The 504,602-nt window shown below is 55.2% G+C and overlaps 8 protein-coding genes, 2 non-coding genes and 1 pseudogene across 21 annotated transcripts; 3 read left to right on the top strand and 8 right to left on the bottom strand.

Annotated features, from left to right (window-relative positions):
- Nucleotides 1–81,609: 81,609 nt before the first annotated feature.
- Nucleotides 81,610–84,907, bottom strand: LOC101555893 (phosphate carrier protein, mitochondrial-like). Its single transcript, XM_004607325.2, has 2 exons — nt 84,899–84,907; nt 81,610–82,545 (listed from the first exon to the last, which is right to left on the bottom strand). The coding sequence occupies exons 1-2, from the start codon at nt 84,905–84,907 to the stop codon at nt 81,610–81,612; spliced, it is 945 nt and encodes a 314-aa protein (XP_004607382.1).
- An 8,849-nt stretch (nt 84,908–93,756) lies between these two features.
- On the bottom strand, nt 93,757–94,232 carry LOC101555636 (60S ribosomal protein L23a-like; annotated as a pseudogene).
- Nucleotides 94,233–100,239: 6,007 nt separating this feature from the next.
- Nucleotides 100,240–106,569, top strand: DMRTB1 (DMRT like family B with proline rich C-terminal 1). The gene is made up of 6 exons (XM_055138318.1): nt 100,240–100,275; nt 101,584–102,223; nt 102,473–102,670; nt 103,423–103,619; nt 105,789–105,993; nt 106,493–106,569. The coding sequence occupies exons 1-6, from the start codon at nt 100,240–100,242 to the stop codon at nt 106,567–106,569; spliced, it is 1,353 nt and encodes a 450-aa protein (XP_054994293.1).
- A 21,406-nt stretch (nt 106,570–127,975) lies between these two features.
- On the bottom strand, nt 127,976–306,002 carry GLIS1 (GLIS family zinc finger 1). Its single transcript, XM_055139597.1, has 11 exons — nt 305,919–306,002; nt 304,784–305,066; nt 191,165–191,342; nt 188,967–189,783; nt 147,203–147,364; nt 143,892–144,002; nt 141,101–141,233; nt 135,027–135,180; nt 130,829–131,007; nt 130,470–130,634; nt 127,976–128,324 (listed from the first exon to the last, which is right to left on the bottom strand). Exons 2-11 carry the CDS (start codon nt 305,040–305,042, stop codon nt 128,167–128,169), a joined length of 2,316 nt encoding a protein of 771 aa, XP_054995572.1. The 5' UTR covers nt 305,043–305,066; nt 305,919–306,002; the 3' UTR covers nt 127,976–128,166.
- A 21,787-nt stretch (nt 306,003–327,789) lies between these two features.
- On the bottom strand, nt 327,790–377,627 carry NDC1 (NDC1 transmembrane nucleoporin). Its single transcript, XM_055138316.1, has 19 exons — nt 377,618–377,627; nt 375,855–376,336; nt 374,147–374,267; nt 369,650–369,751; nt 367,065–367,239; nt 365,504–365,633; nt 362,061–362,169; nt 359,651–359,702; nt 358,691–358,826; nt 357,629–357,721; nt 355,955–356,036; nt 353,261–353,419; nt 349,994–350,239; nt 349,778–349,893; nt 347,132–347,182; nt 344,985–345,048; nt 342,290–342,390; nt 332,797–332,957; nt 327,790–328,573 (listed from the first exon to the last, which is right to left on the bottom strand). Exons 1-19 carry the CDS (start codon nt 377,625–377,627, stop codon nt 328,510–328,512), a joined length of 2,454 nt encoding a protein of 817 aa, XP_054994291.1. The 3' UTR covers nt 327,790–328,509.
- A 4,253-nt stretch (nt 377,628–381,880) lies between these two features.
- Nucleotides 381,881–403,490, bottom strand: YIPF1 (Yip1 domain family member 1). 3 transcript variants are annotated; one of them, XM_055138791.1, is made up of 10 exons: nt 403,330–403,490; nt 402,363–402,440; nt 400,373–400,548; nt 397,459–397,539; nt 397,155–397,242; nt 390,375–390,491; nt 387,793–387,959; nt 387,149–387,331; nt 383,903–384,013; nt 381,881–382,049 (listed from the first exon to the last, which is right to left on the bottom strand). In XM_055138791.1, exons 2-9 carry the CDS (start codon nt 402,391–402,393, stop codon nt 383,924–383,926), a joined length of 933 nt encoding a protein of 310 aa, XP_054994766.1. In that variant the 5' UTR covers nt 402,394–402,440; nt 403,330–403,490; the 3' UTR covers nt 381,881–382,049; nt 383,903–383,923. The 3 variants fall into 3 exon arrangements, with proteins under 3 accessions (XP_054994766.1, XP_054994767.1, XP_054994765.1); XM_055138790.1 differs by having other exon boundaries at nt 381,883–382,049; nt 383,896–384,013; nt 403,330–403,486; XM_055138792.1 differs by lacking the exons at nt 400,373–400,548; nt 402,363–402,440; nt 403,330–403,490 and adding an exon at nt 399,162–399,366 and having other exon boundaries at nt 381,882–382,049; nt 383,896–384,013.
- An 8,115-nt stretch (nt 403,491–411,605) lies between these two features.
- Nucleotides 411,606–411,711, top strand: LOC129405249 (U6 spliceosomal RNA). The gene has a single exon (XR_008630431.1). It is a non-coding gene; the product is annotated as a U6 spliceosomal RNA (small nuclear RNA).
- An 11,154-nt stretch (nt 411,712–422,865) lies between these two features.
- IFT25 (intraflagellar transport 25) lies at nt 422,866–448,055 on the bottom strand. 6 transcript variants are annotated; one of them, XM_055140890.1, is made up of 7 exons: nt 447,863–448,055; nt 446,695–446,973; nt 438,563–438,675; nt 430,807–430,913; nt 428,685–428,753; nt 426,360–426,403; nt 422,866–423,064 (listed from the first exon to the last, which is right to left on the bottom strand). In XM_055140890.1, exons 3-7 carry the CDS (start codon nt 438,658–438,660, stop codon nt 422,951–422,953), a joined length of 432 nt encoding a protein of 143 aa, XP_054996865.1. In that variant the 5' UTR covers nt 438,661–438,675; nt 446,695–446,973; nt 447,863–448,055; the 3' UTR covers nt 422,866–422,950. The 6 variants fall into 6 exon arrangements, with proteins under 6 accessions (XP_054996865.1, XP_054996867.1, XP_054996866.1 ...); XM_055140892.1 differs by having other exon boundaries at nt 446,874–446,973; XM_055140891.1 differs by lacking the exon at nt 447,863–448,055 and adding an exon at nt 447,201–447,521.
- On the bottom strand, nt 439,126–439,232 carry LOC129405229 (U6 spliceosomal RNA). The gene has a single exon (XR_008630412.1). It is a non-coding gene; the product is annotated as a U6 spliceosomal RNA (small nuclear RNA).
- A 182-nt stretch (nt 448,056–448,237) lies between the features above and the next one.
- On the top strand, nt 448,238–480,420 carry LRRC42 (leucine rich repeat containing 42). 5 transcript variants are annotated; one of them, XM_055140171.1, is made up of 9 exons: nt 453,334–453,351; nt 453,507–454,439; nt 454,573–455,059; nt 461,753–461,884; nt 463,618–463,736; nt 465,150–465,238; nt 465,404–465,517; nt 478,235–478,319; nt 479,939–480,420. In XM_055140171.1, exons 3-9 carry the CDS (start codon nt 454,587–454,589, stop codon nt 480,211–480,213), a joined length of 1,287 nt encoding a protein of 428 aa, XP_054996146.1. In that variant the 5' UTR covers nt 453,334–453,351; nt 453,507–454,439; nt 454,573–454,586; the 3' UTR covers nt 480,214–480,420. The 5 variants fall into 5 exon arrangements, with proteins under 5 accessions (XP_054996144.1, XP_054996147.1, XP_054996148.1 ...); XM_055140169.1 differs by lacking the exons at nt 453,334–453,351; nt 453,507–454,439 and adding an exon at nt 448,238–448,391; XM_055140172.1 differs by lacking the exons at nt 453,334–453,351; nt 453,507–454,439 and adding an exon at nt 448,239–448,391 and having other exon boundaries at nt 454,576–455,059.
- Nucleotides 480,421–489,195: 8,775 nt separating this feature from the next.
- Nucleotides 489,196–495,409, bottom strand: LDLRAD1 (low density lipoprotein receptor class A domain containing 1). The gene is made up of 6 exons (XM_004607320.2): nt 495,389–495,409; nt 495,027–495,069; nt 493,245–493,373; nt 491,785–491,922; nt 490,379–490,507; nt 489,196–489,546 (listed from the first exon to the last, which is right to left on the bottom strand). Exons 1-6 carry the CDS (start codon nt 495,407–495,409, stop codon nt 489,398–489,400), a joined length of 609 nt encoding a protein of 202 aa, XP_004607377.2. The 3' UTR covers nt 489,196–489,397.
- Nucleotides 495,410–504,602: the final 9,193 nt, after the last annotated feature.

Genomic DNA, 504,602 nt, shown 5'->3' with positions numbered 1-504,602 from the left:
GTGCGTGTGGGGAGGGGGCGGGGGCGGTGCTGGGTAGCAGGATGTGTGGCACCCGGAGAGACGGGAGTGCACCCACCCCTGATGGATTCAGGCCGGGATACTGTACCACGGTGCTGCTGCTCCATGTGCCTCTGTGCCTAGGACACGCTCTGGTGCCCCACCCCGGGATGGGCAGTCGGTGGCCTGGCACCCACAGTACTCCTCATACCCCCTCTCTAGGCGGCAGTCAGAGGACAGTCAGGGTACCCTGGGAAGGGGGTGGCGTGGGGGCTCTGTGGCTCATCACAGAAGGGATGTGCATCCTAGCTGACACCGCCCCCATCCCCACACCTCTGTCCTCACGCATGAGTGACGGGGCTCTTCTGAAAGGTGCCTCTCTGCAGGAGCAGCCCGTGGTGGAACCTGCTCAACCCACTGAAGGGTACTTCAGGTGCCCAGGCCGGATGAGGATGCCTGCCCCTTCCCTCCCCTGCCTGTCTTGGCAGGAGGGTGGGAGAAGGTGGGAGCAGGGCTTCTGGAGCTGGGAACCCCAGCTGAGCGTCACTACCTCCTCAGCCCCCAGTGAGTATGGTCACCCGCCCCCCCTCCAGGGAAGTCAGCCAGAGGTTCCTGCTGTCACCTCCTGTCGGGGGTTCATTCAGTCTTCCAGCTCTGCCCTGCCAGACCTGTCCTGGTGCCCAGGTGAATCAGACTGGGCACCGGCCCAGGGATGGTCCTTCACTAGCCAGAGCCACAGCCAGCCAGTAAAAAGCGAGCTTGCTTTGCACAGAAACCTGGGCGGCTCCGGTGTGCTGCGTTCCTGCGGGAACAGAGCAGACTTGCTGGCCTGCAGTTGACATCTCACTGGGCGGCCCAGGCATGAAAGCAACAAAACAAACCCAAAATGATCTCGTTTCAGATCCTTTTAGCTGTGGTGGGAAATTCAAGACAGTGTGGATGGATTCAAGGGGGTGGTGGATGATGTGAGTGACAGAGATTAGAGTGGCAATCAAGAGAGGCCTCTCAGGGGGCTGGAGCCATAGCACAGCAGGTAGGGCGTTTGCCTTGCACGCGGCCGACCCGGGTTTGATTCCCAGCATCCCATGTGCTCCCCTGAGCACCGCCAGGAGTTAATTCCTGACTACAGTGCCAGGAATAATCCCTGTACATCACTGGGTGTGACCCCAAAAGCAAAAAAGAAAGAAAAAAGAAAGACCTCTCAGAGGAGGTGACAATTCACTGAAGGTAAGAGGTCCATATTAGAGTGTCTGAGCCTGCACCAAGTGCTTTGTTCAGAGTCACCAAGGTGACTGTGTGGAGGTGCCTTCAAGGGCAGTTAGGTCAAAAGGGGGGACCAGCACCCCTAGAGCAGAGGCCCAGGAGAGGGCTCGGCTCCTTTGCCAAGGAAGAGGACAGCTGTTTATGAACCAGATTCTGAATCTGGGCTGACTGAGTCTTCCGACACCTTGATCTTGCCCTTCCCAGCCTCCGGAGCTCTGGGCGCTAATTTCCCTGGCCTGAGACCCGCCTGTGTGTGCTTTGTTAGGGAGCCCAAGGGGCTAGGAGCACAGCCCCGCAGAGAGCCATGGGAAGGCAGAGCCGAGGCCTGGAGGCAGGCTGGGGCCGGAGCAACAGGGCAGCAGCTAAGGTGCTCGCCCTGCACATGGCTGACCTGGGTTTTATCCCTGACACCCCATCCATATAGGCCCCTGCGCTCCACCAGGAGTGATCCCAGGTGCACGGTCAGGAGTTAGCCGGGAGCATGCCGGGTGCGGCCCCAAACAAACCCCAAACAGGAGCGGGCAAGGCAGAGGGCACAGCTGAGGCTGTCTGGGGCGCAGCGAGCGAGAGTTTGGATTTTGATATCCCTGGTGAAGATGTTTTGCCCACAGTGACCGCAGGAGGCCTGGGACCGTGGAACCCAGCCTGAAGCAGCTCCTCTTTACCCCGAGGTCTCAGGAAAGACCCATCCATAAGCTTCCGCTTCTCATCTGGAAGTTGAGGGCAAGGGGAGTTTCCAGGGGCCCTTCTCATGTTGAGGCAGTTGTGGGAACCGTAGCAGGGCGGCAGCTAAGGAGCAGAGATGCGTGCGGGAGACCCAGGCTACTCTGCCCGCCAGTGGCCGAGCCCCGCGATCCCTCGCTGGTGGACTCACTGGACCTCTGCAGCTCTGTCTCTTCATCTGTCCAGGGGGAATGCTGACCGGGACGCCCAGGCTGGGAGGGTTAGTGACTTTAGAGGAGACCATGTCCAGAGCACATCCACACGATAACCCTTTGTTATGTTGCTGTTATTCAAAACTACACTGGTCAAGGGCCCCACGGCTCCTGGGTTAAGGTTGAGCCCTGGCCCACCCTGGCCACCTCCAAAGGGGGGCTCTGCTCCCACTGTCTCTGGGCCTGCTGGCCATGTGGGCAGCTTCTGGGCTTTCCCCTTGGCCCCCATCAGGTCCAGCCTCTTGCCTCTCCAGCCAGCCTGCCCGGGGGCCTTCTGCCCACCAGAGACCTCCTGCCCTCCCCGGCCCTCCTGCCCCCCTGTGGGGCCCGTCTCGCCAGGCTTTGTTTGGGGTCTACCACAGGCACCCTTGTTCCTTGGGAGGATTAGGAGGATCATTTCAGAGGACGAATGCTTGGCACAGAAAAGCATTTAGAGAAATGATGTTTAAATTGCCTTGAACACAGGAAATGTTCAAAGGCAAACCGTATCTGTCAGAAGAGCTAAGACTCGAGGCAGCGGTGACACACCCTCTCAGGGCCCTAAACGCTTTAACTCAGTCTCAGCACCCCCGGGGGACGAGTCCTCTAGCCATCTCGTTCCACAGAAGAGCCAACTAAGGAATGGGAAGATCAATTAGCTGGTTTGTAGCAGAACCAGGTTCAAGGCCAGGTGGGGTTCAGGGCACCGGCCCTCACCCATTCTGGTGAGGGGCCACCTGGAGAAGTCCAGCCCTTGGCATCCCCCACACCTCTAGATTTCTGTCCGTGCTGTTTCTCTCTCCACCCTCATCTCTGTCTGTCTGTCTCTGTCTGTCTGTGTCTGTCTGTCTCTGTCTCTCCCTCTCTGTCTCTCCCTCTCTGTCTCTCTCTCTCTCTCCTTCTTATAAAGGGGAATTCTTATTAAGTGAACTATATAAAGATCTGAACTTGGACAAGTTCCCTGAAGCCTCTGGGCAGTCATTTCCTCCTTGATAAAAGGACACTGGCTCTGTCACCTGGCAATATTGATTAATGGGCCAGAGATGTAGCTCACTGGCCCAGGGCATACTCTGCTCGGAGTTAGCCCCAGCACTAGGGGAGGAAGGAAGAACAGAATCATCCAACACTTAAACTGAGTTGTATTGTTTCTCGTGGTGTTCAGGGGTCAGGGATTTGGGAGCCTTTGAAGAGTGTCCTCATGTTGGTCAGACAACATCTTCAGAAGGTTCTGCTGGGCCTAGCGGAGCTTAGAGACCCACCCACACACAGGCAAGTGGGCTGCTGGTAGCACCTACAGTTTGCACCCCATGGACTTCACCAGAGGCCTGCTTATATGTCCTCACAGCACAGAAGTGAGAGAGAGAGAGTGCGCACACGTGTTTGTGTGAGAGAGTATGTAGTATGTATGTGTGAGAGTGTGTGCATGTGTGTGTGTGTGTGTGTGTGTGTGTGTGTGTGTGAGAGAGAGAGAGAGAGAGAGAGAGAGAGAGAGAGAGAGAGAGAGAGAGAGAGAGAGAGAGGTGGCTTTCTTTCAGGACCTAACTGAGGTGCCTCGCCCTCATCTCTGAAGAGCCCATTGGCTCCCCAGGTGCTGTGCCCTGTGGGAGGGCCCGAGGCACCTCCCTGGGCCTCTCAGAGACTGGAAGCCACACAGAAGCCTCAGAAGTAGTGAGGAAGCTAATAAGAGGAAAGTGCTCGGATGAGTTGAGCCCTAGGAGAGAGCTTGCGACTGCAGTTTCTGGTACACAGCAAGTCAGCGCTCCCGAGGGACCTGTGGACGTTCTCCAGAGCAGCATTATTGCTCTTAGCGCAGAGCCTGCGCCTGGCAGAGGAAATGGCTGGAGCTGAGAGGGTGAAGCCCCAGGTCCTGGGCACAGGCCAAGGGCCGTGGGACAGCCCCTCGCTCCTCTTCCTGATTCCGATCTCAGGAGCGTTGTGGTTGCCTCGCCCTTCACTGCCCTGCCTCAAGACGCTGGCAGCTCCCCTTCCCCTCTGGTCTCGGGGCACTGTCTGCCGAGTAGGGGTGGGGCCTGCTCAGTATTTCCTGGGGCCAGTTGTTCTCCCACCTGATGACTCCATTCCATAGCCTCCCAACCCCCCTGACAACCCCCGCCTCCCGCCCCCACACACCATTATCCTAGCGTTTTCCTTTCAGTCCTTTCGCAAAATAAATTGAGCATCAGCCCCAGCAATGATCACCATGAAATCACAGGTTGGATACGCTCATTCAATTTTTTCAATACCCATTAAAATAAATTAAAATAAATGTTCAATACCCATTAAAATAAATTCTAATGAACAATGCCCCTCTCCGTCCAGATGTGCATCACGTCCCTCGGGGCAGCTCACCGAGTGCTCCCCCTTCCTGTGGAGAGACGGATGGAGGGCAACGGCCCGAGAGCTTTGCTGGCCCACTCCTCAAGGTGACTTGAAGGTCATGTGGGCCGGCCTGATGGAGTCACAGTCTCCCAGGGGGGCTCAGCAACTTCCTGTGAGCTTTTGTTTGGGTGCAGCTTTCATTCATTTCACTTTTTTCCTTATCGGAATTTGACTGGCACCGGGTTTAAAGTTCCGCAGGGCTGGTTAACAAAGCCAGCCTGCAGTCATTCACGCCCACCTCCTTTCCTGCTGCCCGGAGAACACTTTCTGCTCCTTCAGCTGTTCTGGCATTTACCTCCCCAGCAGTAAGTAACACACTATTTTTGGTTCTTGGGTTTTCAGATGCATCCATTCTCTTAGGATTTCCCACCAAGACGATGAGGCTCGAGCTTTCTCACGTTCCCTGGCACCCCCATAGAACCCACCCGCACACGTGCTGGAACCGGCCCTTGTTCACCCTTCCCAGAGCCTGTCATCTTGTGATTTTAAAAGTGTTTTGTTTTAAATCATTTTTAAGTGTGGTCAAAGCACACTTACCCATGCAACCATCACGGACACACAAGCTCATTCCGTGTGCTCCCACTGCCGTCACGCCCAGGTGCTCACCTCAGCAACATCTCCTACCTGCCACAAACTGCTTTCTCTTTGATTTATTTTTTATATATTTTAATTTTAGGGCCACATTGGCCACGCTCAAGGCTAGCATACTCCTGGCTCTGCACTCAGGGGTCACGCCTAGAGGGATTGGGGAACCACATGGTGTGCTGGGGTTTGAACCCTGGCCAGCCAGGTGAAACCAGTCCCACCACTACTCATACCTGCCGAAAATGCGATGCTAGACAATGTGTTTTGTATTGCTTGTTCTGGATACAATATAATGTCGCGTGGCTACGAGAGTGGCCCTGTGCACTAGGAATTCTAAAATTTTAAGAAAGGCGAGTGCCTTACCTGCTGTACTGTCTCTCAGGTCTCTCCTTCCTTCCTTTCTTTCTTTCTTTCTTTCTTTCTTTCTTTCTTTCTTTCTTTCTTTCTTTCTTTCTTTCTTTCTTTCTTTCTTTTTTAAAAAAACTACTTCTCAGATCCTTTTTTTTTTAAAGTATTTATTATTATACTCCAAAGAGCTGCTTGTTTGATTTCTGACCCCCCCCCCACACACACATTTGGGGGCCACATCCAGCTGTGTTCAGGGTTTACCCTGACTGTGCTCAGGGGTCACTGGTGGGCTCAGGGGACCACATGGGGTGCTACGATCAAACCCGTGGAGGCCCTGAGGAAGACAGGGCAAACACTCTACCACTGAACTATCTCTCTGGCCCCTCCCATATATATTTTTTTCTGTTCTTTTTTTCATGGAAGAATTTTTTTATTTTTTCAAGAATTGTAATAATATTTTGTTGATGTTATTTTGGTTAAAGTTTGCATCATCTGCTTCCTTTAAGTTACATTTTTTTCCCAATCAATGAAAAGACTAAACGCAAATTAGAAGACTATCTTCTAGCACAAATAATGCACAAAGCATTACTAGCCAACATACACAGAGCAAGAACAAATAATGAAGAAGATAAATAATGCAATTAAAAAGTAAACACTGGAGGGATAATCCAGTAAAAGCGTTTGAAATTTGCCTTGTACTCAACTGGCCCTAGGTCCATTCCTGCCACCATGTTTGATCCTCTGAGCACTGCCAGGAGAGATTCCTGACTATAGAGTCAAGAATAAGCTCTGAGCACAGTCGAATGGCCCCAAACAAAAACAACAACACAATTTATAAGTAATAAAAATTACAAATGAACATCTTTCACTTGAGGAAATTAAAAATATTTTTTTTTATTGATTCACCATGAGGTACAGTAACAAAACTTCCATCTTTGAGCTTCAATCATACAGTCATCAAACACCCATCCCTTCACCTGTGCACATGTTCCACCACCAAAGTCCCCAGTATCCCCCACCCCCACCATCCCATACCTCCCCCTGCCTGTGTGGCAGACAATTTGCACAATACGCTCTTTCTCTACTTTAGTTACCTTCGATATTTCGAAACCAGTCCCACCACCACTCATACCTGCCGAAAAGGCAATGCTAGACAATGTGTTTTGTATTGCTTGTTATGGATACAATATAATGTCGCGTGGCTACGAGAGTGGCTATGTGCACTAGGAATTCTAAAATTTTAATAATTTGGGTCTGAGGAGATCCCGGCAGAAAGTTGCTCGGGTCTGAGATTTATTTTGTGTGTCTCTGGATCTTGGCCACGTGGGAGCTTAAGTAGACGGTGGTGGGATATGGCGTCATCTCAGAGTCCTGTCAGGGTGGGGGAAGGAAAGGGCCGACTCCTCCCCTGTCCAGTGAGGCCTGGCATTTGCCACCACCACCACTCGTACCTGGAGCTTGTCGCTGACTTCTAGAAAATGGCGGCTGCCAGGGTTCCTAGAGGGCAGGTGGAGGGACGGCACCTGCCCCCGCCTGGAGCAGCCCAGCAGAAACGGCCTATTGCAAAGTCCAGGACCATCTTTCCAGCAAGTTGCTCAGGTCCCAGATTCCTTTTTGGAAATCTGAATGGAGACGAGACCTGAGGGAAAGATTCTCGACATTCTACTGACCAGGAGGCGCCCATTAGACCACACTGAGAGCCTCAGCAATCTGACGGCGGCTGGTACGGGGTTACAAGCAACCACAATGCGGAGGACTCCTCTAACACCCTGAAAACTGCTGCACCAACTCTGGAACATTGGCATTTCATCTCTGAACACAAATCCCCGAGAAACGGTTGAGAACAATGGACATGAAGCCAGGAGCTATGCTCAATGTGTTGACTATTTATGGGGCTATTTGTCATGGCAAAAACCCAGGATGCAGGCTCCTCTGACCAGGAGAGCAGAGTTATAAACAGGCCCTCTCCACTCCAGGAAACCCTTTACAGAATGGGAACAAATTTCATCAACCCCAGCCCAGGATGGAAAAAAAATCTTAAACCATAAAGCTCAGCGAGAAAGACTTGCTGCAGAAGAGTAAATGCCACACGAACCAGCATTTCTCAGGCTCAAAGCCCAGCAAAATTAATTTTCTTGCTTAAGTTTTTCCACATCTGTGAGGAAGTGACTCACATAAAATTTGAAGAAGGGAGAGCCTCAGTGTGGATAAGGAAGGCTTCGGTGTTAGTCTTGTCCTCACTTGTCAGCCGGGTCCAAAGGTGGCATTATTACCTTCCACATCCCAGTGGCCAAACATTGGTATTCCCGGGATGGTCCTGGTTTACAACATGTTATCCCCACATTATCACGCGTGGCCGCCCTTTCCCAGAGATCCTGATTTGCATAAAAAGTTACGCAACCAATCTATTAATTTCTTGCGAAAAGATAGCACCCTCATCTTTTGTACATATCAGTTCTTACGTGATATATGTTGTTTCTAATGTTGGGGTCATAGCTTGACCACTGGCACTGACAACTTTTAGAACCAGTCTGGTATCTTCCCTGGGGCCTCAGGTGGCATGTTAGCAACTCAGCTCCGCACCTTACCTAGTTCCACCCCCACCTTCTCTGCCTTCCAGAGGTCCCTGAAACCTTGGCTCAGTCAGTGTGTTCTCACCACGGAGACTGGCACACATCAAAAGGAATAAGAACAGCCAGTGCTGGTGATGTGGGGAGAAAGGGACTCTTTCATTGTTGGCGGGAATGCCGGCTGGTTCAGCCTTTTGGGAAAACAATATGGGTATTCCTTCAAAAACTAGAAATTAAGCTCCCATGTGACCAAGCAATACCACTTCTGGGAATACATCCTGACAGTGCAAAAAAGCACAGTAGAAATGACATCTGTACCTTTATGTTCATTGCAGCACTGTTCACAATAGCCAGAATCTGGAAACAACTCGAGTGCCCTAGAACAGACGACTGGTTAAAGAAACTTTAGTACATCTGTATCACTGTATCACTGCCATCCCATTGTGTTGCGTGAACGTTCGTGCGGTCGGAGGCGCTGAGATAAGGCACTCGGAAGAAATGTCTTGATTGGAGGACTAAGGCTCGCTCTGGCTCTTAGCTTATAGTTAAGCATTAGGCGCTTTGGCCAGGCCCATCTCGATGCCAGGGTAGCACACAACTCACCACTTGCCCTGGGTCCATCTCGTCCCTCGTCGGGACCCTGCTTTTGGGGGTGCTAGGAAGTAAGGGCAGCTGAGGCTTAGGTCGACAGAACAGATGCCCAGGAGGAAAATATCATGTAGAGTCAAATGACTCCCAGGTTACAAAAAGCATAGCATTTGCTAAGTCTTCCTGTGCCCATACAAAAAGGACATTGCTCTGAATAAACTATGCAAAGGACTCAAGGGGAAGAGAAAAACAGTATTTACAAGTCAACAGAACACTAAGAAAGAAGCTACAAATAAACAAAGAGGAATGGGAGCACTGTAACAGGAGTAACCCAATAAACCTAAACTACCTGAGGCTATGTTATCCTACACCATTGCTCATCAGTTTGCTTGAGCGGGCACCAGTAACGTCTCCATTGTGAGACTTGTTACTGTTTTTGGCATATCAAATACGCCATGGGTAGCTTGCCAGGCTCGTGCAGGTGAGATACTTTTGTGATATATGTTGTTTTTGCAGGTGAGATACTTTCGGTAGCTTGCCGGGCTCTCCAAGAGGGGCAAAGGAATTGAACCCGGGTCAGCCTCGTGCAAGACAAATGCCCTACCCACTGTGCAATTGTTTCAGCCCTTCACAAGTGGAATACTATGCAGCTGTTAGGAAAGATGAAGTTATGAAATTTGCTTACAAGTGGATGGTCGTGGAGAGTATCATGCTAAGTGAAATGAGTCAGAAAGAGAGGGACAGACATAGAAGGACTACACTCACTTGTGGAATATAAAAATAACATAATATGAGACTGACACCCAAGGACAATAGACACAAGGGCCAGGAATATTGCTCCACAGTTGGAAGTCTGCTTCATGGGCTGGGGGAGAAGGCAGCTGGAATAGAGAAGGGATCACTAAGTCAATGATGTTAGAGGAATCATTTGGCATGGGAGACATGTGCTGTAGAAAGTAGATAAAGGACCAAATGTGATAACCTCTCAGTATCTGTATTGCAAACCATAATGCCCAAAAGTAGAGAGAGAAAGTATGGGGGAAATTGTCTGCCATAGAGGCAGGGAGAAGGCTGGGAAGGCGGGGGCAGGGGGGATACTGGGGACATCGGTGGTGGAAAATGTGCACTGGTGGAGGGATGGGTGTGTGGTCATGGTATGACTGAAACTCAAACATGAAAGTTTTATAACTGTTTCTCATGGTGATTCAAAAAAAAAAATCAACGTGTTCTCTGGAGCTCACTGGCGTGTCCTCTCGAGCAGGCTGGGCAGTGTCACCCAGTGGAAAGAGCCCACCTGGCATCCCAGGGCAGGCAGCCTGGCTCGGGATGTCAGAGTGGGGAAGGAGGCTCCGGGCAGAGAGATGTAGGTGTGGGAACACGCAGCTCCTGGGGTGGTGGGGGCTGGCGGCAGCGTCGTGCTGCTCCCCCCACGCACAGGGCACGGGTAACGAAACAGGAAGCCAGGCGGCAGGGCACAGCTGGGCGGGGGGCAATTCCAGGATCTCAGGCGGTGTCCGGGGCTGGGGGAAGTGTGCGGTTTCTGGTCTCTGCACAACTGACTCTGTCCAGGGCCTGCCCGCGTGCTCCCTTCCCCACGCCACCGCCCACCCCTGTCATCGCAGAAACAAGGAGGGAAGGGGAAGGGGCGGGAGGTGCCAAACACATTAGAAATAGACGTGAAGTGTCCCTGTCAGCGAGCAGCCGTGGGAAGACTGGTGGTCTCTGCTCCCCACCCACAGCCTTCCCCCCACTCACCCTTCATTTCCCTCCACCCCTTGGGCTTGGCTCTGGGGCCGTACCCGGCAGTGCTGAGGGTTTCCTCCTGACTCTGGCTGGGCTGGGGGATCATACGGGGTGACAGGAGTTGAGCCCAGGTAACCACGTGCCAGGCGAATGCCCCACCCACTGTACTATCACCCCAGCCCCCTCCACCCACCCCTTTGAAATAGGCAGAACAACCCTTCCTGGTGGCAGTGCCACTAGGGCTGAAGGAGCTGCTGTGCCTGGCCCCTTATGTCCCTGTCATCCCTATGGGTCCCCAAGGAGCCCTGTGCCAACTGACGCCAAGTTCAAGGAGCGGGGCGCCTGCAGCTATGCCTGAGGGGTGGCGCGAGGGGCTTGAGGGATCCTGGGATCCCCAGAGCAGTGCTCAGGAGGAAACAGAAGCCAGCAGTCGGGCCCAGAGCCCCGATCCCTGCCAGGACCCCCCACCCGGGAGTCCAATAGGCACATCATTTATCTTCTCTCCCGGCAGGCGCTCCAGAGGAGGGGGCCTGGTTTCCCAGGCCCTGCTAGCAGGGGGCCCCCGCCTGTCTCCAAGGAGACCTCCTCCCTGCCTCAGGCCCCACAGCCCCCCGAGTCGAATCAGGACGAGAGCCCGCGGGGTGCTGGGGCCTGCTTCTGCCTGGCTCCCCATGTGTGAGTGTTCGGGAGCTAGACAGATTGAAAATGAGCTCTGTGTGTGTGTGTGTGTGTGTGTGTGTGTGTGTGTGCATGCACATGGGAGTGTACTTATATGTACTGTGTGTGTGCGCAACTGTGCATGTGCGTACTATATGCGTGCGTGTGCGTGTGCGTGTGTGTGTGTGTGTGTGTGTGTATGCGTGTGAGTGCACATGTGACTAACACCTACTGCGTAGAAATCCCTGGTCGCCTTCGTGTAACTGAGTACTGGGAAGCCGAGTTCACACTGTAGAGGACAGTGTTGTGTGGAGGGGGGTAGCAGGCTGGGGCGGGGGCAGACCCTCTCTCCGAGTGTGGTGTGAGCGGGCCCGAGGCTGTGGGGGATCCCGGGGTTTCCGAGGAAGCTCTGCCAATGGACAGGTGCAGAGCCAGCGCGGAGGGGAGGGTCCGGCGAGCCCAGGAGCTGCAAAGGGCACATTGGTTGGGACCCGACAAACGTGGGGTTTGTCGCTCAAGGGGACCTGGGGTGCCCAGCGGGGAGAGGGGACAGGAAAGGCAGAGCTGGGCTGTGGCTCTGGGCAGGGGACACTGAAGATGAGACCAGGAGGCAGGAGCCTCCTTCCCACACCTGCTGGGCAGCCTTGGATGGGGGAGCTCTTGGTCACCTCCCTGGGCCACTGTGTGGCTCCAGTCCCTCTGTCCTGTCTGCAGGAAGGGCCGTCCCCAGAGGGCCCCAGGAGAAGGCCGGGACTGCAGCTCGGCATCCTTATTCCACCTGGTCCTCGGGGGGCTACAGCTTCCCCACTCTGCGCCTTAGTTTCCTGATGTGCGCGCTGGGAGAACGGATTCCTGCCGACGGTGTTGTAGAGTAAACACGATTCCATCAGAGAGGCAGCTGGGGTGGTAATTAAAGCCACGGAGCCATTAGGAGCTCTTTGATTATTTATTGACTGTGCTATCACAACAGCCAGATGAGGTCCACGGTCCACATTCACACCTTCATTTCCCTTCTTTATTCTGGCGCCCACCAGGGTCAACCCAGTAATAACTCAGCATGGTCGTGCAGGCTGGGAAGTTTGATGCACAGACTGGCGGTGCCCACTGCTCAGACCTGGCAATGTTGGAGCCCACAGGCTCACCCTAGTGGTGCCCGGGTAACCATGTGCCACTGGGCTCACCCCAGTGGTGCCTGGGTAACCATGTGCTACCAGGCTTACCCCAGTGGTGCCTGGGTAAGCATGTGCCCGGGTAAGCATGTGCCCTGGTAAGCAGGTGCCCGGGTAAGCAGGTGCCCGGGTAAGCAGGTGCCGGGGTAAGCTTGTACTCTCAGGCTCACATCCTGGCCTCCTGCACGCAGAGCACGTACTCCAGCCCCTTGAGTGACCTCTCCGGCTCATATTTTTATTATTATTCCTGGAACTTCAAAGTTTACACAAAGCCAGAATTTTCGCCTGCCCCTCTGTCAGGAAGACAGTATCAATATTATCATCTTTGTTATATTTTTTTCTTCCCTCCCTCCCTCCCTTCCTCCTCCCTCCTTACCTTGATACTTCCTCCGCCTTCTCTCACTCATCCCCTTCTCCCTCCCTCTTCCCTCCTCCCTCCCTCCCTCCCTCCCTTCCTTCCTCAATCCAGCACCAGTCCAGTGAGTTGGAGCCAGGGGCTCTGGGAGCCCTGAGGCAAGAGAATGTGGTTCAGTCCAACTCAGGTAGAAAACTCATCAGCTTCCATGGCTGCAGGAGGGCAAAGGGGCCGTGTAAGTGCGCCGCAGGAGCGATCTGAGTTACAAAATTAGATAAAAAGTCAGTCGCCTTCTTGGTAAAAGAACGTTCTCTTGTGCAGAGAGCTCCGCGTCTTTGAAGTGACACCGTCTGCAGCTGACGATGACCTTCAGCAAAGTGGCCCAGAAACACACTCTGTGCTCACCGGACGCACCCACAGTCCTTAATAGACCGTGTCTGTTCTCGGAGCCGCCGACTCGAGCTGGAACTCCTTCCCGGTGCGTCCAAGGGCCAGGGCCCTGGGCCTAAGGGCCGTGGCCCTGACCAGCCTGTCCCTGCAGTGCCCCCCCCCCCCCGGGGGACCGTGCCTCACACCAGTGGGCTATTGCCTGGCCGGGCCGAGCTTCCAGCAAGTCCACAGCTTCTGAATTTCCAAGTCAAGTTGAAACTAGATATTTCTGACGGTGCACTTTTCTGATTTTTATATTTGAAATTTGGCAACCCGTTCTGTGGAAACACACGCACAGAAGAACCTGCTGGGATGAGGCCTGAGGCATCTGGGCACTGAGGCCTCAGAGAGGGGGGAGGCTGCCAGCCAGCAGGGCTGGGACTCAGACCCCAGACTCGAGTCCTCACCCGTCTACTGGGCCCAGAACAACAGACAACAGTGGGTGGGCCTGGGCCGTTCTACTCCTGAGGGGGCCACTCTGTCAGAGAGGCAGGGGCCTGCGAGGGGCACAGGACAGCCCCCTCCCCCAGAGGCCAGCTGCAGAGGCCCTGCCCACAGTCCTGATCGGAGGTTGGAGATCCCAGATTTCAGCTTCCTCCCAGGAGCCGGGCACCGGGGAGGACAAGGGCAGGGCTGGTTTGAGGCCAAGGTCCCGAGACCCTGCCAGAAGTGTTTCAGTCTGATCCTCTGAGGGCACGGAATGCTGGGCCAGCCCTTTTCCTCTCAGAGCCTCAGTTTCCCCATCTGTGCTGCAGGCGGACAGGAGGTAGGCAAGGCTGCCCCAGTCTTCTGCTCTACGAGGAAGGGGTGCATCCAAGGAGGCTGGAGAGGCAGAGCGTCCACACCCTGTGCTTCCTGGGGCGGCCCTGTGGGGTCCCCACCCCCTACTAGAAGGGTCTTCTGAACCCAGATGGTACTCGGATGTTTCCACTTTGAACTTCTACTATGCCACACCACCCCCACCATCTGCCTGTCATGCCACCCCCTCCTCAACTGGGGCCTGCCTCTCGCCCCTCTCCGGGAGCCCATCCCCTCGCCTTTGCCTCTCTGGGCTCTTCCTCCTTCTATTCGCTCTGTTTCTTTCCCTTCAAGCTCCAGTCACTGCTTAGGCAACCGAGACACAGGAAGTAGGCAAAAGGGACAAAGACAGCCCCCAGCAGACACACCAAATTTCATCCTAGTGGCAGTGAAGGGCTCCTGGAGGAGGTGTGGTCCCCGGGTCTCCTGAAGGAAGAAGGTTCCTGGGTGGTGTGTAGCAGTTGCAACAGGGGAAATTCCCAGAGGAGCGTCCGACTCACTCATCGGACATTGGACTGGGGGGCCCGCAGGTGGCCCTCGAGGCAGGAGCAGGGCCTGACTGCACCCCGACTGTGTGCAGTCTCTGGGAGGGCAGGTGGCGCTGAGGCCACTCCCGGGCTTCCCAGGAGCCCCTGCCCTCCCGGGTGGCCAAGTGGTCGGCAGCACGCGAGCGGGAGGAAGATGCACGGCACAGCTGGCTAGGCGTGGACCTCTGGCCCCGGCAGCCCCGCCTCGTTCGTGCGCGCCTCTGGCCACTTTCTGCATCCGTCCTGTGCGCCCCGAGAACTGGGCCGTCAGGGTTTCTCTGGGCTGATCTGCGTTCCGGGGCCTCGGAGGATGGGGGGGGGGGGGGCTCGGCTCAGCTGCTATTTGCAGAGGAGCCCTGGGGCCTGGGAGTCTGACCTAGAATCGTCTCCTGTCCTCGCTCTCAGAACAGACTCGCTGTCCCGCTGGTGCAGGGCGCAGGGTTACCCGCGGTCAGTGGGCAGCCTGGGCCGGTCATCTCCACCCGGCCTCCGTCCGTAGCTCTGTCCATCTGGCTCAGGACTCTGTTCCCGGCTCAGCACCAGGAGGGAAGGAGGCGGGCAGGCCGTGGGCAGGGAGGACCCCAGGCGTCCCAATCGGACGGGACACTGGACTCCTGCTCAGAAACATGCGTCATGCGCACAGGGAGGAGGCAGAGCCGTCCCCCGCCCCCGCCGCACACAGGCACGCCCCCTCATTTGCTCACAGTTTTACGGCAGTTTAAAGGCAAGACATTTTTGGGGGGAGGAGAGACATAACACCACATCTGTGGGCAAAGCCCAGGGGGCAAAAAACAGCCTAAAACGTGCTCGCCTCTTAGGAACTAGGGGCTGACTCCCATCAGGGTCGTCCCAAGAGACCCCCTGGCCCAGCCCCGGAGTCCACTCCCGAACCCGGGTCACAGGCCGGTTCTTCTGTCTTCTCCATCTTCTCCAGTTACCGATTTGGCAAAATTGGCATCAGATTTTGTGCGAGGTGGGGGGGTGCAGGGAGCCGAGGGTGGGGTGGGGGTGGGGCAGGGCACGGAGCAGGCTGGGGCAGGGGGGTGTCCTGCTCTCAGCGCAGGCTCATGGTGTGCTCTGCGGAAAACACAAGCAATTAAGAGCAGGGTGGGGGGTGGAGGGGGTCAGCAAGCCCTCCCCGGAGGGGCCTCTGGGGGGATGCTCAGCTGAAGGGAGGGAGATTCCTTCCTGTACACAGGAAGTGTCCAGACACTGGAACGGCCAGAGCAAGGCCCTGCCCACCTCACCTGGACCTGCTGCCTTCCCACCTGGCCCCAGTGTCTTTCGGAGGGCGCGGGTGCCCTGTCTGCGTCCTTAGGACAGCCGTGGAGGTGGGGGAGACGGCCCAGTGGGCTGGGGCCTGAGCCAGATGCCAGAGTCCCTGGCACCACGTGGTCCCCGAGCATGGCTGGGTGTGGGCCTCTCCTGCCACAAAAAGAAAAATAAGTAGGCATGGAGATCCTTTCCAGGTAGGGTCTGATTTTCCTCTCAGACAGGTCAGGGAATACAGGGGCATCCCAGGTGGGACAGGGATATCTCGCAGCAACTGCATTTATTTATTTATTTATTTATTTTATTATTATTTTTTAATATTTGGTTTTGGGGCCACACTCAGCAATGCTCAGGGGTTACTCCTAACTCTGCACTCAGGAGTCATTCCTGATGGTGCTTGGGGGATGATATGGAAGGCCGGGGAATGAATCCGGGTCAGCTGCATGCAAGGCAAGTAAGTGCCTTACTTGCTATACTATGTCTCTGGCCCCAGTAATTGCATTTATTAAAAAATATAGTTAGAAAAAAATACCAATCACATCGAACCTGGTTAGGTGAAGAAAAGATTTTGTTTACTTCAATTCAAAATAGAGGAACACTCACACACACACACACACACACGCACGCACACACACACACGCTGCAAACAATCAATTGTGGCAAACCAGGGAAGGATACGGGATGTTCATTTTTCTGTTTCCCAACCAATTGGAGAATTTCAGTGCACAAAAATTTGGTGATGGGGGAAGTATGTGGTAAAACTGAGTTCTTCCTTGAATCTCCTTGTCTTGCCTTGTTTTTATTTTATTTATTTTATTTATTTATTTTTGCTTTTTGGGTCACACTCAGTGATGCTCAGGGGTTACTCCTGGCTCTGCACTCAGGAATTACTCCTGGCAGTGCTTGGGGGACCATATGGGATGCCGGGGATTGAACCCAGGTTGGCCGAGTGCAAGGCAAACGCCCTACCCACTGTGCTATTGCCCGGCCCCATTGCCTTGTTTTTATTTTTAAACCACACTTGGCAGTGCTCAGGGATTACTCCTGGCCCTGTGCCCAGGGTCCACCCCTGGCTGTGCTGGAGGAACCAGATACAGTGGCAGAGACGGAACCAGGCTCAGTGAGCAAACGGAGCTTGGCTGCACACAGGGCACATCTCTCCTGCGGTGTTATCTCTCTGGCCCAAACCCCTGTTTATTTTTCTTCTTTGGGTCCTGGGGATAAAACCCGGGAGCTCACGCACTCGAAGCCCGAGCTGTAGCACTGAGTTATGTCCTTCACCCTGAGCCCCCTCGAGCCCACCGCCTCGTGTCTCAGCAGATGTAAGTGTAAGCTTCAGGACTTGACTGCCTAGGGGTGACTCCCGGCCTTGAACAGTTTAGGAACCTGCCTCAGTTTCTCCACCTAAGAAGTGAGGTAAGAATGGCAGTGCCTACTGCCATGGCAGGTTGCTGTGAGGCTGTGAGGACTGTATTTTGGTGTACCACACCAGGAGGTGGATTTGCTGGAATTGCTGTGGCCAGTTCAGTCCCAAGAGGCCTTGGCAAGGTCATTAACATATGTCATGGCGATGACCTTGCACCTGAAGAGATTCATGTCATTCCTCTTCTTTAGTCTATATACTGACATGCACGCTCTCTCTCTCTCTCCTTATCTCTCTCTCTCCTTATCTCTCTCTCTTCCTTTCTCTCTCTCTCCTCTCTCTCTCTCTCTCTCTCTCTCTCTCTCTCTCTCTCTCACACACACACACACACATGCACATGCAGTCAAACTACACAGAATGCATTGGATTTTTACAAATCAATTAGATTTATGACAGCTTGTAGTGGGCTGTTAATTTTTTATTCCAATTTTTAAATTTTAATGACTGTTTTATTTTCGATGTTCATTTTAAAGATGAAAGTCTTTTTGAAGCAAGTCCTGCTGGTTTTTCATTTGCAGGGAGGATGAAAAGTTTTCCCTTCAAAATAAAGTTGAAGCAGGGAGTCCATTTCTGAGCTACCTGTAAATCTAAAATTGTGCTAAAAGGAAGTTTATGAAACCTGGCCGGATCCCTAGTTTCTAAAGCTGTACGGGAAAGGTCAGCCTTAACTTCCGGCCCGGAGATTTTCAGGACCCGCTGGCTTTGGCCAGCCAGGCTGCTTCCCTACCCACCCTGGTGAAGTGTCAGAGAGCAGGAGGGAGGCGAGGGGGTGGGGGTGGGGGGGGCAGCACGAGCCCTCTGGAGCAGGAGCAGCCTTGCAGAAGACATTCTGCCAGGAGGAAGGCCACGTGGCCAGCCCTCTCTGCCACCCAAGCTGCGACACGGCTTCCCGCTGGTGGAACCCCTGGACCCCCGTGGGTTGGGCACCCTGATGGGAGCAGCGAGGAGGAGCCAGAGGGTATCTGCAGGGCAGAGGGGGACCATACGGTCCTGGCAGTTGGTGTGGCGGGGGCAGCTGACGCCATTCAGCAGGCCCAGGAAGAGGCCACAAGCCAGGCCCAGACGGTCCTGCTCTTTGCCTGCTGGGCAGTGCGGGCTGGTCACTCGCTGCAAACATTTCCCTCCCCAGGACGAGGGTTTGGCTGGTGTGAGAGCAGAGCAGAGAGGACGCTGCAGCCGGACACACAGCAGGCTCGCCGGCCAAGCCAGAAGGCTTCGCCCCGGGCCAGAAGGCGCCTAGTCCTTGCCTCCCTGCCTGGGTCCAGCCGCTCTTCACGGTCACTCAGGGCCTCCGCGCAGGCCAAGCTTCCTGGTTGCTCTGCCCAAGCCTCCTTGCAAGTCCCGTCGCCCTGCTCCATGCCATTTTTTTTTTCAATCGAATCACCGTGAAATACAGTTACAAAGCTTTCATGTTTGAGTTTCTGTCACACAATCATCAAACACCCATCCCTTCACCGGTGCACATTCTCCACCACCAAAGTCCCCAGTATCCCCCCTGCATCCCTACCCTGGCCGTTAAGGAGCGTAAACAGGGCTGGAGCGATAGCACAGCGGGTAGGGCGTTTGCCTTGCACGCGGCCGACCCGGGTTCGATTCCCGGCATCCCATATGGTCCCCTGAGCACCGCCAGGGGTGATTCCTGAGTGCAGAGCCAGGAGCAACCCCTGTGCATCGCCGGGTGTGGCCCAAAAAGCAAAAAAAAAAAAAAAAAAAAAAAAAGGAGCGTAAACAGTAGCTGGGGGCAGCTCGTGGGCGTGATCTCAGGGTCCCATCGGGCGGAGGTATGAGAGGGACCAGCTCATCGTCTATCCCGTGAGGCGTCTGCCGTCTCCACGCCTGTCTGAAAGCATCAACCCTACTGAGAAAAAATACAAAACCCTGCTCTTCACGGACAGACCCAGACTCGGGTGCGGAGAGGAGTGAGGGGGCTGGCCGTGGGTCACAGGCTCTCTCTGGACCAGGACCTTGAAGGGAAGCCCTTTCCTGGCCCTTGGACCTCCCGCCAGGCAGGAGAACCCTGGACAAGGCTTGTGGCAGCCGCTCATTTTCCAGCCTAATTAAGTACCTGCAAATCCATTTGCTACCTAATGATACGGGGGGTGCCTCAGGGAATTTGGGGTGGGGAAAAATCATTCAAGTGGAAAAAACAAATAAATCAGCACATCCCTGTAGGAGTTAGAGTTGGGGGTTCCGGGGGAGAACGTAGACGCAGAGGGGGCTTGGGTGCTCTCATAGCTATCCTGTCTCTCAGCCCTCCCCAACCTCTCATGGACACACGGTGATTCTTCCTCTTATGCTGAGATTTCAAACAAGCCTTCAAAATCCTCTTCCTGCTCTGGGTTTCCTGGGCAGAACCTCACCCAGACTCTTAGGCTGTGTGACTTTGGACCCGTGGTTACAGTCTCTGGGCTCCAATCGTTCTCACCTGCACAAAGAAATAATGATTCCTTTCCTGTTGTCCTTATCCTGTCAGTCCAGGGGAAGAGAGAACTCCTTGATCCAATCATTTTTATCTCAGTTCCTGCCTCCGACAGCCCCAATCCCAGTGGATTCCCTGACCGTCCCCCCACCCCTGCACATGCCATGTGATACAGAGAAGGTACATCATGCATTTGGTTTTTGTCTGTTTGAGTTTGGAGCCCATGAGGTGCTAGGGATCGAACCTGGGGCTCCAGCGTGTGAAGTACCCACCCCAGCATCCCTGAAGCCATCCTCCCAGCCCCACCAGCTCCATTTCATTGCTTCACAAACCCCCTCCACGATTCAGTAAATTACTTAAATCAGAAACACTTACAGATCGGCCGACACTGAGCCGGGTGCCCTCCCGTGACAGGAAGTTACGAGGGGGCCCTGGGCCTCTCCACCTTTGCCTTCAGATCAGTGCCCTGTGACGGTACTGCCACCCGAGGATCTGCCTACAGCCGGGCCCTTCTGCTGGAGGACGATGGGCACTGCGGAGACAGGCCCAGCTGCCCTGGCCCAGTACCTGGGTGACCAACTGCTTGTCTCCCAAGAGGGAGGAGCCTCCTGGGATGCTCAGGTGTGAAACCAGGACAGTGCCAGGAAAGGCATCGGGCTCAGCACCCCGTCAGGGTGGGGAGCCGCCCCGCTGAGCTCTGAACCGCTGAGTGGTAAGCGCGTTCCTGTTTGTCAGCAGTTGCTCACTCTGGGAGGTGACTGGGCAGCCAGGCCTCACTGGTGGTGTGCGGTCTCTTTTCCAAGCGGAGGGATCAGACTCATGGACTGAAAACGACTTTAAGGTCTCCAAGTTCCTGCACACTGAGGCTCCCCCAAGTTCTCTTTCCCTGGTGCTCCACGCCGCTGAAACAAGCTGAAGGAGGCAGCACTCTGCACAGGCACAGTGGACACCGCGTCATCCTGTTCTTTGGTACTTGCGGCAGTTTGGAGATTTTGTTTACTGACGGGGGAGATCATTCTGGGCTATCCATCCGGGGTACTTAACCAACCATGTGCCACAACCCGGTCGCGGCCCAACATTTCAGCTAGTTGGTATTATTATTATTATTATATTTATTATTATTTTTTAAAATAATGTAGGAGTACTGCTATTTGTCCAGCCATTGATTAAGCTGATTGAATTGGGCATGAACTCCACATTACTTTTTTATTTTATTGTATCACCGTTTATAGAGTTACGAAGCTTTCATATTTGAGATTCAGCCATACAGTGATGGAACACCCATCCCTCCACCAGTGCACATTTTCCACCACCAATGTCCCAAGTCTCGAACCCTGCCCGCCGCCCCCCCCCCCCCTGCCCACACACACACATCCCAGTCCTCACCCTGCCTCTAAGGCAGACAATTTCCCTGTCTAGTGGGGGTATGGTGCTGTCTCTCATTTTGGGCATTATGTTTTGCTCGAATTTTCCCACCACCATTCAAGCCTACCTGCCAGAGGCAGATGCTAGAAATTATATTGTCCATTGCTCGTTTTGAGTATCATGAGAGCTATTGCAGCCGTGATTGTAAATGTAAATTTCTAGATTGTAAATGGTTGGGTTCCAGAGACATCTCTGCTTGGCACTAATCCATTTTGGGATTCAATTGGGAGTCTCTGGGCCAGGGCTATTGGTGCACTAAGATGGCATCTGGAGGCAAACTGTGGGCGTGACAGCCAGTCTGCTGGGCAGGTGGGGACCCGGGAAGGGTCAGCCCGGGTCCTCTGCCGCCACGCTGCCTGGATGTTTAGTCCTAGAACCTGCATACCGAGGGCCTTGCTTGTGGAAGCTTTGGTCACTGGGGTTCCATCTGGAGTCTGCACCTGCTCCATCTGGGGTGCCCCCGTGATATTGGCTTGGTATGGGGCCCAGAGAGATCTCCAGTGCTGCGGTGTCTCCCGGGACTTGCCTTGTGTCTCTGGGCCAGGGCTGTTGGTGCACTAAGATCCACATTACAAAATTTTCAGCACATTCTCCACTGAGACGGTGGAGTCAGGCTTGGAGTATGGCAGCAATTTTGGATTGTGGAAGCAAGTGGTTGCTGGGAGCTCTGCTTGGGCGGGCACGGGCCAACCCGCCCCCTCCAGTTTACTCCAGTCTCTTCAGCCATGCATGGGTCTGAGCTTAACTGAGGCTTTTGATCTCTCTCAAGATTTTTTAGGGGTCTCTGAAGCGAGGCCGGTAGTAGAGCTTACAGGGTGGCGCTGGAGTTGGTTCGTGGGGGGTGACTGCCAGTGCTTCCATGTGTATTGGGAATTGGGGGAGGTAGCCCACCCCAACTCTGAGAAAGCCTGGAGATTTCCATCACAAAACCCGCATACTGGAATTTTCAGCAGATTATATCTTGGGTAGGTCCGTCCTGAGGTATGGCGCTGATTTTGGTTTGTGGAAGCAAGTGGCTGCTGGGGGCTCTGCTTGGGCGGGCCCCAGGCCAGCCCACCCCCCTCTGGTTTACCCCAGTCTTTTCAGCCATGCGTGGGTCTGAGATTAACGGTGGCTTTTAATCTCTTTCGAGATTTATCTCTGGGTCTCTGAAATAAGGCCAATAAATGAGCTTGTATAGCTGAGCCGAAGGTGGTTTATGGGTGTGGTTCCCATATACCTAACTTTTGGCCATTTAATTTCTTGATAAACTTGGTCCCAAGTTGTTGGGGGTCTGGCCAAAGGCACAGCGGCAATTTTGGGGTATCAGAAAGCCTGAAGGCACCATCAGGCTGCTGATGCACTTGCCCCACTGGTACAGGTTGACCTATTGGCAGCACCATACCCCCACTAGTCAATATTATTATTAAAATATATTGATCCCATTTCATTTTGGAGGTAAGAAAACTGAGGCGGGGAGGTGAGGCTCAGTTAATGGACCCAAGGTCACAATCAGGAAGTGTCAGAACTGGGGTGAGAATCCTGATATTCTGGCCCCAGACTCTGTCCCTGTCCCGAGGGATCTTGTTAGACTGCCTCTGGGCACCTCTGCTGTCCCATGAATCCATTGTCCCCAGTCCTGGTCATTTGTTTCCCCAGCCTGCTCTTGAAGGCCAGTATTAGCCACTGTGCACGAGGTGGCACTGGGGCCTTCTCATTTGTCTTTCTGGACAAGCAGAGGTGGATGTGCAGAATTGATTCCCAGAGCTGCGTGCCTGGGCCACAGGGTAAGGCAGTTTCACTGTTGATAGATATCTCCAGATTGTCCTCCCAAGAATTGTTGCAATTTATACCCCCCCAATACGCACGAGAGAGCGTGGTACCCCATCTCACCACACGGGTGTTATCAGCGTTGTAGATCTGCGCTGTCTAATAGGGAACGCGGGAAGTGATGCAGTTCTTATCAGCCTCCCCTAACTGTGAACTTGAGAGGAAACAGCTTCTCACCCGATTAGAAGCTATTTGTATACGGGCCTGCTGTGACCCATCTCGCCACATGCCAAACACTCTTCCTATGCTTTCAGGTTCTTGCCTTTTTAAAAAATTGACTTGATCTCATAGTCAGTTTGACTTGATGTCATATCTAGGTAATGATTTGTTCACTTCCTTTTCATTTCATTATTACAAGTTTTTCTCTGACGTGTTCAGTGTTAGCGTGGCCACAGTTTTGTTTTCTTCCAGGTTTTCTGGGTTTGGATAATTTTGAGAAAGTCTGTTCTCTTCCCAAAGTAAGAATCACAAATGAATAATGTGTTTGCTTCAGTACTTTCATAGTGTTGATTATTTGCTTGTAAATCTTTGATCCGTCCGGATTTGATATGGGTGGAAGCAGATATGGGATTCCAATCTATATTTTTCCAGTTACCTCAGCATCAATTATTAAACAATCCACTTTGACCCACTCACTGGAAGTGACCCCTTTGTCAAATAAAAATCTCATATGCATTTGGTTTTTACTTTTTAATTTTTTCTATCTTTTCCCTCAACTTTCTTTATGTATGTGGTGGAACATATGTAATAAGTTACACAGATTTTTGTGTTCATCTAAGTAAGTTTGGGCAGTTGTAGTTGTGTAATTATGTAACTGCCACATCACAAAATGTCTCCTTCATCCCTGGCACTCCATATGGTCTCCGGGCACTACCGGATGTGGTCAAAACCCAAAAAAACAAACTCAAAATTTTTTAAAATTTATATTCATAAAAGATGTTGGCATTTTCCTCTTTTGGTATATCTATGGGATTTGGTATCAAGATAGTGCTATTCTAATAAAACAAGTTGGGAGGTGCTCATAGCTTTCCACTGATGATAAAATCCAATATCCATGACTGATTTTTAAGAAAAGGTTTTTCTAACACAGTATGAAATTTGGTGTGATCTCTTCTTACGTGTTTGATAAAATTCACCAGTGAGGGCCCAGAGTGATACAGCAGGTAGGGTGTTTGTCTTGAACATGACTGACCTGGCTTCAATCCCCGCATTGCACATGGTCCTTGAGAATCATCAGGATTAATTCCTGAGCTCAAAACCAGGAGTAACCACTGAGCCATGGGTGGGTGCTGTCCCCCACCCCAACCCAGTCCCCCATACACACAACAGCAATAAAAGAATTCACCAATGAAGTCCACCTGGGCCTGGAGTCTCTCTGTGGGAAGGATTTTCATACAAATTCCACTTCTTTGATGGATATGTATATACTTAAGCTTTTTAATTTCATCTTTTGTCAGTTTTGCTAGAGTTGCATTTTAAGGCGTCCTTGTCAATTTCATGTACGTCATCCATTTTCATAAAATTGTCTATAATCTCCACCAGATATTCTTGCCTGTTTTTCTTTCTTTTCTTTTTTCTGACTGATTTATTTTTCTTTTCCCAATCTTCATTTGGACACTGTGATTTACAATCCTGGTAACAATAGCTTTTTAGACAGACAGTGCTCCCACACCACCCCCACCCCAGGGTCACCATCCCTTCACCAATGTACCCGGAATTCCTCTTCATTCCCTCTACCACACCACCTTGGCAAACTCTGTTTGGCAAGATGAACCTCGGGGCTGTCACCACTGGGCTCTTTTTACTTTCTTTCCCTTATTTATTTATATTCCATATCTAAGCAAGAACTGGGAGAGCCTGGCAAACTCCCCATGGCGTATTCATATGCCAAAACCGGTGACAATGATGGGTCTCGTTCCCCTGACCCTGAAAGAGCCTCCAGTGCAGCACCGTTGGGAAGGATGAGTAAAGAGAGGCTTCTAAAATCTCAGGGCTAGGATGAATGTAGATGTTACTGAGACTGCTTGAGAAAACTGACAATCAACAGATGATGAGCAAGAACATTGGGTATTTGTCCCCCGACCTCTGACTGACTTCACTTAGCAAGATACCTTGCAGTCCAATCCGTGTAGCAGGAAATTGCAGATTTCATTTCTTTCTTGTAGCTGAATAGTATTCCATTGTGTGTGTGTGCTGCCGCCGTTTCTTTATGCATTCCCTCGCTCTCTGCTCTTGTGTTGTTTCCAGATCTTGGCTATTGTGAAGTGTTTATTCTTGTGTGTTTTTTTCATATGAAAATAGTCTTGGTCCACTTTCCAAACACACACAAAAAAGGCTTCAATTTCTATTCTTCTATTTCCTGAGCACTGATGCCTTCCTTGTAATTAAATGTAGTCATGTGAGAGGTTCTAGACAATGGAGAGTGAGAAGTGATGTCACTTCCAGATCTGGCTCATAGAACTGCCCCTGTTTGGTCATTCCTGTCTTCTGCTAGTTGCAATCAAGCAGTCACCTTGGAAACCACAAGTTGGAAATGGCAGAGGCAAAGATTAAAAAGTCTGATTCACACACACATAGACATACACAGACACACACACACAGACACATACACACACACACACACACACACACACGCCCACCAATCAGAAACATCTGTTTTGGGCTTCATGTTAGCTAGAAATAACCATTCATCATGTTCTAGTAATTTTAAACTTGGGAGTTGTTTATCAAAGCAATTAGCCCAGAGTAGTTAATATGGACTTCTTTGAACCCTAGTCTTTTCTTATCAGAATCATTCTAAATGTATGTGCTAATCTAACGTCTACTTATCAAAGAATAGGGCATCTCTTTAAAGATTTAACTGTAGCACTGTCATTCCGTTGTTCATCGATTTGCTTGAGCGGGCACCAGTGACGTCTCCGTTGTGAGATTTGTTGTTACTGTTTTTGGCATATCCAATACTCCACGGGTAGCTTGCCAGGCTCTGCTGTACGGGCAGGATACTCTCGGTCACTTGCCAGGCTCTCTGAGAGGGATGGAGGAATCGAACCTGGGTCAGCCACATGCAAGGCAAGTACCCTACCTGCTATGCTATCATTCCAGTCCACTTCACCTTCTTAGCGCAGAAGGCAGCGTGTCAGTCTCATAATCTTTAAAGATTACCACCATTAATTTTTGGTTCAGCTATCTAGTAGCTCTAAAACATTTTTCAAGTGTATCTTGTATGTTTCTTACTAAATGTGTTGCTACATAGTCTATCTTCTTCGTTATTTCCATAGGTGATATCTTTAATTATCTTTTAAATTTCATTTTTCATTTACAGGAAAGCTACTGATCTTTATATTTCAATTTTGAACCAATTTATCATAGTAAATTTTCTTTAAAACTTATAAAAATTTAGACTCAGTGTTTACAAAGTTTTTTACAACAGGGCTTCAGGCCTACGCTATTCCCACCTCCAGTCCCACCCCAACCTGACCCTGAAAGATACATTTTTAAGTTTAATTATTGTATCTTATACCTTGTGTGCGGGCAAGGTACTCTCAGTAGCTTGCCGGGCTCTCCGAGAGGGGTGGAGGAATCGAACCCGGGTCAGTTGTGTGCAAGGCAAACGCCCTACCTGCTGTACTATCGCTCCAGCCCAAGAGTATCCCACCTTTATGGAAGAGCCTGGCAAGCTACCCATGGCATATTGGATATGCCAAAAACAGTAACAAGTCTCACAATGGAGATGCTACTGGTGCCTGCTCAAGCAAATCAATGAACAACGGGATGACAGTAATACAGTAATCTTATACCTTATCACTATTACTTGTAATCGTTATTTTAATTTCTTGGGGTTCTCAAGTATATAATCACACTTTCATCTCTATCTTTCTAATACGTATGCTTTTCTTTCTTATGAAATTTTAGTGGATAATATCTCCAGAGTAAAATTAAATAAGAGAGTTAAGAGGGTCTTCTTTGTCTGGTTCATTAATTTATTGGGGATAATCCAAGTTGTTCATCATTATCCAGACTGATAACGGCCTCGGCCCTGATACAAATGATCCCATTAAGAAAATATCCATCAATTTCCATTTTATCAAGAAGTTAAAAAAATTAAGAATGTTAACCTTGATGTGGAATTTTAGCAAATGTCTTTTCAGCATCTGTACAGAGAATAACATAATTGTAGTCCTTTGATCTATTGAAGATGACACTTTATAATGTTACATTATTGGGGTGTCAGAGTGATAATACAGCGGATAGGGCGCTTGTCTTGCATGCAGCCGACCCGGGTTCTATCTCCAGCATCCCACATGGTTTCCCAAGCACCACCAAGAATAATTCCTGAATGTAGAGCCAGGAGTAACCCCTGAGCATTGATGGGTGTCAATAACCCCACCCCAATAACCCCACCCCAATAATTAAAAAAAGAAAATAAATACTATATTATTGATTTTGATCAGTATTAATAGTTTTCTAGAAGTGAGCCATGCAAAGATTAGTTACATATCTGTGCTATTTTCTTAGTGTGTTTCTAGATTCTAAACTATTCCTGGAGTAGGGTTTTCCAGAGAAACAGAACCAATATTATGTGTGATACACACACACACACACGCACACACACACAGACACATGCACACACTTGCTTGAGCTGATTCCTTAGAACAAATCTCTCTCAGAGAGAAAGTGAGAGAAGGGAGCGAGGGAGGGGAGGAGAGATAAAGTGGGCTTTATGCATTAATGGAAGCTGAGAAGTAGGTGCCAGACCCAGAAACTGACAGCACACAGTCACACATGGCTGACCAGTTGGCCGCAAGGACAACTGTGGGCGAAACCATGTGGCCCCCGGGTGCGGTAGACCTTCTAGGTTGTGTAAGTACACTCGGGTGTTTGCACAAAGAGCCCGTGTGCATTTCTCAGAATGCAGCCCCATCCTTAACCACCGCCTAAGGACTTCCGGTCGGAGCTGAGGGCCTGAGGATGGGGAGTGGCTGGTGCAGGTCCCACTTCTGGTCAGGGCTGAGGGCCTGAGGATGGGGAGTGGCTGGTGCAGGTCCCACTTCTGGTCAGGGCTGAGGGCCTGAGGATGGGGAGAGGCTGGTGCAGGTCCCACTTCTGGAACATTCACTGGCCCAAGTGCAAAGGCAGGAGATCAGTGTCCCAGCACAGAGACAGGCTGCAGAGGGGAAGAATTCTCCCTCCCTCGCTGTCACTGTTCAAGGCAGGCCCTCCTGCTTTATCCAGTCTCTGCTCAAATGACTCTCTCAGACACACACACACACACACACACACACACACACACACACACAGAGCGTCTGCCTGACCCAACACCTGGGTGCCCCATGGCCCAGCCTTTGACACAGAAACTTTGTCATCACTGTTCCTAAAACTACCCTTTGACTTGGAAAAGTCACACCCCAATATTTACGTGAGACTGATTTCTTGCTTTCTGTTTTGCGCTTTATTCTGTGTCGGTATCAAGGTTAAACTGTCTTCAGGAGGACCGTTGGAAGTGCTTCTTCCTCTTCGAGCTGGAACAGATTCCATCTAGCCCTGGGATTAGCTCTGACTTTTCAGGAAATTCAGCTGTAAAACCTGTCGAGTGTGGTGGTTTGGGAGAACAGCTCTTTAATAATGCCCTTTGTTTATTCTGAGCTATTTGATCTTTTTGGATTTTCTTCCATGAAATGAAAAATCAGATCCTATCACACATTCACTTGGACTCTAATACCTACAGAGACTGTCCTGAAGGGTAATGGAGTAGAGGAAGGCAAGCATCTCGGTAGAAATAGGCCCGCTAATAAACCTTAGAGGCATCGTGGAGGAGTTTCACTTTGCCAACCCCAGTGTGATCACGGATCTAAGTCAACGTCCGTCAATGACTATTCATCGCATCACTGGGGACCCCAGACAGTCCACATCTCCGGAGGGAAACTGACAAGCTTCCTGGAAGCATTTCCTCCAGGAATTCAGCACAAACAGGATCAAGTCTCTAGACCTCGCCACCAGCTCCCGGAGGCCTGGAAAACGGGGTCACGTGAAATAAGGTTACAGGGAGACAAAGAAGAAAACATCAGCTGGCGGGGGCTAAAATGGGCAGAACCGGTAGCTGAGGTGGCTACTGAGATGCAGCGATCCCAGCTGTGTGGACCTTCTCTGGGTCTTCATTCAAGTGAATGTTAAAATCACGAGACAGCAGGGATTTGACGTTGGACAATAGCAGGGGTTTCTGGTGAATATCTTGGGTGTCACGGTAATATTGCTGGATTTGTTGGCTGCCTGAACAAAGTACCCCAGACTGATGGTCAACACCAAAAGATGGCATTAAAAAAAATATTCTTAAGTTGGGTGCTGGAGAGATAGCACAATGGGTAGGGCGTTCGCCTTGCACGCAGCCGATCCAGGTTCGATTCTTCCGCCCCTCTCAGAGAGCCCGGCAAGCTACCGAGAGTATCTTGCCCGCACGGCAGAGCCTGGCAAACTACCCGTGGTGTATTCGATATGCCAAAAACAGTAACAACAAGTCTCACAATGGAGATGTTACTGGTGCCCACTCGAGCAAATCGATGAGCAACAGGATGACGGTGACAGTGATACAGTGAGTTGGGTAGTCCAGATCAGGAGGTGGCAGGTGTAGCCCCTGGTGCCCCTTTCCTAGAACAGTTTCCCACCCCGCCTGCCCCACCTTCCCTAGGCCTTTCTGTCTTCCCTCTGCAAGGCTGTTTGCTAACCTCTTCTTTTCAGGATCCGTCACATCTGATTAGAACCCACCCTAATGGCCTCGTTTTGGGGGGATGGAGGAGGCACACTGTTGTACCTGGGTTTTTGGGTCACCGAGTGAATGGACACAGAGTCAGAGAGACAGTAAAGCAAGTGCAAAGGAGTTTTATTCCAGTTAACTGGGGTCAACTTTCTCACCCACAAAGTGGTCTCTTGAAAGCGACCCTAACCTCCAGGTGCGAGCAGTCTATACAGGTTCCAAGGCTGAGCAAGCACTGTGATAGCAGTGATCAAGTAACAGTTGCCAGTGATTAGTCAACATTTGATAACAGTTAGTTTCTGGTTGTTCCCAAAACTGACCATAGTAATAGTTTGTGGTTGTTCAAAAAAAATGCTCATTGTGACCCCTCATGACCAGTCAGATGATCTATCAGTTCCTTCTTTAGGCAAGTTCAGTTTCTGAGAAACACTTAGGCCTAGACAAAATTTAATGTTAGATGTGGCCTGTCATGGCTGCAGTCTGGCTCTAGGTCTGGCTTTCGGGGACCTAACAACCCCTCGGGAGATATTCCTGGCTCTGTGCTCAGGAGTCATTCCTGGAGGGACTTGGGGGACACGATGTGGTACCACAGATCAAACTGGGCTCAGCCACATGCAAGGCAACTGCCTAACCCACTGTACTATCTCTCTGATTTCATTTGAACTTAATTCCCTCTTTAAGTTTCTATCTCCAAAAGCAGCAAATCCAGGTAGAATATCTTGGAATAACTCAAGTCATTTATTATAATATTGATGAGAACAACCGTGCCAATGTTTGTCAAAGGACAGGATGTTACTCCAGGACCTGCTTTCTTTCCATCTAAAGCTGCAGTTTGCACAATCCTAGGATGGTGGTGAGTGCGAGGTAAGACTGACTCCACAGTCACATGAGGGGGACTGGGGCTGGGGGCTTGTATATATGGGTTGGGGTGGGGACAATTCATCACATAACAATTGTGATCGCGTTTTTATTTATTTATTTATTGAATCACCATGTGGAAAGTTACAAAGCTCTCAGGCTTAAGTCTCAGTTATACAATGATTGAACACCCATCCCTTCACCAGTGCACATGTTCTACCACCAAGAATCACAGTATACCTCCCATTCCACCCCCACCCCCACCCCCACTTGTGTAGCTGATAATTTTCACTTTACTTTCTCTTTATTTTGATTACATATAATATTTCAACAAAAAACTCACTATTATTGTTTGGAGTTTGCCCCCCAAAATCAGACTTGCTGAAAAGGAAGCATTTGATAATTTGTTTTCCATTGCTGAGAATGGTTTTGGATTTCTGTATTTTAGTATTTTAGTAACTAAGTCCAGGGAAATTTCTGCCAGAAATTGCATCATTGCAAGCTCGTACCTCTCTTTAGTGGGCCTTTAAGATGGCGGTCACCACGATGCCCCCCCCACCACCACCTTGGAAAGGAAAAGCCGAGAGAAAAGCCTTTCCCCTCCTGGGGTGGCATGGGGCCGTGGCTTAGTTCACAGTCTAGAGACATTTCTGCAAGAAGCTGCTGGTGCCAAAAGTAGATAGGTGGCCTCTGGGATCATGGTCATCCAGCAATGGAGAGGCCACATACGTGTGGCCACTCGGGTCACATCTCAGCAGAGAGCTGTGATCGTGCTTTTAACAAGAAACTTTATACTGTGATTTTGTCATAAGTGAGGTGTTATCTAGATATTTTTGGGGGGGGTGTTGGTTTGTTTGAGGTCACAACTGGTGATACCCAGGGCTTACTCCTGGCTCTGCAGTCAGGAATCACTCCTGGTGGTACTCAGGGATGCTTGGGATCAAACCTGGGTCAGCTGCAGGCAAGGCAAGCACCCTACCCGTGCTGCTATTGCTCCAGCACCGAGTTACTGGGATTTACTTTTGTGAAGGGCGTGAAGTTTGATTCTAATTTCATTTTTTTTTTAAATGTGGCTATCCAGATTTCCCAACACTCTTTGTTGAAGAGGTTTTCTTTGCTTCTCTTCATATGTTTAGCTTCTTTGTCATAGATTTATTGGTCATAAATCTGGGTGCTTAACCCAGGACTCTTAATTCTGTTCTATTAGTATGCAGGTGAAGCGATAGCACAGCGGGTAGGGCGTTCACCCTGCACACGGCTGACCCGGGCTTGATTCCTCCACCCCTCTTGGAGAGCCCAGCAAGCTACCGAGAGTATCTCGCCCACATGGCAGAGCCTGGCAAGCTACCCGTGGCATATTTGATATACCAAAAACAGTATATCACAAGTCTCACATGGAGATGTTACTGGTGCCCACTCGATCAAATCGATGAGCAACAGGATGACAATGACAGTGACAGTATGCAGGTCTGTTTTTATTCCAGTAGCATGCAGTTTTGACTAATCATGGCCTTGTAGTATAGTTCAAGATGGGTGTGGTGTTGGAATTATGGGCATGAGAAATATTACTAGTATTGTAAACCTCAGACTTAGTCAATAACGTTTTAAAACCTGACTGGGACAGGTGCAACTGAGGAAAAGACGCCCCCCACCAAGCTCTGCTGTTCTCAGCCCCCGCCTTGCTCTAATCTTTTGCACTTCCTCATCCACCTGTCCCTTCACTGCTTGGGGAAACTGAGACTGTCAGCATCCCAGTGTTGGGGGACCTCCTGACCACCTCCTGCCTCCTCCTCTCAGAGAAGAAACTTAATGCTCCCTGGCCCCGTCGTGACTGTAAGAGTCTTGACTTGTCTGAGCCTCATGTTCCCGTCTGCTGGGAGGGAGTCGCGGGCAGCCTGCCCGGTGGGAGTCGTTCTTGAACTCGAGCTGGTGCTTATCAACAGTTTGTGCTCAGAGCCTGGGCCAGGACCCTGGCTTGGGAGACTGACCTGCCAATCCAGCCCGCAGGCTCCCAGCAGCTCCCAGCAGCTGCCCTTAGCCCCTTATCGCCCTAATCTCCCGCCTTTCCTTCCCCGGAGGAGAGGGGCACCCCAAGGGGTCAGGGCTGACAGGTCTCAGTGAACTAGGGGACCTCCCTGCCGTGCCCCAGAGTGGGAGCACCCCTAAAAGTCCTCCCCTGAAGGCTGAGTCACAGCAGTACCGCACACCTCGGTCCTTCTCCCCGAGAGGTAGGCAGGACTCTTAGGGATGCCCCAAACTGCTAGGGAGACTCCTCCCCACCCCTTGGTACCACTGCAGTCTCGGGAGCTCACACCCTCCCCAACCCTGCAGTGATGGACAGCACTGAGCAAGGTGTGGCCCCTGGGAGCCTCTCTGGAGCCCCCATCTCACCCCCCCTTAGACGGCTTTGAACCAGGGACCCCTCTTGCCTCTGCTGCACCAAGTCCTACACAGTACGGGACTGAGAGGAGAAGGCAGGAGGGGGCGTCAAGGGGTCCCCCGGCACAGTGGGCTGCAGCAGGAGGCGCATCAGGGGGCCCCGGTACTGAGGACTGCTGGACAGGGGCTCAGTTTCCCCACACAGTGAAGGGGCAGGGAGATTCGGAGAGGCTCAAGTTTAGAGCAGGGTGGGGCAGAGTGGCAGAGTTGGGGTGGGGGCATCTCCTAGCCTGCCCCAGCCCCTCGGAGGCTCAGCCAGGCGGGGCAGGCTGGGGCGCTCAGCAGGGCTGGGAGCTAAGCTGCTTACAGAGTCCCAGGAATGTGCCGTGCTCCGTGCCCCTCCCCCAGCCCCCTCTAAGTAGCCTGGGGACAGCACCCCCAGCTCCTCTCTCTGGGGAGAACAGGATGGCCTCATCCCCTGCCAGCCCGGGGGCGGGTCTGAGTGATCCGGTGAGGAGACCATGCCTGCCCCAGCTGCCCTCGCCCCAGGTCTGGATTCCCGGGCTCACAGGCCCAGAGACTCCCCGGGCTGGCTGGGCACCCTGACAGAAGCCTGGCCCCTTGGGTCTCCTCCTTTGCAGGGCTGCTGGGCGCCGTGTGGTCGGGATCTTCCTCCCGGTCCTCACCCACTGCTGCCGACGCCGCACAAGGCCGTTGGTCCCTCCGGTGCAGGCCAGGTGTGCCCAGGAGACACCCAGGTGCAGGGCTGGATGGAAACTTCCGCGCGGGGGAGACCCAGGATGGTTCCGGGGTGGAACACTTGACGCTCAGCACCGCTAACATGCCGAGTGGGACCCCAGCGATGCTGCAGTGTGTCCCCAGGGCTACAACCAAATGTGGGACCTGCGGCAGACACAACCAGGTGTGTGTGAGCACTGCCCACCCTGGGCGGGAACCCCAGTCATTGCAACAACAAAGGAAACAGGGAGAAAGAAAATAAATTGGGTGTGAACGTGAGCAACTGTCTCTCCAGTTCACTCTGCCCATCCACAGGGCCACCAACAAAATGGGATCTATTTCCTGCCATCTTCGTCAACACAAGGTTTGAATAGGGCGTTTGCCTTGCACGCGGCTGACCCAGGTTTGATTCCTTCATCCCTCTCGGAGAGCCCGGCAAGCTACTGAGAGTATCCCGCCTGCACAGTAGAGCCTGGCAAGCTACCCGTGGCGTATTCGATATGCCAAAACCAGTAACAACAAGTCTCACAGTGGAGACGTTACTGGTTCCACTCGAGTAAATCGATGAACAATGGGACAACAGCGCTACTTTTAAATCTGGAGCTGCTCTCAGCGGGGCTGGCCCCCTGCGTGTACACGCACCCTGGCTTCTCGCACTCACTCTCTGGGGCCTCAACTGCAGGGGTTTGGGGTTTGGTGTGTGTGTGTGTGTGTGTGTGTGTGTGGGATCTCCCAGGCAACCGTCAGGGAGTTGGGGACTGTCCCTAGCATTACTGAGCCCAGTTGTCTGGGGTTCTGTGCAGGGCCCCCAACACCCAGCATGCTTCAGGGCTCTAGGGCTGCACCCAGCGAAGCTTAGGAGGCCACGTGGGTGCACATCAAATCAGGGTTGGACATGTGCCAGGTGCACCCCGACCACTGCTCTTCCTGGCCCCTCAACAGGATATTTGGGGCAGAAGCTTGACTTGCCCCTCTCCTCTAGACGAGCATAACCCCGACACCCCGAAGTCTGGGCTGGGCACGACCTCAAGGAAAGGGGGAGCAAGAGTCACTTGGGCTGCAGGGAGGAACCTAGTGGCATGGCCCCCACCGGGGCACCGAGGGCAACAGCAGTGGTGACAGTCTGTGCCAGTGGGACTCCCGTCACGGCATCCCCTCCCCCAAACGCAGAACGGGGCAGTCCCCGTGTCACACACAGCCCAGAGCAGGGTGTCCTGCCTGGCCTGACTGTTCTCCGGTCAAGGACGTGGGAAATAAAGAAAAAGCCACAGAGACGACAAGGAGACTCGACCACGGTGGGGGCTGGGCTGGGATCCTGGGACAGAAAAGGGATGGTGGGATAAACCAAGAAAGTCTAAATCAAGTGTGGTGGCGAGTGAGTGACCGTGGTGGGTCAGCCACTGTGTTCGGGGACGGCTTCCCGTCCTGGCCTATCCGCCCATTAATTCTGGCTAAAGCTACTTAAGGCGGTGACAATTCACTTTGCTGCATCTTACTGAGGTTTTCCCATATATATTTCCCAAGATATATGGAGGTGTGTGTGTGGGGGGGGGTGAGGGGATAATACATAAGATCATTCAACTGCTTGATGGGTCTTTTCCTCTTATTAATCTGCCCTATGTCTAGTTGATTACTTGCCAGTCTTGAAGAAGAGTGGTAGGAAATGTACACTGGTGAAGGGTCATTGTTGGAACATTGTATGACTGAAACCCAAAGGTAAGCAACGTTGTAACTGCATATCTCATGGTGATACTATAATAAGTAAGTAAATAAATTAATATATTCTTAAAAGGGGCTGGAGTGATAGCACAGCGGTAGGGCATTTGCCTTGCACGCGGCTGACCTGGGTTCAAATCTTCAGCCCCTCCCAGAGAACCCGGCAAGCTATTGAGAGTATCCCGCCCACACGGCAGAGCCTGGCAAGCTACCTGTGACATATTTGATAGGCCCAAAACAGTAACAATAAGTCTCACAATAAGAGACGTTACTGGTGCCCGCTCGAACAGTAACAAGTCTCAAAAAAAAATGGAGACATTACTGGTACCCACTCGAGCAAATCAATAAGCAACAGGTTGACAGTGACAGTGACAGTGATTCTTAAAAGGCCAGGGAGAATGTCCCTGTGACCCCACAGACTTTTGTGGGGGTTCTGCCATTGAGCCTTCTATGGCACCCAGTGCGACCCACTTCCTGGCCCTCCCCCCATCCCCAGGGCTTGCTCCATGTACTCCTGAAGTGTCAGGGATAGTGCCTGGCCGTGGCTGCCATCAGTGAGGCATCATGGACTCAGGCTCAAGCTGGGAAATGAAGGGCCTGGAGGTGGGTGTGGGGGCAGATCCCAAGATACTCAGGGAAGGGGTTAAAGAGAAACTGAGGTGGAGGCTGGCTGCACAGGGCCAGACCCTCTGGACCCCAGGTTGAGTCTCAGCTGCCGCCTTGGCTCGGATGCTGGACCTTTACCTCCCCCCTGGGCTCTGTCTCAGTGTGTTTGTCCGTGAAATGGGCCTCGTGACGGGAGCCCGTTCTCCAGATCTGAGGACTGAGCTGTCTGGGACTCCCGGCGATGGCCTTCCCCACACGAACAGGAAGTCACGTCTCCGCAAAGCCACCAGCAGGCAGAGCAGCTGAGGCAGCGGGGCCTGGTGGTCTCCGTCCCGTCACTTCCCACCGGCCTTCCTCTGCTCTGAAGCTCGGGGCCTCTCCCCTCCCCGAAGCCCCCCTCAGTGTGCCCGGTGGAGGCCGCCTTGCCTCCCTCCTGCTTGTTAAACTGCTTCTCAGTTTAGGCACCAGAGATTCATGAAGCTGTTTACAACAGGGTTTCAGGAGTACTTGTTCCCGCCCTCACCCACCCAGCCCTGCAGCCCACCAGCAGCCCCACGTCCCTCTCACCCCCGCCTGACTCCTGACTCCATCTCAAGTCTGATGACTGTGTTTGGGCCCCGGCTTCGGTGGCTGAGCCCAGGGCCCCCGGCAGGCCCCGCTGCCTGCCTCAGCCCTCCTCTGCCGGCTTCCTCACCCCTTCGCTCCTTCCCTGGCAGTTTTTGTTCTTGTAATCTCTGATCCGTGTTTTGCCTGATTTTTAAAGCGGGTCTGCAAGGGCCCAGATGTCCAGGCAGATGCCACCCTCTCCCTGAAACCCGGTGATTGGCAGCCCCGTCCTGCAGGAATCCGCTTATAGCCTCCACAGCTGGCTGGCCCCGGGCTGGTCACGCTTCCTGGAAGACAGACAGACTTCTCCAGGCAGGCAGTGGCTTCAGGTTACTGGGTCTCCGCAGCCTCACTTTGTTCTCTCTAAAATGGAGCCGATGGCCCAGCCCGCTGCCAGACCCCAGCCTGGGGTCTCGGAGAAGCTGATCCAAGCCTCTAGCCTGTGGGCAGCTCTGGGTGCCTGGGCCCTAAAGAGCCTGCCGCCCCTTGCACAGTTTCGGGCCTGGCAAACAGGTGTCAGACTTGCACACCGGGGCTGGGAGGGTACTGTGAAAAGTACCCTCCCGGGGGGCAGAGGCGGCTCTAGCAGGGGGCCGGAGGGGGCCTGAAGGCAGCAATACACATGTGCTGGGGCTGGGAACTGAGGAGAGGCCACCGCTGCTGGCCCCTGGCCCCCCGTCCCCCAGCCCCCCCAGCTCCCCCAGCCCCCCCAGCCCCCAACCCCGAGTCCCCCCAGCCCAGTACTTCCAGTACTTCCAGCTCCCTGGCCCTCTGCACCATCAGCCCCCAAGCTCCTCTCCCCCACCGTTCCCCACACCCCTAGCTTCCCTGGCCCCCTCACTCCCCCACCCTCGTCTCCGCTTCTCCCTCCTGCTCCCACAGCACCACCCTCTGCCCCACGGCCTGGCCCTAGGTCCAGCTCTCTCCGCTCCCACTAGAGCAGACCAGGGCTGGTCGCCAGGGTCTGGAGTTGTGGCCAGTCCTGCAGCTGTCTGGAGTGGGGGCCGGGTCAGGGGGCGTTGTGTGTCCAGGGCCAGCTTTGACAACCCAAGCCGGTCGCCCACTCCTCCCCATCCCACTGTGCCTGGTGAGCATGCGTGGTGGGTGCTGCTGGCGTCTTGGGGCAAGTGACCTGGGGCCTCTGTGTCTGCATCTGTGAAGTGGGATGCTAGCCGCCAGCTCACGGCAGGTTGGGGGGTGGGCTCTGTGAGGGGGCCATGCAAGGCTGGACCCCCTCGAAAGCTGTTATACTCATCTGTGCCCAGACGGGGCCGGGCCAGGACCTGAGCCCCCAGGGACAGCCGGGAAACTGTGCCCGTGGGGCCCCACCCCAGATCACAGCGCCCCCTGCAGGCCTCTGAGAGCAGCGCAGGGGCTACTGAGTCTGTCCAGTCCCCACCCAGCCTCACCTGTTCCCGGGAAAGCTTGGGGGAGTGAGGGAGGGAATTCTCCAGGGGCAGGACAGAGGCGACCACTGAGGGGATAACAGTCTTGTGATGACAGGCTCCAGCCTCCGGAAGCAGAGACTCCGTGGCTCAGAGGCAGGGAGCAGCTAGCACCCCGTGGGGGTCACGGGGGTAGGAACCCAACCGTTCCTACCTTGGAACGGTTCCTACCTTGGGCCTGGACACCAGGAAGGCATGAGTGCCCACACATCGGGCCCATGGCCCATTCCTGCATGGCTGGGCTCCCGCCGGGAGACCACAGGACTCTGGCATGAGAGACCCAGCGGGCAGCCCGAAGCCTCCGGCCTCGGTGAGGGGCCACCATGGCGGGCGCCCCCGCTGTTTCTCCCTGGACTCAGGCGTTTGGGCAGACAGAACTGCATCCCTGTTGGGGGTCTTCCACCCACCAGTGGGGGTCCCTCCTGGCACCTGTTCCTCCCGCCAGCTTCTTCCAGAAGGGTTCCTGCCCCGTTCCCCTGTGACTGGCTTCCTCTAGGGACCAGCCCGCACTGGCCTGGGGAAGGGGCACGTGGGAGGGGCTGGTACTGTGGGCCCTCGGGCCCCCGCAGGCCTGTGATCTGGACCTGGGACCCCGGGGGTCACCCAGGGTCTGGGGCAGGAGACTGAAGGGAATCACAGCTCGTGCAGGACCCCGAACCCGCACCCCACGGGCAACCCCGCCCGCTGCTCAGCCCGCAGTTCCCGGCTCGCCTCGCCTCACCAAAGTGGCTTCAATAATTTATTCGGACGCTATCACAGCCCCACTCCTGGCGCGGTGGGAAGCCCGTGAGTGAAGGAAGCTGCAGCCGGAATGTCAAGTAGGGCAGGTGGGCGGAGCAGAGCCCCTGGGGCACGGGAGGGGCCCCCAGGCTGCCGCCAGGGTGGGGCCGGGACCCCTTCTCTTCTCAGGCCCCCGTGGAGGACAGCAGTCCCACCTATCCGCTTGCTTCCTTCTGAGATAAAGAAGCCCCGCAGAATAAAGAAACGCCCTCCCTTTCCGCCGGTCTCTGCTGACCTGGCGCAGGGCTGTCCCCCTGCACCGTCCTCCCCCCACCCCCCGCCCCATGCAGCTCAGAGAACCCGCTGGGCTGGCCTTCCGACAGACGCGTATACGGCACAGCACGCCAGCGAGCGAGACAAGGTCTGCTCTCACGGGGCTTTGAAGATCTGAGGGGCTCGGAAAAGGAAATTGCAGAAATCACATTCCCTGTTGAGAGAGGAGAGCAGGGTCGGGCTGGAGAGAGAGGGCGGCAGGTAGGGCACCTGCCCGGCTCGGCCGACCCAGATTCCAGCCCTGGCGTCCCATGCAGCCCCCTGAGCCCCGTCGGGAGTGACCCCTGAGCTCAGAGCCAGGAGTAAGCCCTGAGCACCGTTGGCTGGGTATGGCCTGGAAAGAAAAAAAAATGTTTTTTTTCTTCTAAAGGGGTCAGAGAGATAGTACAGGAGTGACCCCTGAATGCAGAGCCAGAAGTCAGCGCTGAGAATAGCTGGGTGTGGTCCAAAAACAAGACAAAAAGGAGAAAAGAGAGTAGGGATCATCAGACTGGTGTTGGGGGGAATGTGTGCAGGGAGGCTCTCTCACCGCCTGGGAGGGGAGGGAAGATGCCGGGGTAGGAGTTTCAGACAGAAGGAACAACTGATGCTGACGGTGAAGAAAGGCAGGGGGAGCGAGGCCCCGTGAATGTGTAGGGCCACGGAAACTGGCTGCGGAGACTGGCGCCTGCTCTAAGTGCCATGCAAGGCCAGCGCAGGATCTCAGACAGGAGAGCGAGATCCTGCCCCTCTTAGCAAGTCTGATGAAAGAACGAATGAGGAAGGAGGGGGCAGGAACAGTGGAATGGATGAATGAATGAGGCAGGAGAAGATATGAAGTTGTGATGAGTGGACGGGTGAATGAATGAGGGCGGTGACGGCGTGATGAACAGGCCTAGTCTTACGGCTGTAGCATCATTGTCCCTATGCCAGGATGAATCCCACTGGGGCCAAACTGACAGCGCTCCTCGATGGTTTCTGCAGGATCCACTCCGAGAGGGCGCCCAGAGTGAGCGGGGCGGGGATGGGGCAGGATGCATCTGCCAGAAGCTGCCCTGGGTGAGGAGGGGACCCTGACGCAGGCCGGCGAGGCCTCTCCGTGGCGCCATGCAGAGCGGGCCTGCTCTCTGCCCGGGCCCGCACACGGCGGCTTGAAGGCCAGCGCGGCGTCAGCCTCTCCCGTTCGGTTCCCTTCCTCAGCCCCGGGCAGCGGAGGCCTGGAGCGGGTGGTGGGGACTTGGAGCTGGAGCCTGGCAGGAGGGGCCGGTGCGGCAGGGTGAGTGTCCCTGTGCCCCCGCGGCTGTGCCAGGGGCTGGGGCATGTTCCACTGGATGATCAAGGTCAGCCTCAGCCGGTCCTCCGTGACTGTTTCCTTGTCTGGGAAGTGGAAACAGTGATCCCACCGCCTCCCGGAAGTGGAGAAATGATATTAACAAGTTATTATGATAGCAGTTGTTATTATTAGAATCACTGACTCTCTTTGTTTTGCATTTGGGCCGTGCCTGGCAGTGCTCAGGGTTCTTACTCCCGGTTCTGTGCTCAAGGATCAGTCACTCGTGGTGGTGCTGGGGGGCCATATGCAGTGTCATGGGCCAAACGGAGGTCAGCCACGTGCAAGGCAAATAAATGCCTTACCCCCCCCACCCCTCCCTGGGGTACCTCTCCAGCCCTAGGCTTTGCTTTAGGCCCCCTGAGTGATCACCCTGGGGCCAGAGAGAGAGAGCTCAGAGGGCTGGAGTGAGGCTGTACATCAGGCTGCCTGCGGCAGACGCCTGAGCACCGCCTCGAGCAAGCCCTGAGTCCAGAGCAGCCCTGAGCCCTGCTGAGTGCAGCCCCCAAACCCAAAGCAATCAGATAAGTAAGGCTGTGAAAATGATCACACAAAGGGCACACACGAGGCCTGGGGCAGCAGGTGCTTAACGCAGAGTGAGGGGGTGAGTGGAAGAGCTTCCCCAACACACACACAAGTGACGCCATCATCCTCAGGTGTGCCCACTGTGCGCCAGGCCTCGGGCTGGCACAGCGGAGCCTGCAGGCATCCCTCCCCCAGGCGGGAGATGGTCTGGGGCTCTGAGACAGGCTCAGCGGGCGCTGAGGCTGTTGGGGTCATGGCCGGATGGTGCCACCCCCTAGCCCGGAGCACTCCGCTCTCCTCAGACAACTGACCCCATTGTCGGAGGGTGGCCAGGCCCCTCGACACTCTGGGGACGGCGGAAGGGGAGCAGTGTCTCTTTGAGCTGTGTCTGGCTCACTGACAGGTCGGCACACGCTCTGATCAAATATTTAGGTCCCCAGGAGCCCGGCTTGCAATATTAATGGGGCGGCCAGAGGCCTGAGCTCCAACACGCAGGGGCTGGGCCTTCAATAATGAACAAGGGCCTTGCCGGGGAACGTGAGCTGTCCTGGCGGGGAGATAGGGCACAGACACCACGGGCAAACAGCCCAGACGGGACATAAGCACATGCACACACAAACACACAAGCATCCACTTACCTACTCTCATAACCCCCAAAACACACGCACACACTCCTTCACACTATCATTCACACCCACACTTACACACCCCACATACACAAACACACACATGCACATACTCACCCACACTCACATACAGATACACACACAACCCCACAAACTCACACACACTCAGATATAGACACACTCACACACTGACATATCCCAGCACACACATGTGTGCATACACTCCTCCACACTATCACTCACAACCTCACGCACTCCACACTCAAACACACACATACACATACTCCCCACACTTTCACACACAGACACTTACTCATACATACCTCAAAACACACAATGTGCATACCCCCCTCTCACACACACATGTACATATGCATACACATATTCCCCAAGACTCCCACATACACAACCACCTACATCTATACATGGATATCCGTGCACATGTCAAACACATGCGTGCATACTAACTCAAGTACATACATGTATACACATGAGTACACACAACATTCTCTCATTCTCAGTTGGTTACAAGCATCCAGAGATGTCACAAAAACTTGCCTAACTTTATTCCTGGGTTTTCCTTTATTGGAATCTGAATGAAATCTGAATTTAAAATGAAAAGATGAATGTTTAGGAATATCCACATAAAGTAATACAAAATCAGAATCCAAAATACTGAGCTATAAAGGGAAATGAGCGTTTGCTGTGGGTGGAATATTCTGTATCCATCAAAATGCATGTTTACACATAGTTCGATGACATGGATACAGGACCACATCCCACATTCAAGTGCCGATGTTAACCCACGAAGTGGGAAGGGCGGGTGAAATCGCTGTTTGAAGGGGAGTGTGCATGGTTGCCTGGGTTTGATCCCAGCTCCATGTGGTCCCTGAGCACACTGGGATCCACCCCTTCCCCCAACCCTGAGTCAGAAGGAGCCTCTGCGCTCTGTGGGGTATGGCCCCAAACCCAAAACCAAACAAACAGAATGTTCTATTGAACACCAACACAATGTGCAGGGAACTGTTTACACTTAGACGTGTTTTCATTCCTCTGGGTCTGTTTCCTCATCTGGAGAGCACGTGTGGTGGCTGGGGATGGGGCTTCCATGGTAGAGCACATACTTTGCATATGTGAGCCCTGGGTTCTAGTCCCCTGCACCAAGTGTGCCCCCAGCACCCCACCCACACCCCAAAATAGGTGTGATACTACATGGTCCGTTGTGGAAAAGAATGTTTTCCCTCTTGTTCCCTCCTCCTCTCTTTCCCATTTGCAAATAGCTTGGGGAAAGTGTTGAGGTGGACAAGCTCTTCCTGTCGCTTGCGAGAAATGGTAGCAGACGCCGGTCCTGCTGTGTACCAGAGACAAGGCCGAGTCCCGTGCCTTTCTCCTATTGTCCGGACTCAGAACCTGTGCGGCTCCTTCCGTGAGAACTCCGTCAGCAGCTTTGAGTTTTCTCCAAGTGTGCATTCAGCTGCTCCGTGTCAGCTTTGAGGTTCCGGGTGAAGAAGCCCAAGGCTCAGCTGTGGTTCCGGGAAGGGAGCCTTGAACCACACACCTGGTAAATGGATTCCCTAGCTGGGAGAAGGGGGAGCGGGTGAAGGGGTCGGCTATGCTGAGAGGGGACAGTCAGGGACCCCTGTGCTGGGACGGGCACCAGGAACAGAGCAGGGACAGGTGAAGGGGGAGTAAGGGGCAGCCAACGGGAGGGGAGCAGAGAAGGACAGGGCAGGGCAAGCCGGACCTGAGGGTCATGGGGAAGGACTTTCGTTTTTCCAGTAAATGGGAGCCACGGGCCTGGCTCTGAGTGTGGGGGCAGGGGTGGGGGGCCTGATCTGATTTGGGCGGTGTCCAGCCGGCTGCTGCGCTGGGGAGAGTCTCAGGGGACAGCAGCAGAAGCCAGGGACCTGATGGACAGGATATGCCAGTCCAGGCTGGGGCTCTGCGGGGGCGTGCGGGGGCCCGCTCTCAGGAAGGGACCCCAAGTGTGACGGCATGTGGGTGGGAAAGACGTCGTCCAGGACGATCCCCAGCTTTCTGCTAGAACAGGCGTCCCTGCGAATGGAGCGGGAGCAAGAAGTGAACTGAATTTTATACAACAGAAGCAGCGCTGCTCAGGGGGAGAACAAACGCTGCCTGTATGTCTGAAGCCCTGGGTTTGATCCCTGATCCAAGGAGATCAAACCCTCTGGGAGGGAGGTGGGAAAAAGCAGGTCAAGACCAAGAACATGAAGCTGACCCTGGGCAAAGGCTGCTGGGAGTAGGGGCGGGCAAGGGCTGCTGGGAGGAGAGGCTGCAAGGGCTGCTGGGAGGAGAGGCTGCAAGGGCTGCTAGGAGGAGGGGCGGGCAAGGGCTGCTGGGAGGAGGGGCAGCAAGGGCTGCTGGGAGGAGGGGCGGCAAGAGCTGCTGGGAGGAGGGGCGGCAAGGGCTGCTGGGAGGAGAGGCAGCAAAGGCTGCTGGGAGGAGGGGGGCGGGCAAAGGCTGCTGGGAGGAGAGGCTGCAAGGGCTGCTGGGAGGAGGGCAGGCAAGGGCTGCTGGGAGGAGGGGCGGGCAAGGGCTGCTGGGAGGAGAGGCGGCAAGGGCTGCTGGGAGGAGAGGCGCTGGTGCCCTGTGTGGAGCTGTGGGAGGACCCTGCCCTGGAATAATGCAGGCATCGAAGCCTTTGATGCGGGCCTGCTGCTGGCAGCCAGGGGTGGACGGGGTGGGAGCAGGACAGTTTTGTGCTGGGCCTGTCCAGGGCCTCCAGGAATGCGTCCCGCTGGGTCAGCGCCCTCCGCTGCAGCAGGAGAAGTTCTCCGATGGGTCAAGAAGCCTGAGCCGCCCTGGCTCTCCTGCCCGGGGTAGCTGGCACAGCACCCTCAGCCCTTCAGGGTGGCGCCAGGGAGCAAGAGGGGAGACCCTTCCAAGGCCAGCGTGGAAGGAAGTGGCCTCCTTGGCCGTTTGCCCTCTCCTGCCGCACCCCACTTCCTGAAGACCGAGCACCCCCTTGGCTAGAGGCCAGCGAAGCCCCAACTGAAAGTTCGGGGGAGCCCAGCTGCAGGATGAGACCGGCTCCATCTTTTGCTCTGCCCTAAATTCCTGCTCTCTGGCCAAATTTCGTCCACTGCCCACCTGCCCCTCCATTCCCTCCCCGCTTATTCACCCAGGTGTCCCCCACTCGCTCCCCTTGACGCCTGGGCCCTCTCCCGGTCCTTGCTGAGTCTCAGCCCCCCCATCCACCATCGTAGAGTGCGGGTGTTAACTGGCATTCACAGTGGCGCAAGGGTGGGGGGCATCCCATGACCCGCCGTGAAACACCTGATCCTCAAGGGGAGCAGCCAACACTTGGCGTGTCACCTTCCTCCCCTCCGTCCCCTCCAGAACCAAGTTTCCTGACTCTGCGCCCGCCATCCTCCTGCAGGAAGGATGGGGTGGGGGGCTGGGGGGCAGCTCCTCCTCGCACGTGGCCACTGTCTGGGCGCAGGAGGGCAGGGGCGCAGTGCCTCTCCCGGCGGGAGGAGTGTGTGGAACAGGGATCCTGGCCAGGGATGGGCTGCAGCTGGAGGAGGCAGTTGGAAGGTCAGTGCCACCATCACTGTCATTGCCATCCAGCTGTCCGGTCTCCCAGCTTCACAGCAAGGGGACAGGCCACTGCATTCAGCTTCCAGGGGAGGAAGCACCTCCGCTGTGTTTGTCACCCGGGGCCACTCCACACCTGGCCCCCTGCTGGAATGCAGACGCACTTGACAAAAGTCTCATGCTCAGGTCTGTCCCCAGTGCAGCTCCACATCGAGTCCCCCTGCTGGGAATGAAGATGCACTTGACAAATGTCACTCACAGGGGCCCGCCGACCCTCTGGCTGGACAGCCATCTGCCAGAGGGTCACGAAAAGCAATTTCCTGAGTGTCGGGTGATCATTGGAGATAGAAGGAAGCATGTGGGCATGTGCCCCCCCCCCGCGCGCACACACACACACACACACACACACACACACACACACACTGCCGTTGGGTGGCTGAGGCAGACAGAGGCTCTAAGGAGTGAGGTTTCGGGCAGCTCTGCAGTCTCGCTTTCCCGCAGGGCTCCTCTCCCAGATCAGGTACAGCCGGAGACACTCTCAGAGGCCAGGGATGGGCCAGCAGAGGGACTGAGGACCCTGTCACAGGTTTGGTCCTTAGCCCCGAGGCAAAAGGGGTGACTACTTGGGTCGGTGCAGAGGACAGGAGTGCTGGGCTAGGGGCTCGGGATGAAGTGAGGCAGAATGAAGTGGCCGGAAGAACGGTCCTGCTCAGAGGGTGGACAGGTTGGACACTTTCCAGTGGGGGATGAGTGACGTGGTCCTGAGAGTAGCAGGAAAAGTCACCACTGAGACAGACATCCGGGCAACCACCCTCAGTCCATCCCACAGCCCTTGGGCCTTCTCTGTGCCAGAAATCAAAGCTTTTCAGAAGCTGTTCTCTAGCCACTGACCTTACCTGTCCATAAACGCATCTATTTACTCTTCCACTCGTCCATCTCTCTGTCCATCCATCCACCCATCCCCTCATTCACTCATCTGTCCTCCTGTGGATGTGCACACGTGTGTGTCTGATACATAATGTGCAGACCACGTGCCGGGTGCTCCTTATCAGCTTCCTCCGGTTCAGCCCATGGGCAGGGCCCTGGACTCCTGGTCTACGAGGAGGCTCCCCTGGGAAACAAGCCCCGTCTTCAGAGAGACTTTGTGCATACTGTAGCCTGAAGTGGCTCTTTGAGCCTGAGGATTTAGAGTTTCCCGGGGCGGAGAGGGGCAGACACAGAGCATTAAAGATGACAGTGAGGAATGTAAATTATCAGGCTGGACGGCTAAGGCTTATGCACTTTGTCCATGATTCTTGCTTCATCCCAGTGTGATCAGAAATGAAATACGCACGAGCTGTGCCTGATAACGCATGTGGGCCGGTGTCTTCCGGCTTATTTATCCTCCCTAATCCACTTGATAATTTATGGACATGCCAAGCAGTCAGCAACGCCTCCTGGATTTCCTTAGCTGAGGATCACTCCTCCTTCCTGCTTGCCACAGGGCAGAAAATGGGAGACGCTGCCAGTTCCCAGGTCTGTGTGAAGCAAACACACAGCCCGGACGCAAGGCCTCCCCGTCCGGCCCTCTGTGTGTCAGAGCGAGGCTGGGTGCAGCCCTGCGCGCGGCCCTTGGCGCCTCTGAGTCTCCGTCCTCTCCCTCCCTGTCTTGGAGCCGGGGCAGCCCTGCCCTCTGCCCCTCTCCTGTGGGGCTGCTGCCCCTCAGCGAGGAGCCGGGCTCTGGGCACCGCAGGCTCGTGGGGAAGTTGCCCGTTTGATGAGGATGTGTGTCATGGGTGCAAGCCGTGAGCTGCTCAGCCTGCATGGCTGCCGTCCCCGAGAGGCGTCCCTGAGGCTCCAGCTCTGACCCCTCAGTGATGCTTCCCTGCACAACGTGAGTGATGGTGCAGCATCGTGTGTGAGCCCAAGGCTTGGTCCCAGAGAATCCGTCTCCTCTGAGTTCCTGGAGCACCGGGTACATGCCATTGTTCACTGCTGGGTGCCACAGGCGGAGTTTTGAAGATTAGCACATGGTGTGCATATGTGTGTACGTGTGTACGTCCGTGTGTGTGTACGTCCGTGTGTGTGTACGTCTGTGTGTGTGTATGCGTGCGTGCATTTGTGTGTGTGTTTGATACCAGGGACCCAACCCAGGGCCTCACATGTGCAAGACAGTGGTTTGAGCACTGAGCTACATCCCCAACCTCCCGCTGGCATCTTATTTATCTATGGGTAGCGGGCTTCTAGCCCAGAGCTTGGTACAGAGCAGGCATCGTGAGCACTGGACAGCCCCACAAAGACCTGAGTGGAGACACAAATGAATGAGTGCGCGAGCGAGTGATTCATTCCCGCCCAGGGGCCAGTGAAGACCAGCAGCTTGCTGCAGAAGGCCGGGATGCGGACTGAGAGTGATAAGACGTACAGGAGGTGTGGACAGTGGGAGAAGGGACAAAGACAGAGATGGGGGGTGGGGGGAGGCAGGGCCTGGGGCTGCGGGGGGGGGGGGCGCGGGGGTGCGGGTGAGGCCCAGGCCAGGGTTCCAGCTCCCACGCGAGCGGCTGGCGGGTGGGGGCTGTGCCAATCCGAGGGCCCGAGGGACAGGCCCCGGGAATCAGTGATGAGGGTTTTGTTTGATGAAAGGGTCGCCATTGCTGCCTTTCCGGATGATCTGTGGAATACATTCCCTGGCAAAAGTGTCTGTCCAGAGCCCTAAAAAGTACAAAGAAAAAATGCAAACTCACGCCAGGTCCCAGGAGTTGAGTGACCGCTGGTGAGGTGTCGGCGCCTTATCCAAACGGCACCTCGGTAACGCACACTGGCACAGAGAGTAGATGACGATACAGCTGCCAAGCCAGACACCGTTCTACGTGCCGCACACTAACCTGATTTCCCCTGCAGCTGCTGTGAAAAGTTTTCTTCCGAATCATCATTTCAGAAGTGAAGAAATTTCAGCTCAGAGATGTGAGGGTACTTGCCAACATGCTCAGCCTCAGGGCTCCTTCCCTCCTCCTTCCCTCCCTCCCTCCCTCCCTCATACCCTTCCACCCTCCCTCCCTCCCTCTCTCCCTCCCTCCCTCGCTTCCTTCCCTCCTTCTTCCCTCCCTCCTTCCCTTCCTTCCTTCCCTCCCTCTCTTCCTTCCTCCCTTCCTCTCTCCCTCCCTTCCCTCCCCCCTCCCTCCCTTCCTAGCTGCACAGTGGCCTCCTAACTGCTCTCTTGGTGGTGCTCTCAGGAGGCAGCTTGGCTGGGGTGGTGCATGCCCCAGAATGACTTTCAGCTCCGACAGCCACAGAGGACCCTGGAGGGAGCAGACTAGGAGGTTATCTTTGCACTTGGCGACTAGGAAGGGGAAATATTGTTTGGGGGGACTGCTCTTCTGGAGTGCAGATCTAAAGTAATTCTTTCTTTCTTTCTTTTTTTTTTTTTGCTTTTTGGGTCACACCCAGCAATGTTCAGGGGTTACTCCTGGCTTTGCACTCAGGAATTACTCCTGGCGGTGCTCGGGGGACCATATGGGATGCCGGGGATTGAACCCGGGTCAGCCACGTGCAAGGCAAATGCCCTACCCGCTGTGCTATCACACCGGCCCCTCTTTCTTTCTTTCTTTCTTTCTTTCTTTCTTTCTTTCTTTCTTTCTTTCTTTCTTTCTTTCTTTCTTTCTTTCTTTCTTTCTTTCTTTCTTTCTTCCTTCCTTCCTTCCTTCCTTTCTTTCTTTCTTTCTTTCTTTCTTTCTTTCTTTCTTTCTTTCTTTCTTTCTTCCTTTCTCTCGTTATTTCTTTATCTTTCTTTTTATCTTTCTGTCTTTCCTTCCTTCTTTTCTTTCTCTCTGGGCCCAACCTGGTCCTGGGTGACCTTGGGAAAGTTGCTTGCCCAGTCTGGGCCTCATCCATTAACTGGGGTCGTTAGGCGGCCTCACGGGCCGAGGAGAGGGGAAGTCGGTATGCAGAGGGCTGGCACGTGGCCAGGCCTGGCCCCCAGGAGGCACCTAGAGAGGTCCTCAAGCTGCTGTGGTTCTTCAAGGCCCCGCCCGGGAGGGTCTGGGGGACTCCACAGCGGGGAGCGGGGGCACCTGTGCCACCCACGCGCCAGTGCCACGAAGGGCTGTGTGGGAGGATCCCGGGGCCACCTGTGGGCAGTTGGCGAGGCCCCGAGTAAACACGGAGTCGGCAGGGGCGAGGGAGGGGGCGGCCCGCGGCCCCCGGACGCGCCAGCTCTGACGAGGTTGCACAGAGGGAACTAAGGCCCCAGACCCCTGCCATTTGGGCCAGGACACGCGTCCCGGGTGCCGCTGACTGTCCACCGAGCCCTGCTGGCCTCTGGCAGCGCGTGAGGCCTAATTGGGCCGGGGAACAGCTGAGGCGAAGGCCCCGCGGCGCACCCGCGCTGGAGCGGCACTTTGTGGGTGATGAATGCGCTTGTTGGGGCTTGAATGAGTCGGAATCAGCAGATGCAGCCCGCGCCTGCTCTCCCTGAAAAGACGTGATTTTTTTATATTGCAATTAAACAGCCCTTAGGGCTGATTTTGTGTCTCTGCTGCTGACGTTGAAAAATACGGAACAAAAGGCCGCTGCTCAGCGCCCCTCGAAACCAGCGTGGGGCGGGGGGAGGTGGCCGAGGCCTGGGGGGAGCCAGGTGAGGAGTGGCCACAGCCCTCGGACAGACAGCAAAGCCCTGCACCCGGCCCCCCTGAACTCCAGGGACCCGCTGTGTGTGTCTAGGGCCCGCTCGGGGCTGGACGGTTTGATGAGGGCCGGGTGGACGCAGGTCAGGCCTTAGGGGCTACTCAGCACTCCAGCCCTTCTTCCTGTTGGGGTGTCTCAGAGTGGGGGGCAGGGCTGCCCCCTGCCCCTGGGGGCTGCTCGAGGCAGGAGAGATGGTCTCGGCGGCTCTCCTGGAGGCGGGTGCAGCCTGGGTCAGAGCTGGGCGGGGGGCCTGGACTCCTGAAGGCAGGAAGGTCGGGGGGGAGGAGGTGTGTGACAGTGACTTTGTGCCTCAGAGCCAGCGACAGGATCACAGTCGTAGCCGTGTTACCTGAGCGACGCAGTGGTGGTGGGTTACTAAGGGAGAGCGTGATGTGAGTTCCCAGCACGAGCCTCGGGGGGCACCTGCAGGTGCAGGAGGGGTCGGAGAGACACTGGGTCTTGCCCACAAGGAAGATTTCCACCCTGTGGGGGCCCATGTCAGCTTTGGACCAGAGCATCCTTCGTGGCCCTCAGTTCAAATCCTGCTTGCTGCTGAGTTTGGGCAGGGCTAGGGCGGGGTGGGAGCTGGAGGGAGGCGGCACTGGGAGCCTTCGGGGGCAGAGATGGGTCCCTGGAGACGGGCGAGGTGTGGGAATCACGTAGGGGAAATTGTCGTTGATGATATTGTAAACCACAGTGCCTCAACCAAGAATTTTTTTTTTTTTTGCTTTTTGGGTCACACCCAGCGATGCACAGGGGTTACTCCTGGCTCTGCACTAAGGAATCACCCCTGGCAGTGCTCAGGGGACCATATGGGATGCTGGGAGTCGAACCTGGGTCGGCCGCGTGCAAGGCAAATGCCCCACCCGCTGTGCTATTCCTCCAGCCCCTCAGCCAAGAATTCTTTTAAAAGCCCCGTTTCCTTCCTTTCCTTGGCACAAATGCTCCCCCTGCCCCCTGCCCCCTGCCGGGTGTCCTCACCACCCCAGAGGTATTCCAAGGAGTCCTGGGGCGCAGTGTGGGCGTTACGGCAGGACCCTCGCTGCTTCCAGGGCTGGGGGCTCAGGGCAGGAGAGCCAGGCCGGGCAGAGCGCGCTGGGCCCAGGGTGGCGGGGAGACCCCGCATGGTGCTGTCCTAGCCGCTTTCTTACATCGGTGTCTCCCGGGGGCCCGCAGCTGCCCTCACTTCCTGGCCTGCTTATGGAGAGGGGGGTGGGAGCCAGGGAGGGGGCTCTATCAGCAGAAGTAAAGCCACGGTGGTTAAGGGCCGGAGAGGGTGCAGGGGGGAAGCTAACTAGTCTGGCTGGCGTCTGTGGCAGCTACAGCCTGGGGTTCAAATCCCAGCACTACCCGTGAGCACCAGCAGGGGCGCTCCTGAGCACAGAGCTGGTATCACTCAGGTGTGGGCCCCAAACCCCCACCTCAAAGCAGTGATGACCAGAAAGGAGTTTGGAGTGGCACCGTGCAGGGCAGAAACCCAGGGTACCGCCTGCACAGCCTCTGAGCTGTCCTTGCCCGGTCCACCCCTCATGGGGTTGGGGAAGATTAAGCCCTCACCTTGGGCCTTCCAAGTGGTAGGAGTCATATTGTGCTCCCGTGGGGGTATTTGTCACTCTTGGGGTGTCCCCCCCAGGGAGAGGAAGCAGAGGAGCAAAGCTCAGTGGGAGCAGGACTAGCTCTAACCAGGCACGGCCAGGACGGGGCTCAGCAAGAGAGCACTTGCATGTCAGAAGCCCTGGGCTCAAAGCCCGGCACTGCACACGCATGCACACATACACACTCTCACACGCACACACTCACTCTCACACACATAAACACACACATAAACACACACTCACATACTTGCACACACTCACATGCACTGTTACTCAGACATGCACTCTCACACATGCACATTCACACGGTCACACATACTCTCACACACACTCTCTCACACACACTCACACTCAGGGACATTCATACATGCTCTCACACACACACTCTTACATGCACTCACACAGTCTCTCACACATACTCTCTCATGTACATACTCTCATACAAACACTCTCTCACACACACACATACACACACACACACACACACACACACACACACACACACACACAAGACGGAACAAACCTACAGCAAACCCATATAACAGACAGACCTCAGCTGGCTCTGGGCTATAGCCAGCTCTGGGCTGCAGGTTCAAGCCTTTGAGCTCGTCAGTCTCGGGAGCCCCCCAGGTGCCTGAGACGCAGACAGCAAAGGCACCCCAAGTGGAGCTCTCACTGCTGTTATTTGGGGCGCAGGGCCTCATTCAAGGGGAGAAGTTGCATTGCAGGAAACTCGTGAATAATGCAGCTCTTTCATTCCTGTAACTGACTTCCAGACACCTGCTCCATTCAGAGGGGAAAAAAACAACCCTCAGTTCAATGGGAAAACGCTTCTCCTGCAGTCCTTAATCACCACCACATTGAAGTTTTGTGGGTTTTGTTTTTGGTTTTTGTTTTCCGGTGGGGAGGTGGAGGGGCGTCTTCTGTTGGAGACGCGCAGGAGAGGGAGAGGCAAAGCCGAGAGAGAAGGTAGAGCCCCCAGGGCAGGAAGGACGCGCCTCCTGCTTCAGTCCAGACGGGCATGGCCCGGTAGGGCAAGGTCAATGGCACGAGCCACACCTGTGGCAACCAACTCAACAGGGACTCTAAAGGCCCATTGAGGTTCCTGGATGAGGCTCAGTGGTTAGAGCCCGAGTAAGGCAGTGTGTGGCTCTGAGTCTGATTGCTGGCTTACAGGGCATCACCCACTGAAGCATTCGGCTCTGAAAGTGTGGCCTTAGCCAAGTGTGTCAGCCCACCCCCAACCAACACTGGCACTAACCCAACCCAACCAACACTAACCCTCTGACCCCAACCAACAATAACCCTAACCCCACACCAACACTATACCAATCCCACGACCAACCCAAACCCTGATGCTAACCCTACAACCAACCCTAACACTAACCCTAACCCCAAAACCAACACTAACCCACTAACCCAAACCCTAACCCAAAACTAACACTAACCCTCACACATACTCTCATGTACATACTCTCTCACACAGACACACTAACCTCACTAACCCTAACCCTAACCCTACCCTAACCCTAACCCTAAACCCTAGCCCTAACCCTAACCCCTAACCCTAACCCCAAAACCAACACTAACCCTAACCCTAACCCAAAACGAACACTAGCCCTAACCCTAACCTGTAACACAACCAACGCTAACCCTAACTTCAACACAAACCTCAACCTTAACCCAAGCATAACTCTAACTTCAAACCAACCCTCACCCAAACCAACAATAACTTTAACCAAAATATACTCTTAACCCTAACCCAATCCTAAACCTAACCCCAACCCCAAACTTAACACTAACCAACACAAAACTAACCCTAATTCTAACCCCAACCTTAACCTAGCATAACCCAACGCTAGCCCTAACCTAAGTGTGTGATCCCCAGTGCACCACAACAAAGGGAAGAGGAGGAGGGCAAGACCCATGAAAATGTTTATGTTGAATGTGGAGTGACGTACGGGAAGCCTGGGTTTAACCCCCTGGTTTAACCTCATAGTTCCCCATGCACCACAGAAATGAGCCCCAAACAAGCACACAGCAAATGATGGACGAGAAGACAGATCATCCTGACTGCCTGAAAGCGATCTTTCTCACAAGGAGAAATAGCCTGGATGTTTAGTTTACCTGGGATGGAGCAGAGGAAACCAGCTCTGCCTCCCACCAGAGTAGAGAGCACCGAGACACCGGCTGTGAGCACGGTACAGCCCCGAGGCAGTGCTCCGGGGGAATGCAGCTCTGAGGCAGTGCTCCAGGGCAGATACAGTTCTGAGGCAGTGCTCCGGGGGGATGCAGCTCTGAGGCAGTGCTCCAGGGGGGATGCAGCTCTGAGGCAGTGCTCCAGGGCAGATACAGTTCTGAGGCAGTGCTCCGGGGGGATGCAGCTCTGAGGCAGTGCTCCAGGGGGGATGCAGCTCTGAGGCAGTGCTCCAGGGGGATGCAGCTCTGAGGCACTGCTCCAGGGGGATGCAGCTCTGAGGTGGTGCTCCAGGGAGGATGCAGCTCTGAGGTGGTGCTCCAGGGGGAAATGCAGCTCTGAGGTGGTGCTCCAGGGAGGATGCAGCTCTGAGGTGGTGCTCTAGGGGGGGATGCAGCTCTGAGGCAGTGCTCCAGGGAGGATGCAGCCCTGAGGTGGTGCTCCAGATGGGCAGGAGCGGCCTTTGGGAGGGGGAGCACCTGAGGAGGGAGCTTTGGTCCAGTCCCACCCTCCTGCCTCCACGTTTCCAGGCTGCCATGCAGGGATCAAGACCCAGTGGAGTGTGTGAGGAGATGTGGAGCTGAAGAACAGAGCAGGCACACACCCGGAGCACACATGAGACGGGGCCTGTGTCCCCACCTACCACAGAGGCGAATTTCTTTTTTTTTCTCACTTAAAATATTTTACCTATTGATTTATTTTTGGCTTTGGGGCCATGCCCAAGAATGTTCAAGGGCTACTCTGGCTGGGCTCCAGGGGTTATTCCCGGCTATGCTCCGGGGACCATGTGATGTTCAGGATCTAACATGAGCCTTTAACGAACAAAGTACGTGCTCCAGTCCTTGAGCTCCTCCCTCTCTCCCTTTCTCCTCTCTCCCTCCTCCCTCTCCCTCTCCTTTCTTTCTCTTTCTTTCTTTCTTTCTTTCTTTCTTTCTTTCTTTCTTTCTTTCTTTCTTTCTTTCTTTCTTTCTTTCTTTCTTTCTCTCTCTTTCTTTCTTTCCTTCCTTCTTTCTTTTCATGAATATTCATTTTGCCCAACACTATTTGTTGAGGAAATATTTTCTGTCTCCATTTTAGGCACGCAGATTCTTTGTCATAAATTAACTGTTCATTTATCTGAGGGTTCATCTCTGAGCTCTCAGTTCCATTCTGAGTGTTGATCTTTATAGATTTCTGATTACTATGACTTTATAATAGGATTTACTATATATTGGTATATTAAATTATACTGTAGTATGATTCACTATGTTATAACTATAGCTTTAGAGTATAATTTAAAGTCAGGAAATGCAATTCCTCCCATCTTCCTTTTTCCTCAGAATGGTATTGGCAGTTTGGAGAGTTTTATTATTCCATACAAATTTTACTAGAGTTTATTCTAAGTTCTTGAAGAATGTCATTAGAATCTTGTTTGCCTTTGACCACACCCATGGGTGCTCAAAGGTTCAGTGTGCTCAGGGGTCACTCCTGGTGGTACTCAGGGGACCAGATGTTGTACCAAGGATTGAACCAAGGGTCACTTGCAAGGCAATCCATCACCTTACCCCTTTGCCATCTCTCTGGCCCATGTTATTGGAATTTTGAGTACACAGGGGCACATGGTTAATCTACTTTCAAGAAGGATGAATGGATGCTCTTTTGCACAAATGTTGCTGGATTGTACAACAGATAAAAGTACTTTGGTTCTTGCCTCACACAGTATAAAGAAAATAAGATCTAAGGCCTGAGATATAGTACCGCAGGCAGAGCCTTGCACATTGCTCACCAGGTTCAACCTAAGTCATCCTGTATGCCAGCAGTGATCCCTGAGTGCAGAGCCAGGAGACAGTCCTGAGCACCTCTGGGTGTGGATCCAAAACCAAGACAGAAAAAGAAAATAATAATCTGGAAAAGGATCACAGACTAAGTATAAGAGTTTAAACTTGAGCTGGAGTGATAGCACAGAGGGTAGGGCGTTTGCCTTGCACGTGGCCAACCTGGTTCAATTCCCAGCATCCCCTGTGGTCCCCCGAGAACCACCAGGAGTAATTTCTGAGTGCACGAGGCAGGAGGAACCCCTGGGCATCGCTGGGTGTGATCCAAAAAGAAAAAACTGTATTACTGTAGCACTGTCATTCAGTTGCTCATCGATTTGCTCGAGCGGGCACCAGTAACGTCTCCATGGTGAGACTTGTTGTTACTGTTTTTGGCATATCGAATATGCCACAGATAGCTTGCCAGGCTCTGCCATGTGGGCGAGATACTCTCGGTAGCTTGCTAGGCTCTCTGAGAGGGGCGGAGGAATCGAATCCCCGTCGGTCGTGTGCAAGGCAAACGCCCTACCCGCTGTGCTATCTCTCCAGCCTAGCTTTTCTATACCGTAAAAAAAAAAAAAAAATGACCTTCTGGAAGAAAGCACATAAACCAAATTTCTCAAAGATTTCTTAAATACACCAAGCCAGTGATGGTGGTTTGTGCGGGGGATGTAGCTCAGCCCTAGGGCAATCCCCTGTAAGTATGAGGCCTTGGATTTGATCCCTGGCACCGCAAAAGAAATACAAATGAAAAAGATAAAAATGAAAAACTGTCAACCGTTGCAACTGTTTGTTCTTCCAAAGATATGTGAGGAAAATGAAAAAGCAAGGCACAGACTGGGAGACGTTATTTGCCAGAGTACAGCTAACTTAGTAACGTTCGAGGCAGGACTTTGTGAACTTACTAAATGTCACCGAGTGATCCATTTCACAAGGGTGAGCTTTCGGCGCAGGGATGCTGTGATCTCAAACAGCCCAGCTCCTGCGGGCGCTCGTCTCTAGAAGACATAAAAGCCCCTTGCAACGCAAAAAAAAAAAAAAAAATTGATAAAGCTAAATTTATTTTTAACGGAGCGGAAGATTTGAACAGACACTTCGCCAAAGAAGAACGAGGAAAGGGAAAGGAACCGTGCAAAGATGCCCGAGCGGCAGGTCACCAGGGCCTTGCCGAGCAACGCCAAGGAGGCAGCCACCACGCACCCCACGGGGCGTCTCCCCGCCACCAGGGCTCTGGCTCCAGGCTCTTTGACAGAGACTGTTCCCCCCTCCCCCACCTACCACAGCTTCCATCCTGGCTCCCCAACACCCACATGCTCAGAAGTCCAGTGACCCTTGTTGGGACAGGCCAGTGCCTGGGGCCAGGGGTGGGTGAGGCCGGGCTACAGCAGGGGCTTGGGTGAGAGACCGAGGGAGTGGGTCTGGGGCGGCTGGCTGGTTCCCAACTCAAATCTGGGGTGTCATCTTGGGACTGGGGGGCCAGAGGGGGTGGGGAGGAATGAGCAGGCAGCAGGCAGATCCCAGGCCTGGGCAGGCGGGCAGGGCTGAGTGTCTGGGGCTGAGGGCAGGGAGGGGAGTGGGAGGGGGACACTGGGTCAGCAGGGCCAGAGCACGGGAGAGCCTCTGTGAACAGACCCGCTTTCTGGGCGGGAGGGACGGGGGGACAGGCAGCGCGGCCAGCACGGGGCCCCTGTGGGACCGGCTCTGGGGAAGAAACTGCAGCTCTGTCCTGACGGGCAAAGGGGACGCTGGCCCCTGAGAGGGGCCCACGCCAAGGTGCCAGGGGACCAGGCAGCCAGCCCTTGCCTGGTGAGGGGGAGCGGAGCCAGACCCCGGCTGCCACGGCCCAGCCATCCGAGCAGCCCGCCAGCCCGGTCAGGGGAGGGTCGGGACCCCCACACTCAGGCTGTCCTCCCCGAGCCCACCCTTCCGTCTGCAGGTCCTCCCCTGAGGCAGAGCCCCGGCTCTGGGGCGGTGACGGGCCGGGGCTCAGGGTACAAGGGAGACCCGCGCACTGGCCAGGACACAGGGTGTCAGGGATCCAACTCGGGGCCTCGCGCTCTCTGCGCCTGCACCCGCTCCTCGGGCTGCTCCAATCAACCTCACGTGGCTGACTCACCCCACACCCGCCCGCAGGGCAGACCCACACTCCAGGCCTCACCGCCCCTCCTTGAATGTTTCTGGGAGGTTCCTGGGGCCCGGGTGTCTGCAGTGGGTGACCTGGCATGTTGGGAGTGGGCCCCAGCATAACCACAAGGATGGTGAGGACTGCAGGGGGAGAAGGAGGGGGGGAGAGGAGGAGGGGGAGGAGTCAGAGAAGGGAGAGGAGGAGGAGGGGGAGGAGGAGGGGGGGAGAGGAGGAGGGGGAGGAGGAGGAAGGGGAGGAGGAGGAGGGGGAGGAGGAGGAAGGGGAGGAGGGGGAGGGGGAGGAAGGGGAGGGGAGGAGGGGGAAGAGGAGGGGGACGAGGGGGAGGGGGAAGAGGAGGGGGAGGAGAGGGGGAGGAGGAGGGGGGGAGAGGAGGAGGGGGAGGAGTCAGAGAAGGGAGAGGAGGAGGAGGGGGAGGAGGGGGAGGGGGAGGAAGGGGAGGAGGAGGAGGGGGAAGAGGAGGGGGACGAGGGGGAGGAGGAGGAGGGGGAGGAGAGGGGGAGGAGGAGGGGGGGAGAGGAGGAGGGGGAGGAGTCAGAGAAGGGAGAGGAGGAGGAGGGGGAGGAGGGGGAGGGGGAGGAAGGGGAGGAGGAGGAGGGGGAAGAGGAGGGGGACGAGGGGGAGGAGGAGGAGGGGGAGGAGAGGGGGAGGAGGAGGGGGGGAGAGGAGGAGGGGGAGGAGTCAGAGAAGGGAGAGGAGGAGGAGGGGGAGGAGGAGGAAGAGGGAGAGGAGGAGGGGGAGGAGGAGGAAGGGGAGGAGGAGGAGGGGGAAGAGGAGGGGGACGAGGGGGAGGAGGAGGAGGGGGAGGAGAGGGGGAGGAGAAGGGGGACGATGAGGGGGAAGAGGAGGGGGAAGAGGAGGGGAGGAGTGAGAAGGGAGAGGAGGGGGAGGAGGAGGGGAGGAGGAGGAGAAGGAGGAGGGGGACGAGGGGGAGGAGGAGGAGGGGGAGGAGGAGGGGGAAGAGGAGAAGGGGGAGGAGGAGGGGGGGAGGGAATAAATTATCCATCATCTGCCTGTGGGCAGGCTTGAGTGGTGGCGGGAAACTTCGAAATAACGCTGGTGGGAAGGTGTGATGGTGGCGGGACTGGTGCTGAAACATTGACTGTAATCAACTCTTGTGAACGACTTTATGGAAATGTTTAAAGAGTCCTGTTGGGCAAAGGCAGCTGGAGCGTGAGTTCTCCTCCCCACCCACCTCCTGCCCAGCCTGCCCGCCCACCACTGGGGTCTGCAGTGGACGTGGGTGTGAGGGGCTCATCACAGCGCTGGCTCCGCTCACAGCCACAGAGCCTGCAGAGTCCTGAGCACCCTCGAGGGAGCCTCCTCCAGCCGCACCCTCTGCCTCACCCCTGCAGCCCGGGCAGCCTTGGAAGGGACCTCAGGGGGCCGTGGTCTGACCAGTGTGGGTGTCCCGGGAGATGGGCCCCGAGAGAGAGGGTTAGGTGGACCCCCAGAAGCCTCAGGTGGAGTCTTCAGTCTGCATCCCGCTGCCCTCCTGGACGAGGGCTTGTCCTTCCTTCGCCACCGCTGGGGGGAGGCTCTGGGGGCTGAGGTGCCGCTCAAGGGCCTGCATCCACAGGGCTGGCCCTGGTCCGGTGTCAGGGTCACGGCTGGCTGGAAACACCCGACCCCTGGGACTGGGGGAGCAGCAGGTGACATGGGACACTGAGCGTGTGTGTGTGTGTGTGTGTGTGTGTGTGTGTGTGTGTGTGGAAAGACCTTCCCAGGTGCCGCCTGTCGCCTGGGTCGAAGAGGTTGTCGGTCCTGGGGCGCCCCCTGCTGGCCACTTCCCTGACCGGCGTCCAGCTGAGCCTGGCCTCGCTGTGGCTCAGACCCTGCTCCCGCAGGGCCCCCGGGGAGGACCCCAAGGTCCCAGAAGCCCCGGGACTTATTTTCTTGTCTGTCTGTTTGTTTGGGGGCCCCACCCGGCACTGCCCAGCGCGTTCTCTCTGCGGGAACCCTGTGGGTGCCAGGGCGAGCGCCCGGCCCCTTGTCCCCGCTCTGGCCCTTGGAGCTTCGCAGGGCCAGGAGACCCCTGGCAGCAACTGAGCACGGCCCGCTCCGGAGCTCCTCAAACCCTCTGCAGCACGCGCCTCCTCGCCGCCTGGCCTCTGCCCGCTCCGCTCCCAGCTGCACCCCCTCCCACCCGTCCTGAGGGGCACACAGGAGGCCCCTGGGCTCCCATGACTGTGGCTGCGGCTTCTGCCTCCCCCCCGCCCCCCCAGTGTGTGGCCTCCAGGGAAAGCTCCAGCCCCTGACGGGGCCTTCCCGGAGTGCCCAGTGTAGCTGAAGGACCCGGAGTGCCCCGCACGGGGCCTTCCCAGAGTGCCCAGTGTGGCTGAAGGACGCGGCCGAGCTCAGGGAATGAGGGCGGCAGCCGCGCCCTTGGCATTCTCTGGGCCCACCTATCACATCCGTGTGCCTGCCTGCGGGCGCGGGGCCTGGCAAGGCTCCCAGAGGGCCCCCCTCCGATGGACACTGAGGGACCCCCCCACGTGTCGAGGCACAGGCGACCTGCCACAGCCCCCCACCCCCTTCACCTCTCCCTCCAGTCCTCCTCTCCTTCCTCCCTCCACCCCTCCTCCTCTCTTTCCCGTCCCCTCCTTCCCTCCGCCCTCCCTCCCTCCATTCTTCCTTCCTCCTTCCCTTTCCCTCTCCCTCCGTCCACCCAATGTCTCCCCCTCCCCTCCCCAGTGATGGGCCGTCAGCGCTGAGGTCCCATCTGCATACGTCTGCCTGTTGAGCAGTCTGACTTGTCACAGTGCAATCACAGAGCGTAGAACCCACTTCCCCTCCCTCCCAGAGCTTCCTGGGGTGCTAAGCGCACCCCCTGCACCCCCGCGCCCTGTCCCCATGCCTGATGACACTGCTTCTTCCTGTCCCTGCTCTTAGCCCCTTCCAGAGTGTTGCCAAGACAGAAGCAGGAGTGAGTATGCCCCTGTGCTCGGCCTCATTTCCTCCGCTGTGTTCGGGGTCCGGGTGCTGTCGGGGCTCTCACGGCTGCAGCCTGGGGGAAACCGAGTACTCTGTCCCCTCCCAGCCAAGGCACCGTCCCGACCCTTGGTTTCTGAATGGGAAAAAAAAATCCTACAGAGCACTTAAAAGCAAGCTCCCGGAAGCGTGTGGCCGCAAAGTGGCCGCGCGACATCTTATAGCCTACTTCTCCCTCTGGGAGAACCTGGCAAACTACTGGGAGTTTCCTGCCCACATGGGAGAGCCTGGCAAGGTCCCCATGGTGTATTCATATGCCAAAACCAGAAACAAGCTGGGGCTCATTCCCCTGACCCTGTAAGAGCCTCCAGTGCGGCATTGTTGGAAGGACGCGTAGAGAGAGGCTTCTAAAACCTCAGGGCTTGGACGAATGGAGACGTTACTGAGACCGCTCGAGAAATTCGACGATCAACGGGATGATGAGGACGATGATGACAGAGCACTGGAGAAAAGGCACAGAGGTTACGGCGTGTGAGGACTTGGGGGCACCGGGGGGCAGCTGCAGGTCTGAGGGAGCCCCCTGGTCCCCAGGCATGGTGCCAGCCCCCAGGGGGGATGATGGGGCAGGAGCCAGAGAAGGAGCAAGAGCCGTGGTCATCGGGGCCCCGTGAGAGCCTCTGCGCAACACCTTGGTTCCTGGGGCCCGGGTAAGAGGAGACTCGGGCACCCCCCAGGCGCCCCTTACCCTCCTCCCTCCACCCTTTCTGCCGCCCCCAACTCCCCTCCCATCAGGCCACTGTATTAGTTCTGCTGCCAAGTTCCTTGCTTTCATTTTGTGGGCTTGTCCGTTCTTCAGCTTTATTCCCTCCACTGCACACAGGAGTCAATCATTCAGCTCGCGGCTCTTTCCTCTGGCTCAGGTCCCCCCGAGCTGCTCCCGCTTTGTGGCCAATGGCAAGACCTTCCCTGTTTTCAAACCCAGGTGGGGGTTCACGTGTTTCTGTGCCACGCGGCCTGGTGGGCCCTGCCACTGCCAGCCAAGCCCTCCCCGTTGCCCCCCCCCAACCCGCCCCCTGCCCGCCCTGGCCAGCCTTGCAAGACAAGAGGGGAAATCAGTCTTTTCTTTTCTTTTTTAAAAACCTTTATTAAATCCAGAAAGGATTTGCGAGAGTTAAACAAATCAAATAATTATTACAAAATGCTGGGAAAACAACAGAACTGATCCGTGACAAGCAGGGGCGGACATCTGTGTGTGTCGCTGGAGCCAAGGGGGCCCCTGGCGGCTCCCTAACACACCAGGAGCATTCTTCCCGGGCATCATGTCCGAGGAAAGGTGGGTCCTGGGGCAGGTACCTGAGGAAGGGGCAGAGCGCAGGTTGTGGGGGCGGAGACGGGGGACAGAGGAGAGAGCAGCAGAGGGGCCCGGCGAGGGAGGCGGCCACGGAAGGAACTCCAGGGTAGACGGCTGGATCCGTCTCTACGTCTGAGAAAACGATGAGGCTCTTGGAAACTGGGGCAGAGGGACAAGGTCTATTTGGGGTGACACTTTGTCCCCTTCTCCCAAAGTCCTAAGACTTGAGACTGTGACCCTGCTTGGAAACACGGTTGTTGTGGTTCGTCTTCTTTTCCTTCCTGGTTTTAGGGCCATACCCAGCCAAGCTCAGGGCTGACTCCTGACTCAAAGCTCACCCCTGGAGGGCTGGGGCGACCATACAGGGTGCTGGGGATCGAACCCAGGTGGGCCAAGTACAAAGCTAACCAACACCTTACTGGGCCCCGCTGTGGTGCGTAATGAATGCTTCAGGTAACAGGGGTCTTACGGGCAGAGTGGGCACAGACCCACGAGCGAGACCACTGAACACTGCAAGGGGTAGGAAGGTGCCAGGAGCCCGCAGACAGACAGCGCCCCCCCCCACCCCCTCCTCAACTTGCTGTCGAAGTTCTTTCCTCTAGAACTCTCAGGAAACCCCTGTGGGATGATCTGGGCTGTTTTCTGCCTCTGAGCCTGTGGAATTTGCTCACAGCAGCGCTAGGAAACCAGGACAGGTCCCTCCCAAATCAGGGTGCCAGCCGCCTCCTGTGTGGGTCTTCCGGGCGCAGGACTGCAGACGCCACGGGCTCCTGCCCGCTTCCTCCCCGTGCCCCAGCCTGACGGGCCCCAGCGAGCCAGGTACCTGCTTCCCCAGGCCTCCCCTGAACCCAGGTCCCCACCCCTAACCCAGAGCGTCCCCACAGAGCCAGGCTGGAGCTGGTATAGCAGGGTGGGGTGACCATGGTGACCGCCGAGGAGTCCACGTGAAAAGTGCTCATGATTCAGTTCTGCCTGACCTGGGAACTCTTCCTTCTACATGCTTGTTCTCAAGGAGAGTGATTTTCTCGAGGCTGTCGGAGGAGAAAGGGTTAGCCTTTGTGTGGCTGCTTTGTTATTATTTTTGGAGCTGGGGAGGGGGCACACCTGGTCCTGTGCTCGGGGTGGCCCTCGGCAGTGCTTGGGGACCTCCCGCAGGGCCACGGATGGAACTGGGATCAAGAGCCTGCAGGGACACCCCTAGCTCCTGGATGACCTCTCTGGCCCCTGGTGGCTGCTTCTAATTGATTTCCTCTTGTTTTGAATATACAAAGACGTGAAGACCTGGAGAGGCAAGGGAGCTGCCCCAGGTCACACCGCTATCTGAGGGTGAAGCTGGACTCGAATCCCAAACCCCCCAAGCTCTGGGAACCAGCCACACCCTCAGCCCGGGTCTCGCCATCCTCGGACAGTCCGGGCGGTCGCGGCTTCTTCTACTAAACACTCAGAAGCACAGTGGACCGCAGAGTTTTCACATTTTTAAAAGCACTCCAGCATCTTATTTATGAGGGGGAAACTCCAGCTCATGCCACCGTTAATAAAGCTGTGATTTAACAAAGAGCTTTTATATTACAAAAATAAATTTCTGTAATCACTGCCAGACCTGACACTTTGCAATTAAAAGTAAAACTGTGCCCCCAAGATAAATGCGATTCACAATGAACTGAGTTTCTCCCTCTCCCCTGCCTGCCGCCCAACTGGGCTCCACAATATTGCTCCTCAATTTCAGACCATTAGCCGTCTCTTTACTACCGCTCTGCTCGCCAAATAATTGGACCCGCTCAGGTTTTCAGCCCCAGCAGAGAATGCCCCGTCTTTCCAGTCTGCCACAACCAGTCCTCAAGGAGTCCGGGAGAGAGCGTCAGCCTCGCGCTCCCTGGCCTACATGGTCACTCCAAGAATCTCTCTTCTCCCCACAATTGCATCTTTTTTTTTTTTTTTTTTGCTTTTTGGGTCACACCTGGTGATGCACAGGGGTTTCTCCTGGCTCTGCACTCAGGAATTACTCCTGGCGGTGCTCAGGGGATGCTCATATGGGATGCTGGGAATCGAACCTGGGTCAGCCATGTGCAAGGCAAATGCCCTACCCGCTGTGCTATTGCTCCAGCCCCCACAATTGCATCTTGATCTCGTCTCTGTCTGAGCTGAACGTCCGGACGATGAGAACCCTTTGTCATCATCTGCTTGGGCTGCCGTCACCAAGCTCTGCCCCAGGACACCGGTATAGATTGCCTGGTGTTGCTGCAGGCTGCAGGGCGAGATGGGGTGCCCGTGGGCTCAGTTTTGGGTGTGGGCTCTCTTCCTGGCTTGCCTTCTCCAAGTACCCTCACAGGTGGAGGAAGAGGAGAAACGAGCTCTCTGGTGTCCCTTCTTATAAGGGTACTCAACCCATAATGGTGTGGGGGGCTGGTGCGTGCCCTCACGACTCAGCTAAACTCAGGTTTTTTTCTTCTCCTTCCCTTCCTGAGAGGCCCCGGCTCCAAATGGCATCTCTTTGGGAGGTTAGGGCTTTGACCCAGGAATCAGAAAAGGGCACTGCTATCCAGATCACACGCAGGGGCTAGGGGCTGGTGTGATATAGCACAGCAGGTAGGGCCTTTGCCTTGCACGCGGCTGACCCAGGTTCGATTCCCAGCATCTCATATGGTCCCCAGAGTACGGCCAGAGGTAATTCCTGAGTGCAGAGCCAGGAGTAACCCCTGTGCATTGCTGGGTGTGACCCCCCTCCAAAAAAAAAGCAAAAAAAAAAAAAACCCACACAGGGGCTAAGGGGTCAGTCTGTAGAACTCTTGTGCAAGTTTGTACTTGTGGTCACGTTCCTGGATATAGCTTTTCCTCTCGATTGTCTCCTCCCCTCCCCCGCCACTGCCCTTTTAAGCAACTTCCCTTTGGTAAGCCGGAACAATGGAAAAGGCAGGAACGATGCTGGAATCCCATTAATTGACGGTAAGTGGAAGATCTGGCTCCGCTCACAGCTTGGGCACTGCTTTTAGTTGTGAACTGCTCCCACCAGCAGGAGACCCCGGGGACCCCTGATCATTTCCCCTGAATTATTGCCATATTAATTCCTCACTTCTCAAATGTTTCTATAGCGTATGGGTGAAGTAGTTCTTCAGGAAAGGAGAAAATTAGACAAATGCTTTGGATCCTAAGTGCAGATCATACACATCCCACAGATTCTCTTTGGGTTTTTTTTTCCTTCTATACATATTGACACAGCTAATCTTTGCTTCTGCCACATGTACATAAATATTACCCAGGATGACTGGCATATGGTACTGTTATGTGTCTCTGACGAAAATCTCCAACTGAATCCAATATTTCCCATGTGGCACCTGATTCACTGTGGGCGTGGGCTATTTATAGAGCAGTAATAATGGTATTTGGAAACACTCTAATGTCTAAAGCCCCTATTTCCCCGCAAATCTCGTCTAAAACACTGTATTTTGCAGACATCAGCGTTCCTGCCAGCCCATGGCAGGCAGTGCTGCAACGCTGAGCATTGCTGGAACACACAAAGGGGCTGTTTCGAGCCTCACTGCCTCCCCACCCTCGAGAAGGGAAGTCACCTTCTCAGGAGCGGGAGGAAGAAGCGACCGCCCGACGTGGCCTCCTGGCGCAGGCCATTTTCCTGGTCACTCGAATTGTCGAATGAGGACCAGCTGATCTGGCCTGGGACGGAAGCTGCCCTGCCTTTCGTCACTGCAGCGCCGGAGTCAATGTCAGAGCTGCAGGCCACAAGGCCCGAGCTCTCCGGCTGAACTGCATCGCCACTCAACCTCGCTCGGTTCTGAAGGAACAAGTCTGGCGTCCAAGAGGGAACGTCTTCTTCCTACCCCGGTGCAGAGCCCCGGCTGGTCCCCGTGGCGGCTGTAACAAGGCGCCTTTCACAGCCTGGTTGCTACAAAACCCGCCCTCTGCTGTCTGCTCCGTGCAGAGACTCGGCCTCCCATGCCATGCCGGGCCTCCATGCCAGGCCCCCACGCCGGACCTCCACTCTGGGCCTCCGAGCAGACCCTCCTCCGCCTCCCCAGACCCTGCAGAGTGGCGGCCCCGCCTCCCCAGGTTTCCAGGGTGATGCTAAGGCGCAGACAGCTTCGGGCAGCTGCGCCTGGTGTGTGCGTGCACACCCGGAGCCCCGCACCAGCCTGCCCGGAGAGGCCGTTGCAGGGCCATGGAGGCTGCGAAGGTGCCCCAGGTGCTCACTTTGTCCTGACAGCCCTGGGTGAGGTTGGGGAGCGGGGGTTGGCTGTGAGCCTCAAGTAGAGAAACAGCCAGGAACCTGCGCTCCTGGTCCCCCTGCCCCCGCCAGGGCTGAGCAGCGGAGGGACCAGAGGAGGGTGGGGATGGGTCCCGCCTGAGGGGTCGTGAACCCCCCACCCCAACTCTGCTGCCTCCTTCTTCCCCTGCCCGGGCCCCCAGTGTCCAGCTGTACCCGCCTCGCTCGTGCCTGACGCAGCCTGGCTAGGTCCCTCGGAGGGGGTGGAGAGGAGCCGGGCGGGAAGTGACACGCTCTTGTGGCAGGGGATGGACTGTGGAGACGTGAGGGCAGCGATGTGCGGCGGCCAGCCTGGGGTAGGACACCGCCCGCAGCCCGGAACCCCAGAGTCTGGTTTAGGACGCAGCCGGGGCTGGCGGGGTGGGGGGCAAGGGGGGGCGGGAGCAGCAGCACGGATGGTATGGACAGCACTCTGCCCCAGAACTTCCGGGAAGGATGGCTCCAGGGACACACTGGACCCTCGGCGGCCACTACCGTTCTGGCCACTCGGGCGTGGCTGAGCGGCCGCAGAGGCACGTGGGCGGGAGGCAGACGAACAGGCCTGTGGGGGCCTAGAACCTCAGCAGGATCTGCTCCAAGCCACGCGCGGCCCGGGAAGAGAATTCCCTCCTGCTGTGTGGCGGTGCAGGGGGGGCTCATTAAAATGACTTCAAAACCCAAAAATACCCTTTCCCTGGCTGGAGCAATAGCACAGCAGGTAGGGCATTTGCCTTGCATGCAGTTGACCAGGGTTCGATCCAGGGCATCCCATATATTCCCCCGAGCACCGCCAGGAGTAACTCCTGAGTGCAGAGCCAGGAGTAAGCCCTATGCATCGCCGGGTGTGGCTCAAAAAGGAAAAAAATCCAACAAAAAATCCCTTTCCTGGCCACTAAGTGGAGGTCATCACAGATACTAAAGGAGGTAAGAAACAGGAAACTAAGGGACGGAAATATCAGAGTCATGACAACGATTAAAATGAGGCTTTCTTTGTTCCAGGTTCACAAAAAAATGGTCACACTTCCCAGCCAGCCTGCAAATCCAGGAACTGGCTTCTGCTTCCCAATCTGAAGGGCAGCCCAGGTCCACCCATCTGAAGGCCTGTCCTTCCCCCCAGACAAGAGACCCCCCCGGGCTCCGATGCCTCCATGCCCCAGGTGGACGTCAGAGGTCCCCGGCTGGGAGCACCAGGGTCGGGAGGGTAGAAGGTCAGGTCACAGCGGGGTCGGTTCTCGCACAGAGCAGGGGGCACTTCTGATCAGGGTCACGTGCTCTTGGGGGGGACCTCGGGTGGGGGGAGGAGGGGCCCTGCACAGGCTAAGGGGCTGCAAGCGGGGGGCGGGGGAGGCAGTGATCAGAGCAGACGGTGAGTGTGGAGTGGACACAGGGAGCAGCAGGCTGAGCGAGCAGCGGAGAGGCTGACGTGCAGCCCCCAGAGCCTCCTGCCCAACCTCTGTCCCGGCACCCCACAGCCCCAGGGGGGACTCACAGCTCTGCCCCTTCCTGGCTGCCCCCTGGACTGTTTTCCTGGGCCTGTGGCTGTCGGTGGCCGTCGATGGAGTCCTTCCTCCAGGCCTACAAACATGTGTGAGTACAGCCGGGAGCCCAGCGCTGCCCTCAGGCAGCAGGAAGGATTCCTCGGGGGACACAGGTGGGAGTTAGGGGGTCTTCCCTTCCCCACACCCAAATCTCCTTCTCTCAGCGAGTCCCCGGGCCCCCTCTCCAGCTGCAGACGCAGAGGCAGGCCTGGAGAGGTGGCGGCAGACAAACCGGCCCCCTCCTGGGTTAATCCTGGAGAAGTGACGCCCAGATGCCCGGCCACCTTGGGATCTGCAGCGCTGGTGACCATCAGAGGGGGGAGGGGAGGCTGGGCTGGCTGGGCCACGTGGGGGGCAGCCACGTGGTCCATGTGGTTCCTTGATGTCACCCACTGCCCTGGGCTGCTCGGGTCTCTGGAGGGAGCTGGAGGGGGACTGTGGTCTGCAAACACAGTTCCCAGCGGGTCCACGCTGCACGGGGCTGCCCGACTCTACGCCCCGAGAGAGCAAGAGGGGCGCACGAAGCCCCCCAGAGCCCCTCAGACCAGAGAGGCCGAATACAGCCCGGAAACCCACTCCAGAGTCCGGACAGGCGTCACAGGGTCCCCCAGAGGGCCTGGCTGTCTGATGGGAGGGGACAGCCACAGCAGGGGGCGACCGCCCGGGGGCTGCAGGACGTGGGGTGAGGGCAGAGAAGGGGAGCAAGCGTTTACCCACGACCTAGACACCGGCTTTGGGTCTCTACTCCCCAGTGACTGTGCTTCTGCTTCCTTGCTGGGAGCAGGACATTTTCCCTTTCCCTGCAAGGGCGAGGGCGTGTTTATCAGCCCGCCGCAAATTACATGGTAAACACCAGCCCCTGGTTGAGGCAGCGCCTGCGTCTCTTTGTTAGAGTAATAAGATTACAACGATCTGGGCAAGCTTTCAAGTGTTTATTTTCCAAACCTCCGTTCAGAGGGAGGTTGTGACACGGTCCCAGGCCTGGTGGAGTCTGGGGCTTGGAGGAGCGTGTGCGCCCTGCCCGGAGGGCTTCCGACTCCGCCGCGTAGGAACCCTCCACTCTGGCGCCTTCTGGTCAGACCCCAGGCTGTTCTGTGACTCAGACCTGGGTGTCATGGAGACTTTAACAGGCTCTCAAGGGACTGGCCTGCACGTGTTATTCATTTAGAGCAATTATTGGGGGGTTCTAGGACCCCTTGGCTGTGCTCTGGGTTTACTCCTAGTGGTGCTCAGGGGACCATACCCAAAGATCAAATGGGGGTCAGTGGCAGGCAAGGCAAGTGCCTGACCACTCTGCTCTCCTGCCCCACGCTCTGGACTCTCTCACCCGCTGTGTCCTCCCTGGACTCTCTCACCCACTGTGCCCTCCCTGGACTCTCTCACCCGCTGTGCTCTCCATGAGTCTCTCACCCACTGTGCCCTCCCTGAGTCTCTTTTTTTTGTTTTTTGTTTTTGTTTTTGTTTTTTTTTGCTTTTTGGGTCACACCCAGCGATGCTCAGGGGTCACTCCTGGCTCTGCACTCAGGAATTACCCCTGGCCATGCTCAGGGGACCATATGGGATGCTGGGAATCGAACCCGGGTTGGCCGTGTGCAAGGCAGTTGCCCTACCCGCTGTGCTATCACTCCAGCCCCCTGAGTCTCTTTTTTAAAATTTTTTGTTTTTTATTTTAATGAATCACTGTGAAAGTTACAGACTTACAAACTTTCATGATTGCATTTCAGTCATACCTTGTTCGAGTACCCACCCCTCCACCAGTGCCCATTCTCCACCACCAACGTTCCCAGTACCCCGCCCCCCCCTTCTTACCCCCTGCCTCCATGGCAGGCACATTCCCTCTTTCTCGCTCCTTTGGGTGTTATGGTTTGCAATACAAGTACTAAGTGGCTACATGCTTGGTCCATAGTCTACTTTCAGCACGCATCTCCTATCCCGAGTAAGCCCTCCAACCACCATTTACTTAGTGGTCCCTTCTCTGCCCCAGCTGTCTTTTCCCCCAGCACATGAGATCGGCTTCCAAGCTGTGGAGCCATCTTTCCGACCCTTATCTCTACTGTCCTTAGGTGTTAGTCTCCTCTTATGTTACTTTATATTCCACAAATGAGTGCAGTGATTCTATGTCTGTCTCTCTCTTTCTGACTCATTTCACTTAGCACGATACTCTCCATGTTGATCCACTTATATGCAAATTTCATTATTTTACCCACTGTGATCTCCCTGACCGATCCTCTGGAGTCTGTCAGCCGACTGTTCTGTAGTGTGTAGCATTACAACCAAACACATTTCAACCAAACAGACTCAGAAGGAAGTTTTGTAGCCCAAACCCTAGTGCCCTCTTTCCTTGTGTTATGATGTTATGGATGTGGCAGCTCCCTGGCAAAACCAGAAGAGCCATTGCCACCCTTCACGACAGGAAGGAGGGCTCTGGGGAACGGGAGCAGCTGGGAGGGTGGGGAGTGTCTGTCTTTTAGAAGTTCCCATCAGTCCTTGCTCAGCCTCCACTCTGGGACCTTTCCTACCCAGAGACCCACATAATCTCCCCGGGTGCCTCCACCCGCCACCTCCTACTCCTCCCCTCTAACCCACAGGCTGGGGCTCTGGTCTCTCTGGGTCACACTGGAATCTTCATCTGCTTGGTCCAGCCCCCACTGCCAGCAGTCCCAGCCCTGGCTCTGGCTGGCCAGTTCCCTTGACCTTCCACACGCTTGTCTCTTGGTCTCATCCATCCAGGCCCAAGCCGAGGGTGGTCTCTGGGGACTCAGCCCTAACTCAGCACATATTCCCACTGTCCCTGACTCCCACCGGTGTCCTGGGCATATGCACTTGGCTTTAGACCTGCCTGCCTCCTATCTGATCCTCCACAAGGCTCTCCTGAACTCAGGATGTACCAACACTGGGATGGATAGATGGATGGATGAGTGGGTGGGTGGGTGGGTGGCTAGATGGATGGATGGATGGATGGGTGGGTGAGTGGGTAGCTAGATGGATGGATGGATGGATGGATGAGTGGGTGGCTAGATGGATGGATGGATGGGTGGGTGGGTGGGTGGCTAGATGGATGGATGGATGGGTGGGTGGGTGGGTGGGTGGGTGGATGGATGGATGGGTGGGTGGGTGGGTGGATGGATAGATAGGTGGATAGGTGGGTGGATGGATGGGTGAGTGGGTAGATGGATGGATGGGTGGGTGGGTGGATGGGTGGATGGATGGATGGATGGATAGGTGGGTGAGTGAATGGATAGATGGATGGATAGATGGGTGGGTGGGTGACATACCCCTTATCTAAAGGGTTTTCCAGTTTACAGAAGCTTCCTACTTGTCAGTCTACAAGATCCTCATGGCAAGTGAGAAAGGTGGTTGCTATGGCCTGAATTTCAGAGGTTGGGTGATGGCAGTAACAGCTCTAATGGCTGAGGGCTCCTGCAGGCTGGCACCTCAGGCCTGTGTGCTGTGGGTCCCAGGGCAGGGCAGCAGTCAGCTTCCATAGTTAGGGAAACCTAACTGTGAAGCTTGTCCACAGCGGGGAAGCACAGTCCTCAGGGCTGGACTGGTTTCCTCTCTGTGTCGGGTGGAGGGCGATGCCCCCCCCCCCCGCCACACACACGCGCGCACACACACACACACACACACACCCCACAATGCTGAGTGGGCGAGTGAGAGAGCTGAAGCTGATGAGCGAAGGGCACATGAGGACTCGGTGTCCAGCCTCACCAGCTGTGTGCAAGTCTAGCAAGAAAGGAGGGGTCTCATAGGGCCAGTTCAGAGAGTTCAAACAAGCGAAAAGTATAGGGTGGGAGTGGGAAGAAGGGGTGAGGGCAGGGATGGCAGGAGCCTCCCCCCGCCCCACGCTCTTTCCTGAGTAGCTGGGGAAGGGATCTTCTAGGCTGGTACTTCTCTGTGGGAAGTGCCTCAGCTCAAGTTTTGAGGGCATACTCCTTCCTTAGCCTTCCTTTCGGAGCCAGTAGGAAAAAACTGAAAATGGTAAGGAAACTACGAAAGAACATATTATGATTCTGTCCCCATAACAACATACGGCCTTGTGAAAATAGAGCTGGGTCCCCCTGCCTGCCCAAAGGAAAGAATGATGTCCATAATTAGATGTCTTCCTTCCACTTGCTAAGACATACATTCATTAGGAAGAAAGCATTTTCCGAAATATAAACTTTAGTCTGCAAGTAAGTGCAAATTCTCACAGAATAGAAGGCAGAACATGAGTCTAACAGTTTAACCTTCGCCGGGAAACCATCTGTGATTTTTTTTAGAGTGAGCTTTTTTTTCACCAACTTGGGGTGGCCCACTGTTGTGAAATGCTAAATTAAGCACCACTAAATATTATTGTGGCTTCGAAAAGTAGTTGCAGGCTTCAGTAAGCACACTTTTATCACAAGAACACGCAATCACAAGCCAAACTAGTTCACTTTTATGTGCCAAAAATCTGCTCAACCCCCATGCATTGTTAGGAAGAGCCGTAGAAAAGAAACTGAAATTCGCTAATTCACTTGATGGCAGCCAACGTCTCCTATCTTCCTTGGCAAGAGGGGCATTTTTCTATGCTGTATTTTGCACACAGAAATCTGCATAGAGCAATTTGCATACCAAAAACACATTTGTAAAAGAAAGTGTTTGCAGAGAGCCAGGAGGAGATAGGGTCGTGGCTTTTGGCTTCCACACACACAGCACCCCAGCTACTTGCTTTTCATTTCCCTACATGCTGCATTTCCACCATGGACAGGGTCACATTATGATGCGTTAAAAATGAAAGCAAAGACATTGTGTATATATTCAAGAACTTCCACCATCCCGATGACAACACTGGAGAATTTTTCTAAGCTAACAGCCTTCAGCCTGTTACTAAGAGCTGGTAATAATAAGTGCTGTCACATATTGCGCTTCTGTTTTATCAAATGCGTTTTACGTAAATCATTGCTAATTCTCACTGTCTGAGCTAAAGGCAAGTGCTGTGGGTTCCCCCAAGTTACAGATGAAGAAACAGAGGCTCAAAAAGGTAAGGAAGTTTGCCAAAATGATTCAAGGTGGCAGGTGACAACAGGTTTGAAAACCCAGCCTTTGCAGCCAATATTCCTCACCTACTGACACACACACACACAGACACACAAACACACACTGATCTCTTTCCCCACTTTTGCTGCATATCATCTTTTTGTATTTTTTGCTTTTTGGGTCATACCCAGCGATGCACAGGGTATACTCCTGGCTCTGCACTCAGGAATCACCCCTGGCGGTGCTCAGGGGACCCTATGGGATGCTGGGAATCGAACCCGGGTTGACCAAGTGCAAGGCAAACACCCTACCCGCTGTGCTATCGCTCCAGCCCTGCATATCATCTTTTTTGTTCCTAAGGCCAGTGTCTACCAGCCTGTCGGGGTGAGGGGTGGGAGCTGCCTCTCTGCTCTCCCAGCTCTTTCATCCTGGCCAGAGTCTGGAAGCAGAATAACGAGTCTCCTATGCCGTGAAGGTGCCCAAGAAACTAGCTCAGTGACCGAGCTGGGGTGAACAGGCAGTGGCCTGTGACTTCGGGGGTGTTGGGATGCAGGGGAGAGACGGCTTGGGGGCTGCACAAAGAAAGTCCGCGGTAGTTGAGATGCAGCAGAACCCTCCCGCTTGGTGCCCATGTGCTATCGCCAATTCGGTGCCAGCCCAGCTGTATTCTTGGAAACACAGAATGGTTTTGTGTGTGCTTAATTATAATGCTACTTACAGAGAATTTATCAACAGCAAATCAGATGCTTGATGAGTTTCTTAAGGGAAAAAAATTTGTCGTGGCTCCTTGAAATGTGTTCGTCTGATGACTCCCTTGGATTTTCCCAGTGCACAGCATTTGCAGGAAGTCGGCCATGGCTGAAAAGTCAACGGGAGGGAAGTGCAGAATGAAAAGACTGAGGGTGCCTGGGAATAAAGGATCATCAACATTACACTCTTTAGATTTGGGGGGATTTTTCTTCACTGAGTTTGTCTTTTTCAGTGCTTGAGAACAAAATTGATATGGAATCTGGTCCTGTTATTCACAGACCACCACTGTCCAGAGATTCCTGGCTTCTTTATGCAATCGTCAAAGTTAGAAGGTAGCTTTTCTGGACACTTTCAGCAATAAAGCCCTTTTCTATGACCCGTGGTAGCTTTGCCTCCTAGCAGGCTCCAGGCTAAGGCAAGTAGTGTGATTGCAAACTGACTTGAGTCTTGGCTCATGAAGGTAAACGAGTTTTTACCTTACTCACACTGAACCTCATTCTAATCATGTGCAAAACCGGGGAAAGAATAGAACTAGGACTGACCCTACGTATCCACGCCCCAGCCATTTCTCATTTCTAATTTGCTAACAACAATAAAATATCATGATTTTGTCCAAGTCCTCACATACCTACCAAGAAGATGTGATGCACTGATCTAATTCTTTCATTTAACTTGTCAGTGATTCGCTTATAGGGTCTACAGTAAAGCATGTGACCCAGTTCTAGGGAAGCCAAAGAGAAAAACGTTCTAGAAGTTTCTGAGAAAGCTTTTCCTTTCTGGTAAGACATGACTAGGAAGTGCATGTGCCTTTGTTTTTCTGTCCCGATTTGGCTGCTGTCATTGAGATGTGCTGTTTCGTGCATCAGTTCTCTCTCAAATACAAGAGGAAGCATCATGGCATGGCTGTAGATAAACGAAACATGGCAGAGCATAAGGACCAAAGACTCTCTGGCCATTGGGGACAACCCCCACCTTTGCTACTGCACTGATCATGGGCCACCTATCTCCAGGTTTATTGTTACTTCATTGTCTTTGTAGTTTAAACAGTTATGTTTTGGGGTTTGTATTATTTATGGACCACAAAAAATTACAACAAACAAATACAAAAAACAAACCCTAGCTTATACAGATTCCAACCAGTATAAAATAGTTATTTTATAACAGCTTGTTATAAAATAATACACTGCATGTAAATTACTTACTGTAACACCTGGCATAGTTGTGGTGTTACTGTGACTTTTACTGTGAATATTAATATTTATCAGACAGAAGTTATGACCCAAAGAGCAACAGTTTTAAAACACAATGCAGGCCAGTAAACGGTATTGATTTTAGCACCATAACAACAAAAATGCTTTATATTCTTGGTAGGGATGAGGGAAGTCGCTGACATGTAAGACAATGATTGCAGCGACGTGCCTCCTATCTGTGAGTAAGATGTATCTACAGCCAGAATGAGAATGCTTCTGGAGATGAAAGGGCTGTGGTACTCTGCCAGGTTTCCATCCATCCTCTTCCAAACGGACAATCGCCCTGTCAGCAGCTCCAATTCATGTCTGAAGACTAACAATTACGTGCATGTGAATTACCAGACTAGCAAAGGGGCAGAGTTCTTTCAACCCACAGAAACTGTTTTCAGAATACCAAATTTTACTAGCTTTCCCTCCTAAAACAAGCTTTATTTCTTCATGACAGTAAAGGTATACATATATATCATCATTTAAGAATAATTTCCCTTACAGATAGCTTACCAGAACAGTAGAAACTGACAGAACTCCATAAAATTGATGCATGAAATCACCAAATTTTGAAACAATTTACTAGACCACAAAGTATAGTAAGATAACACGAATATATCTAGCTTAAAAAGGCATTATCATATAAGACATAATAAATAACTTTGAATTGTATTTTCCCCTTCCTCTATTTTAACAAAGAGCAAATGATAACATTACATATTGAGGATTAAACTTACACATATAATCACATCCAAAGTCATGTATTTCTAGGCTTAGTGTCTATTTATCCCAATGCCCTGAACCTTCTCTCGCTATGCTACTATACTATGCTCTATACTTATTTTCATAATTGAAGGACCATGAGGTTTTATTAATCCTTGAATTACTAAGCACATTATAAAAGAGCCGTAATGAGACAGACAAAACTTCAACCAGAACTGGAAACAAAAGATTTCTGGCTACTTTAGAAATCACAAAATAAAACCACCAATTCCCAAATATTTTGGTGAACTGGGATTTTCTTATACACTGTACACACACTGACTTTTCTCAGTATTCACCTGCTCCTTTTTTCTTTAAGGGTGAAAATTGTTAGCGCTTAACTCCTCACCCTGTGAAGTAGGTTCTCCAGAATAAATGGCATCTGATTCTCCAGAGGTGAAGGTATCATCTAGTCCTTAGAGAAATTTCCAGCCGTTATAACAGGGTTGGACACTTTCACAGTAGTTCAATTTTGCAGCTATAGCCTTTTGGCTTTTGTTTGGGGGCTACACCCAGAAGTTCTCAGGGGTTATTTTTTTTTTAATTTTTTTTTGCTTTTTGGGTCACACACGGCAATGCACAGGGGTCACTCCTGGCTCTGCACTCAGGAATTACTCCTGGCGGTGCTCAGGGGACCATATGGGATGCTGGGAATTGGACCCGGGTCGGCCGAGTGCAAGGCAAATGCCCTACCCGCTGTGCTATCTCTCCAGCCCCCACTCAGGGGTTATTTGTGGCCCTGCGCTCAAGGATTACTCTGGCGGAGTTTGGGGAACCATATGGGGTGCTGGGGATCAAACCTGGGTTGGCCATGTGCAAGGCAAATGCCCTGCCCGCTGTATTATCTCTTTGGCCCTGCAGCTGTAGTCTTAACTTGACTGAGAAGGATGGAAATTAGAGCTGTGCTTTAAGAAAGAAAGAAATATTTAAAGTAAATTTTATAATGCCATGATACATTTTTATTAGGGCCACACCCACTTGTTCTCAGGGATCTCTCCTGGCTCTGCTCAGGCACCACGTGATACTGGAAATTAAGCCCAGGTTGGCCTTGTGCAAGGCAAGTGCTCTACCCACTGTACTATCTCTTGGGCCCCCACAAGTGGCCATTTAAAAGTGTACAATTAAATATCCTCTACTATATTCACAATATTTTGGTATGTACCAACTACTATCTCCTACTTTTAAAATGTCATCTGGGGGCAGAGAGATAGTACAGTGGATAAGGCACTTGCCTTGCATGCTGCCAACCTGGATTTGGTCCCCCAACATCCCATATGGTTCCCTGAGCACTGTCAGGAGTGATCCCTGAGTGCAGAACCAGGAGTAAACACTTAACACTGCTGGGTACCCAAAAACAAAACAAAAGTTATAACCCCCAGAAAATGCCCAATTTCCATTAAATCATTATTTTTCAACAGAGGGTCATATGGTTCCCATAGGATATTCCAAGAGGGCCACATGAAAATCCTGTAAATTTTGGGGGGTCAATGACATGAGCTAGTGACCCACGTGGTAGAATAGGGGGATCATAGGATGGAAATAAGATTGGAAGGGGGCCACCGTGGGAAAAGGGTGAGAAACACACTGCCCATTCCCTCGAAGTCAGCACTTACCTGCCTTGGGCCTCTGGGACTGACAGGCTCTGCTGCCTTATAGGAGTCATGTGTGAGTAACTCCCCCTCAGGATAACGTTGGCCGGGTTCAAGCTGCGGCGGGCATCAGCTCCTCTCACAGTTGAACGTTATCCCACTCTATGATGTGTCTGTATACTGCACTATCTGTCCATCTGTTGATGGGCATTGATTTCTACCTTTGGATTTTTAAGAATATCTTCACATCCCCCTGGTCATCATCATAGTCCTGGCTACTAAGTTCTTACCTGAGTTACTTAAAGCAATACTCTATTTCTCGATTTCTTCTTCTCCATTTTTTTTTTTTTGGTCGGGGGAGAGAATGATGGGTCATACCAACAGACAGTGCTCAGTGCTTACTCCTGACTATGTGCTCAGGGATCACTGCTGAGATGCTCACGAGACTATCTGTGGCATCAGGGTCCAAATCTGGGTTGGCCACATGCACTTAATTCTCTTATTATCTCTCTGGCCACTTCTTTGTTAAAAAGGGCCAAACCTAGAAGGGCTGTGGGGCCAAGGGTCACTCAGCAGTGTGTGTCTGATGGTTCAGAGATGTGAGGGGCTATGTCACATGGAGCCCAGAGCCCGTGTGGTACCCAGGTAGAACTCATGTTTTGCACATGCTAGGCAGGGGCTCTACCAACCTCCTTGGCCCTCCCTGATTTTCTTTCCACACAGAATGCGAACATCATTCCTGACTTCCAGCCCTCAGAGGCATTTCTTCAGTGACTCTAAGAACATCCTCAGAAGTCCAAATCTTTACTCTCTTTAAAGCCTGGGGTGCTCTCTGCCTGCTTCCCTTTCCTACTTTTGCGCTAATGGGAAATGTATGATATAAGTAATCTCACTTGCTTAGGAGAACACAAACTTTAGAATAAATGCAGTTACTTGGGTATCTTAAGTACCTTGGTATTTTAACACTAGGTAGTTGCATTAGTTTTTACTGGAAAGGACTGATGATCACTAAAAGTGTCCCTTAATTCAAAGTAATGTTTGTGGTACTGTAGTTTCAACAAGAGGCTTTGTCCTATATATATATTTTTTTAATGATTCAGAAAAATATTTTGATTTACACTTCATACCACTCTCGGCAACTGAATGGCCCCAGTCACCTCCTATTTCCTCAAGGCGAGTTGCACACCTGCATCTATTTTGTGCCACTCCAGCCTCTACTTAACCCTCTATCCCACAGTACCCTGCACTGGGCATGACTGTCATTTAGCTTTGTTCATAGACTGTAAGGTCCACAGAGGCAGCTGTGTCATTATCACAAAAACCCTCCTGCCTGGCGGCCAGAGAGAGGATAGTGGGTAAGGCATTTGTCTTGCACAAGGCTGACCCCGGGTTCCATCCCTGGCATCCCACATATTCCCCCGACACCACGCAGAGCCAGAGTCACCTCTGAGCATCACAAACAAACAAACAAACAACCTTCTGCCTAACTCAGTGCCTTGATACAGATGAATGGTGTGAACGGCAAATTGCCCCTAAGATTTTGGATACTCCTAGACACTGAAACTCTCAAAATATGCTACCTAAAACAGACACTTGTACACACTGTCATTATAATTGTATTGTTAGTATCTTCCCTATTCATCTACCCAAATAGCTGCATTCAGGGAAAACAAAACCCACTTGTTTTTGTTATAGGCTCTGCTCTCAGGGATCACTCCTGGCGGGGCTCAGGGGGCCATATGGGGTACTAGGAACAGAACTCGGGCCAGGCAAGAACCCCACACACTGTACTATAGCTCCAGCTCCAAAAGCTTCTGCTAAATATTGAAATTGAATTTCCTGTCAGTCTTAGGCTCTTGTTTTCTTTAAAAAAAAAAAAGAAAGATCTATGAGGTCACACAAAACAAGTATTTTGAATGCATATCAAAATGTGATCTTCTGGCTACTGATTATTTTTGCCTTTGAAAGGCTCAAAAGAAATACTTTCTAAAGGCATACTTGTACAGCAAGGAACAATACTCATAACATTAGTACCTGACTCTTTCTGATCTTTATCAGTGTGGTATTAAAATGTAAATGTGGCTTTTGTTTTTCAAGATTTCACCTACTCTCTTTATTCACTTCTCAAAGGACAGATCAATGAATGAGATTACCCTATCATGAAATTAATTTCATAGACTTGAAAAACCTATTTTAATCACCACCTGGGGGAAAAGATAAATAGCCTACGGCAGATTTTTTTTTAACTGTAGGAACTGAAGATTACAGGAATCATCAGAAAATATGACAGAACAAAGCCTCTTGTTAAAACTGCAGTATCACAAAAACATTGTTTTAAAATGTCAGAACAGTTTCCATGATCATCAGTCCTTTCAAGTTAGAACTGATACACTTACCTAGTGTGGAAAATGATTTAAATATTAAATTAAGTGTACTTATTTTGAAGTTTGATTTCTAAGCAAGTGAGATTACTTATACATTTCTACAGTACAAAAGAAGGAAAATTATATACTTACACAAATTTTAAAAATACTTTTGAGGCACTATAAAAATGTATTTATTGTTCATTGGTTATGGTCATTGGTTCGGTCAAGGCGTTGAGTTAGAATAATGAAGATGTGGACTCTGATTCTAAGTCACTTCCTTACTATATGACTGAGCAAGTGATATGACCTCTGAGTCAAAAAAAAAAAAAATGGACCATGTCAGGCCAGAGAGATTGTACAAAGGTCTGGAGCACAAGCTTTGAATGCTGGAGGCCCAGATTCAATCCCTGAGCACAGAGCTAGGAGTAACTCCTGAGCACCATTTGCTGTGGCCCCCAATCCAAAACATCCCTCTCTCCTTAACCCTGAAGACAAGGACGTTAAGATGGTAATAGCAGAAATATGTCCAAGATCATGTAATAATGAAAACTTACGAGATCATCCTTCATGATGCTACTTACAGACAAGGGAAGACAAGAGAGTTGGGGAGATGGCTCCAGAGGCTGGAGCACAGGCGTGGCTATGCAGGGGAAGTACTGCATTCTGGCCCAGGAACCAGATACACCAAGCACAAGGACCTAGTAGTAGTACTGCCAGGTGGACCCCACAAAATATACCAAACAGAATTTCAAACTGTTCCAAAGGAACATGAACTGAAAAAAAAAAAAAAATCTCTGATTCTGAACCAGTTATCCCCAGCCCCACCTCCAAAAAAGAAAGAAAAAAGTGTGGGATCCTAAGGACTGAATATGGAAACTGCTGATTCAAACTAGGTAAATCTATACTCTTGACCGTGTCCTGACTGTCACAATCAAGCCAGGCATTCTTAGACTTCTACTGATTTACCCAGCGTATACATTCAATTCAATTACAGTTTTTCAATTCCCAAGAGAACACTTGTGAAATATCACAGTCTTTTGTTATCTCAAAACTCCGTATTTTGTATTCTCTAAACTATATTACAGATAAGTAACACTTTAATAGTTAACTAAGGATTCCCTACAAACATTTTGTAAGACAAGTAGGCAAAAGTATGTTTTGCAAAAGAAAACCTGGCATTGTGGGATTTATCATTCTCCTTCCTGGAAAACTTCTCCACAAATCTAAAACTGAAGCTCCAAAGCAAAGTTAAAGTATCTTAACAATGTTCCTTTCTCGATTTTCTCTCCAATAATAAACAAAATCAAAACACTAAATATAAATTTCATTCCACCTCATACACATATTTTTCCTCTTTATTCTCCTGTTAAGATAGCTTAAACATAGCAAATCTAACTACATTTTAACAGGTTAACCACAAACATTATTACACAGGCAAAACACTGGCTTTTTTTTTTTTTTTTTTTTTTTTTTGCATTTTGGGTCATACCCAGAGATGCTCAGGGGTTACTCCTGGCTTTGCACTCAGGAATTACTCCTGGCAGTGCTTGGGGGACCATATGGGATGCCGGGGATCGAACCCAGGTCGGCTGCGTGCAAGGCAAACGCCCTACCCGCTGTGCTATCACTCCAACACTGGCATTTTCTAAGTTAGTGATCTTTCAGACGGTTTCAAGGCAAGCATGTAACGTTTTGGTAAATTATATCAAACATATTGAAGTATACTTCTTATTCATATTCCACAAGCATATTTAATTTACAGAATTAGTTATTAATTTCCACAGACATGAAGGCTACAAAAAACTGAAAATATGCTATACTTCAATAAATTCTATGAACTTCAACTATTGTACAGATCACCAAATCATCGACCAAATTAAACAAATGTTACATTAAAAGTGACATTTTCCTTCCAATGTCACCAATACGGCTCTTTTATATTCAACAACAACAACAAAAAAGATGGCATGAATTTCTAGGGGGTGTGGGTTTTATAACATCAGGGTGGTATGTTCTTTGGATGTGCAGCTGTTGAAAGCTGGGTCATAAAAAAAAAGAGAGAAATCTTCAGAGAACAGAGGCTTTTTCTTTCCGTCTTTAATCTCTGAGCCTCTCTCCCCCTTTGGGTGGGCACCCTGATCCAACTGTGCCTTTCCTGGAGAGAGTCCTGTTCTCACCAGCCACCTCGCGAGCAGAGCGGGACACAGGCGAAAATAAGAAAATGCAGATCTTCTCGTGCCACGTCTCTTCGGAAACAGCCAAGGTCATCAGAAGGTCAGGCAGCTGGGTCGCAGTGTCGCTGCCCACCACCTCCTTCCCTGTGGGGCCAGGGCGCAGGGCGCGGGGCGCGGGGCAGGTGCCCCTCCAGGGAACCAAACGGGTGCAGCCCGGCCTCCAATGGCTCATAGGCTAATGATTCCCTTAACAGTGCCTGGACAACCCCCACCCGACGGTGGCCCCCGAGAGGCACACCCAAGCACCCAGCGCTGTCTCCTGCCAGCCCAACAGAAAAGCGGTTGACAGCAGGCACCCACGCACACCTCCTGCAAGGCCGGAGGCTCCCGCGCCGCCCCCTCCCCCCCAACGGCCCTCCGGGACCCCGGGTCACTGCCGCCGGCGCCCGGGCTCGGGCTCGGGCTCCCGGAGCGCGGGGGGCCGCGGCATCTTGAGGGCCACCTTGACGAAGTCGTAGATGAGCCACTGCAGCCCCGTGAGGGTGCCGATCATGAGGATGCGCGCGAAGAGGCCCTTCCACAGGCCGCCCGGGCCCAGGCGCCGCAGCACGCCCAGCGCCGTGCTGCCCTTCTCCTTGTTGAGCACCGACACCACCGAGTCGGCGGGGTGCGACACCACGCCGCAGAAGACGCCGGCGATGTAGCCGGCCACGAAGGTGACGGCCAGCTGCTCGCCCTTGGTGCACTCGCTCTGCGGCTTGGGCACCACGTACTGGTAGAGCGCCTCGACGGTGCGCTCGAAGCAGGCGAACTTCATCATGGTGTAGGGGATCTGGCGCAGCCAGAGCGGCGGCACGCCCTTGTAGAAGGCCCGCGGGCCCTCCTCCTCCAGCATGCGCGGCAGCGCGCCCCGCAGCGTGTGCGCGTAGCCCGGCTGCGTCTGGATGCGCACCTTCAGCGCCTCCATGGGCGCCAGCGCCAGGTCGGCGAAGAACTCGGCGCTGGCCGACGCCGCCAGGTACAGGCTGGTCCGCCACTCGAAGGCCCTCTCGGGGCCCAGCAGCTCGGCGTAGCGGATCTTGAAGACCTCGTAGAGGCCGAACTTGAAGAAGCCCTGCAAGGAGTAGCCCACGAAGGTGGGCGCCCAGCCGCGGGCCAGGCCGCGCACCCCGTCCTCGTGCAGCGTGACGCCGAAGCCGCTGAGGATGCTCCGGTACTTGGCCGGGTCCACCTGCATGCGGCACTTGACCACGTCCAGCGGCAGGATCAAGGTGTGCGTCAGCCCGCAGCTCAGCATGCCGCCCAGGCCGCACAGCAGCAGGAACTTGGGGGAGCCGTACTCGGAGCTGTACTCCTCCTCCTCCTCCTGCCGCGGCGGCGGCTGCTGCTGCTGCTGCTGCTGCCGGGCCCTGAATCTGCCGGCCATCATGACCCCGGACCTGCCCCCGTCGCTCATGGCCGCACTCGGGCTGGGTCACTCCCTCCCCGCGGCCACAGCGCTTGGCTCCCTCACGGAACGCGAGGAGGGGACACTGCAAAGTGAGGGTCGAGCGCTAGGCCGCCCACCCAACGGTCTGCACGTGGCAGAGGCGAGATGCGAGGTGGCCCCGCCCCAGCTCCAGCCGCGCCTGCGCAGCCCCTGCCGTTGGCCCAACCCGCCAGCCGGAAACGCTCCTGCGGCTGCCCCGCTGCCCCGCCCCCCAGCACCTGTGGGCGAATGAGCTTCTGGCTGGGGCAGGAGCCCCGCCTTCATCCCCGCCTCGACCAATGGGCTCCGTGGGTCTCCGGGTCTTACCTGGGGAAAGGCGGGGAAAGGCTTTGGGCCCGCCCAGCGCGGCTTCCTAGTCGCGGAAAAAGAATTTGAAAAAATAAATCAACAAGTACAAGCACGAGTAAACGCAGGAGTAGGCGAACACATAGATGAGGAGGACGGTGACGGGGTGGAGAGTGGCCATGCACCGCTGCCTTCGGGAGAGGCCTGCGAGCGTCCTAACGCTAGGAGGACTGGGGAGAATGGGTGTCTCCATGGCCACCAAGGGTTCTACCAGGAACCTGGCATCCGAGGCCCAGCCCCATGGCAGTTAACCTTACTTACATGGCGTTCTCCTGCGGCAGGGCTGGCACCTCCCCACAGCACGTGCATCCCACTCCTGTTTTCTCCCGGTAGTTGCAGGGCTTAGGAAGCATGGAAGTATTAAGTTGGGTGGCAGAGACGTAGTACAGCAGCTCGGGTGCTTGTCTTACACACAGCTGTCCTCACGTAGATCCATGGCACCCCCTACGGTCCCCCTGAGCCCCTCCAGGAGTGATCCCTGAGTGCAGAGCCAGAAGTAATCCCTGAGCATCACTGGGTGCGACCCACCCTACTCCCCCCAAAAGGAAAAATTGAGAAGGGGGGTGTACTGATTATTGATACACATTAAAGTATTTTGCCCACTAACTAATGAATCCCGGTGTAGTTTAGAAAATCAGAAAAATGAGTCAGTACTACTGTCTTCCTTCAGGAGCCTGTATTCTGGTCAGGTTGGTTTGGAAAATGAGAACTAAAGTGATTCCAGAGGTAGAGACAGAGCTTACACGAATCCGTTCACCTGCCTGAGCCTGACCCTGTGCAGGGCTAGGCAGTTAGCAAAGAGCCAGGCTTAGTTCTTCTTAAACAGTAAAATTGGCATCCTGTGATGAGTATTGTAAGAGGAGTTTGAATGACGTTCTCAGTAAACAATTAGCAGACAACTAAATCTTCCTGATGGGAGTAATAAGACTTCTCAGCAGAGAAAAAAAGTGTAATGAGGATTGGACAGGAGGAACAGGAGTCTACTTGTAAAGAAGAGTGGAAAGATAATTCCGTGTTAAGAGAAACATGAGCATGGCTTAAAGGAGTATTTCAACATTGTGGGAACAAGCTAGGGGTTAGGAAGAAGGGAGAAAATTGGGCCAGATTATTAAAAAGTCTTTAAACCTATCAGGATTTTGAATTTTAACGGATAGGATGATTTAAATGAATCACCAGGAGTGCTCTAATTTAAAACTCAGATCATACCCCAGACTATCTGAATGAGAATCTCTGAGGATAGTATGTGCAAGTTAAAAAGATCCCAGAAGTGGATTGTTTAAAATTTTTTTTTAATTGAATCACAGTAACAGTTACAAAGCTTTCATGTTTGAGCTTCAGCCACACAACACCCATCACTTCACCACTGCACGTTTTCCAACACCAATGTCCCCAGTACTCCCATCCCACCTCTCCCCCTGCCTCTATGGCAGACAATTTCCCCCATACTCTCTTTCTACTTTTGGGCATTTGCTTGAATTTTCCCAACACCATTCAAACCTGCCTACCAGGGGCAGGCAGACGCTAGGTAATTTATTTTCTATTGCTCACTCTGAATATCATGAGAGGTCGTGTGCTTTTGGAATTCTAAAATTGTAAATGGTTGAGGTCCAGAGACATCTCTGTAGGGCAGTAATCCATTTTGAAATTCATTTGGGAGTCACTGCTGCTTCTCTGGACCAGGGCCATTGGTGCACAGAGTTGGTGCCCAGAGGCAAATTAGGGCATGACAGCAGTTCCCTAAGCGGGCAGGGAAATGGGGACTGCCTGACTTCTCTGCCACCGCTGTGAGGCCTGGAGTCCAAGTCCTGGAACCCGCACACCTGGGCCTTGCTTCTGGGAGCTCTTGGTCTCCAGGGTTTCATCTGGAGCGGCGGAGAGGGCTCACCTGCTCCATCTGCGGTGCCCGGTGAAATTGGCTGGGTACGGGGTCTGGAGAGATCTCTGGTGCTCTGCTGTCTTCTGGGACTCGCTGCTGCTTCTCTCAGTGGGTTGTTATTAAACTTCATGTTTGGAAATCACAGTAGGTAGATTATAGGATTTCCAGAAATTTTTAAGTGTCTTTGATCAATAGTTTAGTATTTATATCCCTGAACTGGGAATGGACTCTGAAAATCCATCTCATCGAAAACTTCAGAGGAGTGCACATTACACTATGTTATGCCATATTTAGAATTTTGGGTACAAAATTCTAACCATGCACTGTAGATGATGACTAGAGGGCTAGCAGAGGCAGACATGTTTTCTCAAGCAACAAATTTTACTGAACACCTGTCCTCATTATAGTCAAATACCAGTGTCGAATGAATGCAACTAGGCCATTGAGCTGTAATGTTTTGCAGCTAAACCTGTTGATTCATCAAGTTAAGGAATCAAAACCTAAGAACTGAAGTAAAGGCAACATGGAAAATCGGAGTTTGTATCCTTCATTTACCCCCCCCCGTTTTCATAAGCTAATACAACAAAATCAGAGTGTTCAGATAAAACAATAACAAACACAATGGCTACCTACTGTTTGCCAGGTGATTTATTTACTTGGGTTTTGGGGCCACCTCCAGATATGAACACAGGTGATTCTTGGCTGTGGTCAGGACTGACTCCTAGAAGTGTCTGGAGAACCATGTGTGGTGCTGAAGGGATGCAAGGCAAGCACACCTTACCCTTGTACCATCTCTCTGTCCCTGCTAAGTGATTAAATATAAATCTACTGCAGAAACTGTACTAAATATTCTTCTTATTTGATAGATAATGGCTTGACAGCCAGTGTTGCTCTCTATCCAAAGTCAAAGGCCTCTTTGGTAACATAACCCATTTTTTGGGTATCTGGCTGATCTTGAGATTTGATCTTGACATTCTGTTAGTTCCCTTCCATATCAAGACATTTTAGTTTGGATGAAGATATTTTTAGTCTCAAATACTTATGTCCATTGGTGATTTCTCCTTGATGATCTCACAAAGGTGTCTATACGACATATCTATACAAGAAGTTCTTGGGGCTGGAGCAATAGAATAGCAGGTAGGACGTTTGCCTTGCACGCGGCCAACCCAGGTGCGATTCCCAGCATCCCATATGGTCCCCTGAGCACCGCCAAGAGTAACCCCTGTGCATCACCAGGTGTGACCCAAAAATCAAAAAAAAAAAAAAAGAAGAAGTCCTCAGCCCTGAATCCCCATCTTTGTCATGCTCTTCTGCTTTACACTGTCTCGAGAATTAGGTGCAAAATATGCCTACCAGAAAGAAAGAAAACTTTACTTCAATAACTCACCTTTCATGTGTTTTCCTGGTAATTACAGTGTTTCTGCATTTGCTTGAATTTTTCTCCATTTAATAAATACAATGAACTTTCTATAGGTAACTTTATACCCCAATGGTGACTCTGTATGTCCATGGTCAGAGTTTAGAAAAGGCAAGTTTCAATACATTAATAGTGGCTGAAGTACACTAATAAACTTAATTTCTTAGGATCTTAATGGGAACTGGTATTTAAGATTTATTAAGCATTGCTGTGTCAGATACTATAATACAGCCATAAATTGTCACTCACTTTTCTAGCTATATGACCTGAGATAAGAAGTTTAACCTCCTTCTGAACTTTATTTATTAATTAAAAAAATTTTTTAGGAATATTTCTAAGAACCTTCTAGAGCTGTTATAAGAAGGAACCGAGAGTGCAACCCTCCTGGCCAGCTAATATGCATTGCAGGAATGCCAGTTTGGTTCCTCACCACACTCTTCTGGCCTGCCTGAATTCTCCCAGAACACGGGCCATGTGGCATCACAGTCTCTCCTCTGCCTGCACCCGAGGGCATGATTTGCTCAGTTAACTCAATTCCAACTGAGAAATCAAAACTGGCAGAAATGTGAACTTGCTTGACAACGTCCCCGGATGTGTTGGGGCAGAAAACAAGACAGACACTTGCTTTCCTGTGGCATAGCACCTTGGGCCATCTAGACTAACGGGACAGACTATCAGACAGGCACCTTCCTTTCCAAATTGACCCCTCCTGCCAGAGGCTTTCTCCAGCTGAGTTCTAGCTTGGGTGACCAACTCATCCTGGTTTCCCTGAACTTTCCTGGTTACAGCACTGAAGACATAGTGTCTCTAGAACCTTCGGCTCCAGGCTGATTGGGAGCGATGGTCATAATGCCTTCAGAGATGCGTACTCAGGGCCTCTAGACATTTCCAGTGTGTCAGTCTAAGAGTCACTGACTTTAGGGTATCCAGGCCCATTCTGCTTCTACCTATAAGCCTTGTAAAGGTTATCTCACTTTCTCAAACCTCAGTTTTATAAGGTTTGTCCTCTCCTTTCCTGGATTATTAAGTTAAAAGACAGCATATTGCTAGCAGTGTTGAATGCCCTCCAAATATGTTTGTGAGTTTGTTCCCCTATCCATGGCTCTGAAAGGCCCCGAAATAAAAGGTTTTGGGCAGCAGGGCACTGTTACCACTTTCCCTACCCACTTGCCTGCATGGCCCACACCACTCACCCCATCCTCATACCAAAGCAATAAAGCTTTAGTCAAAGATGGCCAGACTCTGAGCCTGCACTGAGTTTGACCTTATCTAAATGTGTCCCACATGCCCGCAGTAATGTTCCAGTGTCTCTGGATCATTTTAAATCTTGTCTATTTAATTCATATTCCTTCTTACTCTGGGAGATTTATGGTGTACTGGAAGGGAGGGGGAGTCAAATGTTTACTCTTAGAATTATTTAATCTCAATCAACTCATTATGCTGATAAATTGTGTACTCCCGCCCACTCCCCATTTTTCTTGACCAGATTAGAAACAATGACAGGATTTCAACAGAGATTTGTTTGTAATACTTGGTCAGATTTGGAATGACGAAATTCCTGAAACTGTCTCTTAAAATAAATATTTCTGATTTATCTGGCAAGTTAAATGGAGGAAAGCAACAATCCCGAACTCATTAAACTAAGTGTACCTAAGCATGTATAAAAAATTGGAAGAGGTAATAATCCCCAAAGGCTTAGATGAAAACAGTTCAGGACAAATCTTTATGCCTCTTTGTTGTTCAAAGAGGCAAAGCAGCATTAGTGTTCATAGGGATAGTAACGGTTTGCCTGAGCTGGGTTCTGGGGAGAGAAGAGTATAGACTGAATAATGTTGTTTAATTTTTTACTAGGGCTGGAGAGATAGCACAGTGGTAGGGCGTTCGCCTTTCATGTGGCCGACCCATGTTCGACTCCTCCGCCCCTCTCGGAGAACCTGGCAAGCTACTGAGAGTATCGTGCCCGCACGGCAGAGCCTGGCAAGCTACCCATGGCATATTGGATATGCAAAAAACAGTAACAATAAGTCTCACAATGAGAGACGTTACTGGTGCCCACTCGAACAAATTGATGAGCAACAGGATGACAGTGACAGTGAATTTTTGACTAAATTTCCAAAGTTCTTAATATTAAATGTCCTAAGAACTTCATTTATCAAGTAACATGTAAATAATATTTTATTTCTTATTTGTTAGGAGGATTCCCAAGTCACAGCTCAAAGGATCCAAGGGCCACTTGGAGCACTATGCAGCCTGGCTGTGTGGGTCAGAGGGTCGATGTGTGGGCCTGGCAATGAGGTGTGTTCGGGTGCCTGGGGCACTCAGGACCACGCCTGGTGACCGCACGTCATTAACAGGCCTCCTGGTGGGGTTGTGATGGGCCCTTCCTCACAGCAGTGCAGTGACTTCACTGCAGAATGCACCTTTCTTTCTTTTCTAGCTAACGTGGTATTTTACTGGAAATGTACACTAGATAAACACGAAACTATTTCTCTTATTAAATAAGCTTCAAAAAATCAACTCTCTTCCCATCCCTGTGGTTGTGGCTGTGAAGGCGTCTGTGATGACGCAGGCTTACACACAGCTGTGGGACTTGCACTCATGCCTCTGCGGGGAAGAACTCGTTTTAGTCTCACTGCTGTGGCATGCTTTTGCTGCCGTGCAGGCACACTTTGGTCGTGCTGGCAACAGCCCCGGCCATGGAGCCCTGCAGATCACTCACTCGGTTGGTGGTGCTGGGAGTCCCAAACAGCACAGAACGACAGTGCCCAGCACGTGGGGGCTGCTGCCAGGGATTGAACTTCCAGCCTTGAGCTTGCAAGGCATGCACTTGGTGACTGAAAATATTCTTATAAAAATGACGTCAATCTATCTGAAGATCCAAAATGCAAATGGAAAGTTGTATTAGACTCTTCCAGCTGATGTGTTCTAGTGGTCAGACGAACATCTCTAATTCCAAAGCATAAGAGTCTTTTGCTTCCTCCAGAAAGCCCCTGAAGGATCAGGAATTGATTGACATTTTGAGGCGATCTAACCTGTGTGGTTGATGACAGTGTGACAGCTTGAACTTTAGCAGCTGGTCTTCGGAAGTGGAGGAAAGCATGAGAAAACTCTTGTCCAAGGTGATCCAATAGAAATACAATGAGGCAAAGAAGCAATTAAATTGTGTTTTGTCTTTTGGGCCACTCCGGCGGTGCTCAGGGGATATTCCTGGCTCTGCACTCAGGAATCACTCCTGATGGGGTTCAGGGGACTATATGGGATGCCAGACATAGAACCCGGATTGGCCACGTGCAAGGCAAGCACCCTACTTGCTGTACTATTGCTCCAGCCCCACAATTAAATTTTTTTCTGTTAGACATAGTAAGAAAATAAAATAGGAGATCATCCCCGGGCGTGGAGAGCATTCTGGAGCCCTGAGCACTGCAAGGACCTAGATGCTGCTCAGCATAGCCCGAGCACCTCAGCACGGCTGGGTCAGAGCAGCCCCCACACTTACCTGCAGACCTGCCCTGGGGGCTGACAGCTCAGTAGGGTTGGGGGGGTAGCTTATCAAATAAGGTAGAACAATAATAATCAAATAAGCTGGGGAGATATCTCAAGGGGATGGAGCACATGTTTTGCACGGGGGAGTGCCAGGTTTGATCCCTGGCACCACAAGGTCCTCCAAGTACCGAAGGGCAAGACAGCTGGGAGCAGCCACAGGGCACTGCTGTTGTGGAGCCCAACCCTACCCCTGCCAAAAGAGCAGAACGAAAATATCATTTAGATCACTTGTATCACTTGTCATCCCGTTGATCTTCAATTAGTTCGAGCGGGCACCAGTAACATCTCCACTCATCCCTGTCTCGTGCTAGTGTAGCCCAATGGTATCTTCTCACTTCAGGAACACGAAGAGCCTCAAACTGTTTATTTGTTTAGAGTTTTGACAAAGAAGTCTGACCATCTCATTAGGTGGGTGGCCACACGGTCTTTTGACATCCCGTGGAAACAACTTGGTAAACAGCTCTAGTCCAGTGGTTATCTCTGAACCGCATTATGTGTCCGGCCCATCTGATTTTCGACGCGTTGGCAAGTGAGACAGTGTCCCTGATTCTCGACCACCGACAGAGGTCGGAACTCCGGATTCCTTCTCTCACTTGAGTGAAGCGTGATACTCTAAGCATAGCTCTTTCGATTACTCTTTGGGATACCTGAATAGCGTTCTCATCCTGTTTTCACAGGACCCAGGTCTCTGAGGCATATTTTAGTGCAAGAAGAATGGTGGAGTTGAAAAGATGTGCCCGGAGCTGGAGGTTCTTCATCCTCTTAACCACTTCTTTGATGCTCTTGAAGGTGTTCCATGCTGCTCTCTTCCTCCTGCGCAGTTCAGGTGACAGGTTGTTTGTCAGGTTGAGTTCTCGACCTAGGTACATATAACTGCTGCATTCAGAGATGTTCATTCCATTGAGGGCAAATGGAACGTCAGGAACTAGTTTGTTTCTCATTGTCTTTGTGAGATTTAGCTGCAGTCCGACTTTTCCACACTCACGGTTGAAGTTGGCCAGCATTTGTGCTGCTTGGCTGATACTTGGTATTATGAGAACGATGTCATCAGTGAAGCAGAGGAGGTGTAGTTGCCGACCGTCTATCTTCACTCCCATTCCTTCCCATTTCAGTCGTCACATGACGTTCTCAAAGGTGGCACTGAAGAGTTTTGGTGAAAGGGTGTCACCCTGTTGAACCCCTCTCTTTACGTCGATGATCACTTCCTTGTAGAATGGTGAGATCCTGGTGGTGAATCCATAATACAGCTCATGGAGGATCCTGATGTATTGAGTTTAAACACTCTGTTTGGCTAGGGCTTTGATGACCACTTCAGTCTCAACAGAATCAAAGGCCTTCTTTAAATCAATGAATATTAGACAGAGCGGCATCTCGAGTTCTCGAGAAACCTCAATGAGCGTGGTCACTATGTGGATATGGTCGATTGTGCTCAATCCTTTTCGGAACCCAGCTTGCTCACATAGTTGTCCTTCATCTAGTGTTCTGCCAATCCTATTCAGGATGACTCATGTGAATAACTTGTAGACGATGGACAACAGGCAGATTGAGCGATAGTTGCCCTTGTCGTGGATGTCTCCCTTCTTGTACAACAGAACTGTCCTGCTGGTTTTCCATTGGGACAGAACCTTGCATTCAGATAGGTAGCATGTGAAGTCAGTGTATTGACAAGTACTGGCGGCAGATTCTTCAGGTATTCGGGTCTGACCTTGTCTGGACCAGGTGCTGTATGCTTTTATACCAATGAAATGGTGTGTGGGATTTCAGAAGGGAGAACCCTGGGAACGACATATCCATCCTGCAGAATTTGGTATGTGGGCAGGTGGACGTGGCTATCAAAGAGACCCAAGTAGACATCGTGGATAACCTTTTCCATTGCCCTTCTGGAAGATGTGATAGATCTATCAGGACATTGGAGGGCAGTCATCTTGGTCTTGTAGTTGGCGAAGGACAGGCGGGTGTTGCGAATACTTTTCCCAGCTTCTGCGCATCAGCCATTTAGATCAAAATAGCACTTTAATTGGTCACCTACATAATTAATGAGGTATTTCACAATCCTCTCCCTGCCGTGTCTTTGCTCTCTGTCGAGCACCTTTGATGTTCAGCACCCCTTCACCTGGACAGATGAGGAACAGCTGTCACATGCGCCAGCATGGCTTCTACTTGAGTGTTCCACTTGAGCTTGGAGAGTGACCCAGAAAGTTTCTCCAGCTGAGTCAAGTCTTCTGGTTGGAGGTGATCTGGGGTAGCACTTCATTGCACTATTGTCCCATTGTTCATCGATTTTCTCCTGCGGGCACCAGTAATATCTCCATTGTGAGACTTGTTGTTACTGTTTTTGGCATATCAAATATGCCATGGGTAGCCTGCCAGGCTCTGCCATTTGGGCGAAATACTCTCAGTAGCTTTCCAAGCTCTCTGAGAGGGATGGAGGAATCAAACCCTGGTCGGCCTCATGCAAGGCAAATGCTCCTCTACCTGCTGTACTATCACTCCAGGCCTGGGGCAAGTTAGAAACATTTCATTGTTTTTCTTTCCCATTTCCCTTGCCCCTTCGTTCTCCTTCATATTCTGCCATGCATGCTAGTCATGTGTGACATGCCAGACTTGGGGCTGGGCATTCTATACTCATTATCTCACTAATCCCACAAGAAACAGAGATCTTATTTTATATAGTAAATTATAAAAATATAGGATGGCCAAAAATAGTGTTTGCTTGAGACTAGCCTCTCAGTCCTGCATATTTCTGCCACTTCCTGTATACCCTGGGTAAGAGTACTTCAATTTTATCATTGATCAAATAGACACAATTGGTGCCTTCCCTACAGATGTTGTTCCAGGGTTTAAGTAAGATCATGTTTGAAAACTGAAAGCACTCATTAAATATTTACATGACTAAAATGGATATATGTATTTGGCAGCACATTTTACAAATAGCTCCTGAGGCACGAGGAAGTTAAGGCACAGGGGCTGGAGAGATGGTACATCAGGTAAGGTGCTTGTCTTGCACACAACTGACCCAGGGTTAATCTCGGGAATCCCATATGGGTCCCCCGAGCACCGCCAGGAGTGAATCCTGAGTGCAGAGCCAGAAGTAACCCCTGAGCATAGCGAGGTGTGGCACCAAACCCTTGCGACCCCCCCCAAAAAAAAGAAGAAAGAAAGAAAAAGGAACACAGCCAGATAGCCAGGGTAGCACAGCTAAGCAGTCGTGATCAAATTCTCTCTTAGTTTTCCCAGTATCCCCCTTTTGTATTTGAAGTGCACAATGGGTTGGAGCACCGTTGGTTGTAGTGGCTGGACACACTTGGTTGCCACACACCGGAAACAGCCTGTTTCTGTGATGCCACAGGGATCACAAACGGCAGTGCCACCAGGTCTATCACCCTTGGTATGTGGACCAGTGCCAGGGATGGAATGAAAGAGACCAGGCCCACAGGCAGGCACTCTTCCCTGTCCCCAGACCCCTGGAGCAGTTTTTCTTGACATCTGATTAAAGTCACAACACGGACTGCATATATACTGACTCTGACAAAAAATGGAAAATTCTCTTGAAAAACAAATACGAATTCTTGGTATCTGCTTGCTACTATCATGAAGCATAATGGGGTGGAGGGTGTATTCTGCTCTTTGTTTTGATCAATAGAAATATATTGTTCTAAGACACTAGACAAGGAACATACATAGGAAAGGAAAGATTAAATTCAATTTTCCTTGCTCCTTTGTTCTACTTGACTCTGATTTTACCCGTGTGTATATTGGCATTTAACTCATGCCTGTTTAACCATTTTTGCATTTTATGAAAGGACAGTAGTACTTACGGCGATTTTCCCCCTGTAAACAATGTATTATAGGGACAGGGACTTTTTTTTATGGTGGAAAAATACTGTATTTAGGATTAGTCAGCTGGACTGTTTAGATGATCCCATTTTTGTTGGCAACATCCAAGGCGTCATAATCAGGAGCCCGCCGAACATATGCCTTTTTCTCTCCATCAGGCCTAATCAGGGTGTTGACCTTGGCTACATCAATGTCATAGAGCTTCTTCACAGCCTGTTTAATCTGGTGCTTGCTGGCCTTGGCATCCACAATGAACACAAGTGTGTTGTTATCTTCTATCTTCTTCATGGCCGACTCAGTAGTGAGAGGAAACTTGGTGATGGCATAACGGTCAAGCTTGTTTCTCCTAGGGGTGCTCTTCCGAGGGTATTTGGGTTGCCTTCTCAGCCACAGGGTCTTGGGTCTTCAAAAGGTGGGTGATGTGTGGATCTTTTTCTTTTTCTGGCTGTGGACGCCTTTCAGCACTGCTTTCTTGGCCTTCAAAGCTTTGGCTTTGGCTTCAACTTTGGGAGGGGCAGGGGCTTCCTTCTTGGCCTTCGGCGCCATCTTCGTAAAAAGAGGACAGGGACTGTTTTTTAAGGGAAAAAATTACTTGAAATTTGATAGCATGATCAAAAGTACTTGGTAAGTTATAAGTACTAGGAAAGTTTCGATTTTCTCCCCATTAAATTAGTAAGTGAAAATACAACAAAAATCAGTGCTTTGCGTGCCGACACCCCCGTTCTGTATACATGTCCACTCCAGCTGGCTGGCGCGGCCCTTCTCTGCTACACAGGGTCTCTGCTCCAGCCCAGCACAGCTGTCCGGTACATTCTACATTCTGTCTGATGATATCGCAATCTTCTCTCTCTCTCTCTCTCTCTCTCTCTCTCTCTCTCTCTCTCTCTCTCTCTCTCTCTCTCTCCTCTCTCTCTCTCTCTCTCTCTCTCTCTCTCCTTCTCTCTCTCTCTCTCTTCCCTCTTTCTTATTTTTGGACTACACCCAGCTGTGTTCAGGACTTACTTCTGGCTCTGTATTCAGGGATCACTCCTAGCGGGTTCGAGGGACTATGGGTTAACCAACCAGGTTGGCCACATGCAAAGCAAATGCTCTACCCACTGTACTATTGCTCTGGCCCCGCATTCTTTTCTCTTGGCCTTCTGCCCTCCATCCCTGCTTCTGTGTGGCTAGAATCTAATTGATTCATGAGAAGGTTCAGGAAACTTCACATGAATCAATTAGCAGGGCCCCTGGGTGATCAGGGGGGACAGCCAGGCACAGGGCTATTGCAGGACTAGGATTTGCTTCCAGGGCATGTCCAGAACCACCCCCGCTGCCGCACCCCCCCAGAAAAGCCCCCTGAGCTTTTCTTAAAAAGAAATCTTAATCCTGAAATGAAATTTTTAATCTGGCTGCTAGACTCAGCAAGAATCAATATAATGGCTTACATTTCTCCTTCTTAAAGAAAGCAAGGGCAGGGACTGGCAGTCTGGATGTGTGGAACTGAGTTTGACTTGGCTCTGCCAAGTGTTTCTCTCAGTCCTGTGGAGCTGAGGGCCATAACTTCCCCTGACGATGCCCGTGTGCCTGGCCGCTGCCTGCCCTCTGCATCTCATCTCATCCCTCACATTCCCTGTACCACCGCGATGCTCCCACCTGCTGTCTGCTCCCTCACACCCTCCCGTTACCCGCCCAGCTACCTTCCTCTCATCCTGTAGACCTCAGCTAAAAGATGCATCCCCTATGGAAATCTTATTCAATTTTCTCCTTCAGGTTAGAACCCCACATGGGTTGCATTGCACCCTGGGGCTCCCTGAAGCTCCTGCTTTGCTGATGGCCAGCTAAAACGTTTTGCTAAAAGGCAAAGCTCCTCTTTTCTGCCCCCCTCCCCCACATGCTTAGCACAGTATCGATAAATATCAGCTGCATGTGAAGGGAAGCAGGAACTGATCAAGGAGACTAGGGTGTTATCTCCAGATCCCCCATCATTCAGAAGTTGTAATTAAAAAAAATTTCTGGTTTCCTCCAAAACTTTCTTGGATGGGAGAGCACTTTTGTTTGCTTTGGAGAAATGTTGAGGTAGCAGGCGTGCAGTGGAGACTCAGGGAAGAGTTCGTGTTTTGGAACCATGGCTCTCTGCAGCTCAGCAACCTGGGAATGGTGACTCGTAAGGATACTCAGGAAGGTTCTGTGAACTACTTCCCATACAGGACACACACAAACACTGAGGTAGAAGAGCTAGAATCATTGCTAGCACCAAGCCGGTAGGGGTGAAGGAGTGAGTTCACGGAACCAAAGCAGATCCCCCAATTTTGCCCACCAGGTGTGTGGACTTGCTCACTTTGGGGGTCTCTATTTCACTAAGTAGATGTGGAGCAAGTTTTAGTAACTTTGGTATAGGGAACAGGAAGAGGCAAGATTTATTTGCATATTTAACAAATATTTTTCTGAGGGTCCATTTTGTGTAAAAGAGAAAGGAACATAATATGACCACAGCTCCGACAGAACCCTCAAAACATCAAGATGGGAGGGAGAAGCTGGGAGGATGCATCATGGAGCTGGTTTTTGAGAGAACAGAACTGCTAAGGCAGGATTTTAAAGCATCTGCTATCAGATATATACGTGCTCCCCTCCTCCTCCTCCAAAATCTTCAATAAAGTTCTCATTGCTCACCAGAGAGTGCCTTGAAGACTGGGAAGCAAGCAGATATCTGGGTTATAGCTGATGGGGGAAAGAGGCTATAGGCTAAAAGCACCCTCTTCACTCTTGCGTGCTACCAGTAATGACACATTACAGTGCATGCAATATGTAATGATTATGAATGGCACTCCCGTGCACTGCGTAATGCAAGGTTTTTAAAACATGAAAATGAACTAAACAGTACGAACAGCAATCCTGTTAACTGAAAAGAAAAGATATAATTTAAGGTAAGAAACTTGGGATCTAGAGAGAAGGGGGAGGGGTGTGCATAACTGAATCGGAAAGTTAGATAAGACCAACCAGCCCTTTTGTGGTTAGTCAAACTGATGATTCCCCAGAAATAAAAACATTTTTAATAAACTTTGGCTTATGAACTTTTGCTTGATGCAGACCTTCTTTCTAAGGTTTAGGTGTGGGAAAAGGAAGGGGATTGGTTCATTGAGTGTATTTGCTGCTCCCATTTTGACTATCCTTTAAAATAGAAATTTAAAGAAGTGTGTGTGTGTGTGCATGTGTGCATTTATATAAATTAGCAGCCTGAGAAGTAATCAATCATCAAACTAAATAAAACAAAGCTACCAATTTGCCTGAATTTCCAGGAGTGAAATAAATAAAACTCTCTCAGAATTTACCTACATAAATTGAGACTAGGGCAGGAAGAGAGAAACAGGTTTATTACCCACCCCCCTCTGGTTTGTTTACTGTATAAACCCTGCAGTTTCTGCATCTTACAATGTGATTGCCGATTAAAAAGACATATAATTATATATTAATGTTCTCAAAGCATGATGCAAATTCACATTACCTTAGGTGTATTTTGTCCTCAAAGTGATGAAGTAAATATGAAAGCATTTTGTGCTTAACAAGGCAAAATGTTAATTTATATAGCTTTGAATAGAATTTTCCTTTAAACATTATTAGGAAAATTTTAAAAAATAAGAAAATGGGTGGCCAAGCAGAAAATATATGAGAGTACTTTTTTCTTTCAGGCCTTATCACCTGAGAGCTCTTGCTGTTAAAATTTAAATTTGACGACCTTATGCTCTGCAGTATCATAAAATGGACAATTTAAGCCCCAGACCTTTTGACAGAAGAACTGAAACTTTGATTTTAAGTAACTTTACTGCCATTTTCAAATGATAAGTTTTGTGAAAAAAATTAGACATTCTAAACCGGGTGCAGTCAGAAGAGGAACTCGCCTGCCCTTTTATCTATGAGACTATATATATCTTGTTATTTTGATATAATTGTAAGGATTCTACTTAATTTCTTTGTTCATTCATTTTATTGTTAAATGTATTATTTATGATACCATCAATTTATAATACCTTATGATTTTTATTTTCTAATTTTTGGGGGTTTGTGTTTGGGCCACACCTGGTGGTGCTCGGGGATAACTCCTGGCTCTGCACTCAGGGATCACTCCTGGTGGGCTCTGGAGACCATCTGGGATGTGGGGATCAAATCCCAACCAGCCATATGCAAGACAACCACACTGTCTGCTACACCATCGCTCCAGCTCTTACAATACCATATGTTTTTCGGAGTACAGCTTTACCTCAACAAATGCTGGTGTGTGCTTTTTTGTGTGTGCTTTTTTGTTTATACTTGGGCCACACACCCAGTGGTGCTCAAAAGATACTCCTGGTGGTTGCTCAGGGGACCAAACGGGATATCTGGGATCGAATCCCAGTCATTTGTGTGCAAGGCTAGTGCCCTAACCACTGCACTATCTCTCCAGCCCCTACAAATGTTTGTATGACACCTCACCCACCACTAGAGATCTAGTTAATCACCCACCATTATCCAACTGATGCCCCTATACTTTATCCCACCTTTCGTGGCCTGAGATAATTTTTTTTTTTAAATTTTATTGAATCACCATGTGGAGGGTTACATAGTTCTCAGGATTATGTCGGTTATACAGTTCTCAAACACCCTTCACTTCACCAGTGCCCATCTTCCATCACCAACCCCCCCAGTATACCTGCCGCCCCCTCCCACCTCCCCAGTCCCAACCCTTGCACATGATATGTTTCACTTCGTTTACGCCTTATTTCGATTACATTCCATGTTTCAACACACAACTCACTACCGTTGTTGGGGTTTCCCCCAAAAAAGAAAAGCAGTCCTATTGCCAAGGAGGCATTTGATAGTTCTCCATTGCTAAGAATATAGAGATATTAAGTCCCGCTGTTTGTTACATAGTTTTTCTTTTTCCCCCTTGCCCCGCGCCACCGAGTTCACGCCTGTTTTAGTAATCGCCACGCTGCCTGACAAGGGAAAAAAAAAACGAAAAGGATGGTTATTTCCCGTCATCAGCAGGCGTGGGGCTCTGGCTTAGTTGATAGACTTGTAGAGTATCTGCAAGCAGTCTCTGGAACCGAAGGTCTTGCGCTGGTATCGGCTCCGGCTCGAGATTCCACCAGCGTCCCGCTGTTCCTTGTACATAATTTTTCCCCTTATATCCCATTCCCACGCCACCAGGTCTGTTTGCTTAATGGACATCACACTGTAGTTGATGACACACCGCGTTTCTTCCCGAGAAAGAAGAAAATTTCTTCTCAGCCGGCGTGGGGATATAGCTTAGTTCAGTCTAGTGAGATGGCTACCACTTTGATTGCCTTCAATATTTCAGCAACAGACTTACTATTAGGATCTCCCACAAAAGTCCGCCCCATTAGAAAGGAACCATTACATATTGCTCATACTAAGATGACATTAAGTCGCGCGGCCGCGGCCGCGCGGTTTTGGGTTTCTGTATAAAGTCCAGGGAAAGTACAACCAGAAATAACATCACTACAAACTTTTACCCTTTTATGGTGCTCATAAGATGGAGAAACCTAGAGAGAGGCTCGGCGTCTCCGTTTTGCGCTCAGGAAAACCGCGGCCCCTGCGCTGTGCTCAGGAGGGAGGAGTTGAGAGAGAGACAGGTTAAAAGAATTGGGGGATGCCCGGGTCCCACCGCTTCAGCACGCCGTGGGGTCTCTGGTCCCATGCCGGAATTAGTTCAGTGGGCTGCTTGGAGTCCGAGGGCGCTCCCTCGGGCCCCTCCATCATGCTCCTTCCACAGCCGGGTCCAAAAGGAAGCACACGTGGGGGAGGTGGGTTTAAGTATCTAACTGCGGTGGGCGGGGGTCGCCGCCCCCGCCCCCTGGGGACTCCCGCAAGCTCGCTCACGTCCTGTTTTGGCTGGATCGGCGTCTCCGTTTTGCGCTCAGGAAAACCGCGGCCCCTGCGCTGTGCTCAGGAGGGAGGAGTTGAGAGAGAGACAGGTTAAAAGAATTGGGGGATGCCCGGGTCCCACAGCTTCAGCACGCCGTGGGGTCTCTGGTCCCATGCCGGAATTAGTTCAGTGGGCTGCTTGGAGTCCGAGGGCGCTCCCTCGGGCCCCTCCGTCATGCTCCTTCCACAGCCGGGTCCAAAAGCCTGAGATAATTTTTAAAGTCTAAATCTGAGAAGGAGGAAAGCAAAGCAAAACCCAGCGCTCGTTAAATGAATGTAGTTATCAGTGAAGTTCCTGAAGACCTACCCAATACAGAGAGCAGAGATGGGGCTGGAGAGTGAGTACAGGGATTTAGCCACTTGTTTCGCACATGGCTGCCCCAGGTACCATCCCTGGCATTGCATATAATCCTCCAAGTCCCACCGGGCAGTGATCCCTGAGCACAGAGTCAGGAGTAAGCCCTGATCACTGCTGGGTGTGGCATCCCAAACGAAAAAAAAATTCCAAAAACAGAATATACTTTTGCATGCATAATAGGAGTATTGTGCTTTTAAGCAGAAAAGGGCTTTACAACCTCTTTTCAGCATTCTAGTCTCCTGTTAGCCTCAGACTGAAAAACATTTCCTAGTCTCAGGCAACTGGTAAGACATGTACAGCTGCAATCGGAGGTCCAAGAAAAGGAGGGTGAACACCAAGACTAGCTTCTGCCATTGCTACCAGAGAAAGAAAATGAAGAACACAAAAACAAAAATGGCAGTTTTAAATATTCCCCTATTATCGAGGTATTAACTATAACTACGCCCTGAAATGGTATTGATTCTCTTATTGTAATTTTTATTTGTTTGGGGGCCACACACATTGGTGCTCAGGGCTTATTCCCAGCAAGAGGGAATCATATGGGTTCCATATTCCAAGGATCTAACCTAGGTTGGCTGTGTGCAAGGCACTTGCTCAACCCCCTGTACTTTTGCCCTTGCTCCTCTTATTATAACCCTTTAATCGTAGGCGCCAATGGATCGTTTTTATTAATTTTTTTGTTAGACATAACAAAGGATTTCAGAGTGTTCCAAATTTTCTATTAAAGAAGAAAATGAATTTGCACTGTAGACTCAAAAAACTGAAATCTGTTCCAGGCTTTTAGGTCTTCCAAGATTTGTGTGCTTTACCTGAATAACAAAATTCGTGGCAACATGAAGCAATTGTTCCAGCTCATGCCCAACTATCCAAAGTCGACTTGACTTTAAAGCACTCTAGGCTGCTTTGTTCTGGAAGTCATAAACGACAGCAATAGTTCATCTTCCAGAGATGCATTCCTCTACCAGCAAGGCTTAAGAAATGAAAAACCACGGTAGGGGCCTACCCTCCAGCAACGATCACACTGCACTGAGTTCTCCAGAATATTCTGGAAGCATCATTGTGATTGGCTGGTATCAACAGGATAAGAAATAAAAGTCAGCTGGAACTTCTGGAAGGACATCCACGGTTTGTTTCTCCGACCGCTTTTCCACGGGGCGGGGTTGCCGCGACCACAGGTTCACTTCCGGTGGGGCTCGTCTCTCCGCGTTCGAAATCTGTGGACCGTTGACGTTGTAGCCCCCTTTTAAAATTTGAACGTACGAAATCCCTGCCTGCGGGTGGCGGGAATTGCAAGTTTGTAAAATAAAGCAGATCTTCTCTCGAAGTTTCAAAATCCAGCCGTCTGGGAGGTGGCGGGAGCAGGAAGTTTGGAAAAATTCGATGCTTTAGAGCTCAGAGGAGCCCCATGACATCCATGCACTCGCATTCCACCAGGAACCTCCCTGACGCGAGTTTCTGCATCTCATTGACAGGGGTCCGGAACGCCCGAAGTTTGCAGCTCCGAGAGGGAAAATGCAAGGGGCCCGCTCCAGTTCCGGGGACACAGCGAGAGTCAGTTTGTTACAAGTGTATCCAGTGTCCCCGGCACCAGGGACTTGTGGGGCGCTGCTCCTCTCAGCTCCACTCGCGCTGCAGCTTCCGGACGTGGCGGTTGTGCCTTTGAAGACCGACCCCGCCAAGCTGGCCGACAAGATGCTGCGCACCCCCAAGTGCTCGCGGTGCCGCAACCACGGCTTCCTGGTGCCAGTCAAGGGCCACTCGGGCAAGTGTCGCTGGAAGCAGTGCACCTGCGAGAAGTGCTACCTGATCACCGAGCGCCAGAAGATCATGGCCGCGCAGAAGATGCTCAAGAAGCAGGCGGGGGAGGAGGAGCAGGAGGCGGCCGGCCCGTGCCCGCCGGGGCCCGAGCTGGCCACCGCGGCCGCGGCCCCGGGTCCGAGCTTCCGCCCGCCGCTGCCGCCTGCGCCCGCCGTGCTGCCCGCCGCAGAGCCGGACGCCGAGGCCCGCGTGGCCCCCTGCGTGGCCCCCGGCTTCCCGGAGCGGCCTCCGCGCGGGCCCAGCCCGGGCCCCAGCGCCTTCCAGCCCGTGCTGGGCGGCCTGGGCCACGCGGGCCCGAGCGAGCGAGGCGCGGCCACCCCCGCCCCCGCCGCCGCCGCCGCGCCCAGCCCGGCCGGGCTCTTCTTCGGCGCCGAGGCCGCGGGCCGCGGAGGCTCGGGCCGGCCCGCCTTCCGGGGGCCGCTGCCGCCCATGCCAGGCCCGCCCTTCGCCGACTTCGGTAAGACCCCGGGCTCCCGGCGCCCCGGGAGGGGGCGGGCACAGGGGGAAATAGGCTTTCCAGGGGAACCCATGCTCGGGATAGGGGCGGGATTTTTTTTTCTATTTTTGCCCTTTTCGGGGGGCAAAAGTTAAAGGAGGGGTAATTGGTCTCCGCGGCTCGCAATGTTTAGGCCGCGGCCCAGGCCTGGCGGTAGTGGAGATCAAGATGGCTTCCGGGCGGCGTGGCATGGCGGCCCTTCGCGCCTAGTCTGGCCCCACCGCGCCTGCGCGCCGGGCTTTCCCGGGCGCGGGAGCCACGCCGTGCCCCGACTGCGCCTGCGCACGCTCCTTTCCCGCCTGCTCCCCGACGCTCCGCCCCTCAGCCTGCCCGCCAGGCCCACGGCGCCTGCGCAGATCCTCGGCAGCCATTTTCTGTCTTCCGTCGGAGAGCTGTGCGTCCGTTGGGGTGTGGTGGCCTCTCTTCTCTTTTTCTGTCATTCTGCTATGCACATGAGTTATGTCAGGCAGCTCGCGTGGAAATACAATTTCAAGGCGCCCGTGTAGATTTGAGGCCTGGGAAAGATTGGGCTCCCAAAAAGCTGGGCCGTGAGGGAGTTGAAGGAGTTGGGGAACGCGCGGGCCCGTGTCTCCGGCCGTGGGGGCCCGGCCGCGCCTCGTCTTGGCCGGCTGGTTGGCCAGAGTCCCCGGAAGTAGCGCCTGGGCCACAACGAATGATGGTTCTCCGAGCGGGCGTGCCCGTGTCCTCCTCCCCGCCGTGGACAGGGGGATGGAGCGTCGGGCTGACTGCGCAGGCTCCGGGATGCTCTGGAAGCCTCCCGGGCTTCCAGAATGTTCCGGGCACTGAGGGACGCTAAGGCCGCCCCGCAGCTCTGGGAAGGGGGCTGTTCTTCGTTCTGGCCCAGGGACCAGGGGCCGAGGACTCATACTTTGCCGCCAGGAACCGTGTCCGTGGGGAGCACTTCAGAGACACGCTGAGGCAGCAGCAGCGCAGGAGCTGCGGAGCGAGGACTGGGGGAAAGGGAGGAGGGAGAAGGCGCAGGAAGGGTGACGGGGGCTCTGGTGGAGGACCCCCCCCGAAGGCGGGAAAAACAGGGAGGGTTAAGCGGGTCCGTGGGGGTGGGGTGGTCACGTGACACTCTCCTCCCCTTCCCTACCTCCCTCGCCGCCCCTCCCCACCCGTGTTTCTGACACCTCCAGGACTTCCGTTGAACATCAGCTCCGGCGGCGCCGTGGGGCCCGACTACCTGGAGAGAGAGCCCGGCAAGCTGTACCCCAGCATGCGCCCCTTCCGCCCGTTCCCGCTGGGCTACCCGGACGCCGCCCCGGGCACGGGCATCCCCTTGCAGCGGGACTTCCGGCACGTGTCCTGCACCCACTACCGTGGGGGAGACCTGGTGAGTCCCGCCCGCCCGCCGCGTGCCCCGTGCTAGGCCCCGGGTGCTGGTAGGAGGAAGGCGGTGTGGACCTTAGGCCTGTGAGATGTGCCTCACCTGCCCGTTCCCCGCCACCCTTGCGGGGGCGCACATGTGCCCATCAGAGCTCAGGCCTGCACCGCCTCGGGAGCAGAGCACGAGGGCAGGAGCCATGGTACAGCGTGCGGTCACTCCCGGCCCAATTCCCGGAACCCACGTCGTACTCAGAGCCCCGCAGGCTGTGCAGAGGGAGGCGTTATCCCTGGGCACTGCCAGCTGTGGCCCCAAACCCAAACAGAAAGGGAAAATGGACAACCTCAGGAGCCGCCGGTTGTCTCTGGAACCCTAACCCCCCCAGAGAGGGACCAGCAGCCCCCCTCACTCAGAAGGGTTTGCTCACCAGCTAGAGGGGACTTGTACTCTCCTGGGGTGGTAACTGTATTCCAGCGCCAGACCAGGTGTGGGTGCTGCCTCCCCACTCCGGCTTTCTTGGCAGTGCCCATGGGTGCCGCCCTCGCAGGGGCCAGTGAGGCGCTCCCTAGCCTTCCCCAAGGTGGGGCCTGAGGATCAGAGAATCAGCCGACCCCGTGTAGGGCCGGTCTGAGTCGGGCTCCCTGGCTCTGTGCTCTCAGCTCCAGCTCCTGAAGACCACAGTGATAAAAAGACCTCTCCCTTTTAAAAAAATTTTAAGAATTGAATCACCGTGGGATAGTTACAGAGCTTTCATGCTTGAGTTTCAGTCATACAGTGATCGGACACCCATCCCCCCACCAGTGCACAGTTTCCACCACCAGTGTCCCCAGTATCCCCACCCCCATCGCAGCCCTCCCCCGCCTCTGTATGGCGGTGTACCGCTCCGTTTGGGCGGCGAGCATTCCTGATTGCTTCCCCCAGGCAGGGGTACAGGGCGTGGGTGAAGTTTGCCCAACTGAAATCGGTGGCACTGGCCACTGCACAGCAGCCTGGGGCAGCAAGCGTCTACACAAAGAGAGGGGCTGGGCCAAGTGCAGCACACACTGCCGTCTGCCAGGGCAGTGAATGCTCTGACTGACAGGCTGCCAGACGGCCTTGGCGAGAAGTGGGGTCTCAGTGGGCTCCCAGGGCCTCAGCTGCCACCATGGGCGTCAGGCCCGATCTGGGAGCCAGAGGGAGCGTCGGCCTGTGGAGCGGCTGTTGGAGGAAGCACCAGAAACCCCCTGCCCTGCCCTGCTCATGTCTCTTCAGCAGGTCGGGCAGTGTCTGCAGGGTGGGACTTGATTCCACCCTTCTTGCTGCTGCCGTCCATGAGGAACACAGGCCTCAGGATGGACACAGCCTGGTCTAGTCTTCTAGTGCTTCCTAGCCCCATGGGCTGGGAGGTCACCTGAAGGCCCCTCCTCACCGCCTGTTGGTGCGCTTGAGGGAAATGCAGGGGACGTGCTGGCTCGGGGCTGGCCTGTGGGGCTTCCTTGTGGGCAGGCACTGCACTGGCAGGCCCAGGCAGTCTTAGGAGTGGTTGAGGGACTACCTGCAGGTGACACTGCTTCTGTGCGACTGTCCACGGTTTCTCCACCTCCTGGTGAAGAACACTTGCAAGTGCCCGGTTGGGCGCAGACTTCCTGTAGGAGATAGCTGTGGGTGCCGCTCGCCCGTGTCGAGTAAGACACGGACCATGGGCCTGTCACCTGAACCGCAGGACAGCGTTTGAGGACACGTGGCCTGCTTGGTGCCCCTTCTCATTCCCAGGCCCAGCATCATCCTCTGGGGAAGGGTCGGTGGCCAGCACCTCCTGCCTCAGCTGACCAACTTCCCTCCTACATCTGGTCATGTCACAACAGGCTCCCCCTGGGTCCTAACCTTCAAGTCTTAAGTGGCTTCGTGTGTTGGAAAAGCCCCTCACAAAGAGCAGCGTGGTCTGGGATAGACCCAGGTCCCCATCTGGGCCCATGCTCCATCTCCCATGCTGCCTTTCTCGACACCCAGAGGACATTGTTGGCACCTCTGTCTGGCACCCTGGGGTTGGGGGTGCGTGGGCACTCAGGCACAAGGAAGGGCCAGTCCTGTGCTCACCTCCCTTGCCCTCCATCTCTGGCTGGGTGTCAAGGAGACCAGGCGGGTTAGTACCGCACACCCACCCACTCCCCATCGCCTTCCCTGCTGTGTGCCATGCAGGTGTCTGAGCCTGTCAGGGACTTCCCACCCAGCTTCTATGCACCGCCAGCGCCACCTCCGCCGCTGCCACAGCAGCCCCAGTTCCTCCCACCAGGCTTCCTCTCTGCGCTGCACTTGCTGCCACCACCGCCGCCGCCGCCGCCACCCCCCACCTTCTCGCTGACCATCCTATCTGACACCGAAAGGGAGGACAGGGAGCCCACGGGTATGTGAGCAGCGGGAGACTGGGGGGTCTTCTTGGAGGAAGGGGTGTGGAGAGAACAGAAGTCCAAATGGGCTGGCCCTGGGATCATCCCCAATTTCGATGCTCAGGTCTTCCCCACTGGCCTCTCCGGCAGTCAGGGCCTAGAGAAGCAGCACCTGTTACCTGAAGCAGCAGCTGGAGCTGCCTGGGGTGAGGGGGGCACTGGGGCTCTGGGTAGTTTGGGCACTGCCCCCTCTAGGCCTCAGGCCTCTGGAAAATGGGCCCCGCACACAGCAACTGTGTGCCACAGTTACGGTCTCCCAAACATGGTAGGTTAAAGGCAGATTAAGGGGAAATGACAAGGAATCTCTTCTAGAAAAACTTGTACCTGCAGATATGGTGCGATTTTTCCCTCTTATTTTTTGTTTCCAGGGCCTTAAGTGTGGTATGGCTGGGCCCCGTCCCCTGTGCCACCTTCCTTCCTTCCTGGAGCTTAGACCTTCTGCTTTGTCCTTTGCAGATGCCCGGGAGATGGAGGCAGGGGCAGAGGCGCCCGAGGATCCCAGCCAGCCGGCAACCCAGGAGAAGTCTGACTAGACCGTGGACCGGGCCCACTGCCACTGTGGGACCCCCGGCCGGGTGGGAGGGGGAGGGGTGGGGAGGGAGCTATGATTTTGTTGACCGTATTGAATGAGGTGAAGGAGGACAAAGAGGGTGATAGGGTAGCAGTTATTTCCTGTCTCAGGCTAGGAGGAGGGAGGGTGCTGGAGGCTCTGAGTCCTGAGCTGTGAGGCTGGAGAGGAGAGAGCGGAGTCGGTTGCTGGTGGAAGCCCCAGTTTAGGAATGAATTGAAGCATCTCTGGGTCGTGCCGCTCTCAGCAGCCACCCCGCACAGGCGGTCTTTGATTTCTTCAGGACAGGGACACCATCTATTCCGTCTCCTGCTTCCGCCGCCTTCACCAGGCCGACTTGCAGCTTCTGACAGACATCCAGAGGTCGGTGTGAGCCTCCAGGATTTGGGCGTTGACAGCTGGTTCTGCAGCGTCCTGCCTCCCTGCTGCCCCATCCCCCCACCCCTAAGGGCCTTTGTAGGGACTGCTCGAGCACCAGGGCCATATCCCCTCCCTCCTTAGAGTTTAAGCCACCTTCGGCATCATTTCTGGTTTTAAAACTTCTATTCATGTTTGAATATTTGATGTGTTTTTTCTTTTTTAAATAGTGATTGCCGACTAAAAAGTCGGCTGTTCTTGAGCACTCAGGCTACTCTCAGAATAGAATCCTGCTTTCCAGGCACCTGCGACCTCAGCAGTTTCTTTTCTGAACAGTTGATTTGAAATAAAATGAGAATGAAAGTTCGTGTGGAAGGGTTATTTGCTCACGAAATGCTTGTGGAGGCAGCAAGGGTGGGTTGGGGCTGTCTGTCCTCTACTTGTCTGGACAAATCACCTCCGCTCTGCCTCCCTCCCACTCTCCCTTGAAGGGCAAGACTGGCAATTGACCTTCCATTCCTATTAATGCTGTCATGAATATCAGTCTCTCAAGTAGTAGAGGCCTTCTCTGGGGGTCATACCCAGCAGTGCTCGGGGTTTATTCCTGGCTCTGGACTCAAGAATTACTCCTGGTGGTGTCAGGGAGTATATGGAACACCAGGAATCAAACCCCAGTCAGCTGTGTGTGAGGCAGGCGCCCTACCCAGGGTGCTGTTACTCTGGCCCGAGCAGCGGGGAACTTTCATGGAAAGTATCCTTCCTTCCTGGCTCCTATTGCAGGCCAGCAGATTTGGGGTCCTCTGCGTCTATTTGGGGGCTCCAGAGTTCTTGGTTTTGCTCTCCCAACCCCAGTGTCTTCTGAGTTCAACCTGGAGATCACGGCCTGGCCCTGAACAATGGCGGTCTAGTGGGAGAAACACAGGTGGACGAGCCCCAGAGGAGAGGGGCTCGTCCACCTGTGGGTAGAGGTGGCATTTTGGAGAAGTCTGGGCCTTCACTAAACTTGTGCAGGTGTGAGGATGAGGTGAAGGTCGATACTCCCAGAGTGGGCTAGGGAGGGTGTGACAGCCTGATAGATGCGTCTGAGGCAGACTGACAGCACAGGCTAGCCTGTGGGCAGTGGCAGAGGGTGGCATCTAACTGCTCCACATCTTCAGTGGCAGCGGCGGGCCCAGGCCCGGGCATGGCTCCCTGTGGCAGTATGAGCTTTTGGTCCCCGCTTTCCAGAACAGACTCGGCTCAGCAGGATAAAGCCAAGCCCTCAGTCTGCAGCCTGGACCTGACGAGTGTGGGTGCCCAAGGGCCGAGAGTACCTTTACCCCCACTATCTTGCTCACTCCTGGCCTGCAGCGTGGCCAGGTGGCACTACATTGGGACCCTGTTCCCACACTCTTCAGTGATGCCTTTTCAGTGATCCTGCATTGACGAAGCTGTTCCCATTCGTACTCTGAGCACCCGGGTCCTACTCCCGTTCAGGACCAATGCTAGGAATCCCTGGTGGGCTTGAAGCCCCTGAAGAGCACGTTCCAGCCCTGTTGGGCGGGGAGGGGGCACATCCACAGGTGACCTGGGCTGGCTCAGTCCCCCAGGCCTGAGGGCAGATGCCTGTCCACCCGGAGGCTGCATTGCTGTGAGCTTCGCGGCAAGGCACCCACATGCCGGCCACCTAGCTTTTGCCTTCTTCCCCGCGCCCAGGGTAACCCCAGCCAGCCTCTGCAGGTTCTCAGGGTTGTCCAGGAGGGCCGGGATTCCTCAAGCTTTCCTCTAGTCCAGTCCTGCAGCCGCTGCTATGCAGAGCCGGCCAGTCTCGGTGATAACCGGCAGGTACGCAGGCTGGCGTGTGTGACAAGTTGAGGAATAGGGCTCTAACGGTGCTTCCAGCAGCAAAAACAGCTGCTTCTGTTGCCGCTCCGCTCACCTTCACGTCTCCCCACTGTGAGGAGAATAAGGGTCCCGGGCTCATTCCCAACTGCCAGTGCCGGAGAGGCAGCTTGGGCATTCCCTGCCGCCGCATGCACTAGCAGGGAGCCGCCAGGAGAGGGCGTGCCGGCCACGGAGATGCAGGGCCTGTTGCTTAGCCATCGCCACCCAATCAGGAGTCATTGAAAAACCCTGCAGGCGGAATGGGTTTGTGCAGTGCTGGCTTGGAGCTGGGATCTGCCCCAGAAATCAAAACGCCGAGCTCCTAGGCTGTACTGTGTGATCAAGCCTTGTCTGCAAACCCCAGCCCCAGCCCTCGTGCCCCAGGGATTCCCCATCCCTCCGCTTTCTCTCCTTCCTGTGCTTTTGCTTGTTCTGAGCCGTCTGCCTTGACCACTTTTAGCTCCGTCTCATCTCGAGGTGAGAGGCAGGCAAACCATGGCAAGGATTAGGGGGCACGCCCTGGGCCTCCACTGCCCTCCCTTGCTGTCTTCTGTCCCGACGTGGCTCCCCCTCAGCAGATCCCCGCTCCCACCCGTCATCAGTCTTAAGCTTCCCAGAGGCAGTGAGTGGCCGGGTCTCATGAACCTCTCTGTCCCCAGCTCTCGGTTGTTTGTGTCCTGTGTTTGCATAGGTGAGCATCTTGCTCCTCCCGCTACCTCCTACTCCACTACCAGGCCCCCCATGCCTCCCCTCATATGATTCTCACGACGAGGTGCCTCACTTAGGAAGCGGAGTGAGGCATCGAGAAGGAGAGTAGAGCCCGAAGGAAGCCTTGGAAGGCAACGCACATGGGGGTTTTGGTATCTGTGGTGCCGTGAGCTGCCACACTGAAGTTTCAGCACGGACCGTGTGGATGTGCCTTGGTTTCTGGGGATATTCTAGGCCAGCACCAGGGCCAGCAGCCTAAGGAATCTGCCTTCTGCTTCTGCCTACTCATGCCCACCATCGCAAAGCCTTGGGGAGGAGGCTGATGAGGACAGCTGGGCCAATCTGTGTGCCAGTGCCCGAGAGTTCCATGCCCCAGGCTTCCCCACAAGCCTCCGTGCAGATGCGTGTTCCTGTGGCCAGGTGGCGCGTGCACGTGTGGTGCCCGGAACTGGCCCCCTGGGCCCTGCAGGCAAGATGCTCTCCCACTCAGGAGCCACCAGGGTTTCTGGAGAGGAGGATGGTGGGGCTGTCAGGGGGCTTCTTGGTTTCCATCAGGGTGATGGGCCTGTCCCACTGCCGGGGGAATCCTTCCAGCTCCTTCCTGGAGCTGCAGTAGGTGGTCTGGACTGTGGCCCTCTAACTCCTTGGACCCAAGAATGAGCCATGGCCTCTTCTCCTTGACCTCAGGGGCTTTGACCCAGGTTTCCTCTGTGCCCCTTCCAGTGAGGGGCTCTGGGCACACCTCTCGGAGCCTCCCTTTGGGCCCTGAGGACACAGACCTGATGCTAAATGTAGACACGGCAGACACCTGCGGGGTCCTTCCTCGGACCAAGCCGGGAGGCCCAGGACCACCAGGGCCCGCATGGCGGTGGTTTCCAGAGCTCCCTGCATGCCAGGTACTCGCCATGACTCTGTCCTCGACACGACAGTGACCCCCCAGGCCACCCTCATCGTACAGATCAGGGGGGTGAGTAAGGGTCCTGTGCATGGGGCTGCCGTCTCTGAGTGGCAGAGTGGGGGACAGAGTAGAGTCCCTGCTGGGAGCGGCTAAGCCCTGACCTTGTGTGCGCTCCTGCTTCTTAGCGCGGGGAGGGACCCCACCCAGCCGAGTCTCGAGGCCTGTGAACAGCATCCCCTCTCCCGGTCCTGCACAGGGATGGGCTTTTTCCCCTTCGTGTTTCCAAACCCTTTATTTTCCGTTTGAGAATGAACAAAGAAGCGTGAAGCCAGCTTGTTTGCAAAATGACTATTAGTAATATTGGAGGCTGGAGAGCTAGTGCAGCGGGCCAGCTACTCTGCATGCATTTGGCCCCGGTTTGATGCCCAGCACCACCGGTGGTCCCCTGAGCTCCACCAGCAGTGACCCCTGGGCACAGAGCTGGAAGTAAGTACGGAGCACCACTGGGTGTGTCTCCCACCTCCCAAAAAAGTTGCATTAAAATGTAAATATAAACTCTTCCATGGGTTCAATGGGAAGTTAATCAACAAAAATTGCTTTTCATTCAAATGTAACCTAGAAAACATTTTGATTTTTTAAAATAGGCTAAAAAACTTTTTTTTTGAGCTCATTTAGTCATCTTGCTTCAGACTTTTTGTGGGGGGTTTAAAAATAATTTTGAGCGGGGATGGAGTGGTAGTACAGTGGGTAGGGCACTTTCCTGGCACGTGGCCGACCTGGGTTTGATCCCTGGCACCCCATATGGTCCACTGAGCAGTATCAGGAGTGACCCCTGAACACGGAGCCAGGAGTAATCCGAGTGCACTGTCGGGTGTGGCCCCGAACAAACAAATAAATTAAAAAATGATTGTGCGTGTAAGTAGAGCGTGGTCATAGTAAGACACTGACGCATTGCAGTAACTGATCCCCCACATCTAGGACCCATTTTTGTCCCTCCCCTCCCAGGTAGCCCCCCTTTCTTGTCTCCATCCAGAGAGAATGTGCTCTTATTTGTTTGTTGGGTGAACTCAGCTCTCCTTGGCGGGTAACTGCAGGCTCCCACGCAGCTGTGGGGCGCCCTGTGAGAGCCCAGCTGTCACCCGGACAGGATTCAGTCTGTCCTGCTCACTGCCCTTTAGTGTTGGAGTTCTCCATACGAGGGGAAGTCTAGAGTGAAGCTCACTTCCTTCCCCTCGGTGCTCACCTGTTTCAGGACTGGGCGTTCAAAGGCTGGCCCAAGCCTTCCCCTGCATCTTTGCCCAGGGCCCCCGGAGCCTAGCCATGTGGGTCCCTTTCTGAGCGTTCCAGTCTGCCCCCTCATCTTTCAAAAACAACCCACACAAACGGTAGCATATGATTCACACTGTTCTGCACACTTGGCTCTTCATTAACACCAGATCGGGGCTTTTGAGCCTCTTCTGAACCGGAAGCCCCTTTGTCAGTCTGGGAAAGCCTCTGACCCCTCTCGGAGTGAGGCGTTCAGTGGATAAAATGAGACCCGGAGGGCTCCAGCGGAAACCAATTATGTGGAATATGCTTGTTGCAATAGAGAAATACACTTGCGGTTTGGTAATAAGACCTGGACCCCTTGACTCACACGTGGAATAATGAGATCTAGCGGGCAGGCGAATCACTAGCTGGGGCTGCAGAGCACTCATGTCATTGGTCGTCTGCCGTCTCCACCACGAGTGTAAAGCGACAGGAGGAAATCCACGATTTCGATCATGGACCAAGTCGCGGCTAATTCTTCTGGGGTTTGTGGCCTGCGCTCATAATTGCAGGAAACACTGAATTATAGTTAGAGGTTAGTGAAAAAGCGAGATGTAATTTTTCCCCAGCCAAGTTCACGGAGCCCTTGGCTCTCTGAGGGACCCGAGGCAGGAAGTGCTGAGGCTCTTCCCCACGTCCACGCGCAGCCTGCCCCGTGTGTGGAATGCGTCCGGCTCCTGCCATGTCCCTGTGGGCTGTTTCCAACCAGTTTCTACCACAGATAACCTGTTTCGTTTTGTTTTGTTTTGGGGAGGCCACACTCGGCGGTGCTCAGGACTTATTCCTGGCTCTGTGCTCAGGGATCACTCCCGGCAGGCTTGGGGGACCATAAAAAGTGCCGGGGATCTAACCAGGGTCAGCCACATGTGAGGCAAATGCCCTAACCACTGTACTATCTCTCCAGCCCCTAATTTTTAAGTTTTGTTTGTGGGAAGCACATACATTTTTGGGGGTGTATGCGAGGGGCTATGTGGTGCTCACACGTGAGGCCTAGGCACTCCCCAGCCCCTATTTAATTTTTGTCACAGTTTCCCCCAGTCAGAACTGCCCAGCCCAGCCAACTGCTCCACGCTGACTCTCAGCTGAGGATCCAGCCACCCCGTTTGCAGTGGCGTCCTGGCGCACAGGTCCCAGCCCCCGCGCCCCCACCGGTGATGTCCTGTGCCCCCGGGATTCCAGGCTGGCGCTGGGGAGTGAGCGGGCGGGCGGGCTGGCGGCTTCCCCGGGCGAGCGGCGCATCCCGGGCGCAGATGTGGCTGGTGCGCCTTTGAGCCGTGCTCATTGGGAGCAGATGGCGAGCGAGCCCGTGTTCTAGCATGTCAGCTCTGGCCCGCGAGCGGGCACAGGCGCGGGCCTGTCAGCAATTAGCTGCTGGGTGGTGCCTCTCTTCATCTTCTTCTCTCTCTAATTGGAATCAGAGCAACTTTTCTTTCTTCTTCCGAGGAGCCGAGGCCGCCATGGAACCCTCCGTGCGGACTTGGCTGTTTTTCCAAATTCATGGGCAATTAATTTCCAGCCCCAGTGCAGTCACCCGGCAAACACCAAGGGCCTGGCCCCTGTGGGCAGCCGTGTGCAGGGACTCTGCCCCTCTGCCCTTCTCTCGGGCACCTGGGGGGAAACGCCACCTTGTAGGGAAATGCCCACCTGGAAACCCCGGTCACTTCCAACTGGCCTTTGATGGTGTTTGTGAGCATCTGGGGAGGGTCTATAATGACCACAGTGCCCTGACATCAGTCGTGGGTGACGTCAGCCACCGCCTTCCACAGCGGCCCTGGCCCGTGCCCTGTCCCCTGAGCCGAGAGCACCCACGGGGCAGGCGAGACAGGCTCCCGCCACCATCAGCCCTTCGCTGGCTCCCTGGCCCAGGGAGCCGGGGCCTGTCCCCAGGGTGCGCCTGTCCTTGCTTGTGACTGTGGCCTGGCCCGCCCCGAGTGGGTGCCGCAGGAAGTCTGACCCTGCTCCCCTCGAGGCCAGCTGTGCCCTTCCTGGAACATCTCTGTCCCTTCCGTGGGAGCATGGCAGGGAGCAGTGACGTCTGAGTTGATGCTGGGGTCATCACGCGTGACTTGGTGGCAGATCCGTGGCTCGTTGCCTGTCCTCTGCCCTCAGCCTCCTGACCTGCCCCCGGGGATGTCTCCCCTCCTCCCTGCCTCCCGGCCACTATCCTCCCGCCCTGTCCAGCCCCCTAGAGTGTGTCTGGGACTGTCCTTCCTTCTGGGACTGTCCTGTAGGCCCCCGTGGGCGGCCCCCGTGGGAGTGCGGCCTCCAGCCCTCTGTCCATGAGACTCCGCCTGCAGGTCCAAGGGGCCGTGGCAGGCGGGGATGCGGGGGACAGAGGCCAGCTCGGAAGGTGACTGTGCCGGCCAAGTCGTGCAGGGGTTGTGGCCACAGAAGGACAGAACTGAGCCCCCCCTCCCACCAAAGAAACCAGGAGGGCTGACAAGGAGGCTCGCATGGAGGGCATGTGCCTGTGTGTTGGTGCCCTGAGCCGGCACCAACGCCGCGGGGCTCCCCTGACCACTGCTGGTTGCGGGCTGTGGCCCCCGAGCCTCCCTGGGCACGTGCCACACTGCAGGGCTGTCACGGGACCCCCAGACAGCACCACTGTGAGGGGCCCTGATAAATGAGGAAGAAAGGGCCCAGAGCAGGGAGGGACAGGCAGGAACGGGCCTGCCTTGCCGTCTCCCCCCCACCCCGGCCACCCCCTGCTAGACACCCTGGCCAAGCCTCTGGGGCCAGTGCAGGCTCAGCGTCTGCCAGGCAGGGCAGTGATGGGCAGAGCAGACTCCGAAGGGCCACAGCTCTCCCCCAACTGTAGGTCAGCCCCCACCCCTGTAGGCCAGTCCCACCCCCCTGCAGGTCAGCCCCCACCCCTGCAGTCCCGCCCTTGGGGGGCATGGAAGTGTCGCCCCTGGCCCAGGGGTGCCCTGCTGCAGGAAGAGTCCCCTTGCCCTTGGCAGAGCCCAGCTTCCTTTGGGCAGGCAAGGCCCCTGCCCTCCCCCTGGCAGTGGCACGAGGGCCCCAGCTGGCCACGGCAGCCCCCACCCCGCTTCCCAGCCCCGGAGCAGCCGGGGGAGCCTGTGCCCGTGGATCCGTGCTCTCCGCCAGGGAAGCAGTGGGGCGGCCGCCTTGGCCAGCCCCCTGGGCCAGCCCCCGAGGCCCTCGCCGCCTTTCCTCACTGGTCAGTGGGATGGCCGGGGCCCGAGGCGCCCCACCCGCCTCCCGGCCCGGCCGTGCCGTGCTCCCCTACAACACGCAGGGTGCTGTGCTCTGTGCTCGGTTCTCTGGTACTGTGGAACAAACAGTTCCGAGTTGGGGGTGAGGAGCACATGTCTCACACATGTGTGAGGCTGTGAGTGCTGTTCTCAGCACCACACACACACACACACACACACACACACACACACACACCCCACCCACGAGCTGCAGACACGGGGACAGTGTGGCGAGTCTCTGCTCTGGATCCCAGTCTCCTCGGAGACTGGGCGCCTCTTCTGGCCCACTCGGGACCAGCAGGTGCCGGGGGACGGGGCCCCTGCTTCCTTGCTGACGGGGGCTTGGGATCCCCTCTCTGGGGGGTGTCTCTGCCTCCACGCGGTGGGTGGAGCGGAGGGAGGGATGAGCCTCCCCCCACCCCCGTTAGGGTCCCGGAGAGCAGATACTGAAGGCAGGGCCACCAGGGGGCACCTCCCCAGCCGTGCCGACTCCTGCACGTCACACGGGTCCTGCAGGGAGCCAGCAGACCCCAGGTCCCAGGATTCCAGAGGCCTGGGAAGGGAAGCGATACAAAGGCCGCGGGCTGGTCAGTGCTGTCTCCTGGACCGAGGGGCCGAGGGCTGGAGCAGCCTGGAGTACGGGGAAGGCAGAGAGGGGCACGCTGTGGCACTGCACCCTGGGCCCCGTGGGAAGGGAGCTCCCCAGCCCCATCTCTGCGCCGAGCCCAGCCGGGTCAGAGGCAGTGCACACAGGTCGGGGAGAATGTGGGGTCGGGCGGGCAGGCAGCCCTTCTGCTCGTCCAGGTGCTCTCCTCCTGGCTGTGCAGGTGTGGCTGGGAGGCTGATGCTGCTGGGGACCCCACTCTCCTGTGAACCTCCCTGCTACCACCCACCAGCCCTGCTGGGCGCTATACGTGCACCAGCAAGCATGGTCCTGCCCCAGGCCCTTTGCACCTGCACTTCCCCCTTCCCATCTTTGGAAGATGAGAGCGACCTCTCAGACTGCAGCCCTGCCCACCCAGGTCAGTGGACCCTCCCCTGCCAGAAATAGTCCCCATGAGCTCCAACTCTTCCTGGGGAGTTTGTGGAGGGGCTCTGCGGGGGGGAGGGGGGGAGGGGCTGGGTAGTGCGTAGGGTGCTGGAGGCGCTCGAAGTCTGAAAGCAGAGGGCGCCCTCATCCATGGAGCGGCCTCGCCTGGGTGGTCCCTGGGGGCCTCTCCGGAGAGGGTGGGTTCGCCCACCATAACTCAGGAGAGAGGGGCCGGCCTCCTCTCCGAGGTCACGTCCATGCCCTCCCTCAGGCTTGTCTGGGAAAGGGCTGGGCCCGGAAGGTGTGTTCTTGAGGCCTTGCAGAGTGGCCATTCCAAGCCGCTGCCCAGCCGCACAGCCTGGCCGGCTCTTTCCTGGGGAGGGGGTGGGGGGTATCGGGGCTGCAGAGCTCAGTAGGCCTCCCCCTTCAAATGGAGAAAGCAAGACTTGGGGGGAGGTGGGTAGGGGAGCACCCCTGCTTCCCAGCACATCACGCCAGGTGCATGCCAGGCACTTGGGACACAGATCTTGCTGCTTCCCTGCAAACTCTGTTTCCCCAGAATTTGCTGTGTAACCTTGGGCCTCTCCCTTTCCCTCTCTGATCCTGCTTCCTCTCTTAGAACACTGAGGCGTTGGCTACTGCGGTTGGGAGAGGGGTCTTTCCCCGGAGAGCGGAGCCACAGCTGTGAGAGGGACACGGGGGGGGGGGAGGGGTCGGGGGAGCCCCCTGGGGGTGCTGCCTTTGCCTCCTGTGCTCTGTGAAGAGGCGGGCAGAGCGGCCCGGGCAGCTGGGCAGCAGCCCCCGAGACTCTCACGGCGGGAACATGTGTCTGCCGCCCCCCGCCCTGCGTGTCTTGTAAAACTCACAATTTGTTCAAAAGAATAAACAGCATGAAAGGGGCAGGGGGCGGGGCGGCGGGCTGGCTCCCACTGAGGGCGGGCTGGAGGTGCGTGCGGAGGCGTCTGGGCCCGGCTCTGGGCCTGGGCCCGGCCCGAGCGTGGGACACGGGAGCCCTCCCTGGGCCTGACACCCTGGGAGGCCCGGGAGGTCCCAGGCCCCTACTCCCCGCAGTGCCCCACGGAACAGGGGCGCGGGAAGGCCGGGCCGGGCCCTCGGAGGGGACAGTCACACACACGCTGGGTGACAGGGAGGGGTGAGTGCAGTGTCGGGGCCGGACTCCGGGGGGCTCTGCAGGCCTCTGAGCACCTGAAGAGAAGAAAAGGCTCCCAGGGAAGGGACTCGGCTTTCCGGCGTCAGCTGGGGAGAGGATGGTCAGAGATGGCAGAGAGTGGCCAGGAAGGGCTCAGGGCGGGAGGTGGGGGAGGGTCCCCTCCTCTCAAAAGCTAAAAGAAACGCCCCAGGGATGAGGGCCCCTGGCCCCAGGGCAGGTCACAGGGATCCTGGGCTGCAGGTGGGGCTGCCCAGTCAGGGGTGCTTGGGCGGGAGGGGGGCATCAAGGAGGAGGCGTCTGTTCTGTGGAGAGGAAGAGAAGGGTGTTTGGGGGTGGGGGACGGTACCTGCTCAGGCCTGCTGCCAGGCGCCTGGGTCTGTGGGGGTGGGCCAGGGGCAGGGAGGGCTCTGCAGTGGGTGAGGAGAGAGACGGGTCAGTGTAAACTGTCTGTTCTCCGGGCTCCCAAGTGGTGCTTCGTGCGTGGGGAGCCGCTTTTCCTTCCCGCTGGGCCTGGGGTTCAAAGCAAACCCCCAGGTGCTTGGTCCTGTGGTCCCGGGGCTCACCCCGGCCATCCTGAGGGTGTCCGCAGCCTCCAGGGCGCCCAGGGATGCTGAGAGGACCTCACAGTGACCAGGGTCGGCTCCTGCACCACCTCCCGGCCCCTCAGCTGGTCTTCAAAGGGCGGAGAGGGCAGGGGTGAGTGGCCGAGATCTTCTTTAAGAAGGACAAAGAGGGCCAGGGGTGGCCAAGGGGCAGCGCGCGTGCCCAGCTCGAGCAGTGCCCGGAGACCACATGGGCAGTGCCGGCCACCAGGGCCGCTCTCGGCGTGCACAGGGAGAGTGTGCAGAGCCAGTGAGCATCAGAGCAGTGCCCCCTGCCCCCCGGACTGATGGGTGGAGCCCCCACAGATATAAAGCAAAGGAGGGGGCGGGGGTCTGGGCGCCCTCACCGCAGAGCACACTCAGGGGCGGAGAGCAGAGGGGGCTGCGGCTGGGATCAGGATTAGAGGGAAGGGGGTGCTGTGAGCACCAAGACAGCCTGTGCTAGGACCCGGCAGGGGTGGGCGGGGAGGGTATCCTCGGAACGTGGGTGCTGCACTGTAGGGTCTATCTTACAGAATTCAATTAAAAGAAAAAAAAAAAAACTTTAAAAAAAGGAACAGCCACTGGGGGGCGCCAGGACCCTGGCCAAGCAGTGCCGGGTGCGACGCTCTCGGCCTGGGGAGCTTTTGTCCTGGCTCTCAGGCTGGCGCGCTCTGGGCTGTTCCCCTGGGCGGGTGTTCTCTCCCCCGCCACCCCCAGCCTCCCGTACGTCCAGGATCCTGCATCTGACCCCACCCACCCACCCACCCACCGCCTGTAGGTCTGGTCCTGAGGTCGCCCCTTGGCTGAGGGCATTTCTATAGTGGATTAACCCTCCCCGCCCTTCAGAGGAGGGGGAAACTGAGTCTCCCAAGCCGCCCACCCTCAAGTGCCCCACGGGGTCTGTGCTCTGCGCCTTGGGGACTCCATGTCCTCCCTGTCGCTGTGCTGCCCAGGAGGCAGACCCTCGGGACCAGGTTAGGGGCTACAGAGAAAGTCCTGGCTCTGCTGAGACTGCCCGGGATGGGGGGCGCACACGGAACCCAGGGTCTGGCCTGAGGGAACCAGCGCCCCCGAGAGGCCCCAGTCAGCTGCTCCCGCACCCAGGGCTCGGAACCGGGGCTCTGCGAAAGCCTGTCCAGGCCACCAGGCTGGCCTCCTTCCAGCTCAGCCGACCCTGTCCATGCCGTTCCCCGCCATCAACAAGCCCAGCTGAGCTGCCCGCTGTGCCCCGAGGAGCTGGGACCCCCCATAGCCGGCCCCAGGAGGACACGGGCCTGGAGACCCCCCACCCCACCATCCCAGGCCACACAATGGTACAGGGAGGCCTTGCGCAGGGAACAGCATGGACACAAGAGCCACACGACTGGGGTGGAGGGTGTGAGTGCAGGAAGCCCGCCAGGCCTGGGCTGGTAAACTGAGGCAGCAGAGGCGGGCGTATCCCCGTGGTTCTCTCCCTTCACAGTCTCCACTGGTGCTCTTGGCTAGGTGACTGCAGGACCCCCCCGCCCCCACAGGGACTGGTATGGAGGCGCCTCCCAGGAGCACAGGCCGAGGGGGCCGTGCACGGGGGTCTCTGCCCGTAGGGGGTGGCAGGCCTAGGGGTGCACTGGGGGGGGCAGGAAGTCAGGGCCCTGACCCCCGTCAGAGCCAGTGGGAGCTTCTGGGTGGTTTTCTGTGCCATGGGGCTCAGAGGTCACTGGCCGACAAATGTCCACAATAAGGTGGAAAATTATGTAAAGTGTCTCTGTCCTGCGGCCTGGGAATTCACAATCACTGAGGAGAATTTCCCAGTCCCCGTTTCCCCTACTTGGAAAGTGACACTTCGGGCGTCACGTACAGACGAATGACGACGGTCGTTTCTGCAGGGGCGGGACGCCCAGCAGGTCCCCACCTCAGAGGCCTTGGACCTCCGAGCAGACCCGCCTTTTGATATTTTTAACTTTGTTTTTGGCCACAGCTGGCAGTGCTCGGGGCTTACTCCCGGCTCTGCACTTAGGGGTCACTCCTGGCGGTGCTCAGAGGACCATATGGGACGCGGGATCAAACCCGGGTCAGCCACAAGCAAGGCCAGCGCCCTCCTTGCTGTCCTGGCGCTCTGGCCCCCAGACTCGCCACTTGAGCTCAGTGGGTTGTTTCACTTTTCCCGGGACCCTGGCTTGCTCTCAGGGTCCCCCCATCCCACCCTAACTGGGCCCACTTAGGGCCTGGGGCCCGTGCCCCTGGCTCGTGAGCCATCGGGGTCTTCCACTACCAATAAGGGTCATCGGGCCCCTTGTTCTTGTCCGTTTTCTCTGAGTCATATAAACATCATTGTTTCCCCAAAGTCGAACCAATCTGAGAACAAACTAAACGGTCTCCAAAGTTGTGTCCCGAGCCCCAGTCCCCAGAAGGCAGCTTCACCCACACCCTTCCTGCCGTGTCTGTGGGGGCAACGGCCATTGGGGGCTCTTCCTGGCTGGGTCCCCCTCGCGTGGGCTCCCGGGAGGGCCGGGCTGGCCCATGCTTCCCCGATTTCCGCGGTGCCCGGCAATTACAGCTCGTAAACCCCCATTAACTAGGTCTTCGGGATGTGGGCTGTGAGGATGAAGTAAATATTTACGCGTCCAAGTACAGCTCTGGGCTCACTGCCTCTTAGCCTACTCTCACCATCTCCTAGAGCCAACAATGGCCTTGTTCACTCCCGGGCTAGCGTTTCTCGTTTCCTTGCTCGTTTTCAGAGCCTTTCCCGTGGCACAGGCACGGTCTCTGCGTCTCCCTGTCCACGCGGCCTGCCCTGAGCCCCAGATGCACACACCCGGGTCCCTGGGTGTCGAGGCGCTCCCTGCAGGGACCTTCTGGAAGAGCGTGCCCAGAAAACGTCCTACTCGGCAGACCTACTCGGTGTGCCCATGGGACGTGCATATACAAGCTCGCCGGGCACAGGATCCTTGGTTGCAAATGGGTCTAGTTGGAATTTTTAAGACTGGGTCCACGATTTGCCATCTTGGGGGACTATGCTGAGAAAGCCGGTGGCATGTCCTCCCTTCTGAAGTGAGGTGTTGCTGCTTCCTCCTCCTCTTGTGGGGGTCCCCTTCCTCCCCTCGATGCTGCACCCCACTGCCTGGCATGCCAGGCCGGCCCTGGCGCTGCCCCCAGCCCTTCCACGCGGCAGACGTGCACTCCTCTGCTGTTTCCGCCAGCCCCCCACTTTGTTCGTTTGTGTTTAAAATCAATTTTATTTTTAAAAATAAAGTGTTTCTGCAGTTTAACGTGTGGGCACGCTCTGAGCTTCAGATGAATGTCGGAACCTGCTTCTGAGCCCACGGACAGACTTTGTTTCCCGGCTTGGGAGGGCTCAGGCTGCTCGGGGCTCGAGGTCACCGGGGATGCTGCACCCGCTCCCAGCCACCGGGCAGGGCAGAGCGGCTCTGCCTGGCTGGACCAGGTGGGAGCTACAGCACTTTGGGGGCTGGCCACGCCCGCTGCTTTCCACTTGCTTGTCCCCCCTGTGGGGACCTTCTCATATCTGCTGCCTGGGTTTGGAGTGTGTCTGGGCCCCCGAGACACCCTCCCTGGCATGTGCCTGCATCTGTCCCTCCCGCAACTGGCTTCCGGTTCCCTCTCCCCGGCTCCCTGCTCGCAGTCCCCTTCCTTCCGGATGGGGGGGTGGCAGGAGAAGAGGGGAGCCCGCGCTCGCCACGTCTCCTGTCTCCCTGGGACTCCACGGGCTGGGCGCTGTGTGTGTCCAGGGCCTGCTCTGGCCAAGAGCCGCTTCTCCCCTGGATTCTCCTGACTGCTCCCCAGGCTGTGACAGAAGAAAATTGGCTTCCTTTTTAAAATACTATTTCCAGCTCTGTGCTCACAGGCCACTGCTGGCGGGTTTCGGAGGACCACGCGTGGTACCGGGGATTGAACCCAGACCAGCCACATGCAAGGTCAATGTTCCGCCCGCTGTACTATTTCTCAGCCCAGCCACTGGCCTTCAGAGAAGGGGGTGACTAGTCCAAGGATGTCCCGTGAGTGGCCCGGGCCCTTCTGGTTGCATATGCCGAGGGGTCCTCAGTCCTGGTTCTTTCCTCACACCCCACTTTTGTGTAAGCAAGAGGCTACACAAGAGGCAAGAGGCTCAGCGGCTGGGGCCAGCGTGCCAAGAGGAGCCAAGACAAAGCTTCAGCTGGGGCCAGGACCCATCGGGGCCTCGAGTGTGGGTCCGGGCAAGCCTGTCCTCGGGTCTCTGTGGACAGACACTCTTGGCCAGACTGTAGTGGCACCAGAGGCTGCTTCTGCCTGTGCCTGGCACGCACCCCCGCCTGGTCAGGCCTTTCTGCAGAGGATGGTGAGTTTCAACAACTCACATCTGACCTGCTCAGCTCTGGTCTCAGGTGAGGCCGCTGACCACGGGGTGCCTGCCAGGGTCCCCCACGGGAGCTCTCATGGCAGCAAGAAGGCGCCTCACTGGACAGTGAGAGTGTCCCGAGGGTCCCCAGACGACCCAGCGCCAAGCCCAGCGCCCACTCTCCCCTTCCCGAGCAATAAAGGCTCGCCCACACCCACCCTGTGTGTGGCGCACAGTTCAATGTCCTGCTGAAGCATGGCTGTGTGTGCAACCATTGCCATAAGCAGTGGGGGACACCCGCCCCCCAAAGAAAGCTGCCCCCAACAGCAGCCACTCCCCACGCCCCTCCAGACCCCGATCCCGAACAACCACAAACCCAGCTCCTGTCCTCGTGGTGTTTTCTCCGCTGTGTGGTCTTTGACGAGCGCTTTCCCCCTTGCCAGAGTGCTCTCCGGGCCCCCCGTTCCGCAGCAGGACCGCTACTCCATTCCTCTTTGTGGCTGAAAAGTTCCAGTTGTCGGCACGTGCCGCACTTTGTTCACTGATTTGTTATCTTTTGTTTATCTGGTTGGTCTGGGGCCACACCTAGCAGTGCTCAGGGGCTACTCCTGGCTCTGCACTCGGGAGTCACTCCTGGTGGCGTGCAGGAAACTCTATGGGGTGCCGGAGATTGAACCCAGGTCCGCCTCGAGCAAGGCAAGCACCCTCCCCGCTGTACCATTGCTCCGGCTGATCCCCTTTGTTCACTGATGAGCACTGGCTTGTTAGCCTAGCCTGCAGCTGACCCAGTCAGCGCTCTGGTTACATAGTGCCCCGAGCAGCACGGGCTGTGGCCCTGGAGACCCCTGGGATTTCTGGGGTGGTCTGAGGACCCCCCTGCACCACACCACATCCTCGGGCCCTCGCATCGGGCCAACAGCCGGATATGAAGACCCCGGCTCCACTTTGAGGCTCCCACCACTAAAAGAGCAACTGAGTTGTGAGAATTCTCTAACTCCTTATCAGACACTTGGTCTGCAGGTCCTTTGTCCATCTGTCTTTCTGCCATCTGTCCTTTCACTTTCTCGATGGCGTCTCTTAAACAGGAAAAGAGACTTTTCGCTTTAGCAATTCCAGCTGCCCTTGTTGTGGCTGTTGCTTGTTCCTCTGTGTTGGGGTAAGAGGGGGCTGTCAAACCGAGGTTGGGAGCTTGCACTCCCCTCTCCTTTATCTCTGTTTCATCCTTTTAACTTTCCTGTAGTGTTGAGGGTTTGGGTTTAGTTTGAGCTGATTTTCGTAATGACTAGAGCCTCGGCAGGAGGTGCTCCCCTGGGCCGGCACAGTTTCTTGAAAGCCCCTCCTCTTCCACTACGCCTTGGCCAAACAGCAGCTGCCCGTGAATGCAAAAGGGGTCTCTGCCCTGGGTCCCCTGCAGCCCCTCCGTGTCTCAGGCCCCACACTGCACCGTCTCAGTGACTACACAACTGAAGCGAGTTCCAAAATGGTGTGGGGGAATATTTCAGCTTTTTTATAGCGTCAAGATTGTTTTTGCTGTGCTAGGTTTCTTGAGTTTCCAGCCGAGTTTTATGATCAGATGCTCATTTTTTTTTTTTGCTGGAAAACAACAGGAATTTTGACACATATTATGTGGAATTTCTGGAAAAAATTAGCATGAGTATTATTATAACAGTATGAGGTGTGAAAAGTGGACATGGCTATCTTTACGTTTATTTGAGTCTTCTTTATTTCTTTCAAAAATGTTTGTAGCTTCAGAGTGTATGTCTTATACTTTTGTTAAATGTATTCCTAAGCATTCTATTCCTCTTAATCCTATTAGAAATGGAATTATTTCTTGGTTTTATGTTTGGGTCACTCATTACAAACAACAAAAATAGAGTCAAATTCTGTATGTGAATCTCATGTCCTTGCAGCCTTGCCAAACTCATCTTTGAGAGCTCAATAATTCATCTTTGCTGATTCCTTAGGATTATCTCTATATCAGATCACATCATCAACAGAGATAGTTTTACTTCTTCCCAAGCTGGATGCCATTAAAAAATTTCCTTTGCCCTACTATCCTGTCCAGAACCCCTGATTCTATACATACTGGTTAGGACGTGCAGTTTATAGTTGTTTTTTTTCTAACTCATCTATTTTTCTTTCTTTGTAAAAAATAGTTTTATTGAAACTTATTTAGAAAAATGTAAGGGGAAAGAAAAAGTACATGTGCGAGAGGGAAGCCGGGATTCTCGAGAGTGAAAAGAGACAAGCAAGGAAATGTAGAGACAAGCACGCGAGGTGTGTGTTCAAGGGACAAAGGCTTGAGGGGCCGGCGCGGCCCGTCGCCCCCAGCCTGGCCTCCTGCCTCTGCCGCGGCTCAGAATACTGCTGACTCGTCGTTTCTCCCTGCCGCTCCGCTGCTGCTTCATCTGCTTCCAGGCGGTGCTGCTAGAAGCATGTATGTTTCTGAGTGTTACACGTCTCCGTGGAGACAACTCTGTCACTATTAACTGTCCCTCTTTATCTTCTAGGACATTTATTTTTTGTTGTTTGAAAATTTCTTTTGGACAGACTTGGAAAAAAAGAATTTTCATTAGACCAACTTCCTCTCCAGGCTGGGCTCACTCGGCGAAGGAAGACCGGGGCCACGGGACCAGGCTTGGCGTCCAGTCTCTCCTCCTTCCTGTCCCCAGCGATGGACCCAGGCCTCCTTCGGCAGTGAGACAGGGGTGAGGGGAGGACAACAGCTGCTAAGATTCTCTTTAGCCTTTTCGGGTTCTAGCGTTCGGGAAGGAGATCGGCGGCAAATATCACTGGTTAGATCCTTGCTGTTCTTTAGCTCTCCCTGGTCTCATCTCGTTTACACGACTATCGGCAAGGCAGAGACGTCTGCCAGTATTTCGCTTGGATGGGGAAACTAAAGCCAAAACAGCTGGAGAAAATGTAGCGAAGGAATGAGGAGCATCACCGTCAGCCTCCTCTCCCGGGATAGGCTGGGGGCGAGAGGTGGCGGGAGGCTTGCAAAGGTGCGAGGGGGGCTGGGCCCCGGCCCTGGCCGCGTGGGGCAGGCGAGGAGGGTGGGCGTCCGGCGAGTGTGTCGGGGTGGCGGGCCAGGCCCCTCTCCAGGCCCTTTTCTCTGTCCCCCGGGGTCACACTGAGCTGACTGAGGGTATGACACAGGTCCCACGGAAGCCAGGGGCGTGCGGTGAAGATGTGTTTAGAGGGGAGATGGGGAGACCCTGATCTGCATTGTCAGACACACACCTGCTCCCTGACTCTGGGACCCCCCACCCCACAGCAGGAGCCAAATGAAACCTGTTCCCAGATCTCCACCTAGCCCCAGGGTTCTGCTCCCTCCCTTGCCCCTCCCCTGCCTCCCCAACTCCTACCCTCACCTCTGCTTTCCTCCCCTCCCTGCCCCTGCCTCTCTCCTCTCTCCCCTGCTCTCTGGGCCCCCGCCCCCTGTGTGGGGTGGGCTGGCAGGGGCCATGGGCAGGCACCCTGTGGGGCTGGGGTGCCCTGCCTGGGAGCTCAGGAGGGTGGGGGGCCCTTTCCCAATAAGGAGGCGGGAAGTCACAGGGCAGTCACAGGCCCGATGGTCCCCTCCAATGGGGAGGACGCTCGGGAGGCAGGGCCCACAGTGCCCAGGACAGGGGCAGGCAGGCCTCAACCCACCACCAGCCCTGGTTCTCCTGCCTCAGTCCCCGGCTCCATCCCCCGGCCACTTGGTGAGACTCCCAGCCCTGTGCCCACCACACAGCCTGTGTGTCTCCAGGGGCGTGTCCTCATTCTGCAGCTGGATTCTGCTTCTCCGGGCAGGTGAGGTGTGACAAGCCGGCTGGATTCTTGCCGCCTCATTCAGGAAATCTGGGCTCAGATTAACCAACCATGCCCGGCAAGCTACCAAGAGTATCACTCCCGCATGGCAGAGCCTGGCAAGCTACCCATGACGTATTCGATATGCCAAAAACAGTAACAACAAGTCTCACCATGGAGACGTTACTGGTGCCCGCTCGAGCAAATCGATGAGCAACGGGATGACAGTGATACAGTGAGAATCCATGGGGGCGGTCAAGGGGGCACAGGGTAAGGTGTCGGATCCTCACTCAGCCACCTGTTTGCTGAGGAACCCCACTGGGGACTGAGACCACATCTGCTCTGGGGACCCCAGGGCTGGGAGAGGGAGTTCCCCTAGGCTCTGAGGGTGCCCACGTTGGTGGGGCTGAGTCCCACTGCAGCCTGAGGGCAGTGCCAGGCGACAATGGGATTAGGCCAGGGCTAGGGCGGGATAAAGTCAGGAATAGCTTATAGGGATAGGTGTAGCTTTGGCCGTGGCTAAGGCTGCGCCCGAAAGGGTGTGGGTAAATGATAAATTTAGGGCAATTGGTAGGGTTAGACTAAGACTAAGGTAAAGGTTAGAATTAGGTTAGGGTCAAGGTTTAGAATTAAGAAAGAAATTTAGAGTGTGGGTGAAAGTTAAAGTCGGGGTGATTGGCAGAATTAGACCAGGCTAGGGTAGGATCAGGGTTGGGATTGGGATTGGATCAGGGTTGGGTTTGAGGTTAGGGTTCCGTGTCAGGTTTGGCTGTGATAGAAGTTAAGAATGAGAGAGAGATGGAAATGTCAAATACAGTGTGGGTAGTAGGGTCAGGCCAGAGCTAGGGGAAGGATTTGGATCAGGATTAGGGTTAGGGTTGAGTTAGGGTTTAGGTTTGTCCATAGCGGAAACTGAGAAAGTTAAGGTGAGGGTGAGTGTTAAACTCAGCATAATAATTAGGTCTAGTACAAAGCAAGCATAAGGTTTAGGTTCGGGGTTAGGGTTACAATTAGGATTGGGACTGAACTATACAAATTACCCTAAATTTAATTAAAAAAAAAACCACTATGTTTTGGGGGGGAATGGGGGGCCACACCCAGCAATGCTCAGGTGCTACTCCTGGTGGGCTTGGGGTCCATATGGGTGCTGGGGATTGGCCATGGGTCGGCCACCTGCTAGGCAAGCGACTGACCTGCTGTACTCTCCCCAGCCCCTAACGTCCACTCTATTCTCACATGGTCAAACCGAGACCCTAACCTAACCCTAAGCCTACAGCCGCCCCCTTCCCTTCCCCCACAGTCCAGCCCCCTGTGGCACCCTCGGGCTGACCTAGGTGGGTGGCACCAGAATGGCGGTGGCCAAGGCCTGAAGCCCACAGACCTCAGGCCTGCTCTCAGCTCGGACCCGGAGTGCCCGTGTGGGCTCAGTTCTGCCACCTGCTCTTCGGCGTCTCTCCTCCCCATAAAGAAGGGGGTCCATGTCCCCCTCACTTTGGTGGCCTGATGCAGCCACCAAAGTTTGCTTCATGCTGTCCTGTCCGGAGAGGCCAGGGCCAGCGAAGGGAGTGACACACGGGGGTGCAGGCACCTGGTGATTCCCTTTCCAGGTGGGGTCACGATTGTCCTCGGGCTTTTGCCTCGTCCAGGGGCCCTTCAGGGTGACCTGGGAGGAGGGGGTACACGGACACTGTCCCCTCAGCCTGAATTCAGAGAGCAGTGCTGCCCTGGGCTGTCAGGCGGGGCGGCTCTGAGTGAAGGGGGTTCTCTCTCCCTCACGCCCCTGCAGGGTCCCTTGGGTGCCCTGGAAGGCCCGAGCTGGTGAGCGAAAGCCTCACTGAGCCTGATGCCACCGATTCAGGCTCCAGTTCCCCCCTGCTGGGTGGGCCCCCCCGGCTCGGTGCGTGGTTCGCAGGCACACGTCTGGCCTCCCGCTGCCATCCGTGGAGACCGCTGCATGCCAACAGCCCCCCCACCTCCACTGGGGGTCGCAGGGCCCCCGAGTCCTGCACCCCAGCTCCTTGGTGACCGTCTCCCCTTCCTCCTGGTGAGTCCCGAAGCAGAAGCAGTCTTGTTTCCAGTTTTTAATGTTTTTCTTGTAAAACCAAAAATATAAAACTGGCAGGGGAGCGGCAAACAGGTTCTGTACATTTTATATACACGAGGTCTGTGATTTCAAAACCGCCGGGGAGCGTGAAGGAAGGCACAGCTGAGTGCGGCCCCGGGGCCCGGATCCTGGAGACCCCCAGCCCTGGTCCCCCATGTGGTGTGTGCGTGGGAGCGGCGGCGGGCGGGACAGAGGCTGGGGGCAGCCCGGGCCCTCAGGTGTCCGTGTAGATGGAGGGGATGTGGCCCAGGCAGTGTTCGAAGGCCCCGCTGGGGAAGAAGCCACAGTCTTCGGGGCCGCTGGGCACGACGTCTTCCGAGGACTGTGGGGGCAGTGCTGGGGGGCAGGGGGCCTCGGCCAGGGCCTCGTAACCTGTGGGGGACAGGTTGGGGCTGAGGACTCGGGAGCACCGCGTTTCCCGGGCCGGCTCTGCGCCTCTGCTCCATGGGGGAGAGGAGCACAGAGGAGCACGGAGGGGCATCGGGCACTGTGGGGACAGGCAGGGCTGGCTGGGGACAGTGGGGGGGGACAGTGGGGGGGACAGTGGGGGCTCAGCGGCTGCCCTCAGGGGCTGTCCTCTCTTGGTAGGAGGAGCCCCCCACCCCGGACCTAAGAGCCCTACAGGAGGGGACTGGCCCTGAGACTGAGGGGTCCCTGCAGTCCTGACTCCCCGGCCTCTCCTGGACCTGGGTTCCGGGAGGGGCCTCTGACTGGCTGGGGGCTGCCAGCTCGCCCCTGCCCCAAAGGCTGTCCCTGGAGGCTGGACGGGTTTGGGGGAAAGGTGGGTGGGCTGCATCGGGGTGGGGATGAGCTGCCCCTGTTGGTCTGGTCTGCTCTCTGAGGCCACACCCCAAGAGCAGGAGGAGGACAGGCCCCGGGGCCCCAACTCCAGAGCGGGGGTGGGAGCTGCCTGTCACCCCGCAGAACAGTCCCTTGCAGACCCTCTGCCTGGGAAGCAGCCCTCTCCTGACACCCTGTGAGACACGGACCCTCCCAGGGGGCAGGGGAGCAGCACACAGGCCCATGAGAAGCCCCCAACCTGCTCATGCCCAGCTGTACACCCCCACTCCACAGACAGGTCACGAGATGGGTCAGAACACGTGGGCACAGGGGCTGGGACAGGTCACATGTGGAGAACACATATGTACAGGGATGGGGCAAGGGACAGGTTAAAGGACGGGAACACATGTGCACAAGGACAAGGGCCCGGGACAGGTCACATGCGGGGAACACGTGTGAAAGGGACAGGGGCCCAGGACAGGTCACATGGGGGGAGCATGTCTGTACAGAGACAGGGGTCTGGGACAGGTCACATGTGGGGAACACGTGTGTACAGGGATGGGGCCCAGGATAGGCCACATGTGGAGAACATGTGTGTACAGGGCTGGGGGCCCAGGACGGGTCACAGGATAGTCAGGTGTGCACAGGCTGGGGGTGGGGTAGATGCATGCAGTGGAGCAGAGGGTGCAGGCAGGGTTCCAGACCCTGAGACCCTCAGGCCTAACGCGCCGCAACCCTCGGGATCACACCCCAGACATGTGGGGAAAGAGGCTGAAGGGGACTGGGGGGCACTAAAGCCACGCACGGCTGTCCCTCTGTCCTTCGCCCTCCGCCCCAGAGCTGCTAGGGCCACGGCCAGGTGACAAGTCCTCCTTGTCGGACTCTCCTGACCAGCTCGCCCACAGCTGTGCCTGATGCAGATTTGGGGGGAGTGTGGCTCTGGGGATCCAGGGAGGGTCTGGCCCAGCCCATGTGCTGTGGCCCTCTGAGGTGTCCCCACTGCTTGCTGGAACTCAGCTGCAGGCCACCTGCTCTGGGCCTGAAACCGGCTGGGCTGCACTGCGGCCTGGCACACGTGGGCTCTCCTAGAGCGGGCAGGGGACAGTGCAGGGCCCGGAGCCTGCTGGGGTGGGCTTGGCCTCCCTGGACCAGCCCTGGTAGGCGTGGCCTCCGTGAGCACAGCCTGGGTGGGCGTGGCCTCTGTGGGCAGAGCCTGGGCGGGCGTGGCCTCCGTGAGCACGGCCTGGGTGGGCGTGGCTTCCGTGAGCACAACCCCCGGGAGCCTGGGTGGGCATGGCCTCTGTGGGCACAGCCTGGGTGGGCGTGGCCTCCGTGGGCACAGCCTGGGTGGGCGTGGCCTCCGTGAGCACAGCCTGGGTGGGCGTGACCTCTGTGGGCACAGCCTGGGTGGGCGTGGCTTCCGTGAGCACAACCCCCGGGAGCCTGGGTGGGCGTGGCCTCCGTGGGCACAGCCTGGGTGGGCGTGGCCTCCGTGGGCACAGCCTGGGTGGGCGTGGCCTCCGTGGGCACAGCCTGGGTGGGCGTGACCTCTGTGGGCACAGCCTGGGTGGGCGTGGCTTCCGTGAGCACAACCCCCGGGAGCCTGGGTGGGCGTGGCCTCCGTGGGCACAGCCCGGGTGGGGTAGCCTCCGCGGGCTCTTCCTTGGCTCAGCCGAGGCTGCGCAGGGCTGGCAGCCCCCGTGGAGGTGCAGGGACGCGAGCGGCAGGCGGGCTTACCTGTGGCCGGCAGAGGGGCCCCAAGGCCGGCGTAGCCGTTGGGCCGCAGCGGGTGGAAAGGGTGGGCCTCCACGGGCAGCGCCTCCCCGCCCGCTGCCTCGGCCGGCCGGTAGCACTCACCGTAGGGGAAGCAGCTGGGCACCGAGTGGAAGCTGCCCTGGTACCCTGCAGAGGGCACAGAGCCGCGGTCACCAGGGTCCCTCTCCCTGGCGTCCCTGACCTCTGCTCGGTAGAACTGTGGCTCGCGCAGACCCACTCCGCACCGGAAGTGCCCCATGCTGTGCCACCTCCGAGGGACCCCCTGTGCCTCCCCACGCTGGGGCCCCAGGGCGGCAGTGAAGGGGTCAGCCAGCGCTTACCTTGGGGGCTGGGCAGAGGCGGGGCTGGAGGGCTCTGGAAAGGCGGGTAGGGAGGCTTGCTGGGGTGCGTGGGGAAGGGCTGGGCCCCTGGAGAATGCCGCTGGGAGGACGGAGGCAGCAGTGGTGCCCCGAGTCCCTTCAGGGGGCTGACCATGGGGGGCAGGAGGCCGGGGCCCAACCTGGAGAGACGGGACATGCCGTTAGCAGGAAGGGTGGGGGCAGGAAGCTGCTTGTCCGGCCTGTGCCGACTGGCCACGGAGCCGTCAGAGGGGGCGCTTTCATTTTTGATCACGTTCAAACTAGGGTGAAGGAGCCGGAGGGACGGTCCAGGGGTCAAGGCGTTGCCCACGGCCACCCTGGGTTCAACCCCTGGCACCGCACATGGTCCCGGAGCACTGCCAGGAGGGGAGGGAGCCCTCAGCTCTCCTGGGAGTGGCCCAGACCTCTCCACCCCGGGGAGTGGGCACTGGGGCTGGAGCCCAGGACTTCGTGCATGGGAGGCACCAGCCGCCCCACTGGGCCCCAGCGCCCGGCCCTGAAGATCAGGCAGACTCCGGCGCCTCTGGGCAGAACGGCAAGCAGAGCGCACGCGCCCGGTGCTGGTCGCCACGACACTGCCGTGGAAAACGAAAGGCCAGAGCCAGCGCCGAAGCGGGCGGTTGCGGCTGACGGCGAGGGGCCCCGGGACAGGGTGTGGTGGGGCCCCGCCGGTTCTCACGGGCTCTGTCTGCGCTGCATGTCGCTGAAGCGGAGCTCCCCTCAGCTCCAGGCCTGGCCACTGCGCCAGACTGCCGCACCCCGCTGGCCCCGCGGACCCGCTGCAGCTCCTGGGCAGCCCCGCTGGACCTGCTGGGTTCCCCCTTCGGCTTCTCCTCACCTGCATCCCCTGTACCCACTGCATCCTCCCTGCAACTCCCCCTCCCCCCAAAGCTGCAAGCTGTGTTACTCCTATATTCTCCTGCGTCTCCTGGACCCGCTGCAGCCCGTGCCGCATCCCCCTGCACCTGCTATATCCCCCACATATGCTCCCCCTGTCCCCCCCGCCACACCCTCGCTGGACCCGCCAGTCTCCTTCATGGGACAATGACAGTCCAGGCCACATGCTGTCACCAGTCACAGAGGCTGCTCCTCGTGCCAGACCCTTGAGGAGTATCCCTGTGTTCTCCTTGCCGAGCAGAAAACCAAGGCCCAGAGAGGCTGCCCCAGTCCCCCCCGGCCACCCAGCACAGCCCTCACTGGTCACAGCAAGGGGGGATGAGAGGAAGCCATGCAGACAACGGCCCTGGCCTCAGGCGTGCTTCGGGCTCATGGACAGCCTGGGCCCAGGAGCTTGTCCTTCCCTTGGGGGGCTGCAGCCCGCAACCACCCCTGCCCCGGCCATTTCCCCTTCGCTTGCTGCCTCATGCAGTGTTCCTGCGGGGCCCGCGGGTGCAGGCCAGGCCCGGGCTCTCTGAAGCTCCGGCGGCACACCTAGAGCGGACGCATGTCCTGTGCGGCGGGACGGCCGTAGCCGGAGGCCCCGTTCCCTGTGCTGTCCCCTCCCCGGCCTCTGGGCTCCGCTCCCGGGAACCAGTGTGGCAGGGCTGCCACCGGGCAAGCGCCAGAGAGAAGGGGCCCACGCGGGTGACTGGCGCCCACGCCCCAGCACCCCGCAGACTCAGTGGCGCTGCCCAGGGCCACTGCAGGGCCACGCCTGTCCCTTGCCCGGTGGAGTCAGGTGCTGGAGGCACAGACCTGGGGAGAGGCCAGCCGGGCCCACACGCCCTGCCTGCTTCCTGCAGCCCTGCCAGCCACCGCCATGGCCTGCCCGCCTCACTGTTGCTCACGGCTGGGCACAGGTGGCAGCAGCAGGAGGGCCCAGCTGGGCCCAGCACCCACACCCCGTGGGTGCCAGCTCGGCCTTTGCATCGATGAGTGGGATTCCCACCACGGCTCCCGGACTCACAGTCCGCCCTCCCCCTCTTTCCCCCTCTTCCCCCCGCCACCCTCTCCCCTTCTCCCCCACCCCTTCCTCCTCCTCCCCCTCTCTACCTCCCTACCTCCTTCCTCCTCCCTCCTCCTCCCCTTTCTTCCCCTTCTCCTCCCCTCTTTCTCCCCCCTCCCCCTCCCTCCTCATCCTCCCCCTTTCCTCGGCCTGATTCACTGCACTCAGTGGTCAGTGTGCCCTGGTGCTCTGCAGGCCGTGCAGTGCTGCACACGGGCTGCAATTGCCACTCAGAGTTCAGGGAGGGCAGGGGCGTGGCTGGGAGGGCGGCTGCCCTGACCCCATCCCTGCTGCTTGGCACCACCCAGACTTCCTGTGCAGGGGGATCCCCCATCAGCTGGGTGCCCCCCTGGCTGTGCAGCGACAGGCCTGGTCAGCAAATGGCTGACAAGCAGCGGCCAAGGCTGTGGGACGTGCTGTTCTGGAGGCCCGAGGGGGCAGGAGGTGCTGCTGGGGGGGGGGGGGGGCGGTGAACACGCCTTTTTGGGTTTCTTGGTTTGCTGGCCTGTCTCGGGCCGGCCATCCACCCCCTCTGCCACCTTCCCAGCCCCCAAGAGGGAGCAGAACACGGCCAGCGCCGCCCCACAGTGCCCGGCCGGCCGCGCTAAGAGGAAGAAAGGCCCGCGGGTGCGCCTCCTCTGAGTCATGCGGAGGATTCCTAAGTCAAATGTTTTCGCTTCAATTGGAACCTATAAAAATTAATAGAAAACCACTGGCCTGGCAGGCCGAGGGCCTCAGACTTCGCACGAGGCCGGGGGAAAGCCCCCGACGGGGCGTCCTCCCCGCGCCAGGGTAAATACATTTGCTCAGGATGTCGCGACCTCTCCGCGTATGCTCGAGTGAATCAGATAGTTCTGCAGGGCTGTTTCCCCGTCCCGGCGAGCTGGGGGCGGGGGGCGGGGAGCGGCCTGCCCTGTTGATCTTGGCAGGAAGGGGCGGCTCTCCCCGGGGCTGGAGAAAGGGGTCATTCAAGCCGCCCTGGCCTGCTGTCAGGCGGGAGGCCTTTCTCCCGGGGTGTCCTGTGCCCGGCGGGCGGGCGGGGGTCCTGTCTGGCCCTGTCGTCACCGGCTGTGAGCAGCAGGAACCCTGGCCGGGCACTGGGCAGGCCACCGTGGTGACAGATGGGCAGCGCGGGGTGCAGGGGCCCGAGCCCGCAGGGCCCGGCGGTGCACTGTCCCTGGGCTTGGGGTGTTTCGGGGGCTGGCTGGCGGGACCTGCCCAGGTGACGGACGGGAGCGGGCGTGCGTGTGCTCCTGCCAGCTCCCTGCCAGCGGGGCCTAGAATCCACTGTGCCAAAGAGGAAACAGGCCGAGGCGCTTGTGTTCTTGGGTCCCCGCTGACTCTGCACTCTGCGTCTTTCCCGTTCCTCAAAACGCTCCCCGGTGCCCACCCCCTCCCATCTCTCTGCCCACCCACACGGTTTTGTTGTCCATTGGTTTGGGGGCCACACCCAGCGATGCTCAGGTCTCCCTCCTGGCGGTGCTTGGAGACCATATGGGATGCCGGGGATTGAACCCGGGTGGGCCGTGTGCAAGGCAAATGTCCTACCCGCTGTGCTATCGCTCCGGGCCTGCCCACAATCTCTCTACCTTCCCCCAGCCCTGACCCCGCGGCCCTGGTTCAGGTGATCGTCGGCACCCCAGGTTCCCGCAGGCTAATCTCGTCTTTACCCCAGACCACAGCATGTCTCGGGCCCGACGGCAAGGCAGCTCCTGCCTCCCTGCACGCGGCTGAGCCCCGTTCTACCCCTGGGATCACCAGGAGTGATCTCGGAGCACAGTCAGGGTAGCCCCTGAGCACTGCAGGTATGGCCAAAAACATACAAAATGAAACAAAGGAAACAGGTCCAGTCCCACTGAGCTTCCCGGCCGAACCCCTCGACTCTCCTGCACTTGTCACTCACATGGGGACCCTGGACTCCCAGAGCACACCCGAGCTCTCCCTCCACACCCTTCTCTGCTCAACTAACTCCTCCCTCACCCTGGAGCTTGGCTTCACATCACCTCCCCCAGGAAGTCTTCCCTGATTAACTTCACCATGCTACTGGTTTCCCTCCTGGCTCCCACAGCCTCTCTGCTCACTTCCTTAGAGTGTGACCACCTGGGAACCCCTGATGGTTCTCTCGGGGGTGGACCAATCCGCGCAGGCTCACACAGGGCCTGTCCTCAGCCACCTTCCCCCGGCCGCCCCCAGAGACGGGCCCGCTCTCCGTACCCATCCCTGGCACTCTCCGTCGCGGGCAGAGGTGACAGGTGGTGCTGGGAAGCGGTGGTGTCCAGGAGGTGGTGCCTGGCCGGGCCCTCGTGCGTGGGCGGCAGGATGCCGGCGGTGAGCCCGTTCTGGGGGGCCACAGAAGCAGGGAAGAGACCTGTGGGGAAGCACACGGGCGTCACGGCCTCAGCTGCCCCCGGGCAGGGGCACGGGCCCCGGAAGGCGAGCGAGAAAAGAGGAGACGCCAGCAGGGGGCACTCAGGGGCCATCCACTGGGCGTGGCCCAGGTGCTCTGGACACACCTGCCTGAGGGGCCGAGGCCGACGCATGGCACAGGGCTGGCGCGCGGGACGGGTGTGGGGCAGGCGTGTGTCCGTATGAGAAGCCGAGAGTAGCCCAGGCTTAACCATCCTTTCTAAGCGGCAGAACCGCCACCAGGCATCCTCCCCCGCCCTCCAGGAGAGCCACAGAGCCTGAGTGTCCGTGCAGAGACTTCAGGGAGCATGTGTCCAGGACAGTGGCCTGTGGGGCCTCGGAGAGGGCCGTCATGGACAGGCAGGCACAAGGACCCCAACTCCTGTCCCCGAGTCCAACCCTCGAGCCGACACCCGCAGGGCACAGCACCTTTCACTCCCGGTGTCCTACCCTGGTGAGGACCCGTGGGATGAACCTGTTCACGCCCAAAGCCCGTGCTCCCCAAATGCCTCCTCTCAGGAGCACCCGTTAGAGGGCAGTGGTGCCCCTACTCTGAAACTCCCCGAAATGGACACAGCGAGGGGCGCAAATTTATACGTTCCCTATTTTTTGGTTTTGCTGGGAGCCACTGACTTCACCCAGGGCCCCAGAAATACTCAGCATGGGAGCAATGGTACAGCAGGTAGGGCATTTGCCTTGCACATGGCTAACCCGGGTTCAATCCCCGGCATCCCATATGGTCCCCCTGAGCACCGCCAGGAGTAATTCCTGAGTGCAGAGCCAGGAGCAGACCCTGAGCACTGCTGGGTGTGACCCAAAAAGCAATACATCACTTGTATCACTTGTCATCCTTTTGTTCATTGATTTGCTAGAGCGGGTGCCAGCAAATTCTCCATTCATCCCCGTCACATGCTATTATAGTCCAGTGGCATCTGCTTGCTCCAGGAACACGAAGAGCCTCAAACTCAGGGTCTTGACAAAGAAGTCTGACCATCTCATAGGTGGGCAGCCATGTGGTCTTTTGACATCCTGTGGAATCCAGTCGGTAACAGCACTAGTCCAGCGGTTGTCTCTGAATCGTATTACATGTCTGGCCCATCTGATTTTCGACGCCTTGGCAAATGAGACAGCATCCCTGATTCTTGATCATCGACGGAGGTTGGGACTCGAGATTCCTTCTCTCACTTGAGTGAGACATGATACTCCTAGCATAGCTCTTTCGATTCCTCTTTGGGATACCTGAATAGTGTTCTCATCCTGTTTGTGTAGGGCTCAGGTCTCTGAGGCGTATGTTAGTGCAGGAAAAATGGTGGAGTCGAAAAGATGTGCCCGGAGCTGGAGGTTGTTCTTCCTCTTAAACACTTCTTCGATGCTCTTGAAGGTGTTCCATGCCACTCTCTTCCTCCTGCGCAGTTCAGATGCCAGGTCATTTGTCAGGTTGAGTTCTCAACCTAGGAACACATAGCTGCTGCATTCGGAGATGTTCGCTCTGTTGAGGGCAAATGGAACATCAGGAACTAGTCCGTTACCCATTGTCCTCGTGAGATTCAGCTGCAGTCCGACCTTTCCACACTCGTGGTCGAAGTTGGCCAGCATTTGTGCCGCTTGGCTGATGTTTGGTGTTATGAGAATGATGTCATCAGTGAAGCAGAGGTGGTGTAGTTGCCGACTGTCTATCTTACTCCCACTCCTTCCCATTCCAATTGTCACATGACGTTCTCGAGGGTGGCACTGAAGAGTTTTGGTGAAATGGTGTTGCCCTGCCAAACCCCTCTCTTTATGTCGATGACCACTTCCTTGTAGAATGGTGAGATCCTGGTGGTGAATCCGTAATACAGCTCATGGAGGATCCTGATATACTGAGTCTGAACATCCTGTTTGGCTAGGGCTTCGATGACTGCTTCAGTCTCAACAGAATCAAAGGCCTTCTTTAAATCAATGAATGCTAGACAGAGCCGCATCTTGAACTCTCGCAAAACCTCAGTGAACTTGATCACTATGTGGATATGGTCGATTGTGCTCAATCCTTTTCAGAACCCAGCTTGCTCACATGGTTGAGCAAGTGTTCTGCCAATCCTATTCAGGATAACTTGAGCGAACAACTTGTAGATGACGGACAACAGGCAGATTGGGCAATAGTTGCCCTTGTCGTGGATGTCTCCCTTCTTGTACAACAGGATGGTCCTGCTGGTTTTCCACTGGGAAAGAAGCTTGCATTCAGACAGGTGGTGTGTGAAGAGCCGAGATAGTGTAAGTGTATTGATGTGTACTGGTGGCAGATTCTTCAGGTGTTCGGGTCTGAACTTGTCTGGACTGGGTGCTGTATGCTTCTTTACTGATGAAATGGCGTGACGGATTTCGGAAGGGAGAACACTGGGAATGACATATCCATCCTGTGGAATTTAGTATGTGGGCAGGTGGATGTGGCTATCAAAGAGATCTGAGTAGAAGTTGTGGATAACCTTTTCCATTGCCCTTCCGGAAGATGTAATAGATCCATCAGGATGTTGGAGGGCAGTCATCTTGGTCTTATAATTGGCGAAGGACAGGTGGGTGTTGCGAATACTTTTCCCAGCTTCTGCCGCATCAGCCAACACTGCTGCTCTTCTCTCTTTGAGGTCTTCCTTTATCACTTCTCTGCACAGCTTTGTGAGCTCGGACGTTAGCTTGTGATTGCCTGAGGCTCGCACTAGACCATGTTGGCGAATGAGCTCAAGAGTTTCCAAAGACAGGCGACCTTTTTGTGGCTTTCTCTCTCTCTGTATTCCTTGCACAATCATGGAGGTGCTGAACCAGTCGGTTGTATTCCTTGTCGATGTTGTCAACGACGGCATCTTCCCATATCGCTGCAGTAGTGCCAAAGAGCTCCCAGTTGGTGGTCATTCTGGAAGTTCTCTTCTTAAACTTTGCAGCCCTTTCTCCCCGTGAAGTAGAATTTCGCATGAAGGAGATGGTCTGATCCTGTGGTGGGTGTCCCAGCTGGCCCATGCCAGGCTGGTCACTCCGAGCCAGGCCTGCCCTGCGTGGGGGCTCCCGGGGAGCAGGGTGCTGGCGGGACCCCACACGCAATACCTCTGAGAGCAAAAGGAGCCCCACCGGAGGGGTCACGACGGAGAGCGGCGGGGACTGTGGCCCAGGGGAGACAGGGCTCCCTCCAAGGCTCTCCCTTCGCACCTGCTAACAGAAGCCCCTGGCGAGCCCGGCTCTCAGCACCCGGCCCGGGGGGAGTCTGCGGGCCCGGGCGAGCGGCAGCAGCTGTTGCCAATTTCGCACCCTCTCCGAGTCTTGTGCTCTCCGTCTTATCTCGCCGAGCCACCTCAAGGCTGTCAGCAGGGGCGTGCACAGGGTCCCCGTTCAAAACGGAGAGATGACGTCTGGGGACTGGCCAGCCTGTCTCCCGCCCGGCACCAGGAGACAGGCTCCGAGCAGGAAGGCCAGCCCGGGAGCGGCCGGCCTGGAGACCCCAGGGCTCTGGCCGTGCTCAGGGTGCTCTGCTCCCAGGCCCTCTGTCCTTGGCCACTCCTGCTCGGAGAGTTGAGCTGACGGCATTTCCGCGGGTGGGGCCTGGCGCTGCTCACCGCTCTCGGCTTCCCACCACCCGCAAACGTCCTCACCTGCCATCTTGAACCAACTTGGGGGCCCGACAGCTGGAGCAGGCCCAGAATCGCGATGAATCCTGATAAATCCTGCTCCCTCTCCTTCGGCCACGCTGACCTCGTGCTTCTCACGTCCTCGCTGCCCTGCCTCGGCCCCTGGGGTGAAGGTCCGCATCCAGACACCCTCACCGGGGTCTCCGGCATCTTCTTGCCTTAAATCTGTCCTTGGAATCCCCAGCCCTGGCCCAGGTCCCTGTTTGGACGTTCCCTTCCCCCCCTTCAGGATGAATCCAGAGAAGGTGACCATGTGGGGACACCAGGTGACCCTGGGAACGGGTGTTGTGTGTGTGGAGGGGGGATCACTTCGTCCTGAGGAGAGAGACAGGTAGGGGTCCCACAGGCTGCCCAGCGCCACCCCCAAATCTACCACTCAGGGCTGGAAATCGGTGCCATCAGCCACGGGCCAAGACCCATTAACCTCTTCCCTCACATCTGTCCCAGCTGTGGCGTGAGGACCTGCAGGCGGCTGAGGCTGGGAACAGGGGCCCTGGGGGCGTCTGCCTGCTCCTTTCCCCTCCCTTCCCCAGACCGGCTCTGTCGGCGGCTGGGTGGGGCATTAGAGCGTGAGGCGGCAGACTGGCTAGGGGCCCCATGTGGCCTGTGTTCAGATCCCGCCTCTGCTGGTTACGGGGGGCTGGGGTGGGTCATCCAGCAAGGTACTTGGTCTCTCAAGGCTCTGCCTCCTGCTCGGACAGGGAAGAGTGTGAATGCATGAGGTCTGAGTGCCAAGGTGGATGCATGTGTGCCAGCGTGAATGCATGGGTCTGAGTGCCAAGGTGAATGCATGTGTGCCAGCGTGAGTGCATGGGTCTGAGTGCCAAGGTGGATGCATGTGCTCCCGAGTGCCAGCGTGAGTGCACGGGGCCTGAGTGCAGACACCCGTGTCCTTCCGCAGAGCCCCTGGCGCGTGCTCAGGAAGGGCGGCAGCTATGTTGCGGGTCAGACAAGTGACTGGCTCTGGCCCTTCCCGTGAGCTCTCATGATGACTAAAGTAGCGGGGCACACGGAGACCGGAGAAGCAGCCATGGCCGTGCTGCTCCTCATGGCAGGTCTGCGGGTGCCTGGGAGGGGGTGGGAACTAAGGCTGAAGCCGCCCACGTGTCACCAAGCTGGCTGGAGGGGGGGTGGTACCCCACGGCCTTCACCCGCCATGAAGATGCTGCTGCTTCCAGGGGCTTCCTGGGGTGCCACCCCCTACTCCACCCACCCACAGCAGGCTGGGGACTGAGTCTGCTATGCTGACACCGGGACAGGTCCCTAGACATAGATCTTGGGGACAAGCCCCGGGCTGCTTCACATGACCAAGAAACCTCCTTAGGCCTGGATGAGCGGGCTCTGAGGATGGCACCAGGGACCCAGGGCACCAAGCCATCCTGAGAATTAGTCACCACCTTCTCTCCGGCCCTCCCTGGCCAGCCTGACTCAGAGTCGGGGGCTTCATCGGGGCACACTGGCCAGGGAGGTGCCACCTCCTCCCTGCTGGCCACTGTTCGGGGCCCCTCTGCACTTTTGGTCCCTCTGGCCTGGGGAGGTGCGGCCATGGCAGCGGGAGGCAGGAGGCTCCTGCCGGACCATCTTCCTGGGGTGTCTAGGCCTGGCGCTGCCCCCTCTGGAGGGCGCCCACCCCCTCTCCTCCAGCCCATCTAGTGAGGGCCCTGGCACGCTTTTGACCCGCTGCTCCCTCAACACTGAGCTGGGGGAAGGCCAGCTGCTGGGAAATGAAAGGGTTCCAAGTGCTGGTGGCATTCAAGACCGGATAGACGGTGGGCGGGGTCTGGGAAGTGTTGGCCACGGCGCTGCTGTGGGTGTTGGGGGGACGCAGGGGGTACACGGCCCATCTGCTGCCTGGGTCCGGCCTGGTTTCTCAGCCAGGGGGCTGCCCACTGGCCCACGCCCTGCCCTGGGCTCAGGGAGTCTGACTGGAAGGGCCTGGAGGGGCCCAGAGGTTTAGGGGGTGTCCAGATCTGGCCTCAGAGGAGAGCTGGGAAGGGTCAGGCTGGGTGCCCCAGCCCCTCTCAGAGGTGCGTCCATTTTCTCTGAAGCAAAGAGCCAGGTGGGGAAAACCTGGCCTGCAGGGGTGGGGCGTGGAGGAGCCGAGGGGGTGTCCAGACTGTCAGGGCCCGGCTGAGAGGAACCGCCCTTCACCCCCGAGGGGCGTGAGAAGGGGCAGCTGCCCTGCCATCCTGCCCACGGCCCCCAGAGCCTGCTGATGGGGCCCCTGCGTACCTGGGAGCAGCTCCTGGCCCAGGGCGCGGGCCCCCTTCCCGTCGGCGGCCGGCAGCGGGGCGGCCCCGCGCAGCTGCTGTAGACCCAGGCACTCAGTCAGCGTGGCGGCGTCCGACTCTGCGCCCACGTGCAGCTGGAAGCAAGCACAGGGAGGGGCTCAGTGCGGGCCAGCTGCCTCGGGCCCTGCTCCGCCCTGCTCCCGAGACCCCGTCCATGCTGGGACCCCCTGTGACCCTGACTGTGCAGTGACCCCGTCTAGTGACCCCAACTGTGCAGTAACTCCATCTGTGCAGTGACCCCGTCTGTGCAGTGACCCCGTCTAGTCACCCCGCCTGTGTCATGACCCCCAGTTGTGCAGTGACCCCAAGTGTGTGGTGACCTCATTTGTGCAGTGACCCCTGTCTGTGTGGTGACCCCCATTTGTGTTGTGAGCCCTGTTGTGCAGTAACCCCCCATCTGTGTAGTGACCCTCCATGTATGTCGTGACCTCCATGTGTGTGGTGACCCCTATATGTGTAGTGATCCCCTATATGTGTAGTGACATCCCATTTGTGTGGTGACCCCCGTCTGCACGGTGACCCCTGTGTGTGGTGACCCCATTTGTGCAGTGACCCCTGTCTGTGCGGTGACCGCCACCTGTGTAGTGACCCAATCTGTGCAGTGACCCCCCATCCATGCAGTGACCACTGTCTGTACAGTGCCCCCCTCCGTCTGTGCAGTGAACAGGGCCCACTTCGAGCACTGGGTGAGTGTGCAGTGTGGACAGTAGACAGTGAGTGAGCTGAGGCCATGGCACAACACAAGATCAGGGCCAGAGCAATGACACAGAGGACTTGGTCTCCATCCCTGCGTATCCCCGGAGCCCCAGGAGCGATCCCTGAGTGCAGAGCCAGGAGTCAGCCCTGAGCCCACTAGGAGTGGCCCCCCAACAAGACAAACAGAATAAACAGGCAAGCAGGGTTTTTGCTCGGATTCACAGACTCCAGCTCATGGTGGGCTGTGGAGGCCGCGGAGAGGGGCGTGAGCTGACACCCCTACCCCCAGCAGGACCCGGCCCTCCCAGGGGCCAGGGAGGGGGCATGTGGGGAGGGCCTGCATGTGGAGGGGAAGAACCCCTTTGTTCGGGGAACCCCCCAGCTGGGCCAAGCGCCCCTCCCCGGGACACACGGGCCAGAGGGGGCAGGCGCTGAGGAGGGTGTGTGGCGCTGGGGGTGGGGGGCGGCACTGGGGGTTCCGTCTCTGGGCCGGAAGGGCCAGCGGCCCGACTCGGGGAGGCCCGGGGTCCTGTGGGCTCGGCAACCTGACCCAGCAGCTGTTTTCCATGTCAATTACGTTCCTGGCACGTGAAGGCCGGGCCTGTTCCCGAGACCGCGACGTGACGGATTAGAGCAGCCGGAGAGGGGAATCAGGGAGGAAAAGCGTCTCTAATTCTCAGAGACGCGGCTGCCAAGGCCTGTCGCAGCACGAGGGCTGCTCGCTGGCGCACGCGCCACCTCCGACGGCTATCGGGGAGCTCGCAGGTCTGGGGTCCTGGGTCCCTGGGGCGCTGCGCGTGCCAAGCACGGGGCCTGGGAAAACCAGGGCCGGGCGGGCGCCATGGCACCACCTGCCCTGCCTGCAGCCGCCCTGGCATGGAGCTCAGCTCAGGCCCCACCGCCTGAGTGTGGGAGAGAGTCAGCCCGGACCCCAGCTGCGTCCCTCCCACAGACGGCGCAGCCTCAGTCTCCGCACCTCTAAAATGGGGCACAGGCCGTCCCCACCTCTTTGTTGCAGGATGGAGCGAGGGGCAGGATGGAGCGAGGGGAGTGGGCTGCGCCTGCTGAGGGGGTGCTATGCTCTTCCCATGGTGGGGCTCGCGGGCACCGGGGGTCTTGGCCTGACTTCCTGCCGCCCAGTTCCCGGGGGCTCCCACTTGCTGCAGGTCTTCCCGTGCGGGGGGCCTCCCATCTGTCTCTGCCGTCTTCCCGCCGACCCGCTCCAGGGCAGGGCTGGACACACGTGCGTGCTCCTTTCCTCTGCCCCCGTGTCGTGCTGGTACCCTAGGCTGGCCGCTGGGCCTCCTCTTCCTAGTGCCAGACCCTTCCCCAGACCCCCCGCCAGCCCTGGCTGTCTCTGGGACCCACCTGCAGCCCCCTCGTCCTCCAGCAGGGGTGCCCTCTGGCCTGTTCCCCCCCCCCCATCTGACACTGGGGAGCTCCACCACGCCCTCTGCCCAGCCCAGCAGACCCCAGAAGCCCCCACCCTCTCTCCTGCTCTCCCCGCCCTCAAACCCTGGTCATCGTCCAGAGCAGCCTGTCCACCCTGCCTCAGAGCCCCCAGAGAGCTGCACTGTCCACCGGTCACTGGCCCCACTCTGGGGCAGGGCTGGGGCTTATCGTGCTCCGCTTAGGCCGGGCAGGTGTCCACTGTCCCCACAGTGGCCAGCACTGTCCACTCGGGTTCCCTTGGTCAGCGCCACTGGACAAATTCACTCCTTCCTTACCTGCTTGTCCGGAGCTCTGGCCCAGCTCCTGTCCCATATTCTGGGCTTGGGACCCCTCCCCACAGCCTTCAGGCTGCCCCGCAGCGCCCCCTCTGGCCGCAGAGAGCAGTGCACGGGGCTGAGCCGAGGCCAGGGCCCGGGAGGCCTGGTGTCTGTCCCCTGCAGGCTGGGCACCCTTGGCTCCATAAGCACGGGGAGGGAGCCCTGGCCCGGCTGGGGACCAAGCCACAGGGTGGACGCAGAGCAACCTGGCGGGGCCTGGAAGTGACCCCAGGCCGGGGGTGTTCGGGGTGGGGCCGGGCGCCTCACCTTCTTCCGCACCTGCTGCTCCTTGGCCGAGTGGGCCTTGACGTGCTTGCGCAGGGAGCTGGGGTCCGTGTAGCGCTTGGAGCAGCCGGGGATCTGGCAGGCGTAGGGCTTCTGCGAGGAGAGCAGGCGGTGACGGGGGGCGCGGCCGGGGGGGACCCCCGAGCCCTCCCCAGCCCCGCCAGGAGGGTCCCGCTCAGCAGCCCTGGGGGGCGCGGGGGGCTCTGTCTCCCTTGTCCCCCGCAGCGCCCCCTGCTCTGCCCAGCTGAGGGGGGTGTGTGCGGACAGGGAGAGGGGGCAGCAAACAAGGACCCCAGACACAGGCGCCAGCCCGGCCCGGCCCGTGCAAGGCGGTGTGACCCACCCTGCTTAGGGGCTCAGTCTCCCCTCACTCGGGGCCATCCCAACAGAGATGGTGGTGCTGGCCCCTCAGGCACACCGGGCCTGTGACGCAGGGTGGCCCGTCCTCGCCCGTCCGTCCCTGCCGGGTGCCGCTCCACCCACCAGCAGAGCCTGCTGGAACCTTCACCCCGCACCCCTCCCCTCCCGCCCCCACGTCCTGCCGCCTGCGCCTGCAAACTCGGACCCAGGGCCCTCTGGCCTCGGGGAGCTCCTGAGGGTGAGCAGGGAGCCGACGCCAGCGTCCCCGTCACGCACGCCCAGGTGGGCTGCCCTGACTGACCTCAGTGGGGCGGAAGGAGAGGACCGTACCTTGGTTCTGCCACGGAGAGTTGCCCGGTTAGGGGACCAGAGAGCAGAGAGAGAGAGAGACAGCGCGGTGAGAAGCTGCGGTGCGCAGGAAGGCGTGGGAGAGGCAGAAGGCCGCCCGAGACATGCCCCGCCCCAGTCTCCCACACCTCACACAACACCCACACTCACACACACACACAAACCTATACACACACACACTCTCACACTCATACACTCATACACACACAAACCTAAACACACACATGCACACTCACACTCATACACACACACGCCTATACACACTCACACATGCACACTCTCACACTCATACACACACAAACCTATACACATGCACACTCTCACACTCATACACACATGCCTACATGCACTCAAACACACATGCTCATACACTCACAAGCACAAACTCACAAATCCACACACTCACACATTCACACACTCACACACACTCACAAGCACTCACAAATCTACACACTCACACTCACACACGCACTCTCACACTCATACACACACGCCTACATACACTCAAATACACATGCTCATACACTCACAAGCACAAACTCACAAACCTACACACTCACATTCACACACTCACAGACACTCACAAGCACACTCACAAACCTATACACTCACACTCTTACACTTATACACACAAACACACTCACACAACTATACACACTCACACACTCGTACACTCACATGCTCATACACACAAGCACACACTCACACACATACACAAACACACATACACTCACATACATTCACACAACCCTGTCTCTCTCACATACACATATCCTCTCAGACACACACTCTCAGACACTAACAATACTTTTACACACACTCACATAATACTCTCTCACACACATACTCTTACATACACACTCACATATATTCTCTTTCACGCACGCTTTCACACAATATATACTCTCATACATACATAAACACATTCACACATACACAATGTATACACACACTCAGACACGCACACTCACAGTCATATACAATCTCTCTCTCTCTCTCTCACACACACACACACACACACACACACACACGTCTTTCTCCTGCCCTGCCTCACCCCACTCCCTGTCCCAGGCACACTGATTCGAACCCTGTGCCTTTGCGCCTTTGCCCCTGAGCAAACACACAGCCCGGGAGGCAGGCCTCGGCCCACTTCTGTTTGTTCCTCGGGGCCTGATGGGTGCGGACATTTCTCCAGCCTGGCTCCCTGGGACCCCTGAGGTGCCGAGGTTGCCCCCCCCCGCAGCTCAGCCCCCAGGCTCCAGGCGGGCAGGGGCACTCACTGCCCTGCTGGCGGCTTCCACGTAGCCCAGAGCCATCCAGTGAGGCGGGCAAAGGAGGCCAACGACACTCTACCAGCAGATGGGGAAACTGAGGCTGGAGCAGGGCAGTGAGACAGAGCCGCCCCTCTGCGGAAGCCGTTGGCCAGTCGACAGGAAGGAGGGTTGGGCCTGCTGTGGGGACTGTGGGACCGGGACACCCTACTGCTGCCTCTGGGCGGTGCCTGAGGACACGGGCCCAGGAGCCCGAAGGCCTGGAGCCCGGCAGGTTCTCTCTGGCCCGCCCATCGGACTCTCCTGCCTGGGAAGAAGCTGCTGTCGGGGTGACAGGGTGGGGCCTGGCCAGGCGCCCGGTGCCCAGGGCTGCCTGCGGGGTTTCCGTGGGCTGGGAGTCAGTGGGCTGGGCTTGGTGCTGCCCACGCCCCTACCCCACGCCCCTGCCTGGCCTTGGGGGAGAGGGAGACCGAGACAACCCCGGGCTCCTTCAGGGCCCAGAGGGCCGAGGCCTGACGCTCTGGGGCCTGTCCTGAAACGCACAGGGAGCGGCTAACCCAGGGGGGCCGACCCCAGAGGCCTGGGGGACACGCCAGGGGACACAACTGGGGCCACTGCTCCGTGCTGGCAAGGAAGGGGCGTCACTGGAGCCCCTCCTCACTGCCCCGGGGTGAGGCAGGGAGGGGCGTCGGGGGGACCCCTCATGGCCCCCCAGGGGCCCTATAAGGCCTGGCCCTGCCTGACCCTCACCGGCTCACCCAGGGTGGGGAATGGGGAAGCGAGAGAGCAGCACCCCCCAAACGAGGCTTCCTCAATGGCCCCTGCCCCCGTCTCTGCGGAGGTTGCCCCCCCCCGCAGCTCAGCCCTGCCAGGTCCTCCCGGAAAGGCCCAGAGACTCGAGCTCCGCCCTCTGCGAGTGGCCGCTGGGCCGCTCAGGTCACCCAGCCCACTCCTGGCAGCACCCGAACACTGGCGGGAAGAAGAGAGAGAGGTGGGAGGGGGCTCAGGAGAGGGCCTGGGGGAGGGGCCCTCGGGATGCCTCGAACGGAAGGCCGGGGAGAGGAGGACGCACAGGCAGCCTCCTCGGGACCCCCCAGTGCTCAGGACAGAGCTGGTGGCCAGGCAGGGCGAGAGCGGCCTGCTCTGGGGTGACCCGGGGAGCACGGGGGCCGTGACTGGGGGGCGGTGAGGTTCCTCTCCGAGGGAGGTGAGAGCTTATCACCTCCTCCCGCGTGCAGCACAGCTGACACCGGGACACGGGGGTCACCTCCATCTCGGGGGCTGGAGGCCGCAGGACGTGCTGCCGGCGCCTACCGTGTCGAGGTGGGTGCGCTGGTGCTTGGCGCGGTCGCTGGAGTTGCTGAAGGCCTTGTGGCAGCCCGGGTGCTGGCACAGGTACGGCTTCTCGCCCGTGTGGCTCCGCAGGTGGATCTTCAGGTTCTCCAGCCGCGAGAAGGCCTTGCTGCAGCCTTCGAACTGTGGGAGAGGCGAGTGAGGGGCGCCTGCCGCCCCCAGGCCCCACCCTGCACCCGGCCTGCCCCCAGGCAGTGCCCAGGGCCCCGTTTCTCTCTGGAAAACCCGGTGGGCCCAGAAGAACATGCACCCAGTGAGAAGTGGGCAGGCAGGGCCGTGCAGTCTCCGGCCAGAAGCTTCTGTCTTGGCTGGTGTCGGAAGGGCGAGGCCGTGTGGCCAAGTGTGGGCACAGCCCCAGCCCCCACAGCTGGGGGCCGGGACTGACCTGGCCTGGTGAGGCCTGGGACCATGACCGGTTCCCCTGCCCACAATTTCAAGACAAGGCGGCCGCCCTCAGGGCTAGTCTGAAGGCCCCAGGGATGGACACCAACACGCACAGGCTCTGCGCAGCTGGGCCACACAGCAGTGCGGGGGGGTGAGTAGCGCCCACGCTGGTGCCCACGTTGGTGCCCATATTGGTGTCCACATCAGTTTCCACATCAGTGTCCATCATCAGTGTACAGGTCAATCTTTACACAGTGCCCACACCAGTGTCCACATCAGTGTCCACATCGTGTCCATATTACTGTTCACATTAATGTTTACATAAGTACCCAACTGGCAGCCCCCGTCGAGCTGACATTAATGGCAATCATCGGTGCCCACATCGGTGCTCATGTCCGTGCCTACATTGGCACCATTTGATGCTGACATTAATGCCCACACTGGTGCCCACATCACTGCCCAAGTCCACGTGCATGTTGGTACCCACACTGGTGCCTGTATCGCCTGTGTGCATACTTGGCATCCCCGATTCCTCTGGGCTGACCAACTGACCAGTGCCCACCACGCACCTGGCTCCATACTGGAAAGTGGGCACTGTTTGGTTGGGACTGGCCGGGCAGAGCCCCCCACAGCCCCTCCTCCAGGTTCTGCTCCACCCATAGGCCCTGCCCCTGAGCTGGCATTCCCCTCCTTCCCGAGGTCACCCAGGAGGCCAGACAGGGCACCGCCCTTCCAGCCCTGCATCCAAGCCCTGCACCCACCCCTGCCATGTGGACTCCCAGCCACACCTCGCAACCGCGTGTCACTCCCGTCACCCAGAAGGAAGCTGCACAACCCCAATCCCAGCTCTGCAAGTCCAGTGCGAGAAGAACAGTAGGCAGAGGCAGCGGCCTCAATCCTGCACTGGGCTCGTCCCTCTGCTGGCCCAGTGCCCACGGGGAACAGGGCGGAAGGACCAGCGCTCTGGCACACGCTTCGATCAGGTGCTCCCGCTCCACCAGGTGTGTTCCCGTTATACCAGCTGTGTTCCTGTTACACCCAGGTGTGCTCCTGTTATACCAGGTGTGCTCCTGTGAAACCCAGGTGTGCTCCCACTCCACCAGGTATGCTCCCGTTACGCCAGGTGTGCTCCTGCTCCACCAGGTATGCTCCCGTTACACCAGGTGTGCTCCTGTTACAGCAGGTATGCTCCCACTACACCCAGGTGTGCTCCCGTTACGCCAGGTGTGCTCCTGCTCCACCAGGTGTGCTCCCGTTATACCAGGTATGTTCCTGTTACACCAGGTGTGCTCCCGTTATAGCAGGTGTACTCCCACTACACCCAGGTGTGTTCCCATTACACCAGGTGTGTTCCCATTACACCAGGTGTGCTCCCGTTACACCCAAGTATGCTCCCATTACACCAGGTGTGCTCCTGTTACACCCAGGTGTGCTCCTGCTCCACCAGGTGTGCTCCCGTTATGCCCAGGTGTGCTGCTGCCCAGCTGTGCTCCCACTCCCCTGGGTGTGCTCCTGCGGGTCTACCCACCCGGGGGAGTGCAGGCTCAGTGTCCCCGCTCAGAAAGGCTGTGGGCGACAGAAAAGCGCCACAGACTCCGGAGACGTGAGGCTGGAGGCGGGCAGTGGGGGGACCTGCTCGGACACAGGGGCTGGCTGTGCTCTGCCCCCTCGGCTGTGCTGCTTCACCCCCAGCCACTGGGCGTCCGGCAGAAGGAAACCTGCCTGGGGAGTCAGCTGGCCACACCCTGCCCCGCTGTCGGCCCCACCGCGTCCCCGCACTGGCCTGGTGCTGAGCTGCGCGCAGAGGTGAGGTCGGCCCTCAGCAGCCGACCCCTCTGTCCCCGGCCTGCACAGGACACACGCGGGGTACTGAACAGACACACCCAGGCCGGGACTTCCTGCCTGGGGGTCTCGGTGCCTCAGGAGCCCCGTGGGTGAGCCCAGGACTCAGAGGGTGCCCCCTCTCCCCGTGGGTCTGTGCCCCTCCCAGCCCACACCCTCTCCCGGCCCTCCTGGGCAGGACACTCCCCCTCCAACTCACGACAACTGAATCCCAGTGTTTTCTCAAAGCCCATGGTCCAGCTTGGCCTGATACGCCCAATGTCTCGTCTGCAGACCCCCGCCCCCAGGACACTGCAGACCCCCTGCACACTGAAGACCCCCCCACACTGAAGACACCCCCACACTCCGAAGACCCCCAGGCACACTGCAGGCTCCCCCAGTGCAATGCAGACCCTCCTGGTACACCGCAGACCCCCGATACACAGCAGACGCCCTGATACACAGCAGACACCCTTGTGCACTGCAACCCCCCAGGACACTGCAGACCCCCAGTGTACTGCAGACACCCAGTGTACTGAGAACTCCTGGACACTGCAGACCCTCGATGCACTGCAGACCAGTGCACTGCAGACCCCCTGGTACACAGCAGATACCCCGATGCACAGCAGACCCCTGGTGCAGTGCAGACCCCCAGGTACACAGCAGATACCCTGATGCACAGCAGACCCCCAGTGCAGTGCAGCTCAGGCATGAGCGATCTCTCACACTGCTCTCGGCCCACCAGCTCCAGACTCCTGGGCCGGCCCGAGCAGGTGGGTCAGAGGTAGCCCCGGCTCGCACACTGCGCTGCCTTCCCTCGGGCCTGCATGGGGCTGGGGCTCCTGCAGAGGCTGGGGTCCCACTGACGGGTGGTGAGAAACGGGGGTCCCCACACGGAGCACGTCTGCCCGGGGACACACCCTCCCCTGCCAGCTGCCATATCTGCCTGGAAACCCCCAAAGTCCCCAGGGCCGTGCTGCAGACTGTGCCTCCGGGGGGTGGGGTGTACAGGCCTCCACAAGCTGCTCCCGGGACTGGGCTGGGCCGAGGGGGTGTTGCAGGAACCCCCAGGTCAGGGCTATGTCCAGAGGTCTGGGGGAAACATGGGGCCTATTTGCAGCTGCCTGTCCGGTGCTCCCGGTCCCTTGTTCTCAACAGCCACCGGCGGGGGTCGGCCCAGCCCCTGCCCAGCCATCCCCTCCCCAGGACATCCCGGCCCAGCACCCGGAGGGCACTGACGCTGCAGTCCTGCTAAAGCCCCCGTGCGAGGTGCCCTGAGGGGCTGCACCACCACCACAGTGTCCAGGCGTCCGAGTGGCCAGGACCCAGGCAGGCAAGCAGGGCACCCAGCAGAGTCCCCTGCATCCCCAGACTCCTCACCAGAAGCCCGGGTTCGGGCCACACCCGCGTACAGGCTCTTCTGTGTGCCCAGAGCAGCCCAGGCTCGGCTCCCGGGGAGCAACCCTGAGCACAGAGAGGGGTCACACAGCCCCAGCCCCGGCCAGGGGGTAAGGGGCCAGCCCCCGCTCCACTCTGCCTCTGAGGGATGGCAGCGTGGGGGCTGGGGTCCTCAGAGGCACCCTGGTGCTTCCTGGACGCCACGGTGCCAGATTCAGGCTGACGAGCATTTCCGGGTGATCCTGGGCCCCCTGGCAGGTGACCGTCACAGCCTGCCCCACGGTGGAGGTGCCTGTCCAGCCCCGTGTGCTGGTGGGGAGACGGAGCCGCGGGAAGGTGACGGGCCTGGCTGCGGCAGAGCTGGGATGTGGTCTGCGGTCTGGCCGAGGTGCAAGTCGGCCTGTGAGAGCCTCTCACCTCTCACCGCCCTGGCCGCCCCCGCCCCCGTGCCGCGGAGCCCGCCAGGGTCCCAGCAGGCCACCGCCTCCCGCACCCCAATCCCGGGCCCGGGAGAAGCCGCCCCCCCACCCCAGCCCCGCGGAGAGCGGAGATCCACCCACAGAAAGGAGATGCAGTGGAGAAGAAAGCTGGGCCCGTGCAGTGCGGCCTTGACAGGCTCCGTCCCACATGTGGGGCGCGTTACGGAGGAAGATTAAAATAACGGGGGAAAATACCCCAGGAACCGTGAAGCCCGAGACCAGCTGGTGTTTTATAGTAACAGGCAGGGGGAAATCAGAACCTAATTGGAAAAAGTCCCCTGCATCCCATTACTGCTCTGAGCAGCACCCAAGCCGGGGCGGGGGGCACAGGGCTGCGGGAGCGGCCCTGCCTTCCCCGCGGGGCCCTGCCCCAGGACGCTGCAGGTGCTGGCCCTGCCCGGGAACCCACAGGCACCCGGCCCGAGAGCCTGCAGCGCTGGGCCGAGCCCCCTCGGCAACTGCCCTCTCTGAGCCAAAGCGATGGTTCCGGGTGCCCCCGACACCCGCATTGTGGCCCCCGGTGCTCCCTCTGGCCCCGGGGAAGGAGCCAGGCCCGAGTGCCATGGAGTCCCGTGGGCAGGACGGTGCGGTTCGCCGTGGACAGCCACAGACTCAGGCAGTCCCCCGGCCCCACCTCTGTCCTCACTTCCCTCCTCTGCCATGAGCAACAGCCCTTCCACGGCGTCGGGGGAGGGGGTCCCGGCTGGCACTGGCGAGCAGGGCGGCGGGGAGTGCCGAGCTCCTTCCCCGCGGCCAGCAGGGCCCGGCTCTCGGGCTCGGACACGAGCATGAGGAGGAGGTTTGGGGGAACGGGGCGGGGCAGGGGAGAAACGCCCCCAGCTTCGGCCTTTGCTTTGACCTGCTTCTAAACAGACAGGGTTCTGGTTTGAGGGCAGGATACACTGGGTGTCAGGAGCCTGGCCGGCCGCGCGGGCACCGGCCTCCCCTCCTGGCACGAACTCTTAGCTTACTCCCCAGCAACGATTCAGGCGGGACGACCGCACACTGCTCCAGGTCCTTCCCCGAGACGCCGACACTTGGCCAGTGTGAGAGGCCGGCCGGCCGGAAGCGGACATCCACCCTCAGCCCGGCAGCCTGCTGGCCGCAGTCCCACCAGTCCCGGGGTGTCCACGCGGGATGAGGCTCCCTGGAGCCCCGAGCACTGGCGGTCTTGGTGGGGGAGAGGGGGCAGGATGGGGAGGGGTGGGTGGAGGGACTCCTGGGGGGGAGGGGGCCCTGAACGGTCACACCCAGCTTGGATGGACATGCGGACCGTATAGCGCCGGCGGTGGCCATGACAGTCACCATCACAACCGCAGGGCCCCTGACCCGCACCCCAAGTCTGATCTTCTTTCCTGAATCAGTCTGCACACCCCTGCTGCACCGGACACATGCCCGCCCTGGGGGGCTCAGAGAGGGGCTCTGTCTCCACCACCCCGAGAGCGAGGCTGGTGGGTGGGGGAGGGCACCGCAGGCGGGGGCGGGGACACTGCCCGGGAGGGGCACCCGCCCCTGGGGGCTCCCATGGAGGGCCGCAGACCCCGCCTCCCTCCTCACCACGGCCGCAGAGAAGACTCCAGGCTGGCCTTCTCGGCAGGAGGGACCCCCACAGCGGGCGGAGCCCGCACACCACGGGGCGCTGCACCGTGGCCGCAGCCTTGGGGAGGGCAGAGGCTGGGCTGGGCCAGCAGAAAGCAACGGGCTTCCTCAATGGCCGGTACACGCCAAGACACCGACACAGAGCTGGACACACGTGTGTGCATGCTTACACACAGACCAGGACTCATGTCAAGAGACACACAGGCCTGCACACATATGCTCACACACACAGGACGCCCAGGCCCCAGACCCCGCCCACGGCACAGCGCACAACACCCACAACTGAACACCAGCTGCACAGAGCCACACGCAGGGTGAGACTGGCCTGCACCCCCCGGACAAGGCGTCCTCACGGAGCTGGGAGAAAGACAGGGCTTACACCCACTCCCCGTGGCTGGGCATGCCCATACACCTTCTCCCCGTGGCTGGGCATGCCTCACACCCTCTCCCCATGGCTGGGCATGCCTCACACCCTCTCCCCATGGCTGGGCATGCCTCACACCCTCTCCCCGTGGCTGGGCGTGCCTCACACCCTCTCCCCATGGCTGGGCATGCCTCACACCCTCTCCCTATGGCTGGGCGTGCCTCACACCCTCTCCCCGTGGTTGGGCGTGCCTCACACTCTCTCCCCGTGGTTGGGCGTGCCCATATACCCTCTCCCCGTGGCCGGGCGTGCCCACACACCCTCTCCCCGTGGCTGGGCGTACCTCACACCCTCTCCCCGTGGTTGGGCGTGCCCATATACCCTCTCCCCGTGGCTGGGCGTTCCCCACACCCTCTCCCCGTGGCTGGGCGCGCCTCACACCCTCTCCCCGTGGCTGGACATGCCCATATACCCTCTCCCCATGGCTGCACGTACCCGCACACCCTCTCCCTGTGGCTGGGCGTGCCCACACAACTCCCCTACACTGGGAGTGCTCCACTGTCCCTCTCTCCGTGGCTTGGTGTGTCTACCCAGCCTCTCCTCTACGGCCTCTTGTGCCCACACATCCTCTTCCCATGTTGCTGGGGTGGGAGGGGCTGGCCACTGTATCTCCTGATTTCCTGTGAGGTCTGGCCTGGCGTGCTCTGGGCACACGTGGTCAGCAAGAACTCCAGGACAGACAATCAGGCCCACTCCCCTTCTGCACGCTCTCACCACGTCCTCGGGGTCCTGCCTCGAGCCCTTCGCCCCTGCGTCTCCCCTGCCCTCCAGGTTCCCGTATTTGTCTGTGGAAACTCCCCGTCCCTCTAGGTTGGCCGCAGTCTCTGCCGCGCCCGCCGGGGCCCAGCCTTGCTCAGGGCCCACCGACCTCCTGCCGCCCGGGGCCGAGCCAGGCCTGCGTCTCCCCCGACCCCATGTCCATGTTGACACGCAGAGTCCTGGGGTCACGCCTATAGCCGCTGCCCTGGCAGGAGCCTCGGGAGACGTGGGGCTCCGTGGGGGGGGACACAGCCGGGAGGGAGCAGGACCCCCAACACGAAAGCTCCTCTCTGGCCCCCGCTCCTCCCTGCACCCGCGCCCTCGCGCCCTCTCCAGGCATCCCCGAGCATGCGCCCACATGTTGGGCATCTGCCCACGAGCCTGAGGCTTGGACCCGTGTCCGCCTCCTCCCAACACCCGCAAACCTCCAAGCTCTCGCCATACAGTGGGGTGTTGCTTCTGGCACCTGCGGTATAGACGAGCCTGTGGCTTCGGGCCCACCTTCTCAAGCCCCCACTCCGCACCAGTGCCGGGGGCAGCGGGTACCATCGAGGCTCTGGGGGCCGGGGGCCTTCTTAGCATCTGAAGAAGCTCCGGGGCTGGGACGGCCCCAGATTCTGTCCACAGCTCCCACTTCCGGGACCCAGCAGGCCTGAGTCGGGGTGGGCCTGCCCAGAGGCTGGGGGACGGCCAGGCAGGCTGACCTGTCCCCACACTGACCGAGGCACCCATGGGCAGGTCTGGGGTTGGCCTCTGAGGTCTGAGGGCCCCCTCCAGTGGGGTCAGGCTGCCGCTCCCCACAGCCTCCTCCCACTGCTGGGGTGGTGGGGGGGAGGCTTAATGACATGGAGGGAAGGAGAGGAGCTGCAGGTCAGAGAAGCAACCACACACACACACAGACACACGCACACAGAGACAGACACATGTCAACATGCACAGACACACAGACACAGACACACAGACATGCATAGAGACATAGAAGCACACAGACACACACAGAAACATAAAAACACACAGACACATAGAAACATACAAACACACAGACACAGACACACAGATATGCATAGAGACATAGAAACACACAGATACACACATAAACGTACAAACACACAGACACAGACACAGACACACAGACACACAGAAACGTACAAACACACAGAGACACATAATACACATAGACACACAAACTCAAATACATACACAGATACATGCATGGGCACACAGATCAACATACAGTGACACACGCATAGACACACACAGATGAGCACACAAAGACACACATGGACACAGGCACACACACACACAAACACACGCACAGCCCCCCAACCCTGCCCCCAGACTTGACCCTGGAGCTGGGAGACGCGGGAACAGGCCACCTTCTGGGGGCTCGGTCTGCTCACCAGCTCCTACCACTGCCGCACAGCACCCTGTGAGAGGCAGCGCCTCAGAGGGGTAAACTGAGGCACTGACAGTGGAGGGGTTGTCTGTCGTCCCGCAGCTGGGAGACTGAGGACGTGCCGGAAGGACAGGCAGGCCTGGCCACATGCCCCCCCCCCTGGGCCCCTGCACGCCATGCTCTTGGCTCTAAAGGGGCGCCTTGCTCGTGGGGCCGTGGGGGACGCCAGGGCCAGTGTGTCTGGGCCAGTCCCTGTCCCCAGTGGCCCAGTCTCAGGGCAGACCACAGGAGTGTGGGGAAGCCTTTCCCCCCGAAGCCCCCCCATTGCCGAGTGCCACCTGGGTCGGTACACACAGCCCTTCCCGCTGCAGCGGGAGGACAAAGCCCCCACCCACCAGCCTCTAGACGGGAGCGTGGGGACAGGGACAGGCACCCGGGGGGAGCTGGAGGCCTCGCCGGGACCCTGCCCCGAAGGGGAGCAGACACGCGGGGAGCGGACTCCTCACGTGTGGGCAGGCTCGGGCCCTGCCCTTCATCCTGGCCAAGCCCTGGAGGCGCTGACACATTCCCAGGGGCCCCCAGTTCCCGCCCCCCCCCCCGCCACACACACCCCGCGCTGGGCCTCAGCCTCCTGGGGTGGACGCAGTGGACCTGGGCCACCCTCCAGATGGACAAGCCTGCCGGGACGCTGCACCCGTGCTCGGACACGCCCACGGACAGCCGGGCAGAGGCGGGCAGAGGCCGAGGTCTGCCCGTCCACAGACCAGCGCTGCAGACAGGAAGCAGCTTCGGGGCAAAGTCGACACCGAGATCAGGGATGGCTCGGGAAGGGCCACTGCCACGGGGGCGCCCCCGGGCACCTTTCCTGCCCCCACCTTCAGCCCCTCTGTGGCCCCCGGGTGTAAAATGCTGCGTCCGTCTCCATCACAGACAGTGAACAGCCAAGGTCCTGGGCCCCAGGGGGCAGCGGTGACTGAGGCCGCCCTGAGTCTGGGGCCACGCCTGGGCCCCGCCAGAAGCAGAGGGGCCAGAGACCTCGAAGCCAGCTGCTCCCGGAAAGGCAAGACTGAGGCCAGAGAGAGGAGGTTCCACCTCTCCAGGAAAGAACGTTAGTGGCCGCTGCCCGCTGGCTTCTGGCTCCCAGAGACCCCCAGGCCCCCGCTCTCAGCCCCACACAGGTGCAAGAGGCACCGTGGGGGTGCAGAGGAGCACCATACCCCCCTCCGGGGCGCTCCGGGCTCAGAGGGGGAGCAGGGCCCTCGCGGGCCGGGTCGGCGGGCCACACGCGAGGGCTCCTTCTGTCTTCTGGGCAGGAGAGAATCGAGTCGTGGCCGCCCCACCAAAGAGCCCCCAGGGAAACGGGACGACGGCAGCCATGTGAGGTGGCAGGAAGGCGGCTGCGCGAGGCCCTGGCCGGGCTGGGCGTGCGGGAGCGGAGCCTGGAACTCATTAGCATTATGTCAAGAATCACGTAAAATTAAAGCATCGAGTGCTGGCTTCTACGTTTAGGAGGGACAAGAGGGGACAGATGCCATTGTGCTGAGCCCTCCCGCGCCCACGCGGGCACCGGCACATTCCAGGACGCACACGTGTGGCCTTGCACGGGGCCCCTGGAGGGCCCCAGGCTGAGCCAATGGCCCTGTCCCAAGAGAGGTGAGGGGGGTCCCGGGGCCCAGGGCGGCCTTCCATGGCACCTGCCCCATGCGGGGGGGGGCCCTGGACATGCCCATCTGGCCACTGTCCCCACGGCCTCCCTGACCCCACCCACGCTGGCTCGCCATCCATCACTCAGCTGCAGCTGGCGGGCCCAGAGGTCAGGCTTGCCTGTTACCATGTCACCATCCACCACGGGAAGCCCCTCCTGCCCCGGCCCCTGCCTGCCACCTCACTCAGCCCCAGCACCCGGCAGTGGCTCCTGAGTCCCCCAGGCCGTGTGGCCAGCACGGCTCCTCTGTGCAGGAGTGCCCAGCTGCCCAGCTCCCTCGGGGGGCATGGAGGCAGCCTGCATGGAGGGCAGAGGGCAGGGCTTCCAGAACGTTCCTGAGCCTGCCCTGCCCCTCCAGCTGGATGATGGTCTCTGTTTCTGTTTTCCTGGCTTCGGGCTGTACCTGGGGGCCATTCAGGGCGACTCCAGTCGGGGGCTGCTCCCTGTGGTGCCGGGGACCACGTGCCCAAGGGGGACGCGTGGCCCCAGCCCTTCAGGCCACCTCCCTGTCCCCACCAGCTTGGGCTCCTTCGGCCAGACTCTGTGCTCCTGTTCAGGGCACAGTGCCCTGTGCACGCCCAGACCCAGACCCTGCCACGACCAGAAACTGCTCTGAGCAATTAACACCTCTGTGGGGCAGCGACGGGATGGGGGGGTCACAGGTCGGAGACTGGGGGGTCATAGGTTGGACACTGGGGGTCACAGGTTGGAGACTAGAGGAGGTCACAGATCGGAGACTGGGGGGGTCACAAGTTGGAGACTGGGGGTCACCGGTCAGAGACGGGGGTCACGGGTCAGAGACTGGGGGTCACAGGTCAGACACGGGGGTCACAGGTCAGAGACTGGGGGTCATAGGTCAGAGACTGGGGGTGTCTCAGCATCTATTGGGACCCACCTAGGATGGGGAGAGTTGGCATCAACTCCCAGGGACACTGCCCATTGCCTCACCAGCCCCTGAGACAGGGAAACTGAGGCTTAGAAGGCTAGGGAAAGGATGAGACGGCGGCTCCTGGCTCTACGACGGCGCCTGGGAAGATTCCGAGCCTGGCTCTCCCCTGTACCACAGGTCGAGGGCAACGAATTCAGTCCTGCCCTCCTCCTCCCTCCCTCCCACTCCCCCTCCCTTTCTTCCGGCCCCCTCCCTTCTCTCTCTCCTTCCCTCCCTCCCTCCTTCCTTCACTCAGTAAGTGCTTGTAGCCAGAGGACACAATTTACTGGTCACAGAAAAACAACAACAGCAAAACTAAACCAAGTTACTGAACCGTCACTAGCGCTGGGCTCTGCTGAGCCAAGGCGAAGAGATGGGGGGGTCACAGGTCAGAGACTGGGGGGTCATTACCGCACACGGCGACACAGGGAAGGGCCTGGAAAACACGCGCTGGTACAGAGCGCTGCCCTGTGTGCGTGCAGAGAGGGGCCGTCTCCTGCCTCGGCGGCCCCACTCCCTGCATCCCGCTTCTCCGGCGGCGCCTCTGGCTGCTTGTCTGCGCGCGGTGCCGTGCGGAGGGTGGGGGGTCCAGGCCCCTCCAGGGCGCTGCACGGGGCTTTGGCGGGCCCTGGGTCTCAGGGCCTGGACACCCCATCCCAGTGGGGCAGGGTGCTCCGAGCCGGACCATGTCAGACACACCCGTGGGACGGGGACAGTGATGAACCCTCGGAGCCGGCATCTGTCTGAATACACTGGGACCACGTGGTGACACTCTGAGGGCACAGAGTGAAGGACGTCAAAGACCAGGGACCAGGCCCGAGAGATAGGACAGAGCGCGTCCCGTGCAACCTGCCTGGGCTGAGCCCTGGCACCGCGTACTGTTCCCCAAGCTCCACCAGGAATGACGCCTGAGCACAGAACAGGAGTAAGCTCTGAGCACAGCTGGGCCACGGGGGGAGGCCCCAAAATGGAAGGAAGGAAAGAAGGAGAGGGGAGGGAGGGAAGGTCAGACCATGGGGCGACTGTCGTGGACAGAGACCATGGACACACCCCACTCAGATGTTCCCATCTTTGGAGGAAGCACTCAGAACATTCTGGGAACCAAGCCCAGGGCAGGATTCAGACTGGGCCTGACCAATCCTCTCCCCTGTCTCCCCCTCACTGTGGAGCCAGCACGGGGCGGCCAGGGGTTTGCAGAGCACAGAGATATTCCTGGGTCACAGGCCCCTTCCTAGCAGGCGGGAGTGGCAGGAGCCCAAGCGGGTCCTCTGGAGACACAAGGCGGCAGCAGTGAGCACCCCGCCCGGCACACAGAGGCGAGGTGGGACCCGTGTTTTCTGAGATAAGCAAACAAAACCTTGGCCTATGTTCACTTCTGCGTGTCCAGGCCACGTGGCTCCTATGTTCACCTCTGCGCGTCCAGCCCACGTGGCTCCTAGGTTCACTTCTGCATGTCCAGGCCACGTGGCTCCTATGTTCACTTCTGCGCGTCCAGGCCACGTGGCTCCTATGTTCACCTCTGTGCATCCAGGCACGTGGCTCCTATGTTCACTTCTGCGCATCCAGGCCACGTGGCTCCTGCGTCTCCGCCCCGTGGCCTGCCTCCGTAGTGTCTCGGCCTGGGCCACTCTGCTGAAGGGGGGCTGAGCCGCTGCTCTCCCCCCACCCGGCTCCTCTCGCTCTCCCTCCCTGGCTGGTGTAGTGGGGCTTGAACACAGGCTTGACCGACACTCAGCACTGCCTCCTTTCCACGCTACCACTGCCCTCTCCAGGCCTCAGTTTCCCCATCTATAAGATAAAGGCGAGGGGACTGCAGAGCCGCTCCCTCACCCCAGCTCTCCTCCAGTGAGGCTCAAGACGGAAGGGCCCCGGGCCCGCCTGCTCACACCAGCGTGGAACTTCTGCTTTGCCACCAACGGCCCCCGTCTGCACGTGACCTCCGTCCGTGCGGGCCCAGTCCTTTCCTGGTTGCCAGTGGTGTGAGGGACGGACTCCTGCCCCAGGCCCCTTGTGTGTGCTGGACCGTGCTATCGCGCTAGCGTTGGTCCCGCTCCAGCCCCTCCACGTCGGCCACTACGCTGGCCGGGCAGAAGCTGCCCCCTGGGCCTGCTGGAGTTGGACAGTGCTGACCTGCTCTGGCAAGGCGAGAGGCCGCCCCGAGAGCAGGCACAGGGCGGAGGCAGACCCCACACGCCGCGGGCCTCGTGCCCGTACCTTTGGTAAGATCTTTGTTTCTGAAGCTCTTCTGCTGCGATGTGACTCACCTAAGCCTACCCGCCCCCGTCCAGGGGTCTCTGGCCTACTCACTTGGAGCTCTGCACAACTATTGCCGCAACCAGGTTAGAATGTCTTCATGACCTCCAAAGGAGCCCTGCACTCCTGTCCCTCCATCTCGCTGAGCCCCGGGCGCTCACCAAGTGCTAATATATATATATATATATATATATATATATATATTTCTAGAGTTTTTTCTTCTCTTCCTGACACTTGGCATAAGAAGAACCTTCCATTCCATGGTGGGAGCCTCTGGTTTCTGGCCTAGCACTGGTGGGTTCCCCCAGCCGAACACGCCTCGGCCCCTCCTTTCCACGGAGAAGTGACAGCTCCTGGGACAGACAGGACCCTCGACTCAGCCGTTCAACCAGCCCCCGCTTCCTGGTTGCCAGGAGCTGCTGCTGTGCGCACTCCCGCATGTGACTGCACGTGCCGGGCCTCTCGCCTGTCGGGGGAAGACAGGGAGCAGCTGAACGAGGAGGTCGTGGGTCACTCAGCGTTTAGCTGTTGGGGGGGTTCTCAGGACCGAGGCTAAGGCAGCGCCGCCCGCCCTCCCCCGTGGGGGAGGGTCCCACTTCTCACATCCCCGCAGACACGGTCATTTCCCACAGTCATGGCCAGGGGCATCCTGGGGCTGTAGAACTGTTGGGCCTGGTGGCTCTGAGGGGCCTTCGGGGGGAGGCCAGTGATGGGAAACACCCTCCCATCCATCCAGCTTCAGAGAAGGGCTGTGCAGGCCTGCGCTCAGCAGCCAAGTCGGGCTGTGCCCTTCTCACGACCGAGTGGTGAGGGTGGTGCGCACACTCTTAGAAGGGGCAAGGCCATGGCAGCGCGGGATTGTAGGAGCCATGTCACGTTTGAGCGGAAGCAGCAACAGCGAGAGTGACTGCAGCTGTCTCGAGTCTTTAGAGCTCTCATCCCACCTGTACCACGAGGCTGCTGTGAGTGTATGTGGCTAACATTGCACCCATAATACAGATGAGCAAACAGAGTCACGCGCAGGAATCCTGTCCAGGCAGAGTGGAAGTTCTGGGCCATAAGGGGACGCCCCTGGGGGTGGTGCCCCTTGGGGCTGCTGTGGACCCTCTCCAGGGAACCTGGCTCTGCTAAGGGTCTCCGGGGGCAGCCATGCCCACCTTCTGAGGCTTTCTGCCCCCCTCTGCCAGCCCCCGGGGTCCTGGGTTGCGTTTATTCAGGAAGGATTCCGTTCCTCGGAGCTCAGCAGGGCTGGAGGGGGATTCTTTTCCTGGAAGATCCTGGACTTGGATGCGGGTCCCCCGGGCCCCTCCCCAGAGTCTGTCTTGGGTACAGAGGAAGCTCAGCAGTGAGCGCGCTGGCCCCACCCGGACCCCATCTGCTCCCAAGACTACGGAACCGCGGGGAAGCCAAGAGCCTGCCATGGAGCCCCAGAGACGCGCTGGGCAGGAGAACCCGCGGGCCGGTGGTGACACCAAGTGCCCGCTGGGGCCGGGAGAGCCTGGCGCCTCCTGCGCGGGGCAGACGCAGCTGCACAGTGCTCCCGGCTCCTTCTGCGTCCACAGCAACGGCGCAGCGGGGTGACCCGAGCAGGGCAAGCGCCCCCCCAGACCAGCACAGCGCGGACAGGCCGGGGAGAGCGTCTGCACGGCGGGCTGGGAACCGGCTGCTCCCGCGGTTTGGCTCTGAGACTTCCGTCCTGGGATTGGTCACTTCCGCCTAAGAAACGCAAAGCTCCTGCCCTCCGGGGTGCCGGGAAGGGGCTTCTTCCCAGGCAGCCCCCGGCGCTCAGCTCCCCAAGGCCCAGACAAGCACCACGTGGGTGGGCAGCAGTGGCCTTCGCACACTGGTGTCCACCCTCAGCCTCCCGCCAGGAGAGCCCAGGCGATTCCTACTCCTAGCCGGGGCTCTCACCCGTCAGGTGGGGAACAATCTCGATCCTGGGTGCTGGGAGGGGGGCGTCAGCAGCGGGGGTGGGGGGGTAGCTGGAGCCTGGCACTAGGGCGGGGCCCCAGGCCCCTGTGAGCACTTCCCAGAGTACTCGAGCTCCGCTGTCCATGCCAACAGGTACACCTGCCCCTCCCCACCCACACCCTCCCGAGAGCAGCCACGCCCGCCCCTCCCCTCCCACGCCCAGCCCCCACACCCTGCCGCCTGCTTTCCGGGTGGACGCCCTGCTTCCTGGCCTCTGCTCCCACTGTCCCTGGATACCACACCTCCACCCCCAATACCCGTCACCCCTCTAGGCCCCGCTAAGGAACTGTCCCAGACACCCTCCAACCCGCCGGCGCACTGCAGGAGGGGAGTCACGGGCTGCTGAGTCCACACACAGCCTGGGAAAGACTTTTCTGCCCTCAGTGGGGCTCTGCGCCACACTCACACACACACACACACACACACACACACAACACTTTATGCAACAATATATACACGACTAGCACTCAATGCAATACACACACAATTAAAAGCTTATTGGCAGGGCTGGAGAGATCAAGTATAAAGGTTAAGGCACTTCTCCTGCACACGGCTGGCTGACCCCAGGACCATCCCTGGCACCTCATGTGATTTCCCCGAGCACAGAGCCTGGAGCAAGCCCTGAGGATTCCTGGGTGTGGCCACGAAACAAAACAAAATATACACACACAAAATAAAATTTAAAAAAAATACCCGTATGGCACAAAATATACTTTAACATTCTCAAAGTCCCCTCTGCCATATATGCAGATATATATAAGCACATATCCCGCACCTCTCCAAGCTCACTCGCATCTCAACACACACACACACACACATATACACACACGCATGCACACACATGCACACACATAAACAGTCAGCTCGACCACATGTATCTGCCTAGTCTGGAGCAGCCTGCACCCACCGGAGTGGGGAGGTGAGGGCTATGGGGACCGGGATGCATGTAGGAAGCACGGGTGAGCATCTACACATACACACATGTGGATCTCACAGCAGACACACTGACGTGCAAACACCCCCGTGGACAGCTCCCGTGCAGACACAGACGCCGTCACCCCAGCCCCGGCCTTCTCCTGCCCCCCTCAGGTCCAGGCACCCCCCACGCCTGCAGACCCTGCCCCCTGCATGCAGGTGCCGCCCTCCCGGACCCCTGCATGGACCAGGCTGGTTCCCGGGAGTCCCTGTGCCCCCTCCACGGCCACCGCGCACAGGCCCAGGTGGCGCCCGTCCTGCTCGGGCCTGGCTGTGTTCCCGCCGCTCCAGGGCCTTGCTCTTCCCTGCACATTGATGATTAAAATACTTTTAAGCCAACCACAAAGATCGTTGTCTTTCTTTCGTTTTTTTTAAATCAAAACCAACAGATGCGTTGGGGGACCCTCTGATTTTCCTCCAGGGCGATTTACACGACCACAACCAGCTCTCAGAGAAGAAAAGCAAACATTCCCGTGGCCCCAGAGAGACACCCTCGTCTGCCCCACCCCAGCCTGTCGGCACGTTCCCAGGCTGCCCCCAGCCCCCTGAGCCTGACTGGAGGTGGAGGGGCTGCAGAGGAGCTGGCCGGACCCCAACCCCCGCCCCCTGTGAGACCTTCACTACAGGAGCCTCTCCAGATTCATTTTTGCCCTCAACCGGGAAGAGGCAGTGTGTGTAGGGGGGGTGGGAGGGAGGGTTGGGGGAGGGCCTGTTTTCGAGCTGGAGAGCAGTGTTCACCCACCTCAGCAGCCCCTTCCCCGGCAGGGTGGCCGGGCCGGGTCCTAGGCCTCCCACACACTCTGGAGCACAGGGTTGGGAGTCAAGAACAATTAACTGTGCGTGGGGAGCCCCCACCCAGAGCCCAGCCCATGCGGAGTGGAGGCCACAGACCCTAACTTGGCCTGACAACCCCACCCCTGCAGTACATGCACACACACACACACACGTAGCTTGCATGCACAATACCTATGCATAGTGTACACACACGCACACATGTGGTCTGCACACATAACACACATGCACAGTGCACACAAAACATAACTGCACATACACATGCGTAGTACACACATGCATAAATACACACATGTGAAGGCCTGCAATACACGTATGCAACATGCGCACTTGTGTGCACACATATGCACCCGCATGCATACAGTGGAACATGTGTGTGCACACACATATGTGCTCATGCATACACCCAGCTGGCCACCTAGGCCCCGACAACGGCAGCTGGCCCTCCCTGGGAGCCCCCGCGCACACGGGCTGTGCTTCAGGAGGATGGGACCCCAGGGAGGCACCACCAGGCTGGGGGCACTGGGAGGTGCCCAGTACAGCCCTCCCCAGGACAGGAGACACACAACCCCCCCCCCCCCCCAGGGAACAGGCCCCACTCTGGGCCCCGGCCCACCATCTGGCTGGGTCTGTACCCCACCGCCCTCCAGCAGAAAGGAGGCGGGACACTACAGCCGGGCACTGTGCAGTGAGCACCACCACACCATGGGGGGTGGCGGCAGGGAGGCCCCCAAAGAGCCCAGAAATCCCATCAGAGGCCACGTGAACACTACAGGCAGAAACCGGGCACTTGTGGGAAGCGGCCCTGAGCTGAGACAGAGAAGAAGCCGGTGCAGAGCTCTGGGAGCTGCTCGTGCCAAGGCCCCGAGGCAGACCCAAGGACAGGCGACAGACACATTAGCTTATGAAGCTAGAGAACCAGAGTTCAGAGAGGGGAGGCAACCTGCCCATGGCCACACAGCAAACACAAAGGCCAGGACCTGACTCAGCCTGGCAGCCTGTTAGTTTGAACACATTTCCTCTGCTACCGTCCCCGGCCCCAACTGACCAGTCCTATGTCCCTCTGGTAGGAGGATGGGTAGGGGTGGGGCTCTGACTCAGCACCCCCTCACTGAGACCCCGGAAACTAGGAGCCAGTCCCCCACCCGCACTTCCCACCACTGCACAGGGCAGAGGCTGCAGGAGTCCCAGAGGTGCCAGGGAACGCAGGCTGCACATGTCAGAGTCTGTGCAGGTGCATGTGCACACAGGCGAGTGCAGGTGTGTGTGCAGGTGTGTGTGCAGGTGTAAGGATAGTGAAGACCACTTTTATCCACTGCCCGGCCCAGGCGGCCAGCCCGGAGCCCAGCATGGGGGACGGCGGCCTGTCCCTCGAATCCACCCAGACTCAAGCCCAGCGGGGCCCAGGAGCCAGGGCAGGAACTAGGGACAAAGAAGGCCCCTTCACGTGTGCCCCGCTGGCCGGACACTCCGGATGCTTCGTGCCTGGTACCGAGTCTCCGGAGTGGCTCCGGGGTGGCCGTGTCACCACCAACCCCTTCTACACAGGGAGAAATAAGACACACGCCAGGGCCGTGCAGAGCAGCGCCGGGCCAGCCCCACCCAGGTTTGCCGGAGGGCCTGGGGGGGGGGCTGGGGCACCAGAGGAGGGAAGGGTCCTGGGGGACGGAGTAAGTTCACAGCAGGTGTCTAGAAGCCGGGCTCGCTTCTGGACACATGACCCCCAGAGCCACCATGCGTGCCTGGAGCAAACACGAGCAGACCCCGGGGCGGGCCTGCAGCCAGCAGCCCCCAGTAACTATCTTGTCACTTCAATTACCTCTCTGAGCCCCTCCCTCCCTCCCTTCCTGCCAACACAGACGGACGAGGTAAATGTATATCTTTCCTTCAATGAAGCACGTTATGGTACCTAAGTGGGTGTTTTTCAAGTCCTTTCCAGTTGCTTGCAAATTTCTGATTTCTAAATAGCCCCTTATCCGTTCCATATGTCCTTCTGAAGCCATTGTTAACACAAGGGCAGAACATGCATAAATAAGCCGGCCCTGTGCCTGCGCTCACGGCGACTCCAGTTACTGCCAATCAAACGTCCCCGAGAGCCCCCGGTCACAGCAGGACGGAGCTGCCGGCGGTGGGGGACGGGCCTGCTGGGGGTGGGTGGGCAGTGCCCGGCCCTGGAGCGGGCACTGCTCCTCAGGCTGGGGGTGCCCTGCCTGAGACAGAGCACACCCTGCACGACCGCGGGCAGGTCATCACCCTGCGCTGTGCTGGGTGTGTCCAGCGGTCACTCACTCCCGGGGGCCCTCGGTGGCTCCTGCCTCCTCTGGGTGCTCCCTCGGCTCGCAGGCCCCTGCTGGGTGGACATTCTCGTCTCCTGTCTGCTGCTCCGCTCCCCAGGCCTGGCTGACCCGGCCCCTGGCCACTACTGGGGGGACACGACTCCCCCTACACGCTCCACCTCTCTGCTAGTGACCCCACCCCCCACACACACACACTTGGGCGACTCAGGGTGAGCCGTGGGCCCTGCGGCTCCTGAGAGGGAGGATGGGCGGGGGGGCAGCGCCTGGCTCCCCCTCTACGCAGGACCCCGCCCTGTGCCAGGCCCCATGTGGACCCCTCTGCCCCTCTCTGCCAGGCCCTCGGGATGGGTCCCGTGGGCGGGCAACAAGGACCCAGGGCCTGCCAGTGCTGTGCAGCTTCCGCGGCCCGGACACACAGCTCAGGCTGGTGGGCAGACCCGGCCCCGAGCGCGGAAGGCCTAGGGCGGGAGCTTCTGGAACAGAGGCGAGCGGGGGGCAACAGGCGGGGGCCCGCGTGGGCAGGCGCCTGCGGCCTCACTGCCTCTGGGCCGGGGTCTGCTGACTCGGCTTCTCGGGCGGGGGGCAGGGGGCAGGGGGCAGGGCCGGGCCCGGCCTCGCTGGGGGACTGGCTCCGGGGCTGCTGGCGGGCCACAGGCCCAGGCTCACCCTGTCCTGCGCGCAACCCACAGGCTGCCCAGGCTTTGGGAGTCTGAGGTCAGGGGGCTCGGGTTCGAAGGTCCCCCCTGTTTTTCCCTCCCTCAGTCCCGGTGATTGTCCTCCTGGACAGGTGGCCACTGTCCGCTGGCCACCCCCACCCTCCAATCTCTCCTGGTGCTAATTGTCAGAGGGTCACTCCAGCCACCGCCTGGCCCTGTCCTTGGCTCAGCACACCCAGTCACACAACCCTGCTCACCACTCATACACTCACACCCACACAATACATATGCTAACACACACTCAGAACCACACACACACACTCACACTCAGACTCACACACCACCACTCACACTCAGAACCACACACCACACACGCTCACACACTCACACTCAGAACCACACACTACACACGCTCACACTCAGAACCACACACTACACACTCACACTCAAAACCACACACCACACACTCACACTCAGAACCATACACCACACGCTCACACTCAGAACCACACACCACACACACACTCATACTTGGAACCACACACTCACACTCAGAACAACACACCACACACACACTCACACACACACACTCATACTTGGAACCACACACTCACACTCAGAACCACACACCACACACACTCACACACTCACACTTAGAGGCACACCTGGAGACTCATCAACTCAACCACGTCACACACAGACTCATCTGAGCAGGCACACACACGTAGAGGCACACACAAGCAGGTGGACACACACATGTACACACGCACCGTCTATGCTCACCCTCCTTGCCTCACAGCAGCCTTCTCCCTCCCCGGTTAAAGGGCCTGGCTCCTGCATGTCCCCCTTGCCTCCTCCAGGCAGCCTCCCGGACTTCCCAGACTGGACAGGCCCTCCTGTCCCCTCCGTGACACTCCTACCCTGAACGCACCGTCGTGGACAGACTGCCCAGTGGATCTCCAGACAAACCACAGGAAGCAGGAGGAGCCCGCAGCCGAGATTCCAGACCCAGGGGCTCTGCCCCGGGCCAGGTGTGGCCAGATCCAGCTCAGAGGGACCGGAGGGAGCCAGGGGTCACCCGGCTGCTGGTGCCGGGGGGGGCGGAAAGTCTCCAACCTGGCAGCAACAGTCCCCCCCCACGGTGGGCAGAGGCCCTGCTCCGATGCCCCTGCAGGGGGCACTGTGCGAAGGCCCGGCCGCCCCAAGGCCCCTCAGAAGCAGCCAGGCTGGTGAGTCTGGGCTCACACACAGGAGGGACAGTCCCTGGGCCCCCGAGGGGACCGAGGGGCTGCTGGCTGCCGCCCTCCCCCCACCCGCCGTCTGCCCCCAGCCCTGGCCGGGTGGGCTTCTGCCCCTTGCAGGGCTTGGTCACCCCCACCGAGGCTGGAGGACTCTCGGGCAGTGTTGTTCCACCTTCATAACCGCCCCCCCCCCAGCTTCTTCCCACCCTCCACTCTGCTCCCCTGCTCCTGGCTGGTGATTCTTCGCCCTTGTGGCCCCGTGGGAATACCCCAGAGGCCAGGGGGGCCAAGTGAGAAACACCGACACCCAGCTTAGCTTCTGTCTACATTTTGAATGAGGGGGAGGGGGTGGGTTTGGGACCACACCTGGCCGTGTTCAGGACGTGCTCCTGGCTCTGCACTTAGGGGTCATATGGGGTGCGGGGGGTCCAACCCACCTCAGCCGCATGCAACGCCCCCCCCCCCCCCCGTGCCTCTCCAAGCCGCCGGCTTCGCTTCCGAAACCACAGGCCTGACCTCGCAGGGGGCTGTGGGACTGAATACGGGGTTGTGGCTCATCGCAAACATTTGCTTTCATATTGATTTCTTCTTCGGTGGTGGTGGGTGGGTCATGCTCAGCGTTGCTCGGGGGCTCACTCCTGGTGGGCTAGGAGACCACAGATGGTGCTGGGGATCAAAGCAGGGTCTGCCAGGCAAGTACCTCATCCCTGCAGTAGCTCTCTGGCCCCATAACTTGAATTTCTTTATGATTTATTATAAACGTTGATTTACATCCCTATTTTATCTACTATGTATCCAGGGTCCTGTAGGGGTTTCCTGGGCAGAAGGGGGATGTGAGTGGGAAAGGGACTTGACAGCCCCATCTGGGTCCCCTGGGTCCCCCAGGGAGCTCCTCGCTCTTCCCAAGGGTCATTCCTCCCAGCCAAGGTTTAGATTACACATCGGTCCAGAGAGGCCAACCCACTTGCCCAGGGCCACACAGCAGGTAGCCAAGCGTGCCAGGACTGAAACCAGGTCCCTCTTTCTAATAATCTCCTGGGCCGCTTTCCGCAGTGGCTGGCCCCAGCGGCGCGGGCCTGGCAGGTAAGCTGCGCGGCAGAGCTACTCAGAAAATCCTGCATTAATGACCCCCGCTTTACAAGCCTCCAGCTGGGGTTTCATCACAGCCCCAGACCTGGAAAGTTTGCATAATCCTGGAAGGTGCTGGGTTTCAGCTGAAGGCCGAGGGGGCCCCGCTAATTGGATGCGCGGCCCGTGCTGTAAATCAGACGGAGCCCGGGCACCTCGGCGAGCTCGGTCCCCAAACAAGCACGGCGTGTCTTTACGGGACTGCCGGCCAACCAGGGCCCAAGGCCCTCCCTGCAGGCCGGGTCCATAAATCTGCTCTCGCGCCAGAGAGGAGCCCGTGTGTCCTCCAAGTCCAAGGCAAACAGTCGACTGGCGCTGCTCCTGGCCCAGCCCCAGGGGCCGGTGGGGGCCCCCCTGCACTCAGGGAGCCTTGGAATATGGTGGGCGTAGGGCCCCGGGGCCCCGGCAGTTGTCACTGAAAGGGCAGGGGCCGAGGCCATGGCAGGCCCGGAGGAAAACTGCGGCGAGTCACACTCCATGAACCTCCAATGGACAGAGCGTTCCTAACCACCAAGTCAGAGGTGGGGAAACGCAGGACCCCCGAGGCCACCCCGGATCCACACAGACGGCCGACGTGGAGGTCCGGTTTGCAGTAGCACCGTTGTGCTCCAAAGGCCCTTTCCATGTCCATGGACCTGGTTGTGGACAGGTGACAGAGATGGCAGCTGTCAACCCAAGCCATGCCCCCAGGAGAGAGCAGTGCCACGTGGTTACGAGGGCACCGTGACCAGTGCTCACGCTGGGGTGGCACCAGCTTCCCAGAGACGAGCCCACAGAGTTGGCGGAAGGGACCAGCAACGGAGTCCTTGCACCCCTGACCCAGGAGCCCCTTTAAACATGTGGGACGCCCGCAGCCCACCCACCAAGACCCTCGCAGGACACAGTCGAGGAATCAGAGGCTGGGAAAGTCTCTGCAGGCGCGCGCTACCCGGGGGACAGAATTCACAGCCGTGAAGGAGACACAGAAAGGGCCCTGGGCAGCAGAGCTGTGTGGACCCGGGCCCCGGCGTGGAGAGTGACTCACAGGGGACAGGCTCATGCCCCCACATCCTCAGGACCCCGCCAGCCTCCAAGGCATCACCAGCTGGTTGCCTGTAGCACCAGGCAGGCGGGTGAGACTCCGTAAGAACCACCTCCTACCCTGAGCTTGGGGACCTGTGGGTTCAGGGCAACCCGATTCTTTATCCCCCCAGCTTCTAGCAAAAGCAAAGACTATTTCTCTAGGGTCAGCCCAGCCAAGTGGGGTGTCCAGAGCCAAAACCAGGCGCCCACCCACAGCACAGGGCACCCACCACACAAGGAAACCAGCGGCTGAAGGGCTGAAGAAGGACCCCCAAAGTGGACCCTCCATCCACCCACTGGCCAAGGCTTTTTGATTTAAAGGCTATCAGACCTAGAACTGAAACCAATATTGGTGAAATGTTCAAAGAAATACCAGATGCGGCACCAAACTTGAGCAAGTAGCAAGAGACTCAGGAACCACCCGCGAGCTTTGAGATGGATCAGGTAGAAATCCACATCAAAGAGAAGCCCCAGAAATTAAGGACAATTGCTTAAAAGATGCTTAAAAAGTGACAGTGAGTCCAACAGTTCATTAGACATGGCAGAAACGAAAGAACTGAAGCAATTTCACAGAATTCGAAAGAGAAGGAAGGGCCAGGAGCGGCTCAGGGACAGAGCCCAGAGGGCTGGGTCTGCTTTCAGGGGCTGGGTTCCCCAGACCACAAAACAAAGAAGAACCAAAATGGAACAGCAGCTAGGAAAAGAGAGACATGGCAGAAGGAACCACAAGGCAAAGGAGGTAGGGAAGGAGAGGGAAGAGGAGAGGAAGAAGAGAAGAAAGGAAGGAGAGAGAGAGAGAAGAGAGAAAGCATAACATACCACTAGGGAAAGCCTCTTAGAAAAGGAAAGAGAATAGAACAGAGAAAAGCATGAAGATATAGTGGCTGAGATTTTTTTCAGAGCTACAAAGAGAGTAAGAGAAGAGAGAGAGAGAAAAAAAGAGAGAGAGCTACACCTTTTCATAATGAAGATTCCAATCACCAAAAAGTCAGAATATCTTTTTTTAAAAGACAGAGATGCAATACTTTCTTTAAAATACAATTAGCCAACAAACACTTCCATGAGGGAAAAGCAGTCAGGGACAGTGACGTAGATTTTCAAGATGCTGACAGAAAGTAATAGTCAACCTTAAGGGATGGGGTTGCTTCGAAACTGTTTTTGAAATGAGGACATAGAACACAGGTATTGAAAAGACCCAGTGAGGGTGCCTGACTCGAGAACCTTCCATAAGGAGGTTCTGTAAGAAAGACAATGACTTCTGAAGAAAGGTCTGAAATAAAACGCACAAGAATGAATGACGTGCAAATAAATCTGCAGATATGTGCCAATCAAATGTTGTCTTACAAAGCAATAGGGACTTCTGGCCTCGCATGCTGGGGGAGAAGGCAGCTGAGATAGAGAAGGGACCACCAAGTAAAGGGTGCTAGGAGGGCCCACTCGGGATGGGAGATTCGGGCTGAAAGTAGACTATAGACCGAACATCCTGGCCACTTAATACCTCTGTTGCAAACCACAACACCCAAAAGGAGAGAGAGCAAAAGGGAATGCCCTGCCACAGAGGCAGGGTGGGGTAGAGGGAATGGGGTGGGGGTGGTGGGAGGGATGCTGGGACCATTGGTGGTGGAAAATGGACACTGGTGGAGGGATGGGCACTTGATCATTGTATGACTGAAATGCAAGCACAAAAGTTTGTAAGTCTGTAACAGTACCTCACGGTGATTCACTAATAAAAAATTTTAAAAAATAAAGCAACAGGGACTTCTAATGTGTGGAATTAAACCAAGAACATTAGAGTACTGTGCAACAGGAGGATTTAGGTGTGCATGGTGTGGTGTGGAGACGGTGTTCTAGGTTACTTACATTCCCGGGGAGTAGAGGGCATTCATTTTAGGGGTCTTTGGCTTAAGAATATATCAGAAAGATGCAAAGGCAATCACTGAAAATAAAAGGATTGGAATTGAAAACTTCCAAATTAGAAGGTGGGTAATGAAAAAAAATTCTCATTGGGCTGAAGGCATAGTAGAGTAGGGAAGTTCTGGTTCTACCATGGCACCGTTCATGGCCCCTCAAGCCCTGCCTGAGCACAGATGGGTATAGCCCAAACCACACACACACACACACACACAAAAAAAAAAAAAAAGCAGAAAAAGAAAAAACAATTTTCAAAAAGGCAAATAAGACAGAATAAACAACAAAAAAGGAAACACAATAAAGAAAGCAAAATGGGGCTGGAGTGACAGTCCAGGAGGTACGGCTCTTGCCTTCCATGGGGCCAAGGTCAGTCCCTGGTGTCCCCAGCATCCCATAGCCCCGAGCACTGCCACGAGTAATTCCTGAGTGCAGAGCCAGGAGGAACCCTTGAGTATCACTGGGTGTTACCTAAAACATAAGAAGGAGAAGGAGAGGGAAGACAAGGGGGAGGAAGAGAAAGAGAAAAGGCAGTAAAAAGCAAACTGTAATAAGGTATCAGAACTATGCCTCAATATATTAGTAATCACACTGAAATTAACTCTAACATTAGACAGTATCCAGTGTGAAATAAAGAAACAAAGCAAAACAAAATTTTAAAAATCACATCTACCAGTTTTTGCTAGCTAGAATAAACATACCTAAAGCATAAAGACACGGAAAATTCTATGTTAATTAATGAATAAGGAAACATATGCCATGCCAGTGTTATCCCATACAAAATTGGTATGACCATATTAATAGAGATAAACTTTAAATTTGAACAAAAAGCAATTGCTATTATCTAATGGTAGCATTAAAGAATTTCTAGAACCCTAATGATATTGCAAATATTACGTAAATGTACAGCCTGCCATTCCAATAGATTTCAATGCTTTTCTCTCAATTATTAATAGGTCAAACAATGAATAAACTACTTAAGTACAGTAATTTTGAAAGCACAAAACTTTTGATCTATTGAACAAAAATAGAGTATGCACATTCTTCTCAAGCACGTATCGGTCATTTATAAAAATCTGTCTTGTTCTACGTTATAATGGCTAATATCATACAATAATGTTCTCCAACCACAGTGAAATTGAATTAGAACTCAATAACAAAAAGGGAAAAATATTTTTCCTATGTTTGGAGAATCAAAGACTCACTGGATCAATCAAAGCATCACAATGGATATTTAAAATACTTACTTTGAACAATCATGCCAACACTACATATAAAAATTCCAAGATGCAGTAAAAGTAGCATTAAAAGAGAGATTTATTTTGAACATATTTATTATAGCAGAAGAAGAGAAAGCCTGAAAATTAATGTCAAGGCAACCCATTTGAGAAAAATACATCAAAATAAACTTAAAAATATAAAAGAAAGAAGAAAATAAATATAAAAGCAGAAACCAATGCATTAGAATGCAAAGATATAATAGAAAGGAACAACAAAGCTAGGAATTATTTCTGGGAAAGCCTAAAAGACAAATATCTGGGGAAATGAAGAAGACAAAAGGGGAAAAGTCACCAAAGAGTATATTATTAGGAAGTTAAAAGAGAGGCAGAACTACAGATCTAGCGAAGATATGAACAAATGAAAGAGGACATGATGTGTATTGTATGCAATGAATTTAAAAACATACATAAAATGGACAAATTCCACGGGTGGGGGGAGGAAGAACTGACTTCAGAGGAAGTAGAGAGCTTTAATAATTCTATGCCAATTAAAATAAGTGGCACAGCAGTTTAAAATCTTGCCACAAAGGTAATGGTAGACTCAGAGTTGAATAAGGAAGTTTCGAGAACACAGCGTTTCAGTCTTCAAGGACCAGACAAGAGAGGGATATTCTGACTTGTGCTGTGAGGTCAATCACGTCCCAGTACCAGAATCAAACAAGGAGAGCAGGTGAAAGGACAACCACAGGCACAAACGACTCAGGAACACAGACCGGAAAAGTCCTAAACTTAATGACACGCACACAGGAAAGATAATACACCAGGACCAAGTGGAATGGATCCTGAGAGTGTGAGAATGAATTTCATAGCAGAAAGACCTAGAAATCTAACTGCCATGATTTTATATATATATATGTATATATATATCAAAGTGCTCAAACCTTATACAAATATACTGTATATATCCTCAACTGATTAAAAAAGACCATTTAATAAAATTATAATATTCGTGTATTTTCTGGCAAGCTACCCGTGGCATATTCGATATGCCAAAAACATAACAAGTCTCACAATGGAGTCTTTTCTGGTGCCGGCTTGAGGTAATCGATGAACAAGGGGATGACAGAGCTACAGCACTACTGTATATATGTCACACCCATAAGCCACCTCCTGCCGGTGCCAGGTAATCTCCTCTTCAGCCACCCTCCAGAACTCTCAGCTGCTTCTCCCAGAAGGGAGCATAAAATGAGGCCCCCATATGCCATCAGACTCGGAGACAGCCTGTTTCCACTTGGGGCGCCCCAGAGGGGGCAGGTGAGAGCCCTCCCTGCCCCAGCCGACCTCCACTACCCAACTGCTGCCACGCTCCAGGCTGCTTTCCACATGCTAGGGCTGAGCCTCACACACAAGTGAACATATTGCTGGACCACGCAGCCGCAAAGACACATCATTACAGAGGGAAATATATGTATGTGCCTCTCAGAGAGCCCAGCAAGCTACCAAGAGTATCCCGCCCGCATGGCAGAGCCTGGCAAGCTCCCCGTGGAGTATTTGATATGCCAAAAACAGTAACAATAACCTGTCTCATTCCCCTGACCCTGAAAGACCCTCCAATCATTGGGAAAGATGAGTAAGGAGAGGCTGCTAAAATCTCAGGGCTGGGACAGATGGAAATGTTACTGGCGCCCTCTTGAGTAAATCAATGAACAATGGGATAACAGTGATACTGCGATACTGTATGTATCCTCAATTGATTAGAAAAGATCATTTACTAAAATTACAATATTTATGTATTTTTTAAAGTTCATAGTAGATAGCTAGTTAGATAAAAGAATGCCATGAAAAGGTAAGGATAGTCCTTTTAACCATACCCTTTATTAGCTAACACAATAAGACATGGAAATTAAAAAACAAAACAAAACATTGTTCCCATTTTTGGAGGTGACATGCTTATCCATGAAGAAAACCCAAGAGAAAGGACCCAGACAAACCCACCTCCCAGAGCTAATTAATGACGACAGGCATAATTAGTTTGACTGCACCCCACTGCATGTCACAGGTACAGCATCTGTTAGCAAACAGGGCTCATGTGGTGGCCGGCACCAAACAAGTCCACTTGGACCCTTCATACAACATGTGTCCACTTCAAGTTGGGGGCCCATTTTGGAAGTGAAGGTCCCTTCAATTCTACGGAGGCTGAAAGAAGTGAAGAAGCTTCAGAAGAAAAGCTGGAAGCTGGCAGAAGTCCAAGGAGAGATGCATTCTCCATACACCAGCAGATTCTCCACACACAGGGGCAAAGTCACGGAGCAAGTGAGCTGCAGCCGGTCCCTGATGGCGGTGCTACACTAGCAGAGTGTCAGTGCAGGTGAAGCAGTATGAATTGGAAGTAATTCCACCTAGGACATCCTAGGACATTCACTCTCTTGTTTGCAAATGCAGTGTATGAGTTTAGGCTGAAGCCAGTACTCACTGACTGTTCTGAAAATTCTAGTTCAAGAGTCAGGCTGAGGGGCTGGAGCGATAGCACAGCGGGTAGGGCGTTTGCCTCGCATGCGGCCGACCCGGGTTCAATTCCCAGCATCCCATATGGTGCCCTGAGCACCGCCAGGGGGAATTCCTGAGTGCAGAGCCAGGAGTGACCCCTGTGCATCACTGGGTGTGACCCAAAAAGAAAAAAAAGTCATCAGGCTGAATCCACTCTGCCCATTATGTCAATGGAACAACAGAGCCCACTGCTGAAACCCATTGCTTAGGAAAAAAGCAATTTTTTCAAAATGTTACTGTTCCCCCCAAAGACTGGAAACCTAAGAGCGATGATAGAAATGTGTAAGAAGACGGAGTTGATTCATGCCACTAACACGACACTCAGGCTAAAGCCCCGTGACCAAGGGGTGTTTTCAACTTCCCAAACTTATGATTTGAGAATGACATGTTGGAAAACTAAAGTTGCCATAAGTGGGGTAAGTGGGGATCCCTCTGACGGTCGGGGGTAGAGTAAATGGAAAACCTCTCGCAAAGGCGTCACTGTTTCAGGTGCCATAAGAATAACACTTGGGGGAGGTTAAAATACCAACATTAACAGAAATTTGGAACAAGTTAATTCTAGTCCTCACGGATGACTTTGAGGGGTTCAAGACTTCAGTGCATTGTAGATGTGGTGAGAACAGGGAAAGAAACACAGCAAGAAGGCTGAAATACCACCACACTAGGTCGGACTTGAAGAGACGGAGAGCTGCTTCTTATGGATGAGCAAAGACCGTGGTCTGCTCCGAGGGAAAACACTGTGAGCACCACTGAAATGTCGACCAAGGATTTCGAAAATGACCTAAATATGGCTGATAAGGCAGTGGCCAGGTCTGACTTCAACTATGAATGAAACTTACAGTGGAGAGCATTAAAATGCTAGTGAACAGCTTCCCATGCCACCGAGAAATTATGGACAAAGGAAGGAAGAATCCACTGACACGGAAAAAGAATCACTCGCTTTATTTGAGGACCCCCCAAACTTGACCAGTCACCACCCTAATAGATCAGCAGGCATCAACGCTGAGGTAAGACCCTCTACCAATAGAAAGCTTCTGATTACTGAAGTCTCAGGTAATAACAGAAGCACTTTCGAGCATTCAAGTTTTTTTTTTCCTTCTCAAGGACTTACTTAGATGAGAGCCTTGGGTGAGCTGGCTTTGTACGAAACAAAAGGCAAAGGTGATCAGTGTCAGACAGCACCAAAGCAGGGTAAAGAGATGACATCCAGATCCATGTCCAGTTAACACTCTCCATACATATTCCCTGCCTTTGAGACACTCTAAACTTCTATCAGCTAGCCTGTCCACTGAAGAGAAAAGAATGTAAAATAGTTATTGCCAACATTATTTGAAAAATTTTGTGTAAGGTGTGTAAGGCAGTGATTCAATAGGGCGTAATATGTGCCCTTGACTTTTAGTGACACGACTGTTGGGGTCTTCACCATAAAATAGTTCACTAAAGTATTTTTAAACTTGAAGTGTACACATGCTTTTTAGACAAAATGACATTTCAATTTGGCATTAACTGAGCCTCCGTGTGCAGTGGAAGATCAAGAACCAACCTGTGCTTGCTTTATTGCAATGGGCACCTTAACTGCAGTGGTTCCTCAATATCTCTGAGATGCAGAGAAGATTCCCACTGTCTCACTGTCACTGTCTCACTGTCATCCTGTTGCTCATCGATTTGCTCGAGTGGGCACCAGTAACGTCTTCATTGTGAGACTTGTTGTTACTGTTTTTGGCATATTGAATACACCACGGACAGCTTGCCAGGTTCTGCCATTTGGGCGGGATACTCTCAGTAGCTTGCCGGGCTCTCTGTGAGGGGCGGAGGAATCAAACCTGGGTTGGCGGCATGCAAGGCAAACGTCCTACCTGCTGCGCTATCTCTCCAGCCCTCAGAAAGGGTTAATATGTACAAGTCAGTTACTTTTCTATATCCTGGGAGTGAACAAATAAAATCAGTAACACATGACCACTCACTTACATTAGCATCTCCTCAATGAAATACGTAGGCGTAACTATGACAAAATATGTACAAGACCTACACACAGAATACGATAAAACTGTGATCAAATAAATCAAAGAACTAAGAAAAGGGTAAGAGATCTATGTTCATGGAACAGCCAAAACACTGTTGAAGGAGAAGAATCAAATCACAGCATTGATGCCATCCAACTTCAAGGCTTAATCGAGGGCCAGGGAGACCGTTTAAAGGCCGAGGGCGGATGGCTGGCACGCACTGGGTCTAATCCCTGGTACCTGCAGCGCCAGTGGGGATAGCTCTGGTGGCCCCCAGCACCACGGCAGCTCTGCAGCGAGCACAGAAACAGGAGGCCCTCTGAGCACTGGGAGCCCTGCCCCTCCCCCCATAGGCCTATTATCCAGCCACACTGTGCAAGGCAGTGTGGTGCTGGCCAAACAACAGGAAAACAAGCAAATGCCACAGAAACAAAGAACCCAGAAACAGACGAATGCAATACAGTCAAGGAATCTTTGACAAAGGAGAAGAGGCAATTAAAAAAAGAAAAACAACACTTTTCCAAAACTGGTGTTGGAACAACGTTCACATGCCAAAAAAGAAAAAATCTAGACCCAGACTGTGTACCCCTCACAAAAATGAGCTCTAGGGGCCGGAGCGATAGCACAGCGGGTAGGGCGTTTGCCTTGCACGCGGCTGACCCGGGTTTGATCCCCGGCATCCCATATGGTCCCCCAAGCACCACCAGGAGTAATTCCTGAGTGCAAAGCCAGGAGTAACCCCTGAGCATCGCTGGGTGTGACCCAAAAAGAAAAAAAAAAAGAGCTCTAAGTGGCTCGATCGGACACCGGAGTGCAAAATGCAAAAGGACAGAATGCCTAGAATCTATCAGGAGGACATCTTGGTGACTCCAGGGCTGGTGACGGTTTTCACGTCATCGCTGGGCTGCAGCCCCGGCAGCGCTGGGCAGGGGGCACGCGGTGCCCGGGATCAAACGTGGGGGCTTCCGTATTCGAGCCACGGTCTCTGCCACGGCCGCCACATGCCCCCAGGCCTGGTGGCGACAGGGACGATTCCAAAGGGAGGGTTCCCTGAAAGAGCAGCTACATCATCCCAGTGAAACTCCTGCTCCACCAAGGACACTGTGCAGGGAATGAGAAGACGGACGACGGGCAGGAAGAACACGTTTGAAAAGTATCCACCTGACAAGGTGCGATCACCCACGCTATGCCGGGGGTGCTTCCCGCCCAGCACTTGGAAGTGGGCGGGCGGCTCCGACACCTTCACCACGGGAGATGTTCGGGTGGCAGACGAACGGACCTCTGGAAAGGTGCCCGACAGCATGCTGTCAGGCTGCTCCACAGGGAAGCAATGAAGCAAGGACCACCGGGAGCGCTTAGAAACGGCCCAAACCCAAGACACTGACCACGGAGGGGCTGGGGAGAAGCAGGAAGGCGCGGGCTCTGCTGAGAACCCCTTCGGGAAGGAGTTTGGGAGTTTGTTTCTTGATAAAACTTGGCCAACTGTTCAACCACCCTCCCCTCTGGTCCACCACAGGCTCCTTCATCCTTACTCTAAAGAACCGAACATTCACCGCTGCGCAGAGACCTACACATGGGGGGGTCCAAGGAAACCGTATTCGTAATTGCCTCCTGGACGCCCTTCAGTGGATGAAGTGGGGGAAACATCCAGAGAGTGGAAGACGATTTGGTTCTCAACAGACACGAGCACTTAAGCCGAGGGAGAACTTTAAATGCACGTGGCTGAGTGAAGGGGACCAACCTGAAAACCCATGCAGGCTGGGGTTCCAGTGGTGCGACAGCCCGGGAAAGGAAAAATAGACTTCGCGATTGCCAGGGTGCAGGAGTCCACAGGAGGGGGTGAAGCGTGGAGCACAGACAGCATTTAGGGCAGCGAAACGATGCTATGCATGACGGCGGATATGTCCCTGGGCCATTCGCCACCCCAGAGCTGGGCATCGGGGCGGAGCTCAAGGAAACGAGGGCCTCTGACGGGGTGAGCAAGATGAGCGTGCCTTAGCAACGGGCCATGTTCATTCAGGATGCTGACCGGGAAGGGGGAAGCCCATGGGAAGGGGGGAGGGGGGAGGGGGAGGGGGAAGTGGCCATGCGGGAACTCTCTGTACTTTCCACTCCATTTCGCTGTGAACCTAAACCTGCTCTCAAAAGGAGAAAGTCTATTTTTAAAAAACGGCAACGGCTTTTATCTCTGAGAAGGTACCTACCGAAATCCTACGGGAAACATTATACTCAACAGTTAAAATGTTAGAAGCATTTAAAATCCGGAGCAAGACAGGATGTCTACTCGCCTTACTTCTTTTCTGAGATAAAAGCCATTTTACTGCCAGGCACACATTCTGATGAAACTCTCCTCACCCCCCCTGCCCCCGCCCAGGGGTCCAGAGAGGACAGGAAGAATGTTCACGGCCACAGGCCGAACTGGCACAAATGCCCACCCAGAGACGTTGGGATCGCTGGCACCGCACAGTCCCACACGGTGAACGAACCGGGGCTGCACGCCACAGCGGGGATAAACGCCCCAGCACGTGGAACGAGGTGAAGATGACGGCCAGGGCCAGGACAGCATGAGACTGATCTTTCACAAAGTGTGAAGCCAAGCCCAAACGGAACAAGAGGCAGAGCTGTGACGAGCCTCGCTGAGGGGAACCAGAGGGTGTGTGGGAGAGGAGCGGCCGTGGGCCGGCAGCTCCCGGGGCTGCCCTGAGCACTGCATTCTTCCAGCCTCTGCGTGCGACCCGCCCCCCCCAGACCCAGCAGTGCTCGTGGGTCGTTCCCTGTAGGGGTCTCCCCGCCGCAGGTGTCACGGGGGGTGGGGGGACTCTTCCTAGTCCTGTCCGAGGGGTCCGGCGGCCCAGGGGCCGTCTGCACTCCGGGAGACCCTCAGCCATGTCTGTGACAGAGTCAGGGCTTGGGCACTCACGGTCCTCATGCTCAAAGGGACAGGCCATGGCAGGGGAACCTCAGGCCCACACCTGGACCTTGGGGCTAGGAACAAACCTCCCTGCCCCCAACCCCGGAAACGGGAACTGCTCCTGCCCCACCCAGCACAGCTTCCCACCCCGTTTCTCCTGGGGCTTGAACAGAAATTCCCCCCGAGTCTGCTTCTGGGTCACCCACCCACGCTGCCTCCTGAGCTCACCAGCCGGTGCTCCTGAGGACCTGGAAGCCTCAAGGATCGGAACTTCCCTGAAGCCACCGGCCCTGCCTGCCCCGGGGCTCACCGGGAGGCTCCAAGCCCCCCCCCCTCCGCCCCTCAGGACTGGGAGATGGGAAGGAGGACAGCTGGTGCCGAGGCAGCCCCGGAAGCACCCAGCCTGCCTGGCATCCGAGCCTCCCTCCGGCGGCACCCTTCACGGGGACCCCGCGACTCCCTGCCCCCCACCCCGCCCGCTGCAGGGCTCACGGGAAGGGGTGACGAGCAGAGGAGAAGGGAGGCATGCAGCCAGGGGCCACCCACCCGGCCCCAAGTGCTGGCTTCCGCAGGGGACCCCTCCATGCCACTCCCCCAGGGGCAGGGCGGGCGCCCGGCTGGCTCGCACGGCTTGTCAGGGCCTCAGCGGGCACCCTGGCTCGGCGGGAAGGGATCCTGGGCCAAGCGCCCTCCAGCAGCCTGGAGCGATCTGGAGAAAAGGGTCGTTAAAGCCTGGGAAAGTGCTCGCCGCCTCCTCCAACTGGCACCGCGTCTGCTCCACAGCGGGAGCGTGGCGGGGGTTTCCGCGGACGCCCTGGTGCCACCGCGTGCGTGTTGGGCACGGGGACACACCCGAGTGCCCCCGCGACCGTGTCTCCCATGCACGGGCTCCGTGGCCTGAGCACCAAGCCTGGAGGGTCCCGGCCTCGCCCTCCCCCTTCCCTACACGCCCTCCCCCCTCCGGCCCTTCCCCCACTCCCAGGGGCTGCATCGGGGGTTGGACCCGGGTCCCCCTCCGGAGCAGGACTCCTGGCTGGGAGCCTGGCGCTCAGCACAGGCAGGGCCGAGTCAGGAGCCAAGCGTCGCCGCCGCTGTTCTCAGGGGCTGCGGGCGCTGGCCGGGGCCAGGGCAGGACTCTAACCAGCCTCCCCACCCCCACCCCTCCGCCCGCCCCGCAGTCTTCCTGGCCGCTGCCCCCTGCGTGCTCGCCCGAGCCTGCCTTTCTGTGGCTCTCCCTGCAGCCTCCCCGCGGGGACAGTCTGAGTTCCCGTCTGCTCAGAGTCGCCCCGACACCTCACAGGCGCCCCCGGCCTCCCCGTCCTCCGCATCCCATCCCTCCCGCCACTCAGCTCTGGGCCCTGTGTCCTCACTCAGCGTCTCGGGTGCGTGGCACAGCCCCGCAGGCTCCGGACGGAGCCCCCTCTGCACGCCCTGGGAGTCAGCACCCAGCCCTGCCCTCTGTGCCCATCACTGCCAGCCTGGCAGCCACCCTGCTGCCGGGCGTCCTCACTGGGGGGATGGGCCCCACGGCAGGGAGCTGTCCCGAGGATGAGGTGGGGGAGGGGAACCCTGACAGGCAACCCTGAAGGGGCAGTGGCAGCGCCCAAGACGGGGCAGAGCCAAGTGCTGCCTGGGGCGTGGGGTGGGGCGCCCGGGCTGTCAAGTAGCTGCCCTGGGGTGACCGTGTCCCCCCTCGGATTCACTGCACCCATCGTGGCAGGCCTGGTGCTCCCAACAGCCCTGTCTGCCCCAGTGGAGCCCCCAGGCCCGCGGCCCCCATCCCCTCCACTCACCTAGCCTCATCCACACCACGTGCAGCCACTCACTGTGGCCTTCCCGGGCTCAGGGGTCCGACTACGCCCTGTCTCCAGGCCCCCGGACGCCTCCCCCCACCACACACACCTTCCAGGCAGGGCTTTCAGGCAGGGAAGTTCCCAGCACCCCCCAGGGAGCAGCCTTGGCCATCGTTAAGGCCATGCCAGTCCCGCGGTGTTGTCTGGGTAACGCACTCAGCTCTGGAGCACAGGGTCAGCTGTGGCCTTGCACACTGCCCCACGTCCGGGCCAGGTGCCAAAGGGTACGGGGTCCCCAGATGCTTGTTTCCCCCCGGGAAGCACTGTTGAACACAGGCCAACAGCGCCCACGAGAATGGGCAGCCTGGGGGAGGGGCGGCTGAGAAGGGCACTCTGGCTCGGGTGCTGACGGGTGAAGAGGAGTTCTCTGGGCAGGTCACGGCCTCCTGAACAGAGGCACCAGTCAAGCCATGGCCCAGAAGAAGGAAAAGGTCAGGAGGGCACCAAAGCCCTAGGAGTTTGGGAGGGAAGTGGACATCCAGGGACCTCCCTGGGGGGCCCACCTTCTTGGGCGTCCATGCCCTGCCTGGTTACAAGGATGGACAGAGAATGGACACCGCCCCTCTCAGGAGGGACCCCGCAAGGCCGTACTCGGTGCCCACTGGAAGCTGGTCTGTGCCCACCAGGGCTCTCCTGCAAGACCCGCCCCGCCAGCGGGTGCTGACTCCCCTCTCCGCCCCGGGTTACTGCAAGGAGCCACTGGTCTCCCCGCTCAGCTCAGGCGCCACCCAGCCCCGGCAGGTCCGCAGGGGCCGGAGGGCCCACCGGGGACGGCCGGGCACTGACTGGGAGACAAGCACCTCCACTGTCCCCCACGGCTCCTGGCGGCCAGGCTGGCTTTGGTTCCCACCAGACCCCAGGGCCCTGCGGGGCCAGCACACAGCAAGTGGCAGGGCGGGGCTGCCAAAGGAGTCAGATCTGCCTATGACGGGCGTCTGTGGATGGTTCTTGGCCTGGGAGGGGGCAGGGGGGGCAGCCGGCACAGACTCTGGACTCAAGCAGCCCTGGGCTCTCATCTGACCCCACGATGCTCTTGGGGCCTGAACTTGGGTATGACATGGCTGCCCTTTCCTGATCTGTGAAATGGGCACAAGAATCCCCATCAGAGAGAGCACAGTGGGTAGGTCATTTGCCTTGCATGTAGCCGACCCAGATTCCATCCCTGGCACCCCACACGGTCCCCTGAGCCTGCCAGAAATGATTCCTGAGTACAGAGACTGGAGTGAGCCCTGGGCATTGCTCAGAGTGGCCCACCTTCCTCCCTCCCCCCACCCAAGGAAAGAACTCCAGCAGCATCAGAAGGGTTGGACCCTGAGGCAGGGAAGCATTACGTAACTGTCCCTCCTGCTCAACACACCTGAGCTAGTGCTGCAGCCAGGAGGCCCCCGGCCCTCCCCTCCAGGCCCCCGGCCCTCCCCTCCAGGCCCCCCTTGTCCAGCAAAACGACGGTGCGAGACATCCCACAGCCCCGCCACGAAAAACACAGCCGTCAGCCTAGTTTCACAGACTCACAACTAAATCTCCAAAGAGATGCAAGCCAGGCCACCAAAACTCACCAGTCCCTGGCTGAAAACTCTGAGGCACCTTAGAAGGGGGCGGGCGAGTCCCCTCCCTGAGGCCCCACCCCCGCCCCCGCCACCTTGCCAGGGGCCCAACTCCACTGCCTCACAACCGTCACTTTGGCAAAGGCGCCAAACTGACAAGACTCCCAGCCAGTTCTCACGCTGCAAATTCTGAGGTCTTCCTGGAGGGGGAGCAGGCAGCGCCCCCACACCCCGTCCTTCCGGAAGCCCAACCAGCCCCACCCGCACCCACAGCCGCTGCATGTGAACTCCTGGGCCCACCCCCGAAGGCCCTGGGGGTTCTGCAGCGACACCCCCCACCTCCACAGGCCCCGCAGCCCAGCAGGACTCACCGAGTCCACCAGCAAAGTAACAGGATCCAATCAAGCTCCACAAACAGAGGCTCAAGTCACCGCAAACAGCTCAGAGAACCCTCCCACTAGGACTTAACGACCCCAGGGTGAGAGATAGCAATTTTCACAAATTTTTTTTCCCCTGAGTAATGTTTGATAATTCCATTAGCTGCTTAGTGGTAACAAGTAATACAATATAAAGGAAATGATTTGGTGCCCGCTAAGGGGGCAGGCGGGCTTCAGGGGTGAAGGTAATGAGGACAATCGGGGGGGGGGGGTCATGCTGGTGGAGGGGTTGAGGTTGGACCACGGAGTGCCCAAAAGGATTGTGCAATGAACAACTTTGTAAACCACACTTAAATAAACTTAAAAAAAATATAAAGGACTGTGAGCTACCCAGCAACGGTCTTCTATGGTGTCAAGAGCTCATGACAGGGCTGGAGCAACAGCACAGCGGGGAGGGCCTGTTGCCTTGCACGTGGCCGACCCGGGTTCGATTCCCAGCATCCCATATGGTCTCCCTGCTGAGACTGACCTTCCACCCGGGGCGACTCCCTTGCCACCCCTCCACGCCCAGGCCCGCCCGGGTTGCTCAGGGACTCAGGTCGGGCTGGCGGAGCTGCAGCCCTACCTGCCTCACCCGCACTTCTGGGGCCCAGGGCCTCCTGGCAGTTGCAGGAGGGGCAGCCGGGGCCTCCGGGCAGCTGCACTGAGGTGCGAGGGAGCCTGCCAGCTCCTCTACCTCACGCCAGGCGCCCCCCTCCGCCCCGCCGATGGGAGTGTGGCCGCAGGGCAGCCTGTCCATCTCCCGGGAGCGGAGGCTGCAGGAGCCCCAGCACCAAGGCTGCCACGGAGTCCGGGAAGCCTCAGTGTCCTCTCGCGTGAGTCCCCGGAAGGGCTCCCGCCCGGGACTCCTGGGACGGCTGAGCTGAGAGCCGGGGGAAGGAGGGCGACCGCGGCTCCCTCTGCCACTCCCGTGAGGCGGGCCACAGTGGTCCCCAGCGCAGCTGGTGCCAGGCCCTGGTCCAGGGGCCCCGGACGGGCACGCTGCACCCGCCCGGCTGCCTTCCGTGCGAGCTCCCGGCGCTGGAGAAGCTCTTCCCCCGCCCAGGGCCACTGCTGCCGAGGGTGCTACTGCTTCAGAACAGCCCGAGCTGGCGGGAGCCCTGCCCGCACACTCGCCTCTCCAAGGACAGTGCTCCAGTCGGCTGGATTCTGCACCGTCGGGCAGCCCGGAGCCCCGCCATGCGGAAGAGTGGAAGGAAGAGAGCAGGAAGCCCGCCTCTGTGAAGGCTCGGGGCGCCGTGGCGGTGTTTGGGCTGGACATCCTCTTGCTATCGTGATGCAAACGCAATCCCAGCTTTACTAAGGCTGAGCGGGACCGCGGTCCTACCGCAACACGATACTGCAAGGAGGTCAGGGGGCTGCTTCTGGCGGCAGGGATGGGCACAGAGAGGGCCAGGCGGGGGTGGGCTGTGCCGTGTACCCCACGCAAGCCCCAAGCCTGTGGACTGAGACTGGAGCACAGGGGACCCGTTCCTGGCGGCAACTCCAGGCCCCTCGAGGCCCGCCCGGGGCAGCGTTCACAGGCTAAATGCAAGTCAGCTGCAGGGGCCGGGGAGGCGTGGGATGGGCGAGGAATAGAAACAAGGCTGCGGGAAAGTTAATCAAAGGATTAGCTGCTATGTTAGCCACTGACTCCCCCACCACAGGGTCTCATCTATTTCCTGTCCTCCAGAGGCCCCGGGTCCAAAATCCCTTTGTCTATCACAGCACAGGGGAGCCGGCCTGTCCCGAGACGCGCATCATCTCCCAGGGCAGGGAGCCGTGCGGGAGCTGGGGTGGGCGCGCGGAGAGCGGGGAGCTGGGGTGGGCGCTCTGCTCCGTCCGCAGACCGGGCCCGGGGAAGCCTGGTCTGACACACGGGCCCCCGCGGCTGAACGGAGCTCAGTACGAACCAGTGCCGCCCGGCTGAGGCTCCGGCCCCGCGGGGCCTGGTGCTGCTCCCTCGCCCCCGCCAGGCTCCGCGGACCTGCTGCAGCCCAGGCTGAGGCCCGTCTCCAGCGACGCCGTCTCTGCAAGTCTGTGTCTTGCCCAGACGCGGGCTCTGGTGCCTCGACAGGGTGGTCAGGGGTCTGCGTGTGTGGGCGTCCTGGGGAGTGGGCACCAGGACCAGATGCCTAGAGGGGCCAGAGAGGCCTAACCAGGCCTTCTCGCGGTGACAGGCCGGGCCAGCAGCACCGTCCAGTCTGGGCCCGTCACCCCGAGCACCTTCTCAGGAAGCGTCCAGGCAGCACGGGTGCAGGGCAACAGCTCGAACCTCCCCTGCCCCAGGACGCCCTCGGGGCTGCCCCCCAGGGCCTTGGCTGCCCCCGGCCCTCCTCCCCACGTCTGGCTCCCCTAGCCCTGGCCGGGAGTGCCAGTGGGCAGCTCCAGGTCCGGGCTTCAGAACCACACACAGAGGGGCAGGAAGAGCCGGTGCAGCCCGGGGAGCCCCTGGCAGCCTGGCGCGGGGCAGGGCCCAGGGCCGCCGAGCCTGTCCGCGTCACCGGGCCGCTCTGCTCCCCACGTTTCCTGGGGCAGGGAAGGACAGAACCGACCCCTCAGGGCCCTCACCCCACGTCCCACCTGGTGACTGCGGGATGCTGGAGGTCTCACAGGGGGGCTGGCACAGGCAGAGTCAGGCCACTGGGGGTCCAGTGCATGAAGCCCCACCACACCCCACACACACCTCAGTAAGGCCACCAGCGGGTGGTGGGGGAAGCGGCTTAGCCACGGTGGGCTCGTGGCTGCGGGTGGGGGGCGACTGCGGGAGCCTGAGTCTCCCAAAGCCCAGGCCTGTGCTGGCCACTGGCCGTCCCCTCCCAGGTCGGGACACATGTGCCACCAGGCCCAGACGCGGAGACCAGGGATGGCAGCCTCCAGTCTCCCTCAGCCGCCCTGGGCCCATGGGCACCGTCAGCAGGCTCCAAGGGGCTCCCGCACGGCCACTCTCTCACCACCATCGTCCAGACCCTGCCCGCCCCCCGCCACCCCCTCACGCCGCCGCCTCCGTGGAGCCGAAGGGCACGTCCAGCCGGACGTCTGCACCCAGTCCACACGCAACGGGCCGGGGCCGGCGGCTGGGGGGCTCGGGGCTCCGGGCTGGCTGCAGCGGCTCCCGCGTCCCCACCGGCTGGCCAGGACACTGTGCAGACACCGAGGGGCACCCACGGCACCCTTCCCGGGAGCACCCCCCACCCCCATGGGACGGGGGCTGAAGCCAGAGACACACCGTGCTGCGACATTGGACCTGCCAACCAGAGCTTCCATCTCTGCCCCCCCAGCCCAAGGGGGAGCAGGGGCTCCACCTCTCCCCTCCGGGTGGGCAGATCAGGCCCTGCCAAGTGGACACGGGGGGTAGGACCCATGGCGGGGGCTGAGGAATCAGAGAGGCGGACCGTGCCCTGCTGTCTGAGAGAGCCCCCACTGCAGCGAGCGGGAGGGAGGAGAGAGAGGAAGGGAGAGCGAGAGAGGGCGAGGCGGAAGGAAGGAGGGAGACAGGGAGGGAGAGAAAGAAAGTGGGACAGGGTATGAGTGTGTGTGTGTGTGTGAGAGAGAGAGAGAGAGAGGGAGAGGGAGGGAGAGAGAGGGAGAGAGGGAGAGGGACAGAGAGAGGGGGAAAGGGGGAGGGAGAGAGGGAGGGATAGAAGGAGAGAGAGAGGGAGGGAGAGAGGGAGTGGAGGAGAGAGAGACTTGGGTGGTGTGTGGATGAGAGGGGGAGAGGGAGAGGGAGAGGGAGAGGGAGAGGGAGAGGGAGAGGGAGAGGGAGAGAGAAACGGAGCCGCGTGGTGTACATGTGAGAGGGAGCAAGCGAGAGCGTCAGAGGCCTGGATGGTGTGTGTGTGTAGGGGGATGGTACACGCACACGTGTGTTTGTGTGTTTGTCCCCCCGAGTGACCTCACCCCTGCGGGCACTGCCAGTGCTCTGTGACCTTGGCCTCCCCCGAGCCCCGCCCTCCCAGCACAGAGCCCGCCTGCCCAGCTGAGGCAGGCGTGGAGGAGAGCGAGCCCCCGCCCTGGGCCCCCCCCACCTCCGGGCTGGCCAGGCCCGCACTCACCATGCACTTGTTGGGCTTCTCGCCCGAGTGCACACGCATGTGGATGAGCAGCTTGTAGCGGGCGTTGAAGGGCTTGTGGCGGCGCACGCAGCCGGCCCAGAAGCAGGTGAAGTCCTCGCCCTTGCGCTGGTCGATGTGGCTCTTCTCGATGTGCCGCACCAGCTCGTCCTGCTGCTCGTAGGCCGCGCCGCAGTCCACCCAGCGGCAGGCCTGCCGCCCGGCCGCCCGGCCGCCCAGCCCCAGGCCGCCCAGGCCGGGCAGGGGGTAGGGGGGCGGCAGGCCCTGCTGGGGCGGCCCGAAGAGCTCCGAGAACTCGTCGGCCGGCTCCTGCTTCAGGAAGGTGGCCTTGCGGCAAGGGTCCAGTGGCCCGCTGTCCACTCGGCCGTCCAGGGAGGTGGGGCTGGGCCGCACCCGCTTGGCTGGGCCCCCCAGGTCTCCCGGCAGCGGGGGGCTCCGGAGTCCGTTCACGCAGGTGACCAGCGGGCTCTGGGAGGGGCGGGGGGCCGGGGGGCCGTCGGGCGCAGCCGCGGAGCTGGGGGGCACGCCCAGGAGGCAGCAGCGCTTCAGGCCGCCCTCGGGGAGGTGGGCTTCGGGCGGGGGGCCCAGGCCAGGGCCGGGCTCGCTGCCCAGCAGGTAGCAGGAGGCTGCGGCGCTGGCCAGGTCACTGTGCAGGCCGGGTGCTGGCGGGGCCCGGCGGTGGGCGGCCAGCGTGGCCCGAGCTTCCATCATGGAGCGGTAGGCGGGCAGGGACTCCTGCTTGATGTGCGGGGCGGCGGGGAGGCCGCCGTTCACGTAGGCGGCGGGGGGGTGGGGTGACCTGGAAGACAGGGGCAGGGGGCTCTGAGGAGCCCGACACGCCCTCCGGACCCTGCGGGGAGGAGCAAGCACACCCGTCTCGCGGGACCCAGCACCCACCCAGAGAGCCCCGGGATTCTTTGAAAGTGGGTGGCTCTGTGCAGCCTCAGAAAAGACCAGAGACCCAGGAGGAGGGTGGGCCGGGGGCAGAGCGCACGCCGACAGGCACGAGGCCCTGAGTGTGGCGCCCAGCCCGGCCCGCCCCCGCAAGCACTGCCAGGCGAGGCCCTGGGGGGCCCTGCGCATCCCCAGACCCCCACCCCGAGCCGCCGTGTCCACACACTGGCAGGTGGTGCAGGGGGCTGGTGCCCGCCAGAGATGCTCTTATGGGGGGGGGTGCCAAACCCTGGAGATCACTGGGCCGTCTCTAAAAAAGTAAAACCGAAAGCACAGCCGCTCGTCCTGTGCTTGCATTCCTGAGCCTGGCAGGAGTGGGCACAGAAAGGGCAGGGCACTGGGCAAACATCGGTCTGGAGAGCGTTGGCTGTCGGCGCTCTACCAGCTCTCTCTCACCTACCACCTACGTGCGCTCTCGCCCACCCTTCCTGCCCGTCGCCCATCCCTCCTGTCTGCTCTATCCATCACCAGCATCTATTATCCGTCTGATCTATGATCTTGTCCCTGTCTGCCCGGCAGGCGCCCGGGACTCCCCCCTACACCCCCCGCCGCTCCCCTCTCCTCGGGCTGGTGGCTGCCTCCTGGGGCCTGGTAGGAAGCTTCTCTAGCAGACTCAAGGGGTGACGTGTGCCTCAGAGGTTCCCCCCCGGAAAAACCCCCGACAGTCCGGGGCAAAGTCAGAGCCTGATGTGCTGAGTTTGGAGACGGGGCGTGAGGTGGGGAGTCCGTGAAGTGAGGCCGGGTGGGGTCCCGACCCTGCAAGCCTGGTCTCTAAGAGGAGACATGTCCCCCAGGGGCCACCCGCAGGGAGAGAGAAGGTGTGCGAGTCCAGGAGGAGGCCACCCGCCGTGCCAGTGCCCAGGGTGGGGCCCCCGCTGGGACCAGCTGCCTGAGCACGCACCGCCTGAAACCAGACTCGGGACCACTGTGCCACTGTAGCCGACCAAGTGGAAATGTGCCCGATCTGCTAGGGGCCCCCAGGGGTCCTGGGGACGGAGGTGAGGGGGTGGGATACCCGATGCACGCCCCTCCCATCAGCAGGGAGGGGTCTGGCATGGCCTGAGCTGGTGCTGGGCTGCCTGCCCCGCCCATCCCGCTGCAATCCCACCTCCCGACCCCCGAACACGGGCGTCCATCTGGGCACTCCTGAGTCCCGGCCAGTCCTGGCCATCTCCCCCACCCCACGGCGTGAGGCCCAGAGCTCCCACCGCCGGGCTGAGACGTACCTGCTCGGGAGGGGGAAGTGCAACAGCCTCTCGCAGGCCGGGGGGTGGGCCCGGGGCGGCGGGGTGCCCGCCGGGAGGAACAGGCCCTGGCAGCAGGTAGGGCTGGGGCCCTCGGCCAGGTCCAGGTCCAGCAGGCTCTTCTCTGGGCCGGGGGTGCAGTGGCCATGGCTCCCGTTCACTAGGCAGAGAGAGAGGAGAGCGTGAGGGGGCTGCAGGGACCCGGAGTCCTGGGCTGCTGGGACGGAGCCTCTGGGTGCCCCACCGACCGACCGACCCCCGTGGCACTGGGGGCGCCCACGGGAGCCCACCATCACCACGGGGCCCGAGACAGAGCCCCAGTGCCAGGAGATGCTGCACACCAGCGGGGAGGTGCCCCCCCCCCCCCGGCAGAGCTGCCAGTCATGGCACAGGAAGCCCCTCTCCGTGCCAGCGGTCTGTCAGGGATCCACATGTCACCTGCTGTCATCTGGAAGGGGCCTGGCCATAGGCTGGGCAGGCGGCAAGGTCCATGCCGCCCAGAAGGCAAGTGAGCAGCATTGACACTATGCCGGTGCATGTGTGCAAACACGTGTGCACACACATATGTGCACTGTGTTCATGTGTGTGCATGCAAATGTGTGCATATTGTGATGTGTGTCTGCATGAGTATTAATATATGCACATGCGTATTATGTGTGTACATACACAGTGCATCATGCAGTGTTTGCATGTGTGTGTGCAGGCATTGTGTACATATGTGCATGTGGATATGTGTGCACACCTGTGTGTATGCACATGAACATTTGTGTGCGTGAATGTGTGCATACGTGTGTTTGCGTGTTTATGCAGTTATGCGTGCATGTGAATGTGTATATACCTGTGTGCATGCACATGCATTTGTGTGTACGTGCATGTGTGTGCACATGTGCATGCATTGTGTATGTGTGTGCATGCGAATGTGTGTACACCTGTGTGCATGCACATGCACGTGTGTGTGTGTGTGTGTGTGTGTAAGGAAGAAGATCCCTCTCCAAAGCACTGGTTCCGGTTACTGGCCTGTCTCCTGCTGTGGGTTTCAGCCCCCAGAAATACGCAGAAATCCCACACCTGCCCCCACTCTCCACGCAGTGATAGCGGCTGTGCCACGCCCAGTCACTGGTGTTCCGTGAAGCTTCACTGAGGCACTAAAGGGAAACCAGGCCTGGAGGAACTATAGAAAGTGTAAGAGCATGGGGCTGGGGAGGAGCACAGGGCCCCAACAGGCGCGGGGCCCGGCCCCATGCTCAGCACCACCTGCCTGCCCCAGCCTTGCTGGGAACAGCCCTGGAGAACCCCACACACCTCCGCGTGTGGGGCCTGAGCAGCAGCCCCGCCCTCGGGCCTCCCCTCCCCCGGCGGGCGGGGTGACCCAGAGTGGCCGGCATGGCTCAGGGCGGGAACGGAGAGCACCCTGGAGTGCCAGGCGTGGCCACGGAAGCCACTTCCCCTTTCTGGCTCACTCCCAGGGCAAGGCGGGTCCATCTGGGACAGTCTCCCCGCTCCGGCCCGCCGCTGGGCAGACTTGGGCTCAAGCAAAGTGGACGTCTGCGTGTGCCTCAGTAGTCCCCAAACACAGCTGTGGCACGGCCCTGCCCAAGCTGCCCCCAGCCACGAGGGCCACCGAGCCAGGTCCCGGATGCCAGACGGGGCTCTGAGAGTGGGCACGCCAGCCCCTCACGGGGCCAGACCAGCACCCCGACAGCGTCAAGCGCCCCCGTCATCAACAGGACTGCCGGCGCAGAGCAAGGAGACCATGGCGGTGGGGGGAGACCAGAACACGGGCCGCGGCCCAGCCTGCAGGACACGCGCCCCGGCGATCCCACGGGCCCCTGGACCGGCTGCCCACGGGAGGGAGGAGGAGGGCGGGAGGAGGAGCAGGACCGGCCCCAGGGTACGGAGGAGAAAACAGAGGTGCAGGGATGTTCCAGGCTCGACCAAGATGACGCACCGAGACGTCTCCCTTGGGGCTCAGACCAGCCCCACCCGCCTGCGTCTGCATCTGTGCCAGGAAAGCCGCCTCTGAGCCCCGGCGCCGACCCCTCCCCGCCTCGCGCACCCCACAGCACCGCCCAGCCCACCTCAGGCAGCCCCCAGGCCCGTGCCCACCCATGACAGCTGGAGGACTTGCCCCAGCCCCTCGGGGGCCGCACCCGGCCTGCCTCAGGACAGTCTGGAGAGGGCCGGGCAGGGGGGTCCCCGGCCAGCACGCGGGGAAGCCGGGTGGGCACGTGCAGGGGACCCCCTCCCAGCAGAGCCAGCTCGGGTCCTGCGGGGACAGACGCCCGCTCCCCCTGGCCGCGCTGCCCCGGGGCCGGCCCCTCACAGGCTTACTTTTTAATAACTTGGTCGTTTTTTAATTAAAAAGCAATCCCTGGTAACATGTGCGCGGCCCGGGGTAATGAGAGCCGGCTGCCGCTCGCTTGCGTCCGCCTCTGCTCGCAGGCCTGGCTGCCCGCGTCGCCTCGGCACGCCATTTTATTGTCCCACGGAGGCACGGCCTGGGCCTGGGCCTCAGAAAACTGTGGCTAATTTTATGACCATTAATAGCTTTTGGAGCAGAGAGCACTTCATCATCGCTCGGCTGCGCGGGGCGTTCTCCCAGCGCCCGGCCCGGGCGGAGGCTCTTCTCAGCGCCCGCCACGGCCCGAGGGCCGGCAGGGGCCTGCTGGGTCCCTCGTTCCTCCTGGGCTGGGGGCCAGCGGGCCTGGGAATGTTCCGGGGAGCCCAGAGCCCTCAAGGTCTCGCTCCTCAAGCTGCCCTTCCAGAAGGTTCCAGCCCGACGAGGTGGGCACGCAGAGGTTTGGGAGACTCGGGGCCTTTGGCCAGGCTCACGGGCCACAGTTCGAACCCAGACGCCCGGCTCGGCACCATCTTCCCGTCCTGTTCCTTCTGAGCCAGCGGGGAGCAGTGGCCCCATTCCACCCCCAGGACCCCCCCCCATCCCAACTGGTCAGCACACTAATGCGGGTGCAAACGGGCTGAAAAGCCACGACTGCAAGGAAGGTCAAGTGGAAGAGGCGGGGGCAGTCCACCACCACCGGGCAGCAAGTCCCAAATGCCGGGCTCCTTGGTCCGGAGAGGTAGCACAGTGGGTAGGGCACTAGCCTTGTATGCGGCTGGCCTAGGTTCGATTCCCAGCATCCCATATGGTCCTCCAGACCCCGCCAGGAGTGACCCGTGAGCACAGAGCCAGGAGTCATCCCTGACTGAGCACTGTCGGGCGTGTCCGTCACCACCACCCCCCAAATCCCAAATGTCCGGTTCCACAGGAGACCGCCGGGGATATGCCTGGGGACAGACACGCAGGCAGAGGCGCAGAGGAGCAGCCGAGTGGCCCCCAAGCCACACAGAGGGCCGGGGGCTGAGCTGAGACACAGAGCTCAGCGGCAGAGATGGCCGACGCCCGGCCAGTCCTGCACACAGCGGGCTCCGTGGGGAGGGAGGCCCGGAGTCCCAGGGTGGCCCTGCTCGGGGATCCAGCCCCCAGCGCTCCTGGTCACCGACCCTCACGCCAGGAGGACAGTCCCTCCGCCGACCCCAGGGCAGGGGTGAGAGGTGGCCAGCAGCCCTGGGACCCAAACACTATGAATGAAACCCGAGATGCTGAGCCATGTCCCAGGGGAGCCGCCTCAGGGGAAAGTGGGGGGTGCCGTCCCCTCTGCTGCCACAGACCAGGACCCCCGGGCTCACAGGAGCTGCCCACTCGCCCGCCCCGCCAGGAAACAGGGCTGCGGGCTTTCTTGGGGATGGAGGGGCACGGCACCCGTGGGAACCATGAAGCCCCCGGGTTTCATGGTTGGGGGCTCCCCCGGGAAAGGCGCTTACGAAGGCCTGTGTTCCCACCCCCCTGGTGTTAGGGAGCCCGGAACATCACGCCTGGGACTTGCTGATCGTTTATTTTTTATTTACTTGCTTTTTGTTTGCTTTGAGGCCATAGCCTGCAGTGCTCGGGGCCGATTCCTGCCTCTGGCCAGGGATGACTCCTGCTGGGCTTAGGAGACCAAATGGGGGGCCGGGGGGGGGTCAAACCTGGGTTGGCCGAGTGCAAGGCGGGCAGTCTGCCCGCTCTGCTCTCACTCTGGCCCCGCCCATCACTTCTTCCACCCCTAGAGGAAACAGCTGAGGACCAGAGGAGGAAAGATCCGCCCCAGACACACAGCAGATGCACAGCAGCGCCTGGCCCTGCACTCCCTTTGTCTTCGAGCCTCAGAGGTCACCGAGCACACGGTGCCCACAGCGACCTCACGAGGTCAGGGGACAACTGAGCCACGTCCTGAACCCGGTGCCTCTGGCCTGCTGCAAGCGTGTTATGTGAAACGGGAAGCACTTGACAGGCGCTGGTGGCAACAATGATTTCTTAGCCTGTTGATGCCTCGGACTGTGGCAGAGCAGGGGTGGGGGTCGGGGTGGGGTTGGCCGGAGGACTGGGTGACCCCGGGGCTCCACACGCCCCCACAGCTGCGGGGTGACCGAAGGCAGGACCGGCTCTGGGGACCAGCCAGAGGGTCCTGCAAATACCATCCCGGCGTGGCTCTAAGGCGGCACCCGTAGAAGGTGACTCCCCACAGGGACTCCAGTTTCTGCCAGAATGTGCCAAGTCGGCCCGGGAGAGACAAGGATGCGATCAGCACCCAGGGCCCAGCGGCAGCCAGCGACAGGGCGGCCCCTGCTCACCCTCAAGCAGGTGGGCAGTGCCCACCAGGTGTCCGGCGAGGTGAGACCACACTGCGCCTTGCAGTCTCCAGCACATTTTCCAGCCCTCAGGAGCCGGCTAAGCAGGCTCAGAGGGGGCGAGCAAGCTGTCTGATCTCACACAGCAGAGGAGGGCTCATACTCTCCGGGACCAGCTCACCTACCACCTACTCCGCCAGCCTTCCCTGCGGAGAGCAGGTAGTGACAAGCTCACCTGGGCAGGAGACAGTCTCTGCCATGCCACTCAACACTGCAGGGAGCTGGGAAGCAGACGAGGGCGGCCAGTGGCACCCGGCCGACCCCGGCCCTGGCACGGCCGCTGGAGACGGGCTTTGCAGTGAGAAAGACATGACTCAGCCTCTGAGAAAGACACTCACTGTCCCTACATCCAGACAACGGGGAGAAGCAGCCAGGTGCAGCTAATGGCACGAGCACCCCTGCCCAGGACTGAACACGGCACCTGGCTTCAGGGCACGGATGACGGGGGTGCTCTCCACAGCAGGGGTGAGGGCGGGGTTGTTATGTGGGGGTTGTTATGTGGAACTCCCCTGGTACTTTGCTTCTGCAGACTCCTGGGGGCCCTCCAGCCCCCGGGGAAGTGCACGTCCTTCGAGACGGCTCCGGGGCTCGGCCCCGCCCCATGCCCCCGCTCTGCTCTCAGCCTCATCGGGAGCAGCTGTGGGTGGGAGCGCACCCTGTCTCACTGCCGTCATCTGCCCCCCACATGGAGCTTCCTCTCCCCGCTCACACGGCCCCCCGGAAGGACGGCCTCAGTGCAGCCTCCTGAGGTGTTTGTGAAACACTGACCGTGGGTCTGGGGCCCAGAGACTCAGCAAAGCGTCTCAAAAGCAGGTTCTCTGGGGGCCTGGGAACCTGGGATCACTGGGAGGGAGGAGGCAGGGGGACTATTCGAGTCCACTGCCGTGCCTGTATATGCGAACACAAGACTTGAGGAAAGAGCAAACCACACACACACACACACACACACACACACACACACACACACACACACACACACAAGGTCGAGGGTCAGGCCTTGGCTCCACTGTGAACTTTCTGGCCAATCCCAGTGATGGTCTCCATCACTCGTCTGAGCCTCCGTTTCTCCACCTGTAAAATGGGGACAAACGTCCAGCTCCAGCCGGTTGTCTATGAGCGAGACCATAGGTGAGAGGCAGGACGCCTGGCGCAGTCCAGCCCTCTGTCCAGGCCCTCTGTTTGTTTTCTCAGCCTCCCGAGATGACTGTCTCTGAGGCTGGGGCCCACCTTCCCAGGATGGAGACCACCTCTGTCCATGGAGGCCGTGAGTCTGCAGGCCGGGTCAGTACAGAGCAGGGCGTAAGCCTTCTCCCCTGTGCTTTGGGGTGTCGAGCTGGAGAGGCCAGAGACCCCAGAGACCCCAGAGAGCAGACACGAGGCTGGTCAGGCCCCCGAAAGCGAGCCAGTGTCCCGGGCCCAGTGCCCACACTCTGCCTCTGCCGTCTCCTCCTGCCCCCCAAACCCTCCGGCCTGGGCCCGTCAGGTCTCAGCAGCTGAAGAAGGTGCCGCCGTCCACGGCAGGGTCCTTCCCTCCAGACCCCCTGCCTGCCAGGCTGGCCCCTGAATCCCTGTCGCAGTGCCGAAGGGGACCCCCGTGGCCATGGGGGGTGGGTCGCTGTAACCTCAGTAAGGCCCAACCTCACCTGCTGCTCCAAGCCACACACAGGGCTTCAGCGTCCTGCCTCTCACCCATCGCACAAACTCACACATGCCCCCTTAAAGCCAAACTACACGCAGAGCAAGCCTCAGGCAGAGTCACCTCGGGGCGCTCCACAAGGGAGCCAGGGCATCCAATCACGGCTTTCTGAAAGGTTCAAGAGCCTTGGGATTGTTAACTCTCTCTATATATATTATATATTTTCTATATATAATAAATATATTCCCAATATACAATAATATATAAAATATATAATATATTTAAATTATAATAAATTATATAAATAAATATATAAAAATACACAATAACACATTTCTATATATATTTTCTTTGTGGTGCTCGAGGGACCATGTGGGTTGCCGGGTTTTGAACCCGGGTCAAGGCATGCACCCTTACCCTCTGTACTCTCTCTCCTGCCCCGTGACAGATGTTTTATCCTTTTGTTTGCTTTTGTTTTGTTTTGTGTGGGGGCGACACCCGGTGACGCTCAAGGCTCACTCCTGGTGGTGCTCAGGGGACCATATGGCACGCCGGGGATCGAACCCTGGTCTGCCATGTGCAAGGCAAATGCCCTACTCACTGTACTACTGCTCTGGCTCTAATTTTATCCCTCTGGGGGCTTGGGGGTCACACTCGGTGGAGCTTAGGGCCTACTGCATGCACTCACTGTGTGCCATCCCATGAGCTGCCTTTCCAGCCCCTATGTATATTTTGAACCTTACCAGATATTACAAATATTTATAAAGTCAGAATTTATTTAAAAGTGTCCTACTCTTTCCTCCACGGGGAGTCATTTCCCTTCTGCGTGAAGATGAACATTTTTTATTTGGTTTTAATTTTTTGATTGCGATATCCTAGCTTACAGCAGCCCCGGGTACAATCGCCAGTATGTCCGGAGCACAGCCAGGAGCCATCGTTGGGCACTGAGCTGGGTAAAGTCGCTGAGCACCAGTGGCCGTGAACCAAAAGCCAAAAGGCAAGGTGGAGGGAAGGTGACGGCGGTGGTGGGATTGGTGTTAGCATACTGAACGCCTGTAACAAACCATCAAGGGCAACTTTGCGAACCACAGCGCTTAAATAAAGTGGGGGACATTTCCCATTCAATTATATATCAGAACCTTCAAATACCTGCTGAAGTTCTCCAGCAGTGATGCGTTTCTTTATACCTCGCAATCACGGTTATTTTAAACTCTAGGTCTGGTAATTCCGTGAGTGCTGTCTAATGCCTGTTTCATCTCCTCACCCCTGGACCCACATCCCGCTATCTCTGGTGATTCTTTCCTGCACGTGCAAAAACTGCATATGAAATTAGGGAAGGCTCCAGATGTCATCTTCCTCCAGAGATTTTCTTTGGCTTCCTAGAGACGGTTGAAGGGGGCGTGATCGTGTCCATCCGCTCCAAGGTTCAGCTGTTTGAAAGCTGGGCTTCGGTCTTTCTGTGGCCCCCGCACCGGGAGCGTGGGGCTCTGGGGCTCCCCTCCCCTCCCCCTGGCAGGGAACTCCACTTTCTGTCTTCCCAGAACTGAGTCTGTTGAAAGCTCTGCCTCGTTTCTCAACATCTTAATCGCCACGCTGTTGATTTCTTAGCCACTTAGCCTGCATTGCTTAGACGTTAACAAACATCTTGGAAGGAAATTGGCCTGTAGACCGTCCTCACTCCTCAGCATTTCCTGTCGCCACAGACTCGTGACGGCTGAGATCTGCCTCCGTTGGTGGCCCGAGGTCCCAGCGCTTGTCGGCCGCAAGGAGTTCTGTGCGACTCTCGGTTCTTGGCCCTCCGTCACTTGCAAACTTGGCGGGAAGGAAGCAGCAGCGCCAAGAGCTGGATTTGCCTGTGTGCTTCCCTCGTCTCTTCGGGGCGTGGGGCACCTGAGCCCTACCTGCCCTGTGTTCTTCGGGGCAAAGGGCCAGCAAACAGTTCTCTGAAATTTCTGATCCAAGTGGAAGCAAAGACAAGCCAAGGGAACTGCATTAAATTAAGAAGCTTCTGCACCTCGAAAGAAACAGTGACCAGGATACAAAGACAGGATACGGCATGGAAAAGGCTACTCACCCAAAACCCTGCTGAGAAGGGGTTAATAGCAAAGATATACAAGGCACCGGCTGAACTTTATAAGAAACAAACACAAAAAAACCTCCAACCCCACCCAAAAACAGGGAGAAGAAATGAACAGAAGCTTTCTCGAAGAAGAAATTCGGATGGCCGAAAGGCACATGAAAAAATGCTCTTCATCACTAATCATCAGGGAGATGCAGATCAAAACAACAATGAGATATCCCCTCACACCACAGAGACTGGCACACATCCAAAAGAACAAGAGCAACCAGTGCTGGTGTGGATGCGGGGAGAAAGGGACTCTCCTTCACTGCTGGTGGAAATGCCGACTGGTCCAGCCCTTCTGGAAAACAATATGGACATTCCTCAAAAAAACTAGAAAGTGAGCTCCCATTTGACTCAGCAATCCCGCTTCTAGGAATATACTGTGGGGTCCAAAAACACACAGCAGAAATACCATCTGCATCCCTATGTTCATTGCAACACTATTCACCATAGCCAGAATATGGAAAAAACATGAGTGCTGAGAACAGATGACTGAATAAAGAAACTATGACACATCTACACAAAGGAATACTACGCAGCTGTTAGGAAAAATCAAGTCATGAAATTTGTCTATAAATGGATGGGCATGGAGACTATCATGCTAAGTGAAATGAGTCAGAAGGAGAGAGCTATAGAATGACTGCATTCATTTGTGGTATATAATATATATGTGTGTGCATATATATACATATATATATGTATATAGTAGAAGACTAATATCCATGGCCAGGGAAAACAGGGGCTAGGAAGACTGGTAAGTGGTTGGAGTCTACAGGTGTGTGTGGGGCTGAGGGTAGGTAAGATAGAGAAGGGACTGGTATGACAAAAGTAGTTGGAAATGATCATGCTGGACAGGAACTGAGCATTAAAACTAGGTAAATACATCGGGATATACATGATGATCTTTCAGTATCTGTATTGCAAAGCACAATGCCAAAACCGAGAGAGAGAGAGAGAGAGAGAAAGAGAGAGAGAGAGAGAGAGAGAGAGAGAGAGAGAGAGAGAAGCAAAGCGTCTGCACTGGTGCTGGGAAATGTACACTGGCTGAGGGATGGGTATTGGAACACTGTATGGCTGAAACCCAATCAGGAACAGCTTTGTAAGGGTCTATCTCACAGTGATTCAATTTTTTTTTTTTGCTTTTTGGGTCACACTTAGCAATGCTCATGCACTCAGGAATCACCCCTGGCGGTGCTCAGGGGACCATATGGGATGCTGGGATTTGAACCCGGGTCGGCCGTTTGCAAGGCAAATGCCCTACCCGCTGTGCTACCACTCCAGCCCCGAGTTATTCAATTTTTTTAAAAATCTAAAAAAAAAAAAGAAAATTTTGATCTAGAGATAAAAGTTCATCTAATACCAGATTTGCCATCTCCAGATGCAAAAGCCCCTTCCAACAGAGAGTTTTAACGACAACCTCGTATTCTATTGGTTCTGCTCCTGATTTCCTCTACCCTCACAGCTGGGATTAAGATGGGTTAGGCATGTTTCAAACTAGAAACAATAGACCTGGGAGAATGGGCCGCAGGCAGGAGGGCCTGCCTGGCCAGCGCACGGTTTCGAGTGCAAGTCCCTGGCGTCCTGCATGTGCCAGGCACGATCTTGGCAGCCTGTAGTGCCTGGTGCTGTAGGCGACGTGCAGCTGCACTGCACCCAGGTGTGCGCCGGCACCACAGAAAAGGGGCATAGCAAACTCAGGGAAGAACCAGAACAGAACCGACGAGCCGGCTCAGCACTGAGCACCCCCACCCCCGGCCCTGACACCCCAGGCTGAGCGAATGTGTTCTGGCTTACAGGAGTCTGAGCTCGGGGACCCCCAGCAGTCAGCTCCGGGGGGCGGCGGGGGGGACAGAGAGCAGCAGAGACATGGTCTCTGTCTCTGCCCAGTCAGGCCTGGGGCTCATCTGGCCCCTCCGTCCATCCCCCGCGGACCTCCCCCTCCCCCCTCTTCTCCCCCCCTCTAAGCTCTCAGCACACCCCCCGCCCCTTCCCCTCTCCCCTCTGCCCACGCCGCCCTCCTCTCTGACCAGCTTCTCTCCACACACACGAACCCTTCCCCCTCCCGCTCCCTGGCCCCACCCCACAGGGACTCTGTGCCAGGCCCTGCCCGTCCTTGTGTCCCACGCCACCGTCATGCCCTGCCCTGTGCTGCAACCTACCCCAGCAGCCCACACAGCCGCACAGCCCTACGGCCCACCCCAGCCCCCAAGCAGGCTCTGGCCCATCCTCTGTGCTCCTCGGTGCTGAGTCTGCTGCCCGAGCACCTGCCCTGGGCTGGGGCATCAGATGCCAGCGGGAAGTGAGGATGCAGGAGGGAGTGCTCGGGCCCCGTCACGGGCAAGACAGACCCAGACAAGCGAGGGGGCTGGACCACCCACTCCTAACCCGCAGAGGCCGAGCCCCCGCTCCCCGGGAAAATGGCAGTGGGAACACAGAAAGTGTTTCCAAAAGTGTGTGGTGTGGCCTTAGAAATGCTCCTGGGCCGTGAATTAAGCTGGGCCCCGTGCCACCCCGGGTGGGAAAGGGCGTTGTCCCCTCTGCCTTCTCCCCCCCAGCAGCAGCATGGTGACGCCATCTCTCAGAGCCTATTGGACAGAGAGGTATGAGCTTGCCGTGAGAGACACGTGGGGCCTCTCGGGATTGGGGTGGAACTGGCCCCTCTCCCCGCCCTGACGAGACCCGAGTTGCCGCCCATGAATGGCTCCGCCGGCTCCTGAACGGCCATGATCCCAGAGGCACACAAACCAATCTCAGAGCCCAGCAGCTTTCGGCAGAAATCCCTCCGGACTTAATTACTAAAGTACCAGAAATCCAAAATCGACAGCGGCCGCGCGACATCATATGCTCTTCATTATCAGCAATAGAAAACAAATTATCTAATGATGCCTTTTTGGCAGGTCTGACGGTTGGGGGAAAATTCCAAATAATGATGGTGGGTCTCTTGTCAAAGTATTGAATGTAATCAAAGTCGAGAGAGAGTCAAGTGGAAATCATCTGCCTCACAGGTGAGGGGGGGATGGGGGCATACTGGGGTTCTTGGTGGTGGCACATGGGATGGGTGTTTGATCACTGTATGACCGAGACTTAAACCTGAGGGCTTTGTAACTGTTCTTATGGTGATTCAACTAAAAAAAAAAAAAGTGCGTGGGCTTTTTGGCCGGGGGCGGGGGGTTTGTTTGGGGACCACACCAGCAGTGTTCTGGGCTGACTCCTGGCTCTGTGCTCAGGAATCACTCCTGGTGGGGCTCAGGGGACCCTACGGGATGCCGAGGGTCACGCCTATGTCGGCGGCAAGCGAGGCCAAGGCCCTCCACTGGCTCTCGGTTCCGCCCGTCCCACAGTGTTTGAGCACCTCTGGTGTTCTGGGTCCAAGTCAGGGCGGCCCCACCCCTCTCGGCCCCGGGGGGAGGGATAAGGACAGCTTGAGGGTGTCCCCGGAAAGCTGCTGGCCGCCGAGGGGTCCCTGGGCTCTCCCCTAAGACAGACTCTTGCTCTTGTGCTCCGGCCCCAAGGCCCCGTCATTCCATCCTGACCCACTTCCTCAGTCTGGGAAAGGCTCCTGGGGCGGAAGTAGAGCCCACCGTTCATTGAGGCTTCCTTCCTCCGGCCCCCTCCCCTCCTCCAGGAAGCTTTCCGGTGCTGCCACCCGCTCCCGCAGCACCGGCTGCTCACAGGTGTCCTCGCCCCTGCGGCGTCCTGGGGAGAAGGGTTCATGTCTGCCACAGGCCAGAGCTCACGCGTGAACACTGCATGGCCGCTTCGCAACAGTCCTGCGGGAGAAACCCCTCCACCCGTCCTACCAGCCAGGAGCTCACCCGGAATGGAACCCTGTGACCCGGCTGAGGCTCCAGGGCACCGTCCACCCGGGCCCGGGCGCCACTCACGGTGGTCACATTCAGGCTGAGCAGCACCCAGACATGCACTCCAAGGCCCGGGGGCCGGCAGGACCCCCAAGGAGCCTCATCCCCACACACAGAAAAGGGGGACTGAGCCCCGAGTGAGCTGGCCGCTGCCCAGGGCCACCCGCCAGTGCCCAGGTCAGGACCCGATGGACTTGCATCCGTAAGGCAGCCGGGGCAGGGGGGCGGTGTGTGCCGGGGCTCCCTCCGTGCAGGCGCTGATGACCGATGACCGAGTGCCCTGACCTGCGCTCCAGTGTCCCGCCACCCCACCCCGAGGTCACCCGATGCCACCCCCAGTCCCCGCTGTCTCTTCGGGGAAAGCCAGGCACGGAGCATGGGGCAAGCAGTGAGTGACCCGGGCTCGGGACGGGACTCCCAGCATCGGCCACTTTCCCCTGCCCTCACCCTGCCAGGTCTGGCCGGGCGAGCCGCGGCCACTCCCTGCCAAGCCCGGGGTCCCGGCCGGCCATGAATGCGCGCAGTGTTTGGAAGCACTCAACAAGATGGATGTTGTTTCGTTTCGGCTCCACGCACCGTAAACACTCGGAGAGACCCAGCTCCAGGTGTCTCGCTGGCTCGGCTCGACAGCTGGGCCGGCCTGCAAAGGCCCATTAACACGGATATAAACAAGGGGTCTGGCGGGGGTGGGGGCGTGGGGAGTCGGGTTGCTGGGGGGCCCCCCCGGCCGCTTTCAGGACACAGCACAAACGACACAGCAGAAACCCAGGAACCAGGCTGGAGGTGGTGGTCCCTGGAGGGGAAGGGTCAGGCACGGTCTGCGGGACCCACTCGAGCTCTGGGATGCCCACCCCCTTGGCGGGGCCTCAGTTTCCTCATCCGGAGCAGCCGGAAAGGGCTCCACGCTCGGGCTGCATCCGGGCCCTCTGACGTTCCTGATGGACGAGCTGACCACACCCGCCCTTCCCGGGCCCCTCTCCTGCCGTCGGCTGGCCAGGTCACTGAGGCTCCTGTGCGTCCCACCGTGTGGACGAAGACTGCTTCCTCAGCCCAGCTCTGATGCCCAGGCCAGGACCTGGTCATAAGGGGGCTACGCGCAGGCCGGAGAGAAGGGACAGACCTGGAGTTGCTCCCCAAGCAACATGGGGTGTGGCCCAAACAAGGCCACTCTCATTCAGACACCGCCTGTACCCCTGAAACGTCACACAGGCTCAGCCTGCACTCCAGAGATGGGGAGGTGGGGCTGAGGGCGAGGGCAGGCCAGGGCTGGGGGTGGCCAGGTCTTGGGGGCATCTGCTCTCCGGCCTGAGAGGATCTCAGGGTACTTCACCCAGCACTAAGGCACTCACACGGACCTTCAGAGCCTGGCCGCAGCCTTGGGCCGGGCCCCGAAGGGGAGAACATCCAACCCGACCCACAGTAACTCCCCGAGAGCCAGTTGGCCCCAGACCAACGCATCCAATGACCAATTCATCAAAAGCCAATCGGCCCTCCAGTCCCTCTGCCAAGTGGCTGCGTTCCCAAATCACCCAAACAGTTACCCCAGATTTGTTTATTTTCACCATTTATAAAGATGACAACAATTTGTGTTGCAGGACATGGCTTTCATTTGCGCTAATAAGCTTTCGTTTCATACGCAGGGCAACGTGAGGGGGTACTCGGAGTCGACGGAGCTCACGGAGCACGGACTCGTCTAGAACAGCAAATGGGGCCTCTGCAGACATGAGGGAGTTAGGGGGCGTGAGGGGAGGTGACCTCGCGGTGTCTTAGAAATGGTGGAGGTGGGCTGGGGGCGGTGGGGGGGATACTCGAGTAGCCCCAGGGGCAGAGCCAGGGGCAGTGAGGCACAAGTCCACGCCAGTGGCCTCCTGAGCTGGACGGCGCCAAGGACACGCATCCGTGGGGTTCCGGAACCCACGTGATGGGGTAGCGGGGACCAAGCCCAGGCTCCTTCTCACACGGCGAGTCTCCCCGCCCCGAGTAGGCATTTAAAAAGTACTTTATGGCTTTATCCATTTTGCCAGTTCCTTTCTTTTCAGGATTCTCTTTGCTAATGTTTTTTTTTTCAAGAAACTTATTAACTTTAATTTGTTTATTTCTAACAGTTAACACCAAATTCCAACATAGCTGTTAATACTACTTCTGGGTCTATTTATTACTTCACCTGTCTTTTAGGACTTCTCATGGTTTATAAATAACATTTTTCTTACTGTTTCTTGAAGGGTTCGTGTTTTTTGGTTAAAGCGTATCAAATTTTAGATATGCTCTTTCATAACGTTGACAAAGCAAACACAGTCCTAGATAAAAAAAAAAGATAATAATTCATCATGACTAAGTGAACTGTATTCTTAGAATGCAAGGTGCTAAATCAAGCACTGTAATTTACTGCTTTGCTGAAAAGACATAGGAGGAAACCAAGAGATAGAGTAAAAGCAATGCCCATTCATGATAAGTATTCTCAGCACTATAGGAATAGAAAATAATTTCATCAGCGTAATAAAGGACATCAATGATGTGGCTAATATCATGCTTTGCTGTGGCAACAGTAAATGGTCATCCCTTAGCCTGGGTACAAAAGAAGGATGTCCACACGCCTCCTCACATCTATTCAATTCTGTTCTCCATCTAGGCACTGCAAGGGAGCAAGGAAAGGAAAGACCATGAAAACCAAAGCAGCGTTCTCAGATGACATCACTGTTTGCACGGAAATCTAAGGATCTAAGGTTAACATAAAACTGAACTGTTATTCTACACAATAGAGGAAATAAGAAGAGTATAAACGTTGAAGAACTATACCACACTTAATAACTGAAAAATGCTTAGGCATGAAGTAAAAAGTTATGCAAGACTCTCCCAGTGGAAGCTATTAAACTCTGCTGAGAAAGAGTAAGGAAGGAGGAGGAAACGGGAGAGATGCTATGTTCATGGATGAAAGATTCAATCTGAAGACGTCAGTTATGTCCAAGCAGATTTTTATGCTTAATGTCATCCCAATACAAAATCTAAAGGGGTAACATGTGAGTTTTTTTTATAAACTGTGATTCTAAAATACATTTTTAAAAGTATTAAGGGCTTAGAATAGCCAAAATGATATTTTAAATGGGGAACAAAATTGGAGAACTCATACTATCTGATTTCAAGACTTTCTATAAAGCTCCAGTAATCAAGACAGTGTGGTGCTGGCTTCAGAATAGACATAAGACAAATAGAAAGTTCACAAATAAACCCACACTATAATGGTCAACTGACTTCTCACAGTGGTGCCAAGACCAACTAATGAGGGAAAGAAAGATTTTCAACATATGGCATGAGAACAATAGAATCACTTTATGGAAAAGATGACTCTTTTTTTGTTTTTGTTTTTGGGCCACACCCAGTGGTGGTCAGGGGTTACTCCTGGCTCTGCACTCAGGGATCATTCCTGGTGGTGCTTGGGGGACCATGTGGGGTGCCAGGAATAGAACCCAGGTCAGATGCATGCAAGGCAAATGCCCTCCCTGCTGTACTATGGCTCCAACCCTGGGAAAGATGATTCTTCACCCTTAACTCACACCAGGCACAAAATGAGCTCGTGCAGCATCATGAAATGCACCTCTCAAAGGTTTCCTGGCTAGAACATGAAATACAAGCAATGTGCCAGCGAACTCTGGCAAACTGCACCGGTTCAAAATGTACCATCTTGGTCCTCTGCAAAACACGACTTTAGGAAATAAAACAGTCAGTCAGGCAATGGGAAAGAGCACGCCCGTGTGAATCTAACGAGACCTACATCCAGAATGGATGGGGAACTCTTTTTTATTCACATTTGTGATCAAAATATTTAATCACATTTAATATTCAAACACCAATCCCACCACCATTACACCTTCCCACCACCATATTTTGGATGTTTCCGTCCCAATCCCTATGCCCACCCCAAAGCAGAACCGAAATAATATATTTTGTATTGTTTGTTATGAAAAACTGCTGAAAACGCTACAAAAAGTTTCCTTCGAGGAAAGAGAGTGAAGATTGTTGTATTTCACCGAGAGGCCACTAAGCTCTTCTATACGAGATCACTAACGTGCTGTTAAAGGTTGAATCTGGGACTGGAGCAATATCACAGTGGGTAGGACGTTTGCCTTGCACGCGGCCGACCCGGGTTTAGTTCCCAGCATCCCATATGGTCCCCTGAGCACCACCAGGGGTAATTCCTGAGTGCAGAGCCAGGCGTAACCCCTGAGCATTGCTGGGTGACCCAAAATGTGCAAAAAAAAAAAAAGTTGAATCTTGTGTGCATAAAAAAAAATAAGAATAAAAGAAAGAAATAAATTAGTGAAAGGAGGCAAAAGTTTGAGAATTGACAAATAATATATTTCCTCTAAATATATAAAAATTACTAGCATTTTTGGAAAACAGCAGGGGCATTCCTCAAAAAGCTAGAAAGAGCTCCCTTCCAACCCAGAAATACCACTGGGAAACTGGGAATGTACCCAGAGCACACAGCAGAAATGCTCTCTGATCTATGCTCATTGCAGCTCTGTTCATAATAGCCAGAATCTAGAGACAACCTGAGTGCCCGAGAATAGATGGCTGCTAAAAAAATTATGGTACACCTGTGCAATGGAATACCATGCAACTGACAGGAAAAATGAAGTTATGAAATTTGCTTGTAAGTAGACAGACATGTAGAGTATTATGCTGAGTGAAATGAGTGAGAATGAGAGGGACAGACAAAGAATGATTGGACTCATTCATGGGATATTAAAAAAAGAACATCATATGAGGTCAATACCCAAGTACTCATGCGCGAGGCTCTGCCTGAGCGTGTGGAAAGGGGCCTGGAGTGTGGCGGCAGTGGGGCAGTGGAGGTCAGCTGCCGGGGCTGGGTTCCCAGCATCACAAAGGGAAATATATATATGTATATGTATATATATGGGTATCTGAATACATATATATACATATATGTGCCTCTTGGAGAGCCCGGCAAGCTACCAAGAGTATCCCGCCCTCACAGCAGAGCCTGGCAAGCTCCCCGTGGTAGATTCGATATGCCAAAAACAGTAACAATAACAGGTCTCATTCCCCTGACCCTGAAAAGAGCCTCCAATCGTTGGGGAAAACTGGTGCCCGCTCAAGTAAATTGATGAACAAGGGGATGACAGTGATGACAGTGACAGTGATGATGTATCTATACATATATATATATATATATATATATATATATATCTGTAAAAAGATATACATATCTGTAAAAAGAAAATACTTCCCTCTAAGGGGCTGGAGTGATAGCACAGTGGGTAAGGCATTTGCCTTGCACGCAGCCGACCTGGGTTCGATTCCCAGCATCCCATATGGTCCCCTGAGCACTGCCAGGAGTAATTCCTGAGTGCAGAGCCAGGAGTAACCCCTGTGCATCGCTGGGTGTGACCCAAAAAGCAAAAAAAAAAATTAAAAAAAGAAAAGAAAAGAAAATACTTCCCTCCCTCTGAGATTGGTTGCCTCCACATCAAATGTGGTGGGTGGAATGTGTGGTATAAAGTGTCGCCCGTTCCAGGAATAGATTCACTCATGGGTAAGGCTCGGCCCGAGCATGTGGAGAGTGGCCGTAAGCATGGTGGCAGTTGAGTTCTGGAGATTTTCGGCTGCCGGGGCTGGGTCCGTCGGGACTGGGAGGGGTCTCACCCGCCTCCCTCCAGGGTGTCCCAAATGAAACAGCCTGGAGTGGGATCAGCGGCATAGTCCTGGAGACTGTCGTGTTATCCTCCCTCCCAGGAGAGGACATGAAACTGGACAGCGGCCGATGATCTGGCGCCAGCCAGAGGTGGCTTACGGGCATGACTGCTGAGTTGCCGGAGACAGGGGGATACGGGGGGAGGATCCCCGTTCCTGGTCCTGTTGAACCTTAGAGCACAGAGACCAAGTGCAAACAACCAACCCCACTGGAAAGGACTCAAGACGCGAACAGACAGGAGTTCTCCAAAGACGTGGCCTGAGCAGAGGGTGTTCAGAGCCGGGGCCTTTGCGAGGTCACTTAGGGCTAAGAAGGTGACGGCTGGAATTCGTGCCCTCAGGAATCAGGAGAGCTTGGCTCTCCCCGCTCCCCCTGGGCGAGAGCAGAGGGGCGGGGCCTCCAAACCAGGAAGTGGCACCAGGGACGCCCAGGCTCCCAGAGGGGGGAAGGAGCCGTGGCCAGTGATGGCATCAGCCTAAACTGACTGAGGCACTGCCGCCTTGTGCGGTCCGAGGGACACACGTGTTTCCGTCTCTCTGAGCCTCTCCGGCCACCTGCACAGCTCCTCCAGCCTTCGAGCCTGGGCCAGATAAACGCCACCTCCTCTCACTCCCTGTCTGGGGGTCATACGGCGACACCATCCTATCTCGCCATTTTCAGGGGACAGGACTCTCCCTACAGTGCGCAGGGCTGGAGACCACTCCCAGAGGACCTTGGTCAACCAGGCAGGGGCTCAGTGCTCCGGCCCAGCGGCACTGGGACGGACGCTCAACTCCACAGCCTGTGCTCCGGCCTGTGCGCCCTCCTGGCCCCTGACAGCCGCCTCTAGCGCACTCGTCCTGGTGTCCAGGCAGCCCGTGTCCTTGCTCTCATCTCGCCTTCCTGCTCCCGGAGACCTGGACTGTCTGGACACTGGCCAGCTCAGAGCCCACCGCCGGGCACGGGAAGCCCGCCAGGCCCAGACACCCTCTGGGAATCGCCCTGCAGCTCCCCTCAGCATCTGCCTCGCTGCCCTGTGTCCCCCGGCAGGGCCACTGCCCAGTTCCTTTCAAATCATGGCCCACCCCAGGGCGGGGCACTGTCCCTAAGTGAGTGAAAGTGATTCAGCTCCCCGGTGGTGACAAACGTGGAAGGGCTCGGTAAAATGTGGAGTACTATGCAAGCATTGTGTGCACAAGTACACCCACACACCCACACACACATACACACACACTCATACACACTCATACATACACACACCCACACTCACACACACTCATACATACACACCCACACCCACACACACACTCACACACTCATACATACACACACCCACACACACTCACACACCCACACACACTCATACATACCCACACCCACACCCACACACACTCATACATACACACACTCACACATACACACACCCACACCCACACACACGCTCACACACACTCATACATACACACACCCACACACACTCATACATACACACACCCACACACACTCATACATACCCACACCCACACCCACACACATTCATACATACACACACACAAACTCACACATACACCCACACACACACTCACACATATATAACCCCCCCACATTCACAGACACATACACACACCCACACATTTACACCCCCCACACGTACACACACACCTACAACACACATTCACACATACATATACACACACATATACATACATACACCCCCCCACACACATACACACATAGACACACCCATGCACACTCACACATATACATACCCACACCCACACATACACACACCACCCACACATACACACTCACACACAAATACACATGCTAACACATACACACACACTCACACATATACTCACACATACACTCACCCACACCCACATACACTCATATATACACATACTCACACACACCACCCACACATACACACACACAAATACACATGCTAACACATACACACACACTCACACATATACTCACACATACACTCACCCACACCCACATACACTCATATATACACACACTCACACACACACCCACACACACATACATTCACACATGTACACACACTCACACACATACTCACACAAACACACTCACACACACACTCACATATAGACATGTATAAACACACTCACACATACACACACCCACACATACACACTCACACATACATACACCCCCCCACACTCACATATACATACATACACCCCCACATACACATACACACACATAGACATGCCCACACACATACTCACAAATACACACACCCACACATACACACACAACTACACATATGCTCACACATACACACACCCACACTCACACATACACTCACCCACACCCACACACACTCATATATACACACACTCACACACACATATACATTCACACGTACACACACTTACACACATATACTCACACACATAATACACTCACACACATATACATACTCACAAATACACATATACTCACACATACACATACCCACACGCATATACACACACCCACACTCACACATACACTCACCCACACACACATACACACACATACATTCACACATATATACACACTCACACACACACTCACAGACATACACACTCACAGACATACACACTCACACATACACACATTCACACATACACATACGCACACCACACCCACACTCACACATACACATACTCACACCACACACACAAACACACATACACTCACACACACATTTTCTAGGCCCCAACTCATCTGCTAAACCAAATGCTGGGCGGCTTATACCTGCACCCTGACTCCTGGGTATGACGAATCCGTCGGCACAGCCGACTCTGGCAGCAGGGTGCCCTTCCGCGAGCTGGCGCACTCTCCCCACTTGGGGCAGACAGAGGCGGCGCTCTGTCCGGGGAGGGTGACGTGCGGAGCTGCCCGCACATGTGAGCAGCAGATGGGCGGCCGGGCCGGCGGGAGGTTCCATTCCAGTGACAATTCATTTTCAGTAATTATCTCCCTCTCAAAGTCACCTAGGACAGCCTCGTGGGCACCGTGGAGCTCTTCTCCAGGCGGACTGGCAGGCTATTTGACCGCGGAGCTGTGCAGAATGAAAAGCAGATGTGCCAAATTGAGCCTCCCTCTCGCTCCATCTCTGAGTTTTTTTCCCTGCCGGCCCACTGTAAATGTTTTTAAAATGGGACCCTAGCTCTAGACATGTCAAACAGCTGAATCCAAGGTAGAGGAGGCTGCCAGCAGGGAAGACGGATGAAATTTAAAATCCCTTTCGACAGATTAACTAGAGACACTTTGAAGCCATAAATCATGCGGACAGTCGAGAAGAAGCTCGTAATGGATTTGGGTTTTGTTCGTATTTATTATCTCAAGGAGATAGCACAACACGGGGCTAATGCGCCCGGCCAGGCCTCCCTAGCGGTTACCGAGCAGGAAAGAGGGACGCAGGCACCGCCCCCCAAGGAACCCTGGGCCGCCACGCCAGCCACGTGAAGGGGACGACTCTGGGCCCACTTCCTGGACGAGGACTCGGAGGTGCAGCGAGATGGCCCCTCCCCGACCACCGAGCTCCCGGCTCCACTGCCGTCCTTCCACGAACAGGACGGAGGGAGGGGAGGCCCCAGAGGACAGAGGACCCGAGAGAGACACACAGACACACAGACACGCAGACAGTAGGACACTCAGACAGGCAGACACGCAGACAGTAGGACACTCAGACAGGCAGACACGCAGACACACAGACACACAGACACTCAGACAGGCAGACATGCAGACACACAGACAGTAGGACACTTAGACAGGCAGACACGCAGGCACACAGACATGCAGACACACAGACATGCAGACACACAGACATGCAGACACACAACATGCAGACACGCAGACACAGACACACAGACATGCAGACACAGACACACAGACATGCAGACACACAGACACTCAGACACACAAACACGCAGACACACAGACACACGGACATGCAGACACGCAGACATATAGACACAGACACTCAGACACGCAGACACACAGACACACAGACACACAGACATGCAGACACGCAGACACACAGACACACAGACACGCAGACACACAGACACGCAGGCACACAGACATGCAGACACACAGACATGCAGACACACAGACACACAGACACACAGACGTGCAGAAAGTGAGGGCCTGGTGTCCGGAGCAGCCTTGGGTCCACCTTGCCACTCGGCCTCATGAGCTGCTGGCCACTCCCGAAGCTCGGCCCCTGCCAGGACCCCCACCGCACCGCGGTGTCTGCCCTCACGGGCTGCTTCTGCATGAGAGCATGCTGGGTCTGTCTTACTCATCCGCCAAGGCATCACTTTCAATAAACAGGACTCCTCGGCTGGAGATGGGGCAGGGCGCCTGCCTTGCACGCAGCCGGCTGGTTCGGGTCCCCCACGCCCCAAACGGTCCCCTGAGCTCCGCCAGGGGGCAATCCCCGAGCACAGAGCTGGGAGTGGGCCCTGCGCACAGCCAACCATGGTTCCAAACCCAAAATGAAAATAAAACAAAATAAGCAGGACCTTCCCCAGCCCTGGGGGCTCCAGACCGCCGACAAGCCGCCGTGAGCCGGGTCCCGAGGCCCCGGGACAGCAGCGTCGGCCCCACCCAGGGGCCGTCTCAAAGGTTTCCCGAAACTCAGCTCTAGAATAATCTACTGCTTCTAGCGCACCCACAATTCTCTGTGCACCCTTGGGCACCAGCACCAGGGAGAGCGTCGCCCGCACACACCGCCCACAGCCAGCGGGGCCCTGAGCACCGGGAGCCTCCGACACTGACGCAGGGACCCAGGAGGCGCCATGGGCACGTGGGCACAACAAGCGGCCGTGTGCCCGGATGCCCCCTCCAGCCTCCCTGACCGACTCAGCAGGGCACAGTCCCCCGTGTGCCCGCAGCGGCGCCATGGGCAGGGGGAGGGACAGGAAGGAGCCGCCCCGTGAGACGGGTCAACCCAGCCGAGGGTCCCACCCGGGACAGCGGATGAGACCTTGGTCCTGGGGGTCACACAGGTGGACCCCAAACTCCAGCACAGCAGTTACCCAGTGGGCTTTGGGAAAGCGTGCTGGGCCTTGCCCCAGCCGGTCAGGTGGGAGTCTCAGGCCGTGGGCTAGAAACTACTTTAGCGTGATCACCGGACGGGCACTCTGCAGCGCTTCAGGGATCAAACTCGGGGCCCCACCACCCGCGCTCTCTCCCCACCTCTGGGAAGCTGGCCTGGGCTCGTATTCAGGGGCCTTTGCACGCTGCAGCCAGCCCTGCCAGCCCTGCCACCCTGTGTTTACACCTTCTCGGCCAGGTACATTCAAGGACCCTTGCAATCTGGTCCCAGGTCATCTTTGCTTGCTTTGCTTTCCTAAGAATTCATGAATGTGAGCGTACGTGTGCATGTGCATGCACACCCCCCCCACACACACACACACTACCCAGAGTCACACACTCGGTGCCCGTGTACCCTGAATGCATACCAGCTCATGCTCCCCCATCCTTTTTTTTTATTTTTTTTCTTTTTGGGTCACACCTGGCGATGCTCAGGGGTCACTCCTGGCTCATGCACTCAGGAACTACTCCTGGCGGTGCTCAGGGGACCATATGGGATGCTGGGGATCGAACCCAGGTCGGCCTCGTGCAAGGCAAACGCCCTACCCACTGTGCTATCGCTCCAGTCCCATCCCATGCCCCACTATGGCCGGGAACTCCCCCTACTTCTCAGGACATCTCCTCCAACTCCCCCCTACCTCTCAGGGCTCCTCCTGACAGTTCTCCAGTCACCTCCACGCATCACAATCCCCATACATTCGCCCCCCTGGACCCCTTTCACCCCGCTGTGGGACTCAGGCTCCTGGAAGTCTTTCTCTAGCTCCCCCTCCCTGCAAACCTCCGAGCCCAGCGCCTCGCTCAGAAGGGCACCCGGGAATTATGAGACAGGAGACAGTCTTAAAGAACAGGCCTGAGCCCGGGGTAAGAGAGGAGGGCCGTCCCCGGGCCCCTGTCCCACCTTCTGTCCACCCTTAGCCACCGCAGCCCGTCAGTCCTCCCAGGGCCCCTGGCCCCTGGCTGGTGGCTCGGCTCATCCCTGTGAGAGGCCGGCCCCAGCCGCCCCTGACATCACACTCTCAGGCCCTCGCCTCTCTCCTCAGCCTGTGCCACGTCCTCTGTGGGTCCCGTTCGCCCCGTCTGCCCGTCTGCTCGAACAGCTCCCCGAGGGCCGGAGACCTTCACCCCACAGATGTTCGCTATGTGCAGTGGGTGCTGAGAGACCTGGGGCTTTTGTCCAGCATCCCTGCTCACATACAGGCCCAGGCACCCAGCCCGACCTCAGCCTTAGGTTTTCTTTTCTGACGTGTCAATGACTTAACATGTTCCCTTGTGATAAATTTGTTCTTTAAAAAAAAAAAAAACAAAAAAACAGATCATTTTTTGGAGGTTTTTAGGAAGAGAGAGGAGAGAGAGAAAGCAAGAGAGTAACACACTCAAGAGAGAACTCGAGCTTCTCCAAAGGCGAAGAGAGCCCCTACACACGTCCCCCCATGTCCGTTTCATTTTATTTTATTTTTATTTTCGTTTTTGGATTTTTTGGGTCACACCCAGTGATGCTTAGGGGTTACTCCTGGCTCTGCACTCAGGAATTACCCCTGGCCATGCTCAGGGGACCATACAGGATGCTGGGGATCGAATCCGGGTAGGTTCTACCCACTGTACTATCCTTCTGGCCACTCCTTGTGATAAATTTGGTGGGGGAAAATGTTTTCAAAAGATATCTTAAACTGGGGCTGGAGCAATAGCACAGTGGGTAGGGCGTTTGCCTGGCACACAGCTGACCCGGGTTCGATTCCCAGTATCCCATATGGTCCCCTGAGCACTGCCAGGAGTAACTCCTGAGTGCAGAGCCAGGAGTACCCCTGTGCATCGTCAGGTGTGACCCAAAAAAGCAAAAAATATATATATCTTAAACTCCATAATGCCATCCCACAGATGGCTTAGATTTTGATATGCTCATTTTTCTATGTATATAATTATGTCATTTCTATATGCCCATATATACATATATAAGCAATATACAAATATTTAGCATCTTACTACATAATGACACTTAGTATTTCTTATGCTATGTTACACTAAAAATCAAATCATAAGTGTTTCCCCATCATTAAGGACTCGTTAGTTCCCGCCCCACCCCCTTACCCCCGCTTTTGAATGTCTGTGTAGTATTCCAGAACGAGTTCACACCATCACATATTTATCTATTTCCTCTTGTCAGACAGCTGGGTTGTTTCCACATTATTATTAATTTATTTTTTGTTTTGCTATTGTAATTGGAGTGATAGCACAGTGGTTGGGCGTTCACCTTTCACACGGCCAACCCGTGTTCGATTCCTCCGCCCCTCTCGGGGAGCCCAGCAAGCTACCGAGAGTATTGTGCCCGCATGGCAGAGCCTGGCAAGCTTACCCATGGTGTATTGGATATGCCAAAAAACAATAAGTCTCACAATCAGAGACGTTACTGGCGCCCGCTCAAACACATCAATGAGCAACGGGATGACAGTGACTCAGTGACAGTGACTTGCTATTGTAAATGATGCTCTATGAGCATCCTGGGACATAAGCCACTGTCTGCTGCTCCAAATGGTCCCTCAAGATAAATGCTAAGAAACAGACTCCCGGGGTCCGCAGGAGGGGCTATTTGCAGGCTCACAGTGGTCCTGGAGAGAGACCGCCCCATCCACGGCCCTTCCAGTGACAGGCGAGACATCAAGCTCACGGCACAGAGCAGTGACCAGTGACCAGCCACTGATCTTCCGCTAGCACAGCTCCACTAAACCGATAACTCACTTTTGTCTGTGTCTTTACTGGGGGGGGGTCTCTGGCAGGACCTTCTGGCTCTCTGTTTCTCGTGCCACACGCTTGTGTTGCACTTTCCCGTTTCTCCTCAGGTCCTTTTGCAGGTGGGGGTGTGAAACTCTCAGGTTTGCCCTTGGCAACGAATGTCTCCATCTGCCCATCACCCTGTCCTGTTGCTGACCAGTTCTGACCTGGAAAATGTTCTCTTTTTCTCCTTCAACCTGTACTTGGGTGCTGTGCCTTACACGACTGTCACAGGAGCATTTCCAGCACCCAGCGTCCCAGCACGCGCTCAGCTCCAGAACGTCAGCGTCCCCCCTGCCCCCCACCCTGAAGTCCCAGGTCCCCGCCCGCCCGCCTTGGCAAACTCGGTTCTCTAGCCGATTCTCAGGGTCTGTTACCACTGGCCAATTTTATTCCCTTAGTCTGTTTCTTTATACCCCACATATGATACATTTTCAAGTAATTGTGCCTAATAGTCTTTAGTTGAGATCGTGTCCAGGGCCTTTACGTAAAGCTAGCCCCTTTCCAACCAGACGTAAGATAAATATCTCCCTATAATGCCTTCTAATTCTTTCTGCGGTTTCGTTTTTCACACTTAACTCCTTAATCCATCTGGAATGCATTTCGCAGGATAATATAGGTGAGGATTTAACTAAATTTCCCCCCAAAATGGTTAACCAATCATCCCCATCTGTGTGACCCGCCCCAAGCCCCTCGTGGCGGGCAGATTCAGCATCCCTTAGTGGCACCGTCGTACAACCTTCCCAGGAACCGCAGCTCTGAGCTTTCACTGTCCCATCACCCTTCATCCATCATTCGCTCGTCATCCATCCATCATTCATTCATCGCCCTCGGGAGTGGGGGCGCGCAGCTCTGGCCTGGGGAGGGGTCCAAGTGCTGGAACAGAGCAGCCAGAGCCCAGAGTAGAGGCCAGTGTGTGAAGCCCCCTCTACGGGGAAATGAGCACACAACACGGAGCCAGGGACGGGGCAGGGGCAGGAAGTGCGAGGGAAGGGCCTTCTCCACAGGCCACAGGGGACAGTGACAAATGTCACCAGGTAAAAAACCTGAAGTGGGGGGACGGAATGAGCTTCAGGATATCTGGGGTTGGGGGCGGAATGACACACAGGCAGAGGACACAGCCCGTGCCAAGGCCCCCGAAACAGAGTAAGCTCGAGGGCACAGGCAGAAGCTGAGACCAGAGGAACAGGGGGGTGGGGAGGGTGTGTGGGTTGGGCTGTGTGCACTGTGTGTGCATGTGTCTCCAGTGTGTGCATGTGTCTGTCTGTCTGTACTTCTGCATGTATCTGTGTGCATGCATTTGTGTATCTATCTCTATGTGTGCCTGTGCGTGTGCTGATATTCATGCATCCACGTGTGTGTGTATGTCTGAATGTGTCTGTGTACATATCTGTGTCTACAGGTATGTATATGTTCATGTGTCTGCATATCAGTACATGTCTGTACATGTCTGTGTGCATGAGTCTGTATATATATGTGTGTATGTGTGTGTGCAGGTATGTGTGTCTGTGTGTATGCGCCTGTGTATATATCCACGTATGTGTGCAAATATGCGTTGGTCTGTGTGCATGTGTCTGTGTATATATCCATGTGTGTCTATGTGCAGGTATGCATGTGTCTATGTGCAAGAGTCTGTGTATAGGTCCGTGTGTGTGTGTGTGTGTGTGTGTGTGTATATGCGCGTCTGTGTATCCATGTGTGTGTGCAGGTATGCGTGTGGCTGTGTGCAAGAGTCTGTGTATATATGTGTGTATAGGTATGTGTGTGTTTGTGTGCGTGCATCTGTGTATATCTCTCTGGGGGGGTATGCATGTGTCTGTGTGTACACGCACATATTCCCTGTGAAGGGCGTCAGTGCCTTTGAGCAGACCTTCTTTTATCACCGACTGCCATTTGGTAGCAAGTTTGGGTCCATTTTAGGCAGGACTGTGCCATTACTAATCTTGTGACATCGGGTGTGTCCACCCTGCTCTGCTGCTGCCCGGGGCTGGCATCTCTGTCGGGGAGGCCGTCAGGGCCCTGCAGGGAGTCCAGCCTCCTCTCCTAAGTGGCCCATGCACACACACAGCTGGGACCGTGACAGTGTCTCCAGCGTGGCCCAATGCCCTCTCTGTCTGGGTGGGGACGTCGGTCCCGCCTGGAGCCACTTCCTTTCAGACTCCAGCTGCCAGTGAGGGCGGGTCGGGGACGGTGACTCGGACAGCCTGCCTGGGTGGGGTCAGGCGCTGTGGTGAGTGCAGAGGCTCGGGCCCGCTGCCCGGTCAGCAACAGGGAGAGACAGAGTCAGGAACCGCCGAGGCCCTTACCCTGGAGCTCGAGAGCAGAGGTTCCCGAGCTCATCTGACAAGCAGAATCACTCAGTCCCCTGAGCACCTACCTTCTCCAAGGCAATAAACAGAAGCGCCCCCCAATGACAGCCAAAGCTGCTGTCACCTCCCCACTCAGACCCGAGGACAGTGCCCACCACTTCGGAATCACTGAAACAGCTTCTCAATCTTTTTCCTACCACGGCCTCCCTCTGACCTACCAGGTGACCCCCTACTCTCATGCCACGGCCCCTCCCACTTACGTCGTGCTCCTCACCCGGGGCCCTCTTGGAATACCCAGGGGCCCAGGGTCAGGGGCATGGGGTGGGGGGCGCATGCCCCCTGTTGAGAAATGAGACTCTGGGAGGCCAGGGAAGGGGACGTGACAGGAAGGGACCGGTCCCACCGAGACCACCAAGCCCTCAGGCTCGGACCGTGCTGGAGACACGTAAGTGAGGATGCCAAATGGCGGGTCTGGGGTCAGGTGAGGGCCGGCAACCCAGCTCTGCCTCGTCAGCAGAGAGAGGGTGTTTGGAGCGCAGAGATCCAGGCTGAGGCCACCAAGGGAGCGAGTATAAACAGAAGCAGGCCGGACAAGGGCAGGAGCTAGGAGGCGTGGCCAGAGGCGTGGCCGGACCAAAGCTGGGCTGGGAGGGTGGAGCGGCAAGGCGCACGTCCACCAGGCTGTGGAGAGGACCACTGGCCAGGGTCAGCAGGCCACACAGCAGCCCTGGGGATCCGTGGCGAGAGCCGGCCGGGTCAGGGTGCCCTGGTGGAGTTCCCGCAGGACGCACCCAGCGCTTCCTCAGTCACTCCAACAGGGGCTCAGGCCTGCTGTGGCCCTCGGCCATCCGTCCAGCCCAGAAGGACTGCAGTGACCGCCACAGCGGCCAGCTGCAGGCAGGATGGAGCCGCCACCCCCACCCGAAATTGATGTACGTGTCTCCCACACCCCACTCCAGAGTGGGGGGAAGGATAGAATTCCCGAGCACCCCGACAGAGACATGGGGGTCGGGAGTAGGCACCATCCTGGCAGGCTCTATGTCTCTCCAAAGGCCCCCCGGAGCCACCGCTCCTAACGCACTGAGGGACCCTCCCCCGCCCTGTCCTGAGCAGCACCTCCCGAGGAAACGTGTTCCAGAGTTCTGCCTGCAGGGACACTGGGAGGGGCTGGAGTGGACAGAGGGCTTGATTTTATTTGTTTTAAGATGTTTGAAACAATAGCAGGCTTGTCTGCTGACAGGAACGGTCCCCGGGGAGGCAGGGAAAGAGGCAGGGAAACGGAGCGGAGGGCTCCCAGCAGGATGGCCGGTCCCCTGTCTGAATTTGCAAACTGACCTCGTTTTGGACCTCGTGGCAAGTCTCAGTGACATTCAAAGGGCTGAAAGGAGCAGAACAAATTCTCTGAACACAAGGCCAAGGTAAAGATGATACATCCTAGCCAGAGCGATAGTCCCACGAGCGGTGAGGGCAGTTGCCTTAGCACACGGCCGACCCGGGTTTGATCCCTGGCATCCCATATAGTTCCCTGAGCACCCAGAGAGGTAACTCCTAAGCACAGAGCCAGGAGTAACCCCTGAGCATCGCCAGGTGTGACCCAAGAAGAAGAAGAAAAGATTATACATCACTGGGGATGAAGAAGGCAACCCCATAAGCATGGGTCCCAAACAAAGTGGACATGAGAAAATATTTTTAATCAATTGATCGAAAGAGTCCACAGATCAAAACCTATGGGATATTGCTGAAGATGACCAAGAAAATATGCTCAACCTTCACAATTTTAAATGTGCTCTTTAGAAAGAAGTATCGTGGCTTAATGAGTTAAATATCTGTTTCGAGATGCTGTTAAAAAGAACAGTGAGGGGGCTGGATGGATAGCACAGCGGGTAGGGCGTTTGCCTTGCACGAGGCCAACCCAGGTTTGATTCCCAGCATCCCATACGGTCCCCTGAGCACCGCCAGGAGTAATTCCTGAGTGCAGAGCCAGGAGTAACCCCTGAGCATCGCCAGGTGTGACCCAAAAAGCAAAAAAAAAAACAAAAAAAACAGTGAATGTAATTGTACATTAGTATAGTTTTATTATAACATAAATAACAACCAATATATTAAAATTAAGCAGGAAAAGAGACTTTATCAAGAACCAGAGATCGGTAACATGGTCAACAGCGTTCAATGCATTGATGTGCAGGAGAGAACCAGGAAATTCGCCCAAACCCGGCTCTTTAAAAAGATGAGGCAGGCTGGGGGCTGGAGCAATAGCACAGCGGGTAGGGCGTTTGCCTTGCACTCGGTTGACCCGGGTTCGATTCCCAGCATCCCATATGGTCCCCTGAGCACCGCCAGGGGTAATTCCTGAGTGCAGAGCCAGGAGTAACCCCTGTGCATCACCGGGTGTGACCCAAAAAGCAAAAAAAAAAAAAAAAATGAGGCAGGCTGACAAACATCTGAGAAGACAGATTGCAAGAACAAAGAAGAAACAAAATATCAGGAATGGAAAAAGCAGCACCTGATGCTACAAGCAATGAAAAGGTTTTAGAAATGGTCATAAATAGCGTATGCCAATAATTTTGAAACACAGTCCAAAATGGATACAAAATGTAATTTACCAAAATTGACTAGAGAGGAAACAGAAAATGTGACCAGTCCTATAAGCATTAAGGTAATTTAATAAAAACATTCCCACAAGAGAAAACCCCGGGCCCCGTAACTGTTCCCGTGGTGGCCAGCAGCCACAGACGCCGCGCTGACCTCCCAGACGTCCCCGCCACGGGAGTTCTACAATTCAGGGTGTGAGAACAGAAAACCCTGCGTCAGGACGGGCTGAATGAGAAACAAAACCCCTACGAGTTAAATTCACTGAGTAACACAGGCACAACAATTCTAAATAAAATGTTGCACTGAATCCAGAGGTCCATAAATGAGGAAACGGCGCATCACCAAGCTGGGTCCACCCGAGAAACTCAACGTTCATCACCAGACCAGTGATTATCGGGCTTGGGGCCACACCGATTGACACTCAGGGGTTGCTCCTGGCTCTGCACTCTGGAATTACTCCTGGCAGTGCTCGGGGGACCTTACAGGACCCAGATCGGCCGCAGGCAAGGCAAGTGCCCTACCCACGGTACTATCACTCCGGCCCCTAGAACAGTGTTTAATGTCAGTCAACACACTGCAGAGTTGAGAGGAAACAGCATGAGCGGCTCAATTAGGACAACAAAAGCCTATGATAAAATCTAACATCTACTCTCGACTGAGAAGGAAAACCGCTGTCCAGTCTAGAAAAGAAAGGAACGTCCCCACACCATCAGCAGACGTGGGGTGCTGAGCCCTCCCCTGGCTGACGGCTTCCTCTCCGCCTTCCGAGTCCACCGTATGTGCAGGTCTGAGCGGACACGAGAAGGAGCCACAGAGGAAGGGGGCCAGAGGTCTCGCCCGGCCCGGGCCCCTTCTCTCTGGCTCCAACCCACGAGGGCCCTGACTCTGACACCAGCCGGGGTTCAGCCCCCCTCCAGCCCAACACCGACCCCCCTGCTCAGTGGGCTGGAGATGGGGGTAGGGGGGTCCTGCTACCCAGGCCTCTCCCACACGCTGCCCAGCGCGAGCACTGGGGGGGGGGGCGCCTGCCTTCCTGCACCCAGGTGCAGCTGCTCTTACATATGAGCCCCGAGTGCTCCCTCGGTCCACGGGAGCGAGACCAGGTCAGCATCATGGTGACCACACCCCCCGCCCCTCTCCAACAGCAGATCCCCCAGGAAGGCGACAGGGCCCTCTTCTTCCTCCACCCACACCCAGCAGCTTCTCCCTCTCACCCTGCACCCGGCAGCAGCTCTGGCCCCTGTGCTGGGCGAAGTCTGGGGGCCCCATGGGTCTGCTGATGGACTGGCCGGCAGTCGGGGAGAATGACGGTGGACGGAGCTGCCGGGCCCGAGAGGAGGTTCCACGTGCTGAGAGCCCCCGATCTGATGCCCAGCAGCCCCTGGACTCGGGGGCCCCACTGGGAGTGATCCTGAGCACAGAGTTGGAACCGGCCCCTGAGCACCACCACCAGGTGTGCCCCCCCAAACAAAGTTAAATTAAGAACCGAATCATCTGAGAAGATGAGTGTTAGCTTCTGCGGAGGCTGGAGGCAGAGGTGGGGATGCTGGTGTTGGAGGCTGCACTGCGGACCCCGGGGGGGGGGGATGTTTGTGAGAACCAGCAGGGGGCAAGGGACAGAGAGGGCTCCGTAACGGGAGGGGACACTGGACCACAGCAGTAGCACAGCGGAGAGGGCGTTTGCCTTGCACGCGGCCGACCGGGTTCGATTCTTCCACCCCTCTCGGAGAGCCCAGCAAGCTACCGAGAGTATCCTACCCACATGGCAGAGCCTGGCAAGCTCCCCATGGCGTATTCGATATGCCAAAAGCAGTAGCAACAAGTCTCACCGTGGAGACGTTACTGGTGCCCGCTCGAGCAAATTGATGAAGAGGAGGACAGTGTTACAGTGCTACACTGAACATCCCCCCACCAAGTGCACGGATACAAGCTTACGCATGGCCGGGAGCCCACCCCAGGCCTCCAGCCCTCAGAATTCTGGACTGGCCAGATGCTGAGACCAGCAAACTCCAACTGTCCAGACTCAGGGGAAGAACAGTAACGCCGAGGTGCGTGGACACCCCACTACCCACTTTCACCCGCCTGGACCACCATCCAAGTAATCCCACAGGGCTCTGCAGTGACCCAGGCACACACTCCCCCCCAACCCCATTCAATCGCTCCCACACAAGGTGGGAGGGGCCTGCTGGCCTCAGCTGCGATGCCAGACACAGAACATGACACTGGAAAACGTCACATGCCCGAGGTGCCACCACAACTAGGGAAGGTGCCGGGCACTTGCCGTGCATCCCGCAGTGATGGACAGACAGGTGTCCAGCAGGCGGGCCAGAGACCATTGCAGAAACAGACGGTGCCTCTTCTGCAGCACACACAGGTATGAAAGCGCCCGGACAGATGGCCCGCGGCCAGGACACGGGCCCCTACGTTTGAGCACTGTGGGCGGGGCGGGGGAGGGGCAGGGCTGAGAAAGACCCGGGCTACAAGGGAGGCTCCGAGGGCCACGCGCTGCTCTACGACAGGGCAGCCAAGGTTGATCGCTGGCACCACCAGCAGGAGTGCCCCTGGAGCACACAGCCAGGAGCAGCCCCCAAGAGCCAACCAGGTATGGCCCCCGAACAAAAGCAAGGAATGAATCTAGCAAGGAAGGTCAGGCCGGCTGGGCGGGAGGACGGAGCTGAAGCGGAGGTGGTCCAGGAGAAGGCGTCAGGCGGGCCTCGTGGGGGGGGGGTCCAAGTGTCCCTCCGACAGACCGCAGTCCCAGGCTGACTCTGGAGCCAGACACCCCGAACTCGAGGGCTGTTTCCCTCACTCACTCCCAGAGGAGCAGCTGTAATGGGGCCGCGGGCACTGGCCCAGAGGGACGAGCCGCCCGCCGCGTGGGGTCCAGCTTGTCCCTCCACGGACACAGCCAGGCTGGAAGTGACCAGCGCTGAGCCTGCTCTGTCCACCCTCTGCGCCCAGCCCTGCCGCCTCCCAGCGGCCACTGAGGCAGGCTGCAGTGACGGCAAAGGTCAGGCCCCCACTGAGCACCACTGGGTGTCCCCGGCCCGCCCACCTCCCCGCCATCACCCCCCGCCCCCACGCCTGAGGGTGAGGAAGCGAGGGCAGGAGGTGTCGGAGCACAGAGAACGGGCGCGGACCCGGGAGGGACCTGGAGGGGCAGGTGTCGGGCGGCTCTGGAGGGGACGGGAACTGATGGGGGGCTAGAAGAGGGAGCAGCAGCGCCCCCCGTGGGAGGAGAGCAGCCTGGCAGGGTGGGAACCGGGGGTGAAGGGGGACAGCAGAACAAATGGACCAGCTGCATCCAAACCGCAGCAGGAGCCTCGGACCCAGGCTCGGCCACGGGAAGCAGAGACAGAGCAGGCCCCTCCTCCAAGCCTCCATCTCCCCGTCTATAAAACGGGCACAGCAGTGGGCTCTGGCAGGGCTGACCTAGGGAGCGAGCCAGCAGGGGCGGGGGGCTTGCTACGACCACACCCAGCGACCCAAGGGAGTGGGGGGGCTGCGTCTGGTGCCGGGCCCGCCCTACGCGTTAGTTCTCCCGGCCCCCGAGGCTGCTCGCCTCCCCTCGCTCCTGGGTGGCAGGGCTGGGGCCTGCCCTCTCCTCGGGCTGGGAGGAGGCGCCCTATAAATCAATCATAAATTCCAAGCAGATGCACACAAGCTGTTTGGGTTGGACGGCGGGCGCGCGCGGGGCCCGAAACCAAACTCAGGTGACTCCGCTCTCGCCCGCCGGGATCCACCACGGGGGGACGATAATATTTTCTTTCCTGTCTTAGCTTGGAGACAGGGTGGGGTTTGTTCCCAGCCTCTCTCCTGGGCTGACTCCGTGCATATTTATAGACCCCCGTCCCGGGGAAGCCAGGCGTCCCACAGAGCCTGCCGGGGACCCAGACCCCAGGCGGCCCGTTTGTGTCTACACAGAGATAATCCGCTTCACCAACCAGAGCGCAGCGGGGCCGGATGAAGGCGAGGCTTGCACGGGCGCGTCTAGGTCAGTGGTCTCGTGCGTCTCGCCATGTCTCGAGTGCTCGGAGAAGCGACTCGGCGAGCCCAGTCAGGGGTCTGGAGTCAGGGACCCCCCGCTCCCGGCTTCCTCTGGGCCACGAGGCTGCCTGTCCCCAAGCCAGGGCCCCCAGTCCAGGGCCCCAGGAAGGAGCAGCACCCAGTGGGCCCCCCGCTGAAAAGGCTTGTGACAGCCCAGAATCAACATGGACCTGGTCCTGAGGCAGCCACGCCCTGCTGCCCCCCTACCCCAGGCGCCCAGGGGAGACAGGCAGCTCCCCGGGCCCCGCTGTGCCTTCCAGGTGGAACAGCACCACAGAGAGAGGCCCCGCCACGCAGCCCACAGCCCCCGCCCGAGGCTCCCGGCGGGGCAGGATGCCGGGCCTGCGGGACCCACTCACATGGCCTGCAGAAGCCGCAAACTGCCCGTCTGCTGGCCAGCGGGGCTCACGCACGCGGCCACGCTCCGACCCCGCTGAGGACCCTGCAGAGCAGCCTTTGCCGCTAGCCCTCCCACAAGGCCTGTGGGCGAGGGTGCACCCCCCAGTCACCCAACACTGCAGGCGGGGGCACCGCACAGACAGGGGGCTGGGGGCTGGAGGGAGCACGGCAGGGAGGGGCTGACCTGGCAGGCGCCGACCAGGGTTCGAACCCCGACACCCTATGGTCCCCTGAGACTGCCAGGAGGGACCCCTGAGCTCAGAGCCAGGAACACAACCAGGTGTGGACCCCAAGCAAACGAAAAAAGAGGGAGGGGGCATCTGAGCATGAGAGGGGGGACAGGGAGAGACCCAGAGTCCGGCCGGAGCCCTGGGCTGCTCTGGCCTGTCCCTGGTGAGCACACACAAGCATGCATACGCACACACACACACACACACACACACACACACACATTCCCCTACCCTGTTATACACACACATACTCCTCTACCCTGTTACACACACACACACACACACACACTCCCCTACCCTGTTATACACACACACTCCTCTACCCTGTTACACACACACACGCACTCCCCTACCCAGTCATATACCTGCACACATACACACTCCCTTACTCAGTTACACACACAACACACACTCCTCTACCTTGTTACACACATACACACATATACACACTCCCCCACCCAGTTATACACTACACAAACACACACTCCCTACCCTGTTGCACACACACACATACACACGCACTCCCCTACCCTGTTACACACACACACTCCCCTACCCAGTCATACACCTGCACACATACACACTCTTACTCAGTTTTACACACTCAACACATACTCCCCTACCTTGTTACATACATACACACATATACACACTCCCCACCCAGTTATACACCTATACACACACATTCCCCTACCCTGCTACACACACACACATACACATGCACTCCCCTACCCTGCTACACACACACACATACACATGCACTCCCCTGCCCTGTTACACACACACACACACACACACACACACACACACACACTGCTGCACACCCCCAAGTGGAGGCAGCCCCTGGTACAGTCCCGCTGGCGCCCTCGTCTCCCCTGCCAGCCATGACCCCCACTCACGGCCACCCAGGGGGCTGCTTGAGGCCCACGGCACACACAGGTCGGGCCGGGCAGGCATCAGTCTCCGCTGGCCTCCGAGGACACTCGCAGCCCGGCCCCTGCCCACCACAATCTGTCCTCGGGGCTCGCCGTGCCGGCCTCCCACACTGGGCACTCCGGGACCCAGGGGCAGGGGTGCGGCCGGCTCACGAGCCCCAAGCGGGAGCACGGCGGCCATCAGGGCAGCGGCCCCCGGCCCCCTCAGAGCCCCCTCCAGGAGCCTGCGCGGGCTGGGGCAGGGCAGAGGGGCTGAGGGGGGACCCCCGCAGGACGCAAGGCAGCTCCAGGCCAGCTCCTGCCAGCCCGAGGCCGGGCGCTGGGTCCCCAGCACCACAGCAGTGTGACCAGCAGCAGGCGCCACCCAGCGTGCAACCCGACACCCCGTGTGCCACGCGTGCACGTGGGCACGTGGCTGCGGCTCCGGCAGGCGACACTTGAGGGGAAGAGCAGCCATTGGGGTTCCCTGAGCCCCGGGGCTAGGGGGTGGGCCGGGACAGCCTGCCGGCCACCTGCTCCGTCGCCCACGGGCCAGGCCGGCAGGGCCGGGCCAGCGGGGGGAGCCAGCGGCAGAGACAAAGGCTGGGAAGGGAGAGCACGCCAGGGACGGGCAGCGAGGGCGGAGAAGGGGAGAATCAAAAAGGCCCTTTCGGTATTTGTTTTCAAAGCCACTGACAAAAACCAGATTTGAAGTTTGAGGGAAAGAGGGATTTGGGCCTTTCAAATTCCACTCGGCACTAATTGACTGCAGTTCCCTTTGAAGACACCGGGCCCTTCCGAGCCGGCAGCACCCAGCTGCGACTCGACAACCTGGGGCACCCGCTCTGCTGGCCGTGAGAGCTCTGCCGGGGCCCACAGACAGACGGACACACGGACAGGCACACTGGACAGACAGGCACACGACCAGACACAGGGACAGATGGTCAGATAAGACACAGGGACACAGACACAGGGACAGATGGACACAGAAGGACAGATGGACAGAGAGATGATGGGCAGACACACAGACGAACTACAGACAGACAGACACGTGGATGGATTGGTGATTGACACACAGATGTACTGATAGACGCAACACCAGGACAGATGGACAGATGGGAAGACTCACAGATGGACAGACAGGCACATGGCCACTGAGATGGACACACGGATGGACACTCACACGATGGACACACTGGGTGCCTTGCGGAGCCCTTCTCCTGGGCCAGGGCCGCCAGGAGAGCGAGGCCCAGATGGGGCCACACTGGTCACTCGGGGCGGGAGGTGGCAGGGCCCCGTCCGCAGCAGGACCCAGGATGGAACTCCTGACAGCCGCCCGCCCGAGGAAATGCGATGCGACATCTCGGGATGCTCAGAGTAAAACTCCCTCGAGGTTCAGCATGCCTCCCCATCAGCCCGGCCAGAACGCCTCCCGCCCCGGGCCCAGGGCACAGGCACACCCGGTCTCACCCTCCACCCGGAGGGTCCCAGCAGCAGGGCCTGGGGGCCGCCCACTCGGATCACCACCATCGCTGACAGGGCTCTCCCCCCCAGCCCCCACTGTCCCAGCCAGACACCCAGAGGGACCGTCCAGCACACGGCCCCTCGCAGGCCCGGGCTGTGCCGGGGAACTCGCCTTCCCTCTCTGGGCTCCTTTCCAAACAAGAGCACAGGTGGCAACTCGGCTCTTTGCAGCTTCACCCAGAGGGTGTGAAAGTACAGTTATGTGCAGACATGGCCAGGGCCTCAGGGGGTACTCGGGTGAGCTGGGGGCCTATCACTGATGCCCGGTCAACACGACCAGCAGGTCGGGCTGGGCGGGGCCACGCCGCACGGCTCAGGCCCAGCAGGGCCAGGGACCAAAAAGGCCACGGCCTCTGGGGGCCGGGACTGAAGTCAGAGCCCCTGAGCTCTATGGGCCTGGCCCTAAAATAACGGAATGACTATGGGGTGAGGGGCACGGGGCAGGTGAGCCCGGGGTGGGCGAGGGCGTCCTCCTGACCCTCCTTTCTGACCCGGGGAGGGAGAGTCCATCTGCCGTCAGCGCCGGGAACTGACCACTTGCGAGGAAGCACCTCCGTGAGTTTCCTGACCCAGGAGGGGGTGGCACTTGCTCCTGCCCGAGCCTGTCGGTGGCACCAGGGCATGACGCCTTTGCCAGGCCTCACACGCAGGAAGGCCCTCCCCACACCCCTGCCTTTCCCACCCTTAGCAAAATGAGGGGGCACCTTGCCCGCCCCCACCTCTGCGATGCCCCTCTAGGATCTCTCCTCGTTAGCCACTCCCCAAGCCGATTCACATTTTCAGGCCTTTGCAAAGGCTGGCCATGATGTGAGCTGAAGACGTGCAAACCGTCTCGAGTCAAAGGCCCTCTCCTCCAGGAAGCCTTCTGAGCATCGCACTTAGTAATGCACTCCAAAAGGAGGCCCACCTCTCCAGGGGCAGGTGAGCTGAGCATGCCCTTCCCTCCTGCTCGCCACGCCATCTGCTCTGCCTTCCCTTGAAACTACCCCTGAATTCCAGCTCATTCCTTCTAACGCAGCAGGAGTGCCCCCCACCCCGGCTGTGACCTGCCAGGGCCCTCCCAGCTTCCTGCACTTTCCCTTGTACTGTCATCGTCAGTTTCCACCTTTGTGTCACCTCTCACGAGAAGGTCCGGCCCGCGGGGAGTGACAGATGAAGCCGAGGGCTGTCCGACCGCCAGGGCCTTCATCTGGAAAGAATCAAGAGAACGAAGGAACCGAGTATCAGAGTAGACGCTTTATTAGCCAGGCCGTAAACCTGATTTACACTCCCCGTTTCTTCTTTCCAGAAGCTCCGCAAGCTGGGGAGAGGCTCTTCAGAGCAACAGGAAATGGCCCATTACGACTAGGGAGGGGACGGGGGAGCAGGGGTCTCCCAGAGACCCCCTGTCCTCCGGGTGACCCTGGAGGTGGGGTCACCTGATCAGAGCCAGGTACAACGGGGAGGCCCAGAGCAGCCAGCCACTGGGTGCCCAGTGGTGGGTTCAAGTTCAGACTCTGCTGCATGTGCAGGGAGATGAGGGACTCCCCAGTCTGGGCCTCAGTTTCCCCACCTGTACCCTGACCCCAGGGAAGGTCTGACGCAGTTCAGGGCTGCAGCAGAGCGGAAGGCGCGGGACAGCCTTCCCACTGGCGCTCTCTGCCTCCCGGCACACCCGCATGGACGCGTGTCACGAGAGTACCACGCCAAGGTTTGGGTTGGAGAAGAGTGTAGACCCCTGGCGCCGGGCACGCCGGTGCCCCCTGCGCTCTGGGCCAGGGTTCTTCTCCGCTGCCCTTGGCCAACAGACACCTGCAGCGGAGCAGGGTCCTCCCGAGGGCCTGGCGAGACAGCACGGCAAGGAGGGTGCCCACCTGAGCCCACGAGGGTGAGAGGTCAGCTCTGAGCACTGCTGCGTGAGACCCAAAACAGCGAACAAACCCAAAGCAAGACAAGGTCCTGCGGAACGCGCAGCTGCACTCCACCCTCGGACGGGCACGGCAGGGGCACGTGGGGGCTGAGGCCGCAGTGCTCGGGCAGCTGGGCGCCCCTGGCAAGGCCCGTGCCCTTCCCAGACACAGAATGTTCTAGGCCAACTCGAGCGGCCAAGAAGGAGCAGAGTGGAAGCACCCGCCAGGGATCTGTCTGGGGGACGCCGCATCCACCGGGAACTGAGTCAGAAGACAAACGGAGGGTGCTCCAGCGGCCGGTCGGTCTGCCCCACCCACCCCTCGCTCCCACCACTGCCTGAGGACCTCCCCACAGTGCTGGGCCCTCCCCAGCCCACCCCCCTCACCCCGGCCTCAGAGAGGCCCAACGAACACAGCAGCCCCCTCGGGCCTCAGCTTCCCACCTGCTTTTGAAAATCATCACAAATCAAACCACGTGGCAGGAGCCAACACTGCTCTCTGAGCACTGATGAGCAGACCCGAGCTCGGGAGGTACCTGGGGACAGGCTCGAGTGCCCCGGGGCCTCGGCGGAAGAGAAGAAACAGTGCTGAGGACACACACACACACACACACACACACACACACACACACACACACACACACACACACACACGACAAGAAGTTAAATGCCGTAGAACATTAGAGTGCAAAGAAAAGGGGGGTGGGGGAGAGGACGGAATGCACCAGGTGGGGTGGGGACGGCTCCTCGGGGGAAGGTAAGGGGAGGGAGGCCCGGGTGCCGGCCATGGCCCGGAAGAGGGCTCTCAGCATCGGGGAAGCAGGCAATGGCGGGGGTGGGGGACAGATGCGCTCTCGGAGTCCATCTCCTCCACACCACCGGCCGCTCTGGTCCCCGTGACCTCTCAGGGCCTCAGTGGGGCTCGGGGCCAGTCAAGGTCAGGCTGTGACGGGGCAGGGAGCCCCCCCCCAGTGACACTGAACCCCCCCCTCAAGAGGCTGGGTGCCCCTCCCACCCGTCCCGCCTCCCCCGACCACTCCTTCTTCTCCTCTGTGCATCCGCCAGCTGCCTCACACACCGCATTCTCCGTCTTCTTCTGTCTCCCCCGGAAGTGCTCCCGGAGCACCCATTTGCATTACTCACCATGAAGTCCCGGGACTGGGGATCACTAGCACAGAGCGGAGCCCTGGGGGGAAAGGAGCGACCGCCCTCCTATTCTGCCGGAGAAGAAGCAACACTCCAAGTCCCTTTGGGCTGCGCCTCACGCCCCTGGCCGCTGGGCTCCTCCTGACCCCCCCTGAGTCCGAGGGTTAGTGGCCCTCCAGGCCAGGCCTGACCCCGGGCTTGGGGCCTTGAGCAGGACAGGGCTGGAGTGGCCTGGTGGAGGGAAGGCAGGGCCTGGAGGGGAGAGATGCCGTCTGACAGGGGCGGTTCTGGTGAGCACGTGGGGGTGGGGGGCTGGGACCACCGAGAGTCCCGGGCTGGGGGCGCAGGGAGACGCCGTCACAGGCACCGCTGCGGGGCGCAGCCGTGTGACCCTGAAAGCCCGGCGTGGCCCAGACTCACCCACACGCCGCTGTGTGGAGGCCATGGCAGGAGGCCAGCGGGCTTCATTCCGTAGAGGGGAGCCGAGACCCTTCAGCCCGGGGGTCCACCCCTGAGAGCGTGGTCACGGAGGTGGGCTCTGCCGGCTGCGGACGTGAACCTGCACTTCACACCGTGAGTCTCCCCCCACCCGCTGAGAGCAGGCTGGTACCAGTTAGACGTAACACCCGTGAGGTGCCTGGGCCTCCGCGGGGTCCTCTGGAGATGGGAACAGGGTCCGCAGGCCGCAAAGGGCCAGAGGGGCTGTGCTGGAAAGCAGGCGTGTGCAGAGAAGCTCCGCTCCACAGCAGAGCGAACCCAGGGTGGGCACATGTGCCAAGGGGGCAGAGACCAGCACCAGTGAGGAGGTCCAGAGACACGTCCACTGGGGTCAGGACATCACCCATCCTGTGCGCCGTGTCACCTACTACACACCAGGTCGGGCAGCCTGAGGCAGCGCTGACCAGCACAGCCGCCCGTGACGGTGGAGGGGGCACAGGGCTGAGGGCAGAGGCAGGAGGTCTGAGCCCCAGAACAGGGAATAAGGTTCAGAATCAACTAAACTACACGACCTGCAGTTTGGGCACATGGAGATATGTGATTAAAAATATTTAAATCAAAATTGAAGGGCTGGAGCAAGAGTCTAGGATAAGGTTGGCACACAGCACACAGCCGACCCAGGTTTATTCCCTGACAGCCTCGACGGTCCCCTGAGCACCACCAGGAGTAATTCCTGAGTGCAGAACCAGGAGTGACCCCTGAGCATTGCCAGGTGTGCACCCCCCCCAACAAACAAACACAAACACTTAAAATAACAATTTTATTTGGAAAGTCATCAAATTACCTCTAGTGGGTAGGCCGGGATGAAAAAGATATTTAAGAACAGAGAAGAAAGAAAACTGCTCTCAGAGGAGGTCATCAGAAATCAAAAATTTAGTAACAGATTATGAATAATCATAAGCAAATTTCACAAGGTCAGCACACGTGAGGGAATACCCAAAACTCAATTCCATGTCTACCCGCAAGAAACAGACAAGAAAATTCTGGGGATATAATCGATGATCTCATTACAACATATCAAACACCTAGGAATAAATCTCAGATACAAGAGACCCCAAGATAAGAGATTACTAGTCATTACTGAGAAAAATTTAGGAAGACCTGAATGAATAGAGAATATGAATATTTGTGAATATTCATGCCATATCCATGGGTCCAAACTTCCAAATGAGAAATTGGGGATTTCAAATGTATCTCAGGATTCAGTGCGATCTAAGGAAGAAGCCCCAGCATATCTTATTTTATAAAACAGCAAGCGAATTCTAAAATTTATGCTAAAGTTGGGCTGGAGCAATAGCACATCGGGTAGGGCGTTTGCCTTGCACACAGCCGACCTGGGTTCGATTCCTCAGCCCCTCTCGGAGAGCCCGGCAAGCTACCGAGAGTATCCCGTCCACACAGCAGATCCTGGCAAGCTCCCCATGGCATATTCAATAAGCCAAAAACAGTAACAACAAGTCTCACACGGAGATGTTACTGGTGCCCGCTCGAGCAAATCCATGAGCAATGGGATGACAGTTACAGTGATGCTAAAGTTCAAGCAGCCAAGAATAGCTAGGATAATCTGGAAAAACCACATCAAAGAACGTCCACCAGCAGATCGCAGGCCTGCCTGTGTGTGCCAGTAACCCAGACTGTACACCCAGCCCAGAGGGAGACAGGCAGACAGACAGACCCATTCTGTTCCAGGGAATGGAACAGTGACCCCCGAAGCAGGCCACTCACCAAAACAACTTTTAAGCAAAGGACAGCAGAGAAGGCACCGCGGACACATCAGCAGCCGCGGGCTCCATTAGAGTCTAGCACTGAAAAACAGAACAAAAACAGAAAAAGCAGCCTGGCCTCTGCCACACACCACCTACAGAAATCAGATCCAGACGGGTGACGGGCCCTAGGAGGAACTCAAACAACCAAGCTTCAAGAAATAGACGCAACTGGCTTCACAACTGGAGAGGGGCTTGTTTTCTGAAATAGCATGCAAGAAGCACGAACCATAAAAATAAGGACGAATAAACCATCCTCTTTTAAAACTAAAAGCTTCCTCAACAAATACCGAATAAAATCTCAATCATCTGTGCAATAGACAGACAAAACACAAGACTAGACAGTAAAGAACAGTGCCTACGCCTGGCCTTGGGTTACAAACAGACCAGCAAGTACTGGGGGGGCAGGGGAGGGGATGAAGGTTGGAGCAGAGGTGACAAAGGGGAGCGGTGGAGGGCCAGGGGCTCTTGGCTGTAAAAGTCTGCAGTAACTTTGTACATGAAAACCATAAACCTAACACTACATTACCTAAACTGATTTTTTAAAATGAAACAAAGTAATCCCACTTTGGATAAATTCAGAGCTTATCCTTTATTACAAGATATAGCACTGCAGCACTGTCATCCTGTTGTTCATCGATTTGCTCGAGCGGGCGCCAGTACCGTCTTCTTTGTGAGACTTGCTACTGTTTTTGGCATACTGAATACACCACGGGGAGCTTGCCAGGCTCTGCCGTGGGGGTGGGATACTCTCGGTAGCTTGCCGGGCTCGCCGAGAGGGACGGAGCAATCGAACCTGGGTCAGCTGTGTGCAAGACAAATGCCCTACCCGCTGTGCTACCACTCTAGTCCACAAGATATAAAGAGAGGAAAAATAAGTTACAGAATGGGAAGAGTTTTTATTTGTAGTAGATGTGGTGATGAGAAGGCAGGTCCAGAATAAAGATCTTCACATCAAGGCTAGATGACAGCAAGCAGGGAAGTCACTGGCCTTGCATGCGGCTGGGTGCAGCGCCAGGAGTAAGCCCTGAGAACCGCCGGGTGGGTCCCCAAACTAAAAAACAGAACAAAACAAAGCCACACACATCAAAAGGCAAATGATCCTAATTATTTTTTTAAATGAATATGATGTCACCAAAGAACATATTCAATGATTTTTTTTTAATGATGAGAAAAGGCTCGGTGTAATTAGTCATGAGAAAATTGCAAATCTAAAGTGAAGTAAGACACCAGCACACACCCGGCAGAAGGCTAAGGTCGAACCAGACCAGCAGCATCGAGTGTCAGCACCAACACCGGGCCGGGGAACTGCTCTGCTGGCTGGTCTGGGCACCGGGGCACACACTTCGCCAGCCTCTGCCCCGAGCGAGCGGACCCGGATGCAAAGGCTCAGACCATGTCCACTACCGATGCCCCCAGCACAGTGCCAGGCACAATCAGACCCACGCAGTCGTGGGCGAGGGACTGGGAACAGCACTGGGGCTGGGGAGGGGCTCAGACCGACCACAACCTCATATGTCCTGCATAGCTGAGGCCCTGGGTTCGATCCCCATCACTGGAAATAGAAAAAAGGAAACAGTTTAAGTGACTTAAATGTTCACCAGCTGTGGAAAGGGCGATAAACACGGACAGTGAGCATCAGACAAATAAATTATCTCCGAGCAACACGGAAGCCGATTCCAGAAGCACCACACTCAGTGAAAGAAGCCAGACCCAGGTCATGCACTGTGTGAGCCTGACAATGCCAAGTTCGAGGAAAAAAAAAAAAAGCTGGGAGACGGGGCTGCGGGAAGGAGGCGCGAAGTGAGGCTTGGGCGGGAGCATAAGTGGAACTGTGGGGGGTGATGGACTGAGAGTGAGGCTTCATTTCTTGGTCAAAGCATCCGTCTCAGGAGCCAGAGCACTATAGAGTGGGTAGGGCGTCTGCCTTGCACATGGCCGGCCGACCCAGGTTCTATCTCTGGCCCCAGATGGTCCCCAGAGCACTGCCAGAATTAATTCCTGAGTGCAGAGCCAGGGGTAACCCCCGAGCATCGCCAGGTGTGGCCCAAAAATAAAAACGAAAGTATCAGTCTCACCTTTATCTTCACAGCGCGACATTCATAGATTGGTACAATCGCGATGTGCGTACCTTATATGAGATCTGCCCCGTCACCTGTGACCCAGGGGTCACGCCCATGAGCACCTCCTGCTGGCGCCAGGTAACCTCGTCATCGGCCACCGTCCAGACAGACCGCACGGCCACCATAGCCACGCCACCGGACTCGGCGCCGGGCTGTTTCACTCAGGGCGCCCCAGAGGGGGGCAGGTGAGAGCCCTCCCCGCCCTAAGGGACCCAGCCCCGGCAGCCAAAAACCTCCAGGACCCAACACGCTCCGGCCGGGCCTCACAGACGAATGCTCGTATTCCTGGGCCGCGTGGCCTCAATCATAAGACACTCCCTACCCATTCTCCAAGGTACCACAGCTCACGGGGTTCAAATAGTAGGCAGCAAATCAGAGAGGGAAATATGTATATTTATATATGCATATATACATATTTTCAGATATATATACGAAAGCTCACATCACGCAACCTTTAACAACATGCTAGTGATACCTAAAGAATGTCTTACAATCGTCACACTATTTCCTCTGTGAATACTTTTTTAGAGCATTTTTCTGTGGTTTTTCACAACAGACAATACAAAATATATTATTTCGGTTATACTTTGGTACAGGGATTGGGGCTTGGGATGGAAACATCCCAAATATGGTGGTGGGAATATGTCACGGTGCTGGGATTGGTGTTTGAATATTAAATGTAACCAAATATTGTGAACTACATTATAAAATGCGATAACACAGCGGGTAGGGCATTTGCCTTGCACGTGGCCGACCTGGGTTCAATTCCTCTGCCCCTCTCGGAGAACCTGGCAAGCTACTGAGAGTATATTGCCCACATGGCAGAGTCTGGCAAGCTACCCGTGGCGTATTCGGTATGCCAAAAATAGTAACAAGTCTCACAATGGAGAAGTTACTGGTGCCCGCTCGAGTAAATCGATGCGCAACGGGATGGCAGATACAGTGATACCTTATAAAATAGAAAAATTATTTTAAAAAAATCAAACACCCCCCCAAAAATTTACTCCAATATAAAAATATATAACTGAAAGAGAATAGCAGGAACAAAATTCAATCAAGTGGTTTCCTCCAGAATGGAAGCAAAACGCAAAACTGGAGAAAGCACCTAGGTGAATGTATGTTCTTACAAGTGTTCAAATATGCACTGAGGGGTGGGCACATTCGCAGACCGAGGGAGAGCGCGGCACGGACTACTGCTGATGCTGCTCCGATTCCGAGTATTTCAGATTGGGCACAGAGTCCTCCCCCTCCGCAGGGACCGGTTCTGGGAACCCAGCCCCCCCTAAGCCCAAACCTGAGGACGCCCCAGTCTCTTACATCACGGACATGGTGTTTGCACGCCCTCCCGGATGCTTTAAATCATCCCTCCAGTACTCACAATTCCGAATGCAATGTAGGTAAATGCTAGGTCGACAGTTCCACTGTATCGTTCAGGGGGTGGGGACAAGAAAAAGAAGTCAGCACGGCTCACCACAGATGCAGCTGCAGTGGGTCTGGTTACAAAGCTGGGGCTCGCTGTAGAGAAATGGGCCTCGTCCCAGGAAAGGACGATCCCCACGCTCAGAACCCCACCACCCACCTCATGGGGCATGTGGCACATCAACCGTGCCATGCTCTGTCAGAGCCAAGAAAAGGAATAATAACTACTCGATTTTTTTTTTTTAGCATCTGGAGCAAGGCAGGTTTCCAATAAGTAATTATTGCATGCAGAGATGGATGTTCCAGTTATCGGGTAAATAAGTTCTGGGGGAAGGATTGGGGCAAGGTGATGCTCATTAACAGCACTCTATCACCTAGCTTCTAAGAGAGCAGGTTTAAAAGTCCTAGCATGAGGGACATAGGTCTGGGGGGCCGGAAGGATAGTACAGTGGGCAGGGCCCTTGCCTTGCCTGCAGCACACCCAGATTCTATCCCCGGCATCCTAGAGGGTTTCCTAAGCCTCACCAGGACTGATCCTTAAGCAGAGAGCCAGGAGTAAGCCCTGAGCACCACTGGGTAGGGCCCAAGATCTTAAAAGGGAGGGAGGGGATAGCTCTAACGAGGAGACGCGGAGTGTACATGCAACACCCCACAATAACAGTTCTGTAAACTAGAGTGAATCATTAATTAAGTCAGAAGCCTCACACAAACACACAGTGTGCCAGTTAAATCTCAATCAGGCTGATGAAGGGAAGGCTGGCCACGGAAGTGGGGAGTGGAACACGCCTCTCGCCTGCCCCACTCGCCTGTCCCCCGCCCTGTCTCTCTCTGCCTGCCCGGCCTCCTTAGAGCTGCTTCGTGAGGCCCCTAGCCACCCCCTCTGGCCCCGCACACCGACTGGGGCGCCCCGGACCTCTGCATCCCTCTGACTTAATTTCCCTTCGGCCCAGTGGCGTTTCTCAGCCGCGAGTCCCTTTTTCCACAGCTGGAAAGAGCCAGAGTCTTTTTCAACAGTCCGGCTCTGGGCTGGATCTGTCACCACGACAGTAAAAAAGTAAAAATTAAAAATAAAAGCTGTAAGTGCTTCGTGTGCATATAATAAGGAGTTTGCACCGAATTATCTGCCCCCATCTGGGCTGAGAGGCCTCTGCTCGGGCATCGACTGCAGAGAGCCAGAGCGAATGTGGAAGTCGTTTGCTCCGATTAAAGACGGGAAACAAGGTTCTCATTTGGAAATTAATTCAATGAAAACTATTAAGCAGTTGGCCGTGAATCCCTCAGTATTTTTTCCAAACTGATATTAATAAGGGTTTCCCTCACAGCCCTGCCTAAACAAAAACACACAATCAACACACATTTGCAGGTCCCACATTCCGGAGCACACGCGTGTGTCTGTGTGTCTCTGTGTATACATGTGTGTGTGTCTGTGAGCTTCTGTGTGTGTCTGTGTGTGCCTGTGTGTCTTGTGTATATGTATGTGTCTTGTGTATGTCTCTGTGGGTCTGTGTATGTGTCTCTATGTGTCTGTGTGTCTATGTGTATCTGTGTATATATGGGCGTATATGTTTGTGTGTATCTGTGTGGATTGTATGTCTGTGTATGTATCTGTGTGTCTTTGTGTATCTGTGTGTGTCTGGGTGTGTGTTTGAGTGTTTCTGGGTGTATGTGTGTGTATGTGTGTGTTTGAATGTGTCTGTGTGTCAATGTGTGTATCTGTGTATATCTGTGTGTATGTCTGAATGCATCTGTTTGTGTCCCGGTATTAATGTGTATCTGTGTGTCTATGTGTGTCTGTATATGTTTCTGTCTACATTTATCTCTATTGTCTGTGAAGAGAGTGTCTAGGCATATATCTCTGTGTCCGGGTGAGTGCTTTAGTGTGTTTGGATGTGTGTCTGGGTGTGTATCTGTGTGTATATGTGTGTTTGTGTGTGTGCCTCTTTGTGTCTGTCTGTATATGTGTGTGTCTGTGTGTGTGCCTCTGTGTGTCTGTATGTCTATGTGTGTCTGTGTATATACGTGTGTCTGTGTGTGTGCCTGTGTGTATATATGTGTCTGTGTGTGCCTGTGTGTATCCATGTGTATATATGTGTGTCTGTGTGTATGCCTGTGTGTGCCTCTGTGTATACATGTGATCTGATTGTGTGCCTATGTGTGTCTATGTGTGTGTCTGTGTATGCCTGTGTGTCTATGTATAAATGTGTGTCGGGCTGTGTGACCCACCCCAATGCAGACCCATGTCCCAGGACATGTCCCTAAGTGGCGGCAGGCAGTTGTTGCTGAGAGGCTGCTGTTCTCACCAGCTCTGGCAGGTGGGATCTGAGGACCAAGGGGTCCCTGATATGTTTTCTGGGCCTTTCTCTGGCCAGTGCTGGCCAGGACAGGTAGTGACAGGGACTGCTGGGGCAGCCAGGTTGGGAGGATGCTTTTGTGATTCCCACATCACCCAGCGGGGGTGGGGGGGTGCACGTCCATGCCCCCCAGACCCCATGAATGTGAGTCCCTAGAGAGGGACAGTGTGTGGCCCTCCCTGGGCCCCAGTGCCCAGCAGGGCTGAGGAGAGACCAGACCAGGGCAGGGCTGAGGAACAGGAGCACCTCAATGACACCTGCTGCCCTTGACTCAGGACTGGGGGCAGAGGCAGGGTCATGCTGGCCACTGCACCCTGGACCCCGTGCAAGACAAGCCCCAGACCACCCCTCTTCACAAGGTCCACGGTGTCACAGTGAGGCCTGCCAAGAACCCAAGACAGGCCAGGGCGAAGAGGACCCCATTCCCCAGCCCCGACCACAGGGCGGCCCGCACTTCCTCACCTCTGCGCAGAAGAGAGGAAACAGCAAGCAAGGTACTTCAGGATGGCTGGGGGAGAGGGGCGACGGGGAGAGGGAAGGTCATGTGCCGGGTCCCCACCGCTCTCTGCTCAGCTGGAGGCAGTGATGAAGAACAGGGAGGGAGTGGGGCTGTGGGCCTTACCACGACTGGGAAAGGCAGAGGGGAGAGGAAAGCGGCTGGAAGACTCGACACCTGGACACTGGGGTGCACACCCAGCGGTGGTCAGGGACGCCTCCCAGGGCACCCAGCAGTGCTTGGGAGACCACAGGTTCTGTGGGTAGGACTGGGACTCCCACACACGTCTGTGCTCAGCTCTGCATCAAGTCCTCCACTACAGGGCTTTTTTGGGAGGGGTGAGTGTGGTTGCACCCAGCGGCGCTTACGGACTACTCCTGGCTCTGTACCTGGGGCGCACCCGCGATCGTGCTGACCCAGAGAGCACCACGAGCAAGGCCAGCATCCTGATCCCTGGACTAGCTCTCCGGCCGCCTGTTCGTGGGCACCGTCAGGAGTGCTTGCCAGGGGCTGCTCAGGGCACCGTCCACTCGCCCAGAACCCTCTGACCTGCCTCCAGACTCTTGGATTAACAGAGTAGATTGGACCAACGGCTGGATGAAGGAGCAGTGAGCAAGGCTCCCGGCCTGGTTTGGGGTTCCTCCTCCCCTGTCGCTAAAACACCCACAATCCTGAACTCTACTCTTCCCACCCCCTCTGGAGGAAGCAGGTGCATCCCGCCCAGCTCCACCCTCCTGTCCCCACACCTGCCTGGGGCCCCTACCAGCAAAGAGCTGATCTTTCACACCTGCCTGCCCTCTCACGTCTGGCCCCGCCCCTCCCACCTGGCCCTGCCCTCTCGCGTCTAGCCACGCCCCCTCTCGCCCCGCCCTGTCCTCGCACTCTAGCCCCGCCCCTCCCACCTGGTCCCGCCTTCTTACGTCTGGCTCCGCCCCTCAACCCTGGCCCCGCCCTCTCACGTCTGGCCTCGCCCACTCCCAGATGTCCCCGCCCACTCCCGGATGGCGACGCCCGTCACACCTCGGTCCCGCCCTCTCATGCCTGACCCCGCCCACTACCAGACGACGGGCCCCGCCCCTACCAGGTCTGACCTCCCACCCCAGGCTTCTGTCGCAGCTTTCCTAACCCCAGGGCTCTTTCTGCATCTCTCTTGGTGTCTCCACCTCTCTGCAGGCAACCCTTCTTATGCACCCTCCCCACAGCCTATCTTCCAGCTCTCCTGGGAGCACCTGCTGCATGTGGGCTCTGCAAGCTCTCTGTCCTGCTGACCATCTGGGAGGACCCAGAGGGGGTGGGCACGACCATCCCTGCAGAAAGGGGGCGTGACGCGAAGGCCAGCTGTGACCTGGTCAGAGGCAGGGAAGACCAGTCCCCTGCACCTAACTACCCCGCCTCCTCCTTCAAATGCCGGCAGTGCTCAAGCATCAAAGGGGCACCTCCACCTGGACCAGACCCTAATGAACAGAGACTAGGGACCCCGAGACTCAGCTTCCACTACGGGGCTCCCAGCCCAGGGACTGCCCGTGAATGGGACAGCGCTAAGCCAGCTCTGTGCTGGCGCTTGGCCAAGACCACAGGGCGCCCCCCGCCCAGCGGGCAGGGGCTCTCCTCTCCAGGGCCCGGGGTGAAGCCTCACAAGCTCCGTCTGGCCCAGGTGCAGTCCCAGATCCTGGGATAGTGCAGGTGCAAGCCCAGTGGCGCTATGTTCTGCAGGGGACAGAGGCCGGTAGGTGCGCCTGGGGCTGGAGGGTGGGACTGGGAAGGGTCTTGGCACCCCCTTGGGTTTGGGTCTCCTTGAACCTGGGTGAGGCAGAACCAGGCAGCACGACCTGAGCCCCGGGGTAGGGCGCGTGGACAGGAGAGTCCCCCCGCCTGGATGTTCCAGTGAGTCACCGCAAGTGGGGAAGGCCAGAAAGGTCAGGGGTGGGGCGGTGAGGAGGCGCCCAGCTTGGCGGGTGCAGAGGAACACTGGGCACACTGTCGCCAACGGGAGTGGTGATGGGCCTGGTGCTGGCGTGGGTGCCCACGAGGCCGGGCCCGATGTGCGGCCTGCTCGGTAGAGGACTCTGCCCTCTGGGACGGGCATGGCGAGGCGGCCTCTGACAGGGGACATGGCCCGGGGCTCCTGGTCTGCCTGCGATGGAAATCCGTCAAGCTGGGAAGAGGCAGCACTGGTGAGGCGGGCACAGGCTGCCCCATCCCTGAGCAGGGGACAGACGGGCATCCCTCCGCCCCCCGGGGCTGCCGGGTGGGATGGAGTGGAGCTGGCCCGTTTTGCACTTCAAGCAGCTCACTGAGCCACTGGACTGCCGACCCCAAGCCTCAGGGGCTCCCCCGCTGAAACAACCACTCATTAAAACATCCAAGGCACCTGCTTCTGGGAGGGGGAGTGACACCAGCAAATGAGGGGCGTGGGCAGTCCCACTCCCCCCCCCCAATGCCTTGTGGACCCATGTTCTGCAGATTTCTATACTCCACACGCACACACAGGCGTGCATGTGCGCACAAACACACACACACACACACACACACGGCAAGTGGCCCACAAAAAATAATCCTCTGTGAGCCTCAGTTTCCCCACCTACCCTGCTGCTCACTGATGACCCCATGAGTTACAACCACGGGGCAGCATGTGCATGCAGTGACCGACCAGGGGGCAGCGAGGGCCACTCACATCCCACACGAGACATCGATCTAAGCGAGTTCAAGTGTTTCCGCTCCACCCCACGGACCTCGATACTTCGCCCGCACCTGCCCCGTGCTCACTGTCCCACTGTGACGTCCCTGGGTAGCTCCAGTCTCGCCTCTTCTATGTGCCCCTTCCATGCCCCGTGACCTGAGCGCCTGGCCCAACCGTGAGACCTGCCTTTGCTCAAGAGCATCGCTGGGCACCCATGCAGGAGCACCAAGGTGTGGCGCATATCCCATTCTGGCGGGAAAGGTGCAGGTCGAGGGTGAGGGCAAGGGGGTACGGGCTGGTGCAAGGCTACCAGCAGAGCTACGGTCCGCACAGGATGCGTCTCCTTGCCCCTGGCCCTGGGGTGCCTCCAGAAGGCACGACTGGGAGCTGGGGAGCAGCTCCTGGCCTGACCTGCCCCCAGGGGAAGAGGAAAAGGCGGTTCCCACCTGGTCACTGGATGAATCACAGGGAAGGCAGAAAGCACAGAGACCCCCACCTGGCAGCCCAGCCGGGAGCCTGCGCACCACCACGGGGGCATCTCCACCTTCCCCGCCCCTCGCGCCGCCCGCTTGGCCAGGCGGAGATGGGCCCGCGAGGCTGCGCTAAGGGCTTTCTGAAATGTCACGGAGAACAAAGCTCCGCTTTCTGCCAGCCCCTAGTATTTACAAGCAAGCACAAATCTGTGAGAAAATTCAATTGAATGCAGATGGCAGGAAATTCCTCTAAAATGACAGTGGCCAAACTCAAACCACAAGACATGAAAATAACCCAGCATACTAGACATGAAGAACGTATCTTATAGACTGCTCCTCGTGCGATTTGCAATCTGTGATTGATTACCGGGAAGACAGACTGCAGATTTATTGGACTTCTGTAGAACACGGATTCCATTTGCAGCAATTAAACCTTCCGTGGTGGAGAAAAGGGTCGGAGGGGGCCGGAGGGGAGAGGGTGAGGCTAAGGAATGTGGCGTGAGGCTGATAAAGGCTAGCGTGAGCCTCGGTGAGCCGGGTGCCTGCTGACCCAGGTACCAACGGGGGCGTCCCTGGGTGCTCCAAACCCAGGCCCATACCAGTGGGTGGGAGGTGCAGCTTGTGGCACTGGGTGGGGGCGGAGGGCAGTGCCAGCAGGCTTCTGGAGGAATGGGGTGTGCCAACAGGCTTCGGAAGGGACAGGCACATGCAAAGCTGCCGGCCTCTGGGCGTGCACCTCTAGACCGGAACCGGGGAAGGATCCAAGAGTCCTAACCAGCTGACGATCCTAATGAGGACAGAGGTCCTGGAGGACACTGAGATCAATGCCTGGACACAGCAGGCATCACCAATACATCACGTATCCCCAAGGACACCGCAGGCGTCCCTAATGGATCACACACCCCTTGGACACAGCAGGCGTCACCACTACATCGCACAAACCCCTGGGCACAGCAGGCGTCACTAGTACATCACACACCCCTGTGGACACAGCGGCGACCATTCACAGAGCACACTCCCCTCTGGACACAGGGGCAATCACCAACAGGTCTCACACCCTCTGGCCTGGCACATCGATACCTGGAGGTCTCCGGGTGTGCCCGCCATGTCGGATGCTGGGGGGTGAGCAAGGCATCGGGGCTCAGGTGAGCGCTGAGAGGTCATACCCGCTGCAGCTCGGGGACTGCCCTGGGATGGGTAGCCGACAGCCGGCATCTGCAAGGTTCCACCTCACAGACCTTGGGTAGGGGTGGGGTGGGGGGAGTCTGGACCTTTGGGGGTTGCACATGAATGCCAGAGTGGTGGGTTATCCCGTGGGCTTCCCGTGAGAGGTGAGTCTCTGTCCCCCCCCCCCCCCGCATCCCAAATCTCAGCTGCCTGCGGCCTTGACCAGCAAGCACGTGGAGTGGGGTGGGGTGTGCCAATAAACCCACCCCCTCCTACGGGTGCAGCTTCCCTCGTGGGCTCTCAGGCCCCGAGGCCCCACTGAGACACAGTGACAGGGACAAGCACAGAGACACAGCGGAGAGGGAGGAAGGCCCCGCAGAGCCCAGCCTGCCGGTCATCCCAGCCAGAGGCCAGCAGGCAGTCCACCCCGAGGCTCTGGCCAGGCCAGCTGCCAGGGAAACGCCAGCGAGGTGGCCCCCTGCCATGCAGGGCAGAAGGATCGTCCTGCGGGGCCAGCCGTGCCCCGTGCCCAAGCCACAGAGCCACGAGGCCTGGGGAAATGCTCGATGCGTTATGCTCGGGAAGGGGGTGTTGTAGAAGCTGTCCACCCGCTCCACCCCGTGTCTCGGCCCAGAGGACGACGCTGGCCTCCTTCCCAGCTGCATGGCCCTGTACTAGCCACACGCGCCTGGTCTCCGTGGCCACCCCAACACCCCACTTCCACTCCCAGTCATAAAGGTCTTGGCCATCCCCAGCCCTGGCCCTCCCTGCTCTGCCACACCTTACAGTCACCGTTCCCCAGAGAGAGCACCCCCTCGCACATGCTGTTCCCATTGCCTAACACACTGTTCCCTGATGTCTGCCTGGCAAACTCCTATTGACCCTTCAGAACCCCATTCGAATCCAGGGCGCATGTCAGCAGCTCCCTCCTCTGGGCTATCCGAAACAATGGTCAGGGTGCCCAGGGGCCACTCCCAGTGATCACTGCCCAATCGGGATGGACACTATTCAATCGGGATGTGGAGTGGTAGGACCACCTCGTCCAGCCTGGCGGTGTGGGGGCTGTGTGGTGCCCTAGTCTGACCCCTGAGTTATCCCCTCCCGCCCCTGGACATTGCTCAGGCCCTTGCTCCTCTTACTGTCATTATACACGTGACTCACCTTTAATCAGCCAAGGAAAGAAAAGCCCTGCATTCTTGTCTGCCCCGTGGTGACAAGGTACGGGAAAAGATCCAACCAGGTTTCACTGAACAAGTCCATAAAACAACAAATACATTCTGTGTGAAGTTTGGGGCAGGCCCCAGTCCTGTTGGTCACTGTAGCACTGTATCACTGTCATCCCGTTGTTCATGGATTTGCTCGAGTGGGCACCAGTAACGTCTCCATTGTGAGACTTGTTGTTACTGTTTTTGGCATATCGAATACTCCACGGGTAGCTTGCCAGGCTCTGCCATGCAGGCGGGATACTCTCAGTAGCTTGCCGGGCTCTCCGAGAGGGACAGAGGAATCGAACCCGGGTCAGCCACGTGCAAAGCAAACACCCTACCCGCTGTAGAAAAAGAAAATGTGTAAAAGCTGAATTCCAATAAATAAGCCACGAGAGGGCTGACGTTCTCCAAGCAGCACAGCAGTGACCCAGGCCGGAGAGGGAACCGGCCCGGGGAATCAGGCCAGACTCCCAGAAGGGGGGACTGTCGTGGTGTTGGCGTCCAGGAGTGGCAGCCGACCTGTCCCCTGCAGCAGGTCCCGTGTCTCCACCTCTGAGAGATGGGGACCAGGGCGGGGCCGTACCCAGAGCAGGCTACAGGGGCCGGGAGGGCGGGGAGGTCAGGGGTCAGACACGCGCCGAGCGTGGAGGAAGGCCCGGCCAGCCTGCAGTGTCCCCGCTGACAGCAGGACGGGGGCTGGACCAGAGAGAGCCGCACTGGAGGACCCCCCGGCGGGAGTGATGCTGGGGACAGGATGGGCGTCCAGGGAGAGAGGGAACCAGGCTGCCCACACAGGGAGGGCCGGATGAACACACGGGGAAACCGAGGCCCGTGAGAGCAGCAGGGTTTGCTCAAGGTGACCCAGTGAGTCGAGCTCCAGCTCTCACTGCCGACTCTACCCCGGCAGGAACCCCCAGGCCCACAGCCGGAGCACTGGCAAGGGGTGGCAGGCCAGCCCTGAGTCCTGACCCCACGGCTCTGCAGAACCAAGGCACCAGGCCCCGGGACCCGTGTGCTCACTGGAAAGGCGGGAACACCCGCAGGCGCCCCGGGCGTGGTGAGGACGGACAAACAGGAGCTGCGGAACTGCCTGCTCGCTCCGTGGCCCTGGGGAGCCTCGTCCCTCCCAGAGGCCCTTGCTTCATCCCGGGGGGGGGGCCGAGGGCGGCAGGAGTGGGTTCAGCAGGCTGGAGCACACACGTTTCCTGCAGGAGTCCTGGGTTTGATCCCCAGCATGGCCCCTGAGCACCCCCGGAGTGGCCCCAAAACAAATGAAAAAAGCAGGGGTTCCTAGGCAGCTCCAGGGGCCCTAGACAGCTCCAGGGGGTCCGAGGCCCCTCCAACTTCTCTAGGTTTCCAGGCCTTTCCGAGCTGGGGCCATCTCCTTCGCCCAGGAGAAGCCTCAGCCCTTTCCCAAGCACCTCAAGGGAGGGGACAAATCAGGGTCTTCACTAAGGAGCAAGGGGTCTACACATCACTTCCAGTCTCCCGGACTCGGGCAAGTTCTTGCTTGGCTCACAACAAACACACACACACACAGATACACATACATACAAACACACATGCAGATCCACAAACCCACATGCATGCACAGACACACACATGCACAGACACAAATACAAATGCACATACACCAGCCGATACATATTCACAAACCCACATGTGTGCACATACAAATACACACATGCATACACATTTGCATGCACATAGACACACATACACACAGGCACAGACACACAAACACAGATACACATACATACACACGTGCCTACGGACCAACAGATACACATTCACAAGCTCACATGCATGCACATACAGATGCACACACGCATGCACATATGCGTGCACCCACACACACGTGTGCACACCTCCCCCTGCCCAGTGCCCCCTCTGGGTGAACAAAGGGGCGCCCACACAGCCCCCACACCTGTGGTTCACATGGCGGCCGGGGGCTCGCGGCTCAGTTACCCAGGGAAGCCGGCACAGAACCAGGAAGGTGCGTCCCACCCATGAGAAAGAGGCACAAGCGCGCAGGACACCCCAAGGTGCCTGGGACTGCTCAGACCGGGGTGGGGGGCTGGTACCAGGAGGGGAGCCTGGGCCGGCCTGGAGGAGGTGAGCAGGCTCAGGGCAGACTCTCCTCTTGCGTTTCTCACCGGCCCGGGAGGGGGACAGGCGGCCCGCAGCCCTGAGGCCCAGAGAGCGGCCACTGCGGCTCAGCCCACACCGACCGCACAGCGTGGACAGCTGGGCGCCACGGCAGCCAGCGGGAGGCAGCCAGCGGGGGCCCGAGGACTGGCACCCCTGCTTGAGCTGTGGCCCTCTGACCTTCCACTCGGTGGCCTCGGGCTGAGCAAGGACAAGCACAAACGTGGACTTCCACGTGGGTGCAGCGGCCTCAGACACACACTCCAGAGCAGGGCAAACCGAGAAGTGCTGACCCTCTGGGGAGTGGGGAGACTGCTGGGGTCCCCTGTGACAGGAGAGCAAGAAAGCAAGTGGCCGGCCACAGGGAGATGCCCCAGGACAGGAGACATCTAGAAAAGGCCCTCACCCAGGTGAGGCAGTCGGAGAGACTTCCTGGAGGAGGGGGTGTTTGAGCTGGGCGGAGGGGAGGGGAGGGGAGGCTGAGAACAGTGGGTCTAGATGGAGGCTGAAGAGGCAGGTCGGGTCCACCCTCCAGGGCTTGTTTGCTCAGCTATATCCTGGATAAAGACTCTCATCCAAAGCAGCCCTCCGGGTCAGAGCAGGGGTGCAGTGGGCAGGGTGTCTGCTCGCGGCCGCCCGGGCTCCATCCCCAGCACCTCCAGGAGTGACCCGTGAGCAGAGCCAGGAACAGATACGGAGTGATCTCTCCCACACGGGGCTTAAAGATTCACAGCAAGGTGGCAACCCCGGGCCAAGGGCTACAGGAGAGGAGAGGGACCCACACAGCTGGTGGGTGGGAGGGGGCGTGGAGAGGGAGGGGTGCAGGGTCCCGGGGAGGGCGAGCGGGAGAAACCGTTAGTAACGGTACTGTACACCACCGGAAATCAATCTCAAGATGTTAAGAGGAATTAAGCTGAAAGGGTGGACTCACTCCCACCTGGTCAGCGCGGGGCACCCTGGGGCCAGTCAGGCCTGAATCGCACACGGGGAGCGGGGCGGGGGTGGGGGCGAGTGCCTGGCTCCAGGCTGGGCACCACCACACCAGGCCACCGAGCGAGGGCCCCGTGGAGGAAGGCCCCCGTGGTGGGGGCCGACGGCGGCTCAGTCAGGGAGTGAGCCAGCCGCCCCCGGACGGAACCCAGGGTGGGGCTGCGGCAGCACGCCCTGACTGCACACCCGGAACACAGCCACCCCCTCGCACTGAGCTCCAGCCTCAGAGAGGGTCCCCCGCACAGACGTGGGGCTCCCGGAGGCCCCCCAGGCCGGGGGGAGGGTCATGCCCGGGTGGACATACGGCCAGCGCTGCAAAGCCCGTGAGAATGTGCAGCATCACGGTCGTCGGGCCGGGGAGTGGCCCCGCGAGCGTCCCCAAGGGGACCCGTGTGCCCTGTGAGGGGACAGAGGGGAAATACCCACCCACCCCAGGGCCCTGCGAGCGCTGGCCTCTCCCGGCTGGGACGCTGGCTCGGCTCCCACGGGGCACCCGGGCGACCAAAGGGAACCGGCCCATACCCCAAGGGTGGGCTGGCACCGTCTGCCGGCCTGGGGGTGTTGGGGGTGTCTGGTGGTCCAGCCGGCACAGCCCTGCCTCTGCCCGGGGGCGCCCTGCAGGACCCCAGGTTCAGCCGCATCCAGCCCACTCTGGGGCGTGGTTCTAGGGGTCTCTGCCCTGCCCCCCGCCCCGGCCAGCAGGGACACACCCAGCCGATCCACAGCCTGCTGGGGCGACCTCCCATGGCCCAGAGAGGGAGTCGGGGGCACAGAGCGCGAGTCCCCCCCGCCCAGGGTCCCGCAGGGCAGACACTAAATACACCCCAGCCGTGCTCACCTGCCTCTCAGGCTCTGCTCTGAGACCACAGCCACCCCCCTGCCCAGGCCACCTGCATCCCGGTCACGGCAACTGCCCCACCCAGGTCACAGCCGCCACCCCCCCCCCCCCGCCACCTGCACCCCCAGGCCACAGCCGCCACCCCGCCCGGGCCCCGGCACCCATGCCCGCAGGAGCAGCCCCACAGTGCCCCGTCTTCCTTCCAGGCTGTCCCTGTGGGCCCAGGACGGGCCGAGAGCTCCGGGCTCACCCGGCCGCGCTGCCCCACTGCGAGGGCCACGGGGAGGGGGGTGGCTCGGGTGCGTCCCCTGCGCCCTCCGTCAGCCACCCAAGGACGCTCCAGGCCCATGTGCCCTGCTCTCTGCCCTCCCTGCCTCCGTTTCCCTGTCTGTCCTGCGGGCAGGAACGGGGCCGGGCCGGGCGACGCTGACTGCCCGCTGTGTGTGAGCGACCTCGGGAGGTGCCCAGACAGGGCGGGGGGCGGCACGGGGGTGAGCACGGGCCCCTCTCACGTCCGACTGACAGCGGCAGGCAACACTGGCCAGAGAGGGAGGGCGCTCAGCTCCTGTGCCCAGAGCCAGTCCAGACAGGGTGTGGGATTAAGCCTCCTGGGGCCCTCGTGGCCCCCATTCCAGGGTAAAGCCCAGCAGCAACTGGGGCTGCAGCAGCCCCCAGCCCCGCAGAGGCCAACCCCTCCACCACGTTGGCTGTCAGAGCCAGAGTGCCCCGCCCACATCCTAGCCGAGAGTGACCAGCCTTCCACACACCCCCTCCAGGAAGTCTTCCCTGATGCCTTCTACACAGGAAGCGAGGTCAGAGTGTGGTGAGCCACCGGCTGGGCCAGTGCCTGGCACAGGGCATGCTCGTGCCGTGGCTAATGCAGGAACGGACTCTCTGGGTTTGAAGGGTTCGAAAAGAACTCGCCTGCCGGGTCCTACAACAAGCACTGAAGACACAGTAACAGTGTGTTACTGTGTTACAGTGGTGGAGCAGTCTTGGCCCTCCCATGAGGCAAAGCCTCGGGGCGTGTGCGAACCCTCACAAGTTCATGTCCCACCCAGGGCCTGAGCTCGAGCTTCTGGGTCTGCAGGCCAAGCTCTGCCACTACACAGTGGGTACACCAGCAGGGGACACAGAACGGAGGACACAGGTCAAACTACATCAGGGTGACTTGGAGGCCAGACAAGCAAGAAGGGAGTCGGGGGGCAGTGGGGGTGCTGTACCCACCAGCTTCTCTGAGAAACTCTCGTGGGGCTGAGAGCTGAGCAGACAGGAGGGATGAAGGAGGAAGGAAGTTGGGCCAGACAGAGGGAATAAGCAGCATGTGCAAAGGCCCTGAGGTGAGTGTGCCTGGGGATAATCAGGAAGTTCTGTGGGACAGGAACAGTATAGGGGGCCGAGGGAAGTTCCAGATGAGGTCAGTGAAGGGTGAAGTGAGGAGAAAGTGGGGAGCCAGGCCTCAGGCCTGGGGTAACTTGCCTCTCGCTCTGAGGGTCACACTGCCTACCTATGGGCACTTCTACATGCCAGGGGCAGCTGACCACCGACACCCACCACTCCCCCGGCCTGCACACACACACACACACACACACACACACACACGCACATATGTGCACACACTCATACACACTCACACATTCATACACACCCACACACTCATACACACTCACACACATACGCCCTCACACTCACACACACGCGCAGATGCGCGCACACATTCACACTCATACTCACACACTCACATGCGCACACACACTCACACACACGCACACACCAGCTGCAGTAGCCGAGGGGCTCTGCCCTCCTTGCGGAGACGAGGAAAGCTGGGCTCGGTCACAACCAGTCGACAGCTCTGGGCCCTGTCAGGAGCCACGCGTGCCTGCGCCCTCCCTGAGAGCCTCCCGGGCCCCACAGGCCCAGCCGTCCTGCTGGAGGGAGTAAACCCTGAACCCAGCGCCCCCGATCTCAAGGACAGTCCCAGAGCCCAGGGCCCTGAGGCCTGCTCTGCCCCCTCAGCCACTTCCAAGGACCAACTCTGCCTCAGCGGCGGGGCCTGGCCAGCGCTGCCCCCACAGCCCTTCACCACCCCTGCCTGGCGTTGTGCTGGCCGGAGGCACCACTGTCCCTGGTGCCCGGCTGTCTGCGGGAAACACCAACAGTGGCCCTGGCTGAGGACATCGAGGGTGGAGAAAGGGAGGGTCTAGCCAGAGGGTCCAGCTTGGGGCTGGGGGAGTGGGCAGGGGAGCAGGGGGATTCTCTGTGCTGAAAGAGGGAGGTTTCCAGGGGGCTCTGAGAGATCTCTGAGGAGGCAGTGGGCCAAGTCCGGGCTCAGCTGCGTGCCCACCTCCTGCAGTGTCGGCCCACCCCCCGCCCCCTTCAGCCCGGCTCTCAGCACCGACCCTCTCTCCCCTGCCCACACCTTCACACACACGCCCACATGCTCTCACGCTCCCACACACGCCCACATGCTCCACACGCTCCCACACACGCCCACATGCTCTCACACGCTCCCACACACGCCCACATGCTCTCACACGCTCCCACACACGCCCACCTGCTCTCACACGCTCCCACACACTCCCGCCTGCTCTCACACGCTCCCACACACGCCCGCCGGCTCTCACACGCTCCCACACACGCCCGCCTGCTCTCACACGCTCCCACACACGCCCGCCTGCTCTCACACGCTCCCACACACGCCCGCCTGCTCTCACACGCTCCCACACACGCCCGCCTGCTCTCACACGCTCCCACACACGCCCACATGCTCTCACATGCTCCCACACACGCCCACCTGCTCTCACATGCTCCCACACTCCCACATGCTCCCACACACGCCCACATGCTCTCACATGCTCCCACACACGCCCACATGCTTTCACATGCTCCCACATGCCCACATGCTCCCACAAATTCCCACACATTCTCACATGCTCCCACACACGCCTACATGCTCTCACATGCTCCCACACACGCCCATATGCTCTCACATGCTCCCACACTCCCACATGCTCCCACAAACTCCCACACATTCTCACATGCTCCCACACACGCCTACATGCTCTCACATGCTCCCACACACGCCCATATGCTCTCACATGCTCCCACACTCCCACATGCTCCCACAAACTCCCACACATTCTCACATGCTCCCACATACTCCCACATGCCCACACGCTCCCACACATTCTCACACGCTCCCACACACTCTCACATGATCCCACACACTCCCATACACTCTTAAACACTCCCGCACACTCTCACATGCTCCCACACGCTCCCACACGCTCCCACATGCTCCCACATGCTCTCTCTCACATGCTCCCAGTGCTCTCACCCTCACACACTCCCACAGCTCCTGGTGCAAGCCTCAAGCCTTGTCAGTCCTGCACTCGGAGAGAGGCCCTGAGCCCCACTCCAGGCAGGCGCCCAGGAATGCAACTCCCAGCAGGTCAGGAACGGAGCCAACGGAGCCCCCCAGGCTGCTCCAACCCCGGCTCGTGCTCCGACAGCGCCTCTCTGAGGCTGGAGGGAGCGAAGCAAGGCTTCTACTCCCAGGGAAGACGGGACAGCCACACCCGCACGCCCAGGATCTGGGACACCTGCCTCCCGGCACCGATACTTGGGGAGAGCCTGGAGCTGCTGAGGGAGGGCGGGAAAAGGCACGTGCCAGCCTCCCGCCCCACAGCCACCGTCAGGAGTGTCTGTCCCGAGGCAGAAGCAGCACTGCCTGCCCCGATCCCCGCCCCCAGCACCCGGCGTGCGCCTGGCCCGGAGCGGAAGGACCCTGTGCTGTGCACGCAGACAGGACCTCCTGGCTGGGCCCCGCAGCCCGTGGCCAGCCTGCACAGTTTGGCTGACACAGACAACCGCATGGCCTCCCAGACGGTGACAGGCGGGGACGGGGCTGGGTCCTCTCAGCCTTCCTCTAAGGGACCCGGAATGTGGAAGGAGCCGGGCTCAGTCGCTCAGCCAGCGGGCGTCCCGCCCCTGGACACACTCACCCTCTGCGTTCCGGATTCCACCGGAATCATGTCACACACACGTACACACACTCGCCACATTTACCTCAGTCTCACACACGACACCACACTCACATTTACCTCACACACTCACCATAACACTCACACATACATTCACATACACCACACACTCACACATACACTGACACACACATACCATACACTCATACACCACACACTCACACAAACTGATTTAAACATACCACACTACACGTTTGCACACACACTCACAGACTCATGCTTACACCACACAAACACCTGTCTCCAGCTGCAGACACCTTGCCCAGGCAGCATGAGACTCTTCCAGAAGGCAACACCCTTCACACCTCAGGACCCCTGAGTCGGCTTCTGCCCTTTCCCCTTCTGATGACAACCATTCCCTGATACGACATCACAGATGGCTACAAGGCTCTCCAACGCCTTAGGATCAGGAGGAGTTGGGGCTCCTGAGGCCACTCCAATCCACATACAGAGTGTGTGGTTTCTACATCTGCACGACTGTCAAGAAATGACACCCCACAGACACCGATCAAATGACATCTCAAAGGAATCAGACATGCTAAGGAGCCGCCTCTGTAAATAAACTTCCAGCAATGCTATCCAGACTGGGGTCACATATACACTCACACACACACACTTACCACACACACATTTACCTCACACACATTCACCATACGCACTACTCATACAACTCACACATTTACCTCACAATTACCACACACTACACACTACACATACACTCACATATTTACCTCACACACACACTCACTGCACACTACACACATCACATACTACACACTCACACGTTTACCTCTCATACTCACACTTACCACACACTATATGTACACACACTCACCACACACTACACACATTCATCACACACTATACACATACATTTACCACATGCACACACTTACCACACTACACACACTCACATTTACCTCATACACTCACAGATTTACCCCCCATGCTCACCATGTACACTCACATACACTGACTTACACATACACACTTACCACATACACACACTGCCCACATTTACCTCACACTCTCACACATACTATAACACACTCACATCTACCTCAGACACTCACCATAACACACATACATTCACAGACACACCATACACACGCACACACCTATCTCCCAACTGCACACACTTGCACGCACACACACACGTGGGCGGGCCTGAGGCGCTGACTGACTCTGGCAGGAAGCTGTCTGTCCGGTCATTATTTGTAGTAATGGAAGGCCCGGGCCCACCTGCCTGCCCAGCAGCACAGAAGAGTCTGCTGCCGGGCATATTCAGGAGCGCCACATGGCCTTTGGGAGGCTGTCGTTTGTGACAAAAACTTTGTCTTTTGCTTTTGGTGATGGACCCTGGGTCAGCCACAGGCAACGCCAGTGCCTCAGCCACTGTGCCACAGCCCCAGCCCCTCCAGAGCAAGGCTGCTTTCAGGATGGCAAGTTTGGGGCTGGAGATGGAGCACTGCAGGCAGGGCGTCTGCCGTGCACGCAGCTGACTCGGGTTTCGTCCCCGGCTTCCCAAATGACCTCCCGAACTTCGCCAAGAGGGATCCCTGAGCACAGAGTCGGGAGATTCCCGGGCCTGCCCTCAATGTGGGGCTGCTGGCTGGGTCCCTGGGCTGCCACTTACGTCCTGCACAATCTGATCCAGGTGTGGCCCAAAAATACACCAACATTTTTCTTATAAAATAAACATCTTTCCTCTTTCACCATCCCGGCGGCCTGGGGACCATCCTGGCACGCACCCGACAAGGGGCTTGGGAACCCCGCTTGCTGAGAAGGTGACCCAGGGCTGGGCAAGCTCAAGGAGTGAGTGGACGCGGGCACAGGCCTCACAGGGCAGAACTCTGGAAGCAGCGTTCGGGCCAGACTGGGCCCTGCGGCGGAGACTGCAGGAGCTGGGGAGAGGCAGGTCCTGTCTGCGGCAGAAAGCAAAACTCACGGCTCCCGAGTACAAAGCGGGGGCCCACTTCATTTGTTTCAGGGGTGGGGAGGCCTCCTGGACAGTAACATGGCGGGGTCGGGGGGGGGGGGGGACGGGACCAGACATGGGGCCCGGCGCATGCCAGGCGTGTGCCCAAGCCCCCTGGGCTCCCTCCCAGCTCCCGGGCAGGACACACTTTAAGTGTCAATCATGTCACTGTCTTGAGAGATTTTGCCAGATGAAGGCACAGGAAACGCCTCGTCCGAGCTCCAAAGCAGGCAGAGGAGTAGAAACCCAAACCCAGACCTGCCTGGTTCCGACCCATTCAGACCCATTCAGCCTCATTCAGACCCCCGGGCTGGAAGGCTGGAAGGGGAGCCAGCTGTCCTGTGGGCAGGCTGCAGGGTGGAACAGGGGCCGCAGGCCCCGGAGCTGGGCGTGGCCAGGGACCAGCGGGAGGTCAGAGCCCGCCAGTCCTGTGCCCGCCCTGGCAGTACCAAACCCATTCCCATACCCATTCCCACCTGCTAGTGCGGGGGCGAAGGTCAAAGAGGGGCACCTCGGCAAGCTCCCCAGGCCTCCCCGGGGAAGCAGGGGCCAGGGTGCTGGAAGGGATGAGGAGTCTGGCCCCGCCCGCCTTGCGACTCCTGCTTCCCTTTAGCCATGTCACCCTGCCCAACTCTGAGCTGCCATCGCCTCTCACCTCCATTCCTGAGCATCTGCAAGGCCCCGCCCCAATGCCACCTACGCCGTGAAGCCCTCCCCAACTGCTCCCTAACCCCGGGCCGAGACTCTAGCACTCAGAACACCCCGTATGCCTGAGCGGGTGCCAGGTGCCCCCTGCGACCCCAGCTAGCCACCAGGCTCCTGCCAAGCAGGCCTTGGAAGCCTCGCGAGGTGCCGGCAACCTCCCCCCCACCCCCGCCTCTGTTCTCTCTCTCCGTCCCAGGCTGACAGTACCCGGCTGAGGGCAAGGCGGGCCCAGGGAGCCTCCCCAGTCTCGCCTCCCCTGGCGGTGGGGCCACCCCTCTCGCAGGGCCTGGCTGGGGGGTGTTGGCCACCCCGCGCCCCCCGCGCCAGGCGCCCGGCTGGCTGGCCAGGCTGTCCCCAGGTCTCTGCCCGGCCAGGTCCCCGCCGTGGCAGCTGCATGACCCTGCTGCTGGCGAGCACTCCATGTTCCCCACAATCTCGCGCCCATAAAGGCCAGAGCGGCGCCAGGGGACCGGCCGCCCCGCTCCAGTCGGGGCCCCCCGCCCCACCCCCGGCTCTGTGCACGCTGAGTCCGGGGCCATAAGCACCGGGCTCCAGCCGCCTGGCCACGCTGTCCCCGCAGAACTTTACGAGGAGAACACGGGGGCGGCGCAGAGAGACCGCGGTGGTCAAACTCCCCCCCGAGTCGACGTGAACGGACTCCGAGGCCACGTGCTCAGGGAAACGCTGTCACCAGGCACCGTGGGGCAGGAAAAGGAGCCCAGGTCTCACGTCAGGCTGTGCGGAGGGGAAAGGAGAGCCAGGTGGCCTGCCGGAGTGGGCAGAGCAGGGGGGAGGCCTGGCCTCGGCTGAGTCGCCTCGCTGACCCGCACCCCCCAGCGGCCACTCTCCAGGGGGGTGCGCGTGCCTCCCAGAGCGTCCCAGGCATATCCCGGGGCCTGGGGTCTCCTCCCGCCACTTCCCCATCTAGGGAGGGGCACGGCGATGGAGGGACAGAAAATCCAAGTGGCCCCGGAAGTCCAGCTCTCTGCGCTGCTCAGCCTGAAGGAAGGCAGGCACGAGGGGGAGCCCAGAGCCTGCTCTCCGGAGGGGCGGGGAGGGCAGGGGGGGGACACGGCAAACAACAGTGCCTCGGCCTTGGACCCAATTCCCTGACCCGGGCATGAGGCCTGGGAACGGAGGTTCCAACAGTCTGTACGGTGAGTGAGGCAGGGCTGCCGGAGTAACCGGCACTTGTCACGGGCCTAAGTGACCCCGGTTCTCTGCCCCGTTTCCACCCGGAGGAGCAGGACCAGGCACAGTGCACGGTCCTGCAGTCACCCACCTCTCAGCTCCCGCCAGAGCTCGGCCACCCGCTCTGGGGCCATGAGGCCTCCAGCCTGCCGCAGGGCCCGGGCCTGGGTCAAGGCTGTCCCCCCGAGGGGACCATCCAGGGGCCTGCGGGCCTGGCTTTACAGAGAAGGAACCCTGAGCGGCGGCCAGGACACAGGGGACTCCGAACATCAGGTCCCGGCAGGGACAGGCTGTTGGCACACAGAGGGGCCAGGTCGGCCCTGTCCACCCGCCCGCTGCGGCCAGGCTGCCCCAGGGCTCAGGTCCAAGGGGAAGAGAACAGCATCTGCCGAGTTGCCAGCTCCCCCGGGACGCCGCTCTCCCTTGCCGGCACTGCGAGGTGAGGGGGCCTTTCCCCGACCCAGAAAGTCACCAGCACGTTCTGCAGGGACACCCCAAGCCCCCTGCATGCCGGCCCCCGGGCAGGGCGCGACCTGCCTGCTGTCACCCAGCCCCCCTCCCCGCACCTCTGCCCCGACACTGGCCCACAGAATGCCTGGTCAGTGCTGTCCCGGCCCCCGGGAGGGCCCAGAGGAAGGGTCCTGCCGCCCCCTCTGCCAGCGTCGCCCTAACGCAGCGGGGGGCACGGGAGCGAGCTCTGGAGACACCAAGGTGAGGCCGGGAAGCAGGACCTGGCCTTGGCAGCACACGGGGCTTGTGTATGGAGTGCGAGAGGCCAGCACGGGCGGACCTGGGTCCGAGCCAGTCCCTCCACCGGGGCCCTCACGCTCCCGCCCCACATCCACACTCTCCCCTTGCCCCTTCGCCCACCGGGAGTCTGGCCTGGCACGCACGGCCCCTCACCTTACCCAAGCATCTCCGGGCAAAGGCAGGAGGGGAAAAGGGCGTGAGGGAGGCCGGGCCGCACCGGACAGATCTTACCCCCGAGGACAAACTCGCAGGCAGGCCTGGCGCACAGCTCCACCGAGAAAAATAAACCGGGTGCAGCCTGGGGTTCGCCAGATTAGCAGCATTCGCTCTGGTCTGGGGTTTGAGGTCTGGGTCCCGTGTGGGGGACGCCACATCCCACTGAAGGCCTCAGCCTCAGGCCACCTCCGAGGGCCAGGAAGAAGGGAAGGGCCGCGAGACCAGGGCTCCAGCAAGCTCCCGGAGCAGTCGCCCGGGGCCCCGGGGTCCCTCCCCGTCCAGCTCACTCACATCTGGCTTGGCGCAGGCCGACGGCCAGGTCCACGGCTGCTCGAGCCCAGCACCCCCCTCCCCCGTTTGAAAAGCCCAATTCTGAGTTTCACCGTGTTCCCTGAGCCCACCCTGACCCACCCAGTGGACCTAGCCCCTCCCCCGCACCGAGGGTCCCCGTGGGAAGGTCCCCACGCCCAGCGCAAGCCAGGCGACAGCTGGGCCTCAGTGAGAGACCAGGCCGCCGAGGAAGCCCTCGGGCTGAGCGCCCCCAGTCAGGGCGTCTGGTGCTCCGGCCCCCTGGGGTCCCACGGAGCACCGGTGGCACCCCCTCGGGCTGGTGTTCCCCGCCTGGGCCTCCCTGAGGAGCTGGGAGCTTTCACAACCCCTTGAAGTGATTCCAGATTCTCTCCCACTCGCGCCTCCGCCCGGGACGGCCACGGGTCTGGCACAAACGTGCCCTCAAGCCCCGCGGGCCCATCCCGGAATCTGGCAGAGTGACGATGTGGAAAATACCAGATCCTGGCAGCCGGCAGTGCTCCAGAGTTCCAGCGGTGGCATCTCCTGGCGGCAGCATCTGGCAGAGCCGCCCGCACGCCCCAGGGCTGCCCCGTCACTCGGGTCTCCCCGGGACGATGGGGCAGCCCCTTCCGAGGCTCGACTCCAAGTGCTCGAAGGACAGGCGACAGGACAGCGGGCGGGGCGCTTGCCTTGCACACGGCAGACTCGGGCTCGACCCTCGGCGCTGCAGAGGGTCCCCGAGCCCCCCCAGGAGTGGTCGCTGAGCACAGAGCCCGAGTAAGTCCTGAGTGGCTCAGAGACGAAACCGAACCCTTGACGGGGACACCTCCAGGAGGGGCTGTGAGGGCCCGTCAGCGGCCCCGAGTCTGTGCCGCTGAAGACCGCAGCCCTGCCCAGAGTGGGCACCGCATCTTTCAGAGGATCGGGGCTGTGCCACGTGCCCGCACCCCTCGGCCAGAGTGACCAACGGGGCCGTGTCGGGGCGTGCTGGCTCGGGGGAGGCCACAGGTGGAGAAACCCCTGCCGAGCGCACCGTGTCCCCCCACACCCCACTGTGTCCCCCCAGTGCTGCTCCCGCCTGGCCACTCCACGCTGGACAGCGGCCCAAGGACAAATGGCTCTGTTTGGAAGGCAATAAAAATGTGTTTTTCCTTGCAAAACAAATGAGTTTACATCTGCCCATGTGCAAATAAATAGAGGGGCCTCGGCAGGACCAGACCAGACGACTCCTGGGGTCTGGGCCCCGCTCCGATTGGACCCGGCCCCGGCAGGGACAGGGTGGGGGACAGCCCCACTGCTCGCTGGCTCTCACGCCATGCCCGGGGGTCTTTCAGGCCTGTCTGCCTCCTCTCCCCCTCGTCTGCCACCGCCCCAAGACATGTCCATACCGGGGGTCTTAGGGCCCTTCTTGCCCCACCAGAAGAGACTGATCATTACTTTGCTCCCGCCCCCTGCTATGAGACCTCTGGGGCTCAGTCTCCCCAGCTGTAAATGGGGTGAAGGTGCCCTCAGGAAGCCACAGTGCCTGGCTCTTAGGAAACCGCCCCCAAAGACCCCCCACTGTGTCCTGTCAGCTGCGTGTGAAGGGTCCTGGTAGCGGGTCCCCCAAACTCACCTGAGTCTACCCCCCACTCAGGAGCACCCCAACGCCCCCCCTGTGCTCCCCACCAGGCCAGTCTACCCGAGACCCTCCAGTGCACCAGGACGGGGCTGAGCGACGCCCAGGTTCAGTCCCAGCCCCTCTGGGAGCAGCCCCGCCCCTGCCGACCGGGGCCCCGTAGAAAGAGGAGAACAGACCACGGACGGACGCCGGCCTCGGGCACTGTGGGAGCGTGTCCCCTGGCTCCTGGCGAGGCATCACTGACTCCCCGAGAGAGCAGAGGCCACAGGGGGAGGCCCCCGGGGACTGAAGTCCCGGCCCCACCCAGGACTGGCACCACCACAGCTGTCCTCTGCCCAGCGCTACGGAGTGCTCCTCCAGAGCCACCGATTTCAACGGAAACTTCCCTGGGGTGTGTGCATGCCTGCATGTGTGCAAGTCTGTGTGTACACATGCATGCATGTGTGTGTGAATGTGCATGTGTGTGCATGTCTGTGTGTGCACGTGTGCACGAATGCATGTGTGTGTGTCTGCTGTGTGCATGTGCGTGCATGTGCGTATGTCTGTATCTATGCACATGCATGTCTGTGTCTGCATGTGTGCATGTGCCCGTGTGTGTGCGCATGTGTGTACTCATGTGTGCGCATATCTGTTATGTGTGCAGTGGGCATGCGTATGTGTTCATTTGTGTCTCTGTGTTGTGCATGTGATTGTGTGTACATGTGACTGTATGTCTGTGACTGTGTCCACATGTGTACTCCCATGTGCATAGATTTGTGGGTGTGTGTGCACATGTATGTTTTGTGCTTGCTTTTGTGCTCTCATGTGTCTGCGTGTCTGCATGCGTGCATGTGTGTCTGCCTGTATGTGTGTGTGTGTGTGTGTGTGTGTGTGTGTGTGTGTATGGTTGCACCTGGTAGTTCCGGCTCAGGCCCAGGCAGGATTACTGGCAGTGGAGCAGAGCGGAAGGCTGGGTGTGGGGGGTCAGGCGGGGCACACGGCTGCTCCCCTGGGGACGGCAGTTTCCCTAACTGTGGACGGAAAGCACCGGGAAAGAATCCTAGGGGCCTTTTCTTGACAAAAATTCAGACTTAGGGGTAAAAATTCCACTTTGGCCCATTTCTGCTGCCAAGTGGGGTGCCGCTGTGGTCCTGTCCCGGGGGTGAGACTAGTCAGGCCCGGCTGCTTTCAGGGGGACCCCGACAGAGCAGCCGCAGACCGCGGGTCCAGCTCTGAGCCCCTCAGCCCGTGGGGTGCTCAGAGGAGCTCCTTGCACCACCCTGCGCCCCTTGGGGCCTCTGGCGAGGGGAGCAGGTCTGGGAGGGAGGGAGGGAGGGAGGGAGGGAGGGAGGGAGGGAGGGAGGGAGAGGGCAGCCGCGCCGAGAAAGCCCCCAGAGGCAGCTGGAGCACTGTGGGAGCTGGGCCCACAATTAAAATAAATCCCCAAACAGCCTTAAAATAACTACAAGGCATTTCCAGAAGATTGTGTTGTTGAATTTACTGTTTGTTTACCGAGACGAGCAGATGAAAGGCGGCAGGGGACCAGATGTGCGGCTGGGCGGCTGACCTGCGGGTCGGCAGCTCCGGAGGGGCCTAGCCCCCGCGAGGCCGACACCTCCTGCACCCACTCTCCAGGCCGACCCTGACTGCTCAGACCCCTCCCCGCCGCCGCCACCAGGACCGGGAAGGCAAGTCAGGCCACGCCCCTCCCCCTCTCCCCGTGCCCATCACCGGACTCTGGCAAGCTAGGCTGGGCAGGGTCAGCACCACACTCTGTGGGCAGCCCAGCCGGGGTGGCTGGGCCCAGAGCTGGGCAGGGCAGTGGACGCCAGGCACGTGTGGAACGAGGGACGGGGGGGCAGGACGGCGGGTGAGACGGCATATCACGTCCACGCTGCCTCCCACCCGCCACGTCCAGGACAGCCTCCGTCCCCAGCGTCCTGCACCAGAGGGATGGGCACTGCAGCACCGCACAGAGGGGCGATGGAGGCCGGCAGGAAGCAGACGCTGTCTGAGCCTGGGTCTCCGTCTCCTGTGAACTGATGACCCCACTGGGCTGTCAGGGGGAGGGGGAGGGGAGGGAGGGAGGGAGAGGGGAGGGAGGGAGAGTTCCAGCCTTCGGGCAGGAGGGCGTGGCTTCCCACTGGGCCCTGCGGGGAGCGTGGGGGTGAGCGTACCCGATGCTCCTGACACGAGCCGAGTGATGCTCTCTCCACGCCAGGCTGCTCAGACCGGGTGGGCGTCTCCCAAGCCTCGGCCGGGCAACAGCAAGGCGGCAGGAAGGAACGTGCCATGCTGACCCCACTGCGGCCGAGGCTCGGGGAGACGCCCCCGAACACCCGGGCTGGCCGTCCGGAGAGAGACACCGCCCCATCCGCAAGGGGACCGTCTCCCGGCCCAGGACACCGGCCACCACCTGCACCCGTGCTCCACCCTGGACATGGCGGGGCCCTACTCCCCGGGCTCTGGGCCCCGCACAGCGATGCCCCTGCCGGGACCCGGGGGAGGCCCAGCCTTGGGTCCATGCGAGCGTCCATGTCTCCTAAGTGAAGACAGAGGAACGGGGAAGCGTGTGCCCGCCGTGCTGGCACCGGCAGAGCCAGCTGCCCCTCCAGCGGGCCCGCAGGAGCCCGGGTGCACGTCCCTGGGGCAGAAGCCCCGCCTGGGCCGCGAGTGCACTGTCAGCACAGGGAAAGCCGGCAGGAAGCGGGGAGCAGCCGGGGCCGGGCACACACCTGGCTGCACAGGAACCCAAGTTTGACCCCAGGCACTGCTCGGACCCCCACCTCCCCCCGGGCACCGCCAGGTGTGGGCCCGGTGGCCCCCCAATGCCGCAGGACCTGAGCAGCGCCACCCCCAGGCCTGAGCACTGAAGCGGGAGCCTGGTTGGCCACAGACACCAGCAGCGGCCCCCAGGCCTCCGAGCAGGCTTAGGAGCAGCCCCCCAGGCAGAGACCCAGTCACGGAGCTTCAGGGCCTCCAGCCGCGGCGCCTCTGTGCTCTAGGGCCGGAATGTGCCGGAGGAGGGGACAGGAGGGGGACCGAGAGAGGCTCAGGGGAATCCGCGTCAACCTGAGCGGTGTGAGTGCGAGACGGAAGCCACCAGCCGGGCCCCTGCGTGCCGTCCGGGGGGCGGAGAGAGGGGCCCCTGGCGCGTGTCTGAGCCCCCGCAGCCCACAGAGGTGCTTTCCAGGGACCCCCAGAAGGGGGCAGTGAGAAGGCTTGAGCCCACAAGGATCCTCAAGCATGGGCGGGCACTGCGGGGGTGGTGGGGGGACGCACAGCCTGAGTGAGTCCAGCTTCTCACTGCCCGTAGGTCCTCACCCCTGCTTCCAGGGACCTTCCTGGGCCCTCACCCCTTTCCTGCACTCCCTCCCTCCCTCCCTCTCTCTCTCTCTCTCTCTCTCTCTCTCTCTCTCTCTCTCTCTCTCTCTCTCCTTCCCTCCCTCTCTCCCTTCCTCTCTCCCTCCCTCCCTCCTTTCTTCTCTCTCCCTCCCTCCCTCTCCCTCCCTCTCTCCCTTCTTATCTCTCCCTCTGTCTCTCTCTCTACTCTCCCCCCTCTCTCTCCCTCCCTCCCTCCCTCTCCCTCCCTCCCTCCCTCCTTCCTTCCTTCTCTTTCTCTTTCTCTCTCTCCCTCCCTCTCTCTCCCCCCCTCCCCCCTCTCTCTCTCCTCTCCCCCAGGCTGAGTTCATGCTACACCGACTTAAATCACTATGTCAGCTACTTTGCAAATGTTCTTAATCTTCGGGCTAATCCATGGGCTCTTGGAGAAATGAAGGATGCTGGAAATTGCTTCACTGCGGGGGGTCAGCTCTCGGCATCTGGTGGGGGCAGCGGGGTGGGGGGCGGCTCCTGGAGGACCCCACACAGACACCTCCAGTTCGGAAGGTGAGGAGGGAGCCCCCTGAGGCCCCGGCCTCGGCTCGCCCTGGCCCACGGCTGGCAGGGAACGAGAGGCTGCGCTCAGGTTTCACATGCGGGGGTCCTGGGTGCGACCCCCTTGCCCTCACAGTCCCCGAGCACTGTCGGGAGTCACCAAGCACCACACTGGGAGGGGCCCCCAGACACCAAAAACCAAAGGGGAGAGACGCGTCCCCACACCCTGCGCTGGGGCGGGACCGTGCGGGTCACTAGCCAGTCAGCTTGCAGATGGGACAGAAGCAAGTGGGGGGCATCAGAGCCCCCCTTCGGCATGAGCCCAGGAGGAAGAGGGGCGCTGGCGGGGCCAGGGCTGGGCGGCTGCGGCAGGGACGGCTGGCCCCCAAGCCCCCCAAGCCCCAGCTGCCGTCTTAGTGGACCAGGGGGCGGGCGTGCAGTCCCTTTGCCAGGTGAGAGAGCACTGGGGCGGAGCCTTCCCAGGTGAGAGAGCAGGGTCCCCTGACCAAGTGACAGGGCTCCCTTTGCCACCAGCCAGTCTGTCCTTACATGACCAAGAACAGGAATCACGTACCCGAACATCTGGCCAGGATCAGCTCCGACAATCCTGCCATGCTGCAGATGGGGACACTGAGGCCCAGAAAAGAGAAGGGGCTGCTCCGGGCCTCCCAGAGATCTGCCGATCGCAGACCTACTGTGTGCTGGGCATTACCAACACCAGGATGAGCTAAATAATTGTTTCTGCCTGAAGGTTGGCAGGGGGGAGGTCAGAACATAACCAAGAAGCACGCTCATAAATGCCCAATAAACCCAAAGTGGCATGGAGGTACCCAGGGAAAGTTGTGAACACGGAAGAGAAACCAGGGAAGGTCCCTGACAGATGCAGAACCGGAACTGAGACATGAGAAATAAGCAGTGATTAAGGGAGCAGAAGCTGAGAACATTCCAGGTCAAAGAAACAGACCGTGCAAAGGCCCCAGGGCAGAGGGCCCAGGGCCTGAGGGGACAGGAAGGAGATCCGGTATGGCGAGAGCACACCTTCAGCAGAGTGGCCAAAGGAGGAGCAAAGGCAGCGTCTGGTGTGCCCCAAAAGTCAGTGCAAGCACCAGGTATTGGGAGTGATGCTAGACTCAACCACCAGTGCTCACTGCCTTGGTATGGGACAGGGCAGGGCAGGGAGAAAGTCCCAGAAACAGAGTGTGACTTCCCCGAGGCACACCCGGTGTTGGGGCCCCAGTAGGAAGAGGTCTTGGGGGCTGAAGATGTAGAACATGGGTGGGTACTTGCCCTGCACGCAGCCGGCCCTGGCTCCATCCCCAGCAACTGGCACTGCAGACGGTCTGCAAGCACTGCCAGGAGTGACTCCTGAGCACAGAGCTAGGAGTAGGCCCCGAGCAGAGTCAGGAGTGATTCCTGAGCACAAAGTTAGGAATAAGCTCCGAGCACAGAATGAGGAGTGATTCCTGAGCACAGAGCTAGGAGTAAGCCCCAAGCAGAGTCAGGAGTGATTCCTGAGCACAGAGCTAGGAGCAAGCCCCGAGCAGAGTCAGGAGTGATTTCTGAGCACAGAGCTAGGAGCAAGCCCCGAGCAGAGTCAGGAGTGATTCCTGAGCACAGAGCTAGGAGCAAGCCCCGAGCACAGAGTGAGGAGTGATTCCTGAGCACAGAGCTAGGAGTAAGCCCCGAGCACACAGTCAGGAGCAAGCCCCCAGCACCACTGGGTGTGGTTCCACTCTCGGCTCACGGCGGTTTCATGCAGCCCTTTCGGCGGCTGCAGCTGAGAGCTGACCCTTGCCCCAAGTGGACATTATCAGGGCCGATGGGAAGCACAGCGGGCAATGCCCAGGCTGCAGCTGGGGCAGGCTGTGGGCTCCCCCCCCCCGGGCCCCAGCACGCCCAGCCAGCCCGGGGCCCCGTCGTCTCGCTCTCCCCCTCTCCCGGGACAAACCAAGCTGCCGGAGCCTCAGAACATGCCCACGGCACGTGCCGGCTCGGGGGGCGTGTAAACCAAGCACCCCTGGTTTGGGCCAGCCCAGCGCCACTTCCTCAAACCCCTGGGTCAGTCTGGACCCGCGGGGGCCATGCCCACGGAGCAAGGCAGGCGTGCCTCAGTTTACCCCGCACTAGAAGCAATGAGTGGAGGCCAGATGGCCCTGGACACCCAGTGGTCCCGAAGAATCCGGTTCTCACACAAGCGCCCCCCAGCATCTGAGGGGGGACCCGCTGGCTCTTGACTCGTCCCAGCCCCAGTGAAGGGACCCTGGGCCCAGCCCCATCTCCCCTTCTTGGAAGTCTCATGTGGCCCCCCAGTGAGGAGGGGCTCAGCCCTCCTCGGGAGGCAGCAGGTAACTCAGGGAGCTGGGGGGCCATGGCCAGTAGTGTCCAGCCCCTCCCCACTGGGACACAGCCTGGACTCTCTGGGGACCCTGAGCAGGGCCCGTAAGATACGGAGATGTCCTCTCTGTGTCCCCAGCACTGGAGGGTGAGAGGATCAGGGGACACACACGCAAGAGGCAGGAGAGCCCTGGGTCATGGGGAGACCCTGGGACCCAGCAGACACACCTGACCCAGACTGGGAGTCAGGGAAGGCTTCCCGGAGGAGGCGCAAAGGAGCATCCTGCAGCGTCCCAGCAAATCAGAGAGAGGCGCGAGGCGCTGGACCCCCGGCCAGGCCTGAGCACGCAGGCGTAGGTGGACACTGAGGCAGGCAGTGCCCTGCTGCCCGGCTGCCCTGTGCAGTGTCCAGCTCACAGGAGCAACCTGCGCCCACGGAGGCTGTGGCCCGAGGACAGGGCACGTGGAGAGGGGCTCCAGAGGTCCACGCGCCCCGGAGGACATGCCATTCCCGTGGCCGCCCCGCCGCCGAGCGCCGCGCAGTCTGCGCTGCCGGGTGCGAGCTGTCATTATCCGCCGTCGGCGCTGCCGGCCTGTGTACATTCCTGCGTAATGGGCCCGGGCCTCCGCGGCAAGGTCTAATCAGAGCCCAATCGAGCCTGGCTTTGATCTGTGGCGGCTCCTACGGCCTGATTAGCAGGGCCGGCTCGGGGGTCAGAGTGCCCCGCGAGCAGCGGAGGTCCCGCGGGGCGGCTCTCAGACGACTGCCGCTCCCACCTGCTCCCACCTGCCTCCCGCCACCTCCCACCCAGGCCTGAACCCAGGGGCCGTCCCGCTCCCCCAGCCTCGCTCCAGCCAGCCTCCTCCAGGCCACTGTCGGCCCCCACCCTCTGGCCTCGGCCCTGCTGACCCCTGGACGTGACCCCGACCTCTGACCCCTGCTGCAGTGTGAGCATCCCGACTTCCACCCACCTTCGTCCAGGCCAGTTTCCCTGCGCCCCACACTGGGCTAAGTGTTTTCCCACCTGCCAGGCTGGCTCCCCTCGTCTCCCCGGGGTTCCTCCAGGGTCACTGGAGCCCCCCACCCACAGCCACTGAGTCCCCCCACCAACAGCTCTGAGCCCTTCCAGCCAGCAGCGTCTCCTCTGCTGCACCATCCCCGGGGCCGGCAGTGAGTGCTCTGGGCGATGGCAGCTCCTCCTGAAGTGCTCACTGGATCCACGAGGGAGTGAAGGCAGGAGTGAAGGAATGCGCGGATGAGTGAGTGGATGAGTGAGCGAACAAGCGAAAGAGTGACTGAGCAAATGAGTGGATGAGTGGACGGATGAAGAATGAATAAATGAATGAGTGAATGATTCAGAGTGCATGATAAATGAGCAAATGAATGAGTAAATGAATAAATGAGTGGATGAGAAGATAAATGAGTTCATGGAAGATTGAGTGAATGGATAAATGAATAGATGAATGGATAAATAAGTGAGTGAGTGGATGAGCGGATGAGTGAATGAGTGAGTGAATGAATGGATGGATGAATGAGTGAGTGAATAAATGAGTGGATGAATGAGTGAGTGGATGAATGAGTGAGTGGATGAATGAGTGAATGAATAAATGAATGAACGAGTGAATGGATGAGTGAGTGACTGGATGAATGAGTGAACAGAGCCAGTACAGGGGTCAGTCAAAGCTGCACCCTACAGTGCTGGGGGGCAGGGCAGTGCCGGGGGCTGGACCCCAGGGTCCTGCAAGCAAGCCATGTATCCAGTCCTTGGGCTGCCCCTCCCCCGCCTCCCCTGGCCCTTTCTCACCATTCGGCTCCACAAAGCCCCCCCGTGCGCCTGGCGTGGCCCAGCCCCGAGCCCCCCTCACCGAGGCCACTGCCACTAGTGTCCACACCCCAAGGGGTCCCCTGGTCCCTGCATCGGGAAACTAGGTGGGAACAGAACACCACACCTGCTGGGCACAGGACACGTCCCTGGGGGCTGGGTCGGACCCGGGGCTGGTGCTGTCCACTCAGGTGCTGTCCTGGGAGCCCGAGCCAGGCAGAGCCTGCGGGGGGCAGGTAACCGGTCCTTGGATGGAATCGGGTCACTGCCTGGGCCGGAGACAGACCGGAAGGAACCACCGGGGGGCCTCGGGGCCGGGTGTCGAGATAAACAGGGGCTTCCCGGCTAGGAGGGGGGACGGGGCACAGAGGGGCAGGTCTAGGGGACGCGGAAGACCCCGGTGGTCTGCTGGACGGGGCTCGAGGGAATGGACCCACAGGCTGGGCGGCCTGACCACACCCCCCCGCTGGCCCTGTCCTTGTGGGGGGGACACAGCTCGGGGGCCAAGGTCATACGGCCTGCAGGGCAGAACCAACCAGCTCCTCGGAGCACAGGCCGGAGGATCGGCCAGTGAGCAGGAAGGAGGGGCTGGACCAGAGCCAAAGGGCCCCGGCGCTCGGGCAGGGGGCTTCTTTCCCCTGCTGATGGGGGGCAGGGAGGGCCCCGTCACTCACCCCTCACACCCACTCCTGGCAGGGGCAGAGGAGTGGTGGGCGGGTGAGAGGGCCAGAACCTTCTGTTTCCCGTGGGGCATTTTTTCTCTACCAGCTACGGGTCCAGCGCCCCCGCCCCTGCCCAGCCTGCTGGGCCCACACGGCCGTGCCCACTCCCCCCTCCACCACTGAAACCCTGCCGCTGGCTTCTCCCTCTTTCCTCCTTGAAGGCGGCTCTGAACCCCACCCTGGGGGTCTCCGACCCTCCCAGCACTGGGCTCAGGGGTCACTCTCGTTGCTTCCCAGGGGACCACGGGGTGCTGGGACTGAGCCGGGCTCCTACGTGCAAAGCCCCTTGCCGAGGGCCCAGGGAAGCAGGACAGGGGGAAGGTGCCTGCCTGGCACGCGGCCAACCCGGGGTCACTCCCCAGCACCCCTGATGGCCCCTTAAGCACCATTAAGTGTGGTCGCTCTGAGCACAGAGCCAGGGGTAACTTCTGAGCACTGCCCCGTGCAAACACCAAACCATACTCACAACAATCATAAGGTCCAAAGCCCATGCCCCCTCCTCCAGGAAGTCTTCCCACCGCACGCACCTCCTCCCGAGCAGGCCCAGAGCACCTGCGGGGACCCGGGCCGCAGGGGTGCTGAAGAGACGCGCAGTCAACCAGGAAGGCAATAAACAGGCCCGCCTGGACCACTTTCGAATTTTAACTCAGCAGCAGAGAATCCACTTGGCAAGCGCCTCAGGGTCTCTGGGAAACACCTGCCGACAGCTGAGGCTGAGCTGAGCTGCAGCCCTGCAGCGCCCGCCCCCCCCCCCCAGTCCACACCGCCGGCAGCCTGAGCCCGGCACTAGCCCGCAGCCCTGCAGCGCCCGCCCCCCCCCCCAGTCCACACCGCCGGCAGCCTGAGCCCGGCACTAGCCCGCAGCCCTGCAGCGCCCGCCCCCCCCCCCCCCCCAGTCCACACCGCCGGCAGCCTGAGCCCGGCACTAGCCCGCAGCCCTGCAGCACCCGCCCCCCCCCACCCCAGTCCACACCGCCGGCAGCCTGAGCCCGGCACTAGCCCGCAGCCCTGCAGCGCCCGCCCCCCCCCCCCAGTCCACACCGCCGGCAGCCTGAGCCTGGCACTGTCCCGCCACCCAAGCGTCTCACAGACACCTGCGGGGCGGCCGGGGGGAGTCGGCCCCGGGGCTCAGGGGCTCCTCGGTGACCCCTCATTCGGAAAGGCCAGACCCCAGCAGAGTGTGGGTGGGGGGCAACGGCGCATGGGGCCGACGTCGGCCCGAGGGGGCTGGGCCGGGACCCCCTGGAGTAGATCACGCCCTTCATGCTCAGGGCTCGGTGCTCCGCCCTGGGCTCCTGGAGGCCTGTGGCCGTGTCCAACGCTGTCCAGAGAACAGAGACCACGGGACGTGCCAGTGCTCCCTCAGGGGGGGACACGCGGGTTCTCGGGGCCCCTCCTGAAGTGACTGACCCACCCCGGAGTCAGGACGGCGGGACGGAGACTGTGTTTTGGGCAAAGGAGAGAAAGTGGGGGGAGGCCCACAGGCGGGGGGGGGTGGGGGTCGGGGCGCACGGGCCCCTGCAGGGCGGGAAGGGCAGGGCTACCCTGGGGGGCCAGAGGCGAGACCCACCCAAGGGCAGGGAGGGGAGGAAGGGCAGGGCGAGGGGCCGGGGACAGGCGGGAGCCTCCACACTGGCCGTTTCCGCCTCATGATAACCCCGGAGGTGGGGACCCGTGCCCCCCTCCCAGTGAGACCACCGCCCCCCCAGAGCCCGCGGCTTACAGGGGCAGAGGGCGACGCCCGACCCCAAGGCTGTGGTCACTCTCCGACCACCAGGCAGAGCCTGGCAAACGGAGTCTGCGTATCAGTCACCATCTGTGACCGAGCGCCCGACACACACACACACAGATCACACATTCACACATACCACTTCCCTGCTCCACACACCACGGAGACCACACACTCTCACCACACACGTGTCAAACACGACGCAGACACGCCACGCACTTCACACATATGCCACACACATACCATACCACACATACCACACACACGGCACTTACACACCATTCACCACACAATACCACACACCACATGTCCCACACACACACACACCCCACGCCACACACATATTATACACCCGGCACACCACATACCACAGACCGCATACACACAAACACACCCCACACGTAAGCCACACATAGATACACACACATCCCACACACACACAAACATGCACCTGAAACATCACACACTACACATACTTCCCACCTAGACTCATCTACACAACACACACGCCAGGTGGGGCCTCCAGGGCCCGCAGTGCTGGGGATGCAGCCCGGGGTCTGGGGAGACTCCGGGCGCCCCCATGCTGGGGTCCTTCTGGCCCTCCTTGGCCTCTGCCCTTGCCGACCCCACAGTGGAGGCTGCACTGTCAGACCCCCCCACCCTCTGCCCACAGCGGCCCCTCAACACAAGGCGGGGTCCCCTGGCCCTGCCCTCCGGGCACCGACAAGCTCCCCGAGTTTAGTAAAACAAGAAGCCCCTGGCGGCTGGCAATAAAAAATAACATTTTCCCTTGGAGCAATTAAATGGCAATGGAGACTCGCTCCCTCCTTCCTGCGCGGTCCCGGGGGCTCTGCGATCGGGCACCAGGAGAGGTCAGCTGCGTCCAGGCCCTGCCCGAGCATGCACGAGAGAAAGCGCCCGGCAGATGGGCCCCGGAGCCGCTGCGAGGGCCCAGCTTCCCGGCCGCACCTTTCTGCCAAGCGTGGGATTCTCTCTTAGGCACGGGTTGGGGAGAGGGGTCAGGGGTATCCACAGCAACGCCCGGGGACCAGTGTCCACTCCTGGGCCTTCACCCGCTCAGGCCCGCAGTGCCGACAGCCCGGGGCTGTTTCGCGATCAGGCCCAGGCTCCACCCCCGCCGGGACAAGCCCTGGGCCTCACCCACGCGCCCCTGTGCCCCCCGAGAGGCGGCGAGGAATGGGGGTGCAGAGGTCAAAGGCAGCGGGCAGAAGAGGCCCCGGTGTGCCCCCCGCCTGCAGCGGGCACGCCCACCCCCTTGCCCACTGCCCCCCAGGCTCCGTCTCACCACTCGACCTCCGCAGCCCCCGACGGCACCCCAGGCGTGACGTGGTCTCAGCCAGCCCTCTCTGGGCCCCTCCGCAGGGGCAGGGGGCGTGGGTGAGGGGCCCGGAACTCAGAGTGAGACCCCAGTCCCACTGCACAGAGCCCCACAAAGGCGGCCGGGAATCGGGGGAGAGCCCAAGAAACCCGACCCCCCCACCACATGCCCTGTTCCGGGAAGCACCCGGCCCTCCTCTGCCCTCCCGGCCCTCAGTGCGAGGGTCACCCGCTGCCCCCTCCTGCTGCTGACCCCACGTTCAGCCCCTCCCCCGGCTCCGCGCCCAGCCTCAGTGGGTGGATGGACGGAGCAGGAGAAGGTGGGAAGGGCCTGGCCAGCTCACTGCCATCACACCAGGCATCAAGTGGCCACTGGCGGTCACTGAGCCCCCTCAGGAGGAGCTGGCCGGAGCACACCATGCTGCCCTCTGCCTTCACGGCTGGAAAGGTCTGGGACCCCTCTGGGACAGCCCCTCCCCCAGTGCCCGTGACAAAGCTCAGAGGGGGGCCGCAGTGGCCGGGGAGGTTCAGGGGGCTTTCTGCTCACACAGAGAAAGAGCCGAGGAGCAGCCCCAGGCCCCTGGCCCTCCCCCTCGACCCGGGCCCCGTGGGCAGCACAGACCTCGGGCCTCTGGGGGAGGGACAGGGTGACGGCCGGCCCTGAGCCCCCTGGCCAGGGGCCACGGCCTTTCAAGGGGAGGCGGGCCGGGAGGGCAATGCCCCAGACGGGGGCGCGGGGAGTCTCCAGACCCCCACCGGCCTGGTTAGGGAGGGAGGTGACGTCAGCGAGAGGCTGCGGGCCCAGCCACCCAGCGGCTTGTAAAGCCCTCGGCCAAGAGCGTCGGCCGCCCGGGGAAGCCTCTCGCCGGACCTCGTCCCTGGGCCTGACAGGGAGGGGGGAGCTGGCAAGGCGTCTCCGAGGAGGGACGAGCCGCTGGGTGCGGGGCACCGGCTCATTCCCCACACCCCCTCGGTGACCAAGTCAGCCGGACCCCAGCAGGAGGAGCCCGGGTGGGCGGGCCCACCCCGTGAGTCTCACCAGCTTCTGAGGAGGAGGGTAACGAAGGCACTGGGTAAGCAGCACCCTCCACACGGGGCACTGGGTATACAGCACCCTCCACTCGGGGCACTGGGTAAGCAGCACCCTCCAACGGGGCACTGGGTATGCAGCACCCTCCACACGGGGCACTGGGTAAGCAGCACCCTCCATGCGAGGCACTGGGTATAAGCACCCTCCAACGGGGCACTGGGTAAGCAGCACCCTCCACACGGGGCACTGGGTCATTAGTAACGCCATCGGCCACCCCACCCCACCCCACCCGGGTGTTGCCCGTGTCTACCCCGCGTCTGGCCATGCCGCCCCTTCGCCTTCAGCGTGACCCGTGACTGTGACACGCCCAGGTGCCAGCGGGCCCACCGCTGAGGCAGTGCAGGCGACTGACACGCACGGGGCTGGGCACCCACACGGGGAGCCCACGCCAGCGCCCAGCCACCCAGGAGCACACAGGCCCGCGCCCACCTCTGGTGCCCCCAGCCTCGCGCCAGGGAAGTGCCGGGAATGCAGCTGCCCGGGCACGGGGGGAACGGTGCCGGGTGGGCCGCCCCGGCCGCCCTCAAGGGCCTCGGGATTCTAGAACCGGGGCCAGGGCAACGCAGGGCAAAGCACTCAGCACCGCTCGCAACCCAAACCGCACACAGTTAAGCCTCTTAGATTTTCCGATTCTAATCAAGCCTAGCCCTGAGCAACATTCTTCAACACGGGGAATTTGTTTAGCTCGTCCCGGGAACTCGAGTCACCTAGTAGGGGAACAAAAGCCTCTCCCTGGTGCCGCCAGTGCTGAGGACGCACACAGCCCGCACCCAGGGGTCTTCTCCAGGACCCCTGCTCAGCACAGCACCGCACCGCACCTTAGGGGAGGACAGTGCTCCCACCCGCTGGGCTTAACCCCCTGCAATAGACCTGGGGCAGGAATCAAGCATCAACAGTGGCGTTCTACTGATGAGCTCACAGAGCACAGAGAGGGAAGGTGACTTGCCCAGGACACTCAGCGTGGAGGGCGGGGACTTTAACTTGCGTGGACTCCGGGCCCAGCCGCACCCCCCGGGGCCTGGGAGGGCGGAAGTGTGAGGCGAGCTCATCTCGGGACACAGCGGGCAGAGGGAGCGCCCGCCCCATGAGTCATGCTGGCTCCCAGCTCCGGCGTCTGTCCGAGAAGGCGGAGGGTCAGGGCGCAGCAGGATGGGGCCCCTGCGTGGTTCTGCAAGGGGGGGGCAGCAGCACCCCAGTCTGGTCACCTCCAGGGTCAGCCCTGCCCGCCCGGGCAGTGAGGCCTGGCCACACCCCCGACCCCCAACCCAGAGAAGGGCCTGCAGGGGCGAGGTGCCGGCTGCTCCTGGCACCAAGGCCGTGGCCTGCCGGTCTAAGCACCACCTCATTGCGGGGGGGCCTCCATCCCCGCTTTGCAGATGAGTGCTGGGGCCGAGGGTGGGGGCGGGAGGTGCGTGCACTGGCACAGGCCCCCAGCGTGGCCCCCACTGGGCTCAGGGTGGTGAGGGGAGGGGAGCTTTCGCCCTGTCCGGCGCCCCCCCCCCCCCCGGGCCCTGCAGATTCCAGCTCGGGCCTCACAGCGGCCTCTGCACCACAGGGCACCCGACTCCCACAGTGACACTGTGACCAGATGGAGACACTGAGGCCCAGAGGGAAATATGCCCCCCGCCCGGGGACCCCAAAGCCAGGGGTGTGAGTCCAAGCCGGCCCCCAGCAGCCCCCAGCTACCCCCGGGCGCAGGAGGCCTCAGAGAGAACCAGGAACCCCAAGCGGCTTCTCCGTGACAAGAGGTGAGGGGCCTGCCCGCCCTGCCCGTCCACTCCTCGGCCTGTCTCTGCTCCCAGAAAGCCATGAGTCACTGTCACTGTCACTGTCGTCCCGTTGCTCATCGATTTGCTCGAGCGGGCACCAGTCACGTCTCCATTGTGAGACTTATTGTTACTGTTTTTGGCATATTGAATACACGACAGCTAGCTTGCCAGGCTCTGCCGTGCGGGCGGGATACTCTCGGTAGCTTGCTGGGCTCTTCGAGAGGAACGGAGGAATCAAACCCAGGTCGGCCGTGTGCAAGGCAAAAATACCCTACCCGCTATGCTATCGATCCAGCCCAAAGCCATGAGTGAGAGGTTCAAAAACAGGTTTTAGGCGCAATGGTGGTGCGATTGGTGTGGGAATATTGAATGCAATAAATCATCAAGAACACTTGTATTTAAAAAATAAATTAATAAGTAAATTTTTTAAAAAAGAAGAGCTTTGGTTTGGGAGCCACGCCCAGCAATGCTCAGGACTAACTCCTGGTTCTGCACTAGGAATTATTCCTGCCAATGTTTGGATGACTTTAGGGGATGCCAAAGATTGAACCCTGGTCAGTCACACACACAAGAAAGCGCCCTACCCACTGTCCCATCGCTCCAAACCAGAAGTTTTAAAAATAAAAAAAAGCGGGGGGGGGGGGGGTGCTGGAGTGATAGCACAGTGGATAGGGCATTTGCCTTGCACGCAGCCGACCCAGGTTCGATTCCCAGCATCCCATATGGTCCCCCGAGCACCACCAGGAGTAATTCCTGAGTGCAGAGCCAGGAGTAACCCCTGTGCACCGCCGGGTGTGACCCAAAAAGCAAAACATTTAAAACTAATAATAAAAATAAATCTAGTGTTGTCCTTCCAAGCCCCGGATCACCGGCCACTGATCCGGGCGTCCAGCAAAGGGACGAGAGAAGAGTCTGACCCCAGCTCAGTCCCCTGGGTCAGCAGCGCCCCCGCCCCCTTCTGCAGGGAGGGGGCAGGCCGGGGGCAGAGCGGAGGAGGGGCGAGGGTGGAGGAGCCTCCCTTCCCAAGCTGTTTCCACTTTCTACATTTACCCAAATCCTTTAATTGGCCTCCTCGGAAAGCTCCCGGTCAGGCTGATCCTACCTACCGAGCCGCCCCATTACTGCTCCCGGGGAGTCCACGAGGGGCCGGGGCACCCGCCTCCCCGCACAGGGGCCCGAGAGTGCCCACTTCCTGGCCTCCTGCTGGCCGAGGCCTGGGCCAAGCCTCCCTCCCTCCATCTTTCACTCGCTGGCCAGTGTCCCTGGGTGCAAGGAACCAGAGACACAACGGTCCCCGCCGGCATCCAAGGGCTAAGACTCCGTGTGGGCCGGTCACTGGCCTGGTGCGCTGAGAGTCCTGAGGCCCGGCCCCCTCCCTCCCCCACCCCACCCGGCTCCCCGGAGCTGGCCGCCGTGTCCACAGGGCTGTCCTAGAGTGGCCAGGTGACGGGCTCTGGGCAGGAGGATCGTCCTGCTCGTCCCCAGGCCGGGGAACACCGGCCACCCCTTCCAGCCACTTCCCGGGCGTCCCTGCAGCCGAGGTCCCACCCTGGGGAGAGTGACCACTGGGTCCCCTCCATTTCCTGCCGCCCCGCGGAGGGGCAACGCCACCAGCCAGCGCCCCCCCACCCAAAACCCCCGCGTGCCCCAGCCCCGGGTCTGCCTCCTTCTCTCTGAACCCGGGCGTTCAAAGGGGCTTTCATTCACCGGGCTTTAATGTCTCACATGATTTAATCGGAAACACGTGCCTTGTAAATATCGTCTGTCATGTTCCATTAGGTTCACGGGGAAACGTACAAGTCAATAAACAAAGGTTGCAGCATAAATCTACCTTGAACACATAATACCTCAAATAAGAAAATCAAAACACGTGTGACCCCTGGCCCGGGGACTTTCACGAGCGGGAGCTCGGGGTACACTCGGGAACACGCCTGATTAATGGGGAGCTGGGCCAGCCCCGTCGGCACAGCCCGCGTCTGTGGGACACTTCCCCCAAGGCCCCACCTGCTCGGGCGTGCGTCCCCCCGTCAGACCGGGCACCTGAGCAGCTTCAGTCTCCAAACGGGGGGCGCCCCCCTCGTCTCGTCGGGGGTATGGAAGGAGGAATCCCCACCCCACGCCTCCTTCCCTGCTTGCTCCCCTTGTGTCCAGACCCTGAAAGGGAAAGACAGAGGAACAGGGTCCAACAATGCGGGGAGAGGTTCCAGCGGCTGCTCGGGGTCTGCTCGGAGCCACCTTCACCCTGGTGGGCGGCTCTGTGCCCACGTCCCCCCATCAACGCAGAGAAACCCACTACTGGGTCTTCCTGCGAGAGAACGAAAAGGCGGGAGGAGGTCTGAGTTGAGGACTGAGCCTTACATGCAGCCAACCCTGGTCCTCCTGGTCTCGAGACCATCGCCGGGTGCATTCTGGGGGGGCCCTGAGCACTGTTGCTGTGGCCTGGGGTGACCCCCAGAACCCCTGCCCCACCCCTCACAGCCTCTGGGCTGGCAGGAGACTCCCGAGCACCCTCAAAAGAAGGAAAAGAAGAAAATGAAAATGAAAATCGGTATATGCCTTTGGAATATACCGCAAGAGGCACTGGCCAGAGAGGGGCCTGGTGCCCGGGGGCCCCCCAGGAGCCGCAGGAAAGGCCCAGCTTCAGGTCACTGATGACGGGGACCCCCCACCTGACTGCGACACCAGGCCAGGCCGCACTCCCTGGCACACACCCAGGGGGACGTGCCGGAGACTCGTGGCTCCTCCCTCCAGCCCCACATCCCAGGGCTCAGGGTGGGCAAAGGACTGGCTGTGCCCAGGAAGCCGGCAGGGCACGCAGGGACGGGTCACTCGCATGTTTGGAGGCGCCCGTGGGTCCTGCACCCTCCTAGGCTGGACGCTAGCTGCCCCCCGGCCACCTGGAGTCCTTGCTGCCTCAGTGTCCCCACTGTGGCGGCCGTCTCCCAGCCCCTGCTCTCCTCCGCACAGACCGGAAGCTCCCGCGGGAGCCCCACCGCGGCCGCACACGTGCCTCCATGCGGCCTCTCCCCGCAGAACAGAAACTCCGCCAGGGAGCAGACAGCCCGACCGCCCACCAGGGCCCCGTGCCGAGGTCCAGCAGCAGAGCCAACGAGCAGGGCCGAGCATCACGCCGACCGTCAGGGCCGGGAGAGCCTTCATCGATTTCTCCCTTTCCCTGGAAGAGGCTTCTCAATCAGTTCCCAGGCCAGGAGGCGGCGACTGCAAGCACCATCTCAGCCCCAGCACCCGCGGGGCGGCTCCTGGGCACTGACCCCCCCAAAAAAAGTAGCAATTAAAAAATTCCTCGAAGGCAGGGGGGGTGCTAAGGGTGGGGGGGCTAGGGGCGTGGGGGGGTTAGGGGTGTGGGGGTGCGGGGTAGAGCTATACTGTGATTCTTGGTGGTGGAATATGTGCACTGGTGAAGGGATGGGTATTCGAGCATTGTATAACTGAGATTTAAACCTGAAAACTTTGTAACTTTCCACATGGTGACTCAATAAAAAAATTTTTTAAATAAAAATTAAAAAAAAATAAAAAATTCCTCAAGGGGCTGGAGCGATAGCACAGCGGGTAGGGCGTTTGCCTTGCACGTGGTCGACCTGGATTCGATTCCCAGCATCCCATATGGTCCCCTAAGCACTACCAGGGGTAATTCCTGAGTGCAGAGCCAGGAGTAACCCCTGTGCATCGCCGGGTGTGACCCAAAAAGCAAAAAAATAAAAATAAAATATAAAAATAAATAAAAATAAAAATTCCCTGAGGCCCAGAGAAAGTTGAGTGGCAACGCTGAGGGGCCCCGAGTTCGATTCCTGGCATCGCGCCTCGTGCCTCGTGGATCCTGCCAGCCCTGCCATTGGCGCTCCCTGGTGCCACCGCAAGTGTCCTCACCACAAGCAAGCAAGGTGTGGCCCCTGTGTGCACATAACCGAAAGGCACAGAAGCCCCATACCCAAGGACCCATCCCTGGCCAACGCAACGCCAAGACCACCCGACAGACACGGGAGGGACATTCAGGCAGACGGGTAACCACAGTGATCACGAGCTCATCGCGACAATAATAAAACCAAGTCCCAGAAGGTCACCTGGAGCCAGGTCTTGTGTCGGGACAGAATTCCAGAATCCACTCGCGTGCCCCGTACCACGGATCAGGGTTCAGTACCACACGCTACCAACGGGGTCCTGAGCTCCACCAGGGGTCACTGCTGAGCCCAGGGCCGGCGTGGCCCACAGACAGTCTGCTTGGGACAGGGTGACGGCCAGGAGCTTGGAGGGGAGCTGAAGCCAGACCCCGTGCGTGGCTGTAGGACACCAGCAGAGGCTGGACACCTGGGCAGGTCAGTGGGTGAACGGACGAGGGCGGGGGAGGGAGGGACCCAGGCGAGACCCCTGCAGCCTTCTCCCTCCTCAGCCCTCCTCGAGGTCAGGCAGGCCCCAGAACGCCTGACATCTGAGGTAACGAGTGCAGAGTGCGGGCAGGTGTGCACCGGGCAGGGGAGGGGCAGGAGGAGCCACAGGAGCACGTGAGGATGGGCCTGAGGCTGGTGTGTGACACAACGCTCCCTGTCCGGCTCGTGGGGACGGAGGTGGAGGCACGTGGACCACCCACGGGAGCCAGCAGGTGGGGCGGATGGGTGGGGGGGACAGACCGGGGAGAGGCTGCAGACACACCACACCCCAACTCGGGGCCCACCCAGCGCCCTCCAGCCCTGGCCACTCTGCTCAGGGGACCGGGATCATTCCTACAGCACCCAGGCAACCCGCCGAGACACCCAATGCCAACCTGCCCACCTCCAGGGCACGGAGGATGGGGTCTCCCCCACCCTGTAAGAGGGGAAATACACAGCTGGCCCTGGCACACATCCCCGACAGAGGAGCCGAGTTCATGCAGTGCCACTGGGCCCACTCTTCCCCGTGTCCACGCAGTGCCACTGGGCCCACTCTGCCCGTGTCCACGCAGTGCCACTGGGCCCACTCTGCCCCGTATCCACGCAGTGCCACTGAGCCCACTCTTCCCCGTGTCCACGCAGTGCCCTGGGCCCACTCTTCCCCGTATCCACGCAGTGCCACTGGGCCCACTCTGCCCGTGTCCACGCAGTGCCACTGGGCCCACTCTGCCCGTGTCCACGCAGTGCCACTGGGCCCACTCTTCCCCGTGTCCACACAGTGCCACTGGGCCCACTCTTCCCCGTGTCCACGCAGTGCCACTGGGCCCACTCTGCCCGTGTCCACGCAGTGCCACTGGGCCCACTCTGCCCGTGTCCACGCAGTGCCACTGGGCCCACTCTGCCCCATGTCCACGCAGTGCTGCTGGGCCCACTCTGCCCCATGTCCATGCAGTGCCCTGGGCTGACTCTGCCCCGTGTCCATGCAGTGCTGCTGGGCCCACTCTGCCCCGTGTCCGTGCAGTGCTGCTGGGCCCACTCTGCCCGTGTCCGTGCAGTGCCACTGGGCTGACTCTGTCCCGTGTCCATGCAGTGCCCTGGGCCCACTCTGCCCGTGTCCATGCAGTGCTGCTGGGCTGGCTCTGCCCTTGTCCATGCAGTGCCACTGGGCCGACTCTGCCCGTGTCCGTGCAGGTGCAGCTCCCCAGTGGCACTGAGCTGCCACCTCTCATGGCCTTGCAGGCACCGTTGCAGATGTCACTCGAGCCAGCCTGAGTCAGCGAGTGACAGGACGCCGCAGGGGTCACGCCCCGTGGGACCCTCAGGCAGACCCCCGCCTGGCCCGCTCTGGCGCCTTCCTGCCCGCCCTGCACCCCACACGGCAGGGACAGGCCGCCGCCTTCCTGGGGGCAGACGGGAGATTCCAAACCAGAGCCCCAGCAGGGAGAAAGCCCCGAGAGTCACCCCGGCCCTGTCCTGGCGGGACCCCGTAGCGGGTGGCAGCGGAGCTCCGGCCTGGCGCCTGTCACGCTCGTGCCTTCGTGGGGCCGCCCCGCTGCCCCCCAGCACATGCGGGCGGGCGGCCCCCTCCCACGGCCATGACTGTTCCTAAACAGAGTAATTAGGGGGGTGTTTAGGTAACTTTTACACAGGCCCTAATGGGAATCACATGTGGAGCCGAGTCGGCGGCGGTGGCCAGTCCCCTCCGCCCGGCCTGACGGCACACGCCCGCCTGCGCTGCCCCAGAGTGGAGCCCCGCACCTCCGGCCACCACCAGGAAGGCCCCCACGGTGGGCACGTGCCAAGCAGGACCCCCAGGGGCCCGGCGCAGTGCAGCCCGAGGGACCTCTCCTGAGCTGCCCAGGGCCGCGCCCAGCACACCGCGATGCTCACGGGGGCCCGGAGAGCGGGCGGGAGGCGCAGGGTCCCCCAGCACCACACGGGGGGTTCCCGCTGCCTCGGGGCCCCTCGGGCTCCGCTCGCTCTGCCTGCCCTCCGGGAGCACGGCCCTGCGGCCCGGAGCTCCCCAGCGCTGGCCCAGAGCCCAGCTGTCCGCTGACGTCACCTCCCAGAGCCCGGCGTCCCCGCTCCCCGCAGCTCCCGCAGGGGACGGCACTGGCACTGTCACGGCGGCACAGGCCCCCAGGAGCATCTGTCCTTCTCCCGGACCGGCGTCCCGAAGGCGTCACACGCCCCCTGGGGGCTCTGGAACGGGGGGGGGGGCAGTAGTATTCTCGGTGCAACTGGGGAAGAAAGATTTCCAGGCGTGCTGAGTGATTGGGGTTTTTTAATACTTATTCCCCAACGGCTGCTCCTCCCAGACGGGAGTATAAGTGAGGCCCCCAGAGCCGGGCCCCCGGCTGTCTTCACTCGGGGCGCCCCAGAGGGGGGCGGGTGAGAGCCCTCCCCGCCCCAAGGGACCCAGCCCCAGCTGCCAACCTCCACTACCCAACAGCCGCCATGCTCTAGGCTGCTTTCTGGACCGCGTGACACATTATAAGACACTTCCTACCCATTTTCCATACTTACTACACCATATTTGACGGAGCTCAGACAGCAGGCAACAAATCATAGAGTAATAAATATATATATACATATATACACACATATATACCTCTCGGAGAGCCTGGCAAGCTACCAAGAGTATCCCGCCCGCACGGGCAGAGCCTGGCAAGCTCCCCGTGGCGTATTCGATACGCCAAAAATAGTAACAATAGGTCTCGTTCCCCTGACCCTGAAAGAGCCTCCAATCGTTGGGAAAGACGAGTAAGGAGAAGCCGCTAAAATCTCAGGGCTGGGAGGAATGGTGCCCACTCGAGTAAATGGAGGAACAACGGGATGACATGATTGTTTTTCCCATGATTTTTTTTTAATTGAATCACCATGCGATAGACCCTTGCAAGGCTGCCCATGGTTGGGTTTCAGTCATACAGTGTTCCAACGCCCATCCCTCCACCTGGGTACATTTCCCAGCACCAGTGTCCCCAGAAACTCCCCCCATCACCCCCCACCCCCCAGCCTGCCTCTATGGCAGCCCCCCTCCCTCCCTCCCTCCCTCCCTCTCTCCCTCCCTCCTTCCCTCCTTTCAACACCCAGATCTTGTCCAGAGTGATCATTCCCAGCTCTGATTGTCATACTGGTCCCTTCTCTCTCTTGCCTAATCCTCTGCCCCACACACACTTGTGGTAGACTCCGCCCACGGAAATGGACAAGTCCTGGCCCTTGTTTTCCCCGGCCTTGGATATCAGTCTCCTTCCACATATTTTTTACATACCGCAAATGAATGTCGTCACTCTGTACCTGTCCCTCCTTCCGTCTCATTTCGACAGAGTGGTTTCTTTGAAATGGGGTGGTAGCCCAGAAACTCCGGGACCTGAATACAGAACCGGAGCTGTGGGTGAGGGGCATGTCCACAGGTCCCCCTCCTCGCAGCTGCTGTGGTCTCTGGCCTCAGTGTCCCCGGGGAAGATGGGCAGGGGGTGGTGGAAGGTCTCTGCACCGGAGGCCTGGGGGTCTGGGGGCCTGGCAGGGGTTGGGGAGCTGCCGTCCTCATTCCCTTCCCATCCTGAGTGTCGGTTCAAGGCCCAGCACGGTCGGATCCCATCTTCCTTCCTGGCCTCCTGCCAAACATGACCAGCGAACCACCAGGCGTCTCTGCACGCAGCCCCAGCCACGGGCTCACCGGGGAGGGACGGCAGGAGCGTGCAGGCCAGGCCTGCCAGGCCGCGGGGCCGGACGGGGCTGGAGCACATCCCAGTGAGCTGGACAGAGGCTCACTCGCTGAGCCCCCAGACTCACAGCGCGGAAGGCCAGAGAGTGAAGGCAGGGAAGGGTGAGCAGCGCGTGGTGAGCTGCACAGGGCGGAAGGACAGCAGCAGTGGACGCCCCTCCGTGAGCCAGTGTCAGGGCGGGGGCACGGCAGGTACCTGGAGCCACACACACGGCACATCCACGCTGGCACCTGGGCATGGCCAGAAGGGGCAGCCCAGGTGGGAGACAGCCCGGGGCCAAGAGGAAGGGTCGCTGCGGGACGTGACAGGCCTGAGGGCAGAGGTGGTCCCGCAGAGGGCAAGGAGGAATGGGACACGCAGGGTGTGGGGAGACAGGGCAGGGCTCCGGGGCGCGTGCACGAGGTCGGAGTCTGACCCCAGCACTGCTGGTGAGGCCCTGGTGGGCCCCACACTGCAGGGCCCGAGCACCCAGCCATCTGGCCCTGGTGAGCGGGTATTACAGGGAGTGGCCCCCCACCCACTCCCGAGGGAAAGCAGGGTGGGCGCACACGTGCAGAATAGAGCGCAGCCGGGGCAGGAGCACGGCCTAGAGCTGCAAGGGGCCGGGGGCTGGGGAGGGGGGGTGCTGAGAGGGTGCACCCTCGGGAGGGACAGGATGGCGCTTACAGGAATTTACAGGTTCTGCCTGGACTAAAGTGGGGCACACAGGCAGAAAGCCAAAAAAATCTTAAAAAGAAAGAAATCAAGATGGTGGAGGGTTTGTGCAGGAGTAACACACACACACACACACACACACACACACACACACACACACAGAGTGGGCATAGGGGGAGAGTCTCTGGGGACGGAACAGCCAAACGGTGCAAAACACATGTCCCTAGACTAGCCGGGAATAAGCGTAGCAGGACAGTCATGGGTCTCCAGAAACAGCCGCCAGACACCCGGCTGCAGGGGACCCAGGCCCGGGGCTCCTGGACATCCTCGGGACCCCAATGATGGCAGAAGAGCCAGACATTTTCAGGGGAACAGACAAGGGGGGCAGGAGTCACGTCCCTGGCTCTAGCCTTCTCAGGGCACAGGGCACCAGGGGATCTGGGTGCCAAAGGGCATAGTGTTCCAACACCAATCCCTGCGTGCACTTCCCTCCAGCAGTTCCTTCCCAGTGTCCACTACCCTGCACCGATACCTTCACCAGTGTCCACTTGCCTCCACCAGCGACCTCCCACCCCTTCGGTCACTGAAATTCTTTTGGTTTCTTTTTTTTTGGGGGGGGGAGCCACACCCAGCAATGCTCAGGGGTTACCCTTGGCTCTGAACTCAGTGATGACTCCTGGAGGTGCTCAGGAGCCCGATAAGATGCCGGGGATGGAACCCAGCTCGGCCACATGCAAGGTAAGTGTACTATACTACCGCTGACCCCAGTCACCAAAACTCTGAACAGGATCAGTTCCGAAGCCCTCTGGCCTGGCTGCTCACTGGCGCTGTGTAAGCATGGCCAGATTACTCCGTATCTTGGGATCTCAGTTTCCTCATCAGTGAAATAGGCACAATGACAGTCTAACACCTACCTCCCAGGGCTACTGAATGAACTCACCCCACGCAGCACTCAGGCCTGTCCGGGGCCGGGAGGTGAGTCTTACCTTTACGACTCCTCTAGCACACCCCTGCTCCGGGCCTCTGAGCACACAAACATCCCCCTGACCTTCTGACAAAGGCACTACCGAGTCGGGCAGGAATGCACCAGGTGCCAGAGCTCGTGTCTCCTGTGTGGGGGAGCCTGGGTGCGATTCTCAGCATTCCACACACATACCTGCAAACGGGCCCCCCCAAGGAAGGAAACAACGTAAACAATAGCTGTGCATCTTTTCAGGTGCCCAGCGTCTGAGTACCTTACACCGACTGGAAAATCACTCACCTTTCAAGGCCAAAACGCCTCATGCTCTATCCCAACACACACACACACACACACACACAAGCACATGTGTATGCACAGACACACAAACACACAAGCACGTATGCATGCATTCACACACACACACGCACATATGCATGTACACACACAAGCACATATGCATGCGCGCGCGCACACACACACACACACAGCACATGTTCATGCACAGACACACACACACGAGCACATATGCATGCACACACACACACCAGAGAGAGAGAGAGCACTGGAGGTGTGTGTGGGAGGGAGGGGGGGGAGGCTCTGGGGTGGGGCTCAGTGGCATGGCGAGCCTGGCACGGTGACCCCGGAGTCTGACCAGGCACTGCCCCACAGGGCCCAGGGCTGTCGCTGAACCACGACAGTGTCCACCCCTCCCACCGCCGACCAAACCACACAGCCATAACTAAAGCAAGGGGCTGGAGTGGCAGTATCTGGGTTCGATCCCTGACGTCCCATGTGGTCCCCTGAGCTCCACCAGGAGTAATTCCTGGGTATAAGCCTTCTTAACCCCTACGCTTGACCCCAAAATGCCAAAAAAACACCCCCCAAAAAAACAAATCAAAAGCGCTATTGGACCCCAAGCAAACAGCACACTGCACCCCAGCACATGAGGGGCGTGGACACCCTGCTCCAATGTAACCGAGGGGTGAACACGTGAACAGCTGGGGATGCGGTAGACACCGCCGTTCACTTCCAACCCGGTGTGTAGACGGCCCCCCACCCCGACCTCCTGTAAAGTCACAGGAAGTCCCCTGCCTCCTCTCCGGACCATCCTTAGGTCATAAAACATCTTCCAGACACTTGGAGTCCCAAGAACAAGCTCAGTTTAGTAATTAAGATGTCCCGTCCAGATTAACAATCTCAGCTCTGGGCTTCGTGTACGGGCAGGCTCCGCCCCACGGGAGGCTGGGAAGCCGGTCGGGGGGGAGGGGAGGTGGGGAGGGAATCGTGTCTGGGCCCAGGACAGTCGGCTGGGTGGGTGGGGGGGCGGGCAGGCTGTGCCGCTCCTGCCAGGTCCTGGGGCACTCTCTGCATGCGGATACCCAGTGCCCACTCCGTAAACTCCCAGGAAAGCCCCGCTGACCGGGAGACATCTCCCACCCACCCCTAAGGCCCACCAGACACGCCCCCCATCTCTCTCATCCCTCCCCGGCACCCTCTGAAACGTGAGCCGGGCAGGTCACTTGGCGCACAGCCCTCTGGCCCAAGAGCCTCTCTGCCGCAGCCTCTCTTGCCCTCCCCAGAGGCAACGGCCCAGCTGGCACTCAGCTCTGCCCTGGCAGGGACGCCCACTCCCAACAGGCCCTGGAGCAGAGCACGGCTTCCCCCGCAGCCCCGTCCCGCAGACCCTTTCTTTCTCCTCCGCCATCTCCACCTGCCTTACGCTGTCCAAGTGCACGGTGCGACCTAGAAGCAGGGTTCCAAAGTGGGGCAGCGTGCCCACCCCCGGCCCCCGGGTCTGGACCTTGGCCAGCACGGAGTCCCCAGAGCGCCCAGCCTGAGAGCCAGGCTGCCGAGCGAGGGGACCAGAGCCGGGAGGCAGGGGGCCGTCCCCCGGGAAGGCAGACCTCACCCGGCGCCCCCATCACCGCCGTGCGGCCGTGCCCCCCTCCTCTCATCCCTTTCTTCTGCAGGTCAGAGGGGAGCAGCGTGGTCCGAGGGCAGGCTGGGAGTGTGCTGAGGGCTTGAGTGGGCGTGGCCTGGGCCGAGTGGGGCTATGGTTGCTTTTATTTTTGTTAACTGCGACACAGGGAAGAACATTCTAGAAAAAGACCAATGAGCTGAATCCAGGCCTGCGGCAAGGCCACGTCTTGGGAGCACGCTCCACAGGGAAGGGGCGAGTGTTCTCTGGCTCGGGACAGGCGGGGGACGGGCAGAGGCCATCCCTCAGGTCACGCTGACGCGGGGGCTGCCACTCCTGACGGTGAAGCCACATGTCGCCGAGCCATACTCTGCCAGCCACCAGAGGCACACGCCAGTGTCGCTGTGCTAAGGTCCTGGGGCACGAAGTGACTGAAAAACTATGATGTGAGCATGTATTTGGTGTCAGGGCACCGGAAGCGTTAAAAAGTAAAAATAAAGCACCTTCGAGAGAAAGCTCAGAGGGCTGGAGTGTGCACTTTGCATGCTGGAGGCCCAGGTCCGACGCCCTGGTACCTCATAGCCCCCCAGGCACAATCAGAGTGACCCCCAGGCCCTGAGCCAGGAATACCCCCAGGCACCAGGGCGTGTGGCCCAAAACCAAAACCAAAACCAAAACCAAACCACGCTCAGCATTAGTTTGTTATAATTAAAATTTTACTCTTTGAATATTAATGAAATAAGCTCCCCCAGATGGTAATAATAGCAGAGAAAAGAATTTGGTGAGTGACAAAAAAAAAAAAAAGAAAAAAGCAAAGTCATGCAGGAAAATCTTGGGACTACGACTATATAAATATTTTTCTGTTTTGTTTCAAAATGATCATTAAGACCTATTAGACAGCACATTCATAAAAACATTCACAATGAATATGATGAAAACATCCACATTCTCCACTTACTGAGCACTTCCAAACATGTCACAACTTCATTGTTTTATTTGGGGGCTTGGGGCCCCACCCAGCTGTGCTCAGGGATTACTCCTGGCAGGGCTGGGGCAGGGGGGCCAAGCTGGGGTCAGCCATACTCTCTCCCCGGCCTCCCCCCACCCCCGCCAAAATGTGCCATATTAAGTGTTTTGAGTGTAATATCCAGTCCCCAGAGGGGCCGGGCGCGGGGGCCGCCCACGGCGTGGAGTCCACCACGCGCCCGGCAGGCAGGCGGCACTTCCCCCTGCAAGGAGGGCCCGGCCTCCGACACGCAGGCGAGACGGGGGAAGTTCTCGAAGACGCGGCCTGCCGTTGTGAAAACCAGTCGCGCCCCTGTGGTAATGTGTGCCAAGTGCCACTCGCCTCCGGCCCAGTCACGGCTACTTCCAGGAATCCCTCGGAGACCAGAGAGGCCCGCGAGATGGCTGCGGCGTCGCTGACAGCCCCGCGTGTGCGCCATCCACCAGACGCTTTCGGAGGCCCGGCATGGACGCTGCCCCCGGGCGCACCCTGGGGCCCGGGCGAGAGAAGGGGCAGGCTCTTCCTAGGAACCCGGGGAGGGTTCCTGGACCTGGAGCTGTTTTGGTGTCTCACATCTTCAAAGTAAGTCGACAGGGGCCAGACAGGCGGCTCAATGAGCTGAGCACGTGCTGTGTCTGTCCCTGGCACCACGCGGTCCTCACAGTGCTCCTGGGAATGACCCCGAGCATGGCACCAAGAGCAGCCCCGGGGCACCATAGTTTGTGTCTCGAAAACAAACATAACAAAAAATTAAACACACTGAATAAAATGCAATATATTTTTTGCACTTCTACACTTATAAATCTAACTGGGCTGGAGCGATAGCACAGCGGGTAGGGCGTTTGCCTTGTGCGCGGCTGACCCAGATTTGATTCCTCTGCCCCTCTCGGAGAGACCGGCAAGCTACGGGGAGTATCTCATCCGCATGGCAGAGTCTGGCAAACTCCCCATGGCTACCCGTGGCGTATTTGGTATGCCAAAAACAGTAACAACAAGTCTCACAATGGAGACATTACTGGTGCCCGCCCTAGCAAATCGATGAGCAACGGGATGACAGTGACAGTGATAAATCTAATTAGCAGGGGAAAGGTTTATGGTGTTAGAATATTGCACTTAAAAGTAACAGCAGAACTTCTATCCAGAGGGATCCCAATGACATAAATAATATTAATATACAAATATGCATAGGAAAGTATGCATGACCCCTGAGCACAGAGCCAGCAGTAAGTCCTGAGCACTGCCAGGGAGAGCCCCAAAACAAACAAAAATATATTTAAAAGACACTGAAAAGGAATAATGGGATGTTCACATTACATTTATATCAAAATGTAAATGATGGTCATTTCAGGGGGTTATTATGAGCAACTATCATTTCCACCATTGCAGTTTTCGAAACTTCTAAAATAAGAGGAAAAATCAAGGGCTGGAGAGATAGGACAGCAGGGAGGGCATTTGCCTTGCAAGTGGCCAACTCGGATTTGCTTCCTGACAGCCCATAGGGTTCCCCCAAGCACTGCCAGGAGGGGTTCTTGAGTGTGGAGCCAGGGGTAAGCCCCTGAGTGTTGCCAGGTGTGGCCAAAAAATAAATGAATGGGAAAAACAAGGATTATCAACTTAAAGTACCCTTGGAGGTCAACCCCCTCCCAAGAAAGAAGACCAAGAACTTGAGCGCCAGCCGAGAGCCATTCCTGCCTAGGCGTCAGGCTCTGTCAGGCCCTGGGTGACTCCAACACACGTGGTCTCGCACCCCTACACACCCACATCCCTGGCAGCGGTCCCCAGGGTCACCTGCTCCACTTTCCTCCCGGAGGGTCCCCAGAAGCCCTGAGGGCAGGGCACACTCAGCACTCACACATGTACCCAAAGGCAGACAGCCTGCCACCCACCCCTGCTGGCCCTGGCAGCAGGCAGGAAGTGTCCTGTGCCCAGGCCGAGGCCCAGCAGCGTCCGGCCTGCTCCCCGGGGCCACACAGCTTGACCTAGTGCTTCTCAAAGTGGGTGACACGGCCCCGGGGGCGGGGGCGGGTGGGGATCACGATCACGTCCCCAGGAACAACTGCAGGAACTTCCTCAGTCGAAGCAGACCGATTTCCAAGGTGGGGTGCTGAGTCATTGTCTTCTGAAAAGGGGGTGCAGCACCAAGTAAGTCTGAGCACTTCTGGCCTAGGTCAAGCCTCCAGGAAATGATTGCTTCATGGGTGAAGAAAGTCAAGAGTGAGTTTCCCCCTCGGCACCGCCTGGTGGGCTGACAGTGACCAGGAGGACCCCCAGGCCCCCAGAACACAGACCGGGAGACCGAAGAACATTAAAAATCATGTCAAGATATTTTCAAGAATGGTTTTCTGAGCACAGCCCTCCGCAGAGAGGGGAGGCGCTCTAGCTGTCTGGGGTCTCCATCAAAGAGGGGTGCTGGCCCAGAAGGAGAGAGGGAGCAAAAGGGAACGCCCTGCCACAGAGCCGGGGTGGGGTGGGGGGTAGGGGGGGTGGTGGGACCACTGGTGGTGGAGATTGGGCACTGGTGGAGGGATGGGCACTCGACCATTGTATGACTGAAACGCAAGCACAAAAGTTTGTAAGTCTGTAACTACCTCATGGTGATTCACTCATAAAAAATTGAAAATTAAAAAAAATTAATTAAAAATAAAAAAAGAGGGGCGCTGGTCATGTGTGCCACTGGGAACTGGGGCACCAGGTGGTGTCGGAGACACTTCCTTGTTTCACCTCCCAGTCTCATCACAGGTGGGCTATTCGGTGACACAAGATCAGTGCCTCTGGAGAGGGGCGATGTTTGTCTTGCACTCAGCCAACCCCAGCACCCCATACGGTCCGCAGTCCCCACCAGGAGTGATCCCTGAGCACAGAACCCAGGGGAAGCCCTGAGCACCGCTGGGCGTGGCTCAAAAATCGAAACCCTAAGAAGAGGGAGGGGGCTTACAAAGAGATATGGCCAAGGGCCGCCGGAGACCCGGGCTCGAGCCCAGCACTGCGCCAGGACTAGCCCCCCAGGTGGTGGGTGTGGTCCCCAAACCACGAGGGACCAAGGACCCAGTGTCTCTGGCTACACTCAATCGAGGGCGCAGGACGCTGAGAGGAGGCGGAGGGGTCCTTCCTCCCCCCTGCCTGGCCCGCATGTGCTCAGGGGTGCCGGGCTGCCCGCCTCCCGGGGTACGAGCCAGAGCGGGCGCAGAGGGTGTGGGAGGCCTGAAGGGGGAACGCCAGGCCCAACCTGGGCTGCCGAGGCCAGGGAGGAAGGGCAAGAGAAGAGCTTCCGCCAGCAGGAACCGCTGCGGGGCAAGGCCAGCACTGCCCAGCCTGAGCGGGCCCCACCGCCCACCTCCTGCCCCCTGTGCCCGGCCCTCACCACCCTGACCTCACCGGTCCTCAGCCGCGCTCACTCCGGGGCCGGCCAGCAAACATTTCCATGTTCGACGCCAGCACACCGCGCTCCGGCCGATTGTCTGAGGTCACTAGGCCGAGACTGGCTGCAGCCCAGGAGTCGGCTGAGGACAGGGGCCCGGAGGAGGACCTGGGGCCCGGCCAGGCTGCGAACACTCGCTCACTGTCCACGTGCCCTCTGGGCTGGGCGCCCACCGGGTGCCCCAGGGTCCAGCCCAGATCCGGGGACACCACAGTCATTCAACGCACTGGTGCATGAACCCAGGAACAGCCCGAGCTAGACCCGGCCCGGCCCACTCCATCCCGGACTCTCCAAACAGTGCCCCCCGCTCCAGCCCGTCCACTCCAAACTTCCCCGGCTGGCCTGCCATCGTCTCCCCACTTCACCGGGGAGGGGGGCAGGGCTCGGGAGCAGCCGTTCAGGGGAGCTGGAGGGAACGCCCAGGAAGCTCCTTCTGGGCCGCACACAGGTCAGTCTCTGGAGTCCTGCCTCCAACCGCCCTGGCCTGCTCCCTCGGCAAGCCAGAGCCGCGGGCACTGCGGCGTGAGCTCTCCGCACAGCCCCAAGGGCCACGGAGCCAGGCGCATGCAGTCCTCATGGCTCAGGAGACAGAGTGACCACGGGGCTGGGAGGAGGCTCGGGGCCCCAGCACTCACCTCCCAGGGAGGCCTGGGTTCAATCCCTGGTAACACACACACACACACACATATACACACACACACATGCTCATACACACACACATGCTCATACACACACACATACACACACATATACACACACATGCTCATACACACACACATGCTCATACACACACATACACACACATATACACACACATGCTCATACACACACACATGCTCATACACACACATGCTCATACATACACATATGCACACACATATACACACATGCTCATACACACACATGCTCATACACACACATATGCACACACATATATACACACACATGCTCATACACACACATATACACACTCACACACACATACACTCACTCATACACATTCACACACATTCACATTCACACACACCCACTCACACAGACTTACACACATTCACACACACAATCACATACATACACTCACACACACACTCACACAGACTCTCTCTCTCTCTCACACACACACACATACACACACACACACTCACACACAGTAACCATGGGCAGTCAGTCAGAAGCTGAAAAGACACGGTCACTCTGGCCGCGGGAGGCGGTGTGGCAATCTGGACCAGGACTGGGAGGCACAGGGAGTGGCCAGGAGGGAGGACGGGCAGGGCGGGCAGTCGGACTGGCGAGAACAGTCGCCTCCCCGGCCGAGCACGCTGGGCAGCCACAGGGCCTCTCGGGGGCTCTGTCTTCCTCTCTGCAAACCGGGAGAGGCAAGCGGGGCGGAAGGGGGAGGCTCCAGGGGCCTCGGCTCACAGTGGCTCAGCCCAGGTGGCCGTGCCAGGGCCGTCCAGACGCGCAGGGGCGTCAGGGGTGGGGGAGGGGGATCAAGGCCGGACGGTGGAATTTCACGTCTGAGAGCCGCTCCCAACCCCTTAAGCCAGGGAAGGGGTGCGAGCGTGCACCGGAAACACCGCCAGCACTGCGACCGCGGCACTGTCCTGCACAGCCCGGGGACAGGGGCTGCCCTCACGCCCTCGGACAGAACCTCAGGCGCTCTCCCACCTTCCCGCAGGAGCCGAGACGCCAGCCAACCCGATCTGTGTCCACCAGCACCAGGCTAGACCCGAGTTCCTCCCACGCTTCGTATGTCACCCCCCAAAAAACAGAGAGGATGGGGTGTCACGGTGTAGAGGAGAAACAGCACCCGCAGACCTGCCTCCAGAGCAGCCCCGGAACAGTCCAACAGCAAGAGCACTGTCGTAAGGCACACCTCCTCCAGGCTGGCCCCCCACGCGCACACACAGTGCTCTGCAGACTCACGTGCGGAGCCCTGAGGCAGGAATTCTCCCCATCTGACAAGGGCCTGAACTCAGAGTTCAAGGAAGGAAGGCGCCCAAGTCCCAGCTAGGGGTACAGTCAGGACCCGAACCCAGCAGTGATGTCAAAAAGGCATGAGGTCACCTTGGCACGTGAGCCCTGCCCTCGGGGGGTCCCCACCTTGCCGTCTGGGTGGAGTCAGAGCTGGGCAGGGCTGGGCCGCTCACCAAGCTCGAGCCAGGACGGTGAGAAGTCAGTCCAAGTCCTCCAGTCCTGGTTAGTACTGAAGGGGGGTGGGGGGCAGGGGGCACCAACCCCACCCCACCCCAGCAGGGCAGCTGAGAGTCGCCTCCATCTGCCTCCTCTGGACCGATTTCTAGTTCTAGGAGCCGGCCCCAAGTCCTTTACCGGTGCAAGATCTGGGCGAGATGTGTGGGTATCTGCTCCAGTATCTGCTCCATGACCCACACGAGACACCGTGTACTGTGTGTGACCCTTGAAAGAAGGGTGGTGACCACAGGGCAAGGCCACGGGCCAGCCCCAGGCCCAAGCCTGCCCCTGCACCTGCCTACGGCTGGGCTGACAAGGGGCTGCGACCACACCACCAGCTCCCCAGAGAGAGAGAGAAGAGACGGGAAGACTGGATCTAGGCCAGGAGAAAGGGCAGTGTGTTCAGCCTCGGGAGAAGGACCACGGATGTCAGCCCTTCCTGTCCAGGCCGCACCCGCCCCACATCGCTGGGCCCCCATTCTGAGCAGAGGCCCTGTGCCGGGTCCCCAGGGAGGAGGAGGCTGGCCCCTGGCCGGAGGACACACATGCCAGCATAATGTGGCTGGGCTGCCCGTGGTCACCGGGCCGGCCCCTGCCCCAGCTGCGCTCAGCGCCCGCCCTGCTCCTCAGATGCCCACTTTGAGCCCACCGCGGGCCGGCTGCAGCGGCAGTGAGTTGAGTGCTTGCTTGGCTCTGTTTTCTGCAGTGCTGGGGGTCGAACCTGCGCCAGGGAATACGAGGCCATGGTTCCGCCTCTGAGCCACACCCCTGCTCCAAAGGTGAGCACTTGAACGTGAACGAGTATGTTTCCGGTGTGTTCCACAAGCTATTTAAGAACGGACAAAGATGAATCGAAGATGCTTACAGTGGGCCAGGAGTGTGGCTCAGTGGCAGAGCACAGGCCTCGCAGGGGTGAGGTCCTGGGTTCCATCCCTGGCACTACACATACACACACACACACACACACACAAGCACACACAAGCACATGCACTCACACACATACACACACATGCACACACATGCACGCATGCATGCATGCACACATGCACACACGTGGACACACAAGCACACATGTGCACACACATGCGCACATGCACACTTATGCACACTCATGCGCACACACATGCATGCATGTGTGCACACTCACACACACAAACTGCACATACACGCGTATGCACATGCACTAGAAGAAAAGGCTCATCGTGTACAAATAAGAAAAGAAAGGGGGCTGGAGTGATAGCACAGCAGGTAGGGCATTTGCCTTGCATGCGGCCAACCTGGGTTCGATTCCCAGCATCCCATATGGTCCCCTGAGCACCACCAGGAGTAATTCCTGATTGCAGAGCCAGGAATAACCTCTGAGCATTGTCAGGTGTGACCCAAACAGAAAAAAAAAGAAGAAAAGAAAGGGGTATAGCTCAAGTGGAAGAGCACTTGCTGGGCTCCGAGTTCAATCCCCAGCACTCCACGGCCCCTGAACACTGCTGGGTGTGGCCCTGGTGGCCCTGAGCACCCGTCCTCTGAATACCACCAGCTCCTCGGTGGGCTGAATTCTGCCAGAAGTGGCCCGGGGTAATTTGGCATGACTGGATGTGGCCCACATGGGAGAAAAAAACAAAATTTAAAAAAAAAAAAAAAAACAGAAGGAAAAGTCAAGCAAAGATTCCAGGTCTGGAGAAGTGTGAGGGCCAGGAGGGCAAGCAAAGAGACAGCAGGAGCTGGGGCTGACCTGGCGAAGTTCCAACCCCAGGCCGAGAGAGCTCGGGGTCTTCCTGCTGGACAGTACTGGCCAATACCTGCAAGCAAGCTGCAGTTCTAGGGACGGGCTTTCGCGTGTGCGCCAAGGGTGCCGGCAAGCCCATGGCTCTAAAGGAGGTGTGAAAGCCTGCAGCAGACGGGAAACACGATGTTGGGCTGGAGCCCGGGGGCAGGGCACCAGCCCTGTACTGTAAGGTCCTGGGTTCAATCCCCAGCACCAGAAAATACATCCCTATCTCATATATACCGTTTACAATATGTAATGCAACTTACACAAAGATGCAAATATCTAAATACAAATCTACTTCCAAGAACTTTTTTTTTTAAATTTAATCCTTTTGGTTTTGGTTTTGGTTTTGGTTTTTGGTCCACACCCAGCAATGCTCAGCGCTTACTCCTGGCTCTGTGCTCAAGGATCACTCCTGGCAGGCTCAGGGGAACCGCAAGGGGTGCCAGGGATCAAACCCCGGCCAGCTGTAACGCAAGCAAGCACCCTGCCCGCCCCCGACCCCTACGTACTCTTAAAATCAGTCACCTCCCTGGGCCTGCTCCCCAACCACAGAACCAAAAACCCAAACCCTGCTGGCCCGTGCGCAGTGGGAAGACCTGTGTCCTTGCGTCTAGACAGCCTGGACATCCCTGCCGTCTGGGAAGGGAAAATCACAAAGGTTTCGAGCCGGCAGTTGTTAAGCAGTCTTGCTCTCCACCCAGCCCTCACCCCGACGCCTCCCCTCACCCCTCCATCTGCTGCAAACGAGGCATCTGAAAGCCCAAAGAAGAGTTTTCCGGGCGAGAAGCGCAGAGAGAGGCCTTCTCGCACAGAGCGCTCCCCGCAAGTACAAATGACTGTTTGATCAATCATTTGGCCTCAGCGTGGGATTTGGTTAGAATTAAAGCCATCTGGGGGGAGAGGGGGGGAGGGAGGAGACGCACAGGCGGGAAAATGACCCACCCCCTCCCCCAAAAAGCATTGTTAAACTGTAACGGGGAAGGCGGTCAAGACTCTCGTGTAATTGCAGCCTAAGCCACTTAATCCTTCAGCACATAAAGCAACTTCTTTTATGACCTTTTCCCTTTAAAAAGTAAATCAGAAGATGCTGCCTTGAATTCAGATATCTCTGAAACACGCTACCCATCCCTCCCAGAGAAATATCCTGTTTCATAAACCTTCTTCAAGAGACTTGAAACTGTAGATCACTAAATGCCTAGCTTTAGGCATCTGACATTCCAGAGAATTAATATTTAAACTTATTATAGGAAAAAAAGAATTGAGTTTGGTTGAAGCATGAAATATTAATAGTGTCTCCAAATTAGAAACCCTATTTTGTTTCGCGCTGGAAATGCCGAGGTTATTACCTGGACTTTACAACTCAAAGAAGATAAAATCCACGGGCCGTCGAGATTAAACACGTAATTAGGGCCGCTTTCTCCGGAGAGAGAACGGAGCGCGGCAGGTTTGGGACTGGAAGCGATTGAGTTTCATTTTTACGACACACTTAAAATACATTCTCATCCTCTGCAGGCGGGGTTGCACTCCAGAGGACGGAGCTACTTAACCACTGAAAATGGTCGAGGGCCGGGAGTGTGCAGGGGCTTATTCTCGGCGCCTGCCGCAGCCGGCGTTTGGAATGGACCCACTGCTGAGCGGAGCCTGGTCACTTTCTCTGTTTGCGAGAACGAAAGTATTAAGTGGTTTGGGATAAAAATTAAGCTTCAATTGACACAGTGGATCCTGGCAGCCTCTGCCGGCACGTGTAATTTATTTACAGGGTTGGAAAGTCGGCAAAATACATCATCAACTCTTACACAAACTTCTACTAGGTATTAAATACCCAGGCCTCAGAGAAGTAATTCATATAGTCCAGCCACGTTCCAAAATAAACCCAATCTCCGGCCCTCCGGAGAACTTAAAACAGCAAACGGGATCGGAGCTGCAGTCGGGTTTCTAGTGCTCCCCGGTTTCTGGCTCAAGTCTCATTTTCCATCCAACCTGTTATTCAAAAACAAAAGCCACATCTCAAAGAACAATCTGGCGACCAAAGGGACCCTGATGGGAAGAGGGGCGGACCACATGGTGATGAGGGCTGACCCCACCGTGTCCCCGTGGCCCCGCTCAGCCACTTCCAAAGGTGAAGCAAGGCCCCGGCAACACAGATTTCTGCACTTTTACCTTCAGAGTAAGTATGAGACTGAAAACATACACCCACACAGACTCATAATCACACAGTCACACACACGGAGACTCTATCATGTATGCACACATTCTCATCACACATTCATAAGCACTCACATTCACACACATCCATACACTCACACACTCACACTCATACACTGTTACACACATACACTCTCATGGATTGTCACTAACATACACACACACATGCAGTACTCTCATACACACACACACACACACACACACACACACATCCAGGGCCATTTGGCTCACACATCATTTGACACAGAAGACCCATCTCCCACAGACTGACTCTCCAGCTCACTCTGACTGCTGGCCTGCTCCCCCTCCCAAACCCTTCCTCATCCCTCCAAGTGCTTAATAATAAATAATTGGCTAATAGATGCTGAGCCACCGTGCCCAGTGAAGCATGCCTGCAGGCTGGTGGGGCCGTGAGGAATTCTCGTCCAACAGATGGTTTCTGAAGTTGTAGAGCAAAGAAATCTCCCAAATTGTGCAAAAGGCTCAAATAGGCACCAGACGCTGCAAGAACGGCTGCTGCGGATTCTCACAGACGACCAGTGCCTTCACAGCCCCCCGAGTCCTTGCCCGGGGACCCTGCGCCCCAGCTGGTCACAAGGTCCTTCCCCAGCCCTATGGCCGGGGAACTCCCCGTGAGTGTTCCCCACACCTCCCTACCCCGTGGGCTGAGACGCAAGAGTCTGGGGAAGTCTGGTCGGGACCAGCCAGGGCTTTGGGACGCCTGGTTGCCGGAAGCTGCCGGGGGCCTCCGTGCCCTGCTACGGGGGTGGTGCAGAGCCAGCTCTGGCATCCGGCAGACTGGCTTCGAGCTCCACACTCACCTGCTCGCTCCCCGTGCAGCTTGGACCAACCTCAGCCGTTCCAAGCCTCAGTTTTTCCCCATCCATAAAATCCTTTCCTTCTAGGGCTCTTGGGCCTGCGTCAACACAACTGCAGCTCTCAAGTGCCTGGCCGGGCCCAGAGGAGTTCCAAGGGCAGGGCAAGTCTCTACGCAGGTCTGTCCCCGTCTCAGCCCCATCTGTGGGGACTCCCGGGGCACTGGAGTCGGAGAAACCCTGACGCGACCCAGCCAACTGCTTCCCATTTCACAGATGAGGAAACCGAGTTCCGGGGCAAAGGGAATGCCGCCACTCCCCATGCATGGGGCTGTAGCGCAGTGCAGGTTTGCACCAGCGGGCCCTTCCGAGCATAGCCACCGAACCCAGGCCACGGGACGTGCATGGTTCAGCTGCTGCACGGAGCACCCCTCTCGAGCGTCCGACTCAAGCGCTAACACAAACCGCCCCGATCCTCCGGAAACGCTCTGAAGGAACAGCCCTTTGGAGTTTCAGGGAAGACGGGAAAGAAAAAAACAGATGCTTCGAGTGACTTTAAACTTAAGAGCAATGGGTTAGGGTTGTCATCTCTCCACCCCCACCGGCCTCTGCTTTCTTTCAGTTTCTTATAAATAAGGCTCTGGGAGACCAAAGCAGCCACAAGTCCCTCCGCCCCCCACTTCTCTGCTTTTCTGCTTTCCTGAGTAACTCGGCTCTCTGCCGCGGACTTTGCTTCTAATGCTGAGAGCCTTTTTGCCCCCACTTCATTGTAAACTATTAATTCGGGCAGCAGCTGTTGATAAACAAGAAGTCCGTTTTGAAACTGCTAGAATCATTAGCGCAGAAAAGGGCTTGGGGCAGAAATATTTCTTTGCTCTATTTTCCTGGCCTGAGTATTACAGCTGGGCCCTTTTTTTTTGCATCCTGCTATTGAGTTTTTCAAAGTCTATTGCAGAACTTGTTTCATTTTTTTTTCTCCCCCTCAGAGTGGACTGAACATCTTTGTTTCTTTACACACAAAAATAAACGACCCCCTACCAAAAGAAACAATTCGACTCTTTGGGTCCATATTAATTGCAACTAAAACCTGTATTTGGAAGAAGAAAAAAAAATAACAAGCCACATACTGGAATTTATCTTTTGGTAAAATTATCTATAGAAGGTTGGGTTGTTGAAATACTCCCATTTTAGCTTCCAAATGGAATTCTTTTCCAAAAACACTGCAAGAAAGAAAAGAAAGAAAGGATCCTCTTTATACAAAAGCTGCAGTGGAGTGACACTCACCGGTCAACTTGCAAATAAAGTTGGTATTTATTTGTGCTTTATTTTTTCCCACCCCGCACCCCCCCTTAATCCTATCCTATCCAAAAAAGGATTGAAAACCCTATTCCAAACTTTAGTATTTTCCCCCTTTTCTAGGATGCTGGCCAAACTCCACAAAATAAAACCGAAGAAAATGATGATAATTATGCAACATTCAGAACAAAGAACATAAGAATATATTTTTTTTAAATGATTCATTGTGCACTTATGCCTGTAATGGGATTTTAACGCACTGTAAAAATAAGTGCGTCGGCTCGCTCAGCCTCTCACGCACACGTAACGCGGGGTGAGGGGTTTGGTTTTGGTTTTAGAAAGAGACCTGGGAAGGAAAAACCGTGCGCTTGAAAATTTTAAAAGTGCATTTTCGAATCACAGACGGAGCAACACAGAATAGCAATAATGATTCAGCGGCTCAGAAGGGTCCGAAACAGCAGCCCAGCTCAGCCCAACTGCCAGTAAGCCCAGTCAGACACGGCCATGGCCTACACAAAGCTCCCTGGCCACCCTCTGCACCCCCTCCCAGGTCACCCCGTCAAGTCTCAGCAGCCTCTCGCTTGCTTGGGAGACAGGAAGGGAAGAGAAATTCTAGCCGCAGAAGATTCTTCGGGAATCTTTGGGAATTAGATTTCCGCTACATGTCTATAAAAGATTTGTCGGCTACATAACTCTTGCGATTGTAGACGCAACATGCTCCTATCTTATTTGTAACCCCCCCCACCACACACACACACACACACACACACACACACACACACACACACACACACACTCGTTTCTCTTTGTCTCGCTGGGCTGACATTTGGCCAGCAGGTTTTTCTCCCCCTTATTTGAAACCTCAAGCACCAGAAAAAAAAAAAAATTTGGATCTGATTATTTCCGGATCATAGGACCAGCACTTTAAAATGGATGAAATGTAAGCAAATTGCCCACCAGAGCCGGAGGGGCCACATGCCTTTTAAAAGTGACTCCTACCTTCCGAGGGTGGCTGCCGCGCCACCTCGAAGCCACGGCCGTCTCCCCCAGAACATCGCAGGGGCTGCTCCTCAGATGAAGAAACGCAGGCAACGCCACCAAACCACCATGCCTGACCCGCCCCTAACACCCATGTGTACAGCTCACAACTGCTTTCTTTATTTAAAGACAAAAAAAAAAAAATCGACATGCATTCTAGCTATTTTTTTAAAAGTATAAAATGACTGCTTTGGGGCATTCCTAGGCCAGCTCTGACCACTGTGGACTCCCAGCAGAGCTGACATTCACCCTGCCCCACTGCCAGGATGCCAGTGCCGTGTGGGCACAGGGGACCCGTGATGCAGCCTGGGCTGGAACAGCAGCTCTGGACAAGCAGACTTGTCTGGTCAACTCGGACTCCCTCACTAGGTCCCAGCCCCGACTCACCAGTCTCCCCAGATCTGAGGCGGAAGAAATGCCCAAAGCGAATATATATTCAGCTCTCGAGAGGAGGTCTCGAACCCTGGATTTTCGGCCACCACCAGTAGACAGAGAGGTATACTGAAACCATGAGCTGTGGGACCAGGATCAACTATTTGGGCCAGCAAGGCCTTGGAGACTGTCCATTTCTGCACGCAGCTCGGAACGGAGCTAGGCGGCACAAGTCTGCACCCAAGTGAGGCGCCCACGGGGCCGAGAGCCCGTGTCTCAGCACCTCCCTGCCCACAGGGCACCCACCCTCTGCTCCACGGGGCAGCCCGCTAGGTGGGCGGGTGGAGGCCATGTGTGGGACACACGTTAACAACTTGTTGAGCGCCGTGCCCTCCTCCACACAGCCCCCATGCCCACCTCCCTCTGCTGTCAGGGCTTCCCCAAGCGGGGGGGGGGGGGTTCATAAGGAAGGAAGACGCGGCATCTGGGAACACGGCCTCCCCAGCTGCTGGGAAGCTGGATACGCGGGGCTTGGCCATGAACACATCCCGAGTCTTAGTGTAAATGATGACAGCGCTAGTCCACGACACTGCACGGCCCCCCGGCCTCCGGGTCTGCAGACACAGAGGACCCCGACATTCATGGACAAGCCAAGCTGCTGGGCTAAGGGCTGGCTGCCTTTCTCAGCACGGGGGGCAGAACACCTGGCACCTGGTCCCCCAGACTGAAAGGGACTCCCATCACTGGGCAGTAGGGCCCCCGGGGGCCTGCAGCCGGGGTCCTTGTGGTCCAGTTCACGCACTGGCTCACGCCGCCACACTCAACTCTCCAGAGGCCCCTTCTCTCTCAGTATCACTTGACCCCAGCCCTGTGGCCTACAGGATGTCCTGGCCACGCATCGTCCTTCTCTTTGGTGAGGAGAGCACGGCTCGGGCGCGGGGCAGGCTCACCTCTCGGGCCAGGGGAACGCCGTCGCGAGCGCACTGAGCACGTGACAGTCACCATCTGCAGAATGACCCAGCCTCTGCCCGCGCCCGCGTTCAAAGTCAATCTCGGTCTTTTAGAAATGAGGAAACGAAGGCTCCGAGGGGGAAATCATTTCCTCCCGAGGCCCCCCGATTAGAAGGGGCCGGGTCTCACGATTTCCAGCACAGTCAATAAATATTTTTCAATCGGTATTTCTGTCTGTTTCCAATAAGCCTACAACTCCGAGCTAGACACCAAACATTCTCAAAGCGGTGCGTGGTCGGGGAACATTCTGGCGGGAGCGGGGCAGTAAGTAGGTGCTGTTTCCTCCGGGGAACTGATGGGGGTGGGGGTGGGGGTGGGGGAGCGCATTTAAGAGAGCCGCTAAACTGCCGGGAAGCCGGGTTGGTCTCAGCCCATGGTTCTGAGCTTGTAACAAAGAACTTGGGTTGCAGAACAGAGGCGGGTTCCCAAAACCCTCAACCTAGGTCCACGGAAAATGCCCAAAGACACTGCCCGGACCTGCTGAGCAGCTGTGTCTAGAGGAGTCTCTTTCTTAGCACCCTGGTCTCAGTCTCCTCACCTTCCAAATGGGTATGACAAATCCAACCTACCAGCTCTGCCCAGAGGTGGGGAAGAAAACCATCTTTAGGTACAAATCAAAGAGGGTCCTCTTTCACCCATTCCTCCTCCTCTTCTGCACTATCCCAGTATAATCTGGATTCTCAGGTTTGGGGGAGGGGGAGGGGGGATTTAAAACTAACCGGTGTGTGGAGGAATAACTGGAATGAAAATGGGAAGATCTTATACAAACTATCCCATGAAACGTCTCTAACCCGGCTTGGCTCAAAGGCATTTTCTAGGTGTGAGGCATTTCCTAGATCTGAGGACAGCTCTATCTTGAGATGACAGTCCTCAGGTTTTTAAATGCAAAAGGCTGCCTCTGGGTACCGGGTACCGGAGGGGAGCCGGGAACACAGCCCTACAGAACCCTTCTACCCGTCAAGAGAGAACTTCCGGGGACTGCGGCAACGACACTCCAAAGGCTATCTATCCCTCTCCCTTTCGACAGGGTCCAGAAAGCAGCAAATATTTAAAACAACAGCAGAGGCATGGGAGGTGGCAATCAAGTCCAGTGGCTGAGCACCCACTTCTCGTGGCTAAGTCTCGGGGTTCCACCCCCAGCACCCAAAGTAAAACCGGTGAGACAGAAACAGTCATCTTCTAGAAAGTCAGGTGCTTCCATTGAAACATAAACAAGCCATCCTGAGTTTATTTCACTTCCCAGGCTCCAAAGGACACCGACGGCTATTATTTTTTACTCAGAGGTCTCTCTCAAACACACACATACACACACACACACACACACCCTTTACAAAAATCCTACTTTCTGTGAGTTGGTGGGTTTGATGCGATAGGCCTGATGCTTATAAAGTCATAAAACTGGTTTTGTCTTCCTTGGGAAACCTTTGTAGCAGAACCAAGGGGTCCCAAGGGCTTTGGGGATAATCAAAATCCCCAGGGATATTTTTGGGGGGTGGGTGGGGGTGGGGAGCGGGTAAGGAGGAAGGAGACAGCAGCACCTTAACAATTTCCCCAATTTTTGGTCAATATCTATCAGCGTGAAACTCATAAATAATGACTGAATGACCATTAGCTGTGATACGAACATGCTCAAGAGGATGTCACCACCGTCATGAGCCCACCAACTTCTGGGGAGGCTGCACCTTCTCCCCACAGGCCCTCCTGGGTAGCACCAGAGCACCCCAAGCGACTGCGACGGGACCCTAAGCCCCTCTGAAAATGACTGCTTCTCTACGTCAGGGCTTGACTCCGTCTAGATTAGAGACTCGTAAATTCTTCCATCGGGAGCCCAGAAATAATCTGGTGGAATTAATTCCGTGCTTGATGGATGGGGACGCTGGCCTCCCGAGACGGTCTCGCGGAAGGTCTCTGGTTTTTGTTTCCTAAAGAGATGGATACGGCCGGGAAGGAACCGGGAAGGGGCCCGCGTCGCGCGCGCGGGGAAGGCGCGCAGCCACCTGAGAAGCAAGTGGCCAGCTCTGGGTTACAACACGCGTCCCACGAGACTCTTTATCAGAAACCTGGAAGCAAAGCGCGACACGCGCGTTTCTGTCCCGTGCGCGTTCTAGCCGCGCGTCTCCTGGCGGGGTGCGGCCGCATCCCCGAAAGGGTCTCTGGCAAACGGCAGGGGGTCCCGAGCGCGCAGAGCGAGAAACTGAGGCCCGGGCGGCGCGCCCCCGCCCGCCGCGCGCCGGCCACACTCACCCTTGCCGGGGACGGCGGCCTTGGTCGCGCCGTAGTCGCGGGGGCTCCGGGGCCGCAGGAGGTCGTGGGCGCGCGGCGGCGGCGCGGGCGGCCGGGGCAGCAGCTCGCGCGGGGCCGCGTCCCCGCAGCCGCCGCCGCCGCCGCCCGCGACCCTGAAGGCCATGTGCGCGCCGGGCACGTGCCCGCGGCCGGGCGCGGGGGCGCCGGGGGCCTCCGTCGGCCGCTTGTCCGAGGGCGCCTCGGCCACCTCGCAGTGCATGGCGCCGGGGGGCGCGCCGGGCTCCTGGGGGAGGGACAGCGCGTTAGAGGGAAGCGGCCCCCTCCGCGCGCCGCGTCCCGCCCGGTCACTCCCGCGGCCCGCGCCCGCCCCGGCCGAGCCCGACGACCCACCTGGTGCCGCGCACAGGGGTGCTCCGGCGCTGCTTTTCCCCAGCGGTGGGGGCGCCGCCGCCGCCCCCCTCGCGCCCCCTCCGCGAGCCCGACCCTCTTCGCACGAAGGGGGAAACTGAGGTCGGGAGCGCGGGACGCGCCTGGCCGGCGTCTCCCAGGGAGACGCGGAGCTCGCGCGGGCGCCCAGACAGCTGGGAGCGGGGTTCGGGCCGCGCGCCTCCGGGGAGCCCACCCGGGACCTGTGGCGCAGATCCCCACCCCACCCCCGAGATCCACCCCCGAGCCCCCTAGAGCCAGGCAAACGGGAGTGTGGGGGGTGGGGGGATGCTCCCCGCCGCCACGCACACGCGTTCCACGCGCACCGAGACCCGCGCCCGCGCGCGGCGGGGACAGGGGACCCCCGGCTCGCGCAGCCCCGCCGCGCGCCGGCTCCCGCGCGCACCCCGCGCGACGCGCACTCGGGCCACGACGTGCCACACATACTGCACTCTCATTCACCCGCTCACTCGGCCGGGCCGCGCGCTCCACACGCCGCCGCTGCGGACCCCCCCGGCAGGGTCCCGGCCCAGCCACGGACCCCCGGAACTAGGGCGCGCGGCGGGGCGGGGGCAGAGACTCCCCTTTAACCCCGGGGCTCCCCGCGAGCATCCAAAGGCTCCCCGGGTTAGAACCTGGACGCACCAGCCTCGCACCTTGGGTCCCGCCGCCCCCGCCCCCCGGCTCCCCGGGTCGCGCCCCCTCTCACCTGGCCGCAGCTGCCGCAGCTTGCGGGGTCCACCGCTCCGCGCGCCTCCACTGGCGCCGCAGCCCCCGCAGCCGCCGCCGCCGCCGCCGCCGCGTCCAGCCGGGCGGCACCCCGGGGGGCGGGGGCGGGGCCGCTGCCTGCGCGACAGCCGCGCCGGCCAGTGACTCGCAGCGCCTACCTCGCCGCAGCCAATCGCGGCCGTGGGCGGGGCCGCGTCCAGGGGGCCGGGGCGGGGCCGGCCGCGCGCCGGGCCGGGGTTTGACAGGCGGCGGCCGCCGAGCTCCGCGCTGCCCGCTGGACTCGGGCGGCCGAGCCCGGCTGCCCCGCAGGGCGGCGCCCGGGCGGGCAGCAGAGCCCAGGACCCGGGTGCCCGCGGGACTGGCCATCGCGGCGGGGCGCAAGGGACGTTGGGCGGCCTGACTCGAGCCCACTCCGTGCCCGCCTCTCCCGGTGGCCCTGGACAGTCCCCCGCCCCCTCTCCGGGTCCCTCCGGCGACGCTTGTCAAACGGGACGGGCGGAACCTGCGGGGCGGAGGCGAACAGCGTGTTTCCACGGCTCCCTAGCGGAAAGCAACCGGCTCTCTGGAAGACGCCTTTGATCAGCGCGGGCCGGCGGCCTAGGGGGGCGCAGAAGCGAGGGCTCTCAGAGCACTTTTCTTGGTTTCGTGTTTTCTTTTCCCCCTGGAAAGAGTCCAGGCTAGACGTTCTCAGACTCCGAAGTTAAAAGACAAACAAACAAAAACAGATGCCCGGATCCAAAGTAGAAGGGATTCCAGTGGACTCTGGCTCTGCTGGGAAGGGGGGCCCCACCGTCCAGCTTCGTCGCGTGCCAACGGGGGAGCCTTGCTGTCCGGGGGCTTGAGACCCCTCGCCCAGCTCCCCGGAGCCTGGGAGGCGCGGGGAGCGCTGAGCCGTGTGTCCCAGGAGCAGTGGCTGCCAGGGGCCCGGAGCAGCTCCTCGGCTCCCTTCACTGGGGCCCAGGGTTTTCCCGGTGTGGACTGAAGCTGTCCACGGGCTGGGCCACTGGACATCCTGCCAGTCTCCGGGCGGGCCTGTGCGCTGGGGCTGGGGCCTGCGGTGACGACCTGGCCTCCAGCTGCACACACCCGCAATGGAGCAGCACCCTTCTGCACCGCAAGAGACCCGGGCAGCATCCCCAGGGCTCAGGGGGGAAACTCGGGATTTTAGAACCTAACACTCGATTTCATCACCAAGCAGAGTTTGTCATGAAAGCAATTAAGGGAAGACCCGGGTGAGTCACCAGTCACTTTCTGAGGAGATGGGGACTTCCTTCATGGTGGGGTCTTCCAGAACAGCTGCCCTGGGGCCAGGCCCAACTCCAGTGCTCTGTATAGTCCGAGCCGGCCCGTTGTGGGAAATAGGTACCAGATGCCAATAATCACTGTGCCTGAGCACAAGCCCAGGGTGCAGGGCATCACCCGGGTTCCGCAGGGACAGGGAGACAGGACTGCTGGGCAGAAGGGAAGGGCAGAGTAGTCTTTTCATCCACCGGTGGGCCAGGAGGGCCTCCCCACCCCCTCCTCACAAGTCCAGCGCTGACTCCACCTCCAACAGGCCATGTGACTCCAGGCAAACCTGACCCCCTCTGGCTCTCAGTTGCCCCCCTCACAGGGCTAGATCAGGGGCCTTCCGAGTTCTGCCCGCCAGAGAGGGCAAGAGGCGCGTGTGCTGGCCGGAGCTATGGTACAGCCAGTAGGGCCCTGGCCTTGCACACGGTCAACTCGGGTTCAACTCCCCACTCCCCAGGCGGTTCCCTGAGCCTGTAAGGAATGATCCCGGAGTATAGAGCTGGGAGTCAGCCCTGAGCATCCCCGATGCTGCCCAAACACAAACCAAAACGAGGATGGGGTGGGGGTGGGGAGGGGTCTCTGTCCCATTCCCCAGCCCCGACCCTGTGCAGGACTCTGGGAACATCTGCTGAAGATTTAACCCATAGGGACCACAGGCGAAAGCTCTGCCGGCTTTCCAAGACGCGGCCGCCTCCATCCATCACTTGCTGTAGGGTCCACCTTTCCTGAAGCAGCTCCCCGCCTGAGGAGGACCCTGGAAGCCCCCTTTCCCTGCACAGGGCCCTGACGGGGGCTGACGGGCAGATGGGGCCAGGGGGCCTGGAGAAGCAACAAGGTTACTCTGCGCATACACCAGACCTCTTAAACACTGTGTGGCAGGCTCCCTCTGGGCCTATTCAGAATCCCGGGGGGAGCTGCACTTTTTTCCTAAATGGAAACACAAGAAAGTGTTAACAGTGGCTAAGGGGATAGAGGGCGGCAGGGAGGCCTGAACTTTCCACCTTGAGTTTTCCTGAACTGTGTGTATTTTGTATCTACTCTATTATCCACCCTCCTTTTCAACCAAGTTATGTGAGCAGCGGGATTATGGATTGAATTATTTTTTCTTTACGCTTTCAGTATTAAAATAAACTCATTGATATTTTCACTGTCGAGAACCAAACAAAGAAAAACAAATAAAGCTCGTTTGCTCCCTGGGCAGGCCCGGAAACAATGTGTGCTTGCTCCTGCAGCCCATGGACCCACTCCGACTGTCTCTGGCTCTCCGCCCCATGCGGTCTCCGGGCAGGATGGACATTTCTATCGCGATCTGTCTGCAGACGCAAACATCACGCTCCCCTCTCCTGCTCGCCTCCTTACTGCCACATCCCTAGTTGGTTGAACAACCCCCGGGTCAGTGCACGAATCAGAATGCCGAGGATGCTCAGAGGCCCCTCCTTGCCCACGTTCCTGTATCTGATTTGCCATCAGTCCACCCAGCACACCTCTTCTTCCCCATCTGTATGATTGGACTTCTTCCCAATTATCCTTCTTGCCTTCCCAGCCATCCATGTTCCACACACACCTTCCTATCAGCCTCTGCAGCAGAGATCCGAACACAGCTCCCTGCTCGAATGGCACCATGCCGCCACCTTCCTTCCTCGGACATTGCCTAACACCCAGCTCAAGGGTCTCCATGTCCCAGAAGCTGTCCGAACCCTCAGGATGGCATTACTTCAGCTCTGTACGCCCACAACCACCTCGGCTTCAGTTATCTCGGAAGTACTTCTAGGGCTGTTTCTCTCGTACCTCTCGACCAGTCTGCCCCTCCCTTCCTTTACCTGCCGATAAAATTATGAAAGACCGTCCCTGCCTTTGCTGACCTGGACTCCTATACGGCATCCTGACTCTCCTGCGACCGTCCCCCATCACCAACAGTGTGCAGGGGTGAGAGCAGGTGATCAGTAAACGGTTGAGCAAAACGAGGTCTTTCCCCAGCCTAGAGTCTCCTGTGTCCTAAGGACCAGAAGAAGAGGGAAGAGAGGTGATAGATAGGACCCTGCTTACCCTGCCCCAATTTCTTACAGTGAGGGAAGAATAAATTCACTGGAGAACTATGTGCGGGATGTAGGGCTGACAATGCAAGCTCCCTTCATCCTTACAGCTCTGAAGAAGATTATCTCCTCAGCATAAAATGAGGCCCCCATAGCCATGCCCCCGGACTCTGTGCCAGGCTGTTTTCACTCGGGGCGCCGCCGAGTGGGGCAGATGAGAGCCCTCCCCGCCCCAAGGGACCCAGCCCCGGAAGCCGACCTCCACTACCCACCCGCTGCCATGCTCCAGGCCGCTTCCCACACGCTCCGGCCAAGCCTCACATATGAGCAAACATATTCCTGTACCGTGTGACCACTTCTGTGGCCATGCAACACATCATAAAACACTCCCTACCCATTCTCCTAACTGCCACACCATATTTGATGGGGTTCAGACAGTAGGCAATAAATCATAGAGAGCAATATGTATATATATATATATTTACATATATATATACATATGCATATACACATATGCAGAGAGTCTCTTGCCCGAGTGCCTGGCTGTCTTCCCGGGGGCCTCCTCAGAGGGGATGGGCTCCAGCTTCCCTCCCCACCCTGAGCAGAGCTCCCGGCGGCCGAAGACCTCCGGAGCCTAGCCACAGCCATGCTCAAGGCCCCTCTCCACGTGTCCGGACGAGCCTCATGCATGAAGGTACCGGCAGAGGAACCCAGGTGTGTGGGACCTGGGGCTGAGACCTCCAAGGCTACTCGGATAGGGACTGGGCCTGCCCCGCCCAGATTTCCCTTTTCCCAGTAGCTAGGCGGTCATACCCAGGGACTGTCCCTGGCGGCACCGTGTAATCCTGTCAACGGCCAGCATCCAGAGACTTTAAAGCAAGCTTCCGGAAGCGTGTGGCTGGCCATGCCATATCTTATAGCCTACTTCTCCCTCTGGGAGAACCTGGCAAACTACTGGGAACTTCCTGCCCACGTGGGAGAGCCTCGCAAGGTCCCCGTGGTGTATTAATATGCCAAAACCAGTAACAAGCTGGGTCTCATTTACCTGACCCTGAAAGAGCCTCTAGTACGGCATCGTTGGAAGGACGAGTAGAGAGGCTTCTAAAATCTCAGGGCTTGGACGAATGGAGACATTACTGAGACCGCTCAAGAAATTTGATGATCAATGGATGATGATGATGATGATGATAATGATGATGATGCATATATACATATTTTCAGATATATATACCTAAGCTCACACCTCCCAACCTTTAACAACATGTTAGTGATGTTAGTGATATCCTATAGAATGTCTTAATGGCTCCTGCCAAAATAGAACAATCTTCCTACTGTTTCCTATATGAACATTTTTTGTAAGCATGTTCAGCAGTTCTTCATAATAGACAATAATATATATATATAATATATGTATTATATATATATTTTTATAAGATTATAAAATATATCTTTCGGTTGTGTTTTGGGACAGGGATTGGGGCTTGGGATGGAAACATCCCGAATTTGGTGGTGGGAAGGTGTAACGGTGGTGGGATTGGTACTTGAATATTAAGTGTAATTAAATATTGTGAACTAACTTATAAAATAAAAAATTTTTTAAAGATTATCTCCCTCATCACTGACATGAGAAAATAAAAGTCAAAATTAAGGGGCTGGGGAGATAGCTCACCAGGCCACTTTGCACACGTAGTCCTGGGCCCAATCATCAGTGCTATATGGTCCTCTGAGGAGCAAACCCCCAGCACTGAGCCAGGAGTAACTCCAAGTACTGAAGCTCAAAACTGAGTAATTTGCCAAAGTTCTCACAGTTGGGAGTGTCACCTCCTTTACAACTCATTTTAGATAAAAATTCCAAGATACGGAAAACAATATGAACAGTCCTCAAACAACTGAAAATTGACCCAGCAGTTCCACTTCTTGGCATTCACCCCAAGGACCCCAAAACACTCTTCAGAAAAGCATTTGCACCACTACGTTCATTTTATCGTGTACTACCACACACAAGAGCCAAGATCTAGAAATAACCAATGTATCCAAGAACAGAGGACTGCATAAAGAAATTATAACATACACACACAACAGCCCTAAGATAAGATAAAATCATGAAACCTGCAGCTACCTGAATAAATCTGGAGAGTATCATGCCGGGTGAAATTAGGAGAGGGACAGAAACAGAGTCATCTATGGCCTCTCACAGATGTTGTATATAAAGTAACATAGTAAAGAAACTGATGCTCCAGGACAATAGAAACTGAGAATTCATCTCTAGCAGGAAGAATATTACTGTGGAGGGTTTGGGGAGTAGGGGGCGTGGTGGCCGGAGGGGCTTGGAGGACACGGGTATGCAGTGGAGGGAAGTTGACACTGGTGGAAGGTGTGGTGTTAAGATTTTTTTTTTGCATGAAACCCTGCCAGTATCAATATTGTAAATCATAATGCCTAAAATAAAAATTTTTTAAATCTGTTTTAATGCCAAGATAGCTGAGATGTGATTCAGTAAAAGCACACGCCTTGCATGTATGAGGCCTTGGGTTTGATCCTGGCACTGCAACAGGAGTGCCAAGACCAGTCATTGAGAAACTGGGTCTCTTCTACAAGTGGAACCAGAACAACGGGAGATCCAGACCAAAGAACAAGTTCATCCCAATTTCACACCATACGCAAAAAAGTAACTCAAAACGGAGCAGCTTCCTACAACCATAAAAAGACCTATAACCACAAAAACCACTCAAAACACAGGTGATTTTCAGGATTTGGGTTTTGGCAGTGGATTCTTAAGATGTGCCACCAAAATAGCAAAGACAAAAGTAAAAAACAGGTCCATTTTTACTTCATTAAAATTTTTAACTTTGGGGCATTAAAGGACAGTATGACGATAGTGAAAAGACAGCCAGAAGAATGAGGTAAAATATTTTTAATTTTACAGGGTCTCATATCCAGACTATAAAAAGAACTGTTTGGTTTTGGTTTTGGTCATGGGCCACATCTCGCTCTGGGCTGAGGGGCCACTCCTGGCGGTGCTTGGGATTCAGATCAGGGCCAGGGCTGCGTGTCTCTACCTTAATATGGACCCCAGAGGAACCCTTACACCTCAGCAGAAAGACAGGTATCCCTGTCACAACACGGGCGAGGCTTGAGCAGACATCTCCAAAGGAGACACACATAAGACCAACAAGTATAGGAAAAGACACTCGACAATACTCACCATTCAGGAAATGAGAATCAGACCCACCCCCCCACCCCCCCCCCGTAGTGAGATATCGCTGAACACCAGGACAGCGATCATTTAAAGTGGGCCTGGGCAGGGATCGGCATGAGGGGACACACATTAGCAAGCAAATGGAGAACTTGCTAGTGGAAGTGTTAAATGGTTTGGTCGACTGCAGAAAAGGGTTTACCGTTTTTTCAAACATTTAAATATACAATTACGATAGGAGCGGCAACTCTACTCCGAGTTGCCCAAGAGAATATTATTGTGGAAGCTGGAAGCTATCTAAATGATCACCGATGAATGCAGGGAAAGCAGATTAGGATGTATCTAGACTACACTCACAAACACAAGGGATGTTTTCTCAGCCATAAAAAGGAAAGATGTACTGCGCAGTCTACACCATAGATCAACTCAAAACCATGAAGCGACATCAAAGGAGAGCCCACTTACAGAAAATACCTGTAGTTAGTAAGCCCATACAGCGTGGTGGTTGCCGGGGCCCAAAGTGATGGACCAAGAAGGAATGTCTGCGGGGCTGGAGTGATAGCACAGTGGGTAGGGCGTTTGCCTTGCATGCAGCCGAACCGGGTTCGATTCCCAGCATCCCATATGGTCCCCTGAGCACCGCCAGGAGTGATTCCTGAGTGCATGAGCCCGGAGTAATCCCTGTGCATCGCCGGGTGTGACCCAAAAAGAAAAAAAAAAAAAAAAGAAGAAGGAATATCTGCTAAGTAAATGTAGGTTTCCTTTTGGGATAATGACTTTTTTCAGAATTAGAGCCAGGAGATGTTTGCACAATAATTTGTATGCACAAAATGCCATTGGATTGGGGCGCTTTTATTGAAAAATGGATTTGGGGTCACACCTGGTGGTGCTCAGGAGTTACTCCTGACTCTGTATTCAGGAGTTACTCCTGGCAGTGCTCAGGGAACCAATGGGGATAGAACCTAGGTCAGCCGCACGCACCCTAGCCGCTGTACTATCACTCTGGTCTCTGGTTCACTTTTAAACGGTTCATTTTATATTGTGTGTTTCACTGAATAATAATAATAAAAAAATTAGGGTGTCTCCCCAGCAATGCTCAGGAGGCCTGGGGGCCCCTCGTGGTGACTGCCCACCTCGCAGTGAAGGCTCGTGGGCTCAGTGCTCAGGCCCAGCAACCCTGGAGACAGCAGGGCGATAGCTGGTAGTACTCAGGGGACCATGTGGTTCCAAGGGTTGAACTTGGGGCCTCATGCATCCCAGGCACTTTCTCCAGCCCTCTGAGCTACCTCCCTAGCCCTACAGAAAATAAGTTAACTACAATTTTAGAAATTGTCTGCCTCACTGCCAAGTCTGGGCTTCCCTCACTGTGTTTTGAGCTTTGGTAGGGGACAGTCTGAAAGGCCTTCTACAGGGCAGGGCACTTACCTTGCACGTGGCCAACCGGGGTTCAATCCCTGACATCCATATGGTTCTCCGAGCCCCAGCAGGGGGAGAACCCTGAGTGCAGAGCCAGGAGTAAGACGTGAGCACCCCTGGGTGTGGCCCCAAAGCCCAAACCAAAATAAGCCTGCCTCAAGGAATGCAGTGACGTGATGTGGACAGGCAGAGCGCGTGAGCAAGCCGCCATCCTTGGCTCCCCGGCACCACGGGTGCCAAGTGAAGATGAAAGTGTCCAATGTGCTGGGACTTCCCCGGAGACCCAATGAGACGGTGGAACGAGATAAAATCAACCAGGAAATGCAAGCTGAGGATGACGATGATGGATGAAATGTCGACTTACTTCATCTGCCACTGTAACAATGATCACCTTTGAAAAGGAAAACAGAGGAGGAGGCAGGGCAATAGAACAGCTTTGGGCAAGGCTCTTGCCTTTCATGCGGCCGACCTAGGTTCAATCCCCAGCACCCCAGACGGCCCCCCAACCCCACTGCCCCAAGCCCTGCCAAGAGTGATTCCTGAGCACAGCCTATGTGGCCTGGAAACAAAAGCAAAATATGAAATAAAGGGACAGAGAGAGGGCACAGAAGGAAAGGTGTGTGCAAAGGTCACACGCACCTCATTTGGGTCTCAACACCTCCAGGGTCGGTCACAGCACAGAGCCAGGAACCGCCCTTCAGCACCACAGGGTGTGGCCCCAAACCAAATCGGTAAAAAAATAAATAGCTGGGGAGAGAGCTGAGAGGTAGAACATGTGTCTGACACCTCCAGAGTTTAAGGCGCTTCACCGCCTGGTCTCCCAGGAGTGAGTCCCCCAGCACCACCCACCAGGGCCCAGGGCCCCCGAACATAGCCAGGTATGGTCCCTATCGAAAAGGAAAGAAGGGGGCTGGAGCGATAGCACATCGGGTAGGGCGTTTGCCTTGCATGCAGCCGCCCCAGGCTCAAGTCCCAGCATCCCATATGGTCCCCGGAGCATCACCAGGAGTAATTCCTGAGTGCAGAGCCAGGAGTGACCCCTGTGCATCGCTGGGTATGACCCAAAAAAGAAAAAAAAAAAAAAAGAGGACCAGAGATAAGACAGGGGTTATGCCTTGCAGGCAGCTGACAAGGGTTTGATCCCTGGCACCACTTTCGGTCCCTTAGCCCACCCAGGAGTGATGCCTGAGCGTGCCAGGAGTAAGTAAGCCCTGAGCACTGTCAAGTGTGCACCCAAAACCAAAGTGTGTGTGTGGGGGGGAGGGGGGCGTGAAGATGTTTTAGGTAAAATCCTAACTATGAACACAGAGCAGAAGTCTGTGTTCCATCACATGACACAGCCTCGTCCTGCCGGGTCAGGGGCTGGTCCCGGGGCAGAGCCCCAGCTCTGGCAGCCTGAGGCTGCACGTCCCACCCCTGGTCCCGCCGAGCCCAAGACCCGGCACGGGGGCTAGAGTGAGGAGCCCAGAGCGAGGAACGGGGCCAGCCAATGAAAGAACGCTGACCCGGGGCCAGCGCAGCCTCGGGCCCCTCCAGAGCATCCCGCGCCCGGGGACAGAAGCGTTTCTAGTTTGATTAAGCCGCCGTCCTCTTTGGGCTTCCAGACCCTGGCAGCCAAACTTGCCCCGCCCACTGGCCCGAGAGCCCCTTCCTCACCTGTCCCCTCCGGCCCTCCGCTCCCTGCAGGCGCCTGGTTCTCTGCCACGGCCGTCACCGCCCCACCACACACCTCATCACCCCTCCTGCCCTGGGCCCCGGGCTGCGGCCGGTCACTGTCACCGATGCCGTCCCCCGCCCTGGGCCCCCTTCTCCCCCCACCCCCGCCCCTCCCCCCGTGCCAGCCCCTTGCCCCCCAACGCTCCACAGAGCGGCCCACACTCATCTCCCACACAGGCTCTCTCTTGAAGACCCTCCCAGCGCTGGCCCGCCTCAGAGCAGCAGGAGACGCCCCTGGGGCTGCCAGGCCTGACGGGGTTTGGTCCTGGTCTCTGCCCTCGCCCGCCCGTCTCTCCTCCCCTCAGCCACCGCGCCCTTCACTCCAGACTCTCCCGTGAGCCTGTCAGGCAGACGCCCCGCCTCAGTGGGTCGCCTCTGTCCTTCCGTCCCCTGGCCCCTGGCCAAAGCTTGGCTTATCAGGCGGCCTCCCCTGAGCTCCTCAGGGGAACCCTGCCCTCATCCCCGGCCCCCCCAGGATGCCCGTGTGGGGCCCGCCCCTCCCCGCCTCAGCTCCTCAGAGCCCTCTGGAAACGTCAGTCGGCAGGTTGCTGTTGTTGGGGTGGCGGTGGGGGGGCCTCAGGAGTGACCCCTGGCAGAGCCGGGGGTACCTGGTTGGAACCAGGGTCAGCCATGCAGGGCCAGCGCCTTACCCCCGGTACCAGCTCTCCAGTCCAAGGCAGCTTCTTGTTATTGGTTAATTAGGAAGATCTAAAAGGGTAATTTGGTTTTGGGGGTTCTAATAAAAACAAGAATTATAATTAACAGCAACCACAGAGCACGACAAGATGAAATGACAATAAGAAGGATGGGCGGCGCACCCTGGGCCCCAGGCCCTTTGATATGACCCCCCCCCACCCTCTCCCCCAACGCACAGCCTCTCCAACTGCTCCCCCATGACCTCTCTGGTGAGAACGGGGGTCAGAATGACCCACCCCCTCTGCCGAGCTGACCGGGGACACAGCTGTGCTCTCAGAACTCTCCAGATTTATGGAAAATCCTGGTGATTTATTCATGTCTCCAGACATGAATAAGTAAAATTCCCCTAAAACAGATTTTTTTTTCCATTCACAATCTCCTCTCTTCAAAGTTAGGCAGCTTAGACAATGGATTACTAATATTTGCTTTTGTGTGGAGAAGGAACCAAACCCGACAGAGTAATTCCACCCTCAGACGGCCCCGAAGCCCCAGCGCCCGGCTGAGGTTTGCAGGAAAGCGGGAAGCTGTCGCTCTGTTTGGCCCGGCTTCAACACACCTTCCCCTTCTAGTCCTTGCTGGTTGCCCCTGCAAACTGCTCAAATATTCCTCCTCTGGGGGCCAGAAGTATAGCTCCTGAGAGACCGTAAGAACAGGGGGGCCCCTGCAGCCTGCCCTCGCCACTCGCTGGGTGTCCGCCGATAAATCTCCCTCCAGGCTCCTCTGCAAGGACCAAGGGAAGCTCCGTGGGGACGGACCTTGCCTCGAACACGGCCAACCCAGGTTCGATCCCCAGCACCCACGAATGCCCCTAAAGCCCCGTCAGAAGTGATCCCTGAGAGTAAAGCTGGAAGTAAGCCCTGAGCACAGCCAGGTGTGGCCCCCCAAAAAATTAAAAAAAAAAATAGCAGGGGGCTGGAGCGATAGCACAGCAGGTAGGGCGTTTGCCTTGCACATGACCGACCCGGGTTCGATTCCCAGTATCTCACATGGTCCCCTGAGCACTGCCAGGGGTAATTCCGAGTGCAGAGCCAGGAGTAACCCCTGTGCATAGCCGGGTGTGACCCCCCCCCAAAAAAAAAAAGAAGAAAAGAAAGAAACCTAACAGACAGGTGATCAGACACATGAAATTAGGACCAGGCTCCTCGAAGGTGTTCAGGAAAATGAGAGCCCCCGGCTCTGTGAGGAGACAACTACGGAGACCCCCACGTGCCACCAGCACAGCTAAAAGTGATCTAACAAAACAATTGGTTCCTAGAATGGTATTTGAAGACGCAGAAAGGGGGCTGGGAATCATGCAGAGGCAGCAATCCTGGAAACAAGAAGGGAGGGAGGAAGGGAGAGAAAGAGAGACAGAGAAAGAGAATGAAAGGAAGGAAGGAAGGAAGGAAGGAAGGAAGGAAGGAAGGAAGGAAGGAAGGAAGGAAGGAAGGAAGGAAGGAAGGAAGGAAGGAAGGAAGGAAGGAAGGGAGGGAGGGAGGGAGGGAGGGAGGGAAGGAGGGAGGGAGGGAGGGAGGGAGGAAGGGAGGGAGGGAGGGAGGGAGGGAGAGAGAGGGAGAGAGAAAGAAAGAAAGAAAGAAAGAAAGAAAGAAAGAAAGAAAGAAAGAAAGAAAGAAAGAAAGAAAGAAAGAAAGAAAGAAAGAAAGAAAGAAAGAAAGAAAGAAAGAAAGAAAGAAAGAAAGAAAGCATCAGGGTTATATTCTACCCCTACCAAAGGAGCAGCTGGCGGCCAGAACGTTTCCCCATCACAACCTTGAAATAGCGGCCTCTGCTGGTGAGTCACTGAAAAACACATTTCCCACCCAACCCGTCCAGGACGGAGCTAGCTGGAGTCAAGAGCCTTGGTCCTTGTCCCAGGAACCAAACCCAGGTGTTGCATTACAAGGGACAAAACCATCATCAGGGTTACCACGATGTAATTGGGATGTTAACAAAATTAAAGGCCGGCCTTTCCATTTGCTCATCTGCCCAGGAGATTTTTTTTTTAAATCTCGTGGTCTCCTATTTTTAAAATGTTCTAATTGCATGCAAATGTTACAGCCGAAAAACAACACAAGGGGCATTAAAAATCAATCTTCCATGTAAGCCTCAGATTTTCCAGCCTGAAGATCCAAAAGCAGGAGTGGTGACAAATGTGTAGAAAACAGAGTGAAAAAGTCAGAATGCATCATTAAGAATATTACAACAAAAGAAGGGGGGGAATCTTTGGGAACACATGGCTGATTCAGCTGGGATGAACAGCTCCAAAGGAAGCTTACAAGAAAGAAGCCCTGCAAACCTCCGACAGACCGGACCCAGAAATCCAATCAGGGAGTGGCCGTGACCCTGTCCTGCGCTGGCCGGGACATTCACACAGGAAGCCCCTCCCCTCCTCGGAAGGCGTGAAAGAAGAGCGAGGCAGCGGGGTTGGGTTTGACACGGACTATCTTGTGCTTTTTGGTTTTCAGATCCAACACTGAAAACTGAAGATTTCACGTCAGACTGAACTCCTGAGGGACAGATGAGACGTAATCGCAGCCAACGTCCCACCCACGGCCCATGGCGGCTCTCCACACTGCTGGCCTCGCACTCCATCGCCCCTGTCCAGCTCTCACGTGCTGACACCGCGCCCAGGTTTTCTAGGTTCCTGGGCGGCCGGTGTGGGGGTCAGAGAGGCAGTACAGAGCGAGGCCAGTAAGATGTGAGGACCTGAATCAGAGAGAAAAACAGAGAGAGATCCCTGAATCTAAGGAACGCTTAGATCACTTTCCCGGGAAGCCAGGGAACCATTAGCAATTGCACTTTATTAAAACAGGTGCATTGCACAGGGTGCAAACAGCAGAGACAACAAAGATTCCTCCTTTCTAACTTTTTGAGTGAATGCTCAGCTCATGGGAGTTCAGCCTCTTTTTGTCCTAGGATCTGTATTTAGGGGCACGAATGGTTCTCTGAGTGGGGTATTAGTCTCAATGTGTACTTTCATAACTCACTTTAAGCTATTTTTCTAACTTCTGTAATGGTTTGGGGCCACAGCCAGAGGCTTCAGGGTCTACCTTCTGCTCAGGCCCTCCCTGCAGTGCGTTCAGGGGACCGTGTGGTGCTGGGGATGGAACTGGGTCTCCCCCATGCAAAGCGCGGGCACAGCCCACTGAGCTCTCTGGCCCACACTTGACTAATTAATTTCCATCAGTATTTCTTCTTTGACCTGTGGGTCATTTAAAAGTGGGTCTCCTGAGGGCAGAGAGCGCGTGGGTCTAGCGTATGTATGGCAAATGGGAAGCCGGGGTCTAGGCCCTGCAGCATCGGCCCACCGGGCACTGCTAGGAGTAGCCCCAAGCCAGGACAGCGTGACTTCAAGTAATTTAAAGAGGGACTGAGGGCCAGCGGTGGAAGGGCCCGGGCCCGGCCCTTGGAGGTGGATGTGGTACTGCTGTAAACCCAGAAAATAAATGAGAGTGGATGTCTTAACTTCCAAACTACAGGGACTGTTCTAATTATCATTTGATAACACTATCTTTGATGATCGTTAATGGATCTCTGCCCTAATTGCCTTACCATCACACTGTTCTAGTCCTCTGAGACCTGCTGAGACTTGCCTTGTGGAGCACATGTGAGTGTGTCCAGCAGGCCTGAAGCCAGGAGCTCTCCTCGGCTGTGGCGGGCAGGCAGGCCAGCTTGTGAAATTCAAGTGCTTTAGGTCCTGGCTTAGGAACCACCTTCCTCTTAGGGCCTGGGTATAGCACAGGGGGCGAGGTGCATGCCTTGCATGCATCCCACCCGGGTTGGACCCCCACCCCTTCAGCAAACGGAGGGGCTGGCAGTGCAGGTACCCCCGGGCTGCAGGTTCAGAAGCAGCACACCCCGGGACCCCCACCCTGAACTGCCGGCCCCAGTGTAGACTTGTGAGCGGAAGTGGCCCCCAGGCCCGGGGCACCATTTAGGAGATCCAGGCCCCCCCACCTCAGGCCCATTCCCCAAATTAAAACAATCCTCCTCTACTCTGACCAATCGACATGCCTCTTGTTGCTGTGAACATTTTAATTCCCTGCCCCCATTTTTGTAGATTAACACTGGGTGTCAAGCTTGAGGTTGGTCCATTTCTCTGAGACTTGAAACTTTCCTTCCTTCACTGTCTTCTGGGCGAGGAGCTGGCCATTAAGTCGTTCTCTCTCTCAGGGTAGCTGCTCCCCGATGGTTACTTTTAAGACTCGTTGACTCGTTATTCGGCACTTTCAGGCTGGGGGAACTCTCTGCTGTTCCGTTTCTCAGACCTGCCACCCCTGCGGCTTGCCCACTTGCGAACCTCCTCTGCCAGTCTCCCAGCCGTGTCTGCCCAGGCCTCCCCCGCTGCCCGGGCCCAGCGAGACACGCACGTTCTCACTGCAGCACCTTAACCTGCCGTCTGCATTTCATCATCCTGACGTTCTAGCGTTTCTTCTAGCTATTTCCCTGGGATCTTCCTGTCTGGAGGGGGTTTTCCAAGCAGCACTCGGGGAACGCCAGGCCCTGTCCTGGTGATACTCGCCGGGGCCACACAATTCAACGCCCAGCAGGGCGACCGGTGCTGGAAGCCAGCAGCTCGGGGCTCCACCACGACACCTGGCACTGCTGCACAGGGCGGGGAGGCCGCAGGAGGTGCAGGGACCTGCCCCTTAGCTGTGTCCCAGGTGGCACATCCCGACAGTGCTCAGGGACCAGGTGTGATGCTGGGATTCAAACCGCTGTGGCTACAGCCACATACAAGGCAAGAGCCTCGATCTCTCCCACCCTCTCTCCCGCCCTCCTCATCTAGCTTCAGGATGAGTCGCCAAGGCCGTTATCTATTCCACGGGGAAACTTCTCCCTGGACAGAACTGTGATTATTCTATTTTTTTTTGTCCCAAATTTTTTTCAATTATATTACTACATATCACATTTGTGTGCAGTGTCTACTAAATATCTATGTAGTTTATAGTTCTTTAATGAATTAAAATAGCATTTTGCGTTGTTGGTTGGCCGGGAGGGGGCCACACCCAAATCAGCTGCTGTGCAAGGCAAGAGCCCTTCCCGATGCACTATTATTCCCGCCCCTAAGACAGTCTTAATTCTTCGGTCTGGTCGTCCCAACACTCGGAGCCCCTCCGCTGTTCACTGCTGTGTCACCCTTCCCTGTGCTGTTACTCTGACAGCGTGCAAACACTGCTCTGAGGGCCTGTTTGCAGACAGGTCCCGGGCGTTTGCCCCGGGGCACAGGGACAGCCCTCCCGGTACCTGGCAGGGAAGCTCAGTCCCCTCCGAGGGCGCTCACGAGACGCCAGCTGCCGTGACCTGTGTCTTGCTCTCCCGAGGCTCCTGTCCAGAAAAGGGGACTCAACAGGCTCTCTGCAGAGAACCCCAAATTCTGGCCCCCTCTGAGAGGTCCTGGGACCCAGGCGCCTGCTCTGTTCTCCAGAGCCGGCTAGCAAAGGCCGTGCTGGCACCACCAGCGCCCATCCTCCAGCCTGGTCGGGTCCTGGGCTCCTGGCCCGCGTCTTTCCATGAGGATTCTAGATGACTCAGAATTGTTGACCTGTCTATTAGGCTCGGGAACCACTCAGTGGCCGCCGTGGCCAGCAGTCAGTCGGCAGAAGGAACCAAGTAAAGCCGAAAGGATCAGAGCAGAGAGCCCGGGGGCCAATGTACTCTGCACAGCACCTGGACTGGATCCGGGCAGACACCTGCACCAGCGGGAGTGGCCCCCGAACACCGAGAGGACCCAGACCACCGCGTCCCCCACCCCCCAGGAAACAGAACCACCCGGGAGCACTCCAGACCCTTTATGGTCTCACAGCAAGTCTCTGTGCTCCCCACAGCTTTCCTCAGGCGTACAGGGAAAAGAGTCAACAGCGGGCCCGGAATGTGGCCTAGTGGTGGAGCACATACCACACGCACGTGAGGCCGTGGGCTCAGTCCCCAGCACTGCCAGGAAAAGAAAAAAAGACTAAAATAAAGGGGGGAGGAGCTGCTGGAGAGACAGTACAGCCTGTAAGGAGCTGGCCTTGCATGGAGTCAAAACAGGTTCAATCCGGCTGGAGCGATAGTACAGTGGATGGGGCATTCACTGCCTTGCATTCGGCCGACCCGGATTTGATCCCCGGCTTCCCATGTGGTCCCCAAGCACCGCCAGGAGGTATTCCTATTCCTGAGTGCAGGGCCAGGAATAACCCCTGAGCATCACTGGGTGTGACCCAAAAAGCCAAAAAAAAAAAAATCCCCAAACACAGACAGGTTCAATCCTTGGCAGTACCTGAGCATAGCCAGGAATGATCTCTGAGCACAACGCCAGGAGTAAGCCCTGAGCACTACCAAGTATGGCCCCAAACCAATAAATAAATAAATAAATAAATAAATAAAATATCCAGTCATATTAAGGGCCATGGAAACCAGACTTTTGGTGGGAAACATAATATAGCATATACAGATTACTTATTACACAGCAAACCTCGAGCCTATAAAATGTAACCAGTACTACTTCAATAAAATTGTTACTTGTTTTCGGGCCACACCACACCCACGGGTGCTCAGGGCTATCCCAGTCACTGCTCAGGGGTCACTGCTGATGGGGCTCGGGACTGTGTGGTGATGGGACTGAACAGGGGTCCCACACATGGAGCACAGGCTCCAGACCTTCAGCTAGTCCACTGGCTCCTCAATAAAAAAACACTTTTAAATTGCAGGCCAAGTTGAGTCATTAGAAAAATGGTAAGAAAATCCAGCACCACCACACCTTCCTGAGAACATCAAGTTTCGCGGCTGTGACTGCCAGGGGAGGCACAGCCACAGCGCAGGGCGGGGCGTCCCGGGGTGGCCCTGGGGTCCCCACACTGCTGGGGGCGCCAACAAAAGAGAAATGAGCAGAGACTGGGTGTAGGATGACATTACTTTGCCCTTTCCCTCCTTGCCACAAGTAGCTTGTCCCGGTTTTACCCAGAGTTTAGGCTTACCCCAGTCACACCCATCAAGGTGTTCCCGAATCTCTCCCATCCCTTTGTTTAGCTATAATCACTTCTCCATGTTCTCTTCCCCAAAACAGTTAATCTGCAGCTTTCCCTTAATCTGACTGCTAATTTGCAAGGTCAGACCTTCCTAGGATACTGAATTTATATTATATAAGTTAATATTGCCTTTCTTCTCTTCTTGTGCCTTTTGAATAATTTACTTTAAAGCTATGTCTGTTTTGTATAGACACAAGAAGACAATATTGTTTTTATAACTTGGGAATTAACTGGCCTCGAATATTCCCTCCCGGGCCTCTGCTTTCTCCACTTAAGCCTCAGTTGCCCTCAGTTCCTAGCACCCCAAAGTAGGGTCCCCGACGTGGGACAGGAAGGATCCAGGGCAAGCGGTGAGTTATGTGCTACCCTGGCATCGAGATGGGCCTGGCCAAAGTGCCTAATTCTTAACTATGTTAAGAGCTTGATCATAGACAAATGCTGTCATGATCCAATAGTAATTATGAGACTGGGACCCTGCCAGGGATAGGAAAGACTGATCTGGCCTGAGCACTGTAGTCTGAGATTGAGATGGCCCCAGGAGAGCAATTCTATAAGCTTTAATGCATCTCTTATTGTGTCCATACAAAATAATTAATATTATGAATTCTTATATGTTTGCTGGCTGAGGAGAAGAGAAACACATTCATGGGACTCTGCCCTTGGGTGGATCCTCTGCTGAAAGAGAATTAAGTCCTAGGAGAAGCATCCCCTAAGGGAAAGGAACCTTACCCTATTGATGGTGACCACACCTACGTGTATGCCCCAACCCCCTGATGCTGAGGAGATTTAACTAGGCTGTGAGAGTGGGTTGGGGGCCAGATCCACGAGCCAGATCCACGGGGCAGATCCACGGGGAGAGATCCAGGAGAGCGGGAGAGAAGCGGAGGGAGAATGAAATAAACGGATCGAGCAACCAGTTTGGCCTTCTTCCTTCTTCCTTCCGTCGCCTGCCCTCGACTGACGGCACATACAACGGTTCTGGGGCACCGGACGCGGGCGGTGAGACAGAGCCGCCTAGAGAGCCCGCGAGTGCACGCGCCCCCTCGGCGTTCTTTAGTTTTTTACAACTGGGGCCCAGCACACTGCAGGGGGGAGGCCAGGTTCAATCCCCAGCATGGCCTTGTCCCACGGGCCTCCAGGGGTGACCCCAAACACCAGAGAAACAGCTCTGAGCACCCCTGGGTGTGGGCCAGACACAGAAACAGAAAGACAAAACTGACCCACCTGGGAGTTCAGCGGGAACGGAAGCTCAGTCGGGGGAGGGGGAGCAGCACCTGGGGTGCCCAGTGGGGGCTCCAGCAGCCCCTTCAGGAAAGAAACCAGGCACTTCCTGGGCACGCCGAGACCACCACAGGAGACCCCCGGGCTCTCCTGACAGGCAACACCCATGGGGCCCGGGTTCGGGAAAGCAGTTCTCAGCCCCACCCCAGACGGGAGGGGCCAGGGAGTGTGTTTGAACAAATGTCCCTTTCGGGGTGCTCTGGCTGGGAGGGCCAGAGGTGGCAGGGTGGGATTCGGGCCTTGCCCGTGCAGGCCGGGCCTGGAAGCAGTTTCCCCGGGGACTCTGACAGCCCCCATGAGAACAAGCCCCTCACGGCGGTGCTCGGACGGCTGCGGCCTGACCCGGCACTGGCGTGGACTCACTCCTCTCCTCAGCGCTGCTGCTGATCCCCACGTCCCACGCCACTAGGGCCTCAGTCACGAGGGGTTTCTGACAACCGGGCCATGACAGACACGCGGCGAGCACTAATTAGCTACCTCTGGGCAACTGTGATCACTGCTGAGGCCATGGCTAAGTGCTCTCCGGGCTGAGTTTGCCAAGCCCTCCTCAGCCCCCCTAAAACATCAAGATTGTTCTGACTTACAAGCGGTGGGTGGAGGCTCGCTAGAGAGCCAAACTATTCACTGGTGAATAAGAGCCACCGTCAAGTTATTTGGCTGTAAAGAAAAAATGACTACAGATTAGGAGAGGGAGGGAGGGACAGAGGGAGGGAGAGCACAGGAGTGAGGAAGGAGAGTGAGAAAGCGAGAAAGCACAAGAGAAAGAGGAAGAGTGAGAGAAAGGAGTGAGAAAGCGAGAGCGAGCGCGGGTCTAGAATCCTTGACCCAGTTCCCCTTTGTAGGGCACCTTGACGTGACGTTCAAACTAGTCGAAGCCAAGCTGGCAGGCTGACTGCTGGCCTGGGGAGTAAGGGTTCCTTCAGAAACAGGCGTCTGGCAAGAACCCTCTACCCTCACATTCTCTCACCTGAGAAGGACATGGCCCCACCCCAGCATCCCTCGTTTGGTTTCAGAAAGAAGGCAGCCAGTGCGAGGAAGAAAGGGGATTTTTAGAACTCAGACTCCTTTCAGTTTACCATTAACAAAGATAACCCAGCAAATTCACTGAGTCAATGGGAAAAGTCAACTTCTTAAGAATGAAACCTTTTCAAGTTTAATAAGCAAAGACTCTGAGACAGAACTAAAATGGTTGAAAAAAAAAAACAACAGAGAAATTAAATACCTAACCTCTCGGGTATACATATTTAAAATAATAGTCTCATTTAAAAAAAACAACAAAACCCTTTCCATTTATTTTTCTACCCAATTCATTATGAGTGATATACAAAAGGAGATAAACAGATTAGCATAAATATTTACTGGAAGACATACAAAACAATTACCAAGAAACAAGTGAGCAAAGTAACAGTTTGGTGCTTGTGTGTCCACTCGGAGTCAGCCCTTCCCAGGGCCAAGCAAACATTACGCCACCCGATACAACCACGCTTTGTGCTAACGTTTGGAGGAAAAGCCTTGAGACACGGCCCTCATGTTCAGGCCAGAGCCAGTTCCCGGGCTCACAGGCAGGATGTGACCTCATCAAAGGGAGAAGGGCCACCTCACCTTAATAACAGGTGACAGAGCCCTGTCCGGGCCCCAACTGCGGTGATTACCCACAATTACCAACACGGTAACTGGGAAAGGGAACTGCATCTCTCACCTGCTCTGCACGATCCACATTCAGGGAAGCAGTTTCCCAGCCTCCAACAGTCAGGCCTTGTGGAACCAATATCTCGTCCGCTGCACATTCTCTTAAGAAAAGGTTAGGGTGAGCACCTCAGAAACGTTCCCAGTGCGCGGCCACAGCCTTCTTACCCCAAGTACAGGAGAGACGGCAAAAACAGAAGCAGCCAGACACGCTAGCCAAGGAAGTCTGGGTTTCAGAGAACCGAGCCGAGACCCCAGTGGGTTAAGCACCCAATTCTTTCTGAATGGACGGGTTGGAAGATGCGAACTAAAAGTAGACTATAGACCGAACATGAAGGCCACTCAATACCTCTATTGCAAACTACAACACCCCAAAGGAGAGAGAACAAAAGGGAATGCCCTGCCACAGAGGCGGGGGGGGGATGGGCTGGGGGGGTGAGAGGGATACTGGGATCATTGGTGGAGGTGAATGGGTGAATGGGCACTGGTGGAGGGTTGGGTAAGCGATCCCTGTATGAGTGAAATGCAAACACAAAAGTTCATAAGTTTGTAACTGTACATCACAGTGATTCTCTAATAAAAAAATTTAAAAAAAAAAAATCTTTCCGAATGGAGACAGAAAGAGGAGTCCTTCCTCCCAGAACACCTCCAGCTGGGGCAGCACAGAAAACGGAATATAATAAGTCCAATGATTGTAAAACTTGAAAGATGACAGCAGCAACCCAGCTACAACCCAGCTACAATCACCTGGTCACCTGGTCATCTGGAAGTAGCTACCACATCGGAAATACAACATTCACATTAAAAGCGATTAATTCCACCCGAAACATGGAGAGGAGGAGAGAAAAAGGAGAAGGCAAGTAGGGCCACAGGCTAATTTGCCAAAGCACGGACGCCTGGGGACCGTGTCAGAGGCCACCGGAGGCCGGCAGGATTCTGGTACAACCCGGCATGGGCCGGGAGCAGGTAGTATACAGCACCCGGCAAATGTCACACCGAGACTCAAAGCGACACTGCGCTGACACTGGAGAAAAACTGGGGACACGAGAGGGGAGAGAGAAGGGCCACGAGGAGCACTTCAGTCCACAGCTGGTCCGGGAGCTGCGGCCATGGCGGTGCGATCTTTCATCTCCGAAGAAGCAGATCTAATAAATGACGCGTCACCTTGCTGGCTCCGGGACAGGCCGTCCACTCCCGGGACAGCGATCCCTCTGATGTTCTGGTTTCACTCGCATTTGATGACTCAGTTGTTTCTAGCTGTAAAGATTTTTTTAATATATTTTAATTAGCCAGTTAACCCGGCAGAGGCTGCTCCTTCTGTGAGCCAAACAAGCTTCACAAAATAATGTGATCTAAAGAAGATGAAGGGTGGGAAAAAGGGGGGCAGTTTCCAGGTTTTTCTTGCAAAGCTTTTTCTCTCACTTGAAAAACTCTGCAATCACTTAAAAGTTTTGTTCCCAAAAAGGAAAGCAAAACTACTTGGGAAAATACCCATCAGGTTATTGTTTACTAGCAGGATACAAAATGAATTCATAGATGCTGGTCAACTGTCTTTCAAAAACCAAATGTGAATGTTTAATCTTGTAACTTAAGAACCAAATTTTTCCACATTCCTTTATATAGAGTTAGCATCTGTAAATTGAGACTTTTTTTTGACAATCATGCAAATTTAATTTGTCCCTGGAAACAAAAACACAACCTAACAGATTAACAAAATATGTCCTCTAGACAATATTTTTTCTGCGAAATTTTCTCCACTGTTGCCATTTTTATCCTTCAGTAAACAGAAACTATTCTTTAAAAGTTTATGTTTCGAGTTTGCAGAGAGCTGAGCTCTCAAAACATGAGGAAGATTGGATCAAGTGGACCCACTTCACCCTCTGAAATGGCTCTCCTCCTTTCAAAAGCAAAGTCCAGAAACGTTTGAGCTGTTATTAAGCTTTATAAACTAGAAACGTTCCTACTGTCACAGATGCTTCTGTAAAATAGAATAAAGATTTTATTATACCACACGCATACACACACACACACACACACACACACACACACACACACAAAAGCAATCCATACAGAAAAGGCAATTTTAGGATATTCTGTAGAGAATTTCTTTCCATGATTTCTCCCATTAAAGTATAGTTTTCAAAGCAACCACCACGACAAAGGAAGCATCTAATTAGTCCATTTTCTTCTGATCCAAGAATGCTGAACATTTACTGTCCCATCTGTAGTTGTATCAGCAGTGTAATGAACACAGTTTCTATTACTTCACTATTCTTTGAACTCCAAGAACTGTTGAAGTCTTTTCTGATGTTCTGCAGATGCTTGCACGGCACTAAATGAAACATAAATGCAAAGCATAAGCTTTATTTTACATTAAGCATATTAAGTGAACCACAGAGCACAGAGTCAATATTTTTCAAAACAATTAAAAATGAATAGAGATCTTCACTATTTAGTCCTTCTGAAACAGTTGGAGGAAAACCCTCCTGCCGCTAAGGAGAGTAGGGCTTGACTCCGTAACGGCGGGCCTCGGCCTTCTGGAAGACCAGAGGGAACGAGGAGTGACGGGGAAGGCCGCGAGTCTAACCTGCTCTGCGGCGGGACCTGCTGGGCACAGTTCCAGGCCTGGCAGTAGATTTTCTGGATTTTATTATTTTATTCAAACCAGATCCCAACATTATCTTTGAGTCGTGGAGCATTTGAATTGCCTTTAATATAAAATCCTTTAAACTAAAATGTTTGGTTAAAACACAATGGACTCCACTAATCGCTTTCAAAGGTAACAGCTTCGTGGTTTAGATTTAGCTCTTCCTTTGAACCTCCTTGAAGTTATGTCTTGAATCGGGAAATTGAGTTCCTTCCCCATCCTCGACCCCACAAATACATATTCTCTTAAAAAAAAAAAAAACTTAAGCAAATATGTAACAAAATGAATACAAAACTACCTTTTCAACTACTGGGCAAATGTTGAACGTAAGACTGTTTTTGTTTTTGGGGCTGGAGTGATAGCACAGCGGGTAGGGCATTTGCCTTGCACACGGCCGACCCGGGTTCAAATCCCAGCATCCCATATGGTCCCCTGAGCACCGCCAGGGGTGATTCCTGAGTGCAGAGCCAGGAGTAACCCCTAAGCATCGCCGGGTGTGACCCAAAAAACAAAAACAAAAAAACAAACAAACAAAAAAGATTGTTTTTGTTTTAAACGGTGAATATAATATATCATTACTAGACGGTAAAATCTCAGGTAACTGAAAATGACCCCTTGAAACCACCTTTGCTTTCTGGGACGCCCGGTTGAGCCAGGCCGGGCACTTGCTCTGTGCAGATCCCCACTAGGTGCTACAAAGGCTGCAGCTCCAACTCCAAGATTCTGAATTCTCTGATTCTCCCAAGACCATGATGCCGGCTTCCCCCACTGCTTCCCCTGATGCCGGCTTCCCCCACTGCTTCCCCTGATGCCGGCTTCCCCCACTCCCTCCCCCTCAACTTCCTCAACCCCCCCACCCCACCCTCTGGCTCTATCAGCACTCTCTTCACCTTCAATCCTAACGTTATAGGTTGGAAAACCAGTACACTGAATTGGCCTTGATTAAGATTAAAATTAAGAGTATACAGGTGTTGAATGAGTGTCTCCAATGAGCAAATTTATCCTATGTAAATTTTCATACCTCAAGAATTGTTCTAACCTATAACTGGCACTCAAAGATGGGACTCTGGGTAGTGAATGAATTAGGCATCATACAGCAACACTACATGGCGGACAGCATGGACTTCACATAAATCGATTCCATTTCTTCTCCGCGGCAGCAAGTGGCACTAAGTGGGGGGGGGGGGGGGATAACAGGTTCTTTCCCGGCAGGGAAGCGTACGAGGAAAGCTCCACGGTTAGGGAACACGGCAGCCTGGAGGCTAAGGACACACACTCCAGACAGAGAACCCTAAGATCAGAGTGACTCAGTCTCGTTTCTGCAACTGATGGCCTGTACAACCTTGGTGACTTTAAGTCACCAGCCTACCTGGTGACTTAACCACAGACAGGGATGCAAATCTAAGTATTTTAATGTCAATACTCACCCATTTTGCCCTGTATCTGTATAAAATAGGTCTCAAGTGACCTCATCGATCTTAGGGCTTCTAAGAATATGGTTCTATTTGGGCTGTCGAAAGCACAAGAGTTAATACGGCAATATGCCCTGCATGCAGCCGACCTGGGTCTGAACCCAGTCCCCTGAGCACCACCCGGGTCGCTCTGGCACGTCAAGTCACGAACAGCCCCCTCCCCCCGGACTGCAGACACATCCCGCGGAGTTGGTCCGGGGAGCCAGGCAGTGCGGGGGACGGGCCGGGACTCGCACCTGCCAGGCACCGCGCTGTCTGCCCAGCCTCTCCACTCACCTCCCCTCCACTTCCCATCCCCGCTCGGAAGTGCACACTGTCCAGTTCACGCCGGTGTGCAGCTCAGCGGCAGGCTGCCGTTACACAGAAAGGGAAGTGGAACTTCAAGAGCAAGAGCTCTAATGTGAGGGTCACGTTCCAGAAGTGTCCCAGACTGTGCAGGAGGCAAGTCCTCAGCCTTTCTGAGCCCCAAGTCCTACAGTCGTACGACGGTGCCCTCAGCGCACCGCGGGCTCTTTGAGAGGAAGCACAAAGTCAAAGTATCTCACGTGTCGCCCAAAAGGCAGAGCAGAAACAAGGCTTCCTCCGACAGTCTCTGTTGTGCTGCTATCGGGTACGGTGGTCACCAGGGACAGAGAATTATTAAGGGCGTGAAGTGGAATCAGAGGGGCTGAAGAAAGGCCTTTTTATTTTATTTAAACTTTAAAAGTGGCAAGCCATACATTCCTCTATCGGTTTGTTTTTAAGCAAGTGAATATCCTCTTAAGGATGCAGCATGATCACGTATGTTCGCTCTTGTATATTCCCACACAGAACTGCAGCATTCCAGAAAACCTTGCTGCTACTCTTGCGGAAGTTAAACAAACTACAGACACATGCCACATTACAGACAGCACGGTTTATCACAGCAGGGTGTCTGAGGGAGTTCTGAACTTCTGATTGAAAGTATACCGAAACAGCAACCTCTCGAATCTTCTAAAATGCATCTGCCAGAATCGTACTCTGTCTAGTTAATAAATCAACATCTCTTACCCTGCCTAGCTCGTTTATTTCATGGAAAAAAAGCAGCGGGTAGGGCGCTTCCATACATGCAGCCGACCTGGGTTCCCATATGGTCCCCTGCACACCGCCAGGAGTGACCCCTGAGCATCTCCGGGTTTGACCCCCAACCCCAACCCCGGGCATACATATTAAAATAAAAAAGAAAAGAAAAAAGAAAGCAGCAAACATCAATGACACCGACTCTAAACAGGTTTGGCACTTGTGGTTTTCCTTCTGGTTCCCTTTTAAGGGTGTTACGAGCTGTCAAATTTCTTTTTTAGCATGATTCACAAAGCCCCAAGAATCCATCTAAGGAATACTCTGTTCATCCTAAGTCTCAGTTCCTCAACTAAAATATAATTGCAGAATAATGTCTAATATGCCTTTCTGGAAGGGTGCTTGATTTTTCACTCCCTTGAGAATGTTTTGCTCTCTCAGTAGCAATATTGCAAACCATAATGCCCACAAGGAGGGGAAGGGAGGGAGGAAGGGAGAGAGTGAAGGGAGGAGAGAGAGAAGAGAGGAGAGAGAGAGAGAGAGAGAGAGAGAGAGAGAGAGAGAGAGAGAGAGAGAGAGAGAGAGAAAGGAGAGGAAGAGGAGAGGGGGAGAGGGGGAGACAGAGAGAGAGAGGGAGAGGGAGAGAGAAAGGTGAGGGAGAACAGAGAGGAGGGAGAGAGGGGGAGAGAGAAAGGAAGAGAAAGAGAAAGGGGTGGAAGGGGTGGAGGGATGGGTGTTCGAATACTGTAAGACTGAAATCCAATCATGTACAGCTTTGTAAGGGTCTATGAATCACTGTGAAGTGATTCAATAAAAAAGTAAAAAAAAAAGAATGCTTTGGTAATTAAATAAGAAAAGCAGTATGTATTACAGTTTCTGCTTATATATAACTTTCTATCCTCTTTTTGTCCATTTCAAAGAAGGCCCTAGTTTGTCAGATGAAAATTTAAAGTAAGAAATATTAAATTTATATCTGAGCTGCTGATTCCAGGTAGGACTGGAGAGTGGAAAGACACTCTCCACACGTAAGCCTGATTCTGTTTGTTCTGGGACCACACCTGACAGTGCTCAGGGATCACTCTGGGTGCTGGGAACTGAACCCAGTTCAGCCACATGAAAGTGAAAGCTTTAATCCCTGTTTTTTTTTTTTTTTTTGGCTTTTTGGGTCACACCCGGCGATGCACAGGGGTTACTCCTGGCTCTGCACTCAGGAATTACTCCTGGAGGTGCTCAGGGGACCCTATGGGATGCTGGGAATCGAACCCGCTGTGCTATTGTTCCAGCCCCAATCCCTGTATTTTCTTTCTGATCCCCTCCCAAGCCTTTTTAATTCTCACATCTATTTTCCAGGAATACTCTGGGGAAAAGCAAAACACCATGACTCGAAGCAGGCAAACTCACTTCAGATGGTCTCCAAACGTAGTAGTTATGCGATAGATGGCCGTTTTCAGCGATGCCCGAAATGCGAATCTTAACGTTTTATACGAAGTGTCCACAAGGCTTTCTGAGGTCCTCGGTGGTTTGCTGGAAGCATGAGGAAGCTTGAAGTACTTGTCAACCGCCTGCGCCAAGAAGAAGGTGTCAGTTCACGTGAGGATTGAGCCCACCTGGCCGGAAGGGCTGAGAGCTCCTTCACACAGCTAAGTCTACAGACACGGACACAGTATAAACTGTTTCTTATTTTGGGTCACAGTCAAGTAGCTTAAGAGGTAATAGGAGGCTGGGGAGACAGGAAACGGGGTGAGGCGCCTGCCTTGCATGCAGCCAGCCCGAGCTCAATCCTCCGCACCAATGGTCCCCTAAGCACTGTCAGAACAATTCCTGAGCACAGTGTCAGGAGCCCCTGAGGACTGATGACCCCAAGCCCCAAAAAATCATTCTGTGGCGTAAAGCAATGACCCAACAAGCCTAAGGCCACAACCCCAGGGTGGGTGGGCACGGGCCAGGACACTGGCAGGCCTGGCAGTGGCTCCGCCTTCCGCTGTCACAGGACACTCAGGAGCTGGCCCCTGGGAAGGCATTCCCAGCCAGGAGCTCCTCAGCACAAAGCTGGAAGCCGCGGCAGCCAACCGCCTAGCAGGCTCACGATGCAGAACAGGGAAGGGTGCTATGACGTCAACGCAATCTCAGCAAGAGAAGACAGAAACTTCCAACTTGACAGACACAGTTATTTACTAAAATGGTGCATCTTCTATTTTCCCCCAACATGGTAAAACATCTCTGAACAAGAAGAGGTGAGAAGAAGATTCACATATGAAACTAATTTTAATTTCGAGAACAAAAACCATTACATGTCTTAAGACCAAGGTAATTTTCTCTTTCCCTCTCCTCTCTCTGCTCCTCTGGCACTCTCCGTGTGCCAGGGCTCAAACCCAGAGCCTCACAACCCAAAGCCTGCACTGTCCCTGAGCTCCATCTCGTAGGGAGCAGCTTGACAAGCCTGGCTCTCCTAGTCAGACAGCCTGGCTCTCTGATTCTAACAGAGGCTTGTAGCAAGGTTGCCACTATGGTCACCATTTGTTTCTCAATAGCCTATGCCTGTAACAAAAGGACATGTCAATCTGCATTTGTATGTGGGTCCAGACACCATCTCCCCCCAGCAGAAAGGCATAAGTAGTAGCTGCTAGTAGAATAAACTCTCTCTTCCTCCTTGCTGCTTTCTGGCTCTGCTCATTCGGCTGCTGTCCCCTTCTCAGCCCCACAAAGGGTCCTCCCTGCTGGTCAGTGCCGGGACCCCACACCATCTCAATTTTATTCAGGTGATAAATTTCACTGAGAAGGGAAAAGTGACAACAGTATTAAAGATAATCTGGTACTGGGCTATGATATCTCCAGCGACAGAGTAATTCACGATAGCTACCGATGTCATCACCCGAAAAGAGCCAAAAACAACAGTGTAAGTGGTCACTCCCATAATGTCTTTTAGAGTTTCTTCCAGGCCAATGGAGCGACCCTTTTAATTTTAGCATCCTCCTTTGTTTCAAGCGTGCAATAAATACCCCTTCGTACTTCTAGGAATGCTGCTGAATTCTGCTGGTCACAGCTTCTTCCAGTGTCCTCCCACCTCTCGTCACCTCTGGAGTTCATCTCCTACACGACCCGTCTCGGGGACCTGGGGCCCTTGGCTTGTGGCCGACAGAGAGGTCTCCTAAGAAAGCTGACCCAGGGTTCTGAGTACTGGGCGGCGGCTCGCTCCAAAGAGGCTTCACGACGGACAGTCTGCAGTGGCTCTGGGGCTGAGCACCCACCAGCAAACGCAGGCCTTTCTTCCGAGCCTGGCCCCCACTCTCGCGTCCTTCCCAGAGAGCCAGCTCCTCGGTGCTCTCAGCCAACACCCCCCAGTGTGGCTGCCTCCCACAGAGCCAGTCCTGCCGCCGGGCTGGGCACAGAGGGGCACCAGCACAGAGGAAGGAGGGACGGAACGGGCTCTCAAAGAGGGCTTCCAGGTGTCCATCTGCTCCTGCCCCTTTACCCCGAGTTCGAGAGAAACACGGCACTTGTCCCACTGCCAACTTGGGATCCGCCTCTCGGATCCGCCAGTTAGTTATCTCGACCATCTGCTTCCCAGCGCGGAAACCCATGGCTGTCGGCTCCCTCCTGCGCAAGGATTTATGTCTTTTTAAAAGTCCTTTTACTGTAGTTTAGTAGAGCTTGGGGGAGGAACAAGATTTGATGCATGTGTTCATCTGCCATGATAACTGCCAATTGCTTGTGCTTTCAACAGTAACTTGTAAGAGAGTTTCCCTAGACTGAGACACAGTTGAGATCATTTTAAGCTGAGCGGGAAGTAGTGTTCAGCGCTACACACAAGCGGCATTAAATGACTCTAATTCATACTGAAAAAGTACCGTCTCAATTTTCTTATAGACTTTCTAATTAACACTCCATGTACCCAGAAAAACAGCTACCTGGTTTACCACCTAGGTCCAATAAATTATTTATATAGTCACAGGATAACGCAGCTTTATAGGAAATGAGAGCATAGGCATAATTCCCAGATTCCGAGCATCGATGCACCTGGAATGGACAATATCCTTAGAGTGAACTGTTCTGTCCCGAATCTTGGATCTGAGAATATGCTTGTTGACTGTCATCTGAAGGGCTGCTGGGAGATTCTTCTCCTGCAGGATCAGTTTCCCCAACACTCAAGTCTGGAGTGTGCCCTCCTACTGTGTGCGACGGCGAAGCCCTCAGCAGCCGCAGAGGGTGCGAGACGGAGGCTGTGACTCGACAAATATGCTGGTAAGTAAATAGAGACGACAGATTTCAAAGCCTGAATACTAAAAAGGAAGCTCAAGGCTGGGAGATGGTGCCAGCTGGGGCCGTTTCGCGTGCGGGAGGCCTGGGTTCTAGGCCCAGCACCGTCCCGTCTTCCAGGCACTGCCTGCGGCAATCCCTGAACGCCGAGCCTGGGCCAACTCTATCAAGCACTATCAGCTGTGTCCAAAAGAAGCAAGGCTTACTCCTGGCTCTGTGCCCAGGGATCACTCCCGATGGTGCTCGGGGAACACGAGGCGGTGCCAGGGATTGAACCTGGGCCAGCCGCTTGCAAGGCGAGTGCCTACTCCCCTCCACCATCTCTCCAGAGCCAAGAGGAAACAGTTCTGACATAGTGAATGGATCAAAACACATTATTAGAATGTATTCCTAATGCAACTCGAAAGGAAAGTCACGTTTGTGGCTGCACCCAACTTCTACCGGGCAGAGCTGCCGCCCAGCACTGCCGCCACCTCCCCATTTGCCTGAGGAAGTGTTTGACATTCACTGCCAAGTTTCTTCCTTGTCCCACTGTGGACAGGAAGTCCTGTAGAGTCTAAACACAAATATTCAGTGAGGTTTAAAAAGACCTACAGAGACTTGTAGTCAGACCTCTTGTATACCGTGTACCTTCTCTTGTAAGATGCCACAACACTCGTGTTTGTATCATCCTTCTGTTTATCGGTCTTCTTACCACAACTGGGAATAAGTGATGAGTAATGATGAACTAATTCCTAGTGTGATCAAATAGCAAATTGTTTCAAGACACTGGGAAAGTAAAATCTGAGTCCACAATAAATCTTTGATTTTAAAAGGGTCCTGAGGGTAACTGCAAAAGAATGAATACTGTTTAATTTTTCTTTGTTCTTTAGAAGACCTCTGAAAAAGGATGTCATAAAATATCAATCCTTACAAGTAGCTGGAAGAGCTTAAGAAAGAAAGAATCAGGTCCAAGAGACGCTAGTGGGGAAGGGGACAATCAGGGAGAGGACGTCTGTCCCCAGCTTCGCGCCTGGCACAGTCCTTCCTCCCAAGCCTCCCAACTAGTGGCGGGCATCAGGGCCAGAGGCACCAGCAAGAGCAACCACGCTAAAGCATAAATGGTGCCTCCCCCGTCCCATTCCACCCATCTCTGAAATGTGAAAAGTCCAAAAACATCAACACTTATAATAGCGCTGTTAGAGCAAACATCGACCTGAGTCCACAAGAGCTCGCCTGCGGGGACGCCGGGCGACTGAGGCTGCCCACTGGACAGGGACATTCAGGTCTGCCTTGAAAAGCAAAATCGACGACCCCCCGGATCACCCATGTGTGGGACCCTCGGGGCACCAGCAGTGCAAGGCAGTGTATATAACGTGCACTGTTACTTTCTTCCAGTTGGAATTTTGTCTGTAACAAGAGAAAAAAACATTTTGTTTGCCTGTGGGTCCTACCTGGCAAAGCTCAGGGTCTACTCCTGGCTCTGCACTCAGGAATCACTCCTGGGGGTGCTCAGGGGACCATATGGGATGTCGGGGATTGAACCCAGATTGGCTACATGCAAAGCAAGCACCCAACCGGATGCACTATGTCTCCAGCCCAGGAAAAAAACATTTTTATTGCAAGGAAAGACTCACCATTTTTGCTTTCTCTTTTGTTACCACTATAGAACTGTGAATGTTCTAAACATCCTGTGATAATCATTTCACCATATATATAAGATCATTATGCTATACACCTTGATTTACACAGTGCGGTTAAGTATTATTCAATAAAACTGAAGAAAAATATGATTTTTTAAGTATATTCTGAATTGGAGGTAAGTCACCTTAGACCTGCATTCTACTTGCTACAAGTCCAATCAGTTTTCCTTTGAGAAAAGCAAAACAGTTTTCCTTTGAAATAAATGTAAGCCACACTCTGGAATGCTTGGAACAAAGCAGCCCCCTGCAGAGACGTCTCCGGGCCGTGCGGCAGGCCCACTTCCCTGGACAGGAGCAGGCACTGTCCCCCTGCCTGGCCCTAAGGAAGCCTGGCGGCCACAACCTCCAGACCCTGTCGCTGCCGCCCTCACGGCCAATCTTCACAGGCTCATCCCAAGCCCCCACACAAGAGAATGAATCCAGGTATGCGGGACAGTGACTGAAAACTCCAGGCCTCAAGGAGCCAGAAACAGGCCGCCCCTTCCCACCTCCCCACCTTCCAGGGTCCTGGCTGCCCGGCCACCAACTGCCTCTGGGCACCACTCAAGCCCTTCACCGGCCACGATCCGGAGACTCTCGGAACAGAGCAGCTCGCTGCAGAGATGTCTCAGAACCCAATTACTTAAAATTTTAGAATTCCAGGAGTGCGCAGCCACAAATTGCTTTGTAACTTTTTTGTTGAATCTCTGAGAGACAGACCCTTACAGACATCTCGGACTGTGCAAAGCAAGCACTACAGGATAATAATGGTGGGGGGAAGGCGTAAGGGCAGGGGGGACTGGTGCTGATGTACTGAACGCAGTCAATCATTGTGAACAACCTTATGAAAATGAATTTTTTAATTAAAATAAATAAATAAATGTAACTTAAAAATGAACGACAAAATACTAAATAATAGCATGGGTTGCATATAAATAGATGTAAAACTGTGGCAACAGTTTGTGGAAATAAACGGTTATGGTATAAATTACAAGGGCAGCGGATCACTAAGCTTCCTCCTGATGTGGCCCGAGTGGGGACAGAGCGAGAGTAAGGGGGGGGCATTTGCCTTGCACGTGTCCCACCTAGGGTCAATCCCAACACCCGTATGGTCCCCCAAGCACAGCCCCCAAGTAATTCCTGAGTGCAGAACCAGGAGAAACCTCTGAGCACTGCTGGGTGTGACCCCAAAATCAAAACAAAACTGACGTGGCCCACAGATAAAGAACTGAAGTACTTAACACTGAGACCGAACAGGTGCCTACTGAGCACTGCCTGGCCGGGAGCTCCCTGGGAAGCCGCTCGCCACGGCTGACTGCAGAGCGTGCCTGCCTCGACCGCCTGCAGCCACGACTTCAGCCGTGCACAGCCCCACACTGCTGTATGTGACCCCGGCACTGTAACCCCCAATGCATCACAATCACGCCGGCAAAGCAACGCCACCAAGTGCACAGCCCTAAGCACCACCACCATCCCATCATCCGCCGAGGAAAGAGTGGACAGAAATTCAGCACATCACAGGAGACCAGGAAAAGGAGAGCTGGGAAGTGAGCTTTGCTCCTGGCCCCAAGAGAAGCCAAGAGAGGGTCTCTGTGCTGCCACTAGGCTCCCCTGCCTACCACCACTTACAATTAAATGCAGCTGTAAGTACACAGAAGTCAAAAAAAGAAAACTGCAGTTGCACACGAGCCATACCAGTGGTACTCAGAAATCATGCCCGGTGGTGCTGAGGGCACCACATGGCGTGCCGGGAACCAAATCCCAGTCGGCCACATGCAAGGCAAGTGCACTGCACACTCTACTATCTCTCTGGCCCCATCAACATTCTACTTTGGTACTGGGGCTCAAACCCACAGCCTCAGGCCTAAGGATCCCTTACAGGGATTAAAACATATATTGTGGGCTGGGATATAACTCATTATATATACATACACAGGCATCTAGACGACGCTGGTTGCTCCTTCACTGATAAGATAACAACTACAATGAGCTCAGTAAATGCTCCTAAATCAATCTGTATCTCAATACCTCAAAACAGCTTGTAGAAACTCTGAAGATTAGTTGTAAATATGTTAGACATAAGTCACTTGATGACCAGGAGTCCCTGGAATCATGAGGACCGGGTCTACCAATGGGAACCGTTCTTGCACAGCCATCACTCCACTCTGACCGCTGAACATGTAAGAGTGAAAGGCGCTCCTTTCCTTTCACATTTTGCCTTTAATGATTCACACGGAATGACTGATGTGACTGACAGCAAAAGGCAATAGATTAGTGCCATACAACTGTTCCTTAGAAACACCTGTCTGGAATTACAGCGGCAGGCTGGGGAGACAGTAGGGCAGGTAAGCCTTGCCTTGCACACACATCCGAAGCTGCCACCCAGGATTCCCAGAATCCTGCAGAAGCAGAGCCAGGCAACAGGAGAAAACCGTGTTCCAGCAAAGAAAGGAAAAAAGCTATCGTGAGTACATCAAGAAAATGAGATATGTTTGGAGGGAAAACTGAAAATGTGTGTGGTATTATAGCACAGTCGTAGGGCGTTTGCCTTTCACGCGGCCGACCCGGGTTCGATTCCTCCGCCCCTCTCGGAGAGCCCGGCAAACTACTGAGAGTATCTCACCCACACAGCAGAGCCTGGCAAGCTCCCTGAGGCATATTCAATATGCCAAAAACAGTAACAACAAGTCTCACAATGGAGACGTTACTGGTGCCCGCTCGAGCAAATCGGGATGACAGTGACAGTGACAGTGAAATACCTCATGTATAACTCGTGGGAAGAACAGGATAGGGGGGCGAAATTGAAGAGGCTCTGCTAAGCGGCAGAAGGAGCAAAAGGCCAGGCGCAGTAACACTTACGGGCCGGAAACCCCACAATGGCCTGTGACATGGTCAAGGCAGGAGGGACGGACAAGACGCTGCATGAGGGTGGAACAAGAAGGATCGCTGAGCTCTGCCACAGGAATGTGACTGACGGAGATGAGCAGGGCAGCTGGGGTAACTGGTAACAAAGTGGTTGAAGGGACAGACCGCAGGAGCTCAGCTGGCTACGGGGAAATATTCCTGGAGCCAGGAGGCAGCAGAAAGATAAAGAACAGGAAGAAACGGAAGGGAAAGGTTGCAGCAGACAAAGCAAGCATGCATAAGAGGCGTAGGGTGAGGGCTCTGCACAAGCCCCTGGGGGCACAAACTGCAGGACTCAGTCCTCCTGCGTCTTCACTAAGCTCTTAAAGCGTTGTGTTCCCGGGGCTGGAGCGATGGCACAGCGGGTAGGGCGTTTGCCTTGCACGCGGCTGACCCAGGTTTGATTCCCAGCATCCCATACGGTCCAGGAGTAATTCCTGAGTGCATGAGCCAGGAAAAACCCCTGTGCATCACCGGGTGTGGCCCCCCAAAAAAAGAAAAATAAAGCGTCGTGTTCCCCTCTGCTGCGAGGGAAGCGGCCAGAGTCCACAGCACTCGTGGCTTCTGTGCTCGGGATCGGTGGACTCCACCAGCAGCGTCCCCCCAGGGAGCTACGGCAACTGTCTTGACGGCACAGGGGTTAAGGTGCTCGTCCTGCAGGTGACAGATCCCGGTTCAATCCCCACCACCACAAGGTTCCAAATAATATGTGCCAAACCACAGACGTGTGGAAAAAGACTCAAAAATCATTTATTTAGAAAAAAGTAGCTGGGAAAAACACAAATAATGAATCTACGTGCACAGAGAGAAAACGGACACAAAACTCAAAACAGTACTAAAAACAAAAAAAGTCACAGGTTTTAATAGATCAGATTTGACAGATTAGTATTATCTCCTTGAAAAATCAGTATTATCTCTTGGGCTGGAGCAATAGCACAGTGGGTAGGGCGTTTGCCTTGCACGCGGCCAACCCAGGTTCGATTCCCAGCATCCCATATGGTCCCCCAGCACTGCCAGGAGTGATTCCTGAGTGTAGAGCCAGGACTAACTCCTGTGCATCACTGGGTGTGACCCGAAAAGCAAAAAAAAAAAAAAAAAAAGGAAAGAAAAGAAAAATCAGTATTATCTCGTTTTCAAGGAAATACTGAGCCCCAAGAAAGAAACTGTGATGATGTTTTTTCAAGTCAAGCCCACTGACTTCCCAGGACCGAAAGTCAGAACAACATCTTCCAATTGTTGTTCAGTCTCACCTCCTCCAAAACGACCTGGGCCGCACCTGCCCCTGCTTGGCTCCCTCCCTCCCCTGCAGCTCCCAGTACGTCTGTCTCCCATGAATGTGATGTAGAGCATTACAAGGTAAACGTCAGCCAATGCAACTTGGAAAAGGCGGCCTTGCTGAAAAGCAACATGCACGTTCTTTTCCTGTCTACAGTCCAGGACCAGAAACGGTCCTGCCCGTTTACAACCAGCTGCCCGAGTCTGAGCACGGGACCCAGGCATCTACCTCAGCTTGACAGAACAAAAAATAAGTTATGTCAACATAATGAGAATTGGTACCAAGTTACTGATTGTATTTTGCTTGTTGTTTTTTTAAGTATAGAAGAAACGATAAAAAGCTTGTTATTAGAATCCAAACTTATACCACTGAACACATTCCAGTATCTTAAAATGATCTGTTTGATGCCAGAGGGCCATCCTAAGGCTTTACTGACACATCAGAACTACTTAATGCTAATTTCTTGCTATTATCTCTTAAATGTTTTTCTTTTTTGGTTTCTTCTTTTGGGTCATACCTGGTGGTACTCGGGAGCCACTTTCTGGCACACTGCTCAGGGACGGCACCCTGAGGATACCTGGGGACCGTGCGGAGCAGGGGACCAGCCTGGGGATCCCTACACATGAAGCAGTGCTCCAGCCCTTTGAGGCATCTCCCCAGCCCCTTGGGTGTGATTTCTTGGGAGTAAGAACAGCACATTATTTTACCTTCCATCTTGAATAAAAGAAACAAACTGAATGACCGGGGGACAGTATAGCCTCGGCCCTGAGTCTCTCCTAACCCAGACACGGCCTACCTCCTGCAGTGTCAACAGCGTGTTCAGGATAGCAGGGAGTGTGGTCTGGACGACTCCGAACCGATCTTCTGTGAAGGACGCTGCCACCAAGTGAGACAGACCTCCAAAGGGAAAGAAGGGATCAGAAGTGAGCCTCCGGCACAGGGACTTGCAATGCCTCTCGCTGGGAAAGGGCTCACCTGAACAGATGAAGAACTTTCCAAGGTGGGGGCCGATACAACACAGAAAGGCACAAAAGGCATCTGAGAGATGCCCCAGAGCCAGCGTCCTGCAAAGATGGCCGTCTGCACCGGGGAGGGAGCCGGGCCGAAGCAGGGCTGAGGGGCAGTGCTGAGTGCAAGGGAGCCCGACCCAAGTGAAGGGGAGAGTCAGCCCAGGGCACTGCTCACAGGGGGCCGAAAGCCTCTGGAAGGTATCGCTGAGGCATTAAAAAGCATCTTCAAGATGCAAAGAGAAGGTCATTTGACGACAAAGTTTCCATATTAATTTCACTTAAAATGTTAAAAGTATACGACGTAAAATATGTCGACATAGCGAGAGCTGGTACCATAAGCAGAGGGAAATAAGCAAGAATCCCAGGCTCACGTTCTCTGCTTCCAGTCAAGGAAGACTTCTGCCCAACTGAAATACCCCTAAATATCTAAGAAAAATAATCCATATAAAACAACAATACAAGAGTGTATCTGAAAACTCAAAGATTCTGAAATTTCTATGAAACAATGAACTCCCCAAATGGCTAAAGCAATCCTTGGGGAAAAGAAGGTGGGAGGCATCACCTTCTCCAACTTCAAACTGTACCACAAAGCGGTAGCAATTAAAACAGCATGGTACGGATAAAGACAGATCCTCAGAGCTGAATATCCTGAGACAGACCTTCAGGTATATGATCAGTTAATCTTCGAAGAAGGATCAAAAAAACATGAAGCAAAGCAAGGGATGCTTCTTCAACAAGTGGTAATGGGGAAATTGATCAGCTATATGCAAAAAATAAACTCGAACCTTTGTTTAATGCCATATACAAAAACCAAATCAGAATGGACTAAACATCTTAATATCACACCTGAATCCATAAAGCACATAGAGGAAAATAGGCAGAACCCTCCACGACACTGAAGCTAACGGCATCTTCAAGGAAAATACCTCACTGACTAAGCAAACGAAAGCACGAATAAGCAAGTGGGACCCCATTAAACTAAGAGGGCTCTGCAACTCAAGGAAACAATGGCCAGGGTACAAAGACAGCCCAGGGGATGGGAAGAACTATTTACCCAACATTCAGCTGATAAGACGGTAATAGCCAAGATACATAAGGCACTGGTGGTATTTTACAAGGAAAGAAAAAAACATCACCCTCATCAAAAAAAGGGGAGAAGAAAGGAACAGAAACTTCTTCAAAGAAACAAATGGCAAAAGGCATGTGAAAAAGTGCTCTACGGCACGATCAGGGGATGCAAACCAAACAACAGTTAGGATTTCACGCCAGAGACTGGCACGCATTAAAGAGAACCACCAGTGCTGGCATGGATGTGAAGATAAAGGGACGCTCATTCCCTGCTGGTGGGGAATGCCGACTGCTCCTGTCTTTCTGAAAAACAATTTGGACATTCCTCAAAAAGCCAGAGATTGAGTTTTCATAGGACCCAACAATTCCACTTCTAGAAATATACCCGGGGCCCAAAAGCACGCAGCAGGAAAGCCACCTGCACCCCTGTGTTCACTGCAGCACTGTTCACAACAGTCGAATCTGGAAACAACCCGAATGCCCGAGAACAGAGGAGCGGATACAGAAACTATGACACATCTACACCTTGGAATACTGCACAGCAGTAGGGAAAATGAAGCTCTGAAGTTTGCTTCTAAGTAGACTGACATGGAGGGTATCATGCTGAGTGAGACCAGTCAGAGGGAGGGGACAGGCAGAATGACTGCACTCATCTGTGGGACAGATTAAAAACAAAAACAAACGACCACACAGAATGTGAATAATGCCCAAAGACAGTAGAAACAAGAGCCAGGAGGACTTATGCATGGTAGGAATCTTGCCACAAAGAGGGAGGGCAATTAGGACAGAGAAGGGGTCACTATGACAATGACAGTTTGAAATGATCACTCTAGACAAGAACTGAGTACTAAAAGAAGGTAAAGTGATACGCATGATAACCTTTCAGTAACAGTACTGCAAACCAGTGCCTGAAAGGGAAACGGGGGAAGGGGGAGGGAGAGAGGGGGGAAAGGAGAGAGGGGGAAGAGAGTGAGGGAGATAGAATGCCTGCCATTGGGGCTGGAGCGACAGCACAGCCGGTAGGGCGTTTGCCTTGCACACAGCAAACCCAGGTTCGATTCCCAGTATCCCATATGGTCCCCTGAGCACCGCCAGGAATAACCCCTGAGCATCGCCAGGTGTGAGCCAAAAAAAGGAAAAAGGAAAAAAAAAAAAAAAAAAGCCTGCCATAGAGCATAAAGGCAGGCTGGGGTGAGGGTGGTAGGAAGAATCCGGGGATGCTGGTAGTGGGAAAAGCTCACAGGTGAAGGAGCGGGTGTTGGAACACTTACGCTGAAAACTCAATCATAAACAACTTTGGAACTGTATATCTCACAGTGATTCAATTTAAAAAAAAAAAAAAGCAGATTTAGATCGAGGTCCAAAATGACCTCTTTACATATTTAACTGATAGATAAAATCATAGTTGCTTACCTTCTAATGCCCAGATATGCATTTGGGCATCTGCGAAAACTGCCTGAATGGAGGCCTCTGGGTGCTACAAACATAACAGAAGTTTTAAGTGAGTTTCTCAGATAAAACCATCTTTTCTCATCAACCATGCAGTGTGTGATGACGGCATATTCACAAAGGCCTCCCAAGAATTAAAATCTGAAATTCTTAGACAATAAAATTTAACTGCAAAAACTCTGCCGCTAACTTACTGTGTGATTCTCGCCAAGTCTCTGAATAATTAGGTGCCTGTTTCTCACTTACAATGAGTTGTGTATGCCAATCCACCTGAAAGGATTAGCATGGAGATGTGTAATGGTTCTGAACACGGAAATAGCAGTGTTGGGATGATGCGATAGTACGGTGGGTAGGGTATTTGCCTTCTATGCGGCTGACCTGGATTTGATCCCCAGCATCCTAAAGGTCCCTCTAGCACCACCGGGAGTGATTCCTGAGTGCAGAGCCAGGAATAACCTGAGTATTGCTGGGTGTGACCCGAAACACAAACAAATAAACAATCAAACAAAAATAGCAGTGTCTCCAACTCAAATTCACTTGCCAAATCAGAATCCAAAGTAAGCAGTTCACTTCCAAGGGAAAAAGGAGACCTTGTGCAGCATTTGCTCCACCACTTACTGGCCCCGTGCCCTGACACTGGCCACCTGACCCCAGTGGGCCTGCGGGAACTGGAGCGAAGAGGGCCTGCACACAAGGCACTCCAAGGCCTGACCGTGTTCTGGCACAAAGCACAGTCACACAAGCCCTCTTCTACTGGCTTTTAAAATAACTTTTTATTTAATCAAAGAACCATGATCGAAAAACTTACTGGTAGTTGAGTTTTAGGCACCTAATATTTCAACGCCAATCCCACCGAGTGTCGGCGTCCCTCCCCCTGTGCTCCCACACCCATCTCCTACCACGCACCGCCCCACACCCCACCTGTCACATTGACAGGCACAGTACAAACTTGCAGCTTACAGCTCATGTTTTCAGTGTTGAGTCTGTGCTTCGGATACACCACGGTACCCGTCTCCCGCATCACTATAAAACGAAAGCCCTGCCCCCGGCTCCCGTTACTTCCCCTTATCAGCTTCCTCCTTCCCCTTGCTTTCTTTCCTTCTCGGTCCTTCTCTGGGGTCAGGGGTGAGCAAGGCATGCCCCCCTTTATATATTACATGTTCCTCTGGAAAACAACATACTTTCTCAGGAATCTGATATCTGTCTCAAAATTCTAATGGATAGCAGAAAGTAGATTATATGTGCTTAAAGAAATGGCTAGCTGAATTTTCCCTGCCACTGTGGTGAAGTTTCAAGAACCGGAAATTATTCTTTATTTTGTATGTTCCCATATTCCATAAGTTACTCACACCCTCCCTGTGGGAGAACGACTCCCAAGAATGAAAATGAATAAACGTGCCTCTAGGTGTGGTGTCAGCTAGAGAAGCTGGAGGTCCTGCGGGTGGCTCAGGGCTGAGCACAGGCTGTGACCCCAAGGCCCAGGTGCCACTCCCCAAACCAGAGGCCATGAACAAAGCCCCCTGCAACCAGGCAAGGCTGAGTGTGACCCAAAATCCAAGTGGGGGGAAAAAAAGGTAGATACAAAATTCCTTCCCACAACAAACGAGTGAAAAAAAAAAAAAACTGGCTCATCAAATGATCAACATGTCCAACAGTGCAGGAATTAATTTTTCACGTCTTCGACTGCAATTTGCTCTTCTCTGGCAGCTGCTGAGGCTTCCAGGGAAGCTGAAAAGTCATTTTCTTTTCTCCCTGAGCAACCATTTATTTTCCAGCACAGGGTCAGGGTGTGTGACCTGATCCAGCCGTCTATGTCCCTTTCAACATCACACTGGTGCAGGGATGTTCATCATCACGCAGGACAGGGCGCCTTGGGTGTGCTCTTCTCCCAGCACGCAGTGGCCCACAGCCCAGAGACTGGCAGGGAGAAAGGCCAAAGCCACTAAGTGAGGAGGAATCGCAGGCTTCATCAGTCAGGAGGGAGGCACAGAACACAGTAGTCCGCTCGCTAGCCCAGCCTCACTCCAGACAGCAAGGCCTGGCTGCTTCACCTTGTACTCTGCGCGTGCCCCACCGCCCAACTTCCCAATGCCAAAGCTACGTATCCTTACCTTGCTGAAAAAATACATTATCAGCACCCGCCTCGACAAGAAATTCTTGATCTGAATGGGGCAAGAAAAAAAGAAAATGAACACATTTGCATTTTTCAATCCTAATCAAACAGAATACACAATTCTAAGTTCTCCTTACGTGAAATACCTCACACCTGACAGAGAAGAGGATTTGCAATAAATCATCTCTGCACTACGACTCGAGAAACCACGTGTGCCACTGACCCTCACTTCATTCCCCTGCAGACATGGCTGTGCCCGGGGGGGGGGAGGGGCAGCTGCTGTGGTCCACGGACCCCCTCGTGGATCAGGGGCCATTTTCCTAAAACCATGTTTTCTCTAGTCCCGCCAACTGACAGGCCCTACTTGGAGCACTTACCAGTGAGAGTGTTTCCCTCCCAACGAACAACCCTCAAGACAGAAAGCGTCGGGTCAGAGAGACACATGGCAGGCAGGCCGGGAGCTCGCTCTGCACGTGGCCAAACCAGTTTAATCCCTGGTACTGGCTTGTGGGTCGAGCACTGACAGGTGTAGCCCCAAATTGGGAAGGAGGGGATAGGGGGAGGAACCACCAACGAAGTGTCTTTCCTACTAACCGGCATTAACTTGACACCCTAGAACAAACACTTTCTCAGTGTCAAGCTGAGAGCTAGCCGACAGCTCCAGACAGCAAACCCCGGGGCCTGGGGCCTGCCAGCCGCCTCAGGGCCCCCCACTCACTGACGCCTTCATCAATAGACAGGTTTCACTTGTTCCTTCTAAAAAAATCAAGACCTTCCTGGACCCCCTGTATATGCCCCTTTCCTTGCTATCTCCACCGCCCAGGGGTTCCCATGGAGGGTCCCAGTGTCAAATACAGCCCATCCTCGCAGTCTGACACTGACACTGACCCGGTCAGTACACTCCCCCGCTCTCCACAAGGGTCTGATTTCTTAGTATTTTCATTGACTGTTTAGTATCTCAAAACTGACATGTCTGAAATTAAACTACTGATCTTATTTATAGACGTCACCTCTGTACAGTCTCTTCCAGAATCCACAGAGCCAGTCCATCCATCTAAACTCCGTAACAGCCCATCGGAGCGTTATCCTCCAGCCCAGGGGCACACTGCAGAAGCCAGTGTGCAGCCCCAGACACCCGCCAAGGGCAAGTGGAGGAGGAAACAAAACATAAATAGTTGCAACGCTGTATTCCAGGTCAACGCTGAGTTTCTCTCACACACAGCTAGCCCACACCTAAGGCCCACTACACCTCCCGAGAAACCCCTCCAGCCCTGCCCGCTCCTTCCAGCCTTCCCAGCCGCGCCGGGGGCAGAGAGCACCTGTCCCAGCAGACGCCCCGAACAGCGCGTCCGGAGACGTGCACAACAGAAGGGCACGGCACGGCACCCCGGGGGCGGCACCCCGGGGCTGGCAGCACACTCGGCCAAACAGCTCCTTAAGAGTCTGGGGAGCCTGCCGCCTCTCTGGCCTCGTCCCCACCGATGGTCACACTGGTGTCCACCCTCCTCGGCTAAGCAGTGACAAGCCCACTGAACGCCCTCTGCCGCTCCCGGTTCCTGCCTCTCCTCAGGTGCCACGTGGTCAGGGACGTTTCTCGGATGATCCCACAGACAGTGGCACTCCTGGGTGCTGTGTCCCAAGGTGCTCTTTCCCAATACGGCACTGAAGACATTACCTCTTTTTTCTCCTTTAAGACACATACTTTCTGGCCCCCCGGCCAAGAGTAATTCCTGAGTGCAGAGCTAGGAGTAACCCCTGAACATCACCAGGTGTGGCCCAAAAGGAAAAAAAAGCAAAAATAAATAAACAGACACATTTCCTCTTTATTTGGAGGAGCAGGGGGGTCACTCCTGGCTGTTCTCAGGGGACTGTGCAGCGCCAGGGATTGAACCTACATGCAGCCCACTGAGCCTTCTCCTCAGCCCCACGTTTCCTATTTAGTTTTTGTTTGGGATCCACACCTGGTGGTGCCCAGTCAGAGCTCACTGGCTCAGGAGTCACTCCTGGTGGGCACGAGGACCATATGAGGGGCCAGGGATCAAACCCACGGTGGCTGCGTGCAAGGCAAACTCCCTACGCGCTTTACTACTGCTCCGGCCCAATGTTTCCTATTTTGAATATAGCATATCAAGATGCTAATAATAATCCTACGGCAAATCACGGTTTCACAGGTATCATTTTCCCTAAGTCTCCAACTAATATCAAGTTCCGATTCAAAGAAACACAATGTGATTCATTTGCTTACTCATCTATTTCCACTCACCAGAATACAATTATATGGTCAGGAACCTTGTTTAGTTCACTGCTTTCCCAATGCCTAAAACCACATCCTGTGTATATAATAAATTCAATAAAGAGCTCTTAAATGAAAAACTTCATAGATCAAATGCAGGATACTAGATTAAACCCTGTAATTCTATAGCTCAATGCCAGTCAAGATACTGGCAATTTCAACTTAACGCACAACGCATCAGAACAGTCTGACTGGGCCTGGGCGTGGCTCAGAGACAGAGCGTGTACAGTCCTCACATCAGACCCTGGTTGGACGCCCAGCACCATTAATAAAACCCATTTATTCCTCATGTGAGATCCCGCAAGCTCCGCCATTGCGCGCAGGTGTGAAGCTACAGCCACGCACTCCCACCTGCTCACGTTTGCTCTCGATCCATAAGTGAGTCGCGCTGGGCCGGCTCACGGTCTTCCGCTCGGCCCTAACCGCGGCTGACGGGGAATGATTAGAAAATTCATTCATTTGCTGATCTACAAATAGAAAAAAAAAAAAACAAGATAAGGACGCAAGCCCAGAGACGCTCCCCTGCAGCTGGGCTCTGACATGCCTGAGGAGAGAACGCGTCCTCACCAGAAGCCGAAGTCCACAAGCGTGGCCCTCTCCTCGTCAGCTGTGGGCTCTGGGGCGACGCATAGCAGGTGTCGGCATCGAAGATCCCAGCCATGCGATTCACCACGCCAAAGCCAAAAGGGGCTCCCAGGGGACTCACGGTCTCCGGTGTAGATAACTTTGAGGAAAACAGGGGCGTCTTCACCAAGGACGGCACAGAAGACCGAGGTACATGGTCCCCCTTGGGGGTCTGAAAAGCAGTTTCTTCTGTGAAAAAGGAAAAACAGACCCAATGCTGAGCGGCAAAGTGGCCAAGCAGGCAGCGAGGGGCTGTGGCATGCGGACAGCTCAGTGTATCGTGCGACACAACAAACGGGACGGAGCAGCTTGTCTGCACGCCGGCCTCGACTCGCACGACCGCCACACTGCTCCGTTTCCCGCCACAGACCTCGTCCCCTTCAAGGGCCGTCTCTGACTCTGAACTGCTATGGATGAACCTAGGGAGCTACATTAAAGGGGCTTTAAACTACGGCGCTGTGCCACCCCCGGTGGGGAAAGGTGTTTGTTCCTTCCGTCTTTTCTCCCCGGCGGCGCGGTGGCTGCCACCTTTTCAGAGCCTATTGGACAGCCAGGTATGAGACTGCAGTGGTGAGACACGAGGGGCCTCACGGGGTGGGGGGTGGGGGGGGTGGAAACAGCCCCTCTCCCCGCTCCAGCTAGGCCCCGAGTTGCCCAGGGACGTTCAGCCGCCTCAGGCGGCAGCTCCATCCATACCAAGGGCCAGGGGCAGCGTGCCTCGTGAGCCTTACAGTGCTGGGACCACCACTGAGAGCTCAACACTGCCCGGGGGGCCAGAGCGGGCTGGGAACAGAACCAGGACCAGGTGGATACCCCCACTAGCCCCCATGCTATCAACCCAGGCCAAGACTGGGGTTTTTAAGTTTTGTGATTATTTTTTTAGTTACTGACAAAATTAAGGGCCAGAAATAGCATAGCAGGTAAGGTACTTGGCTTGCACATGACTGACCCCGTTCTGATCTCTGGCACTGCACATGGTCCCCAGCGCACCACCAAGAGTGCTCCCTGAGCACAGCCAGGAGTAAGTGGGTGTAGCCCAAAGCCCCCCAAAATCAAAAACAACCTTTAACATGTTAGTCATCTCTGATAGAAGGACTTAATAGCTTCTGGGTGAAATACAACAATCTTCAAACACTTTCCTGTAAGAAACCTTTTCTAGATCATTTTTAGCGGATTATTCATAACAAGCAATGCAAAATACATTATTTCGGTTCTGCTCTGGGGGCAGGGTTTGGGGTCTGGGATGGAAATACGGAGGTGGAAACACGTAATGGTGGTGGGATTGGTGTTCAAATATTAAATGTAATTAAATATTGTGAACAAGTTTGTAAAAATGAATTTAAAAAAATAATAATAAAGATGCCATAAACATTTCTAAAAAAAACAAAAATAAAACATAATGTCAAATCTTGACTGATAGGATATGACAACAATTTAAAATAACACGCAAGGCTGGGACGTGACCCGGCAGTAATGTGCGTGCCTTGCATGCACGGGACCTGGATTCACTCCCCAGCACCACAAGAAAAATAAACAGAAATGCTGAGCAATCTATATTTAGTCAGACCCATGATCCCCACAACTCAAGATTCTAATCTTTCTGCCACGGTGATGTGACGCATGTGGCTATTCAGAACTCTCCAATGGAGCCATATATCTGTGGGGTGAACGCTAGCGATCTCTTCGTAACACACCAGGCCCTTTCACTGGCAAACACCCTCTTACACACTGGGCAAGACTCCATCTGGACAGGTCTTTCAGGTGTCACACCGTCTTGCCACCCTCTGTGTCCTTCACCCTCTAAAAGTGATTTTTCAGGGCCGGAGCGATAGCACAGCGGGTAGGGCGTTTGCCTTACATGCGGCCGACCTGGGTTCGATCCCCGGCATCCCATATGGTCCCCCAAGCACCGCCAGGAGTAATTCCTGAGTGCAAAGCCAGGAGTAACCCCTGAGCATCGCTGGGTGTGACCCAAAAAGAAAAATAAATAAATAAATAAATAAATAAAAGTGATTTTTCGTCCTTGGTGCTATCTTCTAGCACTCTGCTAAATATGTGCTGAATAAAAAGTTGGTAACATCTGAAACACTCTAAGATGTGTTTGTTTGGGGCCACACCCGGTTATGCTCAGGGCTTACTTGTGGCTCTGCACTGAGGGATCACTCCTGTGGCCTCAGAGGACCACGTGGGATGCCAGGGATTGAACCCGGGTTGGCTGAGCGCACGGCAAGTGCTCTGCCTGCTGTACTATTGCTCCAGCCCCTGTAAAATCTGTTGATGTTCCTAATGGCAGCTGAATAATTTTCAATTGTAATCAATTTGGCTTTGGTCTGTGATGGCCTCAGAGGAAACGAGGCAAAAAGCCTTGGGCCCAAATAATGGTATTTTGATGCCAGCTATCAGTTGCTAATGTTTAAAAACATGAAAGATTTTACCTGAAACATTTTTAGAAGTTTAAGCACTGGTCAAACACGTGCCGAGTACTGGACCTGCCCCACACACAGCTTCAGTGCACGCACTCACACCACCCTCGCTCCCCCTGCTCTGCTCACTCTCTCTACACTCCTGGCTCCCGCAGGGACCGAAACACGAAGGCCTGTAACAGCCTGGCACTCCTTGCATCTTCTTCGCAGAGGACGTGCTCAAACAGCAGCGCTCCTCTGCGTGTGCCACCACCTCTGGGCTGCCAGGTCACTAACAGAGTAGCTATGTGAGCACAGGAATGTGAGCCCCCGTCTCCAACCAGTCTCTGCGTGCTCTTCTCTGAACCCAGCAACTTTTATCTCTGGGACACTGGAAACCGGAACAACGTTCAGCAATGTCTGCAGAGCTTAGCTGGCTGGCTGCTAGAGCAGCAGAGGTCTTCTACTGAACGGCGGGCATTATGTCAGCCCTGCTAACACCACGCACACTGGACTCCAGTTTCTCAATCTACATGACACCCAGCTCATGTGTGGGACAGCACAATACCCAGGGCTGTTCCCAGTGACACTCAGTCACTGGGCCAGCAGCTCAATGCCAGGGACCAGGATGGAATGCTGCTTAGATCTTACAGTGCCGGGGACCACCACGGTTACCATCTGAACCCGCTGCCCTTACAAATACGCACACTCACGTACAAACTCTCAAATTAACGACTGTCATCTTTCGTACAAAAGCTTTAAATGTAAACATCTTCCCCTCTCTTTGCAGTACAGGGAGACAAGTCACCTGCAGAATCGGATCTCTTAGGTTCTGCCGAGTAAGACGTCAACATCACTCTCCCGTTAGTAGCAGCGGCTTCTTGGTAGAGAACCAGTTTCTGAGTCATATCATTCAGAAGATTTAAACACTCCCTTGAAATAGCTGTCCAGTTGTGGGGATGTCCACCTAGAAGAGTCAAACACCGGCTCTTAAATGCACACAATCTTGGTCTCCTCTCACAGCAAAGAGAAAAATCAACGGAGGAAAGGTGACATACCCTTTTGTTTACATCACAGCCGATTTTTCTAAGTTACTGTTTAGACTCATGTTATTTATTAGGTACATAAAACACTCATTAAGTATTTTGATGAAATAACTCCCCCAAAAGTGTACAAGCAAACACATGCTACTTTATCATTTAAGCACAGCCTCTGAAACCACTCCTAGAATAAAGCCAACCCTGGGCACGGCCCGACCCCAGCCCAGGGCGAGGCTGCAGCACGCAGACGGACGGGTGAGGAGCGGCAGTGCACACGAGCAGTCTGACGGGACGTGCAGGGCCGCCCCGCCACCCACACGGCCAGCCCCTGACAGTCTCCCCTGTGTAGGAGCCAGAGCCAAGGGTATCTGCTATATTATCTACAGGAATAACAGGTTGTTAATCAAATTTATACTTGACAGGTCATTTGTTATTCATATTTCTACCTGGAGAGCCTGAATACTGCATTTTAATTATTTAAACTGCAGTTAAATATTCTTTTAGAACCTTATTTCTCATCAGGCCAGAGAGACAATACAGCAGGTAAGATGCTTGCCTTGCACACGGCTGACCTGGGTTCAATCCCTGGCATCCCATATGGTCCCATGAGCACTGCCAGGAGGAATTTCTGAGTAGAGAGCCAGGAGTAACCCCTGAGTATCACTACTGGTGATATGGAAAAGTCTACTGTGCTTTAACATCTGTTAAGAATAGCAGAGAAGGGGCTGGAGCAATAGTACAGTGTGTCGGGCGCTTGGTTTGCACATGGCCAGGTTTGACCCTCAGCATCCGATGTGGTCCCCCGAGCACCACGAGGAGTAATTCCTGAGTGCAGAGAGAGAAGTAGCCCCTAAACAGGGGTGGCCCAAAAACAAAAACAAAAACCAGCAGAGGAGTCTACTAAAAACTGGGTTTCCTCCCTGGGTGCCAAGTATTCACTCCCCTCTCATTTAGATCCCTCCTGAAGCTTTTCCCCTTCTTTTAAAAGAAAAACCATCTAACCTACAAACTAAAAAAAATACTTCTTTCAGTAGACCAAATATTTGGTACTCCCGCCCCTCTGGGTCACCAAGGACCTACATAACGCACAGGTGGAATGAATAATCGGAGCTGGATGGCAGTCCTGGGCAGAGCGCGCCCATCCCGCTACATGTCACTCGACTTGCTGGGCGAAGAATCCAATGTGTAAGGAATTAATAAGAGAATCTGAGTCTGACAGTGAAGCACTGCTAAGAGTCACCTCTTACGCTAATAAAGGAGAGAAGCTCAAATCATTCATGTGTCTAATGCAATCAGAGCTCATTCTCCTCTAAACACAGGTTTATTTTAATAATTTGGGAATAGAAAGGATTGGCAAAAAACGAAAGGCAATTAGAGAAGAGACCCGCTGGCGGGTGCCACCTTGCCCGTGCACAGCTGCAGCCTCAGGTCAAGGGGAAGGGGCGGAGCCACCCAGAGCAGCGCGGCCCCCATGGAGCCCAGCTCCTTTCCAGTGGTTTCAGACAGGGCAGAGCAGCACGGAGGCAGGTGCTCGCCCCTGCAGTGCAAAGACGGATTTCCCAACCGCTTCATCTCTCAGAGACTCAGGTGCCTCGTCCAGAGGTTAGGTCCGGGGGTTCATTTCTTCCTCTTTAAAACTGGGGCTGGGGAGAGCCACTTAGAGCTCAGTGTGGCGAGCGTCTCAGTGCTCAGGAGCCTACGCGGTGCTGGGGTCAGTCTGTGAGCTATCTCTCCGACCTAGACTTCTTGATTACCCTGGAGGGGGTGCGGGAGAAGGGGAGGTTCAGGGGAGCTTACAGCTTACTCCTGGCTCTGGCTCAGGGACCATAAGTGGCACTGAGGAAGAAGCACACGCAAGCCCCTCAGCTGTCCTATTACTCCAGTCCCCTACACTTTCTGGTTTTAGGGCCCCGTAAATTGGCATTAAAAGATTCGGGGGCTGGAGCAATAGCACAGCAGGTAGGGCATTTGCCTTGTACTCGCCCGACCCAGGTTTGGTTCCCAGCATCCCATATGGTTCCCTGAGCACCGCCAGGAGTAATTCCTGAGTGCAGAGCCAGGAGTCACCCCTGTGCATCACCAGGTGTGACCCAAAAAGAAGGGGAAAAAAAAAACTGTCAAGACTCTTGGGACCAAAGAGATAGTATAGTGGGCAAAGTGTTTGTAAATGACCTGGTTTAATTCCCGGCATCCTATATGGCTCCCCAAGCACTACCAAGAGTATTTCCTGAGTGCAAAGCCACGAGTAACCTCTGAGCATTGCCAGGTATGGTCCAAAAACCAAAAATAAGCATTTTAAATAAAGAAATAGAACCTTCAGAATTCTTAAAATCATCTTTTTTCTTTTCAACCCACCTCACGAATCCTTCAAGGGAATAAAGTGTGTGTGTGTGTGTGTGTGTGTGTGTGTGTGTGTGTGTACACACATATAACTTAAGCAGGCCTACAACTTTTTGCAATACCTGGTTGGCTAAGGCTAAAAACTTCTTGTCTTCGTGAAGGAGAATATTGAGAAAGTAACATGAGGTCCTGCAAGGCCAAATACTAAAAGAAAAAATAATGCACACGTTATTTACTTTTCTTAACATCTAGATAAGTCCTTACTTATAATGCAAACTCAGCATTACCCATCTAGGAGATGCTGGGAGACATTTTTCATGCAAGAATGATCTCGGGACCGTAACCATCATTTCCAGGCTTCCAGAACTTTTCGAGCTCTCCCTCCGTCCACTGCCCCCGACTCTCGGCTCCAGCGATACTGCATCAGAGTCGCTGCTCTGCCCCCTCTGTGCGGGCTGGGACTGTCTGTGGACGTGTCCCCTCCAGTCTGCCCCCATTGTGAGACCAGGCCAGGCTTCCCCTACCGCCACTCCCACTGCAGTGCTGGACACAGTGGCCACACGGGGCCTGAGACGTGTTCCCTAAACCCCACTCCTCGTCCCAGATGATCCCATGGTGCACACCCCATGAAGTGGCTCCCACCAGGCACGTCACGGGGAACCCCCCCCTATTCTGTGTGTCTGCCTTTCCCGAGAGGCCACACCATATCTCAGCCATTCCACTAGCAACTCAGACTCAACCTGCCCTGTAAGGCTATTTGATAAATAGTATTACTGCTGCTTAACTATTATAAATTAGCTATAACGTAAGTCAACCAAAACAACGAAGTCTAGCTATTTCCTTTAAATTCTCCTTTTAAAATAGCACGACCTTATTAGGAACAACTTTGTAAACCATGGTGCTTGAAGTAACTTATTTACAAAAAATAGTAATAAAAGTAATAAAAGCACGACTTCTAATAGGATCACATATATACTGCATAGCTACAAAAATTTCAAAATGCAGCTTGGTCAAAACAATTCCTGCTTGGCTTGATTTACAAACTTACTGTCATTTCTTTAAAGTCTTGATTAAAGGGGCCGGAGCGATAGCACAGCGGGTAGGGCGTTTGCCTTGCACACGGCCGACCCGGGTTCGATCCCCGGCATCCCATATGGTCCCCCAAGCACTGCCAGGAGTAATTCCTGAGTGCAAAGCCAGGAGTAACCCCTGAGCATTGCTGGGTGTGACCCAAAAAGAAAAAATAAATAAATAAATAAATAAATAAAATAAAATAAAGTCTTGATTAAAATGCATTTTAGGATCACTATCCTTTTTGTTTTGTTTTGGGGCCACAACTGCAATGCTGAGAGGTTACTCCTGGCTCTGTACTCAGGAATTACCCCTGGTGGTGCTCTGGGAACCATATTTAATGTTGCAGATCAAACCCAGGTCGGATGTATGCAAAGCAAGCACCTTAACCACTGTACTATCTCTCTGGCCCCTCATTACTCATATTTTAAGGGAGTTTATTTATTTTATTTGTAAATTAAAAATATTCATCTCAAGGGCTGCAGAGAGAGCTCAGGTGAGGGGCATGGCCCCGAGTCTGATCTCCAGCTCTGCACGGCCCCTGAGTGCAGCCAGGTGTGGCCCCTGAACACTGCTGGATACGGCCAATGTGGCCTCGAGAGCTACTAGGTGTGGCCCCGACTAGTACACACGTACATGCGCAGACGGGTAGATTCCCGCGCCTACAATACCCAGACGGAGTCTGTCCCGAGGACAGACTGAAGACAGCGCGCACGGCCCGGTACCTTTAGGATGAGGGGGGAGCTGCTGTTCAGAACCTCCCCGAGACAGTCGTCCGACTCTCCTGCGAAGGGCGACCGCACGGGGAACTGATGAGCCTACCCAAGAGAAGCAAACACAAAGGTGATGAAGATAATTTTTACTAGATACACTAAGTACTAACTACAGTTTATTAAGGGATAACACAAATTCATTATCTTGCATTGTTTCTTAAACAAGTTGCAGTACACTTACGTACACACTTTACTTTCCAAAATGTCACACTTCCATTAATTTCTGACTTCTAACAAAAGTAATAAATTTTTTTCTTTTTAACATTTATTTTAAAAGCATTTAAAATCTTAAATGAATATAATAATAAATTTTATAAACAAATGTTTTATGATATCCTCAAGGATATAAATGAAAATATTCATTTTCTAAGACAATTCAATGATAAAAATCATGTAAAATCATTTCTTCAAAACAAATTTTGTGAACCGCTTCCTGGGGGGCCGAGGAGATGGCAGAGGCTAAGGCGCTTGTTTGCACGCAGTGACCTGGGTTCGGATGCTGGTACCCCACATGGTTCCCTGAGTCCCGCCAGAGAGATCCCTGGGCAGAGTCAGGTGTAACTCTGAGCACTGCCAGGACTGGCTGCCGTCCCCTCCCCCCTACAAAAAAAAGTCCATTCAGTTAGTTTGAGTGACAGCACAGCGGGTAGGGCGTTTGCCTTTGACGCGGCCAACCCGGGTTCAATTCCTCCGTTCCTCTCCAAGAGCCCGGCAAGCTACCATGAGTATTCGATATGCCAGAAACAGCAACAAGTCTCACCATGGAGACGTTACTGGTGCCCACTCGAGCAAATCGATGAGCAACGGGACAACAGTGAGTGCTACTGTTAGTTTAGTTTCCAAATAGTTAAGAGTCCTAGTGCTACTCCTCAGAAAACATTACAAAGTAAAGGATGGTTGTAAGTGACACATTCCCCATCAAGTCAGGGCAGAAAGGAGACAGCCCTGGGCTGCCGCGAGGTGAGCTAAGTGCGAGAGGACACAGCCCACAGACCAACCCTCACGCTGACTGACCTCTGTGGCAAAGATCTTGAAGAGCAGCCACGAGGTGTGCCAGGTCATCAGGACGAAGACGCCGCACAGCCAGACATGGTAGAGCAGCGAGAGGTCCAGGAGGCCGCTCAGCGTGTCCAGAGGCCTGTGGAACTGCCTAGGAAAGGGGGCAACACCAAACACGCACTGAGCGGACGCAGGTTCCACTCAGAAACACAAACCCTGTTTCTAAATCACAGTCACGATTCATCGGCTTCCCACTGCAGACTTCTCTCCCGGAGACCTCACTCCAGCAAGAGAACCTCCGGGGAAGTGCAGAGCTGGACACTCGGCCTCCTGGTTCCAGACCCTGGTCACTCCTGGATAAAGAACCTTGCTCACAGCGGGTCAGAGGGCAGAGCAGCAGGGAAGGCTCTTGCCCTCATGCAGCTGATCCAGTTCAAAGTTTTGATCCCTGGAACCCCAAAACCCCTGAGCCTGCCACAAGTGACTCCTGAGTGAGAGACAGGACTAAGCCCTGAGCACCACTGGGTGTGGCCCCAAACCAAAAATAAAGCTTATCTGGGTGCCAGTGGGTGTTGGGGGGAGGGTTTCGGTTGGAAATCACCCAAGTGTCCCTGGTGACGCAGAACAGTCAGAATAAGCCCAGGGCACTATGGTACCATAGATGCCAGCACGGCATACCACCACAGAGCATGGAGAGGAGGCCTGCAGGAACGACCCGAGAAGTCTGCCCGTTCCCAAGACAAGAGTGGAACTGGCAGGGCCAAGTGACTCTGAGACCCACGGAGAGCGCTGGAGCCTTCCACCCCATGCTCGTGACTTACCGGAAGGACTGTCAACCGAGTCAGCTATTTGCATTCAAGGAGAAATTCAATTTTAAAAATCAAAGGCTAAATCTAAGGCAAACATCTGGGAAGCAGGAAACATCTAGTAGTTTATCTTGATGTTGAAACCAAACTTTTCAAGTGTATCACTTACTCATCTATCTGAAGGTCCATGGCGGTGCTAATCCAAGTTTTAGGCATATGGCCTGGAGGGGGGAGGAAAAAAAAAAGATAAACACTATAGACTAGAGCTGACAAAACAACTCTTAATCCTGCCTCGGGAAATGAAGCTGATGAGATGGTCAGGTACACATCAAGACCTTAGTGAAAATGAGTCTGACCTCGGAGAGGAAGACAATGACCTGTGCTCCAAGGCGGCCCTTGCTGCCCCTGGCTTGGTGGGGGGCGTGTGTCCGTTTAACCGCTTTCCAGCTAAATCACAGTAGCCCCCCGACAGCACATGGGACGTGGCTCGGTGGTAAAGCACATGCCTTGTTTCCGTGAGCCCTGGATTTGAGGCCTGACACCCCACACACAAAAAAACAAACAAACAAAAAAATCAAACCTGCAGCCAATTTCAGTTACCATGACATGGTAAGTGTAAACAACTGAATAGTCAGACTAGCTTTCCAGGGTTCACATCAGTCCGGAGAGAACAGATGCCTGGCAGGGTCTGGGACCAATCAACCCACGTGTTCAAGCCTGCTTGTGGCCGGGCACTCCCATCTGATACCCGGCTGGGCACAGACACTAAGGGTCTATCACTGCCTCCTGCAGTGAGCTGCAGACACGTTACAGAGATAAGTAACCGAAAGAGGAAACTGACCACGAGTGACGAGTGCAATGAAGCACAGTGGGCACCGGGGCAGCCGGGAGGGCAGCTCAAGTGGCACCAGCACTGCAAACACAAGGGACAAGTCTGAGCCCTGGCACCACCAATGCACAGGCGGGCACCCGGCTGCTCCGCTCTCTGCCATCCCAGCACTGCAACTGTGGGACCTCGGGCACGCCACAGCAAGGTGGCACAAGTGCCACACTAAAACGTGCAGGCCTTGGTGGGCACAAGGAAGGCATGCAGGCATCACGGCATGCGGCCCCATGCAGCCCACACGTGCAACTGCAGGGGAGCAGTCAAGCCACCTGCACACTATGAAACAATCCACAGAGTGACACAGAAAAAAAAAAGTGAGAAAAGTAGGCAACAGAGTGACCTATTCTATACTTTGTAAAAATATTTACGCAAGGCCAGAGAAAGGATAGCACGCAGCCAACCCTGGGCTCTATCCCCTGGGCTATCTCTCTGCATTTTTCATTTTGTTTTGTTTGGCTATTTGGGTCACACCAGGGCTTACTCCTGGCTCTGCACTCAGGCATCACTCCTGGCGGTGCTTAAGGGGACAATATGGGATACCAGGGATCAAACCCAGGCTGGCTGTGTGCAAGGCAAATGCCCAACCCACTGTACTATCGCTCTGGCCCATCTGTGTTATTTTAAAAAAAAATATTTCAAAGGCCAGGGATGTATTTATCTCAGTGGCCAAACACCTATTCTACATACACAAAGCGTTAAGTTTACACACACACACACAAATTAAATTATATTATTTCTAGCTTAATGATCAAAAGTCTTTTATTTTCTCCTAGAAAGAATTTACTTCTCTAAATGCTGGTGAAAATGTCACACTGTAACGTGCCCCACGGGGAGGCACAGGAGGCAGAAGCCCAGGCTGACCGTTCGCACGTGCCCACCAGCAACCCCCGGGAGCAGCCCCAGGGCACCCCCAGCCCCGCACAGAACTGGGAACGGGCCTGAGCACTGCCAAGTGTGGTCAGAAACAAACAATAAAAACCTTCTCTATGAACATGCAAGCGAATAAAATGTGCCATTTTATTCTTTTCAGGTGTAACACAGGGCCATTTCCAAGTAAGCTTTGCTATATGTTACACAGAGAATCTTAGAAACTGAGTAACACATAGGCCTTTAGGCCCCCACCCCGGCCACGGCCCACACTACCTGTTGCCCTCTTTCTAAGAGTCTGAGCACCATGGAGGCCTCAGCTATCATCATCATCATCATCATCATCATCATCATCATCATCATCATCATCCCGTTGATCGTCGAATTTCTCGAGCAGTCTCAGTAACGTCTCCATTCGTCCTATCCCTGAGATTTTTTTTAAAAAAAAATCTCTCTCTACTCGTCCTTCCCAGCGATGCTGCACTGGAGGCTCTTTCAGGGTCAGAGGAATGAGACCCAGCTAAGTGGAATAAAATAGCATTTTTCTTCACTTTACCTAGTGCAGTGCACGCCCTCGAAGCTCACCCATTTTGTAGCATGTGGCAGAATCTCCTTTTTTAAGATCAAACAGACTTCCACTGGACATAGATGCCACATTTTAATATTATTTTCCCCATATGTAATATTCTCATAATTTACATAAAGAATCTATTAAGTTAATCATTTGCCTACAATTATAAGAAAAAGCACAATTTAAAAAATGACACTAGAATTCTAGGGATCTCTGAGATAAAATATACACCGTTTTAAAAGCAAAAATTCTTACCAAGGAAATAATATATAACACAGAAATTTCTAATCAGGAACAGCGATTCCATACAGCTATGTTTAACGAGCACAGGCAGAGATCTCCTGAAGCGTAAGAACTTGTATTGCTGTGGAAAAAAAACGGAAAAAAGTCATCTGTGAGAAGTTCTACTTCATTCTGGAGCAAACATATAACTATTACAGTCCATACACAGCACATAATCACTGCACAAAAAGTCAAAGTGTATTCCAGAGACACAATGTCATCTCTAATGCTAAAATATTTATGAAGCAACTCACAGATTACGAGATGAGAAACAACAAAATTAGTAGTATCAACCTATACTTAAAGGCTAGGGAGATAAATACAAAACCCATGGTAACATCACATACGTTTGAACCTTAGGTTTAAACCTCATAGCCCTATGAAGGGGTGAAGGGAGGGGGTTCTACTATGAGAAAACATGGGCCCAGAAAGGTTAAGTACATTGCTGCTAAAACCAGCTGGGGAAAGAAAATCTGAGATCTTAATCAGGAAGGCTGGATCATCATGCACGCAGGCACGCACATGTGTGTGTGTGTGCGCGTGCGTGCGTGCGTGCGTGCATGCGTGTGTGTGTGTGTGTGTGTGTGTGTGAGAGAGAGAGAGAGAGAGAGAGAGAGAGAAAGAGAGAGAGAGAGTGAGAGAGCGCGCTTGTGCCCTTTTAAGGCAAGGTGCACTGCCTCTCCACAGACTTCCAACGTCGCCTGTGTGAGGAGGCAGCAGCCTGGGTGCAGAGACCTAAGCTGTAGTGCTTCCCTTTACGCCCAACGCTGAACGAATATAAGAAGGCAGGGGTCGTTCTGTGGTTCCTTCTACAGTTCCTTCCAGATCTAGCGATCTCAGAAAAAGGAATCAAGAACATGGAACATGGGCCAAGAGAGTTCTGCGGGAGGGAGCTTGTCTTGCATGCAGTTACCAGGTCCGATTCCCGGGACCGCACACGGCCCCCAAGTCGGGAGTGATCTCTGAGAGCAGAGCCGGAAGCAAGCCCAGAGCACCACTGGGTGTGGGCCCCACCTCCGAACAATGGGATGGTTCAAAGGACGCAGCACATGCCTGCAGAAGGCCCAGTCTGGTCCCCAGCAGAGCCAGGAGTAAGTCCCTAGCACCACTAGGTGTGGCCCAAAACAGAGACAAAAGGTGCAGGGGGGTGGGGGAGCAGCAGGGGTGGAGGCTGAGAGACAGCACAGCAGGTGAGGCACGCACCCTGCATGAGGACACTATGGTCCCCCAGCGCCACCAGGAGTCCCCCGGGACACAGAGGAAAGAGTGAGCCCAAGCAGCCCCAGATGTGGCCCAAAACACAACAACAGGGGCTGGGGATCCTCAGCAGCTCAAGAATGGCGAAGAATTACAGGAGAAGGTTCTCTCCTTGTATCGTGCCTGCAGAATCCCAGGGTCTGACAAAAAGACCCCGTAGCGGACAGGCCGCCTCTGGCTTCCAAGCTGAAGGAGTCCCAACTCTTGGTCAGGGTCCCTCTGTGTTCTGGCCATGAACTACGTGCTGACTGTGCCTGTGCCCGTGGTCAGGGTTCTCCTACCCGGCTACAGCCCACAGGACTCACCCGTGCCAGGCTCCGCCTCTCATCTAGTGTCTTCAGAAGTCTCCCCACCAAGCACCGCCCCCTCTGTCTCCGTCCCTGCCCTCTGTCCCCGCACCTGTCCTGTCTCCGTCCCTGTCCTCTATCTCCGTCCCCGTCCCCTCTGTCTCCGTCCCCGTCCTCTCTGTTTCCATCCCCGTCCTGTCTCCGTCCCCATCCCCTCTGTCTCCATCCCTGCCCTCTGTCCCCACACCTGTCCTGTCTCCGTCCCTGTCCTCTATCTCCGTCCCCGTCCCCTCTGTCTCCGTCCCCGTCCCCTCTGTCTCCGTCCCCATCCTCTGTCTCCATCCCTGCCCTCTGTCCCCACACCTGTCCTGTCTCCGTCCCTGTCCTCTATCTCCGTCCCCGTCCCCTCTGTCTCCGTCCCCGTCCCCTCTGTCTCCGTCCCCATCCTCTGTCTCCATCCTCGTCCTCTGTCTCCATCCCCATCCTGTCTCCATCCCCGTCCCCTCTGTCTCCGTCCCCGTCCTGTCTCCATCCTCGTCCTCTGTCTCTATCCCCATCCTGTCTCCGTCCCCGTCCCCTCTGTCTCCGTCCCCATCCTGTCTCCATCCTTGTCCTCTGTCTCCATCCCCATCCTGTCTCCATCCCCGTCCTCTGTATCCATCCCCATCCCCTCTGTCTCCATCCCAGTCCTGTTTCCATCCCCGTCCTGTCTCCATCCCCATCATGTCTCCATCCCCGTCCTCTGTCTCCATCCCCATCCTGTCTCCATCCCCGTCCCCTCTGTCTCCGTCCCATCCCCTCTGTCTCCACCCCCATCCCCCCTGTCCCCGTACCTCCCTCTCTTTGCCCTGTCTCCTTTGCTACCTGCTTTTCCCTAGCAACCTACCAGGTCACTCTGCAAATCAAAAAGCTGCTTTGACAAATTATTTTTGCCAAACGCGCATTTAGGAAAAACGAAACAGGACTTTGTTGCTGACGACAGAGCCAGGTGCAGTTCAGTAGGAGAGTCCATGCCTGCCTTGCTCAGGCCTGAGTTGGATGCAAGCTACCGCCCCTCAAAACACTGCTCCCTCCCCACCAGACTGCTCTGAAGGGAAAAGCTGCCTCTATGGTTTATGCTCTCAGTCTGCCACAGAGCAGGGGTGGAGCCAAGAAGGAACAGTGAGGGATTGGGTGAATCCGGGAAGGGCCGGGAAGACACAATGAGAAATTCTCCCTCATGAAGCTGGTTCTCAGCCCCAGACACAGAGCCTATGAAAGTCAGATTTAAAACAAGACACAGTGAAGGATGGCCTACAGGGACACCGTGAATCCCGTCCCCACTGGCTCCCTTCACCCCTGCACGTCACGCCTTGCGCCGAGAGGCCTGGCCAGCGACTGCCCTTTCCGATACTCGCACGGGCACCTTCTCGCACTCAGGAGACTCTTCAAATCAAACCGCGCTGCCAGGCGGAGAGCTAGCTCGAAGGGCCGGAGCTCACGCCACTGGACACACAGGAGGTCTGGTACCACCCAGTACCACACGGTGCCCTGAGCACCACGAGGAACGCCCTGCCAGCAACTTACAGGAGTCGCCCCTGAACACGAACAAGGGCGGCCCCCAAACCAAGAAGCTGGTCGCTGAACAAATGCCTGCCCCGCCTGCAGTCCCAGCAGCTGCGTCCAAACCAGGAGGGAAGGGCGAGCGAGGCGGCCATCTGCAGAGGAGCAGAACTGCGGCTACAGCGCTCAGACGCCAACCGTTCCCCCTCCAGGCGGCACTGAGGGTCTCAGGCCCAGACCCCGCTGCCTGGAATCCTGAAACTATCAGGAGGCGGGTGACCCTAACTCCACGACAATATGACACGGCGCAAGGCTCAAAAGGCATCTTACCTGTACGATGGGAAACGGAAGGTAGTTCATGTTGTTGATGAAGTACAGGAGGCTGTAGCTGTAGCCTATAAAGGCGCCAGCCAGCAGGAAGAAAAGGTGGTTCTCGTTTAAGCAGTTTGGGGCATCAGGGCTATCGACACAAAGGGAAAGGGTCAGATTACTAATTCGGCTATCAGGAACGTGTATCAATATTAACTGAAGGCAAAGGTTTTACTTCATTACTTAAGAAATGCTCCCAAGACAGGGCAAGCAAAGAATGACTGGCACTCATTTGTGGGATTAAAATAAGAACATGTAGCATAAGAAGTCCATCTTCCCAAAGACAGTAGAAACAAGGGTCAAGAGAACGGGCCCATGGTAGGAATTTTATCTTGCCATTAGGAGTGGGTAGTGCAGTTAGGACAGAGAAGGCATCAGGATGACAATGATAGTTGGAAATGATCACCCTGGACAAGAACTGAGTGGTGAAAGGAGGCCAAGTGATATGCATGATACCCTTTCAGTACAGTACTACAAATCAGAGCCGAGAGAGAGAGAGAGAGAGAGAGAGAGAGAGAGAGAGAGAGAGAGAGAGAGAGAGAGAGAGAGAGAAGAGCATAAAGGCAGGCGGGGGATGGAGGGAAGAAAAGGAGCTAACTACAATTGCTTTTATATTTGTCTTCATACTTCCTTAGATTTCTTCCAACCTAAACAGCGTCCTTCTAAGGGCCCTCGGGCAGACACTCCCACAGTCTGACCTGCAATGTCCATCTCTCTCTCGCACTGTGCATTTCCCCCATTCTATCCATCAGCTCTCAGCCTATCGGCACGTGAGTCACTCTCATGAATCCAAAACCCAGTACAGTTGGTTTTAGAAACTCAATACAACTGTCATAAAACATCAAAAACATCTGATGCATTTCCTTAAAAGGCTGGACAACAAAGGTCTATAAATCATTCACCTTAAATGTTTAAAATGATTAAAAGACCTGAGTATGAGACCCAACCATAAAATACACAGCAAATATACAGATGAAATGCTTCATAACATCAACTAGAAAAGTCATCTCCACCCCAATGCTTATTACAGCATTATTTATAAGATATGGAAACAAAGTGCCCACTGACAGATGACTGAATTACAATGGCAAAGCACTAAAACAATAACAACAACAAAAAGAAACATGACATTTTGCCATTTGTAACAAAACAGAAAAGAAATAAGAGGGATTATGTAAATTCAGAAAAAAAAATTAAAGAAATCAAGTCAGGAAATGAGACAAGCACTATAGGCAATATAAAGTAATGAAACTGGGCTGGGGACACAGCCCCAGTGGAGGACATGTGCCCTGCACATGCGAGGCTCTGAGTTCCACGCTGGGGTCCCCAGCACTGCTGAACGTGCTCGTGATGGCCCCCGAGTGTCCCCAAGGGTAAGAAGGGGCTAAGTGTTAGTTTTTGCTCTTTTGCTCTGAGTGTTAGTTTTTGCTCTTTGAAAAATAAAGTATTAACTTACATAGATCGCCTTTGGTTTGATACCTATACAATATTCCTTATTTGAAAAGAAAAAATGTAGGGTTACCTCTCAGTTCCGGGGCAGGGGACCACAAGGAAACTGTAGCGGCTGCGGGCCATCACCGCCGCACACCAGGCCATCATCATGCCCATGGAGCCGTGCACGAAGGAGTGCAGGAGCTGCTGGGGGTGGATGATCTTCCCCATCAGGGCCAGCCGGGTGCAGGGAATGCAAGGCGCAACTGCAAACACACACAGCAGGGCTGCGTCACCTGCGGCAGGCAAAGCCGGGGCCCTCACCCCTCCCTCCCAGGCGGGCCCAACACTCCAAAAGACGGAGAAGCCCCAGGCCAGTGTGGACTCCGGACAAACAGTCTAAGGTAAGCGGATCTGAAACACAGGGCCAAATGCAGAGAGATGCACACAGGGCCTAGGCGACGGCTCTACAAACGGGAGCGCAACCCTGCACAGAGGGAGCCGGGGTTCCAGCCCAGAACAGCACTGTCTCCCAAGCACCGCCCTGAGTGAACCCTAAGCACCCCAAAAATTTTTTTGGGGGGGAGGAGAGGGAGATGGAGAGACATAAAGCAAAAACAAACCACCTAGAAACTAAAGGATGGCAAAATTAACATTTTTCATTTCTTTTAAAATTTCCTGATAGGGCTGGAGTGATAGTACAGCGGGTAGGGCATTTGCCTTGCATGTGGCCAACCCGGGTTCGATTCCCAGCATCCCATATGGTCTGCCAACACCGCCAGGAGTTAATTCCTGAGTGCAGAGCCAGGACTAACCCCTGCGCATTGAAGGGTATGACCCCCAAAAGGAAAAAAAAAAATTTGAAACACTAGAATCTGGCTTTCCTGGGAGAATCTCCAGTGGTTTTCCGAATGCAACACATACGTGTGTATCTGGGGGAGCAGGTGCCGGAGACAGACCACACAAACAAAACATGTTCTCAGCCCCTGAGCTACCCCCAGTCCACACAGAGCATTCTGAAATTTTCTCAAACTTCTTTGTCCTCTTTTTTTTTTTTTTTTTTGCTTTTTGGGTCACACCCGGCGATGCTCAGGGGTTACCCCTAGCAGTGCTCAGGGGACCATATGGGACGCTGGGAATCGAACCCGGGTCGGCCGCGTGCAAGGCAAATGCCCTAACCACTGTGCTATCGCTCCATTCCGTCATTTTATTTTTGGGGTCATACCTAGCAGCGCTTAGTTACACCTGGTTCAGGACCCACCATGTAGTGTTAAGATCAAATGTGGGGGGGCTGGAGAGATAGCACAGCGGGTAGGGCGTTTGCCTTGCACTCGGCCGACCCGGGTTCAAATCCCAGCATCCCATATGGTCCCCTGAGCACCGCCAGGGGTGGTTCCTGAGTGCAGAGCCAGGAGTAACCCCTGTGCATCGCCAGGTGTGACCCAAAAAAAGCAAAAAAACAAACAAAAAAAAAAAAAACAAGATCAAATGTGGGGAGGAGCTGGAGTGATATAGCACAGCAGGTAGGGCGTTTGCCTTGCACGAGGCCAACCTGGGTTCGATTCCCAGCATCCCATATGGTCTCCCAGGCACCGCCAGGAGTAATTCCTGAGTGCATGAGCCAGGAGTAACTCCTGTGCATCACCGGGTGTGACGCAAAAACAAAAACAAAACAAAACAAAAAAATCAAATGTGGGGCTCCTACAGCAAAGCATAGTCCCCGCCTCATGGAATTATGCTTTGATATTTGCAACAAGCCCAAGACATAACTGGTACTGATCACCTACCCCACAAAAGCACTATTTTATAATGCGTGAATCGAACCACAATTTGTGTAAACCATTCGAAAGATCTAAGTTATTAGCATGTAGCAAAATATACAAAGTTGGCTGTTTTATCTCTTTTTTCTTTCTTGGTTTCTGGGTCACACCTGGGGATGCTCAGGACGCACTCCTGGCTCTGGGCTCATGAATCTCTCCTGGCAGACTCAGGGAACCATATGGGGCACCAGGGATCAAACGTGGGTTGGCTGCATGCAAGTCAAGGGACCGACCCGCTGGACTATGGCCCGGGCCCCTGTCTCCACCATGTGTAAGTGTAGAGCATCAGGACATGCGCCTTGTCACTATGTGTCACTACAGTCGTCTCTGGGCTGTCCCTCTCCCCAATGCACCAGTGACCAGAGACAGGAATTCCCCACTCCCTCATCCCTGTCGCCACTCTACTTCCTGCCTGTGAACTTGACAATTCGAGGTACCTTGTACCTGAAATGACTTTGACTTGTTCTAAAAAAGCTAAGTATTGTTTTAGAACAGACACCAGTACTCATAAAATTTAAGGTAAAACATTCAGTGTAGGGGCTGGAGCAATAGCACAGCGGGGAGGGCGTTTGCCTTGCACACGGCCAACCCGGGTTCTAATCCCAGCATCCCATATGGTCCCCTGAGCAAGGCCAGGGGTAATTCCTGAGTGAAGAGCCAGGAGTAACCCCTGTGCATCTCCAGGTGTGACCCCCCCCCCAAAAAAAAAAACCCATTCAGTGTAATTCTCCACACATTTTTTAACTCTGACATACAATGCTTCCTCTGTTATACAGACCCACATACAAAAGGCAGAGTCTGCCCCTGGGAAAATTAATTTCGCTATTTTTAAGGTGTTTGACGTCTGAAAACTCACCTGTATAGAACTCCACATTGAAAATACTTATCACTACTACTACCACCGACAGCAGCAAGAGGTAAAAGATTACATAGGAGCTATAAAGGTCGCTGAAAGAATCTGAAACGAAAGAAATAAATTAGTCGTCTAGTTAAGTCTCTCTATGTAAAAAGCATAAACACCAGATAAAATTTTAATTTGTTTGTCTGGGGGCCACACCCTGCCGTGCTCAGGGCTTACTCCTGGCTCTGTTCGGATAATCACTCCTGGCAGTGCTCTGGTGCCAGGGATCAAACCAGGTCCCCAGCTTATAAGGCGCCTTACACCTGTACTGTCTTCCTCGTCCTAAAACCTTAAGTTACCTTTCCTTTAAAAATTTACATAGGGGCCGGAGCGATAGCACAGCGGGTAGGGCGTTTGCCTTGCACGCGGCCGACCCGGGTTCGATCCCTGGCATCCCATATGGTCCCCCAAGCACTGCCAAGAGCAATTCCTGAGTGCAAAGCCAGGAGTAACCCCTGAGCATCGCTGGGTGTGACCCAAAAAGCAAAAAAAAAAAAAAAATTTACATATAGGGGCTGGAGCAATAGCACAGCGGGTAGGGCGTTTGCCTTGTACACGGCCGACCCGGGTTCGATTCCCAGCATCCCATATGGTCCCCTGAGCACCGCCAGGGGTAATTCCTGAGTGCAGAGCCAGGAGTAATCCCTGTGCATCGCCAGGTGTGATCCAAAAAGCAAAAAATAAAATAAAATAAAATAAAAAATAAAAATTTACATATATCGGGGCTGGAGCAATAGCACAGCGGGTAGGGTGTTTGCCTTGCACGCGGTCGACCTGGGTTCGATTCCCAGCATCCCATATGGTCCCCTGAGCACCGCCAGGAGTGATTCCTGAGTGCAGAGCCAGGAGTAATCCCTGTGCATTGCCGGGTGTGACCCCCCCAAAAAAAAAAAACAAAAAAAAGCAATATATATATATATATATATATATGTACATATAAAAAATTTACATATATCACTGGTAGGAGCAAATGGCTATCAACTTGAGAACTACAGTATGAACTACTGGACCACAAGCTCTTGTTCCTGCAATGTGTTAGAGTATTTTTTAAAAGTCCCAGATGTTAACATCAGACAAAATACAACCATATGCAAACATACTTCATCATGTGAAACGAAATGCCACATTTAGAAATATACTAGCAAAACTTATTTTCAAATGCAAACAATATTCTTCAGATCTCTTTTTTCTTTTCGGTTTTTGGGCCACACAGTGATGCTCAGGAATTTATACAAGGGACCACATGGGGTGCCAGGGATCAAACCTGGGTGGGCTGCCTGCAAGGCAAGTGTCCGACCTACTGTACTATCTCTCCAGCCCTGTGCGATACACAACTACAAAGTCACTCCTTTCTCCCAGAATCCACACCAGCACTGGTTGTTCTTGTTCTTTTTGATGTGTATTGGTGTCTGTGGTATGAGATGACATCTCACTGTTATTTTGATTTACATCTCTGATGATTAGTGACGGAAAGCATTCTTTCATGTGTCTTTTGGCCATCTGAATTTCTTCTTTGAGGAAGTTTCTGTTCTTCTCCCCATTTGTTGATGGGGCTGGGTGATTATTTTTTTCTTGTAAAGTTTTACCACTGCCTTCTATTTGCCAGATATTAACCCTGTGTCAGATGGGGTCAATGTCCAGCATCAGTTTTCCCATTCCTTCAGCTGTCTTTGTAACTTGGTCACTGTTTCTTTTGAGGTGCAGAAGCTCCTTAGTTTAATGTAGTCCCATTTGTTCATCTTTGATTCCAGTTGCTCAGTCAGTGGTCTTTCATCTTTGAAAATGCCTTTAGCTTCAATGTCATGGAGGGTTCTGCCTACATTTCCCATTTTTCTCCAGATACCTATGAATTCAGGCCAGATCTTTTTATAAATGCTATTTGCCCCTAAAGCTAGTCAAATTAACATCTCTGGAAACAGTGCAATACATAAATCTAAATGAGCTGAGTTTGAAAAAGCAATCTCTTGTAACACGAACACATTTACCTTCCAGAGTAGGTCAACAATCAAAACTCCACTTCAAAATTATGAAAAGTTTAAAATTTCAAAACATTAGGGAAATAAAAATGAGGATGCTTTGTGAATAAAAATTAATACCACCAACTTTTTGAAAGTATAACTCACTGGCCAAAACTAATGAAGGTATGGATGGAGCATCCAGACCCAAGCACCACTGGTCACTGTGTGACCCAAAGCAAGCCAAGAGCACGGTTCTCCTAAAGAGGCTTCGGGGAAAAGCTGAAGGACAAGAGCACATTTGATGGAAATGGCAGAAATCAAGTTCAGGATTAACCCCTGGCCATGAAATGGCAAGAAGCTGGGGCCAGAGCAATAGTGTAGTGGGCAGAGTGCTTGACTTGCATGCAGCCCACCCGGGTTCGATCCACCGCATCCCCTATGTTCCCCTGTGTACCATCAGGAATAATTCCTGAATGCAGAGTCAGATATGGACCAAAAATAAAACTTAACAGGATTAGAGCTGGAGTGATAGCACAGCGGGTAGGGCATTTGCCTTGCATGCGGACGACCTGGGTTCGATTCCCAGCATCCCATATGGTCCCCCGAGCACCAGAGGAGTGATTCCTGAGTGCAGAGCCAGGAGTGACCCCTGACCCAAAAAGAAAAAAAAAAATTAAAACTTAGCAGGATTTTAATTCTTTAGTGGCAATATCTCCAAATCCAAAAGTAAAGTTTCTAATACCTTGAAAATAAGCATTTTCTTTTTGGTTTGTTTTGGGCCACAGCAGCTGTGCTCAGGGCTTACTCCTGGCACTGTGCTCAGCAATTCCTCCTGGCGGGCCCGGCAGCGGGTGGGAAGAGGGCATATGAGGTGCCAGGGATCAAGACTGGGTGGGCTGCAAGTAAGGTAAGTGCCTTACCTACTATACAATCTCTTGGCCTCAAAATTAGAATTTTCTTATAAAAGACTAAATTAATAACACAGTCCTCACTCCACAGAGCGAGAGATAATGTACTGCTATCACTTCTGAGAGGGAGAAAAAGGGTTTTTAAGAATGTTAATGCTTCTTTGCCTGAGTCGAGACTTGAAAAATTGTAAAACCTACTTTGGCAACATCTTTCTTTTAAATGTTTTAATTAGTGTTTAATTCTAGTGCAGCATAGTGGACAAACAAGCTTTGAAATCAGAGATTGCAACGCTCAAATCCTAGTTCAGTTGTTCACTAGCTGTGTATCTGCACCAGATTCGGGGTCCTCATCAAAGAAGCAGGAGTGGAACCACTGCCTTACACAGGGGCAGGGAAAGGATGAACAAGAATGATCTTAAGCATTTAGCACGAGGCTTTCACACAGTACAAGGGCAATAACCAGAAGCCACTAGTCACTTAACATGAAACAAGCTAGATGTCAATGAATTTAGTAAATTCATTTTATCTCCAGGGATTCTAAGAAATATTCAGCAGGCCTCAGTCTTTCTTATCAGTCTTTGTATTTAACTCTCTGTTCCTTAGTCTTCCATTCTTTCCTCTTTATAATCTCTTCTCATCTTCCTTATGAGCCACAATATAGTAGGTGATCTCCTAATGGTCTTTTCATTCCAGTAAAAATTGCCTATGACAGGCTTGAAAAATCTCATTATAGGAGCCAGAGAGAGAGTACAGTGAGTAAAGCACTTGCCTTGCACGCGGCCAACCCACATTTGATCCCTGGCACCTTCTTTGGTCCCTTGAGCACCACGAGTGATTCCCCAGCAGAGCAAGAGTAAGCCTTGAGCATAGCTCGGTGTGGCCCCAAAATCCAAATGAATAAGAATTCAACCTCATTATGGGGTCAGGGATGTAGCTCAGTGCCAGAGCACTCGCCTTACACAGCCTGCTCACAAGTGCTCACTCGTGTGCTCTCATTCCAGTGTGTACTTCACATGCCGGAGCCCCAGGCTCAAGCCCTGACAGCACTGGTCCTGTGAGTCGCACCAGGAATGTCTCACTGAACGGCTGAGCAGGGATGAGCACCCCCACACATGACCTCAAAACAAACACACGGAAATGAGAATCTCATATAATGAGAAGGTAGCCTGTGTTAAGGAGGCGCCCAGCACTGCCGCCATTTCTCTGCCTGCTCTACAAGGCTCTCTATTTCCTAAATAAATAAAGGGGGATGAAACTACCTTAAAATTACCTCAGGGGCTGGAGTGACAGCACAGTGGGTAGGGCATCTCCCTTGCATGAGGCCAACCAGAGTTCGATCCCTGACATCCCATAGGGTCCCACGAGCACTGCCAGGAGTAATTCCTGAGTGCAGAGCCAGGAGTAACCCCTGAGAATCACTGGGTGTGATCCAAAAAGCAAAAAAATATAATAATAATAATAATGATAAAACGACCTCAGTTTTGTCAGTATAGGCAATAATTTAAGACAGTATGACAGCAATGTGTGCTTTTATGTGGAGAAGCAGATGCTAGGCATTTGTTTTTGCCGAGCTGGGCGTCACTCACCTGACAGCCACTGTATCGGGTGCCATAAATCAATGCTGCTGAGTACTACGTATAAGACGGTGGAGACGGGCAGTAGCAGCACTGACCAGACAATACTTGAGACGACCCTCCAGCCCAAGACCTAAAATGAAGCAGAAACACTCAACCATGTATTTCAGTCATGCAAATCCTACCTTTTATAGAGGCTGCTAACCAAACACTCACACCCAGATCCCAGCCAGAGACCCAGTTAGTTCTATTACGGGATCTCGGCATCAGCCCAGACTCGGGGGCCCCACTAGCTACTGCACTGGGGTGAGGACAGTCTTGTAAGATTTGCAACGATCAGGTAGGGTGTTTGCTTACTGGGTCGACCCAGGATGTTTCCCTGGCACAGCATGGGAACTGAGCCCAGGTTGGCGGCCAGCAAGGCAAACGCCCGACCCATTGTGCTATCGCTCCAGCCCAGGGACTGGCGATTTTTAAAGGATGAAAATGGCCACTGGATTTGCCAGGGGAAACTGACAGTGAAGCAGGTTCAAAGCTGCAAAGTAGCTAAAACAGTCAGCAACGGTCCTGGTAAGGGTGACAGTCACTGCATGGGGGCAGCGACTCCCGGGGGGTCAGGGGGCAGGTGGGCTGAGTCCAAAGTACAGTGAGTGGCAGATGGGGGTGCAGGTTCTGGCAGACTGACTGCGGGTCACTGTCTGGGCTCAGCGACTCCCCGGGGGTCAGGGGGCAGGAGGGCCGTGTCCAAAGTACTGTGAGTGGAGACGGGGGTGCAGGTGCTGGCAGACTGACTCGGGGAAAGGTCTCGCCCGGGACCCTCCAGGAGCACCGCTGCTCAGTACTGCCAGGAGTCCCCTCCTTTCCAGGCTGCACTAACACTGAGCCATCTGGGCGGGTCCCCCTCCAGAACCAGGTGACGTTCATCGCGACAAACACCGAACACGGGAGCCTTGAGGCCCCCAAGTGCGGGCGGGTCACGGGGTGACAGGAGGGATCCGTGGGGGCAGATGCCACCCGGCGCAGCCCTCGGGACTCAGCAGAGAGCCCGTCACGCCGGGTCACCCTGGCACCTCGGGAACCCCCATGCCCCGTCCCCAGTCATCGCCCACAAGCCCCTTGTTGGGCTGAACACGGACCGCCTGGAAGGAAACCCAATCCCCTCCGCGACCCCCGGGACCCTCTCCCCGCTGACCTGCTGTGCCCCCGTTAGCTGTCCTGCTCGGGGACCAGCGAGCACTCAGGGCGCCCACGGGCGGTCCGGCTGTGCCCCGCCCGCCCCCCAGACCCCTGCTCGGTACCCACCCGCAAGAGACCCCCGACCCCTGCCCGGTGCCTCTGAAGTACCCCCACTCTGCAACGCCCCGACTCTGTGCCTGTCGGGTTCCCCCACACCCCTGCCACTCCCCCAGACCCAAACTCCGTGCCTCCGGGGTCCACCCCCGCGAGCCCCCCAGACCCACGTGCCCCCGGGCCCCTCCCCCCGAGGGCCCCCAGACCCACGTGCCCCCGGGCCCCACCCCCCAGACCCACGTGACCCAGGGACCCTTTTCCCCCCCACCCCCCCGTGTCACCAGTTCCACGCGCCCGGAGACCCTCCCCGCCGCGTGCCCCCAGACCACGTGTCCCCCAGACCCACGTGCCCCGGGCCCCACCCCCCCGCGCGCCCCCCAGACCCACGTGCGGGCCCCGCCCGCCCGCGCGGCCACCGGCCCGCACTCACGCGCCACAGCAGGTCGCGCGGGCGGCCGGCAGCCGCGGCCATGGCGATGGCGGCCCGCACTCGGCCGGCGGCGGGGGGCGGCGCGCCCGCCCGCCACAGTCGTTCAAAGGCCGGGAGGCCCCAGGAGGACCCCGCGGGGGCTGTCCCCGGCGCCGCCTGCGCGGAGGGCGGACCCGGCCGGGGCGCGGGGCCCGGGGGCGCCGCCCGCACGGGCCCGGGGGGCCAGAAGCGCTCCGCAGACTCATCCCCCGGCGCGGCCTGCGACGTGAGCACCGCCAGCCGCTCCTCCAAGAGGCCCCTCCGGAGCAGGGTCCAGCGGACCGCCAGGCACCGGAGGCGACGCTGCATGCCGGGAACTGTAGTCCCGCCGCCCGGGCGGAGGACGGGGCGCGTTGCATTCTGGGGCGCGGGGTTCCAGAGGACGGCACGCCGGGAGCTGGAGTCTTCCTGGCGGCGCCCCGTGGCGTGCTGGGAGTCGTAGTCTTTTAGGGAAAGACGCCCCGCCCCGGTACTGGTTGCTTTGAATTATTCCGTTAGTAAGATTCGGCGTGATATGTGCCCCCGACCCCCATTTTCCCTCACTGACTGTCTGAAAGCGAAATCAGACGACGTTTTGGTCCTCTTCACGTTGGCACTCATTAATTTTAACTGAAATTAAAAAATGTCTTTCCCTAGAGGTGAATCTGGTTTCCTAAGATGCAATTTTTAGTCCCAGGTCGTCACTTGGAGACAGAAGAACCTGATCTCTGAGCCTCTGCTTCTTCTATAAAGTGAGGAAAAACCTAAAGAAAACACGTGGCGATGTTGTGAAAGTGTAATAAAAGGCTATACAAATACAATCTCTCCTGCAATGACAAAGGTTTTTCATTCATCAAGTTCCACCAAGTGAAGTCTTCTCTGATAGCGTTAGACATAATAGCACATCTTAATACCCAATTACAGGTGTTCAACATTCACCTTCCCTCTTCAATGTGGTTGGGTTTTGTTTTTGTTTTTGTTTTTTGGTGGGGGGGCACTTCCAGTATTGCTGGGACTACTCCTGACTCTGTGTTCGGTGGTTGCTCCCAGAGGGGCACAGGAAGCTCAGCAGAGCTGGGGGCCACAAGGACGTGGCAGTATTCTGGGTTCAGAGCTCGAACGCAGGGCACACTAGGCACGTGTTCCCCGCCTCTGAGTGAGCACCTCGTCCCAACTCCAACCTGAAGCAGCCACAAGGTATGGGGAGGTGGGAATTTTTCAGTTTCCAAATTGCCTATATATATATATATATATATATATATATATATATATATATATATATATACACACACACACACACACACACACACACACACACACACATTTCACACATTTTGCCTTTTGGGTCACACTACTCCCAGCTTTGCACTCAGGAATTACTCCTGGCGGGTGCTGGGGGAACCATATGGGATGCCTTTCCTGAGTTTCCATATCAAGGCATTCTATGTTGTGTTGTCTTAGACATTTTACAGCCTGAAAAAGATTAGGGCCTGAGGTGGCACAAACCTTTCTTTCTCCGCGTCTGTACCCCGTTTAGTGTCAAGTCCGGGCCTTCTGTGAGAAGGACGGCTGAGTCTTGATAAAATGTGATGAACTGTTTCCAAAAGCTCCGTGAGCAGCCACTTAGCTTCCTGGAGTCTCTTGTGAAACAGCATTTTTGATGAGTCAAGCAGAAACTAAATCTAAAACACATGGCGGGGGGGGGGGGGGGCGGGGAGGGGGCACACACAGGCCCCAGGACAAACCTGAGTCCATTTCTCAAACCAAACTCCGCGGCTTGGGGAGAAATTGGAAAGGTTCAGAAAAAAAAAGGTTCTTCCCACTGATGCCCTAGTTCTTGGCCAGGCTGCACCCCTTCCTGGCTGTCTGGTGGGTATGCCTGCCCTCTCCTGTCTGTTTCTCGGGGTTGTGTCCAAAGGAGAGGAGCAGTGGGAAGAGAGGGTCCTTCTGGTGGGGAACCCGCACGGGACTTCACACATCCTCCAGAGCCCCATCAGGACTCCAGAAGGGAGCTTGGGCCAGAGAAATCATGCAGAGGGTTAAGACCTTCGCCTTGCGTGCACTCGAGCCCAGTTTGATCCCCAGCATGGTATCAACCCTAATAAACATACCCCCAAAGACTGGGGGAGTCCTCCCCTCTAAACTGGCCTGGGCTGTTTACTAGTGTGGTTGAACTCTGTGCCCATGACACACAGGCAGAACCACGACACCAGGAGGTGAGGACGAGGCTGCTTGGGGACTGATTCCCAAGACCAGGATAGCGGCAGGTCTGGGTTTACCCAGAGGACAGTTCAGATCCGAAAGGCTCCAGGCAGAGGCTTGGAGTCAGACGGTGGTGTGAACCCTGCTTCCAGGGTCAGAGTTGAGGTCAGCCACTCAGCTGGGTCTATGGAACCCTCTGCAAGTCTTCGGGCTGCAAGAAGGGGGCGCTGTTCCTCCCACCTACCCGTCTGCACCCAACACTCCTGGCCCTCCAGGGGCCTGGGCAGTCCTGGGACTGTGCGGACAGCTGCTGCTGTGACCGGAAAGGACAGGCTCAGTCCCACGTGGGAGAGTCCTTGCCCCTGGATGCCCTGAGTGACGCAGTGACCTGCCCTCTTTGAGATGGTGGCAGCCCGGAACTCAGTGACGTCAATCAACAATTTCCCTGCAACCTGCAGGGAGCATGTAACATGGGCAAGAAACCAAATCCTGTTACTTTTAAGCTGCTATTACTGGGATTCTTAATGTAAAAAGCCTGGTCTGCCTGGACTCCCGCAAAAAGTCAGTCAATAAAGGCCGTGACCCAAAAAGGACTTGAAAGTCCTAGAATAACCAACTTCCCCACCGCCTTCCTCCCTCCCTCCCTTCCTTCCAGTGCTAAGGAGACCAGAGGTGGTGATGGAGATTGAACCAGGGTGGGACACACGGAGTACAAGTGCTGGAGACCTAGCAGGGGTTAAGGCACTTGTACTTTGGTGCGCTGTGTGATAGGGTGCAGTCTCCTTCTGTCTGTGGCTATCCAGTTTTCCCAATACCATTTCTTTTTGTCTTTTTTTCTTCCGGTCACACTCGGCGATGCACTGGGGTTCCTCCTGGCTCATGCACTCAGGAATTACTCCTGGCAGTGCTGAGGGACCATATGGAATGCTGGGAATCGAACCCAGGTTGGCTGCGTGCAAGGCAAACGCCCTACTGGCTGTGCTATGGCTCCAGCTCCACAATACCATTTCTTGAAGAGACTTTTCTTTCTCCATTTTATGCCCTTGGCTCCTCTGTCTTAAACTAATGGTCTATGTATGTAAGGGCTTGTGGCCGAGCTCCCTCCTTCCTTCCCCCCTCCTTCCCTTCCTCTCTCCCCCTCCCTTCCTCCTCCCTCTCTCCCTCCTTCCTCCCTCTCTCCCCCCTCCCCTCTCCCTCCCCCTCCCTCTCCCTCCTTCCCTCCCTCCTTCCTTCCTTCCTTCTTTCCTTCCTCCCTCCCTCCCTCCCTCCTTCCTTCCTTCTCCAGCCAGCCTGGCCTCGTGTCCATGTGCTAGCGGCAGAGTTCTCTGTCAGCGAGGCCGCTGCAGCAGCATCTTCTCAGTGTGGTCCCAGATGTTTTATGCCACAGCCTCCTGGAGGTCTCCTCCAAAGTGCGGCCTCCGGGGTCCCACCCAGGCCCACTGCCTCTTGACTGACATGTACCCCGAGGGATGAGGGCTGTTTCAGCTTATTCCTGTGCTGGGCTGCTTCTGTCCTCGTAAGGACTTGGGGACCATGTGAAAGGTGACTGTAAGGGAACGGAGACATGAGGAGCAGATCCTGTTCCTACTTCTGTGCTTACTGGGAAATCATCACACTAACATGCAAAGCAAACAGCAAGGCGACAGGAGGGCAAATGCAAATGCAGCGGAGCAATCTTGTTGGCAAAACACCCTTGGGAGAGCGAGACCTCTGGTTAAGGAAAGAGCAAGCGAGGCTGGAGACAGGACGCTGGGCGAGGCGTTTGCCTTGCGTGACCTGACAGGGTTGGGTCCCTGGCATCCCTTATGGTCTCATGGGCACCTCCAGGACTGAGCCCTGAGCACAGCACCAGAGTAAGCCCTGAGCAATGCCAGATGCGGCTCAAGAGCCAAAATCAAAATAGTCCGACGACAGTTGGATCTTCTCACCCTTTCCGAGAGGCCCAGCACCCCACCCACACACAACATCCCCCAGCATACGAGCGGGCCAGCTTCACCGCTCCACAAACGGCCTTGAAGAGACGCCAAACTGCTGACTCATCCCAGCCCCACAGCTCCTGAAGCATGCGGCCACATGCGAGGCCACACAACTGTCACTGTCACACAACACCTCCCAGTTTTACAGTACTGACAGCGCAGTAGGAGCACAGAAAATTAGATGGGGACGTTGCGTAGTACTGAATTTTTTTAAATTTCATTTATCCCACTCTGGAAATCGTGTTTTCCTTCTTGGCCTATTTTGTTCTCTCAAAGCATCAGTATCTGTTGTGCAAAAAAAGGTTCTTTAGAATCTGCTTTCTGCTTTCTTGGAGTTTTGTTATTTAATTTCTATTTGGGGTCCCTCAGAGATACAGATACCAAGTTCTCCAAAGAGAAGCAAAAGAAGGATCTAGCTGAAGAAGAGTGGGGGCGGGGCGGGAGCAATAGTACAGCAGGCAGTTTGCTGGCCTTGCTCACAGCTGACCAGAGTTCAATCCCCAGCACCCTATAGGGTCCCCATGAAGCGCCAGGACTAATTCTTGAGCGCAGATCCAAGCCTTTGCCCTGAGCACTGCTGGGTGTGCCCCCCCACTCCAAAAAAACAAAGAGAGGACTGGGGAGTGAAGGGGTTCGTAGCTCATAGCTGCTGTCTCCAGAAACTGAAGGTAACCAAGGGGAAAGAACTCAGCTGGTTGGGCCTGGAGCAATCGTACAGCAGGTAGGGCATTTGCCTTGCATGCTGCTGACCTGGGTTTGATCCCCAACATCCCATATGGTCCCCCAACCACCACCAGGAATAACTCCTGAGTGCAGAGCCAGGAGTAACCCTGAGTGTGACCCCAAAAAGTAAATAAATAAATAAATAAATAAATAAATAAATAAATAAAACCCCCAACCCTTGGCTGTTCGGAAGAGGGCAGGGCTAAGGCTAGAACACACCTGACCCGGTAACTGTCATGGCCCTCGGGAGCTGTGAGAAGGGGGAACGGCCACGTGGGAGGTAGGTAAAGGCTGTGTCAGGCCCGTGCGTGTGGCCCGCTGTGCCCGCCGCCCATGCTGTGTCTGCACAGAGAGTGGGACACAGCACCTGGCAGGGCCCTGGGGACCCGGAGCTGGTGCGGCTGAAGTCAGCATGACGTCCCAGGTGACCTAGTGCCACACTGAGGATTCACGGGACGCCTGCCCTGACAGGGCAGCAGCGACGGGAGGGACCGTGACCCGTCCTGCCACAGCCAGCCCTGCGGGTCCCTTCTGAGTAAGGGTGGAAGGAAGCCTCAGTGAGGGCCACTGTCCCCCTCCAATGTCCTCTGGCCAGCGAGCCATGCCACCTGGGGAAGGGCCTGGAAGGGCTCAGAAGAGCTTTTCTACAACCTGTGTCCCAACAGCCCCTGAACCCACAGCTCCCGCCTGAGGGGTGGGCAGGGCCACTGTCCCTTTCTAGTCCTGTCCACTACGGTGAGCATGCCTGGCCCCAGCAGCCACCAGACGCTGCAGGTCACGTGTCCAGGAAGAATCGGCGGTCGAGGTCACCAGGTGAGGCACTGATGCTGGGAGATTCCCCGGCATCCTCTGGTTCAACAACCTGGGGACAAAGATGACTGTCCCCTCCCAGTTGAGCCCAACCTAGGCTCACACCTGGGGCCACTTCAGGAGGACAGGTGCTCGCAGCGAAGAGGTCACTCCCGAGTTGGAGGTCACTCCAACCAGGGTGGGTCCAGTTCAGGCCTGGGCAGGGAGGGGCAAGCAGCCCGGGCCAGGCCTTTGTATTTCAGTCCAAAGCAACGCATGGACACAGTGCTCACGAGCCAGCGAGAAAAGAGGAGACATACACACCAAACACCGTTTAATTGCTGGGGGCCGACAGGGTCTCTGGGCTCGGGGCGCCTCCAGCCAGCAACGGGGGGACAGGGAAGGAGCTGCCAGTCCTGGGCCTTTCCCGCCAGCTCTGGTCTTCCTGCTTGCCAGGTCCGAAAGAACCAACTCCAAACCCCGAACACTGAAACATAAGGAGAGTCGCCTTCAAGGAGCGAAAGTGTGGATGGCCCTTGTCCCTCGCCAGCTGACGCCAGCAGGTCTGCCTGTCTGAAAACCAGGCCCCGTCAGCACCGCTGTCCCCCCGGGGCCAGGAAGGCTTTCCTAAAGACGTTCTCGCTATAGTACAGCAGGTACAGTGCTCGCCTTGCACAAGGCCAACCCGGGTTCAACCCCCGGCATCCCTGATGGTCCCCCAAGCACCGCCAGGAGGAATTCCCGAGTGCAGAGCCAGGAGCAACCCCTGAGCACCTCGGCGTGTGGCCCAAAAGCAAAACAATCAAGTTCTCCCTAAAAAACAGAGAAAGAGTTGACGTATCACGTGCTAAAACTCCTGATGAACTCATGGATCCATAGGTTTATTTAACAAAATGGCCATCAGTATCAACAGTAGAAAGGAGATCACATACTGTGGGCGTAGAGACAGAGAATCCAACAGAACTGAATATGACTTCCAGCACCCACTGCTGACGTCCCTTTAGAGTCTCCCTGCACGGCCGGGTGCATGTGGGAGCCACTCCACTCCCCCTGCAGTGTCCTACACTGCGAACGCACGGCGGGGCACGCGCCCATCTGAGTTCAGTTCCGCTGCCCAGGCCTCGGCCTTGGGCCACACGCCCTGCTCTGCCGAGGACAGCACGGACAGGAAGCCTGTGGCGGCAACACAGCGCAGCTTCCGGCCGCTCCCTGCATTTCCTTCACTCACTCACTCACTGCCTACTGGCTGGGTGCCCACTGTGCCCGGGCCATGGGGTGGGCAGTTAAACTAAGGAGCAGAGTTCCTCAAGGTGGGTGATAGCCGGGGGGCAGGGAGGAAGGTCCCTGGAAAGACTCGGGGGCAGCAGGACCCCCAGGTGCAACTGGAGGGCACTTCCTGCTGATTCGTTTAAAGGAGGCAGGTGTCCCGAGGGCCGCAGACTGAATTTTATTCTGGTCCAGTGTTGGGGGCCCTGGAGACGGACTTGATTGTAGAGACACAACGGGCTGGAGAGACAGTGCAGCAGGCTGCCCCGCCCACGGCCAGCTGAAGTTCAGCTCACACACAGGCTCTGTGCACTGCACTGTTCCACGCAAGGGTACACAAGCGCGTGCGCACACACGGTACACTGCACTGTACCATCATACAAGGGCACACACACACGGTACACTGCACTGTACCATCATACAAGGGCACACACACACATATTTGGTGCACTGCACTGTTCCACGCATGGGTGCACACACACGCTCAGCACACTGCACTGTTACATACACGCATGCACGCTTGGTGCACTGCACTGTTCCACGCATGGGTGCACACATATGCTCGGCACAGTGCACTGTTACATACACGCATGCACGCTTGGTGCACTGCACTGTTATGAACACACACACACACACACACGCTTGGCGCACTGCACAGTTGCACATACACACATGCTCAGTGCTCTGCACTGTTATACATGCGCACTTGTGCACTGCACTGTCATACACACACTCATAAACACACACTCGGGTAAACTGTGCTGTTACACACACACACTTGGCGCACTGCACTATTATACATACACACACTTGCATACTGCACTATTACACACACACACACATGCTTGGCGTGCTGCGCTGTTATATACACACGCTTGTGTACTGCATTGTTACACACACAGACATGTAAACACACTCGGGTGCACTGCGCTGTTACACACACACACGCTTGGTGCACTGCACTATTACACATACAGACACACTTGCATACTGCACTATCACACACACACACACACACACACACACACACACACACACACACGCTTGCTCGGCGCGCTGCGCTGTACCACGTGCCCGGGGCGCAGCCTCCTCTTCTCAGCTGGGCTTGGCTGTCACCATGGTCCGATTTGGAGCAGCGACGGTCGCTGGGATGTGGTCCAACTCCGGGGCATCAAAAAAGTAAGCCTGCAGGGTCAGAGCCCGGAGGGTGAGCAAACGCGCCAGTGAGCTCTGTGGTGCCCCGCACGTGCACGCTGGCAGGGCCGCTGCCCCCTGGGGATCCCCCACCGCACTCAGCCACGGCCCTTCTGCTCCTGGCCCCCTCGGCCCACTGGCCGAGCACTCACTGCCCCTGACTCCGTATTCCCCGACGAGAGAGAAGCCGCCCGCAGACACCAGCTCCGGGCGCCCGCGGGTCTTTCTCACCAAGGCCCAGGTGACACCCGCACAGACGGACAGCCAGCATGAACGTCCCCAACAGCCACACCCAGGGCGCTGGGTGGGCCCTTCCAGACAGTGCCGGGCAGAGCCAGGCCGACTTGGGCTCCCCACTCCGGCCTGGGGATTACAGTCTGGGAAGTGCTGTGCCCGCTCCCCCCGCAAGTTAACCGTCAAAATCAGGAGGCGAGAGGCGACCCAGCAAGGAGAGCGACCTGTCTCGAGGTGGGAGGGCCCGACGTGAGCCAGGGCCTCACCAGCGTCCCAGCCCAGTGCTGGTGCTTCCAAGGCGGGGGAGTTCCTTCAAAGTCAGAGCCTGGGGGCGGGCTCAGGAGGAGGAGCAAAGCCCGGTCCCCGCTGGGCGCTGCTCCCCACCAGCCAGCAGGGGGCAGCAGACGCGCTGGAGGGTCCCCACCTCCCGGGGCTCCAGGTTAACTGGGTTCCAAAAGACTTCCTGGAGATGTGTTCCCAGGGCGTCTGCCCGGCCCCTCCCAGAAGCTGTCTCGGAGTGCACAAAGAACTGTGCCTAAGGGGCCGGAGCAATAGCACAGTGGGGAGGGTGTCTGCCTTGCAAGCGGCTGACCCAAGTTCAATTCCCAGCATCCCATATGGTCCCCCGAGCACCGCCAGGAGTGACCCAAAAAGAAAAACAAACAAAACAAAACAAAAAAAAACCTGTGCATAAGCCAGGGACAGGAGCACGGGCTGGGGACACGGGAGCAGTCCCCTCTGGTCAGACAGGGCAGGGACAGGCCCAGGGTCTACCCTGGGACTGGACATGCCGCCCTGCCCCTGTGGGCCCTCCGGGTCTCAACAAAGACCCAGCCAAGCCAATCTCCACGGGCAGGTTCTAGTTACAGGAGCGTCTAACCGCACAAACACCCCCCCGACAAGCCCCGGTGTCTTTGGCGCGGGCCGTCCCGAGCCAGGCACGCACGGCTGTCAGTCTACCTAAGAACTCTGTCACCGACGATTTGAAGCCCATATCGTGTTCTTTTTTGTTGTCATCGTAGGTCTTTGAGTCAGACCCAAGAGTGCTCGGGGCTTATCCCTGGCCTGTGCTCAGGAATCACTCCTGGTGGTGCTTGGGGGACCATATGGGATGCTGGGAATCGAATCCGGGTCGACCGCGAGCAAGGCAAACGCCCTACCCGCTGTGCTATCACTCCAGCCCCAGTTGCCCTTACTTCTTAACACTCCCAAAGGAGGGTCCCAACAACAGGACTGGATGGAGCCAGGGCAAGCTGTAAGCTCCCTGGCATCGAAAGGGGACAAGCTAAGCACCATAAGTATAATAAGTTAAGAGCATGGTCATAGGACAAACTCTTAACTTGGAGACAAACTCTTAACATGGGGACAAACCGAAAAAGAAGTGACTGAATAAGGACCTTGCTGAGGTTAGTAAAGACTAACCTGGCCTAAGGACTGTGGTCTGGGATATACAGCGAGATGTCACCAGGAAGAGCCACCCTTAAAGCTTAATATATCTCTTACTGTGTTTATACAAAATGACATTGTTAGAAATATTATAAGAAGTAAGTTTACGGGGCTGGAGCGATAGCACAGCGGGTAGGGCGTTTGCCTTGCACGCAGCTGACCCGGGTTCGAATCCCAGCATCCCATATGGTCCCCTGAGCACCGCCAGGGGTAATTCCTGAGTGCATGAGCCAGGAATGACCTCTGTGCATTGCCAGGTGTGACCCAAAAACAACAACAAAAAAGAAGTAAATTTACTAGGACTGTCTAAATGGATTACTAGCTGAGGAAAGCAGAAAGCAATACACCCTGGATGGAATCCCACCCTTGAGCGGATCTCCTAGTAATCTGGAGCGCTGAACCCTCAGATGAGATTCTGTCCTTGAGTTAACACCCGAGAACTTATCTGAAGGAGTGGCCTTACCTCTGTTTGTTATTATGACAATGTTCAACCCCACCTGTGTGCACCCCCACCCTTCATGATCGCTACATAACTACACTGTAAGGGGTGAGAGGGGTACAGGACTGAGTTCTAGGGGAGACGAGGACGAGGGAACTGTGATGTCTGGGACTGCGACCAAAACCACGACTACGGTTGTGCCGTCAGGGAGAGACTGGACTACACGGGGAGGGGGAGGAGAGAGGAATAAACTGACGACCGACCAGCCCGGGGCCCAGTTCCTCCTCTCCCCGGTCCTGCGTCCATCCATCGCCGTGGACCAGCCAGGGGAGCAGTCCTCGGCCACTGAATGCTCGAGTCCTGCGTGTGCTCACGCTTTTCTCTGAAACTCAGCATGCCCACCTGATCTCAGGGCCCTTCCCCTGTAAGGCGGAGCTGGACGGAGCCGGCCTGGGCTCAGCCTGGGCCCATCTGACAGCAGCGCTCGTTCTCCTTCAACAGATACAGGAACGAGAGCACAGCGGGGAGGGCCTTGCACGCGGGTGACCCGGGCTCGATCCCCGGCATCCCTTATGGTTCCCTGAGCACCGCAAGGAGTAATCCCTGAGCACAGAGGCAGAAGTAACCCCTGAGGAGCACCAGCTGTGGCCCCAAAACAACAACAAAACAATTAAAAACAAAACAGACACCTCAAGCATGAACTCAAAACCGTTTCGCTGTTTCCCTTCCACACGAGCTGCGTTCCTACACTTGCCTTCATTCCCTACCTTCCTGTCCGCGAGACCGTCCATGTCCACACTCTGTCGAAGTCTGTGCAGAACACCACCGGTGGCCCCCACAGGCAGCACCGCCCCAAGGCCCACCCCGACTTCAGGACTTGGGTAAAGCCAGAGACAGAAGCCGAGTCTCAGGACCTCACCTCGGGGCCCGCGTGGCCGGCAGCCCGGGGCTCCCGCTTGCTGTGTCCCCCTGACCCCCCACCCCCGAGAACAGAGAACGAGCCGTACCAGGCAGCCCACGGACAGCAGCAGGTGGAGCAGCACGATGGCCAGGACCGTGGCCAGCGCCACACGCCGGCTATCCTCGCGGACGGCCGGCCAGAACGTCATCACCAGCACGGAGCCCGAGACGCCCAGGGCCACGGTGACCAGGACCCACCGCACGACCGTCTGGGGGATGATCCACAGGACCTGGAAGGCAAGGGGGGAGAGGGGGCTGCCTTGGGGGGTCTCTGTGGGAGGTGAGGGTTTCCCGAGCAGCGCTCAGGGGGCCCGAGGGCCCCTCCCCGCAGCCCTCGGCCCGCCTGGCGGATGCACCGGCTCTTGGGGGGACACTGGTTATCTGGGCCACCCAAGCAGTCTCAGGGGCCTGCAAGGCCGACCCCAGTGATGTGCAAGGGACCATGCGGTGCTGGAGATCAAACCAGGGTCCGCCCATGCGAGGCCAGCACCCTCCCTGGCCCTCAGGGCACGTCTGTAAAGGCCCCGAGGCCACCTGCATTCTCAGGCGAAACCACCCAGGAGGACAACCCTCTCAGCAACATCTCGGCGAAGCCCTCAGTGCCCCCACCCTGAATTCAAGCGGCATTTTTCAGGTGCCCGTCAAGTGGCGAAAGGATGGCACCGGGACTGGCCACCCGGCTGGCACTCACCGCCGTGGGGATGTAGATGAAGAGGGAGTACCCGTAGACGCACACGATCTCCAGGAACGAGTAGGACACGATGCTCACGACCTTGCTGTTTCTCCACGTGAGGAAGCTCCAGAGAGCCAGGGGCACCAGCCAGGCGTAGGCATAGATGACCGTGGCCGCGATGGACACTGAGGGGCCCGGGGACAAGGGTCAGTTCCCGTCATGCCTTCCGCCCGCCACCAGAGGGCTCCCCGCACCTTCCTGGAGCTACACCCCCACGGCCCTAACAGGACCCACCAGGCTGAGCCTGGCCTGGTCCCTGGCACTCGGCACGCGCCAGGATCAAGTGCTCAGGAAGCCCTGGGGCGTCTCAGTGGCGAGGGCCAGCAGGTGCTCACGCGTTTCCTACCGTTCACGTACTAGCTGCAAAGAGACATCGCAGAATTTTATTTTATTTTACCAGGTTTGGAACCACACCTGCATACCTGGAGGCACTCAGGAATTACTCCTGGCTCTGTGCTCAGGGAACCGTATGTGGTGCCAGGGATGGAACTAGGGTCAGCTGCATGCAAGGCAAGTGCCCCACCCACTGTACTATCTCTCCAGCCCCCCAAAATGATAACTGAAATGTACAACTGAAACATTGAACGGGTCACACAAGTATTTAAACAGAGGGAATATCTTCTTATATTTCATGGATGGGGCCCCGGCGAGATGGCGCCAAGGGCGGGAGCCCATGCTCTGCATGTGGGAGCCCCTGACTCATCCCTGGTACCACATGGTCCCTGGAATTATGAGGTTAACGTGTCTTCCTCCTTCTATTTTGTCTTGTTTGGAGGCGACACCTGATGGTGCTCAGGGGTTACTCCTGGCTCTGTGCTCAGGAATTACTCCCGGTGGTGCTCGGGGGACCGTATGGAATGTGGGAGATGGAACCCGGGTTGGCCGCGTGCAGGGCAAGCGCCCTCCCCGCTGTAGAACACGTCCTCTTTCCGAGTGTAACTGGGGACACTGCTGTCTTGAGCAAGCTTGTGAGGACGCGCTGGTCCAGACGGGCTCTGCTGTTCAGAGTCCCCCCGTCACTGCAGTAGGACCCCCAGGGGCTCAGGAATGGCCTGACGCAGGCCGGGGTGTCCTTGTCCCCCGAGAGTGGCTCTGCCGTGGCTCCTCAGAGCAGCCACGTTTTGTCCTATTTCTGAGCCTCCCTCTGCTCTGCAGCAGCAGCTCTAGTGGATTCCTCTTCCCGCTCCCAGGGCAGAGACCACAGAGCCTGGCTCAGCCCCCACCCAGCCCCTCCCACGAGGACCTAAGCAGAGAGCGACTCGGACACTCTTGGCAAGCGCAAAGGCACCCCCGGGGTTACAGGCAGAATCTGGCTAAGACACACAATTGTGTTATTTTTAGTTTTGGTTTTTGGGTCATGCCCAGAGATGCAGGGGGGCAGGGACGACAGGAGAGGGCCGAGGCCGGGGGCCGGGGGCAGGGTCTCAGTGCCACAGAGCCCCATCAGGGGTAGCCATCAGCTGTCCCTGGAAGCTGGGCTGCTTTCTTTAGTTCTCTGAGACTGTCGCAGGAACGGAAGTCTGGAGACCGGAAGACGAGAACAGCCCGGCAGCCTGTGGGGGGACACCCCTCCCTGCGTCCCCCTCCCGGCCAGGCTGCCCCCAAGCCTGAGTTCCCGTGAGCAGTGCCCAGGTGCTGCAGGGCCTCAGGGCTGCGGCTACGACCCAGAGAGCAGAGTCATCGCAACTTGAAAAAGAAGAACCAAAAGGGGAACACAGTGCCGCCCTCCCAGGGCCGGGGTCCCAGCCACCGCCCGTGGGTCCCCGCACCCTGACGGGAGCGAGCCCCGGCCCCGGGCCGAGGGAGCCCTGAGCACCGGCAGGGGTGGCCCCAGAACCAAGAAAAGGAAAGAGCAACACTATCGTTCCTGCCATTCGAGTGATGCCAACAGTGTCACAATGGAGACTCGGACACATCATTTTTCACTTATTTTGTACATTTTTCTTTGGATAAATTCCAATTACTATTGGGGCCTTGCTTGAAGGTGTTCAAAAGACTCTTTACAATACCAACGAACAACTTAAAGAAGATTAAAACAGTCAGTTGGTCATTACATATATTTTACCACAATAAAAAAAAATTACACAAGGTGGGGAGATCACCCAAAGGGCCAGTGTGCGGGCTCTGCAGGAGGCAGGGGTCCTGGGGGCTTCAGCCTGGACACCACGTGATCCCTGAGCACTGAACTGGGAGCAACACCGGAGCACTGGCAGATGTGGTCCAAAAGCCACATCTGCAAACAATGCAACTGTCTATATTTAGGAGTGGCAAATTCTGAGTCAGGAAGTCTGTCCTGACCCTGAACTACAGACTGCACGGCCAGAGAGGGTAGTTCATTGGTCTGTGGCGCGTGCTCAGCATACAGGCCACGGTGGGTGTGGTCCCCGGCAGCACCAGCAGAGACCCCCAAGGTCAGAGGAGGGAGGGGCCCCAAACTGAAACACACAGAGAGAAAGCGGGGAGGGGGGGCACGAGCCCACAGGGAGACGGGGGCTCGCGGTTCTGAAGGGACCATCCTTAGGGTCAAGCCACGTACCAACCTTTTCGGAACTCGGGCACGTAATGGTACGTCTTCTCTCCCAGGTGGATGAGGAAGTTGGAAAGGTTCCCGCTGATGGATATGGCGAAGACCAGCGTGGCACAGATCCAGAAGGGGCCTGCAACGGGAACCAGAAAATCCAGGCGCGAGAAAACAGAGCTCAAGTCCTCGAGCCCCAGAACAGGGTGATTTCTTATTTTCCATGTCCTACTCTTGTAAGCGAGGGGAAGTGGAATTCAGATCTAATCGATACTCATTGAGCAGGAATTTTCTTTCTGAAAAGATCAAACGTAATCCAGTACTTAGCTTACTTAGAAAGACAGGAGGGCGTGGGAGGCGAAGGCCAAGACACCTTTCATGATTAAGTGTATAAACACACAAATTTGTTTCAGGTCCTTTTATTGAAGGATTCCCCCTACCCCTACCCCCCTGCCAAAAAAAAAAAAAAAACACAGAAAAAAAGTCTGTGGATTTTGTGTAAATCTTTACCAGGCTAGAGCAAGTGCAGATTACGGAGGAAAATAAATCAGAGCACTCCTTCTGCGGTCTCTGAGGAAGAGCAGGTCAGACCCAACAGCTCGGGAAGAGATGATTTAATCTGCCATGCACCATGGCTCTGTGTGTGCACATGCATGCGTGCATGTGTGTGTGTGTCTGTGTCTGTGTGTGTTTAAGTCTTTATCATTGACTGAGTGAAGAAGTGTAACATGCACACAGCTCAGTCTTCAAGAAGTACAAAGGAGGGTGATAGTGCAGGGTAGGGTGCAGGCCTTTCACGTGGCCACCCGGGCTTAGTGCCCAGCACCCCCTATGGTCCCGGAGCCAGGAGGAAGCCCTGAGCACTGCCAGGTCTGGCCTCTGGACCTCCAGCAAAATAAAGGAACACGTACAAGGGGAACATGGAGAAAACTCAACTTCCTTCCCTCTCTGTTCCCTAGCCCTGCGCTTCCTCTCCCCAGAGCTCACCACCCTGTGAATACCTGTCCATCTGGCTGGATTCTTCTACTCGCATTTAAGCAAACGTACACTGACATGTGTTCGAGGGTGTGGGGAGGGTACACGTGTACATACGAGTAACCTCCACTCAGTCTAACCTGGGTGTTCTATCATGACTATCCGTAACAGCCAAGTTTTTTGGGGGTGGAAGTGGTGTCTCCCAAGCAATGCTCAGGAGTCCCAGGGTCCCTCCCAGTGATCTTTCTTTTTTGGTGTGTGGGGGGCACACCTGGTTATGCTCAGGGCTTACTCCTGGCTCTGTACTCAGGGACCACATGGACACCAGGGACCAAACCTAGCAAGGCAAGCGACCTACCCGCTGTCCCCCCTGCCCAGACTGACTCCTGCGTCTCCTGGGCAACCAGGCCGGTGACTCAGTGCAGAGCCCGAGCACGCAAGGCTGCTCAGGCCCTGCAGTGCCAAGGGTGACTTGAGCCGCCCTGGAAATGCCAGGACCACACCCAGTGATGCTGAGGGTCCTCGGGGGCTGCCACTGGCAATGCTGAGGGGTCACGGGATGCCCAGGACCAAACTGGGGTCAGCCACAAGCCAGGCGTAAGCCTGAACCCTTACAGTATCTCTCAGGCCGGCCCCAGCTTACCCTGTTTCAGTGAACATAAAACATTCACTACAGCCCTCAGGAACAGCACAGTGGGAACATGTGGTCCTGAGCTCAGGCCTGGTGTACACACACACACACACACACACACACACACACACACACACACACACACACACACACACACACACACACAGGCCTGGTGTACACACACACACACACACACACACACACACACACACACACACACACACACACACACACACACACACACACACACGCAGAGCGTGTGATCCTGGCAGCTTTGCTATCTGTGATCCCCGGAACTGTCTGTGATTTCCAGTCGTACCACAGCCAGGAGTGTGCAAGTCTAAAAAGCATGTGAGCCGCAGGAACACACGTGCAAGGCTCACAGCTAAAGGCGTGCACAGCCTGGCGGGCACTGGCACGGAGGGGGCATGCACCGAGCCCTGACCTGGGGACCCAGCAAGGACCACAGAGTCAGGGATGAACATGCCCCCGGGCTGTGCAGGAGCAGCGTCCATCACAACCAAAGGAAGGCAGGTGGAGCGGACAGGAAAGAAAAGAAAACCGAGTGAAACGAAGCCTTCTACCGAGCGGACGAGCAGGGCCTACTTGGCAAAGTCCTCACAGCACGTGGCTTGACGTTTACGAGCCCCGTCCTTGGCTTTACCCCAGAAGGAGCATGCGAGATCATTCCTAATTTAATGAGGCTTATGGATTTCAGCTTTCGACTTCACTCATTCTATGCAATACCCTTTGGGGTCGCTGGAGACACCCCCAGACACGAGCAAGTGGAGAACACTGTGGGCTGGGGGGAGACGAGCAGCAGACACGGGCCCGTCTCCGGTCACGGCCAGGCTGGCTCCTGGGGGTGAGCAGGGAGCCAAGGAACGACCAGGACACTGCAGCGAGCCCCAGGCCCGGGCGGGCACTCCCCTGTGGACACTCGCTGCCCTGCAGGCCTCGGCCCGAGCCAGGCTCTGAACCCTTCCACTAATGCCGGGCGCCCACCCCAAGACGCAAGACACAACGACCAGCCAGAAACAACAGCTTCACAACTGAAAACAACACACAAGCCAGGAGCCGCTAACAACATTCGAACAATTCCCCAGAGCCCCCAGCCCCACACCAGGTTTCTGTTTCTTGAGCCACAACCACCAGTACTCCTGGTTCTGTGCTCAGGGATCACTTCTGGCTGACCCTGGGGACCATATGGGGTGCCAGGAATCGGAACCCGGGTTGGCCGCGTGCCAGGCAAGAGCAAGGCACCTTCGCTCAGCCCCGACTGCCGAAAGTTCTGCTGGATAAACATAATGAATCAACCTCTGACCACATGTCCTCAAAGAACCAAGACCATTTTCGCCCGTGAACCCAAGCAGCCAAAACAGTCCATCCACCAGGAAGCAGAAACGGTGCCTCCTACCCATTACTTTTAGAGGCACCCTCTGACCTCAAGGCCCGGATCGGGTGCTGGAAACACAACACACAACCGACACAGTGGCACGCTGGGCTGGCTGCATGCAAGAGTCCTACCCACGGTACTATCGCTCCTGCCCCAGGTTTACTTTTTTAAAAAACAGGGGCCACACCCAGCAGAGCAGGCGAGGAAGGGAGCCAGGCCTGGCAGAGCCCACCTGCCGGCATGAGTCTGCTGGGCGTGGGCTTGACTCTGATACTCCCTGGGCCCAGTGATGCTCCGGCCGCCAGGGTCACTCCCAGATAGCCCAGCCAGTGAGAGCACCGGGCGGTAACGGGGACTGAGTTCAGCCTCACAGCGTCACGTGCACACTCTGGCCCGGGCTCTGCCTCCAGCCCAGCCGTCATCTGTGTTTCCCTTCTGGGGACTATTTTGGTTGTTTCCGTGCTGCTGCTGCAGTGAATGACGTTCTGACTTCCTGCTGCGCGCATGTCCCCGAGCGGGCACAGTCGGGCATTAGGGGGTTAGGACCCCTTCAAACGGCTGCAGCGGGTGCATCCACAGGTGCAACAGCTCCGATGCGCCACAGTCCTGGCACTCAGCACCGATGCTTGTGAAACTGGCGAGAAGTTGTGACTCACCGGCTCCTACCCTCCTACCCGCGTCACGGCCAGAGCCCTACGGAGACCCTCCTCACCCCGCAGACCCCCAGCTCCTGCGACCTTGCTGATCTCTCCGCTGCTCCCGGAGCACTCAGCGTGAGTCTCTGCCTCACGGCCTCTGCTCTCGGCCTCAGTGCTCTTCCCCGAGAAGCCAACATGCATTGCTCCAAATTCCTCAGGTCTTCACTCAAAATCCCCCTCCCCGCTTTCTTAATGTAAAGTAGCTTCAAATTTACCTAACTACAAGATATTTCCGGTCCTCTATTTTCAAAGTTGTACCCTGGGGGTGGCTTACAGGACCAGAATGCCGGGATTGCACGGGGGAGCCCTGGGTTCAACCCCCAGCTCTGCAGGTGTGGTCCTGTAAGCAAACAAACAAAAACAAAAGCTTCCCTCACCATTGTCACTACCAAGCTATCTAACGTCTTGTTTTTGTTTGTTCATTAAGTTCAGTAGGTTATAAACTATCTCAGGCCGGGACTCTGGGCTGTGATTCTGTTGCATTTCCCGAATTCTAAACACTCCATGTTTGCTGAAATAACTGAATGAATGAATGACTGAAGACAAGTCAGTCCATATGTCTGCTTAAAAAGATCACCAGAGGGGCTGGAACAATAGCACAGCGGGCCGAGCTGGGTTCGATTCCCAGCATCCCATATGGTCCCCTGAGCACCGCCAGGAGTAATCCCAGAGTATAAAGCCAGGAGCAACCCTGTGCATTGCCAGGTGTGACCCAAAAAGAAAAAAAAAAAAAGATAACCAGAGGGGTTGCAGAGATAGGACAGCAGGTGGGTGGATGCTCTGAATGTGGCTGACCTAGGGTTTACCCCCAGCACCCTAGAGGGTCCCCCCAGCACCCTAGAGGGTCCCCCCAGCCCTGCCAGGGCTGAGAGCAGAGCCAGGAGTAAGACCTGAGCACCACTGGGTGTGGTCCAGACGCAGAACAAACAGGATGGCCAGGAATAAGATCATGTGTTTATTTCCCTAATTATGGGGCGGGGCCCTAAGCATCTTCTCATTCATTTACTGGCCTGCTGGGTCTCCTCATCTGTGACTCGCCCACTGCCCCCAGAATCCGGGGTAGACAGGCACCCCATCTATGGTCTTATTCTGTGCCCCTCCGTAGTGATGCGCTCTGCAAATACCATCCCTGACCCCTTCCATTGCTTATGGTTTCTTTCACGGGGCGAAAAGCTCTGATTTCGCTGCAGGGTAGTGACCCTCACTGCTCCGTCTCGGGTTCTGTCGGCCAGCAGTCCTGTCCTCTTCCTGCCCTCATCCAGCCCAGCCCCGCTCTCTGCCAGGAAACTCTTCCCCCCGCACCGTGGCGTCTCTCTTCCGTCAGGTCTACGAGCTCTTGGGGCCCCTGGCGGGCAGCAGGCTGTGGGCTCACACCTGGACTCTGGGCCAAGCACGAACCCACACCCTGGACGCCAGGGCTGACCCGAACCCGAGCGTGGCTGCTCATGAGCTACATCCCGGCCCAGGAACGTGGCCTCTGTGGGACTCGGAGTCCTCAGCAGTATGGCAGGAGAATGACAGTGACACCTGCCCAGGGGAGCTGGGAGGCTCACACGTGGGGCCACAGGCTCTTCCCGGTGCCCATCATAAGCCCTGTCTGTGTGGGCCGTGACTGTCCTTATCGCTAACTCTGTGACTCTGCCCGGCCTGGTCTCCCGCCCCAAATGGCAATTTTCTCTTCTGGAGGCGAAGTGTGCCGGGCAGTGTGGAAATAAAGCGCGTTCGTGTGAGACGGTTGGGGAACGCTGGGCCCCAGCCTTGTTGGCTCGTGGGGTGCGACCAATGGCAGTTTCTCCTCCCCCTCCTCCTGGGGGCAACCATGCCTGTATCTTTAAATCCTTAGTGTCCAGCATCAAGTAAGATGCTCACAAGTTGCGTGGGCATTTGTCTGTGCCCAGCACTTGGTCAGGGGCCCACAAGGATCATTCAGACATACAGCCCACTCCTCAGGAGGTCCTCGGGCCAAAAGTAAGAGAGAATGAGGGGAGGGTTCGGAGTGATAGTACAGCGGGGAGGGCGTTTGCCTTGCATGCAGCTGACCTGGGTTCAATCCCCGGCATCCCACAGGGTCCCCTGAGCACTGCCAGGAGTAATTCCTGAGTGCAGAGCCAGGAGTAACCCCTGTGCTGGGTGTGACCCAAAAAGCAAAAAAAAAAAAAAAAGGAGTTAATGAGGAGGCCAGGGGAAACAAGTCCCTTGGCTATCTGTGGGGCTTCTTTTTGCTTTCTGGGCCACACCCAGCGATGTAAAGGGGTTACTGTTGGCTCTGCACTCAGGAATTAACTCCTTGCAGTGCTCAGGGGACCATATGGGATGCTGGGAATCGAACCCGGGTTATCCATGTGCAAAGCAAACACCTTACTTGCTGTGCTATTGCTCCAACCCCAGGGCTTCTGTCTTTCAAGGGACGGAGCTGAAGGAAGGGTGGCACGCGGGCACCCCACTGGCCTGGCTCTAACTCTCAGGATTCATGCTCTCATGAAAAGCACAGGGCAGAAAGGTCCTTCTGCAGCCTCGGAGGGCCAGGCTAACGGAGCAGGTGTAAGATGGAGAAGTGAAGCACTGAACTGGGTTCTGGTTCTCCTTTCTGGGGCCAGAGCCCTCGGCCTCCCTCCCCTCACTGTGACACACGATGCTGGGCCGGAGAGATAGAAGAGTGGTTAGGGCGCTTGCTGTGCAGAGGGCAGGCCCTGGCACTGCATCTAATCCCGTGAGCACCACCAGGAGTGATCCCTGGGCACAGAGCCAGGAGTGAGCCTGGAGCAACCACACTGTGTCCTAGGACTGACGCTGGCCGTGGTCACCTTTCCCCGGAAGCGGGGGGGTGGGGGGGCGGGCGGTGAGGAAGCCAACTTTCCTGGATGACGGGGAATCAAAAGATACTCACAGGGCCACAGAGGTAGTACAGGGGTTAGAGCACTTGCCTTGCGTGTGGCTGACCCTAGCTCAATCCTTGGTATGAGGATTGGCTCTCCCCAAATACACCAAGGGTGATTCCCGAGCACAGAGCCACGAGTAAGCCCTCAGCACAGCCACGTTTGGCTCCAAAGCAAGGAAGAGGCAAAAGAAAGGGGCGTGGAGAGGGGGCGGTCGCTCACATACCATAGAGGTCCGGGTTGCTGCGGATGTATAACCTCACAAAGTTTCTTCCTGGTATCGGCAAAAGGGACCCTTTTATTCTGTCAAAGACCTGGAAAATCCGAGGCAGTAAGTCAGCTGAAAAGAAATTTTTTCTTAAGCTTAATCAATTCAATGGCTACAAAATGACAGCACAGATGCTAGAGCCTTCCCGGTGACATTCTCGAGTCTCGTGACCCTGTGCTGGGACGCCTGTGTGACCTGACTGGCCACCGCAGCGGTGAGTCTCTGACACACGTCACAGACGAGGCAAGACTGGCTCACAAACCTGGTACGTGTCGACATCGAAGAACGTCTGGTAGAATTCGAATGTCCAGAAAGGGGAGCTCTTCTTCTGCCCCGCCAGCAGCTGTCAGAGGGAAAACGAAGCTCGATGAAAACCCGGCTCCCGAGTGGACCACGGGAACCTTCCCGTCAGCAGCAGCCCTGCCCTGCGCTGGGCCAGCTCTGCAGCCGCACGGCCACCGGGGGGCACAGTAGGCTGCCCACTGGGCTCCGGCTAAGTTTCCCTCCTCTTGAGGGGCGGCCGTGACAGGGGCGCGGGGTGGAGACTGAGCCCAGGGTCTCAGACACGCAAGGCGGCTGCAGCCCCACCAAGCTCCCTCCCAGCCCTCTCCGAAGCGTTCTTAGCTAAAAAGTACAGTGAACAGGGGCTGGAGCGATAGCACAGCGGGTAGGGCGTTTGCCTTGCACGCGGCCGAACCAGATTCGATTCCCAGCATCCCATATGGTCCCCTGAACACAGCCAGGGGTAATTCCTGAGTGCAGAGCCAGGAGTAACCCCTGAGCATTGCCAGGTGTGACCCAAAAAGAAAAAAAAAAGTACAGCGAACAAACCCCCCCTCACAGGGCTACTGGGAGGACATGATGAAACGGTCACATACTAGGCAACATGCGACTTGTGGAGGCTGGAGAGTTCAGCCGGCAGGCTGCTTGCCTTGCACACGCCCAACCCGGGTTTGAGCCCAAATGCCACCAGGAGTGATCCCTGAGCACAGAGGCGGGAGAAAGACCCGAGCACCACGGGGTGGGGCCCCCAACGAAAATAAAAAAAAATCTACATGTGTGCGCGCGCGCGCACACACACACACACACACACAGAAACAGTCTGTGGGAATACCTTTTCCCCCTGACCCTGCGTCCTTACTAACCCCGCCTGGATCCCCTAAGCCCCCCACACCGGCTCACCAGAGCACCGCTGCCTCCAAGTGCCCACCTGCCAGGAAAACAAGGTGCGGGACAGGCACAGACTCCCGCTGGGCAGACCCAGGCCAGGAAGGCCACCTGAGCCGCCAGCAGAAAAGGGGAGGCAGGCAGAGGGACTGCGGAATGGCAGGGCAGCACCTGTCCCCTGACAAAGGACGGTTCCCCATGGCCCCCAGCAGCGGCAGTAGCTGCTTTACACGTCACTGCTGAGGTCTGGCCCGTCCCCCCCCACCCCCCCCAGCAGAGACAGGCCCAGGGCGAGGCTGGGAACTGTCACCGGCTGGAACTCGGGCCCCTCTGCCCGGCTCACGAAGTGAAGCTAGCGGGCAGTTTCCTGTTTGGGTTGTTTCAAGACTGTTCCCTCTCCATCTTCCTTCTCCTCCTCCTCCCCTCCTCCTCCCCTCCTCTCTCCCCTCCTCCTCCCCTCCTCTCTCCCCTCCATCTCCCTTCCTCTTTCCCCTCCTCCTCCCCTCTTCTCTCCCCTCCTCCTCTCCTCTCTCCCCTCCTTCTCCCCTCCTCTCTCCGCTCCTCCTCCCCTTCTCTCCACCCAGCAGTGCTCAGGACTGACTCCTGGCTCTGGGTTCCGGGATCACTCAGGAGGGGCTCTGGCGACCTTCAAGGGTCCCGGGAATCGCACCAGGGCCAGCCGAGTGCAAGGCGCGTGCCCTCCCCGCTGTCCGCTCTCTCTCACGCCCCTCCACATCCTCCTGCCTCCGGCGGCCCGCTGCTGCCCAGTCCCAAGGTCCACTTCATGTGTCAAATGACCTGGGCCACCGGCAAAGGCATCTGGTCCGACTCTGGGCTCCCGTGAGCGGGCGTCTGAAGCGGGTCTCCGTGCTCGGGTGGATGCTCTGGGGGAAGCTGACTGCCCCCCGTGACGCCCAGGGCTCAGCCAGTCAGGCACAGGCCTGGAGAGAACGGAGGCAGCTGCTGCCCCGAGCGCCCGCTCCTCTTGGCCCGTCAGCTCGGGCCGAGGGACTCAGCGCCGACTCGCGCCCGTGTCGCCAGCCCACCGGCCTCCCGCAGCAAACCCTGGGCGTGCCAGGCGGCCACGATGGCACGAACCAGTTCTCCCAGACGAATCTCCTTCCGGGGAGCTGCGGCTGGTGCAGAGCGGCTGCCCTGCACGTGGGAGCCACAGTCGCGTCCCGCACCCCTGCACGTCAGCAGGTGCAGTGCAGGGAGCGGCTGGCGGGATCGCCGGCTTCTCGGCCAGGCTCTGGCACCCCGGCGCCTGGCACAGCCCGACCACGGGCGTGGGCCCTGGGGGCACCGGAACAAGGGCGAGGACGACCCACCCAAGGGAAGGGAAGGGAGCAGGAGGTGACCGGACGGCGGGGAGGGCGCCTGCCTGGCACGCAGCCCACCCCTCCCACCCCTCGCCCCCGCCCCCTCCCCACTGCGCCGACTCCAGGGCAGGGTTGGCCGGTTCCAGCCTGGCCCGCCTCAATACCCGCCGACATGGCCGCCAGCCTCCTGCAACACTCCCCACAGCTGCCGGGTTTCACACGCCTTTGAACTTTACACTCAGGCCAGGAGGCTCGAAACCGCTCCAGTCGCTCCCAGGAGTTCCCAGGACGCAGGTCACCCTCGAGACTGACGCTTCGCCTCTCCTGCCTCCGCGGGCACTGTGCTCTCCGCAGACGCGAAGACGGGAGATACCGACTGCCCATCTGGTCTTCTCACCTGCGGTGACTGTCGCCTAAACCGTCCGCACCGCCTACACCCAGTTTCGGGGGGCAGTGCCTCCAGGGAGGCTCCCGGGCCCCACTCGCTTCCCAGACGCCTGGTCATCCCTCCACCAGAGCGTCCCCTGGGAAACAGTGGGAAGCTTCTCCCCCGACGCAGACACAGTGACGCCCAACGCCGGGCCCTGGAGCTGGCACACAGCAGACAGTGAGCGGAAGCAAACGGGAGCGCACGCACCTCTGGCTTCCCAGGGAGGGGAAAGGGCAACGTCAAAGACAAGCTCGAACCTCAGTTTGGTCAGAGTCGCCGGTCTCGTTCCCCAGTGACTCATCGTCCTCTTCTCTCCTGGAGGCCCTGGAGGGTCCCGGCGGGTGCCTGGGGGTCTCACCAGGATCCTCGATGGTGATTGTGGTAGCATCTGGGTTTGCCAGCAGGGAAGCGGCCGGATCACCAAATCCTGAAACTGATGAGAGCACAGGTCGTCAGAGGCCCGCCCCACGCCGGAAGCGCTGCTCCACTTAAAGTGCTCTGACCTCAGGGTTGCTGTGATCCCACCTATAGACAGCAGGAAAGCGGCTTTGAAAAAAAATCCTCAGCTCAAGAGCAGCTGACTTGGAATCTGATGAAGACAACAGAACTCGGAGTGAGAACTGCATTTACTCCCCGGTCAGCCGTTTGCTAATACGATCTGACTACGTAAGTGAACTTCTATAATCCTCCGTGTTCTCAGCTCTACGATGGGGAGAATACTTACAGAACTCTGAGGAAGGAATGGATGTCACCTACGTCCTTAGGAGAGTGCCTGGCCTGCAGCAAGCGTCCATTCTAAACCTCTCTTCTTTAACTTAAAAAAAACCTACCAGACATAATTTTCCGCTCTCCCCCATAAGTGCTCTGCAATCGTATAAAAAACACGAGGACCACAATGCAAGTGCACCCGGCATGTACAGCGCGAAGAGGAGGGACGGAGCTCGGCCCTTTCTGATGCGGGGGCTGAGAGGGTCCTAGGAGGACAGTCTAGGTGACAACACCAGCATCGGCTTCTGGGAGAAACGCCCCCGGAGAAGGACGCCCAGGGACAGGGGTGGCCTCTCGTGATCATGCACCCCATCTCAGACGGCACCTCTGGGCTGGACTCTAGGGCGTGCGAGCCTCTCGCCTGGAGACCATCACACGTCATGTTCTAGCTCGGCCCCGTCCATCTAGAGTCCCAGGGGGCAAGATGGGTGCGTTCCTGACTTCGGCCTTCAGCGTCACCTGTGTCTCTCACCCGGCACAGCTGACGCTATGTTCTGCCTCTGCAACTCTCCCGCCCCAGGGCCCTGCCGTCCCTCTGCTGACGAAACGTTGCCCCCCAACCTCCACAGCATTCTGTGTTCTTTAAATGCTCTGTGCCTCAGTTTCCCAACTGACCAGACAAGGATAAATGACGATCTCATCAAGCTGACCTAAGGACTAGATGGGCTCCTCTTTGCAAAGTCCTGGACCAGAGTCCAGAGCTTCCCAAGGGTCTGTAAGGTGACGAGGCGGTCCTCGACCCAAGCCTGCGACTCACTCCAGTAACGAGCAGGAACGTTTCCCCTGCACCTGCACTCCGCAGGCTCCATTCTAGTGCTCACCTAACAGACACACACCTCCTGCGCTAGACGGTCCTGGGAGCTTCTCCTCCTCGATCACCAGCAGGCTCGGGTTCATGGTCAGACTAACAAAACACTGATACACTGATACCTCCACGACGGCATGTCGGCAGGATTATCTTTTTAGGCTTTTTTTTCCTTAGGGAGCAGGTGCTCAGGGAGTACTTGGTGTTTGGGAAGTCACCCTGCAGTGTTCGAAGACCACGCCGCACGGAACAAGGGCGTGGTCACACAAGCCAAGCACGTGCTCTCACCCAGAGCCACCTCCCTGGCGCTCTTTTTACATCTTTACTTACTCCAGCCGTGCAAGAGCTTCTCTTTTACCTTTTCCTCCATCTCTTACATCTAGTACAGCTCTCAGTACACAGCAGGTGCTCAATAACTGTTTACTGGAACAAAGCTCTACACGCCTGCTCTGTAGTCACCATGCAGAATTTCTGTCAACAATCTGAAGGCGCTACTGGGGCGGGGCAGGGGGCGGGCAGGAGGGTACAGCTGGCACGAACAATAGAAAACTCTGAGTGACCAGTATTCTTTCGCCAAACCGTTTGCAACGGCCTTCTGACCCTGCCAGGAAAAACTGCTGATGAGACCGAGAATGGCTGGTCACACAGACGCAGGTGGGCTCCAAACCGCGTACCTTCAAACTGCAAGTCGTCCGCCGCTGCCATTCAGCGAGAGGGTCTCTCCCTGGGACAGGAGGCAGCTCTGCGGAGATCTGAAAGGGAGAAACGGACGCGCTTAACAGAGTAGCAAAATCAAACATCCCCAGATACGCCCGACTGCAGCGTTAGGAGCAGGACCGTCTCCCCAGCCCCTCGGTGAAGCCGGTGTTCTCGGTCCCGGTAAAAACAGTAGCAATGACCAGTTAGCAGGGGACATTAATAACACACCTACAAGAGGCGTATCTGGGGAGTCCAAAGGTTTGATCTCATTCACTGTGAGAGGGTGAGTAGGGGCCGGAGCCCGAGAGACAGGACTGCAGGGAAGGTGCTCGCCTGGCAGCTGCCCACTAGGCTTCCAACCCAGCACCCCCGGGCCGACCAGGAGTGACAGAGATCAGAGCCAGGGGCCAGCCCTGAGCACTGCTAGGTGTGGCCCAAAAACAAACCAACCAACCAAGAACCGAGGCAGCCTGGAGGGAGAGAGGAACGGCCTGGAGGAAAGGAGCTCTGAAGCTGAGAAAGGTAAAGGCATTTCAGCCGACCCAGGGGCCGAGGACACAGGCACCCGGGACAGACAGACAGACCTCGGTGTGACTACCGATTCTGCAGCTTCTCACTGTAACTGGGGAGATGGGGGTTCCTCGAGGCCTGTTTCCTCGTCTGTAAAATGGGTTTGCAGTGGTACCAATTTGCACGGTGCGTGCTAGAGGCCGATGAATGAGGCAGGGTGTGCCAGGAGCTTGGTGGCGCGGCCAAGCAGTTAGCAGGTGCGGGTGGGAGGGCGACTGGGCAGCCTGGGGGACCCTGCACCCAGCTGGTCTGGGGCGGGGGGCGGGGGGCAGCAGCCCGAGAAGCGAGCAGTGTTCTAGGGACAGGAGCTGAGCGGCCGAGGCCCCAGCGGGCAGGAACTCCCGGGCAGGCCCGCGGTCCAGGCCGCCTCACCTCGGGGACCCGAAATCCAGTCCGCCCCGCTAAGGTTCAGACTCAGGTGCTCCCGCCGGTTCCGGACCCGCTGAGCCGCCGGAAGCCGGAGATCCGGGAGGCGGGTCCTCTCGGAGCCCCGCCTTCTTAAAGAAACAGCGCCCGCGGGAGCCGCGGCCTCCCGGGACCGGCCGGCGCGCGGCATCGGCTCCCTCCCGCCCCTCAGGAGGCGGGGCTCGGGGCCTTAAAGAGACAGCGCCCGCAGGAGCCGAGGCCTCTCGGGACGAGACGACGCGCAAGGCCGGCTCGCCCCCGCCCCTCGGGAGGCGGGGCTCGGGGCCTTAAAGAGACAGCGCGCACGGCGCCGTGGGAAAGTGGGCACCCGCCACGGGAATTCGCGGGCGCTTCGTTTGCGTCGTTGACGTCTCTGCTCTTGTTGAAATATCAAATAGCGCATCAGGCTCTTGTAGGGAGAAAGATGAAGGCACCGGCGCCTCCTCTGCCCTCATCTAAACGCATCTGCGAGGGAGGGCGCGCGTTCCCCTCCGGGTTGGCGAGGGTGTGACCGAGGGGCGGCCCGGAAGTGGGCGTGGGAAAGGCCGGGGGGCTCGGTCCGTTCACTCCGGTTTCCGCCCAGACGGACCCTGAAAAGCCCAGAAGAAACAAACGAGCTTTTCTGATGAGAAAGGCTTTGCCCTGTTGGAAGGCTGAAGGCTTTGACCCCCCAGCCCTGAAGGGGGGGGGGCGGCTTAGACACCTCCCAGCCCTGCAGGGGGGCCGGTTTAGACACCCCCCAGCCCTGCAGGGGGCGGGGGCCAGATTAGACACCCCCAGCCCTGCAGAGGGAGGGGCCGGTTTAGACACCCCCCAGCCCTGCAGAGGGAGGGGCCAGTTTAGACACCCCCCAGCCCTGCAGATCAGCAGACCCGGTTTAGACCCACACACACAGATCGGGAGGACCCGGTTTAGGACACCCCCCCTCACAGCCCCGCAGATCAAGGGACCTGGTTTAGACACCCCCAGTCCTGCAGATCCAGGGACCCCGCTTAGACCCGCATACACAGCCCCGCAGATCAGGGGACCCGGTTTAGGACCCTCCTCACAGCCCCGCAGATCAGGGGACCCGGTTTACACCCCCCGAAACCCTGCAGATCCGGATCCAGGGCCCAGGCACGCAGCCCTGAAGATTGGGAGGACCGGCTGAGCCCCCACCCACCCACCCACAGCCCTGCATATCAGGGACCCGGCTTAGACCCCCACACAGCCCTGCAGATCAGGGACCCCAGTTTATACACCCCACCACCGCCACACAGCCTGCCAGATTCAGGGCCCCCCTCAGGTTTGGACCCCCCATACAGCCTTGCTGATGCAGGGACCCCGTTTAGACACCCCCACAGCCCTGCAGATCCGGAGACCCGCTTTAGACCCCCACACAGCCTTGCAGTCCCAGGGACCCAGTTTAGACACGCCCCCACCCCCCACAGCCCGCAGAGCAAGACCCCCTTAGATCTCCACAGCCCTGCGGACCCTCTTTCCCCGCCCAAGAACACCTTTGCTCCCGAGTCACACTCTTATCTACCAGGGCGGGCTCGCTCCTGGACAGCTCTGAGTGCCACCGTCCAGCATCAGGGATGGCGCTGGGAACCCCGTCAGCCAAGTCCTGTGTCAGGCGAAAGGGATTTGTTCACTGAGGGCAATTGTCGAATTCTAGCAGTGTGAGCCGTTCAGCCAGGGTCTCGGGCTTCAGCAGGGTGGACCCTCACTGCACTGGACTCTGTGGTCACTTGGAAGGAATTTATATCTGACTACTAATAATTATATGTATTTATAAAATGTATTCTATTTTTTAAATTTTATTTTATTGAATCACCGTGACAAAAGTTACAAAGCTTTCAGGTTTAAGTCTCAGTCATATAATGATCAAACCCCCATCCCTAAAATGTATTCTTATAGGGGCTGGAGAAATAGCACAGCGGGTAGGGCATTTGCCTTGCACGAGGCCCACCTGGGTTCGGTTCCCAGCATCCCATATGGTCCCCTGAGCACGGCCAGGAGTAATTCCTGAGTGCAGAGCCAGGAGTAACCCCTGTGCATCGCCAGGTGTGACCCAAAAAGCAAAAAAAAAAAAAAAAATGTATTCTTATAGTAACAGTAGCACTGTAGCACTGTCATCTGGATGTTCATTGATTTGCTTGAGCGGGCACCAGTAACGTCTCCATCGTGAGACTTGTTACAGTTTTTGGCATATCGAATACACCACGGGTAGCTTGCCAGGCTCTGCTGTGCGGGCAGGATACTCTTGGTAGCTTGCCGGGCTCTCTGAGAGGAACGAAGGAATAGAACCTCAGTCAGCCGCATGCAAGGCAAACGCCCTACCCACTGTGCAATGTTATTGTAAAGTAATAAATGGATGGGAGTCATTACTATTTGGCATCTTCCAGAGGTAGCCTAAATTATGGCCTGAAAATACATCTGGAATTTATTGGTGTAAAACTTGTATAGCAAATGGATTTTGTAGATTTGATTAAGAATTTTGAGATAGAGGAATTCTCCTAGAATTTCTTTTTTTTTTTTTTTTGGCTTTTTGCGTCACACCTGGCAATGCTCAGGGAATATTCTGGCTCTGCAGTCAGGAATCACTCCTGGAAGTGCTCAGGGTGTCGGGGACTGAACCCAAGTCAGCCACATGCAAGGCAAACACCCTCCCCACTGGGCTGTCGCTCTGGCCCCTCTCCTAGAATATTTGTGTCTAAAAGAAATGCACTCAAACTGTAATTACAAGACAATTACAGAGGGAAATCTGACCAAAAAAAATGGGGAATTTATATGAGCAAAAATGAAGGAATAGCTTTAAGGACAGTGAAAGGGAACAAAGTCCACACAACACAGGTGGCCACTAGGAGCTGAAAGGGACAAAATGAAGTTTTTTCCTCCAGATAACAGTATGGCTCAAGCAGATAAAAAAAATTATAAGTTACATCATACCTGGGCTGGAGCGATAGCACAGCGGTAGGGTGTTTGCCTTGCATGTGGCCGACCCGGGTTCAATACCTCCGCCCATCTCTGTGACAGCCACAGCCTGATGTACACACAGCTGCGACTCGGTGTCAGAGAAAACGTCTTGAGAGGCAGCAAGTGGACGCAGAAACTCTCCAGTAATGCAGGCTGTGGAGAACGGGAGAACGGTCTCAGTGGGATCTTTACGTTCCCAGCCTGGGTCAGCCGGCACAAACCCGTGTAATCTGATCAGCAGAACTGCCCTGTGTTGGCAGAGCCTGCTCGGCGGGGAAGGACACGCAGGCGCTCTGTGTTCCATGTGAAATGTGGTTTTTGTCTCATGATGTCCCACCAGAGAATTTTCCACATTGGGGTCAACCTACACCCCCCCCCCATCATGTGACAAGAAAGAACAGACTTGGGAGATGCTTTTCCGGCAACTCAGAAGTAGGGGTGGAGGGAGTGGGAAGGAAACTAAAGGGAAAAAAAGGAAGAAAGAAACAAAACCCCACCATTCTCCTGGGCTCTGCTGTGGCTATATACAGAGTGAGTAACATGGATGATGCTGTTTCACTCTCCGAAATCACAATTATTAATCATCAGTCAAACCACAGCATTTTCCTCTCTATTATTCAATCACATACACACGTCAGAAAAGAGATTAGCTCCGGAGTTAGCGAACTTGTGCAAGGTCCCAGGACGAGTCGGAAGGCGAAACTCAAATCCCATCTCTAACTTCAAGCCCGGAGAGGCGGGAGAGATAGGACAGCGGGCCAGGCGCTTGCCTTGAACATGGTGACCCGGGTTCATCCCCAGCAGCCCAAATGGTCCCCCGAGCACTGCCAGGAGTGACCCCTGAATGCAGAGCCAGGAGGAAGCCCTGAGCACAGCCAGATATGCCCCCCACCTCCCCCCCCCCAAAATAACAAAACAAATCCTTGAAGCCTGGAGCCCTGGCCGAGGAGCCCTGAGCACCACTAGGGGTCACTCCTGATCATAGAACCGGGAGGAGCCGGGACTGGGAGGACTTGCCTGGTCCCCTCCCCCACCCGACAGTGCCCACACGCCAGCGTCTGTGGCTAAGGAGCACAGAGAGGCGCCAGCTGTCGTCACCAGTGTCACCGTTCCGCAGCGGCCGGCTCGGGCTGTCCTTTTGTGTTCTGAGTGGCGCTGGGGGTGGGACCCGGGATCCCCTCCCCCACACTCACACCCCAGCAGCACCCAGGGGCTCCCTTGGTGGCCAGCGGGGAGTGGAAGGCAGGACGGTCGCACACTGAGCAGAGCCTTGGTGCGGTTACACCAAGCAGGGGGAGCTGTGACGGGGACACTGCAGCTCAGCGGGGGCACCGTCCCCCCGAGCCCCAGGACGGGCAGCGTGCAGGGGTCACCGGCCTGAGTCACTTCTCAGAGCCTCCTCCAGCTCGTATTTAGACAAGGCACGGAAGATCCCCCAGTTCCCGGCTAACCTGAGCAGCTGGAACTGAGGCATGTTCGAGAGGCAGCAGACCTCGAGTCCCGGGGCGGCGCCCTCAGCCCCAAGGAGCGACAGCAAAGGAGCATGGATTCTCTGGTGGGTGCTGGGCCCGGTCCAGAGCCTGGCCTCCGACAGCTGGACCACATGGGAGCCAGACTTATGCTCCAGTGGCCGTGACTCAAGATAGAAGGGCGGCCTGAGAGTTAGGTGCTCAGGAACATTGGAGAAAACACAATTACCTTGACCTAGGTAGATCTGGGACCGCTTCATGGAGGTGGTGGCCTTTGGGATTGGCCTTCAAGAATGTGTGTACTTCCATCTTTCGTGATGAACAGGGAGTACGGGGGAGGGAGATGGGTATTGAAGTCTAGGAGATGACATGGGCAAAAGTGGGGAAAAGGGGGCTGGAGCAATAGCACAGCGGGGAGGGCGTTTGCCTTGCACAAGGCCGACCTGGGTTCGATTCCCAGCATCCAATATGGTCCCCTGAGCACTGCCAGGAGTAACTCCTGAGTGCAGAGCCAGGAGTAACCCCTGTGCATTGCCAGGTGTGACCCAAAAAGCAAAAAAAAAAAAAAAAAGTGGGGAAAAGAGCGAGTGTGGGTCCCACGAGAGTTGGCTCAGTGACGGAGACCCTTCCTAGCCAACGTGAGGTCCTGAGCTGGACCCCCGGGGCTACCCATATGGTCCCAGTGGCTCTGCTCTCGACCGCCCCCCCACCCAGCACCACAACTGAGTCAGGCGTGTGTGAACCCCAGCGAGCACAGCAGCAAAAAGGAAGTGTGAGCACCTTCCCCAGGAGCCTCTTGCAAGCACAGTGAGCACCACAGCGCCCCCTGGTGATGGCTCCAGCCAGAACGCACCGGAGTCAAGGGGCAGGTAAGCCTGTCCGGAGGCACATCCTGCAATCTCCACGGTGAGTGTTCTGAGCACACGGCTGAGTGAGCCCCATGAACAAGGGTGTGTGAGCCCCGGGCAGCACAGCCCCGCTGGGCTTTCCCCAGCAAGATCTGGGCCAAGGAAACAAAAGACTGAGAAACTGTGCAGTGGCCAGCGGAAGGGCTGGGCTTGGGTTGCAGGATCCGTTCGGGGCCTCTGACAGGTAGGTGCTCACCTGCAGAGCTACATCCCCGAGCCCCGGGTCCGTCTAACCCACGGTGGAGAAAGAGCTTTTCCCCTTGAGGCGCCCTCCCTGCTGCTGAGGACCAAGAAGGAGCCCGTTTGGTCACTGCCAAGCACCGGAAGTGACAACGGGGGCAGAGTGTCCGGTCCGGTTCGGTTCTGAGTCCAGCTGGCACTCAGAGCATCGGCGCGCTTGAAGGAGACACTCCATCAGGGCCTGTCTCCCGGCTTCCCCGGGGAGGGTTTTCTCCCTCGCCTACTTGTTCTCTGTGGGCGATGCCTTTTGTGGGACTTGGATTTATGGGGCGGTCTCTGAGTCTACACCCTGTTCCGGCAGGCACTCGACGTTGCCTTCTGCGCCTGGCAGGAGGCCTAGGAAGCCGAGACTCGAGCGAGCAGGGTTTGGCAGAGGCTCCGGGAGCTGCCCACTGACCTCAGCATTTCCTTGGTTCCCTGGAGTCTCCGTTCATTGCTGGCCACAGACCGTTTGATTTCCGGTGAACGCAGCCTTTGACCTGAAAGGTGAATCACGGTATTTTGTCTCACCTAGATCAGTGTCTGAGTGAGGAAGGGCTGCAGGCACCCCATCTCCTGAAGACAGGGTCCTTTACGGACAAGGGAGCCTGCACCCTGTCTCCCCCCGGACCTCGAGTTCTTGCCAGAGCCGTTGGCTTTCGGCCTGACGCGCTCTGCCTGGGCTTCGAATCCCTGGGCTTCAGTCTCTGCCTCAGAGATTGATGGCTGTTTTTCCCCTCACTTTTTTCCAGCCGGCCTGAGAGGAAAGTCTCAGACTCCTTCTTTCCCCCGGCTCCTGAGCAGCTTTTATCCTGCCTAGAAATGTGTCTGCTGCGTCCCTTACACTTGACATTCAGGAGCATCACTGACTCATCTTCCAGTGTCTCTGCCAGAATGTCCAGGTGTCCTGCGCTGGCTGCAAGGCCCGTGTCCCTTGCCATTAAAGGAGGTTCCATCCTCCAGCAGCTCCCCCCATCTCTCCATATTTCCAGAAGCCCTGCTCCCCAGCCACCAGCTGTCACACCCACAAACCACCTGTGACACCAAGTGAGCTCTTTCATGGCCATGATCCAAGACTCAGAAATCAATCCCGAGAGAGATCGGCAAGTTGCAGAGATGCTTCCGGACCCCGTGCCAGGCTGAGTCATCCGGGGCACCCAGAGGGGGGAGAGGTGGGGCACAGGGCGCGGGTGAGCCCACCACCTGTGCAAACAGAGCCCCGGCAGCCGAAACCTTCACACGCCACACGCCCCACCACGCTCACAGCCAGACTCCTCTGCTCCGGATGAGCCTCATCCAGAATAACTGTTTAAAAACTCAGGTATTTGGGTTTTGTGACTACAATTTCCAGGCTTTCATGGAGCTGGGGATGGGCTACCTCCCTCCATCTTTCTGTACTTCTGGAAGCCACCGCAGTCACACTTGAGCCCTAAAGCCACTGTCCAGTTAACAGTTGAACTCTAGGGGCTGGAGTGATAGCACAGTGGGTAGGGCGTTTGCCTTGCACTCGGCCGACCCGGGTTCGATTCCCAGCATCCCATATGGTCCCCTGAGCACTGCCAGGGGTAATTCCTGAGTGCAGAGACAGGAGGAACCCCTGTGCATCGCCGGGTGGGACCCAAAAAGCAAAAAAAAACAAAAACAAAAACAAAAAAACAGTTGAACTCCAGCTGTATCACCCCATTAGATTTATGACGAATGTCAAGAAACTTTTGTCTAGTTAAAAAGAAAAACATAAATTTACAAAATGAATAGAATAGTAAAGCTGGGGCCGGAGCGATAGCACAGCGGATAAGGCGTTTGCCTTGCACTCGGCCAACCTGGGTTCAATCCCCGGCATCCCATATGGTCCCCCAAGCACCGCCAGGAGTAATTCCTGAGTGCAAAGCCAGGAGTAACCCCTGAGCATCTCTGGGTGTGACCCAAAAATCAAAAAAAAAATAGTAAAGCTAATTTCTCACAGTTATTGCTGAAAGAATGACCTAAAAAAACTGAATACTTCATTGTAGCTGGGATAAATAACACTTTCTCATTTCAGTGTACTAGAGTCCCAACCTGACCCGTGACAGGAGTGCATAGGGTTCATTAAATTAATGATGGGAAAGAAACCTGAATCTTGTGCCCAGAGACATTTTTTCTCCCTCACAGGGTTTTCTGTTTAAATCCATATAGATAGGGGAAATCATGCCAAGATCAGGTAAAATGCAATTATTTTGGTCTATAGTGCATGTCATCAAAATATCAAAACCTCTTTCAGCATCACAGATAATCAATTCTTCATAAGTCTGACTGGACTGACATGGGCCATAACGGGAGTTCTAAGCTAGGAATGAATAATCATTAGGTAATCCCCTCGCTTCAACCCCAGAGTCTAGAAAGGAAACCATCTGAGGTACCACCATAGCCCAATGTTAAGGTTATAAAGATTAGGAAGGGTCAAGGACCCAAACATTGTGACATAGGAAAGGCAATACTTTTTATATCCTTTTCAGAACTTGCACAAGGAAGTATGACTTGGTTTTCACCTTGCTAATCTCAAGAAGTATTAGGTGAAATAGCTGCTGATAATGTCAGAGAATCAAGACATTAAGATTATTGGTTGTGAATTTCGGAGTCACTGAAGTAACCAGAAATCCTTGGCAGGCAGCAAAAGTTATCTCATCAGAGGGGTTCGAGTAGTCCAAGATGAGTGCTTATTTCAGCAGCACATCTGCTAAAATTGGAACAATACAGAGAAGATTAACATGGCCCTGAGCAAGGATGACATGCATATTTGTGAAGCGTTTCATATTTTTCTTCAAGGGGTGAGAGGAAACCTGGGGACACCAGTGCTAGGAAATTACCCTGGTGGAGGGATGGATGTTGGAACACTGTATGACTGAAACACAATCATGAACAATTTTGTACTGCTCTATCTCAGTACAAAATTGATTCAATAAACATAAAATAAGATAAAGTAGCCATGAGAACCCGTAAAATAAGACTACTATAAGATGATAGGATTAGACCAGGCCAGCAACACTGGGGTGCCAGATGGAGAAGGTACAGCCAGCACGCCTTCTCCAGATGGAGCCCCAGCGACACTGAGCTTCTGCTAACACGGCTCCGGTATGCGGGACTGGGAAATCTCCAAACTGGGAGGCCGTTTATGCGGCTGCGCAACCTTTCCTGATATACAAAAAATATGCTCAGGAATGGGTCTGCCACCCCTGAGCGTCCATTATCCCAGAGGCACAGAAACCAATCTCAGGATGCAGCGGCTGCTGGCAGATATACTCCTGGACTCTGAACTAAGCTATGGCCCCGTGCAGCCCCGGGAGGGGAAGGGTTTCTGTCCCTCGGCCTTTCCCCCCCGGGCAGCATAGTGACTGCCACCGTTCAGAACCAACTGGACAGAGAGGTAGGAGTTTGCAGTGATGGGACGGGATCCATGGGGAATCTTGCAATGGGGGAGGCAGAACCGGCCCTGCCTCCTGCCTAAATGAGATCTCGAGTGGTCGCCCATGAACAGCTCCTGCGCTACTGATCAGCCATGATCCCAGCGCCACAGAAACCAACCTCGGAATGCAGCGGCTGCTGGCAGAAATACCTCTGGACTGAATACCAGAATTCCAAAACTGGGCGGCTGCTTTCGCGACCGTGCAACATCATATGCTCTTTGTTACCAACAATAGAAAACATACGATCTAATGATACCATTCTGACAGGTCTGACTGTTGGGGGAAAACTCCAAATAATGGTAGTGAGTTTCCTGTCGAAAATTAAATGTAATCAGGGGCTGGAGTGATAGCACAGCGGGTAGGGCGTTTTTGCCTTGCACGCGGCCTACCCAGGTTCGATTCCCAGCATCCCATATGGTCCCCTGAGCACCGCAGGAGTGGTTCCTGAGTGCAAAACCAGGATTAATCCCTATGCATCGCCAGGTGTGACCCCCCCCAAAAAAAAGAAAATTAAATGTAATCAAAGTAAGGAAAGAGTAAAGTGAAATAATCTGCCACACAGGCAGAGGGGGAGTGGGAAGGGGGGTATGCTAGGGTTTTTGGTGGTGGAACATGTGCACTGGTGAAGGGATGGGTGATTGAGCATAGTATGACTGAGACTCAATCCTAAAAGCCCTGTAACTGTTCTCACAGTGACTCAATTAAAAAAATAAATTTTAAAAAAAATAAAAAGAATGAAACCTTCTGTAAGGTTACAATAAATGAAAAACTTGTATTGTAAAAAAAATGATAGGATTAATTTAAATCTTTTTATCAATAATGAATGCACAACCTCCACCCAAATGGGGTCTTTTTTTCCTCTTTCTTCATATCACCCCATTTTTTCTCCCCCTCTTTTGCCCTCCCTAATATCTTTATTCAGTCTCTTTGATCAAGCATCTACTAACTTGTTTTCTTTGTTTGTTTTCATTTCTCCCAATGAAAAGCTTTGCAAAATGAATAAAAATGTCAAAATTCTTTTATGTGTAAATAAATGCTAATATAAATATTTAGAAAAATAACTTTAAAAATGAGTTCCCTGTTGGAGGAAGCAAGCAATCTGTGATCAGCCAAGAGCCCCCAAACCTTGCTGACACCCGACCTTGGATTTCCAGACCCCCAGACTGATAAAGTGATAAAAGCATTTGTGTGAATGTGCCTGTGTGTGTTTCTGTGTATGTGTGTCCGCACATATGTGCTTGCACCTGTACATGTGTGACTGCATATGTTTGTGTCTGTGTGTTCACTTCTTCACGTGTGTCTGCATGTTTGTATGCTTGAGTTGCATCTGTGTGTGCATGCTTCTGAAGATGTGTGCTTGCATCTGTGTGTGGGGGCATTTGCAAGTGTGTGCAGGCATCTACTTGTTTTTTGTTTGTGCATGTCTTCGTGACCAGGTACATCTGCCTGTGTTCACTTGTGTGTGTCTGTGCGTGTGTGCCTATTACTACGTCTTCAGTCGAAAGTAAAGTTCTGTTGTCTAGGTCTTTGCTAGCTTGGTCTAGACGCCGGAGTAGACGAAGGCCAATGTAAGAGCTTCTGCCTTCTGCCTTTCTCACCTGCTGCAGTCCCTGTGGTGATGTTGGGAGCCCCTTGGTGGGTTGCAATGAGCCAGGGGTCATCAGCATCCCGGCATCAGGATCACACTGACAGCACCAGGGATTGCTCTCGGCGATGCAGGAGGTACCAGGACCACGAATGCAAGCTCGACCTCTAGTCTACACCCCCAGGTCCCCCACTCCCCACCTGCCCCTGCTCCTTTGATCCTGAAAAAATATTTAATTTTAAGGACTTTTTCTGCTGCGTTGAATATATTTCCCGTTACATGTTGTCCTCTTCTCTCATTCAGGAGCTATGTTCTACATATGTTGTACCCCTTTCTTCCGTAATGATTCCCTAACTCCGACAAATGATACAAAACAGAAAGACAAGGGCTCGGGAGACGGCTCTTGGGTCTGAGAATCCTGCTGTGCATGTGAAAGTTGTGGGTTCTGTTTCTGAGAGCCCTGCCGGGGGGTGCCCCACCCCCACCCCCAAATACAAGCATGGAGCCTTCTCTGGTCTGGGTGATAACTCAGTAGCGGGGAGACTGTTGACGGTTGGTCCCAGGCAGACCAGGTGCTGTTGGGGCACGCTCAGACAAACTCACAGCCACCCTGCACCCCTCACCCCCCACACACAGACGGAGGGGGGGCGCCGGGGAAATGGGGCTGCTACACAGCAGGGAGGCTCAGGACTGAGGCTGGACCAATTCCTGCTGAACAAGCTTCCCTCCAATCCGCTCTGCGCTGGTTAGAAAACGTTAGTTTGCAGGAGGTCAACACCCACTAATTAAACACGGCTCAGGTGCTTGGTGGGGGGGCTGAGTCTTCCAGACAACAGCGCTGAAGCTCCCGAGAGATTCCTGCTGTCAGGCTCAACACAAGTTCTCTCGCTTGGCCAGGCTCCGTCTTCTCAGCTATTTCTGGAGCGTCCGTTCTTTTCTATTCCACAGCCTGGTGGACCCTCTCCTCTGCTCCGAGCTCTTCTCCCGTGTCAGTGTTCAGAGTCCGTGCCCAGTGGTCCTTGGGGGACCACGTGGTGCCAGGGATTGAACCCCGGGCCTCTGCACGCAGAGCCTGTGCTGGCGCATTGAACTATCTCTGCCCCAAGCTTGATCCTTCTTCAGTTGAGGTGACGGTTGTGCCACACGTGGCCACTCCTATTAAGATGCGTCATCTTGAGGAGCCTCTGATTGAGCGGGATGCTTGCTTGGCAGCGGGGCTCCTAGCAACTCCCTGGCTGGCTTCTCACCCTCGGCCCCTGACTGCATTCAAATGTCGAAGCTCTAATGGCCAGTGTCGCTTGGAGCTGAGGCCTCTCAGGAATAAAGAAAGTTAAACAGCAAGGAGGCGAGAGGGTGGCCCCTCCAGCCGGACCCAGACCTCACCAGAGACAATCACGCTGCCTCCGGGACCCTGGGAAAATAAAGGTCCGCGTGTGAGCCGCCCCGTCTGCCCTGCTCTGCTCCCGGAAGAGCCTTCCTGCCGTGACCCAAGGTCGCTCCAGTCGAGAGATTGCTGGACAAGTTCTCTCCACCTGAGAGCTGCTTACGGAAGCCCGGAGCTCTGGTTCACACCAGCTCTGACTGCGTGCCCTTATCCCCACCCTGCCCTCGACTTCCGTGCGTCCGGTGAGCGGGCGTCCCGTGAGAAGTGGGACTTTCTCCTTGAAGGTCAAATTCTCTTTTTTTTTTTTTTTTTTTGGTGGTGGTAGTGTGTTTTTGTTTTTGGATCATACCCAGCAATGCTCAAGGGTTACTCCTGGCTCTGCACTCAGGAATCACTCCTGGCAGTGCTCAGGGGACCATATGGATGCCAGGGATGAAATCTGGTCGGTTGTGTGCAATGCCCTACCTGCTGGATATTGCTGCAACCTTGTTCTCTCTTTTTCCCCCCCCCCAAAATCCTTTTATTTGTTATGTATGTTTTGAGGAACAAGATAAAGAAAAATCCCTTTCCCTACTATCTTTACCCAAATTATCACTCTATGTTTATGTCCCATGTGAAGTATGATGCATGCTGCCCATGTCTGTCTTCCCTCCTAAGGTGTGGATACATGGTTGCTTCCATTTCCTCCCTTATAAACAGCACTGAGACAAATCTTGATCCACTTGTCACTTCTCTGGTCATTTCGCTAGGAGATCTTCCTTGGACGGGGACGTCGTGCCGAAGGCTGGATGCGTGGTTAAGCCTCAGCTGCGTAGCCACACACTCTCCTCAGAAGGCTTGCTGCGAGGGTGGGCTACAGAGCGACTCTTGGGACGGCTAGCAGGGAAGCCCCCAAAGAATGACCCCACGGAGGAATATTCTTGAGCCAGGCCTCACTGTAGTGAGGGACACATTAATTTTAATTGCATAATATCTCTGCCTTACTTGAGTACAAGGTCAAAAGTTACTAGACTTTTACTTTTTTTTTTTTTTTTTTTTTTTGCTTTTTGGGTCACACCCGGCAATGCAAGGGGTTACTCCTGGCTCTGCACTCAGGAATTACTCCTGGCGGTGCTCAGGGGACCATATGGGATGCTGGGAATCAAACCCAGGTCGGCCACATGCAAGGCAAACGCCCTACCCGCTGTGCTATTGCTCCAGCCCTGACTTTTACTTTGTTATCCATCCCTTTAAATAAATAAATGGAAGTGTTATTCCTTTCTCCCTCTCTCACTTTCTTTCTTTTGTCCTTCCTCCCTCCCACCTACTGTACTTCCTCCCTCCCTCCCTCTCTCCCTTCCTTCTTTCTTTCTTCTCCCTCTCTCCCTCCCTCTCTTCTACAGAGAGATCAATGAGACAGCCTGGAAGCCGTAGGTGTTCCTTGCACAAAGAATCAGCCGACATTGCAGTTTAGGAACTTGGCAAGATAATCAGTCCTCAGCATTTTATCTTAGCACTGTAGCACTGTCCTCCCGTTGTTCATCGGTTTGCTCTTGCAGGCACCAGTAAGGTCTCCACTGTGAGAACTGTTGTTACTGTTTTTGGCAGATCGAATATGCCACGGGGAGCTTGCCAGGCTCTGCCGTGCGGGAAGCATTTTATCTTATTGAACTCAAACACGGTTACTCTGAGTCACCTTCTTTCTTTAAAGTTTCGGGTAAAACGGGAAAATATCTGAAAGCATTGAAGGCTTTTGTAATCTTGCTGTAATGCCTTGGTCTTTGTTCTGGTCAGAATTAAGTATACATTGTTCCCCACATGGGGGCAGAGTCTTCTTTCTGGGGTTGGTTGTGCTCCTGCCTCAGTGCTCAGGGAACTTGTCAGGGCTGGGGGGACCATTCGTGGTGCTGGAGATGGAACTGGGGTTGCTTGTGCTGCCTGGGGCTCTCTCTCTAGCCCCTCCACACGTGTGTTTGAAAAGTGCTCCCCTCCACACCTTTGAGCACCCAACGCTGTTCTTGAAAAGGCTTTTTTACTCTCTGCTTAACAAAAACCTCGAAAACCTCGCTTCTCAAGAGTTAGTGTGGGCGAACACATTTTGGTAAGCAAAGGAAGAGGAATTATGGAGAACCTTTGAACTGTTCCTAATATTGATCAACAATCTGCTCTCTGGTCCTCTGAGAGGTCTGTGGAGGTTTAGGCACCAAAAATATCCTAAATAGCTTCGTGTGCTTTAACCTTTCTACGTGAAGAATTTCCAACATACGTCAAAGCAGAACAGCCCCCGAGAGCCATGACCCGGGGCCAACAATTTATGGCCATATTTGCTTCAACTAACATTTGTCCTTTCAAAAATTACATGATTGAACCAGGGATGCGGCTCAAGTGGTAGAAAGCAACGCCTCCCTTGGGGGCGAGTCTGCACCTGATCCCCCTCACTGCACGGCCCCCGACAGACCCTCCAGCCGGGACCCTGACTGGCCGGCCTCCCAAATACTGCCGGGTATGTGCAACAATAAGGAAGAAAAGAGAAGCAGAAAGTTTTCATCTGTGGGCTGGAGCAATGCACAGCGGGTAGGGCGTTTGCCTTGCACTCAGCCGACCCAGATTCGATTCCCAGCATCCCATATGGTCCCCTGAGCACCACCAGGAGTGATTCCTGAGTGCATGAGCCAGGAGTAACCCCTGAGCATTGCCGGGTGTGAACCCCCCCCCAAAAAAAAAGTTTTTATCTTGCTTCAGTCTTTGGTTTGTGTGTTTGCTTTTGGAGCACGTCCTCCGATGCTCAGTGGGTTGCTCCAAGTTCCCTGCTCAGAGACCATGGGGTGCCGATATCAAGCCCCACACTCGCGCCTGCAAAGCATATTCTCCATTCTTGGGCCTGCTCAAATACCTTGAAAGTGAGAACTAGGGTTGGGGTGGCAGGAGGGAAACGGGGGACACTGGCGATGGGACAGGTGTTGGAACATCTTACGGCTGAAACCATGAACAACTTTGTAACTAGGTACCTCATGGTGATTCAAAAAAAAAAAAATAAGTAAGTTGGGGCTGGAGCGAGAGCACAGCGGGGAGGGCATTTGCCTTGCACGCGGCCGACCCGGGTTTGATTCCCAGCATCCCATATGGTCCCCTGAGCACCGCCAGGAGTAATTCCTGAGTGCAGAGCCAGGAGTCAGCCCTGAGCATCGCCGGGTGTGACCCAAAAGCAAAAAAAAAAAAAAAAGGAAGAAAGATATAGCCCTAATGTGCAAATGAATGCCTTTGATCTCTGTTTGCAGTCATAATACATGACCTTAGCTCAGAATCCCTTTGAAGTCATAATACATGACCTTAGCTCAGAATCAGATCAAGAGAGGGTAGCCTTATGGATCCAGGGGTATGGTTACAGGATGTGAGGCCAAGTGGGGAGGAGGGCAATGGTGGGTATTGTTGCTATAATCTACAATAAACACCAACTGAACATAATGTGATTCCTTACGTAGGATAGAGACCAACCCATGAGGTGCTCTTACCAAAATCACTTAAGTTGTACTAATCAAGTTCTACGGAAAAGGCAAGGGAGAGAGGAGCAAGTAAAAGGACACCACAAGGAAGCAAAAGACTAGTAGCCATTAGTGCAATGCCCTGAGGTGCTCATTCCACGGTTCCCCTATAGGGGAAGGAGTATAACTTACACTTGGACATCTTTATTTGAGTAGGGTCATGTGACCAGTTCTAATCAGTGGGAAGTGGCATATTCTCTATCTTGGAGATTCATCCATAACTCAACCTCAAGATGTGTTCTCTCTCTCTCTCTCCCTCTCTCTCTCTCTCCCCTACTCACCCCAGATCCCAACTCTGCCAATGTTTCTCTAAAACAATATGAAAAAAGGAAGGCTAGGTGGACGGATAGTGCTTTTGGAAGGGTTCTTGTCTTGCAGGCAGCCTATGTGGTCCCTGAGTCCAGCCAGGGGTGATCCCTAAATGGGAAGGAAGGAAGGAAGGAAGGAAGGAAGGAAGGAAGGAAGGAAGGAAGGAAGAAAGAAAGAAAGAAAGAAAGAAAGAAAGAAAGAAAGAAAGAAAGAAAGAAAGAAAGAAAGAAAGAAAGAAAGAAAGAAAGAAAGAAAGATGCACAGGCGTTACTCCTGGTTATATGCTCAGGAATTACTCCTGGCGGTGCTCAGGGGACCATATGGGATGCTGGGAATGAAACCCCGGTTGGCTGCGTGCAAGGCAAATGCCCTACCCGCTATGCTATCGCTCCAGCCCCAGGGCTGGCTGTGTCTTTCTTACTTTTGTGTATTTGCTTGCGGGCTGCACCCAGTGGTGCTCAGGAGTGGCCCTGGCTCAGCCGACTGTGCTCAGGGACGCTCCGGGCAGGGCTCAGGGGCCATGTGCAGTGCTGGGGATCCAAGCCAGGGTGGACGCGTGCAAGGCGACACCTGGCCCCTGTACACGCTCTCTAATCCTCTCTTGCTTCTTTTGAAAATGATTAAAAAAAAAGAAACACAAACAAAAACACCTGGGCCGTAGCACCTGCTAAATAAAAAGAAGCTACTCAGAGCAGAGATGGTGTCAGTCAGGAACACCCAGTCTGCAAACCATAATTGTACGATGCAGAAGTGGTTCGAAACCAAATCTCAATTGAGTTCCCAACTTACCACAAGACTGGCAGAACAGGTGCAGGCTAGAAAAAACTCTATTTGTGAGTGAATAAAAATAGTGTGTGTGTGTGTGTGTGTGTGTGTGTGTGTGTGTGTGTTTAATACATTAACCCTGTGCCGACAACCAGTGGCTCACTTGGATGGGCTTAATTAACACAAATTGCAGTGCCGGTGTCAACATGTTAAGCCAGTACTTGGGGGTGGTCCATGAAAGAGCAAAGTTGACATATTGGTTAATCTGCTCTTAATTAGAAGATGAGCAGATTCAGATGGGAGCAGCCTGGGCCCTCAGTCTGAAGCTCCCAATTAATCTTTCCATTAAGGGTCCATCCACTAATGATTCCTTCTTTCAACTTTTAATTTCACCTAGATGAATGGTTACTCTCTAATTTTATTATACCTGTTATATTTACTAGTCACAGTTCTACAAAGACTTTTTTGTTATTTACAAGATTTCTTTAGTAACCCCCAAACACATACATGAATATCTAAAAATTGTTAAATACACATTTTCAGGGAGAATTTTTGGCTTGGTTCTGTATCTCTTCAGGGAGAAATATTTTTCTACTTACTTCTCTTAAAGTCCAGTAAAAGTTTCATTTGCTTCTTTGATTTCCCCCTTTTCTTTGCATGCCAATCCTAATTTATTAAGATATACTGAATATGTTTTAATCAGCAGCATGGATTATTTTCTGCTGAAACTGTCTCATCTTGAGCCAATGAACGTGCTATCCTGTAGGCTCCTATATCTCGACACAATCCACCTGTCTTTTCTCTGTCGCACAGTAACATTTCCGGGCTCATCTTGTGTACTTAGGGTGGGTTGCGAGGTGGTTGGGTAGGGGATGAGTTTGTGCCACACCCCTCAGTACCGGGAGCTACTCTTGTCTCCATGTTTGTTCCCCGAAGTGCTGGGAGAACACGAGATGCCAGAGACTGAACCAGGGGCATCTGTACGTAAGGCACGTGCTTTCACCTGTCCTGTCTCTTCACCCCCCACCTGGTCTTTCTTGTTCCAATTTAGGAACCAGCCATTTCCCCAAAGAGTCTTGGGTCCAGTGAATAGGAAAGCCATTTTAAGACCACATGGGGCCGGAGTGATAGAACAGCAGGTAGGGCATTTGCCTTGCCCACAGCTGACCCGGGTTCAATCTCCAGCATCCCATTTGGTCCCCTGAGCACTGCCAGAAGTAGTTCCTGAGTGCAGAGACAGGAGTAACCCCTGAGCATAGCCATGACCCAAAAAGCTAAAAACAAAACAAAATAAAACAAAAAAGACTGCAATCTGGGCATTTAGCTTCATCTGCTGGACATCATTGTTTCTTTATTTTTCCATTATTTCGTGAATAGTGAAGAATACAATTTGTATTCTTACAAATTTGGGGTGCATTCATCTGTGCTCAGGGATCTGTGCCCAGGGATCACTTCTGGCAGTGCTCAGGGAACCGTTTGTGGTTTTGGGGGTCAGTTGGCGCCAGCCAAGTGCAAGGCAAGAGCTCCACCCAAGGGACTATTGCTCTGGCAAAATGAATTTTTTTTTTTTTTGTAGGCCACACTGGCAATGCTCAGGGGCCACTTCTGGCTCTACATTCAGGAATCACTCTTGGCAGTGTTTGGGCGATCACGTGGGATGTTGGGCATCACAGGTCTGCCTGTGAAAGGCAAATGCCCCCCCTGCTATACTATTTCCCTGCCCCCCCCAAATATGTGTTTTCAATGGAAGGATTGGGAAGGAGGTCATGCTAATATTTTCAATTAAAATTAGGCCAGAAAAAATGCAGAGCCTGGCAAGCTCCCCGTATTCAATATGCCAAAAACAGTAACAAGTCTTACAGTGGAGATGTTACTGGTGCCGCTCGAGCAAATCGATGAGCAATCAGGATGGCAATGACGGAGACAGTTATACTTGCATCTTTACTTTTATGTTTCCCCCGTGTTTATCGAGGTCCTGAAATTAATATTTAAGCTGGTACACAAGAACAAAGAAGCACAGAGAGATGTGAAGCCGTCCAGAGAGAATGCCACGTGAGGAAAGAGGGACGGGAGGGGCTCTGATGCCATGGACGGCTTCATGATCCTGGTTTGAGTCTACCCCCATGAACACCATGAGGGGTGACTCCCGAGGACAGTGCCGGGAAGAGCCCCTGAGCACCTCCAGGTGCTTCACCTTTTTAAAAGCAAAAGGCAAAAAATGTATTTATTTAAAAGTCCTTTTTTTTTCTTTTTGCATCACACCCAGTGATGCACAGGGGTCACTCTTGGCTTTGCACTCAAGAATTAGCCCTGGCGGTGCTCAGGGGACCATATGGGATGCTGGGAAGGCAAACGCCCTACCCGCTGTGCTATCACCCCAGCCCCTATTCAATAAAGTATCATTTCTCTCCAATCTCTCCCATCTTGCTCTTCATCTTCACCACATATGTGTGTATGTATGTATATATGTTATATGTACATATATGTGTAAGTAAATCTATAATACATAGATATCAAATCACATATGTATATATATAATCAATTATAATTATCTCTGGGAAGTAATAATATAGGTTTCCAAACTCTCTTAAGGAGTTTGAAAATCAGGACAAATTGTATAAGAAAAAAAAAATTGGCCTTAGAGAACCTCACTCAGGGTCCACGACCTCAGTGAAACCTTCCCATAAGCAGGATCTCTTTTCTGAACTCAGACATTGATTACTATCTGTACTGTTCACTTAGCCCTATGCATCAATCAATGAATTTAAAAATTAATGTGCTGAGAACTCTGGGGCAGAGTGCACGCTCAGTCAGGGCTCCTGCTAGTCACACCCTTGATGTGGCTGGACGCTGAAGTCCTACTTCCACATGGACCCATCACTGCCACGCCAGGAGCAAACACCGTCGTGCAAAATGTTTTCAGAGAAAATAAATAAAAACAGAGCCAGACGAATATAAATGCCTTTAATCAATGACAACCTTGTGCGTCAATAAATATACTGTAAAAAAACCATGCAAGGACATTTTGTTCTAACTGATGTTTGAGATGGCTGTTCCTTCTGCAGAAACGCTGTGCACAGCTGCAAAGTGGTCAAAGCCAGAGATGATGATGAACCTCAAGTACGTGGCATGGCCATCACGGACCTATGGAGGGAATCAACAGAGATGCTGTCAGTGGCTCTAGATAACTGTTAGACAAGCAGCCGAACAAAGAGCTGGCGGCTAACGCGACTATCTGGATACGGACGGAAGGCAGCATGGAGAAGAGAGCTCGCATGTGACAGGCAGCATGTGGCTTTCAAGCACTGTCTGGTGAAAAATAGCAGGGGGGGTTTAAAATGGAGACTTTACATTTATTTATTTGTTTGGGGGCCACCTGATGATGCTCAGGGGTTACCTGGCTCTGCACTCAGGATCACTCCTGGTAGTGCCTGGGGAACCATATGGGATGCTGGGGATCAAACCCAGGTCAGCCGCCTGCAAGGTAAGTGCCCTCCCTACTGTACTACTGTGTTCTTGTTCTGGCCCCAACTTTACATATCTAATCAAGCTTTTAAAAGTATCTTTCTAAAATATTTTTTCACAATTTCCTTTGTTCAATGATGCCTCCAAATATATTTCCATGAAATATTACCAGACTTTTACATTTCATGATTTGTCTAGCAAGAGATCTGGCTATATATATCTCAAAAGCTATTAATATGTCTATGCCTGTAGGTCCAGTAATTCCATTCCTTGAAATTTAATCTTATCAAAGGTAAAAATTTTGACAATGTAAGATGTCACTTGTAGAATAACTTACAATGACAGAGGGCAGACATAAGAGGTTAGTTAGCATTTGATCATTTGCTTGTATTTAATTATGTGGAATTATTTTAAATGTAATCATGGAGCTCATGATACAATATTAAGTCTAAAAAGATAAACAATGTTTTTACATTCTCACTATGAATTACAGATGTTGCACATGGTTGACTACTCTAAGGAAATAAGTATAGTCAGAGATGTAGAGAGCAATAAAACTGTGGGCGATTCATCCTTCCTCCCCCTCCCCCTTCCTGTTTCCCACAATGTTGGATAGTGCTGTGACTCTGCAAGTTCTGAAACTAAACACTGAGCGGAGGCTCGAGAATCAATCCATTAGTGAAAAAGGAAAAAAGCACACAAAGACAAATCAGCCTAGCCGCCATGCTCACGGCCGCTCTCCACACACTCAGGCTGGGCCTCACCCATGTGTGAATCTGCAGAAAACCCAGGTATGCGGGACCGGTGACTGAAAACTCCAGGTTCAACAGAACCGGGAATGGGTGACCCCCGCCCATATCCCCCCACGTTTCCAGCAACTTGGCAGTCCTGCCCACAAGTCACTTCTGACTGGCACTAGGTAATCTCATCAACGCCTGGATCCAGAGACTCACTGTCCTCTCTCGGGAGAGAGCATAAAACAACTCGTCATAGCCAGGCCGCTGGACCCAGCACCAGGCTGTGTCATTCGGGACACCCCAGAGGGGGGCGAGTGAGGCCCTCCCTTCCCCATGGGACCCAGCTCCGGCAGCTGAAAACCTCCAGAACTCAACCGCTGCCATGCTCTCGGCCATTTTCCACATGCTAGGACGAGCCTCACCCATGAGTAAATCTATTCCTGGACCGAGCAGTCACATTTGCAGCCATGCGACATCTCATACCTCACACGACTCATACTCCAAGAGTAGCGCATCACATTTGATGGTTTTAAAGTAGAAGGCAACCAATCTTAGAGTGAAATATATTTTTACAGATACATATACAGATGGCTGGAGCGATAGCACAGCAGTAGGGTGTTCGCCTTTCATGCAGCCAACCCATGTTCGATTTCTCCACTCCTCTTGGAGAGCCCGGCAAGCTACCGAGATATCACACCCGCACGGCAGAGCCTGGCAAGCTACCCATGGCATATTCGATATGCCAAAAACAGTAACAATAAATCTCACAATGAGAGATTTTACTGGTGCCTGCTCGAGCAAACTGATGAGCAACGGGATGACAGTGACAGTGACATATACAGATACTTTTTATATATGTAAGCACACAAGGCTCAACCCTTAACAACAGATCAGTAACCTCTAGAAGGGCTTACTGGCCCCTGGTGAAATACAGCAATCTTCACATACTTTCCTCTAGGGAATGTTTTTGGAGCATTTTCAGAGGCTTATTCATAACAAACAGTACAAAATAAATTATTTCGGTTCTGCTTTGGGGCAGGGATTGGGTTTTGGGATGGAAACATCCAAAATATGGTGATGGGGAGGTGTAATGGTAGTGGGATTGATGTTTGAATATCAAATGTAATAAAAATAAAATAAAAATAGAGAAAAAAAAAAAGAACAAGTCAGTCCAATTAATCATTTTTCTGACCCAGTGAGTCTTGGGTCAGTGGGTACATTTGGGTGGCAGAGAAAGGACTGGGAATTCACAGAATTCATAAACTTTCTACAAAATCTTTCAAACAATGATTTCATAGGGACCGGCACCTACAGAGCTGTGACAAAGGGAACAACAGACACGGCACCACTTTAGCCTTCATTTAAAGAAAAACTGACTAAGCTGATACTTCCACCCCTAATTCAACACATTCAATTGTTTCCTGTGCATTTGCCTAAACCCAGGACCCCAGTCCTGATGCCCTATCAGGAAAAGATGAGGCAGCCACTTGAACTGACATTCATTCCACTTTGCCAGGGAAAAACCCAATGAAACGGTGGGGGAGAAGCTGATTCTCTTTCCGCCTCATCTCTGGTGCATTTGTTAATAATCCTGTGCTCCAGTTAACCCACTGAAATCTCCCTTGTCCTTTCACGCTTAAATCAACATCCAATTCTGGCAGCTCAAACCCCCTCCCCTTTTCGGGCTCCTATTCTAAAAGATCTAAAGAATCAAATAAAATGAAATAAAACAAAGCTAAAAAAAACCGCCAGAATTAGTTTACAGAATAAAAGATAAGTAAATTCTACTTTATCTTTATCCTCGTTCTATGATAGGTAAGTCTATATGTTAACTAATATTAGTAAGATAAACTCTAGCAGGGCTGGAGCGATAGCACAGTGGGCAGGGCATTTGCCTTGCACGTGGCCGACCCGGGTTCGATTCCCAGCATCCCATATGGTCCCCTGAGCACCACCAGGAGTGATTCCTGAGTGCAGAGCCAGGGGTAACCCCTGTGCATCCGGTGACCCAAAAAGGAAAAAAAATATATTTATTTTTAAAATTTTTAAACTTTTATAAAGTTGTTCACAATAATTTATTACATTTAATATTCAAACACCAATCCCACCACCATTACACCTTCCTACCACCATATTTCAACTGTTTTCATCCAGAACTCCAAACCCTGCCCCCAAAGCAGAGCTGAAGTAACTTATTTTGTAAGCAATGTCAATTTCTACAAAGTATATTTACTTACCAAAATTTCTTCAGTTTGTAACTGTCCCTCCGTGTGTACTAGATCTAAAACACAAATATGAACAGAAATGAGTTAAGGCTCAAAATTCACGAGGATAACTACAAAAATGGATGTGCGCAAAAACACGGTGTCTGGGGGCTGGAGCAATAGTGATAGTAGGGCGTTTGCCTTGCACGGGGCTGACCCGGGTTCGAATCCCAGCATCTTGTATGGTCCCCTGAACACCGCCAGGAGTAATTCCTGAGTGCATGAGCCAGGAGTAATCTCTGTGCAGCTCCGGGTGAGACCCAAAAAGGAAACAAACAAACAAACAAAATACAGTATCTGATCAACTACAGCTAAAACCAGATCTGAAGGAGTGGTTGGTGTTGGGGGAGTTAAAACTCAATATAAAATCAACGTAAAATCCAATGATACTTGCTATAACATACATGAAAGGCCAACTATATGCTGTAAAACATCTCATGAGAGTGAATATAAACAAGTATGAATTCTAGAATTGGGAGACAAAGTAAAGAGCGAGCGGAGTGCAATCTCCCTGTGGGCAAGCTGCGTGCTGACGGGCCGACAGGAACTCCCCCACACCCAGGCGCAACAGCTAGGGCTCTGTTTCACCGTGATGCTCAATATTCTGACCACGCCCTTTCCTGTATCCAACACTAGAACTTTAGGACAGATTAGTTTAATTGGTCCTGAGTGCTTCTGGAAATAGGATATATATCATCAATACAGTAACATATAACTTAAGCATTAATAGTATAATGACAATCGATTTATTCCTGGATTTCCTATATTTCCTATTGATTACAAATTAGAATTAGGGTTGGGATACAGTTCAGCAGGAGGGCATTTATTTGCCTTATATACTTGGACTCAGTCCCTGATACTGTAAAATACAACAAAAAAAATAGAAACAGAAAAACCAAACAACAAGTAAACTAAAGGTCTGATTATATTCAGGATTTAAGGCCTGGTGATTTTTGCCCATCTTTTGCTGAATTATAAGGAAATCTTTTGAAAGATGTATGTGCCAAACTCGTTGACTGGTGGACTGAATGGGATAACCGAGAAATGTGCCTTTGTCAGTATCAGAAATTTCTTCTTCTCCGAGGTCAGTTTCCCCAGAGAGGACTCCTCCCGTCTCCAGGCTGTCACGGTACTCTTGGTTACTGTCAGAAACAGCTGCATTCATACAGGGGGCTGGAGTTTCTGCCTTCAATATCACAGTTCCACTTAAATCTTTTGTTTTTAACTCCATGTCTCGCTCTGAGACCTTAAACCTTATAAACAGTGTTCTGAATCACCTTTTAATGGTGGCTGGTGAGAGACTACAGCGACCACCTGGCTTTACAGGGCAGCAGACAGTATTCAGGTCCAATCACCCTATTTATTAGGTATAGAACTAATTACCCTTGTTTTCTGGCTCAAGTCTTATTCATACTTTCTTGTTTGTTTTGGGGACATATTTGGCGATGCTCAGGGATTACTCCTTGTTCTGTGCTCAGGGATCATTCCTGGTGTGGCCCAAAGAACTACATGGCATGCCAGGGATCAATCTCAGGTCACACATGTGCAAGAGCCCTACCCGTTTTATTCTCTCTCCAATCCCTGTCTTACTCAGACTTTCAAGGTAACTTTGGATTTTAAGTTTGAGACCATTTTAGGGTTATGCTGGATTAACCAGTTTCTTTCTCCTTGATAAGCACCTATGTTACAAGCCGCTCCATTCAGTTATGGAAGTTACTCTCCCATCTGCATCCCTCTCCCTCTTCCATGATAAATATGCTTACCCACATCTGCTTGGGCTCCTTGTTTCTTGTTTGTATGTTGGTGTGTGTGTGTGTGTGTGTATGTGTGTGTGTCTCTGTGTGTGTGTGTGTTTGTGGTGCAGGGAAAGTCTCACACATGCAAGGCAGGGAAGGAGATAAACACACTCGGGTGCTTAAGCAGAGGCCATCAATTCTGTTGATATTTAAATAGTAACGTTAATCAGGAAGGAAGGAAAGAAGGTGAAAAACTACTAGTTTCTCTACATATGCCAGGTACTATGTTCACAGAACCCTTACATGTTAGGCATCAGCTCCATTTTTCATATAAGGATTCTGAAACTCAGGGAAATCAAGTAACATGTCAACAATTACATAACTAATAACTAGAGAGAAGCAGTTTTGCACTCAGACCTGTATTTTTCTAGGATCCAACTGTGTTACAAGAATTGTTTGGGTGACCGTTTTTCATAAAAATACAGCTGGGCCCTAAGTCTTGAGTGAAGGGACAGTTCTGCACCCCCGTCCTCAGAGCACCAGTGGGGAAACGAGCACGTACCTCTCTGAACCCACGGCTCGAATCCAACCGGCTCGTTAGCTGTGCTTTTTTCAATCTTCAAGGTCCGTACTGACATCGGAAATAAAATTAATTAAAATATTAGTTATCTACCTGGCGCTATGTTGTAGAATACAGAATCCCAACATTCTCTTTTCCCTTTTGGACTGTCAGGCATTGACAGTTTACCACTCTGCCAATACATGAGGATGGGGAAAACAGAATTTTGAAGATCACTCATTTGGATTTTTTGTAACTCCTATGGGGTTTTCCGTACCTCCTATGGCAAAACACTGTCTTGTGAAACTGTAGACTTTTGGATGTATGCAAGTGTACAGCCCAGAACAAGTTGAATCAAGCACCATCCAGGTTTATTTTCTTCTTACTGGTAATAATATTATTAGTGTTTTTGCTCATGAATATTTAATAGGGAACCCTACTAGGAGACTGGAATATTCCTTCCACGTCTAACTTATGTCTTTAGAGAAAGGCGTTATGATTCTTTGGGAGATGGGTGGGCCATACACACTCGGCTGCGCTCAGGGATCACACCTGGCAGTGCCCATCCCCCAGGGATCAGAGTGAGGGCAGCTGCGTGCAAGGCAAGCTGCTGTCCTGCTGCCCTGGCAGAGAAAGGTGTTATTAACTCACTTCACTGCTGCAGAGATGAACTCAGAGCAGCCAGGGCGCTCAGAAACCTTAGTGTCAGTGTAGAGGCTCTTAGGTCAGCAGGGAGTGCACTCAGGTGCACGAGGCCAGCGCCCTCGTGGGTGGCGGGAGAGAGACTGACGGGGAATGCAGCCCTCTCCCTCCTGAACTGACCTGCCATCCCTCTAACCCAGCACCCACTACCTTCTCCGTTCAGAGTCCTGTGGGGGCCTCCCTGGGCTGCATCAGGCGGACTCACATGCCCACTGGCTACTGGTGGGACACGGCCCAAGGGAGGCGCTGGAAAGTGAGATGAGGCTGCTGGTTCCTCCCTCCCTTCGGACTTCAGTGCCATGTCTCTGACCGTCCTTCCCACTGTCCTCTCCTGCCAGCCAGACCCTCGCCCACAGTGGACTCCAGCTCTGGCCTCAGTAGACTCCAGCATGGTTCTTCCCGCCCCTTGCCCCACGGGCCGGATATGGCCGAGGAATTCTGGGGTCTCGCCATTCGTGGTTCATTCCCTTACTCCAGAACACAATTTTGGGGAATTAGTCCGATCAATCTCTTCCCTTGAATCAGAGAGGAAGTATTCTGTAGGATTCCTGCCACAATTTCCCCCAACACAAGACAGGATAAGAAGGATGTTCCAACAGGTGATTACCCTCCAAGATCCCCGAGGAAATGCCTTCATAAAAATAAAATCAAATCGGGGCCGGAGCAATAGCACAGCGGGTAGGGCGTCTGCCTTGCACGCGGCCGACCCGGGTTCAATCCCCGGCATCCCATATGGTCCCCCAAGCACTGCCAGGAGTGGTTCCCGAGAGCAAAGCCAGGAGTAACCCCTGAGCATCGCTGGGTGTGACCCAAAAAGCAAAAAAAAAAAAAAAAAAAAAAAAAGCAAATCAAATCAAAATTAAGGGACCAAGGAGAGTCCAACTGGCTGATTCATGCTTCACATGCAGGAGGCCTGGGTCAGTTCCCGCACCGAGTGGCCCCCTGAGCACCACCAGAATGATTCCCTCCCCCAGCACAGAGGGGGAAGTCAGTTCCTAAACACTGCTGGGAGGGGTCAAATTTAAAAAAAGAATAAGAAAAGAAAAAGCCAAACTATTAAGTAAAAACAATCAGGATTATCAGATATTCAGAAAGCATTGAACAAAGAACCTCAGGCAAATAAATCTGGAGTAAAGAGGTCAGGAATCTAGCGTCCTGGCAGCCTGGCTACTCGGTGTCTTTTGCCAAAGACTTTCACATAGTAAATTGCGTGGAAATTATTATGGTTTTGGATGGGCTCCAAATGTGCAGTTTCAGAGAGGCTAATTGTTCTCAAGGCAGTTAACCAGTGCGCCCCACCCACACCCCAGCAATAAACTGGATTCCATGATGCTAAGAAAAAGTTTGTGTTTTGCCAAGTTTACAGACATGCCCTCTGCCTATGGAAAAACGAAGGATGAAAAGTAATGGATGACTTGCTTACCAAAGGAAGTCTGGATGACAAGCTTTTCGATCCTTACATGTTTGTGAAAACAAATAATGAACTCTTGGGGGAACATTCCCGTCGTGGTCCAAAATGTTCGAGGGTTCCTAGTATTCATTTTAAAGGAAAAGAGAACAGAGTAACCAAATAAAAATGCTTAATCACAACATTCTAACAAATAAAATAAAATAAACCATGAGCTCTTGCAACTCCTCCCTAACTGTTCATTCTGCCTCTAATTTCTTCCCAACTTAACTCACTCTTCCTTACCATTCTCCAGATGAATATGTTTAAACATAAAATTCACGTCACACTTACCCAAAACCCTTCGGTGGCTACTATTGCCTATAAATTTAAACCCCTTTAGAATGGCATTTTATGACCTGTATAATCTGGTTCCAAATCATCTTCAATTAAAACTGCAACTACGGGGACTGGAGCGATAGCACATCGGGTAGGGCATTTGCACGCAGCCGACCCGGGTTCTATTCCCAGCATCCCATATGGTCCCCTGAGCACCGCCAGGGGTGATTCCTGAGTGCAGAGCAAGGAGTGACCCCTGTGCATCGCCAGGTGTGACCCAAAAAGGAAAAAAAAAAAGTAAAAAAAAAAACCCGCAACTACGACCAGAGTAAGGTTGTAGGAAGTACAGCACTTGCTATTCATTTGACGGCCGCAACCATGGTACAAAACCCTGGGTACCACATATGATCCCTGAGCACTGCCATGGGGCATTCCAGAGAACAGAGCTGGCGTATCTAAGTACCAAATGTGGTCCCAAAACTAAAAAAAAAAAAAAAAAAAGACAAAAATATTCATTTTCATGAATATAAAATATACATATCATGCTGACGCATGTGCCTGTGCCTTGGATCATGAGAGGCTCTTGAACAAAAAAGTCCTTCTTCCTCTGCCTATTTTCTTTACTTTTTGGTCCCATCTCTCAAGTTTAACAAGTCAGAAACACATCCTCCTTTGCATTCACCACATTACTCAGCATCCATGCTGCATTAGAACTCACCTCTTGTGTTTTTAAAACTATTAGTACTATTATGACTATTTCGGCTTGGAGGCCATGCCCCACAGTGCTGAGGAGCAGTTTCTGGCTCAGTGCTCCAGGGTCACTCCTGGAGGTGCTCCAGGAACCGTGTGGCACCAGGGATCCAACCCAGGGCTCCTACATGCAAAGCATATACCCCAGCCCGCTGTGCTATTTTCCCAGCCCTATTACTATTTAAAAAAAATTTTTTTGCTCTTGAACTCTACCCAGTACACCTGGGGGACGATGCAGTGCCAGGACCAAACCCAGGGCTTCTGCATGCACAGTATGTGCTGCAGTGCACCGGACCATCTCCCTGTCCCACCTCTTGTGTTTTTAAGGCTCCTGTTAAATACTAAACTCTTCAACTCTAGTCACTGTTTCTCATCTTTATATATCTGACAACTATTGTGATGGCTGACTCAGAGTGGGTGCGTAACACCTGCCTGGTGAAAGGAAATTAAAACATGTGATCAGGGGGCTGGAGAGATAGCACAGCGGGTAGGGCGTTTGCCTTGCACGCGGCCGACCCGGGTTCAAATCCCAGCATCCCATATGGTCCCCTGAGCACAGCCAGGGGTAATTCCTGAGTGCAGAGCCAGGAGTAACCCCTGTGCATCGCCAGGTGTGACCCAAAAAGCAAAAAACAAAACAAAAAAACAACAACATGCGATCAGTTCCATACATAGTGGAGATACTAATGAACAGAGGAATAATAACTCCCTCCCTCCCTCCCTCCCTCCCTCCCTCCCTCCCTCCCTCCCTCCCTCCCTCCCTCCCTCCCTCCCTTCCTTCCTCCTCCCTCCCTCCCTCCCTCCCTCCCTCCCTTCCTTCCTTCCTTGTGACCACGTAAGATGCTGGGGATCAAACATGGTTGGATGCATGCAAGGCAAGCGCCCTACCTGCTGTATTATCTCTCTGGCCCCCACTTTTTTTTTTTAACAGGGGCCACTTACGAAGATGCTCGGCCTGCCAGTGCTTGTCCATCACACTGGCAGTGCTGGGCAGGGGAGGGGACATGGTGCTGGCAGCTGAAAACTCTGGGCCCTCCACACAGGCATCAGTCTGCCGCTGGGGCTGTCTCCCGCACCCACGGTCATTTCTCTTTCAACTATCTGATCCAGGGAGTTTGATAAATGTACATGTGACCAGTCCCCCAGTCAAGATCTAGAACAGGGCCAGGAGACAGCCCGTGAGTGCTTGATCCCAATCCCCAGCACTGCACGGTTCCCTGAGCTCTTCCGGGAGTGACCCCCAAGAAATGAGCCTGGAATCAGCGTGGAGTAGGCCCTGAGCACTGCTGGATGGTTCAAAACCAAACAAACAAAAAACAAAAGACATTTTTATTATTTCAGAAACTTCTGTTCTTTTTTCTATCCAGATAGTTATCCACCTCTGTTGAGCACACATTATTCTGATTTCGACCACACATAATGTCATAGTCTGCTTATGTATTCTTTTGTTGGATGACTGTATTGGATATTTGGATTGCTCTAGTTTTTCACTGTTATGGATGAAGCTGCACCAAACATTTCTGTACCAGTGTTTATGCAGACATGTTTTCATTTCTCTTGGGTAATTACTAGGAATTAAACTGCGAGGTCATAGCACAGAGCCATGTGTAACGTTATAAGAAATTGTCTTATAAAGACAATTTACAGTCTTACTAGAAAGACTTTTTACAGTCTTACTAGAAAGACAGGTCTATTTGCTCTACATCCTTGTCAATATTTGCTGTCATTAATCTTTTCCATTTTAGTAAGTCTAGTAAAGGTGTTGTAGATCATTTTTCCAATAAAAAAATGATTCTAAGGGGCCTAGGCATGGCTCAGTGGCTAAAACTGCCAGCAGGCTGGGGCCGGAGTGACAGCCCTGCAGATGGCCGACCTGGGTTTGATCTCCAGCATCCCATACGGTCTCCTGAGCACCGTCAGGAGTAAACTCCTAAGTGTAGAGCCAGAAGTAACCCCTGAGCATTGCTGGGTGTGACCCCAGAATAAAACCAAACTGCCTGCTTGCAAGTCTGAGGCCAGGAGCCTGGTCCTGGTGATGGACTGAGGCCTGGCCACTCCACTGTCTGGGACCCTCGTTCCACAACCATGTCTGTGGGCAGCCAGAAGTTCGAGCACTGCGGCTGGGAATTCGCCCTGCGCAAGTGCGCGTGTGAGCACCACAGCAATCCTGGCAAGCATGATGAGAATATGAGTGAGTGTCACCACAACACAAGTGTGCAGCCTCTGGACACACCGTAACCAAGTGTGTGAAGATCACAACCAATCATGCGAGATGCCTGTTTCTCCAGATAACAGAAACAAAGGAAGGGGAAGGCGAGGGTGGAAGAAATGATGTTAAACAATTTTTTCCTGTGCTTACTGGCCCGTCATATATTTTCTTTGTCCTTTTTTATTATTTTTTTCTTTCTTTTCTTTTTTTTTGTAGTGCCATGGATGGAACCCAGGGACCCACACACGCAAGGCGCATGCTCTAATGCTTGGCTATATCCTCAGTCCTTTCTCATTTATCTTCTTTGTCAAATATCTGTTGTTTGTTTCTTTGCTTGTTTGGGGGCCACATCCAGTGATATTCTGTATCGGGGGTTGAACTGTAGCTAACTATGTGCAAGACAAGTGCCTTAACACCTGGGGTTGATAATCCATCTTGAATTAACTTTTGTTATTGTATGAGGTAGGGGTCAAGTTTTATTACTACTATTGTTTACGTAACATGTTTACAGTAGTATATCTTTTTTTTTTTTTTGCTTTTTGGGCCATACCTGGCAATGCACAGGGGTTACTCCTGGCTCTACACTCAGAAATTACCCCTGGCGGTGTTCAGGGGACCATATGGGATGCTGGGAATCGAACCCGGGTCGGCTGCGTGCAAGGCAAACGCCCTACCCGCTGTGCTATTGCTCCAGCCGCAGTAGTATATCTTTTTTGTGTGTGTGCCAGGGATTGAACTCAGTGTTTCACATGTAAGGCAAAACAACCTCTGTGCTACATCTTCAGCCTGCTTTATATTATACACACACATACATATGGATATATACATATATAATTTGGGGGGGGCTGGGTCACACCCAGTGATGCTCAGGGGTTACTCTTGAGCTCTATACACTCAGAACTTACTCCTGGCATTGTTTGGGGGACCATATGGGATGTCGGGGATCAAACCTAGGTTGGCTGTGTGCAAGGCAAGCACCCTACCCATTGTACTATGGTTCTGGCCCATATATATAAATTTTTTAATCACAAAATGGATTTATTTGGGATTAGAAAGGGAATTAAAATTCTAGCCATGAATTAAAATTCTAGAATTCGGAGAAACACAGGAGGGTGAAAGGGGAAACTGGGAGGGCAGCTCAAATGAGCATGCACTGGAGGGGGCAGCCTCCCAGCGCAGCCTGCTTAATTTTCATGCATATGTTTGCTCAGTTTTTCTAGCACTGTATGTTAGAAAGTTTTTTTCTGATTGAATTATCTTGGTGTCTTTTAATGCTTACATTATGGCTTAATTATTTCTTCCCTGCGTATCTATTTCGTTTGTTTGTTTATTTGTTTTTGTGTTTTGCTTTCTGGGTCACAGCTGGCGATACACAGGGGTTACTCCTGACTCTGCACTCAGGAATTACTCCTGGCGGTATTCAGGGGACCATATGGGATGCTGGGGATTGAACCCGGGTCAGCCGAGTGCAAGGCAAACGCCCTACCCACTGTGCTATTGCTCCAGCCTGCGTATCTGACTATTGATTGACCTGTTTCTAAATTCTTAGCCTTTTGTGCATAATTGGGCTGGAACGATAGCACAGTGGTTGGGCGTTTGCCTTTCACGTGGCTGACCCGTGTTCGATTCCTCCGCCCTTCTCAGAGAGCCTGGCAAGCTACCCATGTGTACTGGATATGCCAAAAACAGTAACAATAAGTCTCTCAATGAGAGACGTTACTGGTGCCCGCTCGAACAAATCGATGGGCAACGGGATGACAGTGACAGTAGCAGTGACAATTTGTGGATAATTAATTTACCTTATATATGTGGCTTTCTATTCTGTTTCATTAGTCTATATAGATCTGTCTGTTTGTCCTGTTGTTCATCGATTTGCTTGAGTAGGCACCAGTAACGTCTCCATTGTGAGACTTGTTACTGTTTTTGGCATATCGAATTCCCCACAGGTAGCTTGCCAGGCTCTACCGTGCAAACGGGATACTCTCGGTAGCTTGCCGGCTCTCCGAGAAGGATGGAGGAATCGAACCCAGGTCGGCCGCATGCAAGACAAACACCCTACCCACTGTGCTATCTTCAAAAAACACACTATTGGAGGCTGGGGGGTGAGGGGTAGGTTAAGGCCCAAGCTTTCCCACCAAATAAAAATAATAAAAACAATAATAAAAATGCACTGTTGGGATAATGAGAGTAAAGTGGATAAGGGCTTTGCACACACCAACCTGTGTTTGATCCCTGGTAACACATATAGCCCCTCAAGCCCCACTAGGTGTGATCCCTAAGCACAGAACCAGAAGTAAGTCCTGCTGAGTGTGACCCAGAAAAAAAGAAAAGGAAGAAAGAAAGGAACAGTAGCAGGGATGGAAAGATAACATAGCAGGCAGAGGACAGTACTTGCATTTGCCTGCAGTTGACCTGGGTTCATTCCCTGGTATCCCATAAGGTCCTCTAAGCACAGCCAGATGTGATCCCTGAGTGCAGAGCCAGGAGTAACCCCTGAGCATCACTGAGTGTGGTCCCTCAAAAAATTTTAAAAGAATTTAAAAATAAAGGAAAAACAAAGCTAATTCACAGATTTTGTGAAAATTAGTGTTAGCAGAGGGAGAGGAGAAGGGGAAGGGGAGGAATGAAGGATGGGGAGTCTTTCTAAGACAGCAATGGCACTGGAGAGTTGGTGGACGGTGTAGTGACAACTACACATCTCTAGAGGCTTAAGGAAGGACCCTTGAATGTCCATATTAACACTAACCAATGATAAGGCAGTGGTCAGACAGAAGAATAAAGATAAGCAAGCCTCTGATTTCAAGGAATTCATTTGAGAAAGGAGAAAACATTAAAATAAATAATAATAATTGGGGCTGGAGCGATAGCACAGCGGGTAGGGCGTTTGCCTTACATGCAGCCAACCCAGGTTCGATTCCCAGCATCCCGTATGGTCCTCTGAGCACCACCAGGAATAATTCCTGAGTGCAAAGCCAGGAGTAACCCCTGTGCATCGCCAGGCATGACCCAAAAAGCAAAAATAAAATAAAATAAAATAAATAATAATGCAATTGAGGAAAAGAATGAAAGGCGATAGAGGTACACACCCAATACTATGGGAGCCCAAAAGAAAAGTAAAGTAGTCCTACTTAAAGGAATGGGACAGAGGTCAAAGAAAAGGAAATCACTAGGCTTAAAGACAGAGGGCAAGTTAATTTATCCAGATACATGAACTTCAGGACACAACCACAAGATTTTTTTTTTTTTTTAACAACCTTCTCTGTCTTCAACTCACAATGTAAGTACTAAGGGCAGAGAGACAACTCACCTTTCAATCCCTGGTTTTGCATGGCCCCCCAACACAGAGCTAGGAGTAGTGCCCGAGTGTGACCCCCTAAAACAAACAATGGGTATCTGACCTTTGTAGATTTCTCTATCACAAGTCTAAAATGAAAGTTTCTTTTATAAACTTATTTAGAACTTTTTTAGAGAGTGGAGAGGAAAGTTTTAGTAACGCCTGGCAATATTCCTGGCTGCTCGTGGCTGACTGCTCTGGGGTTGAGGGCTGCTCCCCCGGTACTCAGGGGATAGCAGGCCTTAGGGAGCTGAATCTGGGCTGCCTGCATGCTCAGCATGCATCACCTTTTGAACTATCTCCAGGGCCCCGCAGATGAAAGGCTTACATACAATGTATATTGAGGTTGTCCTATCTCTAAAATTATATGCTTCTGAGTCAAATTCTAGTTACTGTATTTGACTAAGGAGTTACAACATAGCCAGAACTATTACAAAAAGAGTTCTCCAATTAATTACTTTTTCTTGGAATCTAAGGATCCGAGAACACTTATATTTTTTAGTAAAGGCTTTAGCACTCTGACAAGCAGAAACTGGAATGATTATCAAGAAGCTGGGAACCAACCAAGGCAGGTGAACCAATGCACCAAGTGAAACATTCAGCTCAGCAACCATTTTGCACAGACAAGTAATTAAGCAGTAGATACAATATTTTGCTATTTACAAAGAAAAGTTTCAAAGAAAAACATTATTACTTAAATGTACACTTCCATAAAATGAGGCAGTTTTGCCTTGGTAAACCATTTATTAACAAACAACTATTTGTATAAAAATCAATTTAGCTATAAAGAGAAGGATTTAAAAAAAAAACCTTAGGGGCTGGAGCGATAGCACAGCGGGTAGGGCGTTTGCCTTGCACGCGGCCGACCCGAGTTCGAATCCCAGCATCCCATATGGTCCCCTGAGCACCGCCAGGGGTAATTCCTGAGTGCAGAGCCAGGAGTGACCCCTGTGCATCGCCGGGTGTGACCCAAAAAGAAAAAAAAAATAAAATAAAATAAAAATAAAAAAAAAACCTTAAATGTACACTGAATTAGTTTCCGGCATATATACTGTTAGATGACTTAACTCATCAAACACTTATTAAATATTTAATAGCACTAGTTATAGAACGCATAGTTCCTGTACTCAAGGAGTTTAAGAAGTATTAGTGATTCTTACCCATCGATAATATTTTCAGGTGGGTATTTTTCATCACTTGACGTAGCTAAAATCACTTCAGCCCCTTCAGAGTGTAAACAAAGGTCTGTTTTTTTCATCTTTAAGTGTTAAACCTGAAAATGAAACAAAACAAATGACACAACAAAAGCTACTTGTGAATTTTCTGAACTTTATCCAAGAGAAGGGAGAGGAGGTCTGTTGCCTAGAGCACGGTCTAGCAACTAAGATATTCAACAAATGGGAGGGACTCTAACACATTTGTTTATTTAAGAAAACTTCTGGCCTCTCCCAGGGAACATCCATAAAACAAGTTTTCAGCTACTCTGATAGTTATTTCTCTGCTTCAGAAATTAAAAGCCATCTCTAATTATGTGGAAAGTTCACAAGATAAAATTAAATCATTATTAAATTTTAAAAAATTATTTACAGCTACATTTCTAATATAAAAAAACCTGGAACCATAAGAACAGATGCTTTGAGAGTGTTAGGCACATACTTAACAGCTGTAAAACTGTAGAAAACAGTTTTACAACTTTTATTTTTTGGGAAGGAAAATTTTATTTAAAAATATGGAATGCTTCAAGAATTTGCATGTCATCCTTGAGCAGGGGCCATGCTAATCTTCTCTGTATCATTCCAATTTTGGTATATGTGCTGCCGAAGCGAGCACAGTTTTACATCTTAAAAGACATCATTATTTTTTAAAGAGAGATGTAAGGGTCAAAATAATCTTTTGCTTATTTACTATGATATTTTGAGGGTTTGGGGCCACACCAAGAAGTACTCAGGGATCAATTCTGGTGATGCTCAGGGGACCAGATCAGTGCTACGGTTGAACCAGTGTTAGCTACATTCAAGGTCTTACCTCCTGTCCTGTGTTTCTGCACCCTACCTTACTCATTTGAATTGCTTTTATTTCTCTACTCTTCTAATGATATTAAATCTATTTCCAATGTTTTGTTCTTATAAACAAATGTGCAATGCACAGTTTTGTGGAAATATCTATAGCACATATACTGGGAGTCTTTTCTTTGTAAAAGTAAACTTGTACAGGCCAGAGTAATGGTACACCAGGTAGGGGGTTTGCCGTGCATGTGGCAGACTCGGGCTCAGTCCCTTGCACAACATCTGATCTCCTGAGCAGCCAGGAGAATCCCTGAGCACAGAGCCAGGAGTTTGCCCTGAGCACTGTTGGGTGTGACCCCAAACTAAAAAATATAAAAGTAAAATTGTAGAAATTTAGACCATCTTTCAAAAAAATAATGGATGAATTTTCTCTCTATTGTAATGATAAACAGTGTATGCCAGTGTCTATTTTCTCATATGTCCACATGCTTAGTATTGCAAGATATTTTGGCTTTAGGCAATCCCATTGGTGTGGAATGCTACCTCAGTAAGGTTTCAATTTACATTTCCTTACCAGTGATGTGGAATAATATCCAGCCTCTTCTATTTGTTCTACCCTTTGCTCATCTTTATACTGCAAGAACTCTATCTTTTTATACTTTTTGATCCATAAGAGTGTACTTATTTTTACTTTTTGGCTTTCAGGCCACACCCAGTGGTGTTCAGGGGATCATATGTGGTGCCAGAGATCAAACTGGGGTTGGCCACATGCAAAGCAAGAGCCTTAACTTCTGTACTATCTCTCTGGCCCATGGGAATTAAAAAAATTAAATACTCCGGATACAAGTGCTTTCTACTATGTATTGCAAATATCTCCGCCTACTCTGTGGCTTAATTTTTAATTTCCTTTATGGGCTGGTGAGTTGATTTGTGCAAGAGTTTCTCCCCCACCGTTATTGAATTCACACACAGGGAAGAACACAAATTCTAAGTAGAAAACTCAATAAATTTCCACAAAGGCTAAACACTAGGTAACCACCACTGAGTTAACTGTTATCCAGCTGGAAAAAATTAAGAATTACCAGTGATGCCTGACAGCTCAACATGCCCAGCGCATGCTTCCCATGAAGAAGGCCCTGGTTCAGTCTGTGGCAGAGCATGGTCCCCGGGCACCCCGAGCACGGTGAGGAATGGCCCTGAACACAGAGCAGGGAGTGGTCCCCAAACACCACCGGATATGGCCCCCAGACAAAATTACCAGTCCTTGAGAAGCCTCTTTACGGCCCTTCACAATTATTGCGTGCTTTGCCACACTGCAAGAATGGTCCTCACGCCCGAGACTGGAACCTTTGGATTTTATAAACAGCCAAACATCTTACACTTTTACCTTCTTCCACTCACCGCGATGTGATTAAGATTGACTTACGCTGTGTGGACCAGAGTTAAGGGGAACTTAACTTACAGCACACTCCAGCCCAGCCCCCACCCGGCTCAACTACTAACAAGATCAAAGAAATCAACTGTTGAGAGGCGCTTTGCAGGAAACTCGGTGTGAACGGAACAGCAAACATTTCTTCCGGCTGGTGAACTCAGATCCAAAAGTCCTGATGAAAACAGGGTCGTGATCTCACACTTGGATCTATGAAATCAGAGGTAAACTGAAACTAAAACTAACACTCAAACTCCCTGTTCCTGGCTCAAAAATAGAATGCTTGCCTTCCGGCAGTGAAGCCTTGGGCTCCATCCTAGCAGCACACGGAAGACTGAAAAATAGAAACTAAGGGGCTGGAGCTTAGTTTAGAGCAGGTAGGTGCTTGCCTCGAGTGCAGCCCACCCAGCTTCCATTCCCAGCACCCCACGTGGCCCTCTGAGGTCTGCCAAGAGAGAACTGACATATTTCTGAGCTTTCAAATCCAGGGTCAGTTTGTATCCTTGGATTCCAGGGCTAGTATGGATTTATGATGTTTAAATTGTTTCATGCTTTTCTCTACACATACCTTGACTTTTGTTAGATACTCTTTGGTTTGATTTACTTTTATATGACTTATGGTTTCCATTGCTATCATAAATGAGAGCTCTTAAAAATAGCATTATTGGGGGCTGAAGCGATAGCACAGCGGGTAGCACGCGGCCGACCCGGGTTCGATTCCCAGCATCCCATAGGGTCCCCTGATTACCACCAGGAGTAATTCCTGAGTGCAGAGTCAGGAGTAATTCCTGTGCATCGCTGGATGTGACCCAAAAAAGCAAAAAAAAAAAAAAAAAAAAAAAAAAAGAATTCTGAATTTTCTGGAGTGTGTGGCCGTGACATCTTCAATATCTACAAGACTGTCACCACTGTAGTAGATGGACGGGATGTGAGAGAAACCAACCATTCTCAACTAGCAAAAACATTGACACAGGTTAAACTTCAGCAACAGCTTCCTAAACCCTCGGACAATAACTTAACATCCCCGTGGTGTGACACGACAATTTTCACAAATTTTCCTCTATGGAGAAACATTTTTTGATCATTCTGTTAGCCATTTAAAGATAACAAGCAATATAAAATAAATTATTGTCGGCCTGCTATGGGGGTAGGTTTGCGGGGTGGATGGGGAAACGCAGACAACGGTGGAGGGAAGGTGACAGTGGTGGTGGGATTGGTGTTAGAATATAGAATGCCTGTAACAAACCACGATGAACAACTTTGTAAACCAGCGTTTAAATAAATAAAGTGTGTGTGTTTGGGGGAGGGGGGGCGGGTGGAAATAACATTATTGGCCAGACATGTGGCTTAGGGGTAAAATACTTAAAATGTTATTTTAAAAAAATCTTTTTCTTTGCCATACAAACAATATTTCTAACATTTCACCACTAAATGTACTGTTACTAAAGGGTCTGATGACACTGCTCATCAGGTTGCAGAAGTCTTTTCCTCAAGCTTTTATTTTTTCTAAAGGGAATGATCATGAATGAGCACTGAATTTGATCAAATGCTCTAATATATATATATATATATATTTTTGCTTTTTGGGTCACACCCGGCAATGCTCAAGGGTTACTCCTGGCGGTGCTCAGGTGACCATACGGGATGCTGGGAATCGAACCTGGGTCGGCCGCGTGCAAGGCAAACGCCCTACCCGCTGTGCTATCGCTCCAGCCCCAATGCTCTAATATTTACCATAAGAATGAAGTTTTCCAGAGTGCTAATATGGCAAATTAAATTATTTAAAAACGTTGTATCACCCAAAAGGAGAGAGACAGAGAGAGTAAAAGGGAATGTGCCTGCCACAGAGGCGGGGGTGCGGGTGGGGTGGGGGTGGGGGGATACTGGGAACACTGGTGGTGGAGAATGGGCACTGGTGGAGGGATGGGTACTCGATCACAGTATGACTGGAATGTAATAATGAAAGTTTGTAAATCTGTAACTGTATCTCACGGTGATTTATAAAAAGATAAATAAATAAAAATAAAATAAAAAATAAAAACACCAGCAGCTTCTTGCAGAAATGCCTCCAGACTGTGAACTAAGCCACGGCCCCATGCCGCCCAAGGAGGGGAAAGGTTTTTTTCTCTCGGCTATTTCTTTGTCGGGGGAGCGGTGTGGCGACCGCCATCTTATAAGGCCCACTAAACAGAGGTATGAGTTTGCAATGATGCAATTTTTGGCAGAAATTTCCCTGGACTTAGTTACTAAAATACCAGAAATCCAAAACGTCGTATCTCTTCTTTCTCAGCAAGGGAAACAAACTATCAAATGCTGTCTTTTCAGCAGGTTCGATTTTGGGGGGGAAATTCCAAACAATAATAGTGAGTTTTATGTTGAACTATTGAATATAATCAAAGTAAAGAGAAAGTAAAGTGAAAATCATCAGCTACACAGGCGGGAGGTGGGGGTGGGATGGGAGGTATACTGAGGTTCTTGGTGGTGAAACATGGGCACTGGTGAAGGAATGGGTGTTTGAGCATTGTGTGACTGAGACTTAAGCCTGAAATCTTTGTAACTTTTCACATGGTGACTCAATAAAAAATTTAAAAAATAAAATAAAAATGTTATATTACCTCCAGTTACCACCATAAACTCTGGCTGATGTGTGTTACATTTTAAATTTTAGTCTTCGTGATGGACAATGCTGCTAATGGTAGGTTTGATGCATATGTTCCCATGCCACTCCCTCCACCAGAGTACCCACTTCCCTCCAGCAGCCTTATGGCCACTGCCCCAACCTACATTCGCGAGCGCACGTACACACACACACACACACAAACACACACACACACACACACAGAGTCACTGTGCTAAGCTCAATTTAACAGACAAGTTCTTATATTTCATATCCCACATGGAAAAGATCATTCTATGTTTCTCATTCTGACTCCTCATTCCCCCTACAGATTTTACACACATGTAAAATATGTGTGTATATACATATATGTAATATACATACATACATACATACATACATATTGATATCTATGTATTTGGTATGGGGGCCACATCCCAGCTGTGCTCAGGTCTTACTCCTGGCTCTATGCTTACGGATCACTCCTGGTGTGTTTGGGGGATTGTATGGAGTGAGTGGGATCAAACCTGGGGTGGCCACATGCAAGGAAAATACCCTACTTGCTGTACTATCACTCTAGTACCAATATTTTTAATTAAACATTTTTTTGAGATTCTGTGATTTTAGTGCTATTAATAATGATTTCTCATCCATCCATGGTGGGAATCAGCTCGTTAAAATAATTTCCTTTTGTTAGTCCATATTGTTTTGGAATTGTATAATTAATTGTACTCCAGTCAATTACAATTTGGAGTTTTCTCTTGTTTTTCTAGTTGGAACAATTTGTGTAAGGTATGGGTTATGTGACTGGCCCAATAAGTCTAGATTTCATTTTTAATTTTTTTTTACTATTTCAAGATCATTGTTCTCTTCATGTGTTTTACAAATTCTGAATTTTGTATTTATTGGTACACAGTTCATTTTATGTTGTGATATTTGAAAGCTATGTTTGACCTCAGAAAGGCCAACAATGGTACTGGAGAGATAGTACAATGCGTAGGTGCTTGCCTTGCGGGCAGTCCATCCAGTTTTTATCCCTGGCACTATTAAGGCCTTCTGAGCCTTCCAAGGAGTGCTCCCTGAACACAGTGCCAGGAGTAACCCTATCATCGCCAGGTATAGCCCCAAAACCAAAACCAAAGGAAGGGCCAATAACAGCAAGACTTAAAACAACAAAACAACAGGGGCCAGATAGTATAGGAGTTGGGTTAAGGCAACTGTCTTGCAAGTGACAACCTAGTTTGATCAAGGGAACCACATATGACTCCTGAAGCACTGCTAGGAGTGATCCCTAAGCACAGAACCAAGAATGGCCCAAAACTCTACCTTTCTTCCAAAAACATCACAAGGATTGATCTACACCAGAAATTGGTAAATCCCTCCCTACTTGCCAAACTCAGCTTGCCAACTGTTTTTGTATCTTCCATGAGCAATGCATGCGTTATACATTTGAAAGCATTTTTAAATCAAAAATTTTTGTGGCAAAATGTGTAAGACACACACTTCAGTATCCATGAAGCTTTATTTGAAATAGCCACATACGGTCATGGTTACATTATCTATGGTTACTTTTGTGATAGACTGCCACAGTTAAACAGCTATGACTATAGGATTCATAAAGCACAAAATATTTATTATCTGTCCCTTTACGGAAACTTGTCAACCCTTAATCTGGGTGTGTAAAATCTATGTCTGGTTGATTACAAAGTCACTATAAGGCAAGAATATACTGTTCTGCCCCAAATGTAATGGAATGTGACTTTACATTAATTCTGATAAGATGAAACTACATTCCATCAAATATAATGGTCAGGAACCAAGCCAGTAATAGAAGATAATTATAACCTAAGACAAGATGATAACTAAGATTTGATTTCTGCCTTCAAGCACAGAGTCAAAGAAGATGGACAAGGTGCAACTAATAATTTAATATTCAGAACAAGGTGTTCAGTCCTAGATAGCATATATTAAGTAGGACAATATCAGGTCTGATACTGTTCAAAGGAGAGCAAAAAGTTCATAATCATCTATATTAACTATATGACATGGAAGCTGAAGTTATAAGAGCTATTTCAAGAGAAATGTAACTTCTTTTTTAATAGGGGCCACAGCTGGCATTACTGGGGGTGGGGCCACTTAGAGCTAAGTGTGGCTCTGGTTACAACCAGTTATGCCTGATGGTGCTGGGTGCAGGTCATTCCTACCAGGGGTCAAATTCAGGACCTTGCACGTGTTAGGCATGTGCTCTTACACTTACCTTCTCAACTCCATGGCAAGAACTTCTAAAAACCACAAGGATAGGGGGTAGAGAGGTAGGACAGGGGTTAAGGTGCATGGCAGACAATCTTGTTGGATCTCTGGCACTACCATATTTTGAGCATCATCACTAGGTGTAACCAAGAAGGCCCTAAACACTGCCAGGATGGCCTGGGTAACCCCAGGAAATACAGGTTGAGTAGCATCCTATGTCCCTCACACTGACCCATCCAAGGCTTTCAGGAGGGACCCTGGGCTTCTTGACATCCTGAATGCACTTGAGGTGGGGGACGTCTTCCCTCCCAATCCCCCAAATCACGTGTTCACAAATGCAAAAAAGGACTCGATTTTTTCTTTCACAACTCCAAGAGGCTGGACTACACTAAACATGTAATAATTTTAAGCAGGAAGGTTTCCCAGATCAACTGTGATCTGCGCCCAAAGGCACAAGTGTAGTGGACAAAACTTAGGTTTGGGGGCAAAGCGATAGTTCAGCAGGTAAGGCATTTGCCTTGCATGCAGCCGACTCTGGTTAGATTCTCAGCATCCCATATGGTACCCTGAGCACCGCCAGGAGTGATTCCTGAGCACAGAGTCAGGAATAATCCCTGAGCACCGCCAGGTGTAACCCAAAAAAGAGATAAAAAAAAAAAACAGGTTTGGGGGTGAAAATTCAGGGGTTATAGACTAAGGAGAGAAAGGGCTTTAAGATTTTTTAAGTGCTCTATTTCAGACACATGTATCCCGGTATGGGTAGTAGGGGTACAAAGATGTTAGGGGTACGTAGATGTCTATTTACCAGGAAGAAAGCAAATATGAACGTGAATACCAAACTCAGTTCATACTTTCTGTCTCCACCAATATCCTCCCTACTTCTTGTATTGGGAGCAATGATCCAATTATGGGGAAATGACATGTGTCTAAAGTTCTTTCCCTGTGCTAATAAGAGATAAACCAATCTCAAAGAGAGACAAGTGAGCTTACAGGTTGTGTCCACTACTCAATCAAAGCAGGTCTGAAGGATTGAGGTGTAGTCAAATTCTTCACCCGAGGATGCCGTAAAAACACATACTCCCCTGGGGATTCCGTTAATCAAAAGTGGTGCGTTCTGGGGTGTCAGTCTGGGGAATTCTTTTATTGCAGGGGCAGTGCCCACGTCTTACTCCTGGCTCTGTGATCAGGGATGACTCCTGGCGGGGCTCGGGGTGCCAAGGACTGAACCTGGGTGGGCCGCGTGCAAATTCCTTTGCTCTGACTCCAGTACTGAAATTTAAAAAAAAAAAAATCCATGAGGGTCAATTTCCCTGATGCCTCATCCCGTTTTCAAATCCCAGCAGGGCCAGGGTTATCCAGCCTTTCTCTCCAGCCCACGTGACCTTTCGAGTCTCACCACCCGGCCACTGGCTCGCCCCTGGGTTCCGGTACTCTCGGAAGGGGCCAGTCTGGAGCTAAGGCTCCAGAGAGAGGCCCCAAGCCGGACACACCCTCACCTGCTCCGAGACGCTCAGCTCCGGCCGAAGCCAACCCGGGCCCCAGAGTCCCCGGCACGCCCCTTCCCGCACCAGGAAGTGCACTTCCTTAAAGGCGCCGCCGCCCGGGGCCCGCGACGCGGCGTCTGGGCAGCTGAGTCCTGGGCTGCAAGTTTCCCTCCCCTCTTGGGGGTAGAGGAGGGGAGTCCAAACGTCTCCGCGCTCAAAAAGAGTCTGGGGGCTGGCCACGGTGTCCCCAGGGCTAAGGGGCCGGGACGGGAGCCGCCCGACCGCGCCAGCTCGAGCTCGCTCCTCCGCCCCGCCCCGGCCCGCTCCACGGCTCCCGGCCCTTCTCCCACCGCCACGGCCGCCCCGCCCTCAGAGCCGCCCCGCCTCGCCCCGCCCCGCGGCCCCGGGCGCGCGCTCGGGGCTCCCCCGCCCTCAGGGCCGCCCCGCCCCGCCCCGCCCCGCCCCGCCCCGCGGCTCCGGGCGCGCGCTCGGGGCTCCCCCCACCCGGCTCCTCCCGCCCTCGGGAGCCGGCGCAACGCCGCGGGTCCCCGTCCTCAGACCCGCCCCGCGCACGGAGTTCGGGGCGCGCGCCCAGGACGACTCCCAACCCTAAGCTCCGCCCGCCCCGCAGGCCCCACTCCCTCCCGTGGTTGTCCTCCGCTTCCCGCGCGGACCTCCGCAAGGCAGTCCTCCGGGCCTGTCTCCAGGCGAGCGCCAGAGAACGCGGCGTCCCCTCCCCGGCGCCCGCCCGACTCAGGGGAGCCGCTCTCCCCGGGGCGAGCACGCACGCGCAGACACACCACCGCGTCTCTCCCGGCGCATCCGCGCCCCGGGCCCTCAGGTCGCTAGCCCAGGATCCGGCCCCGCCCCGCCTGGCCCCGCCCCCGCCGGCCCCGCCCCAGACCTGGCCACGCCTCCACAAGGCCCCGCCCCGTAATGCCCCGCCCCCAGGTCCGGCCCCGCGCACGCGCGCGGCCCCAGCCCCGCCTTGGTCCCCGCCCCCGTCCGCCCCGCGGTCTCCGGGCGTCTGGTGGCCCCCTGCCCCCGCCCTCCTCCTCCTCCTCCTCCTCCTCCTCCTCCTCTCCCTCCTCCTCCTCGTCCTCTCCCACTAGCCGCCGTCCCCTCCCTAGCTTTGTGCCCGGGGCGCGGCGCCGCGTCTCCCCCCGCCCCCACCGCCCAGCGCTCGGCCGGGCCGGGGTCCAGGTAGGTGGCGGCCGCGGGGGGCGGGGGGGCGCGGGCCCACCCGCCGGGAGCCCCGAGCCGGCCGTGGAGGGGAGCGGGCTCTGCGGCCGGGGCGCCGGGGCGGGGGCGGGGGCGGGGCTGGGGAGTTGCGGCGCGGGGCTGGGGTCGGCGGGGAGCCGCCGAGGCAGGTGCGGGCGGCCTGGGCGGGGAGAGGTGCGGGGGCGCCGGGCCGCGGGGGTCGCGGGTGGGAGCCGGCTTTCGTGGCACCGGCTCCTGCGGAGTTCTTTTTTTTTTTTTCGTTTTTTTTTTTTGGTGGGGGGATGGTTGGGGAAACTGAAACCTGGCGGGCTGCGGGCTCCCGGGACCCCGGGGCGCGGGCCGGGGGCGCCGGCAGGTGGGCGGCGGCGCGGGGCCGCGGGCCGCCTCGAACAATGCCCGGGGACGGGGCGTTTTCTCGGGATCCCGCATTTTCCGCGGGCGCGGCCGGGGGCGCGGGTCTGCCAGGTGCCTCGGGGCCGGGCGTGGGTGCTGTGGGCACCCTGGGCCCTCGGTGCCTCCTGCCGCGGGGCCGCCCCCAGCCCCCGGGCCCACCCACAGCCTGTCTCTCCCCCGCCCGGGCCGGAGCGGGCGCGGCCCGGGAATCAGACAGGTGGGCGAGGGTCGTCCGCGCGACTCCTTGGGAAGCGGGGCGGGCAGCGTCCAGCGGGGACTGTGACCGCCTGGAGATAGGTGGTCTCGGCCCTGCCCCGACCCCCCCTCTCTCTTCCTCCGCGTGGGGCCTCTGGAGCCCCCCTCTGTGAGTAGACGACCATCCCCACCCGACCTGTTGGGGCGTCGGGACGGCGTGAGGGCATTTCCCCGGAGCCTGGCACAGTGCTCGCCAGCTGGAGGTGTTTGATGAGTGGCGGCTATCTCGGGAGCCATCAGGCCAGCCCGCATTATCGGCCCATCATTGCTACGATTTCTTTCTTTCCTGGGGGGGGGGGGCGGTTTACTTTCTAAAGTTAAGTGTTTTCTTCTCTAAGTGAGCGAGCCATCGGCCCAGTGCCCCGTTTTCATCCTGCCCCCCACTCTCCTCCTCTTGTTTGGGGGAGTCATGCTTTTCGCTTAGTTTAAAATAAAAGCCTCCGAGGCCTAGGGGAAAAAGCTGTCATTTTCAGTGTTGTTTCATCATCTTAGTCAAAGAGACTGCGGAGAAATGAGTTTTTATTGTAGGAAGGCTTTGCTGTATGCACTGTGCCGACTTTGGCGCATCTCTGGGGACCAAATAGTGGGACATGCACTGTTGTGCCCTTTTTTCTCTGCCGGTGCGTGGTTGCAGGCCACCTCCTCCAGAGGGGACTGGGAGATGACCAGAGTGCCACGTCACTGTTAAGGTGATGTTAAATACAGCGAGTGTACGTCTACTCTGGACGTGGTCGTATAGATTCCAATTACTTTTTCACGGAGAGTCTGAGGCATCACTTTTGACAGTGTTTAGTTGATCGTGCAGGGCTGAAAGTCGAACCCAGGCCTCCTATGCGCCGAGCATGCCCTCAACCCTTGAGCCTCCCTCTGGCCCCTCTTGGGGGGGGGGGGGGTGACTTCCTATAGACCCTGGCTCCTGAGGGGTTCCTTTATATAAACTACCTTGTCCAGCAGCAGGGAGAAGCCAGGCCAGAAGGTTTGTGTGACTCTCTGTTGACTTGTTAACCTTGAAAGGTACAAACTAACTTCTCTCTTAGCTCATTTTTTAGGGCCCCACAAACTCTCAGGATGCTGCCTTTGGCAGGAGACAGATGCACAGATTTAGTAATAGAAGCCAAAGGTCAACAGGATTCCCCGAGACAAGGTCAGCTCCTGAAGAACCATCACTAAAGCACAGGACAGCAGGCCTTGGGGCTTCGGGACAAAATATGTGGGTTTACCTTTCAGAAAAACGGAGGTTTGGGGAGTTTTTTTAATCGTTTAGAAAGAGACTGTCATTTGATGCGTATCTTAAAGGTAAATAAGCACCAAAACTGCGCCTTTTTAGAAAACGTTCCTTGGAATCCTGGGCCAGCAGGATTGGAGTGGCGGGGGGGGGGGGGGGGGGGGGGGGGGGGAGTGTCCTCCGCTGGTTCCAAGCTGCGTGTGCCCTCTGCTGGGTAGAATCAGACTCTGCTGAATCCCGCCCCCCCCCCCCCCCAGGTCTGCCTCCTCCCATTCACTTGTCCAGTTGCTGAAGAGTTTGTAGTAGAACTGATTGGGGGTGAGCTTATACTCTGCTAGTAGGTTAGTTGTCTTTTGTAGAATTTGCCTTCCTACTCTTAAAATTAAGATTTTTTTTTTTTTTTTTGAGCCAGGCTTGGGGCTTAGTTTCTGATCCGCAGGTAGAGTCCAGCTCGGGATTTTCAGTTCCAGGAATAAAGGGGATTTGCCTAATAGGATTCAAGGGCGAGACTGCAGGGTCCAGATGCTTACCCTTTCTGGAAGAAGAAAAGCTAAAGAATAAGCGAGGCATCACCTTAGCAGAAGGCAAGAATATGAGCTATAAAACTTGGCACCGTGACAGGGATTTTTCCCCCTAGTGTTAGGTTCTTTCCCTGGTGGTGCCAGCAGCCGCGCCGCCCAGTCATCTGTTTTGCTTCTGCCACCTGCAGGAGGGTCTGGCGAGTCGGGGAGGGGCCGGCGGTTGTTGCCGGGAAGAGGCGCTGACTCCTAGCAACGGTATCAGCCGCCCCCGCAGCGCAGGGCATCGGGGCTCTGCCCCTCGGAGGGCTGCCCCTTCCTCACTGCCTCCTGACTGCCTGGGAAGGAAGGGTCCTCCTGGCCACTCAGGACTTGCGTCGGGCTCGGGGAAGGAGGTTGAAGAAAGCAGGGCCCTTCCTTAAGAGGGCCTGCAGCTGGGGCCGGTCACAGGTGAACAGAGTAGGCGGTGCTGCGTAGTAGGTGAAGGGAGCCTCGGATGCCCGGGGCAGCCCGGGGCAGCCCGGGCGGGCGGTGTGCAGCGGTGCGGGGTCAGGCGAGGTTTCCCAGGAGAGACCGGCGGCTGGGCTTTGTGTCAATGAGGAGCAGGACCGAGCCATTCAGGGGCGCCAAGGAGCAGCTCCAGTAGGAGCTGCGGAGTGGGCGAGAAGGCGCGTGGGACAGGAGCGCAGCCCCCTTACCTGGGCGGGGGGGGGGGGGGGGGAGCATGATGAGCTGGGACCTCAGCCCAGGGAGGTGAGCTGGGACCTGCGGCTGGAGTGGGGGCCCTTGGCTTGTGTGGTTTTGGGGTTTCATTGCTTTGTTTGTTGGGCGGGGCTGGGGTGGCACCACCTTCTGTGCTCCTGGATCCCTCCTGGCAGTATGGGGGGTGGGGGGCGGGATTTCATATGCTGTGTCAGAGCTTGAGCCTGGCTTGGCCGTGACTGGACTGTCTCTCCTGCCCTTGGCTGGTGGGTTTTACACATGTAATTATCCCCAGGAGAAACACGGTTCATGTTGGTGCCCACAGACAGGTTTGATGGCCTCAAGGGACTCAGCACTTTTATCACTGACTGGGTTGTCACTCTTTCGTTATTGTTTGGTTTTGGACCTTAACCAGCCCCGCTCAGAGCAGGCTCCCAGCAGAGCTGCAGGCGCTGGGGATGGAACCCAGGCCTCCTGCATCCCGAGCCGTTGGTTCTCGTCATCGCTCTGTGCACACCTTGCAGTGGCACCAGCGCGTCCTTCCAGCCCCATGCTGGTGCGGAAGCTGGCCTGGCTCACTCGACAAGCCTACCTTAGTCTTTTTTTTTTTTTATTAATTTTTTCTGCTTTTTGGGTCACATCCAGCGATGCACAGGAGTGACTCCTGGCTCCGTACTCAGGAATTACCCCGGTGGTGCTCAGAGGACCATATGGGATGCTGGGAACCGAACCTGGGTCGGCCACGTGCAAGGCAAACACCCTACCCGCTGTGCTATTGCTCCAGCCCTTACTTTAGTCTTTAATGATATCATTAGCTCTTTTTTTAACCTAGGCTGTGTTGGATTTCAAACCTCTCTCCTGCCTTTAATTGTGGAAATGATAAGTACTTTTCTTTAACATAGTGTTTTGAAATTACACAGTTCCTCAAGAAAACAATTACGGGTGGGCACAGAATGCCACCTGCATGACTGCATGAGTGCCCAACTGTTTCTGTGTTTTCCCTCACCTTAAAAGTTCCCTCATGGAAGATGTTTCCAAAGACTGGAATCATTTTCTTATAGGTTATTGGGAGGGAGGGGGGGTGGCGGTGGGCCACACCGAGAAGGGCCAGCGCTGGCTCTGTGCTTGGGGGACATGTGGTGCCGGGGATTTATCCAGAGTTGGTCATGTGTGCAGAGTAAGCACCTAGAATCGTTTTTATTTGACAGTTGTAGTGGTGGTTTTTATTTTTAGATCCCCAAAACTGTGTTGCTTTGTGGAGTTTAGCCCCTGAGCAAACTTCAAGCCCACAGGACGCCGCTTGGGGTCTCTAGGCATACCTCAGAGAGGTTGCCCACTCAGCTCGCGAGTCTGCCATAAAATGACTCATCTGAAATGCTTGGCTTCCCAGTCTGTAGGAAAGTTATGTTTACCTTTTGTCTGAAAGAAGCTGTTCATGTCTCTATTAAGCGTTTGTTTCTGGGCAAAACCGCAGAGCTCTGGTTACCGGAGAGAGAGGGGAAGGGGGCCCAGTGGATTGGTGGGGGGCTTCGTACTGTGGCGTGGGGGTATAGTAATACATTCAATGTGAAATTGCTTCCCTAAAACGCATATACCATGTAAACTAATGTTTGGTGTAGAATTTTTTTTTTTTTTTTGAAAAATGACAGCAGGGAAGTGAGTCCATGCTTTGGGAAAAATGGTGCCAGTACATTTGCTCAATCAGGATCACTTCCGACTCCAATTTGTCGTTTAGACCTTCAGTTTGAAGTAGTACAGTATCTGAGTAGTGAAGGGGAGGGAGTGAAGGCCCTGGACTGGGAAGGGAGGCAGTGAATGAGGTGGACAGTGAAGGGAGGCAGTGAATGAGGTGGACAGTGAAGGGAGGCAGTGAATGAGGTGGACAGTGAAGGGAGGCAGTGAATGAGGTGGACAGTGAAGGGAGGCAGTGAATGAGGTGAATAGTGAAAGGAGGGGAGGTAGTGAATGAGGTGAATAGTGAAGGGAGGGGAGGTAGTGAATGAGGTGAATAGTGAAGGGACGGTAGAGAGTGAAATATGCCCGTAGTAGAAGGCAGAGAGAGCACTATGTTATGGAGTCTGAGTGAAATCAGTGCGGTTCCTCCCTTCAGAAAACTCAGAACAGCAGAAACAGGTCCAGAAACAAATTAATTGCAGAACAGTGAGCCAAGTGCAATAAAGAAGTGACTGGCCCATTCCCAGGTAACTGAGGAGTTAGTTGTTTTTCTTTCTTTTTCTTTTTTTTTTCCTTTTTAGCACCAGGCCTACGGGGGTCTGGTACTGTGCTCCCCCTTTTCAGTAACTCCACCTCTAATTTCTAATCTTTATACTGTGTCAGTTGTGTACTGTATGTGATTTGCAAGTCAATGCAAACTCTCGATTGGTAATGGTTGCTAACATTCACAGGATGTATCCGTCCTCATTCATTTACTAACACCCTAGTTGGTGGGCATTTAGGTGGACATTGTTTTGCTTACATAGACCCAGCGGCCATGATATTCCAGGTAGAATTGAAGAACTGAACAGGCTTTTTTGTTTGTTGGGAGATGAGGGAGTGGTGTTTGGGCCACACCTAGTGTTGGGGGCTGCTCCCTGGGTCTGTTTGAAGGACCATATGGCAACGGGGGTAAGCGATTTATCTCCCAAGCCCCAAGCTGGCCTTTTAAAGATGGATAAGAGTGGACCAGACAGACGAGAAAAGGGAGAGTAGAGGACAGTAGGGCCAAGTAGGGCACTTGGCCTACCCAGGTTCAATCCGTGGTATCCCATAAGGTCCTGCCAGGGCTGATCCCTGAGCGTAGAGCCAGAAATATGCCCTAAGCACCCGGGGTGTAGCCCAGCATACATACACACACATACATAGAGGGAAATACAGGGAAGGACATTGAGGGCATTGCAGGTGGAGGCAGCAAAGGTGATGACTCCCACAGGCCAGCTGGTAAGTTTATTTTCCCGGAATCGCTCATGGGGCTCGTCTGGTGGGCTCAGAGAGCTCCGTGCACTGGGAGAGTTAACGTGGGGCAGGTAGTATCTTGATTAGATTTGCTTCCCTTGTGCCTTTGCCTTTGCAGCAGCAACCAAAGCAATGTCTTACTACCTCAACTCCGAAAACCACCTAGACCCAGGACCCATCTATGTGAGAGAGAACGGGCAGTTGCACATGGTCAATCTGGCGCTGGACGGCGTCAGGAGTAGCCTGCAGAAGCCCAGGCCCTTCAGACTGTTCCCCAAGGGCTTCTCGGTGGAGCTCTGCATGAACAGGGAAGATGACACCGCCCAGAAGGAGAAGACGGACCACTTCATCTTCACGTACACGCGGGAGGGGAACCTGCGCTACTCCGCCAAGTCGCTCTTCAGCCTGGTCCTGGGCTTCATCTCTGACAACGTGGATCACATAGATTCCCTCATCGGCTTCCCCGAGCAGATTGCCGAGAAGCTGTTCTCCGCTGCTGAAGCCCGGCAGAAGTTCACGGAGCCAGGTGCGGGGCTGAGGGCTTTGCAGAAATTCACCGAGGCCTACGGGAGTCTGGTGCTGTGCTCCCTCTGCTTGCGAAACAGGTGGGTGTTCCCATGAGCGTCGTGCGGGTCCTCCTGGGGGCATTAATTCCGTAAAAGTCTGGGATTTATCGGATTTGGGGGCTTCCTCGATCAAATAACGCTTCTGTTTAAAACTCCCGAACACAAAGTGGCAGGCCAATTTCAAGAAAAATTCTACCTGCCCACTCTGAAACAACACTTAATTAGATTTTGGAAACACTTTACGAGTTGATTACCATACCTCTCTCACTAGGTAGAAAATACTCTTCTACCAACTTTTCTAGTAAGAGAATAGAAGAAAAACAAAATGTAATTTGCCAGATACCTCTTGATATGCTTTGGGGAATATAAAGATTAGTAAACAGTTCTGGGTCCTTCCCTTGTTTTTAGGCCACTAGTTACTGAGCATTTGATTAAGAGCGACTTTCGGGGCTAGGAGGGTGGCTCCACTGTAAACATGCATGAGACACGGGTTCAATCCTCAGAACTCTCTAATGAAAAATTTAAAGACTTTAGGAGATTGCGTGACTTTGGCTTGAGTGAATGGTAGTACAGGGGCGAGGGCATTTTCCTTGCATGCAGCTGACTTGAGTTCAATCTCTGGTACCACATATGGTCCCCGAAGATGTGCCACAGTGATCCCTGAGCACTGTACCAGGAGTAAGCTCTGAGCACTGCACCAGAGTAAGCCCTGAGCACTGTTGGGTGTGGGCCACTCCCCAAATAAATAATTTTTAAAAATAAAACACGGAGCGATTTTAAATTTTGAGTACCCTGTAAAGTACCCACTAACCTCAAAGTCTAATAGAGCCACCTTTTCTCTTGCGACATGCCTTTCCTTCTATGGATGTATATCTATATTTTTTTTCCACCATGATTTTAAAAAAAATTTCTGTCTGAATATCACCTTGGACGAGGGGAATGGTTGAAAGGGCTGGAATGCATGCTTTACATGCAGGAACTCCAGTTGAACCCCAGCACCTTATGGGGGTGACTCATTAATCATGAGTAGTCCCTGATCACTACCAGGTATAGCCTCAAAAACAAAATAATTTAAAAATCATTTTTTAAGCATAGGAAAATTCAGACACCAGAAGGTATGAAGTGAAACAGACCTTCTTCCCAGATCATCTCATCTTTCTTCTCCCCAAAGGCACCTATTGTTGCCAGGTGATTTTCTCACATCCCAGAGAGATTCTGTATGTTCATACATGCAGATACAGCTTTTCCCTTTGTCATGCAGTGGGAAGCTCACTACTGTACACTGTTAGGAACCTTGCTTTTTTCTCATATTTTGAAAATTACCAGTTTTATAGAGCTGGAGAATTCTTGTAGAGCTGTATAGTAAACGATTCTATAACCGTCTCTGCAGTTAAAAATGTGAAAAGCAGCTTGTTATTAAGATGCACAGTCAAAACAGAAATAAGTCTAAGCAAAAAGTATGTAATAGAAAAAAATCACACCAGAAAGTATAAGCTAAATTCATCGCTGAAAAAAAAGGGGGTGGGGCATAATCTATATTTAATGGACTAGGGATCTAGTGGTGTCACTCCTAGGCCCAATTTTTTTTTTTTTTTGGCTTTTCGGCTTTTTGGGTCACACCCGGCAATGCACAGGGGTTACTCCTGGCTCTACACTCAGGAATTACTCCTAGCAATGCTCAAGGGACCATATGGGATGCTGGGAATCTAACCCGGGTCGGCCGCGTGCAAGGCAAACGCCCTACCCGCTGTGCTATTGCTCCAGCCCCTCCTAGGCCCAATTTTATACCTTAAAACAAAAAGACAAGCACATGTAGACAGGAATAGAAACATGTACTCATCAACTGAGCAAGCGACTCATGGGTCCCGGGTCTGTGACATAAAGTGTTGGCGGAGTGCATGCAAGTGGCCCAGGTTCTGTCCAGAGCTACATGGTCCCCTGGACACTGCCAGGAAGAATCCTGAGCAGAGAGCTGGGAGTAGCTCCCCAGGACAACTGGCTGTGGCCCCAAAACAAAGAAAAGGAAAACAGATGCACTGTGTGGTCTTGGTTCAGGCTGGATCTGGGGCTACTGCCAGTGGAAAAGAAATTTCCTTGCTAAATGAAAAAAAGTGGTGATTTCATTGTATCTCCCGCATTTAAAATACATTTCCTGGGCCAGAGACCAGCCCAGCTGCTTGAGCGTGTTACTTCTGTAGCTCTTGAATACAGAACCACAACAAAGCAAAATAGAATTCATTCCATCACATTTGTTCCATGCTACTTACACTCATCATATAAAACAAAGAAAAATAATGAAAAATAGGATTATAATGTACATCTCTTTTTAAAATTGCTTTATCAAGGCTGTTCATACTATTTGGAAAACTTAAACTAATACTAAAAATTCATAAGCCCATCATTAAAGGTGATTGTTTCAAATACATATCTTTGTATGTTTGGGGATATACTCATCTACGTTTTTCCTCTCTAATTACCTCCCATTACAGCCAAAGTGTTTTGATTCTCACTCTCCCCCCCTTTTTTGGGATCATACCCAGCAGTGCTGAGGGCTTATTCGTGGCTCTGTTCAGGCATCACTGGTGGTGCCTGGGGAGACCGAACCGGGTGCCAGAGATTGAACCCAAGTTGGCCACGTGCAAGACAAGCACGCACTCCACCCATGGACCACTTCTCTGGCCCTACAGCCAAAGTATTTCTTGTGATTCTGAGTGTGCTTTGACCTGTGTGGTGCTGACATAGTGGCCAGTGGTCAGATTGGGTGAGGACCACGCTTTTATTCACAAATGCTGAGTATGTGAATAGTGTAGCACTTCAGAAGCAGCTCAGCATCGTGTACCAAGAGCCTTAAAAATATCTGTACTGTTCCTGAATTATGAGTCTGATTCATTAAGAGTCTTCTAATTTTTTGGCGCATATGCTGCCCGAGCCCACCTGCTGCTTGCGCCCGTGTGGCCGAGCACAGGTGGTGTCTGAGCACATGTGTCGCCCGCATCTCCTCCCTTGAGATGTGTACTTTTATGCTTTCCTATCTAATGCTGGGATGTGTGTAGGGGCTCTCTCTTGAGCATGTTACTCTGTCTCTCTTACTCTCCACTCTCCCACTTTTCTCTTCCTCCTTCCCTTCAAAAAACCCTCCAAATAAAATCTGTTTTACTAAAAAAAAAAAAAGAATCTTCTGATTCTTCACTGAATGATTGTATATGGAAGCACTATGTATAGTCATGGCATTCTATAAACTGCCTAACTAGTTGACAGGAAACTAGTTAAACTAATGACCATACATTTATGTAGCAAAATGTTAAATAATGATTAATACCTGAAACTCATTTAAAATAATGCAGTGAAATGTTCATTAGATAATAAAACTAATGGACAGGGGAGATGGTTCGGGGCCGGGGCTAGACCATGTGGGGGAGCCCTGGCTTGGAGCCCCAGTACTATGTGGTCTTCTGAGTTGCCCCCCAGCCACGGTGGGCATGTCCCCCAAACATTAACAGATGAAAACCTAAGCACAGAGCCCGCAGCCTTACTACCCGGATGGCTTGCACTCTGCTGTAAGCCCTTCCCGGGCTGAGATATAAACTACTGCAACACTGAAATTGGCTTTAATTCTCTTTACAATTTTCCTTACTTTTTTTAAAAAAAAAAGTTTCCTCAAGAGTCTTATTACTTTTATAACCAAAACAATAGAAGAAATATTTTTACATATCTGTTGAACTCACATGTTACTGCCACAGTTCCAGACCTCACCGTCTTACTCGGACAGGAGTAAGATTTTCAGTTTTGGTGAGTACTTCCCTCTCCTTCTGAGTTGGCGAAGGAAAGCAGGAAGAGGACAGGAGGTCGGGGTTTCCCTTTGCAGTCCAGCCTCAGAGTTTCAGCCGTGAAGAAGGCCCCGTGCTGGAGGAAATCAGTGAGAAGAAGAGAGTCGAGCAGATGCAGATGACTTGCTGTCCTGAGTTTTGACGACAAAGCTGACTGCGGGAGAAACCCGTGTCTTTGCGGTTGGATTTCACCTCTGCAAAATTTCTGGCATTTGAACTTAGTGATTTTTTTTAATGGCCGTGGTGGTGGCAGGGAGGCAAGTATGTTTTCCTAAAAATAGCAACTCATCTAGCTGAAGTAATTAGAGTAGCCCCCTTTAGGGAGGGAGCTTATGAGATGCCGTGTGCTTCTGGAACAGTGTTTTCTAAATAAAAGAAGGACCTATCAGGCGTGACCCACCCTCAACCCCACATTCCCCCAGAAACGAAGTGTAGAAGATTCCTTGCAGAGAGGACCCCAGAGTAGTTCTTTGTTTGTTTTGTTTTTGGGTCACACCCGGCGATGCACAGGGGTTACTCCTGGCGCATGCACTCAGGAATTACCCCTGGCGGTGCTCAGGGGACCATATGGGATGCTGGGATTAGAACCGGGTCAGCCGCGTGCAAGGCAAAGGCCCTACCCGCTGTGCTATTGCTCCAGCCCCAGTTCTTTCTCGGACTTTCCTGAGAAAGCGGTTTTTTTTTTTGTTTGCTTGTTTGTCAATAATGGACTTTTACGTTGTCTTTTTTCCCCTTTAATGAAGCCCTTATTTTCCTAATGCAGCCCTGTTTACTTTTAGTGCCCTCTGCCACGTGAGTCTAGTACTAAACACTCAGATGTAAGTGGTGGGTCTGTATCCTTTACATGTACGAAGTACTGAGTTCGATCCCTAGCACTCAGAATAAAAACAAACAAGATCACCTCCACGTCATCAAACAAAAAGATCGGCTCCATTTCTGAAGTGTTGAAATTGAGACTCAGGCAGGTGAAATACTTTTCTCCCAGTCATCAGCACCGTTAAAATCCGAGTTCGGGTCTCTTTGCCACTAAAAACTACCCTTGCTCTTCGTGCTGATTCTCCACTGTCCTCAACTGTTTCGGGGACCAGTTGGAAGAATCGCTGCCAGTAAGACCCTAGAGCTGTAATTCCATCCTAGATAAGAGTCAGGCACTTCTGTGGCTTTGCGCATCGGTTCTCAGCTCTGACTTTCACGGTGTCTGCTTATCATGCTGAACATTGTTACGTCCTTCACAGATAACCCTTGTTTCCGAATACTAATAATCCTTCTGTTAATTGATCAGAGGGTGTTTATTTTCCCTTCTCTGATTGTCAGTAATCCCCCAAGCCCCTATTAACCCACTTCAGCTCTGTGATTGGAAGGTGGAAAACAGCAGCTTTATTTACGGTGCAATTAAGACACTTCTGAGTAAATAAGGCTCACTTGTGTACCCAGCTGAGCTCAGGCACCAGACAGCTTAGAGGGGTGTCAGCGCCCCTGGCCATCTGTACCCAGCAGGCGGGGACGGCGACTGGCTGCAGTGCCTCTCCTTTGGTTTGAAGTAGACAGGAAAGAGAGCTGACTCCTATTGTGCCCTCCAATTATTCCATCCTGCGTGGGGTAGTTAAGATCCTGCTGACAGAAGAAAGAGGTGAGCGCTTTTTAAGTATCACCCACTGGTCCAGGCAGACTGTCTTCCAGAGGGAACAGCTTCATACCCCAGAGGAAGGCGGATGGCAGGGCCGACTCCTAAACCTGTCATCCCTCATCCCTTTCCATTTTTCCTAACTGATGTCACCTGGAAGAGTTGAGCTCTCAAACACAGGGTGGAGGCCAGCCAGGACTGTGGAATGCCTCCCTCCTCCTTTTTCCTCTTTAAATCTCCTCCTCTCCAGGAGCTTCCCTGATGCGCCCTGATAGTAGTTTGGCAAAATGATCCAGTATAATTAAGTTGTTTGTGCTCAGAGGTTTGTCTTAATAACCATGCAGATTGGATCATGCACTCGTCTTGCTGCACAGACTTTGGCGAGGGTGTGGCGTACCCAGTGGTGCTTCCGAGCCACTCCTGGCAGTGGCCACTCCTGGCGCTGCTCCAGCCGCCCTGTGTTGCTGGGAATCCAGCCCGAGGTTCCCACGTGCAGAGCCTTCCTCTCGCCCTTCCAGCCATCTCTCCAGCCCCTGCTTTTGGAGTAAACTTAGATAATAAGCCCAGTAGTTTGGTGAGGAAAACAAAATGGGATCTCCCAGTTATCTCGTATATTCTTGCTTGTAGGGCCAAAGGTCTTAACAAGTTCCCAAGCCTTTGAGCATAAGAGAAGAACAACGGTACAAGAATACAGTCTCTCAGAGGGCTGGAGTGTGCGGGCGGCCTGGTTTGGAGCCTCTGCACACACCAGGAGGCGTGGCGCAGGGACTGACCCTCAGCACTGCTGGGTATGGGCCAAGAACCGAAAAGAGAAAGGAAAGAAGATGAAGGATTTGAGTATCCTGGGGCTGGAGAGATGGTACAGCATGTAGGGCGCTTGCCTCTCATATGGTCGACCTGAGTTCCATCCCTGGCACCCCAGATGGCTCCCTGAGCACTGCAGGAGTAACCCCCCCCCGAACATCACTGCGTGTAGCCAAAAACCAAAGTATCCTGAGTTCTCCAATGAAGTCCTAACACCAACACCTACGTCGGTCTGGTCGTCTAACAGAGCAGCTGTTTAGTATATAACTTGCCTTTGCTGATAGTTTTAAGTTTTGATTCCACTGTAGTGTAAAAGATTTTTGAGACACTTCCTAACTAAAAACTTGAATGTAGTAGTAGTCAGTGAAGTCTGAGTATCCATAGTCCCTTGTCTGATGGAACATTGACTTGGCCAGAGCCACAGATGTTTTGAAAGAAGGAAAGGAAAAATCCCTGATCCCTTTCCATGCCCTACAGGTATCTGGTGATCTCAGAAAAACTGGAGGAGATTAAGTCTTTCCGGGAGCTGACCTGCCTGGATCTTTCCTGCTGTAAGCTTGGTGACGAGCACGAGCTTCTAGAACACCTCACCAACGAGGCCCTGTCGAGGTATGGACCTGTCACAAACGGGCGGTGAATTTTATTACCTGTGTGAAAGGGTGACCCATGGGATGATCTTGAAGAATGTGTTTATATGCAAATTTTTTCCCCTCAAACATTTCAGTCTCCGTGTACTTGGTCGAAGCAATATAGATTGGGCAGTTCTTAGAAAATAAGTTATTCTTACATATTCTTTTCTAAATAATCTTCGTTTCTCTCTGTAGTACTTAACAGCTGCTTGGGTTGAGAAGTGACTTTATCCAATCATGCAGTTTGCTGCAGTGTGGATAGATCTGGAGAAAATCACGTTGAGTGGAATCAGCAAAGGGAGAGGAGCAGACTCTGGCCTCCCATTTGTGGGGTAGAAAGACACCTCCTGGGGGAGTGTCAGATGCTCAAAGGCAGTAGAAACCAAGAACTGGTCTTGGGTAGGAAGCCGGCCGCTGGGGCGGGGGCAGGAGGACAAGGTAGGGACTGGGACACTAGGACAGTGGGGGAAGGAGAAGTGTCTGCCACAGGGGCAGACTGGGGGCGGGAGGGAAATGAGGCTCTGGTGAAGGGATGGGTGTTGGAACAACAGGAGCCCGAAGCTCGGTCATAAACATCTTTGTGACTTTGTATTTCATGGTGATTCCATTTGAAAAAGAAGAGTGATTTTCACCCAGAATGAATTTCTGGTTTATTCCAGTAAAGAAGCATCATTTTTTGTTTTCACTCCCAGTGAACTATAAAATCAGCTTAGACAGTGAACCATTAAGGAGAGTCAAGGAAGCCCCTTTCAGGAACCAACCAGAGCTGGAAGAAACCCCCCAGCGGTACATTCCCGGTTGGTGTTGACTCAGGCTGGCCAGCAGCGAGGGGACCGGGCAGGTGGCTTCCTGTGTGGTTTCCTGGGCTTCCAGGGGAGCCTGTGGTGAGCCGAGTCCTCGATGCTGCCTGGGGCCCACCCTGGACAGCAACACCCACACGTGCCCTTGACAGACGCGTTCCCGTGTGGTGTTGGTGACGGTCGGGACGGACTGTGTCAGGACAGAAAGCACATGAATACTCCAGTTTCACATGAGCTGGCTGGATTGGGTTCCGGGTGCACCGAGAAACCCAATCTGAAATCTAAATTTGCAACAGCAGTTAAGAATAGAAGACTCCTTGGGCCAGAGCGAGCACAGCGGGGTGGGCTGCCCCAGGTTTGCTCCCCTGGCACCTCCTGGTCTCCCGAGCCCTGCCAGGAGTGATCCCTGAGCACAGAGCCAGGAATAAGCCCTGAGTACCACCACGTAGGACCCACCGTCAACACCCCCCCCATACACACACACACACACACACACACACACACACGCACGCACCCCTTAAAAACAAAAAGACGACTTTGCAGAAAGGACTCGTATAGTTCTTCAGCAGACTTTCCTGAGGAAGCGTTTTTCAGTGTTGACACCATATTTGCCAGTAATGCAGCTTTTATGTTAAGTCTCTTTTCCTCTTTTTTTTTTCCCCCATAGTGAGCCCTTATTTACCTTATGCAACCCTGTTTACCTGTTGCCGTTAGCGCCCTCTGCCACGTGAGCCTGGCACGAAACACTGAGGTTAACCCATACCTCCGTCAGCTTCAGCTTTTGCTAGTGCACTGGGGATAAAATCGTGGGTAGAGGATATTTGATTTTTTTTTTTTTTTAGTTTTTATGAAAGCGTGTCATGCCTACATCTTGCAGACTAAGTCTTATATTTATGGACTTTGTTTTCCCTAGTGTAACTCAGCTCCACCTGAAGGATAATTGTTTATCTGATGCCGGGGTTCGGAAAATGACAGCACCCGTTCGAGTCATGAAAAGAGGCCTTGAAAATCTAACGCTATTAGACTTATCTTGTAAGTTTTATTAGAAATTACAGCTTACTGATGTTGGAAGGAGGGGCTTAGAGCTTCCCTAGTACTTCTTCATTTAAGAGGTGGTAATTCAAAAAGCGAATTTCCAAGGTGTCACCCTGAGTGACTGGCCCCAACAGGATGAAAGCAGAGGCCCTTGGCGCCCGGCCAGAAGCCCCTCCTGGCCTGCTGCCCCTCATAGGGATTCTCCGTACCGCCCATTCTCGGTGCCAGCGGGCAGCCTCTCATCACGTGCATGGGCGAGGATGTGGCGCCTCTCTGGATGTCCTCTGAGTTCCCGATCTGTGGTATCTGTCAGCTAAGTCATTTTATCAGTATTTGCTTTAAATCTGGATGAGTCCACAATTGTGACGTTATTCTCAGCTGTACCCAGATACAGACTGCGGCGATAGAAAATTGACGAGCTCATTTACGATTTAACTGAGCACCGGGCATGGTCTTGAAAGAACAGAAGGTGCCAAAGTTGAAGGTTGAGGTGCAAACCTGGCGCTGCTGTTTGTACTTGGCTGCTGTGTCCCCTCGGACAAGTTATTTAACCTCTCAGATCCTGGCTTTTAACTTCTGTAAAATGAAGACAATACTTCCCTACTTAACTTCTGAGGAAAGTGTAATTCCTTCATCATGTCCTTAAAGCGTTTCTGCTGTGTCTGGCCCTGTGCTCAGGGCCTTGACAGCAAAGTGCTAAATGCACGGTCTGATGTGAACAGGAGATAGGTGAGCAGGATCCTGGGGGGAACCAGTCACAGTGGCAGCAATAACTTTTGTATCTGAGCACTCTTTTTTTTTTTTTCTTTTTGGGTCACACCCGGCGATGCACAGGGGTTACTCCTGGCTTTGCACTCAGGAATCACTCCTGGCAGTGCTCAGAGGACCATATGGGATGCTGGGAATCAAACCCGGGTCGGCCGCGTGCAAGGCAAATGTCCTACCCGCTGTGCTATAGCTCCAGCCCCATGTATCTGAGCACTCTTGAGGATCTTCATTACAGGAATCTTTTCCATTTGGAGATGGGGCGGCTATTGAAAGTGTCTTTTGACACATTTTAATACGTGTTTCCCATATTTTCAGATGGTTCCAAACTAAACCCTTTGGGATTACTACCTGGTAATTTTTTTGTGAGTTTTTCTGCTGACCCCCAGCTCATAGAAAGTTTAAGCTGACAGAGCCTCTTGATAACCTCATGTGGCTCCCTCGAGTCACAGTGAGGAGAGATGAGACCCCTGTATTCCGTTTACTCTGAAAGCTTTGTTCATGCGGTGCTTCCCATCGAATCATCATCTGACCTTCCCTCCCTCCCCCGAGCCTCTTGTTGGCTTTTTAGCAAGAGTTTTATGTCCTCCTGGTTTGTGTGGTATAGAGTTTAATGGAAACTACCTGTGTTCTTCTAACCTCTAGGTAACCCTGAGATCACAGATGCAGGAATCGGATACCTTTTTTCTTTCCAAAAACTAAACTGCTTAGATATTTCTGGGACAGGGCTCAAGGTAAGATCACTTCCTTCCTTCCTTTCTCCCAGCTTCCTGCTTGATACTTTGCTCCTGCCCCTGGTGCTTAGAAAGGGCTGGCCTTACGGGTGGGGTCCCCTCCACCCATCCCAAGCCAGCAGAGTAACTCGGACCCCGCACTCCTGTTCTGTCTTCTCGCCCCAGGATGTCAAAGCCGTCAAGCACAAGCTCCAGACCCACATAGGCCTCGTTCACTCCAAAGTGCCTCTGAAGGAGTTTGACCACAGTAACTGTAAGACGGAGGGCTGGGCTGACCAGGTAACGCCGCTGCCGCCCCCACCCACAGCCTGTGCCTCTCTGCTCATCCTTGCTGCTCGTGTCCGCCTCCACACTTGGGCAGGTGTTCATGCTCTCGCGAGTCTTGGCTGACTCGTCCCCCTCCAGACTTAACGCACTGATGACGTGTCACTGATCCAGCTGCCCAAAGGGAAGGTGTCCGATACTGGTCCTTCAGTCTTTTTTTTTTTTTTTCCTTTTGGGTCACACCCAGCTATGCACAGGGGTTACTCCTGGCTCATGCACTCAGGAATTAACTCATGGCTCGGGGGGCCATGTGGGATGCTGGGAATCGAACCTGGGTCAGCTGCATGCAAGGCAAACACCCTACCCACTGTGCTATCGCTCCAGCCCCGCAGTCTCATGTTTTGATCGCTTGATTGTGCCATATTTTAGTGGACCTGTGAGAAAATGCCACCTTACAAATGACTTCAAAAATAAGTGAATTCGGCCCAACTTCCAAAAATGGGTGTGCATTAGAGAGTGAGTTCCGCTGATGAGCATTCTGGCCTTTACTCCCCACCCGCGTGTGCCAGTGGATCACCTCTCGGGGCCTGCGTGGGGAATGTCTGTTCCTTTCTCACCTGGCCTTCCCGTGTCAGCTTCCCAGCTCAGCTTGCTTTGCCCCCTCAGTGATCTTCCTTCACGTGGGGAGTACAGGCGGACGGGGGGAGCACAGGCGGACGGGGGGAGCACAGGCGGATGGGGGAAGTACAGGCGGACGGGGGGAGTACAGGCGGATGTGGGACGGCAACCGGGTGGCAGATGCCAGGTTCTCCTGCTGGTGCCATCGAACCTTCAGACCTTTAACCCATGGTTCCCGGGAGAGGCCGAGAGGGCACCCCCAGCCTTTGTTCCGTGTTGCTCCGTGTTGCTTCAGTGCCCAGTGGTGGGCCTGTTCCCCCAGGCGTGCTGGGGAGCCCGTGTTTCAGAAGCACTCTCAAGTTGACTTTGGGAACGCGCCCTGAGGTAGGACATCCCCAGGCTTGGTTGCACTGGAGGGATCCCAGAGGAAGACAGTGAACTTGGGGCAGGAGTGAGACAGAACAAAAAAAGGGGGAGGGGAATGTAGGCTCTGGCGTCTGGTGGGACTGAGCTTCTGACCCGACAGCCCAGGAGGCAGTGCCTGGCAGCCTGGCCTGAGACTGGGCTCCGGGGAGCACCCTGAGGACCCTGGGACCCGGCGGCAGTGACGATCTCTCTCGTCAGTCCTTGTGAAACCTTCAGACTGGCCCGTCCTCCTGCCCTCCTCGGGGCAGATCACACAGAAACCAGGACATGGAGCAGGACTTCCTGCGCGTCCCTGTCTCGGTGTCAGGCTCTCCCTGTCTCCGCCACGTCCTGCGCCCCTCCTATCTGAGGGCACAGGCGCGCTGCGCGGCTCCCGTGATAACCCTCTCGGTCGTCTGTTTGGTTCTGCTCCCTGCTATCAGCCGCCTCCTCTCGCAGACCTCCTGTACGGCCCACCACCACATCTCAGTCTCAGCCTCGCGCCACTCTTCCTTCCTGAATGTCTTACTCAGCCCTTGGCCACCTGCCAGCACAATTGTGAAGTTCTCCTATTTTGGAAAACTTTCTGACTGTAGTAATACTGTTTCAAAGGTGTTTTCAGTGTCTCTGTGGCTCAGGTATGGTGTTCCTTTACCAGGCCTCCCACCAGTGTCCCTGCAACACAGTCCTTTGGACCCTGTCTGCTTGCACCCCCCACTCACCCCTGGAAACCTCAGTTCTGTGGTCAGAGTCCAAGGTTTGTTTCCACAGGGCCCTGTCCGTTCCCTTACTTGGTTTCTTTCTGTACCGCAGGAGTGATAGCATTTGGTATTTGCCTTTTTCCATCTGATTTATCTTCGCAAAGTAACCCCCTCCGCTTCAGTCATGTCGCCGCAAAACAGCGAAATTTAAGCTTTCCTCATAGCTGAGTAGTGTTCCATAGTTACATGTACCTCAGTTTCTTGATCCACTGACTGTCTTGGCTGTTTTTTGACCTTGGCCTTTGTAAGTAGTGCTGCGGTAAACACGGGTATGTGTTTATTCTTCCTAAATACACTAGTGCTTTGGTGTTTCTTTAGATGAGGAATGAAACTGCTGGATTATAGGGTACTTGTATTTTTAATTTATTGAGGAATATACGTGCTGTTTTCCATGGAGGGTCAACCACCTTTCATGCCCACCAGCAGTGAAGGTTCCTTTTCAGTTTCACTTTGGGAGGGCCACACCTGATACGGCATTCAGGGCCTACTCCTAGCTCTGCTTCAGGGATCACTCCTGGCGGGGATTGGGGGTCCATGTGGGGTGCTGGGGTCGAACCTCGTCAGCTGTGTGCAGAGGAGACGCCCTACCCGCTCGCTGTGCTGTGCCTCTGGCCCTGAGGGTCTCTCTTGCCCACGCCTTTGCCAGCACTTGTCTCCCACCCTTTCGACACAGGCACTATCTTGGTTTTGGTGGGTTTTTTGTATTTTTTTTTTTTAGGTGCCCGGGATGGCGCCCTGGTCTCGTGCCTGCAGGGAGTACACTTCACCCCTGAGCCCCATCCCCTGGCTCCTTACTTTGGTTTGCTCCAGCCGTCAGCCATGACAGGCTCTCTTCATCTGTTGGCCTTTTGGGTGGCGGTGGGGAGGCAGCCATACCTGGCTGTGCTCAGGGCTTGCTCCTGGCTCTGCACTCAGGAATCACTCCCAGCAGGGCTCAGGGGACCACATGGGGTGCCAGGGATTGAACCCAGGTCAGCCACGTACAGGCCAGGTGCCCTTCACACCGTATTATCTATCCGGCCCCTGTCTCTGGGCCATTTCTCTGTCTCCTTTTTTTCTCTCCATTTTTTTTTTTTTTTTTTATTGTGGAAAGTTACAAAGTTACAAAGTTTTCAGGTTTAAATCTCAGTTATACAATGCTCGAATACCCATCCCTTCACCAGTGCTCATATTCCACCACCAAGAATCCCAGTATAGCTCCACCCCGCCCCCTCACACCCCAAACACCCCCACGCCCCTAGCCCCCCCACCCTAAGCCCCCCCCCGCCTGTGTAACTAATAAATTTCACTTTACTTTCACTTTGATTGCATACAATATTTCAACAAAACTCACTATTATTGTTTGGAGAGTCTCTCCCCTAAAGTCAGACCTGCTGAAAAGGAAGCATTAGGTAATTTGTTTTCCATTGCTGAGGATGAAGAAGTGTGAGGTCGAGTGACCACACTTAGCGGCCTCTCAGTTTTGGGTTTCTGTAATTTAGTATTTTAGTAACTAAGTCCAGAGAGATATCTGCCAGAAGTTGCATCGTTGCCAACTTGTACTTCTCAGTTACATTATATTCCACATATGAGTGCAATCTTTCTATGTCTGTCTCTTTCTTTCTGACTCATTTCACTCAACATGATACTTTCCATGTTGATCCACTTGTATGCAAATTTCATGACTTCATGTTTCCTGACAGCTACATAGTATTCCATTGTGTAAATATACCAGAGTTTCTTTAGCCAATCATCTGTTTTCGGGCACTCTGGTTTTTTCCATATTGTGGCTATTGTGAACAGAGCGGCAATGAACATGGAAATGCAGATGTCATCTCTACTATACCTTTTTGCCTCTCCGGGATATATTCCCAGGAGTGGTATTGCTGGGTCAAATGGGAGCTCAATTTCTAACTTTTTGAGAATCGTCCATATTGTTTTCCAAAAGGGCTGAACCAGTCGGCATTCCCACCAGCAGTGAAGGAGAGTCCCTTTCTCCCCACATCCACGCCAACACCGGTTGCTTTTGTTTTTGGGGATGTGGGCCAGTCTCTGTGGTGTGAGATGATATCTCATTGTTGTTTTGATCTGCATTTCCCTGATGATTAGTGATGTTGAACATTTTCTCATGTGCCTCTTAGCCATTCGGATTTCTTCTTTGGAAAAGTTTCTGTTCATTTCATCACCCCATTTTTTGATCGGGTTGGCAGTTTTCTTCTTGTGGAGTTCAACAAGTGCATTGTATATCCTTGTTATCAACCCTTTATCGGATGGGTACTGCATAAATATCCTTTCCCATTCTGTAGACTGTCTTTGTATTTTGGTCACTGTTTCTTTTGAGTTGCAGAAGCTCCTTAGTTTGAGATAGTCCCATTTATTTATCTTTGTTTTCACTAGCTTAGCCAGTGGCGTGTCAGCTTTGAAGATACCTTTGGCTTCAATGTCGTGGAGGGTTTTGCCGACCTTATCTTCAATGTACCTTAGGGATTCTGGTCTGATGTTGAGGTCTTTAATCCAGTTTGATCTGATTTTTGTACATGGTGATAGATGGAGGTCTAAGCCCATTTTTTTGCATGTAGCCGTCCAGTTTTGCCAGCACAATTTGTTAAACATGCTTTCCTTGCTCCACTTCACATTTCTTGCTCCCTTATCAAAGATTAGATGATCATATATTTGGGGGTGTATGTCAGAGTATTCAACCCTGTTCCATTGGTCTGCCGCTCTGCCTTTGTTCCAGTACCATGCTGTTTTAATGACTACTGCTTTGTGGTAGAGTTGGAAGTTGGGGAGGTTGATTCCTCCCATTTTCTTTTTCCCAAGGATTGCTTTAGCTATTCGTGGGGGCTTATTGTTCCATATGAATTTCAGGAGCGCTTGCTCCATTTCTTTGAAGAATGTCAAGGGTATCCCTATAGGGATCGCATTGAATTTGTACAATGCTTTGGGGAGAATTGCCATTTTGACAATATTAATTCTTCCAATCCATGAGCAGGGGATGTCTTTCCATTTCCTCGTGTCCTCTTTTATTTCCTGAAGTAGTGTTTTATAGTTTTCATTATACAAGTCCTTTACCTCCTTTGTTAAGCTGATTCCGAGGTATTTGATTTTTTGAGGCGCAATTGTGAATGGGATTGCTTTTCTCAGGTCACTTTCTTCTCTCTCATTATTTGCATATAGGAAAGCCATGGACTTTTGGGTATTGATTCTATAGCCTGCAACTTTACTGTACGAGTCTATTGTTTCTAGGAGTTTCTTGGTAGAGGTTTTAGGGTTCTCTAAGTATAGTATCATATCATCTGCGAATAGTGAGAGCTTGATTTCTTCCTTTCCTACCTGAATGCCCTTAATATCTTTTTCTTGCCTAATCGCTATTGCAAGTACTTCCAGTACTATATTGAACAGAAGTGGAGAGAGTGGGCATCCTTGTCTCGTCCCTGTTCTCAGAGGGAAGGCTCTTAGTTTTTCCCCATTGAGGACAATGCTTGCCATAGGCTTGTGATAAATGGCTTTGACTATATTGAGGAAGGTCCCTTCTATACCTATTTTGGCTAGTGTTTTCATCATAAACGGATGCTGGATCTTGTCAAATGCTTTCTCTGCATCTATTGATATGATTATATGATTTTTATCTTTTCTTTTGTTGATATGGTGGATTATGTTGATTGATTTCCGGATGTTAAACCATCCTTGCATCCCCGGGATGAATCCCACTTGGTCGTGGTGTATGATCTTTTTGATAAGTTGTTGAATTCTATTTGCTAATATTTTGTTGAGAATTTTTGCATCTGTGTTCATCAGGGATATTGGCCTGTAGTTTTCTTTTTTTGTGGTGTCTTTGTTTGCTTTTGGTATTAGGGAGATATGAGCCTCATAGAAACTGTTAGGGAGGGTTTCTGTTTCTTCAATTTCCTGGAAGAGCTTGAGAAGGACTGGCAAAAGGTCCTCTTTAAATGTTTGGAAGAACTCACTAGTGAATCCGTCTGGACCTGGGCTTTTGTTTTTGGGGAGACTTTTGATTACCATTTCAATTTCCTTGATGTTAATTGGACTATTCAGGTACTCCAGGTCTTCTTGGTTCAGCCTTGGGAGATTATAGGAGTCGAGGAATTTATCCATTTCTTCTAGATTCTCTTGTTTCGTGGCATAGAGATTTTCAAAGTAGTCTCTGATGATCTTTTGAATTTCATTGGTTTCTGTCGTGATGTCCCCCTTTTCATTTCTGATTCGGCTTATAAGGGTTCTCTCTCTCTCTTTCTTTGTGAGTCTTGCTAGTGGTTTATCAATCTTGTTTATTTTCTCGAAGAACCAGCTCTTGGTTTCATTGATCTTCCGGATTGTCTTTTGGGTTTCCATGTCATTAATTTCTGCTCTAAGTTTTATTATCTCTTTCCTTCTGCCTGGTTTTGGCTCCTTTTGTTGGTCCTTTTCTAAGGTCTTGAGCTGTGAAGTCAAGTTATTTATGTGGGCCCTTTCTTCCTTCCTGAGATATGCTTGCAGAGCTATAAATTTTCCCCTTAAAACGGCTTTAGCTGCGTCCCACAGGTTCTGGTAGCTCGTGTCTTCATTCTCATTTGTTTCTAGGTACCTTTTGATTTCTTCCTTGATTTCCTTCCTGACCCACTCATTGTTCAATATCGAGCTATTTAATTTCCAGGTGTTTGATTTGGTTTTCTGCATCTGTCCACAGTTAAGTTTTATCTTCAGTGCATCATGGTCTGAAAAGATAGCTGGTACAATGTCTATCTTGTTGATTCTGTTGAGGTATGTTGTGTGGCCCAGCGCATGGTCTATTCTGGAAAATGTTCCATGTGCACTGGAAAAGAATGTGTATTCCTTTTTTTGGGGATATAAAGCCCTGTATAGATCTATTAGCCCTCTCTCTTCTATTTCTTCCTTCAAAGCCAGTATTTCATTGGTGAGTTTTAATCTTCTAGATCTGTCCAGAGGAGACAGTGCAGTGTTGAAGTCTCCAACTACTATTGTGTTGCTCGAGATGTCCTTCTCGAGGTCTCTTAGCAGCTGTTGTAGGTATTTAGCTGGTCCCTCATTGGGTGCGTAGACATTCAGGAGTGTGATTTCTTCCTGATGTACACATCCCTTGATTAATAAAAAGTGGCCTTCACTATCCCTTCTAATCTTTTTCAACCTGAAGTCTATGTTGTCCGATACTAGTAAAGCCACTCCGGCTTTCTTGAGGGAGTTGTTTGCTTGCAGGATTGTTTTCCATCCTTTGACTTTGAGTCTGTGTTTGTTCTGGCTATTCAGATGTGTTTCTTGCAGGCAACAGAAGGTTGGGTTGAGTCTCTGAATCCATTTTGCCAGTCTGTGTCTCTTAATTGGTGAATTCAGACCATTGACATTAAGGGAGATTATTGTTATGGGATTTTGTGCCGTCTTTGTGCAAGGGTTTGTTGTGCTTGTAGAGGTTGTTCTTGTCTTACAATAGCCCCTTTAGTGCTTCTTTTAGGTTTGGTTTTGAGTCTATGAAGTTCCTGAGCTGTTGTTTATCCCCAAAGTAGTGTATGATTCCTTCTAGTTTGAATGAGAGTTTAGCCGGATAAAGTATTCTTGGTGAAGCGTTGATTTCATTGAGTTTTTTCACTATATCCCACCATTGCCTTCGAGCTTGGAGGGTTTCCTCTGATAGATCTGCTGTGAGCCTAAGGGGTGCTCCTTTGTATGTGATTTCCTTCTTGGACCTTGCTGCTTGGAGTATTGTGTCTCTCTGGAAGATGTCCATCATTGTAACTATGATATGTCTTGGGGTTTTTCTGTTAGGATCTCTTTTAGCTGGCACTCTCCGGGCGCCTTGAATCTGGATGCCCGCATTGTCCAGCTGTGGGAAGTTTTCCGCAATGATTTGTTTGACTGTGTCTTTTTCGTTGGGGTTGGTTCCCTGTGGTTCTGGTAGTCCAATGATTCTAATGTTGTTCCTCTTGAATTCATCCCCTAGGACTCTGATTCTGGCTAGAGCTATTTTGAGGTCTCTTGCCATGGTTTGATGTTGCCTGTAGGCCTCTTGCAGCTCATCTTCAAGCATACTGATTCTGTCTTCGGCTGCAGTCATCCTATTGTTGAGGGCAGTCAGAGAGTTTTTGATTTCATGTACGGAATCCTTCATTTCTTTTTGAAGGTTTTTTATTTCTGCTCTCATTTCTTCCCGTATTTTGTCGGCTGTCTGTTGTATTGTTTCCGCCAGGTCTTCCTTGAAGTTGTCCATCTTTGCATTGAGTTGATTGAACATGTTGAGGATTTCAAGTCTGAATTCTTTCTCAGAGAGGTCAAGTGTGTAGGAGGCGCCCATTGAGGTTTCCGGATTCCTTTGATCGTCCTCTGGTTGCAATGGGGATTTTCGCTGTTTCTTCATGTTGTTTGTGGTGATATGAAAGAGGGCTCTTGATGATGAGTGTCCCTGTTTCCTTTAGTTGCACACCGGTTGGAGGTTCGTGCCCACCCAGGGACGCCAGTTGTATAAAAATAAAAAGAAAAAGAATGGGCGCGCAAGCGGCGAGGCAGGTGAAGGAAGGAAGAAGGCCAAACTGGTTGCTCGATCAGTTTATTTCATGTCCATCTCCATTCTCCTCTGATTCTCCTCCTGCTTCTTTCTCCCCCATCCTACTTCATTCTCTCTCTCTCTGCCTCTCTCCCGGCTCTCAGTCTCTCTCTCGATCTGTGGATCTGGCCCCGTGGATCTGGCCCCCGTGGATCTGGCTCCCATGGATCTGGCGCCGTGGATCTGGCTCTCTCTCTCCATTCTTGAGACCCCAGACAGGATCACCAAACTCAGTTCCTCCCACTGGCCCCTGGGCACTGCCTCAGCCCCCCTGGTGAGTGCCCTCTGAAGCCTGTCTTTCTGGGGACCCCGACCCCCAGCAGCAGGACTGTCAGGTGGCCTTGTGCTTGCCAGCGACACTGGGCTTGGACTCGGGTCTTGTGCCCTGGCTGGTGTGTGAGCCACTAAGGCGTCTGTCTCGCAGGCCCTCGTATGCCTTTGAAGAAACGTCTCTGCAGCTCTTCTCTCCATTTTTGATGGGATGGGTTTTTGTTTGTTTTTTGTTTGTTTGTTTTTATTTTCTGAGTCCACATCCAGTGGTGCGCAGGTCTTTCTCCTGGCACTGTGCCCAGGGGTCACTTCTGCTGGGACTTGGGTACCAACTGGGGTTCCTGGGATCAAACACGGATCAGGAGCACGCAAGGCATGCGCCCTACCCGCTGAACTCTCCAGTCCAGGGTAGGATTTTTTCTTACTGAATTTGTGAGTTTTTGTGTGTTGTGCATTTTATCCCTTTGTCAGATGTATAGCATGCAGCTGTTTTCTTCCAGTCAGTAGGATAGCTTTTCATTTGAATAGTAACTTCTTTCACAGCGCAGGAGCTTCTTTTAGTTAGACTACATCTCATTTCTTTTGTTTTTCCTAGTTGAGTTATTGGTGGCAACATTGAAGCCAGTACTAAGGAGTGTTTGTCCTGTTCCCATCAGTGTATTTGACAGATGTGGGTCTGTTGTCTCAAGTTCTTAATCCATTTGAGCTAACTGTTGTGCATGGTGTGAGGTAGTGCTACAGTTTCATTACTTGGCATTTGACGCTCCAGTTTTCTTAACACTATTTTTGAAGATGCACTCTTTTTCTATTTCATGCTCTTGGATTCTTTGTGGGAAATTAACTGTATATCCGGTGGGGTTTTCTGTGCTCTCGATTCTGCTCCTTTGGTCTGGGTTTCTGCTTCTGCCCACTGTCACACTGCTCAGCTGTATTAGTTTTTGTTTGGGGCCACACTCAGCGTTGCTCTGGCTTATTCCTGGCTCTGCACTTAAGGATCACTCCTGGGGAGCTTGGGGACTATATCTGGTGCTGGGATTGAATCCAGGTTGGCCTTGTGCTAAGCAAGCACCCTCCCACCTGTACTTTCGCTAGAGCCGGCTGAGCTTTAGAGTACAGTCCAGAGTATAATGATGCTTCCGTCTTCTTCTTTTTCTTCTTCTCTTCTGGTATTAGGGCCACACCCAGCAGTGCTCTGGACTGATTCCTGGCTCTGTGCTGGGGATTGCTTCTAGATCAACCTGGAGTGGGAGTGATCTCTAGCACAGAGCCAGAAGTAAGCCCTAAGTACCGCTAGATGTGGTGCAGACAAAGAAAGAAAAACTTTCTATCTCTACACTCTACATATGGTTCCCCAAGCCTGCCAGGAGTAAACCCTGAGTATAGCGCCAGGAGCAAGCCAAAAAACAAAACAAAAAAGAACTAGTATTGTCTGCATGCAAGACAGGTGCCTAAACCCCTTCCCTGTCTCTCTGCCTTTCCCTTACCAGGGTCGCTTTGACTGTTGGGGGAGTTCTGTGGTTTCAGACAACTCACTAGTGATGTTCTGTGTCTTTGAAGAGCGCTGTTGGAACTTTGATAGGGATTGCATCGAATCTGTATAATGCTTGAGTTACAGGATTGTCATTTTAACAGTTTGTTTCCAGTCCAAGGACTTGGAATATATTGCCATGGTTTCCTGTTGTAGTGCCGGGGGCCGACCCCACATCTCCTTCATGCAGGCGTGTGTTTTGCCACTGAGCCACATCCTGGTCTTGTTTCTGATTTGTTTTGTAGTTTCTTCTCTTGCATACGCCCTCACTAACCAGCCACACCTTCGGGCCTGTAATCTAGTTCTGGCCTCCGCTGCGCCCCTGCGGGTGTTCTTGGGAGACCCGTGATTCCATTCTTCACCTTTCTGGATTTTTCTGTGCTGCTGAGGTAAACATGCATGACTTCAGCGTTTTCTCCTTTTCCTGGGTCCCGTAATTCAGCCCTCGATGATCCCCCACCTCCTCCTCTCTCCTGTCTGTGCCCAGTTTCCTGAGGATCTCCACTGTTCTTGAGTCATAACTATCCCTGCAGGGAGTGGTCCGCCTTCTCTCACACTCTGCTCCTCCTCCTAAATCTTGTCCACAAACCACCTGCCGCTTCACGCTCGGCTGTCTAGAACCAGGTTTGCTTTCTTCTTCCCCGTTCCCAAGCGGCTTAATTTTCCCCACTGCCCACCGAGTCACCAGATGCAAACAGTCCATCTCCCCATTCTCCATAGTCAGGAGAGTATCCAAGAAGCAGTGCCCGTCGTTATAGGTTAAGTTTTCTGTGAGTCAGACTCCGCTGAATTCTCATGCATATTATTTAATTCTTACAACAACCCAAATGGGGTGGGTACTATTAGTAATTTCCATTGTATAAAGAAATTGAGGCTCAGAAATTAAAGAGCCTCTCTCTGGCTCGTAAATGGTGGGGCTGATTCCGACACTGTATTCTCAAACTCTTACAGTGCCTCTGAGTCCTCAAAATGTTCTACTTGATTTTCATCACATACCAGAAGTGAAATGCTGCATTTAGAGCTCTTATTACTCATGGGAAATGTGAGGGAATCACTTAATTTTATTTCTGAAGTTTCACAGCCATCCAGATTTCCAAAAGGATTTGTAATATAAAGCTTACAGTCAAACTAGATTTGTACGGAACTGGAGATTCTCTTGCTAGAACTGAGCTTATCTGAGTGGGGTTGGGAGGGTCCTAGGGATGCTGGTGGGAGGAAACAGGCTCCCTGGTGATGGGTGTGGTGTTGGAGTGATGTGTACATGAGAAGTATGATGAACAGTATGATAAATCCCAGTATTTTAATAAAAACGGTCTTTAAAAGAACTAGATTTGTAAACAACTTAAAAATGGAAATTGATTGCTTATAAATGGGTAGACATGGAGAGTATCATGCTAAGTGAAATGAGTCAGAAAGAGAGAGGCAGTCATAGGAGGACTGTACTCATTTGTGGAGTACAAAATAACATCACATGAGGCTGACACCCAAGGACAGTAGATACAAGGGCCAGGGGGATTGCCCCATAGCTGGAAGCCTGCTTCATGAGTGGAGGGGAGAAGACAGATGGAATAGAGAAGGGATCACTAAGAAAATGATGGCTGGAGGAACCAGTTGGGATGGGAGTTGCTTGCCGAAAATAGATAGTGGACCAAACATGATGACCTCTCAGTGTCTGTGTTGCAAGCCATGATGCCCAAAAGTAGAGAGAGAGTATGGGGAATATTGTCTGCCATGGAGGCAGAGGGAAGGTGAGAAAGGGGAGGTATACCCGGGATATTGGCGGTGGGGAATGTACACTGGTGGAGGGATGGGTGTTTGATCATTGTGAGAATTGTAACCGAAACATGAAAGCTTGTAACTATCTCACAGTGATTCAATAAAATTAAAAAAAAACATTTTTTTTGCTTTTTGTAAAATTTAAAAAATTTTTAAAAATAAAATAAATGAGAATGAAAAAAAATGGAAATGAGCATGAACTGTTACAGGAGTAACAGATAAAGGTATTTGACACATACAAGCATAGAGTTGGTAAATTTTAAAGTAGAAAACAGATTGATGCATATGTGAAGATAATAATGACTAAGGTGTTTCATTTTAATACTCAGTCTTTACTATTTATTGCTTAGAACAGGGATGAAAATAGTGAGTCAGCGTTGCAGATTTTTTTCTGAGCCATCCAAGTCCGTTTCTCCAGCTTGTTTCTGTTTTGGCCATCACATGCATTAGAGCAGAAAATGCCCGCCAGCTCCCCGAGTCCGTGTCCCCCTTGCACGTGTCTCGCTCGCTTGTCTCGCCGCTCCTCTGCCGGTGTCCACTCTGGAGACGCCCGTGTTCCCCTTTGAACACACAGTTCTCTCTTCCCTCACATCTTCCTAACGAACTTGCAATAAAAACTTTCTTGCCTCACAAAAAAAATGAAAATAAAACGCAACCATGCTGCAGCAAAACAGATTGCCCCAGCTTGCCTTGGTTTGCATTCTTCCCCCTCACCTGGAGTAAGATTCACACAGGGTTCGTGTATTTGGAAAGAGGGGTTGGGGGGGGTGGCGCACAGGGGAGGCCTGCAAGTCAAAGTTCAAGAGTTTGTTCGCAATAAAATCTCCCCAAATTTATTTCAGATCGTCCGGCAGTGGGAGCGGGTGACCTCCGAAGCTGTGAAGCCGCGAGAACCGTCGGAGGCTCGACAGGCGGCCCAGCACTTCTGTGAGAAGCTCCCTCTCCTTTGGCATGTTTGGCCCTTAAGACAGCCTGTCTGTGCTCGTTGGGAAGACCATGATCATACTGACTTAGTTAGATCTCTGAGACTGACGGTTTCCCAGTCCAGCTTATGTCCTAAGTTCATGCTTAACTTGGGGCAGCAGCCCCAGAAAAATAACTTCTGAGAAATAATATGCTTATCTAATTAGATCCCATCATCCTCCATCAAAGATTTGTGATGGCACAAAAGTACATAGAATGCAGATGATTAAAAGAGAATTACGTGCAGCCATAAGGTAGAAGCAGCAACTAAAATGGGGCCAGAGTGATAGCACAGCAGGTAAGGCATTGGCCTTGCATGCAACCAACCCAGGTTCTATCCCTGGCATCCCGTATAGTCCCTTGACCACTGCCAGGAGTAACTCCTGAGCCAGGAGTGTGACCCAAAAACAAAGAAAAAAATGGCAAAAAGTGACCATCAATAGATAAATGGATAAGTAAAATGTAATTTTTTGAAAAATAACATTTTCATACTATATAATATTTAGACTTAAGAAGGGATGAAATTTTGATGATCATGATCACATCACAAAATCCTGTTAATCACCAATTTCTCGGGCGGGCTCAATAACATCTTATTTCGCCCTTTCCCTGAGATCTTAGAAGTCTGTCTCAACTCCGCCCTCCTAACGATGTTGCACTGGGGGTTCTTCAGGGTTAGGGGAATGAGATCCAGCTTGTTACTGGATTTTGCATATGAATACACTATGGGAAGCTTGCAAAGATGTCCTGTGTGGGCAGGAAACTCTCAAGATTGCCAGTTTCTCCCAGAGGGAGAAGAAGGCTAAATATATCGAAAAGAAATTATATGTGTAAAGAAATTTTGACACATTCTAAAATACGGATGAAACTTAAAAGCATGGTTCTCACATGAGATTCCATTGATGGTAAAATTTCTAGAGAAGGAAAATAGAATGGAAAGGAAAAATAGAATGGTAGCTGTCGGGGACAGGAGACAGGGGGAGACCAGAGGGAGTTCTAGGCGCAGCTTGTCAGGATAGAGAAGTTCAGGATATGAGTGACAGTGACAGTGTGATTTGTACAACATAGAGGTACTTAAGACCACAGTATATGACGCACACTCAAAAATGGTTAAAACAGTAAATTTATGTTTTCTGTATTTTAACAAAAAAAGGAGTTGAGTGTAAAAAAGCAAAATGATGGGGAAATTAAGGAAGCAAGCTAAGAACCAACATCACACTTTAAAATAAAGTCTGTGGCATCATCCGCTAGAGACAGGCCACACATTTGACTCTGACATAGAATCCAATCCAGATTTGAAAAATAATAGCAGTTTTGGACTTGTACTAGATGCCAAGGCTTAAGTGCTGAGTACTCTCCGCCCATCATTTCTTCACACTATTCTTAGGAAACGGGTTTTGCTTTAAAGATGAGAAAATTGAATCTCAGGCACGTCCTCTGTGCACGCCCTGTCCTCACTCACCCTCCCAGGAAGCAGCAGGTTTGGGATTTGGGTTGAAGCGCGTGGCACTGCAGGGGTGAGGCCGCCACACTGCGGTCCGCAGCAGACCGACTCACCGCCCGCCCCCCTGTCCTCCTCACAGATGGGAAGCGGGCTCGAACTGAAACCCCACTGAAGTGCCCCCTGGCAGACGGCCTCGTGGGCGCTGCCGAGAAGCTCCAGTTCTACAAGGAGAAGGCCCCGGACTGCCACGGGCCAGCGGCGAAACACGAAGGCGCCCCCGGCCAGGAGCCCACGAAGGGCAAGAAGAGAGCTTTCGAGGAGCCCGGGAAGGAGCAGAGTTGCTCCTCGCCGGCTTCCAAGCAGAAGTGTGTGTGTCTGAGCGTGGAGGACTGGGACTTGCTGAACTCCTACTGACGGGCAGGTCGAGGTCGACCTTTCTTCTCCCCGGCTCTAAGAGGGGACTGATGGCGTTTTCCTTTTTGTTTGGATTTACCTACGGCATTAGCCTAGCAGATATTTCTACTTTTGTGGTGGGGGCGGGGGACGTATGTAATAATTTCTGATGTATATTTTCAATACATAGTAATTTTTTCAAATAAACATTTTTGCTGTCCTTAAGTACTTTAGGGTTTAGGATGTCAATTTCAGGCTGACACTAGTACAGCCGGGAGGGAGGGCATTTACCTTGCACGTGACTGGCCCAGGTTCAATGCCGGCATCCCATATGGTCCCTGAGCACCGCCAGGCGTGATCCCAGATCTCAGAGGCAGGAGCAAGCCCTGAGCACTCCTGAATATGGCCCACAAGCAAACAAACAATATTAATTTCACCTATTCTTCTAGTGTGATTATTGGAAAATTTTACAACGTTTTTGTGAGTTGCATATTTCTGTTAGACAATGCTGCTTTAGACCCTAATTTCTTACATGGTGTGTTGTGACCCCATCTGAGGTTAAGTAATGGTATGTGGAGTCATGAAAAATGTGGTAATCAGACTCCGGAGTGACAGCACAGCGGGGGAGGCATTTGCCTTGCATGAGGCTAACCCAGGTTCAATCCCCAGCATCCCGGGTGGTCTTCCAAGCCCACCAGAAGTAACTCCTGAGTGCAGAGCCAGGAGTAAGCCCTGAGCGTTGCTGGGTGTGGCCCCCAAAAAAAACACAAAAAAGGAAAATGTAACCATGCAAGGTTTTGAGTGCTCAGTGACCAAAATCTAATTCAAAATCAGATGCAAAATGATCCCATCTTTTGAGATGTTTCTGGCAGCACTTGTCTAGGCAGTAGGGAGGTACAGGTGGAAAACTCCGTGTCAAAGGTATTATTTCTCAAGTCCAGGCTTATAAGTGAAAGAAGAGAGAGAGCAGCTTGGAGAGTTAAGACAGGGACTCAGAGAGAGCGCTCAGAGGCTAAGTGCATGCCAAGCGGGCAGCCCTGGTTCCATCCCCAGCACTGACCACCCCACCCCCCAACGCTGGTGGGTGTGGTCTGAGAAAACAAAAGGAAATAGCATTGTTGGGTTGGACAGGTTTGACATTTGGGGATGCTCTACAGAAGTGTTTTGTACCTGGGGACCATGTGGCCCCTCTAGGACGGTAGGATAGTAAAATCGTGTAGACGGGAGGGGAATGGTTCGCCACGCTGGACAAAGGTTGCGAGCACTGCTAGAGTTAAACCAGGCTTTTGATGAGGGCGGATATCTTCACTTTGCTCTGGGAGTTGCTGGTCAGAGGCAGGCAGGTACCCCACGCCTCGGGAAGATGCCACACGCATGCTGAAAGCTCTGACGCCTGAAATCCGGGGAGGGAAGAAGGTCGGTCTAGTGCACATTGTTTCTCTTTGAAGAAAGTGTTAAGTGTCGTTTTGGGCCCGGGAGATAGTTCCACAGACAGGAGCGCATGCCTTCCATGTGGGAGAAGGGGTTTAATCCTGACACCAGTGCCCACTCCCCCAAATACTGAGCCCCGCTGCAGGGTGTGGCCCAAAAGCCAGTAATTGAAGTGTCCTTTGGATGGAGAGTAGCACCTTTCGCCAGAGCCTTAGACAACCAGACAGCTTTCCGTGTCAAACTGAGCATGTCCTGTAAGTTGGACATGAGGGCCTCTCCTGCCACCCCCGACAGTACCGTGGCACAGTGCCATGTCACAGACTGGCACCTAAACAACCCTTCAAGCATCCTGCCTCCTCTGTGGGAGCACATGTCACTTGCAAAGCAACGTCTGATGCCTTCTCTTTTATTAATACCTGCACTTCCCTAGCTTCCATTGCCCTGAATCCTTTCTCAAGGAGATTGCTTTCCGCTGCTGGTGACTCCTTTCGACAATTACTGCTCAGATAATTCACTGTAGGGGCGGAGCTATAGTACAGCAGGAAGGGTGTTTGCCTTGCACTCTGTCGACCCGGGATCAGTCCCCTGCATCTCATATGGTTCCCCGAGCACCACCAGGAATAATTTCTGAATGCAGAGTTAGGAGTAACTCCTGAGCATCTCCAGGTGTGGCCCAAAAAAAAAAAAAAAAACAAGAAACAAAAACCAAGTCATCGTAGTCATTCAAATGAACAGTGCAAATCTAAACTTAGATGATTAAGGTGAAGGTGGGAACTTAGGATTCATAAAATTGAGTAATAAATTGGGATGTGTGTATGTGTTTATAAGGGAGGATTTAAATTTAAAATTTCTTATTTCTTAGGATTCACTCACTGACTTATGAGTTTTGAGCCAGTAACTTAATTCTGCTCATTTTAAGCTTTAAAAATCATCAACTTACATTTTGATTGCAAGAATTAATTAAATTAGTGTTTCTCAAAAATGACCAATGGATCCTGGCCCCAGAATCTCTTAGAGTAGTTGTTAAGGTGAAAAGCCCGGAACCTCACCCATTTCCAGTCTTTTAGTTTGCTAGAGCTTTAAATAAGAATTTGCCATAAGTTACACATTCTCTCATGTGGACTCTAGTTTGGGGGTTTGCTCTTGCTTTCATAGTGCCTTACTTGCTTGCTCTCTAGCTCCTCATGCATTCGTTTTTTGGATGTTGGGCTATTTATTCATTTAGAAATGTATTTAACAGGTGCCAAGGGACTCAACAGTGAACGTGTCAAAAATACTCGTCTTCGGGGCCAGAGTGATAGAAGAGTGGGTCAGGCACTTGATGGGGTTCAGGGACTTTCACCTTGCCAGCAGCCAACCCGAGTTCAATCCCTGGCACCCCAGATGGTCCCCCAGATATCACCAGGAGTGATTCTTGACCACAGAACCCGTGACTCCTGAGCACCACTGAGGGTGACCCCAAAACAAAACAGAGCATAAAAGCCACCTCATGTCCTAGAAGCTCCATTCTTTCAGGGTGAGACCAGAAAATAAGTGGTACGTCAACAACCCGAGTTCACCTAGTGATAAGCACTTCAACTGGACGAGAATACTGGGATATTGGGGCATGTGGATGAAAAAGCAAATTGAGATTTTTTTTTCCATTGTTTTCTCCCCTGAAGAAAGGTGGTGGAGGTTGGGGGCTAAGATCTGGGACCTTCCCACCCTCAACAAGTGGGGATACAGGGGAACCCTGGGGGTGAAGGCTTTGGAGAACACATCAGTAGCAGGTCATTGGGTAATACAAGCCTAGGAGTGAGAAATGCCCTTGATGTGTGGAGGGCGGGGAGGGGGGAGTGCACCTCTGATGATGCTCAGGGCTGCGCCTGGCTCTGTGCCCAGGGATCGTTCCTGGCAGTGCTTGGGGGACCCTGTGTGGTGGCAGGGATTGAACCAGGGTCAGCTACATGCAAAACAGGCGCCTTCCCCACTGTATTATCCCTCCAGTGTCCACAATCAAAACTTCTTGTTAAAAAAGGGGTAGTGTGGGGGCTGGAGCGACAGCACAGCGGGGAGGGCGTTTGCCTTGCACGCGGATGACCTGGGTTTGGCATCCCATATGGTCCCCCGAGCACCGCCAGGAGTAATTCCTGAGTGCATGAGCCAGGAGTAACCCCTGTGTGCATTGCCGGGTGTGACCCAAAAAGAAAAAAAAAAAAAAAAGGTGAGGGGTAGTGCCCTGTGTTGAATGCTTTGAGGAGGCCAAGTTAGGTGAGGACAATAGCTCGGCAAATTGGAGGTTGTTATTGGCCTTGATTAGCTCAGAAGGAAGCGGAACACTGAAAGCCCAACTGGAACGGATTAAAGAGGATGGGCGAGACCTGCATTTCAGCTAGGGGCATTTTACAATGTAAAGCCCAAATTCTGGAGGTCCTGAGTCTTGGGGCCCAAGAAGTATTTCCTTAAATTTTTTTTTTTAATTTTGGGTCACACCCAATGGTCCCCAGGGTTTACTCCTAGCTCTGTGCTCCTGTGCTCTGGGAGCCGTATGGGATGTCTGGGGCCAGCCCTGGGTTGGCTGCGTGAGGCAGACACCCTACCCCCTGTCCTATCACTCTGGCCCTTCTTATTCAAATATGTTAAAGTAGACTGGAACAAACCCGTGTCACAGTAGCCCCGGGGTAGGCTGAAGGGTGCCCTTCCTTCCCTGCAGCTCCTGCCCAGAGAACCCGAGAATCCACTCCTGTGGTGGTGAGAGACTTCCCAGGCGTGGGGAGATTCCCCTGGATTGTCCGTGTGCACCAGATGAGCCCAAGTTCTTTGAATAGAGGCAAAAAGAACTGAGTCAAGGGAGCAATAGCACAGTGGGTAGGGCGTTTGCCTTGCATGCGGCCAACCTGGGTTCGATCCCCGGCATCCCATATGGTCCTGTGAGCACCGCCAGGAGTAATTCTTGAGTGCAAAGCCGGGAGTAACCCCTGAGCATCGCTGGGTGTGACCCAAAAAAGAAAAAAAAATAGAACTGCGTCAATAGCAGAGGAAACAGATAAAGAGGGTCGGGTAGGGGGCTCGCGTTGAACAAGGCCCACTGGGGAGTCATCCCCAGCACCCCCTGTGGTCCCCTGAACTCCTCCAGGAGTGATTCCTAGGTAAGAGCAGAGGCAGGAGTAAGCCCTGAGCATGCTCCTGCCCCTCCCCGCTCAGCCCCCCCACCCACGAGTGTAGCCCCCAAACAAAAACAAAACAAAAAAAGAAGGAAATGGATTCTCCCCCAGCATGGAGCACTGTAGCACTGTCGTCCCGTTGCTCATCGATTTGCTCGAGCGGGCACCAGTCATGTCTCCACTGTGAGACTTGTTGTTACTGTTTTTGGCATATCGAATACGCCATGGGGAGCTTGCCAGGCTCTGCCGTGTGGGCGGGGTACTCTCGGTAGCTTGCCGGGCTCTCCGAGAGGGGCGGAGGAATCGAACCCGGGGTCGGCCGTGTGCAAGACAAACCTGATTGCAGGCCAGATAAAATACTTGAGAAGGAGAGAGCATGGGGTATGTTACAGAGCCAGCAAATTGCTTCCCCCCATGGAAGTACTTGGGACACTTGGCCTTTGCGCTGTTTTCCCCTTTGGGACCAGCCAGTGGTGTTCAGGGGCTTGTCCACGCTCTGTGCTTGAAGGTGGCTCCGGGTGACGTTTGGGCGACCTGGCAGTGTCCAGGATCAAAGCTGGGGCCTCCTGAGGGGACCCAGTCACCAGCTCAGGTGTCATCACTGTGATCCTATACATGTCACAGACGTACACATGGGGTACCACCGTAAACACGTGCGGGCGAGATACTCTCGGTAGCTTGCCGGGCTCTCCAAGAGGGACGGAGGAATCAAACCTGGGTTGGCCTCGTGCAAGGCAAATGCCCTATCCGCTGTGCTATCGCTCCAGCCCATATATATGTACACATCGGGGCTGGAGCGATAGCACAGCAGGTAGGGCGTTTGCCTTGCACGCGGCCGACCCAGGTTCGATTCCCAGCATCCCATATGGTCCCCCAGCACTGCCAGGAGTAATTCCTGAGTGTAGAGCCAGGAGTAACCCCTGTGCATTGCTGGGTGTGACCTGAAAAGCAAAAAAAAAAAAAAAAAATGTACACGTGTGTGTGTGTGTGTGTGTTTTGGACCATGGCCTGTGGTGCTCAGAGTTTACTCCTGGCTCTGTGCTAAGGATCACTGGATCATTCCCGGGGCGGCTCAGGGGACCATATGTGGTGCCAGCACTTGAACCCGAGCCAGCCACGTGCGAGGGTCCACTGCACTACAGCTCCAACCCGTGAGTAATTTTTCTTTAAGGGAAAAAGAACTACTCAGAGAGTTTCTGCCTTGGCCTGGGTGCCTGGGCTCTCTCCAAATCTCAGCTCTCCGAGATGGAGCCCCCAGTCAAAAGTGGGGCGCTGAGCTCCCCCAAGGTCTGCCCAGCTGGCGGTGACAGCGAGTCTGGGGGTGAAAGGAGGGTCCCGAGCAGAGGGCGAGGTGGAGGGTTAAGCCAGAGCTGATTTCCAGTCCAGGCCCTGGGGCGTAGCCGGAGCCACTTAAAATTCCGTTAATCTATGGCCGTGTGCACGGCCAGGAGCCTGCTGTGCTCCCGGCCGGTCCCGAGCCCGGGCGGGGGCCTGAGGAGGGCAAATATTGATGCTGGCGCCCGGCCCTCCGGCAGGCCGCAGCGTTTGCTGATGTGAGCCCAGACGGGGGAGAGCTGCCCCTCGACCCTCGACACACATCTTTTTGGGTTTTGGGGGGCCACACCCGACGCTATTCAGGGTCCTCCTAGCTCCGTGCTCAGGGATCACTCGGTGCTGCTCTGGGGACTGTGTGGGATGGGGGATCAAACCCAGGTCAGCGCAAGGCACGTGCCCCCCCTGCTGCCTGGCCTCTCTGCACACCCCGACTCCCGCTTTAGATTCAGTCCCGGGGTTGGAGTGATAGCACAGCGGTCCCCTGAGCACTGCCATAGGTGATTCCTGAGTGCAGAGCCAGGAGTAACCCCTGAGCATCGCCGGGTGTGACCCAAAAAGCCAAAAAAAAAATTAATAGATTTAATCCCGATTTAGGGAGTGCAGCTTGGGGGAAGGGGCCTTCCTGCCACGCCCACCCAGCCCCGACCTTTCACCCAGGGCTCCTGCCGCTGCAGGGTGGGGGGGCCACTGACAGACAGGGGGGTCGCCGGGACACAGCTTCCCAGTGAGGTGTGAATAACCAATCCAGGCTCCTGGGGCGACGGTGAGGATTTGAGAAAAGAAAATTCAAGAGTCGAGACAGAGAAGTTTGGGGCGGTGCTTGGCGTGCACCGAATCTCATTCACGGTAGCCCCAGTTTAAGCCTCTGGGCCGGCTTCCCAGGGCCCCTCTCCTGGGTTCTTCTTCCTGGAACCAGCACGTTCCAGACCCACCTTCCCTCCCCAGTATCCCTGTAGGAAGGCTGGAGAGGGCTTAAAGGAGGGGGGGGCACACTTTGCCTGTGGGGGTCCTGCTTGGATTCCCAGCACTGCACGGTCCCTGGCCACCGTGGAAGGAAGGAAGGAAGGAAGGAAGGAAGGAAGGAAGGAAGGAAGGAAGGAAGGAAGGAAGGAAGGAAGGAAGGAAGGAAGGAAGGAAGGAAGGAAGGAAGGGAGGGAGGGAGGGAGGGAGGGAGGGAGGGAGGGAGGGAGGGAGGGAGGGAGGGAGAAAGGGAGGGAGGAAGGAAGGAGAAAGGAGGAAGACAAAGCGAGCCCATGGTCTCTGGCCGTTTGCTCTGGTTCCTGCGATGTGCTCCGCCTGCTGGAGGCCCCTCCAGCCCCTGCTGCAGCAGTTCCCCGTCATTGGTCCCCCTCCCCCCTCCCCCCTTCCCCGCAGCTCCGGGCCCCACTCCAGCCCAGGGAACCCCGGAACTCTCTGGCCTGGACTTCATGTCTCTTCCCAGCTGACTGACTTCTTTATTAGCTTCGAGATCTCCCGCGGGGTGCTGGGGCCGTGAGCCCTCCCGCCACACCTCCAGGGCGCCTCCCCCCTCCCACCGTGCTCCCTGCGGGGTGCAGAGCCAGGGGGCGAGTCTGAGCGGGCCTGGGCGGGGTCTCGCAGCAGCTGTGCTCCCCGTGCTCCCCAAGCTCCTTCTGAAGCCCCTCCACCCACACCGCGCCTCCCGCCTCCCGCCCCGGCCCCCCAGTAAGGACCCACTGGCTCGGCTCCCACGGCCCCTGAACGCAGGGCCGCAGAGGCGCTGGCTCTGGCTGCAGAAGGGGCCTCCTGCCTCTGTTCCCCGCGGCCGCCCACGGCTCCTCCCGGCCCCGCCCGCAGCAGCCGCCTGGGGGAGAAGGCGCAGGGGGGCGGCGGGGCCAAGCCCCCTTCTCAGGCCCCGCCTCCGCCACCCCTGCTCCCCCACACCCCACGTGCAGGGCTGCCCACCGTGCACGCCTCAAGAGCTCAGGACCCCGAGTTTGATCCCTGGCGCCCCGTGCCCCCCGCAAGCACTGCTGGCTGCGGCCTGATGCCCCCGAGCACTGCCAGGCCCAGCGCGCTCAGTCAGGAGCCCCTGGAAGGGAGCTGACGAAGGAGCTGCACTCCGGGGCATCTGACCCCAAGCTGCCCCTGTCCCCCAGGGGTCCACCCACCCTCCTGGACCCGTCCCCCCTGGGCCTCTCTCCCTCCTCCACCCAGGCCAGCCCAAACGCCCTCCTGGGAAGGCAGCTCCTCTGCCCAGTGCTCGGGGCTGAGCCAGAGCACGGGGGAAGGAGGGTTCACTGGGCCTGTCCTGGTGTCCCGAAGACAGAAACAGAAGCGATTTCCGCCCCTTTTATTCATTGCCCAGGGGCTGGGGCTGCCTCCTTCCCAGGCGAGCGTCCCTGTCCCCCAGCCCCTGCCAGGCCCCGGGGCCCAGCCTGTGTCTCTGGGCCGCCCCGCCCTGGCCTTGCTGCCGGGTCCTGGCCCTCCTTGAGTTTCCTCATCTACTCACTGGGACACTCCGTCCTGGTCCTGGCCTGCGTGTGTGTGTGCCTGAGTGGCAGGGGGGACAGACCCACAGGAAAGCCACTCACCACCCGGCCCGGAGGCCCAGGTACTAACGGCTGCCCCATGGCCCGGGGCGCTGGGCGGGGCAGCTGGCCCAGGTGGAGGGGGGCGCAGGGGCTCCTGGCAGCCTCTCCAGCTCAGAGCCCTCGGCAATGACAATAACCCAACTCAGGGCTGACCCGCAGGCGAGGGCTACGGATGAGGAAAAGGTTCCGGCCGCCTCCAAGCGCAGCCAAATCTGCTGCGGGCACCGACCAGGCAGGAAGTGGCACACTCGCCCCGGGGTACTCGGCAGGGCTGAGTGCCTGGGCCCAGACTCTAGGGGACTAGCTGGGGTCTGCAGTCTGAGCAGAGCCTCTGTTTGACCCAGAGGCCTGAGACCCCAGAAGCAGGTTCTCTTCTTGTGCTTGGGAGTGAGCCCCCGTCCCGGGAGGCATTCAAGCAGAGGCAGAGCAACAAAGGCACAGATGCAGTTCCACTCCCTTCCATGGCCACGGTGTGTCTCCGCCGAAAGGTCCACCTGGTGCTCTGGATTCCGGTCCTACAGGTCCTGGAGTCTGGGCCGCTGCCTGCCCCACACTCAGGGTGGGGGCAGAAGTACTCAGGGCAGGGACAGGAATACTTGGGATGGGGGCAGGAATACTCGGGGCAGGGGACAGGAATACTCGGGGCAGGGGCAGGAATACTCGGGGCAGGGGCAGGAATACTTAGGGCAGGGGGCAGCAGTGCTCAAGGCTGGGGCAGAAGTGCTCAGGCCAGGGCAGCAGTGCTCAGGGCCGGGGGCAGGAGTACTCGTCGGACCAGTCGGCACAGTGCTGCCTGCCATCTCGGCAGAGGCTCCTCGGGATGCAGTCGCAGTACTTAAAGACGGTCGGGGAGCAGCGCCACCAGCCAGGGCCACAGGCCGGGCACTCGGACACTGGGGACGGCAGACGGGCTGCGTGTGTGCGCGTGTGCGTGTGTGTGCGCGCACGCGCGCTGTCACGCCCCTGCCCGGCCCCGCCCACCACCCTGCCCTGCTCTGAACGAGGCTGCTCTCCAGCCAGCCTCTCCCCCCCCTGCACAGCCCGGACTCAGATGTTAAGGGGCGCCAGCCCGAGACCCCCACCCCGCCAGCTCACCCTCCCTTCAGCCTGTCGTACCCCCCTTCTCCCCGCAGCTGAGGCCCCCAGACCTGCCAAGGCTGCTGGAGACCGAGACCCCCTACCCTGGGTACCACCCCTCACCCAGCCGCTCCTCGGCCCCTGCACGTCCTCTCAGCCTGGGTGTGAGGGGCGCCCCGCAGAGGATGTGGGGGGGGGCGGCCGTCCCCCCACCCCGGCCCCCAGCGGCAGTCCCAGCTGTTTGCTGGCGGAGCCAAGGTGGTGGGGTACTCCAGAGGCAAGCTCCCGTTCTTGCCTCCCGCCCTGGAGCCTTTCTCCTCTCTGGCCTGTTTGCCCGTCTGCCCGCTGGGGATGGAGGCGCCTTCCCCGCCCTGCTCCAGGCCGCTGTGAGGCTCAGGGGAGCGGGGAAGCCCAGGCTCCCTGCAGCTGGGCCGTGGGCCTTCCTCTCACCCACCCCTGTGTTCCCGTTCTCGCCTTCCCCCAGAATAACCTTCCAAGGCCGGCGCGGGAGTGAGTTCCCCGGCACAGGCGGCAACCAGGCAGGCTGTAGAGATAGGCGAGCCCCCTAAATCTTCCCCGCACATCAGAGGGGAGCAGGGGGCCTGGGGCGCCTGGCCTGTGCCTCGCCCCTGCAGTGCGCAGCCTCACCTGGGCTCTGCTCGTCAGAGCAGTCCCCACAGTTGTTCACCCCGTCACAGCGCTGGTCTGAGTAGACCCAGGCGGCCGGGTCTCCGCAGGGGGCCAGCAGGAAGCTGGGGAGGCTGTGGGGCACGTTTCCTACGGAGGGACACAGAGGTGGGGCCCATCCACACCTGGCCACGGGACTGGCCTGGCCCCGCCTCCCAGGACCCGCCTCAGGCTCAGCCCTGGGGGCTTCCCGGGAGCAGGTGGAGTCAGGGCGAGCAGGTGCCTCCCTGTGCACTGTCCGGAGAGGGAGTGGAGAGCTCTCTGCCCTGCACGGGAGCACGCGGGAGCACGCCTGAGAGTATGCGGGAGCACACAGGAGCACACGGGAGCACACGGGAGCAGGAGGGAGTGAGTAGGAGCACATAGACGTACACTGGAGCACACAAGAGTATGTGGGAGCAGATGGGAGCATGTGGGAGCACACAGGAGCCATGGGAGCACATGGGAGCACTAAGAGCACACAGGAGCCATGGGAGCACATGGGAGCACTGAGAGCACACAGGAGCCATGGGAGCACATAGGAGCTGTGGGAGCACATGGGAGCACTGAGAGCACACAGGAGCCATGGGAGCACATGGGAGCACTGAGAGCACACAGGAGCCATGGGAGCACACAGGAGCCGTACGAGCACATGGGAGCACTTAGAGCACACAGGAGCCATGGGCCCACACAGGAGCTGGGGCCGGGCAGCCTCTGCTGGGCTGTGCTCGACAGGGGCCCGGGCCGAGCTGGGGCACTGACTAGAGAGTCGAAGTCCTCTTCTGAGAGGTTTTCCCAGGTGTGATGGAGCGCGCCTCTAGGCACCCCTCCCACCCCACCGCCAGGCCCCTGCTTCCCGCCTGGAGAGCACTGGGACTTCCTGACCAAGGTATCTCTGGAACCCCAAGGCAGGACCAGAGTCGGCTTCCTGGCAGAGGTGACGGGAGCTCTGCCAGGCAAGTGAGTGAGATTGTCCAGAGTAAGGTGTGGAGAGAGCATCTCCCCATGTGGGCACGGGTATGTCTGCAGCAGAGCTGGGGCAGGTGTTCCTGGTGTGGGCACCGGGCCGGGTGGAGCAGTGCTCAAGGCAGCGCAGGGGTGAGGCTGGGGGGGGGCACTGGGCCGGGTGGAGCAGTGCTCAGGGGGGGGCTGGGGGGCACCGGGCCAGGAGGAGCAGTGCTCAGGGCAGCGCAGGGGTGGGGCTAGAAGGGCACCGGGCTGGGTGGAGCAGTGCTCAGGGGGGGGCTGGGGGGCACCGGGCAGGGTGGAGCAGTGCTCAGGGCTGTGCAGGGATGGGGCTGGGGGGGCACCGGGCCGGGTGGAGCAGTGCTCAGGGCTGTGCAGGGGTGGGGCTGGGGGGGCACTGGGCCGGGTGGAGCAGTGCTCACGGCACAAATCCTCGTCCTCGTCCTCGCCATGGGCGCAGTTGCGGTTGCTGTCACAGACGCTGCTGGCCGGGACACAGTGAATCCGGTCGTGGCACAGGAAGCCCGTCCTGTTGGCCGGTGTCACACAGGCCTGGGTCGCTGCAGGGTGGGGCGCCCGGGGTCAGGGGTGCTGGAGGGCTTGCTGAGAGTTCCCCACCCGAGCAAGAGTAAAGGAGAAAGTGACCATCGAGTCGGGGGGAGGGGGGGAGGGTCGGCCCTGAGCACTGGCCAGCTGGTGTGGGGACACCAAAGCCCAGACACTCAGACTGGCACCCCCACAGCGGAGCACACACACATCCCGACTGAACACACGGACGGGAATACATCCCCATACGGACACAGCACACACGTATGCACACACACGCACAGAGACACAGACGTGCATTCCCACACACACCAACACACATGCACCATGTGCAGAAAACAGACACACAAGTTCACATGCAAACACCAGCACTCACAGACACACACATACACAGAAGCACAGACACACGTGATCACACACCTGCACATATACAGACACACAGACACACTCAGCAAACATGCATATGTCCACAAACACATATGGATCCCTGCACACAGATGCACACACAGACACACGCACACGCATGGGCACCAGACCCACGCAGGACACGAGTGCCTCCTCCCGGGCTCACCGTCCCCCAGGGGGGAGGGCACTGTGGGCTCCCAGCCTGCCCCGCCCAGGACACCCGCACCTCACTGGGCCGTCCAGAGATTGCCTGGGGGCCCCTCAGAGCCCGGCTCTCCCGGGGTCCGTCCTCCCCTCTCCAGGGTCCCTGGAATGCTGCCTCCTCATCCCAGGACTCCATCCACACTGCCCCCGGGGACCCCGTCCATGCTGTTCCCTGTGCCAGGACGCTTTTCCATGCCACCCCCCCGCCACCAACTTGGTCCCTCTTTGCCTTCCTGCCTCTTCCCCTCCCTCCTCAGGCACCATCCTGAGTGCTCTCTGGGCTGTCCATTCTCTCAGAGCCCCTGGCCCACCCCCGATGGCACCTGCTCCAGGCAGTGTCCTGGTCATGCCTGCTCTCAGCTCCGTGAGGGGATGCACGGGGCTGGCGACCAGCCAGGCTGGGACACGCAGCTACATGCCCCGTTCCCCACAGCGACAGCAAACACCCTTCCCAGTCTCTCAGGACAGCCAGCTGGAGGCCGAGGAAGCGTGAGGGCCATCGGGGCTGAGATGAGATTTCTAACCCGGCCAGTGGGCAGGGAAGGCTTCCTGGAGGAGGTGGCATCAGACCTGGGGCCTGGCAGGTTCACGGCCATACCTACCTGTGTGTGCTGGAATCTGTGGGTGTCTGCACCCACAAAGAAGACGGGTCCCGGCCTCGGTCACGCCATCTCTGTGCCCGCCCTCCCGCCCGTGAGTCCAGCCCCCGTGTCTTGTCCGCTCTGACCTGGAGTGCGTGGAGGGGGTCCGAGGACGGCGACCATGGCGAGCAGAGCCGCGAGCACTGCCAGCAGGAGCAGCAGAGAGGCCGAGAGGCAGAGCCCTGCCCGCGAGCATCCGAGGGGGCGGCGGCCTACTGTGGGGAGGCGACCGGTGACGGAGGCCAGCGCTGGGGCTGCCTCTCCTGGGCCCCTTCAAGCTGTGCGCTTGGAGGCACGGCAGGCTCCCTGGAGGAGGGGGCTCCTGGGCCCCTTCTGACCTGGGCTCTCGTGCCTGTGTGTTCCCCCGGCCCACCGCCCACCCCAGGCCCGGAGCTGGTGTGTGGGGGTCTCTGCCCCAGCGCCCCCGGCCGCCGTCCCTCCGTGGGGCCCGGGAGGGCTGCACGCACGGGGCAGGTGCCGAAGGGCCTTCAAGGCCGACTTCTCTGACGGGAGAGGAGACCGAGGCTCAGGGAAGCTCGGGGCCCGGGTGTCACCCCAGACTCTCGCCCCTTCCTCAAGGTCAGCGGCCGTCCCTCACCCCCCGCTGGGCCCCTGAGAGTTCCTTCTCTGGGTCTGCTTTTCCCGGTGGAAGCGGGGCCTGACTCCCGAGCACTGTGGCCTCGAGGGTCCCACGGGCTCACATGAGTGGCTGCTACTGGTGCTCCTGAGGCCTGGCTTGGCTCACGGGGGGCCTCAGTGAGTGGAAGGGGCTTGCTCGCACCTGCACCGTGCACCCTACACCCACGCCCCACCCCCTGTACCCCCCACTCACCTACCCCGCACTCTGTGTCATCCACACGCTCCACACGCCCCCGTGGCGCAGGACTCCACCCCTGCACCTGCACCCCGCCCCCCGGCCCCATCCCCTCAGCCCCTCCCTGCACCCCCGCACGCCCCCCCCCCCCCGCCTCTGCACTCCGGCCCCCACACTCCACACCGTCCAACACGGGAAAGTGTGGGCTGGGCTCTGTCCCGGCTCCCGCCCACTGGGAGCTCAGGGCCACCCTGGTCAGCCACAGGACAACATCTGGGAAAGCTGGGCACGTCTGTGACCCCCTGGGAGTCGGGACGGCCAAGTCCGGTCTGTTCCGCTCACTCCCAGCCAACCCACTGAGGAGTCCAGGCCGCTTCCTCGAGCCCCCCGGCCAGCCCAGCACCCCTCGGCCGCCCTGCCTGTCCCCCACTCCCCGTCTCCTCCCTGTCCTCCGTGCCCCCCCACTCCCCGGCTGGGAGCCAGGCGTGCAGGGTCTGCAGGTCCGCCTGCCGTCCTTAAGCGAGTAACCAGGAGAGGCTCCCATTCAAGGAAGTGTGGGGACGGACCCCGGCACGGTGGGGGCACAGGGCAGACCCCCTAGACAGAGAGAAAGGGGGGGGTCTTCATCCCACGGCCGCACCACCCCGGCCAGGAGCAGAGCCACAGGGTCACAGCCTTCAGGGCTGGGCCCCCCAGAGCCGCCCAGCACCGCCAGCCTCAGCCGCAGCCCTGGGGGATAGGGTTGGGCCTGCCGCCTTCTCCCTCCCGGGGCTGCGGAAGCAGCAAAGCTCCCCGTGCCTCTGGCTGGAGGCTGCCCGCCCCCGTGGGTGCCGGTGCAGGAGGTGCTAAGGAGGGGCCAGGGCACCTTCACCCTGAGGCCAGGCTGAGCCCTGTTGCCCGTGCTTGCCCCCTGCGCTCTGCCGCTGTCAGTCTGGGTGCCCAGAGGCGGGGTGCTGGGGCCAGGACACAGGGAATCCCTGGAGTCGGGGGAGGGTCCCTGGGGCGGGGGTCTTTAGCGGGCTCCCTGCTCCCAGCCCACAGAGGGTCCCCTTACCTGCTCCTTTGGCTCCTGCAGCTGTGCCACCATTGACGGGACCCTGCCCAAGAGGACAGAGTGAGCAGGCGGGGGGAGGGGGGCAGCCTCCTGGGGCACAGAGGGGGGGCCTCTCCCCTGGGGGCACAGAGCGTGGGGGGCCTCTCCCCCAGGGGGCACGGAGTGGGGATAGAAGCATGGCCCCCAGGGGTGTTGGCCAGACCCCGGTCAGCACACCCTCTGCCCGCCCGCACCCTGCCCTGCACACATTCGCCAGCCTGCCGCGTGCCATGCACCCCTCCCCGGCACTGCCCCCCGGACACTCTGGGCCTCTCCATCTGCACCCCCTCCTGGGCAGCCCCGAGAGCCGTGGGGACTCTCACCTTGGGGAAGACCTTGTTCATGTCGCAGCTCCGGCCTCGGCACTGGGGACGCTGCCAGGGCCCAGCAGTCACCAGGGCAGCCGGGCGGTCTCGGGGCCACACCCTCGCCCTCCCAGCTCTCCCAGGAAGCACCCACACGCCGAGACTGGGGCTTTTGGTGCAGAGACAGACGACACTTGACAGACAGGACGGGGAGAGAGTGGTCTCGGCCCCTCTGGGGTGGGAGGGACAAGGGTGAAGGGCCTCCGTTGTCAGGGTTTGTTTCTCTTTGCTGTTTTTGTGTTTGTTTTTGCTTTTTGGGCCACACTCAGCAATGCACAGGGGTTACTCCTGGCTCTGCACTCAGGAATCACTCCTGGCGGTGCTCAGGGGACCATATGGATTGCTGGGAATCGAACCCAGAACCCAGGTCGGCCACGTGCAAGGCTACCCACTGTGATGTCGATCCAGCCCCGGGATTTTTTTTTTTTTTTTTTTTTGGTTTTTGGGTCACACCTGGCGATGCACAGGGGTTACTCCTGGCTCTGCACTCAGGAATTACTCCTGGCGGTGCTCAGGGGACCATATGGGATGCTGGGATTTGAACCCGGGTCGGCCGCATGCAAGGCAAACACCCTACCGCTGTGCTATCACTCCAGCCCCAGGGATTATTTTTTTGAGGTCACACCCAGCAGTGCTCAGGGGTTACTCCTGGCTCTGCCCTCAGGAATCACTCCTGGCAATGCTCAGGGGACTATATGGGATGCTGGGAATCAAACCCGGTGGACCACCTGCAAGGCCAGCACTCTCTCTGCTCTTCTGTCGCTCCAGATTGGTTCATTTTCAGTGGAGATGGGGGTGCACACAGCCAGAGCCTGTCCTTGGGGGACGTCTTCCCCCATCCAAGGCAGGAGTCGTTTCTCATCCGTTTCTTTTGCCCCATGAAGCAGGCAATGCAGGTTGGAAGACTGTGCATTTCTCACTGCAATTAAAAAGTAAAAATCAGGGCTGGAGCGATAGCACAGCGGGTAGGATGTTTGCTTTGCACGCGACCAACCCGGGTTCAAATCCAGCATCCCATATGGTCCCCTGAGCACCGCCAGGGGAGATTCCTGAGTGCATGAGCCAGGAGTGACCCTGTGCATCGCCGGGTGTGACCCAAAAAGCAAATAAATAAATAAATAAATAAAAGTAAAAATCATTTAGTTTCATCTTACTTATCAGGGTCACCCTAACAGTGCTGAGGAGGTGGGGGGGCGGGCAGGGCTGCACCCTGCGGTGTGGGGGGTAAATGTGACGCCAGGGACTGAACTCGGGGCCTCGAGTACGTTCGGCATGTGTTAAGTGCCTCCCTTGACTCGTTTAACTGTCTTGAAAGGAGGCGATGGGCATCGTTACTTCTCCAGCCGTGGCTGTGACAGGGAAGGGCAGTTGCACGCCCGTCACCCTCTCCCCAGGGCCCTCCGGGAGCCAGCCGAGGTGGCAGAGCCCACGGGGAAGTGACTTGGGGGTGCCAGGGATGGCGCTCTGCACCTGCTCTGGCACTGTGGCTGCTCTGGCCTGCGTCTGGCCTGGCCTTCTGCACTGGGATAGACCCTGCACCACTGAGGAGGGGCGGGGCTGGGCGGGAAGGCGGGCAGCATGCGGGAAGCCTCGGGGAGGGGCGTCCAGCCTGGGCTCAGGAGAACAGAGTCCGGTCACCCCTCTCCAAAGCTCACGCTGAGTGAAAAGATTGGGTTAGATGAGAAAGTCTTGGTCTGAGGATCCCCGTGACCAGACCGCAGGACCCGGCTGGAAAGTCACTGACGCTCGGGTCACACAGGGTTGGACAGTGCAGGGCCTGCCCCAAATCAATTATATTATTATTATTATTATTATTGTTATTGTTATTATTATTATTATTATTATTATCATCATTATTTTGGAACACACCTGCCTATGCTCAGGGTCTTTCCTGGCTCCCTGATTAGGAATTACTCCAGGAGATGTTCGAGGGACCATATGGGATGAGGGGAATTGAACCTGAGTCTGCCGAATGCAAGGCAAATGTCCAACGCATTGTACTATTGCTCTGGCCTCGTCAAATTGATTATTTTCAATAAATTGTAGCAGTGCGTGAATCATCACTATCACTATTATTATCCTCCCATTGATCCTCGATTTGCTCGAGCAGGCCCGGTAATGTCTCCATTCATCCTAGCCCTGAAATTTTAGCAGCCTCTCTTTACTCATCCTTCCCATTGGTGCCACATTGGAGGCTCTTTCAGGGTCAGGGGAATGAGACCCATCATTGTTACTGTACTTGGCATATGAATATCCCACGGGGAGCTTGCCAGGCTCTCCCATGCATTATGGAAATTTTTTTTCTTTTTGGGTCACACCCGGTGATGCTCAGGGGTTACTCCTGGCTCATGCACTCAGGAATTACCCCTGGCGGTGCTCAGGGGACCATATGGGATGCTGGGAATCGAACCTGGGTCGGCCATGTGCAAGGAAAATGCCTTCCCTGCTGTGCTATCGCTCCAGCCCCTGCATTGTGGAATATTATAGTGCTATCATTACAGCGTCTCGAGTGATTTCAGGAGGGACTCTCCTAACCCCGGCGGACCACCAGGCCAGAGAAGGCGTCTCCACTCTACGCTCCCTCCTGCTCCTCTCCAGACTTGTCAGAAGGAGCCGTGGGAGGGGCAGCTGGTGACGGGAATGTTATTGCAGTTTACAAACTTAAGCATTATGAAATCATCAGACTGGGAGCTTCCGTAATGACTGCATACTGGCAGACTTGAGGAAACATTATCAAAAGCTTTTCTTGAAACCTCTCCTTTCTAATTTTTTGCTCATTTTTTTCTCACACAAGCCTTTAATTACTGCTGTTCCAACAGTGCAAAGACAATTCCACAAGAGGCAATGAAATAATCCCAATAGTCTCGATCTGAATAAGCAAACAGACAAAAAACATTACTCTTCATGACCAAGTCAAAAATTAGACAACCGGGGCTGGAGCGATAGCACAGCAGGTAGGGCGTTTGCCTTGCACGCGGCCGACCCGGGTTTGATCCCCAGCATCCCATATGGTCCCCTGAGCACCGCCAGGAGTAACTCCTGAGTGCAAAGCCAGGAGTAACCCCTGTGCATCGCTGGGTGAGACCCAAAAAGCAAAAAAAAAAAAAAAAAAAAAAAAAAAAGAAAAAAAAAAATTAGACAACCTCTGAAACAGGGCCTCAGAAAACTTGGGTTTGGGGAAAGAGAAGTCTTGATTTTCACTAACTTTGGACTAAAATGCAGCATTTCCTTTATTCATGAAAAGGCAGCCACTGAAATAATATTAGCAGTACTTTGTCACTACAGGAAATCACCTATGTTTGGATATCAGCTCAAGATGGTGATCTCCAATGAGGCTTATGTTAATAAAGAAGTACACGTACCAGTATCACGAAACTCTGAAAATATTTTATTTGTTTTTGCTTTTTTTTTTTTTTGCTCTTTTTTGGGAGGCCACACCCGGAGATGCACAGGTGTTAACTCCTGGCTCTGCACTCAGAAATAACTCCTGGCGGTGCTCAGGGGACCATGCGGGATGCTGGGAATCAAACCTGGGTTGGCCACGTGCAAGGCAAATGCCCTACTCGCTGTGCTATTACTCCAGCCCCGAAACTCTGAAAAATATTTTTTTTTCTTTTGGGTCACTCCTGGCAATGCACAGGGGCCACTCCTGGCTCTGCACTCAGGAACCACTCCTGGTGGTTCTCAGGGGACCATATGGGATGCTGGGATTCGAACCCGGGTTGGTCACAGAAGGCGAGGACTTTGCAGTGAAATGGATCGGGCTGACTTTTAGAGCTTCGAATCTCAGAAAAGATTTATTAACCATGCTGGAGAAATGAATTCCTGCAAGGAGTTGGGAAACCCTCACATTCTTGCACCGTTCATACCTCCACCCTGGCCTCTGCTCTGGAACAGGTAGTCAAGGAAAGATATCGCCAAAGGGTAACTGATCCCGGTGATCTTCGAAGCCTGTCAACACGACTGCTTAGCAACTGGCAACTGGGGGGAGGGACTCTGGTGGCAGCGCCCTGGTGGGTAGAGGTGGGGCTACCAGGCCTCCCGACGTTGGAGGAGGCAAGTTGACCTGGCACTGTGGTTTCCAAGCCCGCCCTGCAGCCTGGTGAGAAGCGCGGCTCCGGGAGGCAGCCTGCCCAGAGTGCTCTTGGACACTCACCGAGAACGGCCAGGGAGAGGCCAAAGCAACTTGACACTAGTTGCGCTTCACTATCCACAAAAATATGTGGAGGGATGAAGAGCCTCACAGGGGTGAGTTCAAACGTACCCGTGGGGGCAGGGGGGGACGGAGCGATAGTACAGCGTGGAGGGCGTTTGCCTTGCACGTGGCCAACCCAGGTTCGATTCCCAGCATCCCATATGGTCCCCCAAGCACCGCCAGGAGTAATTCCTGAGTGCAGAGCCAGGAGTAACCCCAGAGCATCGCCGGGTGTGACCCAAAAAGCAAAAAAAAAAAAAAAAAAAAAAACCTAAAACCCAATAAACCCCACCAAGTACCCGTGGGCTGAGGTGCCACCCCGAGTGGCAGAGTGTATGCCTCCCTGGGCTAAGACCCTGGGCGTGACCCGTACAGTCCTTCTCAGCCTCCCTGCATCGCCAGCTATGGTCCCATAAACTGTTTTTGAAGTGTCTGTGAAATGAAAGGAATTTGATGATTGGGCACTTTAAAAAATATGTAAGTGGAAAGGGGAATGGAATTTCTCACGTCGGAAATGTTCTTCTCCGTCTCCTTTTGCTAAAGCCGGCTGGGTTCCTAACGGTGCGTCGGGGAGCTGCGGGACTTTCCCCTCTCCGTTGTCTCCTGAACCCTTTACGGAGTTTCCCTCTTCTTCAAACCCTCCTATGGTGGCCCACACCGGTCAGGGTCAGCTCAAGATTTACGCGGGCTCTAGCAGGCCTGCCAGTTCCCATCCATGGCTGTGCCTCCGTCTGTGACTCGCTGTCCAGCCATCCATGGTTCCCAGACCACCTGGCTTCCAGGTCTCTGACCTTCCCGCCCCTCCTGCGGGGGCTCTGCTCCCCCTTCCCGCTTTCCCCCAGGATTAAGTTTGGCTCTCGCTTCCGTGTGAGGCCCTCCTGTGCATTCCTGTGGTGCTCTATGCTCACCTGGTCATGGCGCTAGCTCCTTCCTGACCCCAGTCTAGCTTCTTTAGACGGAGCAACCAGGAGTTTAGCGCTGGGTATTGGCTGTTGCCATCCTGTCACCGAGTGCGGGGCCTGGCACGCAGGCTCTCAAGTGGTTATTGCATGGGTCAACAGTGATTCTATAGCATCAGGGCACAATCCATGCGGTGCTATGGTGGGGACTCAGCTGAAAATGATTTTGTTTTGGGGGCCACACCCAGTGGCGCTTAGGGCTTACTCCTGACCGCACTCCGAGACCCTGGAGGGCTCGTGGGATCATAGTGGTGCTGGAAATTGAACCCGGGTCAGCTGAGGGCAAGACAAGTGCCCTGCCTGCTGTACTATCTCTCCGGCCCCCTGGGAGGTCTTTACGTATTGACGCACAGGGCGAGATGGAGGGGACTCATTCATCTTATCAGAAAAGAGCCGGAAACTTCTAGGCAGATGATTCCCAATGTGTATCCCTAAAATATCGAATTCACTAAAATTTAAATGGAGTCATTTTTAATGGGGTTATAATTCAAAAATCTTAAGGGAAGCAGCACTTTTATCTAAGAGAAGGCTAGAAGAGACGAAGAATATGAAACAACTGGTCTTGGGTGGAATATCAATTCAAAAGAAAGATACTAGGTTTCACGTTATCAGCAGCTCAGATAGGCTGATGAGGCCAGAGGAGACAGTGCTGCGGGCTGGGCACATGCTCTACAGGCAGGGCTCAATCCCTGACACTGCACTTCCCTGCCACGAACCGCCCCGAAGCTCTCACACCTACGATTAGCCCCTGAGCACCAATGGGTAGAACTCAAAACCCATATTGGCCAGTGATGTGTCATAGGACATTTTCTGGGAAGAGGGCTGGGTCACACCCAGCGATGCACAGGGGTTACTCCTGGCTCTGCACTCAGGAATTACCCCTGGCGGTGCTCAGAGGACCATATGGGATGCTGGGAATCGAACCTGGGTCGGCTGCGTGCAAGGCAAACGCTCTACCCGCTGTGCCATCGCTCCAGCCCATCATAAGACTTTTTAAGATAAGATTGATAGCCAGATAATTGGACACTTGTCTTTTTTGGGGTGCTGTGGGGAGCACACTTGGCAATGCTCAGAGGCTCCTCCCAGCTCATTGCTCCTTGTAGCACCTTAAGGGCCTCTTGGTGCTGGGGACCAAACCCAGGCTCCGAGACGCAGAGCACGTGCTCTCCAGCCTTGGGCTATCTCCTCAGCCCTAGGGGACACTTTCTGATGATCAGAAATACCAGTCACATATAAACGTGTGCATCGTGTTTTGTGAAAATATTAGGAATTTTGGATCTAGATCATTGCATAAAGGTGATCATATCTACATTGCCTGCGTTTGAATGTTCTCAGACCAGGAACCTGATCTGTAAAGGACTGAGGAGTCTGAAGGCATGACCCCGTCTTGGAGCTTGAGAACTGAGACCAAGACAAGGTTCTGCTGAAGGTGGGCTGGGTGCTCTGCGCGAGGAGGATTCATCATTACTCCGAAAGGCGCCCGGAACCCAGGAATCTCAGCCTTTTCCAGCCCTGTATTTTGCTGTAGACGTTTTTCCTGGGGCAAGTTTTTTTCTTCCTGGAAGTCAAACTCTTCTACAAAGTCCACTGGGTTTAAGAAAGGTCACCGTCATGGGGCTGGAGCGATAGCACAGTGGGTAGGGCATTTGCCTTGCATGCGGCCAACCCCGGGTTTGAATCCCAGCATCCCATATGGTCCCCTGAGCACCGCCAGTAATTGCTGAGTGAAGAGCCAGGAGTAACCCTGTGCATCGCCAGGTGTGACCCAAAAAGAAAAAAAAAAAAGAAAGGTCACCATCATCCTATTGCTCATCGATTTGCTCGAGCGGGCACCAGTAATGTCTCCATTGTGAGACTATTTGTTACTGTTTTTGGCATATGGAATAAGCCACGGATAGCTTGCCAGGCTCTGCCGTGTGGGGTAAGATAGTGGAGCAATAGCAGAGCGGGTAGGGCATTTGCCTTGCATGCGGCCGACCCGAGTTCGGTTCCCAGCATCCCATATGGTCCCCTGAGCACCTCCAGGAATAATTCCTGAGTGCATGAGCCAGGAGTAATCCCTGTGCTTGCCGGGTGTGACCCAAAAGAGAAAAAAACAAACAAACAAACAAAAAAACCAAATACCAGGGTGCTCAGATGTAGAAAGAATTGTCTCCTACTAGTAAGAGGTGAAATACCTAAATTCAGATCAGTGGAATGAGGGCATTCCAGAAGAGCTTACGCAGTAAACGACAAAAAAAAAAACCAAGGGGAGGTAGAACACAGAATTAAACCGGTGTCAGAATTAGACAGAATTCTATCTAGATATCCCTTTCTATCATTTCCTTTTCCAGCGTCTGGGGTTCCTGCCTTCTCTAAATCGGCAGACTTTTGTGTATTTCCCCTTTGCCTCACTGACTACAATTAAACTTGTGCCTGTTGTGGGTAACAGGGATGGAGAAAGGCACTTTTATTTTATTATTATTATTATTATTATTTGCTTTTTGGGTCACACCCGGTGATGCACAGGGGTCACTCCTGGTTCTGCACTCAAGAATCACCTCTGGCGGTGCTTAGGGGACCATCTGGGATGCAGGGAATCAAACCCAGGTCGTCCGCATGCAAGGCAAACGCCCTACCCGCTGTGCTATTGCTACAGCCCCAGCTGGAACTTTTAAAAAGTGACTCTAATCTACTGCTTAGGTTCTTTTTCCAGTCTTTGCCAGAAGGCAGTGTTCAGGGACCACTCCTGGCGGCTGTGCAGTGCCAGGATGCAGCTAGGGTTGCCGAGTGCTCGACAAGCCCCTGAGCCCCTGCAGTCTGGCTGTGTCTCCTGGCCCTCCTGTTTAGCGTTGAGAGAGGACTGCTGTACGACGAGTGCTGAGTAGTTCCTCCTTCCTTCCCCATCTGGGTGTGCCCACCTACTTTCTTTCGCTTTTCTTGGGCCACACTCGTGATGTTCAGGGCTTACTCCTGCATCTGCCTGAGGAGTCACTCCTGGTTTGGCTCAGGAAACAATATGGGTTGCTGGGGACTGAACCTAGGTCAGCCGCATGCAAGGTAAGTATCGTACCCGTTGTTCGACCAGTCGAGCCCCATTATTTTTGAGTTTTGGGTCATGCTTGGGGTTCACTTCTGGTTCAGCACCCAGGAAACATTCTGGCAGTGAGCGGGGTCCATGCAGGGTACCAGGGGTTGGCCTGGACAGCTCGTGCAGAGGAAGCCCCTTGCCCGCTGTGCTCCTCTCCAGCCCTGGTCCTGGTATTCTCGAACCCGCGCTCCAACAAGATAAACTTTGAAAACCAAAATCCATACTTTGTGACTGAAATCTCACTTGATTCATTGTAAATTATATTTTTTCTGACTCAGAGAAAGCTGAAACTGAGGCTGTGCGGTGTATGACTCACTGGGTCTGTGAGGAGGCTCGGTCCGCAAAGCTGATGTTTCAGGGCATGACGACATGGAGTCACGGTGAGAGTCTAGTGTATCCTGTTACCTAATACCACTCTTCAAAATTTGTACTACTATAGGTAGAAAATAAGGGCTTTTTTTTTTTTTTGCCAAGGGAAATCTATACCTAATATCATACCACGTTTCATTCTGTATGTCAAAATGAAATGCGCCCTCTGAAAACAGCTGCTCGTTTTTTCTTTTTTTTTCTTTTTGGGTCACACCCAGCGATGCTCAGGGGTTATTCCTGGCTTTGCACTCAGGAATTACTCCTGGCAGTGCTTGGGGGACCATATGGGATTGGGGATCGAACCCAGGTCCGCTGCGTGCAAGGCAAACGCCCTACCCGGTGCTATCGCCCCGGGCCTCGTTTTTTTCTTTTTTCGAGGCCTCTCCAGCAGTGCTGGGACCAATGGGTTTGTAGGTCTATACCTGATAGCACTGCGGAGGTGGGGACAGGTGAAGCGCTGGGGGCAAAAGGCAGGGCCTCTTGCAGGCAATGCGGGTACACCAGTCCTACGTGCTGCCTCCGGGCCCCTCTGAAAACATCTCTAATTTACACTTGACATGCTTTTCCTTTGGAATGGCT

The sequence above is a fragment of the Sorex araneus genome, chromosome 5 (genome assembly GCF_027595985.1).
Source record: "Sorex araneus isolate mSorAra2 chromosome 5, mSorAra2.pri, whole genome shotgun sequence".
Taxonomy (NCBI): domain Eukaryota; kingdom Metazoa; phylum Chordata; class Mammalia; order Eulipotyphla; family Soricidae; genus Sorex; species Sorex araneus.
Note: the sequence above shows the minus strand (reverse complement) of the source record. Positions and strands in the feature narration are given on the sequence as shown.

Excerpts from the sequence above, each read along its gene's own strand:
- DMRTB1 (XM_055138318.1), top strand. The coding sequence starts at position 100,240 with ATGTACAGCTGCAATCGGAGGTCCAAGAAAAGGAGG. Across the intron at positions 100,276-101,583 it reads GGAGGTCCAAGAAAAGGAGG|CTTCCGGACGTGGCGGTTGT; the intron begins GTGAACACCAAG and ends CTCGCGCTGCAG. Across the intron at positions 103,620-105,788 it reads ACTACCGTGGGGGAGACCTG|GTGTCTGAGCCTGTCAGGGA; the intron begins GTGAGTCCCGCC and ends TGTGCCATGCAG.
- GLIS1 (XM_055139597.1), bottom strand. The coding sequence starts at position 305,042 with ATGCACTGCGAGGTGGCCGAGGCGCCCTCGGACAAGCGGCCGACGGAG. Across the intron at positions 141,234-143,891 it reads AGCAGCAGGTGCGGAAGAAG|CTGCACGTGGGCGCAGAGTC; the intron begins GTGAGGCGCCCG and ends GCTTGCTTCCAG. Across the intron at positions 135,181-141,100 it reads GGGCCAGGAGCTGCTCCCAG|GTCTCTTCCCTGCTTCTGTG; the intron begins GTACGCAGGGGC and ends GCTTCCCCACAG.
- NDC1 (XM_055138316.1), bottom strand. Across the intron at positions 350,240-353,260 it reads TAAGAGATCCGATTCTGCAG|AAGAAACTGCTTTTCAGACC; the intron begins GTGACTTGTCTC and ends CCTTTTTCACAG. Across the intron at positions 345,049-347,131 it reads TAATGTATTTTTTCAGCAAG|CACCCAGAGGCCTCCATTCA; the intron begins GTAAGGATACGT and ends TTATGTTTGTAG.
- YIPF1 (XM_055138791.1), bottom strand. The coding sequence starts at position 402,393 with ATGGCAGCGGCGGACGACTTGCAGTTTGAAG. Across the intron at positions 397,243-397,458 it reads TCGATGTCGACACGTACCAG|GTCTTTGACAGAATAAAAGG; the intron begins GTTTGTGAGCCA and ends CGGATTTTCCAG. Across the intron at positions 387,960-390,374 it reads CGTGCCCGAGTTCCGAAAAG|TGTCCATCGCGGCCACGGTC; the intron begins GTTGGTACGTGG and ends CGGGCCCCTCAG.
- IFT25 (XM_055140890.1), bottom strand. The coding sequence starts at position 438,660 with ATGAAAAAAACAGACCTTTGTTTACACTCTGAAGGGGCTGAAGTGATT. Across the intron at positions 426,404-428,684 it reads CGAGCCGTGGGTTCAGAGAG|ATCTAGTACACACGGAGGGA; the intron begins GTACGTGCTCGT and ends TTTGTGTTTTAG. Across the intron at positions 423,065-426,359 it reads TACAAACTGAAGAAATTTTG|GTCCGTGATGGCCATGCCAC; the intron begins GTAAGTAAATAT and ends TTCCCTCCATAG.
- LRRC42 (XM_055140169.1), top strand. The coding sequence starts at position 454,587 with ATGTCTTACTACCTCAACTCCGAAAACCACCTAGACCCAGGACCCATC. Across the intron at positions 465,239-465,403 it reads TTTCTGGGACAGGGCTCAAG|GATGTCAAAGCCGTCAAGCA; the intron begins GTAAGATCACTT and ends TTCTCGCCCCAG. Across the intron at positions 465,518-478,234 it reads CGGAGGGCTGGGCTGACCAG|ATCGTCCGGCAGTGGGAGCG; the intron begins GTAACGCCGCTG and ends AATTTATTTCAG.
- LDLRAD1 (XM_004607320.2), bottom strand. The coding sequence starts at position 495,409 with ATGAACAAGGTCTTCCCCAAG. Across the intron at positions 493,374-495,026 it reads TGCAGGAGCCAAAGGAGCAG|TAGGCCGCCGCCCCCTCGGA; the intron begins GTAAGGGGACCC and ends GCCTCCCCACAG. Across the intron at positions 490,508-491,784 it reads CGAGGACGAGGATTTGTGCC|GAAACGTGCCCCACAGCCTC; the intron begins GTGAGCACTGCT and ends GTCCCTCCGTAG.